Genomic DNA, 536,720 nt, shown 5'->3' on the forward strand with positions numbered 1-536,720 from the left:
CGTAAGTCTGTTAAAAATCCATTTAACTTCCCAACTTCTTTGAAACGTGTAAGATTTTCGTTTCGAAAAGTCAGACACCAGTTCCTTCGAAATCCTAAGTAAAACGAACTTACGACCTAAGCTCCATATTATACTACATCCAGCTCGTGAGGTATAAGAAGCTCGCGTCAAAAGCGTTTTTTACATCATCGTAAACAGAGTTTACAGTCTTAGTCCAGTGTTACAGCTCCTTGGTTCTCTCGTTCGCTCTCTCTCTTTCTCTTCCTCTTTTTGTCTGTGCACTTCATAAAGCAGGAGAGAACATTACCTTCGAGAAAATATTTGCTCTACCTTTCAAACTTTAAGCAACCAAACTCATCGACGTTTATCTCTGCGAATCATTCGACACGAGTATATGTACGCATCTGACTAACCGCCTTAATTGCTAGTTGCTGAAGTCGACTTTTAGCACAGAATTAATATTGGTTTTCTTACTTGGTAACTTGGTTTTCTTAAGAAATTTATCTGTCAAGCTGCTATACTTATGAAATTAAACGAGATAAAGATATAGAATTTTGTAGTAATTAGTAAATATAGTATAAAACGTCGGAGGATTTGGACGGAAGGCCGTGACTTTTATTCGTAATACCAGTCGATCGTTCTATTTATTACGGTATAAACGAAATTCCAGTTTCAAAGAACCGTGAAACGAAGCGAGCAAGTATAGGAATCACAATGTACTCTTTAACGACGGTAAAGAGCGTCAGGATTTTATTTCAAAAATGTCTTTCATACGATCATAAAACGGAGTGATATCCATAACGGAGGTGTTATCGCTGCACGCCCAGTATGTTGCTCGTAAACGACCGTCAAATGCTTTAAGCCTTAGCTCGTGTCATGTGCTCGTGTGCCAGCCAAATACTATGTATTGTATTTTCGTCGGAAAGCTCTCCTCCGTGCTATCTTTTTCTTTCTTTTTTCTTTTTCTTTTTTTTTTTTTTGTTTCGACGCTGCCTTCCAAATCCTCTCTATCTATTTTAACCAAAGAATTTAACTGGCGGTTCAAAAGATGCGCGTACGTAGAATCCAGCGTTTTTCGATTCTGCGCGCTGAAAACTATTGGGCGAAAAAAGAAGAGCAGTTAATAATTTTATGTCCTCTAAAGGTAAAGTTAATCGAAAATGTGTACATCCCGGATCCATAAAATTACGACAAAGGTTGATATTTTTAAATTTACGATACGAATCTGATTAAATATCGTCCAGGATTTCCAATACTCGGTGCTTAACGATATTTATCTTGATGCGATATTTCAGGCCGTCTGTTGCCACCTTTTCACCGATAATCATAATTACTCGTACGTCGAGTACGATAATGGAAGAAGGCGTTCCTGATCGATAGCGCTTTACAGTCGACATACGATCCGTTTATTTGTCGTTTATCTCGCAAAGCTACTGTACGTCAGCGATCAATTAGTACAAACGAGGTCATCGCTCAGTCTTGCAGCAAAGCTCGAACGCTGTACTTTGTTCTTCGTCGAAGCGCATCTCACGAAACGAATCGAATCGAAAGCCCAAAAATGAAAGCGTCCCTCTATCCAGACGATACGACACAACGAGCGAATAGAGAAGAAGTCGGATAATTTCAATGTAACAATTGTAAAGACGGATAAAAGGGAGTTGAAATGTTGCAGCGTGTCTGTTATTTTAAAACTTGGTAAGACGTTCGTATCCTATTCAAGTCGACGATGAAGTTTCGCGAGAAGGAGCGCATGTTCTTCGATTCACCGCCATTCATCGTGCATCCATAGCTGTTCAAGATCGCTGGAAGTTCGAATCAATTAGCTGCACGACTCGGCAAAGGACAGACCATCGTGACAAGTAAGACAAGTTTGATAGGAGAAAACGGCGAATAGTCAAGTACGGTTTATAGTACGGTTTACAGTACAGTTTACAGTGCGGTTTAAAGTACGGTTTACAGTACGATTAACAGTACGGTTTACAGTACGATTTACAGTACGGTTGCTTGGCGACAACACGTTCGTAGTTGTTGCAATAAAATTACGCGACTTCCGGATACCTGAAATACAATTACGCCGTTGTTCCAGCCACGGTATTTATCGCGAGACCTTTGTAATACAGGTCCCAAGAATTAATAAGAATCAGTAGCCAGCTGCGTCCTCCGAAACTGATCGAAATGAACGCAATACCGAATTACGGGATGCCGAATAACTTTCTTTCTTCCTTCTTCGTATCGATTTACGTACTCGCGATTCGACAAAACACTTTATTACCTGGCGAATTAACCTTGGGTAATTTGTTCGCGTCGAAGAGAAGCGGAGCCCCGATAGTGAACCATCGATCGACCAACGAGGAATTCCACGATTCTGTCCGAATGCCGAGAGACTGAGGCCGTCTCTGTATGCCGAGAAGATTCTTTTCGTTCGATCGCTGGAACCTGTGGCGTTTCTACGCGATCGGCGAAAGCTCCGTATGATACAAAAGTTCGGACGATTTTCGAGGACGACGCCTTGAAAGTGACGACGCGGCGTTTGCGGCGCACTGGACTATCGAGAACGCGATCAACATAGGAACGTGGATCGTGTTTGAAAGTTGGTTCAACAGATGGAAAGCTTAGACGGATCGCGAAAACAGCGAGCCGCCAAGCATAGAGAGAAAGGGCAAAAAGAGCCGAGTATTTATATTTATAGGGTGATGGGACTGGACCACTTAAATCATCGCGAATCAATCGGAACAAGCAGGTGCTGCTATTCTCGATCACGACCTGGGAGTAAATGGGACGTGGATCCGCTGTGCGTCTCGAAGCCTGGAAGGATCCTGGATTATCGGCTCGCTGATGAATCCGAGGATGCGGCAATATGGGTAATCCGATCCGCCAAACTGCTACCGACCATTCGGAGGACCCAAGGGAGAGAATACGTGCTTGCCGCTTTTAACGATCGGGCGGTAGCAAGCTGCTTTCACCGAAAACTAACTCGAACATTATCTTTCTCATTATATTTCTCGTAGTCAAATTTCTGTTTATATGGCGATTTTTGGAATTTACCAACTTTTGAACTAGAACTTGGAACGTGAAACCCTTTCGTTACAGAGATTGTTGGCGCGCACGCGGCGACGCGCATTTGCTTTCGAACCGTAGCGGCGTTATAGCCGTAACATGCTCGGTATACATATATCGGACCGTACACTCGGTCTATGCCACCGACTGTATGGCATGACTAATTATACTTCAGCCCGCGGCAGATCTCGTTGGCTCGGCCCTTAAGAGGCGGCAAGCACCCCATTAAAGCTCGAGCTTCGGCCACCCTCCGCAAGGAAGACCACGAGACGTCGATACGAGCCTCATCGACGTCGCGGTCGTCGTCGGGAGGACGAGAGGATGTGCGCCGTGCCGAAGGAAAAGCGGCGGAAAGGGACGAACGAGAGCCGAACGATGCTTGTTCTTTTTCAACTAATGGCGCCGTGCTTCGGTCGGTCGAATATTTCCAGACACGATCCTTTGCTTCTTGTTTCGAGCGATTACGATCTTCGTAGTCTTGAAATGTTCACCACTTATCCGCTTGTCATTAGCTTATACCATACTCTGACAAGTCCGTTCCATTTCTGTATCCGCATATTTTCGATTTCTCTTATATCGATATAAAATCTTTACGCGTTCTTTTAACCGTCTCGCTAACGATTCGTATCAGTGGTCGAACATCGCCACGTTTCATACAGGACTAGCGATCGTCTTGATATTTACGATCGGAGTTTTATATACTTTACCGTCTCGCGTAAAATAATACAAATTTCGAGCAAACATAATGAAACGTTCAATTCCTTACTTCGCTACAAATTATCAGGAATTTTCTACTCAAAATCATTTCAAGTTCAATGTACATGTTTACATTTAAAGTGGACGAAATAAACGAAACGTCCTGTATACCTGATATTTTGAAAATCTCTTCTTTCATTCGTTTGCCGCTGTACCACTGTGTTTACTACGGATATACCGCGCGTTCTTTTAATCCTAATAATCGTAGTAAATTACTCGTATAGTTGCAGAAGGTTCGATGGAATACGATTAATTCCTTCGTTCTGCATGTACGTACGTGGTTGGAAAAGTTCGATGTTCCAGGCACATTCTGCACACGAAGAAATACAGCACACAAGCGCACGTAGCCACGTACAGTTTCAGATACCGAACTCACACGTAGACGCGGGTTCGTCACACGTGCCACTTTGGCAGGCCAAGGAGGTGCGGTATATAGCCGAGCCAGAAACGATCCTCGAGATTGCTCGTTCTCGAGGAGCCGCGAGGGGACCGGAATTTCCATTACCCTAAAACATCGAGTGTCTCCGTGGTTTTCACGGCAGCTGGCGTCGCCGACGGTGGCGAGAGGATCCTCAAGGAGGAACGGCCTGCTTGCACCGTGATCGAAACGAACCCGGGCGTTTCGCGAGGAAACGGAGCACCGCCTCGGGAGAGAAGAACGAAGACGAGAACGAGGTGTAGGAGAAAGAGGACGTCTGTCCTCTCTGCCACCTCTCCTTTCGCGCACCTTTCACGCGAGACGTCCCGTGTTTTTCGACCTGTCTCCCCCTTGGATTCCGTTTGTTATCTCTTCTCTGAGCTGTTCTTTTTTTTTTTTTTTTTTGCAGCTTGTTTGAGCTCAAAGCAGTCGGACTCTTGGAATTTATTTTCGCAGTTACCGTTTATTCTCATTTTTACCGCCTGTTGTTTCGTCTTTTTCATTTCTTTCTTTCTTTCCTTCTTTCTTTCTTTCCTCTTTTCCTTCCTTCCTTCCTTCTTTCTTCCTTTCTTTCTCTAGGGTGGAATTCAGTTCGTTCAGGTTGAAAGTAGTTCGTTGAATCGTAGGTCGAGATCGAGGAGTAAGCTAATTGGCCGCAAGAAAAATGAAGAACGGAGATTCTAAATGGTTTTCAAGATAGGGTTCGTTACGATTTTCGTTGTGGCGTTACGCTTTTCTTACCGATACGTAACGATGGTTTAGCGAAGAATTCAAAGAAACGGTTCGATTTCCACGCAAATGGAAGTAAACCGGTTTAGAGATACAGGTAAAGTGAAATTCTCTATGAGGTTTTCGTCATTAAACTACGTTTTAATTCGTATTCCGAATATCGCGCAGTATGCTTTACGATGTTAAAAGGAAATCAACGTTTGCTGCATGAACTTGTAGCCGAAAGCGTAACGCATAGCTGAAAGTCCTTGTCGAAAATGAACAGTGACGGTGCGGCAAGTAAGAGGAGTTTCCAAGTAATGGCAAACAGAATTTATACCCACTCGTGGATTCCGAGAGGTTAACCGTTGATTCGAAGGAGAGCTTTAGCTCGATTCCACCAAACTGGTAATAGCTAATAGACTCTTGACGAAGGTAATTGCGTTAATCGATTAAAGATAATTAATTAAAGAAATTTTCTACCGTACGCGTTTGCGTATGAGAAAAATAATCCGTTCAAGGTTTCTGAGAAACGCTACAACCAATGGATCTTAAAGAAATTTGAAGGAACTTGGTGATTGCGATAGAGGAAGATAGAGGAGTACGTAACGAAAGAACAATTCTGTTATTTACATATACTCGTAAGTACATTTCTTTAAACGTGGCAACAATCTCTTTCCAGGCGTTTTCCCCTATATTGTAAGAGCTTCAAACTTTTACCTTTGCTTTTAACTTTTACTTGTGTTGCATAGTGCATCGCTTTAACAAAGTCTTATTTAACAAAGTCAACGAACGATTTATCGAGGAAAATTTGCAAGATCGATGAGAAACGTTGCTTAACCTTTGCATAGATATTTGAAATGTTCGTTGCAGCCAAATGCTTAATTTCCACGTAAAATAACGATATTATAAAACGAGATTAGCACTTACCTATTCGGATCAGGAGCAAACGATTCGACGTGGTCACGCGTGCTGGCTAGGAAGAGTTTCGATCGATCTACGAATGTCTACAATTAGGGCACAAAAACGACATGAAATTATGTAAATCGATAAACTAGATCCGACAAATATAAAATAAATAAAAGATAAGATTAATAAAAAAAAAGTGGACGAAATTGTTGTTCATATCCGTAGCACGTCAAATCATCGTGATGCGGAACGCAAACGTAAATTAATACAAGTAAAATGCGAGTAACGTGACTCATAAAACGAAGACAACGGGGAAAGATCGCGCGTATCAAGAATTTTAGTCAAAGTACCAACCATGCTTACGTTTTAAATGCTTTAAGTATTTATTTAAACAAATCCCAACATTCCAAACATTGATAATCGTGTACGTGTGCGTGTGTATGCACGCGTACACGCGTACGCGTAACTATACCTGCATGTCTTCTTTCGATTCTGTATGTAAATGACGCTGAAGACATCGGTGTTTCGCGCGTTAATTCATCGAGAATCCCGGATCCCTTTCTGGAAACTTTCTGAAAATTCAGAGGTACGTTTCAACGAACATCGACCATCGTTCGAAAGGATCGTCGAAGAAGAAACGCGCGTACAAATGATCGAAATCGAGGATCCGTCGATTCATCGACCAAAGGTTTTTCAACGACAGGACATTCCAACTTCTTTCTCTCTGCTTCTCGCAAGCACACACACGCACACGCACGACCACGCAAAATTTGTTTCGCAATTTTCCTTCGTTTCTTTCGTTCAAAATTCAAACCACGTCGAGGCTCGAAAAGTCGTTCCGATGAGATCGACAATTTTTCCCGGGCGCAAAGATACACGAAATTTTTCACGGCGGCGGGCGTTGTTCGCCTAAACTAAATTAGTAGTTAGATTTTACTTACGGCTGGCCCCACACGCGGTCTCCTTTTTTCCCTTTTCTTCCAGCTTTTTTCTTGTTTCTTTTTTCGCTCTTTCGTTACGTTCCAAACTCGCACGAAAGCTCGCAACGACTCGTTTCTCCTTCGTTATCGCGATCCGACTGCCTCTTGTTTCCGGTATCGATCGTTAGCTTCGCGTTTCTCGATCGCAGTTGCCTCTATCCCCGATACAAAAAAAAAAAAAGTAAAAAGAAAAAAAAAGAAACAAAAGTAAAACGGATAATGAAAAATGTTTCTTAGAGGGATATTAGGAAAAAGGTGTAATAGAAAATTTGCCGGAGGTAGGTGCGTTGATAGAACGACGAATCGAGAGGAAGGAGCTAGTGGTTTGAGTTTAGGTTGAGTTGGTTAGAGGTGGCGGTCTTTGATTTGAATTTTCCGTTTGCGTTTTTCGGGAAATGCTTTAAAAAGTAAGAATAACTTTCAAACAACCGTGAAGAAGGAAACGAAATAATTAAAAAGTTGCTTATCGTAACGGAAGGAAAACTAACCTCGGTTGTTTTAATTTCTATTTCGCCTCGCGAAAACGATCAAAGTCTAATTTTAGCTGAAAATTTTTTAATATCATAAACTTTAACTGTAATCGAAACAATTTGCTTATAACAAGTAGGATATTCAAATTTGTTAAACGTAATTGTAGATATTCTAGGAAAGACGCATTTCATCCCTTTCGTAATGTTAAAGTCTCATTGTGTGGCTACTTTCGCGTCTGACTATCGTTGTCTGTTACTACTACTTGATATCGAATAGAAACTTTCGCGTCGGGTATCTTAACTTACACATTTCTCCGCTCAAAGAGGTAAATGCCATATCGTGCATTACCATTTAATCTCTCGATCGTTACAATTCTTAAACGCTGTAAATACTTTGACACGAAACGTTTAATTTAAAATGAATAGATTTCGCGTAAATCAGGTGCTGAACGTTTTTGTTATCAACTTGACAAACGGCTAACCTCGTTCCACTATTCGGCGAAACTTAATCAAGGCTAATTTGTCGGAGGGAACGAGGAACAGCGAGGAACGTCGCTCGTAAACACCAGCATTTGTCAACGCTTGAAAGAGAACGCGACATTCTCAAAATTAACGATCGGCAGCTTCATCGACGATGAAAGTCCTTACGGTTTGCGTCTATATCAACGTCAACCGATATAATTTATTTCGAGAAGAATATTTATACCGTTTATACAGAATAAATTAAACGTTCGATAATACCAGCCAAGTTTATCGCGAGATACGTTTCCTTATCAAATAAATAGTCGGATGTCGGAAAACAGGGCAACTATTCGCGTATCTTCGAACGTAGTAAGAATCATTTTGTAACAGCAATTTTCTTATAAAGAAAAATACATCAAACGCATAGTTGGATCGTACGTTCGAAATTAAGTTACAAACGAATATACTTGAAACGCATGTACGTACATACTAGGAGATGAGAAAATAAATATGGAACGAGGCAGAAAGCAAAATTTCATCCAAACAATCCGAAATTCGACGGGAACCGTCCCTGTCGGCACGCTCCAAGGAGAAACGAAAACATACGCTCAGGATGAATCCACTTTCTTCTTCCAACGTTCCAATCATATTCCCTGGCATCGAATATAATATACAATTTATATTTCCTACTTCACCAACTGTTATTCGTTTCATTCTCATCCTCTGTCACTCTGATACTCGCACTACGATTTTTCCTCTTGTCTCTCACTCTCTCACTCTCGCTCTCTCTCTCTCTCTCACTCTCGCTCTCTCTCTCTCTCACTCGCTCTATCTATCTATCTATCTATCTGTCTATCTCTCTCCTTTTCTCGCTCCCTTTTACACGTATGTAACTAAGAACACTCGCGATTACACTGACGAGAACTTCGGATTCATCAATTCGTTAGCTAGCAGGCTCCTTTCGTGGCGAACCTGCAGAGTTTCGCTTGATCAGGTCCATTTCCTCCCGTACGACTTCCTGCTCTCGACCGAAAAAGAAAACGAGATCCGGAAAGCCGAGGTCAGACCTTCCAATTCCTCGAATAATTCCACTTAGTGCTCCGACAAATCCGGATGAAGGAAGCCCGAGGTATCCTGCTGGACTCCCTCGGCGCGCGCCTTGTCTTTTGGGTTCCTGAGATTATATCAATCCCCTCGTTTCACAGTGTCGAGCGTCGCGACGACTCTCGGCGACGGTTCAACTTCTGCTCGACGCTGACTCTGTCGATATCCATCCGTCGTTCCTCGTTTTTTTTCTATCCAACTTCTCTCTGATTCTTCGTCGTCCACCTTGTATAGCTTTCGAAGGAGGAAGACAAAGAGTCGATGCTTTTTGTGCGAGATCTTTAAAAAAATCCTGCGTCTCCTTTCTCCTTCTGTTTTCCTGCCTGAAGGAAGGATATCGTAAAACTTGACGACTTCTCGATATCGCTCGTGCTCGAACAAACTCGGTCAAGCAAATCGAGCACCGTTTAAATTTAAATTCGATGGATCTATGATAAATTTGAACGTACGAAATATATTCACGCGGTCAACAACCAATAAAATCGTTGCCAAAAATTCTCTCCAGTGGCGGACGCTGCGTTGTCCTCCGTTGTTGTTTATCCGTCGTTATCGCTTGTCCGTTCCGTTGCTTCCTCCTTTTCTCCGCTTTTCGTCGAGTTGTGAGAAATATTGGAAAATATCTGCCCGTCGAATCTCGTAGGAACGTGGGTTGCCTGATTCGACTTTGACGTTGCTTCCCGTCGCGTCTATTATATCGCTTCGAGTATCGAATTCTTTTAAGGCCATCGATTTGTGCTTTTATTTGCTGTCTTCGTTAATCCGTTTATCGATTCTTCGAAGATAGATGCTAAACTGGCGTCGATCTTCGGCTACGAATATTCTCTCGAGCGCGACGCAAAACCGTAAACGCCGACTTTCCCTTTCGAAACCACGCGCTTGAAACTGCCAATCCTCTTGCAACCTGTGTTTCCTTCGTACACGCACGATGTCTCTCGAACGTCGTAGGCCTATGCAGAATCTCAAATTCTTAAGCGCGACGAAACTCCCGACAGAGCCGAATATGCAACGTCTGAAAGTTATGGCGCGTTGCAACAACGGACTTTGGCTTGGAACGCTCGAAACGCTGAATTTCTTCTTGGTCGAAGCTGTTGGTCGACTACCGCCAGCAGTAGCGACGATCGAGGATCGCTCGACGGGTTTACTACGAATGGTCGGAATGGGCCGGTGAACGAGTTTTCGGCAAAAGGAGATTGCAAGAAGGTACTCTCCTCATACGGAAATTTCTTGGATCTGAACACGTTTCTTGGCGCTACCGGGTGTGCCAGGTTGCCTGAGGATTCCTGGACAGGACAGGCTGACGTTGGGTGCTGGAGCTTTCGGAGGCGGTGGAGGTTCTGGAAGATTCTCGTCGTCGTTATCGTCGCTGCCGCTATCCCCGTCGTCGTCGCCGTCGTCGTCGTCGTCATCGTCGTCGTCGTCGTCGTCGTCGTCGTCCATCCTGGCAGTGGTCGCGTCTACGCAAGGCGATGGAGTGCGCGTCCTCTGGACGCACGGATTTCTACTGTACAACGGTGGTTCTAACACTCTCTTGCCTCCGCCTGGAGGCGGAGAACATTGGAACTCCTGCAACTGTAATTCCAACTCCTGCGCCAGTTTCGCTTTATGCGGTGGCGGACTGGAAGACGGCGAGTCCATCAGATTCAAGGAAGATAGCCTCTGTTTTCCCGAGGACACCTCGATACCGGAACACCCTGCTTCCAATAGCTCCTCCTTCTTCTTATCTCCAAAGCCCGAAGATAAACCTCCGGCCGCGTTCGAAGCGTTCCTGTCCCTCTGATGATAGATGCCGGCGAAAATGAGAATGTTCAGTAGCAAGAGAAACACGCCGACGGCTATGGTGACTGTGAGGGCTGTGGTGTAGCTTTGATAATGACTGGAGGCCAGCTTTCTAAGAAGATTGTTAGGCGCTGGGCCCAGGTTCGGATGCTGCAAAGTTCTCGAGGTAGTCGCCACGGTGGTCGCGACCGTAGCGTTCGGCGTACACTCGGTGGTCGATATCGCGCTCGAGATCGAGGATGGCTCGGTGGGTGACGGTACCGGGAGCGGAGGCGCTGGCAACGGCAGCGCTTCGGTCTGCTGGCGCACCGCACCTTCGTACAGGCTAGGGCTGTCGACCAGATGATGGTGACGCATGCTGATTTCGTACCCGGGTCGATGGAGTTGCGGCAACAGATTCAACCACAGAGACATCTTGTGGCCCCTGTAATGCGACCGCATTTCCGTGCTACGACCGGCCTCTAGGTACAGCTGATTTATCGAATCGTACGAATCCCAAAACGGCGGGCTGGTCGGAAGCCCGTCGGATCCCGATGTCAACGGGCTGACGCCGTTCGGGTCCCTGAAACATCACGCGTGCGCCAACACACGCGTCTCGATCAAACGGTCTCTGCTATAGATACGGATCGTGCTCCGAACCTTGATCGGTTCGAGGAGCGGCTATCTCGCTACTATTCAAAATCCGGCGATTACGGGGTACGTTCGTCTTGTTACAGAGGACATTTAACACGGATAAAAGCGATTACAGATTCCGCGTTTCTTTTTTCTTTCGGATCTGCGTGCTATTATATGTCCAAGCAAAGAACAAAAAAAGAAAAAAAAAGAAAAAAAAAAGGAAGAAGAAACCCACCGAGTTGTCGCGTTCTTGCTTACGAGGGAATGAAAGAATCAACGAAACGATGTTCGCAAGTAGGAAAATATAGACTCCACCGAGCTGAGATTCGAGGAGATGCGTGCGTGGTGACGCAAAATCGTTGAATCGAATCGTGCAAATTTTTCTAATTACGGAATACTTAAACGATAATGACACTTTAAGCATAGAAGAGCGTAGATTTCTATATCATCGAAGTTGTTGACCAATTTTTTTTTTTTTTTGCTCGTTTGATTTTCGTGTTATACTCTTTGTGCGTTCAACGATAGATCTAAACACATTTTCTCGAGTTTCTTTCAAACGTTACTTAATCTTAAACGTTATATGTACGTCTTTCTCTTAGATGTAAATTTTATTTGGAAAAAATACACGAAATCGTTAAATCGTTGAAAATACGTTAGTCGTTTAAAGTTAAAGAATCTGTAAAATCAAAGTTGCCTGCGTTTCCATCATTTTGCTCGTCAATTTTCAAGTAAAATTGATTTTTCTACTGCTCGAAACTAATTTTCGCGAGAAATTATCTGATATTAACTCAATGTAATCATCTTATACCGTCTGATTAGAGAGTTAGGGACATGTCATATCGATATCGAATTACACAACGCGCTCTAATCCAACGATTATATTATTAGTCCAACTCTAACTCGAGGAACGCGTAACTTTAGCTAATTGTATTCGGTTCAGGAAACGCGGCAGCACGTAACAAGAAACTAGCCTCGCGTCATCGTAATTGCAAGTTTGGAACTTGCAGCTGACTACGTTGCCATTTGCTTCGTTATCAGAATTCCTGGCGGTCCTGCCTCGGTTCCCCATAGTCGTCGTCGCCGTTTTCACGAACACGTTCAACTTCCTCCGCTTTAAATCGCCGAAATTAAGAAGAACGATCGACTCTCGTCCGTCGGTTTCGATCGTTTCAGCCCGGAAGCCGATCGGAAAACTGAGCGCGTTGGTAATTCGAAAAGTTGTGCCGAACGTGTTGATTAAAGTTTCGCGATCGGAGCCGCCGCGATCGTGTTAATTAAGACGTTGATATTTTGATAGCGACATCGATGGGAGTATCGTGTATGCGCGTTGCGATATCGAGACGGTTCTAATTTCTTTCAAAGTTGCAGCAAGTGGGAAGAAAGCGTTGTTTCGGGTGAAAACGAAAAGTTTGCAAGCAGAAAGTTTCCCTTCGGCTTTACTTGTCTTCTGCTGCGTAGAAATAATCGTAAGGAGTTCCTATCATCTTTTGCCATAGAATTCACCGTGCGATCGACCGTGATCGTGGATCACGAGTTTCGAGCTGTTAAACTACGAAGAAAAACAATAACGAGATTTCGTTACGAGAACAAGGAAAGAATTGCAAAGGAGATAAGAAGTAAGATTTTACTTGCATTTTTAACCGAAATCTCAGCTACCATGGACGCGAAAAAGGAAAAAGTTTCCGATTCTGCAATTTTAAACGCGACAGAAATTTCAGTCGAACTTCGAATGGTTCGCGCTGATGCTCGAGCTGGGTAAAATTGTATTTGCATGAAAATTGCGTTGCGCACTGGTCCGAAGACCGCGATCGTCTCGTCTGTTAGACCAATTAAATGCGATATTCATGACTTGCGAGCATAAAAATTAGATTCCACGGTAAGACAGAAAAATGGATCGACTCGAACGTCGTTTCCACGTCAAGCATCGTTGCGATAAAGTGAAAAACACCGACTAAAGCATATCGGACGACGAAGCTCTGCAATTCCAAATCAAATCGCAACTGTTATCCGTAAGCTTTATCGACGCAATTTTCTTTAACGATAATAGCACCGTTTTACGAAGCTTTCGGGACTGTTTTCTCAACGCCGTCTTTCATCGCCGTCCTGGATGCGCTGCTAATTTTACGATTGCTCTTAAAGAATCTTACTTTTTAGTCGATCGTTCAGGAAATAAAAAGAGAAAGGCAAGCTTTCGGGGAAAACGTGCGTTTGATTAATTAAAAAATTGTCCGGAGCTCTTGAAGAAATATAATTTTAGTTCATTAAATACCTCAGCCCTTTTTATTCGAGCGCTGTAGCAATCGAAAATTAAAAAATAATTTCTTAAAATTAAAATATTTACTTTAATCTCGTACAAAGGCACGCGATTAAGCACGTCGAAGTAACAATTTGCCAACGTCGTATTAGCAAATTTTTAATCTATTATCAAGTCTTGATTAAATTCTTCTTAAATACGCGATGGAATATTGAAAAATACTTGACGTGGAAACCAGGTCAACGGACGTCGAACAGATCGCGCGATATCACGCTGAAAACGACCAAGTATCAGCTACCTTTCCGACGAATCCAGTCGTCAAAAGGAAACAGAGTGTCGACTGGAAGTTGCCGTGTCCGGGAACAGAGTACGATCGCGTCTGCACGACCGTGCGAGTAAAGTGCAAAGCCGAGAACCAACTTGGCAAACGGGCAACAAAGACGGAAAGACTCACCCGCGTCTTACGAAGTTGGCCAAGTAGTGGACCAGCAGTTTGGACAGGTTCTCATCGGCCAAAGTGTAGTTGGCTTGGGCGAAGAGAACGGACACCACCTCTCCGCGGAGAAGAGGTATCCCCAAAAGATAGGGCACCTCCTCGCCCCTCTGACTTGGTCGGTCGCCGAGCTGAAAATGCAAAAAGTAACCACGTCCTCCGGACGCCGAGTGCAGCAATGCGAGCCTTAGGAGAGGAGCAGCGACCTGACCGTCGCCGAGCAGGGACAGGAGGCCCTCGCAGATCGCTGACGGACTCTGCTCGCCTCTCTCCCAGTCCGTGTACTCGTTACGGAGGGTCGAGTAGATCTCGTGAAGGTGGTAACGATAGGTGTTTCGCACGTAAGTGCGTAAAATACGATCCCTCCTGGTCTCGTTCAAACCGTTCTGCAATCATATCGGATGGATGGTTGATGGAGAGTTTTCTTTTCGAGGGACACTCGTAAAACTTTCGCATCGGCCGATCGTAAAGCTTTATCGTACGCTTGGCTTTTTTCGAAGTCGAGGTATATCGCGATATGGCCGAGGATGGACGAGGTATGCGCCTTTCTCATTGCTTTACTCCTGCTTTCGTACGTGAAAAATGCTTTATCGAAATTTATCCTACAAGTTACTAGTATCGTTTCTAGAAAAGAATCATTACGCAGACTGTAATTAACACGGTATCAACCGATCGATGTTTCCTATTGTTCAGATTTTCCTTTCTTAATCGTTCTTTCGATAGCTGTTAGGCGACTTTAATCGAGCTTGATCCAAACGCTTCGAGAAAATCACAAAACGCCTTAACTGACTGTAGTAACAATGTAAAACCACGCGTGAACACCACTCTGTGTGCGTGCGTGTTTATGTTTGTGTCTGGGAGGGGGGGCGGAAGCTGCGAGCACGTCACTCGACATGACGTACAGTCATTTGACAGCCGAGGCGCTGTGAGGCTCTTATCCCTGAGGGAAAAACCAGAGTCTAGAAGTATCAGCCTAAACCTAATACGAAATAATTGGCGTTTCGGGGCATGCCTTTTGTTACCGCGGCGTCTGCGAGCCTTAGCATCAAGCCTCGTGATGATCAGATTAGTCGCGCGAAAAGACAGGGACACGGTACAATATTTTTATATATATATATATACATACAAATGGGGTATTAGAAATACGTATTAAGCGAATTTTCAAAATGACAAACGCTGCGACTGGTACAGAGTCTGTGCTAGACTTTACACGTAAACGAACGATCGAAACGGCACCGTGAAACATTCGATCGTTATGAAATTGTCAAGGAGCCGCGGAAGTACGCTTTAGCGAACTATCCATCGACCGTAACCGTCGGATCGTCGATAATATTCGACGCGAATCGCTGGCCGCATTTCGCGACAATACGCGTTCGCTAATTAATAATTTATCGAGTTCGTGTCAATTATCGGTGCTTGCCGGCTGCACGTAAACCCGTTCGCGTCTCGTCAAACCCGTTATCACGATTAAAAATAATTGAACGTAGATCCCACAGCCTGACCAAATTCGACGCGCAAATTAAGAAAGAAATACGTAGAATGATACGTCTAGTCTAACAAAATTACAGTCATTTTTCCACCAGAATGCATATAGCGAACGTGACACTTGTCGATAATTAGGAAAATCATTTTAAAATCTTCTAAAGGCGATTATAAAAGCAGTTTTTGTACGGAGCGATATTACGATAATTCTATTAAAATACAATTTTAAAGGACGTGTTAAATAATAACGACATCGTTTAACGTGGATCGATCTTGAAAATTACGCGTAACATGGAACGATATCGTCGACAATTTCCTCCAAAAAATTATTCAAACACTTCCATTCGAGTTGTCCGTTGCAATCGCGTTGGATGACCATAATCCCAGCTCAAGAAACCTCAAACACCTCAGGATAGGACGTATCGACCACGATTTCCGACCGAGCTGGTCAAAGCGAATAAGCTGTAACGAACAGACTCGGAGGCTTCGTTCGTGTTGAATAAGTAAATGCCACGCACGCGTTCGATCGACCCACTTACGCTTCCGACTTACCTGTAGATCGTCGTCGGTGAGGTTTATCCAAGCTTCCTCGGACGTCAATCCCAACAGGAGATCTCGATCGCCGAAATTAGCAAACTCGGTGCCTGGTCCAGGTATCAGAGGCATCAGTCCCGAGGAGGAGGCAGTCGGTTGGAAATTCTTGACATCGGGAACAGGAGAAAGACCATATTGAACGTAGCCGTGGTGTCGCGACAAGTCGATCTCGAGGCGAACTCTCTGTGCAATTAAGTCGACGCCCGCGAAAGGCAAGTTGCGGGCAACTATCGATTTTCGGGTCGACTTCCGATTGCCGGGAGTCGTTGTGTAACTGCAGTTACGCCGTATACTTTACGGCTTTTAATTAAAAGTTGGCCGACCGGCGATCTTGCCTAGCGATACACTCTCTATCGATTTTCGAAAAGGAAAGGAAATACGGAAAAGAGGAGAAAGGAAAGTAAGAAAGAAAACGGAAAGAAGAAGCGAGCAACACGGAAGCGGTCGATCAACGGCAGGGGCGGCGACGCGACGCGAGGTTAGAACTTAATACCCTGTTCTTCCATCGCTCGACATCTGTCAGTCGGTTGTCGGTTCAATTAGCAAACTCATCGCTTACACGTCGCCTCGTCCGTTATTTCGCGCGGCCAAAATGTCTAACGCCGCGATTGCGAGCCTGCGCTTTCATCGTCGAGCGTCTGTCCCGCTTCGTCGGTACGCTTGGTTAAGAGGATTCCTCGTTTTCATTCAGACAGGATTCTAGATAATTTGGCTTTCGATCTGTACGTGACCGAGTTTGATTCGACCGATGACCAGCGTTCCAAAGGCGTGCTTCAAACGTGGAAGAATATTTGAAGATAAGAATCGGAAGGATTTGTAAGTTTAAGGAACGTGTTCGAACGCATCCGAATATTTCGATCAAAGTTGAAACGTTCTGAAAGCGAATAAAAGAAACTTCGGATAACGATACGTGGTACTATCGCGACATCGGATACCGACAACGATAATACGGGACATGGATTATCCGAGCAACGTAACATAGCAGGGATAAGTGCAGGATGAGTAAGAACGAGGGAAGAAACATCGTATCGGGTCATCGGTAGATCGGAAATATCGTAATAGATTATTTGGTAAGTAACGCGGTTTCTCGGAGAGCTTAGTTCGAAATAACGAAACTCGTTGCGATACGTAGCGGTCGTATAAAGGAAAAGTTTTACGAACGTCTGGTAGAGATACCTGATTGATCGGTGGAGGCATGACCGCCCCATCGACGAAAGGAGCAAATCCGGAAGTGAATCTCGGGGTATCCCACTGCACGGCCAGAAGCTCTTCCAAACTCCGCAAACGAAGGCACGGTGCGATATCGTCAGCCTCCACGTCACCAGAGCATTCGGTCTGATTGGCGACGTGACGTTTCGCCGTTAACGGATCACGCTGTATAGCCCAGGGTGACAAGGCAGAACCGCCGAGTAGAACTACTCTCTCGACCAGCTCTGCGATATAAAAGACGTCAAACCGCGTAATACGACGCTACGGTGATTTCTCGAGAAATAGGGAAATGGAAATTTGTTTGATTTGTAACTTGGCCTGTAACGAATCTACGTACGAATAGAAATTTCCTATTATATCTAACCGTAGAATTTGATTTCGGTAAAATCAACGTTTCGTATACGCGTAACCACGAAGTTGACTCGATCGACGAATCTCGCGTGTCCTTTCCGATACGCTATTCAAACAGTTTACCTAGCGTATACGTACGCTTTGACCGGAGCTGCTAAAAACGAATCACCTATCGTTTAATAATCGCGCATCGATATAGACGTCGTTTCTCTTTATTCTCCTTGCAAACGTTATACGCATAGTAGAATTTATTTAATCTTCTCGTGCTTCGTCCTATCTCCAGCTAGAAAACTGAAACGCGTAACAAAGAAACGACTTTCGTTTACGGATAAATAAACGATAAGCGAGTACATTTGAGAAAGTAAAGTTCTTCGAATCGAACGAATCGAGGTTGCGCGCACGATCGTTCGGTCGTTGAGTCGACTCGTCGTTTCGACCAAGAGCGCCGCGTGCCGGGGCATTAGGGGCGAGTCCGCGAAGCCCCGATGGAGCCAAGGGACGGTAAAACGTATCGCGGAAGGGCATTAAAAGGAGGACGCGAGGTAGGTTCGTTAGCGCGGAATGGAGGTGCAATCTAGAAACGCGTCCAGGTTCACCACCGCCCTTGGCGACTCTGCTACCCTTATTCTCTGTCTGCACTCGAGGAAGCTTGTTAAGGTCTCTAGTGGCCGTCGACAACGAAGACGGCCGTGTCACCGTTGCCGTTGTCGTCGTCCCCGAGGAATATCCCCTCGACTATGCTCTTCCCGCGCGAGTATCCTGACACCTCTGACTTTACCGGCGCGCGACGAAACACGAAACGGTACGCTAGAGGAATCGAGGTGAATGGCGGCGAACTAGAATCGGAATGGTTTCCGCGAAACGAGCGATGGCTGCGTCGAGTGCGATATCTGATTTCGGAACGATGCTCGCTTCCTACGTACCGTACTATCTGCATAGAACAGATGGCAATTTGCTCCATACGCGTAGTATACGTACGTAGACGGAGCAAGCCAGAAATCAATATCGGTTGTAGCAAATATCAGTAAGTAGTAAGTAAATATTTCGACCGAAAGAAGAATATCAACGTTCTTTCTATCGATTAACTCCCATCCGTCTGCTATTTGCTCTTATCCTCTTGCGTCTCGGTCATCGCGTACCTGCAAACAGTTGACACACGCACAACGGACATTCTTACCGCATGAGTGCATCTCGTCGTCGGTGTACGCGTGTGCATTCTTCCAATTAACTCTCCATCGTTGTTAACAATCCATTCGGTTCGCAAAAAATTCGTATCGTTCCCTCGTTAATGCAAACGCAACATTGGATCGTACAAATCCGAACGCGGTCGAACGGTCGAATTAAAGATACGCGGCATTTGTATTAAAGTAATTCCTAGAGAATTACGAATTTACGAATCAAAGGATACTATTACCTCTTGCCATGGGTGAGACGGCTAAAAAGTTGGCGAGCGCGGCTCCTGTACCGTGGCCAAAGAGCGTCAATCGATCGGGGTCGCCGCCGAAAGCGCCGAGATTCTCGTGTAACCAGTGAAGGCCTGCCACTAGATCCATCAATCCGTAATTTCCTTGCGCGCTCCCTTTCGGACCTGTTTTAAGGAAGCCTGCAAGAAAAAAAGAAAAATTCTCTGATCGAACACCTTTAAACACTTTTCGATATCGTTAAAAGCGGAAACAGATATTTACGTGCTCGAGCTGTGAAACGCTCTGTACACTGTCGCGTTACAAACGGACGATAAACGAACACGAACCTTCGTCAAACGTAAAACGTAACGATTTCGTACAACCTTCTAATTTACTGTGACTTTTAGAATTATTCAAGATGCGTTTGTAACGTAATAAGGTGTAGCTTGATCCTACTCGGAAAATTACTTTAGGAAACTACTGGTAATTTCGAATATAGTTTTGTTGCTTCGCGGCATTGCTGAAAATTTCGCGAACACCAGACGGTTGACGTTTCAACTGGAGTTAGAGCACGCCGGAGGAACGGATGAATCGTGGGTTCTCTGTATGCTTCTTGGTCGCGCAGCCGGCGTCGTTTTACGAGAGACTTGAAAGATAAACTCGCGCGCTTCCTTATCAACGCCATTGCTCTGGAAATTGCCACAATGCGATCGTTAAAGTTCCTTGACTTGTCCGATCGTCCCTTCTTCTCGTCGGATACGATGTTTTCGTATATGGAAGCACGAAACGATCTAAGACAAGCTGTCGCCGATAACGTTGAATTTTTAACTCTGTTGTAGTGATTCGAGGGTTTATCGAACGAATTATGTTGTCGTTTCGTTGACTCAGCACTACGAGCGAATCCGTAAATTTCGTTGATCCGCTATTCCACTTTTCCGTAGATCGGTAGCTTGTTTATTCGAGAATTTACTCAGGATTTTACGTATCGTTGCGTTTCTATTTCCGTAATCATTCGCAAGGACTACAAATATCTTCGTAGCATCTGATATACGTATATACTAGGCGAGTGCGGTAATTGGGCCGCGCTCTATTACTCCTAGAAGAACAGTTGCCTGATATTAATCTCGCGAGCAAATAAATAATCGTGAAGTAATTGTCGACCAACGTAATTAATTTACAACCGCGAGAAAAGAATGTACCCAGTCCGCAAGACGCGACATTTATCGATGTTTCCAATATATTTGGTTCGTTTTCTTGCGTAATATCATTGATGGCAATTTATGATGGAAAATGGGATTTATAGTATAAATTCCATAATACATAAAAGTTGATATTCCGAGAAAGTACCTCTACCAGCGTGTCTAATTTAAAAGAATTACTCAAATATCTTATATTGCTTATTTTCATATACCGTTACTCCTACTAATTAAATTGGTAAATGAATCTGTACTGCGTCAACATTTGTTCGTGTTATACGACAATTCTAACTAAATAGCGTGGTAATTTGTCGGAATAACGAATCGACGCTAAAAACGGTGACGTACGTATTTGGAATTTTGAAGAACAGCGAGGATGAAGAAGAACTTGCGTTTCCATTAAGACGAATGATTAAATAGAAAAGCATTTGATTTGGATCGGGTGGAAACAGAGCAGAACGGACATGAAACCGAATGTATCGAATTTAATTAAAAATGTCGATCGTAATTTTATAAAATATACGTAATTGTCGGAGATACCGTGACTACAAATTTTATCACCGTAACAAAGTCTTTTCGACGTTCTTCGGTTAAGAAACATACTTCACCTTCTCGACGAAACACAGTGTGTATATCGATCGATCGTTCGTGTATACGATACAGTGTCTATAGATATATCGTACTCTCGCTACCTAAGAGGTTTAAGGGTTCTATTCTACGATGTTCCTCGCTCGCACTTTCCGTACTCCTGTATCACACGTGTGCAAACCTTTAGCAAATAGATAGACTGGAACTAATCTAACCAACTTACAGCGACACGATACCCTCGATACTGTATACACGATACTGTATCTCGATGAAAATGAATTCTCAACTCTCTTCTCTTGCACTTTGCCGATATTTTTTCTACTTTTTTGTGCTCAAATCCAGAATTACCATGATTACGTGACACGTAGTCCGATAGGTACGTTAAATCTGCCGAGTGTGTTTCGAAAAGAATAATCGTAGCGATTAACACGACAGATATAACATTTGGACAGAAAATAACTTGTTGGAGGTACCACCTGTTTTATTAAACTTTATATTGCATTACTACGTAAAAGTTTATGCTAGTTGTTTATGTTCGACTTAATTTATAATATAATTACAGGCTAAAATACGTTGTGTAATATAAAAATATGTCTCGAAAATTACAAGAAGTATAATCCCGGTAGAATAGAAATATATATATATATATATATATAAAGTGTGTTATAAAGCGCGATTCTTTTATACGGAGTCGCGTTTAAGCGTAGTTGAGATGTAACGAGCGAGTCTTGTAACACCAAAGGAGAGGCAATAAACTGCTACTGCTATTTCACGTGTTTAAATGGGAATTGCAAATTGTAATTAGAAGCTGAAACACAGAGATGTCTTCTACGTATTTCTTAAATGCAATTAACGCGTCATAAACTTGGAAAAACACTCGGGACCAGACTAGAATTTAATATTACGAAATGCACTCGCTTTAAAGCCTACATTAGGACTCGTATAATATCTTTAAGTTGCAATAATCTCGCGTGAAACACATTTAACGTGAAATTTATGAAATGGCTGAAAACCCTTTTATTAACCATCTCCAGCTTCTATTTACGTATTCGTATCGAATTAAATCTCAAAGAGTAATCCAACTGTCTGCATTAGCTAATTTGGATATCGAAATTGTCAAATCTGCGAATTGCTAGAACAGTTGGTTTTTTTAATGGTATATTTTAATTTTATAATTTACAAGTACTTTTATATAAATAACAAAGTATCGAATGAAAAAGTACCACAAGTAGGAGATACCAGTAAATGAACACAAATAATTACACAAACAGATTTTTTATTATTCAAGTGCCAAAATCTTCAACTCTGTTACTTACGTCATCTGCTACATTGGCATGTTAATTATTCGTAAATATAATTTAACGCGTACAATGTGGGCCCAAATTTGGGATAGGATTGGGAAATTGACAGAAGGTTCCTCCACGTGCAAAGATAAGTCGAAAATGTAAATTTCGCTTCGGTCTTTAAAGCGCCTCGTTCCCACAGGAATGAAATTCGAACATGTTTAGTCTATTCGACAAATGTTCAAATTCGATTTTCTCAAAAACGAATTTTTCCACGTAGTTTTGTTATTCTTGAGCTTCGTCCTATCTGGAATTACAGAATTTTTCTGAATTCACCGCGAATTTAGGCCCGCGGTGTATAGGAAAAAGAAAGAAGAGAAAAGTAACTATCGATTCTAAAATTGCCTATATTTTACGCTTCGGAATTTGTCGAGCTCGTAGCATCTCGAAGATCTATAGTCATTATCGAGCATTATTCTCGCACATGCGAATCGTAAAAAACATAAAAAATACCATATGATGGAGAAATGTTGCCGAAATTGTGTATTTCCGGTACATATGTTTAATTAAAAATTCGCATCTTGTGATCTTTTAAATATTTAAGAATCTTGGAAATTTATATCTCCTACGTACGAGTTATTTAGGTTAATTACAATATAAGATAGCATATACTCATCTGTTCCAGGTATAAAGTTCTAAAGGTATAAAAGTATAAAGCAGTCGTTTTCAAAGTAAATGTAGTAAGTCGATGAACTTCTAATTTACGCAAATACGCGATACTGCAGCTCGATTGGTTTAATTATGACCACGACGGAGATCCAGAGTACCGATTACCTTTAGCATTTACCCTAACAATGTTACACCGCCGCTTCCGTAATTACTCAAAGCTTATCGCTCGTTTCATTAGGTTCGACTCGAGTTCGAAACCGCCGGTTCAAGGTTATTCAGAGAGTAATCAGAAACTCGCTGGCGGGAAGCTACGCGAAGGATATTGCTCCGCGTACTTGGTGGTCGAATCCCGAATTGCTTGTACGGGAACTTTCCAATTAAAATGCAAATTTTCACCTCGTCGCGATTCGGCCAACGATTGCTTCTCCGTTTCCTCGATAAAGTCGCTGACATCTTTGATCGATTTGCTCGAAATATTAAAGGATGCGTTGTTATACTCGACGGTGGAACCGTTATTTAATCGGATATGATATGCGAGAAAAGGAAACGAGATAAAATTTGTCGAGCTGTGTAAGTATCGATTTGCTCTTTCGATTTCCCCGAAAATTGCTACACATTTTACTCGAGATATCGCGAATTTATGCTGGTCGGCATACCTTTCCGATCTCGCGTATAACACGTGCTACGATAACGGATATTTTTAAAGCTTATTATCGAAATTACTATTACGTTTTAAGCGGTATTCTAAAGGTGTTAAACGGAATAAAATTACGTAGACCAGAGATTTCGAACGGAAGCTGCTCTCCGAGCGAAATCAAATGCCAAACTCCAGACTATCAATTCATTTATGTAGTAGATTCATGGAGCGCAGCTATTCAACGCGTCACGCGCGATTGTATACGATTTTATCAGTCGCGTTGCAGAGTTCAATACCGGCGCGAGTCGACGTGACAAGAAAGCTAGACTTCACCATCCAAGGTTTTGCTCGGCCGGTTGTTCGATTTCGGCTTTCAGCGAGAACAAGTTCTCGTCAAGATTTAACTCCAGCTGTGATTTACGATTTAACCGTGCGACCGATTCGACCAGTCGATTTCAATTTCAATAGCTTCGTCTTTAGCTCAACTTTGATAGACTTGCGCAAAAATGACGACTTTTGGTTACCCGCTTTAACGGTAATTTAGGCTTGGAAAGCCGTTTATCCAACGATTATGTACAAACCATTTTTTAACGAAGCGACATTAACTCGTGGTATCAAAGGTGTTTCAATTTTTTCATATCTCGTTATAAATAACAAATTTTTTAAGAATCTTCCACTTTTCAGCAATTTTCTCCACTCGAAACTTGCTTACGATAACATCATTCCACGTTATATCCTATAAAATTACGTTATATACTCTTGCGTATTTTATCAAAATTTGCGCACGAACGATTCTTTATTTTATCATCTGTCGTTCGTTATATCAATCCGCGCCATGTATGAACATTCGTATTTAAATAAAACTGTTAGTCGATAAAACAGAACGATATATCTAGATCGAACGAGAACTTGTAATTACGATCGTCCGTGATCTTCTTCTCCTACACTTTGCTTCGCTGAATTTATGTGACTTTTACTTCCACGCGTATCCTCGTAGTCGTCCTTATCGGTGCTCGAACTTACAACGCTAAACGTTCGATAAAGGTTGAACTCTGTTCGCGACGACGCTAGACAGGCTGCGATGCGCGTGCAGGTGGAAATTTAACGGGTCTCGTAACCGAAACGAGAGTGGAAAACAGGTCGGAAAAGAAACAGGAAGAAGCCGGAATCGATCGACGCGACGGCGACATATCGGGTAACTCCGTGGGCGCCATTGTTTCGGTTTAACAGCAAGCGAAATATACCGAGAGACGCTTCCAATTCTAACAAAGGGAAGCAACGAAACAGCTGCGAATTGAGAGTTGCAGTTGACTGCGTGCAAGAGTCGGGGAAATTATATTTTGATTATAATCGAACTTTGTGTCGTTTAATGAGAGCGATCTGTATTATTCGATCGTTAATTAAATCGTTCGAAGATCAGCCAATACGTCGTACTTCCATCAGTGATACGTATTTCTAGCAGAGGACGATGTATATTACGCTGCTTAATCGGAATACAAGTGCACGGAACCAACGTACAAATCCTTAGCGAGATGGTTCTCGTTGGAAAAATTACCACGTTCTTTCATCCAGCGAAAAGAGTTGGACAAATTTCAGAGCGATCGAAGACGATACTATATCTTCTAGATACTCGTTCGATTTGCTGCATTTCGCTATCGCATAGGAAATCTCGGAAACACGCAAAAATTTGAAATTCCTTCTACGACCGTCCACGGGCGCGTCAGCGAATAGATAGTAGCGAATTGTGCACGTGCACGGCCCGTACTCCGCTATACCGAACAACCACCTATTGTACCACGGGAACGAGTTGTCCTGAATGGGCGACATTCTGCTCGATTTATCCTGAATTTATAGCACGCCTATCTGCCAAGTGTCGACGCTCGCTATCCCACCATCGCAATCGGTCAATTACATTCGACGAGCGACGAGTAAAAATAGAAAGTAACAATGAGCGAGGGCTTTCGATTCACCGTACGTTGTTTGAAATCCAGCTTTTAATATTCTCGTTGATCGCTCCAATAACAAATGAAACATTGCTTGGAAATGTAAGAAAAACTTCGCATTACAACATAATCTTTTGCTACATTTGATCGTGCTATATCCGTGATATATCGTGATATATTCGTAACGATATCATCAAACGTTCAGATTTTAAAAAGGTCGAAGCAAATTTTAACCCTGCCGACCAGGTCGAACGATGAATTACGATACAAGTTACGATCAGCCGACTAGAAAGAGCGTAGGGGAAGCAAGAAACCGAAGTCAGGCTTTCCAGCCACGGATGGAATCGAACGAGAGCGCGATTTCGCGCGCTCCGTCGCTCCGTCCTATGGCAATCCGATACCGATAGCAACACAGTTCCTATTCAACTGCCGCTCGTTCATTATTCTTTTATCCCGGAAACGTGCTATTTTAAAGCAAAAACCGCCGACGTCGATCGCGAGCAACGGATAAAAGAAGAGACGAGCAGAAGGGCCAGAATTATGGTTGTCGAATGAAAGTGCGTTTCTTTTTCTCTCCTTTCCGCCTCTGTTTTTTTTTCTTCTCTTTTTTGTCGTTTTACCAACAATCTAAATTCTACCGGCTCTTTCGAGCAGTCTCCTTCCTCGCGAGTGCTAAACTCTTTTCAAGCGCAATTTTTTCTTCGGCCCTTGCTTAATTAAAAATTGCACCGGCAATTTGCGATTACGAGCCAATCGCCCTGCTAGAGAACACTTTACGATTCGACGTTACGACGTCGATTTAGCTGGGAAATCCTTGATCGTTGCTGTCGTGTCCCGCGAAATTCAAAGAGGTCTTTAAAATCGTAGAGGAAGAGGGAGAAGAAAAAGGAGAGAGAGAGAGAGAGAGAGAGAGATAAGGGCTTTAGAGGGCTTATAGAGGGAGCTGTTTCACGTTTGAATCTCGCCTTATCGCCGGAGAGTGTTTTTATTGTCGTTATATTTCCTTTGTTTTCTTTGCCCCTTTGTTCCACGGCCTTTGGGTTTTGCACTCGCATCAAGGGCGTCGTTTTCCTACCGACGGTTCTCTTTATTTCGCGAATTCTCTAAACAAAAAAGGATCTTTCGATCCGGTAATCGATGAACGTGTATTCAGATCTCTCGACGGCCTTGGAGCGTTTTTTCTATTAGGAGAAACGCTCTACGGTAGACGCGTTAATTGCGATTAATTTCAGATTTTCTTTTGATAACGTTTGAAATAATTTTGTCATCTGTCGTACGCGTGATACTTCCTAACTTTAAATCTCACGCAACATTTGCAATTTCCTGCGCTTCCGTGGATTTGCAGCGAGCGAGAACTCGTTATCGAACTCCTTAACAACGACCAATCAGGGAAACTGGCGCGCTACTCGAACTCGCGCATCCAAAATACCACCGAATAAGATCACCATAGAATCGAGTTCAAACATTCAACAGATCCTTGCCTCTCTGTCGTCCCTTTGAAACCGAGCATCCGCCATCCCTTCTGTCTCATTTCGCGTTTAATTTCGTATTCGAGGGTTCATTTGCTGCGTTCAATGGCCGTATAAGTACTATTCGAGTTGTCGTTTAGACCGTTCAAGTATCTTCCTCGAAGCAGGTCAGTTTTTTCTTCCTTTTCTCTTTTCACGTCTCTGTTATCTCGGCGTTTCGTCCTCGATAGCAACAAGCTATAGTATTTTGCCAGCGTATAAATAGCTTCGAGAAAGCTTTAACAAACGCTGTTTGTCGAACGCCCATAAAAGACGTACGCGTATGTATCGGAGCAAGAAACGAGCTTGCATTTTTTCGTTGCAGCATATAGGAATAAATTCCGATTGGTTGCGACGACTCCGATCTGATCTATCCCGAAGGGATAATCTCACATCGAACGGCAAAGATATTCTCATCTAACGTCGAACGGATTAGGACGGTGGTGATTCAGCCTCGATCGCTTTCGTCTCGTCTCAAAGAGAATTTTCATCGATCGTTAAAAAGCCACGCATAAGGAGCAACGTATCACGGTGGCGATTCTATCGTGTAATTTCCCAGTTTGTGACGCGTAGACGCGGTGTAAACCTAGTTTCTCCAACAAGCAGGACGACTAGGTCCTCGAAGCTGGTCGCTTTAACCGTTGGTTAATCATCTTGCGAATATTTCACCGAGCAATTTTCCCGTTGAATAACGGCCAAAGGGAACTTTGGATTGCATCAACGCCGAGCGCTTTTCTCTTTTTGATCCCTTTAAACCATGGTGAAAAATCTGCGAGCTACGTTATCTTGGTTAAAGCGTTATCCGAATAACGTATATTCGAATTTTCGGACGTATAGTCTTTGAAACAGACCTAGAATCACTGATTGTAGAATGTCTATCTCTACGAGCTACAAATTAGCCTCGTATCATCGCTATTTACTCATTTTTTAACATTATATATACATAATATATACACGCGTAACATATTTGTCCCAATAAGAGCGAAAGAGTTAAGCGAACCGAATTATAGATTTTGTACGACCGAGGATAAATGTTCAGTTGTACAAATAACTGGATTTCTGGTGTAAAAAGTGGCATGGTTGAGAAAGAGCATGCTATCGGAGTAAACTACTATTGTCCGATATGAGACTTGGGAAACCAAGTTTGAAAAAGCTATTATTCCAACTGGCAATTCTTTTTTCTTCTTTACTCTATTCGGTATTTTTTCCAGAGGAAGAATACGAAGAAGTTGTTCTGCATCGATTAGCGATTTCAGCCCGAAAACATATACTGGCCACTGACCGACTTCGAAGTTAAAAGCATCGTTACGGATTTAATATAAGTTGGGAAAGAAGTCCAGTTTTGCTGGTACTCGAAGTAGAAGGAAATAAGACAAACGAGAACGCCGTACTTTCAGCGAAAGGTGGGGAACAAAATCAACCGTAACGACCGAGAACCTTCCAAGACTTTGTTCGAAGAGCGTGGCAACGCTATGCGCGATCGTAATCCCGCTTTTATGCATTTTCAAATTTCTCGATGTTGCGACATGTAATATTCGGTTCGCTAGCGTTGTACGATGTAAATATGATCGTTGATGGCAGAACCGAAACAAAACGAGAAATTATTTATGAGAATGAAGCTTTGTTTTCGAGTAACTGGAAATTGACGATAATTAAATAGTAACTCGCGTGGTAAAAAGATATTACTATCAAAATTAAGACGACGTAAAATATCATCGTATAACAAAATAAAAATAAAAATATCGATATTACCGTGTATCAATTTGGTCGTATACATGTTCCTATTTACCATAAATAATTCAAGCATAAAAGTAATAAAAATAAAAATAGGGGAGAATGCTTCGCGAAGCACGAAATTAGAAATCTGTTTGCCTAAATCACGCAGGCATTGTAACGTGGTTCCTTTATATGTTTATTAAAAACCTATCTTTCATTTTCCCTATATTATCGTCCTAAAAGAAAACCTCTTTATGATTTAAAGTCGTCCGTGAAATTTGCAAAATTAAAATTCGAACGCGTACGATCGTAGAACGTTCTTTGCCAACAATTAATTACTTTATTGTTCGACGCGCGTTCTGATCAGGGTTAAATTTAAAAGATTATCGATACTTGCTACACCGACTGACACACAACTGTCCGAAACGTTTCTAGCTGACATTTTTAACCGCCTGGAAAATCGAAATACCAAAGAAATACTACGTTCGGATAAACGTTGCCTGTAGTAGAACGATTCAGAAATGTTCGATGAAAATGTTTTCCAACGAAGCAGTATCGAACATCGTCTGTCGAGGAAAACAGTATTCGCCGGTAAAAAGTATTGGGTCCCCAGATGAGATGTAAGATGAGAGACCAAATATACCACGGTCCAATTTTGTCTTTACAAAAATCTCTTAATCGTAAGATTACCCGGTAGATGGTGATACACCCGGTAAGAAGCTAGCGAAAAACCATGCGTATTTTATTCGACAAAATGCCAATTCTATGAAAGTTTTCAAATTTTCTTACGAACTTTCCGAACCGAATTCGATGTGGTAGAACTTCGCTTATTTGAATTCGTCGAAGGGTGAACAGTTCATATATATATATATATATACGTAACTGGAGTTTGTTGATTCTCCTCTCTACTACCTATGATTTTTCGTTGAAATAACACAAGTTCACGTTCGGACAAATGAATTCGATCGATAGAACTTCGTTTAATCGGGCATTAACCGCAGTTACGTTTCGATAAACTAAATTACACAGTAAGTGCTTCATTCTCGCGGAATTTCTCTGTCTCTTGATACATCGTTGCTAAAAATGTGTTCTATCGTTCTTACAGATGCGACAATTAAAATCCACTCGACTCCAGTTACATCGCTTTTGTCAAAATTTGTACATGCGTGGTTGAGAGATTATACGATTAGAAAATTATTCGGTTAACGAATTAGAAGCGTTAAAATGTAATAAAATGAGAAAAAATATTTTAGTTAACAAAGTGAAGAGAAACTTACCGAGTACACCAAGACGAAAATTAATAGAAACGACGATAAGACGACCATAAGCAGCCAACGCAGTGCCGTCGAAGGAATTTCCAGCGCCCCATGAATAGGAATCACCGTGAATTAGAAGAAGGGCTGGTAATAAGTCTGGGGTACTACCTGCAACGTTGGATCGTTATCGTTAATCGCTTTATCTACGGCTACAAGAATTTCTGGTTATTCGTCGAATGTTGGACGCTGTAACAAAATTGGAGAGAAAAGATTAGAACGAGACTGCCTTTCCTTTATGCGAGAATATTATTACGAGAAAATAAAATAAATACGTAAAATACCGTAGGTTCTAAAACTGGTTAAAAATACGAAGAAAGCCAAACTCATCGTATGATAAAGATTCGTGCGTAGGTATATACGTATATCGGTAATTCCATTATTGTACAATTTTTCCATGATTAACACTTTCCTTTTTTTTTTTTTGATTCGAATACGAGAAAAGGAAACGTACGTAAACGAAAAGTATTTTCCTCGCGTGCTCTCAGTTTCGCAATTTTTTCCATTTCCACGGGCAGGTCTGTGTTTTAAACGTGGAATAAAAATAACGCAACTGCCCGATCGGACGAAATTTTTCCTAGCTTCTCCTGGTCCGATATTTTTCGACGAAATAAAACCTGGTTAAATTCGATGGAGGTACAGAGGCGTACGTCCATTGTCGATAAAAATTTATAAACGTCGAGCGATTGCGCGGCAAAAGAATCGATTTTCAACATTGACATAATCATAGCGTTTTAATTTCATTCGTTAAACCTTTCGCAAGCTGCTGTTATCCAACGTTAGAATAAAACAATATAGTGGAATCATAGTTGCCCGTGTTATATTACCTCCGTGTAACGAGCTTACAACTATTCTATACTTAAGACTATACTATGCAATAGAACAGAGTATTTGAATATCGCTATCGTTAGTGTTATTATCAACGTTATTATCACTACCGTCTGCATGAAATTTACGAAGCCGCCAGAGTACCATACAGACGCTGTCTGGTAAGGTCTTGTTAGGAAACAGCAGCATTCAACGAGCGAACAACGTAGACGCGGGAATCGATAATCATCGATAGCACTAAGAATTGATTGTTCGCGTGGTAATGCAGCCACGTGTATTCGTATATGTATATGTATATTTGATATTCGATATTCGATATTCGATATTCGATATTCGATACGCATGCGCCCAAATAGTATGCAAATATCATAGTAGAAAATATAAGTAACTTCGGTGGAGGGTTAATCGTAATTTTTATCACTGTGTAATCTCCGCGCGGTATTCGATTGTCAGTTATTATTTTCATTTGTTCGAATTTTTTCGCAGAGTACACGATAACCGCCGAAAGATTTCTGATCTGAAACACCTCGACGAAAGTTTTTAGAAGCCCCGTGTTGTACATTGGATATTTTCGATAAATAGCTTCGTACATTTTCGTCATTCGGTGGATATTTAAATCATCGGTATTCATTGGCTACTGTTAATATTCAATGGTAATATTGTAATTTATCAAATCAATATTCATCGATGAAATCCATATTTATCGGTGCTGTGGAATATTGATTTTTGAATAATTTAGTAATCCCACGAACTAATATTTCACGCATCCGATTATTAATTATGTAAAAATTCCATACCCAGTTTCGAAATAATCCACTGTCCGAAGAACAGAAAGCGAGAATGAAACAATTTATAAATCGTTTTTCATTGTTGCGCTCATTTCGTCTCTTTCCCCTAAATCTTTCACGATTTTTCATAATTAAGCAAATATCATTTGCAGTAATTACCTACTGTATATTACTAATAACTTTAATGTACGCCGTTTACATTTTTTATTGTTATTATTATTATTTGTTTATTATTATCGAAAGTGGATAACGGACATCTTCAAATGGAAAAAATTAAAACGTGTACAAATGTTTCCTTTATCATCTAAATTATTTACTTTCGTAAATTGCAAACGCAATAATTTAAAACAATTTAAAAATGAACACGGCTCAAAACGATAAACTTTACCATAAAGTTAAAATATAATCTCCGCGTTTCGCGATAAGTGTCGAATAACAAAATTTGCATATACTTTCCGGGGTAAAAGGACGAGAAAGAGGACGAGCGAAGCAAGATTTAAACATGTAGCACATCATAGGAAAGAAGTATCTTGTCGCGTGGTAGTTTCCTGTAAAGTCTTTAATAACGGTTAGCGTAAGGGTGCAACAACAACTTTAATTTAGAAAATACAGTCGAGCAATTAAGTTAAAAGCTAGCCAAGCACTCAGGTGCAATTGCGAATAACGTACAGAGTTTCTTCACTCTCGTAACGAATCACAAGCAACCAAATATTGTCCGGCTTTCCAATTTATAAATGGATAGTGCTAGAAAACCATTATGGAGTGCCACGTACGATCGAGTTATCGAACACGTCGTTGTACATACATCGGTTGAAAACTGTGGAAAATATAACGCTACGTACTGCTGAAACGCCGTACGAACGTTAACGCAAATAAAGTGATCATTTGTATCGTTATTTTCAGACACTTTCTTAAGGTAATGTCTCTTTCCGTGCATACAATTTTATTTTCACATGTAAAAATAACACATTTTTACTACAGATATATCGCACTTTACCATGAAGAAGGCAATTATTATTATTGAAAATCCTGTGGCTGTTTTCAAATTTGAAAATAAAAGCTCGTCCGCGCAGTATCTCGATGGTATTTAGATACAATAAAACGGATCTTCCCCGATACGTTCGAGGCGTATTGATTTTTTTCTGTACAACGATCTAAACGTGAAAACGTGGATAACGCTGCCATATGGATAAGGAGCAGGTTTGCCAGAAAGATCAATTTTTTATGAAGGCCGATTACCATTTACGTTGGTAAACGGCAGAGGGAATAGGCTGGAGAACTTTGTATTATATCGTTACTCCACGGTCCAAGTTACGCTCACTCCACTCCCTGAGGACGAATCAGCACGTTCGCGATTCATGAAATCACATAATTGTCCATGAACGAGCCACGACGCTCCTACCGTGGCACTATAAGCGATGGCGAACAAGACGAGACGTCCACCTGTTGCAAAATCCGACATGACACTGCGCTATCGTGCCAGACCGGACAGATAGGTGACTAAACCGAGCCACTATCAACGTATCCTCTATCCGATAAACCAGAGATCGTATCTTGGATAAATTTACGGGTGATCCGATATTTTGCATTACCTCTGACATCTGCACCGCCTAATCTACCCTTATCGCGGTTCGGGACATCTGATCGCGCATTACCCTCCACTGTGTTTGCGAATCGAAATTTTACCAGATGCGTTATGTTATCTGAATCGATGCTGCGTGGATGTTAAACGTTGCTTTTCAACACTTTTTCCAGCTTTCTAACTTTGGAGATTTCTATAGCGTAAGGATACTCAACGAATCAACGAAACTTAATATTCTAATATACACTCGTTTGTCGCAATTTATTTACGACAATATGCTCCCATTAATTAAAACGTGAGAAACTAACGATCGGTATCAGGCATCTCGGAGTTTATAAGTTTTCGATATTTTCAAAAGTTTCGTGTCGCGAAAATAGAACGTTTAAAAACAGTTTAGCACAACGAGTCGTGCCTCGTTCCTTTCGCAAGACACGAAATTGCGTATACAGGCTCGGTAGCTTTATTTTCTTTCGTTTCGAGTTAGACAAATACAATGTCGAATTATTTTACCGTGTAGGACTGTGTAGATATTGCGTGTATACGTGCTTTGTTTACATTTTAGATGTATACATTTTTTTTTGTGTAGATCGTTGATCTGTGTACCTGTTTGTACCACCGGCCTGTGCGCTCCCCGCCCCTGTCCCCACCACTTTGGAAGTTGCTCAGCGAAACTAAGATACAAGGAGTCATTCAGTCGTCTCCTTTCGTACCGACAACGTGGGTCGCGTTGCGTCAGGTTTGTAACGTATTCTGATCTATTGGTGGCGTCGGTTCTTCGTTACTATCGTTACTGTCATTGCTATCGTTTAATTAATACCCTTTTCTTATTTATTTTAAACGATACTGTTACCGGTAGCTTCCATCGTAAGCTTTCGTAATAAAACTTGAGTTTGATTGTGTTTCTATAGTATTTTCGTAGATGATAAATTAATTGATATTGCAGATATACCGAAGCACTCTCCGCGTTTGATTTTGAGATTTTTCTGTTTCATAAATATTACCAATTAACGTTGCGAAACAAGAAAAATATTCAGTTCCGCTCACGGTTTGTTAAACGCGTTTATATAGAGTGGAAGACGATCGAATTTTAGCAGCCCTTCTGGCTACTGCTTCGTTCTTTTTTTCAGCGCCCCTTATTACTACGTTTATTACTGGAAATACCGCTGTACGAGATATATTCCTTTGTTAGCGCTAACGTTACCATAATTGCGAAAGTACAGAGCTTTATTACGAATGTAATATATATATATATATATATATACATGTATGAAATTGTGTTCGATTTCGATTAATATTGCTACGAAGGCTTGAACTATGTTTTAAAATCTTTTCGACCGCGATGTTTTCCACCTTTTAACGGTAATGTAGAAAAAGTTGATTCGCGATCATCGCCGCGTTTGTAACAAAAATTCTGCAAAAAATAATTTATGCGCATATCTTTCGGTTCACTATGTCGCAAGTCACTATGTTGTTGCAGGAAATAACAACAGATACTGTTATGGAGACAAAGCAAGTGATTTTATGATAATCGAGTTTTCTCTTACCTTAATTATTTCAAATGAAATTTTCAAGTTTTAATTCAGTTTAAATTCGATTACTTAAAATTCATTTACTTAAAATTCTTGCTTTCAATCTTCCTAGTTTCGATCAAAAAGATACAAATGATTCTCTATTTTTTGCTCAAATTTAATCAAGAGTAATTTAACGTAATTGCCAATTAGTACTTTATTTTTCATGTATAAAATGTTCTCGTTTCAGAGATGCCTGTTTTTCTTCTTCTTTTTTTTTTTTTTTTTTAAGTACCAATCCAATAAATGAGTCTGTTTCAGATTTATCGATTTACAGAAATTTCATTCGAATATATACATTTATATTTCAGGTATTTACAGAAGGTAATTATACATATTTTATAGAATTTCACTAACCTTTCGCAGATTGAATTTGTTTCAAGGTCTTTTGAGGCATCGAACGTCGGGGACTCATACTCCATACAATATCCCTTACCTTTCCTTTTGTCACATTTAGATTATTACGTAGATAGAGTGGACAGATATTTAGATTTTTACGTAGGTGCGATTTATGGTTAGGTTGGCTACCTTGAGATTGTAATTCAAGCAAGTAGGTAAGGTGTAGGTAGCAAATAAGTTGACACAGTAGTAAGAAGTATGGCATGGTAGTAAAAGCATGACATTGTACAATGTATATATTATGTAGTAGTTAATTCTATACGTCACATATTTTATCTTATTCTCTTGTTCTTTTTGTTCAACTCTTGAATGTAATTAATCGTTATAATTTTTAATCACGATCAATTAGTTAAAAATTTTAATCTACATACATATATATAAAACAATGGCCCATATAGAATTACGATTAGATTAAAATTTAATTTAATTTTTAGATTTCAGGTTTCCACGTACCCTAATCAGGTTTCTAGTTTTCGCGTCGGTTTTTTTTTTTTCTTTTTATTAAAGCTCATTTTACCGTTTGTTTTGAACATTGCGCAAAGGCACACCAAAAGGAGTATTTATTCAACGATGAATAAATTTTAGATCTTTTCGCGCAAAAGGAGGGTGGATGGGTCGCGGATAGGGTGGGTCTCCACTCGCAGCACCTCCTCGCAGTGAGACCCGGACAATCGGTATTATTTTATATATTATAATTACTAATTGTATCTGTGGCGGATCGGTATCAACAGGACGCCGACAGGTCGAGACATCAACGCGGCGCAACACCTCCCGGGCGATCCGCGGGTACCAACCGCCAACACTAGAGGGCTACGACGACAACGTGTCTGTCTGTCTAACTCGCTAGCGGTCGAATATACGAGCGATTGATATAAATACCGCACCTAGCGAGACTCCCTCTACGTCTAAGGCAGGGACTACCGGGCATAGCCTTACTGACGAGTCCACCGGTAGTCCCGGGACGAAACGCTCTCTCTCACTCTCCTTCCATTAGCCTCATATCGCTATGCAACAAAGCAATTAACCGTATAACTGGTTAATTATATGGCAAGTAATATGAGTTAATTAGCTGCGATCCTGACCGCGCGTTCGTATCAATGCATCTGTCGTATATTACGTTAGCGAAATATAATTTAAATATAATTTAAAAGTGCAACTAGTAATAAGTATTTTTGGTACTTAATAAAGTGTATGTATTCGACATACAAGTTCGTTGCATTCGTATCCTTGAATCTTTTTATCTATAAATCGGATTACAATAAATCGGATTACAATAAATCGTAGATCTTTTTTTCTTGAGTCTTGATAAAGTAAGTATATAGCGATATATTTATTTATGTTATACAAAAGTTCTAATTAAACGGTATTTGCATTGAATTTGTTGGAAACTTCGCGACGCGAAATCCAGAACGTAGAAAAGTCGTACGTACGATTAGCATCCATCGACCGAACGAAACTCGCGGTCGGGGAATTTCCAACCGTCTTGAGATCTTAACGAGAGATCTTGAAGTCGTTACCAGAAGTGGAGGTGCAGCTAGAATTTAAAAATATCCCAAAGGAGAGACGATTCGGGGGGAAACGTAGATCACCTTGGGCTCGCTTCATTACCTTTCACGGTATTGTAAAAAAAGAAATCCAGTCAGGAAAAGGGAATAGAAAGCAAAAAAGAAGGAAGAAGAGCGGAGAACGGGGGATGGGAGAAGTAAAGAGCTTCCCAAGAAGAATTAATTCTCCCGACTTCTGACCTCTTCCATGCACGTCCGCTCGATTTTATCCGACTGCGTCCTTTCAGAAGCGAATGAATCTCGAGGAAATGTGACGTTTTCCAACCAATGGAAATAACAAATTGCTTTGTGGACAAAAATTTTGCCTCCTTTTTGGTTTAAACCTGCGATTATTATTTACCGATGATCAGTGTCGCAACATTTCACGTAGTATTCGCATCTTTTTCAAGTATTTACAATTGTAATGCGCGTAGAAACATCGCTACACACGGTAAAGACTAAAACGCGGACATTATCTTCTGTTTATCGTATCAGTTTTCCAAACGATCACACGCAAGAAGTTTATAGCGTGTAATCGATAGAATTTCTCTAAAAACCACGTCAACGTACTGACATTTCGCAAAATATAAACGATAGGAAGACATCGAATGTACGAACCACGCGGTATTCGCCTGGACTTTTCGTCGAACTTGTTACAGTGATTTCAGTTACATACTATCCCTTACACGCGTACGATATAAAGAGATTCGTTTCTCTCTAACATCTTGCGCAAAGTCAAAGTGCCGAATTCTTCTCGAAAGACAAGTACTACTCCTAAGCTGTTACCAATCGATTCTTCCGCTTCCTTCGATCCTCTCCTTTTCTTCGTCATCTTCCGTGTGATTCGTCCGTCGTTGACCTTCGAAATAAACGTCGATCAGACGCGAGGCTACCTCACTCCCGCGGTGCTTGCAGGTTCTTTCTCGTTAATCGAATAATCATCTGCAATGCACTACGGAATTGAAGAAGCAACGCGAAAGTCGTTGAACCAACAGTGCCTTCTGCGTTTCTTCTCTTCCTGTTTCTCTTCTTATCACTCTGTTTAGCGTCCCTTTTTCAAGTCCGTGACCCCCGGCATTCTTGCTCGGTGACGTTCAATTCTGCCGTTACAAATGGAGAGAGGAGGGCAGCAATTTTCACCGGTTTTTCGGATAAGCCCGACGACCTCTCATCCGCTTTCATTCTTTTTTCTTCTTCTTCGTTCCCTTTGATGTCACGGAACGATATTCCCGTGCGCAAGAGGATATGCATGCATTGTCGCGGAGAGATTACACGCAGCACAGTGTGTAACAGTGAGAGTATAGAACAGAGGAGAGGGGGGGAGAGAGAGAGAGAGAGAGAGAGAGAGAGAGAGGAAATATAGTCGAACAGCGCGAGTGGTTAAGCGCTAAAGTTCGCGAAACGAGAATTTTACACTGGCGAATTTGATACGCGTATTTGCGGAAGGTAAAATTAGGCAACCCAGCTAGATACCCTATGCAGAGGGCACGTTCTACTCTTTAGATTTTACATATATCTCTCTTTACGTTCTACTTGGCTTTTAGATATCTTTTCATAACGGAAAAATCACCTTTAATCCTTTGGTTTGCAGTCTTTTTTTTTAGCAACTAGCTAATTCGTTAATCAATCATTTATATACCTGTTCATCGAATTTTACCTATTTTCTGTAATATATCGCACATAGTAATTGCGTTCTCTGCAACGTACTCGAGTAATGGCGCTATTATCATCGGATCGTTAAAAAAAAAAAAAAATGTAACCTAATACAAAGATTCGATCGAATTGAAAAATTGATGGAATCTCGTGCATTCTTACATTTCAAACGATTCAACGTGTAAATCACACGATCGTTATTACTACGATTACATTCTAAATTTTCGTAATCCTGACTATGGATCGGGTCGTTCTTACCACGTTTTTCCCCCCACTCGTTTGCCTCAGTCTCGCTAATGCAGACATTCAACGTCACAACGACGACTCCCTTAATTTACCAAATTTCAGACATCCCCACTTTTTCCCACGTCACGTTAAACGCGTAAACCCTACCGCTCAGCTTTCAGCAGTGGTCCGCTTTAACGCTCGCGTCTCCCCAGGGTTAATCCCTCGTAGTAAAAAGAACGTTATGTTTCGAGAACGGCCTGCACAAAGCGTTATCACTTTTAATTACTCGTTTTCAGCCAGCTCGCCGCGATAACTCGGCCCTTTAACCAGACGCCCGGTCCGCAAAATGCGCTGTCCATTCCTCGCGACCAGCTGAAACGCTTTAAAACATCCCGCTGCCGACGGGTGGTCCTTCAACGTTAAAACGAGACGACACAGCTCGGCGCGGCGCGTCGCGTCGTTACACGTTGCGACGAAATAACACCAACGAATGTTCGTAACAAGCATTCGAACAAAACGTTTCCGTAATTCACTTTGTTCTCTGTTTTTCGCTATACGATTGAATTCGCGGTGAAATTGACCTGACTTTTCTAAAGTCGACCATTTACCTGCAAATCTAGTTGCGGAAAATATATTTTCGTCATTTTCAAGGGTATTTCCTCTGCCACCTTGCTACAAATTTTGTTGCGTAAAAATAATACGAAAATATTGTACGTATAAGGAAACTTGTATATACGTGTATATATTTCGGTAGAACTAGTTCGATAGAAAAAGGTTATCAAGATTCGTGGAATATCTTTATCGCTTGTTCCATGAAAAATTTGTTCTTTCATGCGGAATCGATATTCATCCGAGAAAATTCGCTGCCGCGAGTCTACGGTAGAATTTTTTAATTAAATTTGTCGACGTTCGTCGATCTCAAATGCCGTTATTAAATGAATAACGAGTGCTGTTTCGTTATTCGACTTTTCTACCAATTAACCCATTCCGCTATAAAATGAGGCTTTCTCTTAAATCGTAATTTTAATTATCAAGTATATCGAGTTTTATTTCTTTCGATCTTTTACTTTTCAAAATATCTTCGTCTTCCATCAGTTTTATTACGACTGAATCTTTTCAGTTACTACAATGTACGATGTTCGTTCCATTTTAAAGTTTGAATTAACTCTCCGTATACGTACGAATTACATTCTGTATAATCTTCTCTATCGTTACCTTTGACAAATGTGCAAGATGTTAAGAAAAACGAGTCCGATAGTTTAGAAGCTTGTAGCACTCGCCGAAAAGGGTAACATATATCTAATCGACATAGGTCCGTTATTCATACAACGAAAGTAAGTTTTGCGCGACGATCAACGATCTTGGACGAACCAGAAAGAACATCATATTATAATTTTTATATCGTGATACAAAAAGAGTATGTCGTATATCATATATTTTAAAAATAGGAAGTATCGAAAAGCGATTTATTCCTGAGCGACTACACGTTAGTCAGCGCAAAAGACGAATCGCTCCTTTTGATCGCAAACAGCTTCGCTTTGAGCTTCCCAAGCACTTCTGCAGCAATTGCACCAATTACATTTTCCAACAACAAATATTCGTATTCGTGGGACGCGCAACGTCGCTCTGCGAAGGCATAATAATCCAGACAGCGTGAAAATTTAATCCTCCAGTGGCCGAAACTTTACCGGTAACTTGGAAACTGAAACTAGTGCGCGCTTCTTCGTGCTAAATGACACCCGAAGGATCCAGGGGCACTAAGTCAAATTCGATCTTCGCAGTAGTTGTAACAGCTGCTGCCTTTTACGGTACTTTGAATTCGTCGTTACGAAACATCGATGGAAACAGTACCTGTAGTTAATTTGTTACGAGGTTGATTCGACGATTATTATCACCGAGCGTGACGAATGTAGTTTGGAAATTCAAGACAATAATAGACAGAACGGAAAGAAATTCTTACGTTTCGGTACACGATTATAGCATAAAAAAAAAGTAAGAGACGTAAAAATTAATCAGTCGACGTAATTATTCTCAACTCGTCGTTATGTCTACGCTTTTCCATAATTTAATTACATTCTCAAAGTATACGATCGTATACTTTGTACAATTATAACGACATAATTGCTAAAAGGTATTAACACTTTATTTATTATTAGTGTTCGGTCAAAATCTCAATAACTGTTGGATATCGATAGACTTCAGTCGAAATATAAGGTTTTAGTTATCTGTATAACATTGATATTTTTCGATATTTAGTTTAACGCGAGACGCGATACTTGTGACGCGTGAAATATATGATTGCAGAAAATAAAAGTTTATCGATATCAAAGAGTGTAGGAAACGTGATTGGTACTTTCGTTAGGAAGCGTGAAACTGAATTTGGCTAGGAAACTTTCGAGTAGGTCAGCTTGACAAAAATACTCGCAAAAGTGTATTAAAACGTGTACGTATATCTATCAGTGTGTTATTATAGACGTTTCAAGAATTCAGCCACTTGGCCAAGACTTGCTTTTTCGACGAAGAAACGCGAACCGTAACAATCTCGATCCGGAACATCTTCCACTAATGGTCTGATTATTTATTAATATTAACACTTTTATCCGATCAATTTACGCCACGTCTCTGTTATTTCCTCGTTTTCGTCCTCGTGTTTCCAGCAACTCGTACAGAGAGGAATGGGGTGTACTTAAACGACGAGAAGACGATGGCGGTAGAAGAATGGAGAGGTTACGGATAGCTGTATCAAGTATGATGTATTACACGTATAAAGATACTCGTGATAGACTGTTATAGTTTCAGTGCATCGTTTTAAAGTGGCCATTCGAGCAAACGGGTCGAAATTTACGAATTTACATGGTCGTTACACGATGCAGCGAACGGAAAATAGGGCTATAAAAATATTCAGTGCATAGCGAACGATGCAACAACCTCTATCGACATTTTTCTTTTTTCACAGTCCAGATTCGCGACGGTGGACGCTGCAAAAAGATGCCGTATCATTGTCGACATCTTTTTAATTTGGTACGTTATGGTATTTTTTCGGTTGTATTCGATTTGAACGAAAATATACTTTTGTCGCGTTTCATTCGCTCGTTTCGCTTTAAGAAGCTAAACTTTGCAAACATCCAATATCCTTTTAACTAGCCTGATGTTCGATTGCGAATTTTCAATATCCACGATCGCTAAGAAAATACGAAAAGGCCGATAATTAACGACGCTTCGATACCGTCGCTTGGACTTACGCGTCGAAATTCTCTTTGCCTAATTCCGTGAAACACGGTTCGTGAGCCCAATCCACGAGGATGATTTAATTAGGACGTTCAATTAGAACGCATCAGCGGCTGCCCTTCGAGATTACCAAGCCGCTCAAAGCCCACCAACCCTTCCTTACTTCCGTCTCGCTTTTCCGTTTCACAGAACGCGAACAATCGTGTGTTTCGTAAACGATGAAATATTTGGCGGTGAACCGCCAATAGAATTCCACTCTTATCCGCTAACAAAATTTTAGAAACACAAGCTACTTTCTCCTAACGTAGACAACCAACGGTAACGTTTGATAAACATCGTTGTTTTGCAATGGTTGCAATTTTGGGATATTAACACGGTATAATTGTGTTTTCACGAAATACGAAATTGTTTCACGAATAACGAAGTGAAGATTGGCGCTTTAAAGAAATAGAGATAGCAGATCGCTTTTTGTAAAAAGCTGATTAGCTAACAGTTTTTGCACATATTCCGATATTCCGAAAACGATGCAAAATGGAATAGCGAGACTTTTTAATTTTTCGTCGAACCACTGTGCGACGACATCGACCAGATAAAAATTATATTACTGATTTTAAGTCTGTTAGGATTATCGCGATTAGAGATCAAGAACGAACGATGTAATAATACGACTGATAATTATGGGACGGGATAATGGAACGATAAGTACGTTATCCGGCGACATGAAAAACTGCTTAAAAGAAACGGAAGAAACTAACAAAGTGTTACCGATCGTATTTCTCAGCTATATCGAACGATACAGCGATGTAGCTTTTTGTATATATGTACGTGTATATGTGCGTATATCGTATACGTATCCGGAATCGCGCCGAAAACTGAAGCGTAACGTATAGCGTGCGACAGTGATTTTCGTGAAATATTGAATATCTGATTCGCTAAAGCGGTTGTAACTGGTACACGGAAAATTACATAATCCCCGACATTAGCGATAATGTGTTCGACCGTGTCGATTAACGCCCTTGCACGCGTGCTTTTCAACTCGTTACCGCGGTTTCTGCGAATCGTTATCTAATTGGCGAATACTTGAACTACTTTCGCTCATAGAAGTTTCTCAATCTCGAAGATTTTTTTTATTTTTTATATGATTTATATGTCGTTGTTGAGACAATTTGTTTCGAACATTAAGATATCGTAGTTGACTGATTACTGTTCGTACACACAATAACCCGGAAAATAATGAAATTTTCTTCATTTTTGTTTATAGTCTTTTAAATATTTATTACCGTTCGTATACTAAAATATCCTCTAGGTGTAAACATTTATAAAAGCGTCGAAAGAATTCAAATTTTTCAATTTCAATGATCATAATTCCATGGCTGAGAGTAAAACGAAAATCAAGAATAATAAAATTGCGTTGGAAATTTCATTCTGGCGAGAATCAAACTTGAAAACTCGTTTCCAAGAGAATTGAGTTTGAAAATTTGTCGAGTATACCGTATCGGGTTAATTCTTAAGTAAACGCATTTAAATCCAGCTTGCTCGAGAACGAGATTTCAAGCGCAAAAATTTGATTCTGCGTTTTCCACTTATTTTCACACGTAGAGTACCTTGCTGCCAATTGTCCGCTCTTATCTGACCGAGAATTTGTTATATACGCGACAAGTTTTCAAGCTTGATTTCCACCAACACAGAGCTTTCGCTGTAATTTTGTTATTCTTGATTTTCGTTTTATTTCGAGCCATAGAATCTCTCCTCTTCCCTTGTACCTTGAATTTGCACCCACGGCGTGTATATTTAACGTATAATATGCCTGAATGTGCGAAATGAACGTGTGCTTTGGAGCTGAGTGTCATCGGTTTCAGTTTTTTAAGCGGTGAAAGAGACGAAAATAATAATCGACAGGTAGATACAAGCTTGGTTTTGCCTGGCTTGAAAATCTTCCCACGTATGTTCTCTCGCGCAGTGGAAAAGATTACGTAACACGAATTGTTCCCTTGGAGCCGCAGCAAACGCATACAGTATCGCCTTTAAAAGACGGTACGATAGGAAACTCGGTCGATTCAGGTTCATGATCTTTTAAAAATTAACTAGTTCCGCCCATGCAAGTATCGCTTTTCGGTCAAACTCGTAAACTTTACAAATTCTCGCAAATTCGACTGAAAAATCGTTCATCTGTAAGAAATACAAATCGATCGCCACCACCGATCGAATAATCAATTCCAGTATCAACAAATAACCATTGGAAATACATTATTTTAATGGATATTGAAACGATTTCGATTCATATGCTGTATCTGTTAACTCTTTCTTAAATATTTTATCCTACGGAAACACCATACTGGACTAAATGTTTCCACGGGTCTTTATTAGCATTAATTTCTTTAGCAATTTTTTAATCTACGCGTATCAATGTTTGCCGTGCAACAACACGAAGAAATCGAAGCGACGAAAGTGAAGTTCTCGTTGACAAGGCTTATAATACGATTGCAAGGAAAAGCTATTTACAAGTTGAAATTTTAAAACATCGGAGCTAATAAATAAGTATTATACTCTTTAGGATTGTTAGTTTCTTTTGCGCTGGGTATTCGTAGGCGCGTTATAAGTTCGGCTGGACGCATTTACGAAGAGTAGTTTAGAAATATCTTGCAAAGGTATTCGTTGCTGAAATTTCGACCCGAAGAAATACCTCAGGTTCGAGTATCGTTTCTCCTTCAAAGGCATAGCAAAGGAACGTGAACGGGTAGTGGCGATATCGAGGAACCTGTTAATTGGAAGTTAACGTTTCTGACACTAATCAATCAATATTGATCCTGGACAGACCAAGGGAACCAAGCTGGTCTTACCGAACTAAAGGGGGCAAAATTATTCCACCGATCGGATTCACTCTGACGGTTAAACCGATACGATTGAATATTCGCACGAAACACAGTTCCAACGTTTATAATAAAAAATTCATCTTTCAAACATACGTTCTACATTATCTATATTTCAGAAGTAATTAAAGTTTTATTATATTCAACCAAGTACACATTGTTTGACCAATGCTCGATTTTTATTTAAAAAAAAATTGTCGAGGATGAGTAACCTTCGAACGATATTCAGTAGGAAATTCGTGTCGCGAGCAAAGAAATATCGGGAGTTTTCTATCGAAGAATAACCCAATTCGCGAATTGAAAGCAAAAAATAAATTAAATTAATACTTATCTAAATTCTTATTCCAATATTATCGAATTACGCCGGACAACCAATGAACCTCGATAAACGAGCATCTGTTTCCGATAGAAGAAGCGCCAGACGTTTAAGCTGCGTTCAGAACCGAAACCTCGATTGCTTCTCGTGATTACAACGTAATTACGATATAGCGGAGGAAAAAAGCAGCGGATTCCGGGTGTGGTCCCGGCCAACCACGTTAATTGTCGTCATTAAATCGCTCCCGTAAACTCATTTACAAGAGCGTTACGCTTCGGTCGGGCAAGAAAAAGGATTTCCTGGGCGTTAAGTCAAATACGTTTCGCCCGGGGAATCTCATTTAAATACTCCCGTCTGGCTCGCTCGAATGTTAGCAAAACGAGAGAAGGAAACTACGCTGGTGGTGGAAGCGTAGTCCGGAATCCTACCCTCCTCCTAACTCGCCCCCTCGCCCTTCTCTCTCTCTCTCTCTCTCTCTCTTTCTCTCTTTCTCTTATTTTGCTCGTTTCTGTATGGCTGACTGGTTTTCCCGCGGCCATATCGTGAAGCTAAGCTAAGCTTCTTACGTGCAGACGACCCGAAGCTTGCAACAACGGCGGCCGTTTCGAAACGCGACGTGCACCCATGCGCACCTAAGACGACGAGGCTGGAATATCACGTGGAAAAAAGTTTCGCTTCGCTCCGCGAAGCAGAATCTCCTTGGATAAAGCGTACTCTACGCTTATCTACTTTGCGTAAGCGAATTCCGACCGGCGGAGATTCTTGTTTATGCCGATGACGCGGGCATTCTAAGGGTGGTTAAGCTCGTTCGTTCGGGGAGACAATCCTGTCGATCGTGAAAATTTGCGGCTGCTTGACGCTCGTTTTATAAGCTATTCTTTATCAAGCAATTCGAATAATCTCCTGGTTTTTGTTATTCCATTCTATCTGTGTTTAGAATTTGTCGATACGCTTTTGCCAGAAATTTTGTTGCGTTCTTCTATTTTCGTTGCGACGCGGCTAACGCTTTCGCTGGCTGTTGGACAGTTCTTAACGTTATATCGAATTAATTTGCCTATCTCGGTATGCTTTGGTACGCACCTAAAGCATAAAGCATAAACAAATTGTATCGCGATTCGGTGTTAGCGGTGATTATTTCAAGAAGAGAGACTAATCGAGCATCGACTAGTCGGACTCGAGACTTCATCCAACCAGAGAATATCGCTTTCTCTCGTTTCATTCAATTTATTTGATGTGTTTAAACGTTAAAATCTCTGCCGATGAATATTTTTTGCAGAAAACCTGCCCGTCCGATAGAGAAACGAAAGAGCAACGACAGAAAGCAAAGAAAAAGAGAAACACGCCATCGTTATCCTTAATTGCAACGTGTTATATGTAACGGAAAATCGTTGTACGCGTCCGTGTTCCGCGAATGTTTTCCTTTGGTGCAACGTTTAACGTCCCTTTAGTCTGGTACGATGTTTTCGAGTTTCGCTTGATGCACCGATTGCTTCTTCGCTCGACAAAATGTCTAAAAATACCGTTAATTATAGATGCTATATAATATTGGAAATATAAGATACCTTATACATAATGCCTTGACTTGAGTATCGATAATTTAGAAAGCGTAGTTTCTGTCAATGGTTCTTAAAACGAAAGTTGAACTATACTCTTAATTTGTTCCGATACAAAATCTCCACTTTTAAAGTGAATCAACTTTCTAACGAAATATATCGAATAGTTTAGAAATTTAATCGAAACGTTAAATAATACAAAATCGTCGAATACGTTGGAATTATTAATCCCAGCGTGGAAAATACAAAAACGGGATATTAAATAGCAAAGTTATATATTTTGTCGTCGCATTGAAAATCCATATGTTGTAAAACGTTAAATCATCCGGATCGCTGCAAATGACACGGTGAATTTAACTACTCGCGCGTTATACAAATAAATTTTCTCTATCGAGCTTCATCGCCTTGATTCTTACTTCTATGGTCACCGGTAATATGTTATTTCGATTTTCGAAAAGCCATGAAATATGCATTATTTTCGTTCTTGCGCCCTTGCTTCTTTTTACCGTTCAGGAAGAATCGAATATTGGATCGTGGCCAATTTCATCTCGCGCGAACGATCTGCTGTTTCGATTTTCGAATACTAATAAAATACAGATTTATACGCATGTCCCCGTTTTCGACAGGATTGAAACTAAATCATGGCGAAGTTTGTCGCGTGAGGAAGATGCGTTGAAACCTCGCGTATCCTGTTACTCGCATCATCGTGCTGACTAAATTACGAATATAGCATGTGCCATGTAAACAACCATTTTTCTATTATTCCTACGCGTGTATTACGGTTGATGAAATTATCGTAAAAATACCGTGAAAGAATTTATTTCGATTCGACTCTTAGGATTCGTGATGAGACCTCAAGTAGTATGGTACTGCAATGATCAGGCACGACGTCTGCTTTTTTCCTTTTTCTATTTCATTCTAAGATCGCTGGTACTCCGCCCCGAGAAAAATCTAACCTCGCCTAACCGAAGTCTAATTTTACGTTAATCGGAAATGAGCTTAGATTAGGTCTGGCTCGGATCTGGGTTACGTAAAAGAAAAAGCTCTCGATTATTCGCGCTTTATCGAATGTGAATGGCGTTCGGAAGATGACGTACTTTTGGGTCCGTTAAAAATATCGGAAACGTATTTCATTGTTCCTTCGTTCGAAAGCCTCTTTGCTCGATAACATGGTTTTACGTAACTAAAACAAGCACGCTGTTCGCTGCATCGAAGACAAAGTAGAGATCGATCTTCGTAGCATTGAATTCATCCTTTATATCATGTACCGTATACACGAATGGGATACGATGCCGGTAGTAAGTCTTATTCAATGGTGAACCGTACACGTTGTACGCTGACGAGCAAGATTAATAGATCTCCTAGGGAGCATGAAAATTTCAGAAACGAAATCAATCTTACGAACTTGCCACGCTTATCTGCCTATCTTCCGTACTTACGAAACGAACCTAATCACACACACCCACGCGCTTCTGTCTTCATTAACACCGCACCAGCTATTAATATCAGACACGACGTTAACTCGGAGCGAGTTGCTCCGGTCTATCGTGTCCAACGACTTTCTCCTCTCCGACGATGATAAAAATACTCCTGTTCGTAATACGTTACAGTTATGTTTCTCTGTTGGAAAAAAATCGAAACAATGGCTGAAAAATTACGCAACGCTGTTATTATTCGGTGTGTGGTATTCGGATACACGTAGGAACGATCGGGATTTCACGAGAAAGGAACGAGCAGAGAAAATTTTTAAATAACAATAACAATTATCGTTATTATCGATCGAACACCGTCTTTTGTTTTTTCGTTGGCCGCAGGGCCACACTCGCGCAAACGTCATCGGCGTCTCAAAGATGTTTTATACTCTTACCGCGACTATATCGCATTCCGCGTATTCGGTATTTTTGGAGATAGAAAATTATTTTCGCAATAGCAGATATTGCTTCGACTTGAGTTCTTAAAACGACATAGATCAAAACGTAGAAATATTTGCCCGCTTTGCATCGCAAAGTGTAAGTTTGAGAGACACGTAACGCGACAATAGGTGAAAGGTTCAGAAAAATCGTACATACGTTTCGTGTAATACGAATGTAATACAGAATAATAGTAGAAGAAATATCGGTACATCTGTACGAAACTTTTACCATCTAGAAGTACAGCCTTCGCTAACGTTATGTCAAAGTTTCGTGTCAGTTGGATCGTTAGAAGCCGAGTTATAATACTCGACGTCAAAGCACCGTTTGTTCGTGGCTCGTGAGCCGGACAGTTGGGTTTTGTTGCGCGATAATGCATCGGTTCGTTATGCGGCGGTTGTGACTGCTTTTTTGCACAAAAACAAGTTACAACGTTGCACCGTAGTCGCCAAATTTAACACTCTGCTGTTACTCTTTGTTTCCACGGTTCAAATTAAGGATGGAAGAAAAGCGTTATGTCACGACGTTTCAATATGCAAAAGGCAGCGACGAGAACGGCCGTTCGGCGCGTTCTTGTTAGCCGTGGAAATCCTTGTATCGCCGCAGAAGGAATACGTTTCGAACGAAATAAAATATTTCCTGCGGTAAAATACTTTGTAACGTACGAATCTGTTAAAGATGTGCTCTCTTCCTTTCTTCGACCAAATTACGCCTTATACGTCTATATTCGATACTTTTAACGCCAATCTCCCTTATTGCATTTTTCCATGCTATCGTTGGGTAAATGAATGTCGTCGATAATTGGAATGAAAAAGAAAATTATAAATACCTAGTCTTTCCATCGCGAGAAGATTGTCGGTAATAGGTGCGGATAGGAACGGTACTCGACGATCTAGCGTCACAGGAGATATACGAAACGTAAATAATCTATCAGAAATCTCGTCTCGCAAATATTTAGAAAAATAAGCGAATATTCGTTAAGGCATGGTTAAAACTGACATTACAGGAAACACGACGACCAACGCATGGTAACGTTCGATCAAAGACAAAGTCGAAACAATTTCATACGTATAAGAGAGAAATGCCTACTTCGAGGGTAGAAGCGGCTATCCTTAAGACGCTTAAGGACCAGCTTGCAAGCTAACGGCCGACGGATACGGTAGTCTAGAGTCTAGATTTTCGCGTCGTCTCGTCGCTGAGCTCGCAATCGGAAAAGCGTCACGACGCGAGAGACCGATCGATGACATTCTGTTGTGTAGACGCTCCTCTCCTTTCTTCCGCTTTCTTCCGCTTTCTTTCGCTTTCTTTCGCTTTCTTCCCCCCGTCCTCTGCCGCTCTTTTTCCAGCATACGACTTCGGTTTAATCCGCTTCTTCCCGAAATCCGAGCAAGTCAAAACGAAAAGAAGGAAGAAACGAGGATGAAACGAGAAGAAAAAAGATGAGAAGACCACGGATATCGAGACCTTCTTACAAAACGCACTCCCGATATTCGACGATCCACTCGTTTTTTCTTTAACGTTTTATCTGCGTACGTGTCCCCTGTCTTCGATCAAATCACCGTCTTCTCCTTTCCCTATTACCGATAAACCTAAATACGATACGATAAATACAAACAAAAAACATGAATTTTTGAGTCGATAACGCATAGATACTCAAAAAGTGTTTATTGTACCTATCCAGTGATGGGTGATCCGTTGTATAATGACATGCAAAAACTTTCTGTCGATCGATATCATCGACTCGCAAATATTTTTATCTACGTTTCCAACGCTGTAAAGTCCGATAACGCAATAAAACTTTAATCGCGCGGACAGTAATTTCGAATCTGTGTAACTACGTTAAATTACAGGAAATTTCCTACAACGAAGTAAACGCGACACCTTAGCTGTATAATTGAGCAAACCAAATGTCGAAAAGATATAAAACCGAATTTTCATTCTACCTTCGTTGTGCAGAAATTATTCTTTACGCGTTAACAAGAATTAACCGAGACAAGGGACGAGTAATTAAGAGTACGTGATCGTGTAGTCATACCTACGTAATATAGCAGCTACGATATTAATCTACCATCATAAAAGAGTTATTAGTCACTTGCGAACACAGGCAGAAGCCAGTGTTCGCAAGTTTAATCCTTGCCTATCTATTACACCGTTATAGAATGTAACAATAAAGGTGATCTCATATGGATCACGACCGTTATAGCGTTAGCGCATCGCTATAAATTGGCCAGTACCTATAGCGTAAAATACTGCAGAGTGAAATATAACGTAAAGCGATGAGTCGATTGAAAACTTGGTGCAATTATTAACTAAACAGAATTATTAACTAAACGCAAAATTCGTACGCAAGAAACGTTTACAACGCTAGGAATAGCGTACTATGCTGTGTATTGTTATGGATTATTTTTTTCTTTACCATTTCTTGCATCAACAACGTCGTATATCTCGCAGCTCGAAAAGATTTGTAATCGTTGTTTGTATTAAAGTGTTATTATTTGTTTGCCGTCTATCGAAGCGTCCTCGGATTAACACGAACGATCAAAGCGACAAATTCCCTGTAACGTATCCTGCTACTTCGATAGGACGGAAAATACGCTTTTACGAGAAGTATCGTCGAACGAAGCAGAAACGAGGAGAAATTTTCACGTTACTACGATAGATTGTCCGATAAATCGTGAAAGCACGTACAACTCCTCTTTCGTTTTAGATATTACCCGGGCATAGAGAAATCGGAGGAAAGAACGGAATCATCGATCTACGAGTGACGCGATGATCCGTCGCCGAAAAGCACTCGATCCTGGTTCGATGGACCGCGGTGCACATTTCGTCGACCGTGCACAAAGATTCGGTGACTCGTACACATTTGCTTACCGCATCCGTATTATTATCATCGATATGCCGAAAAGAACGCGATCCGATTAACTCCGATCCGTTGTTCAAAATAATCTCGACTGTACTAGCCGAAGCACGATGGATACGATAAGAAAAAACGAAATTCACTTTACGATCTGTCGATCGAAAATTCCAAGTAGAAGTATTTCTATAAGACGATGTCACGTCACGACGTGACGATCTTTCCTTAATACGATTTTCTTAAATTTCTTCGTGAAAAATGTCACGATTGATCGTAAGTTTCGAGAGTAATTTCAAAATAGATATTCGTAAAATCATCGTCTTCCATTTCTTTTCAATTTCTACGTCGATCGGCGTACGATCTTGGTCTTAGCGATTCGTCGATACGATAAAATAGAACGCCAACAACGAAATTGCAAAATCGGGTATTTGTCATTTGTCTGCATTGAAATTATTTTCCGGATTCAACGACAAAATACGAACGAGACTGTGTCTTATCACGTTCGATGTTACGTAACCGTGTTACGAACTCACGATTACAGTCGTTAAACGATAAATGACCATCCAGAAGCGTGAGCGATAAAACTAGACGTGACCATAACCGCACATTTGTAAGGACGAATGTATTAGCTATAAAATTTCACTCGACGTTTCGCGTGCAAACAGCCACTTTGGCTATCGTGTAAAATTATTCACCTGTAGTATGTGCGGTTCGTTCAACGTTCAAGTTCAGAGCTGATAACGAGGTGAATTCTCTTATTCAAGCGAGATTTCAACCCTTAAAATTACGATGTTAATCGAACAAGGGTCGTTCACGCAACGATTACTTCCGTGATACTTTGCAGACTGCTAAATTATAGCATTAAGTAGAGAGAGAGAGAGAGAGCGAGAGAGAGAGAGAAAGAGAGAGCAGAGGCAGAAGAAGAAGAAGGAGAGGAAGAGGAAGAGAAAGAGAAAGAGGAAGAAACTTGTTGAAAATGCCTATTTTTTGCTTATCATCCGTTGGCGAATCACGAATCGCTTTGTACCTAATCACGGTCTTTCTTTTCCAACTAAAATCGGTCGATACCAATTCCGAGAAAGACTGGCCGGCGCGAGAAACGTGTAAGAAACGGGTAACGAGTTGCACTCACCGTGAGGAGATTTGGGCACATAGAGGTTTAAGTATAGGCAGTCTTCGCTCTGGTTGGCCAGCAACGGTGCTAGCCTCTCGAGGTAAGCCCGTTTGGACCGCGGCAGACTCGAGTCCGGTTCCGGTGGCTTCTGAGGACACGCGGGTGGCATGGTATCCGCCAGCTTGATGCCGCGCCACGGTGTCGGCGTAACCGGTGGCATGTATCGCAACGCTCCAATTGGCGGCGTGGCGTATGGCACGCCGTAATAAGTCTCGACAGACGTGGATGATCTGTCCTCGACGCCGCGCAACGTGCCGTACCTGGTCCTGACCGTTCTCGTGCTGTATTTCTGGCTACCAGCAAGTGCCTCCGCTCCACCGGAGCACCAATGTCCGCACAACAGTCCGAGGAACACGACGATCGTTGCCAAACACTTTTTCGATCTGTCTGCTCTATTCTCGCAACGAGTCTGTACAAATCCTTCCCTCCACTCCCCTCCTTTCCCGACGATACCGTTTTTCCTCGAGTCGCCATCGTCGTTGCAAAAATGCCACGATCCCGGCTCGTTGCCGAAAATTTGATCAACCGATGAACGAATTGCGAGCTCGGTAGACGGCCGACGCTTCTCGGCAACAGCTTCCGGCCAAAGGCACCGCTGGTACACCGGAGCACAGTGGAAGACAGTGTCGACACGCTCGTCGTAAACATCGTGGAAGATAAACGACAGGCCGAAACTATTGTCCAAGGGAGGCAGCTTTTCGATAGGATCGAGAGGCGAGAGGTATTTCCTCTTCCTCTTCCTCGGAGACGAGGAGGAGGACGTCCGCATCGCGTCACGCCGCCGCGGACTGGCCCCTCCGGGCCCCGCATCTGTGGGGCCCTCCTGCCAGGGGACGTCCCTCTTCTTCTTCTTCTTCTTCTTCTTCCCTTCCCTCTCGCTCTATATCTTTATTTTCCTTCTTCTTCTCTTCTCCCTCTCTCGTATCTTTCCTCCCCTCTGTGTCTTCTATCGCCCTATCCTCTCTACGACTTTCTTGCTTCCTCGGACTTTCGTTTATCACTGTTCCCGATCTAGCGACTTCTTCTTTCGCGTCGAGAAAGCCCTCTCGCGCGTCTTCCTTGCTGCTTCCGTCTTCTTTTACCTTCGATCTCCAAGATTTCTCCTCCCTGCTGTATCTGCTCTCGGTCTTTCCACCTTCTTTATCCACACCCAACTCCCAGTATAACCCACTATTCACCCTCTGTTGTTTCGTCTCGATTGTCCAACGATTCGTCGTGTACTCGAAAATGATCGGTGCTAGCGCGCTTATCGGCTGCAAGGCTCTCAATTCCATCCTCGGGGACGTGCGTGGCCGGCAACGAACTTCCGCGATGCCCGGAAGTCGTCGGTTCTCGGTACTGTCACGCTCGTCGTCGTCGTTCGTGCAATGAGCGACGAGCTCGAGTCGACGTCGTTGAACGATTTTGAGGAAAGCATCGGCGGCTAGGGTACGACTATACCTATGGCCACCCCTGTCGACTATTACCGACTGTTCCTTGTACAGCTTCAACGAGCAAAAGCTTCGAAGACTTTACGGCGACACGGAGCAGGATATCGGGGACGATTTGGCAGTTCTCGGAGTATGTACACTTGTCTCGACTTGTTTACTACGGTATATCGTAACTCTATTAATCAATTCCTTGATTTTATTCGTACGCTGGTAGTTTCTTCGGTGGCTTCTTTTCGCGTAGACGGTTGAACCGTGATTTTCTGTAACAAAAATAACAAGGACGGCTGTATTCTACGATAATCGTTTTAATCGAAAGATCGTAACGTCGAATCGTAAGGGAATTCTCGAGACGAGAAGAATATCTTTACGTCTTATGGTCGAATAAGTCAAATTTACTTAAAATCTACGAGGTCAAAGAAGCAAGTATTTGTGGTTAATACGCTCGTACAAAGTTCCTTGTTCGTATTTTGTATCTTCGTAGTAGAAGCGGTGCGAAATGCCTGGACGCTATTTCGTAGGACGGACTATACGAAATATATCAAACTCGAGATATTACGCGTACATTGTGTCCAATTACCACGAACGAAGAGATATCTTCCACCCGAATGCGCGACATTATCAAAGTGCGGTCACAAATCCACGTCGAGATATTTCTTTAAAAAAAATATTTCTCTTTCTAATAATTTTCATATGTTATAATTCGTATGAAAGCTGATAAATTTACAATGCGATATACGTGAGAAAGAAGAGAATCCCGTCAGAAGAGAAAAAGTGGATCCACCGAGATTATCAAATACGCAAAATACAAAAATGTAACGATTCGTTGAAGGATTTCTATCTTTTGGAATCTTCGCGAAACGCTGTACCAACTTTAATACGACGAGTTTAAAGTACCTACATCAAGGAGAAATTGCAAAATCCACGACGGAAACGCAAAGACGCCTAAATAAATTAGTCTCGAACTGAAATTGCATCGCATAGAAACGAAGTGCGACTTCGTCAGAAACTAATGGAATAATAACGTTACAATCTGGTACCGAAAACCAACAGGGTTGCTTTTGTTTCGCGTTTCTGTAGACGTTCAACGGGCTTTTTCAGTCTGCCGGGAATTACATCGGACAACTCAATTTGTAACACGGCCGGTTTCGAGTTGCCGCAAATGACACGAAAACCCAATAATACCGGTTCTGCGGCAATGCGAGAATTTCCAATTTCCAAGTTGTACGCCTGCTTTAAACACGATCCTTTGCTTCGTCCAGTGTAACTTGTGCCTGCTCCCCCTCCTCCTCTGCTCTCTCCTCTATCTCTCTGTCTAATAAGTAAATTGACATCGACAACCTCGCTTCTCCATAGGGAATCGAAGCCGATCACGATATGTATATGTACGTACGCAAATATATTTCAAGCGATGTATTAAATTTGACGAAGCTGCGGAACTTGATCTAGTAAGTGGATTACCAAGGGATTTAACGTCAAATATTTAATTGTTGATCGAATCCGACCTTGAATTCATTAACAAGTCAGCCATTCGTGAATCGCACGAAAGCACGCGTACGATCGCTGCCAAGTATGCGAAAGTTTGTTTCTTTTTCGGATAGGATGCACCTTAGTTACGAAATTGATATTTATCAAATGATACAGCCGTACTTGATAAAATTGTAGCAATACGCGCTGATTTTATCCCGTATACCCGTTACAGCTTATAACACACATTAAAAACAGATATGTTACGGATTAATGATTAAATTTGGTGGATGATAACGATAAACGCGTGGAACTATTTCGTCACTGAAAAATGCTTTGTCTTGTTGTTTGTCGAGTTGTTTGATATCTGAGCTTTGAGGTTTGAAAAATTCTTGAAATACGATTAAGATATTACCACGTTTAATCGAAACGAACGTCGATCATAAAATAGCGTAATGTCTAAAGAAATTTGCAAAAAAGAATAGTTGGATGTACACGATTTTCAGCTTGTATCGTATTGCAAAAAATACTAAAAGGAAGGTCAATGGAATTGAGAATTGGTAGAAAAATATAATAAAGATTCGAAAATCATATCCCTGTTGCTTCGTCATAGATTGAAAGTTTGAAACAGATTCTATGTACCTACTCGTATCTATCATAGATTATTCGTATTTTGCGTAAATCTTTGCGAGAAATATCGGGCGCTCAGAAAGGACAGGTAAGGCGCGGACTAGCCAGATCAAAGAAAACGTACGAACATTTTTCGAAACTCTCTGTTCGCCAGATTATATCGAGGCTTGTAATTCGGAATTTACAATGTCACGATACGTCGAAATAAAGAAGGATCTACGTCGAAGTAAAATGTTAGAAGATTTTACAACGTACAGGTACAGACAGAAAGCAGGTGACGTAGAATCAAGTAGCAAGATAAAACTATAACGCTGGCATGTTTTCGTCTTCTGTCCGTTTGTCGTAGCGTACTAGTAGTGGTTTTACACGTCGTAACGCCAGAGTTGGCGATGGTAGAAAAGCCACAGCTTAAAGAAATTGTAGCTTCTAAAAAATCGTATGAAAATTTCGAAGCAAATCTGGTAAAAACCCCGTTAATGCGTGTAATTTGTGCACTACGATACGTATTAGATTCCTTTCTTATAGTTGCATCGCTGAAGTAATTGACTAACATCGAAGGTTTCACTTTTATTCGCTATCGCGATATAAAACGTAAATTAAAGAATTGGAATTGGCTTTGATTAAAAAATAAGGAATGAAAGTTAAGAGCGTTCGAACGAAATAAATGTATCGACTTAGGAGAACCACGAAAGAATCGTAAAATTTCAACAGCAAAGAAGGACGTATCGTTTGCACGAGAACGAGAACGAGAACGAGAACGAGAAGAAACAATAAACCGTGTTCGTAAAGAGCACACAAAGAGTTGGAACGAGCAGCAGAATCGTGAAAATTACGTACGTCCACTGTCATAAAGATTTATACCGCTAATACTCGACGCTGTGTCTCCGGGGTACATAAAGTTTAAGAAGCATTTAAGTTACCGCCCTCGTCGAAAATTTATACGCTACGACGTTAAACGACGCACCGTTTCCTTTGTACTTTATATTCTATCCAGCGAGACGAATGCGTTTATCCGAAACTCCTCGGACGTGCGAAATTCCACGGTCAAATCGAATTGCGTGTCAAGTACTCGTTGCTTCGCCTATCGCAGACGTTCTATCGTTGCGACTGTAGACTATACTTTAAAACTTGAAAAGAGGATCAAAGTATCGGCGGATTACGCGTCGAATTCGACGCGATTCGTCCTTATCTTCGCTCGGCTGTCACCACTGACCGAGATATCGATAACCCGGTCCATTATCGAGACGGTGGAACACGGGAAACCGTGGAGAGTTGTTCGCAGTTGAAATTAAATTCCTAGCTCGCACTAATTGCAGGGGACAAGCGAGACGATTAATAATACGTCGGAGCCAGTCTCTGTCCGTTCGAACTGCCAAGCTAGCGCAATCGATTCTCGAGGAATTACAGAGAGACCCGGAATGATGGACCTGCAAACTTTCCGATCGAGACGTCGACGCCTTGTCTCTACGAACCGTAAGCCCCGACTCGATTCGATTCTATGTTTTAGGAGTAATTACGATGCTTGGAAGTCGACGATAGTAGTTATTGGAGTTAGAAATTGAGATTACCGCGATTATCGCGTGTAACCATCGCGGTTGGAAATATTAAACTTTTGCGAATAATTTCGAGCAAAAGATCGCGAGGAAAGCTAAAAACGAATTTAGATATCGTGTACGATCAGATGGAAAAATTGACACTCGATGCTATATGAATAGTCGAGCTAGAGAAGAAGGTGACGAGGAAAGGTTGAGAAGTTCGTTTATCAGCGTCGTGGTAGTTTGCAAATTGTTTCGCAAACGACTGCGAGACAGAATAGAAGAGAACGGACAGCGGTGAAGGAGGAGAATCGGATCATCGTCGAAAATGCGGAAATCGTCGGCTGTTATTCGACGTGCCAAAATGGTAGAGGAGGAAACGTCGGCAAAGTTACGAGATCTTTTCAACCATGATTAAACCGTAAGCTAACTAAAAGTTCTCCATCCGCCGTGTATCTGCATACCTTGGAACTTAAACGGCTCGAGGTAGAAGAGGGGGAACGAAGTTAACAATTTACTAAGTAGTTTACTATTAAACTATAAGCCCGTGCGAGCAGCTCGTTCGCAATCTGTATGATTAGACAAGGATAGGGCTGCGCACGGATCCGTTCATTGGCATCGTAAAACGAGGAACAACCGAACGCCAATCTCGCCAGCTGTTACTCGGCCTTTCGTTACACCGCTATATCGACGTACCGTTTTCGAATTTCGTACAAAGCTCCACGGATATCTCTCGTCGGTATACAGTCAATGCAACGAGAGAGTCAGCTTCGTTCAGTCAACGAACTGCAACGCAAATCCGATAACACGACGGTAGTCGTCTTGCCACGAACTGGCCCAGTCTGATATATCGGACAATGGCAAGCGGCACACATGGCGGGCGATGAAGGATCGAAGGAACATGATCGGACGATCCGGTATCAAATCCACGTCTAGTTCACACCGCACTAGTGCAGGTCAATTTGGTTCGCTCGGCTCGCGAACAAACTCGTCCGCCACTCCACCACCTGCACCTTCTCTCAGCACCACCACCCACGAGGTGTTTTCATCCCGTGATCGCTGCTCTCCAGCTGTCACTGCTATTTCCGACAGAAGACGTTGCTCACAACGTCGCGTTACGAATCGCGTCGCCGACGATTACTTCGTACGCTGGTGAAATTTGCAGCGACATCGGGAAAGCAGGAAACAACGGCAGAGAACGGAGAAAAGAAAAAAGAATCGAAACTTCTGCCTCGCGAACCGATCGCGTGCGTATACATCGAGAACAACCGCGCTATAACCGAACAACCGACCGGCCAAACCCGATCCGACGACCAATCCCAGGGACGACCCGCACCCTCCGTGTGCGCGATCGGCAGTCTGTCCCGGGCTCTACTGATGGCCAACCGCGCGACCTCCATGGAGGTGGCGGTGCTGGTGCTGGTGCTGCTGCTGGCTGCTGCTGCTGCTGCTGCTGGTGGTGGTGCTGCTGCTGCTGCTGCTGCTGCTGCTGCCAGTCGGTGGTGGTGGAGGCGGTGGTGGTGGTGGTAACGGTGGAGGTGGAGGATGGTCCGGCACTTGAGGAAGCCGGGGCATCCACGGCGCCGACGCCTGGTTTCGTACCGACCACCAGTCCGGTCGATAACGCCACGGCAACCCCCGGGTCGTTCCGGTTCTCCTCCTCCTCCTCCTCCTCCTCTTTCCACTTTCCTCCCTCTTTCACCTTCTCTGCCGCTCTTCTGCTCAATTTTCTCCCTCTTCCATCTTCCCCGTTTGCTTCTCTTCGACTGCTCCCTATTCTCCTCCTCTTTTCTCTCTCTTCTTCTTCCTCCTCTTCGAACTGTACCGTCACACTTGCCTCCCACGATTCTTCTCGACACCATCTTCGCGTGCTCGTTGATTCTCTTCCATCTCCTTCATCGAGAACACCGCTTCTCCGCTCTCCTCCTACTTTCGCCTTCTCCTACCTAAGCCACGATTCCTTTTCGTCCGACGGCGTCTCCCTGTTCCAGAGAAGAGGCTCGTGTTTTCCACCCTCGTCCATCCATCCCTCGACGTTGCTCGCCGTTGTTGCTGCCACCCCTGCGCCTTCGTCTCTTTCGCATGCCAGTCGAGTGCGAGCCGAACCAGACGAAATACAGAGACGGTCCGCGTAGAAACCAGGGTCAAAATAGAGACGGTAGAGATGTTCTCTTTGTCTAAGCTGGCAGCAACAGACAGCCCTCTCTCTGACTGGAAACGGTGGAACGGTCCACCACGTACGCCTCGAGTCCGTACAGCTGCATTCTCTGATACTTGGCCTGCGCGATCAATTGCACTTTCGAAGAGAATCACCACCGACGATCATCTTCGCACGCAGGCCACGATTGTTTCCGACTCCGTCTCCGAGGTAAATAATTCGTCGCTGAGATTCGTAAACACGAAAGAAACCGTCCGGATAAGTTAAACGGAATCGAGCTAGTCTGACTTGCGGTTTTCCTAATAGTGGAAAAGCGGATGAGCATGTCGGAACTCTGACATCGATCTTCGAGGAGGAATTACGTGTTTATTAAAGGGACGAAATGACTGGCAGAATGGTAGAAAGAAGGGAATAGTTGTTATCGTGCCATCGAATGGATGGTTCCGAGGAAGGCTAACAATTTTCCCTGGCTGTTTATGCGAGCGTTGCGGTGCCGCGTCTTTCGAGTATTTTATGGATTGCAAGATTATTTAAGGGAAAATCATCGCTATTTATGTAAAGTACCGATGTAACGTTATCGTATAACTTTAACACGATATCATCTGTGTTGAGGTTATCCGATCGAGGAACGCGTGGATGAACGCGCGATAGGAATACATTGAAATAAGTATAAGTACAGGTATAAGTACAGTGTATGCTGATTCTTTGTCTACTTATGAGACACGATATTTTCTAAGAGGGTAGCTCGCTAAGAGAAAATGACCAATTACTATAGCATCGACAAAGATTTTCCTAATTATTTTTATTTATTCAGCCCCATCGACCGAAAGCTGTTGAAACCTTTTGCTTTTTTATTTCGACCTCGTATCGACGCGATATACGTAATTGCTTGATCGGAGAAAAGCGTTCGACGATCTACGGATTAACCAGAGATCAAGGCAACAAGACCGAATATAAATATTTGAACCGATCGGTGATGCATCCGATCGCTCGTAAACTAAAAGTCCCGCGAGAATTCTGTTCGCTAAGCAACGCGACGTACACGAGGCTCGATATACGCGTTAAATCCGCATCGACGTTGGAGGATGCAGCTTAAACCGCAATCAGCGTGAAGTAACGTAGGAAAATTCAGGACAAGCGAAGCTTTATCAAGTTTGTGTCTTACGAACGGCCTCTCGTTGCTGGAGAACGACGAGAGAGAATCGCAGAATTCGAACGCGGTCGAACGTAGCCGGAAATTGCCTCGTTATCCTCGACATCGCGTCACCGTTATTTACGTTATTAGGAATTTTAACGAGCGAAAGCTTACGCTTTCTTCTCGCGTCAGGCCAGCGGCAGGAGAGGAGAAGCTCGGTTACGAGCAACCCCATTTTTCGTTCTCGACGCGCCGCTTTCTTTCCTCCCCCTTCTGTTAGTTCGCCCCCTTAAAAAAGAAAACGAGAAAGAACGGGTTTTCAACCGATCGAAACTATATAGCCATTCTGGATCGATAAGCGAGAACATGGAATGCAAATGCAGCCGAACGAACACGTAAAGATATTCCGCTCTATAAAACGTCGAATTGCCTCCGCTGGCTGATGAGTATAGACGGGAATAAGATGCCGTAAGAATTTTTATCGTACTCGCCGAGTTTTGGCTGATATAGTATTAACGAATTAATAATATACGTAAATAGTAACCGCGGCAACGAATCAACCTTATCGATCATCAAGAAATTCGAGATCGGACTAAAAATCAATACCGTGAATAAACTTTTCGCGAGAGTATTCCGACAGCTGTTCTAACGATCGACTATATTTTTTCTTCCATTTTAACTACAACTAGCGCCGCTTTTTATTCACGTTTTATCTGAAAAACTCAGAAGCAATTTACTTTCACGGTACGAGAAAAAAAACTCACCGTGCTGCCAATTTACTCACAACCTTGCTCAAATTTCACGCGCATCCGAAAACAAAAGCCGAATTCGAATTACGTTTCTATTTACCCGCGTTTAATTTCCAGTTTTTCGATTAAAGTCAGTTTCGATTTTCACCGATCGTCCCTTTAAACCGTCGCGTTTCCCCCCCCCCCCTTCCTTTTTTCATTTCAATCCTGTTCAGTTTCCAATGTTAAGTTTCAAGGCTACCTGTGTTACGCAACAATTTAGGCGTAACACGTATCCAGGCGTAGTTACGCGCTTTAAAATTGTTATTTTTGAAATTTGTCGCTGACCGAGCACGGATTAGATCACGTTGGAAACATTTTTTCGTCAGATGAGCGAAAAAGTCCGAAAAATCGTGGCGATCCTGTATATGCATATGTATATATCGTTATGTATATAAATACGTAAATGTTGTATGACGCGTATATTTTTAGCCATGAATAAAGGTAACGCAAAAGGCAATAAAAATCAGTAACTCGATGCCGCGTGATATTTCTTCGTTCCTTGTATAATAAATACGTGTGCCTCGACGATAGAATCTACTTTCCAATATGCAGTTATCATTTTATCAATTTATAAATCGTTCTTTCAAATTTAACCAGATTACGCAGTTTATCATTGACGCGGGAACCGATTTTCAATCTCCAACATCCAATTTCGCTAAATCTCACACCAGGGACAAAGAGTAAAGTCTCTCGTTCTCTTCTAGACCCAACTACTTAACGATATACATGCATCAAGCGGAAATCGATTCCGAATGCGACAACGATCCTTCGTAAGATGTCGCGGGACGAAGCCAACGGTCCACTTTTTCGAAACATAGGAGCAAAAACGCCTAAACTAGAAGTAAAGAAGAACCGGGACCATCGAGTCTTTTTTTCGTTAGGCGATTCGTCTCTATCAAGGCGACCGAACGAAACGTTCGAGACCGGGTCGAGAGATGGAAAATTGAAAAAAAAATTTCTCGAATATCGACTCTCGAGGTGTTCGATCGATTCCCGTCGCGGATTAATTAGATTCCCTCGATTCTGTACGATTCAAAGAAATCGCGAATTCTTTCGTTCGCAAAACTCTAACTCTAACGTATACGGAAATCGATAAGATGGTAACGGAAAGGAAGAACAACGAGGATAACGCGGAGATTGACCGTTCCTTGTTTGCTCGCTAAGAAGATCGTCTCGATTAAAAACGGTTGTATCCGCGAGTGCGCAACTATCGCAAAGGGTAGGAGGATGCAATGTCGTTTAATTTTTATTTCATCGGTTCGACGTTAATGCCGTGTTTGCCCCGAGTATTTCTCTTCAAGAGGATTTTATGCTCCGACGTGTCTATTTTTTTCAAGTTGGAAAAAGACGGAATTTTTTAAGTACATTATCGATCGAAATATTTTATTCCAATTCTATCTATGGTATTTATCAACGAAATGCTTTATAACGTGGTGCTCGAAGAGAGAATATAACAAAATTATAAAGAGATAAAGAGATAAAGAGATAATGAGATTTGGTCGCGGAATTTTCGCAATTACTCTTTTTGCCAATTTTATTCAGTGTGTAACGTTATAATATCCTTTTACGGATAATTTTATTTCCGTTATCATAATCATTTGCTAAATGATACTTTGTTAACTGATGAAAATATACATAGATAGATAGTTGGACGAGATACCGCGAAATAAAATACAACGATACGATTGTTAAATATTTAGAGGCTTTTAAACACCTGTTGAATACCTCTCATCGCGTATGATCTATTTTTTTAAATATTCAGCCAGATGCGTTTACTGTGCTCAAATAATTCCTCCTTTCATCTACTTTGACGTTAATTATGTTATCGATATTTAATTTAGAAAAAACTACGATATTTAGTAGTCGCGGCATATCGCTATGTTGTTACAGTCGTACGTTAAATCGTAAAAATGACACGTGAAGCTAAAGAATAAAAAATGTTTACGTAACGTATCGCGTTTCATGCTGTGATTAATCGCGACTCTCGAGGAACTCTGGGAGAACCACGCGGTCACGTTTGGCGCCAAAAGAAAGGTGACGATACGAAGGGTAAAACGACGTATCTGCACAATGTAATATTTTCGTCGCTATTGGAAGAGTGAAGATTCATTTACGCGATAAAACGGAGCCGTGCACAGTAACAACATTAACGTCATAAAGTTTGCTCTATGCAATTTATTACTCTTTATCGGTTCGTACGAGAACGTTCTTTATCAGCTTGCCGAAGGGAATTGATTACGAATTACAATAAAATACAATACGATATTTGGTAAGCATCTACAAACAGGGAGAGCCAATCCAGCGATTTCGATAATTTTTCAATATATTGCCAATCGTGATGGTTTCAGTTGACCGTCGTATCGTATTCGTGCACTCTCATCAGTATGGTGCACTTGATCGGATTCCTGTATTTATCTATAGTAAATCAGCTTATCGACATTCGATTTTGACAAACGATCGTCGGTCGCTTTCTTCGAAATAACGGCAGGTACGTGTTCCATAGCTGAAAATATAAATGAACAAACGAAATGATAGGAATAAAACTGTGCAACGTCTGGTAAAATTATTATTTTCTATCTTAATACGTAATAAAGTACCGATGGTTTTGTCATTTCGTAGATGGCTCCTTCCTTCCAAGGATATTTAATTGGCGCCAATATTCAAACTCGATCAATTATTAGGAACTATTTGCAACTATTATATAATCGTCAAATCGCTGTAATTAAAACAATCGATCTTCTTGTCCCTGTTTACCTTACCTATTAATATTGTTTCAATATCGTCTAAAGTTATAATTTTGTTAAGCACGTTATTAACAAAACAAAGACAATTTTGTGCATTGTGTCAACTATGCAAAGTTACAAATTAGAATTAGAGTTTATTAATTGAAAATTTTCGAAACTTTCAAAGCTTCTAAACAATTCATCGATAAACTCGATGAAATCGGCTATAGAATTAAGAATATAGAATTCTTTGCAATTTTACGATGCTAAGAATTTGAAGAAAGATCGATAAATTTAATCAGATAGAAAGGTGGCAATGGCGACTAGATCTCGAGAAAGTGGGCGAGAGTTGGCAGGATCCGATTTAACGAAATCGCGATCTATTCTCCTTTCTCTTCGACGAGCCCGTGTTTGAACGGAAAACACGGTGAGCGTAAAATCAATATCTAGCGGGTCCAGTGCTCCTTTAAATCACCCTATGCAACGTGAAGTTCAAGCTCTTGTGACGAGAAGAGGAAAATGCATAATCGTTCCTGCTCCTTAGCTGTGCAGATTTTAGGTTTGTGAAAGAGCCCTTGTATAAATATCTTAATATTCATCTTCGCGCTCTTGAAACATGATAAAACTTATTTCCCATACTATTTACGGATAAGGAAGTTGTCGAATGCAACGCGAGTAATAAAAAAAAAAAAAGAAAGAAACTCAAGAATCGCAAAGTTAAAACCGTGTGTCAAAAATCGATATGAAATTTGTTGAAACTCGTAAACTTGTTTTTCTCGATGTTCCATATATCTGTGCTGTAAAATTATTGCTTTTCGCGTTTATTTTCTGCTATTTCTTTCTTTAATTGTGATTTCGTTAAAAAAAAAAAAAAAAAGAAAATAAGTAAAACCAGAGCAGTGGCCCTAATCTCACGTCTCCTTTTTCATTTACATTTACCCCTGACGTTTCATTCACTGTAACTGCTGCTTCTTGTTATTGCTTAGGCGCTTACGACTAAAACATATTCGTATTATATATAACGAATAAAACGAATTAAATCATATATAACGGAACTAATTATTTCTTCAACGACCATGTTAAATCAAGGTTCGCAGCAATGAAATCTAACTGCACGCATTTCAAAAGCTTATCTTAATATAGCACATAACCGTAATAATATTCATTCAGCCATATTATCCAATGCAATTCAAATGAGACGCAACAATGATCCAAATGATAAATAAAATCCCAGAATTTACATTTGTTCTCGACAAACGTATATTTCGTTATTTCTGGAATAATTCAAAGTATTTCCAATTGAAATATTCAACTGTAAAATGATTTTTCGATACGACTCGTTTAATATATTTCGTCCTTCCTTCGACTAACTACCAAATTTTCTCCTCTTTTAACATTATTTCTATCGGTAAACATCTCTATTTTTTCTTTTTTTTTTTCTTGCAAACAAAATGTGCGAGTACAATTATTAGAATTTCAACATAAATAATAACCGAGTTGCAATCACCCGAGAAGGGGACAGTAGCATCCTTATCAGCGAGATTTCTATTAAAATTTATTTTCAGAAAGTTTCCTATTTACGATCGAATAACGAAATGAAACAGTCGATCTATCCAGAATTGGATAACTCGACCAGAGAGTGGCAGAGAGTCGAGAACGCGTCCTACAATTAGGAAAAATAACAAGCACGAGAAAATATGGACGTTATTAGAGATACGTAGTGATATAAATGTGATGCAAATGTATAAAATATATATAGAGCCATTAATTTAATTAATCTGTGGTACTTGCTGGTATTTTGCAATTTTTTGTTCCGGTTGTTAATTATGTAATTACAAGCATACTTCCAATTCGCTACTTTCGCATGACTAAAACGAATGTTTTATGTTTTCGAATAATACTCTTTTTTATGGTAGTAAACAGTTCACATTCGTGGAGAAAAATGACGTCAGAAAAAATAATTTTCACCGTTACGAATATGGAAGAGAATAAAAATATATCCTCCTGACACTAGTTATTTTCGTAACCAGTAAAACTAATAAAAAAATAATAAAAAATAATAAAATTCACACTGTGCGATATTAATATTTCTTTTACCGCTATAAATAACATCGTAAAGGAAGCAAACGTTACTTCCGATTATCATTGGCTACATAAAAAGCGCAATAGCTAATTAATCACATGCTCTATTACCTTCGATGAGGCGATAAGTTATTATCTGCTCCAACGATTACGTAGTAATTAAGTTACGTATCGATGGTACATTTTAATTTAGCGCTAATTTTATTAACAAACACGTTGAAAAATTCAACTCTTTCTTACGTATGTACTGAATCAGTTTTTCGTTTCATCTATGATCTCCGACTTTTGTTTAATCGGTCGTTGCTATCGATCGTTGCTAAATTGGTCATCCTCGTGAAAAGTGTCGAAATCAAAGATTTAGTAGTCGATTATAAATTGTAGAATTTCAAATTTTTATATAAAAGCGAATAGTAATAATAATTAATTATTAAAATTAATTCTTCGCGTGCAACTAATTTCATTTTCACGCGAAACGATATAATTTCTTCCGAATAAGATAATATTTTACAATGTTTCCAACATCGTTGCATCGTGTGCCTTTGACATACTACGATCTCTCGATCGTTCGATCCTTCCATCTTTCGATTCTTATGGAATATTTAACGAAAGCAATCTTTCTCCTGAATCACGAAAGTGACATATTATTCCATAAAAGAACGATCGATGCGTATTCATCGTCTACCGAACGTTTGACGCGTACTGAATATCGGATAATTATAAAATAAATACACCGCGAATGTCTATCTCGTCGTATCTTTCATTAATAACATCGAATCAACGAATTCCATTATCGGATGACCCATACCTGGGAATTTTTACGATTGATCGATAGAATTCAAGGGTTAACGTTCAAGAACAGGAATGTGATCGGAATAAATATTATCGTAAACGATAAGCTTTAATCGATATTTTGCGATGATTGCGTGGAAAAGAGCGCTTCTCGCCTTAGAGCGAGCCTTAACATTGATAAGGTTGTCGATGCACGTTGTCAAAGTCAATGTTCTGCGATATAAGCGCCCGCCATTCCGCCCCTTTCGTTTCCCAGATACGTACGGTACGTGTACGGTACGTGTACGGTACGTGTACGGTACGTGTACGTAAATGAAATTACTCGAAATATCGACTTTGACAAGATACGTACATGAAACCGAATGAAGTCGGTGATGCGTGCCCTTTTCTGTATAATCGTGTATTTATTTTATCGCGTACGAGTATATAGGCGACAGTTTCGAAAATAAGTGAAACGGGTAAAAAGATGGAAAGGCGATAGAATGGGAGAAAGATAAATGCGAGGATACGAGATAATCGATGTGACCGAGATATCAAATTACTTTGCTCGCAGATTTTCAATCGCATGGTCGTGTTACGGCAGAATTGTCTGTACACATTTTTTATGTACAACACGATCATTCGCAAACACGCGTCTCGCGAACCGAGATAAAATACGATCAGACTTCTACTTCGCGGGGTTACTTTTTACGGTTTAATTTGAACTGACTTGCAACGATAGTTGTTTCTAGAATTGGCTAAACCGTGAATACGGATATACGCATATCCGGACATAAATAAATAGGTACGAAGAATCGCTCTCGATATTATTATTTTTAAATCGAACATACTCTTTGATCTATTATTATTAAACGAAAGGATAGGTGCTGATTAATGTGACCAATAACGAAACGTAGCGAACAAGCAATCTATTATTTTGCATCGAGAAAAGAAGATGCAAAAGTACCTACGCCTTTTCACTTTGGATGATCGTCGTGAACGATTCGTCGACGGGCAATGTGAAAAATAAAATCCGGAGCGTATTATACCAGTTCGATCGATCGGAAGTAGAGTTTGATTCCACTTTGTTCAGCGGTTACTTTGGATGGAACACGGATGAAAACAGTATCTTTCGGTGGATCGTCCGCGATGATCGTGCAAAACGAAAAGATGGAAATTCGATTTTGGTATCATTTGGTATTTATAAGGACATTCGCTTTCTTTCATCTCCTGCCTCCTCGTGTTTTCCTTGTCGTATTAAAAACGTAAGGTGCAGCATTAGGATTACGAGAAATATGTCAATACACGTATTCAAGAAACAATTCTGCTTTTTATATGGAACGTTAATAAAAATTATACGTCACGGGCTCGACAGATTATTCGCCGATAAAAACTTGCACGTCGGTGTTTCGCTCGAATAGATTTCGATATTGTCCACCGTTTAGCGTGAAATCTCCTCGTCGATACCGAGATAATCGATCGAAGCTGAACGAGATTTCACGATTTCGCGAGATTTTGCGGTGGCGTATTAAAATTCATGATAGCAGCGCGAATCAAGATCCCTCCCGTGAGAATGGACTGTGTCGCTTCGACCGGAAATGGTACATATTCATCAGGACAGTGGCTAAATGTCGTGCTAGCATGGGTCAAGTTACTAGAGGAAGGTGCTTCCCTTTTCGTCGCATCTGTAACGTGTATCGTGTAACGTGTAACGTGTAACGTAACTGGGTCTTAAAGTGAAATTAATGACGGTGACGTGAAATGCTCGGTCGATGTTCGGTCCCATTTCGGAAATGAACAAAAAGAAACGATTATTTGTATATTTGTTTCTTCGCTCGAAACGAACGAGATAAATTTTGAAAGACGTATGGAAAGAACGTCGTATGAATTTTGGATCGCGCCAAAATCGATCGATTCAAGTTACTCGTGTTAAGATCATTTTCGAAAGAGGTAATTTCACGGCCGATTATTCGTATTAAAGTAATTTTATTGATCGATATTTGACTGTAAAAATGAAATAATTAATTCCTTGATTAAACTACGTTCGATAAATCACGTCGATATACGAATAGTTGCAACCAAAAGAACACGTTTCGTTTAAAGTGCATCAAAATATGGTACTATACATTGTTACGATATTAAATAATAACAGTAATAATAATCCCTTTGCGCCCATCGCAAAGCAGTTGCGTCTAATATTTTGAACCCCGCGGTAATTTTCCCTTTCTACGATGTACAGCACGAGTGTTATTGGCACGAGTGGTTGTTGGTTTTGGGACGAAATAGAAAGAACGATACGTTGTTTTTGAAAGATCGAAAATTAGTCTTCGAAAGACATCTTTCCACGAAATTGGTAACGGGGTATATATGGTAACTTCGCCAAGCGCGATAAACATGCCTTCCGTCACTGGTTCTGGAACGAAATACGGTATAAGTGGAAGGAAGAAAGTCGTCGGGATCGCGTTACGTGCCACTTTGCTAAAACGTACGTGGTACCGCAAGCGCGGTAGTGGAATCACAAGTATTTAAAGTTAGCGGTGAACTCCGGATGCGATTACAATATCTAAGAATCGTCCCCTTGTTAATTAACGACTGCGATAACTGTTTTCACGGTTTTCGAATTTGGTCGTATCCAAACTAGACCGTAAGATCTCTTGGTCTCGGTTTATCCGAGAGAGCAAGGGTTAAGCGAGCACAGCGGAGAAAGATAGCGGGATCGATGCAGATCGCTTTAGAAACGACTCGAACGAACGTCTCTTCTCTATTGACGCATCGCTGACTGTTCTTATCTACGAAGCCACCTGCAGGAGAAGAAGAAAAGTACTCATCGATTCGAGAACGAAGCCACAATTTCTTGAAATTGCCTACCATTTAACTCGTCGAAATACCTATTCCCTCCATCCTTGCGTACCACCAGTCCCCATTCCATTTACTTTCCCTCTTCTACGTCTTTTCCTATATCTGCCGTAATCGTGCAAGTTTATGTCGATTAACGCCTCGGGACAGTTTAGATGCCTGTGCATTTATGCAAGAATCTAGTTACTCGTTACTTTAAACGAACGATGCTTCGTTGATGGAAAGAGTAAACCGTAAGCACGAACGAAAGCTACGCATTAGGTAATTCCACGGATGAAAATAGGACGAAAACGAAGATATCGCGTTCGATATCGGCTCGATTGTTCGTCAAATCGGTTAAATCGAAAAATCGATTAAAATATCCCTGAAGCGCGACAAAGTTCTGTACACGAAGGAATACGAGAGGTATGTCTGGCAGCTTTCTTCGTGTAAATCGTAAAAAAGTACGTGTGCCGTTCAAAGAAACAAAACACGAGGATTTTCGTAAGCAATTTTATGACTCGCGCGTTCGAAGAAAGGAGGCCAAAGCAGGTATTTTGAGACAACATTAGAATATTCGAAGCAATTCTATCGCGTGCTTGTAAATAACGAAGCTTTTTTTATTCTCAGCATTCGTCGTTCCCCGATAGGCAAAGGGATCGTATACTTGGTATTTCCATCGCTCGAAACGTTCGACTCGATTCAGGCTTTTGTCCCATTTTTCTGAAGCGTCGCGTTCGCCACGGCGCCAATCTCGAAAAAGCCTTGCTCGCCTGCGATAGAGAATCGTTCGTCTGAAAAATCTAATTGGAGTAATCCACGCAACAGCGACAGGCCGTATCGCGTGCGTTAGACCATCGTTTTAGGTCTGATTCATTTTTTTAAAGAAACATATTCGATATTTATTTAACGAACGATCGGTTACGTAAAAATAGTAGGGCGTGATTTCTTAGACTCGAGTGATCTCAACGAGACGAGAGAATATGAAAAATCGTATACTACGCATATAACGCATCCAATACGCGCAAATCCCTGAAAAATAATTGATATGTATAGCGTAAGTCTCTGGTTTCCTTATTGTTCATTTTGTACGCGTGCATGCGCGTGTTGCGAACGTTATAGCCATTTCTCAGTCGTACGTGTATCGGTGTGTGTACTAGTTTGATGGACGAATTCGTGAACGGAATATCCGTGAATAGACAGATTCGCTTTACGGAAACCAATCGCAAAAATCAATCTTTAGTGAATTTTCTCCCGAATAAGTTACTATTTTACACGCCCCTAACGACTACGGTGCAATTTAATTACAGCAGAATTACAGTTGTTACATATTACGTACATATCTAACAACGTTACGTTCGTTTTGTATGCGTAGAAAACAGAATATTTCATTCGTACACGCGGAACGTTTAACAAGCTGTTCTACAACTATCAAGAACGCGTTGTGCGACGCGTTAAGTCGAATTCGGAAATTCATAGCATCTTTATCGTTCGATATATTCCGTATTAGACTGGACGAGCTCGATAGAGGATTTCATTTCCGCCAAATAACTAAATACTAAACTCGAATAAATACCGCTTATAGTTGCACGTTACAAAGAATCAAAGACTAAGATCGATCGGTAAAAAGCTTCGCTTTTCAATAAGACGGAGTTAAATTTGCATCGGTGTATCGTATCGGTGTGTAACGTTATTAAAACGCCTACTCGCCTAGCATATATGCAACGTCGTAATGCCACTTTGATTTCTTACGATCGTATGAAATTTACATAGAGATTCGTTAAAGAAATTGGTCGATCGAAACTATAGATGGGGGAAGATCGATCGCATGCTAATTCTCTGAGAATAGAAATTTAAATTTTTTAGAACAGCTGCCAGGACGGCTATCCTTAGGGAGCCGTACCATGGCGCGGTTGCTAAGCAGAAATATGAGAAACAAGCCGAATCTATCTTTGGTGGATTCGAAGGCTCGCGAAGCCGGTTAAACTCGTGCTGGATAAGCGAACGTCGATATAGCTGTCGAAACAAGAAGCACAATACGAAGGAAATAAGCGGAAGAAATCTCGGAACGTCCATCGTCCAACGTTCTGAAACTGTTAAGCGCATTGTTGCGGCGTCCCTCTGTAAGATACAAACGGCAACTATGCTCGTTATCCTCTCTACCTTACTTTTTTCTTCTCCTTTACCACCTAGCTGCCGCAATTTCCTTCTTCTCCCTCGGTGTATACGCGTTATCGACGAAACGACTCGTAATCGTTTTGTTAAGAGAGGCGAGAAGATAAATTCTATGCAGAGATGCAAACAAACAAACGATAACGTACACACCTCGCTATTTCGTGTTTTTAGCTTATCTTGAAACATCTTTAGGAACTTTTTCTTGTTTTCTCGAGAAATAATGCTTCGTTGTCTTATTCGTTTAATTCGTACGCCTCCAACGATGCTTCCAACGATAGTACGATTTTCGAATTAGAAATTACCTGAACCGTTCATAGAAATTTCACGTTTAAATTTCTCAACATCGAATTTTTACTTTTACCGAAACGTCCGACTTAACCAACGATTGTAAATATAAGCATTTTTCTTTTTTTTTTCATTTTTTAAAAGTATAAAAATTTGCTTAGATACGAGTAACCTGCACGCAAAAATTTACCAAATTTAATTTGAAAAATTACGCTCGCCTACGGAGGGTTAATCTGTTGCGAGGTGAAGGGACGATGCTCTTCCCTCGTCTTCTCGTCGGATGATTAATATTTCGTAACATTCGCAATTTTTCAATTTTTAGCCACAACGTTGATTATCTGTATCAAAAAGTAATTGACTTTGTTCGGTTTTCGTTGTAGTTCCGAACGCGGATCCGATAAAACAATTTGACGCGTATTTCGCTTTATATAATTAATGTATTTCGTTCCATTTGCCGCAAAAACGCATTACCTAAATATCCGATCAATTTATCCAGAGTGCGCGCTTTGAACGAGAGGAAGAACGTGAAATATATATAGATAGATAGATGTAAAATCGAATTGGAAAAAATATTAATATCGCGGAAGGATACGCGTTATTCGAATATTTCGATGATTTATCCTAACTATGATTTAATTATTTGCCACGTATAATGGACGATGAGACAATTGCACACGACGCTTTTGTTTCATATCTACCTGTTATATCGTCAAACTTGAAATGTAGTACAAGATATTTATTTAGCCATTCGATGTTGTCAGTTGACTGTCGTGTGTTATCAACTAAACCAGAAATCGGTAAAAAAGTAAACAGATCTGAAGGAAACAGGTTTTACCGCATGCCGACGATTATGTAGGGAAAATAACGTTGACGAGAAAATGGAGAATTGCATTTTAGGATTATGCCGCATCCGCTCTACTATTCACGGCCTTTTACGCGCGATTATTATCTCTTGCCAGAGTTTTATATAAAATAATAAAAAAATAACGATGCTAATGGCATTAAATTATCACAACAAACGTTTAAAAACCACAATTTATATCTATTACAGTCTCTGCGTGATTATAAACGACTTAAACCTTCAAATATAAGACTTCGCCGTTTAAAATATAACGTAATAATATGCTTGGAAATAAAAATTATTAAACAGAAAGCAATATCTTGCGATACTTTATACGTAATACGTATTACGTATTTATACGTACTGTATCGATTAGTAATTAGTTAGAATTCCATAGCGATTAACTACTTAAGGAATATCGATCGACTGGTTCCATCGTCGCTAAAGATCTTGTTGTCATACCATTCGAAATAAGCTCGAAATAACCGTAAAAAACAGGCTTTCCATGTTCCAATGCTCTACCGATTACTCGTCAACTCGCGAAATCAGCCTATCCGCAAAATCGCCGAAGAAAGTATTCGAAACGATTAAGTAATTCCGTATCTCCGGTCTGTAATCGACCAGAAATCTCCTAGCTAAACACCAAATCTCGCCGTTCGGTGCGCTATCTGGAACGCTGTTATCGCTTATCTAAGAAAGTCATCGCGTACGTGTAAAACGTGTGCCGGCGGCTAATCCCGGCAGCCAATTCCGGCAGCGATAATAGCACTCGTAATCGTCGATTCGGGGCCAATCGATTTCGAGGGAAGACAAGACACCGGTGTGTTCGAAGTCGGAGCACATCTCGCAACCACCCTTTCGTTCTGGACCGGCGCGTTGCAACTTTATTCGCGATAATAACGCGAACCTGAAATCGCTTTGTTGACCGCGACTGGCTAAATGGAAAGTGTCGCTATGTTTAAAAGTCTCGGATCGCTCCTGGAAATCGCCCTTATCGCTCGATTCGCCCGTCGCTCCCGACCAGCGGATGACGCTGTAACTGCCCTGGTAGAAGACGGAGTGGAACAAGTTTTTCAAGAAAGGGGAATAAAGGCAAAGACGTGGGAGGCGAGTTGCTGCTATAGATTAACGTAGATTAATATAGATTAATACGGACGGTGAATGATAATTCTCGACAAATGGAACGATATTATCGCTATCTTCAATTTCATAACCTTCTTTCTTGTTGTTCGACGATCCTGGTGATTCCGCGTGCCCAAACATCGTGCAAAGTAACGAGGCTGAATAACGTAACTCTCGATTGATTTCCGAGAAAAGCAATTTTCTAAATTTTTTATAGCGACGAATAGAAAGTACAAAACGAATAACTAGACCCTCTTGTGTGGATAAAAAATACATCGAGCAGATATCGCGAAATATCGAATTAAACCGAGGGTCGATCGGTTTATCGAGGTAAAAGCAAAGTAATAAAACTTCTTGGGATAATAAATTCAATTTTTTCATCGCTGCCAATTTTCTACTCGCAGAAACGATAAACGTTTTAAAATGGAGTACCAGCAACGCCTATTGATTACATCGATCGTAGACCTATTCCCGCGTATGGCAGTGGTAACGGTAATTACGTTACTGTTCTCTTCGTATTTCTTACTTTTGTTACGACTTTTTAAGCAGCTTCGAACGGCCTACTTATACTCGTATTCTGCGTGCTGGCAAAATTTGGTCGGAAAAACCTAAAACAGCCAGCACATCTACGTACGTTTTAATAGAAAATAAGAGTAAAAAAGGAAAGGTTAGAAGAGAAAAAAGGCGCTATGTAAAAACAAAGAGCAGTTCCGGCAGAAAAAAGAAGCGCGAGAGATTGAAGAAAAAGGTCGTTAAAGAAGAAGAGAATGGAGAGAAAGGGCAGAAGAGCTATCATTTTCACCGGTATTTCATAAGGGGCTAAACGTAGTTACGTTCTCCATCGACCTCTCTGTTCCGTCTGCGCGCCGACGAGAAGAGGGGAAAAAAAGATCTTTCCGAGCTGTAGATTGGCCGTCGTAAACTTCCCTGGAAAGGGCGGGCAGCCTCTTGACATCAAGTCCAGAACGATGAATCACGAAGCAGCTGTGATTCTCGGAAAGGGGCAAAATGGGATTCGCAAGCTCGATGATTTTAAGAACCTTCTCGTGGATTAATTCGTGGAAATCGCGAAAGAAGGTCGATGAAAAAATCGAAACAGATGGCGAATCGAAAAATAACGGTCTTCGGCATTTAACCTATCCGCCTTGCGAACGCTTATACCGCGCTGTTCTGCGTTGAAATATTACTTGATCCGAGTGTAACACTTACCAACGACTTATAGATTCTCTGTTACGTGGATCTAAGGTTTCCGAATGTTTGGCAACGGACGACAAAGCTCGTCGGAAGAGACTCGTAGCTTGTGATTTAAGAAATTGGATTCTGAGATGCAACGAAGATAAAATTCATCAAAGACGATACTAAATTTGAACTGATAATAAGAGTAATAAAAATATCGAATCGTTTTGGTAATAACTTTCTATACCAAGACTATACTATTCGTTTCTGTTATTGTAATTTATTATATTATTAGGTTGGAAAGTCGAGTAGTTATTATCTCGAATGTATATGTTGAAAATATAAGATGTGAGATTATAAGGAATTCATGAGTTAACGTAAAAATAAAATAGAGAAAAAAAATACATAAAAGAAGGAACGAAGTACCACTTTTTATGATTCTACGACTCCATACGTAGCTACCGATGAAAGGTGTACAATTTTTAATTTAAACGAGTACTAGAGCGTCGTTCTTGCCTATCGATTAATTAACAAGATACGAGAAGCAAGCGAATAAAATGGATGGTAAAGGACATAAGAAAGCCAGGACGACGATAAAAGTGGATCCATTGACCCGTAATAACAGGGTTTAACGAGACCGTTAATTAATAAATCGAAAAAAAAAAAAAAGAAATTGGAACGAACAGTTTCGAAGGATGGAAGCAACTGGTGGCGACGATATTCGAATTAATAGGAGATAAGAGTTTAACTCGATTAATAAATATCAAAATTATGATAATATCTCGCCAATAAAACGATGGAAAGGAGATGTAGATAGAATAAAAATGTATCGATAGAGAACGAGAGTATCGATAATACTAGCATAAACGATATTGTTAATATGAAAAGTGTTAAAGTATCCGGCTACGTATTAAAATAATACAGCAACAAGTCACGCGAATTATGCACGCGTTATTATTGTTGTATAGCGATAAAAGATACGAAGGTCGTCGACGCTGAAAATATTACGATGCATTATTCTTGAAACAACAAAAATAATAAAAACAGATAGGAACGTTTACAGCCAACTGGAGGAAAATTATTATTACGCAGGAATGGAGGATAAGCAAAGTAATCGGCAAACGACCTCGAACGACGAAAGGAATCTTAATGGAATAATAAATGTATTCCGACTAATAGAACTCGGTATTGCCAGTCAGTAGTACACAACTTCCTCGTAACGATGCTATATAATTTTTACATGCATTCCGTCAATGTACTTCTTTCCGCTTTTCTTTTTCCTCCCGCAAACATGCAATCTTTCTCCTTACTCGACATATTCGTGCGTTTTTTACCACGTCCTCTACTCGCTTATCACACCTGGTGTTTTCTATTTGCCAGATTGCGTACAATTTACTGTCATTAAATAATAAAATTTTATTTGCCAGGTTACATTCAATTGTCTAGCATTATATAGTATACAATGAAACAAGAAAAGGAAAGGACGTGTAGGATAACTTCGACTCTGACGAACATCATAGCAGTACTTTTCTCGTAATAGAGGAAAGAAAAGTCGAAGTTAGTCGACGTACGAAGTTAGAACGCAACGAAATGATCGTACAAATCGACGATTAGCGTAGTAAGCGAGCATTCTTGATGAAACGTAGAATTAGCATAACGCGTTTCGAATTCCAAAGCATTTCGTGATTTTTAATTCCTCCGATGGATGATTAAATGTAAAAGAGGACGATGTTAGGTGCCAGGAATGAAATATTCGGTGTATAATAGGCGGTAGTGCGCGCTCGTCGAATGTTTAATTTACATATGGTAACGTTTAACGTTCTCGATCGCTTCTTAGGTGCCATATCGTTTCTTAAACGATTCGAAAGAGAAAAGTTAAGCGTCAAAGGCGAGTTGAACGTTATCGAGTATTCGTCTTATATCGTTTGTTTAGGATTTCCAAACTTTTCGTAACTTTGTTCCTTGACGATTGAAAGTACTAGATACGAAATATTGCCGTATATTGCCGTAGGAAAAATCGTACCGATTAGCGTTACAAACGATTAAACTACAAAGAGCCGCGCGCTTGTTAAAAACAGCTTTATAAAAAATACCAAATACCTAGCCAGAGACCAAGTTAAGAAGAAAAAACATTTGCGAATAGACGGACTAAAAATATAGATATTTACGTAGATTTTTATGTATCGAAGGAGGATATTTGTCGAGCAAAAATTGTACTTCAAATTTCCAACATCGCGCAAATTCAATCGAATCGACGGATCTCTTTGATCGATTGAAGCAAAATGATCGTAGAAGACTGGTTAATGACAACGTTGGCGTTAAAACTAATCCAGCTACGGCTAATCGCTTGTCGTTTCTAAATTTAAAACTAGCCCTATCTTCAGCTACTAAATATGTTAATCGAACGAATCGGATAATGTGAAGTTGGTCGTGAAAATAGTGGTAAAGATTAGTTCCATTGGCACGCTTGCGCGATAGTTTGAAAACAGGTAATGAATTCGCGTAGCCGATCAATATCAATCGCGTTACGATCAATTTTTCGATTTACGCGATACCACGCAACTATTTATCGCCGACACACGCCTCTGTGTGACTCTAGGGAAATTTAATTAATTAATTTACATATCTCGTATTTCATGCATAAAAATTAACATCGATTATTCGATTTATGGGTTCGCTGCTGACACGCCTCCGTGTAAATGCAAAGATATCCAGTTAATTAATTCACGCGTGAAACTTCGCAACCAAAAGGATTGCGAACGATCGTTGCCATTGACAAACGCGTGTGAATTCAAAGTCAATGTACGACTGACGCTCCTCCGTATAAATCTAAATATACGTAATTAATTAATTGGCGCGTTAAATATATGAATGTAGAAACGTAGCAGCGGATACGCCTCTTTGGCACGAATTTCTCTCTTTTTATCGGAAATATGAAAAGTAAGACGGAGATCGTGGCTTTGGAACCTAGGGAATCGTCGTGAAACGAGTTACCTTCGTTTCATCGATCCCGAAATCGAATCCAGCGCCGCGCCGTTCGAGAGGAATGCAGGTTACGCGTTGTCCTTCTGCCGAACGTGTCCCGTTATCTGTGCCTCTGCGCCCAACCTGTGCACGTGTTTAAACCAACAGATGCTGAAAAGACAGCGGAAAGACCGGTGGAATCCTACGGGGCAGGTTACGCACTTTCCACACTTTTGGCGCGGACGTTAATTATCAAGGTGCGTACGAGGCTGGTCGTATAGTAAAACCCAGTCAGTCGGTCGTTCGGCCTTGGAAGAGTAAACTCCGCTGGAAACGCACCCTCTTCTCGCCTGAACGCTCGGAAAAATCAACGCTTCGAGAACCTCGACACCGTCCGATTATTTTCGAACTCTAAAGATACTTCAAATTTCGTGTAAGCTGCTAGTTGGTGTTTTTTTTTTTTTTTTTTTTTTTTTTTACCGTATAGCGTATCAACGAATCGCTCGATTTTCGGCAAATCTTTGCGAATATCGTTTACCGATGAATTTAGCGGTGGTTTAATGATTCGGTGTGATCGTACAGAAACGGACATGGAAAGGATCGTGATGAGAAACGTGCCGAAATTTGTAGTGAAAAGTGTTGGTTAATCTAGGACGCTTATTTGCTAAGCAAATGATACAGGCAAATGGTAAATTCGTGCGTATTGATTCGCAGATGCAGATGGAGTGCGAACGGAGTATGTCGACGTATCTTAGTATAAATTCTTAGATTGGAATTTTCTAAATAAACTTGTTTGGAAACGGAGAACGTGGAACACGTTCGTCGAACGGTACATCGTCGTGCGACAAAAGATGCTTCGTTGAAAATTCCTACTGTATCGCGAATCTTTCGCATCGAATGGACAGAAAATCATATCCACAGAAAGGAAATAACAACGGTATTTCCACGAAAGTGGAACAGAAATTATCTACCTGATCGTTTTTCCATCATCCAGGACGAAATATCATCTCGCGTAAAGATTTTATCGAACGATTATATCTATCGATCGAATTTGAACGTTTGGATAATCTAATTAACATTTGCGTATATCGATTTATGTATAAAGACCGTTATTAATGTAATTTCTGCGTCGATTACCTTTTTATCGAAAAAGATATCGCGGCGTGTGGATTTAGAAATTCTCTTCGTCAAACTACCGACTAATGAGTTTCATCGTTGTTTGATACTTTACAGCAACGAGCAACGTGAACCGTAGAGACGAACGAACGGAGAAACGTAGAAATATGGAAGCAGCGAATGGTGAGTCGATATCCTCGGAAATAAAGTATAACGATTGACCCGTAAAAAGAAGCAGCAAGATTCCACCTCTCAACTCGATGCTCTCTCCATTGATCGGAACTTTTATTCGAGACATTTAAAACCCGATAAACTTCAAATTAGAAACAATAGGATTCAACGCTCGAGCCAATTTATCTAACATTCGAAATTCTCTGGTTGTTATACGTCGTATACTGCTCTACTCTCTTTCACGCGATGCAACAGAGAAGTCACGAAGGAGAACGTATTCGTTCAATTATTTCTACGAAACGATCGCTACTATCGAGTGACCCGAAACATTTCTCCTCAAAGTCGAGAACCGTAAAATATTAATTTACGACCAACACAGATATCGATTTAGAAACTAAATTTGTAACGTTAACGATCATAATTTCGACACATAATTTCGACGAGGTATAATACGAACGATCAGAGTATCAGAGGAGAAACGTTTTTTCAAGGCTGAAACGACGATGATGTGCGAACATGAAAACAATTCATCTTGGAACTCCTTCTGGAAATCAACGAGCGCGAACGATATCTCGATTAAGCGACGATCTACGAGGAACAAACGATTGACGTAAATAATTAATGGGTAATTAAAGGACGAACGTTGGCACAGAAAGACTGGAAAGACTGGAAAGACTGGAAAGAGAGCGCCTAAAGTTACGCACGTTGAAGAAGGTTGGAATCGTGAGTCATCGGGGAACCGGACGAAAGCAAGATGAGTGGCAGGGGAAAAGGGGACACGAGAGGGGACACGAAAGGGGGAGAGGACAGGCTGGTTGAAAGTCGAGCGATCCGTGATTCGAGTGGCGAAAAAAAGAGACGCTGACAAGGCTCGTTCCGACCGTTTATTTCTATATCTACCGTCGGTGGATTTACATAAGGATCAATGTCGTCTATTCCTCCGGTTCTGATGCTGTGGCTTCTGGTGGTGTCGCTGCCGCTGCCGCCGGCGGAAGCCGGCGAAATGATGGATCTCTTTGCTCTGATACGGGGAACGCTTAAATATTGGCGTAGAATCTACCAGATGTACGAGGAGGAAGTGGCTCTCGGCTATTGTTGGGCGGAGTACTTTCTGCACCACGAGGAAGACGCGACAAACGCCACGATCCCGTCGTCCCAGTCGATCGACCCATCGAATTTTCTACCAGTGGAAAACGACGGTTTCGAAAAAGAGCCCTGGAACCATTGGGGAGTTATCGCGATAGAAAACCGCGGGACACGTTATCGTAGCAAACGATCTTACGCGATACAGAGTTCTACGAAGAAAGAGGAAATTTTGGACACGTCGAGAAATTCTAAGACAATGTACTCGCGCATAACGCAAAAGTATAAGTCGAGATGGAACGGACTCGAATCGAATTTCACGCGTAATAAGAACAATCGTTGTACGAGTTGCGCGAACTTTCCCAACAATACAGAAAGGAAACTTGCCGTTTTGACGGCGGACAGCGGCAAAGAAACGCCAAAATCTACGAAGAAGAGAGAAATTTCGAAGACTCGGGAGAAGAAGTTTAGCCCGTGCTCGAAACACACGGAAAACGTAGCGTCCGAATCGAATAACTTGTCCGAATTGAGATCGAATCGGAGATTCGCCGAGTTCTCGAGTAATTTGGCAAATCGTACGAGGATAGGTAGTAGAGGATATCGTCGTAATAAGCGGTCCTATGGAAGGCACAATTTTAAGAAGAAAGATGAAATTTCGAAAATCTTAAACAAGCGTGTTCGCGCATCGTCGAAAAACTGGACGCGAACGAACGTGAATTTTCGATCGATCGAATTTCCTATCGATAGGCGAGAATCTAGCTACAGCGAAACGCTGAATTCAACGAGGGAAAAGGAGATTTTGGAGAATATCGGTGCGAGGGACGCGACTCCTATCGAGAAATCTGTACACATAGTTTCAAATGCGAGTCTAGGATCTAGCGTGACAAGGTTCGAGCGAAATAGAAAAAATTCAATTTCTAGATCTACCACGAACAACGGTCCTGCGAACTTTATGAAATCGGTAGCTTCGAAACTAATTTCCAAAGTTTCGCGGAAGAATTCAAAGACTACCGAATGGAACGTTTCCGTTAAAAAGTCCGCGACTTTCGATACGCATTCGGGAACCGGCCAAGCAAAACTAGAAGCAAACGTGAAAACTCGGAATCCTGAGAACGACGATCCCGTAAAGTACGAAAGATTTCCTAGGAATGCATCGCGTCGTGCTAGACGTTCCTCCGAAATATCGAACTCCGTAGACGCGAATATCGAGGAAACGTCGAAGATCGCTAGCAATGCCTTTGCTCGAGAACTCGCAAGTTGGAATACACGGTCGAAAACTAGCAGGACGAAGTTTAAATCGAACGAGTTATGCTCGAGTTCCGGATGGAAGGATATCGATCCTGCAACCGATCGGATCGAACGGGCATTTCCCAAAGATACGCAGCACGATCACTCTGCCCTCGCGAACAAACGTTTCGTCGAACCGTCGCGCTTGCTTCGAAACTCGAACGTGGACAAATTTTCAAATACATCAAAGAGCAGCATTTTTGAAGGACGAAAGGGAAAAAGACTGGCCGTCGAAGACCCAACTTCCGACGTACGCTCGAAAACCAGCAAAGCGAAAGTTTGGCCGAACGAGCGGAGAAACGCTGTTGGCTCTGATTCGAGATCGATAAACTGTGTCTGTCAGAAAGGTATTTGGCTTCCAATCGTCGACGACGTCGGAGGAGTCTCGTTGCTCGTTCCATCTTCGTCGACGAAAGAACAACCAGAGAATCGGGAGGATCGCTCGTCCCCGAGGGAGAAAACGGAGAAGATGGCGCGGATGGACGCGGAATTTGAAAGAACTCGAGCAGAAGGCGATCTTAGCGGAAAGTCGGAGAATCTCCGAGTGGATAGACGCTGTAAACTTCTATTCTCGAAGACGAATCGCGTTACTTCCGGTACGCTCTCGCGACTAGAGCCATCGAAACGATCTCGTTCGTTGCCTCTCGGAGAGATCGCGTCGTTGAATCGGAGATTTAAGAATACCGAGACGAGCAAGCGAGTCGATAATAGTAGGAAACCGAGCGATGTTTTCCGCCTGAGAGAGTTCGGTCCGTCGAATCTCGCGTTTCAAAATACTTGGGACAATTACCAGCGAAATTTACGTCGTAAACGTGACGCAAAGGATCGAACTAGAAGCCGGTTCGTTCGGTCTCCGTCGAAAAGCAAACGCGCCTCTTTCTATAACCCGACGACTCTGCGTGAAATTGCGAGATTCGGCGCGAGGTACGCGACGTCCAACGACGACGTTTGGACGAACGGCGTCAAAAATCTATCGAGAAGCGAGGAAGGGTGGTTGGAAGGAAACGCGAAAGGCTTGTACGGAACTGGATTCGACGATCCGAAGGAAACGGTATATCGTTCGAAGCGATACCAAGATAGCGGTCTAGCGATAAGCCGCGAATCGCCCATTGTCGTCGAAGAAGCTGAACGCGGTTTCGTTCGCCTAAAATCGGAGAGCAAAAATCGGAAACGGCTGCAAAGTCGAAAAGAATGGAACGCCTGGAAACGATCGTCCACTACGAACGATGATAATCGGTATCGAAGGAACGATCACGGTTACATCGTTGAGACGTCGGTTACCGAACGAACGGGAAAAAAGTCGGCTACTCGACGTCCCGAGGGAGATCCCTCGTTATTTCCCGTCACCTACCGACGATTTATGGGGGATTACGGCAGTCGATCGTCGACGACTAAGGATCAAGGTCGACGATCCTCGATGGCAAAAGTCGAGACACGTGAAACGAATAGAGCGCACGACGCGCTTTTCTATTTTCGCCAAGTGTTTATGGGTTTTTTAAGGACCTTGGGATTCTTCGTGAACGTGGGTAGACAGCTGATGGATTACGTGGACTCGAACAGCGTGCTCGCTTGCACCAAGGACTATTTACTGGGCAAGGCTATTCATTGGATAGATTCGTGAAGCGAAGCGAAAGAGAGAAAGAGACAGAGACGGTTTCTTTCGCCGGACTAGCGGAAAGTAGAGCGGGTGCAATTTGGCCAAGCGAATACGGCTTTAGACGTTAGATACGAGGTCGGTAAATGGATTTACTAAGGTGAGTCACGATTGTTTGCTTAATTTAAGTTGTATTTTATAGATCGACCATCTTACTTGGGTAACGTTGTTCGCGCGAATCAAACTTTATCGTACTCGCGGGAAGATGGAACAAGCGTACCGAATTCGATACATCTTTCTTCGAAGAACGAAATACCCGAGTACTTTGAGCATACATTTTACGACTCACCTTAGTTACGGCGTTTGATTTACCAGGTGCTTCTTTATAAAGGTTAAAACAACGGATAAGTAAGGAATCCGTTACATTACCGTGGTAGTAGCTTTTATCGTACCATGTACGATTGCCGCATGTGATCGTTGCGTTTCTCGATTATATTTAACGTTAGATTCGTACCAACTCGTATAAATATAGCTTCGTAAAATAACCTGTTACCGGGATCGTTGTATTTATTTGAGAATTGGCCGAATTATTTTTCTCCGCTTATCGTTGGAAACTTTGACGATTATTCGATCGAGCTCTTGATTCTTAGTACGGATTATCGATGATCTAACGAAGATAGCTCGTTGGAAGGCTAAAATAACTAGATATCGAACTCTCTGCTCCTCGTTTCTACGTCTACTTATTAGTAGCCGAGTGTCTTTATCTTTGTCATAGTGTCAAACGTGTTATTTGTTACGCAATGTTAGACACATTTCTTTAATTTAACTAACAAGTGTGTAATCGAAAGCTAACTTGTAACGTAGGAGACTAAGATTTCTATATTTATTAAGTATTTCTATATTTGTCTACATATATATCGTTTTATCCATGTATATCTCACTCTTGCACTTATATTTCAAATGAGTTCGATTCGCGTATCTTCGTTGTACTTGGCGATATCAGAGAACAAGATTATTCGATAAAACCAGGCGCGAACGAACGCGCGATTTAACGAACTAACTTTCTCGAAGGAACGCCATCAATGACTTTGCGATTACCGTCGAAATACTACCCCTAGAGCGTCGTTACCTACAAACGCAAAAACCACGCCTGCTAGCCTCGCTAGAGGGACGACCTTCGTTTTTCTTATCCGGCGATAAGACTCGGTAGTCGGGTCAACCGGCTCCTGAAATCTGAAAATACAGAGAGTCCGAAATCGATCGTACGAATCCCTGTAAAAGAATCCGGTGGCTGTACTTGTGCTACGAAAAAAGAATCGATATACAAAAAAGTATACGATACTCTTTACGAGATGATTCTTTAACGACATGACAAACGAAACTTGGCCTTGGATACCTGTTTCTACTACCTGTCCGTTTTTATTTTCACCCCCAGCCGTAATTCTCTTCGATCGTAGCTTGGATAGACCATTTTGCGCGTGACAAGGATAAAACTCCACGTAGCAGAGCACCGTTGCCAAACGCTCAACCAACAATTTGCTTTCGCACGACGTTTTCTTCTCGTTCTAGCCCTAAATTCAAACTATAGCGTCCGTACGAAATAGAAGATGCTCGCGTTCCAACGTTCGTTGTACGATCGCGATTTATAGGCAAACCGCGTTAATCCGTTCTGTTCGTTAAGTCTTGACCGATCGCGTTCAGCGATCCAACGCAACTATGGTCGGGCGCCGTCGATCGACCGAGATATCAGACACGATCGAAGGAGAAGCCCGTTCTGCGAGACAGGACACGATTAACAGGTCGACGATAACGCGAGTGCCGTGGACCGTTCGCTGTTACAATTAAGAGCGGCGATCGATCCCCAGAAACAGCTGTCCGTCGTAGTCGATAACGGGCATCGCGAATGAATTTTTGATGCCACCTGTTGCTGCTACGAGCTCCCTCTTTCCCTCTTTCCCTCTGTTTCTCCTTGTCTCTTTCCTTTCTTTGCTACGTCGCGCCTTGATCTCTCCTCTCGACAGTATCGACACAGCGAAGCAACGTCGATGTGCGCTGTGGTTCACGAGCGGATCCACTTTGACGACATTGTTCGCATTCTTTGACGAATTCCGTAGATATCTCGCGAAATCAGCCAGGTATCCAAGTTCGCCAAGATAACCGCGTTTCTACGATCATTTTTCTCTTTTTATATAGACCGTAACTAGGTCTTCGTTGATAGTTGATAGTTAAGCGGACGTTGTTGACGCATAGTCCGAGAGTTTGAGGCAAGGACGCGATGGTGCTTGAAAACGACGTTTCAAGCTGAATATTCAGCTATTCCAACAATTCCGCCGGAATCGAAGGTAGATCGTATAGACCAAAGTCTCGATTAACCACCAACTAAGACGAACAACAGCCCGAGCTATTTCCAAATATCGGATCGTACGACGAGTACTTCAATCTCGTAGAATTTTTATCGTATTCGGTGCTGAATGTTTTCGCGCTGACACGAAATTACGTTTCAACGTATTGGACGGACGCGAAGCAAATTTTAACGCGTCGACGAATTTCTACGTAGTTGACCTAACGATTAAGAATCGGCCCAGCTTCGACGAAAGTATAATTGCCAATCGCCGTACATTTTCCTGTGACTCTATCGATGCTTCCTTCTAACGGTAAGTACAGCCGTATGTCGAAAGGTAGCAGGTAGCGGTCGTTAACTTGCATTTGCGTTGGCTGCGCGACGAATATTTTGATATATTTTCCGCGAAAACACGGACGAACAACAGTGAGAGTGGAGCACGATGCGATTGTATCGCATTCGACTATAGACATCGTTGCGCGGTCGCTGGTGATTTCCCCGCGTAATAATTGTTTATTCGCGATAATCGCGATTTATTTACAATGCGCGATATAGGAAAGCACGATTCGACAAACGCGCGTTCGGTAGGAAATTCCGGAAACGATTCTCCGTCCTCCGATGTTTATTGGATATCGATCGACCGTTTTCTTCGTTTTCTATCGCGGTGCGCGTAAGCTTCGACGTTGCGGACTGTGGCCATCAAATCCTCGCGATAACTTGGAACTTGGTACGATACACCGTGGTAGGACACTGTATAGAACACGTTTGGAGCAGAATATACGTAGATTTCACACGTATCGACAATCGTGAACGTTATTTCCCGTAATTCGTTGTTAACTTTTAATTTACTTGACGCGATGGACTTCGTAACGGTATTAGCGTCTAAAGCTAATCCTGTGAAATTACAAGCATAGTTGTGTTACGATTTAAAGATTACGATAGAACCCGCTCCCAAGAGAGACGACGCGAGTATCTTTAACGTTTTCATGTAGCTGATGAAACTGTTTTCAAGTAAATATCTGCGACTCTGAAAATCGATTTTATTTACGCGTTTTACGTAGAGCATTTGTAAAATTGAAGAATAAAATTTAAGGATCGCTGCTTACGCCAGAATCAAAGATCGAGATTTAACGGATTATCGACAAGTCTGTTCCAACGCTCTTTATTCATAAAGTTGAAAAAGAAGAATTTGAATATCCGCGGAAGATATCAGGTACGTTTATGCCGTTCGTATAATGCAGACATTTAAGCTGTTGAAAGTTGCGCCGCTATCGTCGCATTATGCTAATAAAATAGATCTCGACGATATTTACGTTCCGAACGTAACCATGCATGGGCATGATACGGCGAGCGTGAAAATTTATTCAAATAGGACAACAGGTTCGCGGTACGATCGTCGTAGGGTGTCACTGATGATAAAAACTGCAAGAATAAAGGACAATACCAAGACTTTCTTCTTTATTCGCTATCGCGTTTCTATTTCTAAATAACGAGCCCGTAAATCCATTGAATACAAAGATATGCTTAATTTAGTATAAGTTTTATACACTTTGGATCGATCGATTTACGAACCTAGCAGCTACTAAATCTTCGGACAAGATTTTCGTGACACGAACTTTCTTCGTTGCCTCGGTATCTATGATAGATTCGCGCTTTACAAATATCTTTTCTGCCAGCCTGTGTATACCACTCGAGCGACAAACAAACACCTACTCGATATTAATCGTATTCCTTTGATTCGTTAAACTCGACGACCCGACGTCGCGCCCTCCTTACCAAGACCTGAATAACCCGCGAACAAGAAAATGGTCGGGTGTTCGTGAAAGGATTGAAAGTCCTGAATGGACTCCTGAACGAAGAGTACGATGAAGATCAAACAGAGAGAGGGAGAGAGAATCTAAGACCCGTCAAAGAGACAAGAAGGACGATGAAAGGCAAAATGATAAGCGGCAGAGAGATAGGAGCGATCATTTATGTAGTATGCTCGGAACTCGCGTGGAACGGGAACCTTCTTGTTCTCTCTCTCTCTCTCTCTCTCTCTCTCTATTTTCCCCTCAAACGACTTGTTGACATTGTCTCGCGTATAGCACGAGCAAGATGTTGATTAAACGAGGCGAAAACTATGCCCTGTATGAACGACCATGATACACAAGGAACGCGTTTATTTCGCTCACCCGCCTTCTCGTTCATCCTTCGTCTTGGAGATTTTCGTTTACATGTTCACATTTATATGTATATCCGGCTGTCGCATCGACCGACGAGTAGCTCGGAAAGGGGGAGGATATTCTTTCGGGGGATATCGTACATGGATGTGTACGAACGAATTGGATATAACAAGAACGAGGGATACGTCGTTTACCTCTCCGACTGATTCCAAGTAACTCTAGATACGTCTTAGATCGGTATTATCATGTGCGAAATGTAGACGGCTTTAGCTTAATTGGAAAAGTACTCGGCCGACAAGCGGAGAAACCGGGTTTCAAATCTCGGTCTAGCAGAACCCGATCGGCCGAATATTTTTCCCTCTACAGAAGGGAACAGCCAAAGATTCGTTCCCGCGCAACAGCGCGTAAAGATGACTCGAGTTTTTATGCGCGTTGGTACGGAAACACGTTGTGCACGTAGTCTATCGTGGTAAACTTAGGAGAAGCTTGACACAAGCTTTATAAATTATGTACGAAGCTATAAATTAGGTCTTTCTGGGCGCTGAACGCGTCGCAGGCTAGAGAAGGAATCGGAGATGTTTCGCAGATCCTTGATAAAATCAGGATCCGACGCTTACGGATGTCTACGATTACAAGAGATAAACGCATCTTGGATTAGAAAAAAAAGCCTAGCTTTATATTTCGTCTCGTATAAGTTTATTCGTATAGTTTTATTAACGCGTATGTACAAACGATGTAACAAAGTTTTTATAGAGATAAAAAAGGTGTCCAGTCGGAACGAACGGAATTAGCAAACGTATTGATAAATCTTACTTCGATCGTTACGAGGCGAATACCTTCTCCGCTTAAATCATCTATTGCTATTTGAAAGAAAAGAAAAAGGAAAAAGAAAGAAACTCAAACAACAACCGCATCTACGTGTAAACTAACCGTCCATCTCATCTTCCTTCTCTAGCATTCTCTAGCAAAAAAAAAAGAAGGAAAAAAGAAAGAAAAAAGAAGAAGAAAGGAGGACGAAACTGCAGAACCCAGAAAGCAAAAGTTAGCTCGCGGCCCCGGAAGTCCGTCATTCACCGGTAATCATCCACGCTCGTATTCGCAGTCACCGGCACACATTCGGTACACCGAGCCGCTAAAGAAAAAGGGCGGCGTAAATACACAGGAGGAAGGGTTGGTGAACGGAGGAGAGGATGCCACCACGGGCCAGCATTCAGAGGGGAATTCATTATTAAGGGGCTGTTAAGGATCGTCTTACGAAAGGCGGACTCGCGCGACCCCCGTGGCGATCTATAGAAAGAAAGACGAAAGGGATACCGACGACGCTTTCGTGTCTCCTCGAGGAAGCACGCGCCTATTTCCGGCCCCTTTCAATTCTCTGTTTTTCACAGATACCCCTATTCAACCTGTCGCGACGTCATCAGAGCGACTCGAATTCCTGCCATCGTCGGACTCGTAAATATTTAATTCTTAATCACGCGACCCGTGTACACAGACATCGTCGAACGACGTCGAATGGAAAAACGGAATAGGGTTCGCGGTTTCCTGTTCGTTCTTGTCCGGTATGCCATGCACGTTGCCGCGATTATTCCAGGCCTCTTTTCCCAACTTTATAGAACCCTCGCTATCTCCATTTGTCTCCTTTCGTGTATTATGTACACCCAACTCACGTCAGCTGAATGGTCTTCTTGACTAACCGACGCGACAGCCTCCGGGATTCTTTTGAACCACGGGGTAATTAATCCTACCCTAGCCTATATCTCTTTTGATCCTGCCAGCTCTGTGTCGCAGCTAGAAAATCGTGTCCCGACGAATGGCATTGAGAGAATTGCGAGTGGATTGTTTGCGTTTTGTTATATTTGCGTTTTGTTATATTTGCGTTTTGTTATATTTGCGTTATATATATATATATATATATATATATATATATAATGTAATTTAATATATATGTATATATATTAAATCTTGCGTTAAACTCACTTTTTCAACGACTAGTTTCCTGGACCTTTGAGATTACGATCCACGCTATTCGTATGTACGATATCCATTGATTTGACAAAATTAGGGACGACGTCCCATAACGAGCACGAACGACGGAGCTCTTATTTCGTTTCGTATCTGGTATTTCGTATCATTTCGTTCTATTCGAAACTGCTTAAAATATATGGAATCTGTGAAAGAATGTCGTATGGAAAATATATGGAAAGTAGTACGAATAACATTGTTGAAAAGTGAGGGTAACGTTGGAAAATAATTAATATTCGAACAATTACAACGAGAGAAAGAGAAATGCCATTATCCCTGTATTTCGTAGTTCGCTTGAAATCTATTTTAAGGGACTGTTGAAACAGGCGCAAGTAGTATAGATTTGAGTTAGGTCAGACATAGGTCGCTGGGTATAAGAAGCTATTTCTAGTATGTACCGAAGTCGGTCAATTTTAGTTACTTCTGTTAATAGCTTTATAATTACATAACTACTTTTATCGCGTTCAAATTGTCAGAAGCTATTTTCTAAACAAATTTATCCGCGATAATGTATTAGCGCTTTGAAATACTAAAAAGACGTATCGCGTTAAAGATATATACGCTCGACCCTTTTATAACACGGTAATTCTGAGAACGTGGTTTCGATATACAACGGTACAAGAAACGCGACAGCCCTCCTATAACGCGATATCCCTGTAACACGGTTTCGATGGAACACACGGAGCCAGTTAACCTTGCTATTATATACATACGCATATATATATTATTAGCCGAAAATTTCTAAAATTTCTAGATAAGTCTTTTGTAAAAATATGCAAAGATAATTTCGATATTTAAAAGGAAACTGACGTCGCGTTATATTTTACATGGATCTTGCAAGCGTCGTTCTTGCGATCGTAAAAAGTAGTAATAATTTTTCCATGTATAACATCAAGGAATAAGAAAGAAGAGAACGTTCGTAAAATTTCTCTAAACATTTGGTCATTCTTTCGTCGACTGTTCTTTGAACATTCGGTAACACGAGCGAAGATTAAACGCCTATGCCTAGGAAATAAGATTCTTGTGTAAATCGAGATTACGCGCGCCATGAAATATTCACGTATAGTCGAGAATGGCATGATCGTCGTTTTAAACACCTCGTAAAATACCTTTAACACATCCAAATATTCTTAGCATCTCTTTATATCGATGTCGGGTGTCCGATAAATACCGTAAAGCATTTATCTATAAAAAATGTGAAAATTTATCTATACTGCTTAACGATTTAACGTAACAAAATTTGTACGATCTTTCGTGATACACTTAACTATTCTACCGAACGGTCTAACGTCAGTTACAAGCTTTCAATGGCTGTTTAAATATGGAATATTAGATAGAGAAAACTTTATAATTTCAATTCACATCGTCGTTAAAGGCACCGGTCGTAGGATCCTTTTTCCGGCCTAACTTTTTCTGGTAGCTGAAGCAAGGCAATTAAAATTCGAGTAATTGCTCGCACGACTCGCGTTGCAACCGAAAGCGTTTCGATCGCTGTTGCACGCGCGAACCAATCGAGAAACTTCACGAGGAGCAACGCGAATACGCGAAATCAAAGTGGAAACGCGGTCGAATTTTAAGCCGATTGCTTAAATTACTGGATGTTTGCAATTGTAATGTCCGCCATGATTCTCACCAATAAAGATATAACGTTGAAAGCTCTTGATTTTTCTAGTAAAGAATCAAGATTTCTTTCCCTCGTTCCACTTTCTCCGCCGCAACTTTGACCCAAAATTACGACGCTGCGATCAAATAATCGAAAGAATTACTCTCTTAGGAGTAAGATAGATTCGACGATTCTTCCTATCCGATATTTAACGTCCCATGTCCGTTCGTTATGACGTATACCTATGGTTTGCGCACTGCATCTACCGTTTTGCGATTTAATCTGGTAATCGAAACGGTGTCGGAACTTTGTTGGAAAGATCATTGGTATTCTCGGTACGTGTGCTTTAAATTCGCTTAATCGCTACCGCGTGTATGCTTCGATATCGATTCGGAGGAGCGTCGCTCGATTCGCGTACGCGATTGGCGGTAGTCCACGTTGCCGATATCGCGTTCCAACCGATAGTTTCACAGAGTCGAAGATCTGTTCGTTTTCGCGTAATATCTGCGCGTTATTAACGATAGCGTTGTTCGCTCGCTGTCTCCGACTCTTGTCGTCACGCGTAAAATTACGTTCGCTATCGGTGTAATTTTCAAAGAATCGCGATATCTCGTATCTCGGAGGAATAACGGTGTTTGTTGGAATAATTACGAGTTCGTTTGGTCGGATGAGCGTCCGAAAGACGGATGTCTGGCGAAAGTTTCGTTGCTTACGTATAGGAACGTATAGATTATGACACGCGATTTATCATCCGCGGTAGAGAGTTCGTTCGGCTTTGCCGCCAAACGTATCATTGTTCGAATATCAAACTCTTTGTTCGATGTTTAAAGGGGGCGAGACTGGTGGTGGATTATACAGGAAACTCGATGAAAATTTTCCCGTTGTGTTTTGCGCGATAAAGCAGGACGCTGATAAATAACGGGACCGTTGTTTCAATAATAAAATAACTCTTGAAAGCTGAGAAGAAGGGCTAGCCAGTACACGACAAAGCGTTGCGTTCAAAATTAATTAAATGCCACGACATCTTTTAATATATTATTTCTTCCGTTCTAACGGCTATTTAGCTATAAAAATTAATCGTTAAAATTGCACTAATTATTTCTTACCTACGATTTCGAATGGTCGAGGTAACGTTTACGTGGAAATTATTAAATGTTCCTGCTGTTTGAGGTTGAGATGCCGACGACGTGTCCATTTTACTCGCAAAGATACATTTTATAATAGACGAACGAGATATCGATAATAACAATTACTTGAGATATTCTACGTGATAAATTATCAAACGAATACAAAGCAACCGTGTAGATTGGAAATATAGATTTTTTGCTATGACACGCCATAATAAGACCGAATTTCTTTGTTAGAACAAGAAAGTACGTTCGATATCTTCTTCGTGCATGGGTAAATAAGAATGGGAAAACGGCCTCTTACATATACGCGTACGTACGTTCATCATTTTAATCTCGCTTTTGCGCCGTTGCTGCAATTTGAACAAACATTTGTAGCATTATACAATTATGATTTCCTACTACCGACTTTCTTGATGAAAAATTTTTAATTTCGTTTCGTTCGCGTATAATTCTTTTTTCGTTGAAAGTCGTATCAAAGCTAGCTAAAATTCGCACAAATTTATATCGTACTTTGCACAGGTGTAACAAGTACGGCGCTTACGTTATTACGTTTCACATTTGCCTGGTTGTTAGCAGAACGAGCGTAACTCGATACTTATCCTGTACGCGATCCTGTACGTGATGTAATTATCGCCAGCAAAATATTAAATAATAATTAGATTTGCCATCTTTGTTTAATTTTTTGGACACCGTACAAAAAATATCCCATTAAGGAAATTTTTCTTAAAATACAAAAAATACGCGTTCCCGTTAAAACAGATGTACTTTCGATAATTCGATTTAATAGTTGATTCGATAAAAGTTCGTGAATATTAGCGAACGTTTCATTTAATCGAACGTAGGAAATTGTATGAAATACAAATTTTACGCGTGATACATATTACTCTTTTATCTTTATGAGAAACTTTAAAAAGCTCTTTCAAAAGATTTAATTAAATTGCATTAATTCGTTCGTACATTTTACCCTTGTCGTAAAAAGGTAACGGAAAAAAGTGGAATTTTTCTCTACTTACACGCTGTCGCAGTTGCATATTTCGCTGAAACGATCGATTCGATTAATTCGATACGCATTATCCGATTGTTCGAACGGCAAGCTGCTCGACGATGCGAAAGCCGATAAAACTTTCTTGAACGAATATGACGAAGGTGACGTCGATTACCCTGGAATTTCCTCTTCTAAAAAATTTCCAGAAAGATACGAAACTCTTCGGGCGAATGACCTCCTCCAAAAAATTGAACGAAATTTAAAAGAATCAAATGAAAATGCAAAAAAACGGCCAAACTAGAGACAACGTTAACTTCGTCGATTACAAATCTTATTTCTATATACATACCGTTAAAGGGACTCGATACCTTCTTTCGATCAATTGCATCTTTACCGTCAAAGTTCGACGTAAGACAACATCGAGTGTTAGTTAAAAATGCTAGGTTTCCAAAAATGTAAAAAGCTCCGTCTCGTGCGATAACGTGTCATTTTGGTAATTGAACTTACCGGGAAAAATGACGTAACAGGTGTAACTCGTAAAACAAGGTCAAACGACATTTTCTTTTTTTTTCTCTCTCTCTCGCAGAAATACGTTGGTCGAGTTGTGTCGCTTTTCTAGGGAGAATACGACGTGTTTCTCGTAAATCTGAGATTATCATTTACATTCGTTGCTTCTAAAGCTAGAGAAATTCTTTTCTACGATCGTCCAATATCGTTTTGATGTCGTCGAAACTATTCGAACTTTGCCTTAACGTATCCCAAAGTAAATTCCGAACGAATTTAATACAACGTAGAAGCCACAAGGAACGTATGCGTTTTCTCGGAAACTTTCCGGGAAGATGGAAAAAGTCAGGCTATCAGATTCTCGTTTTATCCTACCTTGACACCTACGTACGTCCATGTCCCAAGATAGAAGACCGCAAAACACGGACTAAAATGCACGAGATTCTGAATGGCGCGGCCGAATTCCTGGAAACGACGCGACCCAGTTCGCTTCCTGGAAATACGTACGTCGGCGCTATTTAGCAACGATAAAAAGACCCTGACTCGGCGCTCGTCGCTGACCAGCGCGCAGATGTCGAGCATGCGGTAGGTCGTGGTGAACGCGTGCGAATAAGACAATGCCGGTGCAACGAAATTACGCTTCGCTCCAAAGATTCAAACGAGAGTAGCTCGGCAACGACTGGTCGTATCGATATACGACCAAAAGCAGGAGATTTTCGGCTTCTCGTCGATCAACTTTGAATTAAGTTTCGAATGGAAAAGTTGCATCGTAGGTAAGTAGCAGTATACGTATACGTATAGGAAAGATTTTTGCAATTTTTCGCCGATTCGCGCGAAATACTTTAAGGCAAATATTATTTACTCGCGTTCGTTTGACCGCGATATAAAGGAAGTTTTAAAAACAGCACGGAGCAACCATCGATTTACACGCGTTTTAAAAACGAAATAATTCCCAGCCACCCGAATATGAAAACGCGGTTGCTAGCGGCAGATTTTTATTCGTGCGCTTTATTTTTATACATATTCCGAAAATGAAAAATTGGCAGTAATTTAAAGGCGTACCATTTGCAGCCACGAACGTATGGAAATTCTTCCCATTGTATTCCCTGCGTTCGTATTGCACGTAGAACGGTTGAGAAAAAGTCTGCCTTCGACTTTATTATCGATATACGTGTTCCTGTATTATCGCTTGTAGATACGATACGTCTGTCGGCCAAAAGTAATATAATAACGAAACGGAAAACGTAGTCCGATAGTCTAAAGTTTTATTTTAATTATTACCGTTGCTTTTCGTTAATTCCGCCAATATCATCGACTATTCGCGCGTATGCCAACTTTCGCATAGATCGTTTCGCGTGGTAGTGTAGCTTATACTATATAGTTTGGATAGTTTCATAGCCTATACATATTCAGATCGAATAAAGCCTATTAAACTTAGTGAAATAGTGCAATCTTAACCAGAAAATTTCGCATTCTACTTTTAATGTCCTATGAATATGTAATGTTCCGTCGGATCTGAAATTCTATATTCTTAAATTTCCAATTTGCCCTCGGAACTTACATTATATACTCGTGCTTTGCATAAACCAACGACTCTTTGTCGACGACGTAACCTTTCGATACTGCCTTTTTCGACGCGTAATTTCGTTTCACAAGCTCCGTTTCCGCGCCAAAAATCTGGCGAGCTTCGCATCGCTGCGACGAAAGAAAATTAGGATCGCGTTCTTTTCGTCGCGTATTCTACGTTGCAACGAGAAAACGACGATGTACGGTTGATCGAGCGGTCGCAGCGTGGAAAAGCGACGAGGAAGAGGAATCGGCGGCGAGGGAAACGACGCGCGATCGAGTTATCGGGCGACCGGGTCAAATCACCTCCGAGCGGAGAAGCCTATCCGTTAAATCCGTCCGCGTGGACGCGAGATAAATCGAAAAGTTCGGTTCCCGTTCGACTCGCGTATCTCGATTAACCGGCCGGAGCTCGCGGAATTTAATACCGACGTGGCCCGTGCGACGCGATCATAGAAGCGGAGGGAGAAGATCAAAAGCGGCAGCGGCGGATATGAGAATCCTCTTCTCTCTCTTTCTCTCAGGCATCGATGAAGAATGGCGGAAAATAATATGGTTATCGAGCATTCCGTAGATATGGAACAGCCACGGAGCACGAGGCGAGCGGCTCGTCAAGGTGGAGTGGCTCTTCTCTCTACGTGGAACGTGTCTCGGAACAAAGGGGATGTTTCTCGGTAAATGGGGTGACGAGCACACGACGAAGCGTAATATTCCGAGCAAAATCGAGACAGAAAGCGTGGGAGTTGGAGGGAGCCTTATACGATAGAGCTCGCTGATACGGTTAATACCACGCGACACCGAGGAATGCGATTTTCCTCGACGACGAGAAGCTCGAGATACGGCTATGTGTCTGGAAGGAGACGACGACGACGACGACGACGACCTAAGAGGCGAAGACGAACGATAACTCGATAGCATCGGTAGCAACAGCGGCAGCACCATCACCACCACCGACGACGACGCGAGTTCCTACGGCCGGTGCGAATTATTCAACGACGGTTTCGTCCGCGTAATTGTCGCCAGCGATCTCGTATTTTCCACGATGCTCGATTTACAACGGTTAAAAGACTCGCTTTGTTTCGTTTCGGGAAATGGCAACGATATAAACGGTATGGGAATTTCTGAATACGAGAAGCGGCATGGGCGTTCTACGTTGACGATCGAATCGAAATTTGGCAGGAAGAGACAGCGGAATAAAAGCAGCGACAACAGGCAACTTGTCGCTCGTGTTACCTTACCTTATCTCGTTGGCCGATCAGCCTCGTTTCGCCACGTTGTTCCTAAGATCGTATTGCGAGAAACAACGGTGTTAATAGTTAAGTTAAAAATCTAAATGAAAACGTTTACACCTCTGTTTTTTCGCGCTTCATAGCGAATTGTCGAACGATTACCTTATTTTACGTAGTTAGGAAAGGAACGAGTTAAGACGATAAGATACCGCGATCTTTAACGATCCTACGGAAAAGATATTGAAAGCCAACGTTCGTCTATTCTAACGACTTAAATAAATTTAAAAGTACCCGTCGCACGGATATTAAAATATTCGCAGTTGAAATTTTCGTAATGAACGACATTAACTGGCCCTTTTTATACCAACGTCGTCGATCACTTTTCCGACGCTTTCGACAAACGTCGTGAAATATTTTACAACGAAACGTACACGTACGCCAAAGATAGGATTTAAAATCTTAGCTCGACGCGAGTCATTAAGAAGACAACGGCGCGAGTAATTACGCATGGAACGCCGTTCTTTCGCCATTGGGCGATGATCGGCTCGCGCGATGAAAATTCAATATTCTCCCGTTAAGTGATAATTGACGCAAGGCTATAGAACGGCGTTGTACGCGGCATAATGCGTTAATGCCAACAAGTAAGCATCTACGTTGGTAATACCTGTAAAGGCCGTTAAATAATTTCATTCGTGCGTCGTCGAAGCTGAACGCAATTTCAATTCTACCGGAAATCAACCGCTGATACGACGAACCGCGTGCTTCGTACGCTTCCCACGATTACCTATACCTATACCTATACCTATACCTATACCTATACCGCACGAAGCAAATAATTCCTAGAAATAACCAATACGCGATACACAGCTTAAATAAATAACCAACCAACTTGGATATTGGAAAAGAGAAAGAGAAATTATTTTTCCGTTCCGTTTGATAAACTAGCCGTAGGTCGATAAAACCATATCGATCGTACGTACGTATCTATACTAGTTTAAATTAAATTATTCCTCCTATCCTACTAATAAATATTAATTTCCGTTCGCGTAGAATAATTAGACTATTTCGTTAATTAATATATCGCCAATTAGTCTGACTTATAACGTAATTACGATCTGGTTGATAATATTTAATTTATAAGTAACAAGAGCGTGATGTACAATTGTCAAAACGTAGTACAACGGAGTATAGTAACATATAAACTTAATATTATGGGAACATCGTGTCGATACAATATACTATGGTCGAACGTGTATAATAATTCAGGACAAGATTATTCCGCGATAACGTTTATTTGATACTGCGAAAATCTATACACGCTTCTATTTTCTCTCCCTTCCTTTTTTTTTCTTTTTTTTTTTTTGATAAAATAGCCTCCTCTACGTACAATCGTACGAATTATATAAACGTTATCTTTCGGCATCTTTTAACCAATTTCGTTACGTCGGTTTCAACGGACCGAGGAGTCTACGGAGGAAGTTTTCAACGCAGCTGTGCGACTTTGTTGCGTTTGATGCACGATGCAAATATACGACGTCGGAGCAGCGTCGACCAGTCGATGCGTTTGCTTACACCGTATTTCATCGTCCGTACTCGTAAGCGTAAGCGTAAGAAAAAGGGACGATTATTATACGCGTCCGTCAAAAGTACACAGGAGTCGGTAACGGAACATTTACATGCATGAGATCGCGACGATATTTCGTCGAGCTAGCCACCTGTTGTGACGACATGTACCGAACTGCGGTGCGACGACCGTGTTCCGCGTCCTGCTTATTCGCTCTCGTCGCGCAAAACCGTTTTCGCTGCGTTAATTAACCGTTTCGCGAATTAACCGGGATCGTCTGAATCGCGCACGACGAAACCGCGATTACCCTTGGAAGGCTGCATAACTCTAACCAATGGAATTATTTCTTACTCGTCTTCGGGATTCGTCGATTCGGGAAATCAGCCCGATTTACGTATTTGCCGGATCGCAACGAATCCCTCCTGTGGTCCGTTTTCTTTCGCTGTGCGTAAAGCAGGATCGCGCGCCAGGGCGACATGGATGTCCGGGTTGCCGCTACGGCTATGATTAATCGATTTTAGCTTCCCACTAATGACTTCGGAACGTAGCCAAGTGCTGCCGCTAGCTTCAACCCTTCCGGCACGCGTAAGACACGTGTATATGTATGTACCGGGTTTAAACACGAGATAAACATCGCTGAAATTAATACGTTTCTTATCGTTAAATGTCAGTATCGATATAACGTAACGAATAACCTATATGTTTCGTCGGATTAACGTTCTTATTAATCGTACGACGTACAGCTACTAGGTTTTCGGCCGATTTGCCGATTTCGAGTCACCCTCGATTCGCCGGTGGAAGGATAAGCAAACGGGACCGCGCTGTGGTTGGGACGGAGTTGCCAGAAAATCAGCAGCGAACCGCTTCCGATAGACCTTTTGCGGCCAACGATGAGAATGGATCGTTTCGAACGGTGGCACACCTCGTACAGCGCATACCCAACGAGACGTCGCACCCTGACTCGCTCGATTAGAGGAACGAATCTTCGTGGCAATCCGACAACGACTCGACAGGTTAAGCGAAACATTCGCGAAGAAATTGAACGAGTCGTCCCGGACGTGTACCGAAACGTAACGAACCGATATCGTATTCCACGAGTAACGCCATTAATCGACTAAGTACCACGTAAAAAAGGATCAAATGAAAAATATTTCATCGCAAAACAAACCGTTGCGTTTACGCGAAAAGGGAAACGCTCTGGACTTAAAGATATAAACGAAGTATGTAACTAGTCAAAGTTTATATTTCAAAAGGTTATTTAAAAGTATATAAATGTCGATTTAAGCTGTACGTCAATGCCCTATTTTTTAATGGTGATTATTAATCATCGCTAATGTTTGTAATTATCATCGTATAATTCGATGTATATAAATCGTGCCGGAGAAGGAATCTATCGGAGACGATAAAGATCTTCGAAGCGTAAAGAGATACGATCGATAAGCGTGAAAACCGAACCAGAACCGTATATCTTTTTACGTAAATCTTCGGATATCTTTCTATGATCGACGACGAAACAACGAATACGTTACTTTCGAAGTTGTCTTAACGCTCGGCAAACGATACTAACTAAAATGCAAGATAGATGGATAAGTAAAATCGAGTAAAGAAGGGAGAAAGGAGGGACGAATCGTTTACGTATCCACGTGGCATCATCGACGAGACGACGATCCTCTTTATTAAAGAACTATACAGAGTACGAAAACGAGTTGCGTCGATTCTTCCCGATTCTACAACGATCCGGAACAAAAACGGGAACGCTCGTAACGAAGCTTGCAAGTTTTTTTTCACGAGAGAAACGGAGGGCGTTCCGTTTAATCGTGTTTTCCGACAGCGATGCCTTTTTCGGTCAGCCACGAGCAGTCGATGACAGACAAACCGCGGAGGTAACATCTTCCGGTGGCTACAACCTCCGTGAACAATATTAACGGTGGCTTGCTGCCGTGCAACGTCGAGGAAGGATGTATGGCGACTGGCTGCTTCGAGCTCACCTACGCAAACGAACAATCCAATTACTCCTAAATTCTAGTTACCAAGTCACCGGCAGAGAAAGCTTACTTAAACCGTGCCTCGTACTCCGAAGGAACTTGTTCAAGCTTCAAATTTCCGACATGACAACGAAATAATACTACCTCTGCCTTCGATTTCGTCCGTTTAAAAAGTTCTCGCACCGTAAACTTTTCCGTCTCGCTACGATGTCGCTTTCCTTTGTCTCAACAAGTTAAAAAAGATCGTTCGACGCCCAGTGGCACGATACCATGCGACAAAATTTCCTCGATGTAACGTTATCGAAAGACGTAAATAAAGTCGCTTTATCTACACGTTGTCTCGACAAGATACCCAAAACGTATTAAAGCGATACACGCTTTACAGAAGCGCGATCGAAGAAATCACAGACGCGAACAAAATTCCTACGATTCGATAAAAATTATTTATTACCGCGCTCTAAATACTTTAATCGCTTCGTAAAATATTACAAATCGATTGAACTAAAAATTATCAGGTCTGTGAGTATGAAACCGGAATTTGCCTATAATATATATGATTTTGCGAAATCGAGATAAACGTAGAAAATAGTACGTGATATCCGTATTTATCTAGAGGTGGCAGAAAAATTGTCTTCTGTATGTGTATATATTTAAAAGCGCACAGATTTCTGTATCCAAGTTCGTCGTTGCTAGCAACTTTTTCGATGCAAAAACTGCCACCTGTGCCGTATTTCTTTCGAACGCCTTTCCTCTCTATCGCGCCAACTATCAACGACGTCGGCAAATATCTCCAACTACCACGCTTAAACCGCGTATAACCACGATCTTCTATTTGCCGATTATTCTCGTAAAAAAGTCGACTGCGTTTCATCAATGGGATACGTTTATTTACCTTACGGTACAATCGGAGAGAAAAGTTCGAGACTTTCGTGGTTCGAATAATTACGTACGGTATCGTACTCGATCGACCTACTTCGACGACAAACTTCCACTGGCTAATAGTTGGTCGAACGAACCTTGGATTCGGACAAGCGGCCTCGAGATCGACGATCGTTGCGATACTATGAGAATGAAAATGAAGAGGGAGGAGAATAAAACGAACTCACGGTGATGTAAGTCTGATCCCTCTGCAATTCGGCGAGATTATCGTAGAGACCCTCGAGGAGTGCTTTCCTGAGTCGCTCGGTATTCGTCCCGCAGCTGGCCTTCTCCAAATTCGCACGTTCCGCCAATGCGGCGAGTTGCTGTCGCACCTCCGCGGCGTATTCCAGATTCCTGTGATGCAGAAAGTTCTCGTGACACCAGACCTTCTTCTGCTTGGTATTGGCGTACGCGCGAAAAACGTTCAGCAACGTGACGTGGTCTCCCTCGGGGGAGGCGAATCTGGAACGAACGAAAGAAGCGTAACAAGCTGCGAGTATCGATCGCATCGTAGACGGATCTGTTTGACGTTTAAAGGTATACGCGGAATTTGCTCTAGATTCGTGAATACTTATTTTGACAAATATTTGATCGCTGTACCGTGAAATCTCGTTTTCACGAAACTCGTAGCTGTTTCCCGTTTTAAAAATATTTTAAAGACGCAAAGCCACTCGGCACAATCCGACGACGAAAATGTTGCGAACAAGTTGTTTTACCTAACGCTATAGATAACATCGTGAAGAGTTCGACGATATCGGATTAGGTTACTTTACTTTGAAAATATTTAGAAAATCATGCTGAAATGTGAAATTCGCGGGCTGTTTGCTTCTACGATTTCCTCCGTGTCAGGAGGAAATTTATTCGTTAGAGGATGCATCTACCGACGTTATCGCGAAACGACTGGTTCGCAAAATTTCTCAAGAAAAAAACAGCCCGGTGAAAGAGCGCGTTACGACACGATATTCGATGAAACAGAGGCCAGAGATCGGATAAAACCCGATACCTTGATCTAGCGACGTAAGCTTGCTGTCTTTTCGCAGGTGGATCGGTGAAGACAGACTCTCCTGACAATAGAGCGACAACGGTGAGGGCTTCTTCGAGACATTGATGCTCCGCGGATGCGAGAATCACCTTAGTGAACCGTGGATCCAACGGAAACAAGGACATTGTTCTTCCAAGAGTAGTCAGCTGTGGTGGAGAACCTATTCCCACGAAAGTCGAACGAAAAAGTCTTATCTTATATACATATACGTATACGTACGTACGATATTTCGATACGTATTTTCGATACACCGATATCGAGGTGCAGCTACGAACATTTCTCAAAAATTAAATACCCGTTTGATATTCCGCGAGGTAGCGACTTCTACCAGCAGTGTCAATTTCTGTCTTTAAGCGCGAATAGAGTTCGAACGAATCGCGATTAGCTCGAAACTAATTAAATATACGATTAAATACACTACGATCAAGGTAAACGCAAGTTACTCGTTACTTTGCTTAAAAGATAGATGGTGACGATCGATATCGTCTTACAGTTCGTTCGAATCAATTTCAGCTTTCGATACATTTGTAAAATATCCTTCGATTACCGTGAAACTTTTCTATCCCGTGATCGATAGAAGACAAATAGACGTAAAAAGACTGCATCGAAATACGATATATATGGTCGAATTATACTCTTCCGGACAACATAAACGACGTCGAATAAAGTTGCAGCGATTTTCGTTTTAGATATACGCGATACAGTTACGATAACAACCAACGCGTGAGATATGAAATATCGCTGTTCTAAAAAGAAATAAAGCGACAGAACGTATTGTTTTCGCGGACGGGGATATATTTCCTCCGTCAGCTGATGTCGCTTATTTGAAATTCAGAATCTTCCTTTTCGAGAGTTTGCAGCGCAATTCCGGTTCCCAATTTGTCGTACCGATAAAAAGAAATTCCACGTCTACGATGATACAGTCCATACGCGTGTAACTTTATTATATTACACGTAACTTACCACCTTGTTCGATCTTTCTCGCAAAATAAATTGTTTCACAAAACTGTAAAATAAAAATGTAGCGATAATTTTTCGGTAAAGCGAACGACTGAACAAAAACAGCTAAGCGACGTAACGAAGCAAAAAAGAGCGACGAGATATTCCGACAAAATTTTACGGTTCGATCGTACACGCTGTACATAAATTCAAACTCGTATAATCCACGTATAGGCGAGCAACGTACGAGTATTTCTAGGATCGCGATGAGACTGTTACGCGAAAGCCAAAGGACTTCCATCTACGACGGACCGTCTATGCACTTTCGTTCCGTTTCGCTTAAGAAACCATCAGCCTTGATCAAATCCTCCATTCGTATTACGACGAATTCCTAGTTTTCAACAAACGTAAGATCGATCGAAAGCTGAATTATTACCCTATATTTTAGGATGTTTGTCCATGATCGAACAGCGATAATTTGAATTCGATACCTACGAGGATACGAATACTCGGCGTTAGAAACGCAGTTTGTATCGTCGTTGGAAAAATCAATGGCGAGATACGAAGAAAATGAGATTACAGAGGATGTAGTAGCGAGTCTTGCACATTCTGGAACAGCTAAAATCCGAAAATCGATACGGAATGCCACTTGACGCTTCGTCTTATTCTCGGTGGAACGCACGACGAATCTTACCTAAAAACGGTAATTAATTACCCGGCTAGGCTACTTTCATAACTTTTCGTTTCTTTTTTCGTTCTTTTAGTCGTTTTCCTACTGAGAGATGATACGGATTAAAAGACTCGAGAGTTAAGTTGTTTTTCTCTATATAGAATACCGTACCTCTACGTGGAATGCTTCGCTTCGCTTATCTGTGGTTAAAAGTATCGGGAATTCTAATAACGTTTTTTGACAATTTTCCGGTATTAATGCTAATTTATTTGAATTAAATTACGATATCGATGTTACCAAAGACCAATAGCATCGTAATACGCTTATTTAATAATATAGAAATATCTCGTTAATTTAATTATATTTAGGATCAACGAAGACGATACGGTATTTCGTAAAGTTCAAAATATACGTGTAATATCGTACTTGGAAGAATTAGATGTACGTGATAGCCTTTAAAATTTCAAAAATATCTGTATCGAAATATTTAAATGTACGCGAAAATAGATACGCTACGTGTCTTCGAAATTACGATGTTTACGTTACGCTTTACGCTAAATTAAAAAATCATATAATTTCTGAAAATCGACGAGACAGAATGATCGAGCAAACGTAAGATTCGAGTTGAAATAGCGTTTACGTAATTTGACGTTAATTTTCTCACGCGATCGAGATCGAGATCGATTAAGAAGACTACAAATCCCGAAGAATCGTTTTAGGAAGAAGAAATCTTCCAACGATTCGGATAGTTCAATTAACGCGGCAATCTGATCTCGCGAACGAGAAACTCAAACTCGAACCATAGTGCGAAACTTAATTGACCGATCTAGTTTCTCTTCGCAAATTCTACGAACAGACATTCGTAGCTTTGCGTTTAATTTTCGCATATTGAACTTTGTACATGGTCTGGAGTACCTCCATCTATCGTACTAAACAAATTTTACAAGTAACTATTGCTTGCGTAACATTCGTGGCACGAATAAAAGTTTGATTTACGAGTTTGATTAAATTTACGACGAGTATCGATTATTTGTGCGATTTTCCTTCAAATACTCGAAAAGTTTAAGTGGATCGTTATCAGTTGAGAGTACGTTATATTTTTATAAAATATTCATCTGACATTTCACGAATATCTTGTCTATCGCGAATATCTATCCGATTTTATCGAAGTAATTGCTACCTGTTTTAAAGCGACTCGAATTTATTAAATAACAAACACTATCGGACTATTAAACGCTTATTCGTGCGTATTGTCTCTATTCTATTCGACCTATTATGACGTGAATGTACGTACACGTGTATGATACGTATACATATGTACATATGTATGCGGTATACGATTTCGATAACGACGATGTTATACGATTAACGATATTCGAAATAAATATATAATAATAACAAAAATAAAATAGTATCGCGATATCGACCTTCGTGCAATCCATCCCGTCGTCATAAAAAAACTATACTCTCTCTCTCTCTCTCTCTCTCTCTCTTTCTCTCTCTCTCTCTCTCTCTCTCTCTCTTTACTAGGTACCTTTCAAAACATCTAGCGAAATTCACTCGTTCTAAGATCGAGACAAGCAACGAGAATATCTATGCCGGTATCGCGTGTTTTACTCAAAATCAGTCATATGGACTAAATCTGTAATTCTGTAATCGTAAATCTGTAATTTTTCCGTCGTTGAAACTACGAGACTCACCCTTGACGGCGCCCAATTTTTCCAGACAGGTCACCGCAACGTCAACGGCCTCCTTCGGTGGTTTGTCCATAAAATCAAAGGTGGTGATGTCAACCCCGATAGCAAGCAGCTGCAGGGCTACTCCCGCGAGGGAACATCTTTGTATCTCTGGCACAGGCATCTCCTTCATCCTCTCGAATTCCTCCTTGGTGTAGTTTCTGTAACATTTGCCGGCCGCTTCCCGGCCAGCTCGGCCGGTCCTCTGCCAGGCCTGTGCCTTTGAGACTTTTTCCACCCTCAGCACATCCAATCCGGTGGTCGGGTGATGAGTTCTCGCTTTCACCACTCCGGTGTCGATCACGTGTCGAATTCCTGCGTAATTTTATCGGGAAATCACTGTGTGCATCGGCAACGTCGCCGATTCCTCTCGCCAACGTGATCGCGAGTCTATCGCGAACGAGCGTACCGGCTTTCGGCTCGCGATATTAGCGGATCGCGCTACACGCGGAAGATAAAATTGCTCTCTCTCTCTCTCTAGTGAACTGTTTGTCGAATAGGAACCCGTTGTAGGAAGATCTCCTTCTCTTCCTCCCTCCCATCTTCTTTCAACGCCCTTTTCTTTTTCGTTATTTAAAGTCACATCTATCAGTCGCGTAGCCAATAAAAATTGATATCGAAGTTACTTTTTACGACGAATTGTTTAATTTACAAAACGATGGGCATCGTCCACATAGTTAACGCGATGTACTCTATTGCGGAAATCTTTGCCGAAGAGGCAATAATTCGCAATCTTGTTATAGCTTCGATCGTTACGTTCGCGTCGCGCGATTTCCTTGTCGTTCGAAGATCGTACGCTCGACATGGATTCTCAAAGGCAGTTAAACCCGGGCCTATATCGTAATTGTCTTACGCAAGATCGCGCGTTGACACGAGCCAGGCTTTCGTCCGATGATATACCGCCGCTCTTACGCTTTCGACGGCCGACTCTACGGCCTTATTAACGCAAACGTAATTGCGTTTAGTTTGCTACCGCGGCGATGCACGCGTTCGACGGCGAGGATCCATCGTTATCGGTTTTTGCGCAAAGCGTGGAAAGTGGGTTCGCGTTAGCGCGGAAAACACGAAAGCCGACTATCTCGGCATCGTGCTAACGAAGCTCGCGGGATCGACCAGGATTACCGTTCGAGATAAAACGTTCGAAAACGTCGCACGACTATCAGGACGTTCGAAGAAACGATACCCTCGCGTCCACCATACGTCCAATTTGACAAATTAAAATTGAAACGTCTGCCGAACCAATAGTTTTCCGACATACACAGGTCGATACATTCTCGTAGGGACGAACCGCTTTTCTGCGTCTACGTAAAAGTAATTTGCAGCGTACGATGCCACCTTCGAACCAAACAGCTCTCGTTAAAACGTGTTTTCGTAAAATCGAGTCCCTCGTGAGATATTCTAGTTGAACGAAACGGCCTGCATAATCCTTTGATCAGAAACGGATAACAAATTTCTATCTTGATTTCGTGTCTCCCTTTGTATTCTATGAAAATATGCATATAACGCTCCGCATAAATGACAAAAGTAAATGATCAAAATTACCTGCCTCGGTTATCTTCCTCGAAATTTCGATTCTATTTACATTTAATCGTGACGTAATAAAAGGACTCCAACGAATTCGTAATTCATCATTATCCGTAATCGACGTGAATCCGACGAACATATCGTCGTACATGTATATACGAACGCTATCTTCCGCTGTTCTAGCTTCGATCTACCTTTAACTTCCTTTCTACTCTTCCTTTTTCTTTCTTCGCTCTGAATTAAATCGAAAAACACTCTGAATTAAATAAATCCGAATCAACAGAGATCAATGAAATCGAAGATTAGAATATTTTCTTCGTCCTCCCCTTTTCTAAAACATATATCGTAAGATCGATCAAAAAAATGTCCGTGTGTCTCGACTAAAGAAGCGTACGCGTACGTTGTAACAAAGTATCGATTCAAATCTCGCGAAAGAACGTTCTTGTAAAGCTCTTCTAACGCGAAGAAAGATACTCGGCCTTTAGAAGAGATTAGAGACGATGGGATAGCAGAAAATATTGGAAATAAAGTAATCTCGTTGATTCGCACATACCGCCGATGGTAACGGAAGTTTCGGCCACGTTGGTGGACAAAATCAGCTTTCTCATTCCAGGAGCGGATGGTTTAAAGGCTTCCAATTGTTGATGCGTCGGCAAAGCCGAGTACAGTGGAAACACCTTCAACGATGGATAACCCTGTCCATCCAATTGTTTAGCTACTTGTCTCGCGCTCGCAGCCGCAGCCTCTATTTCTTCTTGCCCGGTTAGAAAAACCAGAATATCCTCGCTGGAAAAGAGACAAAAAGTTTCTGGAAATCGTTCGTTTCCTTCTGACCCACTTCCCCGGGCTTCGTATTCGAACCTGCTCACCTCTGATCGAATAAAAGTAACGGTGTTATGCAAATACACGGGCATCTTGCAAATGGCCTACTAAGCTGAAAAATTTACGCTCCACGATATCCCTATCATCGTATCGCGGAACGCGTTTAACTAGAAAATTGGAGGAAATTCGTAACAAGTACTCGGTAATCTTTCTTCGATACGCTGCGATCGAGTTCTATTTAAATTAAACTTGAAAGAGATACGAAATGACGTGTCACAGAGTCTTCGTAACCTCGATACAATTATCGTCGTTTCGGGGAGTGGTCTTTCGTGTATTAAACGCGAATTATCCGAAAAGATGATTAACGATTTCGTACAAAGTAAAGCGATAAGCCGCGTGATTGGACCGAAAATGTTGCAGTCTGAGAATTATTTATAGGAAGCAACGAGCTGCTTCAAAATCGTACGATTCCATTTAAAAAGAGGTATATAATTTTCATTTCACTCTGGCAACATTCTGCCTATACTGTAAGCAGCTTATGCGCTTAAAGCTACCGTCGTAAATTTAAATTTTCTACCGTCTATATTATTGCAAATACATAGTGTGTGTGTGTGTGTATGTGTAAGAGAAGTTGAATAAAAATTGCATCTATCGATAATCGATGGAAATTGATTTTGCGAGGTGTCGACCATTCGTTAGAGATAAACGCGAAGCTAAAAAGATATAGGCGTATTTCTTGTTTTCGTTTAAACAAGTAAAAGATTAGGTACCAGGTACCGAATAACTTGCGAACGGTAGTACATGTATCGATTATACAACACGCTGCATAGCGTGACATATACAATGTTGTAGGAAAAGAAACGAAATTCCACATCTTACGTTGTATAATCACCTGCTTACTTGTCATTTCTCCTCATACTTGCAGGTATCGTAGAAAGATCGATATTGCGAAACGAAAACTATAAAAGATTTACAGCGTGGAGAATATTTGACATATTTTACGCGGGTAAAGGTAGGGAGAGAGCGAATAAAAAAAATTACTTAGCAGGGTTGTCGCGATGAATCTGGAAAGCTGTAACAAGGGCAGAGAACGCATAATCCTCCTGCGACTTGACGGCGTGATAAATCTTCACCGGATGCTGACGACCCTCTAAGTACACTGCCGGTGCTTGGAAATACTTGCTGAACTTATCGACGTCCATCGTAGCTGACATTACGAGCAGCTTCAGCGGCGGCAGATTCTTAAGCTTTCGTAAGTTTTGTGCCCTTCTCGCCACGCCGAGCAATACGTCAGTTTGCACCGAGCGTTCGTGAGCCTCGTCGAGGATCACCACCGAATAATCCGATAAAATCTCGTCGGTCATCGCCTCGCGAACCATCATTCCGTCAGTCAGATACTTGATTCTCGTTTGCGACGAAGTCACGTCCTCGAAACGTACGCAATAACCGACCAATTTACCCGGTTCTACTCCTTGCTCCTGCGCGACTCTGCGAGCCACGCTCACCGCGGCTACTCTTCGAGGTTGAGTGATACCGATGCAACCGATAGTGCCTGCAATGCCAGACGAGAGCAGCAATTGGGGAATTTGCGTTGTCTTGCCACTTCCCGTTTCGCCAATGACGATTAGAGTGCTGTTTCTGCGAATCTCTTCGAGTAGCCTGAAACGAACGTCGAAGGCAGTTTAATAGCTCGCGTGGAAACCACGTCGTCTCGCGATCGAAAAAATAGATAGGTATCGATAGATCGAATGGTTTTATTGACTTATCTTTCAGTTATCTTAAACTTTTATCTTAAAGTTATACGAATTTATACCAAATACATACAACTTTAATAAACTATGGACGTAGGCGAAGGAATTGCCCCATGTCCGCATTATACTTTGCCCGTTTGCGTAATAGTTAAACTATTATGTCGTTCGATTTAGTGACACGACATTTACTATTAATAACACTTGCTTGGAGGAAACCGAATCTTCTATCTTTTCGCAAAATTTAAAAAAAGTAAAAGTAAGAGAAGATAAAACAGATTTATATCTACTGTAAGCTACGTACTTTGAAAAGTTTGTAACCTTGCAATTTAAATCCAGTTTTGCTTGAGAATACCAAAAGATGTTTAAGTACAGGGAATTGAGTATTCGATAAAAATGTTGCTAAATAATATCGATAAATTTCATCGACTTTTTTTACATTATTTAGAATATACTGACTATTTATAATTATAATATATAAATATATTGATTAATAACAATCGCTTAAAATATTCACAAGGATCTCTAAAATTTTCTATACTAATACGAGTAACGCCAAGATTTTTTTAAGTTAGTACAAAAATATGTTACGGTATCTTACAAATAGTTTGTAAAGAATCGTTTAACTTTAATTATACTCTGTATATTTTGTATATTGGCGAATATATTTATACAGTTTGGCAAATATATACGTAATATTGCATATCGATATTAGTATGTACCGGGATATTTATAACAAATAATTTTTCAAATTATTTTCAGTACGCGCGTTTTTAGTTCCGTATGACGCTGCCATCTGTACGACGAGGAACCGAGTTATCAACTTTGCATAGTCGATGATACACCATTTTGTTTCACGATGTTCTGCGTGTCTACTTTGAAGACGATATTTGGAGTAAAGTATAGCGGTAAAAAATCAATCGAAAAATGAAAAACGATAACACGTAACTTACCGCTTGCGAAGCTTATAGACCGGTAAAGACTTCCTTTGTTGTTGTAAACTAATATTTCCTTTATCCACATTTTCTGCTTGAACGTTTTGTTGATTATCCTCGAATTTTTGGATTTTGCTCGAACTTTCGTTAAATACAACGGTGGTAGGACGTTTCGGTGCTAATTTCGAGAAACTCGAAGTACCCATAACGATATATTTCGAATCTGCGTTGTCGTGGACCCCCATGTCGACGAATATTAAAGTAAAACCCGCGATACTCCTAATAGTAAATGTGCTCACGGGTACGCACGTGTTGCACACTACAGCTGTGTATAAATAAGCGTCTCGAGTCTTGACAGGCGTCACAGCCAATGGCGTCGCTTCGTCGTATGTCAAACGCTTCTTTTTCCAGTACAATTATTCGTACTTTAATCAAATTGATTTTTCTCGTGTGCAATGATTTACAATGAATTCGCGTGTTATTCGGTAGAAAACACGAGTATACGATATTTAAAGAAAATTTGCCTGAGAAACGATAATTTCTTGTTTTCAGCAGTACGTATTCTTTAATTGCGTGAGAACTATTTTTTACGTATAAAATTACTTTTGCCAAGAAAATAATAAACATTTCTTAGATAAAAAATGTTTTTAATACGTCTTTTCTATGACACATTTTATAACAAAAGCAAATTCATAAACTTTTATTTGTTATTCCAGTCGTATGACAAAAAGCTTCGATTATTATAAGAAGAACGATATAATATAGCGTAACGTATACTACAATAACGTTGCAATCAATGCATGATAACTTAATCTTCTTAACTTTTGCTTTGAGTTAACTGTACGTTACTAAATGTGCGTTAAAGTACTCTTATATGCCACGATTGTTACATGTTACGAGTCTTAAACGATAAGTAATTTGAAATATTTATGTAGGTTTTCTTTTAAATAAGACGTAGAAAATAATTCTTGATTTGTTCGTGTTAAAAACACGTTATTTGATGGTGTTTCATAAAATCGTATTATTATTAACATTCGTAATTACAATAAATGCCAAAAACAAATGATATATAAGTATATCTTTGCCACTTGTCAATCATTGGCATATTAATTTGTCGACGTAAGATCTATTTTTCTATCTGTTACAAATGAATTATATGTAATTCAGGCTATAATTCAAACGTATAGATTACGAAATTATCACAGATTAATGCTGTGTAAGAGGAAGACACAGTGAGCAACTCTTTTACCGAGGTTTTAAATGAATATAGCTATTTATATTTTAAATTCATCTAAATAAAATGCATCATCGTAATAGCCGGTGAATTGGGGTTTTCACGTTAGGTGGTACCTAAAAGTATTCGACGTATTAACGGTATTAAAAGTATTTTTAAATCGTTTTAAACAAGATTGCATGATTACCATTCCTCCAATGCGACAGAGATAACGATTTCTAATGCTAATGTCAGATTGTGGTTGTAAAAGATCGTCAGTCGATAAATCAGAAGTTGATTCCGGAGCCAGTAACTTTTCTCTTTCGAGACTTTCCGGTGTACGTCGAATTTCTTCGTATTTTTCTCTCTGACCTGGCGTCATATTCAGATAGCCACCACTAGTTGCTACATCCGACACCCAGATCGCAACAGCGGTTATTAACGAAACTATTAAAGCGTTAATTAGAAATTAGTATACAGACGTTTAGATCTCGTCGAAATAGCAATGCGAAGGAAAGACATACTCCATAGCCAACCCAAGAAAAACATTTCAAGCATGAAGTATCCACCCCGGTCAACGATTATACCAGCTAATATCGAAGTTGTAGCCAAGCCCAAATTTTGTACAGCCTGTGCACTGTAAATAAAGGATTTTGTAAGATTAACTGTCAAATATTTCAAAGATATTTAAGGAGTGCGTTAAACTTTACTTACATTCCGTAAGCAGTACCAAGCTGATATTCTGGGGTAACAAGTGCGATCAGTGGCCATAAACTACTAGCAAGCATAGAGTATGCTAATCCCATAAGAATCATGCATACATAAGGATTTATATATGTGAATGCGAGTAGTCCATGAGCTACTATAGTTGCAAGAATACTGACAAACATCCAAGAAACGTTCTTCCCAGTTCTATCGACAAGATAGCCCAAGATGGGAGACGCAATAGCTGATATGGAATACACGAGAGAGTTAACCATATTCGCGTTTGATGGTTCGAACGCGTACTTTCGTTCGAAAAATACTCTAAAGGAAAGAATAACTTAACGTAGTATGTAATTGCGTAAAATACAATTATACAAATTCCTTATTAGTCGTACTTACTTTCCTAATGCGATGAACGGGAATATCGCAACGTAATAAGCAATGCAAATGACGGCGATCAACCAAAATATTAGTTTAAAATCTTTAATATCGGTTAAACTAACGACTTCGGTTTCTTGCCCCTCTCCCCTTCTTAATAATCTCTCAGCACGCTTATCCATGATACCCAGTAAACATGCACAGATCATAGAACCCACACAGGTAAGAGCAGCAAGAAAGAGAACAATGCCGATACATTCCGGCCCTTTATAGTATTGAGACACGTAATTATAAATCGGTTCCATTACTAAAAAGTTCACGGTTGATCCGACTCTAGCGAAACTTAGCTGCAAACCAAACACCAAGTTCAGTTCCTTTCCTTTGAACCATAAAACAGCATAATTATTTTGAGCGACGGCCAATGATTCTGCGCCAACGCTGCAAAGGTATGGAAATTAATACCAGAATCATAAAAGCTGTTCCAAGCTTATAGAGAAAGACATACCCAAAAACAAAGCGACCGACCATCATCACCCAAAACTCGTTAACCATAGCTCCAGCTGCAAATATAATCTGACCGATCAGCGTAAGTCCCATATATATAATTGTTCCTAAACGTATGCCAAATACACTGTCCAATAAAAATCCGCCAATAAAACATAAAATCACGTTTGGCCATGAGTAAATAGAATACAATAAAACAAATTTACTAGTTGACATCTGCAAGTCGACTTTAAAGTCATCTTGCAAAGCACCAGGATTGTCAAAGCAGAAGTAAGAACCTGCAAATAAAAGCATTTCGTTCGATTAATTGATACGCAGATAATGAGATGCAGTCGCATGATAAGCGAATCATTGATCGCTTAAGAGTGCTCGAGAAACGTGACTAATATATTGGGTTGGCAACTAAGTTATTGCGAATTTTGTCATTAGGTGGTATTGACAAAACCCGCAATCACTTAGTTGCCAACCGAATACATGCGATTCGAACTCGCGCAAATGCATTTTACATGTCTTGTTGGTATCGGAAACATCAACAAGTGGGGGAAAAAGTAAAATATCGCGGACGAAAGAATACCGACAAGATGATACGGCTTGTCTCGGGCCATGTGCAAAATGGACGGTGTCTTATCTTATTCCATTCATAAATGCATGTTACGTTGTATACGTGTATTGAGCATTTTATGTCACTTGGAAAACCAATAGAAAGTAACTAAAGCACGATTAATAAAATTTTCACAGAACAATTACTCAAAATAGTTTCTTGCAAATCAATAGAAAAGAAAAGTAATAAGCATTGATTAAAAGTAAGAGTACAATTTTACATTATTTCTTAAAAAGCTTATTTCCCTAGTATTACAAAAAAATGTATAAATGAAGTATATAAATCATTAAAAAAACGTTACATAAATACGATGGCAATAGAGGAAACTAGAATAATCAAATGTACGTGATTGTTTAGTTTATTGTCAAATAACGAGAATCTCATAATTAAATACATTTTCGATGTAATGATAATAACAATTGAAAAAAATTACGCTTCCTATAGTTTTATAAGTTCATTAGTATTTCATTATGATACGTGGCAGATAATAAACGTCAAAGTACGGGCTTAAATGTTCGTGAAAAAAATATCAAATCAATATTTTATATTATAAAATTTAATAAATAAAATTATTGCAGGTTGCGATTGAAATTACTTTACGAAAAACTTCATCGGAAAGAAATAACAGATATTAGTCATCCCGATAACTGAGTTCAAACTCGAGTTTAAACATTTAATGAGGTCATAATGTACCGAAACAAAAGCGATCAGATATAAATAATGAACAATGGCTACTTGATCTGGTTGACTTGGTTGTAAAGATAATTGAGCAATAACAGTGACAGTCGTACCAAAGCCTAATAGGCACATCAATGCCAGGCCAAGAACTTTGTACAGTGGCTTTTTAGGACTGCAGAATCCTTGTAAGGCGATCTCATCATCGGATCTCTCCAAAGTGGTCTCTGGACTTTCTAATATGCCTCCTTCCATCGTTACGTTTCCAGTCGTAGCGATATTTTCGTGTTTACAAGCGTCTGGCACAGCCACAGGTGCCCCGAATTGCAAATGTTCACTCGAGTTCACCGTACCGATCCATCACACACTGATCGAACACACACGAGCTAATCTCTTTGTACAATAAGATAGCTGCGACTCGATTAAGAAAAAGAGAATGCAATAGGAGATGAGCTCGTGCGTGCTGCCGATTAACTACTTGAACAAGTTAGGTTCTCTGTCAGTCGTCGCATTGCTAATCTGTCAATCACATGCGTCACGCAACAGAACTAACGTAACGTAAGTCACGAAACTACATGATCGTGCGCGAAACCAGAGAATACCAAAAGATCGACAAAAAAATCTCTATTCGATGGGATAGACGAACATCGGCATCAGTCGGAATTGCTGCCAACAATTTGACGCGTCTGTGACGCTGGTTTTTCAGCTTGTAGCGCCCTCATTAAAAACACTAGTAGATGATCGGTCGGTAAGAATGTCACGAAGTAAATAATCGTAGCTGACTTTTAAAAATCTATTTGAGAAACATAATTTATTGAAGGTACATATTTGTTACTTAACGTTAAGCGCGTATATTATATGAAAATTATCTTATATTTAAAAATCTAGATAAAAAAAATTACATATGATCAACAAAGATCAACCTCGGCTTATTAAGAAGCTACTTCTTCCGTCGCACCTTCGAACTCGAGCTTTACTTGACACTCCTCTGGTAGTCCCTCAACATCCACTTCCGATTCCGGCGCATTTAACATGTTCAACGTGACTTCAGACGATTTCCCCATTAATCCTTGATTTCCTGTTTGTTGCTTCGATACTTGTTGAACTGCCGATTGTTGCGTCGACTGTTGAGAAAGCATTTGTTGTCTGAGCGGCACGCCAGCTTCCTCAAAAGCTTTCTTCTTTAGCGTTGTTCGAATTTGAGAGCTAGAACGCCGAAACGACCGGTTAATTTTGGGTCGAGACTGACGCATAGAAATTGAGGAACAGCCGTGGGCTCGATGCAGCCTTATTCACTTACACCGTTCGTCCCTTGATGTGTTCGCTTATTTTGTTCAAGTCTTCACTGAAGGTCTTTACCGAGTGACGGAGCATCTCAATTTCCTCGTCAGTCCATTTACTACAGATTAAGCGACACAAGGAGTTATGTAAAAATACGGCCAGCCATCTTTTTTATGCTTTTTATGGTAAAGCGATAGTGATGCAAAGTATTTAATTATTTAATTCCCAACTACACTTGTAAGCGTAAAATCTATAATACCTTTTTTATCCACGTGCATTGACAATTTGTAAAACGTATTAAAAGGAATACAAACGTAAACAATATTTAAGTTATCCTTATATAACGTAGGTTAAATATAACATAAGAGAAGTTAATAATATCTTCGTGTATTTCTTAATCGCAACGAATGATAAAGTTATAGCAATAAAAATTTTCAAACTCAAAGGATGTACGCTAATATAGTACTTGGACAAAGCTGTAGATGCACAGTATTACGTTTCTGATTGGTTAATGCTTAAATACGTCAAACCACGTGACATTCTCCCGCGTTTCTCTAGAGTACATAGTTTCATATAAACTTAAGCGAAAGCATTAGACGCGCATTGCCGCTACTTATGACAAAAGGCGATAATACATATGTGTTTTATTTAATTACCCTGCTGGCGAGTCAGTCGTAGGGTGTAATTGCATCGTCAATTCTCCCAACTTGTTAAATGCTGCCCCGGCTGCGGTGAAAATTTCACCAACCTAAAACAGATAACGTTTAAAATGTTGATTAATTCGTCAGACATATGATTAATAGCGATATATTTATTTTTTCAGGAATTTTCATCGAGGAATACAACTTATACTCGTCTATCAAACAATTTTATCGAAGAAAGAATAAAAGAAAAATGTTAGAAGCACTCATAACCTAACCTTGTGTCCGCTTACAGACTCCATTGCTAGAGTACTCGAGGATAAAAGCACGTGACTCACGTAGAAAAAGGAAGACGAGCGGTGGGGAGGAACGACCATTAAATATTATATGGCGGGAAACTGCCTAAAATCGGCGACAATGGTTGCTTTTTTGCTTACCTTGCTCGCAGAATTCATGTCAGTTTGTTGTTATGCTGGTACTTCACCATCAGCGGAACAAACATTCGTACGGTATTGCCATCTCGCGTCGTTCTCAGAATCCTTCCCTTTAACAATTATAACCTCAACTTGTTTTGACTGTTTATCCTTTCTGCCCCTTTTTTCTCATCAAACTAACGAAGATTGTTGCCTTTAACTGAAATAATCATATCGATTCTCGTCATATTACACAGGAACTAATTACGAAAACATAATATAGTAATTTCGATATTTATAATGCACGGATTCACGTAGTACTGAAATATTTCGATATTCGCGCGATTACTTATCATTCGTCACTACAGTGGTGGACTATACTATACTTTTACTATACTTCTACTATATTGTTGGAATAAAACTGACTTTTCGAATTAACTTACCGATATGTACACATATCGCTGATTCATTTTGATTTATAAATATAACATACAACAATGTGTATGAAAATAATGAGATTAATTTAATAAATTAGGTTTAATCGTACAGAATAGAAAATAGGATGGGTATATGTGAAAGAAAATTTCCCAAATATTAGATCTTTGCTTTCCAAATGCATCGTATGTATATCTCAAAGGTAGCTGTTATTTATAATAAAAACAAAAAAATACAATATATCTTACTGCCCAGTGCAAGGCAAAAGAATCTTGCAAATTTCAGACTCTTCTTCTGTAAATATAATATTGTAAGTGATATTATTTAAACCGATATTTAAGAATAATTACACACTGTTTATAATAAAGAAAATATTAAATATCTCGCATATTTGTAAATATATTTATACAGCGTGATATAATAATAAAATATATTTAAAAAACAGTTACCGGACCTATGATAGAGAGAGAGAGAGAGAGAGAGAGAGACTTAAAGCTATCAAAAATTATTTCAACCATCGTATTTTAATGTTTCCAATCGCATTCGCATAAGAAAAAATCGTCGTTCGGTCGTTTGACTTCAATTAACATATGGAGTCTCATCGATCTTGGAAGCGATAGCTCACATCTTTTTATAAATTAATAGACTCCGTTTCCACTCATTGTTCTTGGTAATCGTGACTCTTCGAAAATTGCAAAATTCAGTCAATATGCGTTCAATATGCGCTACTGGATCGCCAGTGAGTTTCAACGTCTTCAATAATGGAAAATCTTCACCCTTTGATCGTTTGAGCCTTCTCGACGCGTTTCTATAACATTTCCAAAGCTGAGGTTCTATCACGATCATGTTTGTGATCGAACAAGCCTTTTGCAAAAATTCCATCAGTCCTTGGTCCCCGTGATTCAAGTGGATCCACATCGTAACGGAGAAACAGAACACAACGTCGAAGCGTGACTTTTCCAATCGACGAAGATACTTGTCCAGTGTCCCATTACGATCCTCGATCAAAAAATCGAGACACTCGAAAACGATACGATTCGGCCGTGGATTGCGTTTCCGTGCCCGTTCGATTAAGATAGGATCGAGGTCTATGCCGAGCAAACAAATCTCCTTCGGTAGATCTTGATCGGTAGATAAGGTTTTCTCGAGGAAGTTGTGCAACGCGACTGTTAAATCCTGAAACCATTAATACGATTTGTGATTTTTACGCTCGTTCTCTGGTCAAGAAACCTCTTCTATGGCCCCGTATCGTTTTGTCAATTGATTTTGTACCACTAAATTACTAATACGACCGAAGTAAGTTTGTTCAATGGAATTTTGAGAATTTTGCCTAATATTGCCTAAATATTGCCTAAATGAATAGCTTCTGTTAAGAAGGCTAAGGTATAACGTGTAATTATCCGATATAAAAGTGAAATACTAGTTATTCACGATATAGACAACGATATCGACCGTTAGCTTCGATATTAATCGACGCAATCTCTAGTAAGTCATTGGTAAATTAAATGTATGCGTGTATCACCGACGAAGCGAATGTTTCTCCTGTTGCTAAAAAGCATAGGGCCGGAAGGATTTCAGGAAGAAACTATGTTCCGAGCGATATTCGAAAAGGTATAACACCGTCTAAATTTAGGCGCTTGTCGTTTGTAACTTCGGATCACGGTCGACTCGTCCTATTTCGTCTGACAGCTGTTTCAGCCTTACCCCCGCGTTACAGCCAACGTCTAGGCCTACGTATTTCCGGTCCGGATGGGTCGAGTGCCACACGCCACACGGAAGTTGTCGCACGCGCTCTTCCGCAGGATGGAATTGGTAATAATTCATGAAGTTGCCGTGCCTGCTAGCGCCCGGATCCGTCTTACCTCTCCGTCTTTCCTTTTCTTCCGGAGATCGCGCTTCATTCTCCGACATTTTCCGAAATCTAAAGCAATTGATAATTAAACGCCATAACGTACTTTAAACGCTGGTTGCTTAGAAAGATGTCGAAAGATATTCGGTAAAACGGCATAATGTTCTCCTCGTTTCGTACGGGTTAAAAAAATGGCAAGCGTACCGTGTTGTGTGTATTTTTGTTGTTAACGAGTTACCAAGAACCCTAGAAAATGTTATCTTATCACAGGTAATATACGGCTCGGAAGGACCTTCGATGTTTTAATATCACTTTTGCATGTACTTCGGTAATAATCTTCGATGTTTTTAGATAAAACGCGTCTATAATGTTTTTACGTACAAATTAGCCAACATCGGATAGATTCACTTTTAACGAAAGACGTTGTTATACGTAAAAAAAAGTTAGAAGAGACCGTTAGAAAATTTATTTGAAAGGAGACTTGTAAAAAGTGTAATTCCATCGTCGTAAAACGTTTCATAAATTACGACAGTTAACAACGAGAACGAAGATGTAGTTTTTTTTATCGTTATACGCTTCGTATACGCGCGTATATATATTCGTATGTGTGTATTAAGCGTTAACTACGTTGTTCGGATATAGTTGCATAAGAATAGCACTCTTTGTCGAACATTTTTCAAGAAAGGTAGATTCTTTTCAAATATCGGTATAACGCACAATCTTGCGCGTATAAGAAGAGAAGTATGTCGAAAAGTATCGCCACTGTAATATTTCACGGATATTTCTACTTTTATTTGGATCGAGCTTCAAGAGGACAGAGTAGAAGTAGAAACGCAGTAGGATAATAAAACGCGATGGTAGACCGATCGTCGGTTTCTATCGAAACTTCATCGTCCGTGAGATTAGATCGATGAACGAAAGAGGAGGACGAGGATGTTTAGTTGGTAATAACGATCTTAGCACGTAATACCGTCTGGACGGTGGTTTCGCAATACTTGGCGAGCATCGGTTAAAAACAATGCACAAGTAACCGCAAGACGGTCGTAAATACGTGATAAAGAGTGATAACGAAGAAGGAATGGGGGTCAGAGGCGTCGTAAGAGCGGAAGGATCGAAGAGATAATTCACCGGTGTCCACGACCCAAATAAATGCAGCCTTCGATCGCTGTGCTCGTGCTCGTGCTCGTGCTCGTGCTCTCGGCCACGAGGAAGGTCTGAGAAATCGATGATACATTGTCTTGCCATTCGCGGAGAAACTCACTTTCCCGACGGTGTTACTTGCAATATTTTTTGGATTCGTGTCTCGCTGTTGTAGATTTAAGGGAGGTGTTTCTTCCTTCAACTATTACCTGTAAATTTCTTTGTCATGATTTTATAATTTAATAAAAACATACATGTTATAAGATAACGATCGACTGCCAAAGCTTCCGAAGTTTAACGATAGATGCCAAAGAAATCTAATTCTTCGTCGTTTGTAAGCCTATTTGTAAGCCTATCGCGTCGTTCGCGCGAAAAAAGGCAAATACGTTAAAAAATTCTTCGAAGGACAATTTCGGGAGAAGCGAACAAAGAAATATAAAGTAACATAAAGCAATTGAAATTATACGATGGATAATTCTAATGTTACAAGTAACCTACGCATCTGTGTACACGATGTTCGTCACATCTTACTTTTTATTACTTTTCGTGTCCCTTACGAAATATTTTCTTACGGACGTCGTCTTCGTCTACGTAAAACAACGATCAGATCCTCGTACTAAATCGAAAGCTAAAAACGCTTTCTATATCGAGCGACTATAACTGTATAAATTTCGTGACGCATCGTACGAGAGGAATTCCCGAATAGCTAGTTTCCAGAGATTTCGGATATGGTCGGGTTGACCATAAAATCCACAAAGATCGAATAACCGATGTGTCGGGTGGACGAGCAGCACGAGCCCTGCTTCTTTGTGTTATTACTTCTGTTACTCGCTCTCTCTCTCTCTCTCTCTCTCTCCCTGACTCGCAGTCAGTAGCCAGCGCCATAAGGTAATCGACAAAGATAGGAAAGAGACAGAAGTAGGAAGAAGAAGAAGAAGAAGAAGAAGAAGAAGAGGGAAAAATAAAAGCAGGAGCGGAATAACTCGCAGAGGCAGGTGTTAGATGCATACGCGCACCGGTGCGGTCCAAGAACACGACGTCCATTCTCTACGGATCATGGGCCTGGTCGCGGCAATTTCCTCTTTCTTCGGCTATGGCAGATGCGCCTGCAGACCGGTGCAGAGGCATGCGGTACGAGATAACCAAGATTATACGATGGATACCTTAGACCTTAAAGCAGGCAAGCTGCCAGGGAGTATCGAGTCCCGTGCAGAGGCCACGTTTTTTCTGCCTACCCAGACAGGCCGCATTGCCCACCAAATATCGAAGTGTACGTGCACGCGTACGTATTTCACGCGAACACCGGAGTAGAATTACTTGGGATCGAAGAACGAGAAAATGCCTCGTTTCAGCGTCGTCGTCTCGGTTTCGGTTCTCTTCTGCATCGCGGCGATCCAGCGACGATGCTTTCTATGTAACTTTCTATGTACGTTCCTTCGGCTATCGTATAAGAATACGATATTCCAAGTAAATAGCCCGGCTACGCTAATAGCAAGTATTCGCTAAAAGCATTTCCGTTTTCTGAAACCAGATACTTTGTGGATTTTGTAAAACGCGAGAACCTTTGTACGAGAAACGTTACTCTTTCATCGAAATTTCGCGAAAATTTGGCACCTCGTGCAACAAAAAGGAAGGTGGTTTCTTCGACCGTATTCTCGGCATATTTCCATTTAAAAAGACACGTGACCTCGGATGATCGATGAATACCTTACGAGGAACAGGCTGCCGCAACTCGTATCGCGTCTCGCCTTTTTCCTTCGACTCGTTGCTTAACGCGCACAACGCGTAATAATACGCGCTGCTAACGAATTGGAAAATTACTTGGGGTATGCAGAACTCGGATTAACCCTCTCGTTTACTCGCTGGCAGGAAAGGTCAGAGCCGATCGCGCACCTTTTCGCTCGAATCCGAAACGTAGAAAATAATAATAGGAAAAGTAGAATGTTTCGACGAGATCTTCCAACAACGTTAAGCGTTTTGTCGTCCGGTTTGATCTGATCGAACGATCGATGTTTTTTTCGGAATAGAAACGGAATACGACGAATCGTATCGACGACGATCGTAGAATCGATGACACGAGATAAAGAACGCGTTCAAAGGTAAAACAGAAGAAACAGAAAAATGGGCACGATCCCCGCTGAAAGGAATAGGCTACTAAAAAATACAATAGCGATCGGTATCCGTGAAAATCGTCAAAGTACTCGAACCTTTACCATTCTTTCGTTTCGGAAATATAATATCGATCGCTCTTTCCAGACCTGAGAATTATTTCCCCTCGCTATTATTCTCATTTACATATGTACGATGGCTACCCTTCTTGACTTTTCGTATTTTCGATATAAATAGATTATTTGGTGACGGTATGGCTAACATTTACTCGCGTAATGTACAACAGCGCGCTATATTTTACACAGTAAGGAAATGAAACGAGGCTTACGAAATGCGAATACACGATCGTTTAACTTGCGCGTTAAGAAACGTTAGAAAGGGTTAACGAGTGTATAGTCGATGAAACGTACTCGGAAACGCTTTAAATCTCAATCCGCCGAAATCTTTTATCGAAAGCTGCGAACGTCGAGTCCCCTTTGTCTCTCGGTCGATAATTTACGAAGAAGCTGAGAAAGGCAGTTCGAAATTGTGACGCGGAACTCGTGTTTTCAAAAATGTCGCGACCGATTCCCTTCGATCCTCGAAACTCTAGTTCTATATCTGCCTCTGTACCGAGTCTCTTTCACCGTGTCTCTTTCACCGTACAATTTTAATCGGTCGTTTGGACCGTTTAGTTTTGAAATTATGCTATCGCTGATCGTAAGCATCGTGCAAAACCTGTAATTCTTACGAAAGCCGCAAAGTACATGAATTTATACCGGTTAGTCACCCTATCCCGTCTCTAAGTAACTCGTAGTCCGTACTTCGTACCAGGTTAACACACGATCCAAAGGATTTGGCAACACACCATAGCCGGTTGGAGGCGATTTGGCAATTCGTACAGAAGCCAAACGTGCTCGTGACACGGCCGCGTTCGATATTTGCCAATACCCATCTACTTCGTGTCTCTGGACAATTTCTAGCAAGTTCTTCTCGATGCATCGTTTTGTTTCTTGAGAAAATGTCATCGCCATCTTACCTTTCCGCGAATAACGTGACAGGAGGTGCACATTCTCGTTTGCATTGCTGATCCGCGTTTTTACGAGAATATAGCGTTACGAGTGTTTGTCGTTGCAACGACGTTCCGTAAAGAGAGACGATCGCTCTTCCGAATTCGGACCTTGTCCGTAGATGTACAGGCGTATTTAGAATTGCGTCTGACGTTTACCGTCATAAAGCCTCTGAACATCGAATGTACTCGACTCGCGTGACAAACTTCCTCTTCGATCTAACCATACTAACGATATAAGTACAGCTAATAGGTACGAGACGAACGTAAGAAGGTAAATTCACGCGTATCGTATTTATTTTGGACGATCGCTCGGCACGTCGGACGAAACGTTTTTTCGTATTTCAGCAAACTGTCGTGCTTTCGAGACGCGTAACTCGCAAAATGCGAATAAACAGGCTAGTTTTCAGCTACGAAGGACAACGAACCGAACGAACTCGTACGAACTCGTCGGTTCTATCGGATGATGCACGGTCGATGCTATTAGTCATCGTTCGTTACCGTCATCTTTGATACCGAAGCGAGGAACACCTCGAGACGTTCTAACACGTTGCGACATTCTTTGGCTTGTGCTCCTTGTAGAGCACGTCATTGTACCCAATGACAGAAGTAACGTAAACAGATACGTTAGTGCGTATAATTGGAACTCGCCGGCAAACTTGACGAGATAATTTGCGTGTAATTACGTCGAAACGTAGCGCGAGTTGGTTGCAGGAATTTGTAAGTAACAGCTAATAACGAAAATAACACGTTCCAAATCACCAAGTATTTTTATGCGCGCGTTGTATCGAACGTGAAATTGTATCTTGGTAATAAATTCTTCTACTTTCGTACATGGTTATTTCCTTTTTCGTACGATTCGACCGTAACTTTTACTATGTTTATTTAAAAAAACAGCATTCGTTACTTTTGATCTATCCTAGCATCGTATTCGAGAATCACGTTGACAGTAGAGAACGTTTGGAAATAGCGATAAAATCCCTATCAACGCCATTGTGTAGTGACGCTACCGTTCCAGTTCGTTTGACTGTTTTCCAACAACACATATGTATACATATAATCGATGATCGGGCATTCGTATAGATCGATAAGTCGTTAACTAGTAATTTTGACCAAAAGATAGAGAAACCAAAACCAGAAGAAACCGTGGACGAGCGAGAAAGTTCGGAAAGCCGGATTCGCGAGTGCGAATTACATTTCCACGTGGCATAATGACCGCGCGGCAAAAGAATAGATACGTATTTCTGTCATGGGATGGGATGGGATGGGATGGGCTGGGAATGACGAAGAATGGTTCGCGAGAGGGACAGCTGACGTCGGTGATCTCTCGTTTGATCCCTTTTCGTCGCTTGGCCCGAAATATCCGAAGAAAGCCCGTCGTCGGCTTTCGAACCAGGTACGGTGAAACGTTGCCGGAAGTTGGGTGTAAAGCGATCCTCTCGTATCCGGCGAATCGAACGCCAGCGTTTTCTATGCCGAGGAAATCCGCTTTTCTCGGATTTTCCTATCGGACGGAACGAACCAGCGATCTCTAAAGACGACAAAAGGTGCGGCGTTTTTAAGCCGCTGGAGGTCGAAGCGAGATAAAGGGGCTGGGGATGCGTGCACCGTGTTTGTCACCTCGAATGGAGGAGAAAATCGGTATCGAACGTCTCGTATACGGAAAGCACGTGTTCGAACCCATTTGCCGGGGATTCTCCGCAAACACGACTTCGTTCGTGTTCGAGTTGTACTGCTTTTATCATCTTCTTTCCTCGGCAGTTTACCGTGTTGCGTTTGTCGCAGACGGGAGGGTCGGGCCTGATCGTTAATCCTCTACAAGTATAGATCTGTTAAAGCGGATGTCCTTTCTCGGCACTCGTAAAACCGTAAAACGGAAGTTTCAGCGGAATAGAGATTTTCGTTGTATTTACTCGTAAACGTTTTACGGACCTTATTGAAAAAAAAATTGTAAGGCTCGAGTGCGATTCCTTAGATCTTCCAGTCGCGTTTTCGCCGTTTTTCCATTTATTTAAAGGAAACAAAATCGACGAATCTCCTCTTAGTCGAGAAACTTTTATCAAGCACGCTATTACGTCAGTCTATCCGTTTATTAGCGATACGACAGGAATAATTTAAAAAACGTAACTCTTCGACCGCAAATTTAATAATCACTGTACGTTCGATCAACTAGAACCAATTTCTTTTCTATTTCGAAATATCTCGTTTGTTTACGGTGTTGTACAGATTGGAACGTAGTTAATCGCTCGCAAGATCTAACCTAAATAACCCTAAAATAGGGTTAGTATCTGTGTCGCATCGCGTCGTCTTGAAACACCATTTACTCGATATTTTTGTGACGTTCGATCCGCTACGATATACTCGATCTAAGGTGTTTCACTCGAGTCGAACATCTAAATTATTACAGCACTTAAAGATAAGGCGTTGCGATCCGATAATCGAAAATAAAAAAATTGCTTTGATCGCGTCTTAAATCCATGCTCTGCGCATCGACGTCTGTTTTTCGTACGTATCGATCGACGCTGAGACAGGTTTAACGACCCGAGACGTCGAAACCTTGAAGCGACCTCGAAGAAGAGAAGCGGCGAGCTTGATTCGCGATAATGTAGATATAATAAATCAGCTTAATTTATTAGATCGAACGAGCACATTGCGGTAGGACGATAATGGGACGATAATGCACGTTACGCGTATTTAACTATCTCGATATCTGCCAGCTAGCTAGCTAGCTGTCACAAAGTTCACGTACAAAAATACCTTGTTTATCGAATCCTGTTGAATCACGATGTTTCCAGATCGGTACAATTCCTTCGGAACTGTGTAACCACACGATTCACTTTCGATCAAAGATCGCTCGAAAGTCTACCGTCGAATAACACAGCGTATCGCGACAGCGAAGAAGAGAAAATAAATTTTCCCTTGATTTACCGCAGAGTTATATACTTTTGTGCAAAAGTACGTTGATACGGATAACGAGAATTCCGAACGTAATAAATAAGCCGATAGAATTAGTTAATTTATTACTTATTATAACGTTATCCGATCTAAACTTATTTTTTTCTTCGAGATCGCTTCAAGGTCAGGATATCGTAGATCGCCGAATTTCGTTCGACGAGGACCACGACGTTGCATCGTAGAAAACGTGTCAGTACGCGAAAGAAAAAAAAAAAAAAAGGAAATGTCGATGACCTTGGAATAATCTTAAGATAACCTTGGCAAGATCGTTTTCTATCACCATTGAATATACGCGTTGAAACCGTTTAAATTCCTCTTACAATTATTTATTTATTTATTTTTTTTTTTTTTTTTGTTCTTATCTTGCGCAGCGGCAGAAACGATTTAGACGTTGGATTCAAACGGAACACCCTGTACGTTCGACGATACGCATATACTTAACATATTCGAATCAAAGTATCGAACATTCAGCGTTCAACTACTATTTTTTACTATTTTTTATTTTGTACGCGGTTTCCTCGGCGAAAGAACGTACCTGTTTAACGAATCTTTTTAACTCGACTCTTTTTCTCGCGAATGTCTCGATATCGAATAAACGTCGACGACGTAAAACTACGTTTGCGTCGAAAATTACTGCACGAGACGCGCTTCTCCGAACGTTCGAACGTAAGATCGTCAAGAGAGTAAGCGTTGTTGGCTGGTAATACGATATATCGTAGGATTACGGCGGAAGCTCGTCTTATAAGCGACACTGACATATCCGGAATAAGAGCCGAGGAATTCTAATTCGACCGAGCTGGATACGATTGAAATCTGTTTGTTCAGCCGCTCCTACCATCCTTACGCTCGTTATCGGCTATTGTACGGTGAATCCGGATGTAACGTGGATTCCTCCGTAACGCGGATCGGTAGGACGCGACGAAAAAATCGTCACGCTACCTATTCGTAGAACGCGACGAACGATTCTAACGTAACGCGTTACGTAAAAATACAGTTTTCCATATTACTTTGAAAACGTGGTTCTTACGTATCTACAAGCACGTACGTACGAGGAAGCCGATATAGCTATAAAAGGTATACACCTGAACTATTATAACCCATGTAGTCTGTATATGGCGGAACGCCCGCACCTTGTACTTACCGTACTATTTATAACTCGACGCGCATACACGTATATGCAGATGCATGCCTCTTAGCGTGATAAAATAGGCACAGTCGTGGAAAACGTGGGAATATCGTCGCGTAATTAGGTCGCTTATCGTTTCCCGGTGACACGAGGTGCGTCGTCGTAATCTGACGCGATTTGTCGCGAAATCGATAACACCGACGTTTCCCGATTTATTGTTCGTTGGCACGCGATCGAAGTATACGCGCGGACATAGCACGAGGATCGAAATCAGCCGGATTGTACACCTACCGGCGTTGTTTCCATCGAAAAAACGTAGGGTTCTTTTTCCATCGACGAGCAGAATGATCTTTGATCGTTTCTTCTTGCGACTTTGTCGAAATTAGGGGGAACGTATCGAGACGCTGAAATCTTTCTTCCAATTTCAAACGTTATTGCGTGCTGTTATAGTTGCCGGCGTATCTTTATAGATTATTGTCGCGTCCAGTCCGACGATTGCGGTCGCGCGATCGTCAGTTCGTTACCAGAGACGAACGGTACTTTGTTAAGAGGCGTGTGTTACACGAAAGTAGGTACATGTGTCTGGCGCTACGTCCAACCGTCGCATACGTACGACGGTATGTGCCAAGCGCCGTATCGAAGAGATTGAGAAACTACGTTATACGTTTGCGTATATATAGTATGTAGTTTGCGACGTTGAATTTCGAATAAGGAAGCGGTACTTGGGATCGTTGCCGTACTTGACGAAACGAAGAGAAGATACCGGTGAGTGATAATCTCGTTTTACTTTTATTAGCTCGCGGTGGTCCTTTGACGTTCGTTACCGAATGGATACCTATGGAAAATATATCGTCGATAATCTACCTGTTCGCACGGATCGGTACATCGCTCGAGATTATCGAACTCGGCGAACGGCCAGTTACCCAGAGACCTGTAAGCGCGACACTCGTTGAAACGTTCTTAAGAACCGAAGTAAATTTTCTAGTACAGGATTGGTATCTCGCCTGCCTGTACTCCGGTTAACTCGTGGCACGCCACGCGCTACGTATCAACGTCGAGGATCGCGATATGCCTCTAAAGCGTACCTCGAGTCGCTTCGATCACGCACTAGTGGCAAATCTGTTCGTAAATATGGAATCTTGAATTTTTCAAGTTTTTAACGCGTTGCGATACGATACACGTAGTACAGATACGTATAACGGAATCGTATCTTCAAAATATCTACCGTAATATAATTTGAAGACCGAAAGCGCGAAGATCGAAGACGAGATCGATCTATGTTCGATCACGCGCGACTCAAAATCGAGATGCGAACGATAATCGGCGGATGTAGCTTCGCGTGAAAATTGTCGCCGACGTTCGACCGTCGAAATAGCTGGAAAAGCATGGACGGTATCCGTCAGTGTCATTTTCGTCGTACTCGATGTTACAGTCGATGCCATCGATATGCAGTGCCATGGCTGAAGAAAAAGCAATCCCGTCGAAACGTAGGACGCATCTAATAAATCTTCGAAACGTAGGAACGAAGAATTTGGCGAACGCTTTCGAGACTCTGTGCGTGTCGCGAAGGATATCAGGCGAAAGACAAACGATTCGATTCGGCTGGATTTTGATACCGTCTCGCGCAACTTTTAAAGCTTTCCATGTCATAGACACACGTCGTTGCAAGGAAACGCTTATCGCTCGTTTTGTATACGCGATACGAATTGCGGTAACGAGGATGCACTCTAGTGCCCCGGTTTCTAGAACATTTCCGTTTCCGCGTCAGCGACTTTAATAGAACTTGGGAGAGCGTTTCTCGTTTAAGAAACATAGTTGCAGTCATCGAGACGCCGTTACAGATACGCAAGACCATTGCACTCTCTGTTTTCTTGATCGTCGTATTCCGTGAAAAGGAAAAATGCTACGGTAATGTCTGCTTCGCGATAACATCTGTGACATCGCTTACATGCATGTTCTACGTATACTCTCGGTATAGCGAAGCATAACTCGTTAATTTATCTTAGCAGTATCAACGATGGTACGTTTATTCGCCAAAGAATTGGAATTTTTCGAGGCAAATTGAACGAATAGATTTTAATGCGATATTATTTTCCGAATTTGTCAAAGTTCACGTTCGTTGAAATTAGCTGGAAATGTTTATTTATCTTTCGAAGAAAGAAAGAGAGAGAAACGATTCTATGATGTGGAAACGTATTAATTAAACGCGTAATTAACATATAATATCAAGCGTCGAGCGCAAAAGAGAAACGCGACTATTTGCGTAATGAAAAATGCATAGTTTTAACGGGTGAACATAACGGCAGACATAACTACACGTATATCCGTCTTCTCCCTTCGTACGTACGTTCGATGATCGATTGTAAATTCGTTATACATTTCCCAACTATTTTTGCAGCGGAATAAGTCGACGCGTCCGACATTCTCGAAACCGTTATTTTATTGTTTACGTTCATGCGAATTACATAACGCGCGATACTCGATGACAAAACGACAAGAACCGCTATTTCCATTTTTCCGATTTCAACGGTTAATATTTTCTTTGGAAACGCCTCGTTTAACTCGTAGTGAATTGAGAAATCGCCGCGTTACAATGAAAACTATGTTCCACGTTGTTTCATATCGTTGATATCGAGATAAGTGTACGCGTATTTTACGAATCTTCTAGGAACACGCAGCTATCGAGCATTCGGCTATTTTTTATCGATTTGTCATCGTAAACGTTCTATGCGTAATTTCGATCCCTTTAGCCGCGTATACTATCCCTTGGATGTGGTCGATAAATTTAAAAACTCTATCTCGTTGTCGAATTTAACTGATTTTTTACGAAGCTACTAGATAGACGTAAGATCGGTCTATTACCATATATGACGATTGTCCTGAACGATATCGCGTCAGACCGTCGACTTCGATTTCCGTTAGATGAAACGGAAGAAAGCGTTTTTCCGAATAAAAAACGATTCGTTAGGTCTTTGGACGTAAAGTGAATATAGACGGAAAGAGATGTAAAAAACGGGCAACTTAGAAAGTCACGGTGCAACGTCTGAAATCACGCAATTGCAATTTCCGTAGATGTCGGCGGGTTGGTGAAACATGCGTTGCATCCGGTTTGTCTTTAATTCGTCGTTAAAAATCCCACGGTCCACAGGAAGAACGAGTAAAACTGGATCACGGGCGAAAACACATCAAGTTCTTCACCAGGGGAAAGAATACTTATAGTCGCTGGGAAGAACAGCGAGGTAATAAAAGTCGACGCCGATGCAAAAGTTCGTACAAGTATTAGGACGCCTAGCCGTTACATTTGTGAAAAAATTCCAAAAATATTTCAAACGGTATATCGGAAAATAGACAGGATACGAAGGCGATAATAAATTTGTAACAAAGCAGTTGGATAATAAATAAAACGAGCGAAAAGTATTCGATTTTTATCAAACGTTCCCAATACTTGCCGGTATCAACGAACGGCGACATACGCGGCGTACGTTGAAGCAAAAGTTGAAAATTACGAAGCTTTCCGCGAGATAAACTCGTTTCTTCAAAATTTCGATTCGGTATAAAAGCGTGGAAAGTCTGGCGAATAGTACGCGGATGTCGAACACAGAGGATATCGAGTAACCTCCGTGATCAAGTCCGCCAAGTTTTCGAAAGTTTAAAACCTCTAAGATTTTTAAGTCTAAGACTCGTGGTAATTTCGAACTTTGAACGTACACGCTTGAATCGATCGAAATTTTCGCGATACAAGAAAATTTGGAACGAGAAGCTCGAGATAAACACGCGGCTGCGATTCGAAATTCTCTAAGAAAGAAACCTGTTCGTAATCGTAGTCGCGTTTCTCGAACGTTTTTCGAACGAAGAGGTAACGACGGAAACGTCGTAATCTCGACGAATTACCCGCTCGGTTCGACTCTATCGAACAGAGATACACGGACTAGTATCTGTTGGATCGGCGGAAAAGATTCTCTCGGCGGCCTTCGGACACGATCGATAAATTCTCGTACGATTACGATTTCAAGGGGTTCGAGCGTGTAACTGGGTCATCCCGGCAAGGATACGTCGCGAATGCAATTTATCGAGTGCTCCGAGCCGCGAAGAAAACCTCGTTCGATGTCAAGTTCGACTATCGATTCTTTCGAATTCCCTGTCCTTGCAGATTTCGTCTCTTACCGATCCAATTTTCCCATTCCCTGTATTAATCGCATCTTTATTCCGCATCCGTTTGTCCTCAAATTTTATTTGCTTTGTATGCTTTTATTTGCGACAATATGCGTACGTTAAGCGAAACGTCTGTGAAATGGAGATATCAAAAATATCAAGAACATAAGGCAACAATTTTTATATCGTAAAAAATAAATCGCTGCATCGGGTTCGCTGCATGATGGAAGATGAAAATGGCAGCCCGTTTATTTTAACTTAAAAGATAAGCAGGATATAAAATACTAATTATTCTATTCTTTTGCATATTACTAGCATTTTACGAGTTTTTTTTCTTTTTTTGCTACTTGATATCATATTACAGGCTTACGCGGTTGATTGTAACAATTTTATGATTGCGAGACACTCGCAAATACGATGTAAACGTAGGATTTACGAGACGTAAATAAATAACGTTGAATAAATAACGACGACATGGCCACCCAGCAATTATCATAAAATATATTTATTCGTCAACCGTAATTAGTTAAGTCGTCGATACCGTTATTTTCATCGTACCACTTAATTACATCAGCGAATTTATATAAAATACATTTAGCATGTTAAATCAGTGTACGATATACGACAAATATAGATCCGATTAGGACACGCACTTGAAAAATGTTGAGAAAAATGACCGATTAGATATGGATACTTTTTTGTACGGCTTTTTTGTACGATTCCGTCGCAGCGAAAGGGTGACTTACCTGGTACTGCTCGACCGTTTAGTTTTCGTTTGCTCGTGAAAAATAAATTACGATCGAGCGCAACTGCCTGTCCCGACGAGAGAAATAACAATTAACGGTCGTTCGAGATAGATACGTTGGCGGTTTCGCAACGACAGGATACATTACGGACGATATGCCTACAGTGAGAGAGAGAGAGAGAGAGAAAAGTACATCGTTTCAAGGGAAGTAACGTTTTTAAAATCGGACCGAACGACTCGAGATTTTGGAAGAACGTCCTTCTTAAGAAGAGAAAAACCTCTCGCCGCATTTTCCTCTTCGAGACTGTAATAAAGATCGAAGAAAGGAGCGACGTACGCGGAAAGACGTACGAACGTTTGATTCTTGGGCCAGAAGCGACGAAAAAGCCGCAAAACGTACGATACGCGGAGCACGTTTGCCGGAGAGATTTCGCTTCGTACGACTCCAGCAACGATCGCGAGCTTGGTGGCTCGCGACGATGGAGCAACGATTCGTTAGCTTACGTTAGAAACGTAGGATCCGGCCGACCTCGAGATCGACGATATCGCAAAGTGCGCGGTTGCGCGGTCCTGACCGATCGAATCCGACGCGTCTGGGGACCGTCGAGCGAAGGTCTGTGCCGTGGAAAAAGGTTGGACGATGCTTTTATCGCGCGGAATGGTGTGCCGATCCTTAGTTCTCCGCGGTTACGAAAGAACAAGCCGCTTCGTGAACTACGGGCCGGGGATTGGCTCGATTTGTTCACGTGCCACGGCGCGAGGCGACCGATTGAGAAACCACCGTGATAACGAGATCCATAAAATCCATCGTCTCTCTCTCTCTCTCTCTCTCGTCTTTGCCGCAAATTCCTCGTCTTCTCTCTGTCGCTGTTGTTCGAAAATGCAATTTCGTTGCCACCTAATAATCTACTTTTGCGTCTTCTTCCAAATTTCCAACAAATTTTTAAACGGACGAGAAACCGTTAGTTACGCGAATAAATCAATTATTATTTATTGTACGATAAAATCAAACCAAGCATCGAGATCACGTTGAATAATACGAATTCTCGCGAGCGGAATGCACGCTAGCGTAAAACCCACGCAGCGCTGTTTCACAATAGTCAATGAGATATACATATAATATGATAGCAATTATTCATATTTTTGTTCTACTCGTCCGGTTGCATCAGCGTGTTGCAACAGAGCGAGTTCGTGCGAAACTCGCCTCGCCTCGTCTCCTTTCCTTCCATTTCGTCCCCCGTTTCTCAATGAACACGGCCAATATTTTTTCGTCTCGCGAAATTAATAACGTTCAAGGTAAACGTGGTTCAGGGATCAATACCAAAAGTCCATTGCGCGTCGCTAACGCGTCTCCTCTTTTAACGATCACGCTTTGTTTGAACAAAAACGACGAACGGAAAATCGTTAATAAATAAAGCAAAGAATTCCGCTCGTTTCGGAATTCGATCTCGAAATAGAATTTTCGCGCAAGGTTCTAGATCATGCGCTCGGTGAGTTGGTGGAAAATAAGACGCGGTTACCTCTCGAAACTGCCGTATCGCCAATATCGAATAGTATATCGAGCGCGTGATACATCGCAAAGAGATACTTTTGGCAATAATTTAAGTGTTTCTTGTTTTTCGTTTATCGCCGATATTAAATATTACGATAATACCGTTAGAAATTAAACGAATTGACTACGTGTCCCAGTACGTTAGCCAATTGGCAATTCCGAAATCGTCGATTCGATCGTTTTTAGAAGATGACGACGGAGCTAAGACAATACCCGAATAATATCCTTAAATCGGTGTAGGACGACTTTTGCACGGTACCGTGTACGAGAAGATAGTTTATAGTCGAGGACGATCGGAGGATCGAACGTCATCAATGACGCACGATTTACCAATCCTCGGTTCTCTCTCGTTCCTCCACGCGCTTCTCTCTTTCTGGCCTTCGTTCGGCCAGGTAGAACCGGCCAGACCAGCCACAGTTCGCCAACGGGAATGAATGAGCGTACGATACGACGCTACCGAAGAAACGATTGCAGCACTTCGCTTCCGCAATGCGTGCGAACATTACCAGAGAAACACGAACGTGACGAACCGTTCGCTTCCATGTGCTTTACAGTCACGTTTTCGGGAATTACGATCGGAGCAAATTAGATAAACGTTCGCCGTAGTCAAGTTGCAACGAAGATAACTTGAAAATTAGTCGAAAATATTTTGATATCGGTGCTATGCTTTGTAATCACGTTTTCGATAATTTACAGCGATCCAATGGTATTTTCGTATAGTGGATATTTTGCAAGAGACGTTAAAAATTTCGTTCCTTAAAACCGAAATTCCGACGTTTTGAAAATTCTTCCATTCAAATTCCGTTTCGTTCTATTTTGCGCTATTTTACTCTATTTCGTTCTATCTTTTTCTTTTTTCCACTTTATTCCACTTTAGTTCGATCGAATCACGCGCGATAACTTCCGATCGTTGAGTTTAATCTTGCGAGCCTCTCTCCTACTGTCTCCGGTAAACGCATTCTCTTGTTGTATCGCTAATTTTCTTCCTATCTGTCTTTAGAGAAGAAATTGCAACCTCGATTAAATCGAAAACCGTGCCTTGATCGAAATTCTCAACTTGGTCGGTAAAAGGAATATACAACGTCCTATGCGCGTGACTCGTCTTTCGTCAACGGCGCTCTACCAACTACAACTACGAATAATTCGAATCGTTTGAAATTAATTTTAATTCGTAACGATTCAATTCCCATCAAAGTATCGTCGAGAACATTTCCGACTCGATCGCTACACGAGATACGCGCAAACCAAATCGATCGACTCCATCAGCTTTCACGCTTACATCCTCGTAAGTTAAGTCGTGTGCCGAAAAAAGTCGCATATTCCAGTCGTATTTTCGATTTATTCCAAGCTTGGTCGATTTACGATCGACGAAATAACCGTAGAATGAAAAGACGAGCGGAAAAATAGGAAGTAACGGTACGTAGCTCTCAAGAATTTTTTAAAAGATCCGGCGATAATTAAAATGGAATATCGTTAAGACGAGGAAACCAAGTTACGAAATTGAACCGAAACTCAAAATATGGAATTAAAAACTAAATAATACTAAATTTATTATCGTCGTAAATTTCATCCAAATATAACGGTAATATATTTTTCATACAAACGATACGACAACCTCGTTTGATTTTTACGCGATGTCGATTTCTTTCGATTCTTCGATTCGATCGTAACTTTCGCCGATAGACGAACGAATCGTTGTATCCGAAATATTTCCAATTTGATCGACCGCTCGACTCGCCGCCCGTGTTCCATTTAAGAAGTTAAATATCACGTTGTCTAATATCCGTATAACTGGCGAAAGACGAGACGATTTTAAGTAGCGCGTACTTTCGATCCGATACGCAATACGTAATACCAAATACTCGATCGATTCTTCGACCGATTCTTTCCTTTTCTTTTCTTTTTTTTTTTTTTTTGCATCGTGATCGATATTGAAGAGGTTGACTCTTTTCCGTACATGTGCGTGTTAGTTAAAAGTCGTTACGAAGCCGATACAGTTGCGGCAATTACGCAGGAGTCGGTTCGGTTGGTTGCGCGTACGGTTGCGTTACACGTATACAGGGTGATCTGCAAAAGAGACGAAATAATAATTGCCAGGCATATCGACGATTACCAAGTCGTGGTAATTTCGCGAGTCACGGCAAAAGCTACTTTTTAAAATCTCGCAAATTTCGGTTTAATCGAATCGTGTTTTCGATATGTCGATTTACGCGACAAAGTTACACAGATAAAGCGATCATTAGCGCGACCTTTCCGCGATCTAGCGGAGAATCGTAGTCTCCGAAAAGTCTGAAATACCTCGAATCCCAGTCGAATCGAAATACCAGTCACCCTGTATATTCGCGTGGCATCGCAGCTACGCGGGAAGGTGACGCAAAGTCGAGCGTGGACCAAGATGTCGCAGTAACGCAGGAGAAGGGTCCACGTGACGCTATAATGCGCTTTTCAGCAGCTCGACGACGTTTCATCGGATTTTCGTTGCGGTATATTTTCGACCGACGAACTCGCGATTCCTCCTAGGCTCGCGAAACCGCTTCGGTGTTAACCGTCGAACGCGATCGTGGCAACCTTCGAGCTTCGCGACGATCGGATTACCGGTTTGTCAGGAACTTTCTGATCGCACGATGTTACTCCGAGTAGGTATCGGTGGCGTTTGCTTCCAGCAGTGGAGATGTAACGCTGATGTGGCAGCGTCGTTATTTTGCGTTCAACGAAAGGATAGATAAGACGAATAAAATTGGAATTTTTTATAACGGCCAGAAAAAAAGGTTATCGTCTGTTTTTGCCGTATCTACCGAGTGAGTTTAAGAAAAGGAGCGAAAACTAAAAGCGTCAGAAGCTTGGAATTTCGTGTTAAAAGACAGAGAGAAAACTAAGAAAGAAAACTACTTTCTACTACGTACTATTTTAACATTTTTACGAAGAGTTATTCGTTTGGCAGGAATTTGCTCCGACAGCGTCGGATTCTATAGATGTTTCCGAGGAAGCAACGATCCAGGAAAAGTGTGGGAACGTTGTTCGACTCGAACCGATGGGGAAAATAGCAATGGACAGCATGCGCGTGGCGTGATGCCGCTATACGGCCATATTGTTCGTCTGCCGCGGCTCGTCGGTTTCGTAACTACGCGTAATCGACGCTCTTGCTATACGCATATTTACGACGTTCGGTTTCCTTTGTTCGTTGCTTTTTGTCGTTTAGCTTTTCACGCGTTCCTCGATACTCGATACACCGAATTACAAACAGCCGTTAAATAATTTCCTATTGGCGAAAGTCGTAAAGAGAATCGAAAACGCTCTCTCGATCTCGTTTTAAACCGTAGAAAAACAAAGTGGAATATGCGAAAGGAAGAATAACAAAAAATCAAAAGGAAGAATAAACAACTGGAAGACGACGAGCGTATATAATTTGAAAATTTTTAATAAAATCTTTAATGAAACATCGTTTACCGTCAAAGGTAAAGTTAGTGCTCCAAACTTGGCGTATCTTTGATCGCGACGCTGTTTTTATTGAGTAGAATATCGAGAATTATCGACCAGTTACGACATTCTTATCGTAGTAACCAGCTGGCTTTTAGATTTAATTTTTCCAGATATCCGAAAGTTGGCAGCTTCTTTAAGCACGAGTTTACGAAGCAAATACGTATTTCGAGCGAATTCTGTAAAACACGAGGCTCGCGCCAATAAACTTTACCTTTGCGTACGGTGGCAGCTGCCTATTCGTTCCTAGTCGTTTCTTTCTTATCTTCGTTATACGTTATATACGCGTATACGGTATACCGTGAAACTGTAGTCGGAAATCCGAAAAGTTTGAGCTAGCATCGCGCGAACAGACGTACTCGCGCGATGACCGCGTCCACCGAACCAGCATCTTACAACGCTGAAACACCTTGCGTACGAAAGAAATCCAAATGGCTGCTATTTCCCTTGCCGATATCGCAATGTTGCCTAACGATTGCGCAAAGGAAAGCACGTAGAGTGATCAGATTTTGCCCCTCCGTTGCGTCATTTGTCATACGCACGTAGGTGTGAAAAACGTTGCTCGTTGGATGCGTGGTATATATTTAAACGTTGCATCGGCTGGTGTTCCTGAAGCGAGCTGTAAACACGGCGGCGCGTGGTGGGGACGGCGCTGCGAAAGACACGGCAACGCGAACCTCGAGTCGAGGTCGGCATTCTCTCGTGACTGTCGCTTCGCTCGTTCCCCTCGGAGAAGCGTCCTCGAAAATCGACGAATCGAGCGTTCATTGTCAGTCCCGGCCAGCCAGACTACTATCCGCTACGGGCAATATCGGCCTGCTGATTTTCAAACGCGTCCGTCCTCGCGTCCAATGCCTTCTCTTCCTCGGTCGACGACGACCATATATACCATTTGGTAACAGCCGTTACCGACAGCTCGGTCGTCCTTCGAAAAAATTACGATTACGAAAATAGGTATTTTTGGAAAAGCTTTTCCAACGTGTTTCGATTTCGATCGTCGATCGCGAAATTCTCCGTTTTACTTAGCTTTCGGACAAAGCGTACATACTTTACGTCGCAAGGCGCGAATAAGATACGAACGAGATAACAGACTTACAACGAAATAAAATAGCGGTAGAATAAAAGCGGTGAAACGCGTGCAATTTTTACCAAACATCGTCCGATTCAATAATCGTAACCGATAGTGTACCTAATCCGTGGAGAAAAAAAGTTTCTTTCGATATCGATAAGAAGAGGAGACTCGTTCGCTCCGCGGAACGGAGACCGAAATCGAGGAATTTATTCCTGGTATTCGCCACGTGTCACCAGATACGTAATCGATATATCCGCATCGATGATTAGCGATCGATGGAACGGAGTCGTTCCTCCCTAGGCGAACGCGCGATCTACGTCGAACGATAGCTTTTTACCTACGTTTTTTATTTCTCGCCTGTACTTTTCCTCGAAACGACGATCTGACGCAATCCCGATGGCCATTACCGATAAAATAGTTGTATAGATTCGCGAGCTTACGATAAAGCAACGTTTATTGTCGACTATGAATCGGTGAACGCATACCGAGGCGATAGTTTCCGCCTGTTCGAGTGCAATGGTCGACGTTCGATCGAGGCAACGTCACAGACGCGTTACCATTGGTACAACGATATTTACGTAAGAACGTGAAATCACGATCCCGTCCCGTTACGACGGAAAGTTTGCGGGACGAGAATGGATTCCCGGCGAATCCTGCTTGGAATTTTTCAACGACGCTTCTCGATACGGCCAAACCTTGGCAAAGAGGGACTTTTCAGCCGGGAATTACTTGCAACGCGATTCTTCGTAATTCCTCGTCTCACGGTTTTTTTCTTTTTTCTTTTTTTTTTTTATAATAGGGAAACTGTCGCGTAATACGTACAAATACTCGAATAGAGATAGGCAGATCCAACGAGTTTTCCTTCGACGAAAATTTAACTTTCTTCGATTCGAATCGCATTCGACATTTCATCCACGATCGATCGATATTTGTTATTGCAAGATAACGCGAGACGATAGAAATAATATACATATAATAATATGATAAATAATAACGCGATGTTTCAACACGATCGGAACATGAAAAAAATACGAAACGTTCGAGTCGAGAAACATGGAGCAGCATCGGCTGGAAACTCAAAGATTTTCTGGCGATAAATAACCGATATATATATATATATATGTATAAAGAGATATATACGTATATGTATATAACGAAAAATTGCACGGTGAAAGACGTTAAAACGAAATAAAATAAAAGCGTAGAAAAAAGGTTGCAGCAACAAAGTGAAACGTTTTTCAACGAGTCCGATCGTTACGATCGTTGTATCTGCAGCGAACAACGATATAACGGATCGTGGTAAAAGGGAACGTTCGTCGTAAAACGGATTTTCGGAAGGATACGCGCATCCTGCCCGGTTCTCGCGTCTATTTTCCGTTGCAGAGCCGAGCAGCTGGCCGGAGGAAACCGGACGAGGAAGAGGATGCCGACGAACGAGGAAAGCGAACGAGAGATCCGACTCGTTTCGCTTCGGTTTAAAACCGCAACCCCGTGGAAACGCGTGCGAGCCGTGTCACCGAGGAAGACGCATCGGCGCACGTGGCATATTACTTTCAGCCTCGCTACAAATCCCAAGAGTCTGTCCGTTCCTAAACGTATGCCAAGAACGCGGAGAAAATTTTTACGTCGTCGTATCGTTTTCGGGAATGATCCGTACGGTGTTCTTCGAGCTATATGATGCTATCGCAGAAAACAAATTATCAGAGTTACGAAAAGTCGTTCTATACCGCGAACTTATAGATCGTAATAGTTTAGTCGCGTAGCGAACGATATTGATAAAATTATCGATAATAACGGAGATGCGTGCACGCCTGTCTACGAGAACGAAACGAACGTAATTAAAAAAAAATTAAAGCGCTGGATCAACGAAATTTGACGACAAACGAGTTTACGTTATCAGAGTTTTCGCGATCGCACGAAGTAACGCGCTTTGGATCGTCGATAATTTTCTCTACTAAGACGCTTTGTCGTGTAAGTTAATTTCGTACAATTTTATCGATTATTTAACGTTTAACGTTTACCGATATTTCGCCGTACACGCTGTTACGCTTAGCACCGATACGTTTAAGCATGCTTCGTTCAACGTCCAGAAGGGAAAGAATTTCGACGTTTTGCCAACGGTTGACGATCTTTTCGCTCCTCGAGTGTCATGCATCGAACGTTGCCTCTTCAAACAGATACTTATTCACATTTATTAGTTTTGACGGAGAAAGAAGGACGGCAAGATAAGTAAGTGCAACGATAAGTTGCTGACACGGACTGTTCGTATCTGTTTCGAGTGGCAACGTTCAACACGTGGCACTCGAGACGAAAACAACATCGCCGACAATGTTACTGCGTAATCGGAGGGATCGATAGATTCGAAGATGAAGGTAAATTTAAAGATAGCGGATCGAAGTCGACGATACGTACGAAAGTACCATCGAATCTAATTTTACCTTCGTACGTCGAGAAATAACAGTGTAAAAAAATAATTCCTCTTCGCGAAGAACGCGTGTCCTTCTTGTAGCGTGCGATGCTCGCGTAAAAAGTTGCTCGTATCCGCTCGGAGATCCATCTCTCCGGACACCACCGTGTCCGTTGGACCGTTAGGGATCTTTTACAAGCAGCGTTCGTCAAAACGACGCGACCGTATTCGCCAACAACTCGCAAAAAGTTTACGGAATCTCGGCAAACGGCGGATTTCTAGCAGTTTGCTTCCGATTTCCGTTTCCGATAATCCGCTCGCTCCAATGGGCACGATTCGATGGTTTTGCCGTTGGCCAACGACTTTGACCGGTGCGGACGCCTAGACGCGGCCTGAGACTCGACAAACGAGGATGGACGTGGAAACGCGAAAAAGTGATACGTCGTTGGCGGTTACCAAACGCCGATATAGCGTAAAGCAGGCTTGGCGAAGGGTTTCGCGATGTTCCGTGAAATATCGGACGCTGCGAATTACGAAAAACGACGGTCGAGCATATCGCGCCAGGATCGGAGGTAGAGAAAGCAGGTGTCCGCGGTTCGGAAAGGCCACGGATCCGCTTCGGGACAAAGGAGCGCGCTTTTCCCCAAAGTCCGCGGGAGAAAGCACGATCTTGAAAAGAGAGAACAACGTATAGGAGCATGGAGCGGTTCCGGGATCGATAACTGCAAGTCACCGGATATCCTTCGCGGGACGAACCGGCAGGATATCTGCCGCTGTCATCTCGGTACCGCCTTTCCGTTGTCCGCGAGCACCGCTTACGCGTGGGAGGGTCCGTGTATCCTTGCTCAAGTTCCTTCGTCCTTATTCTCCTCCTCCGTCTCGAGGCCTTCGCCGCCAAGTTATCTCCTCCCTTTCCACCGAAACTCGCTAGGGATCGGCATCGATACGGGATGACCGTTTTGTATCGTAGCTCGATCTTTCGATCGCACTTCCACGCAACCGACGATTCTTTCGTTTTCCTCAAATGGAAAACCGCGCGAATCGCGGCTGATTTCACAACCACTCTGTTATTAAAATTCGCTGGAATTCGATTCGACCGGTCTTTTTCGTCGTTAAGACGACTCGACGTAGTCTCGATCTCGTCGGATAACGAACGTGCGGCGACCCTTCGTTCGGCGACTGGATTATTCGCAGAATTCGAGGTTCGCAGAACGATTCGAAGCGTCTCGTTCCCATCGCTGGAGAAACAGGCGCGTTTTACCCGTTCCTATACTCTCTTCCTTTTCCTGCTCGCTTCTCCCTTTGACTATTTATCCTTTCGCGAACGTGCCCTGGACACGAGCGAAAATGCCGGCGAACCGGTTCCTGAATTTTTCGTCCACTGCCCGTCCCGGACTTTAGAGACCGGTATTCCTCCGCGTTGCAGGATGCGTAGGCCGTTTCGCGGTGTATCTCGCGAATCGCCGTATCCATTCCGGATACGCAAATTCGTACCACTTATTCGTGTCACGAATACGAGACGCTCGTATCCGCTTGTCAGGTACGCGTATGTTGCGCGAATCGACTGTGCGCGGACGGATGCGTTTCATCAACAACGCGACTATCGACTTGTTGTCTACGACGCAAGCGAAAATTAAATACAACGTTTAAGTTAAACGAATAATCCGGTACTCTTCGTATCTTTTATGTTATTCGTATCATTCGTATCATTTGTGAAATGTTTAAACGCTTCGATCTTTTAAACAGACGTCCTACAAAAGGCGTGTTTCTCGTCCTCGCGATAGCGTTTGCAGCGATTGGCCGAAAGATTCTCACGGTTATATCAAAGTTGTTCGAATCAAGTCGAATATCGTCGATTTATTTTACGATCGTTCGCTCCTGTCCAGTCGACGATTCATCGAATACACGTAGATGTTTTGAAATTTCATTCGGTTGGGAATAGAGACGTACCATCGGATACAACGGACCATCGATCGCGAGTAAACGTACTGCTCCGTCAGCTACCGCTGGCGCGAGTGCAGAGTACGATCGGAAACGACGGAGATAGCAGTAGCGTTGCAGCGTGACCAGGGGTCCGAGAACGCGTACCGATATCGACGTACCGATTCGAATAGCCTCGCCAAGGTTTTCGGGAAAAGCGATCGGAACATTGGCAGGTTCCTTCGCTGTGTCTTCTCGACGTTTATCCGGATTAAAACCTCGATTAAAAACTCGGAGGGCAAACTTTTCAGGCCGGATCGAGTTGGAGGTCTATACTTTACCCCATGGAATCGGAGTATTCTGGCGTACTCGTGACGAGATAAAAAATCGCGTTGGTAGCTGGATTTCCGAAACTCGTCGTTTTACGGTGTGATACCGAGTTATATCGGGCGGATCGTTTCGCAACGGACCGCCTAATCGAAATCTTTCGTAAGACGAATACGCCGCGATTCTTATCTCCGAATGAAATAAGAAGCATCGGAACAATAATAATCGTTCTTGGAACTACGGGCCCTTATCAGTGGCGTATTAAAAGGCTGCTGGCGAGCTCGCATTCTTCGACCTTTGCCGAGTAACGGCGAACGATCTCGCCTGCAAATATAACGCTCAATCGATGTGAAACGATCGTTCGCCTTTTATCGACGTTGATCAATCCGAAAGTTAAATCGCAGAAGGGCTGGCTCGTTAATTTTTCCTCGTTTTTCCCCGACTTTCCGAATCGTATTACTTTTACTCTTGCCGTTACCGATTAATCCTTCGCGTTTCTCACTCCCTTTCCTTTTTTTCCAGCGATTGTACAACTATAGCAATTGCAATGAAAAAACTTGCGCGTTTCATCGATCTACCGCCTGAAATTTGCCATACGTAGGCGAAAAATTTATTTCGGATACGATAAGCTATATACAGCTGCGTAGCGGCCGTTTATATTTTCTGTCTTTCAGGATCAAAGATATATCGAAAAAGATACACACGTGTAACGCAACGACGAATGTTAAAAGTAGAGAAAACAGGAATAACGGCAAGACTTCGTCCACGGCAACAAACGAAAGCGTTATTCCTTCGCAGATTTACGAATGAACGCGTCGCGGTTTATCCGTAAGTGTTCGGACGAGACTCTGTTTACGCGATCGATCTATGCAGGTATATATTTGCGCTTCGCGTACTCGCCATAGGCATCGTTCCATTGCACCAGAAACGAATACGTCTGTGTCGAAAAAGTCGAATTAACGTTCGGTTACCTCGAACCCTCTCACTGCACGTAAATCGTATATCGAGATTAACGATTTAAATACAAAGCGGAGGAAACGAATTTTCCTACGTTCGAAATTCGTGAATTCCGTTCCACGAACCGAACGAAGCGTCCAACTTTACTCCTACGTGATCGTGTTTCCAGGGAAGAAACGCGAAAGGGATTTTCTAGCGAATTCCCAAGAGGCGATATTCCGTACTTTTCGAAGGGAACGGTTCCCGAACGTAGGTACATTTTGCGCAATGCAGGCTCTACAGCGACACTTTTTCATCGATCTCCATCCATGGAACACAGATTTGCGTCGCTATATCTCGGATGCGCGCGCGTGCCAACAAACAAGCACTGGCTCGTTACAGCTCTATAAACGCTTATAGCACTTCTTATCTCGGATTTAACGTAAAGAAACGTTCGCTGTAAACATTGTTATCTGCTATTGGCTTAAATTATTTATTAATTTATTCGACTTATGAAATCGAATTTCTATATTTCTGTATTTATCGAATTCGTCTTCCAAGCCGATAGGAATACCGCATCGTTGCTAGAAATCCGTAAACTTTTGTAACTATCGATCGATTCGCGTTAAGTAATGTTACAATTAACGAGACATATTTTAATATCGACGTTACGTATTTTAACCTTTTAATTTTAATAATAAAACCTTTGTCCTAGTAATATTCTAACGATATCGAGCGGTATCGATTTGAAATTTATCGCTCGTTCTAACGGTGGTATTGTTACGATAAAATTGAACCAAAGGTCAAAGCGACACAGATTTCACGGAGATTTGACACTGATACGACGTCGATAGCTAAATCGACAGACGTTACGCCGTGTTGTGCGAGAAACGCACGGTCTCGGATAATCGATGGTCTTCGATTCGTCGAAAAAAAAAAAAAAAATAAAACAAAGTTATATCGTAGCACGAATTAAAAACGCTAGAATTAGATACAGGTATCTAATCCCTTTCGACTTTAAGATTTGTTTGTTCTTTTCATAGTATTACGTCGTAATTGTACGATAACCGACCACCGTGTGAAAAGCACGCGAGAAGAGTTTTAAAAATTGAATTTAAAGATATTACTAAAATCATCAGGCAGGGACGGTGTTCGATAAATATCGTAATCAGGAATTACGCGATATTAACGTGTACATAGATACGTATAAGAGAAAGATTTTCTCTTATAAAAGCCCTGACCCCGATCCATACACGTACGTACGTAATTACGAACCAAAATATAAATTCTAATTTTACTTGAGACGATAACTACCACTACTATTAAAACTTATCACGGTTGACTCGGAGTTAAGATACAAACTCGCTTTACCGGAGACGATAAGCTGCATTGCTATTTATCCGCTGACTTTTAATCGTACTAAAGGGTAGCTGAAGCGCACGTTGCCGCACGCGCGGTTGATCGATCCGCGAAAAGGGCTTTCACTTTCCCTCACGAATATCCAAATATATCGTATTCGTTTGGAAACCGTGATCCCATCGATAGGATAATTATACAACGTTCTCGATAACTCTCAATTGCGAAATATCGAACGTCGAATCTAGCAAGCGCGCTACACCGTCGTCCAACGTATCCCGAACGGAAGAAACAGCGATGACGATACCGTATCTGCCGTGTGAACGACGCGATACGCAATCCGTCGCAAGGTTTCGCCTTCGCACGAACGATATCGCACCGGCGATCGAGATTTTCCATCTCGGGATGCGCGAAATCTCGACGTCCGATTCGGAATAGCGATGCCGTCGAATCGTCGTCGCGTGAACGTTTGCATCGGTATACGCGTATATTAGGTAGGTATTTTTGAAACGAAGTCGTAAGCGCGGTCGCTTCCAAGTCCACGGATGTTACGGTGAATGGCTTCGTTCGCCATTGTCAAACGCGACGATCCGGCTCGAGCGAGGTCGTTCGCGAGCTTTCGAGATCCGTCCTTCCTCGGACTGCCTACGAAGGTACTCGGCTGCCGCGTGGCCATAAGCCGTGATGATCGCCGAGCGAGATCGTATCTGTTTCGCTCGTCTGCGATCTTCGCCTCGATCGTACTTCTGTAACCTCTCTGCGCGTTTGCAATATTTTTCCACGTATTAATACGTCAATACGTAAATACCGACTTCTTCTCATCCGACGAAAGCGGACAAACAAGTATACAAAAGATAAACATAGCCGTCTTTGTATAGCCGAACGTTGCTTTACCACGAGTACGTATCGTACTAACAACGGACGTACACGATAAATAAAATCGTAGTAAATCGGTGGAAAATACAGCGTAGTAATGTCGTGTTACGCTTTGATTGAAAAATCCTATTCGAAATCTGTCGACGCGTTCCGTTCGAAATTGGGCCAAACGTTCGGCGAGTTGCGATTTTCTAGATATTGGAAGAAGGAATAAGGTTCGTTCTGACGTAACCGATAATGAAACTAATCGACGATCGAGCAACGAGGATCTATCTTATATATATATATATATATCTTAGAAATAATTCGTACGCGGAGATTAAGACGCGGAGATTAAGAAACTTCGAAGAATCATCGACCCGTTCGTAGCTAACAGTACCGAATAAGCCAAATAAATCAAAGAAATTGACACTTCGAAGCACCGATATGCGCGATGCGCGAAATGCCGGAACAAGCGAAGTATAGCGCGTTAGAGCAAAGTCGATCGTAATGGTCGTTGCGTAGTGGAGTGCTGGTCGAGTCGGAGGCATCGTTGCGACACCTCGATCTTTCTCGTCTTTTCGATGTCGATGAATTTTTGAAGGATGAGAAGATAAGGAGCGAAAAAGATTTTCGTTTACTCGGTCGCGTATCTTCCTTTGTCCCTGTCGGAAAACATAAACTTATCGGCTTATCAGGCAAGTTTTTTTTCTCTAGAACGCCTAGCACGTATATCACCGTGAGGCAACGTCCACGATGATTCGAGCGATCGCATTTTTCGTTGGAATCGCGCAACTATCCCCTTCGCTGTTAACCGATAACGAATCGCGATATTAGTTGGTTTTGCAACTTGTACGTCGTTGACGAGGTCACGCGCGATCTTTCATCGAGAGAGTTTGTTTTGAGAAAAGAAAAGACCGTTGATCTCTGGATGATTCGAACGCGTGTACATATTCACCACCGAACGAAAACGTGTATTTTCCTTTTCATTTCGCACGTTTTCAGCTTTTGTTGGACAGAATGATTTTTGGCTCCGTAATCGGCTCTCTTACGACAACGATACAAAACCAAGTTCTTTTTACATAATGCAAAACAAAACAAACAAATTTTGTCCGTTAAAATTGATATATGTATATATAGTATATATACTCGACAAGATCGAATCTAACGATTCCAACTACCGTTCTACGATTGAAACAAAAATTAACCTTTCTCTTTTAGTTTCTCTTTCAGTTACTCGATCGAGTTTCCGTGAAAACACCGGAAACGTTGCATCTTCCTATAACGAAACAGTTACAACGGTGTAACCCATCGACCACCTAACGCCTAACGGTTAACCGAAGCAGGATCGTCGAGGACTTGGGGTCTTAATCGATATTCAAAGAGTAATCGCGATAAAGATACTCGCTTGTACGACCCCTAAACAGTCGAGGTTGCTTTAGGAGCCTCGAGACGTGTCTTTGCTAGTCATGGACTCGAAAATGGTCACGTTCGCTCGATTAAGACGGCGGTCGCGGAGCCGGCTTCCGCCGTCACCGTGTTTCGCTTTAAAGGCATTCTACGTATTGGCTTGTTCGGAAAACTCGTCCATCGTATCGTAGGTAAATTAGAAGGTTACGCGTATATTTTGATACACTCGCTCGTATCTATCCTCCCATCGTCTTTCCACGTGCTCTTCCACGTGCTCTTCCACGTGCTTTTCGTACGATGCTCGTACAAGTATTTGGAAAATCGATATTTTTATTTTACCATCGGAAGAAATAAAGGGAATAAACGGAGACCGACCTCCCGAGATCTTTTTAATTTTTAAGATCGAAGAAACTATTACGCAGATGCTGTATATTATTACGTAAATAGGACAGCAGCGTTCTTTCGTTATCTTCCAAGTGCTTCCATAACCGTAGAAAAATCAATCGATTACATCGAGACTTTTTTCAAAGACTGGCGAAAAGATCAATCTCCAGACTGTGCGTACGAGAATTTCGTACGCATTCGTCGACTCTCGTTCGTCTCGACGTGTTCAAAGGCTGCTACTACTTGAAAAAAAACCGAGAAAAATTCGTCGAACGAGCCATCGATGGCCACCAAGCTCGTAAGCGACGATTCGAGACTGGCTGGCAAGGAAATGGCGTGTCATGACTGTTATCTGTCCTCGATGGAGGTTCGTCCGCGCGTCAGGAGAAAGAACGTATACACAGGAAATCCCTGGCCGTGCTACGAGGCTCCGTTTCCGGCGATATCACGCGCCTTATCGGTCGTCCCGGAAAACTTGGTTTAACGCTCGTTATTTAAGCCCACGTATTTATTTTCTACTTGGATATTTCGATTCTCCGAACGACTTCCCTCTCGTTCATAGACAACACGGATAAGAGTGGGCAATTTCGAAGGTTCGAAATACGATTTGTCAAAGTGGGACGTAAATATTTTTACCATTGTCGTTTCGTTATACGTTTTGAGATAAATTATAATTTATCTCGTATAACGTATCGGGTATAACGAACTCGTTTGGCCGATGATACGTCGAGGATCGTTACGAAAATAGGTGGCAAACGCAAAGTTCGATTAGCATGTTGTAAGCGTAACGCGCATAATACGAGGCAGTCGTTGGCAATACCGACGTTACGACCACGTTCCATCGATCTACTGGTTTTCCAAGCTAACGATTCTTCGTGTCCGATTCGTTAACGCGATTACAGTTTCCCAATCGTCGTCATAATCTCGATTTATATTCCGACGTCTAACGATCATCGTCGAACGAAATATGTCCCAAGTTACACAAACGCGTTACACGGCGTGATGCAATCGCGGACTAGAAAAGGCATATTCGAATCACCACGCGAACGCGTTTTCTTGCTCGCGGGTTCGCGCGTCTTTCGTAAATCGTTGCGTCGTAATACCTAAAATCTTTCTGTCTTTGTTTGCAAAAATATACCTTCGATACGATCTTTAATGCAACTTTTAACGTTCGCCAAAAGTATTTCGTTGTAAAAAAAAATGTTCACCCGTGATATATGAAAATTCCTCCTCGGCTGTCTTTTCTCTTTTAGCGTTCCTTGTATTTGTTAAGTAAAATGCGAAAGGAAGAAAACGGAGGAGAACGAAAGAAAACGGAAGAAAACTATTATATTTTTATATTAGCTGCCTAATACGACGCGTAATACTTTTCGATGTAAAACTCCAGGTTGGTACAGGTAATAAACAGGTAATAAATTACAAAGCAAATAAACATCGAGGAAAAGAGAAATGGCAGTTGTCGGGATTGGTATTATAAATCATCGTTACTAGCCTGCCAAGTATCGCTGATAATTTCCTACGTACCTACCTACCTACCTATTTATCTATGTATAAATTGGCGATACTTTCGCGTAGAATCGTAATCGTATCGCGACGTCGACAAAGATGATCGCAATAACCGTTGTAATATCGCGAAAGATGGAGATTTTTACGGAACATCGAGACTAGTATTTATGGTTATTTTGTTATTTACGTTCGCTCGATAGCCGCTTACACAGAACGTTGCGCTCCGAGTTGCGAAAAAGGAGAACGATACGATTCAGTGGAATCGGATATCTAAAAGCCAGTTTTTGTAATCGGATGCAATCCGAATTGATTAAACGAGACGTTGCACCACGATAGTTGTTCCCTCTTACGAAAAGCAAGCTCGGCGACTTGCACGGTGGGGGCGATGCGCCGCGTCTCGTGTAATTGGCGCGAATCGATATTAAAAAAAAGAAGTCGTCGAGCGTGTTTTATCGAATCGATATTTCGATATTACAGGAATCGTTGTTGGACGTCCTATACGTTGCAAACAAATAGAAAATAAAGCAAAGATAAAATAAAATTATTTATATGTAAAATCTGAGGGTGAATCGTAAAATAGCAAGGTCTGCGTATTGTCACGCGTAAGTCGTGCATTTGATATTTTACGAAAGAACGCTTAACGTTCGTCAACGTAAAGAAGAAAGATGGGGCTAGATACCGACGACTAAAACGCAGACTGGAAATTGCTAAGACTAATTATCTGTAAAATTCAGCGATGCAGTGGCGGGCAACGAGATATAGGTATTACGATCGGCACGAGTCGATATCGTGCGATCGACAAGACGGACGATACTCGAAGAAGGATTTGCAGTAATCGTTTACTACTTGCGTAGTTCGGTAGCAGAGATAAGATCGAAATAAAATTATAGAAGTTTGCTTGGAAAATTTGGCAACTTAGCGAGAAGCGATCGAGTACGTTACGCAAAGTCGCTGTTACGTAATTAGAACGAATCGATATTTGACGAAACGTATAGAAACTATTGCACGATCGTACGTTGTAACGACGAAAGAGAATTAAACGAAGAATTAAATAAAAGAGAATTAAAATGATTTTCCCGCACGAATGTCCATCGACGTAACGAAACGACGGTATACTACTAATTTGCCTGACAGGTGTGAATTTTAGTGCGTTAAAGGAAGGACGCGACGCGACGCGACACCGCGACGGAACGAAAGATCGAACGGCCGCTGCCTGGACGCATGCTATATCGCACGTAGCGGCAAGGTGCGTAGTAACAGACCTTTGATATTGCGTGGTAAAGTTGTACTCGGCTCGTTACACAATTTCGTGCAGCCGTTGCAAACCTCCTCTCCTTTGTTCGCGATAATTCCCTCCTCGCGATTTATGGCCGCCCCGACGACGGGTTCGCAAACGAAAAAATCACCAGTGTATTCTCCGATGAGACGGCATGTTTGAATACCGTACGCGTTAAACGGCAATGCCAAGCAACGTTGGAAATAACAAGTTAAATATTCTCGAACGTATCGTAGTGGTTAACTCGAGTATCGGTCCCACAACGACGTTAGAAATTGTTCGACTGCCAGCGGTGTAAAAAAATCGTGGATTATAAATTTGCCGATCCAGACGCGTAATAGACAGGCGACAAGGTTTACGATATAAACGTTTCCTATGCAAATGTCGTCTTGCTGTTGGTTAAGTTTTTTAACCCAACTTCTTTCGTAACCGTAATCGTTATTGTCCGCTTTTACGCGCGTCATCGGTAAAAATTTGTAATCGAAGGTCAGAAACAGCCACGAAGATAATTATAATATCGTTCCGCGTCTTTGTTCCTCGTAGGTTCGCGTTCGTGCATAATTTCCCAGCGATAACGCAAAATACGCGTTGTCTCGAATGTCTCGTTGGTAAAATTAAGAAAAAGCGGAAAACAAAGCGATATAACGGAGAATCGAAGGACTCGATATTTGAACAATTTCTAGACGAACGAGTCGCAGTTGACAGCATCGTCCCTCTTACTTATCCAAGCGATCGATGAATTTATATCGGAACATCGGATACACCGTGGAAATCTAGTTTAGAGTTTTTAAAACGTGAAATTATTCGCGTATTTTCTTTCGCGGATTTGTAACGAGATAGTAACGAGAAGGAAAAATGCGGAGAGAATTTGCCGGAAAGTTCCGAGTCGTTACCTCCGAGTTGAGACTCGTGAATCGTATTCCGTTTTATTCGTTCCTTCGTTTTCGCCATCGATTTAAACTGTAAAATGAAAATGTAACTTTTGTCGTAGAATTTATCTGCCTGTTTATTTTTCTTACTGACGAGCGATAGAAGAAAGAAGAAAGATCGTTCGCGCCTTGCGTCAGATTATTTTATCGGAGCGTCGCGTTTGGTGGTCGATCGATCGCGTTGTAACGATCTCTTTCTTCTTTTTCAAACGATCGGGCTCTCGATCGTACGCTTTTCTTCGATGGACGTTCCATTCGCGTTTCTTTCTTACGTATCTCTCTTCTTCTTTTGCGATACTTTTCGGGATTTTATAAATCGAGCGATAACGACTTATCGAATAAAATGAACGTGAGATAACGATAAATTGCATTCAAGGTAATAATACAAATATTTCGAAAAGTTCGTTACGTCGTACCAGCAACGCGAAAGCTTCCGATAAAACGTAGAAAATTGAAATAGGAGCAAACGTTTTAACGCAAAATGCACTTGTATCGATTTATCGATTTATTCCTTTCTTCTGACAAATTAATCGACGATTTTTCATCGGCATCGCGTCTCCGTTCGTCCCTTTTCCATCGAAACGTTATATTCGATCAGCCATGCGTTATTTATAAAAGTCTCGAGCGACAAAAGCGCGTCAGCTTGTAGTCGTCGGAAGTAACAATTTTTACAACGATTGCCTACGTCATTACTTTTTCCTCTCCATCGCATCGGCCCGTCTCGTGAGGCATCCGCAAAAATAGTTTCGACCGTGAACATAATCGTACGTCCGGCTCGTTTACCATGAGAATGGCCGCGCGACTGCTGTCTGCAGTCCGATCGACCGTTCGTACGAGCCATTGCGAAAGAAATTGCAAAAATTCGCCAAACGACGATGATCACGAAATTCGTTATCTTGGAAATTGTTAACATCGATGACCGGTTCGGAGGCAAAGATGCGAATCGTACAAAGTATCAAGTCCATTTTCCATCGTTTTTTTTTTCCACACAAAAATTCGATAACATTTGCAGATTTTGAACAAAATGTTCAAGCGTGATTTTCTAAATGCGATTACACGCAATTCCCTTTATAATTTATCGTCGTAACATACGTCAGTATCGAGACAAGGGAAATGTACGTTGCGCGAAAATTCATCCTACCGTGTAAAGTATAATTTCTTTGCTATTTATGCTTTCTACGGTCTCTGTACGAAATTAGGATAGAATGCTATAAAGGTTCCGTCGTAACGTTACACGTGTCGTTTCGTTACAGTTTCTCCCGCGCGATATCGAATATTGAAAATCGGTACGTAAGTAGTACGATTTGAATGTCTCGCGCTTTTTTCTTTTTTTCTAACAATCTTTATTTCGTTATCTCTTTCGAGAGATGTTTTGTGAAAAAATTCAATAAAGTACGACGATACTCTTTAAAACGGAACGATACATCGTTTTATTTTTAAACGACGAAGAGTTGGCAAACATCCCGATATTTTTCCGTACATCCAGGATTACTGGAACCACTTTCTATAGAGTTGACGCGATATTTTGTAAAGTCAAAAAGGTATACGGATCAATTTTTTATTCTAGTTTACATGATAAATACATATATGTGTAGATATACAGGGTGGTCGGTAACTGGTGGTACTAAAAGACCGCGGAACTAAAAGAAGCAGGCCATCGGACTTCGGGTCCAAGTGCCACCAAGTGTGGGGCCCTCGGGTATAGAGCGACGGCGTGCCGCAAGAGGATGCGGAGCGAAAAGCAGGGGAATACGCGACGCTAGGCGACGCTAGGAAGGAAGCCGATCAGCTACACCTAACCCGACATATACATATTACCTTACACAGGCAATATATAAATGTAAATGCAAATAGCGAATATACGTACAGAAGAGAAACGAGCGTACTTAAGAGACTCTCTATTATTACGTATAAAGTTGACGGTATACGATTTTTATGAAAATCAAAAAATCGGATGGAAGAACTTTGCTACATAAGGTTCAAATGTTAGTCGCGTGTTTTCTCTTCTAAATTTTTATCTTAGATTTATCCTACTTTCAGTATACCGTTATAAAGTTTGTAAATTTGTTCGACTTGTCATTATGCTGTTATCGAAGCAAACTATTCGTCATAGAAGTTACGTAGGATAAAGTAAAAAAAAAATTGTAATCAATTATATTCTTTCGAGAAAGGACAGTACTTCTCTCTCTCTCTCTCTCTCTCGTTTTATCTTCATCGCTGTCTAAACTCCACCGATTAAAAACAAAAGCGCTACGAACGATGTCGTCGAATCTTACGCAATTTCTCGTGAAATATCTCTCAACAGCATGCAACGAGAGTCTAGTTTTACATCAACCTAACCATAGATAAAGATTTGTCACGTTCTTCGGTCGTTGCAGTTGATCGATCAAAGGTTCAAATGCCGCGAGATCTTGGTTCGTCGACCATCTAATAAGCAACGATCTAACTCGCTTTATCTACGTATAATAATCGGTAATAGATCTCACGCGATGCCGCGTAAATACGTAGCACGAGATTACAACTAGTCATACTTTTCCAAAACAAGTGTTCGTGACACAGGAAATCGTGCAACCGTTGCACAAATCTTTCAAATATTTACGAAAGTTGACGAATTTTTGAATCATCGAGACAACGATATTTTCGTCGTCGTGTCCTATTGTCTTCGAAGAACGAGTCAGCGTCGCATACCTTTCGATGAGTAAGTTCCTGGGTATAATTGAATCACGATCAAGCCGATCTTTTTGGTACGTGCACAGTGTACACGCCTCACAAAGAGCCGCGGCTAAGCTAATCGACAAGCCGCGACGTGTCGCGTATTCTCCACCGATATTCCACCTATCTACCGGACGATCGTTATCGATTCGCCCACCAAATATCTGCGAAATTTGTAAACCTATATAGATACTTGGAAACCGTGTTAGATTTTGCCGTTGGCGCAGATTTGTTTGCAAGAGAAAATTTTTCAGTGATATAAAATACGATTTTAACGTTTCGATCGATCGATCCACCAAATCGTCCACTCGACTTCGAGTGTTAATTTGCTCGAAGAATCGCGGCTGCTATGGTAAGGTATCGTTAGTTTACGCCGGAACGGGTCGAGTTTGCGACGATCTACGTTTCGGCATCGGAGACCGTGTAAACAAAAGTATGCCGCTGTTTATCTATTTCTCGACAGATATAATTACAAGTTACGGATACGTACAGTATATCGTAGAATATTATAATACCGCGAGTGTAAAATATTTTAAAAGTTCTTTAACCAGTCTTCGACCAGTTCAGTTTCTGAGTTGTAGACCGGATAAACAGAAACAAGTAGTTCGTAGATGACGTGATAGATAATTAATCGATCGAATTTCCACGAGAACTTTGACATAAATAGTTCGACAACTTTTCTCGTTCTGTGCGTAACTCGCGACAAACCTTGCCATTTGCGAGAATATTCTTATTAACGACTTTTACGGGCAATTGCGTTTGTTTTTTTCTTTTTTTTTTTTTTTTTTTGGATATTTTCACGAGGTCGATACGTGTGTACGTATATCGGAAAGAAGGGAAAAAGAGATTCGTCGTTAAAGAACGAAGGTCGCGCGTCCAGTGTACTCGTTCGAATCAACGATAACTTTTCGCAATCACGACGGTTGGTCGATGACTTTCCGAATTCATTAATATCCGTTTTATTTACGCAACTTTCGTACTACGGTAGATACGATTCTAAACATCGTATCTGATTTATCGGAGGCCGAGTTATCGATTCCTCGAGCGGAGTATCGTCCTTCCTAGAGTAGTAAATCGTTGGCTTTTTACGGAATGATCGAAATAGTAAGTTGTTTTAGAAATAATCTTTGACGGAAAGGTAACGAAGACAGACGAAACAGAAGCAGGAAGACGTACGTATGCGAAAATGCGTCGGGAAATCGATGGAAAACACTAGGCGTAACGATGAAAATCTCGTCAGGCCCAAGCGACTCGTAAAACCATCCAAAACTCTTTTTATCGTCGAAAATAAGGCCTGGAAGATGAACGGCGCGGCGGTTGCGAGCAACGCTATCGAAATTCTGTTCGTAACAAACATACCTTAGCCTTGAAGACGTTTCAGACCATATACGAAGATAAAATTTCTGCGCCGATAGCTGGCGAAATATCGCGCGAGAATCGAAAGGACCGAAATCGCAATTTAAATTCTAGAAACAGGAATCAACTACGATTAACATTTCAATTGGCAAAGCTAAGCTCCGCTTGTATATTCATAGGTCGTTAACAGGCGTTAAATTAACGTGCGAGATAAAAATATGACAAACCGACAAATAAAATAAGGATGCGAAACTAATCGATGGCCGAACGGAGAAGAGAACATTTTCGTAATACATACACACGTACGCTTATATACACATGTATATCGTGATTGCTCTTAGTCTTTATCCGGATTAGATACGTTTGAATTCGAATAACTTGATTTCAAAACATTATTCAGCTTGAAGCGTTTTCGGTTCGGTAGCGAGAATAAAAGTACGTAATACACGATCGCACGTTGTTACTTTTAAATCGCGGGATATTTAAAAAGAATGTTGCGAGATTTCTACTGTCGGATAGGTAGGAAAAAGGTAGCTCGCCACAAGCTTACCGTCCGAATCGAACTCTCTCAGAATCTTATCCATTTGAGATTTCTTTCTAGTCATGTTCCGCGGTTCCCTTTGAGACACGGGTGAAACAAGCATAGGTGCGAAGTACGAATGCGATCGTGAGTACCCGAAAATCCAGTACGTTGATTATTGCTCGGACCATTAAGAAAGAAGAATCGAAAACGCCTGCGTCGCTTACGTGGCTACTTCGAATCGAAGATGTCCGACGATTCTCCAGTTTCATACGTACGAGCGCTTGGGCAACTTCGACTTATAATAAACGATATTGAAAATAAAATTTTGTAAAACACGTCTACGTAACTACGTTATCGGACGGTTGACGCATATTATCGAGATGTATCGTTTCCGGAACGCGGCGAGCCGCCGTGTTTTTCGTTGACATACATGGATCGGCTTGAATCATCGAGCCGCGAAACGAAGCAACCGGCACCCACGTAAGTGGCAGAATCGAGTGCGTTAAAAAAAAGCATTATGTTGGCCAATATCCGGTCTGGGGCCTGAGCTCGTTTGGAAATTCGAAGGCCTGCTCCGGCTCCGGCCGTGATCCACCACGCAATCCGCCGTATCTCGTCGGACCAGCGTCTATATTTACGTGCATAAATATACCTTTTACAATAAACGTTTTTCAGTACGTTATAACGCGGCAGAATGTATTTAGCTTTTTCCTAAGCGAGACAATCGGGATATTATTATCGGTATCCTTAATACGCAAAACTGGTTTAAATTAAAAGTCTTTACGATTGAAAGAAAACGTTTAATTCGTCCCGATTTCATTTTTTGGCAAGCTTACTCTACTGTTATTACGTATAGTACGTATTATTCCGAAATGGATTTAATCGCTTGTAAGGTAATAAAAAAACAAGGGAAAAAAGAAGAGAATTTTTTTTAAACTAACGTAAAATCGACTAAAAGTGGATTTATTTATTAAATTTATTAAATTTAGCGCTAATCGAGTAAAAATAAAATTACCTCGGAAATAATGAGATTTCTTATCTCAAAATATGAAAATACAGGTTGTTAAATAACGTTGTTATCAATTAGCAAACAGGTTATCTTCGTATTTAGTATTTTTTCTTCGCATCTATAAGAGAAGAGAGCTGCGAGGCTGAATGTATTTCAAGAAATGACCTGAGAACGACGTACTTGTATCTCTATGTGGCAAAAAGTACGTGCAACGATGATACGATTTCTCACGGTCATCGTCATGGCGAGGTATACGTGGGTGAGGTTACGTGCCCTTAGTTGCCACCGATTGTTTAAGCGTGCCTCCAGCGGTTGCTAAGGAACGTTAAGGTAGGTCAAGGGCACGTCGTTTATGCGAAACGAATACCTCCAATGTGTCTACTCCTTCACCGACTACTTTTCACCGATTGAAAGAGAATTCGATATGGAATTTAGAATAACCAGTCGTACCACCTACTTGTTAGCCTTAAAGACTTTTACATAATAAGTATGTATATCCTTTACTTTTGTTCTCAAGACGAAACATAATTCCGTGTCGGAAAATGGAAAATTTCAATATAACGAATTTCGATCGACGCGACTCGTAACGCGGTAGTAACGCAAAAGCTAACGTAGAAGCAATTAGTGTCATGGATAGTCTGTTGTAAACGTACAAAAAGTTTACGTGTATGACCGCGTGTCGCGGTTTAGGATGCCCACGTACGCACTGATGTGGCCAGTAGCGCAGCTCTAGCCGTCGAGGCCCTTTTATCTCATGCTCCGAAGGAACAAACTTTTCTCGATATTTTCTTTCGTCGTTATTGTACGATGTTTTGTAACTTTCTCGCATATTGCGTCATCATGCAAATTAAGCGTAAACGAAGGATATACTGTAAGGCGTATAAGAGCTAAATAACGAAATGCTGTATCGGTAACGTAACCGAAACCATAGAAAACCCATATTCGTATCTTGAAATGTACAACTGAAATTTACAATCAATATAGGTTATGCGGGAGAAAATAAGACCGTACCGATGCAACTTCAGCGTGTACAATAAACAAATTTCTTTTTCGTATCCACGCGATACATCCTAGTCCCTTGAACCGTATCGTCGTCCGATGATTAAGAAAAAAGAGGTAACTCACCGCAGGAAGCTGGAAACAAAAGAACGCGTCCTTCTTTGTAATTTGTCATCTAAATTTGAATCACGTTTTCACGAGCACGATAAACGCGCGAGGGCACCGCACAACGCGACGTACTTGCGCCGACACTGTAAATCTGTCAAACACGCATGCGCGTTTACGTCTCTTTCCCCCACCATGTACTAACCGATTCTGTCGGGTTAAGCGTTAAGCCGAGACGGCGACCGCAGCTTTAGTCGTTTGCTGCACAATGGCGCGATTGGTTTGTGATTGTTCGCCCTGCTGCCGCCGTCGTTTCTGAGCGGAGGGCCGGCCCAAAACGTTGGACCGTCCGTTGCGCGGGATATAAATCTTTTACCGCACAGTCTCCCTCGTTCGTAACCGCTCAGCTCTCCACGTTTCTTCGTTTCTCTCGAATTATTCGGTTCTCGTAGTCTGTCCGACGAAAGAGAAACGGTAACAACGACGGCTGGTCCGAACACGAATCCCGAGAACCGCGAATAGAAGAAAGACCACCACGACCGACCGTCATCCAGGAAGAAGGCCAGGTTTTATCCAACGCGCGCGCTATTCGAAAAACCAATACGCCCGATAAAAGTCTCGGGGAGTTCGCTTTTCGAGCAGACGGCGGTTATCAACAACGTCTTTGGGGGAAACTCGGATTACATCTGACCGTTTCTCCACCCCAGCCTCCCGTTCAGGAACGCACGGCGACAACAGGAAGAACATACAAAGGTAATCCATGTGTTCACCTTGCTGTCGTAGACCAGGATAAATATATTTAGAAGAAAAAGGAATAACATCGAGAAGTGTGTGTGCGCGCGTACACGTATTTAGCGTATCAGCCTCACGCGAGTACAGTGCAAAGTGCAGTGATTATTACCGACGCGTACCGGATCGATGTCAGCCTCTTCGTTGTATCGTATATTTACTTTGGTGCGCTTGCCCTGATACACATATATATACCAGTGTGTAATCCTTGCTAGCTTTCCTATCGAGACGTTTATTTGTCAGAATTTAACGATTTCACAACAACCAATGGATTAGACAATGGAAACTCGCGGCTAGCATACTGTTGGGCGCCAGTAAACTGTACAAACGTTTTCGTCTAGTATTTCGATACGATGTTTGAATAAATTTTCGCCGCTTAACCCCAGAGATCTTCGCCACGTCTAATTTACCGTCGTTGTCTACTTTCTTTCTTATTCGTATAGGAAATCGTTTAAACGCCGGTACGACCCACCGACTGCGTGAGCAGACGTATTAGGCAATTTATTTCGCGGTATTGCGTCACGTTCTCGCGCGCTATTAATGCAACCGGTGCTAGCAGTATCGTCGTGACAACTGTGGAACTCCGCCATTTTGACCTTACCGAAGGATATCTGCTATCTACTCGGTGGTAGTATGCGTGCGAACAACATACATATACATGCGTTTCGACACGCGCTACCGTATGGACGCAATCCTTTACTAATTCCGAGCTCGCTATTTCGTCAGATCCTCGTTCATTCAATAAACATGGACATAGGGGACGCTTACGCGAGTTCCAGCACGGGGCTCCCGTACCAATCGTTACGCCGTTGATCTTACCAAACGTTCCAAACGTTCGAGTAATTCGAGACAAAAAGCACGTCTCGGTAAATCGTCGAGCAGAAATGACGGATTAGGATCAAGATTATCTTCCATGGAGAGAACCAGGGGACGTGTTGTACTCTCTCGCACACATTTTCCTGATCTTTGGAACGGGTAGTAGAAGCTTTGCGCAAGTGCGTTGATATCGTAATGGCGCGATTTCGCGAATATCGATAGTCGACATCCGTACAAACGATATCGAACAAAATCGAACGATCGAGTAAGCTCTGATCTTGATTATCTGCGATTATCCGCCGGTCTATCTTTTCCCTATTTCGAGATTAACCTTTTGATTTCGCATCATTGGGAAACATCGGTAAGCAGAAATTAAAATAAGAAGGAGCGGTAACCTATAATTTTTGCATACCTTTATACTCGTACGATTTACATACATATACGAAGCGTATCTTACGTTGCATACAGCCAAGGACGCCAAATTTACATATCGTTGAATCACAACAATTGTAGTTGGAAAACCGATCTTCGCGAGCAGATGGATGCTTCTTGAAATTACAATAGAGCTTGCGAAAAGGCGTTTTACAATTATTTTGCAATCTTTTGCAATCAAATTTTATGAATATTTTCGAAATATCGTATGCCGAGGAGATGTCATAACCGAAGTTATGGCACCAAAGGCAAAAGCAAGTTAACAAGACGGAAAATGAACGCGAAATCCAGATATTATGTATCGAAATAATACGTGTGTACGTACCTGAAACGAAATAATATGACAAATGGTAAATAAAGGTGTAAATAAAGGAGAAGGGAATCGATAAAAATTCGTTGTATCGTTAGCAGCGTTAATAATTCTGTCGAGATTTTCTTGCATCACATTTTATAATTTTTCTGCCAGTTGGCTTCTTTGGCCGGCTAGAACGTTACAGCGCAACGACCGCCTTACAGCGATATCCCTGACCTTACAATATCCCCTTCTCTATAGAAATTGCGCACAAGGCAGGACGAGTGTCGAAACACGATCTTTTGAAATTGTCCGTGAATCACATAGAGGATAAACGGAACCCCTGTCGTTCAATCCCTATTACGAATGTCAATAATTATTCGATTCAACGAGTTTACAGCGTTTTAATTTATACGAAAGCGACAAACGGTTTTCTGCCATTTGTACAACTTTAAAGAGATTATCGTTAGTAGGTGCGGAGAATCGATGAAATCGATGATTTATAGCGGTACAGATTCTTATAGCATACTATACCATGTTTGAACGGGAAATAGTGCATCGTGTGAAAACTCGTTTTTATTCTTATCTGTTACAGAGCTTTCCCGTAAAGTGACCGATTGTCACCCACGAAGATCTCCGTCCAAGGACCCAACGGTAGCACGAAGCAACGCTGCGTGGGCCTAAGCACAAGTGATATTCTTATCTAATAATTAATACGTAGCTATATACGCGTTTATACCGATCAAGCCTAGAAACGTTCAAATCGGCTCGTTACAATCGACGATACAATCGTCGCAGCTATCGCGTTCGGTAATCTTGTGAAGTGTGTTCAAAAAGCTTATCCGCTTTAACGGTTTATTGACAATAATTACGAATAATCATAAAAATCGATCGAACTTTTAAACACGGACGCGTGTTTCGTTTACATTAAAACGTACTATTTCGAAGGGAAGAAGACAAGGAAAAAGGAGGTGGTAGTGTCGCGAGTGTAAAACAGTGCGTGTGTGAAAACGGCACAATATGAGAGTGACAGCCGCTGTTAGACAGCATTCTCTTCATCTACAAGTGGCTCGTACCAACAATGGCAAGTTCCTGGTCTGTCCGAACAATAGTCAGGACATCGGTCAACAACCGACAAACGACGAGACAAACTCGGTGCCAGCGGTTGTCTTTCCTAGTTACGAACCGGTGCCTACCGATCATCATGGACCTACCATACTCGGTGATCGGTATTTGCTTCTTGGACCGGCCGAGGGCAGCGCTCTATACCGATGCGTCGATGTACACACTGGTCAACAGCTCGTCGCAAAGGTGAGCATTCGACGACGATCTTTCGTTCCTTTCCTTCGTGTTTGTGTAAACGCGTTTGATAAATATCCGGCTTTTCATTCTTCTACCATTTGCATGCGCGTGACGCGTTGTACAGTTGATAGTGGCGTAAGTTTTAAGCTACCTCGAATAATCGATCGTTACGCTAGTGTTTTGATTACGTAAGGTAGAAATGTAACGACAATTCGATTTTCCAACCCCGTTGATCCGTATTATTCTTATATACATAGGTATATAAATTGCAATTAAACGTCGCTGTTTAATTTTATCGAGAATATGGTCGTCGATGTTTTTCAGCGGATCATTCGGATTTTAAATGTTTTTATCGAGATATACCGAAAGGAGAGTTAAATCGGCGAAGGGGTTAATTCACGGAAAACGTGATTCGCTTAATATAATATGTACCATTAAAACACACGTTACGCGTTAAAGGTTGATGTAATCTTTCTCGCTATGACTTTTACAAAATAACTGCAACCAATTAAGATTAAAAGATGTCGATATACGTCAATGATGAAATTTACTTTTTATGGATATTTAGAATAAAATATTTAAAGATGGATGCATTGTTTTCGGAATATCTTGCTACGTTATTCAAATACGGGTATCGTTTAAACTCTACAAATTGTATACATTTATCTTAATATTTCACAATTATTCCAAAAGAGAGATTTATTCGCGTGCGTACTGTATTCGTGAATCGTCTGAACGCAGACTGAACGAAAGGCGAGCCAACCGATCCGATGTTACTGGAATGCAACGCTTGTTAATTTCCATTTCGGACGACAATAACGTTCGCGGAAATAATAAGTTACATTTGCCATTCAAAGTATCGTCGAAGTACGTATTTTGGCCGTCTCTGATAAAACGGTCAATCGGTCATTGTCGCGTACGCAATTTTTAGTGGCCGATCATCAATTATTTCGATAAAGTACCGTCAATGATTACAACTTTTACGTGTTTTCATCGAACCATCGTCCCCTACATACGTACGTATTTACCGACGATTTACTCTTAGAAAAGTAGATACATTCTTAGAGTTATCTACAGTACGTTGCGCGAAGGCAGTAACGTAATACAAAACGATAGAAATATCAAAGATTTGCAGATTTGCTTCTTTTATCTGCATCGTTGCAACGTACAAAATGAAATTGAAGGAATGACAAGAGCGAACGTGTCTTGAAAATTGTTAATGCTGTATCATTTTGGACAAAATTAATAGAACTTGTTGCGCGCGAAGTTTGGGTATAAATAATTTTATTTTTATATTTTTTAAAACGTTTTCTATTTCGCCTTTCTCGGTCGTACAGATTTATAAGTTTACAAGTGGTATTTCCACGAAAAGCAAAGTACAGCTAAAAAGCTTCATTTTAAAGACGTACGACTCGTATCGTAAACGCAAAAAGCGCGTGTTAAAATGTGCATAAATTAAAATACGCATCTACTTGGATATACGCGAATCAGAAAGCACGAATATACGATGTATTTTATATCGATTTCTATCGGGTACTATGGTTTACTGGAAAATTTACTGGAAAATCGGCTATCTTTGATCGTAAAAGGACAAACGAACGAACGTAATCCAACGAAATATCGACTTAATTTTTAAAACATCGTGCTTTGACGAATAAGATCGTGTTCCCACCTGTTAGTAACGCGAGTGATTACGCGTCTCTGACAACGACATTATCGTTATATCCCATACTTATATCATAGGCGTCGATAGTGTTAAGTTTAAGTATCCCATATTCGCGTTTTTTAGCTTTTAAACAACGAATTACGCCTTGGGATTTGGAAGATGAAATAGATTAATCGTAAGCGTTCGAACGAAATATCGCACGTAGCGGGAGATAACGGAATTTCACTTTCACAGAAATTATCTCGCGGCGTATCGTCTCGTCTTTCGAAAGGGTTAGAAGTCGGTAAGTTGGTTAAAATTTATAGCGAATATTAATTCATCTTGTTAACCTTTTACCTTGTGACAAATTGCTGATAAATCGGAAAAATGCAAATCGAAAATGATATTCTCGGTAATAATCGTAAAATCGGTGGGCGAATGTACAGAAACTGGCGTCGAGCGCGATGTTTCTCGTACAATTTGCCTGACGAAGAGAAACACGCGTTGGCCGTTTATCCTTGATAGGGCAAACGCGCATCCTGCCTGCAGGATGTGTGTCGCGTCGCGTAAGACTCGAAGGCAGGTGTGTAACAACGTGCGAACATAGGTCCAGTAAAACGTTACGCGATGTATCGATGAAAATCGCCTTTCTAAACCGTGGCTTAGGGGCGTATTTGCTTGAGATTTAGGCCGATCGGGAATGGTCGACGCGTTATCGGTCAATGCCACCGCGTCGTGGTCTGCCATGTATGCCGTGTAAGATGGCCGTTTCATTCTTCTTTACGAGAATACACGTGTCGACGATTCTTATTTGCGTATCGTCGATCAAAGAGGAAACTTTGGTCGCTTTAAAACGTTCGTCGTGGAAAAGATTCGATTTGAATATCCGTTTCTCGAGTATTCGTTCCACGAGCAGTTTACTAAGTGTAATCGACGAAACATCGAACTCGATTTTCCTAGAAAATACATACATACATACATACATACATACATACATACTTGGACACTGAGTGGATATCGAGTGGTCGACGAGCATCGAGTACGAGATCGATTAATCTCTAGCTTCCTGGAACGATTATCATATTTCGCGCGAATCCGGTAGGTATTCCAGTCGTACTTGTAATAGAAGTAAGATTCGGAAGGAACGTTTCGTCGGGAACAGTTACCTCGAACTAGATCGTCTACCAAATGGACGTTTACTTTTAGGAATAAACGGAAGTTATCCGTCGGGATCGAGGATGCTATCGAGCAGCAGTTTGTTTTGAAAATGCCGTGGAATAGTTAATCTTCTAACGCATTTATTTTTACCATAAACACGATATATTATTCTCTGTGTTCGCTAAGCCGATTCTCGATGCCTCGGCTTTTCCGATTTGTCGAAAATGATCCCATGTGCATCTTATAGTACGTAGACGAACGTTTCTAGTTTCGCGTTTCGATACTTTCAAAAAACGTGCGAATTGAACGAAGTGGAATAGTAAAACCTAGTAGAATAGTATATGTGGAAACGTTTCTTAGAGGGATATATCTAACAGCCGACATGAACGACCTAATAACGCTCTTTCGCGCTTTACTCTACATAGTAAATCCATAATAGGGAACGATCCAGCTAGAAAAAATAGACTAAAGACAACGATACCGGAGAAGTAGAGACAGCAGCCGGTGACAATCGAGAGGCGATATTCGTTGCAAAGAAGTCACGCTTTTTAGAGCGTGTCTGTAGGTACGGTTAGAAGGAAAAGTAGCGGATCCTCCGGGTATATCCGGTGTTTCTTCTCGCGAAACGGCCAACCGTTATTTCTATTGTCATCGGTGCCATAAGAGATTCATCGGTAGGAACGCGTGTGTCACTCTCTGAGAAAAGTTGTTCGGTATATTCTTGCGTCAACCTTCACCGCATTTCTCGCAATTAAATCCCATAGTTGTTGCATTTCTAATGAACGTCGCTGTTTTAAGGACGCAGCCGTTGCGATATGTCGCAACGTTTTACCTTCGAACGACGATTATTGTTATCCCAGGCTCGAGACGCACTTGGAATTCCACAGGGATGATCGAAAAGTGCTATCGCCTGATCCTTCCGTTTATCGTAATATCGTAGGATGGTAAAAGCGGAGTCCACGCGCCACAGCTCGTAACTCGTCCACGTCGTTGTTATTATTATTTGCTAAATTATCGCGCAACACGGTCCAAAACATTCCATACGCAACGTCGACTTTTTACTTTGGATTTTCGACTCGACGACAGCCGCTAATAACCCGTATTTACGTTTCAGTATACCGTTTACGGTTAACAGAAAGGAAAAAGGGAAAAGGAAAGAAATTTCTCATCGATCCACCCATTCGTAATCTTTTCCTTTGACACGCAAACGAATATCCCGTTACGAAAGATTAAAAAACAAATTCTTTTCTTTTTTTCTCTCTCTCTTAACGTCGAAAGCTCTCTTGGCTATTGAAACGAGATCAAGATCGATAGGCAAAAATTCGTAGAAACGTTCTCAGCAAACCGTAAACGCAACTTCCTGGTTCGCGATGTCCCTGAAAGAGTATACCGTGTAACATGTACCGGTGATCGTCGAAGCACGCACGATTATTTCTTCTTTACGTAAGTTTCTCCTAGAGACGATCAAACCGTCTATGGAGAAGCGGCTTACGAAAACGATAAATCATCGTTAGCGATTCGGTATGCGTACTCGCATCCTGGATTCGGTCGATCCTTCGAGACTTGGCATCTTAAACGGTTATTTGACTCGTTCGTAATCGCACAATGAGCCTTTTAGGAAATTCCGTAGTCGCTGTATCGACGATATTATATCGTACAACGATTACGGAGCCGTAAAGCGATCGGAATAGACGAAGCTCGAGGCGATCGCGCGTCCCTTTCTCGTCCGTTAAACGGAAAAGAAACCCAAGTAGAGAAAATTTCGTGAAAGGATTTTTATCGTTTCTCCGCTTTGTGCCGCAGTACATGCCGGAGTTATCATGTAAATACGAAGCAAGCAAAATCCATCCCTTTTATAGTCGTACCCGCGGATCGTTCGATAGATTCGCAGTCGAAGGATTAAGAAGAAGCAGCGCGTGTCCAGTTTTTCTGATTTTACGATGGATTTAACGCTTTTTATCGGTGACAACGGGGTTACAAGGTTACGCGCGTGGAATAAGATTAACATTTGCTGCTCTCGGTCAGCATTTTCAATCGGCGTAACTTTTCGTTACACGAAGGTTACAGGAAGCACGAGCAAATATAGAAACGTCGATAGTGCACAAATTTAAGAGTACGCGTGAGAAATGCGAAATCTGAATCGAGGACCACTGTTTTCTACGACACGTTGCATCGAAATAAGCGACCGTACGACGGTCGTCGCTTCCGCTATACGTATGAATAAAAGTTGCGAGGTTGTGACGTATAATAACTAGCTACTGTAATTGCGAGTAATTTATTTGAGGTTTTCGTGCGTTTAGTCGCCTACCGCCAATCTTCCGGATAGCGTTGCGCTTGCGAACAGGAACGGTACACGCGTCGTCCAATAATTTCAGTCGAATTATTTATCGTAATAGAAAGTTGTTTCATCGATATGAATGGACGCCTTTCATCCACATTATCCTTCGTACGACCAAATTCTATATTCCGATCTATCTACGCTTAACGGTAGAATACTAAAACGCTAAAAACGCTAGATAGTAAATTGTGTGGTTGTATCGTTTGATACGGTATGACTGTATTATCGTTAAATGTGTAGTCAGTGCTTTAACAGCGCGATAACGTATCGATATCTGCGATCTCGATTCGCATTGTCCAGTCGGTTACAAGAAGGTACGCGTAATATATGTATGTATGTACGTACTTCGTTAAGAGTCACGATCATTCGCTTCATTAGGAATCCACGTGACCAAAGAAACTAGAATTTTCTAGTTGCGTCGCCTGTATCGTTGTATCGATATCAGCTGGCTAAACGATCGCCAGATTATTTTCAGGTTTTTACTTAATTTTCTCTTTTGCTTTTTATTTTGCTTTCCGATCGATGACTCGTAGAACAGCAGATAAATACTAGAAAAACGTATCTGCAGAACCGATCCAAATAATATACACGTACGCGTTATCGCGTATTAAAATACGCACGTAAATGCCTTCGATAGCCACTAAACTACGTATACTAAACTACAACGTAATAGCGAATAGTTTGAAACAACGACAAAACGTTCGCGCTTATTCCCTGGTATCGTAACCGAGTAGTAGTACCGCTGTGTCTGTCGTTTTGCTCCATCCGCACGTGGAAAGACTTAAAATTTCTCTTTAGTCCGCCAGCTGCGAGCGAACTGTGGCCATAAATAATTCGTAATTTACGAAAGCCCGTTTCTCTTGGTATCGCTCTGCCGACCTTATCTCCTTCTTCCTGATAATAATTGCGATGTTCGACAGACGAAAAGGCGCCACGTGAAACTCTCTGATACGAGAAGAGTGAGAGCGAGAGCGAGAGAGAGAGAGAGAGAGAGAGAGAGAGAAGGCACAATGCGAGCAGCTGCCACCACGTTTCCATTAACATTTTACAATCATCGTGTTATACAATGCGCCGCTTACATCACTGTGTGCCTGGCGAACAAATACAAGGCTGCACCTTGCCTCACCTCGTCGTTACTTGCTCGTATCACCGAGCACTGCCCGTTATTCATAATCGCTTCTAAAGCCGGGGCCGTTTAATTTAATCGACGATTACATCGGGCCTTGCGTGATATGCTTGCGCAATCGCGACCACCTTCTACCGAACGCGTTCACGAGTCTACCTCGGCATAGAGCTAACCAAGTTTAGGATTATTTCGACTGTTCGATTATTTTACGAAGCTCGCGATCAGCTTCGCGTTCTGGCAAATATTCGCTTTTCTTCTATCTGCGCGTAATACCAACGACGTTCTACCTACGTGGTTGGTTGCGAGAAATAGACGACTCTGGAATTATCGTTAAACTCGTCAAAATTACAAGTTCCAAACTCTTTACTCGTGCAATTCAGTGAGAAGCGTACGAGAGCTTGCGATAAAATTAAAGCAGACTTTTATCGAGATGGGAATGTATACTCGTGCACGCTTGTTCGTTATCGCCGTATCGCATTAAACGTAATTATGTATATGTAGTATGCTCGAAACGCGCGTCGTAGTCCGATATCGTTAATAACGCAACGAAATATCGAGATAATGGATTTTTAATACCGTTCGGTTTCTCCACCGTTTCCGAAAGTATCTAAAGTATCTCGTAATAATATGGCATTCGCGTGGAGAGTACTTTTAGTTTTGCGAACTTCTTTTATTCCAGTTATAATCGTCGTACGATACCGAACGCGTACTTTTATCGATACGCGTATTTGCGAGAACGATTTTAATCGGTACTGTCGATACTTGTAGCAGATGTATTTGTTACGAAGAAAAAAACTTTTACTTTTCTTTTTTCTTCCTAACTAGCTGATACATAATTACGAAATCTCGTAATATACGGAAAATTCCGTAGCCTATAAACGACGTCTTAACAACGATAACTTTCAGAACAAAGACACGCTCGATTAGACAACTTGGTTCGTAGATAAGTTTCAATCCGATACCAGATAAGATCGAATCCAGTTTCAAACTTTAAGACTCTGGTTCAGACACGGCCAGCATCGTGGTAAAAATCTTTAATCGAGTAGATTGAAATTTTCAGATTTTCTGGTCGACTAGGAGAACGGAAGAACCTTGGCCCCCGCCACTCGCTCTTATCCGACTAAATCGATCTGGACGCGTGTTTCTTTAGCGTGCAGTTGTTTGGATAGCTCGTTAGACAGGCGGAATTCCCCGTGGATGCACAGTGGCACGGATCCTTTATACATAGTTAAGAATATGGCCGAAAATACGACGCGTAACGTTTTTATCGATCGAATTATACGAGCGTTACTAAAAATAGATTTTCTTTAAACTCTGACTTTTAAACGAAAAATACACGATTAACGCTACAACGACGAGAGAGAGAGAGTCTTCTACCGTGATGTTACGCGCGTAGTTGGTTGCTAACGTTTGACGGAAACGCGGAATTTACCGATTTTATTCGTCTTCTTCGGCCCTTCGAAAAATTCTTTTCCTTTTCTATCATCGAACATCCTGATTTTGCAAAGTATAAATTTCAACTGCGACCGGCCATGGTCTGCTCGATCGGAAAATCTAAAAATTTGCATCGACTCGAAAATCTAAATTCATCGTTACCCGCTTACTGTACCGGCCGTGTCTGAACCATTCTGAATTCTTTAGTCTAACCAGCTACGATCGAGCTGGCTCATCTTCGCGATACGCTTTCCATAGATAAATCGAATACCCGTAATTTATTCGGCACGTTTATCGCGTGCGAATGATTTCGAGATTTACATTGGCGAAAACTCAACTTAAAATTCAGTTTTTTACCCCCACTGAGCTTGAAAACTCACCACGTGTACGTTAGAATGGTATATTTACACGGCGATTAAGCGGTCGACGTGTCGCAATCGGAGGCACTTGTGCGGCGAATTTTGTAAAGAAAAATCGGCTCTGGTGAGAAGAATTCGTTGGAAATCGTGTGGCAATTGCTTCGTTGGAAGCGCGTTTGGAAACAAAGGATCCGTTCGTTTATTTTTCGAGGTTTCGTTGTTTGCTTCAACGATTAAAGGTGTAAAACGCAAAGTAATTTTGCTTCTACCCGAGATCTTCTCGATCGTTGACCCATACGCAACGAAAACCATAGATCGTTCGATGCCAGTGTCTAATAGAAGGCACGCGATGCGATCGAAAGGCAAATTTGAAAGGCCTTGGGAAAAAGCTTATCGCGTTAGAACGAGGACGAAAGAGGGCTAACGCGGTTGATTGCGGCGATAATTTTCCTCTGAAAAAATCGATTAGCGTAAAATAAATTCTGATGTTGTGCTCGTAGAATCGACGAGTATCGACGAGCGTATCGAGTACGAACGTAATCGATTAGTTGGCGCAAAGTAAACGTTTGATCGATAATTTATCGAGGAAATGTCGTTTCGATCGCGTGCGAAACTCGCGCGCTATACGAACTTGGAATATCGTAAAAGTAACGATCGATCGGTATAGCGGACGATTTCGTAAAGAACGCGGTGGTGCCCTTATTAAACTAATGGGACCCAAGTTTCGAAACCGTGTCAGGTTTCGACACGCGAGATGAACGGCCGAACGAACAAAGTTTCCAAAGTAGCCAAGATTTCGTGTGCCCCTTTATCGAGCTGCTCTGTAAAGGCCCGTTGTTAACGTATCACCGTCGTACCCATTTTTCATCTGACCCAAGCGAGACACGCGTTCCTGCGTTTAATTATGTAAAGTCAGTTGCGTTTCTTGCTTAATATTAACGTAGTTTTGTAAGCAAATTCCTATGATTTTGTATATTGCGTGCATATAATAGATTTTATTAATCTTGTTAAACGGAAGCGAGATGGTAAAATAATATTTAAGTGGTTGGAAAACTACCGATACCGTATTTTATTCCGATTTTATTCCGATTTTATTCCGATACGTGTTCAAATCCGATATAAACTTGCTACGTATGAGATTAAGTTTGTTTTAACATGTATGCAAAGCGTAGTACGCTCGGTAGCGTGAGTAAATTATACGGCACAATTTTTACACGAATTATTATAAACAACGAAGAAAGGATTAGATGGCTCGATTAAAAGAAATCGGAACGAACTCGGATTCGATACGAGAGAAGAAGGAGCGTTTCTTGTATTTCTATGTCTCTTGCACGCGACACGCGCATCGTCGCAAACGATTAAAAGATATGGGGCAGAATCTCGTTTCCATCGAATCTTTGCAAAGATAATTACTATCCTGCTAGCTTATGCACGAAGATAAACTTACGAACTGGTCTCGACCAGTTGTCGTTTCAACGTTGATCGATGAACCGGCAAGTTCGATCTCAATTAGTCCGATTAACCATTGGCAAGAAAAACCCACCGCTGCTTCGGTATCCCGGGTAGCCGGATGCAGTTCCGCTCAGCACCTTGAACGTTGACCATGATCGGACTCGAGTCGGACATTCGCGTAAGAACGTGCGATTAAGCGATAATATCGGTATCGAGTTCTTCTCAAAAATTGCTTCCCTTCTTTCCGAGTTATTAATTAAAACGCATCATGGTCGAAAGTATTGGAAATAAAGTTCGATAATGTTCGTAAAGATACGTACATAGGTGTATAGTTTTAAGTTAAGTTAAGTCTAGGTCTAAGTTAAATGTAACGGATAACCATCGACGAGTTTCGATGATCATCGCTGGATCATCGTTAGGGTATCGTAATTACAAAGCATCTTGCGATCGCGCCAGTTCGCGATAAACGAAGATTAAAAGAAACGGCACGACGCGTTTTACGACGCGTATGCGCCGTCCTGACGGATTCAATTTGTCGAAAGATAAATTAAGAAGCTGAAAGTGATAGAGCAGCGGAAACGGATTGTCTAACGATGGAAAAAATCAACACAACGGCAAAGGAAAGGCGAGCATACGCGCGTTAGCAGAGATGTAGTTGGTTCGAGGGATCCGGATATTTGTATTGTCTGCTCGCTGCGGATATCCGTATTAGCCGGCCAATGCTAACGTACAATTATCCAACGCAATGACAGATATCGTGCTCGTTATGGAGAACGTGGCAAAAATTATTCGGTATGTGGATGAAAAATTTGCATATATCGAACCAGTAGGACAGTTCGATACAAAGGACGATCTAGACTCAAATTAATCGTTCGATTTTTATTCTTTCTTTTCCTTTCTCCTTTCTCCTTGCTTTCAAAAGTGATTTCAAAAGTAGAAGGAAGTAATAACGTTTTACGTATTATCGTATTTGTCGATCCGATAAAAATACGTTACTTTTGCCACGTTAAAATACGTTCAAGCACGTTAATTCGAGTCGATCGAAAAGGTATTTTTCCTTCTCTGTAAATTCTTTTCGAGATCTCTCGTTTCCTAAATACGCTTTACTATACGCCGATAAGTACAACGATTAATTTCTCGACGGTACAACGAAAATTGCTCGCGGAAAATTCCTTTACTGCCAGTTTCATAATTAATTTAAGTTCTGCTAAGAGCAGAGTGGTAGGTGTTCGAATAGATTTGAACGATAACGTAATCTTGAGCACGTATTCCGTTGACTAATTCCGTTGTAAAAGCCAAGAGAGCACGAGCGTGAAGCACGAATCGTTTGTCCTTCCTGGAAGATTATTTCCTAATCACCATCGGCAAGCTGTATGGGACGACGAAGGTGTGAGTGACGCAACGATTTTCCTGAATTTCAGGCGTTGACCGTGGGCGACAAAGGTTGCGAGGCACTACTACAGGCGCACCTTCGATTAGAAGGTACCGGAGCGGCGAGCGGTGTTGCAGGCGTGGTGGAAGCACCTGGAGGTCGACGCTACCTCCTGTTGGAGGGCCATCACGGTGACCTGCACGCCTACGTAAGGGCGCGCAGGAGACTGCGGGAACCAGAGGCGAGGCGACTGTTCCGGCAAGCAGCCAGGGCCGTAGCTACGTGCCACGAGTACGGGGTCGTGCTCAGAGATTTAAAACTCAGGAAATTCGTTTTCGCTGACGAAGCAAGGTAAAAACACACGAACGATTTGAAAATAGGTCGAATAATTTGTATCTCGATAATAAAATGGATCGATCGGACACTCTTGGATCGAAAGTCGGACCGTCGCGGTCTTAAGATTAAATTAAGTCGATCTAACGATCTAACCGAAATGCGATAGTTTATTTTCATTATTTTCCGAGATTTCGCGCGTAAGGTACATAGGTTACATAGCTCTTTAACGTGTCTATATACACGTAGGATAAGAATAAGTAATCCAAAGAAAAGCTTGACGACAACTATCCAAACAATAAACGTTCGATATGTCGGTGATATTATTCTAATAATTATCGTTATACAGCGATTGTAAAGGATTTTATAATGTTACGTAACTACGATGCTTCTAGCGAAATGATATCGCAGAGTGATATTAATTTGTCCGGACCGTCCTGTCTCGAATGTTTCGCTTGATCCGAAATTTGCTACGAACGGATTACACGTGCGCGCGTTAGTGATTCTCGTTACAAATGTGCTATGATATTGATTTAAACGCTGCGATATTACAGTCTGGACAAACTAGCTGTTAATTTGATACGATCGTTAATGATACACGGTATACACGCCTACGTATCGTTCGTGGCATTCTTAGTGCGAGCGAGAGAAGGCGCGTTGCAGAGCCATGGAAAACCAGTTCGTATTCGTTTCATTTCCATATTCGCCTGTAATTCCTCTGCACCATCGGTTACACAGTAGGTATATCTTGGAAAAGAAGTACTTGCACGCCTACATAAATTAATTTCCCCTTCACTGGCCGATACGCGCCAGCACAATACGCAACCCTTGGACGCTTAATGAATTCCGTCCTATTTTCTTGTTTTTATTTCAATCCGATTATTTATTGCGATTGGAAATTCGACAAGTTGTTGTCGCCGCCGCTGCTGCATTCCTAGCGGAGGTTTCGATCGTGTTATAAACGAGACTGCGTCGGATTCTAATAAATACTTTGTACGATTTACATAAAAATGATTTTATTCGTAATACAAGGTTTTGCGACAGACTCCGTATCGCGTACCTTGGAAACACTCTGCAACATCGTTCTTTCGTTCCAACGTAACGATCTTCGTTCAAGCTCGACCGATCGACCAACCAACTGTTATAAAGCTGCTAACGTAGTAGGTTATTTTGACTCGATTCGAACGTGGAAGTAGCCAGTTTTATCCGGCCGTCCTGTTATACAATTGCTGCTAACCTTCCACGATGCGACGTGTCGCCATTGCGTCGTGTCACACGACACCAAACCTTTGGTTAGCGAAGCCTGATTTGCACCGTAGCCTTCTACGTTTCACGTATCGTAACCCTTCCCGCGGAAGGATGCCATCTCGATAACGTACTACACCGTATTGTATATATGCAATTGCACAATATATGCAGAATACATGGAATGAATTTGTGGAACGAACGGATCGCGCCACACCGGACCACGCCATGCCACGCCACGCCACGCCATGCCACGCCAAGCTATTCGCAAGGCGTGTTACCGCGGCTGAACGTGACTGTTCGCGCGATACCACGCACCTACACGCGAGTGTTCCAACCAAACAAACGATCGAGACATTATATATATATATATATATGTTTGTTCCGTGAAATGCGTATAAAATACATTGATTCCTTAAACTTAAACGTTTCTTTATATGGCCTTGAGCGAAATTTCAAGTTCCGCGTGCGCTTTCGTTTCTGTCAATTCCTTTGTTCCGACACGCGAAACACGATTACTTTACCGGCCGACTATCGACCGATTTTACAACTTGGTCGTATCCTGGCCCGTATTTCGTATGCACGTGTTTCCCGCATGTAGTGCATAGCGTATGGAGGCGATAAAGGCCGAGAGAAGGAGAAAGCCACCGGTGCCGCGTGTTGTGCGCGTTGTTGGTTCAGCGTTGGCCAATCGCGCGTTGCGCTCGCATTCCTGTCGCTCGGTGAGCTGCTCCCTCGCGTAAAATAAGCAGAGAAGCGAGAAGGAAAGAGCGGCGAGGCAGCGGGTTGCATGTCGCGAGTAAAGAGGAAGGGCCGATGCGATCATAGTGGGGAATAGAGGGGAGGGCACGGAGGGAATGTGTCGTAAGCCAGAAAAGCATATTGGTTTATCGACTGGGGAGATTTTGAAACGCTGGTATAATTAGGAAACGCGTGGTTCGTTCCACCTGCCAGAAACTCGGCGACGCGACGCGGCATCCAGAACTATAACAGTGTACGATGCGTCTTCCTGCGCGCATAATTGCATTTCCACCGTGTAGATACGTTAACCCCGGACGCGATAAATTTTCCGACACTTGAAATTACCGCGCGACGTGTGAATTTTTCCTTTTTGTGCTTGGATCGTTAACGGTGTGTAATTTGAGAAAGTCGAGCAAAGATACTTTGAAATATCAAGATTTCAGATTCGAACGATAACGATGTTCGTGTTACTTGATGCAACGTGAGACGGCTAGATGAAAATTTTCGATTTTTCTACTTTTACGATTATGAAATTATTCTAACGAAATCGTCGAGGCGATGAAAATCATACCGAACTCGCGACTGTATTTGGATGATTTTCAAGTTGCAAAGCTAAGACGCGCATCGTGAAACAGCTGTGCAGTTCCTTCTTCGCTCTCTTGTCTCCGACCAGCTTGAAAACCGAGCAAAAACAAAAAAAATAGCAACGAAGAATCCGTACCTGGATCAACGAACAACAAGTGGACATTTCTGTACACAGTCGGCTATATAGGTTCAAATTTCAACGGGGAAGTTCTTTAGAAATAAATATAATTGCGATTAAAAAATGATAAAATGTATACAGTAGGTATAATTCTAAGTCTTCTTGTTTTCTGATATTACGAACCCGTTTCTTATCGAGTTAATCGATATCTCGTTTAACTCTCCGTAAAGTAGTAAAAGATATAAAATTAGGTATAGCAATTGTCACGATTGATAAGCGTATTGTATATGCAGAAACGAAACAACGATATACTGCTATAGCAAGAAATTGGAAAAGTGTGTTATCCCGTCGAGTTTAAAGCGCTTTCGAGGTGAACGCTTCCGGTAATGGAATGGATTTACAAAGGAGTGTCGTTAAAAATGCATTTCCGATAGATATGCATCGGTTTCGTGTCAGTCGTTTTGTTACAAATATAATCACGATGGTTGCAGTGCGCAATACCGATACGTAACGACTATCCTTGTATCTTGCTGCAATCACGCTTATGCAAATATCCTTGTGTTTCCTTTCGTCTCGCATTTGCATCACCTTTTTCCTCGCAGTATCGAAAATTCGTTGCATATTTTCTTTATCCGATAAAGTTGTTGGCAAAAGAGGAAACACGTGAATCGTGTGTATCGTTTCTCGGTCCAGGGACCGCTGAAAATAAGCGGCGTCGTTTAAGTAAATTCGTTGGCAAGGCGCTGTAATAACGATAAAGAGAAAACGAGTATGTCCGATGTCAACAAATTTCTAACGATGAAACAGCTTTATAAATGAGTTTATAATGAGATACTCGGTCGTTTCCCGTACTCGTCCGATGTTCGAAGGAAAGCCAACAACGAACGTACTTACACGTTGGCTTTCGAACGTTCCATCGCGCATTCATAGCTATCGCCATGCGCGTGTGCGACACAACGCCGGCAACTTGGATCGTTCGAGCCAAGCGGATACGCGTCGATAATCCTTACAAGTTGAGATCTTTGTTGGTCGAATAAGTATCGACGCGATATGTATATCGATGCTAGTCGACGTGCGACGCCCTCGCGTCTAATTCCGGTGTACAACGTCGTACACCGTCGTACGAAAGTCATCGACGTGCAAAGTTCTTCGCCGTCTCTTTCTCTTTCTCTCGTTCGAGCTTTTTCTTCGGTTGCCTTTCGGACAAACCGGACGAAGGCCAACCAGAAATTCATTTCCACGAGAATTCTTAACGCTTGCGTCGTTCCTTCTTCCGTCTCTCCAACTAGCAAGAACCGATCGATCGATCGAATCCACCATTTCCCGGATATGCCTTTTTACGGAGTTCGAGTGTCTCGGCGAACTAGCCGATGATACGAAACAGATGCATACGTCAGCGAACGTTAGGAGGAACCTTCCTCCTTCCTTCGGTTTCCTTCGGACGCAAGTCTCTCGAGCTTGTTTGCGCGTTTACCGTATCGATGGACGCATTAATGAAATCCGATTTTGATCGATCCGATACAGCATATACATATATATATATATATATTTCTTCTTAAATTCGATCGTATTACCAGATTGGAAAACTATCGTCGAATTATCAAGTTGGGATATACGAGATTATTATATTCGGAAAATCGAGAAATAGTTAGATGGAAATATACGACGAACAAAGTACGTACATCAAGGGAGAAACGTACAAACGCGATACGAAAGATTCGTAATATTTAATCCGTTAAAAATCATTTTTGTAGGAAATAAATTTTTATAGTACGCGATTATCGTAACCAAACGGAATTAAAATAAATTTATCGTTATAGCTAATACATTGCGATTAAAGTGCTTGTCAATTTTTACGCTTTCTATTAAATTTAACGGGAATTTTTTTTATAAAATATGCAATTTCAATTTTTTAACATATTCGCGACTTGCGTTGCAAGAACCGAACGTAAGATATTTTATCGATGCCTTTGTTCTTTTATCGTTTCTGTCGAATCGGTGTGAAATTTAAATTCATATTTAAAAAGCTGTTTTAATATCGCAACATCGGGGTATAGTGTATCTAATGAAAAGAATAAATTACGAATATGCTACGCTAGTGAGAAAATAATTGTTCGAGTTTTATAACTCGATAACACTACCTCTCGCACGTGCTAGAAAATTACTCGGAACAAAGCGACCGATTCGTCTCAACGTTTACACAACTCTCTTCAAACGTCAGCGGTTTATATTTTCAGTTGTATTTCATAAAGTCAGTTATGTTTCAATGTTTTCGACGGATGTAAAGTTAAATTACGTTTCTTCTAAATTTAATTCAAGAATTCCTAACAAAAAAGGATTTTGTATCGATCCTTTTATCCTTACAGCGATCTTTGCCATCTCTATTCGTTATTATTTTATACGATTGGTATACAGCTTTTTCGTTTTGTCTGTTATTTGTCTGTTATTTGTCTGTTATTTGTCTGTTGTCGAATTTGTCTGTTATGGAAGGTTATGGAAAAGCATTTAAAGAGCACGCGAGACAAGACGATCCTTGTTCCTCGTTTTCACATGCAAGATTATACGCAAAGTTTCGAGTAATTTTTTTTTTGTCACAGCCTGTATAGACCAGTAAGGACGAAACGCGTGTTTCTCAAGCACGCTATCGTAGAGTAAACGAATCTCCGGAGGAAATCGCTACGGTAGAATTTACGGTGTGCGCGACACGGGGTTCTTGAACCCAGCAGCCTGTCGTAGGAGTCGTCGTCGTCGTCGTCGTCGTCGTCGTCGTCGTCGTCGTCGTCGTCGTTTGCTTACTTACGAGTGAAAGTTTGCGAAGAAAGCTACGCGGCGCGGCGGCCTATCCTGGCCGCGTCCAAAGCGGAGAACACGCGCAGCGATCGAAGCGGGCGACACGGAGTTCCTTGCAGGAAACGACACGCGAGGCCGTTGACACTCGCTCGGATTTTCAAGATCGTGCCAGACACTCTCTCTCTCTCTTCCTTCTTTCCTCGCTTCTCTCTTCTCCCTCCGAGGCAAATCGAGACGAGAGATGATTCGAGACGAAAGTGTGCCGACCCTACGCTAAACCATACGTAACTACCGAATTGGATTTCGACATTTTATTTCAAAGATGCTACTACAAATAGCTTAACGGGTATAGCCGTCCATCGAATCGACTAATCCTTCTAGCGCGATAAAATAAAACGCCGGCTCTGAGATGTAGGTGTTCGAACGCTCGATCCGGTACTGGGAGAACTTGCGCAACGTAAAGTTTGAATTTTAAGATTAGGATGCGTTCGATAGTTGTCTCGTAGAGGTTATCAAAATTTGAATATGCTAACAGAAATGGGGGAAACAAGATTCTTATTTTCATAGAAGGCGGTGTAAGAGATGCGTTGGGAAGTTGGTCGGGAAATCTAAAGTACTTACAAATACAAGAAATTTGATATATATGATAAAATCGTAAACTCGATACAACGTAAAGTGAGTTTTAATTAACTGTGTAATTCGTTGCATTTACAGTTTCGTATAAATAAAATAATTACCGCGATACTTTGTATCGGCGAATTGAAAAATCGGCTTTGTACTCTACCAACTTCGAACGATTACGATTTTGTAAACTGCGTATCTTTTAAGGTGGAAATAATCTAACGAAAGGACGTAAATTGTGAACGAATGAATCGGATTGTCGAAATAAATTTTATTCAAAATGATCTATCAAAACGATTTGCTATTCTAAGAGATAACACTCGCGGAGAATTTTATTAGATTATATGAATTAGATATTGGTATTTAATTGTCTTTTGAAACATCGTGTGGCATCGATTACGGTTTTTGTTCTCCACGCGTGTGCACTTCCCAAACGATTACGACATTACATATCGACCAAATATCTCGGCCAATACGAGAACGAGCATCAAGAGCTTAAAGTTGCTCAAGACTCGAGAATATTACGTACACGCACTCTGGCCAATCTGTGTTAAATGTATTCTAAGAACGTTACTGTTGGCAATAATTTGACTCCAAATTCCCTCCGCTTTGCAGCTTGGTATTACAACGACGTTTCGTTCGAATCAAGATATCGTTCACACGATATTATAGTCGGCACTGTATGTTGATTTTATTTGAAATTTAAAACTATTTTTTTTTTTTTTTTTTTTTTAATAATTTGCAAACGACGAGATTTGTTGAGAAAAGAAGGATCTGACGAAACAACTGAAATTGCGAAATTTAAATCCCCGAATAAAATAGACGCTTGTTCCGAATACTCGCGAGATTACAAAAATCTTATTACGAACTTTCATTATACAACCGTTCTTTTTAAGCACAAAAATCCATAATCCATATGGCGCAAAACGTTAGTAATCGAGAAAACTCTGGTCGATTAACTTTCTTCCCAGTTAACGTATAAAGTGGAAGAAAAAGATAAATCTTGAGAGAATCATAGCACGGCTTTAAGTACGAAGATCAGTGATAATAGTTGCAGCTGAAAATGAATCATTCCGAAATATCCAGCTTCCTGCCCTTTCTTCGAGCGATGCATCGGACCAATTTAATCCTCTATATTGGGAAAATTTACGGTCGACTGGTGAGTCGAACGCTTTTTTTAAAAGAAGAGTTTTATAAATAGATACGTTTAAATTCATCGATTCGAGGCAGTAACCTTCTAGTCCTTTCCATATTTTATCGGCGAAAGCAGTACAAGAAACGATTTTTACATAATCGACACTGCTGCGACAATCCGTCGATGGAGTAGAAAAGACGAATACTGGACGATATTTACTCGTCGTTATGCTCGTTGCATATCGATCGGATATCGTAATGAACGCGTGAGAAGGAGCATCGTGAAAAGCTTAAAGTTACTCAAGAGTCGGGAATATTACGTAGACGCGTTCCGCGACTTCCGCGTTGCAGGTTGATCAACTGGCTATACGGTCTCCGGGCGCGCACACTCTCCTTTCTTTCACCAGTGCTTTCGTTCTGCCTCGTTCCACGACGTCTGGCCGTATCGTGCGGTGGATTACGCGACGATGGCTCAATCGCGACGTCCTCCTCACGACGTTGCTAAACTGAAAATACCTCCGTACGTAAAATGTTGCACACGCTCTCGCGGTTGCTTCCACGTCTTCTTGCCACCTTTTTCTTCGCTGTTCCGCGCGATCATCGACTCGGTATAAATTATTCGGACGATGGCGAGCGGCGATACGGCGCTCAGAGTTGGACAACGATCTCGGTTTATTCTTCGAGGATGACGCATCCACAGAGGATGTACCTATAAAGAGAATAAAGCGCCATGTTTTTGATGAAACCGAAATAAGAACGTAGAAGCATCGCACTTAACCGTTAAATATGACCGGCTGCGGTCATTTTCACTACTTTCGCTTCTTCTTTTTCTTTTGGTACTCGCTAAGGTTTTTACGACCGGTTGCTTCTCACACTTCCGTTCAAATATTATGCGTACAAATCTCTTTTAACTCGATGCGTACAATTTTTACAAAATTGTAACCCGATCGATCAAATTCTAATTTATGCGATAAAACTTTAATCGATACATAATTAAAAAAAAAAAAGAAACAACATTTCGTCCGCACGTTTCGTTAAGATAAATTCCCTTTGCGATTGGAAATTATCTCTTTGTAATTTGATATTGCTTCGTTATGTATAGAACGTCGTCGAGCAAAATACGTTAATTATTTTAATCTTGAAAAATTGTATCTACACAGAATAACTAATTATTCGTTTTTCAAATTTTCATGCTACGTATTATCTAACATTTGCGGCGCGACAGCCGGTCGCTGTTATATTATCCGACAGTCGACAGCAATGTAGCGCGAGTTACTTTCATCTCGTACGTATTCGTTAACGTATCAGAATCACTAGCGATAAGTAAATAAACATACACGCTAAACGTTAAAGTCGATGGCAGATATCGAAGAGGATGTATGTATAAACGATCACCTTATATACGGTAGTTTAGGCTTAAATTCCATTAAATTGGACGTAATTGGATTAAATTCGATGTAATTGTCGGAAAACGGATAGCGATTTTATTCGGGGAATGTTGTTGATCCGGTCCAGGAAAAAATTCATCCTCTCTTACTTTCGCTACATCTATCTGGTCTATATGTAAAGTGGTTTAGCTGATCGGATATCATAGATGTCGTTTCAAATCTATATAAACTCGGATCGTATACGTACTAACATCTCGATTCTCTGCATTTTAGAACACGACTTCGTCTGGAAAGTCTAGAAGATGCGGTGATCGTCGAAGGTGATGACGACAAGCTGACCGATCGACGGGGTTGTCCGGCATACGTAGCGCCGGAAGTACTACGCTCGGGACGAGCTTATTCCGGGAAGGCAGCCGACATCTGGTCGCTTGGCGTACTCCTGTACACGATGCTGGTCGGTCGTTATCCGTTTAACGACGCCGAGCATGCGTCTTTGTTTGCGAAAATCTCACGTGGCCAGTTCGCGGTACCAGAAGGTCTAAGCCCACGTGCTCGGTGTCTAATCCGCTCGTTGCTGAGAAAGGAACCGTCCGAGAGGCCGTACGCGGAGGACGTGCCGAGACACCCATGGCTCGCGAAACCGTTACGAGTCTGCCTCGCGTCCAGCAGATCTTCTTGTCAGGATCAGATCGTACCAGAGCTACCTAACAATCCTCAAGACTGACTCTTCCGAGAGAAAAAGATATATTCCGCGTGCACTGGACCCAGCTTTCTTCGTTAATCCTCTATTTGGACGGAAATTCTGTACGCAGAGGGCATTTCATCCCAATTTAACATGGCTTTTGTTTCCTACTTTCTGTTTTCTTAGTTTTTATATCTTAATTTTTTATTTTCTATTAAATATGTTGAAGTTAGATATAAACGCTCGGTTACTTTGCACGCAGCATCGAAGAGAAAAACGAGCAAAACAAGACCTACCGTTCCTATTATATATGTAGCAAATATACCGGCAAAGAAGACAAATAGCGAGGAGCGAGTAATAAGAAATCAAAAGTTAGTAATTCGATAATTCCTACAAGATTGTACACTATTTATGCGATACGGAATATCTCGTATAGAGACAGGGAAGATAACGGTCGACTAGAAAAACGATATTTAAGAAATGTCTTCCACATAAGGATTAAGCGAAAGTACGAAGTCTGCGTTTTATTATATTTTCTCGGGTTATGCAGTTTAAAAAACCCATGCCCGTTGATACAACCGAGCATTTGTAACTCACTTGTTGCTTTAGTATACAGTGTTAACGCAAATGTTGATAAAATTGCCATGCGTTTTCCCCCTTCTCATATGTGATGAATACGTAATTCTCCTTGGAAGAAATATAGTGCGATCTTAAAATTGTTTACACGTTACGAAAGAAAGAACAACGCGTCTTATCTATGTATGTCTTCTATTAGTTGTAATACAATTAACAATTGATTATTAACAATATAGTACAAAATTTCTTTTGTTCGTAGTAGTTCGACGCGCCATCAACATTTTAAGAATCATCAGAAAGTTCGAAAACTAGAGATAAAATACGCGTTGTTTCAACTTTATCACAAAATTCTCACTGAAATACGTAATATACCATCGCTTGCGAATTACAACGGGCATTCCTATATGAAGACCGAATTTTTAAATAATTCTTAAGAGTTCTCTTTACAGACTTGTAACATTGTGTTTTAAACGTTACGGTTTAGATGGAAAGAAAGTTAAACCGGAATTGCTCGTTCTAGGAAAATATATTTATACGAGTATATAAACTTGATAACAAAAAGTTGATCTTTCACCGACTTATGACCACACCATATTTCTTCCATACACGTACATATTTACGTATATTATAGTACTTGCGTGCGTAAGTTACACATAAAAGCCATGTTACAAATGAATACCAAATAAAGGGTTAACCATTAGCTGTCGTATCAAGGGATAGTTCCGATTCCAAATCGTTCGTTCTTTCCTTCCTTTCGCGTTCTTTTCTTTTTTTTTTTTTTTTCCTTTTTCTTTTCTTCTTTGACATTTTGTGTCGTCGGTATAACGAAGGAGGACGGCCTAGAATATACAAGCTGATACATGCATACAACCATTTTGGTTGGGAAATATTAAAAAAGAGGTCTAACGGAATGATCGTTGAGTAAATTTGATTGTTAGCAAAGACTTACGAGTAGTTATTTATTATCTCAATTTAATTTGTCCGTTCTTTCGAAATTCAATATATACCATTAAAAACATTTTATACATTATTAACAAGAAGTATCATTCTTGTATAATTTTCTTTTTTTTAGCTATTTATTTATTTTTTCTTTATATTAAATCCGTAAGTCTTTGTTCATGCACTTTTACACGTATATGCAACCAATTGAAATATTAAAAATCAGTGTATTACGTTCTGTTCGTGCAAAAAATTGAGATATGCGTGCTCCCTGTTGAAACAGAAATATAAGTAAGTACATATATTTGCCGGCAACATTAAGAAAACAAAGAGCAAATATTAACGATGCAAAATCTACCTGCCTAATGATAAGTTCTAAGTATTGTTTATTCAATTATTTTTTTAGAAATTCATTTTGTTTCGTTATTTCATTCAGCCTGGTTCGGATCTCGTGTAAAAGGGATCCATGTCCATTTCTTTTATCTTATATATAAACAAAATTATATTGAGACGATTCGAAACATGACAGCTTTTGTGTATATGCTGTACGTAAATTTTAAATAGACTTAGAATTTATCGGTGCATAAACGCTAACATCGTTTGTTTTCTATTTCGTATTATCATGTTTTTTCCTCCTTCAAAAAACAATATTCTTGTAAAGCTATATACCATTATAAGAACTCGAACGATTAAACGCCCCTAATCCTCGCAGATGGTTTGATTCACAGAAAGTATGAAGAATTATTTCATATCTATACAATTATTCTACAATTATCCTGCGAAAGAAAAGTTAAGTGCAAACCAAGTGTATGTGTCGAACGTTTGTATAAGAGACTTTTTTCCTTTATATTTTATAACGCAGTTTTTTTCGTGCATTGGATACACCCTGTGTTCGCTTTCAGTGCATGATTTCTTCTATCATTTGAGTCAGGGTACAATGGTAAGAGCGTTTCGTTGACGCTAAAACATGTATATAAGTTCAATCCAGTCCATTAAGTCCTACTAAATCCTAATAAATATTCATTAGGAACAATAATAAAGGTTATGTACATAGGCAAATAAATATAGCGTTTATGATAAATCCTTGCTCAACGGTGTATGTTTCTTAAAAAAGATCTTTCCTTAAAACAGATTATATATATATATATTATATTATATTATATATATATATATATATATATATATATATATATAAATGTAATATAATTGTATGCATGTATGTATATACGTGTATACTTTCCTTTAAAGCAACTGAAGTATTAAAAGATGGTCAAATCAAAACGTTGCGAAACTACTAAATTTCTCAAAGTTCTAGAAAATATAGATAGAAAATCATATTTCCATCTAGTTCTAATCTTTTTTACTAAATATTTCATTCAGTAATAAATAAAGTAGTAGATTCAATTATTTTTGCAGATGCATTATTTTCAACGAGACATTTAATAACAAAATATTTTATTACATTTTTTAAATAATGAAAATAATTACATATACGTACATACGATAAAACGAGTATGTATAAAGATTTATTTATCATTTTGTACAATTCGGTATTGCAAAATCTGTAATTTGCATATGACTCAGATGTCGCTAGTAACAGGAGTTATTGCGTACGAATATATTATGTAAATTAAAACATGTATGCATGTACTTAAAGTAAAATATAAAGTAAAATATAAAACTTACTGAAATATTGTAAATACTAGGAGATACAAATAAAAAGATATATTTTATATTATACGATCAAATTTACGAAAAATAAATAACAATTTAAACTATCGTAGAGGTTAATGGAGCAAATTACAGTAGTATAACCACTGTAATAAAATTAACGTACCTAGAAACTTTGAAATCTAGGGACATTAATGGTAATCTATAATCGTAATTTTGCAAATTTCAAATAAATGCTTGATACGTCATAAATTATTTGGTAATTGTTCTAATTCTAAAGCAGTCACATGCCTGTACACATGAGAAACGATAAGCGTATAATTAAGGAACAGTTTCGTTGGTAGTTATAACATTTATAAGGAGAAACGGGTCCTTTTTAATTACAAAAATGAAACGTTACTGGTACAATGATTCATTTTCTTTGGCAAGTGAAATCATTAAAAAATAACAAAATGAAACAGGAAGAAACAGTTGTTTATTTATTTTATTAACATTAAATCTTTAAACAAAATATTTCCAACGATATATAAATTATTCGCCTATAGGACTGTAGAAGTTAGTTGTTTAATCAATTTCTTTTAAACGTATTATCACATCGTAATATAAGATATAGTTGCAATCGTGTTGAATGAAAAATGGCTGCAAACGTAAAAACAGGTGAGTACTGTGTACGAACCTGCCGATAGTAATAACCATCACTCGAAGAAAATTAACTGATCTGTTTAATTGAAGAAAGCATATGTATATAATAAAATACAAATATAACTTTTTATCCATATGTTTGAAATTATAATTAAATTTCATTACTACGTCATGTTTTTCATTCGTACGTCAAATCCAATGTACACTACCATTCGTGAAATTTTTAATTATTATCGTGGCGCCTCTGAATTCATATCGCGTCAAAAGATATCTGACACTTGGTAGTGGGCGTATAATCGGAACGCAGAAGCTTCATTGTTGTCAATACGGGTATTGTTTTTCGTAAATTCCCCTGTATGTTCGTGTCTACGTATTTGCATTTGTGTGCATGAATGTATAGAAAAGAATCTATAGAATAAGTATCTGTTCGTGCATTGTATGCTGCAATACTAGATCTCAACGAACTTTTTTCCGAGGTATTGCTTCATTTCATGGTTTGCTTTCAGAAATGCGAATTCCTACACGTTCTGCCCCTCGTCCACCGATTAATCCAAATTCGACGGTACAAAGAAACATTATTTGGAATAGCACGTAAGTTCGATATTATGTGGTTTAATACAGATTCTTTATACTTTTTGCCATTTCCGTAGTAAATATTTTCGTTACACAAATGTAAGTATATTATATATGATGTAATGACTAGATTTCATGCAAGGCGCATGTTATAAGTTTATGTAGGATTTCAAACATTATCGAATTCATTACAAAATTTAATTATCTTTTGATATTCATAGAAACAATGTTTTTGGATCTTCGTTAATGCAACAACCTATTCAGAAGAAAAAGCCACCACCTCGGCCACCACCGCCAAAATTTAATCAAAATTATTCGCATACACAAAAGGAAAAGTCAAAAAAGCCAGTATGTAGACGTCTATTAAATTAACATTTTACAGTTAATAAACATTATCTAATGCTGTTTATATTGTATTCGAATAGGTAAGGCCTACAGAACTTTTGACTAATCTTTTCGGAAGAAAGAAAAGCGAACATTCAAGCATAACACAGTTAAATAGTCAAATACACAATACGATATTACAATCAGAAAACACAAATGGACCAATTTGTCTAATAGATTTTAGTCCACCTGGATCTCCAACATTTACGACTCGATCAAGTAGTGATGGTGTTAGCATTGATAGCTTTGGCAGTGATGGAAACTCAAATCCATCTGCATTTACAAGTAGTGGGAACACATCTCAAACAGAAAGTGCCTTTGAAGATGATTTTGATTTTTTTGGAATATCTAATAAAAAAGCATCACAAAATGATCCATGGAAAATTAATTCAATAACAGATCCATTTGGACCATTGGAAATAACTAATCATAATACGTTACAATCTGTAAAACATGTGGGGGATGCAAGCTTTTTTGCTTTTAATACAAATAACCAAGCATCTTTCAATCAAACATCTTTGAAAAGTACTCAATCAATGCCAACTATAATTCGCGCGAAACCACCCAAACCCCCAGCTCCAAAAGTTTTACAAACGAAAATACAGCAAAAGATTAACAACATCGAAATTGACTCAAGATGTTCAAACAAAATAGTGCCTTCTGCTAAACCAATGACATTAGATTTATCTAATTCATGGCAAAATGATTCTAAAGATAACCCTTCACCTCCGATGCCCACAATACCACCACCTGCACCACCTCTGGAATATTTAGCAGAAATAAATAACGATCTTTCAGTAAGTAATTATAATTCGCTCCATACTTATTGCTTTATCAAAATAATTAGTATTGTCCTATTTTTAGGTCAGCAATGAAGAACCTTACGGCATTGCTCTATATGATTTTCCATTAATACATGCGGACGATTTGCCTTTCAAGCAAGGTGATATAATATATTTAATTAAGAAAATTAATGAAGATTGGATGGAGGGTAGAGTAGGAAATCAACAAGGAATATTTCCTATTAATTTTATTGATATAAAAGTACCATTGCCTGGTGTCCCAGACAATATAGTTACCGCTATCTACCCTTTTAAAGGTGAAACATCAGAAGATTTAGTATTTGATGTAAGTTAGTTTGATGCAAAATTGACGATTATCATTTGCTCGCTTACACATCATTCTTATATTACATTACATTCTTATATTAATATACATTATTATAATTAATATGATTAATATAAATTAATATAAATATTCTCTCAATATGCAGAAAAGAATAACGACGATCTATTTTCTCCTGCTATTTATTATCATTAAAAATTAATTATTTTGCTCATCTGCACTTTTTTTTTATCAAGGTTATTGTACTGCTGAAGTATGAAAAATCCCATTACGTTTACTGATTACACATTGACTACACTTACATATTTCAATCTTACTGTATAATAGTTATCTTAATTTCATTTTATTTATATATCCATATATATGTTGTAGGAAGGAGAAAAAATTACAGTTTTATCGAGGATATCACAAGATTGGTTATATGGTGAGTGTAAAGATCGAAAAGGACAATTTCCGGTAAATTACGTAAATAGAATCCCATGCAATCTTCCTTTACACTTGGAAAATTAATGTTTCGCATGTTTTCTCGTATTATAAATGATTACATGTCAGTGATTTCTATATTACTAATTTTATTCTTACGAATATTTTTGTAATGGTATTTTCATGAAGCAGGGAATGAAAAATTTAGAATTTATTCAGTCATAGATACTAAATGGAGACTAAATTTGTAGAATTTCTATTTACAACAAGACTGAGTTATATGCAAGTATGCATTGCCTTGTGAAAGAGAAAGAAAGAATTTCAAGAACATATTTTTACTAGATTTTTAAATTGGATTTTTGAAAATGAAAGATTTACATTTTGAAGCTTTTTACCACCAAAAGGATAGAGTAATATTACTTTTCAATTTTTTCAAAAGTAACTAATTTTTACGTCACTAATATTTATAGATATGTCTTAAATATTATTTTCCCCGAAGAAAATTAGTAATACAAATAAAACGTATTTTACCATCGTCAAAGTATTCAAATATCAAGCATTAATATTATTCCTTAATTGTGTAATATATATTTTTATACAGCATGACTCTTCTGCTAATTAAGTTAAAGACAATGCTGCCAATCGTACATCCAAGCGTGTACAATCGTTTATCATCTCATATATGTATATGTATAAGTACACATGATAGCCTCTTTCCTAAACAGAGGCGGTACCGATTCCTGGTAATGATGTTAACGTTAACGCTCTTCTGGTGTTATATACGTGTAGCGTCAATACATATACGTAATCTGTAATGACAAATGATAAGATAATATGTATATCTATGAAATGGTCAGCAATATTGTCTTTGGCTTAACTAGAGAGATCATCTCGTAAATTAAAATGCACTTAGTGCAAAAATATGAAAAAATGTATATATGAAACTTTGTAATAATTTCCTATTTCTTAACAGAAATTTCAATATAATTACGCACAAAGTTGAAATTGAGATATTTCAATATCAAATTTCAGCAAATCCTATTTGCCTTTATAATTTAAACTTTATTTAAGTTGTTATTACTTATGTAATAGAGAAAGTAACATTTCTATTATCAATATTTTTGAATAACATTTATTTGTAAATTTCTCTAACTGATTATTAAGTGTAGATAAATCCTAGATTTATTAATAAATTTAATAAGTTAATATATTTGTTTAATAAATAATAATTACAAATAAATATTTATACAATATGCAACATAATATAATTAACATGTAAAACGAATAATTATATTTTTTCATATGTACATAAAATATTTAAAGCTTACTAAATTTAATGCAGGATTATAATTAAACCTGTAATGTTTCACTATTATTGTTTCAACAATTATTCTGTTTAACGTATCCTATATTATGTTAGAATGATCAAAATTACATATTAATTAGTAAATGTAATAAAAAGGTAACAACAATTTTTCTATTGATATACATGTGTATGTTAACTTCATACTTAAATATGTTACATATATCAAATTGTATTTTATAATATGTATTTAAATTATATTTCGATTTATGTTTAGTATATGAATATGCAATATCCATATACTACACATATACTGAGCATATATATAGAATCTGAGTATGTCAAATTTAAATTATTCATTATAGTTAAATATCGCATATAGTAATGTAAATACTTAATTACACATTTATTACAATGAAACATATTTGCAAACCAAATTTGTGCATATTTTAGTAATTAAAAAAAGAAGATATATATTCTAAAACGTGTGTGCATATAAATAGATGTTCTTCAGTTGTAATATGTAGTAAATTATTTTAAAATTTTTGGAAATTTCGTAGAAGATTTCAATTGCAGTATTAGCAAGCAATAATTTTATCAATTTTATAATTTATATTGGAGCCAGATATCCGAATTATAAAATGAATTTAAACAAACACAATTATAATAATTATAGTTTGTTATATCTTCATTCTTATGAACATAAAGTAGAAAATTCTAGTTTCTAAACTTATTTTTAGCATATACAATGTGATATTCGGTTGCATTAGTAATTATTTTGGCTCTAGTTCTGAAAGAAATCAGTGGTCGATCGACATGAAATTTGGAAGGGATTGAGGGAGGAAAGAGGATGTAGATCTTATTTAAAAATTTTTATTTATTTATTTATATTTATTCGTTTCCGAAATATTGATAAAAAGACTTTCGATGCTATACATATATATAGCAACTGTTTTCGCTGTAGTAGTCGTCGTCGAATGTCGAGTGCTGATTGTCAAGTAGCTGATAACGCAACAGCGATATCGACCTCAGTATGTATACGGTGTCCTATCTAAAATCCGTTCGCTGTTTTTAGACTAAGTTACGTTTTAATCTTCGTGGTCGTAAAATGTCGGGTTAATATACCGTGTGTGTGCGTGTTTGCGTGTCGTGTGTGCACTACATAACCAGCGATCAACCTTAGTTATCAAACTATATATAAAGATATCCTGTCGCCTTACAGCGGCCGGCTAGTATTTGATTACTTAATCGGTTCAAAAAATAATTAAATAGAAAATAAAACATCCTTTGGACAACTGAAGCTACAATAACCTATTTTACGGGGGACACCGTATAGATACTGAAGTGATATCGCTATTGCATCATCGGCTATTCGACAATTGAGAATAGGTACCAGAGAACAACTATCAGCGAAGACGGTTGATTAATAATTAGCAACATCTATATAGACACCATTCAATATATAGTATCGGAAGCTTTTATTAATAACTCAAAAACTAATAAATAGCCACAGCTAAAATTTTAAATTTGGGATCCACCCCTCCCCTTCTCTCTCGCTCGTGCTCTCTCTCTCTCTCTCTCTCTCTCTCTCAAATTTCGTATCGATTGGTCATCGTGATCTCTTTTAGAAGAACATACATCATTTTTATCATGTGTGTAAAATAAATTATTTAATGTGATACATAATATTAATAATATGATATACTTTCTAGAAATATGTAATAGAAAATTCAAGTTTTGTAAATTATGAAAATATGTAATAAAATTAGTGAAAATATAAACAAGGAAAAATACTCCTACCAAAAGTGATATAAGTAAAGTGATAAAATTTGACATGAAATATATAACAGTGTACATATTCAATAAAAATATGTGGATATACAAACATTTTTGCAATGTTTAATGCTAACAGTCTTTATAAATTTGATTTATATATTCTTTACATTAAGTGTTTGCAATAGTGGTACTATTATTTTGCCCAGAAACACTTCCAGAGGTAGGATGTTCACCAAGCGTGATAGCTCTTATTAGTAATACGTTCGGAGACTGTGCGGGTTTTAAATGTGTAGGATATTTTGAACACAATATACATTTGTTGATATGTTTAGAAAAGATTGAAAAGATTACAATTTTATATCGTTTTAATGTCTGTATGACTATGTTTCTAAATTTTTCACCTGTCAGACAATATAAAAAGAAATTAATTGCAAAATTCCAATGATATATATGAAAGCATAAACCGCGGCACCACTTTAATAACATTTTTTCTTTTAACCTGAAAAATAATTAATAATTGTAAGATACAAAGTTATCAATTATATTAAACGCATACGCAATAACGAGCAAGCATATATTATACGCATATTCTAAAATCTATACCAGTGTATATATTCCGCTTTTCTTTTCATCTCAGTACCGGGAAATTTAATCAAAATGACATCCCAATAAAGTTCCAAAGTTTCAACTATACCAAGGGGTAATAGTAATACTAAATAAACAGTTGATACTACAAATAATATTCTAAAAGTATGATGTACTTTGTTTGTTTTATGTCTGAAATTTTCTAAGAAATAACGTCATGAAATGTATTCGTTTTTCTTTAATTACACAAATCTACTTAAATAATTTACTTACGAGTTAACTGACAGTGAATTTTTTCAGTTTTTTTCATGAGTATAATCAGTAAAATATTTCCAATAAATATAAAAAGTAAAGGTAACCAAGTTGATAATGCAATATAAAAATACATAGCACTACCCCATGGTTTTATTTTCTTTTGGCATGGTATAAATTCAAAAACACTGTCTGTTTCGTAGCCTGTAAATTAAGTGAAATACATTTCTGACATAACACATTGTACTGAAATTTGAATTTTTACCTCCTGAATACAATTTTGTTAATGATATTATAAAGCTGACACATATCAAAATAGTAATAGTTATTGTTCCCGAAGAATTGTTATAATGACCATATATTCCAAAAGGAAACATTATAGCAAATACTCGTGTCCATGTGAGAACTACAACTAGCCAAGTAGATGTAAATTGAAAGAATTCCATAGTAATAGAATTCAAACTGCATAGAAATCTACTAGCCTAAAAAAATGATAAACTTGAGTTTCTAATTATATGCGTAAGATATATGTAATTATCTAATATAATTGCTTACCATGAAAAGATTATTAACAAATATAAAATGTGACTTTGCAATACCTACAGCATAATTAAATACTAATGCTCCATTATCAGATAAGGCAAGTGCCTTTAAATAAAGTGACAAATTTGATTCACAAAGTATAGGTGTACTTAATATTACAAAAGAAATAGTATTTAACATTACACCTATGTGAAAAATAAATTATTTATTACAGTACAATAAATCATATTAACTTTATATATATATATATATATATATATATATATATATATATATATATATATAAAGTTGCAAATTATCATATAATAGTAAGATGGAAAACTATTCTCTTTTTTTTTACTCACCGAGCATTATAATAAATGGTGTTACGTAGCCAAGTAAAAAGCGTACAAATTTAACAAATGGTTGTAATGATAACCAGTAAAAACGGATTTCACATGGCCATACAATTTCTAAATCGGATTGTGAAAAATTGTAGAGAAAATCCAAAGTTGTTATTGGTAATGGGCATGTTAAATTTCCTTTAATGTAAGAACTATATAACAAATATAAACATGTAGATGGAAACATACAATAATCTTTATTTATTAATTATATTTTTAATTAATTACATTTCACAATTTTTATAAAATTCTCACCTGACTTCATCTTTTACTGAAATTTCAGTAGACTCTATTGATTGTAGCAATACATTTAACATTAACATGGATTGCAGATTTATATTGGTAAGTGAAACCATTTGTATACATATACATGTACTTTATGAAGATACAACAAAATTTTATACTGTAATATCTAAAAATATATATTTTACATATTTTAGTGATGAATATATATTACAAATAATATGTTGTTAAGTATTAATTGTGATAATTTAGTCCGTGAAAGCCTCAAAAAATATGTTTTTACTTAAAATTTATATACCACCTTCTGTCAAACACCTTTTCACTACCATGACTAATAATGATGTCTTACTTCTCATTAAGATCTGCAAAGGCACCTGTCGTCAATTATCATAACATAGAATTATTCTTAGCAAATATCATTTCAATGCAGATAACAGCTTATAAGACTTATATATGACTAGAAACAGACCTGCATTTTGTGTACACTTAAATACAGATCTACATATCCACTAATGAGAGTTTGTATAATATATATGTATATATGTATACTTTTTTTAACTTTCTGACAAGTTCCTTTTTTAAACTATAGTCACAATAATATGATAAAATGGAAGAAATTAATATTATTATACATATAAGAAAAGGTTTCTTATACAGAAAATTAAATATTGTAAAATAATGTATTTGTTATAAAAAAAATAATATTTGAAAGAAAATTCCTTTAACAGAGCTAAAAAATATCTGATATACACTAAAAGAATTTTTATTTTTTTATCAACGAATTATTGATAAAGAATTTTTAATAAAGGCCTAAATAATAGTTTATTTTTTAAGTTGTAGTTTTATTTATTAATTTAAGTTATAGGCAGTAGTTAAATGTAAAATTAATATAATGAAAAATTTAATACATATTGATATACAAAAGACAGAGTTAGTTAATGAGAATTTTTATTTTAATAATTAGATATATTTGTTGGGTAGTAATTATCATCATTTTATGGAAATATAATTTGCAATATATTTTCTGTATATAGTGTATACATATAGAATTCAGATAATCCACAACAGAAAGGCACATTAAAATTATAGTAGACTGATAGTAATTTTTGTAAAAACATTGAACACTGTTTTTCTTTTGTTGTAATAGTAATAAATCATATATTTTATAAATCATATATATTATTCATAACAAGCTTTCTAACGTTTCTATGTATTCTATACTTCTTTGAAAACTTATTTCATTAGGTTCAATAAATAAAATTCTATTTGTTTTCAACAATTTTCTAAAAATTTCTTTATTACATTCTTATGAAACACACTTAATGTACTATGGTAAATACAACAAAGATGACATTACATTCCTAGAGACATTACTTTTAATCATTTGTTCTGCCTATCAAAAATATATCCCCTTCGTTTCATAAATTTTGTATCTGCCTAAGAATATTATATAAATTGGCTTCATATCTGATATTCTTCTGTCTTTTTCACATCAATCCTTTCTATCGTCTATGATAATACCAATATGTAAATAAGTTCACCTATATTTCAAGGAATAATTTCTTTTTAACAATAATGTTTTTCTTCATGTACTAGTAAATTCGTCAAATCCAATGTACTTTTCAAAACAATTTTATTATTTTTTCATTATGGAATTCTCCTCCTTAAAATTATTAATTATTTATAGCATTTTACCTTTTAAATATGTAAGTTTCTTAACATATTTACAATCACATATGTAAATATATGCAATACAATTTATCTACAAAAAAGTACAACTCAAGAAATTAACTATGCATTCCACTTATATGTGTTTGTGTGAAGAAAATAAAAATGCAGTTTTTAATTTCCATTGAGTTATTAAATACAGTAACATCAATTAATGAAAAAATAAATCTATATCTCTTTATTTGTAAACAATTTTTCAATGTTTTGTTTATCAAAACACAGATTTTAGAACATTTAAGTTCATATACTTACAAACATTAAGAAATACTTGCACTATCCAAATAAAAAAGGGGAAAGAAGGAGTAAAACGAATGAATAAGCATTGATAATTACAAACATATAAATTACTAATGTACAGTGTAAAAGCATGTTGACTGTTACAGTTACCAATTCTGCACAATTCTACATTAATTATATTTTTTAAACACACAAAACATCAAGGATATTTACATTCATGGTTCCATTGCACAGTACATCTCAAGTGAAGTATCAACAATTTACATAACTCACATAATTTGGAATGGAATAATATTATTAACTAATACAGCTTCTACTGTTTCATAATATTCAATGAAATAATCATTATATTTATTTATTAGTAAGTCAAAAATTATGTTCCCAAACTGGTGTTCACATGAATTATTGTACAGATACTAAATTACTGTTATAATGTGAAGCATCATAATTGATAATTTTGCAAATTAAGTACATCCCTTAGAAAGATATTTATTGTGTTTATTAAGCTAGAAACTCAGATGTATGTGATTTTTGAGACATATGTAGGATATATGTTTAAGTTGAAAACTAGTCTTGTATTCTCAATCACAGCCACTGAATAGAAAGAAAAATACTTCTAATGCTTTCCAAATTTCTAACATATGTCCTATCCATTTTTCTACAATTTTTCTATACTTCATTATATCTATATCCAGAGCTTATTTTTATTTCTTATGTATCAACGAAAATTTTCGCTTATAAAATAGAGTTTCTATATAGAGAAGTGCCTGTACAGAACCATATAATGTGATATACAATATTACAGAACAAAAACATTCATTAAAATTTTAAGTAAACAATGTAATGATTGATAATTGAATGAATTTTAATACTGTACAGTGATTGTATTTTTATTTTTTCAAAACCAGTCATTCTCTATAAAACTGGCTATGAATAATCAAAAAAATTAATTCTTCCTTTTTTTCTAATGCAAAATAGTTTATCCCACGTTATACGTAAAAAGACTTATATTTCGATTGAAGGTAATATCATCATCTCTTGATAGCAACAATATGTTTACCATCTTAAATTATATTAAATTCATGTCAAAAAGTAAAACAGACACATATTTGTATGTATCGTATTCTCTAATATCACCTTGGTAAGAAATCAACCTATAGACAAAACAAGTTTTTATATTGTATACATTAATATGTACAAACGAGTATTTGTATTTTGTATTTTTTAATAGTATAAGGGCTATGTGATAGTTATTTCTCACCCTTGAATCACAAATACTTTGTAAACTATTCGTTGTACTATATCAGATTAATTTCTTACCTGAAAGCTTAATATCTAATTGAAATGTAGGTTTTAAAAAATTATTAACAAGATAACAAAAATTGTTCAAAATAGTTACGTTTTAATGACTAGTAAACTAGATATCAAGCAGTGCTTTTAAAATACGTTTATAATCCCATTTGTAATTTTTTCTGTGCAAACTGATAAATATTTGCTAATATTCTTTTTCACTAAATAACTGAAAATCAAAAGCAGATCGATCTCTTTTTATAAAAGATGAGTACATAAATTGTTGTGATTTTGTACCTGTTAAGATAGATGTTAGGGAATAAGACTAATATATCATAACTGATCCGCATTCATATCTCATTATTGTACTGTGCAATCCTACATATAATATTTACAAAAATAAGCATCCCACAAGTGCCTTCTGTAATGACACTTAATTTCTCTTATTTTACAATTAAGCCAGAAGCTGTTGGCTTTTTACATCTTAGAGTTGCACTAATTTATTATGTGCATAAGTCATACAAGTATCCAGATCTTTTCTTTAGTCAGGTTTATATATGGGTATCTTTGGAATAAATTCAATTAAAAGAACCTGAAATATAGAAGGTGAAAACAAATAAGTGTGTGTTTATACATAAATATTGGATTTATGCTTAAGACTAGTTCAGACGATGATGTAACTAAAAGTACAAGCTTGCTTATACTAATAAGCTTTCAACTATTCACATAATCAAAAAAGTAAATTTGTGTGTATATGTGTCCTTCCTTAAGAAATAGATAATATAATACTAGATTTGATCTCTATGAATTTAAATAGAGAAACTAATTGTAATACAAATTAAATAATTAAGATTAAATCTTAAAACAAGAAATATAAAAATATAACAATTTTAATTTATCTTTATATTTACTTACATATTCCATCATGGATGAAGTGTCACATCTTTGTTTTGCTAATCTCCAATGTAATCCAAGTGTGTGATATAGTCTACTATTCTCCCACTCTAATAATTTATTTAAAGAATGTTGTGTCTATAAATAGTAAGATAAAAATTGTTTATATTATTATATATATATATTACATATCTCATTTTATATTTCATATATTGGTTAATTTACAGAAAAGGGGTCTCAGCATCTACTTTAATAGGATTTGCTTTAATTTAATTAATTTAAAAAGACTGAGAATTTGAGTCCAGATCATTTCCAAAAAAAATAAAACCATCCAAAAAAGAAAAATTGAGAAAAAATTTAAAAAAATGTAATAGTTCTTATAAATACATATTGCATTTTTAATATAAATTTTTATTAAGGTGTGTGTGTGGGAGGGGGGCTTTTCACTCAAATGTTCATTGCAATGGTTCATATAGGTATATTAGTTTAGACTAGATAAATCTTTAGCTAGTGTAAGTTAGCCAACATTGCCCTTATGATAGTAATTTATCCATGATGCCATCTTTAAGCGATCTATATAAATTTCTCTTTTTTAGCAACAACACTTCAAGTTTTTCTCTATTTTTCTTCACTTCTGAACATTTTTTATCTTTTTGAAGGTGATCTGAGTCCAACTTCCAATTGTTTATAGACATAAACAAAGCAATTAAAACATATCCCATAAAACAGTCCCATAAAAATCGATTATAAGGCCTTTTTTCTACAAGCGCCCTCATATGTTTTATTACAAAATTTCATCATAGATAGAAACTTACACAAAACAAGTATATTTTTTACAAAGATTAAATATTTACCCTTTTACTCAAACAAATAACAGGCCAAAGAGAACATCCTAATGTACAACAACAACAAACGCAACCACAAAATAACCACTTAACATTAACCGGTAATGTTTTTTTCAATACACTGTTTATTCTCATAATAGTTGCTTTAAATTCTTCTGGAGCAATACGAGATACCAAGCCATTTGGAAATTCTGAATCAAAACGATTACTAAGTCCAAATCTAAAATAAATATTTATAATTTTAGTATATTAATTCACTTATAAGTAATTTACACAAGTTATACGACACAAAAAATTATTCCGCTTGAGCTCTTTGTTATAAAAATAAGATTACAGGAAAATCATAAAAAACAAATTTTATTGAATTTTATGTCCTGCAATCATGTCTTACATTATATATTTTTAATTGTATTATTTTTAATACAAAAGTAGGATTGTCGTAAATACAGATAAAATCACACTCAGTACAAAAATAGTTCACAGCTTTGATTTCTTTGTTCTTGAAATGAAATACTGAGCTTATGCATGTAAAAAATATAAAGGATAACAGAAATTTGCTTACACAGTCATATTGCCAGCTCCGCGAATAACTATAGGATCTGGCACCATTTTCACGTACTGTTCCTCCAAATTTTGTTCATTTTCTTCTTCTTCTTCATAAATTGCATCGAAATCTGCCATTGTGCAATATTTAATGGTTCCCGCTCTATGAGCAACACGACTATATCGTCAAGACAGAACGACGTCTATTCTATTGAAATGCAGCTCTTCTTCATGTATATTTAACACGGAATTGCAACGCATACACGTTGACTTTAAGTGTTCTGCGTAAACATTTTCACGGTTAGGAGTAATAGGCCAAGCAGCAAGCTTTCAGTTGAAAGTTATTTACAATAACATTCACAACACAAGACAACGCGCACTGCAGATACCCACAGCGGCCACAGCTCATCAATTTTTCATTCAATGCGATTTCAGGTTTGCCAACATTATAATCTAGAAATGAATTAATATCGCAGGCTTCTATTAGTAGATTAGGTAAACGACATTCATATACTGAAGCCTAGGGAAAACCGTCCGAAAATTGAGTCGTGTCTAGTTAAAGAAAAAATCAACATGGAAGGTCAACAAAGTCCGCATTCTTGCGAGATAGACAGAGATGAGTAGAGTATCTCTATCTCTGTCTAAAACATAGCATATCACGCATGCACATAGGAAAACCTCGCATGTTGATTTTTCACCAGTCACGACTCAATTTTGTGACAGTTTCCCCTAGCGAATGTTGAGACTTGCTTATTTGATCGTAATTCTATTCATGGAAATAGAAATCTGCTATTAATCATATTCAATCAATCCGATTCATCCAAAGTACTCAATAGAAGATACGTTTCGAAATTTTACGTATTTGGTATCATTTTTAGATGCAATAGTCTTAAAGTAATTCCAAACCAATATTGTATCAAATCAAAACCTGTTTAATACTTCACAAAAGATCGATACCAGTTTGAATTTCATGAAGCCATCGAGTATCGATAACCGTTTGACATCGTATGAACGTACCAGTACTCGTTTGATGCTTCACAAATATTGGGTTGGCACCCGTTTGATACCTTAATAGCAATATACAGATCTGTTTATATGACCGTGAACTGAACTCGTTGGACAATTTATAATACGTATCTAATAGATGGTATTGCAGGAATTTTGCATGCACTATTAAAATTTAAATACATGCTGTTTTATAAACCTCATTCTTTACATATAATCTTTTTTACCTTTAACATTACTTTTTTAATATTGTCACTCAATAGAAGAATTTCGGAGAATATTAATATAAAATTGAAAATAATCAAGTACTAGGCTTGTTGAAAATATAATAAATTTATTGCGCATTATGACAATATTGTATTAATATAAAACTTAATCAACATTTAACACACATATATCTATTTTATTCAGAGCAAGATATTATTTAATTGTTAATTACATAATCTTCTCAATTTATATTCAATTCTTATTTTATATCATTTTTTATAATCTCGTAATTATAAATATTATAATTTTTTTAGTTTTATATAAATATATTTATCCTTGCTCTATAATAAGATCTGTCATGTCATATGAAGAATTTATTTTTAATGTTTTTTCATTTGCTAAATGCAATAAAGATACAAACGAAATTGGAAAGCTTAAAGCTTCGATATTAGTTTTAGTTAATATATCTGGCAATACTTTATAAATATCACTAAAATATTTACTACTATTCATTTTGTTACCTCTATCTTGTTGCATCGTTTTTCTACTCTCTGTTTCTTGTACATCCTTCTCTGTATTATCTTTTAAACATTTCCAAATAGCATATTTTAATTGTCTCATGTCAACTTTTTTAGGACGTACACAATAAGCAATAGACAACTTATTTGTGAGTTTTGGTATAGCAACTAGATTGTCTCCAGTAAAAGGCATTTGTATTCCAAATATACCCTCATTTTCATATTGTATATCATTATCAACTGTATCATTTTCTTTATTTTGTTCATATTCCTCATTATGGTTGTTAGAACAATGGCTTGATATATCATTTGCATTTATATAATTATAATTTTCTATGTTATCAGATAAAGTAGTAACATTCATATTATTTGCATTTCTTGAATTTTTAAGTGTTGTTGTATGAAGATATAATTTACTAGCTTGTACAATATCATAATGTTTATCTGGAGGTAATGTTAATATTTCTTCATTCCATTCTATTTTAACAGTTCTAGTATGCAGTTTAGTTAACTGACTTGGTAAAAATTTAGTATTCATGTTTTCTATCGTTTTATCATCATAACACAGCTCCATTTCCTTATTTTTCTTCTTTGCTTGTGCTTGACGACATAGATTCTCAAAATTATTACTAAATAAAGTTTTTTTAAAATTAGTTGCTTTCCAGTGAGATGGGCCAGCCCAATGTATATTTAAGCTTTTTTGAATAAAGGAATATTCTGAAACTTTTGATGATACTGTATTAGTTAAAACTTTACAAAAATCCACAATATTTTCTACCTGATTAGGTATAATAGCACATCTATCTACATTTTCTTCTTCTGTCACTTCAATATCAAAATAATTCATACCAGTAGATACATGTTCATTGTCATGTACTGAGTTATCATCAAGATCAAATTGAAATTTGCTCCCATTATTTTCTTCTGCAATTACCTCATTTGGTTCATCTATTGTCCAACTAAGAAAATCAAAATAGAATAAAGGAGCACCAATTTGCATGTCTGAAAGATCTCTTATTTCTGGAATATCACACCCTGTATATTTATGTTGCAAGTCTTTGCTATTTACTGTATCTATTAAAATATCATTATAAGGATGTAGATAAAATTTGGAATTTGCATGGTTTGGCAACATCACTTGATACAACATATCTGTGGTTTGTAAATCTGCTTCCATAGTTATTAAAGAAGGTTTCTCAGTTTCAACATTCGTTTTTAAAGCTTCTACAGTGGCAAATATTGTTTGTTTATTTTTTTTCTTCTTTCTCTTTTCTTGCTTTCGTTTATCTTGGCTATTCTCTGTTGCTTCTTGACAATCCATTTCTTCCATATTATTTTGATTTTTACTGTCTTTGTCTTGTTTTTCCAGTCCACCAATCATTTTGAGTATATCCATATGTACACCATCAACACGATATCCATAGATTTTAGTACTTACATCCAAAGATGTACTAGCTACTTGCAAATTAGACATGTTGGCATCTTTTTTCTTAATCATATATGTCATAAAATCAATCATTTCTAAGCTAAATGCATTTTTGGTGTTAATTTTATTCTCTGTACCAAGTTTTATACACTGTGATATACGTTCTGCCATTTGAGAAGCTGGCATATTCACTAGAAAACCAAGTCCCAAAGAACGTCTTCTATCATTTAAACTTGTAGAAATGGATGATACAGTATCAGTAATTTCTCGGCGACGAGCCAAACGTTCTGCTTCATCATCATTTTCTGATAAAGCAAAACTGTTTATTTTTTGAGGAATTACAGACTTCCGTCGCAATGGAGAAGAAGAAGATGGAGAGGAATGTATAGTAGAATCCATTAATACATTTATACCCTTACAAGCTATCATCCTGCTGCTTGGAATTTTATGAATATTAAGCTGAACTTCTTTATCCATATTCCTACAATAAATATAGAAAAATGTATATAAAATAACTCCTTTTAATATTTATATATTTTTTTTATATGAATTGTGATGTTTTACTTAAAAATGTAACTTTAAAATAATTTATAAAAAATGGATTGAATTATGTAAGTAAATGAATCAAAATTATATACAATTATCAATTTTCCAAACTTTTAAAAATACATGAATATTCCTTAAATATTCAAATGATTTATAAGATCATATAATAAAAAGAACATGTTTGTTCATATATTACCTGTGACATTCTACAATGATTATAAAAATAGAAATATGTATATTGTCAATAACATTTTTCCTTCATAATTATACATTGAATAATAATGAAATTGAGACATGTTTAAAAAAACATGTATTTTGAAAATTATAAACAAAACAGCTCGATGAAGACCATCACACAAATTAATAACGTTTTATTTTATTCTTTTTTCTATTTAATGTTCAATTACGTTTCAAAAGCTTAATTAGTAATACAATTACGTTCGACATATGTATAACATCAACGCTCTACTTTCTTCAAGTTGATGCTAATAGTTACATGAAATGAGCTCATACTTCATAATATATCTGAAAACACACAATATTTCTATGTGTATCATTTAAATACAATATACGTATACAAAATACAATATATCATAAAAATATATTGAGCTGTTATTTCTCGAAAATTCTAAAAAAATTGGCGCGAAATAACTACAGAAGTAGCGATCATAAAACCACGGATATCAAATTCAGAAGATTTTATCATGAAGTAATTGTTTGTAGAGTGCCGAATAACCGAATATATTTCCTATGTAGAGACATCTTTCGTTGAAAAACCGCTTTCAGGAATCAACATCAATACCTTTTTTAATGCTTTTGAGCACACATCAATAACTTCTGATAATTTCGTGAAAACTAATAATTTAATCGAGACTCGAGACAAGTACCGTTCAGAGTATATATTAATGAAAACGTCGAAGAACACACGTGAACATATATAAGAAATATTGTTGTTTTCATTTCTATCGTAAAAAAACGTGGACAACTATGCAATTATAATAATTTAAACAATAAATTTGTAAATTAGAATACCATGGAGGTTCCGTCATCAAAATCCATGCTGTTTGCTTGTCAGTGGTCAGTAACAGTTATTAAATCATAAAATGGTAAGTTGAAATGAATTTTATAATCAATAAATATATTTAATAACTTTGTGTCATTGTGTGACATCAATATGAATACCATCAATTATACTCCATCTATATTTGTTTTAAATTGTCATACACTATATCTTTTTTAAATGAATTTCATAATAAAATAAGAAATAACTTGTAATTATACAAAATTAGGAATCTATTTCTAAAATCATGTTAGGATTTAAAGAAATTTCATCAGAGCTTATTTATATGCCAGTGTTATAAATTATATTATGTATATGTATATGTTAATTATAAAACATTTGTTTGCAAATTTCTATTATCGCTATCACTTCTTTATGATTATGTATTATATATTATAATTATTATAGGGTACAAATATATCACAATTGGAGAAAGATATTGGCTCTGATCAATTTCCTCCTAATGAACATTATTTTGGTCTAGTTAATGTAAGTATAATAAATTGTAGAAATATTTAAAAATTATAAAATTGTTTTTTTTATTCTCTGTATTAAAATTATTAATACTAATATTTATATTATTATAGTTTGGAAATACCTGTTATAGTAATTCTGTACTACAAGCTTTATATTTTTGTCGACCATTTAGAGAAAAAGTTCTAGAATACAAAGCTAGAAATAAGAGAACCAAGGAAACATTATTAACATGTTTAGCAGATTTGTTCTACAGTATTGCAACTCAAAAAAAGAAAGTTGGATCTATTGCTCCAAAAAAATTTATTGCCAGATTGAGAAAAGAGAAAGGTTAATATGAAGACATATTTCTAATATAAAAATTGATTTTGTAATTATAATGATATACAGGGTGGTTGGTAACTGGTGGTACAAGCGGAAAGGGGGTGATTCTACACGAAAAAAGAAGTCAAAAATATAGAATAAAAATTTTTTTCTTTTAATCTTTCTTTTTTTCCTTTTTTTAAATTTTTCCATCGAGACAACGATCTACAGTGAGATCCGTTATAAGGTACCGCACGCGTACCGAGCGAAAATTCAAAGTCGATTTTCTCGAAAACAAAGCCTCGAACGAAAAATTTTTATTCTATATTTTCGACTTCTTTTTTCGCGTAGAATCACCCCCTTTCCGCTTCTACCACCAGTTACCAACCACCCTGTATTCTATAAAATATTTAAGTATTTAAAATGTTTAGGCATGCTACTTATAATGTATGTATATAATTTTTTACAGAGGAATTTGATAATTATATGCAACAGGATGCACATGAATTTTTAAATTTTTTGATAAATCACATAAATGAAATTATTTTAGGTATGCAAATTTCTTTGCATATGTACATGCATACGTACATGTATATAATAGCAGATCCTTACAATATTAATTTTATGTGTCTGATATTCCAGCGGAGAGAAGTCAAAGCAAACCAACAGGAGGAAAATGTGGTGCAGGTGACGCTGGTTCACCACCAGAGCCTACATGGGTTCATGAAATATTTCAAGGAATTTTGACATCAGAAACACGCTGCCTTAATTGTGAGACTGTATCTAGCAAAGATGAGGATTTCTTTGATTTACAAGTTGATGTAGACCAAAATACTTCAATCACACACTGCCTCAGATGTTTCTCAAATACTGAGACACTTTGTAGCGACAACAAATTCAAATGTGATCACTGTAGTAGTTATCAAGAAGCTCAGGTATTTGGAGAAAAGTTTTACAATTAATAAAATTTAGGAAGGAATTTAACAATACTCCTTTATTCTAGAAACGGATGAGGGTTAAAAAATTACCAATGATACTAGCATTGCATCTAAAGAGATTTAAATATGTGGAGCAATATAATCGTCACATAAAAGTTTCTCACAGGGTAGTTTTTCCTCTAGAGCTCCGGCTCTTTAATACGGTAAGTAGTTTGCAATTGTTATATATTTGTCGGAGATGAAAGGACATTGAAGCCTCCCCTTTGGAATTTCGGGATAATCCCCTAACACTGTAATCTAGATTCTATCATAGGCGTAATTAAACAATTATCGTCTTTCGATCCGATTGAATTTGTTTGAGATTTGTGATAGTGAGCTTGGGCTCAAGGCGACAGCCAGTCGCCGAACGTAGCCGCGGTCACGGGATGAACGCTTTGTCTAACAAAGGTACGAAGTAATTCTATAGCTCTCCTTAAAAGAAATATTTGTAGCGGCACGCGACAGTAAACATTCCAACAGTTTCTGTCCCGTGGCTCGCCACACGCAGATCCTATTCTTCGGGTATGATGTTTACCAGATGCCGACGCGTCTCCGCAGTACGTGATCGGCTAACCCAAGGGCCGTTATAAACACTAAAATCTAGTTACCTAAAATCCTTCAAACAGATAAACAGTCTTTGTCCCAGTTACGGGAAGACAGGAAAGACCTATTTTTCCACGAACGACGTCTCCCACTAGCAACCTTCCCTCGAGGGCGGCTAGCATCTTTTTGTAACCACCGATATGGAGATTGAACAATTAGCAGCAACGCCAATTTCCCTCGCCTTCTGAACGAAGGCTATCCTCGACGAATCCGATGATCTCGTGTCCTTAGACACACCCCATCATAGTTTTCCTCCGCAGCATCATCGCGACGGAAAGTCATTCTCTCGTGAGGTCGTATTAGCGAGTTACTTTGTGTCTGTACGCTCGGTGGATATTCCACGTTTTAACAAAGAGTTCGACATAGATATTGTGAGTATGTTCATCTATCATCCCGTAGACCGCGGATTCGTTATTGAACCTAAAATCATTGTCACTAGTTCCTCGAGTATCTAATTACCACGGTTACATGTCCAATTCTATAATAATCGTATTTGCACTAGTCAATGTCTTCTCTATTGCATAACGACATCGTGTAGTCTGAACGAAGATTCGTTTCACGCCCCTAACTCTAATTCTAATGTAAACCCGACATATTTGATTGTTTATTTTAACCTTCTAACATTCTAATCTATATTTTTATGCATATAATAATTTATAGAGTGATGATGCAGTGAATCCGGATCGATTATATGATTTGGTCGCAGTTGTGATACATTGTGGCAGTGGGCCTAACCGAGGACACTATATTTCAATAGTAAAAAGCCATGGGTTCTGGTTACTTTTTGATGATGATATGGTTGATGTAAGTCTTATAATTTACATTATAAGTATTTACATTATGTAAGAATTATTTATCTTTATATAAATATTTATATTACTAAATTTTCATTTTAGAAAATTGATGCATCTACAATAGAAGACTTTTACGGACTTACATCAGATATTCAGAAAAGTTCTGAAACTGGCTATATCCTATTCTACCAATCAATAGATTGTAATTAGAACTTACTACAAATATATAGTGATTAAATTAAACAAATTCTATACGATAATTTCGTATTTTATGGAAGTACAATGTATAAAATTAAAAATATTATATGTTAGATTATTTATAAAGTAAAATATGTATAGAATCAGTTATATCTTGTTTGTAAAATATATAAAAAACGATTAGCTTCCTGGGCTACCATAATAATTAATGTAACACTCTAAGAAAATTGTTTTCTTTGTAGATACAAAACAACTCATTCTCAGAAGAATTATGTATTTTAATTCTGATGAAAAAAATACTAGTCCATAAAATATTTTGTTTCAGTTAAAGATAACGATAAATTCTATACGTATGTAAAAATATATTACTGAAAATAAAATCATTGTTAACAAAAATTGCATTCTATTTTTATACATGTAGATTAATATAAAGTTTTCATTGCAAGTATTATATTTAAAACTATATTTAAAATATATATGGGAAATAAATACATATACAAATGATACTGATTTTTTCAAAAGCTGTTTATTTCAATTTTAAGCAATAAATTCATATGGAATAGGGGCAAGTGAAATTGGATTTTCACGTCCTGATACAATGTGTCCAGGCCTAGGTTCAGCAGGCTGTCTTTTTAGCTTTACTTTTATGTTCTTCTCCTTCGCTAGTTCCTTAAGTTTTTCGTTATCCTTTACACGTTGCAAGAAGTCTTCTCTACATTTAGAATGAGTTAAATGTTCAATACGAACATTAATTCTTTTGGCAATAATTCGTCCACGGACTCTCTTATTGACAATAACACCAAGAGCATGAGGGGTAACATTGAATACACGTCCAGTTTTCCCATGATAAACTTTATAAGGCATTCCCTTTTGAACAGCTCCATTGCCTTTGATATCAACTATGTCGCCCACTTTGTACACTTTCATATATGTGGACAATGGAATCGTTCCATGTTTGCGAAACTTTCGGGAGAATAAATCCCTCGTTCCTCTGCGATATCCCTTTGAATTTGTCATATCAACTGATTCTGCCTATAATATATGTATTTGTATTAAATCTTTTGCAATAATTGAACACAGCCACAAAAGTATCATTAATTAAAATTGGTTATGTTAACTAAATGATTAGAATATTTTTTTATATAAATTTATATAGCAACATAGATGATCAAAATATTAAATTTTAATAAATAAAATGATGAAATATAGAATTTTTATCAAAATTTAAAACAAAATTTATTAACATATGCACGAATACTGTCACGTGCACTTGCTTAGGAAAACAATTCAGAATGAAATTCAGCTTTTCTTTCATGCAGATAAAAGTTAAACATAGCGAACAAAATTTTAAGAAATTTTATAATTATAAAAAATGAAACATAAAGCAAATATCGTAAATTTTAAAATTTTTCATAAATATTGTCTTAACTTACAAAAGACTAGCGTAACCATCCACGTTCTTCGAAAAAAGAATTTAAGATCGGTATTCTTATACTTATTATTATTACAGAAGAATCGATAATAATCGATACATAGTCGACTTCGATATTTAGTTATATGAAGTTCGTTCATTATACTTATTATTATAATAATAACAAATTGATATAATGAAGTTTTATTCATTAATTCTCCACTAATTTAACTTAAAAATAAATTTCAAGATTAACACATTTGATACAATTTTTTAGACAAAATGAACTATATACATATAATAATTACGCTGGATGAAATAAACTTTATAATAATAATAAATAACTTCGAGTATAATTTTAGAGGCGTTTATAGCAATTTATAAATTAGAGATTTATAAATTTATAAATTTATAAATAGAGATTACTAATTTCTTAAACTAAAATTATGATAGTTTAGAACTTTACTAGATAGCGCTTTCACTATCAAGCTGATAGCAAAGGAGTGTCCTCTCTATTATTTATTTGATCATAATACCGCTGCATGACAGTTGTTTTATGAAAAAGATTCGTTGTTGGTCATAAGTATTTTACAACTTTACGTTATTTATTAAATAAATTAATAATTTAAATAATAAATAGCATTTTATATTTACAATTAAATAACATTCAATAATGGTATGTATTTTACATAGTTCTTTTCACGAAACATAATAATATAGTATATCACATCATTATTATGGCATTTGCGGACCTATATTTATCATCAGAAGGGTTAATTTGTACGTGGAATTAAATTATGTATATATTACATATTGATATTCTTTTCCATTTTAACATATAACAACTACAATGAATAAAACTAGTTAATATAAAACATTAAATAATAATAAAAAATTTTTCATATTTTTCAGTTTCGGAATCAATACGACAGTGATGTCACAGTTTGGAGTCCACAAGGACGTTTACATCAAGTAGAATATGCAATGGAAGCTGTGAAATTAGGATCAGCTACTGTAGGACTTAAAAATAAAACTCATGCAGTCCTTATTGCTCTGAAAAGAGCTTCTTCTGAGTTATCTGCTCATCAGAAAAAGATATTTCCCATAGATAAACATATGGGAATTTCTATCTCAGGTTTAACAGCTGATGCCAGGATGTTGAGGTACACCATAAACCATAATATATCAATTATATTGTGTCACTATTAATAAAAATATAATCATTGTTTTAAAATCTTTATTAAATTAAGATTTGAATTTTTATTTATTTGTTTATAGTCGATATATGCGAACTGAATGTTTAAATTATAAATATTCTCATGATGATCTATTACCTGTAAGTCGGTTACTTGCATCCCTGGGAAATAAATTGCAAACATGTACTCAAAGATATGATAGAAGACCATATGGAGTAGGTTTACTTATTGCTGGGTATGATGTAGGTAGATGTGATTAAATGGTTGATTACTATCTAGCAAAAGATAAATTGTTATTAAAGTATTATTAATATTTCTAAAGGATCAAGGACCACATATTTATCAAACATGTCCATCATCAAATTACTTTGATTGTAAAGCAATGGCTATTGGTGCACGTTCTCAAAGTGCTCGTACATACTTAGAAAAACATCTTAATGAACTTTTATCATGTGATCTTGATGAACTAATAAAACATGGTCTTCGTGCATTAAGAGATACATTGCCAAATGAAGTTGATTTATCAGTAAAGGTAAGTGAAAGATGTTCATTCTATTAGTTTCCAATGTTTCTTTCATAAGTAGTAGATTTGTGAAAAAAGTAAAAGAAGGCAAAGTTTTACCATCTTTCATATGTAATAAAATGATTTTAATAAATTTTTTAATTTGTCATGGTTTTCGAGTTTTTAGTCGTATTCAGCAAAAGGCCATGGAAATTGTATAAAAAATTGTGAAAATTTCTTCTCTCCTATTTTTCTTATAAATTTAACATATAAGTATTTTTTAAATCTTATGTAAGATATATTATAAGAGAAATTATTTTATTACAGAATGTCTCTATCGCAGTAGTGGGAAAAGGTACAGATTTTAAAATATATGATGAAGATGCAATTTCTGTCTATTTATCTCAAATTGAAGATGACAAACGTAGTAAACCTACTGAACCAGATGTAGAACAAGATTCTAAACCTCCACAACCTCCACCTTCTGATGAAGGTTCACAAGACCCACAAGTTACAGTTGCAATGGACACAGATTAAAAATAATTTACTTTATAGCATATTTTATGTATACATTTAAAATGAATTTGCATTTTACGTTTAAAAATTGTATTTTTCCTCATCATATTCAATACAACAATAGGATGTCATGAATCATGAAAATTTTGTTAATTTTCAATATATATAATACATTTCTTTAGCCACGTAATTACAATTATCTACATGATTTGATAGTATTCCTTTATGTACAGATATACAATAATTTGTACTATAATACATGAATACACAAGTATTTTCAATTACAATTAAAACAAATATGTTTATTGGTTTTCAATCTGTTTGTTTCTACGTTTTTTTAATATATTTGTTAAGAAAAATTCTCCAGCTTTATATGATGAACGCACTAATGGACCACTTGCAGTATATAAAAATCCTAGTTCATTTCCAATATTTTCCCACTTTTTAAATTTTTCAGGTGTAATATATTCAATTACTTTTAAATGTCTTTTTGTAGGTTGCATATATTGGCCAAGTGTCAAAGCATCTACACCTGCTTCTTTTAAGTCTGTCATTGTTTGCTCAATTTCTTCATCAGTTTCCCCTAATCCTAACATTATCGATGATTTTGTAATTAATTCTGGATTGCATTCCTTTGCTGTTTCTAATACCTTCAACGATTGTCTAAAAAATACACGAAAATACATATATTTCTAAGTTTACTAAAAAAAAGTTACAAAAGCTACAATATGTACCTTACCTATATTCAGCTCGTCTATCTCTAACAAATGGAGTTAAACGTTCAACAGTTTCAATATTATGAGCAAACACATCAAGATTAGAATCTACAATTATTTTAACACAATTTTTGTCTCCCCTAAAATCTGGTACTAAACATTCCACTAAAATATTACTTCTGCAAAAATATAAAAAGCACATATATAAAATATTTATTTAATATATAATTGCAAAGTACTTTGTTATAATAATAGACAAAATAAGGTGATAAAATTATGCACCTTTTTTTAATTTCCTTCACTGTTTCTGCAATATGACTAGCTCCACCATCACTTAAATCTATTACAATATAATATAATTTTGACATAAGAAACATAATAATTTTGGTATATACATAAATTAAAAAATGTACAAACTACTTAACCATCTCTGTCTACCGATGTAAGTACAACATAATCCAAACCCCAATCTGTTATTGCAGTTGCCGTATTTACTGGTTCCTCCGGATTTAATGGTAATGGTGTGCGTGATGTTTTTACAGAACAGAAACGACAACCACGGGTACATGTATCGCCCATTAACTATATTAAATTGTTTTCCACTATTATATTCTCATATATAACTAATTAACCTTTTTGGATAAAACCCAATTGTCACTTGACAGTATTGCAACAAATAATTAGATTTTAGTAAAAGTATTACGTAATGAAATTACTAAATAGCAATGTGAAAATTTATACTATGAAATGTTGTGCATGATGAATAAATTTACATTTTGCTAACTTTTATCACTTTTAATATAAAGCACATAATCATTAGCTTATACAGGGTGTAACACATAATTGTTGCCACTAATTTTTGGGTACTTCCGATGATCTGACAAAAAAAATGTTCCAAACAAAAGTTAATTAGTATTTAGCCAGCTACAAATTGCCATTTAAAAAAATTCTAAAAAGTTATTTTTTAGATAAGGTATTAAGGTTACTTTGTCGTTTTTAAGTGACACAGCATTTTTGACTTCACATTGTTGTATCTGATATCAAGATGAGTTCAACAATCTACTATACTATGACCTTGACTCCAAACTTCCATTTAATTAGGAGGAATGGAGAATTGTGTATGCTAAGGATTATTTTATAGGTGGACTATGAATAACATAGAATAGAAAAAAACATACTTTGATATTACATTATTTCCATGTGTTCGATTACAACAAATACTTGAATTGTAGCCGATGGTTTTGTAAATATAATTTGGACAGATGCCGTAAATGTGTAGTAATTGTTACTATAATGCTATCAGAGCAAACTTCCATGTACACTGTACAGATTCACTCCTCTAGATGTTTGATATTTTGAATAAACTCAGGATAGACCTTTAGACTACAGATGACTCCGCAGAAAACAAATCTATTAAGGATCTAAAACAGCAAATCTATATAGCATGCATGCAAATTTATTCTGACAGCAGCACCTACTACAAACTTATTACATCAGTCAGGATTATATTTACAAAACTATGGGCTATAATTCAAGCATTTGTTGTAATTGAACATACAGAGATAATGTAATATCAAGGTATGTTTCTTCCTATTTTATGTTATTCATATTCCATCTATAAAATAATTCTCAACATATACAATTCTCTATTCCTCCTGATTAAGCAACAATTTCGAGGATCATTTTAAAGCCATGGTATAATAGATCGTTAAAGTCCTCTGAATATCAGCTGCAACAACATAAAGCCAAAAATAAATTTAAAATGAAAAAATAAATTTAAGAACATCAAAGTGACCTTGATATCTTATCACAAAAACAAGTTTTTGGAAATTTTTTATGTAGCAATTTGCAACTGGCTAGACACCGATTAATTTTTATTTAGAACTTTTTTCTGTTAAACCATCAGAAGTAACCAAAAAGTCATAGCATCAATTATGTGTACAACCTGTATATTTTTAATTAAATCACCTTTTTAAACAAAATTACAAAACAATGAGATATATAGAGTTAATAATACAAACCATAATAGTAGCCGTTGCTGTTCCATGTGTACCACCTCCCCAACATTCCCCAATATTAGGACATCGTGCTTCTTCACATACAGTGCTTAATTGTAATCGTCTTAATTGTGACTTTATTCTACTATAATTTTTACCCATTGGGATTTCTGTCTTTAGCCAAGGTGGCAATTTCAATCGAGATTTATCACCTTTTTCTAACTTCAACTTTCCATTATATTCTTTGTAGGTACCAGCAATAAAATGTTCTAAGTTAGGCCCATCCACTAGTTTTTGAGAAAAAGTTTTTTCTTTGACACATTGCAACTGCTTTGGTACATAAACAATATTAGTATACATTTAAAAATATCAAATATTATGAATATTGCATTAGTAATACTATCATTAGCAATATTATTTGTCAAATACATACTGATGAGTGAAAATTACAAGCAGTAGATATTTTTACTCGACTTGACTTACGAAAAGCTTGAAACATGTTTGCTTGTAAATGAACATTCAAATAACCTCTCAAAAATAAAAAGGAATCAGCCTTATAGCATGGAATACTATCAAATACGATAATGAACATCTGTACAAACTAACATTTGCAATTGCTTAATAAATACTTGAATTTGTAGTAGTTTTTTAAATTTTATAATATATACCAACGTTTTCAAACTTGTAATTATTTATTTATATTTACTTATAACTATGAATTTAAAGTAAATATAAAATTTTCCTATCAAATAGTAAAGAATCTTAATAAAAGATTCTATACTTATATATTACATATTTTTTATGTTTTTATTTTTGTATTTGGTTTTAATTTTTTAAGATCATAGAATATTTTAAAATATTTATTGTTTTTAATTTGAAGATTAAAATGGATAATTTAGAGAATTATTTATAAAACATTTCATAAACATTGTTATTCATCAAAAGATTTAATAAAAATATTAATAGTAACGTTTTTCATAAAAATCCGTCCATATTCTACAATAAATTTTGTTAGTTTAGCAACACATACTGACGTAATATCATCCGATCTGTAGAGCTTCTGTGATTGGACGCGGTAAAGGTCGGGTGACTTCGTAATTTGTTAGTTATTACGTTTGACATATCAGTGCTTCGTTTTGTTTTAATCATTGAATTTATTTAGTGAAAATAAATATTTGACAAATATTACGCCACAATGGCAGATCCTGGAGGGTGGACTACTACACAAGATAACGATTTTTCTAATTTTCAATCGAACGACAGCTTTAATTTGAATGAAGTAACTGGTATCGATGGTATGTTGTATTTAATATTTATCAAAATATTTTTTATCATTTTGTTTTAAAAGTTATAATGAAATAGTAATTTCCCCATATTTTTAAATTATATTATTTTTATTTTTTATTTGTTACCCATTTGTTTTTATATAATTTTATTTTTCAGTGATTTTTATGCGATTTTATATAATTTTTTAAGTAATAAATTTGTTTTAAATTAAGAATATGATTATAATCGTTTATTATATATATTTACTTATTTAAAGAATTGTAGTCAAATTATTTTCTAGAAATGAATTAAACAGTCTTTAATTTATATGAACAGTTGTAATCAACAGCATATCTTTTTAATGTAATTATAACATTTTATATGATTAATATGAAAATATCATTACATATTATTTTATTTGTTATTACATGTGACAGAAAAAGAGAGAGAGAGATTTTGTTTTTGTATATGTTACATCACTATCTTAAATTTTTTTTATTACAGAACTTCTTACAAATTGTGAAAGTGAATTATTGAAAAATGAAAATTTATTTAGCGACGATGCATTATTATCACAATTGGAAGAGCCTTTAGGCATGGATACAGAGGGATTGGATTTTTTAAACTTTAATAATAGTAAAGAACTAAAAGATTTTAAAGAATTTCATGATTATGAGGATCCAAATATTATCAAATCTGTACCAAGTGGAAATGTAATATTAGCTCCAGCAATAACAGAAAATACACAACAAGTTCCTTGTGTCACTCAACAATCTCAACAACAAAAGCAACGACCACAATTACAGGATATAACTTCTATACAAAATAGAGCACAAAGAATATCTGTCACACCAGCACCTACAGTATTTAGTTCACAATATGCTATACCACAAAACCTAAACTTCAGTGTCCAGTCTCCTGTTGTAACTATAGCACCAGTGACACAACAAAGACAGTTGCTTTTACCAGCTAAACTTATAAAATCAGAATCAGTTGTTTATTCTAGGGGATCACAAGCTGTTAGTTCAACATCTGTACCACACCAGATACATACCTTAGTAAATACTGCTAATGGAACAGTTTTAACTGCTGGTAAGAATATATGACATCATGAGATTTTTATTAAATTTATTATATCCTAATTTTTTTAAAATTTGTTATATTCTAATTTTTATTCAGGTATTCCAGTTGTATTAGATACTGATAAGGTACAGATTAATCGATTAAGTACAAATACACATATAGGTGTACCAAGAGTAAAAGAAGTAAAACGTAGTGCTCATAATGCCATAGAACGACGTTACAGAACATCAATTAATGATAAAATCATTGAATTGAAGAATATCATTGTTGGAGTAGATGCTAAACTGAATAAATCAGCAATTTTGAGAAAAACTATTGATTATATTAGGTATATTATGTTAATATGTGTTTGACTTTTAAAATATTTGTTATAAATTGACGAAAATTTTTATTAGGAACAATGAAAATTTTAGGTTTCTTCAAAATTCTAATGCAAGATTAAAAGCAGAAAATATGTCGTTAAAATTGGCTGCTCAAAGGCAAAATTTGCGCGATTTATTAGTATGCGGTGAACTTACACCACCTAGATCAGATTCAAGTGAATCATCTTTATCTCCAGCACCAGCACCATTATCTCCTCAATCTCCTTCATCTATAAAAGATGATCCAGATTTGTTACAAAATGTTGATTCAGCATCTGTTCTTACAAATCAAGGCATGAGAGATCATACTAGGCTTACGATTTGTGGATTTATGCTCCTCTTTTTAGCATTTAATCCTTTAGGTTTTTTGATAAATAATGTTGGAAGATTCAATTCTGATTATATAAACACAAAATTGGATGGTCGTACAATTCTTAATTATCAAGGTATCATAATATAATAATTACAATGCTATTACATTATAATATATAGTATAATAATAATGTTATCACATTATACTAATTGTTATATATGTTACTATGTATAACGAGTAATACTATTATTAACCTTTTTGTAGATCAATCAGATCTTGAAAATCCAGTGTGGAGCAATGTGTTTTTATGGCTAACAAATGCTATACTTTTAATTGGTGGACTTTGCAGACTATTGCTATATGGTGATCCAATACTACCATCTGACAGTAAAATTTTCCTTGAACTTCATCGATGGAGACGTCAAGCAGAATTCAATATATCGAAGAATGAATATAGTCAAGCATGCCGAGATTTACATCAATGTTTGCAATACTTAGGCCGACCATATCCATCATCACGCGCAGAAATTTGGCTTGCAACTATGTGGCAAATTATAAGACAACTTCTTCATAAATTATGGATTGGAAAATGGATTTTGTATACTCATAAATGGTTTTCTGAAAAAACTACACGACAACAAGCAGAGATATCAGCTATGGAAATGGCTATTATTTATCAGCATATGTTATGTCTACATTTATCAGAAGGATCAAAGAGTGGAACTCTGTATCTTGCTCTTTCTGCAGTGAATTATGCAGAAGCCACTGGAGAAACTATTCCAAAATCATTATTAGCAGAAATATATATCAATGTTGCATTGTGTTTCAAGCACTCGTTATTTCCATTTATTCATAAATATTATTTGGGCAAGGCGCGCACTTTATTATCATCATGTGCAGTTCCACCAAAATTAAAGTGGATAATGAGTGATGAAGGAGCTAAATTTTTAGCATTTCAAAAATGGCAATATGGAGAACAACCAGATAATGAATTTACTTCTCAAACTAGTAAAGCTGATCCTTTATCATATGCTTCACGTGCATATAGAGATTATTTAATCGGACATTGTTTACGTATTTTAACTGGTACTGTTGGAGATGCTCATTTATCTTCAATATTAGAATATGGACAAACTATTATGGCTTCTGCTGGAATAGATGCTGGATTTTTATGTACTGACAAAGTTACAGTTACACGTAAGTTTAAATAAAATCTTGTTTAATGAGTTCATTGGTGGTATTGGATGGCATTAAATTTCTTCCTTCCTTTTTTTCTTTAACTAATAAATAGAATTTGTTGAATTAATGTTTTAGATTGCGAAGATGAAATTGGATTATGGTGGGGAGCAGTTATATATGTAGCAGCATGTTGGAGATTGAAAGAAGACGATTCACAAGCATGGAGCATTGTTGAAAGCAAATTTCCTTATGAAAAATGTTACCAACTTTGCAATAATAATAACAGTATTAGTCCACTGCCATATGTTGTTTTGAATGCTTTGCAAGCAGCAAAAGCGACTACTAAATCAGTCTCTATGCGTTTTATTGATCAGGCAGGAATATTGCTTGAACAATGTTTGGTTTATTATAATTGCAAGCAACAGTCATCCCAAAACGTTTTGGTAAGATATTTAAATATTATGTTTATAATATATTAATATATTCAATTCTTTTATACAAAAATTATTATAATTACTTATATTTTTTTGTAATGCTTTTATTTTACATAGATAATAAAATTAGAAATTATGAAGTAATAAATTATATAACATATGATTTGAATACGGAAATAAAATATTTAATTCTTTTTATATTTTTTCAAATTTATGATCTTTGAAAAATCTGTTTTTCATGTTATTTATCTTCTCAAAATGAATATCATTACACATTTTTTCATAAAACAAAAGAAAATGATCAAATAATGAATTATATATGTAGTAACTTTAAGTATATTATAGTATATATTTATGCAATTGCTTACTTGTTACAAGTGTGCATTGTAGTTGCATTGCATGAAATATAACTATGCAATACTTCTACAGTGCAACTTCTGTGGCAGGTCTCAGCGTCATATGTGATAGATAAATATATATATATATAGGGTAGACCAAATAAAATGTTATAGACTGTTTTCTCTATTGTAGATATTTTCTTTCTTTCCTAAATTAAACAGGATAGAGGGGTAATCATTTGAAGTGCAATAAATTTTTTTAAGACTACTAAGAAAAGTTTAAAGGTAGTCTCCTTCATTTATCTTAAATGGAATGAGGTATTCATTTTCTTTATTTAGGTAACTCTTATCAAACAGAGTAACATTTACTTGAAACACTTCTTTTTATTCTGCACAATTAAAGAGATTTAATAAATAATTCAATGCAGTTCTAGGTACATTTAGAGTTTTTTATAAACATATTTTTTTACCTATTTGTTTGATAATAGAAAGGTAATTTCTTGAAATATTTTATGAACAATGTTAATTTTAAATTCTTTAGAGAGATGAACCTTATTATTTAATCATCTTCTTATATGATGATTAAATATTTAATATGCTGATACATAAAATATAAAGTGATAGTACTCCTACAATGAAGGAAAATATAATCATAAAAGTATTTACTGCGCATACATTGGTTATTTCATTAATGCTATAAAATGCTTAAAATAGTATTTATGAAAGACTTAATAGGTGTTTAGAAATTTAAAGACATCATTTTAAACATTTATTAAAATAATTCTCACTTTAGAATACATTTATATACATATTTTTCCCCTCCTTTCTTCTCTTTTTACCTTCTGAAGTTTCTCTTAAGAGAAGTATGTATTTTTCGCCATAGCTCTTTAACTGTGCAAAGTAAAAAAATATTCAAGTTAAATATTATTCCATTTAATAAGAGCTATTCGAATAAAGAAATGTTAATATCTCACTCCATTTGAAAAGGGGTCCTCTTTACCTATGTATAATAGTTTTCCTAAAAAATTTTTTACATATCAGATGATTTAACAACTCCTTTGTCCTTAATTTAAAAAGAAATGAAATGATTTCTGAGAATTTGGCTTATAATATTTTACAGGATGGTAGAAAATGGAATCAAAACTTTTTCTTGGGAATAGATAGCACTTAACAGTTCCTGAATCCAACAAATCAATCAAATCTACAAAATTAATAATAATTTTCTTATTAGCTTTGATTATTTTTTTAGCTTACTCAATTGTGGATTTGTGATTGGTTACTTGAAATGCGAACTACACTTTGGCAGGAATTAGATAATGATTTAGAAAAATTAACTACAAATATATCTCTTGGAGGTTTTCAACGTGATTTAGCTTGTTTGAGACAATTATGTCAGCATATTCCAGTAAGTTTACATATATATTTTAATATTATAATTTATAAGTTAATTATTATTTTTAACAATTGTCATGTACTTTTTAGTCTACTTTAGCAAGAGTATTTGTTTATGAAGCCACAACACGTATAATGGCGGGAGCAACACCAGTGAAAACTCAAATATTGTTAGACCGTAGCTTACATCACAGAAATTCACGTTCTTCAATTATCTGTGGAAAAGATCGTTCGCAAGATCAATATACTGGAGAAAGAGAACACGCGGTAGCTTTATGTTTAGCTTGCCGACATTTACCTCCACTATTACTAGCCTCTCCTGGAGAACGTGCAGGCATGCTTGCAGAAGCTGCTAAAACTCTTGAGAGGGTAGGTGATAGAAAGAGACTTCAAGAATGTTACAAATTAATGAGGCAATTAGGACCAGCTATTTCTGCTAACTGATATATCACAAGTATAAGAATATACCTCATTCAATCCTGTCTTTTACATAGGTTTGTCTCTTTCATGACTCATTGTTGTAAACAAAGTTTGCAAAGAAATTAACGGATCTAACATGGTTTCTCTTTTTGTACTATTTCACGTTATACTAAAACAAACGTTAAAATAAAAGACAGGCAAAAAGTATAAATATGCACTAGTTATGTATATAGTGTATAGTATTATGATATCACATAGAGTATAGAGTAAAAGAAAGTTTCCAGGGTTTAAGTTGAATAGCTGATTTAATTTATATCAATGCACATTGTGCAAGATTGTTGTACATAAATTATAATATTTACAAACAGAAATTATGATATTCTTAATGCAACTAAGACTTTTAGATAACTTGTGTTAATTTGATATTTTCCTTTTCAATATAATTATTTTGTAATTTAATTAATGCGTCTGTCATTGCTATATATATCTGTGTGTGCATAATATGATGGTATTGAAGTCTGTAAATGATATGTTTGAGTTTTTTCAAAATATATAATTTTATTATAAGTTTTCATTACTTCAGAGATATAAATTGGGGTTTAAGAGATATAAATTGATATAAATATCTCTATATATACTACATGTAAAACTAATACATTAACATACAAAATGTAGCTTTATAATTAAGAAATGATTAATAGAATATATAAACTATCTTAAATACACACTGTTTTAAATATTCAAAATAAATTATAAGAACAATTTTATATAAAAATAAATGAGATCGGAAATTAAATTATAATGTTTTCCTCATCTTTTCTTTATTTATAAATATCTATTTTTTAAATCAATTTTCACTTCATTTACAACATCAAAAATTTAGTCAAAAAGACATATGTAATATTTAATTACATTTATTTTTTGTAAAAAATAATGCTTGCTACAATATTTTATGAGTGTAAAGATAATTTGTATATAATAATTCTACCAAAGAAATCTGTACTTTCATTAAATACAAATTTAAAAGTTTTTGCTTTTACTGGATTTGTCAAACTGAAAATTTGTATCGTATTTTTGTCTTCTGGATAAAACGACTCATGAAATTTAGTTTCTTTATTACCAACTTCTAAATGACAATTTTTGCCAACAAATCCACCTTGAAATTCAATTTCAAATGAACTTATTTTATATTCTTGTTCAAATTCAATAATTATCCACTGAAGAGTTCCCTGTAACATACAATATGTACTAGTAGTAATAATATATGTAAGAATTATTTATTTAATACATATGTTTCTTTAAGTATAACTTAAAAAAACTGTAAAAGATTTATTTTATCACTTCATCATCAAAATGTATTACTTTAAAACAAAATAATAGGTAAGGAATATATTAATACATAACAATATAGGAGGAAAGTACAAAAAAGATTTCCTTACCGCGTCAGAATTCCAACAAGTTTCAGGACAATTATCGAACATGTAATTTTTCCCATAAGATCGATTATTCTTGTTCAAAACTGAACTAACCCTAGATAAGTAACATATGATAAATATAACTTTTGTTTATATAAAACAAATTTCTAATTATTTTACATATCGTGACTAATATCTTATGAAAATATTTTGTTTTTCATAGATATATACCATGAAAATATTACAAAAAATTTGAGTAGTTTAATCACAATATGTATATATATGTATATATATATCTTAAATAATAGCTCACCGACACTCGAATTTATATTGTTTCAATAAACATGTCATACTAAAATAAAGCTAATATAATATATGTGTAACTTAACCTCGATTGAATGTAAGGTTAAATAGAATGAACTTATGTTGAGTATTGTCTATCCAGTTTTCACGATATACTACTACAATATTTAAAGTCAATTCTCAAATCCAAACAGCTTAAATGTGAGGAGGTGCGTTAAAATAAGCAATAAAAAATGCAGCAAAGATGTAGCCTTTGATTCCTGATGTACATATACTTCTTAAGTAACCAATTTGATGTATATGCCTTCTAAAAATCTGTAGAAGTCTATAACATTTATGCACAGGTACTATGCTATTATGTACATATATCAACAAATTCAAAAAACAAAAAACAATTTATAAAACAAGAAATATTATACATTTAAAACTATTATAATTTAATGTATTATACAATATAATTTGAAGTATTATATAATTCCAATAACTCTTGGAAAAAGTAACAAATTTCGGTTTAAGTTTTTACGATTTTCTTTTACAAATTACTTATATCCTTAATTATTTATATTCTTATTCGTCCGATCAGATTGATCATCGATTATATGTGTATGTCACATGTATATATGCATATATACAGTATATTGCAGCTCAATTGCGTCATTGACTACTCGATAGTCGACGACGACTATACTACAGCGGAGACAGTCGTTTAGTAACGTAGTAACACTCCGATGTATAGTATTTAAAGCTTAACACGTTCAATACCATGGGGGTCACCGGTGACCGGCGCACCAAGATTAGTAGAAATGCATAATTTGAACAAATGTCAATAGTTATAAATTTTTTATTATTACCATCATTACTACAATGGTGTGACGAAATTAATGCAGTATAAAACATACAAAAATAGTTTTATTATTATATAGTTGTGTAAAAAATATTTTCGGGATTTTAGTACAAAGCTGCAAGTATATTATAATTATTCCTTTAAATATAATGTGGGATCAGTTGTCAAGATCGTGAAGGTCACATGTATCCTACATAATTCTTCGATGACAGAAAACCCCTTATTTCTAAATATGATGTGAAACAATCAGAACTCTTAATATTACATTGTCAGCTAATCCAATCTGGTAGGATAGGTAAAAATGCCAATGCAGATGCTTTTCAAGTAAGAAATATATTTATGCAGTTCTTTAATTTACTTTTTGGTGCCATATCTTGGCAGACTAATCATATAAGTTTAAGGTTACATGAATATGACCATTGATATGGTCTGTTAAACTAAAGAAGTTTAGAAAAAGTAAGCAGGCTATGTAGATGTATTAAAAAGGATTTTTATGAAAAACAAAGTTGTTGTGTTAACATAAGTTAAGAAAAATATATAGTATTAAGACTAAGTATGTACAGTTTTAGATTATAGTATAATTACTGTATAAATTGTAAAATACAGTCATCAAGCTTCCTATAACACAGTTGGTTAGTACAACTCAGAGGGTTGTCCAAATTTATTAAATCTTGCTATATAGAAACAATGTTACAACAATATCGCGTTATAGGAGGATTTTCAGAATTTTTGCACTGTGTTACAAAAGGGTTGAATATACAAACCATTCTGCAATCCATGTTTTGCTGCAATTTGTTCCCAGGCCTTTCCTTTTAATTCATTGTCTTTGTACACCGTTGCGTCTTTATCCCATACACATGGATATTTTCTGATAGTCTCAATAAATTGTTCAGTTTCTGTTATACATAAGCACATCACTAGTCGTAACAAATTTAAACTGACAATTGACAAGTAGAACAATCGAAAAACAGTGGTAGCACGGTCGTATACACACGTTTGGCGATTTCTGTGGTGGGGGTAAGGTTCTTAATCAAAGATGAATAGAGGGTCACCAATACTTCTAGGCATAATACAGCCAAAAAATGGATACTGAGAATAAGGGCCTATAGTAGTTAGTGGATCGCTTATTTTGTGTCCGGGTTGGGAAATATGCGTCGGTGGCTTGTATCGATGAGTAGCGGAGGAGAAATGTGTACATGACATGGAGCACGGCTAAAGCAAACATACACTGTTAGCCATAAGTACTAGGACTTTTACTGATATTTAGTATAAATTACATGCTACTCATCGTTTTCATTTTCTATTATTATATTATACAAAACATATGAAAAACATAAATCAAAGCAAATAGAGAAGTAGGAAGCACCCGATATCTGAAAAGTCACCTAGCTGTGAAATATGATATGCTGTGCCTACCATAAAAAAAGTTATTACATTTACTTCATAAGCCTGTTTTGTATGCAAATCAGACGTATCACTTGTATTAACTTCTAAATTTATTTTCATCATATCCTGCAGCTTCAACAATTTCCTCAAGCTCTCTTACGAATATAGAGGCTCCTTGTGTCCTTGTCTAATAACACATGCACATTCGCACTGAAAATATGTATGTGTATACCGATCGGTTACCGGTGAACGGTATTAGTCTGCATTCTTGATTAGACAAGGACTGAAGGAAAGGGTCTCTATGCAGCGTCGTCTTTCTATTGTCATATCGTATCCCTTACACGGTAACATATGTATGACATATGACTTGTGTATTATATCTTCATATCTTCATGGCCGGTACGAACTCTGAACGTAGAGGCGATAATTCGTAGTGCGCACTTTTCGGCTCACTTTTTTATCATTTCCCCATTCATTTATGGCGATAATTTAGGAAATATATATACGTATGTCCAAATAAATTTTATTACTAAATTCTACTATTGTAATAAATATAACATAATCATTTTCAGTAATCACTTAAAAATAAAAAAAATTGATTATATAAAGAGTAAATTAATTGCTTTAGACTCAAAAGATTGAAAAATAATATAGGTCTTAAAAAGTAAAATCAAATGATAAAAAGAATTAAAAGTGTTTTATAAAATACAACAATGGATAAAACCGATGTGTTTACTGCTTTTATATATATATTTGCTTTAAACACATTTACCAGAAATTAACTCAAAAATGTTGTATGATTGTACTGAGTTTGAATTTTATTCATAATAAATTAATAGCTATAATAATAACTATAGAGTGATAGAATATATAAAGATATGCATATAAAATATAAATGTAAATAATTTGCTCTTAGTATTATTTTGTACATCATAAAATTGATAGAGATAAATATTTCTACATCAATATATTAAAATACATTCTTATTTATTAATTTATTTACATTAAATGTTCCTAAGTGTATTTGAGAATATTTACAAATTATATTCTCATAAAATTGCATTTTAATTAAATGTGTTTATTTGTATTTCTCCATAAACTCTTCTATAGTTTTATTAAGCTTACAATTTTGCCAATCAAGAGAAATATCATCAAGATGATTATCAAAATCAACAAGATTTCTATATTCTTCTGCTTTTAGTAGGGAGTATAATACATCTGTATGAGTTACTCCTTTATCATATAATATACTGTAAAAATCAAAACAATGTGTATCAATCTAAACAATAAACATTAAAAACTATTTGAAACAAATATTAAATATATCAAACTAATTACTCTGTTACATCTTTAAGCTTCCATTTGCCATCTACAAATTGTGAAACTCTCAAGGGATTTGAGCTCATAGCAAGTGTAATTTCTTTATTATCCACCTAATAATATGAAAAAAAGATAATAAGACAATTCTTAGTTCAATTTTTTACAAAACTTACCACTACAAGTAAAGTATTGCCGCAATTTTCTGCTATTTTATCCGCTATTTTATGAGCAGGTTTATCTGTACTGTATTAAAAGTTGCATAATTAAATTATTGTTAAAAAATTCAAATAAAAGATTAAATTACCTCAAATCATTTATGTTTTCATTTGCTAAGTAGTAACCTGCTAATACTAAACCTTTACTAATAGCATATTGATCAACCTGAAAATATTTTTTCTCCATTTTAGTTTAATGTTTACATCATAAAGAAATTTGAATCATATTAAACAATTTTATAATGATTAAGATTTTAAATGATTAAAATGTTTCTTACGATATAAACTAAAATAGTTGTGATAAAATATATTTACAAGTTTATAAAAGATATATTTATAAACTTGTAAAAAATTGTTAGTACTTTCGAAACGATAAATACTCATGTAACAACATTTTTAATATTTTACATAACTACTTCATAAGTTGAATCTATTAAATATACTGTATCTAGATAATTCATTAAAATAAAAATTAATTTAACTGTTACCGTATATTAATTAAGTAAAGTGAACTTTATGCCATATTTAAATATTTACCATGGTCAAAGCAATTTCCGCCATAGGTGAGACATGAAGACAAATGTGAAACAGTGGAATTACATCCTCAATATGTAATTCGACAGATTTACTGTCACTTTTACTATTTTGTTTGCCTAATAACAATCCATTTATTGCGCAATGTGGATATTTAGCAGCGTGTAAGATGATCTTACAATATGCACGACTAGAGAACGAGATATCTGCCATTTTTCTTCAACAACAAACGATAGAATCGATAGTAGTGAATTCGATATAAACCAGTCATATATATAGTCATATGTTATATACATATGTTTGTGTAGATCGCTACCATGCGTTCTCGGCTTTGTGTTCGACGGCACAAAATATAACAAGCGAAATAAAATTGTCTATACGTACATGAAATATGGAACATATCTAATGCATATACATATATTATTCGAAGAATGCAGGTGACAAAAAATCGTAGTTCAGATGATAAATAATACTCTATTGGGAAGCTCCAAATTTCATTATTTTAGATTGCAATAAATTAAAAATTTAGATTGAACTACGTACGATTCCTAAAAACGTTTTATTTTCTGAAGGAGATATTTAATTTTATTATACAACTTATATTTCAGCAATAAGAATATCGTAAATTCTGCTAACATTTGAATTTTGTATATTTTTATTTTGTACATGTACAATTTTTCTCATACCGAGTATGCGGCGAAATACTTTTATCCCACTGATATAGGGCATGATCAAAAATACCGTGTACAAAGATGTTCTGACAACGGCTGTAAATATGAAAATGTATTTCCAATGATTATACAAATATTTCTTTGGATACAATAAAGATGGACAAGCATTAGTTTTATGACTAAATAAATGTATTGAGTTTGAGAGGCAATATCTTGAGCACATATTGAAATAATAAATAACATAATTCTAGGGTTTATTTTGTTTTTGCAATTCTTTCTTACGTAGGCTCCCATCAATCTTTTAATTATAAAACTTTTGGCTTAAATCATTCCAAACTCATGGCACAGAACATGATTAGATATATTTTGTCCTTAACTTTTTAATGGTAAACGGAAAAATAGGTCATTCCATTTAAAAAATCATTACAATTAGTAGAATCTAAGAAAATATGGCATTGAAATGACTTTCACTCTAATTTCCCGCTTAATTTCCCGCTTGAAATATAGTAACTTTCTCTCGAAAGACTTCTTTGTATCGTGACAAATAAGAAAATAATTAAGAGTAGCAGAGTTAAATGGAATACTCTGTATATCTATATAGCAAAACATAATAGTGTCCCGTCTCTTAAATAAAATATGTTACAAACAAAATATTTTTGTTACATGATGTTATCTATATAAACAAGATCTGGTGCACGACCTCGAACCTCGAAAGAGAAGTTAAGATAGAAACACCCAGAAAGAAAGAATTTTTATTGAATTCGATTGATTCGATGATTGAATGATATAATTGTATTTTGAATGTTCAAGAACTTCATAGGTACCAATCTATGTAAAAATAATTCCCTTAGTGAGTACAGAAATACGTAATCATGGTCATATAAACCGCGATTTGTAGAAGTTGGTAATAAACAAGAATATATTTTTTAAAGTTATATCTTGTAGTTTTGTTTACTTCTTGAAGTGGTTTAAAATGGAAAATATTGAAAAGGTTATTAATCTTTTGCATAAAAGGAAAGTTGTTCGTGATGAACAATTCGCAAATGAAGAGAGAAAGCAAATTACAGAATACAGTAATTTGATAAATACATTGCAGACTATAAAAGGTCTTTATTTCTGTATCAAACAAAAAATTGTTTTTAATAATTTTAGAATTAAAATTTAATATGTCTATTACAGATGAACGTAACGATTGCAAAGATAACATTATTAAACATCTTCAGTGTTTAACGATACACAAACATTCCACATATAAACTTATTCATAATTCAGAGAATATTCCAGGATTACCAGTTTCTCACAATTATCATCGGTATTATTATCTTTTTATCATTACAAATCATTTCCTAAATTTGATCTTTTTAGGCAAACAATAATGTTTTTATCGGAAGGGATTGATTTTATAAATAAATTACCAAATGTATATACAAATCTAGATACCAATAACAAAGAAAGTACTATTAATTCTACAAATCTTCTTCATGATATTGTAGGTTTATTGCATGTTCATTATAGAGGAAAAAATGAAGATTTCAAACCCATAACGTCTCATATATATTCTTTTGCAGACATCTTGTACAAATAGTGTAGGAAGTGAACTTTGTAATATAAAGTCTCTAATTACAGATGTAAAAACATTGCAAAAAAATACAGATATATTGCAGGAGTATTGTTTAGTTAATAATGGTAAGTTTTATGTGATTAGATGATAAAAAATGTAAAAAATATTTTTTGGTATCTTAGTTTTACTTTTCAATTAATTAAAAGTTATTACTTATTGATTGCTTTGGTAGTTATAAATATTTAAATCATAATTAAGTTATTATCTAAATCATGATACTTATACAAGATTTTTAAATTTGTGAATAATTAAACTATCATGTAACTATCTATTTATAGATGGGGATATGGATATCTAAACAAATAATGTCTTACACTTTGAATGAGAAAAATACATTTTACTCCTTACTCCTTACAGCAATAAGGTAATACTTTTAAATATTTGTATATAACTTTATTTTTAAGTATTAAAGATATTGGTTGCAAATATTAAAGTCTTGTATAAATTATGATTTTAAAATCTTTATAAAATATTAATTCAAAGCTTTACATGTATTTATTAATAAATTTAAAGTCATCATCAATGTTTAATTTCAACATAATTAAATTTGGATCTACAATACTCTGCAACAAATAAATATTTTAGATAGCACAATTAATAAGATACAATAAACTAAAATTTAATAAACTAGTAGTATACATTTATATATATACATGTATATATGTATATGTACCATTAATTCTGTAGTGATCTCAGATTTTGATTGTATTCCAGAGGAAGGTATTACCTCATTCTGAAAGTTATGTGAAACATCCCTTTCTGGTCTTTCAGTTTCATAAGCAGATAAGACTCCTTTAATTTTATCTCTGTAAAATAAATACACTTAGCAGCAACAAAGAGAACTTATAATATTTATCATTATAACAAAATAATGATAAATGTATAATTTTAAAAAAAGGAAGTACTCTTAATACACAAATATATAAATATTCTTACTTTGTAACATTATATCTTTCAGTTGCAACTTTTTTTTCTCTTTCCATCAATGCTTGAATTTGTATTTGTAGCTGATTAAATTTTTCTTTATTCTGATTTTCTAAACGTTTTGCATTTTTTAAAGCTTTTACTCCTTCTTCCTTTTTAGTTAAAGCAGACTATAAAATGTTTAAATTAATTTATAGTAATGGAGAATTAAATGTTTTTAAAAATATTACCTGCGTAAGATATTCAAGTTCTTTGGCATGTAAAATGAGTAAATTTTCCTTATCTTGTAGAATTTGCTTATAAACATTAAGCTCATTAATTTTTTCTTGCCATTTTAATTTTTCTCGGCTAGCAGATGCATTTGCGTCCTGTGCAGTTTTAATAGCAGTTTCCAACTATAGTTGTGATTAAAATATGTGTAAATTTTTATATTTTATCTCACTTTTAATATAAAATTTGTGTATTTAATATTGTATAATTGCTTGTACCTCTACTTTAGTAGTTTCACCACTATTACTTTTTAATTTGTTTAAAACTTCTAAGTGTGTTTTTTCAATTGCTATTACTTCTTTTTCTTCTGCAAGCAGTTTTAATTGTTTCTCTTGTTCTTTTATCCAGGCTTCCTTTAATGCCTACAATCATAATATAACTACATGTATACTGCTTGATATTTTCGAATATCACTTCTAAACAGCATAGCATTAGTGATCTTAATTTTTTAATTTATTTCATTTATACCTGCATATAGTCTCGTTCCCACTTCATTTTTTCTTCGAATAATTCTTTTTCTCGCAAAAGATTTGTTGTTTTTTTCTGAAGTGTTTCTGTTGCTTGAGTATATAGTGTACTTTGTTTTTGAAGTTCAGTTATAAGTTGTGTAAGATGAGTGTCAAATTTCTCTGTTGTTTCTATAAATTTATTACGATGTTCTTCTAAGACACTATTTTGATATTTTAACTCATATTTTTGAGCTATAAATATTAATAAAAAGATAAAAAGTGATTCTTTTTTGACGAACAAAACAATTAATAAACAAAGAATAAATAAACAATTATAACATCATGTATCATTATTGTATTACTACAAGTATATTTATATTAAATGAGAAATGTATACTAGAATATTAAAAAATTTGAAATTTATCATTTACTGAATATACCTTTTATGTCATCTTCCTGTAATTTCAAAATGTTTGCTTCAGATTCCATTATTTCATTATGTTTAATTTCTAATCTATTTTTATTTTCTACCATACCCTCAATAATAACATTAGCTTTTTGTAATATATCCTCTATGTCAGTCTTCCGAGTTGTCATAGTTTCTATCATTTGAGCTTCTATTTGCTTAGCTTTAGATATACTTTCTATTATATTATAATATTCCCTTTGCAATAGTGTTACATTCTCAGAATGTAGTTTACAAAGTTCTTCTATGTGTTGAGCATGTTTGTTCTAATTAAGAAATATTAGATTGTAAAATTTGCCTTCATTTATATTAATAATTTCTAATATTTTCTAATAATTATTAATTATACTACATTTATAGAGAAACAAATTTTAAAATTTTATTATTTAAAATTATAAAATACTCAAATTAGTTAAAATAATAATTATTAATGTATTAATACCTATAATATAATAAAATAACACATTAATATTATAAATGTACTTGTATTTACAGATATAATAAGTGGAATAAAACATTTAACCTTTAGATTGTGAATTTCTTCTTTGCATTGATTTTCTAGTTGTAATTTTTCATCTCTTAACTTTTCAAATTTTGTTATATAATTTGTTTCTAAATATTCTATTTCCTGTTTAACTCTTTCTTCTGATTTTGTTATTGAATCCTTTAAAAATGAAATTTGTCTTCTAAAAATCAAATCATGTTACTTTACTTTAAAAACAGTTTACTGTAATATATAATATAACAAACATACTCATAAAACTCTGCTTGAAATGATATTTCATTATTGTATTTTTCATCTATGGTAGATAATTTATTCTCTAATTTTGATTTTTCTCCCTCCAGTCTTTTTATTATATCTTTCATATCTTTTATTTCATTTACAAACTTCTTTTCATCTTCACATAAATCTGATTTGCAACTTGTATAAATTGATGTAGTACTTGATACTGCTCCTGGCTGTGTCATCAAAACCTTAAGAAAGAAAAAATTGAAAGCTTCAAATTGCACTTATTCTTTCACACGTAAATATTCAATATTATATTTCATATGTCTTACATGAATATATTGATTAATACGTTCTTGCTGCATTTTTATTTGCTTCTCCAATAAAAGTTGTTTTTCAAATTGTAGTTTTAGAAGAGCATTAAATTGTTCCTCTTGATTATGCAGCATGGAATGTTGAGCACTTGATATTTTATTTAATTGTTCGTTTTGTTGAGAAATTATTGCTGCTGTTCTTAATTCATGTTCTTGTTGTTGCATATTTACAAGTGCATTTTGTTGGTTTAATTGTGTACTATACAACAGTGTAAAATGTTCTGGAAAAATAGATGCATCTCCTAAATCATTTGCGCCAGAGGTTTTTAAATTTATTGTACTGTTTGCATCGTGAATTTCAACATTTTGTTTAGAAGCATCTATTTTATCAATTTCAGCTATTGCTCCCATTCTTATTTCTGATTTTTTATCTTCTAATTTTTTTGAACCACCTAACCATTCTGGTAAATCTTTTTCTGTTTTGGTATTTTGTACAATAGAATTCTTAGGTGGTACATTTCCATTTGATACCTTAAAAGTAAAAAATATATTTAATATTGTAAATACCATCAATATTGCTGTTAATACTCCTATTTAATGATTCTAAGTCTTTCCTTTAAATGTTTACTCATATCATATAAAATACATTCCTGTACTGTTCTCCTTACTTCATTATACATTTATTTTTTTCTAGATATTTTTTATTTATATTTTTTATTTTAAATTTAATTATGTATATGTTTTCTTAAATACTATAAATAATTAAATATAATTACCAATTCAGGACTTTGATCCAGCAGTTGATCAGCTGATAGCAAACCAAGGGGATCATTCACGATTTTTGTATTTCTCCTACCTCTACGAGATTCTTTTGTAAAAGATTTAGTCGATACATTAGTAGTATCCAATTTTGATTCATGTATAGTATTTGTAGACTGAGCCATAGTTTCTAATTCTATTTTCTTATTATTTTTAGGTATGATAGAATCCATAACATTTGATAAATTAGATTGATTTTCAAATAGATGCTCTCTTAAAGATGATCTCCTTGTTTTATCTATTACATCAGATTTATCAATTAAGCTTGTTAAAATGTCCTCTTCATTTCGAGATACATTTTTCAACTTTTGTGTGTTTCTGTCTTTGATTGATTCATTTTGAGAAGCAAAATTATTTTCAGAAATTGAGTAATCAGGTAGTTTCTGTGAAGACAATCGATTAGCTTCTGCTTGTTCAAAATGAAACCCCAGTTCATTATTTGATCTAATATTTGCAGATCTAACTGGATTTTTGATTTTGAAAAGATCTTCCATCAAGTTACTTTTGATATTAGATGTAAACAGATTTTTTTCTTCTTTTACAGAAATTTCTTCATCAGATAACAAATCAGTTAATAAATCATCCTCATTAGAATCTATATATCAACAAAATTTTTAAATAATTATTTACAAAATGAATCGTTTAAAGGAAATATTCATTCGGATCATAGTCACTAAGATATAATTACTCCATTGTATTTGGATTTAGATAAAAATAAATTACATTTATGTATATAAAATTGAAAAATTTGATTCTTCCCTTAAATAAAAATTTCAAAAGATTTGTATAATCTAAAAAAGAATTCTAAATTTTTTTATGATAAAATTGTAATAAAGTATAAATCACTGGCTTATGTTTTATTTCTACTACAAATATAAAAAGCACCTTTAAATATAACTTTTTTTTTAATTTCTCCATCAGACTGTATATTAAAATCTTTGAGAACACTGTTGGAATTTGAGTTTTTAAATGTGTCATTAAATAATTTTATATCTAAACTGTCCATATCTTCTAATGCTTTCGTAATATCTTCTAAATTTGCATTTGAAGTTTCAGAGCGATCAACCATCTGTGTGAAATTACATAAAAATTAAATATAAATAGTTATTAACAACATTTCACAATAAAACAAAATAAAATATTATGAAATAAAAATAGTAACACTTTTAAAAAATGTCAGTTAATTACTTAAGCTTTTTTGTTTTTTTCATTTATTTGTAGATCACTAATTTAGTTATTAAATTAGTTCAAAGTTAAACGATATGAAATGTGTGAGTCATTAGCTGTGTTTGTCTCTTGAAATTATGTTATTGTGTTATTTAAATTGATTTACATTCAGATGAATGGTTTCTACGGATACATAGTAAAGATTAGCGAAAAATAAATATGTCATATTTTTCATATTGGATCGTTCGAAAAATTCATGGCGTTTTTGACAATCGACGCTTTCTATTGCATATCATATCTTAATAAGATTGGAATTCTCCAATAAAATTGGAAAACTATTTTATAAATTTTCATCAAATGATAAAATGTACAATCTGATGAATTGCGCGCTAAATGTAGTAGTTAAAGAAAAAAGAACGTAATTGGTCAAAAAAGCAGATACTACTTTTGAACAAAACAACATTGAAACAATAAAAGATTCAACAGAAGGTAATAAATCCTAGTTGGAATAATGAGTCCTAATTGTTACATACAATAAAGCATCGTTTGACTATCATTTATTCTGTTCTTCATAAAACAAGAAATTGCATACGTAACGAGCCTACAAAAATATACTTCAAGAAATATAATAATCATTTAATAAAACTTTAATTTTATGAAAATACATTATCCTTATATTACTCTTGAATTTTGCTACAAATTTTTTAAACAAATCAATATTCTATTTTTGAAAGATATATTTTTCAAAAATAACTTCTGAACTCACACACATACAATTGATAGTGTATATTAAACATTTACATATATATTTCTTTTTAATGTAAGATAATAAAATTATTTAAAATTTGTGGTAAATCATTCAACAATTTAACTTGATTTATCAAGAGATTACTATACAGGTCTGAGGAATACACAACATAAAAGATATTTTTATGATATCGCACTTATGTGCATTATTGAATCCATACAAATATTTAAGATACTTTTATTAAATTTTGTATACTATACAATTATTTATCAATACATTTACAAGTTGCTGTCAGTCGTTTCTACACGCATGCTCATTTAGGTGTATCAAAAAGTGGGGAAATAGCATAAGATAGTAAGTAGGGGAACTTAATGGAAAGTGGAGATTTTTGGTACCGCATATATGACTCTTATGTTTGCCCTAATCGATAATACGTTGGAAACTGTTGATATCATACGAATGTTTGCTTTCAACAATTATTCTTTTTGAAATCTGAATTTCTTGTTCTACGAAATAGCGATGCAGAGTGTTATTAATTCTGTAAAAGGTACTGCGCTTGGTGTTGCCGAATACTTAACCCCTGTGTTAAAGGTATGCCTGTATATAAATATGATATCTTCAAAACAGATATCTTAAAAAGTAATAAGTAAAAAATATATTACATAAAAGTTTTGTGTAATGAATATGTCATTATTATATACTATTTAATCATTTGTTTACGTTATGTTGCTATATGTTTATGATATAATGTAATGAGTTTATTATATGTTTTTCATAATAAAACTTAAAAGTGGTAGATTTTTAAATAAACACCTAAAATTTATTTGATTTATTCTTTTACTATAATTATAAAATTGTGACATGAATATCTATAAGATTGTTATTTTCAACATAAAAATGTAGAGAAAGAAAACAATTATGTTTATTTATGATATTGTCAATACAATAATTATAAAATTATACTTTATAACATATAAATTTTCAATGTAACAAAAGAAGTATCAGATTAAAATAAAATGAATTTTTTAAAATACCTTTGTTGTGTATAGACCTTTGTTTTTATAGTGCTCTCAAGTCAACTTTATATATAGCTTTTAATATATATTATTGTGTCCTGATTTTATTTATTTATTATTGCATTAAATACTTGTATCCAGTTCCTATCCTCTTAGTAATAATTTCAATTAATTTACCAAATTTTTATTACATTTATAATATTTATTTTTTATTATACAATTCTTTATTTTTTCCAATTATGTTTCTTGTAACCTTTTGTTATCTCTGCTATTATAAAATATATATTATATAATTAGAATAATTTCCGTTTGTATTAAATAACTTATATTATTAAAGGAAAGTAAATTTCGAGAAACTGGAGTATTAACACCGGAGGAGTTTGTGGCAGCAGGTGATCATTTGGTACATCATTGTCCAACATGGCAGTGGGCTACTGGCGATGAAGATAGAATAAAATCTTATCTTCCTAAAACCAAACAATTTTTATTGACACGTAATGTTCCTTGTACTCGCAGATGTAAACAGGTATTATTGTCTTCGAAGAAATATAACATAATTAATATATCTTTCATTCATAAGTTATAAACAAAAGAGTTATTAATTTCTTCAAGACAAATTTTCTTAAAACCAATAATTTCACACTTATATTATATATAATATGTATATAGTATTTATTAAAAATAATAAGAATTTGATGATTATTCATTTTTACTAATTAAAATCTAACCACATGCAGATATGTTAACATTGTAACCTTCGAGTATCTCTTAAGATATTATATTATTTACTGAATATAAGAAAAAGATTTTAATTAATACTTACAAATTGATGTATTATAACTTTCTAATATTAGATCATATTCTAGATTGAATACAGCAAAGAACAAGAGTGTATTATAGAAGAAGATGATCCAGAAGGTGGTTGGGTTGACACACATCATTATGATTCGAGCCTTGGTGGAATTGAAGAAAGAGTAACCGAAATGACATTAGATGAAACACAACTTTCCCAGTCAATTGGTACAGAGGAAAATAATGGAGATAATAATGAGGATGATGATGATGATGATGATGATGGAGATGCTGCAGATATGGAAGCTTTTGAAGTCAGTGGAATGTTAGACGAACAGGATAAGGTATTTTAATTTTAGATAGTTATTATGTTATAATTAATGAATATTTATATTAGTTAAATTGTTCTATTACATTTCAACAATGTTTAATTTTTAAGACTTGAAACTATCACAATTTAATAAAATTTAAATTAAATAGTATGCAGCAAAAATTACAAAGAAACCAGCTAATGAGAAATGGGAATCATTTTCTGAAGGAGAAATTATTCATACACGTACATATGACTTATATATTACATATGATAAATATTATCAAACTCCTCGATTATGGCTTTCAGGATATGATGAGGTTTGTAGTTCATTTACCAAGAGTATATTTATGTATTTTATTTGTATTGTAAAAATATTATATGTAGAATATAAAAAGATCTTAGTTTCTAATATAATCATTTTTATAAAAGAATCGTAAGCCTTTAACAGTAGAAGAAATGTATGAGGACGTTAGTCAGGATCATGCCAAAAAGACTGTTACAATGGAGGTACATCCTCATATCCCTGGACCGCTAATGGCTTCAGTTCATCCTTGCAGGTAATTAATTTTAAGTAAATAAATTAACGATTATTCAAATTATTATTTCTATTAGCATAAGATTCTTACTAAAATAAAATTATGCAGACATGCTGAAGTAATGAAGAAGATTATTGAAACTGTAATGGAAGGTGGTCGTGAACTTGGAGTACATATGTATCTTATAATATTTCTCAAATTTGTGCAATCTGTAATTCCTACAATTGAATATGATTATACACAAAATTTTATGTTAAACGCCTCTGGTTAATAGCTTTACAAATTTTCATTTTACCTTAAGGATAAACGTGATTTTAGTTTATAAGCGTAATATATAAAAGAATTAAAAGCATTGTGAAGCATATAATAAATACATTTCAATTCAGAAAACTATAAGCTTGTATGTGCACAAGACACTTCAATATAAAATCAAATTTTGCTGATCTTATGTATTACTTGCAAAAACTTGTACCGTTTTGTTTTGTTATTTTACCATTGTTACAAAAACAAAATAATTAGTATTTTCTAAAAGTTATAAACTATTTTAAATTATTCATGTATAAAGATCTTTTATTTAAAAGATAATATATATATGAACATATATAAAGTTATATATCAATAGTAAAAAGTAGAACATATACATATGAAAGAACTGAATTCATAAATAAATTCGTATTTCATTAAGATTATTATTTACCCATTAAATATTTTTACTACATGAAATCTATTTGACAGATAGATTTGAGGTAATTGTCAGTAACAGCAGTGATAGAAATGCTGTAATAATATGTATTACAAGCCCATATATGTATGTACTTATTATGTCTGCTTTATTTAAGGTTTTCATGAATTTAACATGTTTGAATACTTTTGAATAAAAAACATCTTTAATAAAATACAATATTTTTTTTAATATAATAGAATAGGAATGGAAATTTGTTCATCTTTAACTATTCAGCATATACAGAGTGATCACCTAGGAGTCTAAGCTGGGATATTTTCGATACTGTTAATTATATCCAAAAATATTTAAGATAAAAGTTGAATGACATCAAGGGGAGCATATTCTGATGTTATTAGCTTTTCAGTAGGTAGTCGTGTAAAGGTCATGTGAAGATAAATTTTATTTTTTAAATGAAATAATATATTTTTATATATTTACATTAATCGATGCAGCTCGTGATTTTCTATAAGAAATTATTAGTCTACTTATGTCGGAATACTATTAATTTGATAGATATTTTAACTTTGATTTTGTAAAACTTATCGTATGAAAGACTTTCGAAGATATCATCAGTCGCTATGGTTTGAAGCTCCTTTTCCACTTTTTTGTCCAAGCGCGCGAGGTGACGAGACAAACCATCTTATCCCCACCATCGCGCACTTACATCAACTTGCATTTCTGTTTCTAGGAGACAGTTCGCTTGGTTCAATTCATTTCAAACTAAATGTATAATAAACTTTGAAATAGTATTAATTAATTATGTAGAGTTATTAATTATTATTGTTAATAAAAATATTAATATTAATATGATATATTATATAGCAAATTGTTTTTATTTCAATGATTTAGATATATTCATATATTAATTACGGAAAGAATTATTAATTGTTCAATCATATGTATATTTGTAGGAGAAAAATCGAAAATATATATATTTTGCGATAAAAATGGGAAATATGTTACTCCTTTTCCAAATATTTTCTTATTTAGAACCACCATAGAAATATATGATATTTTTGTTAATATCAATTAATATCCAAAATTTTTTTTAAGAACTATATTTTATTTATTTTATTTTTAATTTTACAGTAAAAAAAATAGCAAAGATGTTATTTAACATCAATTTTTTTATGTCATTATGTCCTATGTTCTAAATCGGTAATTGCATGGCAAATAATTCAAAATCTTTATATCAGAGGTCGTTGTTTCCGCTCAATTTTGAAATGGCGGTACTTGTACATTTTGTATTTAAATGTCAATTGCCAAATTGGGAATTTGTGAATAAAGACTTTACTTAAAAACACTTTTTACATATTTTATAACTTATCTATATTGAGTTTAATATGATATTACACTTAATATAGTATTGATTGTATTATCTTTCACAATTCCATTTCTTGTAGGTTAAGAAGTGTCTTTGGTGATAGATCTTCGGCTACTTTGTAATTTAAAGAATATTTTAGAGAAAATGTCGACTTTGTACGATCAAATAAAGCTCCTCTACGAGCAATCCTTATATTCAAATGTTATTTCGCTTGTAAGTAAATGTAATAAATGATTAAAGATATCTTTTTCTTGAAATTAAAAAATAAATTTTTGAATAAAATTGCACTTATTAGTAAAAAATGCAAATAATAAGTGTGTTTTATAATTTGTATGTGTTTTATAAAGTATCTTAATAAATTAATATAATTATCTCCATATTATAGGCAAATTTAGTGTTATCATTAAGTGAGCACAATTCAGATTTGTTGCCAATACATGGAAGATTCCACATTTACGTTTATTATGCGGATGCTCATTTTTACTTAGGAAAATATAAAAGAGCTGAAGCACTGTATAAAAAATCTTTGCAATTTCGTAAGTGTTTATTGAAATCTAAAGGTGCCACAAAGCCTCTAGAAGGACAAAAAGATCTACCAACTGATGTTGATATAAAATTTCAAATCCATTTATGTTTAATAAAATTAAAAAATCCTCAAGAAGCACTTCAAGTGCTGCAAAGCATTCCTGGTAAACAGAGAACTCCAAAGGTAATTTAAATAAATTTTAATTTTAATGTTTAATTATGTGTGTAAACATGTTTTTATCTTTAAGGTAAACATGGCACTTGCAAAAATGTTTCACGAACAAGGAATGGAACGTTCTGCAATTACTACATATAAGGAAGTTTTAAGAGAATGTCCATTAGCCTTAGAAGCTGCAGAAGGTCTTCTTTCGCTTGGAGTAAAGGGAATTGAAGTAAATTCACTAATTGTAGGTTGCGCGTCCAGCTTGTCAAATTTAGACTGGTTGAATACATGGATCAAAGCTCATGCACATATACATAATAGAGAATATACTCATGCAGTATCAACATTGAGGTCTCTAGATAATGTTAGTCTATTAAGGGATAACTTCAATTTATTGACAACAATGGGAGAATGCTATTATTATGCTGGAGATGATAAAAATGCTTTATTATGCTTACGAAGAGCAAGAATTATAGAACCAGATATTATGAAAGGGTAATAAGAGTTTTATGGGTATATACTGTCATAATTATAACTTATACAGCTATATTTTGTAACATTTTATAATTAATTAAATTAATTTAATAGGCTTATAATGTATAAAACACATACTTTTTGAATTTCTGTTTGCGTTTAGGGTTGATGTTTATGCTGCAGTATTATATAAAACACATAGTGTTAAGGAACTTGAAAGACTGATTCCAATAATAACAGCAAGTAATGAGTGCAGTGGAGAAGTATATGTTGCCATGGCATATTCTCTTTACGCTACTAGAAAGCTTGGTAGAGCAAATACATTTACAGCACAAGCCTTAAATTTAAATCCAAATGATATAGAAGCAACAATTCTTCGAGGGAACATTTTGATAGAACAGAAGAAATACCAAGATGCATTATTCTTCTTTAGGCACGCAGTACAATTGAAACCGTATCGTTATGAACCACATAAGGGTTTGGTAGATTGTCTTGTAGGAATGCATAGATTGCGGGAAGCTATCAATATCGCCAGTGGATCTTGTAAACAACTTGGACACACTACAAGAGTTCTCACGGTAGTTATATCAATTAATTGTGATAGTTTATTTTTTAATAGTATATACAATTTGAAATTATAAACAATACCTTACTTAATTTAATGCATATTAAACTAGGCATATACATTTTAAGAATATTAATTATAAATAAAAAGTAATATTTTATAGCTTTATGCATCTGTACTCATGAAAGATCCAGTTTCTGTTGGAAAGGCAAAGAATCTTTTGGAAAAGGCATTACTTCAAGATGAAGTTTATCTACCTGCTGTATATCTGTTAGCTGAGATATATGAACAAGAAATGAATTTGGAAGCTGCAATTGCATTACTTGAAAGACAGGTAGAAATACAAACAGCATGTAAATTACATCAGATGCTTGGAGATTTATGGGCAAGAGTTCACAATGAAGAGAAAGCTCTGGATCATTATGCAATTGCTTTAAAGTAGGTTTTTTCAATTTATTCATTTGTTATTAATAGATATAGTATATAGATAATGTATAGTATAATGTCTAACACATGTTTCCATTTGAAAATTTGTAGTATAGTAAATATAAACTAACATAATGTTCTAAATTAGTCTAGATCCAAACAATAGAAGAGCTTTGGAAGGTATGCACAGACTAGACAACTCTTCAAATAAACTGGATACAGCTTATTACATGACTGTGGGTGAAGAACAAACAGACACAACCTATGATGTTGGTGATGGTTTACCGGATACTGACAATGATGAAGCACCTGATGAAAGTGAGACTGAAGCTGTATGGTCAGATATGGATCTTGAAGCAAATAGCCAATAACAAAAAAAATCTTGTTATAAGATTAAATAGATTCAATATAATTAAATTGGAGCTGTAATTACATGTATTAAATTTTCTTACTTTACTTCTTTGTAAATAAGATCATTTGTCTTATTACTTACGTGCAATGTTCTCAATTATTTACTTATAAATTATCAGAATATTTACTACCATTTTTTGAGTAATTGAAAATGTGGAAAAATATTTTTATTACAAGAATTTTATATACAAATTATTCCTTAAATCATGTCTTTAAGGACTAGTGCTACTGTTTTCATAACTTCTATTCATCTCATATGAATAAGAAATTTTTTATCAAAAATATATCAATTTCTTTTTTTACAGATATTTTATTTGTTACTTCTTAAATCTATTTTTTTAAGTTCTGAGTAACAACAGTATATATCTAATAAAAATTTGTTACACCATACGAGAAACAAATATGTAAAAAAGTTATAGGACGAAAAATTGAAAAAATGTTCTTTCTATAATCTTGTTATGACACTGTTAAAAATGACGTATAAATAATTATGTCTAAATATGTTGTAATATTTCAAAATTTATATTATTTAACATAGTATCACTTATTAATTCAAATTATATGTATAATATATATTCGATTTATTTATTTAATAATAATATATATTTGATCATCTGCAACAACTGTTGTCCGTTTTAGAACTAAAAAAATTAACAGTAAATAAACTAAAAAATGTGTATACGAAAATTTAGTAGATTTGAATATACTATCTACAATGTTACCCATTTACTAAACATGTAAATGAAAACGTATCATTGGGTAGATGATTAGAAGGCTATATTTTAAATAATAATGGGATTTTGAACTTTCACGATTTAAAGACTATTTCAGGGGAATGAAAACTGTAAATAAAGGAGCAAAAATTAAGTATAAATCAAAATAATTTTCCTCTGATGTACAAAAGGCAGTGATAAGATCAGTAATCAGCAAATTACAATTTTAAAATACATTTTTCTTGAACTGTAATTCTTTAAAATAGTGTATACTGTAATTGCAAAGTGATTTGTTTAATTAATTTTAGATTGAGTATAAACATTTATAACATTTCGTAACTCATCATAGAGGATTCTTGCAATTTTTTAATTGCATTTACTATTTATTTACAAAAATAACCAATTGGCAAAATTGAATTTTAAGCTATTAATTTATCATTTTTAAATAAGACACGCAGTATTGTAAAATAGCTTCATAACGCGAAAACTAATAGTATATACTAGGAACCGAGATCTTTTTCTTAATGTTTTAGAACAGTGTTACAGAATTTTTAAATAAGCGATCAACAGTGTCAGTGACAATATACATACATATAAAATAAAAATTTATGACCATATAAATGCGATATATACTAATACTTATTTTCTGTTTTAACACTTCTCAGGAAGTATCATAAATATAAATAAAAAATATTACTTTTACTTTTATGTACAATAACCTCGATGTAATATTTAAATTTTTCTGTTTAACTATTTTTCACCAATAATTATAAATAATTTTAAGGAAACACTCATTATATTTATTTGTTATTCGTATATTTTTAAAATAAATTAATAAATTTTATATTATTTTGAGAAAAGCAGAGAAGTATTTTATCTTTCGCATTTATTTGTCCAAAAAGTACTGTTTTGTCTTGTACATTATTAATTTTCAGAAGTATTGTATACATTGAATAAAAGTACATACTACAGATAGTTTATTTACACACTATACAGGATTGGAGATTCATAGAATCAATAATACTATTAATGCGCGAATTAATAAATCGATGTACACCATACTTATGCTTATTTGTCTACTTATTTTGAAAAGAAGGATCGCACAAAGGATACGCACATTGGCGGGATTGTTCACTGACAAAAAAGGTCACAACTGAAATTATGTATGCTTAATTATCATATGAAATTAAAATAGCCAACGTCACATATGTATATGTATCCTTCCTAAGCAAAGGAGAACTTTTAGATTCGATGTATTTAGAAAACGCAGAATTCAGTCTTAAAGGTAGGAAGCACGCATTTTCCTAAATAATTCGCTTTGGTCTTAGAACTGCGTTTATATTACATGTATGTATATATGCATCTCATTGCTTCAACCTTATTTGACAATGTTAATAAGCATCTTAACAAGAATGAAAGCATCATTTGTGATGCAACTAATACACATTTAAACAGTTTGCACAATACGAAAATTAATAAATAGATATGACCAGAATGTAGATAGGCATTAAATGTAAAAAAATGATCTATAGATAAATTTAATACATAAAATTCATTGCTCTAATGATCATCTTTTACTACTTACAAGAATAAGTTTGTCGTCGCAATGTTACATGTTTCTCTTTTAAAGTGTTTTTGGATGCTTCCCTTTATCCATTATTTTCTCGTGTAGTTTGTTTGTGTTGTATTTCTTTAAAAGTTTTGACCTGTACACTCAATCTTTCCGCTGAAGTAGTGGTAGAAGAAGAGGTAATGGAAGAAGATGAGGAAGACGAAGAAGATGAAGACGAAGACGAAAACGACGATGACGAAGATGGATCGTCATTAACAATTGAAGGAGCACCTGGACCAGGTGATGGACTATGCACAGGTCGAAAAGAACAACCAAGAGAGTCAAGACTGGAACAAGACTCTGGAGTTCCAACTGAACTAATAGTTCCAGGATGTAGACTAGATATTGCCACATCCAACCTATGTTGAAAGATATTGCATTGCATATACTAATGACTTTGTAGCATTAATCTAATATTTTTTTTATTTTAAGTAATAAAATTACCTAGATGCAGCGGAAGTTAGCAAACCGGAAGTACGTTTTGCAGGAGGTTGTAACTGATCCATTCCAGAATCATCTAATTCAAATTTTCTCTTAACTGATGCCAAACAACTCGGTCGTATTGCAATAGGACTTAGGCTCCGTCTTCAAACACAAAATTGTTAATTGATAAGACCATACCAATAAACTATACCTTATTATATAGAAGTATAATACACATGAAAAAAAATAACCTTGTAGCAAAAGCTTTTCTAGTAGGGCTAGGTGATAGATTATTTTTCCATGTAGCTGCATGAACACCAGGCGAATAGCAATGTCTTTGACCAAAACCAGTTCTTGTTGGTGATGGTGAAGAATATGTAGTTGAACCACTTACAGATAAATTGATACTCAAGGGGTCAAGAATTCGTTTAGCAATTGGTTGTGATTCTATCTTAAATTGCAATGAAGCTGATTCTGAGTCTTTAAAGGACAATCCTTCTGCTTCTATGGTGAGGTCTTCCCATGATTGAGAGATCTGCATGGCACTGTGTATTTCTTTTTCATGTGCTGCTTCACGACCAGCAACATCAATGCATTCTTCTTGTCTCAATTGACTTACACGTGGTGTTAGCCTAGGAACAGTTCCAGGACTCTAAAACAACAATTATTTTATCATTAAAAACAGAGTCAGTGGTATAAGGTATCACAAAACTATAGTCAGCAAATGATTTTCTTATTAATAAAGCTAATTACTCTATGATAACTACATTTATATTTAATTTTAAATAATCGTTTTCTTGTAATTTTAAAGTAATACATAATAAACATGGACATTGCACATATACAAGATTCATTCTTACACTAGTGCTGAAGCGTCGTGTACGAGGTGAATTTGAAAATATGTTAAAATTTGATGGGACATCCCTGCAAGCAATTAAATTATTATTTTGCGATTGTATAATTTGATTAACTGATTATAGTTAAATTTAGCACTTAGATTACATTCATTAGCTTAATACAAAATACCTTGGCGCAGAAGCGGAAGGTGATGTTACAGACATTGTTGCAGTGATCTTATTGATCATGGGTGCACTGCTAGACCGTTTCAAACTAATTACTGTGTAGTCAACATCCATGATCATCTAGACCAACTATTTCTTGATACATCTGTCTAGAGACACTTGTCAAGGACTCGAAGTACATTGAAGATGTGCAATAATCTAATTCACTAAGTAAATCAATAAATAATTCTTGGCACAAAATAAACGTATATTGCGCTTTCTCCTGCTATTGCTATTCGATATTTCAATAGTAGTAAATTATGTCTTTTAGCACAAGAACTAAGAAGATGCCGCATTTGAGCTCTCATTTAAACACTGCCGCTCCGATTTTCGTTTCACTTTTTGTTGCGCGGTTAACGCAAAATATTTATAATCTATGTTTTGCTTTATAAAATAAAATAAAAAAACTATAAAAACGTAGGCTTTGTCAAATTGAAAGTGTACATAGCAAAAGTACGAAATAGCAAGGTAGACAGACAAATTCCGATATTTCTGATTTTTAGTTCCTACTTGTACCACCGTACAGAAACCAAGTTACAAATTATAAGGTGATTTAATTTCGTAACCCCTAATTCTTCAACGATACCACTAACTACAATTAAATTGTGATTTCTTCGAGTGACCGTCGAACACCTATCGTTTCTTATCATGAAGCACGCGTATGTCAGATCTGGCTATGATCCTTTTGCTTCCTTAGAAAAAATCTTTCATGATTAGGAAGCACACTGAATTTGCTGGTAGCCGCGAGCTCTCGTTAAATTTACAAGTCTAAGCGTACATGATCGAATTGTAAAACTAACTACTATATAAAATATTAGCAAGAAGAAAAAGGGAGGAGAATTATGCTATCTTCAATGATCCTTTTCTAAAATCATAGTTTCTCTCTCTTTCTACCAAAAGGCGCAACATTTAAGTATTTTCAATAATACTTATGCACTGAATCAATTTAAAATGTTTACTACAAATAAGAAAGAAATAATTTGAATATAATGCTATACGTTTCTGGAATGGTATGATGATTGTATAAACAATCGAATTTTAAGCAGATAATTTTCTCGTCATTATGAATATATGCAGTTGGTGCGTATAAAACAAAAGGATATTTAATGGTGGTATTTTCAATAGAAAAAGAGAGAAAACTGCTTAAAATTTATATATCGTGTTAGTTCAAATATCTTTTATAAGATATATTTTATTTTATATATATAATAGTATATCTATTATAAATATATGTCAATTATATTATTTTAAATACCTTAAAATAATTTTTTTAATTTCTATAATGAAATAGCTTTTTTCAAAAATATACAATCTAAAAACTGATTTACCGATATAATGTCTACGCAATAGATATAAGTAATTATACGATATTTGTTGAATTATATAATTATAATTATAAAATTATTTACCATGTCGTATAATTATCAATAGCTTTACTTATTGTGGTTCAAAAGTAGATATCCGAAGATACACCGCAGGAAATAAGTTTATATTCTTTTAAAATGTTATAAATATGACAGGGCAGTAAATTAACGACATATTCTGTAATATATATCATATATATTGCTATATTCTGTAACATAATATAATCTGTAATACAATCACTTATTTTTTGTATCTATCTATATAAAAAATTGTAATCATTAAAAAAATAACATTTATATTCATATATATTTGTTTTATTATATCTTCAACTCCTATAATTTTAAAAATTAATTTTTTCCAAAAATATAAGTTTTATAATTAAAAATTTAGTATTACTTATGAAAACGGGAACATTTATTTATTTTCTACATATTTTATATTCAATTATTAAAGTCTATTATCTTAAGTTTAAAAAATCCTGTCTGTGATATAACAGAGTATATATTAATGTTAAAAACAATAATGATTAGTAGATAATAGTTTCAAAATATTAATGAGAGTAAATGAATTTTGTATATTTTTAAATAAAAATTTTATCTCTTTCGCGACAGGCGCCAGCTATATCCGGCATCCACTATCCGCGTCCACGGCGACGATATATATATACATAATACAATAGTAGTATTTTACTTTTACTAAATTATATTCAATATTCAAAATTATATTCTATCATTGCTATATAATTTTCAATAAACAACTCAAAGTGAAGATTTATTGCAGGATTTATTTTTAAAGTACAGAACGAGGTCTCAACAACATTTCCTTCATCCAATACATTCTCAAGTTCTCTGTTGTTTCAACGAAATCCTCCAAGATTTTAAACGAACACGTTGGGAGAACAAAAAACGCGAGACGCTCGTACGGTGACACTCGGCGGCATGGCGGCCCGCTCGTAGAGACGCAGTGATGGCTAGTACCCACCGTGGCGAAAGGGTTAAATATCTTTCAATTAATATGTACTTTAAGGTACTGAACATTTACTTTTATGCCCGTTATAATTAAGTAATATCACGTATTTCTTTCCCTAATTTCTAAATTAAGATGGAGAATGAAAAATAGTTTTGAGCAATATTAAAAGGTTTTATTTCTGCTTCCCTCATGCAAACTCTATCCGTTTTAAATATACTGTCTCATCTAAACTGAGATAGCAAGGTATATAAGAAAATACATATATAAGATACGCGAACGATGGTAATTGTTCTTAACAATTATAGAGTTGCAGCAATGAAAGTTCCATAACCACAGTTACTTAACGTTTGGTACAAATAAAAAAATGCCACATTGGATTTCTTATTAAAATTAATCTATTCTATATCTATATCTGCATATCGCATATTTAAATGATTATCTATTATTTGAAATAGTTCTAATGGTTGTGGTATTCTACCAGTTTCCAATTTAGACCACACTGGAACATCTAGAACATAATAAATAACTTAGATACATATTTATAGATACTGTATAATTATATTTATTATAATTCATAGGAACATTGTTTACCATTAAAATGTATTTCAAAAGCTCCTGATGATATGAAATGTCCTTCTATGGCATTAAAAATAAAAAATATCATTATACAGGAATAAAACCGATTATCTAGACACCATTGCCACAGTGATGTTGGTGATTGTCCTAAATCAAGCCCACTTACTATTAAAATTATCAGTGAAATTTTTGCAAAACTCTAAATAAAAATAGGAAACATAGCATATTAATAAATAACAGATATTACGTGTTATAAAAACAAAATATAATTACCAATAATTTAGCAATGAACATTTTATTATGAGAGGGAATATAATTTTCTCCATCAATTTTTAATTCTGGATACTTTTGCTGAAGGATATTGACATATTCTTCAAAAACTTTTCTATATCCACATGAATAACTGAAAGCAGAAAAAATAAAAATTATTAGCCTATTAATGAAATTATAAACGTATAAATAAATCATCAAAATAATATATATGTCAAAATATATCGAATAAAAAAAGTAAAATTATTGTTTTTTTTTACAATTAAATTTATAAAACTCACCAATAGAAGAATTTTAACGTCGGTCCCGTTTTTGTACCAAGTTTGGTTAATGAAACTTGATTGTCATCAGCTTTATTGTCTAATGCGCATAAAATAACGCAGAAACACAAAATTAATTTCATACGACGCAGCATTCTTTAAGTCATTGAAAACTCATCAATAGTTTAAATTTTTATCGAAACAACTATATTTTTGTCTTCTAAAAGACGCCAACTAATACTCGTCTACACCTGTCTACACCGATTAGTCACTATCTGCTGTTAAGCAGTGCATTTCCGAATCGAACCGAGTTGAACCGAATCGAGTAAAACATATCTATACAATTTTATCAGATCCATTGAATTCTTAATTTAACTTAATTTAAACATTATTTTGTATTTCTCTGACGTTTTCTCACAAATCTTTGGCCTTATAATAGAATTGAAAATATTTATTTACTTTCTATCAATATCACTTTTATTAGATTTATTTACAATATATCTTTTAAAGTATCCATATCAATACATTAGATTTCAAGGCAGAGTGAAAATAAAATAATTTTTAATAATAGATTCATGAGTAAATTAATTTATTTGGTGTTTTCCAATAAATACATATAATTATATTAGGACCATACATATGTACTCTTACGATTTTTGTAATTTATTATTCACTAATCTATACATATACACTGTGATCATAAATTCATTATGTAATTGAAATCACAGGAGATTTTATAGCGCAAAATAAAACGAAAACCAGGAGTAACAAAATTACATTGAACGCTTTATTTTCGAGAAAATCGAATTTGGAGACTTGTCAAGTATATTTAAATTTGTCTAGTAGTCTAGCTCAACATAGACAAGAGTACAAGAATCATTCTACATGCGAAAATAAACCGAAAATGCAGAATGAAGTTATTTCATTTAAGATCTTGTTCTGAAAAAACAAAATTTGAATGTTTGGTTAAGAATGAGTCTGGAACACATATATTGACAAATTCTCAAATTCGGTTTTCTCAAAAACAAGGCCTTAAATGAAAAAACTTTATTCTATATCTTCAACTAATTTTCATACCTAGAGTAACCTTTTGTCGAAATGATCTATCCTTGTCTATCTGGGATTGGATAAATTCATATATATGTATATTTACCAAGTTTTCAAATTTGGACTTCTCGAAAATATATATATTCTCAATTTCCTTCTTACTTTGAGCTATAGAACCTTTCTCACTTTAAGTGTACCACGAATTTAGGATTACAGTATATAGTAAATAAAATAATATAATCAGTTTCTTTCTGATATAATATATATATAACACAGTATATTTAGCATACGTAGTAATAAAAAATTCACTTTTTCTTTCCGGAATTAAATCTAATTTCTGTTATCTAGTGACATACTACAAATTAGATTTGAAACAATTATTTTTAATGAAAGCAATTCAAAACTAAAATAATGTATACAACATTATGATTTGCTATAATCTTTATTTAAAAATTTTTGAACTAAACACACACATACATGAATCATATAGTATGTATTACAATGCTAGATTACTAGCAAAATGTTAGGTATGTGCAGGATGTCGCATTTAAAGTAACCTTAATAAACCGCTTCGCTATTTTTCAAAGACTATGGAAATGATAAAGTCAATATAATGCAGTAAAATCGGATGCATCATTTGGCCTTTATATTTAGAAAATATTTATTTATAACACTCCTCTTCAATAGTTTTTACTAATTAATAATACTCTCTCTAACAAAAAGATAAAAATTGCCTCTTTAAATAAATACTGCAAACTGCAAAATATTCTTTTAAGTATTAATTACTAAACGTGGAAAAGAAAAATTCAAAATTAGAGCTGAGAAAAAGCAAGATGGATAAGAGTTATTTTTTATGCACTTTATAGTGTACAATGTATCTCTTAATTTTAATGTGCATAAGTTTATTAAGTTGTTTCCATATATTAAATTTAGTATACAATTTTGTAAATAAAGTATACCAACCCTCAAACTTATTATGTAGTTTTATCAACAAAAATACTTGCTATTTGCTATATTTCATATTCAAAAGAACAATTTCTTTGTAAAAAGTACTTTGTAACTTTTTAAGAGGCCATTCTGGCAGCAATATGTTTGATAAAATTTTTGTTTGAAAGCCAAATAATTCTCTTCAAATAGTTTTTTGGAGAAAAAAAGGCTTCATTTTTAATATGATAATTGACTTGAGTTATCTCCAACGCGCGAAGCTGTCATAAATCTGGAAATCTAATGAAATTTATAAAATTTATAAGTAAATATTTCGGAAAAGAATGAAATAGTTAAATTTAAAAACACTACTTAATTAAATGGATTACGTAGGAAAACTATAAAAAGTTTTTAAATTTACCTCATAGGATCTTCAAGGTAATCTGGTGGTATCTTAAATAATTTGGGATCTATATCATTCCGAAAGGCAAATTCTTGAAAAGTGATTTTTGCTGTCACCGTAGGTAAAATAGGTATATCAATTTTTACAGGGAAACCAGGTGGTAATTTCATTAGAACAAATTCTCGCAATTTACTAAAATGTTTGAATGGCGCTATTACTTCCAAAACATTGAGTAACATATCGACAGTCAGTGGAAAATCTGGGCTCATAGCAACTGTTGCTTTAAATGATTTACTGCTTTCCTTGTAAACAAGATTTCTTCCAAGAAGTGGAGATTGACCGGGTGGAGCCATAATATATTCTTCCCAAGTAATATTTGATTCTGGTGGTGGATTTAATGAAGCTCTTCTAACTTGAGGCTAAAAGTTGATAAATTAGCATATTTAAGTAGAAAAAGAAAATTCTGCTACTTTGTTTACCTTCTCATTAGCAAATCCTTGTGAACTTCCTTTTGTTAATGATTCCATAATAGCCTTATTTTTTTGTAAGTCTTCCTCGCTTAAATGTTCTCGTCGTTTCTTACTTTCCAAAACCATTCCATCGATTTGGTAACATTCCGCGTGGAAAGGCCCTACCATCTCCTTTATTAAATATTTGAGATATATCTCAAAAAAATTTTAAGAAAAGAGCAGGAGAAGGAGGAGAAGTATCATAGGCAAAACCAACAATGCTGGCCTTACCCTTTTATCTTCACGAAATATCCAGCCTGTCTGAGCTTTTGAAAGTGTAATACCTTTTGTTGACATTTGTGCTGCCATGATATCACTTGACATAAGAATATCGACTTCATCTTGTATTTCCAATTCTGTTTCCTAAAAAATGAATCAGTGATAATAAATTCATTATTACAATTCATAATGAAAGATATTCAGTTGCAGATGTTAATTAATAAAAAGCAATTTGACCTCATATCTCACTGTTTGATAACGTTTAGCCAGATTATCAAGTACTGCCAATGATTTGCTTGGCTTTTTATCACCATTAAAAATAAATGATATGTCACCTCTTTCCCATCTCATATCATTGAAATCTACTAAAGTAGTGTCCATTCTGATAGATGCTCCCCTTTTATGTATTTTACAAACATCAGAAGGAAGTACACGAGAAACAAGTGGCACTGGAAAATTATAGATACTTGTAGATTATTACAATTATTATAAATTGATTGCGAATGTTTATGAATTTATGGGAAATTCAAATATAAAAGAATATGCAAAAATATACCACATATCCAAAAAGTAAAGTATTCTTATCGTAATATACATATAAATCCTATTTCTTCAGTGTTCATAAAAATATGAATTTGCATGCAAGCATCTGCAACTTAATTATAATTCAAACATAACATTAAATACCCCAACTTTGAAAATCCCATTTTAATTCCATATAGAAGTCTCCCATTTGGCGTAATGTTGCAAGTAAATTTGGCCTTCTTTCTTCCATTTGCTCTCTAGCTTGTTGGTTTAATTTTCTCACAAGTGATGATACTATAATATATATACATATATATATATATAACTAATATTAAAATTATTTCTTTCTGATAAGTAGCCTGCTATTATTTTTACTAACTGGTTTGTCTATCTCCATAACTGATTGCCTCTGCAAGTGGACTCCACCCAGCTAAGTTTTTTACTTTTACTGGTGCACCGTGTGCAAGTAATAATTGAATTGATTCTAAAATTTTATTTGAAACTTTACATATATATCAATAATGTATATTAAATAATTATTTATGTATATTAATGTATATTTGAAATATATATTACCTTTTCTTCCTAACATGACAGCTAAATGTAAAGGAGTATTTCCTATTGAAAGAAAATGAATTGTTTTATAATGTATACTTAAGTAAAATCAATTATCAACAAATATATTGTTAACAAAATTATTAAATTTATAATGTTTGTGTTAACCTTGTGTATCTTTTTCAGCGATATTGTAAGTTCTGATTAAAGAACTTAAAGCTTTAACGTCCCCTTGAAATATGCATTTGTGTAAAGGATATTTTTCATTTTCCAAATTCTCAGCCATGGCCATTTGTTGAGAAAATGATAGCCAAAATAACAATGATTCTTTTCTTTATCTAATCGAATCTCTCTTGATATAATAATAATTTCCTTGTATTCCATTTCCAAAATATGGCACGTTATATTGAATAATCATATCAAAACTTTCATTACATGAAAATTATTCATGAATAAAAGTTCACTATTTGACGTTATATGTTTAATAATTAATAAAATCAATGAATGAATTTTACATTTGATTGAATATGTTTCAAGTTTACATTTAAACATCGATACTTTTATATGTTTTCTTTCATGATATGACGCCTAGGATATTCATATACTTATGAAGAACTTTTAAATCGCGTTATATTATCGTTGTTTTACCAATGTTGTTACTTTTGCCGCTGTTTTTATTTGCCCTGTGTTATTCGTATTTGCGCTAGGTGGTCGTTCTTATAATCAAAGTAAATAGGTTGGTCACCTCATTTAACGTTTTCCTTATAATACAATTACAAAGTGTTTGTTATCAAAATGAATTTTATCAAATTGCAATTTATTTTAATATTACTTATCCTAAGTGGTACAAATATACTGCATTAATATCACCACATTAAGATGGTATTTACTTACACACTCTAGTACAGTTTATACATTGTAATGTATGTTCATATATGTATGTATCTGGTTATGTGTTAATGCATCAATGAAAACATCTTATGTTGACGAAATTATTATAATTGAAACATGAACATAAATTAAATCTGAAAAATTGACAACTTTGAGAATTATGAGATTGTATATTTCTTTATAGTAAACTTATTACAATTTATATTATACTATATAAAAATTATACAATCAAGTAACAAAGATAAAATTGCTAGGGACATTTTCAAAATTTTAATACGATATTAATCGAATATACACATGCTTTAATTATATAATTCAAATATTTAAATAAGTTAAAAATTACATAAAAAGAAGTTCTAATATTTGTATATATCCATCAATTTTCTGCTTTTATCTATTAATTTTATGAAAATATATATGTATATGTATCATTATATTATTGTAAATTAGTAACTATTAAAATACCGTTTAGGTTATTTTCGATCTATTTCTAATCAATAAACTTTTATTACATTACTAAATACTTTAAATAAATTTTAACAAGCATTACCAAACGATTTCCAGTTTTCTTCTTTTCTTTAGTCATATAGGAATGAACTAAGGCTCAGTTGACTAAATTAAAAATTTACTTTAATTAAAAAATTTATTTTAGAATTATTTTTACAATTATATATCATTATGTGATACTTATATCTCTATACTATACAAGCACTTAAACCATTAATATATAGGAAGTTCAAATCAAAAAACGAAAGTACAATACTTAGTTCTTAATTCTTTAACTATCAATGAAATTTTGCATAATGACTTGTTCCCAAATGGTTAATGTCTTAAGAAATATTGCTATCTGTAGGATTTATTTCTTCTTGATCAATATTAACTGCTTCTGTAGCTGTTTCTGGGGTTAGTGGCACTGACCAAATCGTAGAATCGTGAGTTTTTAATTGCTTTTCTTCGTGCATCAATGATTTACCTACAACTTTATCATTTGTTTGAGCAGGGCATTCAAAATGAACACAGTGAAAAACCTAAAAAGCAAAATGTTTTGGATAACTTTTGGATATGTATAAAATGTGTTTAATTATAAATAGTTTTGTTGCTCTCTAACGTCACTACTCCAAATGAACATGCAATCATTACCTCATTTGCTGTATTGTATGTTCCAACGATACGTATAAAAACGATAGGACGAGGAGGTTTAAAGTTTATTGTTTGCCACGAACGACAAGGTTCTCTGGCTTTATTACCAACTAGAGTCCAATTCCGAAAATTACCGGATACCTCTATATAATAAGAATACGAACGATCATCGCAATCCCAAAGCAATAATCTATATGTAAATAAATATTGATTAGAAAATTTCATATTTTCTTATTTGTTATAGGTAATGTAATAATATATACCGCATAGAACCTATAGTGTACGGTTGTCCAAGTTGTACTAAAATAGAACCAGATCCAATTTGATGACATGTGTAACCACTATCCCAATCATAATTTGATGTATCACCATTTAAGAGAGCATTCCGAGATCTATATTTAAACAATTTATTACAAAGGAATGAAATACATTTCTACACAACAACTTACATACCTACAAACACCTTCTACAACAGTTGCACCTAGATCCATAGTAGCAATATTTCGTGTTGGAATAACAAAACCATTACAGAACTTTTCTGTATGATTTTTATAATATGCTTCAAAACTTACAAGATGAAAAACCTTTAAAATCAAAAGTTATAATTATACAATAGAAAAACATTCCATGTAATTTTAATAATGATTTTACTTTGTTTACGGTATTATTTGTCCCAACAATACGAATATAAAGAACTATTCTTGGTTCAAAGTATAAGTGTTGCCAACTACGACAACAGTATTCTGTATAATCAATAACTCGAACCCAATATTTTTGATCCATGGATACCTACAAAACAGTAAGAAATAATTATACTATGAAGAATTAAACATGAAAATTAGTACTTAATCTATTTTTCTCACTTCTAAATAGTAAGAATATGAACGCATATCTTTATCCCAGAGTAACATTTTTACATGGTTGATGATGCATTGAGTTCCTAACTTGACTAAAATACAGTGTTCTCGTGATTCAGTAATAGTATGTCTGGTATACCTGATAAAAGAACAGTATTATTTAAATGAATAATTTGGAAAATGAATTTATCAATTTACCCTCGTTCCATATCATAATTATTTGTATCGCCATCTAAAAGATAGCTACGCATTTCACCCTGTAGGACTTGAGCACCATGTAGAGGATGAGCAACATTTACATCAATAAGTAGTCGACCACGATAATTAAGATCTGATTCAGGTGTTTGCGTTCTTACAGCTATTGCATCTAAGATTGCTTCCGGAGAAATTAATCCAGTTGGACGAACAACATTTAAAAGATCTGTGATTGAAACTAAGCATAATCGTACCTTATCTACAAAATTTGTCTAATTAATTGAATAATGTATTATATAGAAATTATTTTGAAAATATATTTAAAACAGATTTTTTATTTTTAATGCTTTTATATTTACCTAAAACAGTTTTGCCATCTGCATCAGGATTTGCATTTACCCATGCTCGTACAGCTAAAAAGATATCAATCTCTGGCGCATAAAAGGAATCTCTTGAGATAAGTTCATTCAAAGCATCAGCACTTAATTGCAAAAAGCTTTCATGTTGAATTACTTCATATGCATATCCATCCATGTATTCATGACAAACCTAGAATAGATTATTTTCAGTGGATATTTTCAAATGTATTTTTAGATATGATATCAATACCTTGGTAAGAAATTCTAGTCGATAAAGAAGTGCTGCACCGAATATGAGGCAGACATTTTTCATATTTAATATTTCTCTAAGATAATATGATATGGAAGCTTCCAATTCTGAAAATCCATAAAGATGTGCTAATCCAAGAATATCCAACACAACCTGAAAACGATAATAATTTGTCGATTAAAAATGATAATGAAAATAAGTGACAATTAATACCTCTTCACGTCGGTCTGTAAAAGACATTCGTCCTGTATATATGTACTCAAGTAGGCTTTTAAAACCAGTCAAATTAGCATCTTTTAACTCAATTTCTTGTTGTGTAGATTCTTTTAAACCTCCAAACAAAAGAGCTCTGAAATATTGGCTACGTGCAGCTAAAATGATTTTGTGGCTATTAAATCTTTGTCCACCAACAATTAAAGTTACATCTGAATAATCATTTGAGAGATAGAGAGCACCAATATCCTCAGAAAGTGTGTTAATATGATTTATGTCACCAGAAATTGGATGTTCTATTGATACATTTAATTCATGGTGAGAACTCATTTTTTAGGTTTTGATCTTTTAAATACAAAATTGCAATTCCTTCTTCCCTAATTATTTTTCTTTTTTAAAAGGTTTTCCTTATTGATAAATACAATGCCCCGTCAACATCGAGATACGTTGATAGCATAATACTTATCTCGATACTCATGCATTCACATTAATTAAGAAACAAAAAGTAGAATCTATTTTACAGAAACTTTATAATTATTAAACAGTAAAAGTAAGGTTAACTTCTAATTTAAATTTAAGGTTAATTTTTAATCTTTAATTGTATTTACACGCTTGCAGTATGTATACTACGATTTTGCGTTTAAATTGCGTATTTAACTGTTTTCTCTATGGGTAAACAATTTCTATAAATTTAAATAAATCTCAGAGAAATCATTATAACATAAAAATAAAGTCACATCCCATTTATAAAAATATTATATTTTACATTTAATTTTGTACTATCTATTTTTTACCAATGGTATCTATTGATCACAACATAAATATCATAGACTTATAGATACTGAAGATAGACAAACGTTGAAATGCAATATGCAATATTACATTGTGAAAGCATTATGGTCTGAAGGCAATGCAATACGTAAAATATGAATACCATAAGCAAAATACAAATTTAATATGTTTAAAACTATTTAAATAATAACATAAATTACACACATGATATATGTGTTACATATTTTAACGGTTATCACAAATGCTCATGGAACACCGCCATGACCATCCTAACTGTTTGACGAAGTGCGCGAAAAATTGAAAGCAACTACTTGAATTGTAAAGATTACATTTATTAGAAGATAATTTGCTCGGTACTGTAATTATTCATGATACGAAAAATTAGTAAGTTGAAACATTTTTTTTTAAGCTCTTTGCTCAAGCTTTTCTTCTTAAGTTTGAAAAATTTCTCTCTGTGATCCAATACTAGATTAGGTTCCGCTTTATCGATCAAGAATTTTCCTGGTGGTTTCGTTCCATTCTCGGATTATTGATAATGGAAATATTTTGCAGTCACACTCGATACGGTATCATGTGCAAGGATAAAGTGCATAGAATCCAAGTTATAAAAGAGAAAACGTACTAACAATATTTATGACTTTTTTTATTATTAAAGCGCAATATTCTTTCAAAAGGATTACAAAATCTGCAAATTTATCATAAGATAATAAAAAATTCAATATTATTATAAACATTTTAATGGAATAATTATATATATATATATCTAATTATCTTTATTTCTATTTACATACTTCTAATAATATAAACATTAACTTTTAAGGTATCCTGTTTTGTAAGATGTAACACAAGGTAGCGTATAATGGTAGTTCTTTAATGTCCTAATATCTATGGACTGTCGAATCTATCTTTTATATTTCCAATGGTGCAAATGAATTATTGAAAATTACCCGGTCAATTAATTGTTAGTATTTGAGAGTTTTTACATCTACGCTTTTTGAAACACGAATGTTAAAGAGGAAAACAAGTATAGTTGAGAAAATATCTTTTTGAGAATATTGCATAATGACAAAAGGTACAATTTTATTTGATTACAATCAACATATAAACATTATTATGCTAGGTTAAGTAATTCGATCTTTTTGTTATTACATATTATTTGAAATTATATGATATTTGTACATTAAACTAATTGTATTTTTTAATGATTTTTGTCGTTGAGGTTGGCATAATGTTGCTTAAATTTTAAATTCAGATAAAAAATTGGCAAAAATAAACAAATAATGGAACTTAAATTTGATCCAGTTCAAGTATAATTTATTAATGAAATTGTCAACTCTAAAAAGTGTTTCCTATATAATTGTTATTACTATATTATAAAGTACAATGTACAAAGTATTCCAATGTCTTAAGCTGTTCCTTAAATGATATTAATAGGCATGAAATACTAATAGATACTAGAAAATAAATATTAGATGTGAAATTTTAATAATTGTTTAGACGAAACATTGGAGAAAAAATCAGTTGAAAATAATGATACTGATAAAAAGACTGCGTCTGAATCTGGTCCTGATCCATCAGCACCAATAACTAGAAGAGGAGTATTAACATCATTCTTGACTGGCAAGCCAATGGAGATACCAGAACAAGATATTGTAACTACTTAGTTTATCCATCTTCGTTATAGCTTTAGTTATATTCATTACAATGTAATAAATGATGTTCTATTGCTTTTTTTATAGTTAGGTAAATGCAGATTTGTGTCCGAATTTGAAAAATTAAATCGTATAGGTGAAGGCACCTATGGAATTGTTTATAGAGCAAGGGATACAAAAAACGATAAAGTTGTAGCCTTGAAAAAGGTACGAATGGAACATGAAAAAGATGGCCTTCCAGTCAGTGGTTTAAGAGAAATATCTGTTCTTTTATCCTGTCGTCATGAAAATATTGTACATTTAAGAGAAGTGGTAGTAGGGAGAAGTTTAGAAAGCATATTTCTTGCTATGGAATATTGCGAACAAGACCTAGCAAGTCTACTGGACAATATGCAAGCTCCATTTTCAGAAAGTCAAGTCAAATGTATTGTTTTACAAGTATTAAAGGGTTTGCGTTATCTACATCATAATTTTATTGTACATAGAGATTTGAAAGTTTCAAATCTCCTTATGACAGACAAAGGATGTGTAAAAATTGCTGATTTTGGATTAGCTAGGTGGTTTGGTTTACCTTTAAAGCCAATGACCCCTAGGGTAGTAACATTATGGTATAGAGCACCAGAGTTGTTATTACAAGCTAAAACTCAAACAACTTCTGTCGATATGTGGGCTGCAGGTTGTATTTTAGGTATAGTATTTTCATATTTTTTTCTAATTTATGTATAACATTAAAGATTTAATATAATAATTTAAATTTCGCTTATGCGTATACATGCTTTTATTAGGGGAACTACTTGGGCATCGGCCTTTATTGCCTGGACGATCAGAAATTGCACAATTAGAATTAATTGTTGACTTGCTAGGCACACCAAGTGAAGCAATTTGGCCTGAGTTTAATACACTTCCAGCGCTACAGAACTTTACATTAAAACAGCAACCATATAATAATTTGAAACAAAGGTTTCCATGGTTAAGTGCTGCTGGTTTGAGATTATTAAATTTCTTATTCATGTATGATCCAAAAAAGAGAGCCACTGCAGAAGAATGTTTACAAAGTAGCTACTTCAAAGAAGCTCCTTTGCGTAAGTCACAGAAAACGATATGTATAGGGTGATCCACCAGAACTACTGTCTATACATTTCTTCCAGCGAATAACAACAGTCACGTAAATCGAAGTAGCAATATCTGGTGAACCATCCTGTATATTATTATCGTAATACTTAGAGATTCTTAATTATCATAATATTTTAAAATTGTTAATTACCATTTAATTTAATCTTTTTTTAGCATGTGATCCCAAACTTATGCCCACTTTTCCACAACATAGAAATATGAAAAAAACTGCTCCACCAAAAGAGGCTAGAGAACCAGAGACGAATGTTACAGATCAAACAAATAATTTACCTGCAATTTCAGATCTTGTAAGACCTTTATGTGTTTCATCATGTTTTGAAAAGACATCTTAAAATTGAAATTAATATTTTTTTCAGCTTGGTTCACTTGTCAAGAAGAGGCGAGTTGAATGAAGAATGTACTTATTTTTTGAATGCGATACAAATCTCGACATTATTGATTTAAAAATATTTCATTTCGATTTATATCCTTCATTCTCAATGTATGAATTCATTCACAGATAGACTTTGAAATAAATAAACTATATTAATAAATACTCAAAAAATATTTAAAAAAACATGTATTCGTGAAAAGAAAATGAACACACATTTTTTACTTTAAATATTTAATTATATTTATAGTACGACAAAAATATTCGATCAGACATGAATTCAGCATGTGAGACAAAGTATTTAATAAACATCATAGCTCACTAACATAAAGTAACAAAATTATTATCAACAATCTATGTATGTATACATTAAGCTATTTTATTACTTTTGTTATTATAGTTTTATTGTACAAATCTCCTCATAAATTTATTGTTTAGATCTATAGATATAAATTCAACTGTTTTTGGTTGGTTGTAATACATTTTCGTAACGCTTCTTATATTCGCCACTTGAATCATATTTTGCGGAAAGTCGTTCCCAATCCTTCGGTCTTTTAGTTCTCAGATAATTTACTACTTTGTTCGCTGTATGTTTCTGTTTTTCATTGCATTTACTACAACCTGTAGATAAAGCGTCGGGTAAAATTTCTGAAACAATAAACAAGTAAATTATTTAACATTTTTCCAATTCAATTATAAAAACTCTATACAATTATTTTATGAAGTCTTAATACAATAATACATATTATAATTTTTTAAGGACAATTAAATAGTATAAAACTTTTTATTATATAATTATTTATAATTATTTCTCATGTGCAAATTGATCCTTTATACAATAAACCATAATAATCTGAATAATATATATAAATTTACATATTGGAAGGAGAGAGAGAGAGAGCAAGCAAGAAATAATAATGATTTTTGTCAAATTGTATATACATAGGTAAAAGTTAGGATAAGGATTTTTACTCTTGTGTTTGTTTAAGAACAATATGAAATGAGCTAACAATTTTTTGTCTTCCTATAGTACTATTTAATATTATTTCTAATATAAACATTATCTAAAAAGCACAAATTTAGTGGAATACTCAAAATTGTTTTTTTTTATACTCAACTCAATATAATTTCAACTTAATTTATAATATTTCAACTTAAAGGAAATGGATTGTAATAGAAAAAAGAAAAAAGAGAACTTATTAGAACAAAAGTTATTTCAATATATGTATACAGTATATCTAGTTTATGTGTATATGTATTATTATTTCTCTAGTTATTGAAAAAATAGGTATTTCATGTTGAAATTGTTTGATTTCGCGGAGGAAACTTAATGGAATGTCTGAATTTTTTTCTGAATTGTTATTTCAGAGATGTCAACATTAATTAAAAGTTTTTAGACTAGAACCATATACATATTATTGTAATTGCCATTTTATTACACATCTCAAAACGATTTCAATGATGTGTATGTATAACGAGAATGTTTAAATAATAACTTATCGGATATTATTATGAAAAATTCGACTTAAATATGAAATTCGGACAACATTTTGTTTTTCATAACGTGTAATCTGTAAGACTAACAATGTAGAATTAACAATTAGATTTTTCTTATTCGTACATTTGTAATCGGGGTAACAGTGTAATTAATTGCATCTTGTACAATTTATGTGAAATACTGTTACGAATTTAGTAAAAATTGTACAATAACATAAATATTTATGTCGCCTGGAAAGAAACCGTTCTTCATCTTACGAATCAAGTGTTACGTACAAGAGATATTAACTAAACTTAATATACCAATATTCTCTATTTTCAGTCTCACGACTGAAAAATGGGCTTGGTTTACAAAATCCTTGACTTACAATTCTATCTTAACCTTTCGCTCTTCCCATTCGCTCAAGTCTCTCATTTTCACTCTTTCATCTTCTATTACCTAACTATATTTCTAATTACTTTCTCTAACAATACTTTATACTATCGCTTTCTTATATATATATATTTTTTTTCTTTTCTTTTGTTTGCTATAATCACATCTATTTTCTCGTTTGCTTTACCTTCAACTTATCTAATCCTATCTTAATCCTATCTTATTCCTCTACTTTCCCATCCCTTTTTTCGCTCACTGCTTTCTCTATCCTGATCTCTGTCTGTTTCCCTACAATCCTTCATCAACTGTTTCAAAGTCCGGAATTTGTCCTCGGACAAATCACAATTCCGTCCTTTTCTTCCCAATATTTATTTCACTTTTCCAAAATTCCGCACCAAATTTTCGCCCTTATCACTAGTCGTTGACTTCCGTCTCTTCTCTCTTCATTCAGATACTCTGCTAGTTCTAACATTCTAATTATGATTAATTATATGTATGTACAACTGTGCTAATTTGCTATGTCGCATTTGTTGCTGAACCTTCATCTTCTCTTTTCTTCACATTCTTCTCACGTCTTTTCTTTCCCCCTTTTAATCGTTCCATTCTCTTCTGTTTGTCTCAATCTATTTCTTTTTAGGTACATTTTCCTCTCTTTCATTTTCTTTTCCTTCAAATATTCCACGACAATTTTTCTCTCCATCTTATTCTGAAATCTTCCTCAGATTTCAACGCTTTTTAATTCCCCCTCGCTCTTAATTTTTCTCTTTTCGTTTCCTCTACGACTAAATAATAATCGTATTTAACGTTTGCACGATGTCTTCGCAAAAATATCCGATAAATTATTGTTTAAATATACTCGTTAACATTGTTTAATAAAAAAGACGACAATAATAAAAATATATAATGCATCTTAAAAAACTTTGCTGATATTCATGTCTCTGTAAATAACAATCTAAAGAAGATTCAAACCTTCCACTAAGTTACCTTGATGAAATCAAATAATTCTTAAAAAATATTTTTTCGCATTTTCGATATTTTCAATTATATTTTATTATAAACATAATAGCGTGTATACATTTAAACCGAACATACTGTACATATGTATAATAATAACTTAGACGTTACTTAAGAGAGTTCGATGTAATCAAAACGAGAAAGTTCAAAGCAACTTATGTAATAAAGAGAGGGAGAGTGAATTGAACTCTGTCGTAATCGTTGCAGCAGATGCACGTAGAAACCTCGGAAAGAAACCGGTGTGACTTTTGGTCATGCAGTTAAATAAAACTGCTTCGTTAGTTATAAAAATATCTATGTCTGTTTACAAATTTGTAAATTCTGTAGTTTTCTATGTACATCTTTTTTTTTTATTTTAGAAGTGATCAGTTGCAAAAGTTCGAAAAAGAAAGAAAATAATAAAGCACTAAAAAAAAAGATATACATATATACCTACAGTATATTACGAGTATATTATATTCGAAGTCACGTTTTAGAAAATGAATGTTTTTCTATCGTTTCGTATGCTTTACGATATTAATGCTATTAAAGTAAAATCATTAACGTAATTGCATTTAAAATATAAAAATATTAATAACGGATAGGAAAGGATATTTATGAAATGTCATTTCCTTCGTTTCTCACATTTTTATACAGTAATATCTACATAAATTAGTACCATGTATTAATAATTCATTTGTTATAAACTGAACTAAAATTCATTGACATTTTAATACAGAAATAATTTCTCCGTGGAATTTTATATAGATATGAATATAAATAATATCTTTACATAAAAATATGAACAATATTATTTGAAAAGTATATGAGCAGCACAAATATGTAATTAATTTTAGTACTTTTATATTAAAATAAATCGTACTTTAGTATAAACTATTATACACATAAGTATAGCTTTCTACTGTTTTTACACTTGTTAATTAGGTATTTTACATGTATAATAAATTAATAAATTATTAATTAAATGTATAATCTCGAATGATCTATAACGGGGCTATATCACTAGATAGAAGTAACAAATGTATGTACTTACTTTTTAATTCTCTGCCTTCGTTGGTACATGGTCCTTCGTCCAGCATGCACTTAATGTAATTGGTGAGGATACGACCATTTTGCAGGATCCTGTCCACGTCTACATTGTCATATTTTGTGGTATAATCTTCCGCTGTTACACAAACGACTGCGACCAAGGCAAATAATAAGAGATAAATCTTCATATTGTAATTGAAGCACGTTCTTCCAGCTTCAATTTTAAAATGCAAAACTCTATGACGATTATACCAACGAAAGCGATATGAAGATAGAAAAATGTACAGATTACTACGTTCCGTTTAACGAAGTAATAGATGGTAATTTAAAAACAAATGTTATTTGAAAGCTACCCTATACAGCGGAAAGTAAACCGCTCTTTGTAACAGTTGAAGCAAGTTGTCGAATTATATAGCTGAAGACAGAGGACATTGGAGGGAGTAGATAAACGCGTTAGTTGAGTATTTTATACTCCATGGAACGTACGCATACGTTGTACAGTAGCGATTGAATACAAGCATCAAGATATAAAAAATAATACCGATAAATAAAATAAATATATTTTATCATTTATATATATCAGTCATATACTTTTCACCTGTTTAAAGTTTTCAAACTAGCTAATTAATTTCGTATATCGGTGTTAAATCTACCGAGAAATTAGATAAATGGACGAAAACAAATTTAAATAAATTTTTAAAGTACGTATTATTGGACTATTGCTTGTTCTATGAAATGTCGTGAATATACATGATAATTGAACCTAATCGCGTTAAAACCATCTGTTATATAAATTTGTTAATATCAATATGCAATCAATTTCTTCTAAAAGAAAATTCTCTAATAATTATTTTGTCTAAAATTATATAAAATGCTCTCCGTATACGAGGAGTGAGGAATGTTTGACGTTTGAGAATACATGTTGAGCAGTGTGATAGAAATAGTTAACACAGCGAGAACAACGTGCTATCAAGAATAATGAAGAGATTATTCTTCGCCGTGTTTAGAGGATGACCATCGGGTATTTACGTTGCGTACCTTGCCAAGGACGATCATCAATAAAAATACGATGTTAATGCTATAACAAGGTTTACGTTTGGAAATCTTATAATTTACCCATCTCGATATACGTACAATAAATAAACAAATCAAAAAGTGAATAAACTTTCTCGATTAAAGGATCTTCAGATAATTGAATAGATATCTAGATAATCATAATCGAATAATAGATACTAATTATTGCAGTGATAAAATCGTTCGATTTAATTAATTGGTGTAATTTTATATTTTATCTCTTACAAAGTTACAACGTATTTTGGGAAATAAATCTTTTTGATCGAGAATAAATATTATTTCAAGACACAGATTATGTAAGTTTAAAAAGTAATATATTCTTTTAAATATACATTGAATATATCATGTGTTATTATGTATTCGTTACCTGACGTTTACTTTTCCTATTCGTAGAATCTCCTATTACCTGTTGATCCATGACTTACAAAATATTCCGTTCATATCGTGTACAGACATATATTCATTTCGACATTACAATCATCAGATTAATTAAAATGCACACCGTATCACAACTTCAACCCACTTTATCATTCGACTGTATCGTAAACCGACTATACATCGATTATAATATGTATAAACTTTCTATCTTGTCCCTTAGACTTTGTTTGACGCGAATACACATTTCATTTTGATCAAATTTCATTTTGAACAATTATTCCACCGTCGTTATCTAGATACATCTAAGATAGGCATATATGTATAACAAGATAATCATCGGCATGTATAAAAGCTATAAAAGTCTATTGATCGTTTGTAAGAAGCGACATATGCGTAATATGATGCGTTATAGATTTTAAAGTTTACTTAATATATCGGCCCTCTGAATTGTTCTGTAAGAACGTGTACCTGTAACGATAATATAATTTCTTATAAATTTTTGCAAAGATATATTGACTTTTGAAAGATCGTTAGAAATCTAAGAAAGAGACGAGACAATGGCTATTTGCACCATTCAGTGAGATATATCTTATATATCTGCCACGACAACGAAATATCTGATATTTCTAAATTTTGTATATTTATTAATAAATTACGATTGATTGTAGCCAGTTGGTACGAAAATTTAAAGACAAATCAGGGAGGATACGAAATCATATATAGTATATGATCCGATAAGTACTGATATCGAAAATACGAAATTTCTAACATTGGATGTAGGTAAGTACATAATATAGAAATTTATGGTAAATACATTTTACCTTGTTCTTTTCTTCTTATATATGACAATTCTCACAAACACAAATGTTTGATATTATGAAATATTATGAGTTATATTAAAACTTTTTAATAATAAAGTTAATTACGTTCAAAGTTATAGAATCTCTCAAGAATTTGTTGCAGCGTCAAATATTGTTTTCCATGATATCCTTTCATCCTACGTAAAATACTTGAGCAATTCATAACGGCGTATAATCGATTCCCATTCATTGGGATAATTTCGTTGCATAAATATTGTCAATTTGTGTGCAAGTGCAGCTTGTCGAGGTGTACAACGTTCACAATGATTGTTCAACGCTTCTGGCAACAAAGCTGTAAGAATCGTAACAATATTTTATATGTAATACGAACGAATTATTAAATCTGAATACGACCTTCAAAATTTGCATGCTAAGAGGAAAAACAGTTGATTCCGCTTAATTTATCTCTTGCTTGACAAATATCATTATCGTAATTTCATAATAAAATTTATTTATTAACAATGCATACCTTTTATTGATGAAACGACAAAGCAAAGTGATCGAAGGTGAACTTTGATGATGTTTCTTCGTTTGTTTAATATACTTTTAAAATACAAGATTGTACATGTATATTTTGAACACGAAATTATTTCATATTTTATCTTTTATTGATAAATTGTTGCGTAAGGATAGATATTTTTTTCCTGATGAACTAAAGAATCAACATTTTCTTCTTGAACATACATATTTATTATATAATAATGTATATTCTATTTACACATACACTATTTTCAGGGTAACAATTGTAATAAAAAAGTTATTTGTAAATGTATTGAACATGCGAAAAGAGCATACCGATCGCGAAATTGAAGTTAATTTTTTCGAATTTTAAGAAGACGATTTAAGTGATTTAATGATTTTAATAATCGTGGAATAATTATTGTGAATTGGCCTTCGTCTAATTTTTAATGGAATAGTGGTTTGTATTTGTATTATGAAAAGAATATACAAGGTGGTTGGTAACTGGTGGTACAAGCGGAAAGGGGGTGATTCTACGCGAAAAAAGAAGTCGAAAATATAGTGGTATATATCGAATATATATCGGTGTGTAGGAATCTTTAAAACAAAATACTATTGAAGAAGAAAATTCATCTTTTTTTCTTCTAACGTTTCTTCAGACGATCCACTTTTAGATTTTAGATCGCGCAATAAAAACATAAGTTCACCTAAATTAAAGTTATTTTAGATTACATTTATGTACATATAAGAATTAAAGCCCTCTGTCGGTACCAGACCAAACTATCCCAGATCCACCATGCAGAAACGAGACGTTAATAATATACATAATGGCAATGATTAAAAATCGTCTTTATAATACAGAGGATGATATAGCTTTTGAGCCAAGATTGACAAGAGCAAAGACCAAGTATAGTTTGATAAAATATATTTTATAATTATATACTAGAATTAGGAAATATGTCTCAATTGTATCTTAATTAATATAGAGAGCTAGCAGCAGCCCAAGTTAATATACCATGGCCAATTACTCCAGTGAAGAAAACTTCATCAGAAGTACAAGCATTAATCGAAGAAGAATTACCAGAAGATTCTTCTGATGAAGAATACAATCCAGAACAAGAATCACATGATCCTGAAGGAATTTTTAAAATCCCTGGGTAAATTAACGTACTTAAGATAATTTTAAATAATATATTAATATAATACATTAATAGAATTCTAATTACTTTAATATTATATATTTTTAGAATTCCTTATGTGCCAACAGAAGAAGAAAGTATTGGTCAAAGAACACGATCCAAAGTTTGTTTAAGCGAAACACCTTTGGAACAGATTGAACAAGCATTTATACCTCCAGATATAACCATTGATATGTATGATTTGGATTGTGAAAAAGATGAAGATTGGGATAATTTCTTAAAAGAATTTACTCAACCACTCACTCAAGAACCTATGGTGGAAGATGATTCGGAAGCAGATCCAGAATATAATATTTTAGAAGACGAAGAAACAGAACTTTGTATGTATGATAAAAAATATGATTATATACTATACATTTCTTAAATTATACAGGCTATTAAAATAATTTGAATATGTTTACAGTGGATAAAGAAGAATTAAGAGCTGATAAAGCTGTAAATGTTACGCGCAAGGAATTAAATAATTTGACTGCAGAATTATTTGAGTTTATAGATATATTTCCGAAAGAAGATCAGGAGATTTCAAAAACAAGAAGGTCTCCAGAAAATAAAAATGTTTCGGTTGAAAACAATTTTATGGTAAGACCATGATATGATAACTATATTTTAATTAAGAATATAATTTTACTGCAATTTTAATTTTGGTTTAGAATTGTTCTGTAACAGATTTATTACCTACTTATAAAGAACCAGAACTTCCTAATTTAATGAATCCAAATCAACGCGAGTTATTGGCAGTTCAATTTCGTCAACATGTACAATTAATGGTACAACATTTTGCTATGACATATATGCACCCAGATCTGCATTCTCAGTCAAAAACGTGCAAAGAAAATCTAAATAGTATAAAGTAAGTTTACGACTAAGTAAGCAGTTTTTAAATTAAACATATATAGTGTATTAAGTATATATTGAATTTATATTACTTTTATTAGGTACTTAAGTAATGGCCCTAATTCTGCATTCAATGTAGCAAATTTACCGGATGCTTTAAAATTAGTATCTGATTGGGAAAATAAATTTTTGGATAACAAATTTTCTGAAGATTTCAAAAAAGCTATGGCAGATGGGGATGCAATAAAAAGAATATATCTTAAAAATAGGTATAAGTGTATTCCTAAATTTGATCCAGAATTAAAAAAGCTATTTATGGACAGTAAAGCCCTAATGTATCCACAACTTTTGCCTGAAATACCATTCAGAAGTGAATTAAATAAATTTGTACGCCCTCCATATTTAAAATCTGAAGAGAGGTATGTAAATAATATGTATGTAGTATCAAAAAAGTATATATATTTTATGGAAATCTGTCTTCTAGTTTAATTGCATTGGGTTTGGAGCAGTTTCTCCCTTTTGTTGCCACTAAATCAAAGAAATTAAAAAGTAAGAAACTCCAACTATTAGATGCAGTGAAATTAATTAATCAGTATTTAGTGCCATGCAGGGAACCTGAAGGATTATTAAATCACATTGGAAAACGCCGATACACAAAGAATGCAAATCCAATAAAAGTAAATATAATATATCTACAAATAATATAATATATTTTTTTAATATAACAGAACTTTACTAGAAAAATGTTTCCACAGCATTACTTTGAGAAGGGTTGTGCTCCTAGAACAATACATTACATAACATTAGAATGCGATCTCAAAGCACCCAAAGATCAATCAATAAATCTATTACCTGTAATTTGGCAAACTTATTGTAATAATGTAAGTATTTCATACAAAATATTTATAAATGTTTATATACGTAGTCGATATTCTACATTATTATATTTTCTTATTATTTAATATAGTTATCTTTTCCGCAAAATAAGGTACCTGATTATCTTGATCTCTCTTACTATTATTATCTTTGGAAAAAAATACTGCAGATTAAGCGTGAATGATTCCAGCAACAAAAAGTTAACACAAAAATGTGCCACCTTTAAGACTGTTCGACACTTATCTACAACATTTTTTGCTACAGATAATAATATTGATGTAAATCAAGATAATATCAAATGCCTCTTGTGTGTATATAGTCTGTACAAAAATTTGGGAAAGACTTTAGGAGCATATATTGGGTTGGCAACTAAGTGATTGCAGTTACAAAGTGTTTTTGTCAGTAAGACACTACGTACCCCTAAAGTTTTTCCCAAACCTTTTTATATATTTATCATATCATATGTATTCTTATAGACACAGCAGAAAATTAATGTCTTAAAGCAAAAACATATGGTTAATTCGTATAACGATATTATGAAGAAAGATTGCCTTACAAATGGAAATAGAAACCATGTTTCTGTTTCCAAAGCTCACATTTTGTGTACACAAAACCCACCTATTAATATATTACCAAAAATATTACCTGCAAATACAAAGCAGAAGACAACAACTAAAAATGCATTGAAAGATAATTTGTGCACAAGTGGAAACATTAATTGTGAAATTTCTAAAAATGTATCAGACAATGAAGTAAATATTAAAATACATAATACACATGCATTAAATACAGATTCTTCATTGCATCGTAACAGCTCTTTAAAAGTTATAACTATGCAAGAAGAAAAAGAGAAAAAAACAGATGATAGTGAATTAAAAGAAGTTAGGAATGATGTACCTACAAATTCAATTACATCAAAACATCCAAAGTTTTCTAAAAAGTCTTCTGAAATAGTACAAGAATTACCTCAATTACGAAAAACTACTCCTAGGTTAGCAAAAACAAGAAGTGCTCAAAATATGAAATTAATGGCCCAAGTTTTAGGACCAAAAGGTTTATCATCTAATTGCAATGCCTTAAAATCCAGAGAAAAGAATGATATAGATAAAAATATAGAGAAAATATCTGATTCGCCTAAACTTGTGAGTAAAATTGTTATTAATTTTAGTGAAATAAAATTAACGTTTTTAAGATTTTTATATCTTATTTTAGGATAATGAAGATGAAATTGCAGAGTTAATGTTAGCTAGCACAACTATTAAGAAAGATTCTATTAGTAGAAAGAAAGCTAAAGAAGCTAGAGAGTTAGAAAACATTAAAAGACTTTTAGAATCTGAAAATCCATTAAACGAAGAAGAAAGAGGTTCAAGTATGTGTCTTAATAAGTTTAAAGTACTTGAGTTATTTTAATTTACTTATGTTATTTTATATAGAGTTTGCAGCATCATATCTTCAGAAATTGCACTTGGCATTAGAATCTGACAATCCAGCAACATTACGATCTGTGATAAAATTATATTTAGATTATTATGACAAATTAGATAGCATTAATCAAATGGAGAACGAATTATCATTCTCGAGTCCATCAAGATCTTTGCACCATGAACAAATTATGGAAAAATCTGCGATAGATAAAGATGCAATAACTATTACTTTATATCGAGATGTATGTGAAAAATTACGAGAATATCCTGAGCTTTGTACAGACTTTTTGTTGTTTTTGAGGCCACATCAAGCTGCAATGATGGATAAATCAGTGGAATATATAATGCTTCAAAAGATGAGCGAATTTGTTAAAGTAGCTCAAATATATTTTGCTAAACAACCTTCTCGAATAGCAAAAATGATGCAAGCTATTACACAGCTTTCATCCGATCCACAGATAACATTAGAACATGTTCATGCAACTATGAGTCCCATATTTAAGGGACATCCTTTAGTTATGGATTTATTTTTACAAATATTACCCACTGCTAAACCTCCAGAAAGGTAACATAAATAATAATATTATTATATATATTAATAAGAAAAAATTTATAGGTATCTAATTATATTTATTTAATTTATTATCTTACAGTTTGTTTGCATCACATATGTTTGAAAACTTAACATGTCCAGTGGGACCATATGATAAAAGTAAAATTTATACTGAAGATGCACCTGAATTATATGAAAATATAGAATTGCCTGTATTATCATTTCAAGAAGATCCTTATGGTGGAGAAAACTGCAAATGCAGTTGTCATAACGATGAAGAATCCACTTCTAAAAATATTTCTGAACATTGTGTGTCTTGTGGCACAAGGGTATGTTTTTCTTATTTATTTTTTGATAGTTTTTAAAATAGTCTCAAATACAGAATAGAAGTGAAAAGATGAATTACAACTAATAAACATACACATATTAACTACTTGTGGATAGCTTCTTTAAAATAAAAGTTAATATTTTATATGTATTATTTGAAATTGTTTAACATATTTTTAATACAAAAATTTATGATTTACATTTAAAAAATACAGTTCCTCAATGGAAAAATTTACCTTCAAACATCTGAAGGTTTAAGACCTGCAAAAATTATTTTCCCTGGAGCTGAAGAAGAAAAGTTGGAAAATATTGCGCGTATATCTTTAAAAGCTACTGATAAATTTGCTTCATCTATTTCATCTACACAACGAAGAAAGTCTTCAAAGAATGAATTTCATACCGATGAACAACATCAGAAATCTTTTATAGCAAAAAATTCACCTACCAAAGAAAACGAAGAAGGAGAAAAATTAATTATAAAGTCTAAAAAAGCTATAAAATCGCCGTCAAAATCTACAGATCAGAAAAAAGATTTTAAAAGACCCAGAAGTGAAATAAATCATATAAATAAAAGTGCAAAAAAAATACGCATATCTCAATGTAAAAATAAAAAAGAGAAACAAATTGACAAGCAAGAAATAAAAGTAGAATACATAGACTCAAATGTTAGTGATCATATGAAATTAGGTGAAAAAGGATGCTTATTCATTGATTATAAAAATTCTAAAGAAACAGTAGCAAAAAATACATCGGATGCGAAAATAGGAACGTCAAATGATAGCATAAGCAAGGTTGATTTATCTGATGAGATAAAAAATTCTGTTGATTTAAGTACCAATGTAAATACAAAGTCATGGACACGGCAGGAAGATATGATCTTATTACAAGCTGTAAAAAAAGAATATTCTGAGAATTCACTTATCCTAGTCAGTAAAACATTAGGAAATCGTACAATTGATCAAGTGAGTCTACACTAGTGTACAAAATTAAAAGATCATAAAATTTTCAATGAAAAGTTATCAATATTTAAGCTGTTATACTGTTATACTGTAACTGTTATGTGTAACTGTGAGCTCATTTTAAAGCTCGAAGATTCCTCTCTCATAATCATGTGTTCATTTTTTGTAGAGATGTTTGTAAGTATATCATGGGTGAGAAAGTAAAGATACTTCTTCTTTTCAAAAATTTTATAACTTCAAACGATTGTACGGAGTTTGAAAAATTTTTTTCGGGATTTATTTTAAGATGACCTTGTAAAAGAAAATCCCCTTTACAACAACCTAACAAAAGTTGATGTGCGAATTTTTGGTTGCCGTCTTATTGCACTTTAAATAGGAAGTATTCCGCTGGATTTGGAATAGCTCAAAGTACATCATGATAATCATACATCAACTTTTGATAAATTGTTGTAAAAAGTAGACTTCCTTTTACAAAGTCATCTTAAAACGTACATTCTGTACAATTGTTTGAATTTCTAAAATTTGCGAGAAAAAGAAGCATCTTCACTTTTTCAACCGTTATATGATATAAAAACATCTCTGAAAAAGAATGGACACAGGGTTATGAGGAATTTTCAAGTTTCAAAATAAGGCCAGTTAAATATCTTAAGTTAAGTTAAGTTATACAATTTTCTTCCACGAAGTTATAGCAATTAATATAAAATTGATATAAATATCGACAAATTTTCGCCAAAAATTTTGTGATCCTTTAATTTTTCACACCAGTATATATTATTTTTTTATATATTCTGATGCTTATATATTTTGAATATGTATATTATGTATCTAATGTCATTCTATAGGTTAGAGAAAGATGCGAAATCCTGCTCTCTTTGTTAAAGAAGATGATGTAATTATCTTTAGTTAAAAAGGATATAACGTTATTACTCTTTATTCCAAACTTTCACTGGGTAAGTATATGCTAGTAAAAAATATTTTCATAAAATGTAATATCCTTAAATACATATATTATCTCTTTTTATTGTTTTATTTTTTATTGTTATTATATAATAACAACAAGATTATTAGAATACCTACATATTTTGACATAAATCGTTAACTTGTTTTTGTTATAGATTATAGACTTGCTCCCATCAGTGACAAAAATCACTTTGCATAACAAACTATGCCATAACAACGAAATGTAAACCAAATATATTAATTAAAATATTCAACTGAGGATAGCAGTACATGGTATAAAATTATAAGATTATTTGCAGCATTGAAAGCTTTAATTTTTTAATTTCGTCGAAAATTTTTTAGTGTATTCAAATTTTTGCAGGAGGAAAAGACAACAATGGAGTATTGCACTAATACTATTATTACAAAGAAAACATACTTCGCATATTTGTATTTGAATATAGTGTTAAAACATAGTTACAAGAAGAATAGTACTCATAAGCTACTAAGTTATAAAATTATATAGATTATGTTATACTTCTCTTAATTTTATAAAATCTTATATAGAAATAAATGAAATTAATTTATGAAAATCGTGTTTTTAAAATACTATTAAAGTTTTTTACATGTGTAGTTCATAAAACAGTTCTATTTCATAAATTATATATTTATATTTATGTATACAACACATAGACACAACATATATATACAAAATTTATTTACAAAAGTATATACCTTACGAATTTTTGTATTAACCGTATTTATTGATATATGAAATATTTCAATAACCTAAAATTTAAAAAATATTCATTACATTAAGTTTCATTACATAGATTCAAGAAGTTTTTTCTTTATATTGTGTCATAGCACTAATTGTATATGTAAATATATATGTATGGAAGAATAAATATATATATCAAATAATATTATTAATTTAGTGTGTGTAGTTACATTTAATTATTGTTTACGATTTCTTATTCACTTCAAAAAATAAAATTTTGAAAAATAAGTTCATTTATTTATATAAATGTATAAATCTTTGTTCCCCCTATGCTGTACCATTTTGTAACAGATATATCGTCAGAGTACGTGATCCGTCTAACTCCTGTTTTAAAAAAAATGTAATTAATCAATCCACATATGTGTCATTGGTATAAAGAATACGAATTTGCGATAGTATTATGAAAATTCTACTTAGAAGGCAACAAATATTCAGTTCTTTTAGTCCTAATGATACACAATATTAATCCTTATAAAATTTGGACTTAGTTCTCTCAGTTTACTAAACTACTGGAGATAGAACGGTTAAAAACTAGAGCAATGATATGTGAAACAAATATATTAAATTATGGTACTGATCTATAAAATTGATAAAGCAAAAAGTAGTTAACACATTTAAAGTTATATGACCATATAACCAATGCATTTAATACAAAATTAGAATTTTAAACATCCAATTACATAAAACTTTCATATAGTTCAGTCTTATTTTACTTTATTTTTGTAATATAACAGTGAATTTATCTTAATAATAAAATAATTAAATAGCTATTTATTTGAAATATATAATCATGTTGCTACATTGAAAAGAATTTAACCAATATCAAGGTATTTTAATTAAATCTCTCAAATTTATATATTGTAGAACATTGATAAGCAAAGAAACAAACTATTATGCACATAATATTTAAAGTAAAATTTTGTACATGAGATAAGTTGTTCAATACATTATACAAAGTACAAATAATCTAATATTTATTTCCATAGTGACTTTTATGTACAAAAAACAATCTTCAACAATGAAAATTTCATAAAAATGGTGTAACACAAATATTTACATATTATGTTACTGTAATTTTTATGAAACTTCATTTTTGTTACGTCTCTTACATTTTTTTACATCTATCTTAATAATAAATAGAAATGTGTTAAATGAAACATAAAAAAAGAGTATACAAATATTTTTTGTTTTTCAAAGTTTGAGAAAATAACAAAGTATATTACCATAATATGTACATTTGATAAATTATTTTATCACAATGTGGAACGTCGTTGCAATAGATTTGGACTGATCATGATTATTTGATCATGCCCACAAATTTTATCTGTGTATACTGTAGGCAAACGTACAAATTACATGAACTATATTCACATAATCTATGTATATAGATGTTTTGTAAAGATTAGAACTTTTCTCAATTTTGTACAAATTATTTGCGCAATACATTTGTTACAAAGAAATTATAATATTTTAAAGTACTTCCATACTGTCTATGTCTATTCCAATATCAAGGAAATCATCTCCATAACTTTGAACATGCCTTTGTACAAGTGGATGCTCTGAATGATCTGGATCATCTGTTACAGGACTAGGTGGCGGATTAGTCATTGTCCGATCAGAATCGACTGGCATTCTATCCATACCTTCTCCACGTCTTAATCTTGCTTCTTCTGCTATTTCTCTTGTGGAAAGTTCTGCTTTTGTTAGCAAGGCAGGAAGATCTTTTTCTGAACCATCTATAATAAACATTAAAAATAGCTTTATTAAGAAAGAATTCTTCTTATCATATAACAAATAACTTACTTTCTAAACACTTTATTAATTCTTGTGCTTTCTGTCTTCTTGCAACGGCATCAGCTTTCCTTTGTTCAGCATGTTCTTTTTTATCATAATAAAAGATCTCACTTATTTTTTCTCGTGGGATGTGTTCATCATTTTTTACTAACCACAAATATACACCTCCTGCAGTTCTTCTTCTAGATCCATTCATTATTAACATACCACCCCCTTCTTCAATCTTTTTAGTTTTTTGAAAGAAATCAATGGCTTTTTCTTTACCAATTATATCTACAATCCTCCCTACAAAGTGTACAAGTTTAAATAACTATATACATACATTAATTTAAGGTAATAACAAATTTCTTACTTATAAGAAGATCCTTTTTCTCGCTAAGTTTTGATGTTATGTCAGTAGCCACATCTGAATCAGTTGATTCAACTGTTGTACTTAAATCTGCTATTTTTCTAGCAGCTCCTTTCTGATTATCTATGTCCATCGAATTACGTTTCTTTCCTAATCTCAATTTAACATTAGTTCTATCAGAATTTGTCCTTTTATTTGTTAGCCTTCTTTCCCCATCCTTTTCATCTTCTGAGCTATTATTATTGCGGTGCTCCATATTCCAAGTCCCATTAAAAGAATAATGGTGTGGAATGTTATAACTCTCAACACTACGATCCTGATTTTGTTTTTTAGTTACACCACATAATACTAGATTTTCTGTTAAAGATTCTTCTTGTAACTGAGGACACCATATTTTATATTTATCATTTTTGTCTGACCAATTTTTTGTCATATTTCTAGATCGTTTCAGTTTTAATTTCGGTCTTTTACTTTTAATATGTCCAGAATCTGAATCAGAATCACTTTCAGTATCTGCAGAATCATCAGACTCGTCGCTATAGCCCATTTTTACATTTTCTTCTTTATTTGGAACTGCATGAGGTCTTTTTAGGACATTATATGTTTCGATATCGCTTGCCTAGATAAAAATATATTATAAAAATACTTCATCGTCATAAAAATAACTTTTACATTTAATATTTAAAAAAATGCTTTTAAGAAATATAGTATCACAATTGCAAAGTCTAGAAAATTTATATTATTCAAATAATATATTTCAATTGAAATAATTTTAATTCAACTATGAATTTTAACATTAGAACGCAATGTCTTTATGGTTATAATAGGTTAGACTCCTGTCAAATATAAACTTTTACAATATTTCACCTCATCATCTATAACTTCACCATCTTCAAGTTCTAAAGGTTCTGCTTCCATAGTATTCTTCTCAAAAACTACGATTTCTTTAACAAATAATTATTGAATAAAATTATGGTCATCCAATAACTCCAAAGGAGTCTTTTTTTTTTTATGAAATCTTAAAGATAGTTTTTTCACAATTCCGTCATTGCCGCCACCACTGCTGTGTATTCTCTGCTTTTCTGTTTAATGGTTTCTATAGGTCAATTTGATTCTATTTTATCAGGTCTTACTAACATAAGATTTTCTAATAAGAAGATAAATTTAAATCAGCCTAATAATCCTGGTTTTACTAACATAGAATTGAGAAAGTTTGGATTTTTTACTGTAAATTTTATATATTATTTAGTAGACTATATTTTAAGAAATTACATATACTTATGTGAAATTTGAACTTGTTCTTTTAATAACTTGATTATATTTTTTATAATTTCTTTACAAAACGTCCAAATATTTTATATCAAAATCTTTTTATATTATGAATTTATAAACATTTTTTCTTATATTTCTAATAGAAAAATTGAAAAAAGTAATAAGCAAATAATAAGTAATACTCTGTTATATACGATTAATAACAAAATAGGAACTGAATTTCACTTTATTATACTAATTTGTAGTTATCTTTCGATAGTGAATTTTGTTATATCTACCATTACTAATATCTCTATATAGTTGAATTTTATACACTTGCGTGTGCTTTCTGTGATCTCTTCCTCGTAGTTTGGAATTTATACATTTTATAAATTTCGTCTATTAAAACGCATGATACGATATATGAAATTGAAATAGATTAAAATTTATTATAAATGAAGATGATTTTTGCATATTGTTTGAAATGGTCAAAAAATTGTCTTCGAATAACTGTTCCTCGTTATTTCCATACTGGTAATTTGAACTTTGTATACTTTGTATCATCCTCAATATAGTTTATTTGTTACAAACTTTACTATGAACAATTTATTAAATTTGGGATAAATACCTCAAAAATATAATACAATAAATAATGTAATAATCAATGTAAATAAAAACAAATTCGCTATTATTATTGCAAAAAAAGTATAATTTTTTCCATATATTCTAAAACTAATGAAAAATTTCTTTGAACAGCTAAATCACCTGTGCTACTCATGAATACAAATATGGGAAAAAGTAATTTGAATGATTACATTATTTGGTTAGATATGGAAGTATGTTAATACCATTAAATAATTTTACACTATAGAGTACATTTTTCTATATTATGTTACACATATTTCAGATGAGTGGCCTTGATGTAAATACATCTCAAATCTTGGAAATAGCATGCTTAATCACTAATAAAGATTTAAAAGTTGTAAGCAAGGATCTAAACATTATTATACATCAGCCAGATGAAATATTAAATAATATGAATGACTGGTGCCTGGCAACTCATCAAAAAGTAAACATTCTAAATGAATTTGTAACAGAGGTAGCTAGATTCAATAATGATATACAAACCTTTATACGTATATATTTTATATTTCTAGACAGGATTAATCAATGAGTCCCGTTTAAGTAAAACTACAGTAGAAAATGCTGAACAAATTGTACTAAAGTATTTAAAAACATATATTGAAGAAGAAGCAACATGCCCACTAGCAGGAAGTTCAGTTTACATGGATCGCATGTTTTTGTATAAATATATGCCATTAGTTAATAATTATTTACATTATAGAATTATTGATACTTCTACTATTAAAGAATTAATTAAGTAAGTGTTAGGAATACTTGTTTTTACATTATATTTTATATATCTAATGAAATAATAGTACATAATTATTTTAATTTCAGGAGATGGAATACAAATGTACCTACTTTTAAAAAAAATCATGTTCATAGAGCATTGCCTGATGTAAAAGAAAGTATAAGAGAATTACAATATTATAAAGATCATATATTCGATCTATGTATTAGAAGTTAATATGATCATGAATTTTATTTTACAAAAGTAACAATCAGTAATATCAAAATAATAAAGAAGCAGTACAATTAGATAATAATTAACAAATGTCAAAGATAATAGAAAACTGTATATTTCATCTATCATCCCGTTGACCGCGGATTCGTTATCGAACCTGAGGACATTGTCACTAGTGTCGCAAGTGCCTAATCGCCGTGATTGTCAGAACTGTAACAATTTATTTGACGCCCACAACCTTAATCTTTGTGCTCATCCGACATATATATACATAACTTCTAGATTTTATTAATTATCACTCTAATTTTTATTTACCCATGGAAATTTTATGATTAATAAAGTTTATTTGTTTATAACCTATTTTGTAATGTCCTAATACATTGTAAAATATTAAATATAAATAAAAAATAAAATTGTAAAAATTAAGAATTTTATAAAATAATTTTCTTCTATGTAGTTTGTAAACATAAAAGATGGTAATCAGAAATTTCAGTTCATAAAAGGCATTATATTTTTTATGTATATTGTAAACACATATTTAATTACATCAATTAATTTATAAAAAAATTAATTAAATGGAATATCATTATAATATATCTATTCACGTCAAACTTAAATTTAAGGCATTAGTACAAGCAAGAGGATATTTATGTAATGTAAAATATCATGAATGATGAAAAAAATATGTCAAAGTAAAATACATTAAAAGAATTCGAATCTGCGCTGCAAATGTTATTGGTAAATACCAAACTTTGAGATAAACGTTATAAACATACTAACTGTTTTTTCCTTTTAAAATTTGAATATTGAAAATGTAGATTATTAACTGTTTGGTCGTAAAACTGTATACCAACTAAATATCTCAAGTTCTATCACTGATGAAAACTTTATTTAAAATCAGGTTTACGTTTCTTCGAGTTCTTTCTTGGTAAACTGCACATGCGTATCATACTGACTGTCATTGCTGTACTATAATGCGCATGCTTGTTAAAGAAATTAAAGGTTATATTCAATCGTATATTGTATGACGTAATTTGCGATTAACTTTTATAGGATATAAGTATTGTCTTTAATATATATCAACAATTACGTAAGTACAATTGATTATTTTGTGTATTTTGTATAGTTTGTATTATAATAGTTATATTATAAATGTATGTAATCTACTGTATGCTTTAATTTTTATATAAGTTAAATTAGTATTACGTACTTACTTTATTACGTAAAGACACAAATTTTATATAAATATCAGGTTTTGCTTTTCTTCATATTTTGTATTTTATGTAATTAATATTACTGATAAATGCATTCTCAATATTTTACAATTATTTGGCTATTATATCATTACAATTTTATAGTTTCAGTTAATTTGTTTACAATGGCATCTTCAGTTAGTGGCGGTGTAAAACCAATGAGTGTTGGTGGCCGTTTAGTGAGTGAAAGAGAACGTTTGATTGGTATGACGGAAGAAGAACGTGCATGGAGAGCTCGGTATCTTAAAAGCCACATTCTTGCACCAGAAGAGCCATTAAAAACAAAGGAATATTATAAGCATTATTATAATCCACTTCGAAGATTCTATAGAATACCTTTAAATGCATTTGAAAGATTATTAACTCCTCTTATGGTAAAAGAATAAAACTTTTAGCTAGATCATATATCAAAAGTAATTTCATTAGTTGATACTATTTTTGTTTGATATTATATTTAATTATAGGGTAATAGGGGTGCAATGATTGTACGTTATGTCACAGCAAAATGTTTGATGGGTCTTGTTATACTTTATGGCGTACGGTATTACTACAAATATAACACAGGCGTAAGAAATAATTTTTCAGTATATCGCAAATGGAACATCTTGATATTAAGTATCATACCAAAATATTTATTTTCATAGAATTGGACACGACAATCTGGTTGGATGGTGAGACCAACACGTGAAGCAAGAATTCCAGGAACTAAAGATTACAAAGGTCTCGAGAAGCCAAAAACTTTTGCTACATATGGTTTTGAGAATTCTCCCATATAAGAATTATTGTAATTACTATTAAGTAGTATCTAAACATAATAAAATAATGATTCAAGATATATTGTATGTTTTATGTTTCTTTATTATAATTTTTTATTTATTGTTCTTTCTTTAAATAAAATGTCTCGTTTATTTCACTTACAAATTGTCCACTTGTACAGATTTAATAGATTGAAAATACATATAAAAAAGAAAAAGCTATTTAAAAGACATGAGATATAAGAATGACAAACAATTCAATACATTTATGCGTAAAATTAAATTATATTTAGGATTAAAGGTATACTTATATTTATTACGAATATTTATCTAAGAAATCCTAATATTTGTCTTCGTTGTCCTAGTTGACTTTCTTTTTTCAGTGCTTTCATAAGACTTTTATTTAATTGTAATCCTATATTTTTACCCATCTGAAAACATACTTTTGTTACTTTTGATATATACATATTCAAGATGTGGCAGAATGCATGGTACAACTAGATGACATCAACATTGTATACAACTTTTTCGAGAAAATTTTTTCGAGTTTGGATATATATAGACAAGAAATAGTCTAGTACATTTGTAGTTAATTACTAATGTACTTAGTATTAGTCTAGTATAAATTTATATGTACTTAACGAATTAACGATTTTTCAAATTTCATTTTCTTGAAAACAATGGTTTAAATGAGAAAATTTTATTCTATATTTTTTATTCGCTTTTGCACGTTAAATAATTTCTTACTGTTCTTATTATTTCTTATTGTTGTACTACGCACCCTATTAAACCTTACACATATATGTGTATAGGATTAATTTATTTACAATAAATAACAATATAATTACTTGCAACATTTTGATAAAAGTATTAGACTGAATGCTCCCATAACCCAACTTAATCACTGATGAAACTTTACCATTTGGTAATACAGACATGACAATACTACTTGCACTACATACTTCTTCTTCCGAGGTTGGATCCACGATATAATTATCACCAATCTAGAAAAATTTAAATAATAGTCTAAAATATGCACGTATATATATACAAACATTTGATAGTTTTCATATTTCAAGTTCAATATGAAATTCTTTTTTTTAATATTCATAATATAAAAATTATGAAATATATAATATAAATTGATAGAAACATACTTTGCACAGTGTAACAATAATTGGATAATTGCTGGTATCTAATTGTATGCAGTCATAAGCATCATCTGATAATTCAATATCTGGTTCTCCACCATCCAGAGTCGCAGCTGTAATTTTTGGTATTTCTGTACTATTTAATGCAGCCTTAACTGTAATTCCTACTGCATCAAAAAGATTGCCACCACACTGAAGAATCTATGTATATACATTATGTATGTATAAAATATTTAAATTATTGTTCTTATAATATTTATTTAAATGTATAAACACTATTTACCAAAATATCAACATATATTTTCCAACATTTCTTATGAGGTAAAATACATAATGTTCTTAAATCAAAAGCATTACGCGTTTGATAAGCAGCTGTTAAAATGTTACTTATTTCAGTTGCTAAATCATCACCACCTTTTCCTTCAAATGCTGGAGTTGCAGTAGCAGAACTGATACATAATACGCAATATGAAATAATTAGCACATATTTATCTTTTTAACTACTATAAAATTATCTATTTAATTTTCATATTAGAAATATAAGGGATTTCACTTTATAAAATAATTACTTGGACATTAGTAAAGGACATCAAATATTCAATAACCACTATGAGAAGCATTACATACCAATCAACAAAAAATTCTAATTTTCCTTCATTTGGTCTGTCAGCGTGAGGTACATCAAGTTCTATTTTAATGCCAACAAGTATATCCGTATTTCCTATGCGTAATCTTGCTGATCCATGTGTTTGTGGCATTAATTTAGTTTCAATTTCCATTGATCGATATTCGCATCGTCGTCTACCATCATTTCTAAAGTCTGCCTTATGATTATAGAATCGTAAAAATATGACAAAATAACTTTTATTATAAAAATAAATATGTGTATATATATATATATATATATATATATATATATATATATATACGTAGATTCTTATATTAACTTACATCTATTCCATGGAGAATGAAAGTTTTTTCACCGGAACTTAAAACAGTTTCTGCCATTATAAAATACTTCGTTTTTACGTGTTTTATAAACAAATTTCAATATGCTTTTATGTTAGCATTCAAACCGAGAAAGGGGATATAATAAATAGTCCCGTCGCCGTAATATTTTGTTGTGCTTTATTATATGCATGTGTGTATATGCAATTAAAGAGACTATCTAACCTACATACAAGTGACGCAATTATTCCTTCTTACTGTAATGGTAATATCAGGTAATATTAATGTAATAAATGTACTACCTATTTAATGAAATTATAAAATTACGAAAAATATTAAATACGTTGATGACATTAAATATGTTTATTTAATTATTATCAAGGAAAGAAAAATTAATTTATTTATAATTAAATTGATTTATATACTGTATAATATATCTCACTATCACTAGTTTATATATGAAACATTCATTTTAAAAGAATAATATTACTTATATTCAGTATAAATAAATAAATAAATAAATAAATGAATATGTATATAATATGCATGTATGTATGTATACAATTTTTTCTACATTTTTACGTTATATTTTAAGTATATATAAATGTTTTATTGTACATATTTGTAAACATATTTAACAGTTTCTATCATGGTTGATTAACCGCTAAACTTATAAAAATCGTCGATTTAAAAAGATGTTATTTCAAGTATTCTGTATAATTACGTTTTTATGATAGAAACATTCAATTTTTACGTAGTATATTTTGTATCGCATTTTTCGCTTTTTGAACACCGAGGCGGAACTGTCCGTATTCTGGACGTATTCTCATGCCACGGTAATAATATACAAGACTCATTTCAAAATCACCAATGCAGTATAAAGCTTCTGCTTTACAGTATATTGCGTTAGCCACGCTGACATTTTTCATTTTATATCGTAATGCATTCTCAGCATCTTGCAGTGCTTTCTGGGGCTCTCCTAATAAAAGATGACATTTACTTCGTGCTATTAATGCATTGTTATCATTTGGCTCAAGATCTAATGCCTGGCAGAGAAGAATAATATTAATTATATGATGTAATTACATTGTGCTCAAAATATAGTGTGAAAAACAAACAGTTAACAGATATATATAAATATTTCGTGTGTAATAATTTTTAATGAAGAATAGTATGTATATATGTATACTTTATTAATTATCTTCTATTACTTTGTATAATATCTAATAAGATGAAGATATTAGAGAATTGCACTATAATGGAACAATGATATATTTTGTATCTTTTAAACGTTAATTGATAAAGACAATTACTAATAATTCGCTATTTCTGTTATAATGCAAACAGTTTTATCTACTATTAGTTAATTTCATTCAACTTATTAAATGAAATGTATGTTACAGTAAAAGTGTTAATTAAATGAATATATCAATTTATTATGCATTGTCAATGTATGTTTAATGTTTCACAATGTTGTGATAAGTAAATGTATTTGTAAACAATGAAATTTACATTTTTATTAATAATTTTGCACATAAATGCTACATACATATTCTTTAGTAAATTGACTAGTAGGTATGTTTATGTGAATGTTTAATAACAAGAATAATTGATAAAAGTACGATGTTATAATATTAATATGAGCTTCTTGATCGATTTTTGTTTGACCCTTGATTAGATTCTTAACTTTTTCTTAAATGCTATTTTTTTAATTTTTAGTGCTTTTTGTACTAAATATCTACATATATATCTTTAAACAAATGCGAGATATAAAATAAATATAATAAATAAAGATAATAATACAGAAAATAATATAATATTTTACTGTGTCCTAATTTCTTTCTTAATTCTATTATAGAAAACAAATTTTTATTTATTTTTTCAGAGATCGGTTAAACTCATACAATAATATTATTAAAACAAAATTCCTTTCGAAATCAATTACACGACTTTAAACAGACGTTATGAATCAGTGTAATGTTTATGTTTAATGCAATTTTTATAGAATGTAAATACACAAAATATATCATAAGAGAAATATTTACATATAATAAATATTAAACATTTTAGATGATTAAATTTTATACAACTTGAAATTCCTTTGCAAGTGGATAATGGGTGGGGGGGGGATAGCAAAACATCAAAAAATGAAAATACAGGGTGGTTGGTAACTGGTGGTACAAGCGGAAAGGGGGTGATTCTACGCGGAAAAAGAAGTCGAAAATATAGAATAAAAAAATGTAAAAAAATTTTTTTTTTAATTTTTCCATCGAGACAACGATCTACTGTGAGATCCGTTATCGCACCGCACGCGTACCGAGCGAAAATTCAAAGTCGATTTTCTCGAAAACAAAGCCTCAAACGAAAAATTTTTATTCTATATTTTCGACTTCTTTTTTCGCGTAGAATCACCCCCTTTCCGCTTGTACCATCAGTTACCAACCACCCTTATAATTACATACATACATATATCCGATTAAAAAGAGAATTAAAAAGAACCTTGTTGATACAATTCATTGCGACTTTAACATCGCCAATTCGCATTTCACGTAATCCTAAAGCCAACATAGTTCTGGGCCCAGTGTCTTCTGGCAATTGTAAATTACGATCCTGTTTCTGCTTTATTTTTAACGATTGTTTAATATCTTTGGTTCCCATATTTACCGCGGCAGCGCGATCCTTATCAGTGTATACTTCTTCCTGGTGGCGAGTACCATTATTTAGGCGGCGTCATTTCTTTTTCTTTTGAATGTTCACTTCTGATTCGACTGACAGTTTATTGGATTTACTCTCCCGTTGCTTTTTATTACTTTTCCTATCTTTTTTATCATCATTAATGTGGCTTTCTTTATCGTCATTATCGATGAACTCTTTGTCGGGACAGGTTCCCAAAGATGGAACCTTATCGAAATCTTCCGATTCTTCGAACTGTTTCAAATTTGAAACGCTTTCTGCGGCTACTCGCACGTAGCTTTGTAATAGATCATGGTGATGTATCGTTGGATTCAGTATATCCATAATCTTCGAATCAATATCGTCTTGGGTATCCGTAGTTTCTGATACAAGTACTTCACCCATCGTTGGTTATTTTTGTTACGTTTGATCTTGGATTAATTTCCCTCTTTTTTAAAGATGAAATAATGTTGGAAATAAAAGAAAGATTATAATAACAAATACGAGAAGAAAGAAAAATCGCTTTTTGATACTTTTTTTCTTTATGTAATTTATATTTGTTTTTGTGTAAAAAATATTTTATGTTAAAAAAATATTTAAAAATATCACTGTGACGATTTTCGATCCCTTTTTTGCAAATAGTAAATGGAAACCGACAGAACGAATTCACTAAGCGCGTTTCATTCACGAAAATAGCTTAGAATGCAAGGTAAGTATGTACTACTTTGTGTGATTTGCGTGTGGAATAGACGTGTGGTTATCGACACCTTGGTTAGATGCCTTGTTTCCTTAGAAACAGTCAACAATGCGGGCAAATTCGGTATGTAAAAATCACTGATCGTACGTGTGCAAAGGAATTTCAAGTTACTTTAGTTTGTGTTGTCAGGAAGTATTTATTTTATCCTGTGACATTCAAATTTTATTATTATATATTATTCAAATTTCGTCGGTAGAAATTAATCTTTAAAATTCATAATTGTACAGTATCAAGTTCTGAGTTATTTTAGAGAAGCATTTTTTACTTCCGGCTTTTCCGCTTAGAATAAAGACTCATTCATGTTGTAATTACGTCAAAATTTTTTACTATGCTAGAATTTCGTATTACATTATAAAAGATAAAATAATATATGTATGTTTTATAACCAAATTAATAAGATACAAGAAACTAATACGAGAAAAACTGAAAACCTTTTTAAACGATTTCTATGGATTCATTGATAAAGTCTTGACCAATATTATTTGAAATAATTTAATAAGTTCATGTTAGCAATTATAGTTAGTAAATTCTAAATTTTATTGATTTGCTACGCATTTTGTAAATCATATGTTACTAATCTTTGTATCAATTAAAAATTTCTTTCTTTCATATTCTTTCATATTCTTAATAATCGAATTATTTTATAATTCTTATTTAATGTAAACTTAATCGTCACTATTTTTTTATTAACATTAAACATGTTTATTATTATATTTTCTACTACTTGTATAATTTTGTAATAGTTCTTTAACTATAAATATCTGCTAGTAAAAAAATCGATGTGTATTTGTTTCGATGTAATAATATATAGTAAAATTTAAAGGGCAAACTGTTGCGGAACAAATTGTTCTGGTATTGTACATATTTCCTTGCTATACAAATATATAAATAAATAAATATATATATATGTACAGGGTGTTAAAAATGATTTGTCATGAGTATCATTATTCTATATTTCTGGTTTGGTGAAGGTTTGCAAAAAAAAATAGTCATCGAACTGACCTTGATCCTGAAATTCGTGATTTATGTCAATTTGGCGGCTACTTTTTTTGCAAATCTTCACTGAGCCAGAGGTGTAGAATAATGCTATGTCACTTACGATAAATCATTTTCGAATACTCTCTATATACATAGGTCTAAGAATAATGTGATATTCTCTTTTTAACGGTATAATAAGAGCGTGGTAATCGTAAGTGATACGGTAAGGTATCTTTTTTTATAAAATGAGTTGTTTTCTCTATTATTAATAACAATACAAATATACAATAAATATTATATATTTCTATAAATATTCTTGTTAAAATTAAATTAGTAAAAAGATAGATCGGTAGTTATTGTCCTAATGAAGTTGGAGAAAATCAATGATAATATTCATTCGATCACATTATTATATCTGTTAATAGCTCATATGTGTATATTTTTTAATAGTACATTATATTAATAACTTTAAAGAAATAATTCAAACAATAAGCTGACAATTAATACATAATTGTCAGTTGTTAATAGAAAATGTAGTAATATTACTTAAAATATACCGTTTCAACATATTTTATGTTATACGCATATGTAAAAGAAAAATAATTTATTCCTACAGAGAAAATATGATTTTGAGTATGTATTTATTTAGTACTTATCAAAATTTCCAATTATACAAAGATAAATTATAATACATTTCAATTCCTTAAACTTAACTTTAAATTTAATATTTTAGCATCTTTCTTGTTTTCTTATATACAATTGAACCAATCGCATACATGGGTTATTAGCGAAGCAAAAGGATTAAAAAGTTACAGGGGTTAGAAATTACTATATAATTTAGACTATTGCAAATAATTTAACAACTCTTGAGCTGATTATTTACTTCTTCACTACACTTCGATACATCAATTCTCATAATTAATTATTCATTTATAAATGATAATATTTTAATGTGTTCAAATACGTGAAATTAAAAAACTTACTTTATTGTAAAGGTATATGGCCTTATGGTAATTTTCATTTTTTACGTGGACCATCGCTTCATTTACTAACAATTTCTTTTTTATGGAAGCGAAATGTTTTGCTTGTGATATCGCTTTTTGATGATTTACCATATTAATTTAATGCCTACAATGTGTATTTTGTTAAATGTTTAGTTATATATTATACATATAGATATCCTCTGGTGCGCGAGCAAAAGAGTATAAATTAGAATTATTAGTTTTACAGAGAAGCACATATAATATCTAGAATGCAACGTAAGATCACATGTTAGATTTTGGATATACATATTATTAAAATCTCAGCTAATGTACTGTATACTATTAGAGTCGTAAGCAAAAGACAGCAATGCAGAAAAGGTATTAAATTTATTCTTTTACCCACTCACTTGAGATATATAATCAATTCATGTTTCAGCAAAATATATACAATTTATTATTGTTATAATTATAGAAATAGTTTCATAAATATAAATTTAATTTCATCTAGTTTGTAGTTACATAATTTGTCGTACTTTGAAATTAACCAGTTATGAAAAAATTGCAATTTTTCTTTTATTTATGTTATATAAATAAAATAATAGGGAAAATCGAACATTTTTATCAGGATCCAATATGGAAAGAAATGCTTTTCGCTATATTAAGAAGGATCATAAATTATTGAATTTTATTAAATCATAAATTGTGGGGGATTAACAGTTTCTCAAATATTATAGTGCATATTAATAAATAGTTCCACTTTATTTTCTTGAAAAGCAATTAAATAAAAGATTTGCTAAACTTAAAATGTATGTATTTAATTTTAATGAACAATTTTTTAGGACGTAATAATTAATAAATTATTCGTTTAAATAACAATAAACTTGCTCATTTAAAGAACAAGAATATTCCTCTAATAAACAGACATACACGTCTATAAGAGGGAAGATATAAATAAAAAAAAATATATATATGACATATTTTATTAATATATGATATGTAGCTCACCCCTAAATTCCGATCTTCATTTGCCAGAACAACCTTTTTAATCAGTTGAATTGTATACACATTTGTATATTTAGTACTTGCGAAGTTCAAGGGAGATAAATCCCTACTCAAATAAGTAACGCAAACTTTCTGAGGCTATCTTTAATTCTTAACTTACGACCGAAACTTTTCCGTCTATACATTTTGTACTGTCTCCCTACTCTTAGTAATCAAGACTAATCAATATGACAGTAGTAACAAGTAACAAGGATGGCTATTCTTTTAGGACTTTTTCTTTTCTTTAAAATTCGTAATAGAAATATCAATAAACATATCTCGAGTACTAACTTCCTTATTTTTTAATTATATTCTCTACCAAAAAGTCACAGTAATTAAAACAATCATTTCTCATAAATTAATTTAGTATTATCAAGAAATGTTCTTAATTTTTATAAATGTACTTAAATGTTAATATGTAAAGTATGTATATATACGAAAAAAATGAACAAGAATTTTACATACAGTAGAGTCTCACTTATTAGCTCCTCATTTATATGAACAAGTTAACGTTGAGCTTTTATTATCCGAAGTATAGTCGAACATTATTTCAATTATACACGCACAAACACGTAGTTTGATAATAGATATGTTAATATATACAATCTATATTTTGTACTTAGAAACTATCTGCATGTCAAAGAAGAAGCAATTTAAAATCCTAATACTTAAATTCTACTATTCGAGTTAATAAGAAAAGCTTAATGGAATAATTAGTCAATCTTTACTATAAGGACTGCTCGGTTATCTGAACTGCATTGTTTTCCGACTTGTTCGGATAAGCGAGATTGTACCTTTAGATCTTATTCTTTTTTCTTCTGAGAAATCTAATGATTAAGATAATTTGCTAATTCGCTAATAATGGACTATTTATAATGTGCGTGTATATATACTTATATATACACATATATACACATATATACACTTATATATACACATAATATATACACATATATATACTTAGAAAATTATTTCCAAGTAAAAATATAACTAAATTATTTGTGTATATTCGTAACAGTAATATTATTTTATAGTAATATTTTAAAATAGTAAAATATGATAGTAATTATAAAAATATAATTCAAATTCAAATGATAATTTTCAGATAATTATATTTATTAAATAATTATTATGTAATATAATAAAATATATGTATATATAGAACATATATAATAAAATATAATAGTAATCAAAGTAAAAAAACTAAACTAAAATTTATAAAATATAATCACACAATATTTAACTATAAAGAAAAGCAAAGTACTGTGTCAGTATAATGCCAAAAATAGACATAGCAATAAGTGGCAAGTGAGACCAAATAGGATTTAGATTTCAAGACGAATATTTATATTTATATGTAAACATATAGGTTATGTTAAGTTATAATTAGGTCTTAAGGTTATATGTTCTATGTTATGTCATACTACCCATAAAAGCAGATATAAGGATATAATACCAAAAGTCCCTCAAGACCCGAAAGGGCACATGTAATGCCGATAAATAATACAATATTTCATTTAACATTAAATTCTGACAATACATATTTTTCAAGAACAGACGGCAGAATTTTTGAAGACTTTATAGTCAGATACAATATTTTCAAGCTACAATAACTCAATTATTGATAGTAATTAATAATATATTAAATAAATATAAATATTAAGTTTCATTATATTTATTTACATTTAATTACATATTATCTTTATTATAATTACTCTATGCAAATCTACATGACAAATTACACTGGAAATATATTACTGCGGTGGTTTCCATGGTATAATTTTTGGCTTTGTAGTAGTATAAGGTATGTAAGCTTCGTTGGTACCACTTAAATTTGGTTTGTGATCTGCCATCCACGAATATTTTGGTCGATTAGGATCCTTAGTAGGGATTAAATCGGTTTTATAATGTAACCATCCAAACCATTCTGCTGGGACTTGAGAACCATCATAATCCATATTAACTTCTTCAGAATATATTACCCATCTATTAGAACCTGTTGTAATGAGCATAACAGAAACTTTTTAATTACAGATAACTTCATTGTTTAGTATAATGGTCAACTTTTGTTTATAAACATAATGTTCTTAAATTATACTTAATTATATTGAAAAAGCTGTGTTTCTTTAAAAATATAGTAAGTATATAATATGTATTTGTCTATCTCAGTATATAATAGTACAATATCTTTTGAAATATTTTACACATTCATACTATAAACAAATAAGAAAAGAATTTTCATTTTTTGAACTTACCAACAAAGTGTGAATTATTTTCATAGTATTTGTTGCCATATTTATCCACACCTACTAAAGTACCAGCTTTTAATTCATCCACTCTATAATGTAATATCACATAATGTTATTTGTGATGTTAAATTATTTTTATATGTTTATATTGAACTTAAGACAGAAAATAAATATCTATAATCTCACAATCATAAATATTTAAAAGATTAGGTTTACTACTACAAAAGAAATTTTCAATTCTATAGATAATTACAAAAAGTATTGACATATATAAATATTATTTAAGAAAATATTATATATAACAATTGTGTTATGCTAACCTGTATAATGTGAACAAAGAATTTAAAATACCACCATTTGCTTTTATTGCACGCCAATAATTACAAGCTCTGTCTAGTCCCACAAACTTTGCGATATTCGCCATGTTTCTAAAGATATTTTTACGTACCTTACAACACAGTCACATATACCGACTATGTCTTACAATTATAAGTACGAGTAATATGACGTACGACCATAGTAATATCCTTAACTACGCAAAATAAACATCTTTCAGGTTAATTATAGTTGTATACAATATGTGTTATACGTATTTTCTACAATAGAAATACAAATATTGTTTAGAAATTTCATGTATGTAAGTATTATTTATATATGATCGATCTTATATGCGTGCAATATAATATTTTTATTTATAATTGTCATAATTTTAAAAATCTTGAATGTTGAATATGATTTTTTAAACAAAGAGTAACAACATATTTTGTATGAAATTTAAAAATAATTTCATGTTGTTTATATGGAAGAAAAGCTGCTTAATAGCAGATTTACTATCTGATAGCAGTTAATAGTTTAATAGTGAAGCGATTAACGTTGTAAGCGCGGGAATTGTTCAAGTTTAATCATACATTTGTCTCTAAAAAATTGATGTAAAGTATTTCAATTTGTTACGTCGATTAATAGAAATACTATAATATTAAATAAGCAACAAAAATGTACTAATAGATATATATATACAATAAATTATAATACAGCTTCAAGAAATAAATGGAGATGGAAACAAAATATATGAAACATGTACTAACTCTAGAAGAGATTATAATGAGCATTATGCCTCGATATCTGAGACATATTAAATTAAAATATTATTTTAAAAATTTTTGGAACTTTTAAATCTTTTGAAGATCGTAAATAGGAAATATATAAATTGATTATTATCATAAAAGCATTTGTTTTTAAATGTGTATAGTTATTTTGTACATATTTTTTAAATCACCAGCTCTAGAACATGCAAAAATTGGAAATTTCTTACCTTAAACGTAAGGAACTAGGTCAAGTTAACACAAAGGTAGGTTAATAAAGAGAAATTATCTTGATAACGTGTGTACGATACTCAATTACGTCAAATACAATGCAATCATCAACGATACAAGTAATGCCTTAGGGAGAAAGAGAAATGGATGACTTCCTTAAGTCATGATTGTGTTGAGTGATATACAAGAAACATGAAAACTAGTGCAGTATGTACATCCAAGCAGCTGTAAAGCTGGCATGAGGATAATCAGTTCAGACATAAAAATGAGAAAATAAAACACTTGAAATGCTACATATTAGTAGAAAAATTAGAATATGCAAGTCAAATAGTATAACAATGATCTCATAATACCAGCATTAAAAAATAAATACTGAACAATATCACAAGTAAAATGAAATATTTTCATATTATATTATAATATATAAGTATTATAGTTTATCTCATGGATACATATATATTATATTATTATTATGCATACTACATTAGCCTCTAATGTATGTTATAATGGTTAGAACAACTATCCATAAGATAAGAAAATATATACTAAATAAATCAATCTGCTATGCCAAAGAACCTCCTTGTAATAGACATAAAGTCTAATATACAATAAAGTACTATTATTATTATTATTATTATTATTTATATAAATTTCTTTTTTATTATTTGAAAGAACAAAATTTCTAATTAAATTCATAGTCCGAGATATTTTTTTTTGAATGCGTTTGTTTTTTCTTAAATTTTCTATATTCATTTTCAAAATTTTAGTCTAACCATATTGATGTCAATGTAACGAACTGTGTTTTATATCAATTAGAAAACATAACATATAATGATTAAATTAAATCGATAGCTTTATATAAAGAAAACGAAGATAGAAACAGATATTTTAGTATGCAAACTGCAACAGTAGAAAAAAGGCGAACTAGATATCAGAAAAAAGCTAACCATGAAGAAAAGCAGAAATATAAGAATAAAATTATTAGTAAAGCTGATAAAAAGATCGAACTCGATAAGAGAAAAGTGGAAGCCCCGAAAAAACCTAGAAAGGTATTTGAAGATGTAGAAATAGCATTTATCTCTGCTATAGATCCTTATGACGCTCCTTTGCAATGGTGGGAAACAGAACACGTAAGATATGCGTAAGTTATAATTTCTACCGCTTATATTAATTTCTTGTCATTCAATTAAAAATCATTTTGTTCTTTTATAGAATTTATATTACTATAAATTTATAATATAGATATTATTAATTCTAATCTTTCGTATCTACGTCTAAAAAAGTATTAGAAACAAAATATTGAATGATATTGTCAAACTACTTGTAACAGATTTATACTAAAATGCAATTATAAATTTTGGACCTGTAATCTCTATTTGTTACTACTCGTGTATTTGTGATTTATATAATTTTTTCATTATTTTTTAAATATTATTTATTCATTTGTTATTTCTAGAATAAATTATCCACCGGTAAAATCCCGATTAGAAAAAGTGATGGGAACTCATATCGTACGACTAACCGATCGCAAATACATGTTGCTCCTTATGTCCAAGCTCTTACAGGATCATATGGAGCAACAAGAAACGCGTATCGAGAAGAGAAAGCTCCCATTACCATCGAATATATCTCGCTTATTGAAAATATCTTATAAAATGCTTTCCGAAAAGATGCACGATCCTAGATATCTTAAATTAAAACTTTATGTGTGAAAAATTGTAATTATCATGTATTTAAAATTAAATTAAAATTGTAAAATTGTATATAATATAGAAGATAATAAAATATTGAAAGTACTAAATATTGTGCCACCATATTTCTAGCTGTTATTCTTTTTACAACATATTCTATTAATACATTGAAAAGTATTGTATTATGTTATTAACAAAATTATACTTTCTAAATAAAACAATTTAAAAAGCAAAAAATTAATAATATTATCTATAGCATGCAATCATGCTAGGAATATTATTAGTTCTACATTGTGACAAGGAAATAAAAATATATTTTTATTTTATTGAACCAATCTCTAATTCTAATTAACGCATAATGCAGTATTTAATAAATTTTACGATACATATTCAACATCATAAGGTATATTTTTGACACGCTAGAGTTTACAAAAGTAAACTTAAAAAATAAAGATTTTTACGTCAACAGATTTTTATCTTGTAAAATCCTTAAGTATAAAAATCAGTATCAAATATAATCAGTGTCAAAAATATCAGTATGAAAAACCTAAATATTATGAATGTGGCACTTATTATTCACAGAATATTTACTAAATTAAAACTAAATAACACTAAATATGTCTAATAAAATGTTTAGTAATGTCAAGATTGATTAAAGATTTAATTTTAATACAGATAATTTGCATTTTTTTATTGTCATATCGAATATATGTATAGGTTCTTTATAATCTAACATTTCAAACGAGATAATAACTTTTAAAGATTTTAATAATTTTCTAATGATTTTTTAGGTACTCTTTTTTTGTGTATTTTAATACTTGTGAGTGGAGGGGTGTATGTACAATACATTTTCGTCCTCGCTGTTGTTCATTATTTCAAAAAGATCTGTTTCTGGAACATTATTGGATAAACATTGTTTAAATCGCAAGCGTTTAAAAAGTAGAAAATAAGTTAAAAGTATTCCAATAGTTACCTAAAATTTCTTTTTTGCAGGGCACAGAATTTTTCCACGAATCATATAAACTAAAAGTTTTAATTTTAGGTTCAGGAATATATTTATATTCGTGACTGGACCACCCAATCGTTTCCAGTTGGTTGCTAAAAATTTTAAATTAAATATGTATTTCTTAATCCTAAACAATTATTTTATTCAAAATTCAAAATTATTCGTCAATAAGTAATTTATCAATGTTATTTTTCTACTATCAATTAAAGTTTTAACAAACGGAATGTGTACACTATGAAATAAATTGATCTTAAATAACACAGAACAAAAATTAATTATGTAAAAGTATATACACATTTTACAAAAGCTTTAAACCACTTTAATTACACTATATTTTAATTGTAATATAATTCATATTTACTGATATATTTCTTCCAGTTTATGTTTTTTAGGTGCTTTCACCAGTGGTTCAAATATAGGGATTGTTACTGGATAATAATGTACATGATAATGATCTATATGAGGCCTCTTTCTTGCTTCTTTTTTTTCTTTTGACGATTGAAACAAATCCATTAATAACTTTTTAGGGCTGAAATACAAATTGTCAATGTACGATCTGTTTTCTTCATATAATATCGTTATTAAACACACTATAACTAACATTTAATGTAAATCTAGGGGGAATGTATATATTTAATAAATGAAAATTAAAATTACTATAACACTAATTTAACAGTAAATTTAATTTAAAAAATAAGTTTTATCACCGACAAGACTAAAATTTAACTTTACTTACTGTTCGAAGAAAAATCCTTCAGACATAGGAACTAGCAATATCGGTAAAACTAAAATAAACTGAAAATCATTAAGAAGACTAATTTATATTTTTTAAATTTTAAGTATTCTGATGTATATGTTAAATTTGGAACAACAAATTATCACTGTAATCTTGAAAGTAAAAGCTACATTTTTCGAATTTATAATTTTTATATTGCCCACAAGAAATATAAAAATCTATAAAGGAAAGAATTATCGACACGAATTTTTCTTAAGTATTGATGATTAAAGTATAGAATAAACATATTATTTAGAATTTTTATTATTTACTTGCAACAATAATTCACTTTTCATTGTGAAATGCTAATTTGCGTGCTCTTATAATACGGTCTGATCTGCTATGTAGATCGAGTAATAAACTGAGTGTGCCAATGAAACACGACCTCCTTATATCTACCCGCTTGCTTTCCATTCCTGTGTATACCCCGAGGATTTTGTTCTGCGTAGTTTTTCTTCGTACTTCATATATATCTTTATGCGAACTTATTTTTTATTTTATTGTATGCTCTATGTACATAAGCAAATATCTGTCAGTAATAATTCCAAGGAGAAATCGACTCCTTAATAAATTTAAGAAAGTCATAAGAAATGTTGTAAATGACTTCAAAGTATCAATAAATAACTTATTGTAGCCATTTTATTCATAATTAAGGACATATCACTGTTTAAACCAGGGAAAATCAACAATTAACAATAAAAAATATATGTATATATTCCCTGATCCTATAAAATATCAGTCGAAAACGTTATAAAAGCGATTTACGATGCGCTTCCTTCTTATTTCGTACATTAACTGTCCTAAATAAAATTTTTTACGTGTGTTCTTCGCTGATTTATAAAGTAGTAAGAAAGTATACCTATTCATTTTAGGAAGTACAAGATCAATTATAAAAGCATCAGATTGATTGCACTCATTGCGAATACATATATGTATAATTTGTCTACATATATATAAGAATCTGTATTTTTTTAGAAAAGGAGGAGAAAAGAGAAGAAGAGGAAAACATCAGTTCAAATCAAAGAGGACTGTAAGAAAGAAAGATAATTTTTTTAGAAAAGGAGGAGAAAAGAGAAGAAGAAGAAAACATCAGTTCAAATCAAAGAGGACTGTAAGAAAGAAAGATAATTTTGTCTTTTTTTCGAAATTTGTTCTAGAATCAGTTCTGGAATCTATGATCTAGAGAAAGCTTCGTGACATAAAGAGGACGTATATATGATATTGACGTGTTATTGCTGGACAGGTTTCACTTTTGATTTTTCGTGTAACGTAGGTATGTATGTAATATCGTGATGGAATATATTTACAATGAATGGATGATACAGGTGTTAATCAGACAGAAAAACAGTAGTTGTTTAACATGAACTAATCGCAGCAAACGTATAATAATCAGCACAACTAAATAATTAATCAACGATTCGACTTTCATAAACGCAATCAACACTCTCTCGGCAACGCAACTCGCAATCACCGTTGATTCGTCTCTCGTCCCTTGGCAACCGCTTGTGGCCAAGATCACGTAGGCCTCCTCTTTCCAAAACTACGCGATCGAAAAGAACGCCTCGGCTCTCGCGACATTCCACGCGGTTCACCCGCCAACTCCTAGGCCCCTCGCTCGCGATACTACATGTATGTACTTACAGTTTATCTATTCATATCTAATACACATTACATGTTAAAATGTAGAACTCTTATAATGATGAAATGAAATAGAGATTTGTGTATAGTTTCTCGCTTACATTTTGCACTGAAATAATACAACTACAAAATATAATTCAGACATTATCTCGTGAAAGTTCATTTAAAATATTTATTTTAAATATTTTCAAAAATCAACTAATTCAATGTATATATATTAATTACACTAAATTATAGTATAAACTCATTAATTATTATTAATATAAAAAAATTATCGATATAATTAACGAAATAAAAGTTTCACACTGCATTATACACATCGTATCGTATGTATGTGAACGTATGTTCAATAGACCATATACCAAAAATATGGATTAGCATAGCTAAAATATAAAAATTGTCATTAATATTATTTTAAATTATATTATAATTGTATTATATTATAACAAATAATAAATCAAAAGTATAACATGAACAAATTGGAATTTAAGAAAAATTGCAATAGATAAAACTGTTTTATAAATTGAAAACAGAATTAATATTAATATTTAAAAAAAAAATTAATCATAAAGTGTTCTTGGTGTACTTTATAGTTATTTCATAGGTCTCCCTTAATTGATTTTCATAATGTATTTTAAAAAGTAACACAGAAAATAAGATGTAACAGGGTTTAAAAAAACATGGAAAATGTAAGAAATAGAATTCACTTTTGTTTTCAAACTTACAAAATAGATATGTTTCATTGCCAATAGATAACGAAATCAAGAAATTTTCTTCCGCGGAAATATTTATTTATTCTGTTTTTTCACAATAAAGAAGTAAATAGTGTCATATTGTAAACTATTAAACATGGTCACCAATACAAGGTGTTAATACTATGTTATATGTAATTTAAGCATTAAAGTTTTCCCTAAAATAAACATTTATTGAGAGATCAGTATGTAAATATTACATGTAATTTTAATTTTATTAAATCATTGCTTTTATCTTTATTAATTTATAAATTTATAGTTAATATCAGCATTGCATATATTCGGTGTTATCCTCGGTATTGGATTCCATTGCTTTCTTCTTTGAGGTTAATGTCTTTTGCTTAATGCCCTCTGCGGCATTGTATATTATAAATATATGATACTATAAATGCAATGTTTATGAATATAATTATTTAAATATATTATAAGAAAAATTGCTTAGAATTAATTAAAAAACTTTTTAAAAGGAAATCCCTATGAATTTGATTAAAATCTAAGACTATCGAGTCCTAAGATCGGACTTTCAGCATCAAAACATGTGGATGAACCGCGAAATAAAGGAGAAAGATAGAACAAAAAGGAAAGGTTTCTTCTCAAGACCACCAATTAAACTGCTCAATCGAATTACATTTAATAGGTCCTATTCTATCCCTGTGCCTATAAAATTGAAATTAATTTTGGAAGTTGTATATAAATTAATGAATACTGGAATAACGAATAATTTACTATGTACTTGTGAGGAGATAGTAGACATCTTGCGGCTACTGTTGAACTACCGTCACTCGTTAAGTCTATACACGTTCGAGAGACGTGACACTATATAAAATATCAGTACGAAACTATCGCGTCAGCGTATAAGAAGATAGTAATATTTCCAGTAGTATTGAAGTTTATTTTAAGACATCATATTCAGACAAATATCAACTTTTATTTGTTTAAATACTTGAAATATAATAGGAGTCAATATGTCGATTAACATGAAACGCACATAATGTATGTATACTGATGTATATACCTCCTCTTTCTTGGTGAGTAGTGCATGTGCATTTGCATGTGCATTAAATAATACGTAATACGATGAGAAGTCTATTTATGAGTGCAATTTTCATGTTATAAAATAAAAGAGTTTGATTATTGCAACGCAACGAAACATTTACTATATAATTGATAAATACGTAAACAGAGTATGATGTAAAGAATACTATATATGTACATACAACTATGCTTAATACGCATATATTAAATACGTATTTAAATGCGTTCTTACTTACGCACACAGCTTTTGCAGATTTTATTTAATGACTGTAATTTTATAAAAAATATGTTTTCACAAAGAGTCGTTCATTATTTTCATATTTCATGTATATAATTCCTTTATTTAGCTTTTATTGAAATTCGAATTACAATTAGTAATTTTTATGAAATAAAATATTACAAATATAGGCGATAATTCTATATATAATTGGAAATGTCGTAGTTAATTTTCAAAACATTTATGATGTAATCAAACTAAGTAACAATTTAAGGAAACAAGTATACTAAAATCAAGTATATTCATAGAATTATTATTTAATTATCTATTTAATCACAATCTATGTTATTAGACATATGTTTTATTGTAAACTAATTTCTTTAATATGTTTATTATAGTTTAAACTATAACCTTTAATGTAATAATTTATAACTCAAAATAAATTATTTCAATCTAAATTGATTATTTTAGTACAAAATAAGTTATAGAATCAATTTATTATAATAATCTTCTAGAATAATAGTAGTATCTAACAATTAGTTCAAATATAAGAATATATTCTTTTATTCGAAAGAAATAATTTTTCACATTTCTTATTTTAATTTTATGTAGAGGTTCTAATTGGAGCATGCACCAGCCTTTATGGACTACAGTTGCAGCGTTTCTGTTTATAAATGCTGAAAAATGCCACCAAAACAAAGGAAAATAGCTATTATGGGTTATAGATCCGTAGGTAATGAAAAATTATTATTGTAATTGAAATAATTTAATATACAACTGATCTGTTAACAAATATTATTATTTACATCAATGATTAGTTGCTTATCTTATAGTGTGTTTGAAAATTAAATGATTATCATATCATGACTAATAAAAATATGGAAAGTTTTAGACTTACATTAGTTTTGTTATACTAATTAATATCTTTATAAAGTAATTATTTATCTAATAATGTAACTTATTTGCTATATATGTAAACATACTTATATATTTATACAAATTTATAAACGCATACAAACATTTTATGTATGTAAAAATTTATGTTTCTTGTATTCTCAATGCTTATTGTTTTTTTTTTATTGTTCTTAATAGGCAAGTCGTCACTGAGCATACAATTCGTCGAGGGACAGTTTGTGGATTCATATGACCCTACCATAGAAAATAGTAAGAAGTACCTGTATCGTCTTACACGCTACTTCAAAGATTTCTAATGACATTGTTAGTAGTATTTTCTGCACATTCTGTTAGTAATTCATGCTGTAAATAATAGAGATTCATGAAAACTTATTATTGAATGAGCAAATTGGTATACTGAATTCAATGAGCCAATAATTGTTAAAATATGTTTAATATGTTTAACTTATAATTAATTATCAATTTTTTAGATTAATGTTTCCAATTATAGTTATTTATAATATGGAAAGTTGGTAATCTATAATTGTATAAAAATATTTAAGCTATTTCATTCTTATTTAGCAGAAAATTTTAGAAAATATAAGAGATAAAGAAATTATACAAGAGAGTTTTAAAAAGACATTATAATTATTTATAGACGCAGTTTACATTTTAAAACAAAAGATAAATTTTAACGAATATGGGTTTATTTGATTTTGTAACACATGGTATTTATTTTTATATTATGAATTTATTTAAATCATTATATCGAATACTATTTGACATAACTATTTAGTATAAAAATTTGGTATGTTAATTTTTCATACAGTCCAACATATCGTCTTAATTTCTTACAACATGTATATTATTCTTCATATTACTTTTAATGATTTTGCATTGCAATAAAATTTTTTAATGTATGATATATATAATTTTCTAAAATTTAGTTTTCATATTTGAGAAATAATTGTATTAATAGAGAATTATTGAAAGTTTCCCTTTGTTCTAAAGTGTAAGCTACATTTGCAAATTCCAACACTTTTAAACTCGATATAGTCTGTAAACTCGAACAATATACAAGGTGAGTCACCTGATAATTTAAGCTGAAATGTTTTCAATATTATTAACTATATTAGAAAATGTTCCGGATAAAAGTTGAATGGATTCAGAGGGAACATGTTTTGATGTTATTAGCTTTTCTGTAGGTGGGAGTATAAATGTCATGTGGAGGTCAACTCTGTCTCTTTAAATGGAATCATATTTTTTAGTAGAATAGACAATGCAGCGTGAGATTCTTTATAAAAGATTGCTAACCTACTTATGTCAAAAAATTATTAATTTAATAAATACTTTAATTTTTAGTTTATAAAACTTATTGTATGAAAGATAAGGGAAACAAATAGGGTCCCAGGAAAAAAAGAAAGTAGTATGTTACATCTTTCCTTGTCTTTCATAAAGTAAGTTTTACAAACTGAAAGTTAAAATATCTACTAAACTAATAGTTTTTTAGTATAAGTAGGTTAATAACTTTCTATAAGGAATCTTGCGCTGTATCGTCTAATGTAATAAAAAATAAATTAAATTCCATTTAAAAGACAGAGTTGACCTCTACATGACCTCTATACACCTACAAAAAAACTAATAACATCAAAATATACTCCCCTTGGAATCATTCAACTCTCATCTAGAACATTTTCTGAAATAATTAGTAGTATTGAAAATATTTCAGCTTAAACTCTTAGGTGACTCACCCTGTATATATTCAGAGCAGTATATGTACTTTGTACACTTCACATATTTAATTGCAGTTTTTATGTTGAATATAGACAAATTTCGATTGCATTTATATATTCTAATCTTACATTATGATATTAGAACATCTACATATTCATTATATTTATTTATTATATTTATTTAGATATTCTAATATTATATCATGTTATATCTAATATGATATTTTAGTAATGTATTTTTCCATGTACAATACTAAAATATATATATTTGATCAATTTTTATGATATATTAACATATTAAGCTATTTATATATTTTAGTAATTATACTGTTATTTACAATAACTAAAGTATTAAGCTGATATTATACATAATTTTCATGATTTCATATTATTTATTTTATATGCAATAGAATTTAATGATAATATTATTATTTTAAATGTGAGTAAATTTAATTTTCATTTAATAATATCATTATATTCTAAAACTTTAAAATTTATAATAGTTGAATAATTGAAAAAATATTAATATTTATTCTTATGGCATTATAATAGAATTTCCGTTTATTGAACTGTTAAAGATTTTATCCTGCATATAAAAATTCTTGCTCTTTCTAAGATACTACAATGGAAAATGCATATTTTATACATTGTTGCAATCGCAATTGTAGTGCAAAAGTGTTACGCAATAGTCATATTTTTTTCTAAATCAACATATATAATAATGTAATACCAGCGTATTATTATTTACATATATGAAATTTAAAAGATGGTAAATGTGACTTAATACTCATAAAAAAGAAATACAGAGCAGCGATAAGCTTATTGTTTTACAAATATGATGGTATTTATGTAATGACTTCGTAATTCAGAATAGATAAGTCATAAGTTACATAACAGAAATTTCAAGATCTTCAAAAATTTGGTTTGGTTTTCATGAAATGCTTCTCAATTTTATTTCATATAAATTACTCTTATCTATGAATAATGTTCAGGTACAAAAGGTATTTTATTGTCTGAATTAGTTTACATTATGTGCGGTTTGTACACATACCTTATGAATTATATTAACACAACACAAATTAGTTCAAGTACAGCATGATGTATTGTTGGCAATATGCATGAACTCGTCAGTTATTAGTTTTCTTGTTTTTTATATATTTAAGTATTTTACAATTTTTATTTATTATAATTGAATGTATTTAACGCAGTAGCATCCTACATCTTATCATCAAATTTATCCTTTGCTTCTTCAATTAAAATTTACAAAAAAGAAATAAGATTTGATATAAAAATTTGAAAGATGTCGGTTCTACTGCCTATTTTGACTTATTTTTTAATACAATTCATTTGTATATTTTCCAGCATTTACAAAAAGTACACGAGTAAATAGTCAAGACTATGAAGTTAAGTTGGTAGACACAGCAGGTCAAGATGAGTACAGTATATTTCCTACACAGTATTCTATGGATATCCATGGTTATGTCCTGGTATATAGCATAACGAGTGCTAAAAGTTTTGAAGTTGTACAAATTATTTATGACAAGTTATTGGATATAACAGGAAAAGTCCAGTATGTTATATTATTATTCACTTTATTAACTCATATAAAAGGATTGCGTGATAGCGTATATAATTACAAATGTATAGCATATATAATTTTAATAAAATATATTTTTATGAATTTCAGTGTCCCAATTGTATTAGTAGGAAATAAAACGGATTTATATGTAGACCGAATGATAACAACAGAACAAGGCAAGCGATTAGCAGATTCTTGGCATGCTGCTTTCCTAGAAACAAGTGCAAAACAAAACGAGGTAAATTTGTTTCATTTTTTTTAAATTACATTGTTACATGTGGATGATTGCAATGTAATTCTATTTTGTTTCAGTCTGTTGCAGATATTTTTCATACGTTATTGATTGAGATTGAAAAAGCAGATGGTAATGTACAAGAAAAGTCAAATTGCATTATTTCCTGAGCTATATTAGCTGGAAATATAATACGATGTAAATGTATAAAACCAAATAACAGAATTGGCATTATATTAATACACGTCCAAAAACAAATTAAGTGTAATAATATTAAAAATATAAAATAGCGAATGTAAAACAAATATGTTTCTTCTTGCTGTATAAGTAAAATATTATAAATATCGTCTATTTGAGAATATACGTGATTATAAGTATTTTTATTATTCACTTTCGCAATTACCATTTGACAAAAAGAGAATTGAGTTGTCGGTATTTAGTTTTATTTTGCAAAAGTACATATAACGAAATTTAATATTTTAGAAACAATTTTTCAGTTCTAGAGATAAAATTACTATTAACTTGGATTTATGTAAGTAACATTTCAAACATTTATATTTTTTCAAATATGCTGGAATAAATCATTATAAAATGTATAATAAAAATATTTACTTCTACACATTGGTAAATTAATACTTTTTATTGAGATATACAAATATCTATATAAAATATATGTGCCAGATATATAAAAAGTATGTTATGACTATTACAAATAGATTTTACATTTTTGTTTTGGTAGAAATTAAGCCACAAAAGGTGCTGCAAAATTAATCTTGGCTAAGAAATTAAAGATTAATTTTTTTGCATTGAAGTCTACTCACTATGAGAATAAGAAATATAAAAAAAATTAACTGTTTTCAATAAACTAAAACTAATAAATATATGGAAAAAAGATACATAAATTACGTCATTTATCTATTATCACTTTACCTGATGTACTTTATTACTTATCTGTAACCAATTTTTGTAATTTTCATTTTTTCTAAACTTCTAGTCGGTTAATTATCTATTTTACTTACTCCTTTTTTATTACTTTTTCTCATCTCATTTTCTTATTTGCATTTGTCTATTTTGCCCCATCTACCTTTAACAGAATTTACCACTTATTCCAATTCCTACAAATGATTTAGATTTAACTCTCACTATAGAGAAAGAACTCAAGGAAATAACTCTTTGTAAATTATAATAAAAGTTCAAGACGTCTTTTTGTCTCCAAAGAACATTTGATTGTTTAAAAGATTTTATACATAACTGCAGAACCTTGAACTGAAAATTCCAGACATGGAAAACATCCAAAGAGCTTTTTTAAACTGAGAAATGTCTGATTCTCTTCATAGGCATAAGATGATTGCTTACCAGAATTACAAATTCTTAAAATTATCAAATTTTTCAGGAAAATGATGAAGCGGAGGGAGGAAAAAAATATGAAAGATTTCACGATCTGTGATCTTTTTTCTAAATTTTCATAGACACTGGAACCCTTTAAGGGGAAGATTCGGGGTAGTCTCAGATTTTTAATGACTAAAATCATAGATATGTTTGTAGCTAAAACCTCCATCGTGGTCTGCTTCAGCGGATCAGGAAAAACGTAAGTAATATCTGGTCCCCGAGAAACGTTATGATACCGCCTCATGGTTCATCCTTGAAGGGGGCTTACACCTCCCCCCCCCCCTCATTATCACGACTCCGGACAACCTTATTCCCTATTCAAACAGTTCACTTATCAAAGATCGGAGTTAGTAGAAAGGGGGAGGCAACAGACAATCCTTCAACTATGACCCCAAGGTGTAAAATAATTAATGTAGAAATGTAGCTTTTTCCCCCTACTAGCCTCCCAAGAGTGTACATACAATCTTGTAGAATTTGATAAAACCCATATAATCAAGGAATTTGAATTTTTTGATACAATCCTGGTACAATTCCGCTATAAACAACTGATAAAAAGAATCGAACTTGCAACTTTCGGCCAGAAAGTCAAGATATTTTAACATCACTCGAGTATTCCCTCTATTTTGTGTTCTTATTATGTACTATTATTTATTGTACGTGGACTATGGATTTTATCAATGTATATATGTTTGTATATATGTATATATGTTTTATAACATATATAATTATTTACAAAGAAACACACAGATTTCGTTGACCTTGAAATATGTTGACAAGATCATATCAAAAAATTCAGTTATTTGATTATACAAAATTATGTTGGCGACGAAATAAAAATTTTGCAGTATAATCAACGTAATGTTGTTTACGATTTCTGTACGTTCTGTAACCCATCTCTGAGAAGTAATGTTGTTCAAATCCAAGAGAAAAAATAAACTCAAAATGTCAATAAAAGATGGATACTGAAAAAAGGGGCATCTGGTGGTCAACGGCTGCATTGTTTCGGCAACGGCCGCCGATGAGCTCTTGATGGAAAAGAAACGAACGAACAACTGTTATGCATGCCGAGAGAAAAGGGAAATAAAATGAACACCATACAATTACCTGCACCTTCTCAGGATGTCGCTACTCAAGTGCGTGCAGGCTTTCCCATCCCTTCCATTTTAACATAAAGAAAGCCAATTGCAATGGTGATTAGAAGATTAGAATTTTGACGGATAACCAATAAATGGGTTTCCTTGATCGTCACAAATTATTTCGAAAGTTATGAATTAGATAATTCACGATATATAGAATTAGTTAATTAGTTTACGAATTAAGACAGAAAGCAAGCTCGCGGTTGCTATAAAAAATTTGAAATATAAAGTGTCTTCTCCGCTTTTGATATAGGAATGTTCAGAGTTCAGGTCTGTTTATATGATAGTGATTCCGACGCATCTTAATCCTGAGTCAAACGTGTCGAAAAAGAGATAAACCTGGGCAATTCTTAGAATACACCTACCCCGATAGTATTCTCCATTCGGATTCGAAACAAACAGTATTAAGCGCGGGCTACGGCGTTACAGTTTTGACAAGCAGTTTTCGTATCTAAATATCGCATGCTTATGACAGTTTCATGCGCAGATGCGCAGTAATTATAGGTATTGAACGTATTTTACTCTATGATTTTACCAACCTACATAGTATATACTGGTACATACTATTTGTCTTTTCATTCGTCTCTGTCGGCGGATCTACGTATTGTTTAAGTATCAAAAATTAATTTATAACAGTAAAGATGTTACGACATATTTTACAACCAATTGTCCGAAATACACGAAATGGTAAGCTAGTAATATTACTATGTTTTATTCCATGACACCAAGATAATATATTATTGAATAATCTTATATAACATTGAGAATTTGATATTGCTGAAAAATGTTTAATAGCAATTACAAAGCTTAGTTTATATATATACATACACTTTTCTTAACTTTATCATTAGTAATTTATTTGATTAATTCTTTTGATACTTTCTGGTATTTAATAAAGAGAAAGATTTTCTATTTTTGCATAAAATTACTTATAGCCAAGAGAAAAGTTATTTTAATAATGATTCCCTATATTCTATTATTTATTATATTTCTATTAATAACATATATAATATTAAAGGTGTAAGATCATACCATGTACCTAATGAACTTAGACCACCAAGTATGGATGAAGTGCTTGTACCACAAGGCTCGTGGCAGCAATCACATGCTAAAGCTCAACAAAAATATAACTTACAGTTAGCAGCTGGTATCATTATACTTGGTGCTACTATAGCATATGTATGCATATATCAAATAGATTACTGTTTTAAATTTTGTTAAACTATTTTTACTTATATTATCTTAATTTTTAGGGTAGGGTATCTGGATTGCTTTGGCTTAACTTCCGTCCACCAAAACCAGAAGATAGGCCTAAAAGTTCTAAATAAAATGAATTCAAATATAATATTATAGCAGATAATAATTATAACAATTGTATGATTACTTTATTGTGAAAAGTAATAGTAAAACATTTATGATATATATAATCCCTATATTATATAATCCCTACATTTTTTTAATTTATATTTACAAATAAAGTTTAGTAACTTAACATTTACCTTAAAAGATACATATATCTTCTCTATTTTTAATATCTCTACATTAAAAAAATTTTCTTACATTTTTAAGAAATGTAAAAATTATTAAGAGTAAAAATACCAGAAGTATATAGATTGAATTTTATTAAATAAATAAGCTTGTTTTATTTATCTTATTTCACAAGAAGACACAAACTGAACAAAAATCTAAATAGTTCATATGAAAATTAAGTATTTACATTTTCTTATCAAGAAATTACATTATTTTGTTATTGTTATTTCAATTTAAATATTAATATATATTATGAAACGTTTATTTTACAACTAGTAAATTATTAATTTTTTTCAATGAGATCGAGCTATTTCTGAAAAAAATTCTAAAATATCTTGTATAGTAAATTCAAGAGTTACCATACTATCTGGATAACACCTTTGAATTAGCTCTTCTATGTATATATACTGCGCGATAAATTCACCTTGCATTTCACGCCAAACAACCTAAATAAAAAATTATACAATATAAGATATAATACAGAAAAATGAATAAATTATTCGTATTTTTAATTTACTTGTAATAAATTTTCTTCTTCGCATAAATGTTTCTCAACCTTTCTGTACAAATTTTCTAAACCTTTTTTAACTTCTCGAGCAGGATACTCTTTTACGACACGTCTAAGTTCTTGTTTACTAAAAGCCATTTGATAGCTAACTTCAGATTCTTTAACTCCAGCACCAACTTTTGCTTGCACGCCTTCAAAGAATAGCTGTAAGTATATATTATACATTATAATAATTAAAAGAAATACTATAGAAAGGCTAAGAAAAAAGATTTAAGTCACAAACATTCAGTTTTTCTAGAGGTCTCCCAAAATATTGTGTAACATATGCACGTAAAGCATCCTGATATTTTTGTTTAGCTTCCTTTCGTTCATGGTCAAATATAGGTATTTTTAATTGTGATAGAAGATCATATAAATGGTGAAAGTTTTCTAAAATATAACACAATTATTTATTTAGCGCTAATAATTTTAATTATTAACATACACAATCATAATTAAAGTATAAAGTTAATAGATTTATCTTACCCATTTTAATAACCTCTTGTGGAGTTTTATGATGTTCTCTGCTATGGATGACAATAGCTTCAAACATTGTACTCACTAATTTAGTATACCACTTCTCAAGATCAACTTTTCTATCTGAATTTTTAAAGATTTTTTCTGCCGTTCTTGCAAATGGTCCAAAATTCTCTACATATGGTAAAATACCACATTTATTTCTGCGATTAACTTTAGTATCACAGAGAATTGATTGTAATTGTGTTTGCATAAATTTATCAAATGCTCTTTTAACTTGAATTAGAGCAGAAGCAAATGTCATAGATAAAAATGAACCAGTGTCTTGCGCTGACATAACATGTTGTGACAAACGTACCAAGACATACATACACCAACTGAAATACTTTTTGCATTAATTATTCTGTAAGCAAATTAAACAAAAATTAATTGTAGAAATAAAAATTTTATAAAATACTTACAAACTATCGATTTTATCCAGAAAGGCAATAAAATTATTTAATTCAGTTTCTAGCGATGGAAATATAGCCGCCATTGTAGCACGCACTTCTTCATTTACTTGTCTTTCTAATTTTTTACTTGCTGTAGAAGTCACTGATCCAGGACTTGCAGCTCCATTACTAACATTATCTGTTTCTTCCATTTCACTACTCTAACACATTTAGATAGATACTTAGTTTTTGAATATTGTAATAAATCTGTAACAACAATTTACATACTTTTGATGGAGAAAGAACAGAATCTAATTGTAGAAACGAAATGCAGAATGCTTGTTCTGCGAGACAGACCGGTTGCATTTGAGAAAGCAGACAATCAAGTACCGAGTCTAAAAGATTTCCTTCCCCTACTGGTGCCCATGTTTCACCACTTAATAAGCAAATAGGTGCAGGATTCAGTAAATCTTCTACTTTTTGGCCACTAGACTTTGATGTATTTGCTTAAAAATGTACATTCTTGTAAAAAATGAAAATTTATTATTATTAACAATGAAGAAAAAAAGTGTAACATATATACCTTGAAGGCGTTTACAAATTAGTTTATTTTTTGCTTCCTCAAAAAATCGCTTTAAATCCCTTTTATATAGTTTACTCATTGTATCTGTATATACTTTAGTTAACTGTATAAAAGCCTTATTATCTAATGCTCTTAATAATTGCATTAGCTCTGTATATGGTTCAAGTTCATGATGAACTGCTTGATGTGTTGGAAGAATTAAATCTGTCATTGATGTAGACATATCTCCAACATCATTGCCCTATAACAATATTATACTTCAATATCAATGATATTTTAATTTTGTATTACTTTCATAGGCACACATACCAAATGTATGAAGAGATTATTTAAATGTCTAGCAACAATTACAGAAAATTTTACTCTAAGTTTATCAAGTCGTCTTTTTTGTTCTGTTACTGCACTTAATTTATCAAGTCCGGGTGGTAAAGGAGCTGTTATTGCTTTTAATAGAGCAGCGCCTGCTTGGCTAAGTTCTTCTTTTTCTCCTGGAAGCTCAGCTTCACTCAAAACACGTTGGTGAGTTGGAGAAATATCTAATTGTGACTTACAGGATTAAAATTATTTTATTATTACAGAATTGGGATTAAAATAATTACAGAATAAAAATTTTATACAAATAAAAAAAGTTGTAAAATGTAATAAAGTAAAAATTACTTACTATTACTGTATTCAATTGATCTAAGAGGAGCCGTGCATTATTATTAGCTGTATGAATCGCCTGATTTTTTTGACCTACACGTGCCATAACTTCCCTAATTCTACCAAGGGCCTCATCATAGGCTGCAAGACGAGATTCGACAATAGAAGCTTCAGTTATTGCTGCTTCTATACTATTCATTAATTGAGCTACACATGCTTCTGATGCCAAAACTGATTGTACATTTTCCTGTATTAATAAAAAGTAAATTCCCTCTGAATTGAGATTTCTCTTAATAAGAATTATAATTCACTAAAACTATAATTTTACCCCATCAAGAATTGAAAGATCCTTAGAAAGGGTTTCCATAAAAAGTTCCGCATTAGAGACTGCATATTCACAATCCTCCATTAATTGTTTTAAATCAGCAGCTTCTTTTTCAGTAATAGGCTGATAATCAGATGAAATAGGAGATGTTAACAGCTCTAAAAATATTTTAATGTTAGGATAACTGAAATTATTTTGTCTATATTATACATTACATATCTATTTAAACTTTAAATTCATATAAACTTAGTAATATCAAATAATCATATATATGTAAACAGATATTATTTAAAATATAAATAAATAATAAGCTAATTACAAGCAAACTATAATGTTTACCTGGTGTGAAAGTAATACTATCACTTTCCTTTAATGAACTGGGATCTATAAGTAATTCCTTTGGAATATTTTTAAATTGTGGCCTTTGGGCTAAATTGCAAGAATAAGTATATAAATTACTTATAAATGTCCTTCGTTCTTGTGCTGTTGTCACTGACCATTTATATACTTTATCAATGTGCAATTCTATATCCATAGAATCATTTTTAACGCCATCCACAATTTGAATATCGCTTAAAGGCCATGATTGTTTCTTCTTAAATACATTTTTATCATTCTTTTTTACTTGGTATAAAAGTAAAGATGAAGGTGAATCTGTAGTTGTAGTTAAGCACAAAAAGCTCATTTTCTTTTTTCTATATGCTTTACTGACATAACATACGCTTAATAATTTTTCATCACTAGGTGTAAACACTTCCCTTTGTAATGTATGTCTTATTGCTGCCATAACTGAAGTTGAAGTTTGAAGTTGAAGTTTGAGTTTATATAATATACAAGCAATATCACTTTAAAACGTTATTTATAAGTAAATTCGCTAATTTAAAAGGCCTGTAATAAACAAATTGAGAATATCGTGTAAAATTTTACAAAATTATATAACTTTAGTCATCTTTAATATTTTTCAAATATTATTACAGAATTAATACCTGTTAGGTTAGTGCACTTTAATTTCAGTCACATATCTTTTATAATTTATTATTCGTTACAAATTTATGGCAGAATATAATTTTACATATTTTATATCAAAGTCAATCACTTGATTTGTTTACGAATCTGTCAAATACAATGTCTTGTTTGCCAGTTTTTTAGTTTACTGACAAATGTAAGTACTAACTGGTAGATACCTGGTACTAACCTCTACTAACTACCAATTACCAGCTACCAACTACCAACAGTAGGTACATAGCCAAGTTCAAAATGTGTTTTATTAAATGCAGAGATTTGTATTTCAATGCTAAAAACTAAATCGCACATTAGCCTAATTGAAAAACATAAATTTAAAATAAATGACTTAAATGTTTTAGGCCTTTACACATCCTTCATATACACTGAATAATATTACTGAATGTTATTAGAGATTAGAATTTCTTGGTGATGCAATACTTGGTAACAGAATGTTTAACCATTTTAGAAGTTATTTTAAATGTTTATTGATCAATATGACATTAAATGGATATTTAACGTATTATTTTAGATTTCTTAGTTTTAAACTATATTTATGAAAGTTGCAGATATTAAACCCTGGTCAATATATTTGAATTGTAATAAAAATCCTATGCATTATACATAAAAAATCACATTTGTAAAAATAACTTAACGATCTAAACATATTTTGCCATAGGTAACTATTATTATTTGTGATAATGTATATTTTTTATTTAGACAAATATAACATAGTGAATATAGTCAAATTAGCAAATATATTCTAAAAGAGCCAATTCCTGAGTATTATTAGTAATAACTAATACTTCATCTTTGTTAGAATTATTTAACAATTATATAATATTTTTCTCAGGAAATTAACTGTTATTGATGATACGAATATTATCATGGTACCTTCAAAAGTAATTATTGTTGGAAAAATAAAACATTTTCATGAGTACAAATAAGTTTAAATAACATGCTTTAAAAACCTTGATATGTAAAAAAGTAAATCAAGATTATAAGATATACTAAGAGTTGTATTTATACATTGTTACATATTTAAGGTATTCAAAAGCCCCAATTAATAAAAAAAAATTTGATTTAAATAAAACAATTTTACAATATGTTACTAATTCTAATATAATATAAAATTCTTAATGTATCCTGATTAATTTTCATTTTTTCTTTTTTTTAATGATGGTCGTTCGAATACTTGCTTCATTCCAGCAGCTTGATTATTGTGGAATTTTAAATTTTGTGCTGTTTCTGAGATCCATGGTGAATCAAATTGAGTAGTATCTTGATCAACTAGATGAGTATATTTAGTTCTACCACTGCGTCCAAAGTTTTTCACTTGCATAACTTTGGGTAAAATCGTTTTATCAAAATGATCCTCCAAAGTTGCACCAGAGAAATCTCGCTTGAATATATTATCCTCTTTATCTAAGTAGAAAGCTCCACGATGATAATATTTTTGTAGAAACTTATATTTTCCTTTGGCTGCTTTATTTGTAATGACTTTTGGATTTAAGCGCGCTTCTTGTCTCCGCTCTTCTTCTGTCATGTTACGTATTCGTTCAACTTCAAGTCGTTCTTTTTCAAGTCTATAAGAAATGTTTTAAAAAATATTATAAAAATTTTTATATGTATCAAATAATTGTTATTGTAATAACGATACATACTGTTCTCTTTCTTCACGATCACGTTTAATTCTTTTTAATTCTCGCAATTTCCAAGCTTCATACTCAACTTCATCATTCTCATCATCTGTACAAACATCTTCAAGTTTTCCTTCATGCTCACTGGTGGTTTTACCTACTTGTGCTTCTTTTCTTATTGCTTCTTCTACCATCTATGTAATAAATAGAATAAAGGAGATAATCACTATTAGTTATTGATTTATTTACTAGTCATATAATTAGATTTACCCGTAATGTTTGTCGTTTCCGTTCTTCTGCTAACTTTTTAGCTTCAATTTCCGCTTGTTTTTGTTTCATTGCTTCTTTTTCTTTTTCCATTACCGTAATTCTGTCTTTCTTACGTACAAAAACTGGCTTCAATCTTGGTCCAGTTTCTTCCTCTGAATCTGTATATTCTTCATATTCGGAACTTTCCTCCGAGGTATCACCTGACCTCTCATCTTCTTCTCCATGAATTAATTCTTCTTCATTTTCTTTTTTTGATAAAACCCGTTGTTTTAATGCTTCGCGTCTTCTCTCAATTTCAGAATCTGATAATTCTTCATCTTCTGACGAATCTGAACTTTCTAACTTTATCCTTTCCCGAGTTCTTTCAGGCTCAACTTCAATTAATTCTGGTTCATGTATGTGTCTATGTCTCTCTGCACGAATTTCTGTATTAGATTCCTTCTGCTTTTCTAAACGCGTCAATCTTCTTATACGTGGATCATCTTCATCACATATTTTCACTTGCGAATGTGTAGGGGTATCTATAGAAATTTCATTTTCCTCATAACTTTTATGTACACGCCTTTCTAAGAAATCTTCTTCTTCGGACTCTTCTTCTGAGCTAGCAGCTGGTGCATAATCAGGTCGTTTACCAGAGACATAACGATGTACCTTTACTTTTTTCATAGAAAGTTCACCTATAAATTCAAACAAAATTTTTTAGGTATTGTAACGCTTAAGACATAATTCACAGAAACAACTGTTGTTACTATTTATCTTTATATTATTGTTACTATTTTTAGACGAAAGAGGAAGATAATTATTATAGTTAGTTAAATATTAATTACAATATTTAATTACTAACCTTTATCATTTTTTACAGGTACGGCACCAGCAGTACTCTGAATTCCCATTGGCGCAGGTGCCAAAGAATTATTTGTAACAAAATAATCCATCATCATTTTGCTAATTCACAACATAAATTTTTCAAGCAGTCTAAAGATATTATAAATTATACTCTATCTATGTCTTGCCAATAATAGTCAAACACACCTGACCGTGGTCAAACATTTTACACTTAAAAATATATATGATATAGATGTGCTATCGACCACTCTTTAAGGCCATGCCAAAAATGCATATGATTCTATGAATGTAAACAGTAAATCGTTGCTAAACTCTATGTCGTACCGTCTGTAACATGATCGTAATGAAATTACGAAATATTACTTTAAGTACAAAAATTAAGTAAAAATATTTTAGTGAAAACGTGATATTATCAGTAAGAATTGTTATTTATTAAGTTAAGAATTTCAAGGATAAGAAAATGTTCTAAAATCCATCAAGTTTTAATCGCTGTTATTAAAATATGGTGTTGAATCTATAAAAAAAATTAGTTCGTGACAGAAATTGATTTGTAGGTAATGGCGCTGTATGAAGTCTTTTAGTTGTTCATTAGTAGTTGGCGCGAGGTCGTAAAGGGCACTTGGTATCTGTATTTGAATGTAAAAAATAGAAAGTTTTTATAATTGATATTTCATTTTACTGGAATAAGAGTCAAAAGTTACACAGACAAAATGTTTTGGGGTAAGTATAATCACGGTTAAGAATTATCTGATGGTTTTCCAAAATTTACCGGTATAAAGTGTTTTAAAATGGTGTCGCCATGTGGTTTCGAAAAACGGTTGCTCCTTATGAAAACAATATTTTACGAAAAGGAATTTGTATAAATATTAATAATAATTTTATAATTTCTTTTTTTTTAGGTTTAATACTGGAACCAAATAAACGATATACACAGACCGTTGAAAAATCATTCCATGTATCAATGGCTAGTTTAAATCTTCAAAAAGCCGGTAATATTAATAAATTCGTCTTATGCTAAATTTAAATTTATAAATAATCGTTTTAAAATTTGAATAATAATCTAGCATGTTATTCAAATCTTAAATAAGTAATTGAAAAATTGAAATTTGTTATATTTCTAAATAATAATAGTATGTCATTTTATACTTTATTTATTATAGATGACGGTGTGGTACAAGTGATGTTATACTATGAAGGTACTAGTTATTTGTTATGCAATTTAAGAAAGAGCTCAACGTGGCAAGTGCCACTTGATTTAAATTTTCATGAGGGAAGTACAATAGCATTTATATGTCATGGCCATGGTCATGTACATTTAACTGGTTATTTAATACCTGATGAAGATTTGGACTTGGATGATCTAGAGGACGTAGAAGGCGAAGAAGAAGAAGAAGAAGAACAGGTACCACAGTTGGTTGACAAACAATCAAAAAGAAAAGCTATAGATACCTTAAAGAATGAAAAAAATACTAAGCGTCTTAAACAAGAAATTGAAGCAGAATCTTCTGATGAGGATATAGAACTAGATGGCATGAATGAAGAAAATGATTCTGATGATTCTGAAGAAGGAGATGAAGAATCACTATTAAATGAAGATGAAGATGAAGATGAGGATGAGGAGGGTGAAGAAGAAGATAAAGAGGAAGAGGAAGAGAAAGTAAAGCCTCAACAGAAAGATAAAAGAAATAAACAACAACAACAAAAAAAGAAAATACTAAATGGAAAAGAGGCAAAGCAAAAAAAAGATAAAAGGGAACAGCAACAAAATGAAATAAATACCCAAAGTGATCAGAAAACAAGGGTAGTAGAAGGTGGAGTGCAAATAAAAGAATTGAAAGTCGGTAATGGTGTTCTTGCCAAAAGTGGAAAATTGGTTTCTGTATATTACGTGGGTCGTTTAAAAAATGGAAAGAAATTTGATGCAACAACACAAGGAGATGGTTTTAAATTCAGGCTTGGGAAAGGTGAAGTAATTAAAGGATGGGATGTTGGTATTCAGGGAATGAAAGTAGGAGGAAAACGACAGATCACAATACCTCCAGCTATGGCGTATGTATCATTCATTTATGTGTGAACTAAATTTAAATATATTATTCATATTACGTTTTACATGTTTGTTATAGGTATGGAGCAAAAGGCTCGCCACCTGTTATTCCTGGTAACAGTACACTTATGTTTGAAGTGGAACTTCGGAATGTACATTAAACTTTTATGAATATTTAAGTATTGTTAAGTGATGTATAATGTATTTTAAACTAATAAATGTAATACCCTTTTTCATTATCTTATAAAACTTCAATTTTCTTGAAAATACAACATAAGAATACATAAATAACTGTGTTGGAATACAAAGTAAAATTACATTTTCATATAACTATATGTTATTGATATACAAGATGACGAGCTATTTGTTTCTAGTATTAGTATCAGTAATTATTATTAGTAATAGATTTGCGAGAAAAGCAGAAGAGGATAAAATTTTATTATCTTTTATATAGGTAACACAATAATTTGAACAAACTTTTTAAATCTCCCATGAATTTGGCGTAATAACATGAACATCCTAAATATAATAAATACTTTGCACAAGATGTATACTATGTATATGCATAATATACTTATGGTTATTTAAAAAGTTGTAAACAAATATAAAGTTTAATATTATACAATAAATTATATTCGGAATAATTGTGTTTATAGACAAGTTTCATTTCAATGCTTTTTCATGGAATTTTCGTCTTGATTTTTTGTCCATGATAATGTACAAACTCCATTTTTACATTCCTTTACAAGTTGCGGGGGTTGTTCATTATTTGTTAATTCTATTTGTTTGTTTCTGAACTGCCACCATTTTATAAATAATGGCTGTATCAAGAATCTCCATATAATGAGTAATATTGGTATAGCTACACATGGTATACATACCATTTTAAGCCAATTTAGAACGAAATCTGGAACAATGCAGGTTATTATATACTAAACTACTGATTAACTTAAAAATTATATTTTTCTATACAGCTACTTTCACATCATTAATGTAAATAAAAATTGAATTCGTACCTTAAGTCAAACAAATGTATTTTTCTTTCTATTACTCAAAATAATCGAGCAAGTAAATAATTGAGATAATCTGAAAATATACAGGGGGATATAACCTTTATATCATACGATTAAGTATTAAATATTTAAGTTCATAACAATTTATTCTATTATTTTATGCATAAAAGAATAATATTTTTATCAAAACTTAAATTTGGTATGTATTATTTTTTACTATATTTCAAATTATCGAATTTTATTTAACGGTAGTTGTGTTATACGTATACTGTATACTCACGTCCGTGAAAACATGCGCAATGATTGACTTCAACAATTAAAATAATGTTCTATATCCAAGCCAATGTTTCCTTCATTAAAATACCTAATATATCTTTAACAATTTTATTTTTAAGTAAAAATGAATTTAAAAAATGCAGATAATCATGCTATTAAGGAAAAATCAGCTAAGCTCTTATAAATTTAATTTTCTTTATTCATTTAACTAAATTTTTAATCATATAATTTTCATGTCTTACAGTTTATCTTAGTTATATTACTTAATATTACTTTATCTGGATATACATTGCATATTAATATTCATACATAAGAAAACATGGTCACAGCCATATATTGCTAACAGGATTTAGATCCTATTATTTTAGCTTAACAATATAAGGTACTAAAAGCATATAAAGCAAGTGTCAGTCAGTATTTTTACTAGAGTTACGAAAGTACTCTGATTAAGTTGTTATGATTTATAAATCGAATTACATGCTTCCAAATACTTTACGTCCTTTTGTTACTGATAAGGAAACAATGACGACACTTAAAACAAAGAAGACTAGTCCGAAGAAGGCGGTCAGAGCTCTGCACCATTGTCGTTTTCGTTTTGCTTTTGCAATTACACGACCTAAGCGTTCCGCTCGTGAAACGTCGAGCGTGAAATCTAAGTCTTCGGCAAATCCTCGCACACGATAATCCCAATTATTTCTGTTGGATGAGAAGATTCTACCTTTGTTGAATGAATCACCGTCACTGCACTCCAACTGCTGAAACATCAGTCTTGATACGTTGGTTACATTGACATTGTGAATACTGTTATTTGCTCCTAACGTTATTATGTGCAAAAAGGAATATACATTACAGGTGAATCAGGTAATGAATCTATTATATGGCAGTAATTGCTTTTATCTCTAAAGAGTTAGATCTATTTGTAACGATTTGTGCATCGAGTAAAGAAGTCGGTTAAAAGATTATACAATATGCGTTAAATTTATAGCTCAGAAGTATTTCACATAGACTTACCATAGAGTATTCTGGTTCGTTAGAAATAACTTTATCCCGGTCCTGTTTGTTTTCTTCATTAATATTGATCGCCTCTTTCGTATCACTTCTAATACAACGGTTCAAGTATATGTTTTTCGTTTTTTTATCGAGAGCAATTGAACGATTTAAGCATTTGCAAACGTGCGACTCAAATGTGTTTTTATTGTTCTGCAGTGTTAATTCTGAATTTGTTCTTTGACAATGATTATCCATGAAAAGTATAACAGGTGGATTTTCTTTGTTTTCTGATTCATCGTGCGTCTTGGTTTGTTTGTCATTTTTAGAAGACGACAAAAATCTGTGAGTATGTTCACAAGTGCATAAGCAAGTGTACCATGGATTGTGCAGATAAAGGTGTCGTGTATTATCGTAAAGTTTTGAGTTTACTGGATTGATTTTCGACGACGAATTTTTATTGCTACTTAATAGACACGAATTCTTGTCGTTTAAGAACGATCGTTTGCTTGGTAAAAAAGAGGAATTATGGTAAACGTACTCATAAAGTCCTCCTTTCAAACCAATTCCTTGGGCCACCTTATACGAGATATTGTGCAAGATCTCTTCTGGTGTCATAGCATTTTTGCCTTCTATCACAGAGTTTAGTGTTTGAGATAATTCAAGGAGGACATCGTGTGCTGATATACTTGCAGATTTTTCATAATCCCAATCGCAATATGAATAGGTATATGCGCAACTGCATCCGTAACATGTGTACAAAGCTATTATAAACCGCAACATGTTTTACTGTTTTTATAAGACATTAAAAGAAAAAAAGAATCTATTTGCTTACTATCATATTCGGGATTTTCTTCGCTCTGATAGAGTTCGCGCGGATTGGGAAATGCAGTCGGCCAAATAGGACGTGGAATTGACTCGCTCTCGTGAATCACAGCAAGACCTCCGCTGAATTGATCCTTCATTGTTAAAGGTATTCCTCGAAAAAGACTCTGACCGGAGACTGCTGATGTGTAACAAGAATATGAACCAGCCGACAATGGCGGAGAATGGCTGGAGTAACCGGAACTGGTCGAAGTTCGGCAACATTTTTTTAGATTATTTCGCGTTGTGGTCGTTGTTACTGTTGACGAACCGGCTACGAATCTTGAAACATCAGCCTCTAGCGAGTCAGCCTCTATCCTGAAGAATAATTTTTTCTGCTTTATATCAGTATTTCAAAATATTTAATTAAAAAGTGATAAAAGAAGAAGTTTCACTTACCATTCTATCTCATGTAAACCAATTCGTGGTACCGCGTACAGATTGTCAGGATTGCAAGTGAATCGCTCATTCGCCGCATATAAAGACAATTTAGTAGTTTCACTGTCAGAGCTAGTTTGGTTCCCACCTGAAACTGCCAAGGCCGTTGCGATTGCGGCACTGGAACAAAACTTCCCGCGTTCCAGCATCCCCTGTTACGATCCAACCTAGTACCACCTATACGAAATTCCCACGAAGTCTTAAAAAACTATCACATTCTTGTATGTACTTTTAACGGTGCCATCAATAAAAGCTATTAACATTAATACAGATAAACAACTATGATTTTCAAAAATAATTGAATATGCCATACGGGTATAAATTGCGTACGAATTTATGTATTCGTACCCGGATGGTTCGTGGCTGATGACGGTGTTACCGCATGGATTAGATGCAGGTTCATCTAGGGCCAGTAACCACCGTTGCATGCTTTTTTAGAATAATCGCCCGCGGGCTAATAGCCACGCGTTTTCATTCTTAAGTTCCTCCATTATCATTAATATTTCAGCATCATTCTTTGCCTTCTTCTTGATACTCACTGAATCTATAATACAAAATTATGATGAAAAATTACGATGTATTATTTCATCGATTGTTGAAACTGTACAGAAGAAATTTCCAATTCTAATTCGTCATTTATATACAGGTTGACTAAATTAATACTGCAACTTAATTTTTCATTGAAATTCTAGCTACACGATCGAATCTATCAGATAAAAATTTTTTTAGCTAGATATTTATCGGACATACTGCTTAGTATTGATGCGATGGATGACCCAAGTTTCAAGGTCGCTTTCACATTCGTCATGTTCACGTAAGAAATTGGACAATGTGAAACGAGTATTACGTTATATAGGACATTCTTTACAGACTGATGAAAATATAAGATAATATTATATTTTTGCAATAATTATTTACACAACGAATTTTTGAAAACAAATTTTGTTATCGTTCAATTAATATTTCTTGTAATCTTTATATTTTTATACTCTTTAAGCTTCATAAAATAATCAACTATTTTCTTGAGAACAATATTAAAATATAACCATCATATGAATCAAGCCATAGAAATGAAATATGTATCCGATACGGGAATCGGTCGGCCGGACTAATATACCAGAAGTAGCCGTGTACGCATAACATGTATAATAAACATGGTATCAGCCATACAATTACCTAGTGTACCACAGACGAGTACTCGTCTGTGCTAGTACCATGGATCAGTGTACACACCGTAGCGCCCAGCACTCCGCATTCCGCTTCTTCCAGTCGGAAACTTTCACGTCACTATAACTCACTGCCCGGTGTTCAGGTATTACACGGTGCACCCTAGAATGTCGATTGACGTTACAAAAGTCCTGTGTTTGGAGAAGAATGCAGCTCCAGTCAGAAACTTAATATTTCTTAGATACATTGCATAATCGGAAAAGTTTTGTATTAAACCTACAAACCTACCTAATTCGGTAAATATCAATTAGTTTGCATGTTCAAAAAGAGAAGGGATAAAGTTGAAATAAAGAAAAACGTATAAACGTTTATTAGATTAGGATCATTTAATTAAGTAATCATTAAATGTTCGATTGTGAATTTATTCTTCTCAAATCTCGATTTGAACTCAAATTGTAATTTTTTTTTGGACTCAAATTGTAGTTTAAACCATTACGGTCATTTTTCTATTCATTTAACAATATGTGCGCTTTCTCCATTTTTTCTTTCTTTTTTCTTTTTTTTTTTTTTTTTGTTCCTTTTCTCAATCCTACGATTAATTTTTGTGCGCTTACGACATATAAATAACTATATACACTTTATTCCTCATTAAGAAGCGAACATAGCGTGCTGTAACTTATCTTATAGGAAGCTCGTATATACGTATGAGCGATCTGCAAAACGAAGTTACAAAAAATATTTAACTCACGAACTTTCACTCGTACTCATTCAGGACCGTCGTATGAAAACGTACCGCCCCACAGCTTGAAAATAAATACCCGCTACTTCACTCTGTTACGCTACATATCTACGCTTGAGAGGACCGAACTTGTTCTTTTAATTGACTAACAGATCCTCAGAAATACAAGTATGTACAAAAAGGAATTAATCGAAACACACTTTCTTTTTCAAACGCCGTATATGCTAGATTACGGTTCTTACACAATAAAATCAACAAACTCGCAGGAAATAATAAATTAAGCATGTAAATATCCGAAAAAAAAGATTTTCTCTATTTACTTTGACGACATCGAAAGTGCTGTATAGAATTTATAATCAATTGATCTTCCGTCTTTCTGTCTATCTTATTTGTTTTTTTACAAAGTAACTATTTTTTTGCAATTTATAGAATGCAAATAATGCAATAATTAGCGATAAGTGAGAAATTTATAAATATTAACATAGTATTATTGTGTGTATTGTATGATTGTAAAATATGAAATAAAAGTTTAAGATTACTGGCTAACAATATAGTAGAAGACGATCATACGATAAAAATTTTCTTTCGGTGGTACAAGAAAGGCAAAATAGCCCCGGGCAAACCACAACTTTCATATATGCAGATTTATGTTTCGTATCATTGAACGGATATACGAACTTTGGCCGTTGGAATCGGCTAAATAGCCAGAGGGTAATACCTATAGCTTTTCTTTTCGCTGGAGAAAGTACAAAAATAACAATTGTTCCATGGCAATGAGTGTACCTGCATATTCAGCGAAGAATCAAAGGATTACGTCAGTTTTACTGGTCCATGTGTGTACGTGCTTCGGTAGTCAACGTGCGATGCATTACCCAAAAAGATACACGTGATTTAGTTTCCATCTGACTGAGATGTTCATTATTTTCTATATTCTTTTTTTACTAAATTTAATTATCGTAAAAAGAGCCTAAATTATTCAAACTATCAATGAAATAGATGTCATCGCACAAGATGCTTTTTATAACTAAAAAGAGACGCGATATAATTTTGAGAATATTCATAATTAACCTTCAGAGGGATAACCAATAAAATCGAGTAACTTGTTATCAAGTTGTTCCATGATTTGTTTCATTTTTTTTCACAATTCGTTCCATCATTAGATTATTGTTTAAAAATGCTTAAAATATTAATCAAGTTCTAATACTATGAGATATTATGATACATTGAAATTTTTAATGTACAAATGAGCGAAAATCAATGGTTTATGAAAATGAACAACTAAAATTCCTTCAGAGGACGCGTTCATTGGTTAAGAAAAATTGACTCTGAACAGGCCCTGACTTTTCGACCCACGGCTCCACGGCACGATGACTCGTGGACCATTGATCGTTTCATGTTCTTATACCTTCATCCTTCGACTCTAACATATGGCCATTCTGTTGAAACTCACTCCATTTCGCAATTCTCGTCACAGAGTATCGCGTACTTGTAGAATTCTTCGCAAATTTTTGTTTGCAATACAAATTTTACTTCACCTTCTATTAATTAAATCGTTGTTTCGTTATCTTGCTATATTATTAAAATTCATGGTATCTTTGATTTTTAGTTGATAGGGTGATATACGCACTTAAATTGCAATTGTCATAAATTATCAATTGACTAAATATTTAAAAGAAAAAGATTATTCGTATATCGCCATAGAACCCTATCCTATCAAGTTGAACTATCGTAATTGAAAACAAAAGTAAATTACTAAACAAGAGGAGCTAAGTAGTTGAAACAACATATCACATAATAGTAACATCATCGCAAGTGTAATACTGCAGGTATTCTTATGATATACGTAAGTACGATTTGTTGTTAAAACATAGTAATATAAACCATTCGATCATATTGATTAATACATTCTATGATCAAATCGATTAATTTACACGGTGATTCTATTATGAAGATTCATTATCTATATATTCGTGTTTCTTTAAAATATGTACACACATACAGTTTAGAATAAGTTAAATCTCTATGAGTAAAATGTTGCAACGTTGTAAGACACAAATAATTTTCATAAAAAATGATACTCGATTTACAGTAATTGTTATTGTTATTTGCCATGCACTCTCAACCAGGGACGGATTAACCATCGAGCAGTTTGGGGTAATTCCCGGTGGGCCGGTCGGGTTTTTGGGGCCGTTATACGTAAAATTTAATCAATGAACTAAGAATGGATGGCCGGTCATGTCGTTAATGTCCCGGTAAAAATTTACGTCCCAGTCCACCCCTGCTCTTAACCATACATTCTTCCGATACATACATATGTATATTTGCATACTCCGCTTATCTAACTATTTAAGGATTATCTTAGTTATTAACTATTTACTTCACTGCGTACTATTCGATATATTACTTCATTATCACACAAAGATTTACAGTACAAACTATTCTCTACCTGAGAAACTAAGAACAACTAGGAAGAAGAATATGTATGTTGATATAAAGTAGAAGATGTATAAAAAAGTAACTAACCGAGAATTACAATTGTAATAGTAATTATAAAATCATTGAATAAAAATTGAATTTTAAATTATTCATTGCTTTCGAAAATCTACATACGCTTTTAAGTATCTGTTTCAATCTTCTTCCTGCGTCAATAAACTTTGTGCATAGAGGAGGCTGGGCGCTCGGAATACAAAACTTTCACGCGCGTGCCAGCGTGACCGTTACACTCACGACGTTCCACTCGCGAACGCCTAAAAGAAACTGAAAGTCCTGCTTCTTCGTCATATAAACTCGACCCATTCGAGGGTCCCATTCTATCTTTCAACGTGTTATCACGTCCGGAATCACGTAACGAATAGACAAATTATCCATTTTACCTGCTGTTTGTGTTGCCTAAATTAATTAAGCAGATACATACATTATTTTGCCACCTATAGCAAAATAAAATAAAGTTACAAAAGTTTTGTTTTTTATTTGATCTGATATGTTTTATACTATAAAACTTATAAAACTTTTAAATAAGATTCATTTAAAAAATAAAAATGATGATGATATTAGTGTAAATATTGATGTAAAGAAAATTGATGTATATTTGAAATGAATTATTTAATATACTCTACGATATCTTTTTATTGTATGTATATATAAGTTGTAATTTCATAATAAAAACACTTTTGATCCTACTTACATATTTTATGTTCTAATTAATTAAAGCACTTTATTTTATTGAAAATTAAAAATTCTTTTATATTAAAAGTATGAAGTTTTAAATACATAATTTGTTGAAATTTTAAATTAATCGATAGTCGACCACTCTTTCGATATATTTAATAGTCGACCACTTTTTCGATATATTTAATAGTCGATATAGAATGTCGATAGATGTAAACAGTAAGCTTTGTAAAGAATCTATGTAAATTGTGATCAGAGTATAAATTTATATTTGTAATGGCTAATTTTACCGAAGACTTGTTTGACGTTTTTGAAGAAACAGAAGATATAGAAGTGATTCCAACTCCAATAAATCCAAGAAATGAAGATATAAACGCATCGTTAAACGAAAAGTTAGTATAAACGTTTACATAACCTCTTCGTAATATAAGTATGTATGTATTCTGAAAGTAAATTCAAGCAATTTTTTTAATTAAAAGAAATGATATGCACACAGGGGAACCAATGCAGAAAATGGAACTAAACGAGAACTTGAAAATAATTCTGATGCATTTATTTCTAAAAAATTACGACCTGATCCTGTATTGGAGGATTTAAAGTAAGATGCAAGGTGTTAAAAATAAGGGCTTATAGTATTTATCAAGAGCAGTAAAAAGTGTCTATTCAATGCTTCCGTTAACTATACATCTAAATAATAAAAGTTAAATTTACATCGTAAGAATTGTTTTTAGAGTCTATGTTGATTAAACATCTTTCTACTTCTTTCAGTGAGTACTATAAGCTCTTTAAGTATTAAATACTTTTTTGCAAACAACCTGTACAGTAGTTGTTCCTCTAACCAAAAAGTTATTTGCAAAGTTTTATTTGGTTCGCTTAATAATTATCTTTGAATAATATATTTTCAAATTTTCAAATTTTTATAGTATAGAAGAATTAACATCACGTATCAAAATACATACGATAGAAACGATTGAGTCATGTACACACGAAGTTGCAGTTCCACCAGATTATGAATATGTATCCCTGGAAAATAAACAAGGCAAACCAGCAAAAGAGTACAAATTTGTATTGGATCCTTTTCAAAAGGAAGCAATATTATGCATCGAGAATAATCAATCTGTTTTAGTTTCCGCACATACATCAGCTGGTAAAACTGTTGTTGCAGAGTATGTATTAGAATTTGAAAAAATGATATATTTTAAATAATCTACGTATTGTTAATAATAAATAATGTGCAAAATTTTGTAGGTATGCAATAGCGTGTTCGTTGAGAGATAAACAAAGAGTTATCTATACAACACCTATAAAGGCATTAAGTAATCAAAAATACAGAGAATTTTTTGAAGAGTTTGAGGATGCAGGTTTAGTAACTGGAGATGTTACAATTAATCCAACAGCAAGTGTGCTCATCATGACTACTGAGATTTTAAGGAATATGCTTTATCGAGGATCTGAGGTTTTTTAAAATATTTTTTAAATTTACATGTAAATAATATTCTTACCATCTAGAATCTCAATAGCGCATTTAATATTTAGGTAATGCGGGAAGTTGGATGGGTAATTTTTGATGAAATTCATTATATGCGTGACAAAGAAAGAGGAGTTGTTTGGGAAGAAACATTAATATTATTACCAGACAATGTGCACTATGTATTTCTTTCTGCTACTATACCTAATGCCAGACAGTTTGTAGAATGGGTTGCACATTTACATAAGCAACCATGCCATGTTGTTTATACAGATTATAGACCAACTCCTTTACAACATTATATATTCCCTGTTGGAGGTGATGGTATCCACTTGGTTTGTAGACTGTAATAAACAAGTAGCCTGTGATGAAATAACCAGCATATATTTATATATTTATATTTATATGTAGGTTGTAGATGAAACGGGACAATTTAAAGAAGAAAATTTTAACAGAGCAATGGCTTGTTTGCATCATGGTGATGCAGCTAAAGGAGATACTAAAGGACGTAAAGGAGGTATTCGTCCATCGAATGCTGGGCAAACAAATATTTTTAAAATGGTTAAAATGATTATGGAAAGAAATTTCGCACCTGTAATTATATTTAGTTTTTCAAAAAAAGATTGTGAGATATATGCAATGCAATTGGCTAAATTAGATTTGAATACGTTAGAAGAAAAGAAGTTAGTAGACGAGGTATTTAATAATGCTATGGATGTTCTTAACGAAGAAGATCGACGTTTGCCACAAGTTGAAAATGTATTGCCGCTCTTAAGACGAGGTATAGGTATTCATCACGGTGGACTTTTACCTATTTTGAAAGAAACTGTGGAAATATTGTTTGGAGAAGGATTAATAAAAGCGCTCTTCGCGACAGAAACTTTTGCTATGGGATTAAATATGCCAGCACGGACAGTTCTATTTACATCATCGCGAAAATTTGATGGTAAAGACTTTCGTTGGATTACATCCGGAGAATACATACAAATGTCTGGTCGAGCAGGCAGAAGAGGTTTGGACGAGAAAGGAATAGTAATATTAATGATAGATGAACAAGTTAGTCCTGTCGTTGGTAAAGCAATTGTACAAGGAAAACCAGATCCTATTAATTCAGCATTTCATTTAACTTATAACATGGTTTTGAACCTTTTGAGAGTTGAAGAAATTAATCCGGAATATATGCTTGAGAGGAGTTTTTATCAATTTCAAAATCAAGCATCTATTCCAGACCTATATAACAGTAAGTGGATTATCTTTTCGCCTATTAAATATTATGATTTAGAATAAAATATTATTTCTGCATATCATTATAGAGGCGAAGGATTTGCAAATTGCATATAATGCAGTGACTATTGATAGATATAACCATATATCTTCTTATCATGATATACGTGAGCAACTTGACCATCTTAGCACTGAATTTAGGTCATTTTTGACAAAACCAGAATATTTGCTTCCTTTTTTACAACCTGGAAGATTAGTAAAAGTATGTATTTATATATATTATTTACATTTTAAATCATTTTTTTTTCATAATTATATCGATAATTGTAGGTAAAAAATGAAAATGAAATGTTTGATTGGGGTATTATTGTGAATTTTAAAAAGAAAAACCCTAAAAACCCAATGAAAGAAAGCACTGCTATTATTATTGATATATTACTTCATGTTTCTAAAGACTCCAAGGAAGGTTGCCCTATACCTTGTCATGAAGGAGAAGAAGGTGATGTGGAAGTAGTTCCTGTTATACACACATTAATTTCTCAAATTAGTTCACTTAGATTGTATTATCCAAGGGATTTAAGACCATCTGATAACAGGAAAAGTGTCTTAAAAACGATACAGGAAGTAAAGAAAAGATTTCCTGATGGACCACCATTATTGAATCCTATTACAGATATGCATATTGAAGACGAAGCTTTCAAAGATATTGTTAAAAAAATTGAAGTATTAGAAGAAAAATTATATGCTCATCCTTTGCATAAGGTAAAATAGTCATCTTTTGTTTTTACATATTTTTTCTTAGTTTTAATTCCTCACATTAATAATGAATATTTTACCTTCTGCTAATGTAGGATCCTGATGTAAATACTCTATATGAACAATTTTTACATAAAGAAGATTTAAGTAGTCAGCTAAAACAAGCTAAGCTAGAATTAAAACAAGCCAAATCAATACTTCAAATGGATGAACTAAAATGTAGGAAACGAGTATTGCGAAGAATGGCCTATTGTACAGCATCAGATGTGATAGAACTAAAAGGCAGAGTTGCTTGTGAGCTGAATGGAGCTGATGAATTGTTAATGACAGAAATGATTTTTAATGGTTTGTTTAATTCGCTAAGTGTTCCGCAAATGGTAGCGTTAATTAGTTGTTTTGTTTGTGATGACAAATCAAATGAGATGCCTAAGTGTACTGAAGAGTTAGGTGGTCCACTCAGGCAAATGCAAGATTTAGCTCGAAGGATAGCAAAGGTATCTACAGAAGCTAATTTAGAATTAGATGAAGACGCATATGTAGAACGATTCAAGCCGTATTTAATGGACGTTGTATACGCTTGGTGTAAAGGAGCTACCTTTTTGCAAATTTGCAAAATGACAGACATATTTGAAGGTATGTTTAGAATTGTTGTTCTTTTTTACTAGATTATCAAAGGCCTTTACATGTTATTTTTAGAGAATAATGCAATTTTAATTTAATTTAGGCTCTATCATAAGATGTATGCGTCGTTCGGAAGAAGTTCTTAGACAGTTATGTCAAGCAGCAAAAAACATTGGAAATACGGATTTAGAGAATAAATTTAGCGAAGCAATTAAACTTATAAAGCGTGATATCGTTTTTGCTGCATCTTTATATTTATAATATAAATTCTTAAAAAAATTAAATATTATTCAAAATATATCTTTTTATTACAAATTCCATTCATATTTGTTACAAATTGAACTCCTTTAATATATCTTTAATGCTTTTTGCAATCATGGTAACAACAAACAAAAGGCTACTTTTGTTTGAGGTTTTTTGAAATGTAATTTATTTTTAGGAATTTAAAATATACAATGCACATGCATGGAAAGAACCTTTTTTTATAATATAAGACTACATTTGTCGTACGAATGAATAGTACGAAAAAATACAGCATAAAAATGTAGTTACACAATAAACTGAACTCATACTAACTGATAACTATTCAAAACTTGTTAAATAAATAACACTTTCAGAATATTGCGATGTTTAACTTCTACATTTTAATTTAATTACAACAAGTTACTTATCGTTCTTCTAAAATTACTGTTTCTTGAGGACAGAATTTTAGATCCATAAGAGTTAATTTCGAATCCATAGAAGTTAACTGAAACAAATAAAAAAATAACATTAAATAAATTTTAACTTCACTATTACAAAGTAATGACACATATGTAAAAAGCTCATTTATCCACGTTTAATTCAATAAAATGAGAAGCACATTTACGTAGTGAGAACTCAAGTGCTTACATCATCTACTTACATCCCTTCGAGGCCAACTACATAGAACTTTGTATTCTTCTGTTGGGTAACCTTCCACAATAAGGAAATTAAGAAGCGTTTGTAATGGTGTATCAGATTGAAATCTACGTTCCAAAAATTTCCCAGCTGGGAGCCGCACTCGTACTTTTAGCACTCCATCACCAGTACTTTGTTGTGGTTCGGGAGGTAAACTTGATTCTACTGCTTGTCTATGAGCTTCTTTTCTCGCTTCTTCAGCCAACCTTTCATTTTCTGCTTGTTCTTTTCGTTGTTTTTCTAGCTCTTCTTGCATTTGTTTCGCTTCTTCTTTCGCTCTAGAATTATATCGAAATTAAAACAATTTGGATATATATATATATTTATCAAAATATTATATGTATATTTTTAATGTACCTGTCTGCAGCTAAACTTTCTTGATATGCTCTATCTTGCTCCTGTTTTACTCTTTCTCTAGCTTGTCTTTCTTCTTCAACACCAATATCGGTACGTCTTTGTTCCTATTTTGAAAAAATGTAATGCTAGAGATTATATTAACATCATATATTAATTTTCACTTACCTGAAATACTTCAACAACGTGAATTAAATTCGTTAATAGTTCATTTACTCCGACATTGGCATGTATTACTGTAAACATTTCTGTAATTGATCTAGCTCTCATTATAATTACAAGAGCAGGTAGAGTATCAACATCTATATTTTCCATAGCTAATGTTGCAAACGATCCTAATGTTTGTTTTACAGATGAAAGAAATCTGTAAATTAAAAGCATTTTGCAAGAAAAAGTTTTGATGTTATTAAGAAATTATCTTTTGTTGTTATATATACTTTTGCTTATTGGATTCAAATGTAATATCCCAACCCCATACAATGAAATTTGCTGAGAGAACTTGGAGTACTGCTTCACAACTTAATAACTGTGTGCAAAATACATTTGCTAATACACTATTATCATGATGCAAATATACAGCTAACAATTTTCTCTGTAACATTAAAAAATGATATTTTATATAAAATATTAATTAAAGTAAATAATTCTATCAATTACAAACCTCTTTCGCAGACTTTAAACATGATTCTTTAACGGCATCTTTAAATGTACCAGTAAAAAATTCTGGATGTGCTGGTCCATACCGTTTTTCAAATTCTTCTGCAAAATGCATTGTACCTATTGTTTCATCTGTTACATTTTCTGGCACTAAAAATAAATTAAATAAATTATTGATAATGTAAAATTAAATTTAAAAAATTTAATGTACGTACTAAGACGTTGAGTTTTTGTAGATCTGACATTATCTACAAAAACATCATCTTCTATATCATCTTCATCTATAGAACTGTCACTTTCAACTAGGTCTATAACTTCCTGTAAGTACATAAGTATTATTTTAAAGCTATATATATTTGCAATTTAATTATTACTATACCTTTCTTTCTTTTTTTATGGGGATTTCATTAACAGATAGATCATGTTCTGGGTAAGAAATTCCACTCTGAGCTAACATAACACTATCATTTTTTACTGAACTTGGCCAGCCTTTCCATTGTTGATTTCGAACTGGAACAGCTGTTAATGAATAAATGCCAGATTTTACATCCAAAATTGTATTGGTTCCAGGAAATTTCAAGTTATATGTTTCCTTATTTATTTCATTTTTAATGTTCAAAGTATATGTTTGAGTCATTCGATTTGATAAACTCACTCTACAAAAGTAATAAATATTTGTAATTATACATAAAATTGAAATATTTTATAGAATTAAACAGATTATTTTTTAGAAAATTTACTTACATATCAGTTGTTAAATCAACATCTTCTGTTGCAGGAGACATATACAATGTATTTTCTTTAGGTAAATCTAATGATTGTAACGATCTATAATCTGATTTTGGCTCTTTTTTCCACCCATACAGACGTTGTTGGCAAGGTGGCACATTTGTTTGTACCCATATAAGCTGTTTGAGATCCTCTGAAAAGATATGTATGTGTAACTCCCATTTTAATTATTGTATACAAACAATATAATAAAGTGTTAACCACTTACTTAATGATGAAAATTCAGACAAATTTATTTTATATTCATTATTAAGATGGTTAATATGGAATGTAAGAGTTCTTTCTCTTTCGCAACTTTTAGGTTTACTTGTCCCTGGTTTTGAATTTTCTGTTACTTCTACTTTGGAATTACTTTTAGGATCACAATTGGTTTGGGATGATAATGAATGTGCCTGAGGCATTCTTTCAATTTCTTCTATCATTTCTATATCTGGACTTACTTCAGAAGGTAATTGTTGTGTAGCATGAAGCATAGCTTGATTTACTGCCACCTATATGATATGATATAATATCACTTAAGTTCTAATGCATTTTTAAATATAATACATAAATGAATTTATACAAAAAGTTACCAATAAATCCCAATTTGATTCTTCTAAATATTTAATAGCATCACCAACATCATCAATTCCTGTACATGCCTAAAAGAATAGTTTACATTTATTTATAATATTCACAAATAATTAATACAAATATTAATATAAAATAGAGAAAATATTTTTTGAATTAATTAACAACAGAATTCTTTTTTAAAGTTTGTTTCTGTACTTGTAATTCTACAGTCTTTGTTACCCGTTTTTATGATCTACAAATACAATAATACAAAAACAAAAAGAGTGTGAAAAAACGTTTAACAATATACAGAATTAAACATCATAGAATATTGTTTTAATATTAATAATATATGAAAATTGACCAATTTTTAAAATCATTCTTTTTTTTCTTTTTTTCTTTTTTTTTTTTAATAAAACGAACTGTGAGAATTTTTTTGAAAATTCTCAGAGGAGAAAACTTCATACTAAATTTTTTACGTATTTTTTCTCATAGAATCGTTTTCTTTTTGGTTGTACTACGATTTTCAGTCCACCCTATATATGTGTATGCTTATCTTTTTATATACTTTAAAATATCGCTAAAATTTTGACAGATCGAAGACAAAACAAACGAAAATATTGTTTTATATTTATGCACTTTTTTTACTACTGTCAATGTCATTAATGCATACAGCATAACCTAAAATTCTATTTTGTATTTAATATTGGCGAATAATTAATCATTCAATATATTACCTGAAAGTTAGCTAAAATCTCATCCCGGATCCCAGCCATCGTGTCGTCGTTTACTGTCACACTTAAAAAATACTTGCGGATCGCGAAACGCTACCTCGTTACTTTTTGATCGTTACAAGCAACATGCACAACTAATGTAAGCCATTGACGTCTTAAACCTCACTCTAATTCGAAACGAACATTGAACCATCTAGGTATATAGTGTTTATACATTTTCCCTTGTAGCAGCAAATAATTGTTCGTATATTCAACGATACCAAGAAAGATATTTTCATTGCACGAATAAAGGTTTCCAATATATGTGAACTATTATGATTGGTAGAATCTCAAATCGTTACAAGCGATCTCCAATCATATTTGAACAACAAGAAATGCATGCGAAATACTTTTCTATACGTTTATGCTTATGATAACGTAATATAAACATTTGACATTCTACATCTTCAAATCATAATATATCTTACTTATTATAAGCGTTTAATAATAATAATAATAATAATAATTGATTTTCATAAATTGCTTTGTAGTTTATGTAACATTTAATCTTCAGTCTACGCTCCTCTAAATTATGAGGCACTAAATTAATTCAAAACTGATAAAATAAATTATTAATATTCCATAATCTACATTATTATAGGTAAATATCAAAAACATAATTGCAAAAAATTTGTCTTAATCGAAAAAAACTAATTATTTAATTTTGATTTGGAACATGTCACGTGCATATATACATAAATGAAATACAGGCTTTACTGTACGAAAAATGGTACTTTAATACCGTGATCGTAACAGAATCGAGTTCTGTTCCGTCCACGTGAAACCAGTCGTAAATTTACAGTAGTTGTTTCCATTGTCAAAAAGTTTTGTTGCGTGCATCGTAGCTGCGCGCGTGGTCGATCGAGGAAGAAGACTTTTGTGCCTTCCACGCCGGGCACCGCCACTCTATCATGATCAAATTATTCTCATTAAAACAGGCGAAAAAGGATGGCGAGTCGCCGAAAGCTGGCACCCAAAAGAAGGCATCTGCAGCACAACTGAGAATCACAAAAGGTTTATTGATGGTTACTCATAGTCTCCTTTGCAATGTCTGTTGTATTTGTTACTATAAATCCAACTTAATATATAAAGACTAAAACGTATCGATTAAAAGCTGATTAAAAGTTTTGTTAAGATTCAACGTTGTAGTTAGTTTTAAATTTTGTAACAGTCAATATTTGTCCATTTTTATTGATACCATATTACGCGTATATTATATATTTAGTTCTTTGCTTTCATTTACCTTGCGTATACATATATGCAGAATTTACAAATTGATTTATTTCCGTATTTCTTGAAGATGTTGATTTGTGGACAAAAATGTTATAACTTGTTTATAAAATATTATTTATAACGTTTCGACAAATTAAGCTAACTTTAACTTAAAAATTTTTAAATTAACTTAACTTTAAAAAGTTAACTTAATAAATAATAGAAATATATGGTTATATCCAATGAAGCAACAAAGAACTATTTACAAGATTATTATTAAGAAAATTCCTTAATAAATAAGATAATGTGATTTGATTTGTTTTTATATTTTTTGTTATTAATATTAATATTTGCATAATATTTAAGACTATCCTAGATTAAAAATATTTTGTTCACTATTTTGACCTTTAAATAACCTTATGTAATTTGAATAATTGAAATATATTTTTTCTTCTATTCTTTAACATGTACGTTAAGAAATTTTTATTTTATGTAGATATAAATGAACTTAATCTTCCAAAAACATGTGGGACGGAGTTTCCTGATCCAGATGACCTTCTCAGCTTTAAGCTAATTATTTGTCCAGATGAGGTAAGAACATTTTTCTTTTTATATATACAACTTGGTAATGATTTAAAAATTTTTTAGGGATTTTATAGAGGTGGCAGATTTGTCTTCAGCTTTAAAGTTGGACCAAATTATCCACATGAGCCGCCTAAAGTAAAATGTGAAACACAAGTTTATCATCCTAATATTGACTTGGATGGCAATGTGTGTCTAAATATTTTAAGAGAAGATTGGAAACCAGTCCTTACAATTAATTCTATTGTCTATGGATTACAATATCTTTTCTTGGTATTTAGTATAACATAAAATTATTACATTTTCTTTAACAAAGTAGAGAATTTTCTACATAAATGCTTAATTATTTAATTTATATCAAATTCGTTATATGTTACATCTTTGTATATAGTTGAGCAAAGAAATTTTTATGAAAAGATATTATTTGTTTAGGAACCAAATCCAGAAGATCCATTGAATAAAGATGCTGCGGAGGTCCTGCAAAATAATAGGAGAGCGTTTGAGCAGAATGTAGCAAAAGCAATGAGAGGTGGTTATGTTGGCGCGTTTTATTTCGAACGGTGTCTCAAGTGACATTAACGTTCACTTTATCCGAGGACACATTGAGAAAAGAGATCGAGAGTAGAACTCCTTCATGCTCTAAACGTGTTCCTCTCATCCATCTCATTCGTTTTAACGGGCCTCTTTGCGTCTTCATGAGTGCTTCGTACCTTTGGTCAATAAACCATCGGTAAAAAATACCACCGATGTGCTGTTTTCTCGGAGTTGTGGGATACTTTTTTCCTTTCTGTACTTCTTTTTCTTTCAAATGTAACAAAGAATTGAAATTGTATTTACACTTGCAAGCTTTTTATTCAACTGTTAATTCGTTAGTATATATAATGAAAACAGAACATATTGCTAATAACGATTATTAAAGTTGTTTTTGAAAGTACGTCCATTAATGATTAGTAGTTACTGCTTTACTAGATACGCCTTTTGCAAGATTAAACATGAAAATAAGCGTATAATTATTTTGTATTTAAAAATTTATTTTTAACTACAATCTTCTATACCCAAATGAAAATTTCGTAGTATCTCTAAAACTGGAATTGTTCTAATCTTATTTTGAAAAATGTATGTGTATATATATATACATATACATTTTTATAAATTATATATATAATTATATATATATATATATATATATATATATATATATATATATATATATATATATATATATATATATATATATATATATATATATATATATATATATATATATATATATATATATATATATATATGCGTATAGGTAACAGCAAATGTATCTACAATTTCAATCATCGCAGCTCCTCTTATAAATGTATCTCCGCCCTGAGGGTTACTTCGCAGGATATAAATTATTTTCCATAAATGGATATATGTATATATCCTGCTAAGTTCTTCATTTAAAATCACGTAACTTAACTTATGTATCGATCGAAAGTGGAATATAAGGCTGTTAACGAAAAAATTTTGCATTTTAATTGTTAGTCAATTCTGTTCCTAATTATACAACTTCCATTTTTCTAGTCAGATATGATAACCAATGTTACTATGCGGAACTGTTATCAAATTTTATTTTATTCCTTTAAATAAATGAATAAAAAATGGTTAATAAAGCATTATACAATTTTTACAAAACAGGACTTTAGCTTAACTAATGTCTTTAAATTAGAAACTTAGTAAGTCATAAACTTTGTACATGACTTTTACTTGTAATATAATGTACAAAGTGATATAATTCTGCATCGATTTAAAAATGCTTCTTTTGAAAATATTATTACAATTAATGTTATTGAAATTAAGGCTGTTAAGTTCTTTAAGTCTTCATTTTTAATTAGCATTAATTTATTATACTCTAGTACATTGTTTAGGAAACTTATAAACTAGAGAAGCGTCCTAGCCTCGATCCAATTTGCTTTGTTTAAGTTAGGTCCCATCCGCGTCGAGCATGTTGAAGGCACTTTTTCGAGCGCTTCAAAAGCGATCGAACTACTTTCTCCTTTTTCGTCTGCTTTCCTCTTTCAAACACACACATACATACACGCGCTCTTTCTCTCTTTTCACCCTTCCATTTTCAGTTTCATACATATCTTTTTCTTTCTCGTACAAAAAAAAAAGATTCGATCGCGCTGAACGATGGATTGGCGTGAGCTCGGCGAAGAAGCACAGTGATTTGGAAATCGAGATCAGAACATATTCCCTGGAATCTGGAAATCGAAATAACAATGATCAAAAATATCTTTCATATAAAAAAATACAAATTAGTATCTTTGTTTATCCTAGATGCATTTTTCTACTATGAGAATTAATTACGTTTTACTATTATGTTATGAGAAGAAGCGTGCTTCTCCGCAGATTCCATCGTGGAATGGATTTCCAAACGCTCGAAAGGATGCTACCATTGTTGTATGTACCGAGATATAGTCATGAAAAGTCAAAAACGCGGAGAGAAAGAAACAAAAATGAGAGCTTTTTTCATGTTGAATTCAACTCGTGTGCAACTCGGTTTTAACGGAGTGGGAACATGTACTGCATTGTTAAGGATACTCGACTTGGATGCTTCACAATTTATTTACTTACTTAAGCTAAGAATATAAACGATCGGGTGTCTATCGGCTCAAAAGCGTTCCACCAAAATTGAACGATGTAGGTACAGTCTGTGAATGAAAGGCGTAACCTAAAACGAAAATATTAAATATATGTATATTATTTTAGTGCAATGCATCTCAAAAGCACCTATATTATACCTATATTTTATATCAATAAAAGGGAGGCTTACCACCGCTCTGTTCGATTCTTTTACTTTCAAAGGCTGCTTTACGCTGATCTGCTAAAAGAATAATTTCCTGTAATGCCTTTTGCTGTTCTGCAGTTAAATGACCAGTCAATGCTCTATACCAAACTGTATCTGTTCTTTCAATATCTGTAAATAAAAAAGAATTTGAGTATGTACTTCATTCAACAAATAGAATGAGGTACAAATATGTGGGAAGCATAAGAATATAGTGATTACTCACTTTGCATTACTCCTTTGAAAATAATGTACTCATCTTGATTCATATCATCTGAATCTAAAGGTGTGGCATAGTATTCAAGTGGAGTTTCCTCATTAGCATCATATTCTGAGTCATCACCATCATCATCTGATCTGTGATCACCATGTCCATCTTGAATTGAAGCTGATACATTAAAACCATGTTGTGTAGATGACCTTGTCACCTTCTCCTGCAACTTTTCTAAATATTCTTGACTAGCATCGTCGATTTCGTCTTCATCGGATGATAAAACCTCTATATAAACATATTGATAGCACTATTAGTTTTTGAAAATAAAAATGAATGAAAAGAGATATAGGAGGATAAATGGAAATTCCTACCTTCATCGATATCACTATCGTCCTCCTCATTTTCTTCGTCACCGGCGTCAGATGCTTTAGCTGCATAGGCTCTTTTCAGTCCATCAAAAAGTAGAATCAAAGATGGGATGATTTGCTGGGCGCATTCATTCACTGCTGGTGGTTTTGTAGGACCCAAACTGATTAAAGTACACAATCCAAGAACACAGAGCTTTCTATCATGCAACCTAAATAATGTAAATATTGTTTTTATAAAAATGTATCAATTAATATTTATAATATTTAATTATAGAACAAAAATGCAATCACTATTGAACAATTAAAATAATTTACCCTAAGAAACAATCTGTATCGTGAATCCATTGTTTAATAAAGTGTGAAGCAATTGGTTCTGTCGACTGTCTAAAATTTCCTTGCAATCTAGCCATTGTGTCAAGACAAAGTGCTGGGTTATAATAAAGTGCTGCAATTACTACTTGCAAGCACATTGTTCTTAACTCAGATGTTTTAACTTCACGCATCAAACGTTCTAGTACCAATTGTACAAAGGAAGGTATGCACTAAAAGAATAACATTACATATGAAATTTGTCATATTCTTATAAAATAAAGTTAGGTTAAAATGCACATTAAAATATACATCTAGAGTGTAGCTTACTTGATCAATATGATCTTTACACTGCAAGATTATGACTTCCAATAATTTTGCAGCATGACATTCTGGATCTTCTCCAGCATCCCCTGTTAATACCTAGTATGTACAAATAAAAAATGAATTTTTAACAAAATAAATTAAAAACGTCTTTTTCAATTTTTATAAAAACATGATCAACGTACAGCTTTGCACATATTAAACATAGCCAATATATGATTTTCATTTGATAAGAATGCCGGAGTATCAACTGTAATATAATTATGAAGAGCAGGCATCATATCAGTAAAGTATTCAAAGCCATCTTTCTGGAATAACTGATATATCATTTCTAAAACTTTCCACATATCTTCTGATATCGTTTTTATCGTAAGATCATAAACTAATGAAAGAGATTCTTCATAGAATTCTAAAATAAAAAAATACATTACCAGTCATTTTAATAAAGTGTATATTACATTTAGTATCTATGCCTTCATTATTATTATTTGCCTTACCCATGACACTTTCCCCAAAGATATGAGCCACAACTTGAAGCACTGTTGGTTGCAATCGTAATATGATATCTGGTCGATTTTCCATTACACTTAATAAAGACTCTATTGTATTTAATAATCCCATGGCAGTAATAGCTTTTTCGTCGCTGCCTTCATCTGTTTCGAGCACTTGGCTGAAAGTCGCAGCCTAAAAAGTATCAATAAGATTTTTTTTCAATATCTTAATTTATTTTGTAAAGGGAAGAAATAAAGGAATAATACTCACAAGATGTTGACATATCTCAACTGCGATTGGCATAAGTTGGTCTGGATATATATAAACAATTTTTTGAATAACGGTTGTTAAATCATCATTTTCTGTTTCTCGTACAATAGCTAATAATTCAAGGGTTATAGGCTTAATTAGAGGTTTTACATATTTTTTTGCTTTCTCTTGAGCAGAAAGAAGCATTTGCAAAGCAATAGCAGCTTCTACCTTAACAGGTAGATCTTGGTCCGTCAGAAGAACGTTCGTCGTCAATCGAACAGCCTCAACTAATATTTGTTCTTGCTTAAATTTTATTTCGGAGAAATAATGCAATACCCAGCATGCCTGGAGTGTAATAATTATAAAAGGATTACAAATCAAATAATCAATAAATTTTAATAAATAATAATATACGGATTACTTACTCTCGCTCGCATATGTCCATGAGGACTACTAAATTCTGGAAGAACATATTGTAGTAACATTTTATCCATTTGCTCCTTATAAACTTTCTTCTTTAATAATACATCCGCTAAACTCCCAATCTAAAGAAAACTGATTTTTAGAATATTTTATATTTTTTTACTTTATAAAATACTTTTTCACATAAAGATAATTACCATATGCAATGCCCCATCCTTCTGTCTAGGGTCTGCATTTGGACTAGTTAGTACTTCCACACAAAATTGTATAGTTTCCTGGAGCATATCTTTACGTTTCTTACACGCAGAATATAATAAGGTCTGTGCTGCAGTTACTGGAGACACAAAGTCTTCAAAAATGTCTAGAAAGTAATAAATTATATCATTTATTAAAATAAAATAATAAAAGACAAAGTATACGCAAAGAGGATACACTTTATTTTTAAATAAATCATCTCACCAAATTTGACCCTAATATATTCATATGGATTATTATTCCAAAGTTCTTCATCTGCTGCAGAATATGAGAGTATTGGAAAGAGTACATCACGAATTATCTCAAACATGTGTGGTTTCAAAAACTTCCATGAATATGCGTGGCTTACTCTATACATTAAAACAGAGAATTTTCAAACTGTAGCTTGCAACATAATAGAATTATTGTTTGAATTTATTGCTTACCCTTGATTAATATAATTAATTGATTGTTGAATCACTCTAGGTGATACATATATCTTTCTTCGATATTGGTCCAAAATTTTCAAAAGGACTTCAAGTATCCCTCCACTAAAAGTTCTTAAATACCACCCAGAAAACTCCTTGTACTCATGAGTTACATTTCCTGGACTTCCATATCTTTCAAACATTCTGCGTAAAATATGAAGAGCCCACTTCTTACATTTCCACCATGGCAATTCAGCTCGTTCATCGTCATCCAAATCTGGATTGTTGGTCTCAGGTGGAACAGGTCTATCAGCTACTTGTCGTACCACATCCATCCATTGAGAAAAAACCTCTTTTGAAATCAAATCTAAAGGAAGTGTATACTGAAAGAAAAATCATAAATTGTAATGGAAATTAAAAAAGTGATTACATATACTTTTATACAGAATAATATGTTTAACATCTATAAAAGCAAAATGTATACCTGTGTAAGGGTGAAAAATATTTTTAATATCTGCTTTTGCAGCAATACTGATTGTTCTGAAGGATCTGGTAAAAGTCGTAATATCAATTGATAAATCATAGGAAACAAGAGATTCATTGCTTCATTTAATGGCCCTCTTTCTTCTGCCTTCTTATATCTAAAAAATATACCAGTAAATGTTTCTACTATTATCACTGCAATTTGAAACATATGTAATATGTCACGTTTTGGTAATAATTTTTTCTTTGAACAAGAAAGTCTAATAAGACATACTCAAAATTTTTGACAAGTTGATGGAGTGCAAGGAGAACACCTGGCCAGCAAGAAGCATCTGAATTCTGTAAATATATTGTGATCTTGTCCACTATTTGTGTCCATCTTCCAGGAAAGTCATGTTTAACTATATTACTAACACAAACACCCAATTGTACTCTAAATCGACAAAAGAATATATTGATTAAGATTACTTATAAAGATACCATGTTACATATATATATATTGTATATTTTCTACAATTGAAAATGTGATTGTGATAGAAAAACTTACCTAATAAGTTCTGGTGCATGTACAAGAGCATCAACAATTGCATCACGGATCATTGCACGATCTTGTTCATGAATAGTAAACTTGACTGACCCATTTTCATCTTCCCTGTCAGCCCAATTTGTTGCAATTAGATTCTTCAAATATATAACACCTAAATTGGTATTAAATTATCATTAGTTAACTAATTTTTTCTTTTTTTTTTTTAAGCGATTAATCTTATTAATTACCAGCTTGTCTTACAGACATTTCCTCTGCAGTCATTAAAACTTGAAGTAGTGTTGGTGCAAAACCAATAATTTTGTGAATCTGAAAACATTATGGAATCCTCTAAATTATAAATCTAGTCTAGTGTAGTTATTATTGTATGTAAACCATTATATGTAACTATAATATAATCTTTTATAATTTGAAATATAAAATAATAGTTCATTTTTATTAATGTTCAACAGAGTATATAAACACTATGATGCATACATTCAATAGTACAAATGAAGAGAAAGAGCGTTAATAAATAATAGTATTAAATTATAACAAATTAGGAGTATCTTGTAAATGAAAAAGAATGTTTTTAAGTAATAATAATTAAGTAATAAGTAAATATCTCAGAATTGATAGACAGTAAAATAATGTTTTAAAATGTTAAAAAATTTATCTATGTTACTTCATGGAAGAATATATAACAAAAATTTCTAGATCCACATAATCATGAGTTTGGTTAAATGCCGTCCTCTCGAAAATTAAAATTAATAAAAAAAATGAAATTGTTAGCTAACAAAGATAAAAAAAAATTTATTTTCCTGAATATGTTTTAGAAGAATGAATTATATATGTATACATATATACATAGGTGAATAATAATGAAGAAAATATAAAAGATGAATAATAATGAAGGAAAATGATAGGAATGGAGCACATGTTTCTGTTGGAGTATCGGTCATTTAAGCACGTTTTCAATAAGTTGACCGACCTGATTTAGCTGCTCCTCAGCTTGCTTCTGTTGCTCTGGGTCGATCGTGGCTCGTAATAATTCTGTCACTTTTCGTACATCCATCTTGTAATTGGTTTCGTAGTAGACGGTGATGTCCAAATTTTTAACTCTTCGTCACGAATTCGACCCGGCGCATTCACCTCGCTACTCCCTCATCACGTGACACAACAATATGGCAGCCAAAACTGATGTGCGTTATATCCGGCCATTAACTGTATAAGAGTTAGAAAGGGAACTGGCAAATTCATTACGTTGCAAGATTGTAGATAGCAAACTACGTTATAAACAGATACATGTGCAATAGCTATATTTGTTTATAGGTCATCGGTCGGTCAAAACATTATAATCGTAATTGTATGCACCATAGTTAAAGCTGCACCATTTTTACTACTATTGCATTAACTTGAAAAAGATATAATTTAATAATATTTTTAAAATTTCACTTGAGTGAAAGCGTTAAGAATTTAATTAAAACAAGAACAGTGATATGTTGCAATTAATAAACCTGCCTGATATTGTTTTAGAGACAATTTTGTCTAACCTTTCGTACGATGATATTTCTCGATATAGAATTGTAAGATTATTTTTATCTTTCTTGTGTGTTATTGTTTGCTAAGACTTATATACTAAGTTTTTAAAAAAATTGTAACAGGTTTGTAAACAATTTGATCGGATATGTAAAAAGTTATTAAACCGAGGTTTCAATTTGATGGAAAAATATCATGCACAATGTTTGCGTGCAGTAAAAAGTCAATTACCACGAAGAGAATCAGAAAGAAGGAGTCATCCTTTGGCACGTCATTGTGATATATTAACAGCTATCGAAACAAGAATATCTATGTTATCCATGACTTTTATAAAATATGTGGATCTTAATTTGTGTTGTTTTATTCCTGGAAAGGTAGAGTATTAATAATTTCAGCTCTTTTGATATATGTTTAATTAATATATATTTTTGCATCAGGTAATCGATGAAATTTTTCGAGTTCTTCGTTTAATTCGGGATTCCAAAACTCCACCCAGGGCTCATGAAATACTTCAAGAGTTAAGAGATATTAGTAGCATGGCTATGGAACATTTCGATGAAAAGATTTTACCAGATCTAAAACACAGTATTTGTACTTCAGTTGTTAGTAACGTAGGTTCTTATGAATTGCCAAGTGGAAGTTTAATGATTTCTCATCATACTACAAGTTCAAACAGTGTAACACTGCCACACAATTTTAGTTCAGAAAGATTGAATCAGACTTTCCAGAAAATTTATAGTCGTGCTAAAAAGAATAAATTATCTGTTCTGTCTATAAAAGGTCAAATTAGTAAAATGAAACTTCGAATGAAAAGACAAGGCTTCCAAATGAGATTACAAAGCTTAAAATTACAAGAGCAGGCAAAGAAAATACATGATCAAGATACACAATTAGCTGAAATGAGAAAACATCTTGAAGAGTGGGAACAAAAAATGGTTGATTTAACAGCTGAACTAAGTCGTGCAAGAGAAGAAACACAAAAACCTGATTCTATAGAAACTTGCAAAAGAAAGCATATAGATATGATTAATCAACGAGAAACTGATACATTGCAAACAAAAGAACTGCAAGCAAAGAAACGTAAATTAATTGTAGAAAGAATATCATCTAACGATGCAAAAGATGTCAAATTTAAAAAATTTATGACCGATCTTCTTGCAGGTAATGCTATAGAAGCATATCCATCAACTTCACATTAATTTACTATTTGTACATAATGAGGTTGTATATCAAAAAAAAATTATTATTCTATGTGTATTTTGCATTTTGTATGTTATAACTGAATAAACTTAAATGTTTAAGCTTCTTCCATATTTAAATCAAATCTATACAACTGCTTTTACAATATAATTTAAAATTATTTGAAAATATAATAGCGAAATATTTAATAAAAATGTAGTATGCAAAAAATGATATGTTATTTTAAAGCGATACTGTGTTTAATAAATAAACATACAACCAAATCTTTTTAATTCAGATAGATAATATTGTACAATTTATACAATAGTCCTCGTTTAATAGAAGCACACTCCGAACCGCGTCGCGTCTATTACTATACTAAGGAAAGTAGATACATATTGCTGGCTATTATCTGATTTTGGCTTGCACGCTTCTTAAATACTTACATATTTATATTAGAAACAAGAGTGACAAACAGAGTCTGAAAATCTGAGTGAAATGAAAGGGAAGATTCGATAGTTATTTTATGTTAAATTCATTCATATATGGTCACGTTTTCAGCTATAATTTTCGCCAAAAACACTTCAGACATTTTATTAAGATAAATACGAAGTAAAAGATATAAAAATGTCACTTTTTTTTATTTTGACGTTTCATTGTTTGTGGAAATAGCCTGATCACAGATCAAAAATGACGCGAACGCTTGCTCTATGTAAAAAATTACAAAAACTGGTGGAATAACATTGCGTCTATGAGCGGAAAATACTGTACATACAAACACATGAAAAATGAAATGTGTGATGTTCTCTATTTTGATGCAAGCATATTATTAAACAAAAAAAATATACGTATAAATATAACGAATTGTATATTAAATTATTGTCAAAATTTAAAATACAATTAATAAACATATTAAAATATATAATTGTACGCAGCATGATATGACTCATATGTTATTTTAAATGTATCATTAAAATGTAGATATTAATTATCAACTAAAATATTAGCCCTTAACGCTCCGACTTTTAATTGTGAATATCGACCTGCAACTCCAACTTATTCTCATCATATTTCGACTTGCAAGTTTTTAAGTGTCAGATTTTAAATGCTACAATGACGTGTAAATAATAATATTAACCCATTTGCATCATGGCTCTACTTAAGTGTACGTAATTATATTTGTTCATGTGCCTTTACTCTCTGTTAATTGTGATTGTTTTTTTTATTATCTATAACAATACAAAGTAATTAAAGTGTCCTGTATTGTATTTTTGTTTTGTAAATATTATGTTGTGATACGTGGTTATATGCGAAAATACACTTGAGATAATACTCTACATAATTATTACAATATCTTTTGAAGGAATTACAAGTGTTCATTCTAATTCCGTATGTGTAATGTATATTATTGAACATATTTCTAACTAAAATAATGTAATATAACATGAAATAACAAAAGATCGAAAATAAAATATTCTAAGGAATAATAATATTTACTATAATTTTTTAAGATATTTAATTCTGTGATTCAATCTTTTTGCCATGTTTTTCTTCAGATTCTTTATCTAATAAACTTTTGTCTTCAACAAGTGGTAAATTGAATATCTCTTCATAAATTACAGCATGTGCATTCTGCAAATAAACTTGTTGCTTTTCTCTTATATTTTTTCGTACAGCAGTTCTTTCCACTTCAGGTAATACAAAATTATAAATCATATTAGCAACCATTTCTTCTTCTGATAATTTTGTTGCACTGAAATATAAAGCATTAGGAAATATAATATATTAGTCACAAAAATATTTTATAAAATGTATAATATTCATCATACTTGTTCTGCGCAGCTTTTGATATAATGTCTATTTTATCACACAATTCCGAAATATATACTTTAGTTGCTTCATCAGATATCCATTCAATGCCTTCTTTTATTATATCTTCTAAATAACTTTCCACAGATTCTTGATTAACTTTCATAGTTTGCCTAAACATTTCGTCAAATTCCCTGCGACGATTATATTCTAATTGACGTCTTCCAGCTTCTGCTGCTTCTCTCGTTGCTCTTTCTCTTTCAGCCAATAATGCAAAAGCATGTATTCGACGTTCATCCTCTAATCTTATTAATTCCTTAAAAATAAGAGTGAGAAATATTATAAAAATTGTATTTAATTATTTTTAATAATCGCAACTCAAAATGAATTGTACTTTGCTAAGAAAATCTAGCATTCCCGATATAGTCATTCCTTCTAAAGAATTAAGAATTTCATATAAACGATCTTCTTGCATAGATTTTTCACTTTGTAAATGTTGCAATTCTAACGTATGCGCTTTTTCTTCTTGATGTTGTTTTTTACTATGTTCTTCTAATCCATAAGATGATTGTAATTCTTCGATTAATTCCCTACATCTATTGCGGCCTTCGAACATCTAAAACATGATCACCTTTTTTTATCGAAATTTTTTATCGTATTAATCGAAATATCTTATTTAGTCTCATTTCATATCATTTAGTTTCTAATTATTACCATGCATTGGATGGCTCTTCCTTTAATTATTTTTTGAATAAGTACAGACAACTGATGCAGACGTTTATTTGTTATATCTTCTGTGCTTTTTCTATATGGTGTAGAAGGTAGAGATGGCAATTTATACTTGCGTTTCAATAATAGTGGTGCCTCTATTGTCTTAGTACTTGATCTACTTGCTTTCAGGTCACTATGTAATTGACTTAGCTTTTCTTTTGTCCATCTTGTTGCTCTGATACATAAATCAGCTGACTTAGATCTTGGCTTTAATGCACTTAATTCTTCATATGTTGGAAGCCAATTTGGCAATGTATTTATTTCAGTTACATCTAAAATAATTGAAAAATATAATATAAAAAATATCATATACAGATATAATATTACTTAATATTAATATATATATTCTTTTTACTTTCGATACAGCCTTCTCCTAACAACTCTTTTTCTATTACTTCATGTCTTCTTTGAGGATGTTCGCCATAACGCATTTGTGGAGCATACAATTCAGAAGATGGATCATCATGTTCTTTAATAATATCACGTTCAAAAGGTTGCGATTTTTGTTGTTGTCTTTTATATAGTTTTCTCAATTCTCTTCTAAGCTTGTGTTTAATAGAGTTTATTTCTTTATCTCTACGTATAGATAAAAAATTTGTCCATCTATCCAAACGGCCTTGAATCTTTTTTTCTTTTTCATATTCTTGTGATTTAGATATTTCATTCATTAATTCAAGCCTATAATCCACTATTGCTTGAATTTCCTAAAATTAAAAAATTGTATTTATTAAGCATTTTATTCTAGAGATGAACATAATTACAGTCTATATTTTATGAATTAAGAAATATTTACTGATTCTCTAAATGCCCATTCATCTATTTCTAATGCATTTATTATAGCTGATCGCTTTTTTATGTTTGCTGGTGTATCCATAGGAGGAAGAACACCTTCCCATGCTCTTTTTCTTCTCATTCTATTAATGATTTCTAAATCATGAATTCCAATTTGTAATCCATGATTCCAAGATAAATGTGCTATTGATAATGCTTCAGGATAATGGCCTGGAAAATAATGTTAATATTCATCAACAGGCGAAAATATGAAGTATGTCTAATATATTATACCTGATTTAATTTTATACGGTGGATCCCAAGGTGCAGTTTGTGAGTCACTATCCCGATAATCTGTTTGGGTTCCTATATTTCTAAATGGTTTTAATTTAGGTGAAAATGTATAACATTGTTCTTGTGCATTTGTTACTATGTTACTTAAAATATCATGATTGAATCGTACAGGAATATTCATATTTTGTGATTTTGATACTAAAAATGGTACAACTGGTCGATAAAAACATTTAAAACTGTTACAGTATTCAATTTTGGTTAATTTATTATGTCCAGCCATTATCCTATAAGTATCAGACATAAAGCAATTGTATGTGCTCACACTCATTTCTTAATTATAACATAATGTATAAAAATATTGATTTTTAACTTATATAAATGGTTTACCTGTAAATTAAAAATTATAACATTAGTTTATTACTCTAAATCATTATTTAATATATTAACTTGCTTAAACTCTGCAATCCAATTTCCTTTTTCACTGTTACATTGTCCCTTCAAGCTATACTCTAAATTTTTTACTTCATTTTTATATATACGCACATCATTTTTGTATATGTTCTGCAAATTTATAAGTATGAAAGTTTGTACTACTATTATTTAACAGAAAAAACAGGAATAATATCATAAAGCAACTCACATCCATAAAAATGTTTTGCATGTCGGATGTTTGAAATTTTGGTTTATTAGTACATGCAGTATATGAAGATTCTGAATATATAAATATATAGCAAGATCATAGAAATTTAATTAATAACATATGTATTATAAAATATATAACTTACGGTTCAATATTTGTCTTCTAGGCATCTTTAGAATTAAACAGTTACATACTCTATTTTAAAATAAATTATTTTAGTATCTTAATTTTAATTAATTAAATAGTTCATATAAAAAATATACTATTGTTTTTTAAAAAGAAGTTGATATTAGCTGTTTAGGAAAAACTTCTATATCAAATGGATATTGATCAAACACCTAGCTTCAGACTTTTTAGAATCATATAGTAGAGTTTTATTCCGTTACTATATCAGTAATAAACAATATTTTTAGCAAGTTTTAATAAAACTACACTGGTTGTGATATCTGTTTCATATAATACCAGTATTTTACACATAATAACAACCGATAAGTTATTTTCCATATCATTATGTTAAACATTACAAATACCTTGGAAATAGAATATATTGTACATAAATTAATATTACAACAATTGACAATCTTATAACTTATACATATGTAAGTTATATAAATTATAGACACACATACGTACATATCATTATGTGACATATCAGTTAGGCAATAACATTGTATCTTTAGAATGTTAGCACCACATTGTAGGTACTACAATCTTGTATATATAATGATTTCTTTTATTACATAATAAATATATATTAAAAAAATAATAATATATATAGTTGTAGTTCATTGAATTCTGTTTATAATGTTAGTGTTTAAAATCTAATATTTCTGATAAATTTTATATATTCCTATAAAAAAGAAATATATATTTATTATTAAAAAATAAAATATAAAATAGTATTAATATTTTAATGGATTTAATGCTCTTTATGGAAAACATAACTATCTTATTTAAAAATTTGTTTTATAAAATGATTTAAAATATCCATTTCCATCTGAACCTAAATATTCAGGCCAATTCTGATGCAAAGATATATTTTTGCAACTTTGATTGGGTAACATATCTTCTGGACACATACATTCTAATTTCATCCTATATATTGTCATTTGTCCCAGGGAAATTTTTAAATCTTTTTTGTTGCTCGTTTCCAGATTTGCTTTATAATTGATACCTCGTTCACCTAAACATTCTTTAATAATATCATCATTTTGTTTATACTGAAAATTTTTTTCGGAAAGCAATGTTTTCCAATGAATACAATTAAAATCTTCTTGAACTAATATTACAGATGCCTCAGAAGACGGTAACCAAAATGTAGAGAATACTAAATCAATAGAACTTATTCCTTCTGTTTTTAAAATAGATGGTAATAATATTCCAGTTGGTGGTTGTTTTTGTATACCATGTACTGAATACATTTGATTGTTAGCTTTTATATCCCGCTTTTTTTTTTGTTTTTTTAATTTTGATCCAGATTTATATTCTAATTTTAATTTTAAATCTATACCAGTATCCTTTTTCTTATTCTGACCTTCCAATGATCTTTGTTTAGGAATTTTTTTTATAGCAACAGCTTCTTCTTCTTCTTCTTCTTCTTTTAGTGCAACATTAAAAATCTGACGAGTGTAGGTTTCTACATCCTAAAAAAAATTTTTCTGTACTTTTTTCCTATAAAATATAATTTTTAATAATCTTATTACAAATTAATAGTCTTACTATAAAAGTTTGATCAGTTGTTTCTTTTGTTTTATTTGCGTCATAATGCAACAAATTAATTGTTCTTTTACTTAATATTTTAGTTTCTCCATCACTTGCATTGTTTTCAATGTCTAAGTTATGAGAGGTTTCATGTGTACTTGTCTTACTATTCGTAATGTCCGTTTCATCATTACGCATCATATTTTTTCGCATAGAATTATTTATTCTCTTATCAAATTGATTAGTAAATTTGAGATTATTGTCGCTTCTTTGTTCTCGTACTTCATCTTCTTGTTGGTAATCTATTGGCTGTTCTCTTTGTATGTTAATTTTATTATTCTCATCATATAACAAATCAAAATCTTTACTTGCTTGTATAATATTCTGAGTCCATTCATTCTCATTTTTCAAAACATTATTTTGTCTACCAATAGGAGTAAATTTTTTCTGTTGTGTGTATTGTTCGTAAGTTTCATGAGAATCTTCCTGTTCTTGTTTGGAACTATCTTTTTTATTTTTATCTTCATATATTTTTGGCGATCGTTCAGATACAAAAGGTGTATTTTCAGGTAATTCTATTCTAACATTCATAGAATTATTATATTCTAATGACTTCCAGTCTTCAGAAAAATATAATGATATACCAGGTGGTCCAACATGTTGGCTTAAAGCATATAAATTTGTAATTAAAGTAGAGTTAAACCGTAGTTTACAAACATCAGCGCGTGATTCAGATATAAAATCTTCACTTCTTAAGAACTGATAATTTTCTTTAATTCCTTCATAGTTTAGACAATCAACTGACCAATATAAAAACCAATCATTCCCAAATCCTTCAACGGTAACAGATAGGCCAGACATTTCTCTACTTAAACTATCTTCTATTGGTTTTTCTAATAAAGATTTGCCAGTTTTTCCATCTATGATTGTTGCAACTGTGTAGTAATATGTTGGAAAACCCGAACCTATCTGATGTTTTACCATAAAGTCTGGAATATTATCATCATTATAGTAACCAGGAATCGGTATACTTATTATTTCAGAATTAGGTACTGTATAATTCCAAATAGGTTCAAAAGTTAATCCATTATAAACTATTATTGTAGAGTTAAACATAGCAGCAACAATATCTTCAATTCCATCTAATGTTACATCTACCAAAATTGGAGGTAGCAAAGTTCCTTTTCCTGTGTTATGGTGAAGTTTTTGTAGTTTCTATAACATACATATAATTGTATAATAATCTATTTATAAGTTATCTTTAAATATTTAAGGAACTTACCAAGTTATTATACATTAAATTCGCTTGAGAAATTACGTACAATCCACCCGATTGTTTTTTACTACTAGTAACAACGACAAAAATATTTTCTCCATCTGGATGGACTAATTTCTGAGGTGCTAAAAACAATTGCTCTGTATCTGGTAAAACTGAACTGTGTATAATATTTCCATTGATTCCTGATATCATAAGAATTTCACTTGAATGAATTTCTCTTGATTGTATAGTGTGTGATGCAATAATATCTCCAATGTCATCTCCATCAACATCAGCAATAAATTTAGCATCATAGATATCTGAGAGTTTCCATTCTTCTGAAACTGATAAATCTCGAACTGGTGTTTTCCATATACTAGCTCCATTATAGCCATTAACTGCATGAAGTATTCCACCTCGACCACATATAATACAATCTTTAATTTTGTCATTTGTTAAGTCTATACCACAATCAACTGAAAAAATAGCATGAGTCGTCCAATGTACCCAAAGGGTATCTCCTGTTTTTCCATTTAAAGCTAGAACTCCGCCAAAACATGGAACTTGTCCATCAAAGTAGAATGCACAAATATATTCTGAAATGTCCATCATATCCAGTCCTGTATATCAAAATAATGTTACTGTTTACTATAATTAAATGTAAATATTACAACTAGATATATTACAAAAATGATATACCTCAAAAACTGAAATATTTGGCAAAATCATAAAACTATAAATCTAAGACCTGTAAATCAAAAGGTAAATATACTAAAAATTTAATACTACTAAAACACATAAAAAATTATTTTAAGAAATTAAGCTGAAATACACTTGTTCAGAGATAAGAACCTGTACTAAATCCAATAATAATATCTTCAACTCCATCACCATTAACATCATTGCTTCTTATCGGTGATTCAGATGTTAATTTTGGAAATGATCTAGTCCATAAAATCTTTGATGCAAGAGATGTGCATGGTATTTCGTTAGATTCATGTAATGAATCTTTAAGATCATGTGATAACCAAGTTTTCAAGATTGACATTCGTCCAGGAATTATATTTATGGCATATATGCATAATATAATTAAGCCTAACAATATTATTAATCCCATAAGACCAAAGCCAGTCCTATTTAATAATCCATATGTCGCAAAATTATATGACCTTTTACGTCTTCTACGAGGTGCCATTAAAGGCTGTTTAACTCCTAAATCATCATCTAATTTGAAGCCATTTTTTCCATCTCTAATGAATACCTCATCATCAATATCTGTTAAATCTTCATCATCAAAACCATCTCGTTCAACCAATTTAGGTAAAATTGGATAAACAGCAGACATATTGTTCACCTATAAAATTTTTATATTCTTAAAAAACTACTTATAAATTATATAATAAAAACGTATATTTTTTTCCAAATAGATGTAATATAATTAATAAAATGATAAAAGAAAATGCATTAACAATACACAACTATTTATGTTCCTGAATATTAAAGGCAAAAGATATTTACATTCGTTATTATATTTATAAATATACGATAGGAATACACTTATTAAAATAACAAAATGTGAGATTCAGTAAAATTAAAACATACTTTTTATTTACGTATTTTTGAAAGATTCTGGTTTCAAATAACAAGCAAATAAAATTTGTTCACTAAATTTTTCAGAGACGTCGTATGAGAATGATGCAATAAATATACATATTATACTTAAGGGTTATTCATACTCATATTCGTATTGAACATTAACATTGAGATACATTTACAATTTTAGTAATTGATAACTTGAAACATTATTAAGAAGCATAATTAATTTGTTGAATATTGTAATTTATACAAATAATCTATATAAGTTATACATGAAAAAGTTTACCAGTTAAGTAACGTTAATAGAACTTGTTATATTAAGAATTTTAAGATACATAAATTTGATCTTATAAATTAGAGAATTTATTCCAAAATGTTTAATTGATTAAATTAAAAAGCAGCTCTTAAAAAAAGAAAAAAAAAGACGGAATATTATGGAGTTATATTATACATATATCTTTAAATCTAAATTTAAATGGACCAAGAGGACAACTATTCATCTTTCCTATTATACCAATATATTAAACTATAATTAAAAAATTTAATTATAGTTATCATTCGTTCCTAGGGTATTAAATCTGATATAATATTTCTCTACATTCTACATCATAAAAGAAACTTGGTTACTATTGTTACCAACTACCAACTATAACAGATTGAATTCGTGCTTCTTCCAGTGACCGGCAGCGTGTATCACCGGTGGATATTAGTTAACATAAAATGTCGTACACTAAATTCAATTTTTCATTTTATATCACATGCTGTTGCTTATCTTTGGGTCTCGTAAATGCAAATGCTCAGACATCGTCGAAGAACTTTTTCGCTGAACAACTTACCGAAGAAAATTGGGATCGTATGCTCATCGGAGAATGGATGGTGGAATTGTAAGTTGAATTGGTTCAATGTCGTTAAATTTGATGGCGTGTCGAAAGTCATATTGAAAACATTTGTATATACGTATGTTAATGTTTCATTTGAAATTGTATAAAATCTATAAGTTTTATAAAAGTATTATAAAAGACAAAAGAAAAATTTTATTGGAAGCAAATTGGAGATATAAGGAGGAAGCTATAAGAAATATTTTATTGAAACCTATTTGTATTTTAAAATAATATATGTATTTATAACTAGACTATTTTGTGATTTAGCTATGCTCCATGGTGTCCTGCTTGTAAAACATTGGAACCAATTTGGGAACATCTTGCTGCACAAAAGGAAAGTTTAAATATCAATGTAGGAAAAGTTGATGTGACTGATTCTCCAGGACTTAGCGGAAGGTTTATGGTTACAGCTTTGCCAACAATATATCAGTAAGATTTTTTATTTTGGAAAAAGAATAATATATGATTTAAAGTTCTAAATATTTTTAATTACATTTTAATATTTCCTCTAGTGTTAAAAATGGTATATTTAGGCAGTATAAGAGCCCTAGAGATAAAGATTCATTAATTGAATTTGTGTCTGAGAAAACTTGGGAAAAGATTGAACCAATTCCTGGCTGGAAAAGTCCAACATCTATTCAGATGTCTGTTATTGGTCAATTCTTTCAAATCTCACAAGTATTGCGGGTGAAGATTTAAATTAAATGTTAATGGGACTAATATAAATTTTAAATGCATTATAAAACAATTTGATTATTCTTATAGGGAATACACAATAGGTTTATGGAAGATTTTGGATTACCTACATGGGGAAGTTACTTGATTATTGCCATTGCTACCATTGTCTCGGGTGCAATATTGGGATTGGTAAGCTTGAATAATAAAATTGAATCATTTAAACTAAAACTAGTGAAACTAACTGTTACTTATATCTTGTAGTTTATCGTTTGCTTGATTGATTTTATATATCCACCGAAACCTGTGGTGCTTCAAAACAAAAAGAAACAAAAAGATGGATCAGGTGGATTTATGCAAGAGAAAAGTATACGGGATGAAGAAATTGTTGAACATGTTAAGGATGATTTAGTAGATGAGGAATCAGAGCAAGAGGGATCAGAGACAGAAGAAAAAGAAAAAGATGCAGATAAAGATTCCAAAACTGAACCAAGCAGTCCAAATGTTCGTAAACGTAAGCCACGTAAAGCTGATTAGACATACTAGTTTATTGTATGTAAATATCTAATGTCTGGTAAAAATGACAAATAATAGCACATTTTAATGTTAATCCATTTTGGTAAATGAGAATAGCAAGAGCAATACATAAATATTTTATGTGTGTCAAAAAATGTTAAGGGTTTGAGCAAAGATGGAAATAATCGATTGTATTAATAATTTAGAGTTATATGAAGCATACAAAATATTTTCAAATATGACAGCTGAATTTCAATATTGCATAAAAAATTTTAAATGCAAAATAACTAACCTCAGGTATCGTTTTTAACATTATAGAACATTAATCACACATAATACTAAAAAGTAAGATTCGGAATATTTTACTGTAAATTTATAATATCATCGCTTCCAAATACAAAGAATCTTTCCTTGCTTGTACGTATTAGATATTGTGTCACAATTATTATTGTATTACTATTATTTTTACTAAACTTTTGGTATTATAAAATGATAGAATGATTATTTTTTTCAACAGCATTTCATTACATTTTTTTTAAGAATTTTCACATAAAATAATCTAAATGTTTGTTAACATAGTTAATTTTAAGTAATTAATATATTTTTTCCTGTACAAATTTTTTATTTATAAATTCTGTATACCATATTACAAAACAACCATGTATTATTTATACATACATACACTGTTTCTCCCATTTTTCTTATTTTTTCAGATTTCTTATATAGTTAAGGATTTATTAGATAGCTTTAACATTTTTTATATGATTGTATTGTACAATGTATTTTCTGCTTTTATAAAACTGCAAATTTTGTATACAACGCTAAATGCACTTCTTAGAAGAAGAAATTCGTTCGAGTTAAATTATTTCATAAAATTATGACTGCAAGTTATAAGTTTTTGATATATTGTAAATTGTACTCATAAAATTTCGTAGTCTTAATTAATCGTTACACTTTCTTTTATATTTTCTAATACAGAAATAAAGATATTAATATAACAACAAACCTCGTAATTGTAAATAATTTTTAATAACTACATGTAACTCATTGTATTCAACTATTATAATGGTTATTTAATACGAAACGAAATTTTAGGTTATTGTACATGTGGCATATGCTAAATCAAGTCAAAAACATAAGCTTAATAAAAATATATGAGACACATTGCATTTATAATATCTATAAATAGTTTATCATACGTTGTAATTATTTTAGAAGTATTAAATGTCTTCCATGCATGTTACACGTATACATGCTTCAAGAGAAAATAATATTATTGATCATAAATATATTTAATTACATTTTGTTGTATTAAATTAATTTACAATGAATATATTAACTGGAGTTTAAATTTCAGACAGATATACATATATTTAAGTAATACTGCTTACATTCTTTGCATAGGAACTACACGTTTACATAAAAACTGTTATATGAGGAAACAACTTTCAACTAGATAGTACAAAAATTGTAATGCTAACTGCCTAATAAATGCATTATGTAATAATTATGTCTTGTTTGTTAAAATTCATAGATTGAAATTTCCTGTTATGCTTATAAAATATTTAGACAAAAAAAGCAGTTGTACTTTTATAAGTACCACGTTTAAATATTAAATAATATATATACATTAAACACATTTAACAATGATATTACTAATTACATTATACATATATAAAAACACTATCTAGTTAATAGTTGCGCTAATAATTTGAAAAGAAATTATTTATGCTTTATAAAAATTGCTATTATTTATAAAAATACATATATACATATGAAACAAAACCAAACCTTTCTTATAACGGAAGTGACGTGAAAATATAAGATTTTATTTTATTTAATTACGCACTATTTAATTACATATATATCGTTATTTGCACTTTAAAAAATATTGTTTTTAAGAAATATGAATAATTTAAGAAATAAATGTCATAATATATAACAAAAGTATAATAAAATATGAACGCGCATGCGTAATTTCTGCAAATCGAAATCGGAACTGTACGCTTCTAAGCAGATATATGAGAGACGCGTGCTAAAGCTAACCTCTATAGTTGCAGGCACGACCACGTTTTGATAGGTAAGTTGGTTTAATTTCGTAAAACTAACAAAGTACGTATCTCTGTATCTTATATGTCATTTTAATCGAAGTAATTATTGATTATTAATTAAAGTAAATGTAAAAACTAAATGGATTTGCAGTAGTAATTTCAGTTTTAGTTGCAATTATATTGTTAACCATATATATATATACATATATATATATATATATGCATACAAGTTCATATTTTGTTAAAATATTAAGTATATATATCATGTTTTAATTAAAATGATTGAAACATAAATTATATATATACTATATGAAATATGTTGAATAGGAAATTATACATAACAAGTAGATAAAACTTGTTCTCAGTATATTTATCAGAGACAAGATTTAGCTCTTTTCTTCGTAAAAGATGATCGCGTCCTTGATTTCTTTATTTTTCATTTACAGCAAATCAGTATTTATATCATATAGGGCAGTAATGGCTAAAGCAAATATGGTTAAAAATATAAAAAAACGATCAGCGAGCGTGTCTGAGATAACTGAAAAAAAAGCAGAAACATCAGGATATCTCAATAAAGATTTTAAGAAGAAAAAAACAGAAAACGGAACTGTGCAAAATGGGCAACCAAATAAGCAAATTACTAAGAATTCATCTAAGAAATTTAAAAATGAAAAGAAAAATAATGATTTAGGAATTGTTCAAAATCCGAAGAAAAAGGAAACAAATGAATTTAGTTTGCAAAATAGTAAGAAGAAAACATTAAGTACAGCGGAACTATTGAAATTGAGACAAGAATACCGTAAGAAACGTAAAGAAAATAGATTGTCGCAAACATATTTGTTACCATCTAATTTATCTGTTGAAGACATAAAAAAGAGAATTGGATTAATAGAAAAACGAGAGGAACTCACAAGAAGTGCTAAGAGGAAACTAGCAGCACTTAAAAAAAGGTTACAGGTAGAGGAGGGAGTAGGCAAGGTAGAAAAGGGAAAGAATGAAAAGCCAGAAATTGTGAAACAAAAACAAATGCAAAATGCAAAGTCGATGCAGGAGAAAGTGGATGTGAAATCAAATAAAGAGAGTAAAAAGAGAAATGCTAAACAAAGTAAAACTCTTTTAAAGCAAAAAAATGAGGAAAATGATGACAATGATGAAGAAGATGAGGAAAATGAAGATGATATTGAGATAGATGATGAATTAAGTGAAGATGATGATGGAACTGATGTAGAAGAAGGTGATGAGGATGATGATGATGACGACGACAACGATGATGATGATGAAGAAGAAGAAGAAGAAGATGATGATGATGATGATGATGATGATGATGATGATGATGATGATGACGACGACGATGGCGATGAGGAAGAAAAGGGTGAAAACAAGAATAACGAACAAGAAAAAGATAATGAAATCAAAAAAAGTAATGTACAAAAAGGAAAAGGGAAATCTGCAAATGTAGAAGAAGATGGCAAGAAGAAAAGATATGTCCTTTTTGTAGGAAATTTGCCATATAAGTAAATATATATATATATATATATACATATATATTTCTATTTCTCTTATGCAAAGCGTATACATATATATTCATGTACATATTCTAATAATTAAATTCTTATATTTTAGTATTACTAACGAAGAACTTAAAAAACACTTCTTAACTAAGGTCAGTGAAGTAGTCGATATTAGGATACCTAGGAAAGATGCAAACACAGCACGTGGATTCGCTTATGTTGAGCTGGCCAGTAATACAGATTATGAGGTAATTTTATGTAGTAATTAATACTTCGTTTATCTTAAGTATTAGAATTAACCATCTGTATATATTTAATTACACATTATTATACTTATTTGTTAACAGAAAGCACTTTCATTAAATCATTCATTTGTTAATGGAAGAAGGATAAATGTGCAATATTCTGGACCTGACAGGAAAACAGCTGTTGCAAAGAACTTTAAATTACATGCTCTGCAAAAGGCAGGAAAATTTGCAGGTGGAAGGAACAGATATAATCAGAAATATGCAAATAACAAGGGAAAGCAAAATATGCGAACGGTGAAAACATAATTGTTAAATCAATAGAAGTAATTTGAAATAAATGTTTAAATCTATCTTCGCTATTTCCCTATTTGGACATTTAGAATTAAGTTTTTTTATGTAATCAATATCACTGATTGTAAAGACTTACATGTTGGATAATACAGATAAAAGTTTTATCTACTAGAACATGTTTAATTTGTTTATGATATTAACCCAACTTGCATGAAATTATCGTCTACTTCGGAATAAAATCATCATACATTTATCGGAACAAAAGTTCAACTTCATATGTTAACATAAAAAGAGATTACTACAAAATTTATATCTAGTAAATATATAAAGAAATGTGGTTATTTTTTTTTATAGGAATTCTAATATTGAATATTGTAACTGAGGGAACTGTAGCTTCAATTTATAATAAAAAAAGGTTAGAAACGAATTTTGACAAGTTATAAAAAATGTCTAAATCAGAAATAATAGATAAAACGTTTCAAGATGAGATAAATAATTCTCTAGATTTTGACGTAACGATTCCATGGCCCAAAGAATTAACAGAGGTACTATTTTTGAATTCGTTGCAATGAGTATTTTATAAAATAATTATAATTGTAAAATAAGTGTAAAAAGAACTTATATCTTTAACACATCACAGGAGATTTTACCTGATCACATCATATTCCCAAAAGAATTAAATTTATTTTTAAGGAATCGGATACAGGTAATTAGGATAAATACAGTTTATACATTTATCATTCTTTCAAAATGACATTTATAGGATATATTAAATATATATATGTATAAAAAAAAAATCGATTTCACCATAAAGTGAAATTAATATCGCAAAATAAATAACAGGATTTAATTGCTGAAAATGGTTGTCTGCGTCGGGCACTCGAAGAGACGGAGGAGAAAATTCACAAAAAGCAAGGAATTGCAGAATGGGGGCATTCAACAATTTTAGGAAAACCTCACGAAGTAGCAACAGCAAAGATCATCGAGCTCAGCAGAAAATGTCGAGAACAGACAGCCGAGATTGAAGTTCTTAAATCAAAGTGCAAAAATCTAGAAGTGCATTTAACTAACAAAGAAACAGAATTAGAAAATGAGCGACATGAAAGGAGACATTCGAAAACTGATGACTCCTCTCAGAAGAGTGAGTTATATTAAAGATTTTTCAGTCGTACACGACATTTTTATACTGTTACATTCTTCCATCATCGTTCCGTCGTATTATGATCGAGATACAGGATGGTATCCTTGACAAAGGTACCAAGAATAGTCAGCCGAAGGGAGACGAGGATCGAATCAAACATTTGTACGAAAAGTTACAACAGACTCAAATAAAGCTCTATGAATCCAAAAATATTTGTGCCAGTCTTAAACAAGAGATTAATAAATTGCATAAGGTATTGTTTTTAAAACTTTTATCGGAAAATTTATACATAAATAAAAAAAACATAGGACACAGACAAGCGAGCGCGCATGCAATACATAGTTTTTAAAGTTGAAAATTTAGTTATTGTACAGCGAAATTGGTGTAAATGTGAATTTGAATAATTTATTGAATCAATCTGGATGGCGAGGGAGAGCTGAACAGATTCACCTGCTACAGCAAAAAATAACGGAACTACAATCAAGATTGTCGGAATACGAAGGAACGCAAAAGACATCCATCGGTATTAAAACGAAATTCCGGAGTTGTAGGTTTTTATTTATAAGCTGTATGTCTTGTATATTAGTGTCTGTAGAACGGAAAAATTTGGCAAATCTTCGAAATGTCGAGAAAGAGAGGCGGCGACAAATAGAAGATTCAGCGAAGCAACTTCGGCAAACGGAAGTCATCGTTGAGGGATACAAGAGGAAGCTAGAGGCTTCGAAGGCAAGAATAAAAGTGCTGGAGCATGAGTTGAATGTTGCGAAAGGAAATATTGCCATATTAAATGAGAAGAGATCTCATGATAATCATTTAATCGAGACACTCAATGTATGTATACGACGATATTGAAATTGATCGTTCCTCTTAAAGTTAATGAAAACGAAATTAACAGAATCGGCTTAAAACTACCGAAATAAAACACGAAGAACGCGAGATAGATATGAAAAGTAGAGCAGAGAAGTTCGAACGTGAGTACACGAACTTAAAGAACGATTTGCAGTCGGCGCAACTTCAAATCGATCGGTTGCGTAGAAGACTAGAAGAACGAGAAATCGAGATAGATAAGTTGAGGTACTTTATTCTTGGAGAAAATTAGGTGTAAATACACTTTTATACAAATGTGTTATTTATTGTAGAAATGGGACAGTCCCGAACGTATGGGACATTAAATCTCGAAATATTGCACAACCTGAAGAGTTATTAAGTAATTTGAACCACAGTGGTCCTCCTCATAGCGCTCGAAGTACATGCGAACCTAACGAATATGTGACTTTGGCTTTTGCTGCTGAAGCTGAAAGAGAGAGACTGCTGGAGTTAATAACAATCCTCAACAGGCGTCTGGACAAAGAGAGAAACTATGCTGACACTCTTTCTGTGAGTCTTCAACGCTATATTGCTTTTTTTCTATCTGTTGCTTGAACTTTTAATTAGGTGAATTATATATGTAGAACACGTTACGTAATGAGAAAGATAAATCGGCGAAGTTGGAATTAAAGATACGAAAATTGGAGACAGAAAGAATAGGGATTGTTAAAATTGACACTGGCTATAAAACGAAATTACCAAAATTGTCGAAGGCTAGTGATAAAGAAATGAATGCTGAACAAATGCGGCTCAAGTAAGCTTTAAAAGCAACATTTAAAAACAAACAAAACATATAAATATATATAAATTATAGATATATTTAACAATTCCTAATGCCATGTAGAGTGGAGTTATTACAAGAAGAATGCCTCGCGTTGAAAGCTAGATTAGACACTGTGCAACAGGACAAAGCTGAGGACCTTGCGACTTATAAGCAGATGCACGAACAAGTTAGAAAAATTTTTCACGAAGCCTGCAGGTATTTAAGAACGCTACATGAGAAAACAAAAGTATCAAAAGTAGTATTAAAGAAGATCTTTCTTTTCAGAAGCAAACCACTGCCTCCCATTGGTAGTCGTTCTACCATTACAGTTTAATCAGAATTTAAAACTTTCGATAGCCTTCTAAGAGTCTAAAACATTCGATAACTTTAATGGAGCGAAACTCAACGAATTTATTACGATTGTACATCATGAATTAAAGTATAATGGTTCCACCGGTGAATCATAATTTGATCATCGACGTTTGTTAGTTCCTTCCGAATGGAATTGTGTAAGAACTACAAAACTGTGTGCGATGATGTAACTAGGACACGAGATAAGGTGCAACGCACCACGTAAACGCGCGTGACATCGTGGAAGCAACGGTTTCGTTTCTATCTCTCATTATTCTTCCTCCTTTTCCCCTTTTATAAAACCTGTGTTTGCTCTAAACCACTGTAAACGCGTCAACTCTTGCTATTGATATCGTTCGTCAATTCTACATCGGAAGATTCATACTTTTCCCTAAAAATTAGAAAAACGAGATGTTTAAAAACAATTCTTTTATTTACTTTTCTTTATCGTTTTTCTTTCAATTACAATTATCGGACGAAAGGAAAGTTTCTTAAAGAGAAAACTATAAGGAACTATAAGACTGATGCACTACTATTTCTAAGTAGTAGTATATCTTTTCCTTTCGAATGATATGATATAGTTCAAACAAAGTAATACTACCATCTTTCCCATATCTTCGTAGAAACTTTCACAAGAAAAGGAAGGTTTTGGCTCAAGCGGAACTCTTTTTTTATACTTTTCTTTAACCTTCTGAATAGAAATCCTATTCCATCAACTATATTTTATACGAAATCTCTATTCTCAAATCCAATTCTGAATCCAAATCTAAAAATGGAGTTTTTTTTTTTTTTTTGAAAACCTAACTGACGATTGACTGCATGTTGCCACGAAGATATTTATAGAGATTCGCGTTAAGAAATCTTACAAGTAAATACATCGATTGTAGCATCTCTGGTGCAGAAATATCTTTCGTAAGAAAATTCAGTTCAGGGCGTTCCCATCGACGCTAAGCTCAAGCATACAGGTGCGAGCTTACAGGTGTTGGCGCTTCTACCTGATAAGAAGCATACCCGTGACGTCAGATCAGCGCTGGTAGAGTATATGAGTGGCACCGGAGAGACATCCACGTCACTCGTTCTTGAACCTCTTCGTTCGTTTGTTCTGCAAAGAGTTGTTTTTTGGTTATTATATTATCCGTCTCGTTGGTTCGTTGCGCGCCCCTTTCACAGCTTCGTTATTCCTCACTACGTTTTCCTCACACGATGACGTGCAACGAGAAGAAGCTGCGAGCGGAATGTATGTTCATGCGGAAGTCTAGCGTGATCATTCACGGTTTTGGGACTCAGGGGTACCGATCAGGTAAGTCTTTGAGCCGCCACAAACTTTGCCTCAAAGTAGACTAAAGATACCGGAAGTAGTTTACTTCAATGCCATTGTATTAGAAATGAAAAAGATGCGATAGAAATTGGTAAATACGTTTGAGGACTGTTTGTATAAAGAATTTTGAAGAAAAGGGAAAAAGTCTTATTTCGTCGAAGGCGCTCATGTCCATCGCTGCTGAAGTTCCTGCAACCTCAAGTACCTACAGCTGGAATTCTTCGTGCCGTGGTCTTTTCATGTGTAAATTCCAGGGATATAATTGCTACTAGAGAATACACGACGTCAGTTTCGCGCTTGAACTAATGATTATGTAACGTACGGGCATCGGTAATGAAACATTTTACAACGACCCCGATAACGTTGTTTCTCAGGCATTCAAGATATTTGTTTCGCGACATTGTCTATCGAAGAAATACTTTGATAAGCGAAAATATCGCATTGTTACGATATCACGGTTAGTGTTCGTAGATTTCGTATTTTCATCGTGATGACGGTGTTCTCGCAAAATATTGAATATAACGTCGTAGATGGATCGTACATCTGATCGAGGAATCTGGATGAATATTTGTCCGAAATAGTAATTTTAATTGATGAACACGTCAGAAGATACATTGGCGTTGATAATGATATTGTTACAATTACCGCGATAACGATGTTAAACGTGCCTCGTATTTGTTTAGATGGCTATAATATCGGAATCGAGAGAAATCTCAGAACGATGTTTTTAATATTCAATTTCTTCGAGCGAAGCACACAAATATTTTACACGTTGGCATGTTAATAAAACTATACTTTTTCGCAAATAAGCGCGCAAATAAGAGGATAACGTGAAACTCATTAAAGTCGGTAAATAGACTACGATGGAATAAAGAGAATCAGTGTATTGCTTAATTCCATCTTCTTTTATCTTTGTTGAAACTAATCTTTATTAGGATCTTCCCAGGAAAAACTGTTAATAAGTTCAGTTAATTTATTATTTCGAATAAAGTATAGAATGAAAGTAATTAAAGATTTCAATTTATTTGATCGTATTTCGAGATTACACAAGTCGCTTGCAAATTGAGCGACGAAATCCTTTTACTTGAGGATTTTTGGTAATACCTGTACTCTGTACAAGTCAACTCTTTATCGCTTTTATCGCATCGTCTACTGATAACGTGTAATCGTTGGCTTCTCTCAAAGGTGATATTCGATATTTGTCGTCAGATTTAACAAACGTGTTTTTATTGATTCTTCTTCGGGTACGCGATAGAAGAATATTTAAAAAAAGAATATGATATGTGCCTGAGCAATTATTGAAGATGCTGAACGTTTCATTATGCAACTTTGTCTAGTTTTCCTTTGTGCAACGAAATAACGAGGAAAGGCATAAATTTTGTTGTGACGTAATACAAACTTAAGACTTATGATATAATTATGAGATTTTCGCAGTTGAAGGCTGCGTGCTAAGCTACTTACCATATTATTCTGTATTATCGATTTTTTAATTATTTTAATCAAGTTCATACGAATACGGACGCTCTTTGGTAAGGTATCATAAACGTCCTAGCTATTGCATGTGATTGATTTAATGTTCATGGTTTTGCCTGTGAAAATCATGTAGATGATAAGAAAAGGAATAAAAGAAAAATATAGTATATAAATACAATTAAACTCCGGTATAATTAAATGTTTGTCTGTTTAAGCAGTTGCTCAGAATCAGTAAAAATGTCAACTGAATAAATAAAGATTTTGAGTCTATGGTGCTACCTTGGGAAAATTAACGCGTTTATTCATTTTAGTTTATTTGGAAATTAGTTATTATTCGTTAATTACAGCAAACGTACTGTTACGGTATAGTTATACGGATACTGATAATTCACGATAATTTCAATTGTAAGTGTATTTTGCAAATGTATAGTTTTCCCTCGATCTGTAGATGTTTGTTAGCTCCTTTGGGATTCTTTATATTATAGGATATCTCTAAAATAGTCACAATTGATTTTTTAACTAAGTGGTATCTGATAACAGTTATCGAAACAACGAATTATTCGAACTTATCGCGGATTGATAGAATTATCGATCAATTTAGAGTGCGACCCTGCGTATCGTACGTTTTGTTATTACTTGAAATTTATCATTAGGTTATATCGTGATCTTTGAACTGATCGCCTTAATTGAATCTTGATTTGCAGTTTAATGTATTTTTAGGTTTCAACGTTCGGCAAACGCATCGGAACGAAGAAGAAAAGGAAGTGTTAACGACTCATGGCACGAGCTAACGCACGGAGGTTATGTTTACCGCGCAATCAGGTGGCAACGCTAAAGAGGAAGAAGTTACTCGCACCTCCTTGATAACAAGCAAAGCTGCTATGCTCATGTTATATTCCACCACGGCGACACTTTCTGTCTTTCAGCGTTTTCTTGCTTAATATTGTATAAGATATAAATGCTTTATGTGAGTCAAATTTCTTTTTCTAATAGAAGCATCGTTTCAAATGTTTTATATCGTTAAGGACGATACAATTTATGAAAATCAAAATCTCTATAGCTGTAAAGAATATTGCTGATAAAATGTAAAAAAAACTCTTAGGGTTTTAGGTGCCACAAGGAAGTGATTTAAACGAAGGATAACGACAAAAGGCGCGCGCTATGAAGAGAGCTATCCATCGACAGTATGGTGATAATAGACACTGTCATGGAGTTGCTCTCTTTGTGGACGCAGCTATGTTCAACGATTATCGACGATAAAAGTGGAACAAATGCACGATTAAAGAAATTTATTTACTTATGTAAATTTTATCGCTTATCGTCAACGTATCATGAACATTCTCTATACAGTATGAGATCTCTTTCTCGATTATTTCTTGCGATAAACAGAAATTAATGTTTTTTTATCATTGAGAACGATGTAAACTGTACATAATACAATTTTTAATTACCTTTTATCTTCCTACATTTATATTTTCCCCTTCTTTACCGGTTAAAACAACAGCAGTTCTTTATCCGGTTTACATGTTTCGCGTTGCCAAAAAGTTATTTGTATCGGCGCGCGCATCTATCAAATATTGGCGCGCATTTTTAGTCAAAGAGCCGAAAATTAGATGCTGTATTTAATAGCCCTCATATAAGTCATAATTCTCTGTTATTTGTTGTGGCTTAAAATATTTTTCTGGATCTTTTAACTTTGAAATTCGATTTAAATGATCTTATCTAATTGTTCGGATTGGAGAAATTGTTAAAATTAACGCACAATGATACATAATAATTGCGAAACCGTATGCAACCGGAATATGATCTCAACATTCTAAAGAATCTGTGTACAAAATATTTAACAGGCACCAGACAGTAAACAAATGTTAAATCTGATATATTAACCGTGATAGCGCATAAGCTAATACAACGCAAAGAACCATTCGCGTTTCGAAAATGCTAATACGAAATCATAAATAACTTTATTTGAGGACTGTGATAAATGTGTACTTATGTACACAGTCTGCATAATAAGGAACAAAATTACTTTGAAAAGATTACAAATACTTATTTGATTTATTTACATTTCGAAACTCTTCTAATTTTGATTCTCAAAACGAGTAATTTTCAATATATGTATCCACGTATGTACCCAGCTCTAGTTCCCAACACTAACAATATTATAACTATGTTTTATGTTAAATCGATAATGTTGGAAGTGATACAAGAATGATAGAACATTACCACAGTTCGTATGATGCAAAAACGTATTGATTATCAAATTTATTTTAATAGATGAATACTAATATAAAGAAACCGTAATACGAATAGAATACGATCGATTGAATTTATTTAATACTAAAGAGGATAAGTAATTTAATATACTCAACTGATAATGTAGATATTTTGCTGCGAATATAGCGGCAAGTTTTATTCTAATATTATTGTCAATATTATCATAAGTCGACCATATTTTCTACTTCTTAACATTTGTGATCTATAGTAAATATAATGTTTATAACGTTTAGATATAATAGAAGCCTAATTATAGGGTTTTTGATTGAAATAATTGGAGATAATTAGAGCGTTACACCTAGGAAATTTTTGCGATATAACTTATGTATGGCTGTATTGCGATGTAATGTAGCGCTTGAAGTTGGCACAAAATGGATGCTGCTTGCAAATATATCAATTTCAACTAAACATCGATATACAAAATGGGAAATCAATTAGTCGGTATTGCGCCTAGTCAAATATTTCCAGTCGAACATTATTTGACGGACCATAGTGATTTATTATTTGATGTAAAGTGAGTATTTTAATCCAATGCTATAAAATGACTAACTTTTCACCAACTTATATTCTGTTGAAGCTTTTCATAACATATTTAATCTAAATTAAAGAATCTTGGAAATATCTTTTAATAGGAGAAATATAATATATCTCTATGCATTTTGTATAAGGCAGAATTATTGAACGTAAATGATGAATCGTGTAAATGACATATAAATTATATTTATATATCCCCATTTGGTTTTTGCAATTAATCTTCATGTGTCTACAGCTTAGGAAGTACTAGATTTTTTAAAGTCGCCCGAGCCAGGAGCCAAGAGGGTCTTATAGTAGTTAAAGTTTTTGCTATTCATGATCCAACACTTCCACTCTCTTCTTATAAAGAAAAGCTTGAGGAAATTAGGTCTAAATTAGCATCTGCCGTAAATTGCCTACCTTTTCAAAGAATGATTGTAAGTATTTTTAAATAGTATTTACGTTGCACCGTATATTATAGATTAACATATAATTATAAATAAATATGTGTTTATATAAGCTCACAGAAAAATCAGGATCAATAATGAGGGAATATGTAAAGTATTCCCTTTATGACAGAATTAGTACTAGACCATTTTTAACAAGCATAGAAAAAAAATGGATTACCTTTCAAGTTTTGTATGCTTTACATCAAGCTCATAAGGTAAGATAATATCTAAAATTTCCTAAATGAACGAGTTATGTTATTTGAAACTATTACATTAGACAATTATCAAATGTCAGTTAACTATGTTTAAACAATGAACATAACTGCAATCCTGTCCTGAAAGAACATTAAACAACAAAATTAAAATATTACTTCTCATTTGACTATAGTTTGGAGTCTGTCATGGTGACATTAAACTAGAAAACATTATGATAACCAGTTGGAACTGGATTTTACTCACAGATTTTGCAAGTTTTAAGCCGACTTATCTACCTGAAGATAATCCTGCTGATTTTTCATACTTTTTTGACACCTCTAGGAGGAGGTACACAATCAAATGGCATAATCCTTGATAATCATTGTTATATTATTGTTTTAAATAATGATTCATTCACCTATTTCAGAACATGTTACATAGCTCCAGAACGGTTTGTGAAAACACTATCTTCAGAATTAAGCAATACATTATTATTATCAGAACAAGAGCTAAAAACAGGTGACTTACATCCAATGATGGATATTTTCTCTGCAGGCTGTGCATTAACAGAATTATATAATGAAGGACATCCACCGTTTGACTTTTCTCAACTATTAGGTGAGTGTAATATACATAAAGATTGTATATAAGTTGTATATATAATATTATTTCAATAAAATATTTAAGAATTTCATTATTGTGATATCTTAAGCATACAGAAACAATGAATATTCAGTGAGCAAGCATTTGGATACAATAGAAGATTCAGGAATACGTGAACTTCTTGCATCTATGTTGGAGAGGAATCCAGCAAATAGAAAAAGCGCTGAAATTTATTTAGCTCAAGCTCGTGGAACAGTATTTCCAGAATATTTTTATTTATTTCTTCAACCATATATGCTTATCTTCTCTGCTGCCCCAATTTTATCTCCTGACGAAAAAATTAATAGACTTAAAAAAGATATTGGTAATATCATTAATATTTTAAAAGCGGAGGAAAATGAAAAAATGAAGAGTGACATAAGAAAAGCAGAAGTCACACAGAATAACCATTTTGAAAACAATGTGGAATCAACTAAGGACGATTCTGGTCACAGTGAAGATAATACTATCACAGAAGTTGACAGTGATCAAAGTTTTGACAAGAGCGATTTAAATCAAAGTGATCCAAAAACTGTCCAAATTCAAAAGTCTAATTGTAACGGTCAAACAGATCAGCAATCGGACGCTATATTAGTTGAAAGTCAAAGGCGAAAAATAGATTTGAAGAGCGAGAAAAAGGTTTTGTCTTCAGAACCTGTTGAAGGATTGGTTATTATTACTCAGCTCGTTACTTCATGCATACGAGGTTTGCATCATTCTCAATCTAAATTACAAAGTTTAGAAATATTACTTGAGCTTGCTGAAAACACATCAGATGAAACGATATTGGATCGAATTTTGCCTTACATCGTAAGTATTTTAATATGAAATGAATAAAACTCGAATAACTGTTAACAAAGTTTATCTAATATATTGTACAGTTTCATTTAGTTCATGATCCTGCTCCACGTGTACGGGTATCAGCAATACACACTTTGACAAAATGTTTGCATCTTGTAAAATCAATTCCACCATCAGATGTGAACATCTTTCCAGAATATATTTTACCTGGTTTAGCACATATCACACAAGATGAAGCTGTAATTGTTAGAGCCGCTTACGCAGAAAATATTGCACATTTAGCACACATTGCATTACGTTATTTAGAAAATGCTCATTTATCCAACTTAGGTAACAAAGAAGGTCCAAAACCAAGTTATGATAGTGAGCTTCAAACTTTGCACGAAATGGTAATTAATAAAATTATTTTTAACAATATTTATGTAGGATATATATATTAAAATATATATAATTATTAGGTGCAACAATCTGTGTCCATGCTATTAACGGATCCTCAGAATTTAGTAAAACAAACATTAATGGAAAGTGGAATAAATAAACTATGTGTATTTTTTGGAAAACAAAAGGCCAATGATATTCTGCTTAGTCATGTAATTACTTTTTTAAATGATAAGGAAGACAAAGAGTTAAGAGGTTCATTTTTCGAATGTATTGTTGGTGTCGCTGCTTATGTTGGTTGGCATAGTAGTCCTATTCTTATGCCTCTTCTTCAACAAGGACTAGCAGATCCTGAGGAATTCGTAACCACAAAGGCTATTAGTGCAATGGCAACTCTCACAGAATTAGGTCTCTTACACAAGTCTGCTCTTTATCAACTTTTATATGAAACCATGGTCTTTTTAGTAAGTTATGTTTTAATAATACTAATAATTATAGGATTGCAATTTTTCCTATTCAATATCTTGAATTTAAACTCCTTTGTAGGTGCATCCAAATTTATGGATAAGACATGCGACTGTTGGTTTCATATCTACAGCGGCAAGAACACTTAACTTAGTAGATGTTCAGTGCAAAGTTCAATCAATAATACAGCCCTACTTAAAACATCCATTAATTCAAATAGAAAAAGAAGTTTTGTTATTAGAAGCCTTGGTATCTCCTATACCAAGAATTGTTTATGATTCCCTTGTAAAATACAACGATGTGGAGGAACTATTTCAAGTTCTTGAACAAAGACAAACTGCTCGAGCTAAAGCAGTAACAGGAATAGTACCACAATATAGTGAAATGAGTACTTCATTACGGAATGTAAGCCAAAGATCTTCTTTGTAAATATGTTTTGCAATTTTCAAGAAATCTAATCGATGCTTCTTAGCTTTTCAGACGTTTGAGTTCGGAGTCAATGACTGAAACTGTTGAAGACCAATTATTAATAATGAAACCACATTTAATGAAAATCAATAAGTATAGAAATTCGATGGATGCGAAGCTAAGTACAGCTAAATCGATAGATGGAAAATTAGAATTAAATACTATGAAGGACAAGATACGACATCACATAGTAATATTATATCCTGATACAAAAGGTGATCTAGGTCTTCCGCCATTTAAACGATTAGATCGTAGAACATCAGATAGTGTTGGCACATATGCAACAATGAATCAAGAATGGCGTACAATGTTCGCAGCTCAGGACAATGTTCAGGTAATTAGATAGAAACATATGATCTATGTCCATAATTAAATTTTTATAGAATTGTAGTAAATCTTTTTTATAATATAGCACACTGTTAAAATGTCAGATATGACAGGAAGTAATGGAAGTCCTAGTCAAAGTTTACATGGAGGGGATATCCACTTATCACCACAACATAGTTTATCTGACATGAATAGTATAAATGACCATTCTCTTCATGAACGTTCATATATTCAATGTATGTGTTTTCAAAAATACTTTTGGACGTTAAAGTATTACTTATTTATTTATTTATTTTTTGCTACAAGACATACAGAAAATTTAATGTAATTTTGTAGACAGGTGTGCACCTTGTAGATTAGAAGTAAGACAACTAACGTACAGAAAACAAGAACAACATGCTGCAGCGTTAAGAGCACAGCACTGGGCTGATAACATTGCGTGGCAAGCTGGTAATTAATAATTATAGAAATATATATTTCAAGCGCAGTATCGGTACTATAACTATTTTTGATTAAAAAAAGGTTCAAGATTATTACCAAGTGGATGGAGACCTAGAGGGGTACCAATTGCACATCTCCATGAACATAGAGCTGCAGTAAATAGGCTAGTTTCTATACCGGATACTAGTTTATTTGCCAGTAGCTCTGCAGATGGATGCATAAAGATATGGGATGCAAGTAGAATGGAAGGTCGAAATATCGCTAATCGTTCTAGGTAAGAACTTTATATAATGTGCTATCAGACTAAGTGTAATGTATCTTGTATTTTAATTCCATTAGGCAAACTTACATGCATAGAGGTGGTCCTCTAGTTGGCTTAGCTATATGTGATCAGGGACAATCATTAGCAAGTTCTGCTAGCCAATCAGGCACTGTATTTGTTTTACGAATTGAATCAAATTCTAGTAAAATGAGCGTTATCGGTACCAGACAGTTAGATCTTCAGGTGATTATACGTTACTTACTTTATATTTTCGGATTTTTAAATAAATTAATACTGGAACCTTGAATTATTGTATTTAGGAAGAGGGATGTGCAGTTGATTTACAGTATTTAGACTCTGGTTCACAATCAGTCCTTGTTTATGCATCACTTTATGGTTCATTGGTAGGGTGGGATTTAAGGTGTCCTGGTACAACATGGCGTTTAGAAAATGACCTAAAACACGGAGTAATTACCTCATTTTGTGTAAACAATTATCAACAATGGTTGACCCTTGGTACAAGTTCTGGCGTACATACTTGCTGGGACTTGCGGTTTCAATTACCAATAACCAGTATTAAACACCCTACAAGTAAATTTACTATTGTTTTAAATTCGTATAGAATAAAATGTATTGCATCAAATAATCCTCGAACTTTATAAAATCTAATTGACTTTAGATGCAAGGGTGAGGAAGGTAATTACTCATCCCACAGAACATTCCTGGATTATTTCGGCTGTTCAAGGAAACAACGAAATTTCAATGTGGAATCTCGAAACTGATTTTCGTCAAATGGTTCTCTGGGCGTCAAGTGCACCTCCACTTAGTCACTCGCAAGGTGGTCATAGTGTATGTGCAATGTATTCTGGATGTATCGATCGCTCAGGCTTCTTGTTAGCTGGTGGTACTGATATGAGATTGCGTTTTTGGGACTTAAACACACCCAACGAATCGTATGTTGCATTGCCTGCTGCTAATGATGTCACTCCTCCAAATTCATTGGCATATGAGTTAGTATTTGTAATAGAATTTGTTTAAAATAACACTGTTTACATATTATGACTAATGGAATATGATTTACATATATTTTCACATTTTACAGACAACGTTTAATCGATGGAACCAATGTCGTTCAAGAAGTCTTAGCTGGAGGTGGTCCAACTCCATCATCCGGAGGAGGAAGCAGTATTAGAACAAGAAACTCCGAAGAAGGTGGCCAAGGTCCAGAAACTCCACCATCTGGACATCACGACACTATTTCCGCCGTAGCTATGTCTAACACGTGTATTCTTACTGGTAGTACAGATGGATTAATACAAGTTTGGAAATGATTGTTTTCCATTTCATCGTGTCACGTTACAAAGTTGCACGCATTGTACAAATTTTTTTAATGTATCGCAGATTTATTCTGGGGAAAACATTTTGACCAGACATCGAGATTTTTATGACCGAACTTGCGTGCTACAGTAATACTGTGATTTTATTTGTACATAATATGTAATATATAGATAACGTATATAAGCTCATCGATAGTGATAATTATAATATATAATGCATTTCTTAAATGGAACGTAAGATTTAAGTTACTTTAATACAGCGATGATTCTTGTGAGATATAAATGATTTATTTTTCTACGTAAAATAGAAAGGAGAAAGAGAGCTTGTTGTACTGTAATATACAAAGGCGGTAAATCAATGACATTTAGTTTTACATAGCGTAATAACAACAACTAATCATGTGGACATAATACAAAGGAAGATGTACTAACGCATACGATTAATGTACAAAAAAGTATCGTTAACAGAATCCCTTGATATATAATTTATACCGGCAGGTATATACGACTGCGTACTTTCATGTCATTGGTTATACATAGTAAACTTGTATACCGACTGAAATACTCATAACCAGTGAATATCTTCGTATTCCCTGATATATTGTTACAATAAATTCATATTTTTAATGGATTTGTATATGATGTAGTTCAATCGTTCATGCTTCATACCTTCGTTGAACGAATTTATCTGGTTACCAAGGACAAACTGGTGCAGAAGGATAGGGAACTTGACCCGGAAATGCGTAAGGATTGGGATTTATCGTCCTACAAATCTCTTTCCACCTTTCCTTCCCTCCTTTCCCTTGTCGCCGTCTGTATTGTTGATTCTTGTAACTCGGTGGTAGTTGATAATCATAATCTGGTTGTTTACCGAAAAGAATTTCAACCCAAGGGGCTGCAGACCCAGCGGCAATCAACAATAAAAATACGAACAAAATTTTCATTTTGTTTGCGCTATTTCGAAATTCTTCGCTTTAAGGGCTAACGGATATCTGGAAAGAATATAAATGAGTGAACATATACGCGAATACGTACTAATGGAGAACATAGGATCGGTGCTATGGATTCTCATCTTAAAAAGTTAAATGACAAACAATTACCACGTATAATGTGTATTCGGTAGTCTTGTATTTTTACTTTCGAAATTCACACTTTCTGAACAAATTGATTAGCGACACTTCCTCCTTCAACTTTTCTTCGCTGTTCAAACGTAATTGACTGAACCGGCAAGAATTTATTTTTACGCAACATCCAACTATTTACATTTTTCTTTTCTTTTTTTTTTTCTTTTTTTCAGACTTACGAAAGAATTTGAGCTGTACTCGCGGTAAGAAGTACACTCTCGCAATGAAGTGATGCTGGATGCTTGCTGCTGTTTTATAGACCAACACGATCCTACCACCCGGCAAAAAAATATATTGAATGGTGTACTTGTAAACACGTATACATTTACACATTTACTTCTCATTGTTTCATATTATACTGTCCACAGAAATTGACGAGTTCCGTTTGATTTTTTTTTTTTTCCTATTTTTCAAACGAAGCAATTGGACCAAATTCGTTGCTTTAAAAAGCTGTATTCAAATTTAACGAAGTTTTCGTTTTACTAACGTTTCTAATCTTTCGCGTGAGAAAAGCAAATGTCAAAGTAAAGATTATACTTATCGCGTCATGATTTATCGAAAATATTATTTTTCACTGATTAGTTCATGTCACCATAGAATTTTCGTATACAAACGACATGCGTCTTACCGTCGCATTGAACTTGGAGAAGGCTTTATCTGCTTATTGTTTGATGTGAATTACAACAAATTTCGCATTCACGGCTCGTATCATCTTTTTTCGTATTCTACGTGTGTACAAATTCTTTCACAATAAAATACGAGATAATATAAGGGATACCGACTAATTATAGATACTCGTTTACGTGGAATGTCAATGCGCAGCAAATGCAATTGCACATTTCTCTAAGTACAGGCACTCAATGTTTAAATTACCATTATAAAAGAATCATTAAAAGTCGATCTATTATTGCGTCCGTTTATTTGTTCCAACTTGTTAATTAGGCACAATTATTCCACGAAGACGTTATAAGCTTATCATTGACTCGTTCGTGAAACTGTACTGAGATTATATTACAGACCAGATGATAATTTCGTTGATCGTGAACTGTCCTACATTTGCTGTGTTCCTATGTCAAGGTTAACGCTTTTGAGTACAATATTGATATAATATTGTTACAAGTACAATGGCATAGGTACGTTGATAGAAATGCACTAATATGTTTATATGCATATTCTTGTAATAATTTTTATATATTCGAGAAAAACAATAATCATTATTCTATTAATAAAGAAATGGTAGTTTAGTCGCATGTGACAGTTTTGAAGTGCATCGGTTGCCCCTGATAGATAGCAAATTACCATGCAAACACGTAGTTCTTTGACTGAACCGAGTTGCACGTAATCGTTCTTATTAAGGTTCACCATGACTAGCCGTTACTATTTCCTATTACCGTAATAGCTGGTTTCCAAGCTGTCGATCTATTAATAGCATTTGGCAGAGAAAGTAAGTACGCTCAAGTTTTGCGCTAAGAAATTCGTGACCCTCGAATGGTTTCCTCGTCTCCGAGCGAGTCTGATTCAACTTTCGCGCTTGTTACCGATTTTCTAAATTAGAACAAACGATAAACGAATGCGGGTCACGGTGAACCGTATCTGATTACGTCAATTGTATTTTGATAAATTAAGTGCGTTTAATTTTTTACGCGAATGATAAATTACGCGTCTATTCCGCATTTCCGCGTATTTCCTTCTTAGATGATTCTATTTCGCTGACAAGAAAAGTATACCTTTCCATAGGAATAGATGAATCACAAAACGTGAATGTTGAGTGGAATAAGGTGTATTTTATGCATGTTCGTTCATTAGTATTCCGCGCGTAATGCGCTCTTGAATATACATGAATAAATAGCTTCTATAATAAGACATAGGACAGAGAGAAATAGGATGTGTTCGATGATCCAATGTGCACATCATTTTTCGTAAATGAATTACGTTTTGTTGCGTTTAGGATAGGAGATAGATGTTACTCTTTCGAGTTCGAATCCTGGAGTATCATTGCCGTAATCTGCACTTTTGAATTTCTACAATAACATAATCCGGCGATACAGTCAGTGCAACTATTAATGGTTAAGAATTATTTTTAACGCAATGTTCGAAGAATTCGCGATTCATTTATTAGGTTTAAAGCTATTGATATGCCAAATTGTCTAAATATTTTGAACAGCAGTTTCCTCGAACCAACTCCTGTTAACTCAGTTGCACTATGTGCGTCAGTTCTGTTTTACTTCTGATCGAGAAAGCTTCTGCATTTTGATTTTCTCGTGAATTTCATTAATCGGGCAATTTTTCCTCCCTTTCAAGTCATCTCTGTAGTTGATATGGAAGCTATTAAAGATTTAGTAGGCCAAGTAATACATCTATCTTCATTCTGAAATAAACAAATCTCTTTTTCCTCATTGCAAACATTTTTTCTATCCTAGAAATTTTTAACGACCATACTCGTATCACGATAATGTCTAATAGTCTCAATATTGATAATAAGAGTATCGAGCAGATTAGAGATCGTATAAGTCTCTCGTTAAAAATGCAACGGAGCTTCAAGAAGATGAAGAGGAGTATCCGAAAGATAACTGGTATGTCATTGAAAATTTGGACATACGATAAAGAAGCGCGATATAAAGTTAATAATTTCTCGACGTAAATTTATATATAGAAAATACTTCGATTGATTACATCGCGGCACTGTTACCTCGTTGACACTTTGATACTAGAATACCAATCACAATTTTAACAGAGTAGAAAAATTATCGTATAAGAGTATTTTCAATACTTTTAGAAACTTCGACGAGTGTTCAACCTCACTGCGTTTTCGTAGAGAACATGCAAGACGATGAGAAACAACCGCTGTACATATTTCCGGAACGGCTCTCTTATTTAACGTACCAAACGGGATTTTCGAAGGATGAGATACGAAAGCTGTATCGAGTCTTTAAACAGCATTGTCCGAAAGGGGCCGTAACCACGAACGATCTGAAACCAGCGTACGCAAAACTATTTCCTTTAGGAGACCCGGCGAAATACGCGCAAATCGTTTTTAACGCTTTTGATAAGGATAGGGATGGTATCGTTAGCTTCGCGGATCTCCTTAATGAAGTTGCTTTAATTATTAATGGCGACGTAGATCAAAAACTCTCCTGGATTTTCAGGTGATCATTCAGTCGGATTAATATAGTTTACGACACATTTAATGCTACTTTCTACTTTTACCTCTCATTAGATTTTATGACTTAAACGGAGACGGTTATATCACAAGAAAGGAAATGCTAGTTATAATGTCCGCAATTTATGAGATGCTACATAACGGACAGATTATTCAACGGATGGCAAACAGACACGTGGACAAAGTTTTCGAAAAGATGGATGTTGATAAGGATGGAGTTATATCTCAGGAAGAATTTATGAGTATTTGTAAAAATGTACAGTCAACTATATAATGTTCGCTGCTTAATTTCATAAAACATATCACAGAAATATTGGTTTCAAGCTTTTATAATATATTTTCATTGCAGGATAGTGTAATTCAAAAACAGCTGGCAATATTTAATCAGTTCTGGTGATGACATATATGTATACATTGAAATTTCCAAGTTATGCTAATACTAAAAAAGAAGGTAGCTTGAAAAGTTTTCTGTTTCATAAATATTCCTATTTGCATGATAAAATGGTGCAGTTACAAAACAGCTTCCCCAAAAGTTGGATAACAACGTTATACATAATTATACATAAAGTTATTAATAATTCAACAATACTTCAGAAGAGACAACTTTTCTCTTTCCCCATGAAAGATATATATCATCGCTTTCCTATGTACAATAGTTCGTACTTTTAAAATATTCTTTTCTGTAAAATGTAAAAAACGCAGGCAAGGAAAAATGCAAATGCCAATGTTACTAAAGCTTTATCGGTGACTTCCCTTCTACCGTATTTGCCTAAAAGTTTTCCAGATTGAACTATAACTTGTTGTTGATGTTCTAACTCGTCTTTGGTAGTGGTAACTTTATCCGATGATATTACTAAAGAGGTTTAAAGTAATATGAATTAAAAATTATATCTTAATACTTAAAATACATTGAAAGAAATAAACTACGTACTCAGTGTATCCAATGTATCCGCACTTTTTTGAGTCGTTTCAGCTAAATGTCTAGATATACTTAAAAGTTTGTCAGAAAGTTGACTCGATGTATTTGCTAGATTTCGCTTGTCATGCCTCCTACGAATAGCAGCTTGCTCCTCTTCGGGTATGGAAAGCATTTCTTGCTGCTCCTTAGACATGGAGAGCAGTTCTTTTTTAGCGAGCTTATCTATCACACATACGCTAACAACATTGGCTTTACGAAATGCAGCTAAAGAAGTATTGAGTTGCTGCCTGTAAGTATCTACCTCTGCCAGCAATTCTACTTTCTTTTTCTCCGAGGATTCTCTCTCTGCTAGTGATATTAATTTATCTATACATGACTTTAAAGCTGCTATATTTGCTCTGCCTTCTGCATTTAATTTATTAAGTAATTCCAAAGGGCCAATACATTGTTGGATATCCTGAAAAATTCATATTAATCAATGAATTTTCTTAATTAAATTACAATAAAAATATAGCCATAACTGGCCTTTTATTTAACCTCAAATAATGTTATTGTTAGCGTATTACAGTAAAAATTTGTATCAATGAATTATTTATAATTAATTTGATGGTAATTACAAACATAAACATAATTACGACGAATTTGTCAATGTTATAGGTGTATATATATATATATATATATATCTCATTGATATTATCTGATGTTATGATATTACAAATCAGGTTATGCTGTGACTACTACAAAAAAAGATTTTGTTTTAAATAATATTTACTTGTATTACAGCTGTAACTTGAAGGTGATTTTTTACGATATCTTGACGAATAAATTCTATTGCATGGTGCTCGGTGTCCATCGAGGCACGTGTTTTTTGACAGTTCCTTTGCGTGACTCTTACTATATGTAAAAGAGAAATGTGACTTTAATACTGATTAACATATGAACGAAAAATGAAAATTTCATACATGGGCCATTTTTTAGCGTAAAACTTTTTACTCGAAAGATATATATATGGGCTTAATATACTTAACTGTGATGATCTTAATATTACCAGAATTAATTTGTAAACATTAAATTAACATCTTTTTGTTTCTTCTACGTGCGCAATATTATAAATTTCTATATCTTACCTACATAAAGTAATGCAAATAAAGATACATAATAAGGCTATATTGTAAAATGCATAAAAGTAATATGAGGTAGTATAATTTATTAATGTACAATTTGAGTATTACACTATTATCATACAACTGGCATTACCTGTTCACAAACACAATCTCAGTTATAAATATAGTGTCGACACAAAAATGTTATACTTTTCTATTTATAACATATAACCCTCTCTAAATAAGATTCTAACTTATATCCAAAGCAGTTAAGTTACATAAAATTTGCGATGAGATAATACTATGCAATTTAACATAGTTATATTAAATACTTCTGACAACATGAAATGAGCACAATGCCCCTATTGTATGTGATTCTATTTTACACAGGTCTTTTCAAATTTAATATGGATTAAAAATTAACGAAGGCAGTTTATTACAGCAGTTGTAAAGTCTGTTGTAGAACTTTGTCCGCCCAAATCCTTTGTCAATACTTTTCCATCATTTAAAACACGATTTAATGCATCCTTAATTTGTTCACTGTAACGTTTTAAATTCACGTGGCGCAGAAGTTTAACAGCACACAAAAGCATGGCAGTAGGATTTGCAACGTTTTTACCAACAGCTTCTGAATATGTGTGTCTTGCACCCTACATAATGAACCAAATTTCACAATACCTCTAATTTTTCTTAAATTTAATCATTTCTACATGTTATACCCATGACCTTACCGGTTCAAAGACAACACACTCGGGGCTATAACTAGCACCTGCAACCACCCCGGCACCACCGACCAGTCCAGATGCCACATTGTCCAAGATATTACCATATAAATTTGGTAGTACCATTACATCAAACTGATGTGGATTAGATACCATTTGCATCGTACAATTATCCACAATCATTGTTTCAAATGTAATTCTAAAGTTGGATCGAACGTATGACAATTATAAGTGATTAATGATAATGTATGAAGTGAAAGATGTTTATAATTACCTAGGATACATTTTAGCAATTTCTTGGCATGATTTTAAGAAGAGACCATCACCAAGCTTCATGATATTAGCTTTGTGAACACAAGTGACTTTCTTACGATTATGTTTCACTGCATAATCAAATGCAAATTTTGCAATCCTTTGGCTTTTAACTGCAGTTACTATTTTTAAACATTCCACTACTCCCTTTACAGATTCATGTTCTAATGCAGAATATTCTCCTTCTGTTTGTTCTCTAATAATAATACAATCTACATTTTTATGCCGGCACGTAACACCAGGCAAAGATTTTACATGTACAACATTTGAGTATAAATCTAAACTTTTACGTAATTTCATGTTCAGAGTTTGAAGTTCCCCAGTCATAGAATGATCCGGTGTTGCTAAAATACCCTGTGAAACATAATTGATATTAAAACCTATATCTCTGTTACCATTAATTACTAATATTTTTATTAATGTATCAAATATAAAACTACCTTCAGGCATACTCGATTTCTTGCAATACTACTGGATACTTGTTCAAGGGGTGCACTTAGAGTTGGATTTACTTCTGAGAGAAAATAAGGTTCAAATTCGACCGGCACATTAGCAGCTTTGAAAACACTTTGAACGGACACTACTAATTCTGGCCCTACACCGTCTCCTGGTATAAGCGTGCATTTCACCTTTCCCTCCTGTTCAACTGCCTAAAAGAAAAGATTATTAATATTGTACACATACGATAAACATTTTTGAAAGATTATTTAATACATACAGATTCTTGTCGATGTACTGTTCCTACATGCAAACATCTGACAGCTCCTTTTTGAGCAGTCTGTAAATAATATTTTATGCTGTAATCAATAAAAGGTATAAACAAAGTCAGATGAATATAATTTAATGATGCAAACAAAATTTGTTATCTCCGTGTAATTAAGGTACATATATTCCATTGAGAAGTTATATTTATAACAATATAGACGTGAACGTAGTGATTAAATAACACGGTTATTAAAGTCAATCATTTAGCCGACTTTGTGAATTGAATTTCGAACTAGTCCATTTATCTTAATATTTTCCACCTACAAGCTACTTATTTAGTTTTTCAAATTGCATTTACCATTAAAGAATATCTTCAGGTATCTTTGAGAGAAGTTATGTATTTTGTATGAAATGTCCTTGCAATAGTCATTGGTAACTAATTAAATGAATGAACAATATTCAACGATATTTTGATATAGTTGTAATATTATAAAATGTCATTGATCTTGTAAAAGGAGAAATCGTGATAGTTTAATTGAACGTTCACATTACCTGTGAAAATACTTTGCAGAAGTTCCTCGCGAGTAGAGCCATTTTTCACGATGGACCCTAGTTGTCTAGTCTATTTTACTCTTATCGTCATGCGCCAGTAATGTATCAAACTACAAAATTATTATGGAAATTTAATGAAAAAAAAAAAACAAAAAATATATAAATGTATTTCTAATTATACTGTACAAGATTATTAAAAAAAGTATAATTTATATATTTCGATTTTTCATTGAAAATATTAATATTAAGTTAATATTAAGCAATTTATGAATGGTGCCCAGGAAGTGTAATATATGTGTTGTGTGTACGACCCTGCCATTTGAAATCGTTTTAATTCGTGTTTTATCGCAGTACGGTTGTATGTAGTAAACGTTTCATGAATATTAAACTTAACGGACAATGCTAGTAATTTTAAACAATTTCTCTAGTTTGCTTATATATTCTACATTGGTTTGTTTATTTTATAAACTTACTGCATTCAACATTTTTATTACGGCAATATGTTAATGGAATTATCAACTCATGTATCGTGTACAAACTTTTTGTGTGCATTGTACAATAGGACAGATAAGCATAAATATTCTTTCTTCACGATAGTCCAATGTTTCGCGCCTGACATGTTTGTGTAGTTATATCAGCTGTATCTGTTCTCTTCCCTGTAATCGGAAATGTCAAATACGATAACCTATTTTGCTGTTTCACAAAATTATATAAGATTCGTTTGTTGAAATGTATATGCATGAAATTTTTCGATGAGGTTGAAATTTCATACGTACAAAAAAATTCTGGTGGATTTCATTACGACAAGTTTGCCGACATGATCTTCCATAGAAATAAATACAAGAATAAAAGGGACTGCAGCTAAATCATATAATCTATTTTTACAATATAGGTTTTTATAAAAAAAAAAGTGTTACTATAATTTACAATCAATATTCGGTGAAAGTTCATTAAAAATATTTTACGAAAATGACTGAAGAACAATTGCGTGAGTAATTCTTTGATGTATTATAAATATTTATTTATTATACATATGTATGTTTTAATTTCATCATATTAGTAACAATATTAAATGATTTTAGAAATAGGAATTTATGACACATTAATTTGAGTCATAAATAATAAATTTTGCTTTGAATTCATGAATTGTTAGTCTTAATTTCTAGAGAAATAGTAGTAAGAATGAATATGTGTAATATTGTAAAAATCATTAATGTGATAAATTTTTAGCACCAGAAGTAACTAAGCATAGTTTTCGTCAAAAAGTATGGGATTATTTGATGAAGAATGATTTAGTCAATTTTCCTCTTACTGTCTATGATCGTATACCGAATTTCAAAGGTGCTGCCGAAGCAGCACAGCGCTTGGCGGATTTGGAAGTTTTCAAAGAGGCAAAAATTATAAAGATAAATCCAGACAAACCCCAAGAACCTGTAAGATTCTTAGCATTAGAAGCTAATAAGGAAATATTAGTTCCAATTCCCAGACTGAGAACTGGTTTATTTCTTCATGTTACACCAATCGCCGGTTGCTCGAAAAATGAATTGAGGACATTATCAAAAATTCATGGCTTGACGGAAGCTGGTAAACCACTTGGCGTAGATTCTAAAATAAAGGTATATGATTTATTATTGTAACAGAAATTTGCTATTAGTTAGATCTGTTTTCATCGTTTTATACATTATCCTTATTTATCGTCAGATAGACCTTGTGATATTGGGATCAGTGTGTGTAAGCCGTGATGGATACAGACTTGGTAAAGGCAAAGGATTTGCAGATTTAGAATTTGCTACGATGATGAGGATGGGTGCAGTCACACAGGATACTATAGTTATTACGACTGTGCATGACTGTCAAGTCTTTGATAGTCTTCCAGCTGAAATATTTAAAGAATACGATGTACCTGTTGATATAATCGTCACACCTACACAAACAATAATAGTAAATCCAAAGTTAAAGAAGCCTAGTTGTATTATGTGGCATATGCTTAGCGAAAGAAGAATTAAATCTATGCCGGTATTACAACAATTAAAAGAAATGGATGAAAAGTACGTGTTGAAAGATGTAATTGATACTATATGTTTACACGTAAATATACTAAATTGCTGTGTTTTTTTTTTTTTTTTAGAGAAGGCAAAATAGTAACTCTGAAGGAGGAGGATTCAGACATAGAAATACAAAAGTCTTATCGTTCTCATTACATAAAAAATAAGAGACGTTTCAAAACAAAAAAAGTTGCGTCAAGTGGTGACGACGTTAATGAAGAAAGAGGGAAACAAGTAAAACCACATTTTCCTAAAAAACGTGCATTCAATAAGTTCGAATCAGGGGGCGATAATGTATTTTCCGATGTTGCAGAAGTAAGAAATATTTGTAATCGATGTATACATATATTTAATTAGTAAATTATACATATATCATACATATTTATTGCAATATTCTAGGAGAAAGTGGAAAGAAACGATAGGAATATGCAGCAACGTCGTAAAAATCTAAGACTGAAGTCTAGATCTCAGTTTGAATTTTCCTTAAAATTGTCAAATATTTCATCTGGTGCCAGAATACGTGATTTGAAAAATGCATTATTGGAGCGTGGTATAAAACCAAATGAAATAACCTGGCTAGGATATCGCGGGATTTGTTATCTTCACTTCAATAAACTTAGAAAGAATAATAGTTTATCGGAACAACCGATACAGGTTGATTCAATAATGGCAAATTTGCAACAGCTATGTATTGGGATGAAATTTAGCGGAAATGTGAACGATTTCATAGTAGTAGAACCCGCTAAACCAATATCTAGAATCGAAGTCACGGACGTGACTTCGGTTTAGAAAACAGTTGAATACATTTTAGAAAATGTGCAGTTACTTAGAATAATACTGACTATTCCAAGTAATTGTACAATCTCTGTCGGCATTCGACGCATATTTTTTTATAAATGCGTTTGCTCTGTCAGCGACTGCTAACTCTGTAAATTGATGGTTGACTACAAGTTCAAAGTGTACAAAGCTTTATAAATAATTTATAATGTATTTTCTATACATAATAAGTGCAAAATAATCGTACGTGTTGTATATAACAAATTAAGTATGTATAATTATCGTTAAGATATCTAATTTATAACAGCCTATTTTTGATAGTTTGCATCGGATAAAAATTCATAGGAAAATTAGTGGTTCGTTCGGAAGTCGAGCTAGATTTGCTCAACTGAATCCAAATTTGAAGTGTGTATTATATTTATACGGGTGAACTACTTCTCGATAAAAATTGCATGTGTATTATTTTTATCGATAAGCTTATGATAATCATTAATAATTAATAATTCGAATTACGTTTACTGTGATCATATAAAAGATATTCAACGCTAAAGATAGCGGATTTAAACGTTTTCTTGTAAAATATATTACACGAAGATAAACAATCATGTAAGATGCATATCTAGCACTTGATAACGCTTATCTGACATTACAGACTGACAAATATAGTTTAGCTAATCTGTAGGTAACATGCGAGGCATACGAAAGTAAAGCCAATACTTTTTGTTTATGTATTTATTAGATATTCTATTTTTCTGAAAGAATATTTTGATATTGCTGTACGTTGTAGGCATATATGCTTTGCCAAAAATTGGATAATGAAGAGAGGTAACTAGCGATAACGCGAGTGTGGTAGCCGAGAAAATGGCAATATTTTTGTGATATTAACAGATATGATTAATTATACTTAGAACACAAATACATATAGGCAATTATTATTTTTACCAGCGTTATTGATAATTCTTTTATTACTAATGCTTTTATAGAAATCATTAGTACGCAAATAGATGGAAAGAGAAGCAGAGATTTTTTTTTATACGATTATCTCAGTTATACGATATAAAAAATCCGCTAGTCAAACTTTTTTTTCGAATTTCTTATTGGATAATAAATAAATGAAATTTTTGAATAACAAGAAAGTGATGAAATTTCGTTTTTCTTTATTTCATCTGTCCCGTTTTCTAAACTCGAATCTAATGGTTTGTGACTATCGGGAAAGACATGTACAAATAAATAGAAAATGTGAAGTTATTTTGTCGATTGTGACGATTCTACAGAATTTTCATCTTATCCATCGATTGGAAAAAGAAGAAGTCTGTTCGTACTGTCGATAAAAATTTTCCACTCTCGAATCAAATTAATCTTGATTAATGTTTGCTTTGTAATTTTTCTTTCGATCTCGTCCCGATAACACGTACTTACTTTTACCTTTTCTATCGCTGTATTTCCCATAATACCTTGTCAAGTAAACGTAATTGTTTGTCCCTTATGATCACGACATTTATCAGTATCGATCTTTCCTTATCGTTATCTTCCTATAAACGTTCTTAAGATCTTATTTTTATTTGAACGCTACAAATTAAGAACTCGAATCGTTCTTTTCGCATTTGTACAACACAGCTTTTTACAGATTGTTTAAACTGGTCGTAGACTAAAGGCCTCTTTCGTCGGAAACGGAAAGTGGTAAAACTAGCTTTGTTGTTTCACTTTTCGCTCTCTTCCTTTCCGCGGAACGGTGCTGCCTCTATCGATTATTTGACACTCCTTCCTTCGGTGGTCGTGCTCTACTTTAATATCAAATGTCCATTGAGAATTCTTTCTTTCTGTCAAATACCAATTACCAGCAGCGTCGAGAACCTCATGACGTAACGCACACTTTATTTTTCCTTATCGTCGATTCATTTTTCAAACGTGTACCCTGTGCGACGAGAGATCGTGTACCAAGAGAAGCGATCGTATTTCCTCGTTTGATCGTTCCAACAAAGAGAAAAATATTTTCGTTGGTCGCGATTGTATAATCGATACACCATGCCGAGAAAACAGGGATAGACAAGATTCGAGTGGTTCGATCGTTCAATCATCGTTTAATTTCACGTTACAGCGTAGGATTCTTTCTTAACGACTATTTATAAAATTACATTGTTCTTGGTGTTCGTCGGTTGATTATCAGAGGAGCGATCGTTGATCTGTTGTTATACAAGACACGAGGTATACGCGAAATGGTGTGGCAGGTATGTATCATTGGACAAGGATACGAATCGAGAAACAACGCGCGATCCTCGTAACGTTAATCGTAAATTGCTAAAACATTCGAACGATACGAGTCTTCGTGTGTATATCGCTACTATCTTACGATGTTAACTTCATTTAACGTTATAAAATTTATGGGAATCGAGACTACACGAACTTCCGTAACATTCTACGAGGGAAGTTAAACAGCACGTAGGTAGAAACTATGGATTAAAACGATTTGGATTAAAACGTGCGAGTCGTACGAAGATTGTTCCGAGTATTTCTTGGACCGTGCGTTTGCTCGAAATTTGTCCCTTTCCAAGGGAAAGGTGAGTTCGAGGAAGAAGAAAGACCATGTCCCCAGTACCTGCTTATATCTTTGCGCTAAGTTTTCGGTTTGGCAAAATGGTCCTTGAAAGGCTTTACTTTTGGTCGCGAGTGTTTCTTCTTTCGTTCTTTACAAAAATAAACGATACGCTTTTCCTTATGAGAGACGAAGAAGAGGCGTGAGATCAATCGTTCGAGGTACGAGTTAAGTTTCTCCGAAAAAGAAATCTCATCTGTAGAGAAACGTTGATTTCTTTGTAATTCTTTTCTATATTTTATCATAAACTTCGAGTATATCGTTTCTTCTACGAAGATCAGAACGAAACGAAAAGACGACGGAAAGTTGGATCTGCGATCATCTTACTCTTATCGATTATCACGTTACTTTCTAACCAGTCATCGAACCGAACAAATCCATAGTTCGGACGACTAGATCAATTTAACACGATCGAGAACTTTTCAAATTCTTCGATACGCTACAAATCGGCAACTGAATGTGATTTCCAACGACGATCACTTTGTCGCAGAATGTTCTTCCCGAGAATACGCGTCGGCGTTTATTTTTCGCGCACAACAGATTGTTCGGGAGAAATTTACGACGTGGAAGGTTCAGGACTCGCATCGATGTAGTCGATATCCGACGATGTTGCGGTGCTGGCGCGTCTTCCTTGCCTAGGGGATGCGTTTATGCGTGTCTTTACGCTGGTCGTAGAGACGCTCAGTCGGTTTCCGGTTCGATGTACCGGCTCTTGTTTCGTCCTATAATTATCAAATGAAAATTGTCCTTCGAATAATTACAAATACGAAAAGATACAAAATGTTAACACGGCGAAAGGAGCGTCGCTTAATTTTTCTCGAATAAGAGGGACAATTTTTCAGATTTCCGAGTTATGATTCTTGCAATTTTAAAAACAAAGGGAAAGCAGCTTTTGTGTCGCGAAATTGAAAAGCATATCGGTCGAACGGTTCGAGCTTTGTACACCAGAAAGCTTCGCTCCTTTCGCAGCTGGCCACGTTCCAAATGTATCGTAGAAAGCGAAATCGAAACTTCCGAGGTACAGGCAGATACAGGCTGCTTTCGATCGATGCATTTCCTCCTATGTCGACTTTAAATGTGCAAAGATCGCCACAAGCACCGATCGTTTATTCGGTAACATTGTACGGTAGTCGAGCTCCCTGATCACGGTGACTAATTCGAAATGTACCATTCTCTTCTCTTCATCGACACATAGCGAAACTATAAAACTCGAGACTATAAAGAAAAAGCAGAATTTCGCAACGAATTATTCGCTGTTAGTCTTTCTTATTGCATTACGAAGGGAAGTAATAATATCTAATCTCTCAAGACCTAATCTGGCATTCTTTTCCATTTCAATCGATAAACGAAAATTAAACTGGTCCACGTGTACGTTGCAATTCGTCTTTCTGCTACGCGATTATTTCTCTCCGCGGCTTATACGGGCCATCATCTTCAATCACGAAACCCCATTTATCCCTCTTATTAAATTCTCTCCTAACTACCTCGGAATTACCTCCACCGTTCGTCTCTTAGGAGAGTAAAAAGAAACGACAATCGCGACGGAGTAGTGCGGTAATTAGACGAGCGGCTTAACTCACTTCAGTCTCTCTTCGGCACCCTTCATGGCAGTGTTCAAATCCTCCTCCCACTGTTTCTCCTTCCTTTCCCTCTCCTGTCTCTCCATCTCGCGTTCCCGATTATACACTCGGTACTCCGGGATGAATGCCAATCGTCTGAAATCGACGCTCGGTCCGGCGCCTTCCGCGAGCCCGATCGCCGTGTCCTCGGGCAGATGATCGACCTTCAGAGATCTGTGCACCAAACGTCAGAAATCACAAGCACTCTGCTGGTCCATTCGTCAACCGGAAAGTCGTCAATGCGATCGAACTATCATCTCGTTCGTTCGATTATGGGCATTCACGATCGGACCGATTCTTGGGAAAGATATTTTACTCCAGCGAGATCGAACTTGTTCGGATCCGTCCGATTACGAGTTTATCGTCGATCGGTTCAGATTGTTCAGAGACAGATTTTTTCGCCATTGTCACGACGCACTGTGTCGCAACAACGGCGATTCTAGCTAATAAAGAATTATTTCTTGGTCGTTTCCTGTTACTCGATTTTCCTGTTGCTCGAATTTCTAAAAGAGATACCGTTTCGCGTTTGATGTTTCTGCTTGTCGCGATAAATGGCGATAGGAATCATCCGGCGTATCGTGAATTTCGTACAGGAAAGTACGTACTGTGCGTAAGTTGGGAGCACAGCGTACAGGGGCAAGGTAACCGCTCTCTATCGCTCACTATCGCGTCTTGCTATATATTGTTACGTACTGCTGTGTATTATTTTATTTGTATACGTTAGACTTTCGGCCAATACGCGTGTTTATTGGACCGCGCGATCGGACCGTGACCGGAAACCGGAAATCTGACGCTCAGCGACACACGTGTGAACACGTACGGTCAGTTATTTCTGACAAATTCGACACGGTTGTAAAGATAAGTAAGCGTATTGGCCAAAAGCGACTAAAAAATAACTTTTTATCGCTTCGAATCGCTGTTCGGCTTACCGTGCGGCTTACCGAACGACGCTGGGAAAATCGCGGGTTGTAAATAAACGTAACGGTTGACGGTAAATGGAGAAACGCGTTCACGCTACCGTTTCAGTTTCGGACCAGTTCGATCTCGCTTCGGTAAAATATTTTGTTACGTAAGAATCGAAACCATGGGACAATAATTAATTCGATCGAATCGTGAACGAGCCGATACGACAACGCGGATCGAATTTAAGGATATCGCGCTCGTTCGTTCGTTTCGAGCGAATTTGGTTCCAGCGAATTACAATCGTAATTACAACCGGGGAAGAGATTTTAGAGTGAAACTGGAAATGGATTTGTGAACGATCAATGTGGTTACGAGGGATTATTATTTCGATTACCGCTATTACTATCGTCGGTAACATTACTACGAGGCATTAATACTATTCTAATAGAGTTCTGCGAGAACCGTTGTTACCGTTACCGAAATAAATATTATCGCGAGGGATCTGCTGCGAAAATGATCGATTTCCAATAAAAAAAAGACGAATATCGGAACGCAGTAAGAGACACACACCGTGATCGATATTCTTGAAGTTAATCTCCTTTCGGCAAGGGGCACGATCACGCGACATCGACTAGAATCCGACGATCAACCTCCTCTTCTTTGCGACACGCTTACCTTTGTTTCGCCAGACGCTTCTTCTTCTTGTGCAACGGCTTCGTCTCGATGATCATCTCCTCCAGCTCGAACGTCGGATCGCAGTTCAGGTGATCTTTCGGCGGCGTGAACGAGGGTTTGATCTGCTTGTTCAACACTTTGTCAAAGTCCAGTTCCCTCATCGCGTTCACTTGCTTCAGCTCCTTGAGCGTCGATATTCGCGCGCCTGGTGCCACGACTAACAGTCTGTTCAGAAGCTCGCAGATCGCGGAGCTCCAGTCAACGGGCGTCGGTCTTTCTTTCTGAAGAACGTTCCTTTCGTTTCAACGTATGCTCGATATACTCGAGCTGAGAAGCTCATCGAATATCAACGTACAACGGAATAACGTTCCAAGTTTTTCCTTTTAATCGCTTTCGAACGTACTCGTTTTCGCGAACGCGTTTGTTTTTAAAGGAACGCGAATAGTTTCGATACTCTCGATCCGACAGACATTTTCTCTTTTCAAGACGAGGCGACGTTCGACACGGAGAAGCGTCGAAAATACGATTTATTTCGCGTATGTATAAATTTCAGAAGAGAAGAAGCGCGACACCACGGAACAATGATATTTCGCGGTGTTAAAGAACGGATACCAAAGGACGAGGCAGAGAGAAGGAAAGATTTGATCGGCAATTTTACCTGCATGATCTGCAAAGCCTCTCTGTGCGTCGTAGTGGAGCAGAGAGGGTAAGGACGTTCTCCTGCGAGAGTTTCCCAAGCAAGAATTCCCAGGCTCCACCAGTCTACGGCAAAACCGTAGCCAAGAACGCCGTATTCCTCGCAGGAACACATGTAAATTTCCGGAGCTGTCTCGGAATAACGTTCGAAGAAATATTATCCAAGCGACACGAAGGTAACGACTATAGAAAAATCGTTATCTCGGTCGTTCGTAGTTCGTAGAGTTCGCCACGAATTATTCATCGTCGCGTTTTACCACGTTTGATTAACCGAATCCATCTATCGATCGGAATACGTATAATCGATTCATACCTATGTACGGTTTTGTTCCCGACATCGACGTAGCCAATTCTCCATCCTCCAATACCGTTGCGATGTTGAAGTCCGTCACGTGCGCGTGTCCTAAGCAGAACAATAAACCTATAATCGCAGCATCTACGTCTAACAGAGACCGGGCAATCGAGCAACGTTCGATATAGCCTCGTGGCGCCATTACATCGTCGTCTTTCCTTTCCCGGTCGATTTTACTATTCCCCTTTTAGCTCTTCGAATTAGCCGAGCAATAATAGCGCGAATCCGATTAGTCGGTGAGCCGTTGATCGTTAGCGATCGTTCGTTATCCGTCGTATGACATCTGACGCGAACGATGCCATATGCTTGACTCGGAGGGCCAGCTTGGAGGGTCGAATATCCGGAATTCTTTACGCGTGGAATCATTATGTTAGCCGAGTTTCGTGTTTTACCACCTACGAGAAGAAATATGAAGTTTCAGAGTAAACACGTGTAAAATATCGTTGAAAGCGTACGAGACAGTCGAGACTGTCGCCTATTTTTAACAGCGCGGCACACGAACCACATCTTTCTATTCGTTTCTCTTCCTTTCGTTCTTTATCTTCTTTCTTACCTTCTCGCCAATTTCCAATTTACCATTCTTTTTCCTGTCTCGAACGTTAACGCGAACGATCGTACGTTACGATTAAGAATCGATTTAGTGGTTTTACAAAATTAAAGAAATTGCCGGGACGAACAGGCGAAGATAAATTTCGCGTTTCTGCGAACGAATGAAACGCGATCTACGGAGAATTTTTAACAGCCTGGTTCACCGGCTCAGTCATTGATCGATGAAAGAGTTAAAAGGCGGCGGGATAACGCGCCTCGCGCGTAGAGCACGTTTTCACGAACAATAGGGGCGGGAATGGCGCGAGCGAGATGAAACGCGAGCCGGGTCGACAGCCGGCCCCGGTAATTTTAAATGATGCAGAAGCAATTCCGAGGCACAAACAGCTGTCGGATAAATGCAGCAGGAAATTAGGGTTACCCTTCTACGGGGAATACGAGTGTCCTTGGACCAGTCGTTTTCAACTCGACGCCATCGTACGCTTCTTTCTTCGGGCCTGGCCTTTGAATTATAAATCTAGCTATGCCAACAACCGAGAAACGATCCCTTGAAACTTTAAAATACAATTTCTTTCGATCGCGATAAAAGGCATACGTCGTTTAATATTTAATATTTAATACTAAGTTATAGGCGAAGGATTGGCAACTTTGAAAATTCTTTTAGAGTATTTCTCGAGTGCCGGTTCGTGGCGAAAAGTTTAAGTAAGTAGGTAGTAGATTCTCTTTTTCCGTTAACGTAGATTATTGCTAGATAGACGGATGGCTGAAAACCCGAGTCGCATGGTTGCTTCGTAACGGAGAAGAAAATTTGCCCGGTGGACGAGAAAACCTCTCGCGACAAAATTGAACTTCGTTTAAATCGAATCGTCCGTCTTTCGAACCTTTAGCGGGACGCGCGTAGTTAGGTTCTCGCGATAGTCGCGGAGCTCTTTTTCCGGCGTCGTACCGAACGGTCAAAGGGTGAAAGGTAAAATTTCCGAAGCACATGGCCTCGGAGGTCGAATGGAAAGCGTAAAATTATTTATGGGCTGAGTCAGCCTGTCCGTGGTCGCGACTAATAGACAGAGAGAAAGAGGGAGAAAGAGAGGAAAATGACCGGATCTGCGGCCTGCTACGTCACCGGAATATAACGCGGTTCTCTATTGTAGGCGTTCTTTGACCTTTGCTGAGAAATCAGAAGCGGTTCTCCATCGTGGAATTCAACGAGTTTGTAACGAAACTCGATGGACAAGTCGCTCGATCGTTTAACTTTAGCGCATACGAATATCGACGTTGAATCCGAAATTGAACGGATCCCGACGAGTCGAGCATCGGCGGATTGGTATTAACGGAACGACGATTTTAATTAGTTTGTTCGCTTTTGTAAATTGTCCGTCTACCGAAAGGGGAATAAGCTACCGAACGTTCATTTAGACGCGAAATATATTTTGTTCGGTGAGCACGAGGTTAAACGAACCTTCGTGCGAGCAACTTCTTTCCAGACTTTGTTAGAATCCCGTGACCGTTTCCCTCTTTCACGGACCGCTTTTAAACTTTGATTTTCGAGTTTCATCCAACTCGTTCAACTCCTGTCTCTTTCCTTATCGTTCCAAAGAAGAAATATTAGTCGACGGTTTAATAAAAAGATGAATTTTCGCGAAGGATCGGCGATTCGCCAACTCGGCGCGAAGAATCGTCATCGAATTTGAAAGCTGCGTGATACTCGTCGAAGTAAGACGATAGAAGCTTGGTAATGCGACGTTCTTCTTCAAATTATTTACCGCTGTTGCATCGTTGTCAGAGAATCCAATGGTTCTAACGTGTAACGATTGTGCTATTTGTCAACGATTCATCGTCAAAGATATGTCAAAGTTGCGTCAAGTTCGGAGAAATTCGTTCGGTCGCAGATTTTTCGTTTTAAATCGCGCCCTTCCACCGAAGCTGAAATTGCAAAACACGACAAAATACAATTCCGAATCGTCAACGATAAACTAGTTGTCCAGTCGAACATTATCATGCAGCGTTATAGAGGTAAATGCTATTGATTTTTGTACGGCGGGTCGGTGCCACGTCGGTCGACGACGAAATATCAAAACACAGAGGCTGGTTCCTTCACTCAGCGTGGAATATCATGAATTTATGTTTCCATTGAAATCATCGTACGAAAGGGTAGACGCGTTTGTTGTGATCAAGCAACTTCGAGGTGAGTTAACTAACAAGGTGCTTCTTGTTTATCTGTAACATCTCCGAGACGAAGCCACGGATATCGTCTAAAATCTGAATCATCTTCAACGTTGCTTTTAAGGGCAAATATCATTCGGATTTCAATATGTAAGTTCTAAACTTCAGCCCAGTCGTCGTTATTCGACGGTAATTTGTTAGCCTTAGTATGTTTCGAGGATGCTCTCGAGGATGTAGGAAACGCTGTAAACGGGGAAATTGAAAAATTTGGATTTTTCATTGGAGATTGTTTTACGTACCGACGAGAATGCCGCAGTATAGAATTTAAGAATGGAATTTTCCCCTTTTAAATAGCCATTAATAATGCTAGAAGATGGTCGCCTCTGTAGAAGAAAATCTAAGTGCCAATAAACATTCCTCGATTTTCGTTTATGTCGTTCATTTTAAAGGAATGGCTTTTTTAAACGAGTTTTCTTTACAACTAAGAGGCGACACATACACGTACGTTCTCTGTAGCTATATTTTTCTTCCACAAAGAATTTCCCAAAGTTCGATGAAAATTCGATCGATCAGCTGCGGAATCATCGACGAAGCAATCCAATGTTCGCGATCTGCTTCGATCGAACGTACGGATTGTTCGAACGATGCATTTGTCATCGACGAACGTGGAAACGAAGCGTAAACGGTTCGGTTGACGAGCAAACGAAGCGTACGTTCGCTTACGATGCTGGCACTTGATTTACGGAATTTCGAATACCGGTCGTCAGCGTCGTAGGTAACTCGACGTTGAATATATTCAACGAACGCGTGGCGTTAAATGTTGCTAATTAAAAAGAAGCACGGTGCCGCGTTTCGAGCGTAGCAAATTCTTTTCGCTTAATCCGACGTTCCTCCCTTTCTTTTCGATGGCATTTATTTAAAAAGAGAGTGGCTATGTTTCCGCGTTTACCGCTTGTAATTCGCCGTGTATCCGAGCCAACTTTCATCCACATTTTTGCCCCTTTATTTCGCTTTCGTTCGTACGAAACGTAACTTGTATCCCGTTCGAGGGACGCGAGAGTCTTAAGGCAAATTTGCGCTCTTTTCACGGCTTTTCGATGGATCTTCGGTCGAGTTACACGTATACGGGACCTCGTTCCAGGAAACGTTCACGGGAAATTTTCATCCTGGTTATCGCGCGCGTGTCTTTGCTCGAAATCGTTCTACGATTTTCGCTCTCGACGAGTTTCAAAGCATTAAACGCAAATGCAATGAAAAAGACTGGAGAAGAAACGCGTTAGAGCTTCCGCGAGCCGGGAATCGTCGTTTGGCCCTGTTTTGCAGTTATACGCTCTTGTCTTTAAACAAAGGTGCGAACCAACGCGGTGTATACGCGCGGATATCCGAGCGTCGACATTTTTGTCGCAAGCCCGGCGATCGTGAGTAAATCTAGCGGTCTTAATCGCGAGTAGATCGATGGAGTTAATCTCGCGTGGTTCGTGTAACTGTTTGCCTTTCGTCGTCCGTCGACGCGACGAATTCGTTTCGCGAGGCGTATTCCGACGATGACGAAACACCGTCCGTAGTCCTATACGCGGAAGCTTCTAAGGATATTGGACACCTCGATGAACGACAAAGTCATTCGAGTAGTCGATCATCTAATTATTTCGAGCGACAAATTGGATCGTCGGACGGGCCATTTTCCACTACGCTGATATACAAAGTTTGCCGGCGCCGACACTGTTTACCGTTGTAAGCTCTTAACTTTCTCGCTATCGAGTTCTATCTCTGTTCTTATCTATTCTTTGTACCGGCCGTTATATCGATTTTTCTTCTTTCTTCTGGGAACGAACGGTGTCCCCGGTTTTCTTATACTTTTCGTTGGTACGTCTCGAAGAAACTCGCACGTACCGAAGCTTTGCTTTGCCGAGATGCAGAGATACGGCGGAGTCTTGTCTAGACTGGAAATAAAGATTAGAGGTACTTGGTGTTGTAAAAAATTGCGCGAAAGACTGTCGAGTCAAGCACGTAATTTCGTTGGTACGACCACGAATTTATATTTCAACGAGACGTCAACGAACGTAAATAAAACATTATCTTTCCGCGTTACGTTTCTTCGTTTATGTTCGTTTCGTGCTGGCGATCATCGGCAAAGTTAACGAATACCAACGATGATACATCGTGATTTTCGGTTACGTGCTAAATTCTTTAGTCCCTTGACATCGCGTACCCGTGTTGCGCGGTAATTCCTTGTCGGTTAATAGCCCGTGGACACGTTAAATCGGTAGAAAGCCGGTTGGTCGCGGTTTAAGTACGTATCGGGGAATTTGCACACAGAGCGACGTATTTGTAGTCCGTAGGAGTAGAACGAGCATAACGTAATTCGTGTTATCTCGGGAACGTGATTTGATCGGTTTGCGGGCGTGGCCGTCGTTTTAACAATAAAGCCTACGTCAGTCGATAATACGATAGTTTCGGAATTGCGTGTAATTTACGTGGTGAACGACCAACATTCGCTATTGACTCGATCGGAAAGAAAAGAATGGACTTTCGCGTGCTTGAAATTGATTAAATTCGGTCACGACTCGCTTCGATTCGATCTGGCTGGTTCGAGGTTCAACGATAAATCATCGAATACAGTTGCCGATCGTCGAGCGAGGACGCGGATGCAAAAATTACGCGTACGTATTACGGCTCGAGTGATTAATAAACGTTACCGTTGCGTGTATAGCGTTCGCTCGCACCTTTCAATTTTATTAAAAAAATCGAGGAACGTTGGAAGTTTTGAGTGGTCCTAATTCGGTGACCTAGGTAGAATTAGAGCACTCTGTGAAATTTCCCTTAAAAGCGATCGACGTCCTATTAAACCGTTCCCGGCTTGTCGGCAATTTTGAAATTGTCCGTTGTTAAAAGGGGATTAAAGCGTGGAAACGATATCGTTCCTATTTTACAGATTGCCGCGATTCCTGCGAAGAAGGAGGGAAGCGAAATAGTCGGCCCCTCGACGAGCATTTTCTCTCGAAAATCGATGTTCGCAAATCGGTTGGCTTCTCGTTGGTTCCTGCGTTCGACGTTCCTCGCGACTCTACGCGAGATTCCCTCTTTCGAGAAGCGAAAGATCCCGCAGCGAATCGCTGAATTATCTGGCGCAGCCAACGGCGGATGTACGGAATAGAGAGGCGAGATCCGTCGGTTCGTCGAGGTTCGCGCGAAGGAAACCTGGCACTCGGCTAATGTCTTTTATACGACGGCTGCCACGTACCTTCTTCGTCCAACAGAATGTTATCGGGCTTTATGTCGCGATGTACGATTTTGTGACTCTGCAAATAATCGAGGGCCAGAGCGATCTCGGCGACGAAGAGCACTATGCTTTCCTCGGAGAAGACGACCTCTTGCTGGATGTGATACCTGAGATCGCCGCCAAGCAGTAAATCGGAGACCATGAACAAGTCTTCCTCGTCTGAAACAGAGAAAAGAGCGAGTCTCCTCTTTCATCTTCCTCTTTACGCCGATTAACGTTTATCGGAGCAATTATTCGTAACAGATTTTCTTTTTTAGCCCGATTGTCGTCTACGCGAGAGATAATATAATGGACGAGGGAAAATTCAATCTCGATAAAACGACACGATGAAAGAAACTCGGAGACCTCCGTAAATTATCCTCTTAACCGTCGTACTTGCGTCCTCTTAACCGTGATTTTCTGGTTAATAGCGGAATTTCGTGGTTAATAGCGGAAGCGAGGAAAACAAGCGTGAAACAAGCGGAAACCAAGGGAGAAAGATCGTCGATCGAGTTAGTTCGCCTAATGCCCTTAGTACCGTTCGTCGTGGGAAAATCGATATTAACGATGGAAGGACGTTGACGGTATTCGAGAGACGGACGGACGATCGGCTTACCTTGAAAGCTGAACCACAGGTTCACCAAACAGGGGTGTTCCAGCTGCGAGAGGATCTCCACTTCCCGTGCGACATTCTTCAACGCACCCCGCATCGCGCACTCACCCTTGTGCACGTACTTCATCGCGTACATGTTTCCAGTACGATCTCGTTTCTGCACTATGCACACCTATCAAGGAATAATTGATTGCCCGTTACCGGATGAGCGGTGAATTACGAGGCCGCTTCCGGCCGATTCTCGCATCAGACGATAAAGCGCGCGTTAATTGGAGTAGGATGGATACTTTTGGGAGAAAGAGAAGCGACATCGACGATGGGTGGAAATTTTGTTACGGTTGAAAATGAACGGTGGACGAGTTACGACGACGTTTCTTTATCGCGAACGGTCTGCACGAGTAAGAGGCGTAGTAGGGTAGAGACGTTTTCGCGGGCGAAATTTCGCGGTCGATAGGAAAACATGGAAGTAGGTGCAGTTTGCAATGCTGATTCGTCGTAACGCGATTCGATGACAAACGTATTGCGGTACACGTGTGGTGGATGTAAGTGACGATAAATTACGAGAGGAAGAGACGTTTACAGGCAGTTGCGCTACAACTCTATTTATCTAAATCTGTCGGAGACAATTGATCCGCGTAACGCGAGTTCGCTCACTCTTCTCGTTATCATCTATGATTTCTACTTATCCAAACTTGCGACTCGGTCGGCCGAAGTTCGTTTACATAATCGAGCGTTAATCGAAATTTTTCTCCGATAAATGGAATTCGGATGAATAGAATTTTGCCGTATAATTGGCATGGATATAAGATAGTCTGGGTGGGGGGAGGGGGGCAGAGCGTTATCTCGTCCGCAGATCAAGTGCATCGTATTTTTTCCAGCGATCGGGTTCGATTTACGCGAGTACGCACAGGTATAAAATTTTTAACGGAAATTTATTCGCATCGAAACATTTTCGTTTGGCAAATTTCAACGTGAAAATTTCAATACGTACATTGAAATTTAAACGGTCGAATTTCAAATAACGATACAAGTTGAACGATGTATATTAATCGGATATCGGCTCGGTAACCGATGCAGGTATCATCGCGGTGTTATTATCTCTACGTTAATTCGATTATTCGAGGGGACGATTTCGGAATTATGGATTGCGTGAACAAAAACGGACTTTTACGATTCGGAAGAAAAGGAACGAAGCCATCGTGCTAGGAGCGTGCCAATAACTTTAGTCAGAGTTATGTTTGTCTCTCGTACCTTTCCGAAGCTTCCTTTCCCGATGGCTCGCAGGATCTGAAAGTGATCGAAGTTCACTGAAACGAGAAACGGCGTGGAATTAATAATAAAAGAGCGTATCCTGTGCTCGAAGAAAAAGGAACGAACAAAACGGTTTCGCGAAATCTCGTTTCATCGATAGAACCGGCGAATCGTATCGAACGTTTGCAGCGTCTACGTAGCATCGTAGTACAAAGCGATGTTGTTCACAAAGGACCGATGGAGCGAAAAGTTGCGCACACGAGCACCGGAACTTGCGGTGGCTGTGTAAACTAGGCGAAAAACCGTCACAGGAAGTTTATAGTCGTTGACGTAGCGGCCAGGCGGTCTCCTCCTAAAATCGTGTCGGCGTATCCTGTCATCTGTCGTTTCCCGGCTAAATATCCGGCGACGGGAGAAATTTGAACAACTTTCGACCTTCTGCGTCGCCGACACGCCAACGATCCAATGCCTAAATGCTAAGTAGATGGTCGACGTCCGACGTACCAGACGCGATTAGCGTACCGCATTTGACGGCAAAACGACTTTCTTCGTTTCCCTAGTTCCTCTAATTAGATCCGCGGAGGCAATCGTCTTTGAAAATTCGTTCAGAGCGATCTTAAAAGCTACCCTAAAGTCGAGAGGCTTAGAAAGCAGGCGGTGGTTTTAATAAAACCGTTCTTTAACGGGGCTATTCCACGTTAAACTCGCGAATCTAGCGTGATTTCTTTTTTTAATTTCACTAATTCGAACGCAAAGACAAGGTCTATTTCCCCACCTTCCTATTTCACTCCGGAGACCTTGCTCCCGGAGCAAGTTGCCTTTTTCGCTCGCATCTCGCGCGCGTGTGCGTGTCGTACGACTGCACGGTTTCCGTTCGTTGCGATATAACGGTTATTACGAATATCGAATCGAACGAAGGAGAGATTTCTCGACGTATAGCGATCCACTGGCAAAGTTTAACGATTTGATGCAAATCGATTCGATCGAACGTAACAGTTTCGTTGACTTTCTGCCCTGGCGGAATCGGAAACGTCGATAAAACGTTATCGCGAACTCTGCAAGTGGTATTTCGATAAATATTCGACGTTTGTCCGTTACGTTGACGATTTTTCGCCGCGTAGTTAACGATAGACGCACGTTCAACGGAAAAAAGTCGAAGACTTACCTTCTTCCCCAGGAGTAGGCTCGTTCCGTGTCGACTGGTTGGCACCCATTTTTGCCCCTCAGTGGATCTGGATACGTGACGCGAGTGCCGGTGGCCTGTGTAACGTGTAGCCGAATACTTTGATCGGGCCGAGAAAAGACATCCACTTAGAATTCTCATGCTTCCACCCACTCACGGCTCGGTTATTCATTTGATCGAACGTCTTCTTTTTTCCACCGTCGATTTCTTGTCTTTATTCGCTCCTCCGCCTCTGCCGCCGCCCCCTTGTCGTCGTTTCGTTGCCCCAACCACTTAATCTTGTTTCTTTTTCTTCGTATTCCCTCCAGCCTACTGTCTCCCTGTTATTAGATCTCTAGCCCGAAGGTCGTTTCTCTCCGTCGAGATTCTTTCGTTGCTCTTAACTCGTCACCTTGTTTCTTCCACTCGGTTTTCACGGCTTTCACGGCTTTCACGGCTTTCACTCCCCGCACAGGGCTGTTTACTTTTTTTCACTACCGTTGCGCTTTTCCTTCGATTCGATATCGTCGCTTTTCGACGTTCGCCTTTTATTCCTCCCCGCCCTCGTCTTCCCTCCGAGTTCGTCAGATACAGCCGCGTCGCTGAAATATGTCACCGCTCTGACGACCCTTTCAGCGTCGCCTCTCAAACTTCCTATCCCGTTACCTGTCTCTGCCGGTTCGTCGTCGCTTTACGTCCAATTTCGCCGAGTTTAGACACTTGGCGAAACTTCTCGCTCGATTTTCGAACCCTACTTCCCTCGCTTTCGCGCTCTTCCACCGCCTCCGCTTTGATTTGTCTGTCGCCGTTTCGTCCTCGTCCCTCCTAATACGTATATACGTCTTCGCACCCTTTTATCGCTAACTGCCTCCACTTCGGACTTTCCGTTCGAGATTTCGCAATTTCTGGTTGCCGGTCTCGAAGGGATTCGTCGAGAAGTCGCGTGGATCTTGGACGATCGATCGACCGATCCAAGCGACGAAGGCTGCGGCGTTAATTACCGCTGCGCCGATTCGTGGATTAATTAACGGTGACCTGCCGTTAATTCACGGAATAACAAGCGGCGGAAGCGCGATGGCTGTTCCGTGATGACGGTCGATGGCTCGTGGATGGTGGCCTGCAAGCGAGTAGACGTTTATCGGTGGGACAGATTCCGTAGAAACCGGTTAATCGGCCAAGTAATCGGTAATTTGCGGATTCGCGGAACGAAAATCGCGATTTCATTGATCCTTGCGCGAGAGAACTGGCCGTTTCCAACTGGAAATCGTTCGAAATATCGTTCCTCGGGACTTTATCGCCAATTACAGCCTGCTTTTTCACAACGACCGACGAATACAGCGCGCGAGTGTGGGATCGCGAGAGAAGACGATTGCGTTTAAAGGCAACGAGTGTTCGGAAGCTGAATTTCGTTTATTACGATCCTTCGACGCTTGGAAAATAAGCGAACGAACCATGCTGGTTCGAGAGAAATCCCCTGCGAATAAAGGATCGCGAAATCCTGTAATACGGACAAAATGTTACAAACGACGAGAATTTTCCGCCTTTCCGGCGGTTGGAACGCGCTGCTTTTCGAAAATCTCGTTAATTCGCGTCGTTTTTATCGCGGTATAACGGACGAACGAACAAGACGAATCGAAGAACGTTCCGCCGAATATCCTTGCTTATGTTTCAGACAGAAGCTCGCGCAATTTTTCCGAATTTTCCAGTGAAAAGAAGAAGCATCGTAAACGCAATTACTCGGTCCAACGGGAACGAAAGGGACGAAAGGACGAGTATATATAATTTGCATACTCCCTTAATTTTCGTTTGACAAACTACCGTTTCTCCTCTACTTTGTTTCTCCCGTCGGTGAAGCAACAGACTAACGGAAGTTCCGTGTATCGTGAAATTCAAAGGGAGATTTCCAAGGACATAGGGGAAAGTTCCCTAACTCGGATCCCATCTTAAATTGGATCACATAGTCTTTGTTCGCATAGAAATTGTCGGCCAACATTTCTTAGCACGAAGTTACAGTTTACACGTTGTTTAGTAACAGCATTGAAACGAAACGCTCGAGATAATAGATAGTACCTTTAACGCGACGAATGCTTTGCTCCGACGTCGGCTGATGCGGTTCTGCCATTGATTTCCAGAAACTGTAACTTTTGACTCGTACGTAACTTTCCCCTACCGCAAAAACCATCCCTTTGTCGTATCCTTTCAACGTTTTTTTCGTTGCCTGTCTTTCCGAAAGATAACGCTCGATACCCGACACCGAACGTATCTCAAACTCCTTTCACCCAGGCTACGCGGTCAACGTTAATTCCGCTGCAACCCTAGCGAGTACGAAACAAAGCTTTTCTTTCGTCTCCTTTGATCCAACGAAAGAATCGTAGCATCTTTGCGCTAATTATTTCTTTCTTACCGAGAAAACGATCCGAGTATCCTCGCTCTGGTCGATTGAAATTTTTGATAATTGGCCAATTATCGAAAACTTCGATTTCCAGCCGATTCACCCCCTTGCTTCGCTTTCTTCTTCGACTTTTATTTATTTCCCTCCGCTTCTCCACTCCAGAGTCCAATTATTCTGCCAATTTTAATGGAACTGATCAAAGGGCGTCGCCGAATACACGAAGAAACGAAGATCTCCGTCGAATCATCGATTTATACGACGATTTTGAACAGCAACGTTTACAGCTTCGAGCAATTTATTCCTTTAGGAAGGAATCGATGTGACCACGAAACACCGTCGCAATTCCCGACGTTATGACACGTCGAATCGATGCAATTCCTTTCGTCCTTTCGTTCCAGAACGAGTTTGTTCCCTTCGTGCTTCAGATTCATTGTTCGTTGTTCTGGCAAATAAAAATTTATTGACCACGGTATATTACGGTGCTTCCACATGCGACGCGCATGTACGTTATTCTTGTTCTTTCTCATCGTTTGCTCGACGGTGAAACGCGTTTCCTCGAGATCGTAATAAACCGGAGATTGACGAAACAGGGGAAAAAGCAGCAACCTTATGATTTCTTATCGCGAACTTTTCTTTCGATGACCACCGTGTTTCGTAGGTCTCGTCGTTGGACTACGTCGAACGAGTCTCTTTATTCGAGAAGACGCGCCACCCACGTAACGTTTCGCGTATGAATAGAAATTTTGATTTTGATTCGCAAAAATTGTGAAAATATAATCTTTCAAATGGAGCTATATTTTCCTTCAATTGCATATACGCGCACGATGCACGTACGCACGTTGACGTTGTTCGATATTCAATCGTTCGAAGGCTTTGTTTCTTCGTAAAACTCGCGTCCTCTGATCAATTCCCGCGTTATTTCTGCCACGGGATTATAACGAGCGTGGACGAAATGTCCGACGGCTCGATAATTTACAGGATATCGCGGAACGTAAACGGCAGTTGTCAATTCACGATCGTCCTAGTTTTACCCTTTGTCCCGCCTGTTTCTGATCTATTCACGAGCAAGTTGCGGTACGAAGACAGGCCAACGTGAAAACGCGTGTAACTGTCCATGCCATTCTATTATCTAATTAAACGCTCTGCTTGTTTACGGTTGATCGATAAATGCACGCGATTGTGATTTCACGAGATACAAGCAATTAATATCGAAACTATCGCGGCTATTTAATTGGTCACGGAAATTTTTTTTAAATATAATAGATCGTTCGTGAAATACACGCGGATACAGCTTCGTTTCAATTACGTATTTCCCACGTACACGTCGACCTTTTCCTAATTCCAAGAGATACCAGCGTTGATCCGATCGACCGACGATCAACCACCCTCTCTCGCGGTGTCTCGTAAAAAACTTCGACACTATCTTCGCGCGGCTATCTAAACGCGTTCTTGCGAAGCAACGTTTTCCCGCTACCTTTCGTCCTCGCTTATCCGCCCAACGTATTCTCGCGAATCAGAGGTAAAGGAAAGCGAAACAGAGAGCGAAAGAGGCAGCCGAAGGAAGCGCGTATCGCAAGCGGGACGAACGAGTCTCGCGGCGTCGGAAGCGCGGACTGGCAATTTGTTCGTACGGCTAACGAACGCGACGTTGGTCATGCTAATGCCGACGATCACGTACCGTGCTCGGTGCATATCGTTCGAAAAGCCAGCTGAAGACAAAAAGACGGCGGAAAAAGAGGGTTAGGTCTGACCCCGTTTCCAAGTTACAGTCACTTTTGAGGTTCGCCGGGCTCGGAACCCAGCAAAATCAATTTCATCTCGCGAGCCGCGGTACTCGTCTTTTCGAATTTTCCTGCTTTTCTTTAATTTACCCTTCTAAGCCGCTACCGTCCGTACTCGCGATTTTCACTCACGATTCAAGCATCCTGTGACAACGTCTTCGGCTGAATTTTTCTCTTTTTCCACGTTCGTCCTTTTGGAGCAATAGGCACATCGTTTTATTGCTGGTCTGGTCACTGATTCGTTGTTATTTAACGCGATCGTTACAGCCTCGTTCGCGTTACTTGTAACGGTTATCCTTCCGCATTTCCAATTGCACGCGATCCTTCTATTCTTTCGAAACGTCGAATATTACTCGCAATTATCGCTTATGTTTATGTTCGTTTATGTTCGTTCGTCCACTCGCAACATAGTACGGGATGTAGCACGCGGATGCGATAGGACGGAATTTTTTTCTAGCTCGTACACTGTCTCGAACGGGCGAGATTTTTGAAAATCCTGCACGTCGAAAACATCGTGGCCGATGTGGGGAAAAAAAAATTGTCGCCGATTCGTTTTTATTTCGCGGTGTCTAGATTTTCTGTTTTTTCCGCTTTCCTTGCTTTCGCGTGGTTGCGCGTTTGTGCGTGTCCCTTTTTATGCGAGGACTGCCAGATACACGTTTGAACCTTTTTTCCTACGTGCTGCTATTAAAGCAACGACGGTTATTTACGTTCATACCGACGTAAAATCTCCGACTCGTATACGTCTTTCCTTTTTTTCTTCCACCGGTCTTGGTGCCGTTCCTCGTTTTATCACGCGATACAAAAAGAACCAAGATGCTCTTTAATGCCATTGAACGGTTAACTCGTCTCATTCGCTGGAAAATACGTTGGCGAGTATTTTTTACGAAGTATCGCGCGAACCTTGTTTCACCGCTAATATCCTTTGCCTTCGCATCCACCTGGATGCACCATGATACGCGAAATACGGAACGATGTTACGTCGTAAACGAGGCAACGTGTAATAACGTGGTGTAGCGATGAAAACATAATGAAAACATTCGAATAGCGCGTAATTATCCGCGCGATAATATTATGATAATATCGTGTAAATATATTCGCGAGAAAGGACGGGACGATATCGATCGATCATGTTCGACAAGGAAGAAGGCAATTGATACGAACGTGGATCGATCCCGTTTTCTCAGCAAGTTGCCGCTAAACGAACCGTTCGGCGAACGTAAATTTAAGACGATAGGAAACGTGAAAACGCGAAATGAAAGAATTTTCGATACCTGAATCGCGACGTTCTCGAGTTGGTTCGAGACGCGACGGAATAATCGAGCGGAATGGTAAACCAGGTAAAACGCACCGATTCCGATCGAATAAATTTGTCGAAACGAACAGATCTAATCGGATTCCATCGACCACCGTCGATTATGTAACTCGCGCAACGTTCATTCGAATTTCGATCGCGCGATTCTGGCAACAAGTTTTGAACTTAATTCGTTATCGACGCGTATTCTCGTTCGATCGGCTATCTTCAGCCTTTCTTCAAACTTTCCTTGCGCGACTTTCGTACGTGTCCGAATCGCGTTACGAATATCAAAGGCATTCGTTTCTGCCAGCAGCACGCCCGAATCCTATAATCGAAGCGAAAGAAAAGACAAATGGAAATAACGTTCACTCACTGATTCGTCTACGACTTCTTAATCGTGAGAAACAGATTCACCGACATCTTCCTGCGGAAGAACTTTTTCCCCCGTACCAAAGAGGCATCCGAGACAGCTGTCGAGGCTGACTCGAACGAAACGAGCAACCGGAACAACGATGTCAGCGGTGGCGCGCACAAGACGACTTTCGCGGCTGATTCTTCGTGGCAGCGTAGAAAATCGCGCGCTGACGATCGAGCGTGGTTCGTTCGCGAGCCGGTGGCGCGCGATGGATCATCGTAGACAAGGAGGCAGCCGAACTACGACGATGACGAGGAGGATCGACGCAACGATCGATGGCGAAACCGCGCGTGAAAAAATCGCCAAGGTCCGTAAAATCGTGACGGTGGCGATCGCGGTCGCGGTCGCGGTCGCCGCACGAGTGTCGATGTTCCTAGACGGTTCAACGGAACGACGCTCGAGTACGCGAATCTACTGCGGCGTCTGCGCCGAGACGCCGCCTTCGTGGCTGCGTTTCGCGCGTGCTGTGCGTGTTTCGGCGGCGCGGTGCGGCGCGTCCTCTCGCGCGTATCATCTCCGTGTAGTCGTGGCATCGTAGATAGAATCCGTGGGTAATTGATCGATGGAAATTGGTGGAAACTGTCGTGTGCACGGGAACATTGAAAGGGTGATTTGGCGAGATCGTTCGAGGGGTCCTTTGATGTATTGCGAGAAATATAACGAGGGATATCGAGAGGGAGAAAGCTACGGGCTCTTCGGCAAGAGTAGATCATAGTTTTATATAGACGATAGCCTGTATAAGGTCGAGCTTTGTTTTACGAGAAACGGGCTCTTTTGCCAGTGAGAGATAACGATTCCTGCCTGTCGATAAAAATTCCTTGGTGGCCGCAGGTATTTCCTCGTTACGGGGTCACCTTTCTGTCTTTTTAAACGAGTCTGTATGTTTTTGCTCGGCGACTTGATAGATGAGTCCAAAGACCCATCGGCCACAGCTCCGCGATGGATATTAATAGTCAGAAAAACATTGGAATTCGTGTTTCACATTTAATGCGAATTTCTCCTCGGTTCTTTTCTCAGTGATAGCGTCGATGAAAGAAATGTAGCGAAGTCTCAAATGTAGCGAATTAAGCAAATAGCGGCATTGATAGACGTTGGAACCTGCCGATTTCCATGCAACGTTCTTCGTTCGTTGGATAAGGTCGGAGCACGGGTATGGATCATCGGCCGTGTATATCGTGCCTCGTGTTCGCATCGTCGATCGTTGCTAAACTTCTAGCCAACTCGAACTCGCCACTCCCAGATTTCTGTGATATACGTTTTCGCTCGAGCACGCGTTCTTCCTGCTTTCACCTGTCCTTTTGTCCATTTTATTCGCCTTTTCTTATCTCTCCGCTACTTTTTATTCGTGCATTCGCTGAAACCTCATGTCGGTGGTTCGGCAAGACGCGATGCTTTTCATTCCTGAAATTGCCACCGCTGATAGATCGGCTTCGCATCTGGCGATTCTTGCACGGTAGGATTTCACGCTTGCGGCTGCGTTGTAGGAGAAAGAAAATCTCGGAAACGTCCGCTATAAATCAGGAAATAGGATACGGGAAGGATTTTGAAGGAAACGTAAAGGCGAATAGTAGATCGCGAGTCGGTTGGACAGCACAGACCGACCAGCTATCGGCATCTCGATGTTCGCTAAAATCGAAAACGTAGGAACGAGTTTGATCTAAAGTGCCAAATGGTGGTGGCCACCTCGTCCTTTTATAAATTTGGACGAGCGACGCTCAACTTGGAGTAGCACCTGGTTGCCGGTAAGTGGTCCGTACTACTTTTACGCTCAAGTCGATATATAATTCTTCGATAAGCTAAAGTAACGTAGTAAGCCCTTAAGGATTTTACGTGCTAACCTACTTGTAAGATGTGCAATAGTTATTATCGCCTCCTTAGTGTTAAAAGGATAATCGATAAATAATTAACACGATGTAAGGCTGTATGTTCGAAAGTCTAGATACTCGCGAATCCGACATATATAAAGAAAATGGTAAAATACGGCTGCGGCCCTGAGCGTCGCTGCATCAATTGGTAGCATGGCTGCATTAATTCACAGCTATATACTTCCTTTGGCCTCTTTCGTAGGACTTCGATCATATTCCCTCCATCGACCGTGCTAACTCGCAGAAATATCCATTGAGAATGAAAGCGACTGAAAAATTGAATAGAACCGAAAATAAAAGGCGCGCGATAGAAAGTAACGCCGAAGATCGCTGTAAGTCCGAATAACCGAATAAGAATTCGAAACGCGTAGTAGCGGCAAGACGTCGGTCTTGATAACTTTCGAGACTGGATAACTCGCCGAAGAATCGAACTCTCTTACCAGGACCCTATTCTTCCTTCGATTCGATCTGCATCCTCGAGATCGGACCGAGGGTGAGCTACGTACGATAGAACGACGCGACTCTTCCGTTCGGTTTTCATCGGACTGTTCCGCTTCGAACGCGACGGCACGCGATTATTCGTCGCTTTTGTTTCAATGTCATAAACGATCGAAACAAATCTCTCTAGTTTTCCAGTCGCGATATATCGTTCGAATACGTTTTAACCTGACGCAGCGTTACGTTCGAGGTTCGCCTATCCGATACTGGTATCAAGATACTGGTGAAAAAAAAAAAAAAAAAATTCTGGTCGTTAATAAACGACAAAAAGTAATTTTACCTTCGACCTTATCCCCCAGAGTGTGAAATATTCGATATTCGAGTTGAACGCTAATCCGAGTTCAGCCTTTTTTCCATCATTATCTTTAATATCGCTAAAGTCATATATTCTGCTGTCATAAAATAAAATATTTCCCTTCGATAATAAGAAAAAGCCTGGATGAAAGCGCAACCGTATTTCATTGTTCGTTCCGTGGTCGCGAGAAGGAGTTGTTAAGACGCTGAAAGGCGTAACAGCGCCCATATTTTTCTCTCGTTATCACAAGAGGCTATTGTCTCGTCCGGAGATCTCGCTACTTGGTTTTTCGCTTCGCTTCGCTTCTTTTCCCGTACGACGTGGAAAAGACGACGAAAACGCGGTACGAAGCAACGGTGATGTTCGAGCGACGTTCGAGCGGTGTTGAGATCGGCCAGGCGTTTCCACGCTACGATAAACAGCGCCCAAGAAACAACGACGTGGTTTGCTTCTGTTCGGTTTCATCGAAACGGGGAATCTGGTCGAAGCTATCGGAAACCCGACATCCAACTTTCTCGTTGTTATCGCAGCTGCCGTTGCCGCTTCCGTTATACGTACACACGCGTGTCCTGTCCGGTCAATAGTAATTCGCGTTTTGCATGCGCCCACACGCGGTCGTCTACGCTCGAACCGTATAACTCGACGACGTTGTTTCTTCCTTTCACTTGGATCGCCCGTTGTTTTCACGCTGTGCAACGCCTGACTTTTCCTCTTCGACGTGCATGCTCGCGCGCATAACTCGCACCCTCTTTACGTCGTGCCTCGATGAACATCGTGCTCCGGCTACCTCTGCCAACGATTAAACCGTTATTTCCACGAAATGTTGTTCTCGCGATTAACCTCTGGCTGCCTCCCTTCTCCGGATATGCCGATAAGCTGACGCGTAATCTTCATACACGACGCGTATATAAAGTCGATTTTTATATCGCAGAATATTACTCGTTCGTCGTGAAATTTACAGGCAACAAAACTTTTATTCGAAACGTTGTGAAATCCTCTCTTTCGAAGTTCGTAGCTTTTAATTCGTATTCTACACGGTGAAAGGGCTGTGTGTCAACTAGGAACGACAAGCACGCGGTGGACGCGTTAAAGATGGGTTCTGCGAGGCGATAGATCTTTATTTAACCTTCCGTTGTACGCGGTTATTCGATGAGCGAACGTACGTAGAAGAATTTCAGATTTCACCGCAGACACGTTTCTTCGTTAGGGCTACCAGGTGTTCCATGGATCAGCCCTGCGCGTTGTTCCGGTTTGCCATCGTCGAATAAACGATAGCTTTTACCACTTTCGTATAAATTCTGTTTTCCTATTTTCTTGTCGAAAAGCGGCCGAGTTTCCTATTTCTCGTCGAATCTTACATCGACCTTCGAGGCATTTTCCGAGAAAATGTTGCAACTTTTGAAACGTGCTGTACATCGGTATAAAAGACGGCGTTGCACAGCAAGGACCCGAAGAAGGTTTCTATTTTAAAGAGGAGTCTGCGGCCGAGAAATTATTTACGGCGCGGCCCATTTATTTTTGCAGTTACGCCTCGAGTGGAACTCGGTGAAGGTGGCCGTTCCTCTGCCGTTCAATCAACCGGGATGGTTAATTTAGAATAGTCTCCGACTCGTGAGAAATGGGTTTTATCGAAATACCGTCCGAAAGGTACAGCCGCGCTTCGATAAAAATGCTTCGAGTCGGAATGCATCGGCGATCGGCCGTGTACGGAGCCGTGCCTTGACGGATATCCTCCGTCCGGAGAAAACAGAGACTCGGAGCAAGATGTTTCGGTCGAATCGATCCGAAAACGAAGCCGTTTCTCGACGGCACGAAGAGAAATACCGTCTCTTAAGCGCCCTTCTACGTGTATTTCTTCCCGGCGATTTAAATCGTAAGCCTAGCAGCGGGCAAACGTACTTTCCAGTCGCTTTGTTTACAAAACGAAGATCGCACGGTGGAAAGCAAAAGAGTCCTTCGAGGGTCGTTTGAAAAAAAGGAAATTTGGTCTTGCAGCTTTGCTATTTAACGTGCAAGGAGATTTCACGGACGTACGTACGCCGAACGAAACGTTCTTTACAAAAAAAAAAAAAAAAAACTACTGTTATCTTTCCATTATCCAGAAAAGTTACTCTTAAAAGGGATATCGTAGCGTAAAAAATAAAGGCCGAGCTAAAATGCCGAATGGCAAACTTGCTCTTCCATCGGAGTAACTTAATATTCCACAACCGCAAACCCTACGACCTCAAAGTGAACCTGCCGTCTCTATAGTATTCTCCTTACAACGTCAAAGGTACAAGGGAAATCACGAAAAACTGTTTCAACCTTCCATTGACCGAAACTGTCGCGCGATCCCATTGAAACGATCTTTCGTCCGAGCGATCGTTCAAACTTGCCTTCGCGTTTCGAAGAACGATTCGAGCCTCGCGAATCGTAGACGAGTGTGGAACCGGCTGCGATCGAATCGGTGCCTGCACACGGGTCTCTCTATCGTTACTCGAGAGCGTTAACGATCGTTGGCAAAGCCACGAGACGCGTTGCTATCCGATCGATCGAGAAACCGAGCGACCGTTCTCGTCGGCGCGACGGTCGGGATTGCGGCCGTCGAGCGTGTAACACAAAGGCGGCTACGAGTACGAGTCGCAGGATCGATAACGCCTTTAGAACGCTACCGGACATGTACGTGGAACGAGGCGTAGAACGCGATGACCAACGGCGTAGAGGCTGGCCGCGTGACCCTTCGACGCGAGCTACACCGGAGTCGCTACACCCCGTGCGGATAGAAGAGGCAGCGTAGAGGGAAAGACTCGCTTAGTGTTGGATCTGGCAGATCCAATACGTATCCGTATTTACCTACGTACGTAATTACGCAGAACCGAAGAACACCGTAGGAGAAACACCGTCGTATGGGCTTATTGAGCACCACTGGCTTCTACCTGGTCGTTAATAGGAGAGCGGAGAGCACGGAATGTCCTCGTAAAAGCGAGCGAGAGGGACGGCGAGATTGAAGGGGATAGACGAGGAGGACACGGATGGCGGGCTGGTGTTTAAAGAAGGACACTCGATATAGGAGGCATTGTACCCGGTTACCGTCAGCCGTTCCAGGTGCTGGAGGGCAGTCGGCTCTCGCCACGGGACGGGCATATACGCTTGCATTTCCTTCTCCGTGCGAACGAAAGGAATCGTCGTCGTGCCTCGTCGATCGCACGCAGCGACGGCCGCGTGTTTCTTCAAGAGGAGAACGCCGCAGAAGACAGAAGAGAAGCGACGCGCGGCTTTTGCCGAGTTTCTCTAGCCACTAGCCAGCGAAACGGACCGATCGTCATCGCGGTCGTGGTCGTGGTCGTGGTCGTGGTCGTCGTCGTGGTCGTCGTGTGTCTGCACCGGGAATCGGGACGCACAGCCGGCGAAACGCGCGCGAGTGGGAGAGGATTGACGACGGGAAAGAGAGAGAGAAAGAGAGAGAGAGAGAGAGAGAGAGTGAGTGAGTGAGTGAGTGAGTGAGAGAGTGAGAGAGTGTGAGAGCGAAGGGGGGAGAAGAGAGCGAGACCGAGTAAAAGGCAACAGGGGGGAAAGAGAGTCGAGGAGAGAAAGAGAACGAAAGAAAGAAAGGAAAATAAGGAGGGAAGAAGCGACAGGGACGGCTGTGGATCGTGTGCCGCTCTGCAGTGCGACATTCGACGACAACACACGCTCGTTGCTTCCCGTCCCTTCTACGGCACACCGAGTGCTAATCAACTTTCGTACACACGCGCGCTCCTCCGCGTCTCCTTCGCTGATTCCGCTTACGGACCCGTGCTCTCTTCGCCGCCTTAAAAACGCCGTTTCTCTTTGTTCCCGCGACTCCTTCGACCTCGACGCTGCTCGAATCCGCGAGTCGATCGGACGCCGCACGCTCGTCGATACGCTCGCGCGAGCTTGTCTCGCGTATACGTATATCATATACGTAGAAGAAAGTTACGTGACTGTACAAGGATCGTGGGGAACGTTCGTAAGGGCCGGTTTCTAACGACGCGGTTTTCACTCCGATCGAGACGGTAGTTGCTTTCGCGATGATCGATGTGGTGAAGAAGTGAAACGATCGCGCGTTCCAAGTACGATAGGCGGAGGTATTTCAGGATTTCGTGAATCGATTTGCGAGAGAAAGGGAAAAAGTAGAGCGACGGTCGACGCGTTTTTCCCCGCGCGTCAGAAAATCCGGCGGTTTGTAAACAGAGAGAGAGAAAGAGAGAGAGAGAGAGAGAGAGAGTCTCGACGAGTCACGAAACTAGCAGACGCTCCTACTCGCTTTTATCGACGATCGTTTCAACGTGCGAATCTTGCGCGAAGAAAAACGTAATCCGACCGGCCGAGTGCAGTGTTGGCGAGACGTGGAGGCATCGACGGAGGAGGATGTGCAGGAGGTCGGCCTGGTGATACAGCCTGGTCGATGTCTTCCGGGCGACGGTCACGTTACGTACGGGATGCGAGACACGAGCCACACGAATGTTGTACCTCGTTGAATCTTCTTTCCCGCCAGGCGAATTATTCTGGACCGGCATGGAACCCGTGAAAGCCAAGTACGTAGTTTACATACATCAGCTAACTGCGGGAAATTTCGCAGAGTCGGAGAAACTCGTCGACGATGCGCGCGTCTCGGCTCTTTGTCCGCCGCCTTTCGTCCACGATCTACGTTGGTTTCCGCTCGATATTAAATTGCCGCGACGCTTCGTCGACCAGTTCGCATCTCCGGACTAACTTCGAGATCGTTGTTTTCAGTTTGTGCGCGTTATACGCACGATTCAGAGACTGGAACGGAGACGAGCGATATCGTAGAAAGCCGCGTTTTCGCCGACGTCGACGTCGTTTTTTCGTGCTTTTCTTTTGTTCGCTATGTGCTGTACTTCCTTTTGATTAAACAAGTTCCGTTAGGTCCTTCCTTTACCGACGCACCGACGTACCATATCGATATATCTCGTTTACTCGCGCAAATATCTCTTCGTTACAATTATCAACGATAATAAGCCGCTTTTCCCTTATCTCATCCTCTCTTCTTTTTAAGCTCAAAGTTTTCGCTCGAATATTTGCAACGAGATCTTTCAGTTCGTAAATTCTCGGATTCTTATTCCCGTGCTTCTCGAACGATTCTCCTCTTTACACGAACAATTTCCTTCCAATTTGTTCCTTCTACCATGATTTTATTTCTCTCCGCGTCGCGCTTAACTAATCGTTTCGACCGAGCAGAAATCTCTGGATGAGAAATGGCGCCAAACGTTCCTCGTAGCCTTCACCTTCGACGGGTTTTTCAATCGACGCGCTTTGCGTCGCACGCACGCCTGTCCGATTTCCAAATTTCTATTTATTACTATCTTCGACGCGACATTACCGTTTCGAGCGCGGACAACCGTGAAATGGAGTTTACTCCGGTCGCGACGAATGGAGCTGACGTCGATACCATTGCCAGGCAAACTCGCAAGAAACGTCGTTTTCCCGATATCTCCCCTCGCGAAGAAATTCGTAAATATTTCGTGACTCGGTTCGACGACCATCGATCCACTGGAACTGGGGAATACGCGGAAAAAGTCGATCGGGAACGAGTCGGCCAAATAGAAAGGGGGGAAATGGGAAAAATAATCGTCGTTGTTCGACGTTTTCTTCCCGATGGAGGAGTTGCTCCGTCGGAGGATAGAGCCTTCTTCGTGCTCGAATAAATTTCTTTCTTCTCTCTCCAATGACAACGCAGTACGAAAGGGTCTTCCGAAGTGAATTTTCCGTATCGTTTCGGATTTTTATATCTATCATTTTCCATAATCGTGGCGCGCGTCACGGAACGTACGGTAGAAATTTTCGTCTGTCGCTTTGTCGTCTGATGCGTCTCGCGATCTTTGCGAAGGTCGCAAGGCGTAGTAGGAGCGAAAACGAGGACGCGCGTCTAATGGCTCGAATCTACGTAATTCGTCGCTCTAGCTATCTACGCGAGTCGCCAAATTCCCATTCACGATTGACTTACGTGCGAACAGGCTTGATAAAATTACCGTCGCGATCGTTATTATCGCGTTTGTAAAGCGCGGTAGCAAAACGTCATCTCTGATCGGATATTGTGCGCGTAACGGCAATCGAATACGGTCACGCGTTCGTACGGCTGAATCGAACTCGGCAAATTCGCCGCGCAACATCCTCGCGATACTTTGGAAAATTGAGTTTTCCACGACGCGTTGATAATCGAAATGTCGCCGCTCCAATTTTCGTCGCAATCGCGTCAGTTCCGCGAATGGGCGTCGACTTTTGTACGCGTTTCGACGACACTTGCTCCGTCGAAGGACTGTATCTGCGATTAACCGAGGTCTCGTTTACGATATTCTTCTTTGAAACGGTAACTTTGTCTCTTTTTTGCCGTACGACTATCACGGCAGAAACAACTCGGATTTCGCGTACGTTGGATCGACCACGACCACCGGACGATGCACGTTGCTAACGGTATTCAAACAGACCTGGGTACATACTCGTATTTGCTTACACCTCACCGTCGGAGTAACGATCGCAGGCTGACCGATCGATCCGACGATCAAAGCGCAAAGCTGCCGTCGAAAACGCACTTTCGATACGATCCGCCGCTTCCAGCCTCGTCTACCTTTTATATTCCGTCCATTCGCGCGTCTTTCGTCGTCGCCCTAAGCGCTAGAACTCGCAACTCGGTATGTCCATCGACGATCGGAACGAAGAATATGAATACGTGCATATGCACGGAATATGCGAAGATCGAAGCAAGGCGCTCGAGCTTCGGCAATAAAATTGGGTCGTTTAATTCAGGGAGCGTTCAACGCGTAAAACGCTCTCTGACGTGTCAACTACCGTCGCGTTGTGGAAATTAGGCCGCGACAAAGCGCGTGGTTTTACGCGATGCGCGCTACTTCGAATCGATTCATCGATGACATCTTGTCCAAAGATTCGGAGGAAAAATCGATTTGCGAGGGTTGACGATACGAGACGTAGGATAAATACGGAAATAAATTTCTTTCTATCGTCTTTCGTACGAAACAAGGTTTACTCGCAAATATCGAAATACGTGACTTTCGGAGATATGGAAGGGTTGGTATTCTTCTGGCGGAATATCGTATCCAAAGGTTTGCGCGTGGCAAGTTGGTTCCGATCGGTGGCTACCGGAGTTGCGGAAACTCGCTTAGAAAGCGCACGGTTACTCGAATGTCCGCGCTTCTGTTTCACGATTGCCGGAATATGGAACGTTTGGTAGTTGGAAGACTTCTACGGTGGGAGGAACGTAACTTTTGTAATATTCGCTAGAGTTCCGTAGTTACTTCGAAGACGAGCTTCCGTCTAAAACAACGGATTTAAAAATTCAGTTTGTTCCGCGTTCTGGTCGAATAACGTTGCCTACGACGACTTTCCAGTCCGTTCAAACAATAGGAAACGTTCGTCGCTACTCGCAACTTACTTTCCCCCCATTAGTCTCTTTCATTTTGCAACGCGAGGTAACACCGTTTCCGCGTTAACATCCTTCCGCGTAACGAGGCTCGCTTCGACCGACCGTCGTCCTTCCCTCGGTGCTCTTGCTCGAACAGACGAGAAGAAAATTGCTGAAACGAAGTCTGAATGGAGTAAACGAGACGCGTAATCTGTTACGAAGGAACGGAACATCGCTAGGAAGAAACGACAACCGATAACCGAGCGTATTGTTGCTGTCGTCCTTTCGGATTTCTGGCACTTCGTTGATCGTTCCGACGGTAGATCAAATTCCCTCGATAAGTCTCTCTGTACGACAAACCGATTTCTCCGTACACATCTTTGCACAACGACGCGTGACATTTTCATTGGCAAAATTCGTATCGAGATCGCGAGCGAAGACCAAAATTGTTAGTTTCTTGGACGATAACCTTGGAATTTTTACTTTTCTTCGTATTCAACGGCCAAAGGCTTGTCCGTGGTAAGCTTGGCCGACGAAGATATCGCGTGATTTTGCTCACGTTGCAGGATGGAACGAATTGATTGCCATTTTCTCGCAGTTAGAACGGCTCTATAGCGCCTTATAACGAAGTCGTAACGATATTATATCGTGATATCACGTGGATCGATGGAGAAACGGGGCCACGTTGCGAGGGAAAGATAGTTGCATCAGCTAAGATGCGGTTGCGTTACGGCATCGTGTGAAAGTTTAGCTATTCGCACGGTGAGCGTAACACGGATGACATCAGAAACCGGATCGTCTCGAATCTCGATCGAAAAAGTCGATTTCACTTCCGCGTAGATGAATATCCTCCGTGCAGATCGTCTGGTTTGTTCTTTCGTCCCGCGTCCGCGTCGACCATGTACACTCGTGCGTAGTCGATGAGTACGATCGGCCATCGATCGCACTTTTATGCAGCGGGACGATCCTTCGGATTATATTTACGACTATGGCGTGTGTCGACTGGGTACGTCTTGCGTTGTAATAATCGTTCGAGGCACGGTGCATCGCGTGAAACTCCAAGCAACGACACTCGTCGCCGCCATGGAGAATGAAAAAAACGAAGAGACGCAGATATATCGTACTACGCTGGCAGGGTAAATTTACTTTGAATTTACTCGTCCGGCGGATAGAACGATTTCTCTGAGAGTACACCCGGCTAGAATTTTCCACTCTTAGAAACGATTCTCGTTTTAAAGTCGTCGAGCTTGACGTTACGGTAACAACTGCAATTACAGACAGACGGAATACTTCGCTTACCGCGGATATAACGCGGCGAATGAGTTAACTCTTCGAGAATCTTACCTTCTGCCCGGTCGGTGTTCGTCCTTTCCCGCGCTCGGATCGAGTTCCCTTTCGAATTCGAATTGCAACAGGATCTCGTGCCCGTTATCTGGTTATTACAGCGCTGCGAGGTACGTACCTATGCAAGCAGCTGGTTCCCCGGTGAATTTAAACACGGCATTAAGTCAAATTGCAACGAAGCCTCGTGCACGCGACGATCGTATCGCGGTCCGAACTAACGTAAGGCGGCACGCGTTGCGAGTGGTTCGCAAGTGGCTCCGTAACTTCGTAGACTAGACGAATAGAGCGTGTCGAGAGACTTCGTTGAAACGTTATCCTTTGCTCTGGTCTTCCTTCGCTTCCGCGTCTCCTGTTTTCTATTTTCTATTTCTTTCTTTTCGTCGCATTTCTTCCCTCGCTGCATCCTCCCGCGTTGTGTACATTTATGTTCCTTTTAAATTCGTCCGAGCGCCGAAAGTCCTTAGACGTTGGAACGTTAAAGAGTAGGTATATTTGGGAAGAAAACGGCAAACGAACTTCGAATAGTACTCTTAAATAGAGGCTTGGCGAGGATCGAGTGACATCGAAGCCCTCGAGGCTTCCTTTCGTAGATAGGAAACGACAAACCGAAAGGTCGATGCCGCGGGCTCTGCGGCACAGTCGTTTACGACGGTAAACTCTCGTAGAATTTAAAGGGACGTAAAATTTTTACGAACCGCCACGCGTCGATTCGACGAATCGTCCTTCCCCCTAGGTACGAAATAAGCATCGAATTATATCAGCACCGTTACGGACCGTTGACTCGATTCGATCGAACTCTTCCTCTCGGTCGACTCGATTTTTCTGATCGAACGTACCTTGCTCGATCGGAAGTACCATTCGCGAATATATTCCAGCGAACGATCGTTCGTAAGCGGATTTTTATCGTTTCTCGAGCTTTTTTCTTTGCGTTGCGGTACGATATAATCGAGCATCGAGGGTAAACGGTCTTATGGTTGCAGAATGGCTCCTACAGGGATTCCCCCGGTCACCGGTGTTCTACAGTCATCCACGGGATCGACTCTGTCAGGGAGCACGATAGCAAACTACAAGAAAAGCTGCTGGAGAAGAGTGGCCTCCTGCTTGGCGTTTCTCGCCGCTTTTTCCACTGCCATGACCTTGCTCCTCCTTTGGAGCGAGGCCACGACCATGAGGTAAGTTTCTTCGTACACGAAGCTAAAAACAGGAGGAAAAGAGTATCCGGTCGTTGCTCGTTTTCTGCGAATGCTTTAATCTCGTTTGTCGCTCCGTTTAGTACGTTTAAGAAATGTGAAAGCTGATCTTCAAAATTTAAATACGGTTCCTTTCTTACCCTCGTTGTCCCGTACCTTGAAAGCGTACGTGTAGCTGCGTACAAATTTTACGACGCCGTAAAATGGAAAACTCCGATGCTTCTGAAGCTATCGTCGCTCATCCCCGTTAGTCCAGCGAGAATGTTTAGTGTCCCTTTTTGTTGCTCTCCCTCTCTCTCTCTCTCAATATTCCATATCCCGTTCGTTGAAATTTACAGTAATCCACGTGTCAATTTATGGCAATCAGGGAAAAACGAACGACAAATCGCGGACCGTATCGCTGATTTCGATTGATGTCCACCACAATTACGCATGCGTGTTGGTCCATCGCGAAACCGACCGGTCGTCTGGCCATTTTTCGAGCTCGTTTATCGTAGAAAGTTAAATATTTGATCGCAGGCTTTCATCGAGATTCGAGTGACAAAACACGGGTAATCCGGATAATTGATAAAGATCGTTTCAACTGTTATCAACGCCGATTGACGAGGTATTTGTGTAATTTCGCTCGTAATTTATACTTTTATGACGCGATTCGTCTCGCAGGCAAAAAAAAAAAAAAAGAAAAAAAAATATACTTTACAAGCGCGATGTACAAGTTGTTGTTTGCCTTCGAGCGAGATTCGATTAATTACGTCGTTTCGTTTTGACGATGTTGCATCGTTTTTGATACAAAAAGTAATATTAGCGTGTAAATGCCAGAGTAGATAAAAAAGAAAGCGTGGAAACACCTTTGATACCTCGCGAGTAGCCGATACCTCGTTCGAGACGCGTGAAACAGCCAGTCCCTTACCTCCGGAGATCTGCAAAGAGCACGTTTGCAGTCGCGTTAAAGAAATACGATTGTTAAACGAAGTTAATTACTAGGTCGCTCGAGACGATTATCCTTTCCCTCGGACCCTCGTGACAAAGGCCGCTCGACACGGGTCTTTCAAAGAAAGAACGTTCAACGTTTACTCGAAACAGGATCGCTATTAATATCGAACGTTGTTAATTAATCGACGTAATTAATTCGCTGTACTCGTTTGAATTTTAATCTCGAGCGTCCACGAGTTACGTAGCCGCGTCGTACTCGAAAATATTTGCATATTAAAGAGCTCGCATTCTTGGCGATCGTCTACGTATACTCGGGTCGTTTTATCGTTGACTCGATGCAACGGCGGAACGTAACAACGGTGAAATAAAGATAGACGCGGATGACGCGAATAACGTGGCCCACGCGAATCGCGATTCATCGTCGGATCTCCGAGTTCCAGCAAATCAGATTTTACGCTAAATCCGACAAGCACGAACAGAAAATTGCGCCCGCGACTTCCGCGCAAGAATCGAACGATCCGTCCAACGATACGATCGTTCGAAACTTTTCGACGTGCGTGTAGTCGCTTCCCCGATAAACAAACGGGTATAGACGCATTCGCGGAGGCGTTCGAACGTCCGTCAATAGAACGTACACACGGCCTAAACGAGAAACAGTTCATCAACCACGTGTGTACATGCCGGGCTTAATAAGAGCTCGGCCGTCCATGTGTACTTACGTTAAAGCGGACGTTTCGTTGCAGGAGGCAGGCGTTCGACGCCAACATGACCAGGGACTACGTGTTGAACAGCGTCTCGATGGACAATCCTGAATTAGTCGCGTACATCAGAGAGGTTCAATTGAAGTCGACCACGCAGCAGGATCCGTCGAACGCCACTCAAACCACGCAGGAGAGGTACGTGGCGGGTCTGACCGAGGGAAAACGCGAGGGCGTGTACGTGGAGTACATCAGCAGGGTAAGGAGAGATCTTTCTCGTTCGTTTGGCCGACGACGGCCACGAGTGCCGTCAGCTAATTTACCTCCGAGGTCGATTTCCTCCCGAGTTTTAATAAGCAGCGAATATCGGTCAAAGTAGGAAAATTTGTTTCCCCGTCGAGCTTCGTCTCGTAGACATCTTATTATCTTATTATACGAGTCAGCGAGGAATTCAAGCGGTTTCGCGTACTTTTTGATTATTTTAACGCGATATTTCGATTCGCCACTCGGCTAACTAGAATAATATTTAAGTAGCGCGTATATTTAAACGGGACTATATTTATCGAGTCGAAATTTCAGTCGGAGCACTCGACGACTAATTGAATTTCTGCCGAATAGAACTACCGTTAACAAGGAGATGGCACGAAACAGTTGGCTGCGCGCGCGTTCGATGCTTTAGGTTGACGATAAGAGAGCCCGAAAAGGATTCGAACGCGTCGATGCGACCTTTTTAATTTCTTTTATTTTTATCGACTTCTTACGTCCGAAGCATTTTCGTTAGAATTTTCGCTCTTAAAATCGGAGAAAGGAGTAGGCGGAGAAAAGATCGCCTGTCGAGAATTCGGATACGCAGATAATATGTTATCGCGAGATTTATTTAAGAATTATACGAATTATTTCGTTTCGCAGATAGGTGCCATTTCCAGTACGGGCTGGTTGGAACGTAACTTAAGTTGGAAAGGCGTTCTGATCCTGACTGATCCCAGAAGCTTCTTCGAGGCGCACAGAAGCACCAGAAATCCAAAGACCAGAGTTCTTCACGCTTGCCTCAGTACCGACAAGGATACCAAAGAAGTGAGCGTATATTCGAAATGTTCTTTGATTCGTATCCGCTCCGCCGATCCAGACAAATCTCGTTAATTCTAATCTACCTACGACGACGCTTTTGTCTCTATGCGAGCTCGTTCGAATTTGTAGATTACCTATCATCAAGAATCCGAGGTTCAAGTTACCAAATTGGGCGAAGGGCCGAACAGCCTCGTGCCGTCGGACGATGGTTTCCCGACCACGAGATTGAAATGCTTCCCTTTGTACAGCGTTTTATTGGCGTACAGTGCCACTACCTTGGATTACCTGAGTCTAGATAGTCCGGATGCGCAAGACAGTCAGGTAAATATCGTTAGGGATTTCCGAAATTCCGTATCCAATACGTTTTACGATATTTTCTCCTGTTTTCGTACGACGGTCCGTTCCTTAACTTTTCCGTCGTCCAGCGTGGATCGTTACCGTCCAAAGAAAATATTTTCTTTTCACGTTGATCGTGTTTGTGCAGGTTCTGGATACGATCCCCTGGGAGACCACCAGGATATCCGTAGTGTCTATCCGCTGGAGTCCTCATCATAGCGAAACCGAGACGAAAAGCCTGATCGATAAGATGACTAGCAGACGATACAAGCTGATGTACACGACCGACACGGGGAACTTGATCTTCTTGTACAGCGCGTTGCTTAAGATTTGAACATGCTTGACTAGGCTTGTTTTCCACCGACGCAGCACCGTTCTACGTTTCTTCGTGCGTTTTTAAACGAACACGGGCTCCAACAGCGACGAGAAATATCTTTCTTTCGAGTAAATGAAAAATCGTTGGCGGAACGGCGTTCGTGACTTTCCTTTAACGATCGAACGAAATCTGGGTCGCCGGAACGATTCTCGCTTCGTCGTCGAATCAAAGGAGACGCGAACTCCGTCGTCGAACGTACCTTTTATTTTCTATAAAAATATGTTTCTTACCGAGCGTGCGCGTATCGGATCGTAGAACGACCAAGATTTTTCGTTTTCCTCCGTTTATATACATCGATACGCGTCTAGTATCGACGAATAGACTAGCCGTTTCTTCGTTCTTCGTTTATCTTTTTTTCCGCGACAAAGACTGAGTCGAGAGTTATTTCCCCGAAGTATAGTTATCCACAACGACGCTGATCGACCAGAGTCTCCGGCGTCGAATCTCCTTCGTACGAACGTACGATTCAACGATCGATCGATCGTCGTTTTTGGTGCGGACAAGCTCGTACGCGCTTTGCTTTACGGCGAACGAAGGAAAAGAATCGAGAGAGACAAGCGTATTTAGTTTCGTATTTTCGTATTTTAGCGTAGATTCGTTTTAATCTAACGTGGAGCCAGCGTCGGATCAGGACGATACTGGCACGTTTTACGAATAACGTAGACTTTATTTTGTCAAAGATCGACAGCATCGTGACCTACTAGTAGTACCCACCAAAAACGATCGTTACTCGCGATTTAACGAGCTCTGTCACAGTGATAACGGATTTGATTACCTACACCACGGGCCTTATTAGCACGTAAGTCGATACTTAATTAAGCTATACTAGGATACGATAAACTGGTTGTCCTCTGCTCCTTACCAAGGGCTGCTCTGCCGTGCCCCTTTATCGAGTCTTTCGTAGGATCCCAGCAGTCGTTGCTTTTACGACCAGGATAAAGTAGGTTCTTTATCGTAGGGCGGGAGCGGGGGGGTAGAAGCGGGGGCGGGCAGGGTTTCCAAGTTACTCGACACCAATCATATTCGAGCTCAAAATTGCCATCTGCTCGCTTTCTTTATTGATTTTTCACGATGGTCGTTGCCGTTCTTGGCCTACGGCTTATTCTCCGACCCGCAAGCAAGCGATCGCTTTCGTTCTATTTTCTCTTAGGACAGGGATACGATCGTTGGCCACCTTTTGCCATTTTGTACGAAAGACCTTCGTACGACAGATCTCGAGAAGTTTGCCGTTCCGAGAAACGAAAGAACTCCACCTAGATAGGAAGGTTCTTCGAGTTGAAACGATTTCTTACGCTTCTTGCGAAGACCACCGTAGGAGCGGAGGAAATCCGATGGTACGAACGCGTCCAGCGTGGCGCTTCGAGCAAAACGATAGCCGATTACTTAATTACGCTGTTCTCGCGATAAACTTAGCAGGGTTTATCGGTCGTCTGGCCATGGTCACCGGTGTCGAGCAAATGGCAATTTATTTTCGACCAGCGTCTCGTCCGATGGTTTCGATCGAAGGAAACGGATCGTTCCTATTTCGACGGAACGTTCGTTGTTCGCGATGTTCGGCTCGTATTCGGCCAGATACGACAGACGGTATACGATAATACGACGCCTTACGACCTACGACCCGTCGCTGTCGGTCTGGTCGAGAATTACGAGCTGCGCTTGCAATTATCCGACACATAGACGCACGTACGCACTCGTACACGCACTCGTACGGGTTTCGCTCGTTTGTACTTACGTTATCGGAGGTCTGCCGACCACCGCCTCCCTGATCGTCCAGTCGAGAGACGCGTCCTCTTCAGCTGTTTTTTTTTTTCTCACCTCGAAAGCACCCCGAGAACAAGATGTTTGTAACGCGTGTTATTTCGTTCCGAGAGAAGCGGGCCGATTCTTTCGGAGAAGAATACGCGTAGATATTTTGGAAATTCGTGTTTTTTTTATATTCCAATGAAGAAAAGTGTATTTTTGTTTTTTAAAATAAAATCAGTAATTTTGAAAAACGACGGTCTTCGTTAAGCTTCTTTTACCCGTCCTCCGCTACTCGTGGAAAATTTCATTCGATAGACGGCGCTAATTGCTCCATTCTATGGCCAGAACCACGCAAATTCTCGCTTCTTTGTCTTCCGTGGGAAAAGTTTACAAGGTCCGTTCTAATAGTAAAGTGGCAAACCACTAAAGTAAAGTTAACAGAGACGCTACTTGTACCGTTCTTCTTTGCACGTTCAAGGACCGAATACATCGGAGAAAATATGGCAATTTAGCGACAAATCGCGCGGGTTATATTTTTAATACGTCTCCTACCGCACCGCGTTTTCATCGACCAAGCGTCTCGACGCGATGGTCGCCTCGAGCGTTCTGCGAGGAAGATGGGACGACGTAGCTCGCGAATATCTCTACGGTTTGCGATTCTTGTACGTACGCTTGAAAGGTGGTGGAAGAAAACGGAGAACCGTCTTGGAAACGGTATACTCGACTTTTCCCAGCGATTTCTTTTTCACCGAAGGAACGATTACGATTCGACGTGGAAGGTTTTCGAGTCGTTGAAAACTCGGATCGAAGATTACGATCCTTCTTTGACGATAGTCCTCCGTGTGCTTTACGAACGATTTATAATCGTTGGGAGTTCGATCGTCCAAACAAGACTTCGGGAAGAAATTTCGGGAAGAGAAATTCTCATTGCGAGAAATTTCCTGGGAAACGTGGAATGTTCCAGCGATCCGTCATCCTGATGAAATACTTGTCAGAGGGAAAGGGCGTTTTGCCGGTTGTTTCGTTAAAATTTTCTTATCACTCACCGTATTATTACACATTTATCTACGTGGTGGATCGTCGTGAAATTTTATACGTTGCCTCTCGCGACACAAGCGGAGAAAATTACCGTCGGATGCAGCATCATCCAGGTCAGCTGGGATCGCGTCATTCAACGTATAATTCTTTTTCATTAGCCACGCAGAGAACGTGGAACGGAAGAGGTTCTATCTCGCCGGCATCATCCTCGTTGCCTTTCCTGCGTTTTAATTAATTAACTTTTCGCCAGACCACGCGCTACTTCTCATTTTGACTTTTCGTTACCTTGTTGCGGCACGCGATCCGAATCGATCACCGGCAAGTGGGTCAGCCCACGAAATAACACGGTTTTCCCTGGAAGCGCGCAACAAGGCAATAAAAACTGGCCAGTCGTTCGTTCGCGATAAATTCCGAGTTAGCGAACACGAACTCCGAGACGGGAAGCTGTTACATTCCGCCGGGATCGATCATTCCGCCGCTTCTCCGTAAAACTGAAAATAATAAATCGACGTAAACGAAGAAAGACTGGCGGCAAGACGCGTCAGCGATAACGAGGAAAATTTGATTCGTATCGCGAACGTATCTCGCGATTGGGCGTTCGCGATCGATCGCGAACTTGATCGATACCCGAGTACTTTTTTCTCGAGGACGTTGCCACTGAATTATTCTATTGCGAGGCTTTTTCGCGCTTCGACGCAAATTTTCCGACGAGAGTGTCGCAACAAGTACGATGGAACGGTCCGATCGAACCGAAGTCGGAAACCAGTTTTTACAGTTTTTTAAAGCGGCAAGGTGAGATCTGGCGAAGGTGAACTTAACGGTAGCGGTTACCGCGGTTCGTTCCACTTCAAAATCGTTTAAAGGCTCGGTAGACGCGATATTCGATTTCCGGATTTCCGTATAATGGCGTACGTTTAAGAGCGTAATTCGCGAGTCTATCGCGTTCTCAGAGTAGTTTGTTACCACTTTGTTTATACGTATGTCAGTAGGATATGTATACAGCTTCGGTAATGAACGATTAAACGAATCACAGAGGAGAAAAGCCGCGTAATCGATGTTACGAAAGGTAAAAATAAAGGAAAATAAATTGGCGAGTGTTCGATGTTATCCTTGGCTCGATTCTACGCTAGGGAAAACAAATGCGAAACGATCGATGCAACTCCGTCGATCTGTCTGTTAATCGATCGACGTCGCTGCAGGGTGCTTTAATTTAGATCGTGACCAGATCGTAGCGACTACCGTATATTATAGTTTAACGCAAGATCATGGTCGGACGTTTAATCACGGAGGGAAAATCCGATGTCGCTGATAAGTCGTCGGTTTATCTCGGAAAGTTTGCCTTCGGTAGTTTCTTTTCTTTTCTTCGGCCGTATCATCGCCGTGATAAAGATTGCAAACGGCGCGCGCAAGTGTTTGTTATCGTTTGGGATCAAACCGAGATTTATCGACGGTGCTCCTTCCCCGTTCTTTTAACGAATTCCAAACGAATTAAGATAAAGTTTCATTGTCAACCGTTTGATTTATCGCGCTGCTCGTATATCACTCGCGACTTCGCCGTTCGCTACCGACGATCAGAGTTCTTTAATTACATCGAAGCGTCTTATTTTTCACGCCTTCCGATTTACTTCGCTTCCGTTTGTTTCTCTCATTTTTTCGCAGATCCGCTCGAGAAAAGGGGATAAGTATCGAGTAATGGCGATGATTCGTAGCCAAGGTGCGACGCGAGTTCCTGATTTGCGATTTTCGAGCACTGTGAGAAACCGATAACGGTGATTCGACGGCGAAGTAAGCACGTTCCGTAACCGATGAAATCGAATCGAACCGCTTGATAAATCGACCCATTTAATCGCTTTTGTTCGCGTTTGGGCTGATTATAACGCTGCAATTATATTTCGATTAGAACGCTCTTTCCAAATATCGATAGCGGGCTTACGCTTAACGATTACGCGCCGTTTTATCATCGATGAAACATCCATGGAATAATTTACTTTGGCCGTTTCTGCTTCTCTCGGGTATAATCGGTTTCTTCGAAATGAACTTTATCGTAAAACGGTGCCGAGAATTACGTCTTCCCGTTAACGTGCAGCGGTATCCGGAAGCGGAGCACGTCCACGTTGACGAGCTTCGTTCGAATAATTAAATTCCTGCGGTGGCTCGACCAACCTCGATCTACGGAGATAACGTATCGCTCGTCGTTGCTACACGTGCCAGCGAACCAATTTATAATTGCCGAATAACGAGGTCTGCGCGGTCACCGTTCGTCGGAATTATGGTCCCTACGCGTAACGGTCGCGTTGCGGCCAGGTCGAAGTACCTTTTCGTTTCGAATTTCCCTGCAATTATGTCCAGGCTGGATGTTCGAATCTTCTTTAGACTCTCTATTTTCAGAGTTCCTTTCGGCGTAAGAACATCGCGGACGGGTCGTTTGACGTTTTTCCACTCGCCCGCTTCGCTTCGTGCGTTTAAACGCGTCAAAGGGCTGACATTCTTACAGCTGTTTCTGGTTTCCTGATTGGAAAATTTTAAGCTCGTTATTTAAATTTCATTTTAAGATTATCATCGGTATAGGGGCTAGCAAATATACACGAACAAAAATGTACAAGAAGAATGATCGAACGTAAATTGGTTCGTAAGTCGAAGATCAAAGCCGAGCTGTAAAGTTAAAGACGGCTATATGTATAGGAAAAAGTTAACATTAAAGGACGATATATTTGGAAATAATTGGAGATTCCACCGGTGAAGGTTTGAGTTTCGACCTGGCACGGTCTTAACGTTACTCGCGAAAATAAGAAGCAGGGGAAAAGTTGCGAGAAACACGACGGAAGAAACTAAAATTTCTGTCGATGGTCGAATTGCGATTAGATCGACGACGATTCGAAACGCGATCGAGAGATAACGTTGATCCATGAGGATTTTAGAGGAATCGATCGAAGAGGCGCGTTTAAAAATTGTTTACCGACCGATTTACTCGGATTAGTGGAAATTAAGCGCAAGCTTATGGAAAAGCGGCGATTTAAACGACACGGTAGCTATGTTTGATATTTTAACGTTTAACGAAAAGGAACGTAATTTTATCGATCAAAGAGGGAGGAATCACCTGTTACTTGCAAAAAGAAGAAGATAAGCGTAGAAAGAATTTTTACACTTTGGTTTATGTTTTATTTTGTATTTTACAAACGACGTAAAAAGCACGATAACGCATTTCTTTCGAATCAAGAGCACGAGAAGGACGAAAATGACAAACATGTTATGCGATGCAATTGAAACGATCGTCGTTTTGATCGCGATCGATACGAACAGATATCGACGAGCAACGCGCCGTTGCATCGGTAATTATCGTTCGGCTAATGTCGTACGTTTTTCGAATCGTAGGCTTTTAGTTAAATCGGGATTTGATTGGAACCCCCTAGCCAAACCGAGAGTCGAATATACTCTGTACGTATCGATAAACCGTCCGTGTACACGTTTGTTCGTCGAATGCAAATGAAATTGCGAATTACATCGTATGCTAGTTAACCAATGGCACAATAGTATAATCCATCGATCCAACGTCGTGTTTCCGATGAATTCAAGCAGAAGTTTCCATAAAGGGTACCACACCTTGTACCTAGATAAACGTTGCTCGTCGACGGTTGATGTTTCGAAACAGCGGCTCGCAATTTTATTTTGCGTATAATGGAAGACGGTGGAGACTACCGTGGAATTTTCACCTGCACCACCTCGCACGACGTTTCTCTGAAAATTCAACGTATAGAAGGTACCAGCGAAATTAAGCGAGAAGCGCACCACCGGCTCTTAATTCCTTTCTGAAAGATCTTCCTCGCCGATTCGGCGTATAAGAGAGCCGAATTTTAATTCGTCAAGATTGCAAGCATCGTTCTTACCTTTTCCTTCTTCTGACGGAAATTTCGGCTCTTGGAAATCGACGAACGTAACCCGTGCTAACGCTCCGATTCATTGTAAACATCGATACGTCGTCGTGATTTCTACGGCTGTTTTTTTTTTCACTTTGATCGTAAGCGATAATAAACGAGACTAGTGATAATGATGGTCAGATAGTGGCGGGTGCGATATATGCTGGCCCCTCGCTGTCACCGAGATCATTCGGTTTCACTCGATCGTCTCTGCTCTATCCGAAATATGCGGTTTACCTAAAGTGTTCGTCGCGTCGATTCCAACATCGATAAACGGTGCTCGTTTTACGCGTCGAAGGATTCGAATTTTCTCGCAGCAGAGAGGTAGAAAGAAAGAATCGAGAGAAAGAGGAGGTAAAGGAAGAAGCTCGTCACCGATTACGATTCGATACGGTCGAACGGCCGCTCAATCGTCGAATCGCTGATTTTTCAGTAAATCGTCTCGGTCTGGTGGTGGTGGTGGTACGTGGCGTTCGTCGAGTGCAGATTCACCGATCGACCAGGGGAACGCTAATTCGAAGGAAATGGAAGGCACGGGAATGATTAACGACGCGGCCGTCCGCCAGGAGAGCAGGAAGCTGTGGCAGTACCTCGCTTCTATTTCCGGTATTTCCACGGAAACGGCCAATCCACCTTAACCTTTTCCGTTTTCTTCTTCTTTTACGATTTCTCGCAGCTTCGTTGCGCTCGTCGTAACTCCGAGTTTATCGAGATGCCAGACGTTTCGATGGAACGGGAGCGGGGTAGTTGGTAAGGCAGAGTGACGGTCTCGTCGAAGCGTCGATGTAATTAACGAAGTTAGTTCGTGGTATATAATTATAAAATATAAAATATAAAAAAAAAGAAAAGTAGGTAACGTACGCGTTAGCCATTCGTTTCGACCGTTTTGAAACTTTCCATTAAAAAGTTTCAAGATTCGAAAGCTGCTCGTTTTTATCGTTCCATTTACCTTCGATTTCTGTTTGCTTCGAACTAACTTACTTGAAAATCGATTGTGTATACTCGTGGAAAAAATGACGCGATACTGATAAAACGTAGAGTGGAAAAACACAGGTTCTCGTTGGAACCGATCGCGAGACAACGGGGTTACTGTTCCGCGGAGTCGGCGATTCGCGACTCGAAGATATCCTGGAAATCGTCCGGTCGGAACAACGCGTCTCTTCGATGTCGGTCGTAAGGTCGATCGATTATCGCGATATTTTATTTTACACGTACGAGTTGCCTGCTTCGTATTCGCCACGCACGTTCGTGATACGAATTTTCTGGCAACTACTCGACGTTATCTGGCCGTGCCTCGTCGTATCCTCGACGTGACGCAATTTTATAATTGAATTTAAGTGTAATACACGAGTGTCGGTAGAACGTACAATTATCGGCAGATAATTGCGTAGTTACGTAAACCGTGAGATCGATGGACGAGCGTCAGGTGGGCGAAATAAAAGTTGCGAGTGAAAATCGGGCAGACGGTTTCGATGAATTTTTCGAACTTGCTTGCGGTCGTTTTAACGAAAGCTTTGTTTTCCAGCGTGTATACTGGTGGTCGGTGTGGGCACGGCTCTGGCATGGACCTCGCCGGTGCTTCCACAGCTGTACGCAGCCGATTCGTGGCTGGTGATCACCAAGGAACAAGGTTCCTGGATCAGCTCTCTGCTGGCACTGGGAGCCATCGCTGGTGCTCTAGGTTCGGGATCGATGGCCGACAAAATGGGACGAAAAAAGTCTCTTCTTCTGCTATCCGTTCCGTTCTTGGCCTCCTGGGGTATCATCCTTGTGGCGACCGAGGTAAAGCTTCTTTACATCGCCAGATTTTTGGTCGGTATCGGCGTTGGCGCAGGATGCGTCCTCGGACCAACCTACATCTCCGAAATCTCCGAAGTCTCGACCAGAGGAACGCTGGGCGCGCTGTTTCAGCTGTTCCTCACCGTTGGAATTTTTGTCGCGTTTATCCTCGGAAGCGTTCTCAACTACACCATGTTAGCCCTCGTGTGCGCTCTCATCGTCGCTTTCTTCTTGGCTACCTTCTATTGGATGCCCGAATCTCCCGTCTGGTTGGTGGTTAGTAACGAAGAATTTCTATCTTCGCGGCTTTCGCGGCTACGACGTTCAGACGTCGACTTTCGCTGACGATCCGTCGATGCTTTTAGAATCAAAACAGAAAGCAAGAAGCCACGTCGGCCATGTCGGTGCTCAGAGGAGAGGACTACGATCCGAAACAGGAACTGAACGAGATGCAAAAGGAAGCGGAGGCCAGCGCGGGCAAAAAGCCCAGCCTAGGCGACATGGCGAAAGACCCGGTTAACAAGAAGGCTATGATCGCTTCCTTCGGTATGATGTTCTTTCAGCAGGCTTCCGGCGTAAACGCCGTCATCTTCTACACGGTGATGATCTTCGAGGCATCCGGAAGCTCGATGGCGCCGGAACTGGCGTCCATTCTCGTCGCGTTGGTTCAGGTTTGTTCGCTTTAACGTATTTCCTCGATCGATCTTCGTATCGTACGACTACTCTTGGGAAACTCGGTAAAATACGGTTCTCGGAGGTTCGCGCCACTTGCAACAAACGGAGAAGGGAAGTTTTCGTCGCAGCGATCCGGTTGCCCGACGAGATCCGATTCCAGTTTCCCCGCAAGAGACTCGTGTGATCGCGTTCCAGCCGCGAATCGACGAAGCGATCTGTTCGCGAGAGACGTTGACGGTGTAAACGTTGTTCTATGCGCAGTTGGTAATGTCAGGCGTCGCGGCGTTGATCGTGGATCGAGCAGGAAGGAAGCCGCTGCTCATGATTTCCACCAGCATTATGTCGGTCAGCCTGATCGCGCTTGGATATTACTTCCAGCAGAAAGACGGCGGAAACGACGTGAGCTCGCTGGGCTGGCTGCCGCTAGCCTCCTTGATCGTCTTCATGGTCGCCTTCTCCATCGGGTAAGTCGATTTTTCTAATTGGACGAGTTCGGATCGAAGGTTCGATAGGCCTCTCGGTGGAAAGTTCGAAGTATCGACGAAAGACTTTTAAACGTCGGTCCGATGAAACGGATCTGTTATTTTTAGATTGGGTCCGGTACCATGGATGTTGATGGGTGAGCTGTTCGCCGCGGAAACGAAAGCAGTCGCCTCCAGCGTCGCGGTCATGTTAAACTGGTTGTTGGTGTTCATCGTGACGAAAACGTTCCCGATGATGAACAAGGAGTTAGGTACCGACATGACGTTCTGGATCTTCGCCGTGGTGATGGCCTGCGCCACGGCGTTTACGCACGTCCTGGTCCCGGAAACCAAGGGCAAAACCTACCAACAGATCCACGACGAACTTCAAGGTGGCCCTACCGTGGATAAATCGGTTCAACAGTTGAAAGCTATCGCCTGAAAGCGATATCGACGACGATCTTAACGTTAGAAAAATATTTCCAACCTTTTCGTACATTCATCCACTCGAAGCGTTCGAATCGTCTTTCCATCGCTTTTAAACGTCGTATTATCGTCGATCTCGTTTATCGATGGCGCACGACCGTCGCCTAAAATCGATTTGTTGTTATTTTTTCCGACAAAATCACCATCAATCCGATCGATTTAATTATTTCGTTTATCGATCAATCGCGCGGTGCTGTTGCAAGCAACGCGATCAAGCGCTCGAGATGCTTTCGCGCGAAACGAACGCGGACGTCGTGGTAGAGAACGCGATCGATCGAATATGCCCTCGGCTAACGCGACGCTGTTTGTCCGTTGTACGACCGTAATTTCTAGTCGATCGAATTACCGACGTCCGAAAAAGCTCCGACATCGCCTCTGCCAACCGTCGACGCTTTGCCTCTTGCAATTTTTATCACGTCCCCGTATTTATTGCCCGTATGAAAGCGTATCCGTTCGATACGGTGCTCCATCGTCGATTCATATTTGATCGTTGTTCTCGTAAGCGATTTATTTTCGTTCGGGCGAATCAATCGCGACGATTCGCTGTGACCCCAGCGACAAGGAGCAACGCCGAGTTTCTCGTTTTTCGGTCGTTTAATTTCGTAATGTCGATCCCGCGGTCGTGGAACGTGCCCACGCCCGACATCGTTATCGCCAGTGGACGATTATCTGAATGACGTTCACGATGGAAAGATTCGCCGTTGCATCGTCGGGCGTTCCACGTATCTCGCGCTATCGTCTTTTATTTTACATTTTCCTCGATCTCTCGAGGATACGGATACGGCGACCGCGGGACGAGTGTCTCGTGCCGATAACCACGATAACTGCTGCGAGGCTATCGTCTAGTCTGCTAATCGAGCGATCGACGCGTGATTCTTTATAGCCTCTGTTTCTCTCTCTCCCATTTCTCCTTTTTCCACCTTTACGATACATTTTCCGACACGATCGTATCGACAAATCGTACACGACGTCGCTCTCACGGTCGTAGAACACAGGTGTCCGTTCTAAGAATCAAACTCGACGTCACGATTCGGTGACTTTTTCGACTTTTTTTTTACCTTCTTACATATAAGAAGATTTATAACATTAAAAATGTAAGAAGACAGTCACGCTGCGTACAATAAAGCGTAAATATTAAACTCGTATGCGAGCTATTGTTCCTTTGTGATCGTTCCTCTTCGTTGTATTCGTCGGTCTTCCTTCTGTCGCGGAAAACGGAAAAAGGATAATTGCGAGTTAATCGCCGCCAAGCAACGTAATCGAAATAAACGAACGAAATCACGGATATGCTCGCGAATATTTTCATACAGCGATCGTTAGATCGAGTAATTCTCGATGTCGTTAAAACGCAATCACGGCTAGATGTATAGATAATCACGATAAAAGAAATTTGAAAACGCGAATTTTATCCGAACGAATCGAACGGCGGCCACTTTTCTTTCGAACCAAGGTTGTTCGTGGTACTCGAGAAAGTTGGATAATGACGTCAGGTACTCGACAATCGTCCCGTTAGTCCGTGCAATTGCCTCCGTGTCTGTGCAAATATTCCAAGCAATCGGAGTGACGACGAAAAGTCGAGAAACCATCGATCGCCTACGTTACTCGATGTTCGCGCTTCGTGTTCCTCGATCGCGAGATATAGTTTGCGCTCCCAATTTTCCGATTTTTAGCACCTATCCACGCGATTATAGCGGCGCGTTTATTTGTTTCACGCGGTGAAACCGCGATACCGCGAGTCTCGCAAAAGTTACGATTCGCACGGCGACGTAATTGCAGCGATCGAAATTTTCCGATGAAAACGTAAACGAAGAGGAACAAAGAAAGCAGATCGCCAGTTATCGTTATCGGAGTCGGCGATGACCGGTGGTCTACGTCACCGCGTACACCAACTACCGATCGCGCCTAAAAACTGGAACTGGTTTCGGTTTCCTAGAGAAAGCGTGTCATCGAGAAATTTTCCGCTCCGCGGTTTACGCGTTGTCAGGCTGTTCCTAAATGTTCTCCGCTTCTGTTCCATGCTACGCGACGTACGTATTTATCGTACGGAGCATCGCTGCGTCGAAATACCTTCGATCGACCAATTAGAAAGTCTCTACCGGGACTTTAACACGTTTCGTTGCTGCGCTCTGGCGATCGAAATCGATTTCGGTATTTTATTCCGATAAATACGAAGCAACGCCGTCGTATACGACGCATATCCAACGTAGCATCTTTCGACGGGAATCCTCGAAGAAATCCGGAATGGTTTCGATGGCGTAACGTCGGTTACGGGAGACGTCGGTCGTCGAAACCGGTCCCGTAACGTCTAATGGCGTTTTGGAGAGAATTACCGAATCGAAGGAGTCCCCGAGTGACTCAGGTACTTGGATTTCCCTCGCTTTCACTCTGCTATTCTTCGCTTCCTTTGCCATTATTCCCCTTCCTCTCCTCTTCGTTCTTTTCAAAGGAATCCCCGAAAAGATCAACCTACCTTAATTACCATGCGCGGTCACGAGTTCGAGGATCGTTGCCAACGAAAATAGACCAGGCAGAGAAGAAACTTTCCACGCAACGTGACGATTTTCGCACATGCGGACTCGTTAGCCGCTGTATATGTAGCGAGGATCGAGCTTGCGCGTGTCGAAAAACGAGCAATTGTCGAAACATTCGGCTCGATACCGCGTAGTAGATCGTCGTCCTTCTCCGTAACCGTCCGTGTAACCTGATCGTAAGTATGTTCCGGATCGGGCTGGCTTTGGATTACCTTTAGCTTAGCTTTGGACTAACTTTCGATCGAGTTTGTATTAGATTCGAATCGAGGATCGAGCTGCCGCGAAATTTCGTGATGCGAATGGAACGGGCATGCGGAGGTACGAGGTACCTCCGTGGAATTGTACGTGATCGAGTACGCGTACTCGAGAAGCATCGAGAGTTTGACACGACGAAATTTTCGGGTCAAGCGTTTCGCGTGTGTTCGATCGGTTGGCGCTTTCGGCGGATTTTTTAGAGATCGCTTTGGAACACGGTTTGCGAATGGAATTCTTAATTCGGGAATAGAAATCGGAGAATCGTTTTTCTTTTTTTTAGAGAAATGCACTCAGCCGAGAGCGTTTTACGTAGAGGTAATTTCCTTTCCAGGGAATAAGTATTTTTGCTTCCACGTAAATATTCTCGATCCTAAAGTTTCAAGCTTCTTCAGTAACGTGGCGATTTTTAAATTATTCGCGAAATATTCCATCGAGCTAGGTTAATGTTACACGGAACGCAAACTGTGATACGTCGTTAAAAAGCTATACCTCTTCTTTAAAAGACTTTATTTTTAAAGTTAAACGGTTTTTTCTGTCGTCCTCCTACTCCTCCTCCTCCTCCGGTATCTTCCTTATTACGCTCTTCGTTGAAGCAAAAAGTCATTTAAACGCTGGTCTCGTCCAAGACGAACGTTAACGGAGTAACCGTCGGCACGAACGATAACTGGGAATGAAAAAACGCGGTAGCAAGAAAATACGCGCGTGTCGATTAATTTCGAGGTGTCGTCTTCGTTCGGTTCCGAAACGGTCGAGGGCACCGTTTGCGTTGTATATGCACGTAGACGCCTCGTAGGTATCCGCCTCGATAAAAGTGGCTACGCGAGGGCAGAAGGGAACGCGATTCGCGATATAACGCTTTCTCGTTGAAAACAGCGGACGCAATTTTCAGATGTTTCTCCTCGTTCCAGCGATTCTTGATCCAACGAAAGAAAGAATTGGACGAAACTTCGTTGGAGGGGAAGGGAGACGAGATACGTCGATTCCCGATAGATAATAGCTAATTGCTACTTGCCACTTGCGTAGTTTTATTTTCCTCGTTCGAATCAGCTCGTACTTTCTTACTTCGCAGTTGTTATTACAATCTTTTCAGCCTCATTTTTTATCGCGATCGAATCGTCGATTTATCGACACTCGACGCCAAAGTACTCGAAGGACTAAAAAAGCAATATCGTATCGATCCAACATTCTTCGCTAGATACGAGGTAACCGTTAATTATCGAAATTCACGTGTTTCCCGCAACGCCGAGCGAACCTCGTTGCTCGCGTGGAAGCTTATTACGCTGTATGGTAGTTCGCGGAAGGGCAGGGCCGCGGATATCCGCGACGACATTCGCGAGAAAGTCAACGGAGAAGAAGCTTTTGCGACGACGGAGAGGTGTTTATGCAAATTCCGTTGCAGCGACTTTTCGATCCATCGTCCTATATCGCTGGCCGCCGTAAATAGCGTGCCAACGGTTACCATCCGACCGTGAAAACCAAGACCTATTAATTTTTCGAAATATTTTTCGAATACGCGGAAACGAAACCAATTTACGAAAGTCGAGAGAGTACGCGAAATGTTCGATTAGCTCGTCGAGCGCGTTACCGAAAAACGTTTAACATCGTTTAGCGAGTAAATTACCGCTTCGTTCCGATCGGTGTTAAGCGATTTGCAACGTACGGAGCGTTTAACGAAAAGCGAGAATAATTACGAAAATACGAGTTTGGGAAGTTGTGGATTCGATAGAGATCGCGATTAAAATTTTGGAAGAGTCGAAAACTGGATATAGATACTGGCTGCTCGGTGAATATATCGTTTAATATGCAGCAGGATCCACGGAACTTCGTCTACCTGTCCTATTATACTCTCGAGTTTACAGTCTCGTTATAACTTCCCTTAATTCTCTTCTAATTTATTCACCCCTCTGACGGTGCCTTTGTCGCCTCATCGTCGTGCGTTATTTCTTCCCAAAGAACAAATTTTCATGAATATAAAGAGGATAAGGAAGGCGATATCGAAGTTCGTTGTCATCGAGTCAACGTTCACGAAGTCACGTCGTCCGACGAGTCTCCAGCTGGACGCAGCGGTCGGAAAACGCGATCCTCTTGTTCGCCCATCGTATCGCCACAGTCACAGTCTCTATGTTTATTCGAAAGAGGCCCGAAGATGGCAGGAGCTTTGATCGTTGGCAACGACTAGGAATTTTTCGCGAGTGAATTTTTAGCCGGTGAACCAGACGCCGTCGACGTTAAAGAAACGTAAGTAGAGATCCTCTTCGTTTGCTTCTCTCGAGACTCGACGTTCGACGTTCGACGTTCGACGTTCGACGTTCGACGGATCGACGTAGCTTGTCGGCACTTCGCCGGCCAAAGTAATCATTGGCACGAGTCTCTCGTCGAACGATAGGAAAAATTTCTTAAATCGTTTAGCGGCTGAATATAGCCGATCGATCGTCGCACGAGGGACTCTAGTGACGTCTCGAGCAAGGACAAAGAGTAAACGGCGACGGACGATTCATCGGCGTCGCGTCGCTTTTACCATTCGCGTATGTTGGCTGATTACGAGGCAAGGTTCGCGTATCGATCGATGTCCGTAAACGCCCGCCCTTTCCTACGGTTTTCAGCGTCTCGGAGACGTTTCTCGATCCGTAGATTAGATTATATAATTGCCACCGAGTCGCCATCGTACTTTGCGTGACGTTTTCAGCTTGAGATTTTACACTTCGTCGTTCGATCCTCTTTGTTTCGAGTTCGCGTTGTACGGCGGTCGAAACGCTCGAACGTATTCCGAAATCTAGTAAAACCTATTCCAAATCTAATATCGTTGAAGTTTTAAGGAACCACGTATTTCGACAAAATCATGATGTTAGATAGGTATTCGACGACTTTGACACTACTATGACTAACGCTCAGATAAGCTCGATACTTTTTCGTATTTACGACGTTTCGAATCGGATGGAAAGCTCGAATTGGAAGAGGACGGCGAACGGTTGCAACGATTCTCTCGGTTCGTGCGATAGGTTGGCGTCGCCATGGAGCGAGTCGCGTAGAACGAACGACGATCTTCGATCGAATCGAAACAACGATCCGCTCGATTATTCGTCGTCTTTGTCGTCTTCGTCGTTGGACATTTTAAATCCAAACGGCGCTTTCGAAGCTTTGAGAGCAGATACGATTGACACGATCGATCGTACGTAACCGATTTTATCCGCGGACGATGTTATCTCGCTTATGTGTACGAAGAAATTCGTAGCACGAGCCGTTTTACAAATTTAAACAGCGATATCGCGCGAATTTCATTAAAATCTCTCGTGGAGAATCGCTCGTTTCGAGTGGTCGACGCGAATTAATCCATCAATTTCAAAACAAAACGCGCGATTGATCTACTATGATCGATACGACGATTTTGTTTTCGTAGTTGTCGTTGATCGGCAGGATTCGTGTCAACGCGCGTGGTTGACGTTTAATGATCTCCATTCGATTACAATCTGCCAGCCGTTTCGTACGCTCGTTCGTTTACTCCTTCGCCGAAACTGGCGTTGGATCGAGGTCGTAATTCCATACGATTATCGATAAGATTACGTTCGTTCGCGGTTCTGTTATAATTCAGGATGGCAATGGTGTAAATGGTTGATAAACGCGTTGCGTTCTTAGCGGCTGATCGCCGATCGGAAAGGCTAAGAATAAGAACGGTGTCGCGATCTTTGGGAACGGGGCTCTAATTAAGCGATCTGGGACTGTGGATCGAATGGTGGTTGTACGGCGTCGAATTTCACGACGTTGCAGAGAGGAAGCTGCGTGGGATACGCGCAGGCGATAACTAGACTTTATTTTTATCGAAGAACACACGTTCGATCTATCCTTCGTTCCCTTCTTTTTTCTTTTTAAATAATAGAGCTACAAATAAGCTTCTGCTGCGACACGTACGATACCGTTTAAACGAATTGCAAAACGAAATTCTACCGATGTTTCGAGGATTGCGTCTCTCGGTGTGCATAGGCAAAATACCGATTGCAACGAGAGGAGAAGACGCGCCGTGTCACGAGATTCGACGCCGGCATCATCCGCTTCTCTCGTGTATCGAAATTTCTTCGTGCATGCGTAATTAAAAATACATGACGCAAGATGCGATCTCGCCAAATGGATCATCCTGTCCTATTTTAAACCGTCGAAACCATCTTCGTGCCATATTTACCTTTTCGAGTGGGGCGGATTAGCCGAACGACGAGACGTTAATTAGCGTTTAATTCTCGATCTACGCTCAGTTGGAGTGGCGATCGTCGCGTTATCGAGGGTCAGTCACAGAGACGGCTATATTCCGCGGACTGTTGCGTGGAGAAACGTTTATCCGTGTGTGTCCGATGGTACACATTCTCGGATAAAGAACGGTTCCAGTTCGTTGTATAACGATTATCGAGTGTCTCTATTACGGGTGTTTCTTAGGGAAAATACCATTTTGACAAAGTGCGCCCACCTTGACGGTAAGTGGATCGTTCTTTCACTTTCTCTGGTTTCGCGCTAAACTCGCGTCCCTCCTTTTCTCGCGTCGTATCTTCCTTTCCCCGATTCTTTTCCCGAATCTCGATTGGAGATGTTTCTTGGCTGACGCGCCACCGCGTTATGTTATGTTTCTTCTCTCCACGTAGAGATACACAGCGACGCTGGGAGACTCGAGGGTGGAAGATTTATCGATTTCTGGGCAAGCCTGGATCCAACGAAAAATAGGACTTTCCAGTCGCCAGGAAATCTACCGGAATCGATAACTCCGATCCCATCGGCGTCCCCGAAGTCGAGGACGAACGATCCTCGAAGAACGTTTTTACCCGTCGCGTTCTCCAAGAGTTCACGATCGAGCGACGAAAGCTTGCGAAACGAAGATTCCGGTGATTCGACGATCGCCGGTACCTTCGCGTTCCTCCGTGTCCAAGCGAGTTTCAGATCGACGTACGATCCACGTTCTCGCGACGCTTTTGTTCCACCGTACGAGAATTTCATTTCCGAGCAGTGTCTGATCGTTCGTAGAAACCTGCGATCGTTTGTAAAAAGAATCGCAACCGTTGAACCCTGCGAACAAACGTGCCGATTGCTCGGAGATTCTTTCTTTTGCTCGCGCGTCTGTATCGTCGTTTAATCGTACCGCCTACTATCGACGCACCTATACAAACGAAAGACACGAACGATAAACCAACGGAAACGTAGCAGATCGCGAAACGTCGGAATTATAGCACCGATCGTCTTCGAGCATCGTCTTCCTCGAATCGATTCGTAATTGGTCACGTAGTTTCCGATAACGTAACGAAATAGATCGCGCGGTACAACGATTCAGGATCGACGACGTGCCTCGTCCCTGGCGTCGGCGCGATTACCTCTCGCTTTGATCAACGTGGTCTTGGAATTACCAGAGTCGTTCGCTTTTTCAACAATGCTCCACCTATGTCTAGAGGTTTGCGTCACCCGACGATCCGTCCGAAAGTCAAAGAAAAAGGGAAGATTTCCGCTCGTTGCTTCGAGCCTCGAATTCGATTTACGGCAACGGCAACAAACGAATCTTTGATCGATCGGTAATAGAATCGGCAATATTTAACAACGCGCTTGCGTTTTAAGGCTAAATAAGTACTCGAACGCGTACGATGGCAGATAACCGAATTCGTAATTGTAAAATATCTTCTTCGACGCACGTTTTCGCAATGCGTGTAAGCGATCCTCGATTATCTTCGGTGGAAAGCTCGTCTTCGCGAAACGGTTTAATATCGGCTGCAAATAAACGACAGAAGATACGAAACACGGGGTCGAGATCAAATACAAGATCGAACGCGTTCGAAAGAACAGAACAGATCGGAACGGTAACAAATCGTTATTTTCTTTTTTCACCTCTATCCGCAAGAGCGGACGATCGGTTAGCGGGCAGAAATAATCTCTGGTGCGAGTTTCGGCGGTCATATTCCGGTCGTAGAGCACGATTCACCGATCCGAGCTAACGATTCGCGTACGCGAATTCGAGGGTCGAGCACGGGTGCGATTTCGTCATCGTCGACCAAATATTCCAGCCACGAACCCTTCTTTCGCGCGATTTCTCGTACGCGGTTTCCTCTCCATCTTATCGGCCGATAACATTTTTTCGGTAGCAGATAATGGCCGTGACAAATAAGTGGTTCTCGAGTTGTAGATAATCTGTCGAACATAATTCGCGATTTTCTTTCGCATTTCCATTTAAGTGGTATCGCGATGGTAGTCGCGTAACGCTGAAAAAACTTCTTGGAACGAGATAGATACCGCGAATGGTAGTGGTGGTGGGAACGATACCGGAGATTTGGAAATTAACCAAGAGCTTTTAATTGCCCTGTTTCGAGCACTCGCGGCATTCTGATAATTTCGATAATCGGCGTGGAATTATCTCGGAACGAATATTTCGAATTAAAACTAGTATCGCGAGCCGAAAAACGTTCGTCGTTGAAGATATTTAAACAAATAGACGCGAAAGGACAGGAACGCTGCCGAGATAGAGATCGATCGATATCGAAAATACTTGTACGAAAGCGCCGCGCGTATTCTTGTAAACACCATCGATGTTATTACAGTTATGTTTGCTCGCGAAGCGTTGTACATATCGCGAGTGGGCGTATGAAAAATGAGAAAACAGAAAAGAACGAAAACAGACGATCTAATCGCGTAGCTACCTTTTCTTCGAGAGACGCGCCTGTCGTGTAAATATACGATACTCCGTTTTACCATCGACGTTCCGAGTATCGTTGTAGTTGTACGTTACGCCAGTGTTGTTTCTTTGTCTAATTATCGTGTAATTAAGACATCGTGGTCTAAAAAATGACTAAGAAAACGAAATAAATTACGTAATGTTTTAGCATTGCATATGCGTTGCAAATACCGGTAGAACGTTTATTTCGCGAGCAGACGGTATCGAGGTCGATGTTGTTCCTCGATACGATTTCGCGTAACGAAAATAATTATATTACCGAAAATTGATTCGAACGACGCGAAAACCGAGAACGCAGCGACGCGTCTGCTTAGAGGCGTCGAATTGTGGAGGGGATTTCCGAATTGCGGCAGTCGGGCGCCGGCATTCGAACGAAGAGGACACGCGTTCCGCGTACTCCTTATCGTTACATTCCGCGTGTAACGTACAACATTACGTATGTTACGTGTTCCGCGCTTATATTTCAAACGTTTAACGTTTTATTTATACGTATGTGTACGTATGTATGCGTACAATTTTACAAAATTTTCAGGCTACGCGTAATACGCGACAATGTACAAAATATTTCGTACAAAGCACTTGTCGTAATATTTGAAGAACGAAACGAGTTTCTGTTCGGATTCTACGAGAAATTAACATTTTTTTGCAGAGAACTTGCTTCGGATTTTATAATAAAAATCTTCGTTTCTATCGACTCTTTGCCGGGATAGGAACCAACGGAGCGGATTTTTAATGAAAAAACGCTTCCGGCTCTTGTATCATCTTTCTCGTTGCCAGCACTTTGGTCGATGCAACCTTCGGTAATCCCGAGATTCTAGAAATCAATTAACTCGGCCCCAGGTTCCGAACGTACGAGCACAGAAGACCCCGCTCGTTTGATCACGGCGTACCGATACCTTTCCTCTTTCATCTTTATCGATCTTTCCGATAAACATCGGATGGAACTCGCCTCGTTTTTAAAACAAACTATCGTCGGAACGCCGTTCTTTACGTTTATAAACTTTCTCTCTCCTTTCTTTTTTTTTTTTTTGTTTTTTTTTTCAAGCCTTACACTGCGAGCGTTACGCGGTAACACGCAGCATCTCGCTTCGATTTTCCTTCGATCTCGTCGAGCGATCGTAACGACCAGCGACGAGTAACGAGTACGAGAGAAGCTTGTACGTGAGACGAATGTAACGCGCTTCGCGTACTAGGCAAATCGTTGTAGTACGCTGCAGAGTGTTCGCGTAGCGCGTGAATGAAAATCGACGAGCGGAACGATCGTTGCGAGTGTGAATGAAACTGAAATGCGCATGGATAGACGCGTAGGACGAGGAAGTAGCAAAGACACGCAGCCGTCTTGGACGGTGCAACTCGAGTCGGCTAAACGTCGGTCAAAGATAAAATAAAGTTCGACATCCGGGAAATTGTGATCATTGACGCAACTGAAACTGCGATCATTGACGTCGAAAGATTATATAAACGATATAAAGGAACGCGTCGTTATTTATTTAATAGTCGTACGTAGACGATCGTTCAACGTGGCTAATGGAATTCATACGCGACCGTTGTTCTCTTCTCTTCCATCGTCGATTTACGTCCACCCTACTACTATTTGCATTTGTACGTTAGTGTATTTTCGATTAATCGCGGGGAGACGCAATCGCGAGGAAACGCGTCAACGGCAGTCGCAAATTCCCGTTACGATTATAATAATCGACACCACGAGTCGATCGATCCCCTGATTTCCGTTAAGATAATAGGGGTGGTTGGGAGGGTATAACACTGTGATTCACAGGGTTATAAGGTTTTTATTTTTAACGCTCGAGTTACACCGTTGCTTACGATATATATCGTCGACAATGAGTTGGCGTATACGGATGCGATACACTGGCACGACATTCGTTGGTGATCGAGCAAGGCTCTTAGAGTTTTGTTATAGTTGACGTAGCAAAAGGGAAAAGGCAGAACCCGTTACTGACGCTATTCTAAAGTTGTAGAATAAATAAGGTACAGCGACGACGCTGTGTCGAAGGAAAGCTAGCGACGGGCGTGTCTAGCGCACGGGACCGTCGGATTTGTTCGTGACATTTTTGGTCAGGAAAGCGAGGGCAGCGTACGTTGCTTCTGATTGGATAAACGAAGTTCGGTGGACTAGGAAGGGTCGTACCCGTGTCAAGCCGTAGGTGACGATACTCTTTAGAAAGCGATTTAGAAAAAAGATTTGTTCGGTCGGAAGGACCTTAGCTAGCGAATTACTGGGATTTACCACGGGTCTTTCAGACTATCGAGGGTACGCAGTAAGGATGAGCGGACATCTGGTTCCCGTTTGGCCCGCGGTGTACGGCCTGGTCTAGGTAGAGGGTCGTTCGACGTAACGATTAGCATATATAGCACTCCAATTCGATCGTTTCCTTCGAAACCTGTTCGTGACAGCGTGTGTATCGCGACGTTGAACGTTGGCATTCGCATTTCCAACCCCGTTAGCTCGCGTCCAACCCTTTCGCACGAGTGCAGCTGCCGTGGTACACGTGCAGTCCGATTTGGTATCGATCTTTTGCGCCGATGCTAGGGGCGCGTAATAGGCGAAGGGTAAAGTCTTTTTAACCGCCGCTGCTGACCGACTTAATTCGCGGCCGTTACGCCACACACGTATTCGTTCGATCGCGACAAACGTTTCGAAACCCGAAGAAAAATCCGATACGTTAGATAATGCAGATACGGAGAACAATCGCGATCGTCCAACAGCGATATACAGAGAAGGACGAGCGAAGATTTCTCGATGACGGCACTTCTTTTTTACGCGTCTATCGCAACCTTTTTCTTAGATTCGCTTGCAAAGTTTCCATCCGAATGGTAAAGAAAGACACGACGATATAAATTTTTAGCCTGTTCTGGCTAATTCGAGTTTCCTTGAGAAAATCAAAGATCAACGGGCTATCGCGTTCAGTAGGCTGTCCTGCAAAAGCGCGAAACGAAAACGATGGAATTATTCGTCGTTCTCTTGCCTTTATATCGCGATTTTGCATCGCGTTTCCAACGACCGAGAAACACACCCGATCTCGGCTCTTTTTCTTACTCGAGCGAGCTCGTTTCTTTCCGATGATAAAATTTCTCTCGGACAGCTGCGTAGATCGACGAGATACGCAAACGATAACGAACGCGAAGAAAAAATGTTCCGTAATTATAATTATATAATACAACGTAACGATCGACGAGGCGATGGAATCCGCGATGGAACGTAAGCGACAACACGTAGGACGATCGTTAACTTGGCCAAGCCATTGCAGGTTGCACGACCCTGACCTTCGGCCTGGCGACGCTAACGCTAACGTTCGCGTTAAAAGCGTCCGGCTTTACGAGCTTGGCAGCTTGGAAACGGGAAACGTAGGCGAAGCAACAACCACGCGAAGTAATCGTCCGATCCAGAACCATAGATTTTCGTACAGCCTGTTTAACACGCTCGATAGCCGCGCGAATAGCAGCACGACTATCCGTGGCGGTGAAAAAGCGAAACGATCGGCGCCGCTTGGCGCCTGTTGGCGTTTCAACCCCGTCGGTCGGCCGTATCGACCGACGATCGCGCGACCTTGGCACGAACCGTAGCTGGCCGCAGGGTCGAAAACTCACGGTATACGGTTGTTGCAATTTCAGCCGGAGAAGGAGACTGCTGGTCGTCGCTAGCTGGAGGGAGAATCGCGAAGCGTGCGAGAGTAGGACGAACCGACGAAGCTCGTTTCGCAGGAAGGAGGAAGCACGAGGGAAGGGAGAGGAGGTGGAGCGGGGCTTATCGAACGGGGCCGTGTACGTGCGAGAGACAGGAACGGGCTGAAGCGACGCGCAAGGAGAGAGGGAGAAACAGAAAAGGAGAGAGAAATGGCCCCCACCCACGTCCAGGAGGAAATAGAGGGGCGCTATAAAGAGTATGCCTATAGCCCTGTACCAACGAGTTGCACTTCGACGGTGTACTATTCACCCACCCTTGGAAAATATCCCATAAAGTTCGGTGGTAGCTTACCCAAGTATCGCACGATCGGTGACCAGTGTCCTGCCGCAGAAATGACGGAGAAGGGCTCGACGTTGCTTCAGTATCTCGCCGCTGCAGCGGGTAAGTTTCAACCCTTTTTCTCAATGGCTAAACGCGGACGTTCGATCCGCGACTCGGGGAGTCGCATCTATCGACGACGCCGTCCGTCAACCCGAGTTTAGCGACCCCGGAGCCGCTCGTCGTTGGCCACCTTTTCCGTTGGCAAGCGTTTCATTTTCGCACGACGCGCCGCTGTTCGAGGGATCGTGGAATTCTCGTTCGAAAATCGATGGATTTCGATGGAACGCGAAAGTACGAAATCGACGTGGTCGACGAGCGTGGAAATCTTTTACCGATAAGCAGCTCAATGATTATCTGTAATTATCAGGTGCGCGTATCGAAAGCTCGATGTTTTCAAAGGTTACTCGAATTTTCGAGCGAACGAAACGCGGTATTCGCGGTCTAGAGTTGGAAAGCAGCGAGGTATCGTATCGTTCGTAGAATTTGACATACTCGTGGAAAAGTTTGTTCGATAAATCGGACGCCGCGGAAAGAAATTTACCGCGCTAACGAGTCCGTCGAACGTCGATAATATCTGTACGACGTAAGATTTCCAAGATACGGATTAGATAAATTCAACGGACTCGATTTCACTAACGAACTACTACGAAAGATCGATTCTACGTGTAATTCTCCGTTAATCGTCGACCGATTCGCCTTTCATCGTACAACGCTTCGAGAAGAAGAAACTTTGGTGCTTCGTGGTGATTCTTCGTGGCAAGAAGAGAAAGAATCGCGATCTTCGAGTAGAGTAGAATCGAAGCGACTGCTACTTTATGAAATTAGTTCTTATCGCTCGTTCCTGAATGTTTCACCGTCGTAACGTTAAACGGCCGAATCGAATCGTAATTGACTTATTATCATGCTATACCGCGATACCACGGTGACACGATGACGGTATAACGAGTTCGCTCGTAACGTGCGTAAATTTTTTTTAAAAACGTTTCACGTACAGGTGGCAAAACCGTTATCTTACGATCTTCGACTCCTCGCTCGATAATTAACAAATAGCCCAAACGAAGTAACAGCGTAACGAGCAAACGATTTTCTTACTTAATCGCTGACGTTCGAGCAAAACGATCGCGTAAAGTATAGCGCGTTATACGTATGGACGGACAAACAAAAGTGAATTTACGTGTTCGTGCGCAAAACAAGGAAGCGATGTAAACAGACGATCGGACGAGAGCGCGTTTTCGCTGGTCGCGTGCGTTTCGAAGCGATATTGGCTGGAAACGCGCGCGCACCGACTTTGTCGCAAGAATACGCGACGTCATGCTACGGATATATTCTGCCTCGTGTGCGTGTCTTTTTCAAAGATTCCTATTATCGTTACCGCTATGGTAGCTATTAAGGGGTAGAGCCTAGCGGACGTTTACTTCTGGCTCTCGGTAGATCACGACGACGCGTATAATTTTTCTCGATTAAAACGAACGATGCTTTACTACGCGCGAAAACGAGAATTGAAAATTCTAGAGTTCTATTCCTCTAGGAGAAGCGCGTGTCGAATAATCCGGCGTACGTTATACCAGACAGCTAAGCAAATATGAATTTGCGATCGAGCAGGGACGAACAGTATCGCGATTCCACGACTCTCGACGTCGGACTTTTGCTTCCGTTGGAAACGACGCGTAGATCGTTCAAGAGTCCAAATTTATGAGAGTATCGCGAGACTATGCAACGTCGCGTTTATCGACAATCGGCGATATTTGTTTAAATGTTTGCCGCCACGATCCAAGTCGCCATCGAGCTATACGTAATTATAAAGTAAAATCTCGGTTTCCCAACGCTTCGTTTTCTTCCCGACTACGATCGTGCGCGTAGGCGGACGTAGAGATTCCACGTAGAAATCGCATGGTCGATGCTTTAGCGAGGAATAGATTTCGCCGTCGAGTTACGTGGATCGAACCGTTGAAAACGACGAGATAACGTTGTCGGCGACAGAACGGTGGCATCCACGTGTTTCACGGACCATTTCTCGCGTTTCTATAACTCATTGTGAAAATACGTATTCGGATAGTTCACGCCGTCCAACGAACATCGTATCGTTTTCGTGTGTTCGAGCGGAAAACGTTCGCTCGAAATAATCTGCATTCCCGTGATTCATCCTACACGCCCTCCTTCTTTTATTGTACTTTGAATCGACGAATTCCATCAGCCTCTCGTAACGAGCGACGTAAAATCGGACAAACGCTCGACGATGGAGACTCGAACGAGAAACAACAACTGTTGGCATTGCTCCGATCCAACCGGTCCACATCGACAGTCCATAGTTTTTCGTTTCTCTTTCGCGTTCCTCTTCGCCCTTCTCTCGGTATATTTAGTGACTGTCTTTCTAAATATATCGAAATGTAATCTCTCAGGCGACGAAAAAGAAAAGAAACAAAAAGAAAGAATAAAAAGAACAGATCGAGGAAGGAAGACCTCGAATAGCACCGTACGAGTGTCAAGGAAGAAAATCGGTATGCCGTGACTGAAAATAACGCCGTTTATCTTTAACGCGGCTCTCGTAGGTGACAGGCGCGAAGGAAATAGCGTGACGCGATAAACGAAAGAAACGAAACTAGAGGAAAGAGAGGGAACGCGGCAAAGTCGGCGCTGGTTCAAAGTTGGAACAAAGTGGAAGAGAAACGCGAACACGCGGTATCGATTCGTGCGTCGATTCGACGAATATACAGGCGCGATTTGGCAAAATTTTCGAGCGCTCGAAACGATCGCAACAGAGAGCCGAATCTAGAGTAATCGCCAGTTACAGTGTTTGAAAAATCACGGACAAAAATATCACGGACGAAAGAGTCTAAACGCTTGGAGACGGCGCGATTTGTTTCGAGGTTTTACGTATCGGATGACCGAATTGTTACCAATGTTGTGACTAACAAGGATGTAGTTTGAGTTGATTGGAATCTTCAGCGGGCGTGATTCAATTTGGACGGACGCCGGATGCGAATCGTTTAATATTCGCGGCCGTTCGAGGACACGAACCTCTCCTCGCGACTGTTGCTCCCACGTAAACCCATTGTCCTGCACGCGACACTCTTCGCATTTCGTTCGACCGTATTCTCGATCACGTTCTCTCGCGTCGATCGCTCTACCGATATAAATCTCGTAAAAGGTTCGCCCCCCCCCCTCCTATACCGTACGTATCGACTATCTCGTTCGCGTATAAGCGTCAAACGTCCCGAATATTTCAAAGATGAATTTCCACGTAAATCTTGCGGTCGTCCTCTCGAATATCGCTGGAAATTTTTCAGCTAAAACTAGATTTTTTAAACGGTGACGAACGGCCGTTTTTCACGCCTGAATATTGACCTACGAAGATTTGTCCGCCCACATCGTCCGATTTTAACGATCCGTGAGCGAGCTTTTATCCATTTTCACGAGGCTACGCCTTCGCTCCTTCTACATAGGTAGAGACGCCCTACAACGTCTTAGGGAAAATCGAATCGTTTGGGAATTGCCACGAAAGCAGTTTTTCGTTTGGTCTTTCCCGTTTTACGCATCGTCGTAACGTTGTTGCGTTGCAGCAAGGCCGCGGAGAATTCGAGAAATCGAGGCTCTCCTGCGGCGTGGTCGACGGTCGTGGCTCGCGTTTATCTCGAAGAAACGAGACGCGCGTCCTTCGTTTCGACCAAGTCGTTAAATTTCATTTCGTAATCCGCGCGTTAAAGTAATTTTTTACCGCCTTCTGCAAAGATTTGCGCGCCGATGTATGCGCTCGGAAAATTCGTGCCACGCGATGGTCGCCTCTCTGCATCGAACAAATCGATTCTTCGCGTCGAATAAAATCGTCGGATCGCGACGGCTAAGCTCTAAAAACCTTTTCCCTCGTCCCTGCCCACGTGCTTTTATCTTATCCGAACGGAGAGTTTTACATAACGGATTTCAAGATAATGCATTGATTATCGAAGATTAGTCGAGAGCGCGAAAACAAAAAATCGATCGGTCGACTAGAGTATTTGCGCTTTGTTCGACTAGTAACTACCGATCGATCGTACAGGATCGATGCCAGATGTATGACGAGCTACCGCGACGATTCGTTAAAAATAATGATAGTGTCAGTTGGCTCGATAAAGACGTAATTATAGCCAGATAGTGGTCTGGTTAAAAAAGCGTGCTTGCTTGCGTAATCGTTCATCGGAATAAATACGATTCTGCTTATTAGTATACATAGCCTGCTAGTTCACCCTTATTAGCATTCGAAAAAATAGATCAGTTATCTCTAAGGCGTTACGAATAATTATGATTTACTATTTCTCGAAGGTTGCAGCAAAACCGGCAAATCATCGCTACCGAATAGAAAATTTCACGAAAACGCGGTTTGCAACTTGCGAAGCGTCGAGCTTCGTTCGCAGGATCGATCTGTAAACTCCGGCGAGATTGTCCAAGTTCTCCGGATCAGCTTCGATTCGCGCCATATTTCCCAAATTTGCCGCGTTCGACTTTAACCAACTTTAAGAAAATCGCGCGCGGTTCCAGTCGAAGGAATCCCGAAAAAAGCTCGCAAACGACAACGCATCGTGAAATCGTAATCGTAGAGCTCTTAATTCAATTGCGATTATCTTCAAATCTCGAGACGATCGAGTACTTAATACGTCGAATCTTAATAGGTTGGATGGGCGAGGTATACGTTGATTAATTTGATCGTATGCCCTGTCACTTTCACCTGCTTCGCTCGTCTCTCTCACGCGACTCGAAGCTCGCTCCCTCGATGATGCCAATTGCCCGTTCGACGTGACGAATCTTACTCGACCAGAGGCGCGTATCGTGCCACGTGTATTCCAACAATTTCCTCGTTACCTTATAAATTCTTATCTCTCGTTATTGTTAAACATTCGAGTAGCGATATCTCCTTCGTGTCAAAGATCACGAATGTTTGCCACAAAACGGAATAGCTCCACGCTACGTACGTTTTCTCGAATCTCGTAACGAGACGTTCCGTTTGCAAAAATATGCTCGTCGTTCGTCCAATTGCCCCATATATCGCCTTAAAATATAATTACAGTCTTAAAACGCATCGATGCCACGCAAAGATATCGTACCGATTCGAATAATAAGTCGACCGTCTTCGAGCTCGAGCAAAGTTTCCACGAATAATACTTTTCGAACCTTTTTCTTCCCTTTCGAACGAAAAAAAAAAAAAAAGAAACAAATTAATTCGACCAGGATCGCGAAAAGATACCTACGATAACTATATTTCTGGTAGTCGCGATTTTCACGTTATTACCTGGAACTGATAACGCGATAAATCTAATATAGCCGCTAGATAGTAGTTTTCGCTTGATCTTCGATCTGGAGCCTCGTCGATCGCGGCTATCCTCTACCGCGCCGTATAAATAATAAACAAGAATAAACGGAATGCCGATTTTACCCTAGAATCTTTGTTGATGGAATTAGGATTTTTCACGAGTTTCTTTTAAATTCATCGATAGCGTTATCTGGTTAATTGTGAGCGAGGATCGAGACGAACGTCGGCGAAAGGTGAAAAGTCAATATCGTAGTGAATTTAGATAATTTGCGAAAGATTCGTGCTTTATCGCGACGAAAGAGCACTGCGTCAAGGGAGGCTGGTCAGACATCGTTCGATATCAAAGTTGAATTCGCGCTCGTCCGATCGAGCCTCCGCGAATAAAAATATTTACGTTTTCCCGCGCTATTTTTGTAGAAAAAAGATTCCGCAAGACCGAAGAACCAAAGGAATCGAATAATAAGACCGACGACGATAAATCTACGATAATCTGGTTTTTCTCGTTTTAATCCAGTCGCATGAAAACATCGAGTCTATACGGATCCACCCATCGATGACGTATTCCAACGATATCGAAACAACGTCGCGCCTAAGCAATTTCTCCTGCCGCCAGAAACTTTCGCTTATTCGTAAAATATCTTTGACGAAAGATTGGCAATTTAAATTGCTCGTATTTTCCATTTATTCGACGATATTGCTTATTCGCGAATGAGAGTTTACCGCGTTCCGTTTCCTCGTTATTAAAGGTACCGGTTGGTTACGATCACTGCTCCGTACTTTCTTGCTTTCTACCCGCTCATTATCGCGACTGTTTTTTTAATTAAAAATACGCGACAATCAGAGACTCTCGCGCGAGAAACGACCAACTTTCTAATGCCGCTATCGAGACAATTTCCTGTTTTTCCGCGATCGTCGTTCAGAACTTTCTATAGCAACAACTATTATAATAATTATTATTGCCAGCGGTAATACGATTTTGACGCCAGACGTACGATATTTATTCACGTTCAGTTCGTCCCAGTAATCTAGGAGTGGAAAATTAACGTATACGTAGAATTACAAAGTTACGAACGTAATAACGGGAAAACGAACGAAAAACGAAAATTCGCATTGCGGTCCGTTTCCTGCGACCGTGCCACGATGAAAGTTTATCCGCGGTCTGGCGAGATGATTCGTCGATCGACACCCACCGCGAGTTATTCGCGATGGGAATTGTGCGTCGCGTTTCAAGCTAACGACGCGTTGGCGAATGTTTGAAAACGTTAGTTTCGCGGCTGTTTAATACCGTCTATGTTTAGACGACTGTGTTTGCGAGTCAGAAGCTTCGAATCGGAAAAAAATCCCTCGAAGGATCTAGAATTTTATCGCGGAAAAATGAATGGAAATCCGCGTTTGCGCAATTTGTAAACACGCTTAATTGGATATGCAAAATATAGCGAAGAAACAGTGGAAACATCGCTGAATTTGCTAGTTTCACGATAGAGAGTTCGTTGTAGTAGCGCGGTGACGTTACCGCTATCGTTTCGACTATTAATCGCCGTTATTTTATCTTTTTTTACCACACAGGAGTTGACAAAGTTAGCTCGCGCATTATCTAGCCGTAGTTGATACACGTGACAACTCGACGCACAGGTATTTCCACCCCTCTTCGAAGCAAGGAAAAAAACGGTTTCTTTCGTCGTCGAAATACTTCATCGAAGCATATCGTACAACTTGATAACGCAACGTTCTCAAGTTCATGAGAATTCTTATCGACTTGAAAATTTCCTATGTTCCAATACCCCTTCTGCTTCTGCTTTTGCTTCTGTTTTTCTTTAGCGCCGGCTACTGTTTTGCCATTCAACGGTAATCACGACTCCGTTCTTGTCTAATCGCATAAATTTACAACGACGTAGTTTCTAGACGCCCCTAGGAGCTTCGTTATCGATAAATCACGCACCAACGACCATCGTTTCTCCGCTGTCACCGATAGCGGCCTTCTTGTCCCTGGACAAAAATAGCGACGATAAATGGCTCGCGACGTATCGCCGATGTCATTTCGATTCGATCGAAGAGTCGACGACGAGAAATTAAAAAAACCATGGGAAATCAAAATTCGGCCATTCCGAATCGTCAGTCGATAGGAGAAGCATGCGCGAGTCGTGAATCGTTCGTACGATATAGCGCTTAGGGAAGAACGATAAAGATTTTCGAGTGCGCGACTATTTACTATAATCTGTAGCACTGTACGAGTTTAATGTATACAGTGGCGGAAGATGATCGTGTCTATAAACGAGTATCTGAACCGATATCTATGTTTGCCAGAGCGCAGATTTACCACGTAGCGACAAACGAAAGATTCAGCGCGTTAATAACAGCTTGCCACCATTCTGTACACAGATGATATCGTTTCCGTCAAGTTTATCAGTTGAAAAATCCAGATTCGAAGGAAATAGACTAACTACGATAGACGGAGAATCGCGACGATCGAAAGCAAACGAATCGGTTTCTTTCTCTTTCGTAATCGCCGACGAAAACTATTTTTTCACCTTTCAATGACGATCGAAATGTTTGACAGTGCGCATCGATTAAGTCATCGTCGTTTAAAGAAGTCGATAGAACAAGTTGTTTGGTCGCGGATGCCAATGGTAATTGGCAGGCAGGCCAATTGGCGAGACATCTGTTCAAATCAAGTAATCGATAAATTCGTTCGCGATCGATCGAAAGAATCGAATTTCTTTTCGCTTTTCTTTTACGACGAATATCGACGAAGGAAACGCGTCGCGGAGTATCTGATCCTATCGTTGATTATTTTTATTAAAACACGAGATTCGACGGACTCGTTAATACGACGATTCCTGCCGATCTGAACGCCGCTTCCGGCAGTATATCGTCTCCGCTCGCGATATTACGGTAATTAAACGTTTCGATGGTGAAGTTTCTTTGTTATTTCGTTGCACGTTTCCCGCGGCTGTAGAACGGAAGAAATTAATCGATCCATTTACGCGATGTTTAAAACGATTTAGAACGATCAACGAGGTTGCGGTAATTCGCCGATCGATAACGCTTTCTTCCTTTTCACGTTTATCCCCTTCGAAGAACGAATCGCGTTCGAGTCGTGTCCTTTCCTTCTACGCGTTTTCGAATAAACGATGATATCTCCGATGCTTTGACAGAAGAACGGCAGATACTTTACGCAAGAAGAACGCAAACATGGATTATCTCGTTTTTCGATTATTAGAGATCCAAGAATGCAGACCTAGTAGCGAACAAACAAGTCGACGATGTCCGATGTCGATATCCCGGCAAGAGATTTTTCACGCGGCGACCGGCGCAACCATTCGTCGCGAGGAACACGCCTGGTTATTTTTATTTCGCGTTGCAATGTCGCACGCGATCCGATGATATAAGAGCGATTCCGCGGCGATTATGTAAACCTGTTGCATTGCTCTCGGCTACAACGTTTAACGTGTCGTTTCGTCGCGTACGACGGTCGTACTCGGACTCCTTCGTTCCTTACCTTCGATCGCCACTTCGAAATCGCTAGACTCTGTCTAGTTTGACACTTTCTTCGATTTCCTAGAAAAAGTTATCATATTTCGTTTTACCGGCGATATTCCGACGTTTCGTCGTTCTAACGTTCGATGTCCATTTCAATTACGCACAATAGCGCAACGAGAGACTTCTGCTACCTTGGATTCCTCGTAACATGATCGACCAGTCGCACTTAATCGAGATTTTACAGCGCTGGATAAAGACTTAAACTATTCATCCGCCGATTATCTTAACCAGTCTAATTCGATTAGTCAATCTGCTTTAACGTAGTCTCGTTCAATTCCATCCAATTTCTTCGATTCAAGAACACCGTGCTCCACTGAACGTCGGGTTCTCGTATCTTTATATGGGCAGGTGTGCCGAGATTCTCGAGCGTTGTCTTTGAAATTGCCGATCATGCGAAACGCCCTCGAACTACCGATCCTCGTAACCGCGTTTCGGCGGAAAAGCAGGCGGCAAGATACAAGCTATCGCGTTACATTTTGCCTATGAAAATGCTCGCTGTCGTTCGCTAACAGGAGCGTCGAATTCTCTCGTCGAGGACTCGGAAGCTTCATCTTCGAAAATACCAAGATCCCACAGCGGACGAATCAAACGTTCTAATTACGTCGATAAGCGTAGGTTTAAGCTAGGCCGTGTACGTAAGCAGTAAAGTTTAGTGTTGCGTTAGACATCGGACGTTTTCGAACGTGCATAACATGACAAAACGTTCCTGATTTATGTTATTCTCGATGATATCATCTCCGCAACGAGGACAGAGAGTCAGGCACGAAATGCAGCCGCGATCGCGATTCCATTCTTTCTTATCGGTTCGCTCTACCAGTGATCGACCGTTGTACGATCGGAGATATTCGATTTCGCGTATCGACGATCGAACTTCTCGCGTCGAACGCCACAGGAATAAAAGAGGGACGGGGGGGGGGGGCAGACACAGAAAGCGTCGAAGACGACCAGATAATCGAAAGCGATAGTACGAACGATAATTAACGTAATAGATGGATCCGGCGTTAAAATCACCTTGCTATCGCGTATCGATTTAACCGCTCTCCTCTCGTCTCGCGCGTTGACAGAGAGTACAGCGCGATCATTTGTTTGCTTCTCGTTTCGTAGGAGACGTTTAACGAGCGATTAGAAGAGAGCGAAGAAGCGAGAGTAAAAGCGACGGCGCGATTCTAAGTGGACGGACTCGGAAGGATCGTTGACTCCGTAGAAAGACGAAAAAGTAATTTCGTAAAGAATTCGATCTGGGCGGGCACGAAAACATTCTCCGGTCGGAGTTTATCGGACGTGCGAGCCGTTGTTCGTATATTTTTTGAACGCGTTATCGATGGCGTCGTTGGTAAATTGTTCCACGTGCCTGGCGTTCGCATCGTCTGATCTCCGTCCCTTTCTCTCTCACGTAAATCTATTCGGAACATTGGTCGTTCTCGTCTCCGACGTCGCACACCGATTATGCGCACGGATCACGACGAGAATCGAGAATCGCGAGAGACAAACGTGACCAGCGGTCGTTCTACCAGCAGACGTAACTTAACCGTGACTATCGCGCACGCGAAAAATATATACTTGAAGGAGATGGTTCGTTATCGTTTACCCTCGTTAATCGTACATCTTGGATCGCGCGAAACGAGACTAACTAATCGTCTGTACCGTTTTCGAATATGTCGTGTCGTTTTCTCGCGCAGATGCCGTTGCACCAGACGGACGAAGAGATTAATAGCAACGAACGTTATGATTTCAGCAAATTTGTGCTGCGTTGCAGCCGGTGCTTTGTTAGGATGGACCAGTCCGATATTACCTAGGCTACAGGATAGCGTGGACGACAATCCTCTCGGCAGAAAGATAACCCCGGATGAAAACTCTTGGATCGGCTCGTTGGTCTCCGTGGGTGCTGTGATCGGCAGTTTCGCAGCTGGATATTTAGCGGAAAGGTACATCGCGATTTCTACGGAACAATCGTATTATTATCTGTTATCGCGTGTACTGGTTGATAGACCTAGCACGTTCTAAAGAGTGGTCAAACTTGGCCAAGGCTTTCAACTCGAAGCCTTGACCACGCGGCTGATCGAGCTTCGAACGTCTTTCGCCGGAATTATCGCGCGTATAGACGCTTAACGCTCGAAATTCGCACACCGTTGTAAATACGTAAACGCAAGACGGTTCGTCTAATCCGATCTAATCGGTTCGCAGATGCGGTAGGAGGATGACGCTGCTACTCAGTACGATACCATTTCTGACCGGTTGGATCCTAGTGGCAACGGCTGGCGTCGTGTATCAACTGTACGCGGCACGAATAGTTCTCGGCTTCGCCTTGTCGTTCGCTTTCACGGTCGTTCCTATGTACTGCGGCGAAATCGCCGAGGTAAACGTCGCATCCACTCGTTCCAATTCGAGTGCTTCGTTATAACGCGTCTAATCGATATTCCATCCTGTTTGCAATTACGTAGACGTCCGTCAGAGGAGCTCTAGGATCCTTCTTGCAACTGTTCGTCAGCTTCGGTCTCCTTTATGCGTACTGCATCGGACCGTTCGTGTCGTATCTGACGTTTGCCATACTCTGCGGCATTATACCCGTGGTATTCGTCGCTTGTTTCTTCATGATGCCCGAATCGCCGTACCATTTGCTGAAGATCGGCAAGAGAGAAGAGGCGATCAAAGCTTTGGCCTGGTTACGATGCAAGTCTCCCGCTAGCGTGCAAAAGGAAGCCGACGAAATGCAGGTTTGTAATGGAAAATTAATAAAAAAAAAAAAAAAAATACGACCCGAGAGTAGTTCAGAAACGTTGTCGTTGTCGTCCGTTGAATTCTATTTCCGCGCGGTACCGACTATTTCCGTGTGCTGTCGAGACTAGAACAATTTCCGCCAGCACGCGTCGGAAAGGTCACGTTGATCGCGAGAGAAGCTCGTACATACGAAGCACGTGCCTGAATGTCGCAACACCGACCAAGATGACCGTCGTTATGCGAGACGAAATTGAACGAGGCCTCGAGATCTTTTCCGGCGCGTTAAATGGACCAGGCGCGATTGCGTTAGGAATAATCGTAATCCGATAACGCAGCAATATTAATACGCAATATGCAGCACCTTGTTGTACGTAACGGCAAAGTGCAGGAGAATAGATACAAAGGAGTAACGTTTGCACGGTTTTAAAACCGTCGCAAGAGTTTGCATCGTTTATAGAAGCAACGAGCAACCAGCAAACGATAAATATAAACAGAGTTTTGTATGACGAAAGAAGAAGAATCGGAAGGATTGATAACAAGGTCTCGCATAAACACAGGAATTTTACCAAAAATCGATGCGGAGGGCGAGAGTCGATAAGAGGAGCGCCGCGATAAGACCGATCGCGTGGTAAAGCGCGAGCGAGCGGCGCAACGTCGTATCAGTGCGGCGTTCGGGTAACGTTTGCTTAACGAGGCCGGGGGTAAGGTCGTTCCTTGATCCGTCAATGATGACAGCGCGGAGCAGCGTTCCTGCAACCTCCAACGTGCCTCTATACGCTACCGAGTATGCCCTATTGCGTAGTCGGCTGACTAACGTGTCACGTGCCGCAGCAACGCGATCGTCACGCGTATCCACGTTCGATCTTTCGATTTCTGCGACCGCGTTGTTAAAATTCGATGAATTTCTAATGGATCTCGATCGGTAGGTCGCCGAACCGATATTTTTTTTTTCGTCGTCCATCGTTTCTTCGATCTCTTCTTCCATCGTTTTCCTTCAACTTTTTCACACTTCTTCGCGACAAGTTGCGCGCAACTTGTTTATCAAGCCCTTAATACAAATTTTTCTTGGATTTATCGATGGAAGATGATTCAATTTTTTTGGTACGGAAAGCAACTAACATCAGCGTTTGCGATATGGTTCGAATGAATAAATAGATAGTCGATCGTAACCTGTTTGTTTGGTGTTTAGGCTGCCATCGACGAAGCATTCAAGAGCGAAGCGAAGATCAGCGATTTATTCAACGTGAAGGCGAACCTTAAAGCTTTGATATATACGTGCTTGCTCGTGACGTTCCAACAGTGCAGTGGCATCAACGTGGTCCTCTTCTATATGGGATCCATCTTCCAGGCTGCGCACAGTGCGTTACCTGACTCCATATCGACTCTGATCGTCGGTAGTGTGCAAGTGGTTGCTTCCGGGGTCACGCCGGTGATCGTTGACAGACTTGGTAGGAGAATGCTGCTCATTACGTCCGGCGTTGGCGAGATTGCCTCCTTGGTAAGTGAAATATTTCCAAAGTCCGTGTTTATCGTATAAATTTATCGCGTTTCGTTCTAGTCGCATAGCTACGTTACTCCATGGAAGTAGCAATTGTATCGTACAAAGAACGTACTGTCGCTCCCTTGCTATCGCGTTATCGTATTGCTTTCGCCGCAATTAAGATCGCCGTGTATTTCTTTACGATGCTACCGCGTGAGTCGTGTTTATCGAAAAACAAGGCGATGGAGATGTTAGTCCTCGCGACTTGGAAATATAAAATTGCAACGCTTCTATCGATCGTCCTCGATCGAACGCGTGCACGTGGAATCGAACGACAGCTACGAGCGAGAGGTACGATTCTCCGGACGCTAACCGGGTCTCGTACCCTCCGGTGTCGTAACGATATTTCGTAAAGGCTACTTTAACGCTTGGAAGCATCGGTTAATGGCGAACAAATTATTCCGCGATCGTTCAAAACGTACGAAACGCGATCGATTGTCATTCCAGGCAGCATAACGCGGACCCCGAGTTACGCTTTCGCTCCGTGGCCACCTCGATTATAAAACAACTCGTCGGTGACGATGCGTTTCGACGGTCACATAACCACGTTTTTCGAACAGTTACCTAATCGAGTTACGTGACGTGCAATTTTCGCGGTATTTCGTAAGTACCTGCGCCATGTTCCCCACTATTCCACCTGGAATATCAGCGATGCCGCGGAGATTCGCGGTTAGAATTTGTCTGGCGTTCGATCGACTTCTCCGGTACAGTGATAACGATTGATAGCGATTTCATTCCGAAACGTTCTAAGATCGTGATTTGCTTGGAAAAATTCCAATATCACGCGGACCATCTACGTCTCTGGCAAGTCGAAACTATTGTTCTTCGTGTCGGAGAGACGGCATATATAATCGGTCTTATCTCTCATCTCAATGACAAGTCCCATTGTTTCAACGATAGATTGACAGTTCTTTTAAAATTACATTATCGGTCAATTAGTATCATCGACAAGTTGCACAAACAACCAGAACGTACATTCCATCGTTTTGAATCACGATTGCAATTCGAAAAATTCGGAATCGTCGAAACAAAGAGGACACAGAGAGAGAGAGAGAGAGAGAGAGAGAGAGATTACCAGATCCTCGTGGAGAATTTGCAACGATTTGTCGTTGTATCGCGTTTCCGTGGCCTTGATCCACTGTCCATTGCGTACTTTTCGCAGGTATTGCAAAATAGCGGCAACAAATCGATCGCGGCCTTGCGACGCCTATTCAAATCGATTTATGTAACCTCGCGATCGCGTGTAGATGTACTTCTGATGCGCGTCGCATTCCATCGCAACGGTGCAACGCGAACGCACGACCTTCGTTCGCTCTTTTCTTCACCGGTCGCCCCAGTGATCCACCTTCGTCGCTCGATTCTCGATCCAATTTTTACACGAAACAAAGGCGATAACTTCTTTCGCTTATCTTCGATTATCGAAAATACATTTCACGCGCTCCAATAAAATCGCTCTCGACGACGAATGGATTTTTGGAATGCACGATTGAATTTTCTATAACGCGGTACAAGTGGTTTTTCACGCGCGTTTATCGAGGCTTTTCTTACGCTTCTACGCGTTCTCGACATCCTACTGATTGAACCACGGCCAATGAATCCTTGATTGCTCTTTTTTTTTTTAAACGGAACGAACGTTCTTTTTTAACGTCGAACAGCTCGCTGAACCTCGAACTATACGGATATAGGTATTAATAATTTGAATCAATTAATTAATAAAATTACGCTTGCTGCTCGTTTACCGTAATGTTCGCAACGCGTGCCTGGAAGAAAATTTCCGCAAACAGAAAGAAACGACGCGTCGACACGGAAATCGTCGGTTGTTCCGATGACTTCACGCATCTGGAATCGTGAGGTCGAGCAGTTAATTATCCATAGCCGTAGATTGTTGCACCGATCCGCGGCCGCGATCAATGTCAATGCCTCGTTACGTGCACGCGTACGCAGGATCGATCGTTGCTTCGCCAGCCACAACGCTGTTTTCTGAATTTCGTAATAACGGTGAACAGATGACGAAGGTAAGAAAAGACGACGAGACAGAGAAGTCGATCGAGGTAGCGAGCGTCGGTGAGACACGAGACGCGTCCGGAAATGTCTGGAATGCGGTTAATTAGCGACAGCGCTGATCTTCTGATAATCATCTGATAATCGGCCGATCGCGAATTCTTTTTCCCGCCTTGCGAGCATCGTCGGACGCGTACCGTCCGAAAGATCGGAGTTGATGTTTATTCGAAGCGAGTGGAGCATCGCCGCGCTGATTATCTTTCTTACCAAATATCCCGCCACCTGAGTTTCCTATTTACAGCTATGTGTGTTTGATTTCTAGATCGCCCTGGGTCTGTACATGTTCCTCCAAGATGTTACAAAGTCGGACGTCAGCGCCATATCGTGGCTTCCTATCGTGTCGCTGGTCATCTTCATCGCGGTATATTGCATAGGCTGGGGTCCCCTCCCGTGGACCGTGATGGGTGAGATGTTTGCATCGAACGTGAAATCTAAGGCTTCCGGAATCACCGTGTGCGTGTGCTGGTTGGTCTCTTTCTTCATCACCAAGTTCGCTAACAATCTACAGGATGTATTCGGCCAATTCGCCTTGTTCTGGATCTTCGCCGTATTCTGCGTGGCCAGCGTGTTGTTCACGGTGCTGATATTACCGGAGACGAAGGGAAAGAGCCTGCAAGAGATTCAAGACGTGTTGAGCGGCGTCGAACATTCGGAGATACCCGAGTTCGGAAGCTCGAGTAAAAAGTGAAAACAGTATTGCGGTTTCGGGTGGTGACTCGAGAACGATCTCGAGATTCGATTTCACCCTCGTTCGCGTATCGGACCAATCGTATCCGTCGAACGGTTCTTGCTCTTCCTATTTCTGTATACTACGTATATACGTTAAGCGCGCCTTTATACTGCCAAAGACCATGGATCGCGGCGATTCTGGATCCTCGCGACACGCGACGATCCCATACTGTTTTCTTTTTTTGTCGTTAGAATCTAACCTATCGCTAGAATAGGAAACGGGCCGGAACGACGACGCTCGTGACTTTTAGGTCTTAGGTATACGCGTATGTGATAAGACGTCGGCGCGCATTCGATCCGATATTATCGTTATCGATCGTAAAGAACGACGAGGGAAACGCGACAGAGATTCGAACGAGTGTCCTATTTCATTCTATAATCTGTTCAAACGATACGTAAACAAGGTAGAGATGTCGAGCGATAGAACGAATAACGTCTACTTTTTCCATGTTCCGAGGAACGAACAGCTCAGCTAATGAACGGTACTCGCCTACTGCGCGTTTCTCGCCTCGTACGCGCGATAGTAGTTAACGAATGTATTTATTTTTTGACAAGCCCTAGCCGTTTAACGTACGCGTCGTTTCCTTTGTACGTAAGATTTTATCCGATCCTTCCAAGTACCATAATATTTAATAACTCAACGCCGCGTTAGATACGTATAGATGCGAGGACGAGATCCGCTACACCGACCATGAAACGATCGCACCGACGCGTATTCCGTTTTCGATCGCGTAAGTTCCGTAGAATCGCGAGAGAGATGGCGCAGAGATGAGAAAAAGAGTCTTCGACGATCGTTCTTCGATGCAGTCGCGAAATCGTACGATTGTAAAGCGGAACGGACGAGCGATTTGCGCGCGGGAATTCCGCGAAAACGATCGATCTTTATCTGAGACGTGTGGTGTGCTCGTGCGCGTCAGGCGGAATAAAACTGAAAGAAAAAATAAAAGAAGAAAAGAAAAGAAAATGACGTAGTCGGTATTTGGTCGCTCACCGCTGAGTCGTGGAGTTTCCACGAGCGGGACGCGTTAATTGCGTTTAGGGACGATGCAGGAAGATTAATTAGAGAAGCGAATCTTATCGTAACGAACGATCAGACAGGGAGAGAGCACATTCCTATTTCGTACGCGATTGTTGGAACGTTCGCGGAGACTCGCGTTCCTTCTTGTTTCTCGTCGTCTTTATCCTTCTAATCAAGAGTAGACTTTTAAACGCAACAACGAAACTCGGGAGAAGATTATTCTACGGAAAATTATTTCTTGAAACTATTGCGCTATACTTTGGACGACTCTCGTCCCGTTCTTAGGAAGGCCGATGCATAATTTCTGTGACCAAGAAACCAAGCGACAACGTGTTAACCCTAGCAGCGGGCAAAACCGAGCGAGATCGATGACACGTTTTAACGCTAGCGCGCACATTTCCTATTTCTTTGTTTTTTTCGTGCGGTAGCGTTCGGAGATCATTCTTCCTTTAGCGTTTCGTTTCTTTCTTCGACGAATTTCTCACCCTGGTTATAAACGGCATCTCGCGAGCATTCGTTGCGCGATGTTAGGTCTAAACGTTGGTTTCTTAAGCATAATTTTGTCTATAGTAAGTCGTAACGTAACTATTTTTTATTCGAGTATCGATAGAGTTCGTTTTCTGTTATTCGCGCGATCTAGCAACGGACGTACTTACTTATATCTCACTTCAATTAACACCGGTTCCGTTGAATCGTTCGTTTCGGATTATAGTATGAAAAAGATCGCAAGAATTTTCCTCGATGAGATATCCTTCACGCATCGGCGATACGCGTGTGCGCAACACTCTTTTTTCTTTTTTTTTTCTTAACGATTAGGAACGACAATTGTATTTGCATTTACGCGATAGCCTTAAAGATTTGCCAAATATATACCGTTCTAACAAGGTCGCGACATTTAAGGTATACGGTCGGAGAAACGAGACACATCGACGAGTAGCAGTTAATCGAGCTTGACATATCTTTCAGGTAGAAAACGATTCATCGAGCCTAGCACGATCTACCTATCTCGAACGATACGCGCGGAAAGATCAGAAAATAAAAAAGAGAGGAAAAATTATCGGCTTGGTAACGCGATGTGTAACGAAACGCGGTTATTCGTTGATGCGTGCGCATTAGCGAAACGAAGGAAAAGAAAAACACTGGAAATAACGAAGGGAGAATGAACGACCGACCGCGTGTACAACGATCGACGATCGATCGAGTCGGTCGTTGCGTACATATTCATCGCGATGAAAAGTCGAGCGCCTCGATCGGATTTCATCGAGGTCAGAATCGTCCGAGTATGGGACGAAACATATCGTCCATGGTAAACTTCTCGAGGATGCGAAATCGTCGTCATTGATAGAAACTAATTTTCCTTTGCTCGAATCTGTACGCAACAATGACTTCCGATGCGTTTGTTCTTCGTTCCGATCGTGAAAACGGAGCTAGACGTTGCAGAATCATTCCTGAAATGTTCCTCTATTTCAAAGAGCAATAAGACTTTTCCTAAGATATGCTTAAGATGACCCGATTGCACGCGCGTGTAAAACGTAATTTAAAAACTCGATTAAGAAACAAAAGAATATGGCAGGAAAAAGAGAACCGCGGCCAAGTGACGTTCGAATTACCCGGTGTATGGAATTTCCACTTGGATCGAGAAGAGAAGCGCTCGCAGAACCTGTTATTATCTTTGTTTTTTAATTTAAGTAACGTCATGTTTAGAGGAAATTGTACTGTTCACGGAGGAAAAAAAAAAAAGATTGAAGTACGCGCATTGTTCGCGAGGCCTTCGAAGCGATTAGACAGATCCAGCGATAACGATTTTCCACGCGATTGTCAGCAAAGTAGATTTTTAAAATAGAGTATGATGATCACGTGGAATATCGCGTACGAAGCAATGAGAGAATGTGATAACGTTCAAATAAATAATCAGGGTACAAAGGAAATCAAGTTTAGGAACTTCTTATCGACGATACTGTATATATATATATATATATCCTATGCAACTGTATATATGTACATATATATATATACGTATGTACGTATTGTTACGCATTAAACGTATAGTGTAATTACGATACTTTTGTTACAACTAAATAAATTATAACTTTAAAGTATTACTCGTTAAGTAACAGGTGAAATCTTTTTCTTTTTTGTACCTCGATCTTGCGTCCCATCCTTTCCACTGTTTTAGTAGTACGAGTCTGTTTGTGTCAGACGCAAAGATTGAAATTCGAGAGGTTCGCCGGGCCTTGATTACTCTGTGTAACTGACAAGCGAAAAAAAAGAGAATCGAATCTGTTACACGAAGAGTCGAGAAAGCGTCATCAAATATTTTCACGAATCTCGTCGATGTAAAAAATAATTCTCCGTTAAGAACGGTTCACTGAGATTTTGCAAACTGCAACGATGGCTAAACTCGGTCCGCAAAAGGAGTCGGAAATGGTAATCATATTAATAAAAAAAAAAAAAAAGAAAAATACCAAGTTTTTCATTCGTCTCTAATCGAGGAAACATTTGTTAGAACGAGGAAGACGCACGCTTGCAAGAAGAGCTGTACCAGTTGGTCGACGTGTTGATGGTAACAATAACGCTATATGCAATTCGCTTTCTTAACCTAATAACTGTCATAGATACGCATGTAATTACATTTCATAAAGCGTTAGCTGCTAAAACAATTTCAAATCCAATCGTTACCTAACTCAAACCTTCGGTGTCACATCGATCGCATTTTTTAATTAAAATTCGAGGGGAAAGACGAAGATGCGATGTTGATATCCCTGAGTCAACTTCGATTGTTGATGCAAACCTCGACAACATCGATGACTTCCGTACCGAAACCTCTCAAGTATTTGAAGAACTCGTACAACGATATGAAGAACGCGCATAAAAGGATTCGAAGGAGGGATGTGAAACGGCAATTCGCGGAAGTATTGAGCGTATTATCGATGGCTGGAGCCACGCCTGGTTCCAAAGAATGTTTGCGATATTGCACCGACGGTGAAGTGACGAATCCTGGTGAGTGGGGTCACGAGTACGTCAGACAGCTCGAAGCTGAAATTGTAGACGAGTGGACGAACGCTCCTGTAAAGGACGAGGACCGTATCAGGTATTTTTAGATACGAAGAAATGTGATAATATCTGTGGCGACGATATATAAAATGAACGGATGTTCATTTATATATCGTTCATTGTGTAAAATGTGAGAAACGAAATGGAATCTTTTATTTATTTGTTTCCTTCTCTTTATGGTAGAACGCAGCTTACTCCTTTGGTAAACGGTATCATAAAATTCGACATGAAGCACAACGCCGAAATACCTGGATGCGATCTATGTTTGGAGATCGATCAATTGAACTTTTTAAACGAAAGTTTGGATAATACGAATTTTGAGAGGGTTTGTCGGTATCTGGAGAGTTGCGCGGCCTACAGGTGAATTTTCCGAAACGACAACTAAAATTTAAGCATCTATATCCCGTTTTTTAATCACTTTCGAACGGTCAGCGAGGATATCGAAAGAAGACAAATATTGCAAACCGTGGTCGACCATTATCTACGATTTCAAGAATATTGCAAAGCAATGTTAGTGGCCCTTCAATTGGGAGACTCGGATCTCGTGCACAAATGTCTCACCACCTGCCCTGACGACTTAATGCGAAAACAATTGTCATTTATACTCGTAAGACAAAGGGTAATTCATCGGATTCTACGTGAGTTATTCTTATACGCGAGACCCTATTTTCCATTCGCATAATTCATCGCTCTTCAGGAGAATCCATTAAAGAAGGATTACGAAGGAGGCGATGCCAAGGATATCGAAGCTATCTTAAGCAACAGTCACGTCAATAATCATTATCATTTGCTGGCGAGGGAACTCGACATTCTGGAACCCAAACACCCGGATGACATTTACAAAACCTGGCTGGAAACTAATACCCTGAGACGAGCGGAATACGACTCAGCCAGGGCCAATCTAGCAGCTACGTTCGTTTCCGGTTTCGTTCACGCTGGCTTCGGTCAGGACAAACTGATGGCGAACACCGCCGATTGTTGGGTTTATAAAAATAAGGTTTTTGCATAAATATCAGAGACTCTTGAACTAGAAACTTTCGAAACAGCTCAAATCGAAGAAAACTGTTTGACAGGAGCACGGAATGCTCTCGGCAACCGCTTCTTTGGGACTGATACACATGTGGGACGTAGACGGTGGTCTGGTACCGATCGACAAGTGAATCGCGTCTCTTATCGTAATGCAACTATGATTTATAGACAAACGCCCGCGGTCTAAGATACGCTTACTTCGCAGGTATCTCTACACCAACGATCACAACATCAAAGCAGGCGCTTTGCTCGCGATAGGTTTGGTTAACTGTGGTGTTCGCAACGAATGCGATCCAGCGTTGGCGCTCCTCAGCGACTACGTGTATTCCGAAAACATTACACTGAGAATCGGCGCAGTTTTAGGACTGGGTTTGGCCTACGCTGGCTCGCACAGGTCTGATGTTACGGAACTTTTAACCGGAGTATTGGTAGACGAAGCAAGTACGTTTGCGATGATTAACTCCCACCAAGAGATATTTTGGAGATTAACGATTTTTAGGTACCATGGAAATTGTGTCTCTCGGAGCAATCGCGATAGGTTTGATAAACGTTGGCTCTGCCGACGCTGAAGCCTCGTCGACGCTTCTGCAGAGATTGATAGAGCTTACACCTCAAAAGCTGTCTAGTACCTACTCCAGGTTAAAGACAGAAGTATATCTATCAAATACGTTTCACGACCGTGCGAACGAGGGTTCGTTTGACCTTGTTTTTGTAGATTTCTACCGCTGGCGCTGGGTATGATCTACATGGGTTGTCGCGACATCATAGACGCACCTTCAGCTGCGCTCGAAGTCTTACCTGACCCCTACAAGCTTGCTGCGCAGACTATGCTGGAGGCAATGCTTTCTTCTTTGTTAAAATGTTCTATGATCTATCATAATCTTCAGGATTCGAAAATATTTCATTGGTCTCAGGTGTGTGCATATGCCGGTACAGGAGATGTATTGATCGTTCAAGGACTATTACGAATTTGTTCGGAACCGGCGAACGGCGAAGGCGTTCCCGTCACCCCGGTTAACAGTCCTACGAGCTGTTGCTGCGATCAGCGGTCTCGAATCGTCGAATTTTCTGAGAAGAGAACGAAAGAGAAATTAGAAGAGAAGCATGCAGGATCAAAGTAATCGGAAATTTATCTATCGTTAATATCTACCGGCACTTTTCTACAATTTCTTGCGTACTCTTCAGGGATATTGGATCGACGCAGGCCATAGCTACCTTGGGTGTCGCTGCCGTTGGGTTAGGAGAGGGAAAAGAGGACTCGAGGATCTTCGGACAGGTGATAAAAAGTCCTTAAACGCGAATAAAAGCGATCAGTCTGTTTGCACGAACGATCGTTCTTCAGATAGGAAGATACGGTCCCACGGCTGCGAGACGCGCGATGCCACTCGCTCTAGGTCTATCCTTTTTGTCAAATCCAGACTTGTCAGTCTTGGATGTACTGAACAAATACAGCCACGACAACGATTCTGACGTAGCTAACAATGCGATCTTTGCTCTCGGTCTTGTCGGTGCTGGGACGAATAATGCGCGTCTCGCCACTATGCTGAGGCAACTGGCCTGTTACCACGCGAAGAACCCCACGCACCTGTTCCTCGTTCGAATTTCGCAAGGCTTGGTCCATCTTGGCAAAGTAAAAAAGACCGATTAAAAATTGAGTCGATCTTAATCGACGAACGATTGGTTTAGTAAATAAAAAATTGTTTATCAGGGTACGTTGTCGATATCTCCTTTGCGATACGCTTCCAAGGTGTTGGACAAGGTCGCCTTAGCTGGATTACTGGTAGTCCTGGTGGCGTTTCTTGATTGTCAAAATCTGATCCTGTCGAAATCACATTATTTGATGTATTGTCTGGCGCTTGCGATGGAACCTAGATGGTTGGTCACCTTGGATGAAAATTTGCAGGTATGTATTGACCATTTTCCTCGTGGGCAAAGATAATTTAACGCTACGGGAATATTCGAGACCGATCGGATTATATTTTGATCAGAGTCTACCGGTGTCTGTGAGGGTTGGAAAGGCTGTAGACATCGTGGGCAAAGCTGGCAATCCTAAATCCATCTCTGGTGGATACGTTCACACGACGCCAACGTTGCTTTCCTCCGGAGAAAGAGCAGAACTTGCTCTAGACGAGTACGAGGCGTTGTCCAGCGTTTTGGAGGGCTTTGTTATTCTTCGAGAGAAATCGAACGTTTCTTAGATTTTCCGCTGGAATAATAGAAGATAGTGGATAATAAAAGAACACGGCAGATTGCGAAAGGCAACGCTGGGACAAGTGATTTATTTATTTCATGAGATAGTAATAAGAAATACGATCGACAGAAGTGTATTATGTAAGGCGAAGAAATTACTAGGAACCAAAGTGCGAACGACGAATCGTTTATACGATATATCGTAATGTATAATTCTCCATGCTGTTTTTAATAAAAAGTAGGAGTAAAATTTTCGAGAAAAAAGAGTCGTTTGAAGAAAATCTTGTACAATAACGGATCGATACCACACATGTTTGTAACGCATCACTTTGACAACGACGAGACGTGGAAAGTACGCAAGTGATACGAGCAAAGGTTCGATCGCGTCGTTGAATGCATCGATAAGAATGCGAAGAGACCGCGTGAATACTAGGCGTAGGTTTGCGTTCATTTAATTCGAGGGACTAGCGGAAGCAATGTGCTCTATACAACAGAAATATACATTGGTTCGCATTGCACGGTAATATATGACACGGTGCACCATGATCTGACAGCGGTCACTAAATTAAAATACATCGTTAACGCATGACCCTTGTTCGATTAAAAACGAGCCGGAAAAACGCAATAGGACGAAAAAACAGAAAGGAATTAAACAGAAGCGAGACGTATGAGAGAAAACGAGATGAAAAAACGTAAAAGATGATGCACGATCGACGAAAGAAACGAAAGTAAGCTCGAGTAACGATCGAAATTTGGCTTCTATCGATAAAACATTGCAAATGAAAGAGGAATATTGCAGTTTATTGGTTCTGAAAGTGTGTACAAAAGCGGACAACTAGGAAACGAGAAACGATATCACGCGGATAAGAGAACTCTCTGTTCCTGTCCCTTTTTCGTTTGCTTTGCTAAATATACACACAAATGATATATTCTTTCACGCAGAGTACATGGTTACTTTTCTCCTTAAAGTTTTTGTTTATTTTTCTCTTCGTCTGGTGAGTTCGCAAAGTCGCATTGCACAAGATCATGGAGCACGTTCCCATCTTCTCGTAGCGAAGCCGTGAGAAAAACACTGCAAGAAATTTCACGAACGTACGCAACGCGTACTTTATCGAAAGTGCTCTCTCGCGACTTCACGTGTTCAGAAATCTCCGCCAATTTTTATATATATATAGGCACGTATGACTCAGGGCGAGGCGAAATGTAGAATAAAATGTAATTTTCAGCTCGTTCAAAGGACGCACATCCCCGCGTGTATGTTTTTCCCGCCAGATCGAAAACGCACCCCCCCCATCGTTATTTACTTTTTTTTTCTTACGTTTTTCATTGCGTTGCAGAGTCGCGACCGGTTCAGATATACGTTACGCTCCACGAAATCGTACAAAAATTTGTATCCCGTTGGATCAAATTTAACAGTTGCATTTCAACGTACGCACACCTTTTCTTTCGCGTCTTCAGCTTGCCGCCTGACATGCTCGCATAAGGTAGAACAACTGTCTGTGATAAATGTTATTTTTTCCCCCTTTTTTATTTTCCCGTTTCTCCATAATTTTCGTTTATCCAAATACACGTAAATACGTTCGCGATATATATCTCTAATCGCACTGCAGAACTCTTTTTCGTGTATCGTCGATACGAGTCAAGGGAAATCGAGTTAAGGAAAATCTTATACCTATGTATAGTAGTTTGCCAACAGATACGTCGTCTGTACGCATGTGTTGAAATAGTGAAACAACATGCAAAATTAACGATAATATTTAAATACGTTGATAATTACGTCATCCGGCAAGCTGAACTTCCTATCTACTTACATGTATCTTAAATTTTTCATGTTGCTTATAGTAAAATATAATAATAATAATAGTTAAAAATTAATAATAATAATAATAATAATAATAATAGTGATAGCTCCTATGATAGCAGGCAGCGCGTTTGTGTTATAACCTTTTGCAAATAGTAAATGTGTTCTGTGATTCAAGCGAATTCTCAAAATGGTGTATATACGTATGTGAACGTATATATACATATATAAGTATATATATATATATATATATATATATATATATATATATATATATATACTTCCTCGTACTTCCGTTGCTTCTTTCATCCTTTCTGGTTCATTCGTTTATTTACAACAACGCATGTATGTCAGCTACATAGTGTTACCATTTCTCTGGTTTTTATTCGCTTTAAATCTTGCACATCTTCCCGCCGCGCTATTTTATACGTCGACATTCGTGGGGAAAAACTCTAAGTTACAAGACGATGTTCCTGTTAAATGATAAAACCTCAGACGATGTTTGTCACCCTTATATTCAGCTACTTCGCTAAAATTATTACCCATCTACCGTCTTCACTTTTCAAACCGTGAAATTCATGGTCATGAAAGTGTACATGTTAGATACAGGATGACAGCTTTCTCTTTCTCAAATCGTTCCCTCTGAAACGATCATCGATAACAGTAGTCGATGTACCACCTTCCTTCGTTAATAATGTCGGATCAAGCGTTTGAAGGTTTCAACTTGTTTCCATTCTCCGTTTCGTCTTCGACTTTTATACGTACGGCAGGTCTTTTTTGTTAAGCACAGAAACGGATAAACATATTTCTCTCCCTTATTCTTATGAACAGCGAAGATTGTCCCGAAAGAAGCACCGAAGTCACAGGGTGATGAAGTAGTTTGTCAATGATTAGAGTCAAGCTGCCTGTGGATTCGTTGCTGAGAGAACAAAATTGACATCGAATTGTAGTGCGCTCCTTTGTGTCGATGAGTTTGCGCCATCGTGTGGACGTCGAACACATGTTTATACGCGTGTGTACGCATCTATACGTTTCTTTGTGAGTGTATGAGTGTACGATCGAGATTCTCTCGATCGTTTTTCATCCACGACGACGACGACGACGACGATGATTTGATATCGATGTTCGCGATCGAAGACCAGTACGGATCGTTGGTTCCCCGAACATGTGTTCCTCATTTTCTTCTCTCTCGTTATACACCTATCACGCTGAAGGAATGTACACTCTATAACACGATAACACAGTCGTGACACGATGAAGGTAATAAGTAGAACACGTAGCGTGGTTGTTGCCGGTTAAAACAGCCGGGCGCGTCTTTTGATTTCGTTACGACGCCATTGCGGTAGTCTATAGAACTCGGCACGAGTAAATTGAAGAACTGCCTCGAATTCCGCGTCAGAAAGGTGCCGCTGCAAAACACAATTAAACATCGGTAAAATAACCATCTCTATTCGTGCCGGATGAGAAATTTTCTATTTACTCGATAATCGCTTCGTCAGTCTCGATCATTCGATCCATTCATCCACCAATTTCTCTAGGTCCTATACTTCAGTTTTTTACAAAGTAAAAGAGGAATTTATTGGAGAGAAATTCTACGTGTTCTAGACTCAGCGGTTATAGTTAAACGTTTTAATAACTCACTTCGAGATTGCAACGATCCACGTCAGCGGGCAGCCTGTAGTTGGTGATGACAAGCAAGTGGTAAGGGTAGAGTTTCGGCGGTTCGGACGGCGCCGTTCCCATATCTGGCAGTGATCTCCTTACGTGATGGCCCCCGTGACTTCCGACTACCGAACCTAGGCCACCTGTATACGTGGTAGATGATGGCAGCATTCCACCATCATTCTGAAGCACCATTCGATCGTTAATTTCGTCGTAACGCGATTCATTATGACGTGTGATGAGCGTTAATAGCGGTGCAGCCGTTCAAAAGCTTCTCGCATGAAATTTCAATTTTGATTTTCTGCTTGAATCGATACGGTAAAAGAAAAAAAAAAAAGGAAAAAAAAGAAGAGAGAGAAACGTACACGTTCTGAAAAATTTGCGAGAATCTTTCATCTCTGCAACGAACCTATTGTTGCACGTTACAAGAATCGATATATCGCAGCAACAAAAAAAGTTGGCAAAACACCGCGTTTGTTAATGACCGATTCGACGCAACTTAACACGGGACAGACCACAGAACTATGACCACATAGTTAGACTGAAACGAACGATAGGAACTGGCATTTTACGGATTAATCCTTTGACTCGTTGCTTTACGATAGGAAATCGTTGCGTGCATGTGCATTAAACTAGTCGATACAATTGCTGCACGATTTATTCTTTTACTTTTTTAAATACTTTCGACAGACCAGAAAGACAAGAAAGCAATCGGGGCACGCGTCACACACGCACAAACTCGTGCACGTTAATTTCAGTTTAGGCGTATAGTTCCGTTTTCCGTCACGTACGCACAAATTATGCCATGGATGCAGAATATGCAGTCAAATCGTGAGAACAGCGCAACTACGCGACAGTCTCGTTAGCGTTATTCGAGATTTCATCTATTTTCGAAACTCGTACACGCGTTCGAGGATCACGATCATCGCACACGAAACTCACATCGTGTTATCATAAGGAAATAATAAAAGAAAATAACGAACTACGTATACGTCATGGATCTATCGGTCTAAAGAATGAGCAAGCCGATTCAACTTTCGGTCTATACTAAGACAATTGCGAACGTTCAGCTAAAATCTCGCGATCGTGTCCGATTCTTTCGCAAGATACGAAATCAAATGCAAACTTCAAATATGCCAAGGCGAGAAAAAAAACTTGTACAAAAAGATGCAAAAAAAAAAAAATGGTCGATTAAAAAAAGAATATCGCAGCAAATATACAGCATGTGCATGCGTCGATCAATGTACAATCTAGTATGTACAAACGTTATATTATACATATATAAACAAACCGGCAGTGCTCGTTATGTACAAATACGTTTAATCCGACCGGTCTAGTCGAACGATTTTGCCGACGCTCGATTTCTCAGTTCTACGCAAACCATCCGTGTCTCGAGAACTCACGAAAGTGTTTAATGTTACGATTAATGCGCGGCTGTGGTAATATGCTGTTAAATATAATTCATATGCAAAACAAGCTACAAACCATGCTAATTCGCCGGGAGTAGTATGGGGCTGTGGTACATACCAATGCCCGTCGATCCACATCCGTGATGCTGCCTGTCGATACTAAAATTGGGGGAAAAATGGGAAAGAAAACCATGTCAAACCATATTGCACAAACCATTTCGATATGTTAAGTACAATCTTTTCTTTCTATCGATCGAACGCGATCGATCGTATTCCATATCGATGGAAAAAGAAAACTGGAAAACATAAGAGATAACGTTACGTCAACGGGTTAACGAAACCAGTTGAACTTTCGAGGAATGCGATCGGGAATACGATCGATTCGATCAAATAACTATAAGCGAATGTTCCATGATTATATTATACATATGATTTGAATTCAGTCTCTAAGCTACACGATATACCAGCTGTCGATGATCAAAGAGTTATCGTGTCATTAAGTCGCGTTATTGGCGAATAGGAGGTACTGTCATTTGGGCACACTATAAACTCCTCTGGTTAATGGATCAAACAAATCTTATTATGCAATCTTTAATCTAACACGGAATCGTACCGTTCGAATCGTGATACTCAGGCGTAATGATTAAATCAAGATAGAAAAAGGAAGAGATAGTGTCTATGATAGAGCAATGATGCATTAGTAAAGCATGCTCAGATATTAAAGCCGTATAATCAGGTAGAATAATCGAGAACAAAATAGTCATTCTCACGAGCTCTTTCTACTCGTGAATTAAAAGAAAGAAGAAGTAAAAATGAAAAATTTAAAAAAAGCATGTACAAACTGAAAAGTTTGATTGTACTTTTGAAAAAGAGAACTGCAAGATGTGTGTGTGTGTGTGTGTGTGTGTGTGTGTGTGTGTGTGTGTTTGCTTATATGTTATGTGTGATTGGTTTCCTTTCTGGGTTTACTCACTATCTGATTTGCCAGACGAGAAATCAGTGCTGTGCGTCTTGTCTCCCATCCCACTGAACGAATAATCACCCTAGACGACAGAAAAGCGTAAATCTTAGAAACAACCGAGGCACAGGGATCCGTGATATAATCAACGGATACGATGATTAAAACGTGTATCGTTATCTCTACAGCATATATATATATTTTTATTTTTTTCATTCTTTATTATTTTGTAAATATCAGCAACAACGGTGCAAGAAGATTTTTTGTTTGGTCGTCGATTGTGACGCGGTGCAAGACTTACAGGGAGAGCAGATACAGAACCGCCGGTCGAGGAGAAGGTGTGACTTCGCGGTGCCAGACCGTACCCTGGCTTCGGGATGTGCCGAAGGGAGCTCACAACTGGTTTCAAATCAGTCAATCGACAGTATTACTGATTAGTGTCAACGGGAATAATGGAATCGTTCATTCCCATACGAATGCCCAACGTTCGCCAAAAAATACGTTTCATTAAGGGGGGGAAGAAAAATAAAAAGAAAAAAAAAAGAATAAAAAAGAAGAAAAAAGTGAGAAAAACACACATTCTGTGTATAATTAAAATAATTACAGAGGTTGTCTCGGTTTCGCTCGTGTACAAGATTGAATCATCGAGGGATTTCACTCTACTCCGTTATCTTATATACGTTTTATCTCGCTTCGCGAACAAGAGGATCGAAGTTTGTCTTTGACGATCTTCCTTTTAAGGGGAGGCATAGAAAAGAAAATCGTCGAAGGTGGAATAGAAAAGAGAGAGAGAGAGAGAGAGAGAAAAAAAGTAAAGAAATCTTACTACTGTGTAAAGATAAGTAGTACCCTCTTCGTTCGAGTTTTAACTTCAAGTTTTGTCGACCTGTTTATATCGCATCTCCACGGCAAGATGGTGGAACGTACCCGATGTTCAAAGTGCACAAGCGTTATTTCTCGTTCAATACTGTGCAAGGTATCACGTACGTGTGTACAACGAAAAAAGATTAAAAAGAATATGTATATATAAATATATATGTACGTACGTGTGTATACATATATATATACACACATACACACACAAAATATATAATACGTATGTACGAAGAAGCCAGCACCTATGTGTATAAGTACGATCAACGTATGTTTCTCCAAATAAGCTTAAGAGAACAAAAAGCATGCCTCCCGTGAAGACAAGTCAACGAATCATCGCGTCGGTTGAAAGCGTTTTTCTCTCGATCTTTCTTACGCGACGGCTGCTCTTAAGAAGTCTCGTACGTTTTTCTTGTTTTCTTTTTCTCTTTTCACGATTCGCTGAAAAAACGAATCTCAGACCAATGAAACTCGCTTGCAGTACACTGCCACGTTGTCTGACAAGAGAAAGAGAATCTCTGTTCCTTTCTTTACGGTGTACGCTAATTTTGGACTTGACTTGAGATCAACGGTAGGTAAATTGGAAAGTTCTCGGACTCACCGAATGATAGTGCCTAGCGGCGTTTGGAAGAGTGAAGGCGCGTTGAGTACCAAGGGGTGGATAGTTTCTGGGAGCCGGGGAACGTGCCGATGACCTCCCAACTGCCGCCCACGCAAACACAACACAAACACAAAAACACAAATAGAGACACGATGATACAGGTAGCGGTGTTGGCTAACGTAGATAGCGATAAATCCTATCGACTTTTCTTTGAATGTCTCAACATTGGAAGATATTGCCAGTTCTACCAGGCTAAAATATCTCGCAAAAATACGTCAGCCTACTATCGAAAAGTATACGTACTGTAACGATAATATTCCTTTTCCTGTACGCAAAGCGATACAAAGTAATGCAATGCCGAAGAGATACAACTTTCATGCGCCCAAACGAAAATATGTACACGCAAATATACGTACATATATGTATATAGCACGATATTGAAAATGTACAATAGCGTACTGAGCGTATATTACGATTATCTTCCAACATTGTGTAGTAATTAAAAAAAAAAAAGAAAAAAAAAAAAGAAAAAACATTCCAAAAAGGTATGAGAGAAAGAAAGAGAGAGAGAGAATGAAGTTTGGAGCGATATGTGTTTGTGTATGAATGAATGAAGTTGCCAAGAGTGGAATCTGTAACAGATATTACCATGCCAGAAGGGGGAAGAGAGGAATAGTAAAAATGTTGACTAGGTTATGGTATACGTAGATATAAACATCGGTGAATGATCACGTATGAAATAATGGGAATCGATATTACGCTACTTGAAAGAGGATGAACTTTTCACGCACACTATTTCCGTTACTCGAATTGGCGTATGGAGAGATAATCGAGAGAGATAAGAAGAGGCAAGCACATCGAAGGTAATATGCCGACCACATGCAGAAGCGGAATAAATACATCACCTGTCACGTTAATGGACGCCCAGTGTGTGCTGTGGTATTTGGTGCTATGCCACTTAACTTATAAACTCCTGCTCGAGTAGTTTACACGTACTGCGTGTTATCGTTCGTTAATCGAGCATCATCACCCCTTCCCACTGCAAGATTCGCACGTTGCTACGTTGCGATCCACGATAGAGAAAATTTTTTATTTTTTTATTCTATATCTTTCTATCCTTCTTTCTTTTTTAGCGATACGAAAGGAACGATCTTTTTTCGCTGGCCCCCACCCCCCCGCTATCGCCTCGAAATCTAACGAGCCGATGTTGCATTAAACGGTAGAGTGGTAAATGTTAGTGTTATGTGCGAACGTGTGGACATGTATGAGATGAGATTATCACTTAATGTTAATGAAACGATCATGAGATATATATGTATATATATATATAAATATTTAACGACGACCAGATTCAATATGAATCTGAAAGAAGCTTACCGTTATAGCTGGGTCCTACACTCGATCTGTAACTGAAACCATCGTCGTCCTCCCACGGTCGGGCGTGATCTATATTTCTCGATGGCGCTACGCGAAAACATTTATGCAATTTAAGTACGAGCACCGGGGCAGACAGAGAGGCTAAAAAGTGAATCGCGATAACTTACAAGCGCCAACCGGACTCTCGTATCGTAATCTGTAAGTCGGTTCTCTGGCAGCCGATGGTGTTCTCGATGCGTTTCTTGGATCGACGTTCGCGGCCTTGTGTCTCAAATTTTCCCGATCCTTTTCACGATCTTGCAAGAACACCTTCGCTATTCCAGTGTCGATTTTACTTAGCTCGTCCTGTTCTTTCTTTAGCTTCTCCTCCACCTCTTTTATATACGTCTTGTTGTCCACCTCGTCCTCGTCATCCGATGCAGGTACACCCTGAAATCGTGGATGAAACGTCGAATCGAGAATAAAACACGTAGAAAGCTTACAAAGTAAGTGGCGTCCGCGGCAATACCTTGTAAGTGTCAGACCATCGCCTACGTCTCTCAGGATCTGTATAGGGATAAGGTGGGGCAGGGAAATCGTCTCTTTCGATCGGCGGTTTGGTTCCAGGAGGAGGTTTCATGGCGTCCGGATAATGCGCTAGCTCTATTGGCTCGTCATTATCTACTTGACTGGCCGGTGACTTGGGCCTGGTCTCGCTGAGAGCATCGACCAGAGCACGCATTCCAGATCGGCTGCTGCGTCCGCCACTGCTTCTTATCGAACGTGACGCTGAAATAAAACGATGACACGTTATTTTAGCGACGCGTGTATATCGTCCACTATCCAATTTCTATATTTCACTATGCTGCGCCAGAGAATCGATTATCCTTTCTTTTTCTCGTTCGCAGTAGAATTTCGTTTCATTCGATCTTAAGACAAAGAAACGTAGATACTTACAGCTAGGTCTATGAAAGTGTGGGCTAGTCGGTGGTTTGTCGTACGGCTGTATCGGACGTCTCAAGTACCCTTGGCTCGGCGTTTCGGTCAAGTACGAATAAGTATAAATCCTAGACACGTCTTCGGATGGACCACGTCCGTACTCTCGCAATATCAGTCCAGGACTGCCAGTTCGCGCAGGGTAATACTGAGGCAATTAACGTATATTATCACGGCTAAACTCGTTCTCTCTGTTCGATGGATCGTAAAGCGTCTCTCATACGGCTAATTTTTAGCTATTTACTCGGCAAATGAAGATAAAAAGAAAAAAACTCAACGCGCTTCTATTCTCTCTCAAGATAACCCGCTGTTAGGAATACCACTAAAAAACCTTGTACGATCGCATACGCCAGCTTCGTCAAGGATTTGCGAATAAATTGACATAATGACGTCATCTTGAAAGGTTTTTGATGAAACGTGGTATCTCTGTTGACTGGAAGCCCCGTTATATTCAAGACACTCTAATATCGTTCGAAGGCTGGGCAGAGGAGCGATACAAGGTTAGTTGGAAATTATGCATTGCCGTTGGAAGGTTTATCCAAAGTCGTACGTATCGTAGTTACTCGAGATCGTTTTAAAGTAAAAAGATGACCGAGTAATGGAAAATATCGGAGGGCGCTACACCATCCACCACCAGCGAAGAAAGGTTTCAAACCGTTAACGAAACTAACCGTTACAGGATGAAATCGCGGAGATGTACGAACCGTTTTAAAGTAGTATTTATTAAGTAATCGAAGGTGTCTCTTGAGAGAGTACTTGTGCTAGGCTAGGAGATACATGGCATACCTTGCGACTGAGGCTGCTGTAAGGGCTGCAGAGTGATCCGTTCAGGCTTGGCGTGCGTGACCGCAATGAAAACTATACACAATGACCGTGCCAAAAAAAAAAAAGGAAACAACAATTAAGAAAGCAATAATAAAAATGAAAAATAATAAAAAAGATAAAAAATTATATAGTAAACTGTTGATGTACGTACGTATATATGTGTGTATATATATATATATACAGATACATATACACACACACACACATATGTGTGTATATAAAACTTGGGACATCGAAGCGTGCGGCAAAAGTACGACATGTTAAGGAACAAATGCATGTTAAAAGCCACGTAATACGTATATATATCGTCGAATAAAATGGAAACGAAGCTATACACAAAGCTGGTTACGAGTAAAAAAAGGTAGAAAATTTAGGTTCTAGAACGATCTACTCTAAATGGCTATGTATATCGAACAGAAAAATTAACCGAGCAGCAAAAAAACGTCTCGCACGAATACGTGTTGTACAACAGTCCAAATATAAGCACGATGCAAGCTGAACTTTGTGTTTCGTGTTTTTTCGGGCCAGAATCGGCTCGAAGGCAACATACTTCCTCCTCTTTTGGTTACTTCTTTGTCTCCTCTACACGATCGGATATAGCAAACTTCAAAATTCAAGTATGCGCACGGACACGATTTAGGTCGTTCAACGGTGTACGATGCAACTGAACGAGGAAAAAATGCAATTGGCGGACGTAGACAGCGACGTGCAATTACGAATGTCGACGTTCGAAATGAATGTGATATGCGGCGATTGATCACGGCGTTATAACGTAACGTGTAGAAGCGGGCGACGTTAGATATCACATCCGCACGGAAAATGCTAATGGTGTGCGCTTCTTCTACCAAGTTCAATGACGCGTGAATGATTCCGTGAAAAATGAATGGCAAAACAATCGCTGCTCAGTGATCAAGACGAACAACGATAAAATGAGGAAACAAACGGACCGACCACCATCTATACACAAACGAACACGCAGTAACAACGAATATACACGTATGATACAATATTTTACAGAAACAATATACAGTTCTCGCCAGTTCCAATTTAACGGTTCGCGGTTACGATAAAGTAAAACTCGGAAACCGCGATCCTATTTTCTTAACGATCGATCGAAAGCGATCGTCATCTCGATGAAAATAGCGAAACGGCCGACGGTCTTGAACTTTTCGCTTCTTCCATCCCTTGGATGCTCGCGGTCTTACCTGCATCTCCGAAGCGCTGCTGGAAATCCGTTCTGACTCTCGATGCTGTGGCGTGTGAGCTTCGCCGTGACCATTCACGATACCGTTCGGACCGCTAGGACCCGGACCGCAACGGGGATGCCATATGGCTGCACCCTGCAAATACATTTCCTCTCCATCGCCGAAAGGATCGCCACACTTGGTGCAACGAGCACAGGTCGGATGAAAGTGGTGATTGTCTCCGGCCTGTAACACCTTTCCGCTGATGTAACGGTTGCAGTAGGCACATTTCACGCCGAACTGCTTCTGATAATCCTTCTCGCAGTAAGGCACTCCATCTCTGTTAATCAAAGCGGAGGAATTTCGTTGGTACCGGTATCTGTGTTTGGCGGACGTTCTGGATGAACTCGGCTACCTAACGTTTGACCAGTGACTAGCTTTCTCCGATCCTAATCTCGCGCATTAGGTAAATATTAATGCCCGGCAATTTACTCTGGCTATCAAAAACCAGCGAAATTTCAACGCTGCTCGAGCTCCTCTTTTCTAAATCGTGCTTTCTCTAGTTTCTTTTTCACCTAGCTACGTAAACTACACCTATCTATTCGATGAAAATTTTACAAGCTCTACGATCTCCAATTAGAAATCTTCCGATACGATCGAAGTGATCGTGGAATAATAAATCGGAGATACGGAATGTAAAGCGGGTGTTCGAGGGATGAGAAACGGATAACCAATTTTTCCACTCACTTTCCCATGTATTCTCCGTGAAGAACGGTGTCACAGGTGTGACACTTGAAGCACCATACGTGCCACTGTCGATCGAGAGCGACCAAAGCTTGACCTTCCCGTAATTGGTTTCCGCAACCAGCGCAGGCACCGGGGTCGGAGGGCCCGTCTCCGGATCCTCTGGTAGCGGAGCTATTGCCGACCGGCGTCGAGGCCTCTCGAACCGGGATACCGACGCATCGATGACACAGAGCTTGACCTATAGATAACGCTCGGTTAGTCGAGATTGGACAGATCCGGTCGACGATCTGACCGCGAACGACCGACTCGCTGACGCATACGCTCTATTGTCTTTTATTCGAGAAACGAACACGAATCAACGATCATGCACGCCGTATCTTCGCGGCTGATTCATCGTTTGTACGCGTACAAACAACGCGGCTTAACGTCAACTCGCGGAGAAGAAGCATTCGTGGCTTGTTCGGTCGTTCGATTTACGTATTTTCGCGTATAAATAACCGCCGTGCATCGTTGCGATCGATCAAGTTCTCACGATGATCGATAAACGCGTTTCCCCGTGTCTTTTCGAGGGCCAATTTTCTCTGAACGCGCTCTATGTGCTTGTAATCGGTGGAGTTGAAAGGTCGGAAAGAGAAACAGAGAATCGAAGCTTCGTGCGTGTATTTGTGGAACTAGCGCTCTAAAAATACGCAGCTTTATCGGCATCCTCGACCAGCCAGATCGATAAAGCAATGGTAAAAGATGCGCATAAATATTTGCACGGGAAAACAATGGGGAGAAGCGAAACGGGGCAAGTTTAACTCGCGATACGCTCGTTTCGACGCACGCATATTTTTAAGCGTTCGCCGCGTAATCGTTACAAGGCCACGCGAGCGTAGCCTCGTTCGATGGCGATATACACCTAAGTGGTAATTTGCTTTAACAGGTTTACCGGTACTCCAATTGCGCCGATCGAATAGCAACGAACTCGATGCTCGCACTCCTTACGAGGTACGACCGTTTCGCTGATCCTGAAAGGAAGCTCACCTTGAACGAGGGACACCTTGGTCCCTTGGCCGAGTAACGGTTGCCTACACCGCTGGCAATGGAAACAATTCGGATGGAAGGCGTGCTTGTCTCCTGCGGTGACCACGTCGCCCTCCACGTATTCTCCGCAACCTGCGCACTTTGTCCCCCAGCGTTCTCTGTAATCCTGAAAAATTAACAAACCCACGAGTCCGTTACCGACTATTCACCGGACATCGTATCGCGCAGGCAGCCCGTGAAATTCGTCGTCGCACCGGACGCGATGCTTTATTTGCGTATTTGCCAAGATAAATACTCGGAACGAACGAACAGCTTTTAGCGAATCTTGCGCGCAGATTTTATTGGGAATTTCTGCAACGTTCTGTAACGCGATATACCGCGACTGTTTCGTCCTTTTGCTCTTTGTCAAATATTTCGAGGCAAAACTACGGGAAACAAGAAGAAAAGCAAAGAAGTCTATTTATCGCGGTTCGAGTTACGCGCTCTACATAATCGCGGTCCTCTCGCTTTCTACGTCATTCTTATCGTCGCCTTGGTTTCTTATTCGTACGTTCCAGTACCTTCGTGCAGTAGTAAGAGCCCTCGCGCGCGAAAAAGCCACCCTGTGCCAAGCTCGCGTTGCACTGAGCACACTTGAAACACCCTATGTGGAAATACTTGTCCTGCACTCGTAGCACCTCCCCGCTGCACTTCTTCTTGCAAGACTGACAGAATGTTTTACCTGTAATGAAAAAGAACGGCGCGATTTTATACGAGATACAGGATACAAGGAATCGTTTAAGCTGTAGCAGCATCGGTGGATAGTGTTCGGGATTTCGAGTGGCCGTCCGTTTCACTCGGACAACACACACCTGCCTCTTCTGGTAAAGCGCGAATTTCCTACCTGCCAAGTTTTAAACCTTACGACGAGGACCTCGTTAAGAGACTAATTAACAGTGCCTAAGTGCCCGATGGGTCCGCTCTGAAGTAAACATCCCGCATCAATCAATTATACCAATGGATATGCGGCCAGGAGGGTACGCAATTGCAAGATCGGAAGGAATAGATCTCCATCCCATAAAAGCCATGGTAAGAAGGAAAACCCAGGGCGGGAGTCAGTATGTAAGGATCAGCCTAAGCTTCTTGAAGAAGTTTTACAATAGTCTTCGTCAGATCGTCGTACTCTTCGTTATACAGTGCAACTAAATTAACTGAATACAATACCACTGCGCATCTTTAAGTTACCTCCACCTTGAGCCTTAAATCTCGTTCAACCTCACTGACCGCCGGTTAGTTGAGAATTCGCAACAGACAGACCAAACGAAACGTTCTTTGCTAGCGTTCACTATGCGACTACGAAGTTGCTGTCCGCACGACGTCCGTTCCACAACATTCTGACAACTCTCCAACAACTCTGACTCTTCTTCGTCATGCTGCTCTCTTAAAGAATTCTCACGTACGAGATTCGATCTTTGCACGTACCAACGCGCATTCGAATCTCCACTCGCATTTCTAGATTCGCTCTTTATTCGCAACCAATACTTTAAGACTCGATCCACGACGGTGAAACGAGAAAAAGGTCCGTATTGCGTGTACAAAGCAGCCGAGTTCTAGGAACTCAAACAGTACACGTGGCTCGTTGTACGCTGGAACGATAGTAGAACTATTTTCCGCGATAATCAGGATGTACGCTATAAATCCAGCAAATCAAAAACAAACTATTTCTACATTCGCTCGTTTCTGCATTCAACGTCGGATGGTTAATCGCGCGAAATGACTAACGGGCTGATGTCTGACAGGCCGATTGCCTGGTATTTTTATCGCGATCGCGAAATGCCGCGAAGGGTGATACGGGTGTCGTTCTGTGACCGCGTTTATTAGGGTTAACGTTGTGCCGCCAACTCAATTTATCGATCTTAGTTCGATGAACACCATAACCACAACGAGCTCGCGCCACGTGCAACGATCGTCCTCGCAACCGATCTCGAGCGAACGATCTACATATACTATGTACTAAAGGCTGTCCGTGCTTCGAATCCAGACTGGTCCGGTCTCGTTATCGTCGACCGTTAATTTCTTCGACGCATTGTTTTCGCGAGGAGAAAGGAAATCTCTTCCCAGCCCGAACTTTTATCTACGACTGTCGGTCTTTCACTCGTCGGGGATAAAAGTCGCGCACAAACGAGTACTCCTTCGTTTTATCCATTTCTGTCCGAATAATAGTCGCGTTCTTTACGAAGAAATTTGACCGACCAGACTTGTCCAGACTCGGACGGATAGCTCTGAAATTTACCCGTCACGCCAATTAATAGCAAATGGAGTGGAACTGCTCGTGGGTTTTACATCCTCTACCGTAACTTGTTTCTAGGAAGCGGAAACGTTCTCGTTGCATCGACTGCTGTTTCTTTAAAAACAGCTTTTGATTCTTATCGTTTGTGAACGGCAGCTCTCTAATTGGATCATGGTAATAGCAGTGATATTCTTGCGCGATACAAACGTCCTAGATACCAGTCTTTTCAACAACGTTTATGCCAGCATCGCCAATTCGCAACGATCAAATAATCGAACGACGGAGAACAGCTGTGAGAACGATGAAAATTTCAAACAAAGTCCTGCGCGTCTCGAAATTCCATTTATCTGCCGCGATCGAGCGCGATTTCTCTTTTACCTTTCTACCGGCCTAACTCCACACGGACAATTACCGCCTCTTTCTCTTCTAATTATTTCAAAAACTAACGGATAGATCTGTCGTGATGTATAAAGGTAAGTTGCCGCGTCTCTCGTGAATTTTCAGTCGGATCGGTCAAGCTACCCGTTGTTTCACCCGCGCATACACCGGAGCACGATCGATTCGCGAAACTCGTAAGATGATCGTGTTCCTGGCGGATCGGCTTGTTCAATGGAGTTGGGTGCAATCGGCACGCGACGCACGTATCGCTCGAATATGGCGCGTTACACGCGTAATCCGTTCGTCGTCCAACTTCTAAAGCGTGACTCAAAGCCTGCTTACCGCGTGCGTCAACGTGCCGTCTGCGAAGCGACACGACGAGCAAGAGAAAAAAATGGAGAAAAAAGCGAGAGAACAACGAAAATAAAAAAAGCGAGAAAGATGGAGGGGGACGAAGAAAAAGGCGGCTGGAGCACTTGTCGGAGTGCTTACGCTTACACGCGAGCCGCGTATCGAATCCGGGTGAAGGTCTGACTCTTTTACCAGCGTTGGAAGCGGTCGGGCCAGGTGTAGTCTCGAACGCGGTCGTGAATTCGTGGTCGTCAAGACTATGTCGGTTCGAAAGAACGATTCCGTCGCGTACGATAAAACCTGCACGATGCAAAGATCTTTCGCAATGATTTTCAACGTCTGCCGCTTTCCATTCGGTTAATGGACATTTCGGTGTGTTTCGCGTCTACTTTTCAATTATCCACGTGCTTGGTAACGCAAAAACGGCACGGCCGCCCGGTTTTTACGTTAATTGGACGCTCGCTCGATACGCCGTTTAACGGCGATCGTACCAATCACTGTGTACCTCGCGTCGATCGTAATTAACGTTTGAATGACGTGGCAGATACTTGGCCGTGCGTCAAGACAACGTTCGACCGATGAAACCTCTCGATAAAACGATTAAGAAGAAAGTTTTCTTGGAAGGAAGGCGGGAGAGAAGGGAGAACGGGGATCGCTGATCGCGTAACGATACGCTTACGTTCGTACCACTCGACCAGATTTTTTATATCGACGTGACCTGTGCTGACCTAGAGAGTAAATACTCGGATGTGCACGGTTCGATTACGTAAAGCTTATAAGCGGTCTCACGGAGCAGATTAACCGGAAAAAGTTAGACGCCATTGACGCGAGTAATTTACCAAGGTCGTAAGGTGTCGAGATGTTACTATCTCCTGCTGTAAACCGAATCTAGGACATCCTTGGACACAGTGTTCTCCGTAAATCAAGTCTTTACTGTTTCTCAGGTATTATTACGTTCCCTTGTGGTTTGGATCGGCGAGTTTCTAACGTAGTATCGCGTCCTCGACGATATAAACTTCGAGGTTTTCGGTATATTACCACGTTCTCCAGAGTCCAGGGTCGAGTTTTGAGACTTCGGTATAAAGTAGGAGTTTGTTCCAGTTCTCGGTATCGTAGGAATGGGAATTCGAACGAACGAAAGAAGACGGAGAGGAGAACGCTTATGACAGACTATCGGAAACGATCGACGAGCGATTTAAGAAACGCGCGTAAAGCAAGTGCTAGGTGTCTTTCTAGTCGCATGCGCGTCGTGTGTCAGCGGGAATCGTCGAAGTTGGGAGTGAGAATCAAAGTTCAAAGAGAACAGAGTCTGAAAGAAACGTGCCACGTTGAACGAATCACGAATAAACTATTATCGTAGTATCTCTGCTCTATCGTTCGTATAATTCTAATTACTTTATTTTATCTGTACCGCGATATCTTTCTTGCGCTTCCTACGGTATTCTTAAAGTAATATATACCAAGTTTCCTAGCAAGCTAAAAATAAATTTCTTTATAACGCTACACCTTCCAACATCCTGCGCGCGGTGCCAATTGCTCGAGTTTATTTCAACGTAGCGCCACGTTTCTCCTAAGGCGTGAACCTCCGACTCGATGTTTGGACAAGCTAAAACTAGCCACCCTTGATGTAACGACGCGATCTATCCCCCGCGTCTGCGTTGTCATCGAGGAAGACAAAGGTTGGAACAACGGATATACGTACAGCTCGAGATATGCTTGGTTACGCAACTTGGATCGACTCTTTCCTTTTTCCTTTTTAATATCCGGCTACCAGCTCCGTATACGACGATGACTAGCGAGAAGACAACCACGAACGTAAATAAGTACCTCTTTGCTCGGGTAGTAGAACGACCGGCAAACGCGTTAAAGGAAATAACAGTACGATCGTCACACGACCAGTCCGAGCGGCGGGCTGACTCACGCCGCAACTTTTTCTCCGTCGTTCACGGCTTCCTCGCGGTGAAATGAAACGTTCCTTTCTCGCCTCGGGAAACGCAACGACCATTCAATTAACGTACATCCAGTAAATCCGAGCGATCTCGAAGGTTTACCTTGGAAATGCTCTCCTATTAGTCCTATCGTTAAATCACGATACTTTATGTTACACTTTATTTACTTTTGATTCGTATTTTATCGTCTATACGGTAAATTCCATGCGTGGTCCTCGTCACCTAAGACGCAGGAGATACTAAATAAACCAAAGGCAAGGACAATCAAGTATATAACTTGATTCAAATTACGGGGGAATCGACTCTATGATGCAAGGATGCCGATCTAGGATTAATCTCCGTTAGACTGGGTATAGAGCTTCGAGGTTCGCGTGACAGCCTCGATGACGAACCGATGGAAGAACTTTCCCATGTGTACGAGAGAATCCGGTTCTACTGATTCGATGATTCAGTCCCCTGTCAGAAGCCGTTTCATCGTTAAGTTGTTTCGAACGCCAAGAAATCCCTCGTTCCTCCTTTCTCCGTGTACACGGCGTTCATCAATTATCTCCATCTATCTACGAATTGGAATATTGTTACGTAGGAAAAAGAAACGAGACTGCGACGAAACCTAAGATTCGTCGACCGGAAAAGAAGGAAGACTGGTTTATCTCGTCGTTCGGAGTCGATCGATCGTTATGCAAACAACCTTATTTCCGTTGAGTATGGTGGAACAGTTGGCGGTCGCGGCAGGAGCAACTCGATTATTTCGTAATTCGCTTTCTCGATGGATCGATGGATATTTGGGTTTCTTTTCTTTCGTGAAAAAAATGCGGCTACGATTCGTGTGCAAATTTCACGTATGAAACTCGTGTGTCTGCCGACGGCGAAGGCGATGCCATCATCCGAACGAAAATACGAGATGATTCAAAGATGAGATCGCCGGATTTCGGTGGCCATCGGAGACGAATAGAAGGTCCAATTTTAATTGGTCGCGTCGGTGCGAGCTTTCACGCGATATAACGACTCGAGGAAATTATATTTTCGCGTGTAACAACACGTAGAACGTACGCAGATAAGAATAGTTTATCGCCGTTACCTCGTGCAGTGCAACGCGTAACATTTTGCAAACCTGGAAAGTAGAACCTAACGAGCGTGTTTGTGGTAAATGTACAAAATAGCTTTTCAAGTTAAATTTAGATAACTTCTGAATCTGCCTGTACGTATACGCGAGCCAAATAATTACATCGTACCGAGTGTATCAAAGAGGCGTCGATTTGTCAGGAGATACGTGACATTTTTTCGCTACGGCGAGACGATCGGTCTCGTTTTCCGGATGTATAAATCAAGCTTTCTCGCTCGTCTCGTTTAGCCTCGTTTAGCCATGGTAACACCGAGCTGAATCGCCAAATCATGGATACACTCAAACGGAATGATGTGGTCGAATCGCGAGTCAGATCAAACCGTTTATTTATCGAAATATTTATCGAAGTATTTATCGAAAAGTCTCGAGATAAGATAAGCGTTCGGACGTAACTCCTGCCATTAATATAGTATAATTGAAATTGCAAACGCACCTGTCTAAAATTCTTTCCATTCTTTTTATCGATCGCGATAAAATAGATCCAAAAATACGTACGATTGTCAAAAATCCGTGTTTACCACGTTCACACGGCGACAAATTTAAAAATACGCGATGACATCATGCCGACTCGCCGTTCGTATATTTGACGTCACCGTGCTGTCACGTGAGTTAAAGGCAATTCTCACGCGGCTGTATTTTCCGCGAGCGATTTTAACTGTCTACAGGGGGGGGGGGGGACTGGATGACGAGCAATTTCCATCTACCTGCTCCGCTCGTTGATAGTTGAAACGCGACGGTGCACAGAATCAAGGAACAATATCGCCAGAAATTATTTGCGGTTTCACAGACGAAGATTCTCTATTTGCTTCCATTTGGCAACAAAGCTGCAATTTCCACATCGATACGATACGATACGATATCGCGAGTCCGCCATGAAACTCATTGTTAGCGAGAAACTTCGATACGAGGCGTGTTCTGTATGGTATAAACAGAGTTTGCTCCGTCGAAACGGCACACCCTCCACGACCACGCGTCACTGGCGCCTTAAATTTACGCTAGCTTTCGATCGACTGCTCGTGTAGGATTAAAAGCTACTCATCGGAGCAAGTCCGGCACAAGATCGCGCGAATAGCACCCCCGTAGAATCCATTGATTTAACCTTTTAGCACGCGATAGCTGTTACTCGTTGAATCGTAGCGGATTTAGAACGATCCTAAAATACTTTTTACCAACATTCCGTTCGTAATTTTTACGGAACTTCTACGGAGGTCCGTTCAATTGTAGCCGTAAAACTATTAGTGGCTGATTACGGTTAGTCACGATGATGGCCGTGAAGAACGAAATGACGGGAAGAACGACGAATACAAACTGTACAGTGTCATTGTGATATCGTCGTGAGGATGATGGAAGGCCTTTGGCCTTATTTATCGTTCGCACCGACTGTTAGTAACGAGGCCGATGCTCTGTCAGATATGCGCAAAAGACCACCTCGACACATTTATACTTTGCAGAAATATTTCAAAACGCTATAATATTAGAACGATTGATTGGAACAATCGGATGGACCAGCTACCGCAAGCAACGCATACCAGCGCACGAGCGAGAAATCCCGTCTACGAGTAATCTCAGACGACCTCGTTCCGATTCCAAGCCAAAGCGGCGATAAGCAACGATAAGATGGAGGAGAAATAGTCGAAAGCGACGATCGCTTTGGCAAAAATGGAGCACGTTTATCCGTTTCCTCGACCTGTCACCATTCTCGCGTGTGACGTTCTGCGACGGCGAACGCGCGTGCCATTTGTACGCGCCGTGTAGAAACAATGCTCGATAGTCTCCGCAGACATTTCTGGCGTGGAATCCAGCGCGTTAATCGCGCGCAATCCGCTAAGAGTTCGTAGGAGGAGGCCAGAATTTCTAACGAACGACGATCGAACGGAACCAGCGTCGACAACGATTCTACGATCTACGGCACCTACGAACACTCGGAGCTCGTGTCTTGGACTTTTTCTTCGTTGTTCGCCGCCGAGCTCTTTCGGACATCCCGTTAAACGTTCCAACACGATGGGAATTCATTGACGTAAATAATTACGTGTTCGAAACGACGGAACACGGATCTGGAAAAAAGGAAAAGTTACGCAATTGCGGTTCACCCACACACGCGTCGTCCCACGTACACCTGATCGCGTTAATACGATTCATAAGCTCGTTTAAATGGGACGTCGGGCGAAACCGTGTTTCCAGGTTACCGAAAACCCGATCCTAAATTCCTTGTTTATTAATTCCACGGGTCAAAGACCTGCTCGTGTGCTATATTTCCGTTACGTTACTCGTTCAACGTGGTACTCGGCTCTCCTTAACGAATCTTGCTCCGTTGAGGTATAAATACACGGACTGGTTTAGAATCTATTTAATCTGATTAAGACGCGCGAGCGCGTTGGTGGTGTTCGTGTACTTGCAAGGGACGCACGACGACATACAGGCTACAGGAAGGTTCGTATAAATGGCAGCCGATCGATTCTCTCGTATCCATTTTTGTAACAAGGGTTACTTTAAACAAACCGCGGGACTTTACCGCCTTTCAACCCTTGATTCATCCCTTAAAGCGGGTCGCAGCAATAACGAAACGAAGTAAGACGAGTGCCCTGGTTGTTCTCTGGTCTCGAGGAAATTAATCGATCCCCTAAGGCCACGGATGTACGCGTCCGGACAAAAAGGAACTTTGAACTCAGCAACGTCCGTTCTACGTTCGATTCGTTTCACGTTCGTTCGATATCACGCTGCCAATTCACCGTTCCACGATGTTAGATAACGTTACTGTGATCGACGAAACCACTGAAAACCACGCGGATTTTTTTCCCTCGACGCAGGAGGAAACCGGTTTCGCTCGCTCCACGATGTCGCACGATTCGGCTCGTAATGGCAATCCATCATCCAGAGCGTAACCCGTTCCACGTACGTTCCTCTCCGCTTCGGTATGTTAATATGATTCATAAGTGGTCTAAATAGGATGTCGTAAAGTGGGGTCAAACACGACGACCCCTAAGTGGCCGGCTCTTTCTCCTAATGCACTCTGGGTCACACACGAATCGACCGACGATCGAACGTATCTAATGGATATTACGAATTACGATCGATAATTACGCATCGTTTTCGAGTAACAGAAACCAACTGGCAAATTTTCGTCGAATATTACGGAAAGCTAGCAAACGGCACGAGTTAGACGAACGTAGGCGCCACACCGTTGTCGTTCGATACCAAAACATCGAAGAGTTATTAGAAAGATTCGACTTACGAATTTCTTGGTCCGTATAACTGCGGTATTTTCCAACCGTTACTACGATTACGTACAGACTAAGATTCCGTCGCGGCGATTCCACCTTATCAAAGGCTTTTAAACGCTCGTTCTACGGTTATCGGTATTTTTGCACAGCCTATCGAACAGTATCAACCATGCGCCACTAAATCGTTCGTTACGATTCGATAATAGTCCAAAGCGTTATCGTCGATATCCAGTTTTGAAATTTCCGACAGATACAAGTAGAAGATACGAGTAAACGCTTTTTGAAAATTCGAAAATTCCAAAAGGACAAAGAAACGGTAGTAGCAGAGTACCGATGTCGAAGCACGTTCGCTGTAACCCGAAGTAATTAAAACGACGCATCGCGTAGCGAAACACCGTAATCGTTCGTTGCTTATGCAACAGGATGCGATGCATCTTTTGTGTGCAATTAACCGCATCGTGGCTGTGTGTTACAACTATTTAATAATGTATCGAACATGATCGGGCGGTAGCCCACGAGAAACGAATGCACGAAGAATTGAATTACAAAGTGGCCTGTATACAACGGCCGCTTAACTTTCATCGAGGCGTTGCCGAGCGATTAGCGAAACGATATCGCGATAATTACTAGCCACGATGCGAAGGAGTCACGTGGTGCAGCTTTCTCGTCTTTCTCTGATTTCCATTAATTTCTAATCAATGAGAAACAATTACGCGCTAGACGATATCGAACCGTGCTTCGCACGTGGGAAACACCGTGCGCAACATGGGAACCTACCTTAGGTTAACATCTTTAACGAGAGAACGTTCGACGAGTCGATGGAAAACTAACGCGAAGGAATATTAAAATTCGCGAGATGAATTTCGAAGGAGGGAAAAAATCTCGAAACACGGGATTATTTATGTTTGTGCGAGTAACGAGAAAGTTGTTACTCCTTTCTCGGGGCTTTTCATCGGCGTTCTCTGCTTAAAGATGCATCGATCGTGTCTGAACAGTCACGTTCTTTTTGCTGGTCACGTCACGAACATGGGGGGGGGGGGGGGGAGAAAATCGTGACGAGCCGTTCGAGGAAACGACGGAAAGAAAGGGACCGTACCGATGAACTTTTCGCGTGTCAGCGAGCGAACTCGAAGGAAAACGTCGATTATGCGAGTGGCCATTATCGTTTTCCATTCTTTCTCAAGATCGGCGAATGTTCTACTTGGCTATTCGTCGCCTTATCTAATCGTGCAGTCGCTATCGCGTCTAATATCCTGTCGTCGCTGATTTCAAATTTGAGCATTTTCCATCAAAAACAAAATCTTCTCGGCGTTATCTAAGAATCGCGGATGATGTCACACGGTGGTCGAGCGTTACGTGCGATTTTGCGAATCGACGCAATTACATCTGCCTATCGTGGTCGATCGATTAACGAGAAATTCAAGGTCCCTTTGCCGAACTCTGGAGTTAGATCGTAAGGCAGCGACCGAGTCAACGCTCGCGAAAGTTTTTTTCGCGAGTATATTATATTTGCTTGTTCCGAGGTAAATATTTGCGGAATAATATCGGGATAGGGGGAGTGGGAGTGAGTAACGTTTTCGATCTTTTCAATTTAATCAGAGCGGAAGAACACCGCTGCTCGATACGATCGGAGGATCGCGAAGGCAAAACGGCTCGATTCCAAACACCCACTGCACGCGGTTTTTCTTACCGTTAAATATAACTCGGCGTCATTTTCAAGCGCGATTGTCTCGAGTTGCAGTTTTTATACGATGCGAAAACAACCTCTTACCACTCTTGAGCTGTTTCTGCTTCAGTTGCTGGTCCCTCTTGACCCCGTTACTTTCACTCGCAATAAAATTCTCGCTCGTCTTCGACTTCATTATATCGGCTGCTCGCGATGATCGCGTAATATTCGCGATAATCCCGCAAGGCGATCTACACCTTCTCCTCTTCTCGTCTCTCGTCGGGCTGCGATAAGATAATCGATCCGTATCACGATTGGAAGCAACGAAGGATCTATCAAACTCCTCGATACGATCACCCCGAGGAGCAAAAGGGAATAACGAATACAAGGCGGGACAGAACTTTCGAACGAAAAATTTACAATTTCGAGACACTCGGCGACACTTTGAAAGATTCGCACGAACGCGCGTACGACGGGTAGCGATCGCGATCGATGTAACAGATCTGCAGTCACCGAAGCGTACGAAACCAACAGCACGAGCGCCGATCGCCGACTGACTGACGCGAGCGGCGGCGGCGGCGGCAGAGAGCGATCGAGACCGAAGGCGCTGAGATTCGTGCGTCGAGTTCCGATTGTCAACCGACTGCGGCAAGACTGACGTTTACTTTTCACGGCCGTCCCTCCGCCGTGATTGCACGCGTGCACATCGACGATCTCGGCTGCTCGATCCACGCCGAAAATATCTGTGTATCGACGCGTCCATCTCGCCACGATTAATTCGTGCGTCCAGCCGTAAATGGAAGTCTTTGCGCTCGGAGACCGACGAAACCCGGCGACTGTTACGTAATTCGGTGGTGTTTCCATGTTTCTTGTCTTTCTTGCCTGTCGACGCGTTTCTAAGAAAATGATTTAAAAGCAAAGATCCCTTTTAACGGAGGATTGGATGCCTCCGTTCGTATTGCCTTAAGTAGATGCTACGAAATAACATTGGATATCGCATAGCGGCGGAAGTACGAAATGTAAAATCATCCGCGAGCACCAAAGCGCTGATTATTTGCAATGGAAGGCTTATTAATGGAACGCGAGCTGTTTCCAGTCAGCGTGCAGGTATATTTAATCGGGCGATACTTCGCGGATTATTTCAAAACCGGAGTATCTTGCATCGCGCGTCGCTATTTCGTTTTTTTCCTTAAAATAACTTGCCATAGCTCCATGTACGGGTGGGCAATTATCGCGTTTAAGGGGTAAACGAGGATAACGGATACGATTACGACGACGCTGTGATCAAACGCTTAAAAAGAGCGTGGCAATCCTAATCGCCTTTTCGACTGCCGAGGAAGCAACGAGTCTACACGATGTCTACATGCGAGGCTCATCAAAATACGCGGCGTATCACGAAAAAGAAATCCTACGTGCTAGCATAGCAGCGGAATAATAACCAGCGTCGCGTCCTCTTGAAATAATTAACGGTAGGACTGGAAAATATGATAATCTTACTTTGCAGTTCTCATTCACGTTTCTCGGTACTATTTGCAGCATCGAGTCACGTATGGTAACGACAGAACTATACAGGCGGCGCGGGGAGCGGTGTCATTAGGTCGAGGACCAACGAACGAACACGCAAGAGAGCTTGCATAAATTTCTATTTACCCTTCTTTGCCGAGAAAAACAAGCAGAAACTTGTACGTGCAATTTCGACCATCGGCAATCAGCTGCCATACACGACGAATGTTCATTGTCAGACGATAAAGTTGTGGATTCTCGATAGTTGGTTAAAACGAACGAAGTTCCACGATAATTCGGTCGCTTCGATGGGCCCAATTTTTAACCTTTCGGTCGATGGATCTCCATTTTGGAGAAGAAACTCGATCAAGGATGAAAACGAGATCCGAATAGCTGGCCATAGCTCGCGCACGATACGACCGTGTTTTATCTCGAAATCAATTACGCGACCGTGTTATTACATTACCAGATGTATATGCAACAAGAGGGAATTCTATACCGACCGGGGCTTATCTGCTTTCAGATAGTACTGGTATGCGTTACAGGCACGTATACACGTTATTAATAAATACCTCGCGATCAAATATAAAATTTACGCAATGGCGATTGGAAATACAGGATTTAGATGTACATATATCCGTTAAATGTCTTTTTCGATTTTTGCGTTCTATATTCGACGACGATCCTTCGACGCACTACGTTCATCGATCGTCCAAACGATTAAAATTAACGGATTAGTCATAAAAGAAAAGGTTCGGTACTTCGACGACGAAGTACGTTTCGCTTGTAAACTGAAACAGTTTGCGATGCTTGATTATAGTCATCGAACACCTGTGTACGTTCCCGCACGCGCCACGCGTGTACACTGTACATTCATTTATAGAGTGATACATAAATACAGGGTGTCTCGATGCAACGAGACTGTTCGCCACGATTCGGTCGATCGCCTATTTCGGTTAGGACAATACTGGCGATTGAATTCACGATAACACTCAGTTAACAGATTAAAATATACAGTTTATTTTAACAACCCCGTAGATATAAGTAGTTAGGCGTGGTGCGTGTAGGTGTATTCTCAGCGAAGTGCAGGTAGCAAATTAAGACGATGACCGATCAATGAACGGAAAACCAACGGAGATAGCGACTGGTCAAAAGATGAAAATGCAATAAGGTTGTGTTGGCTATCCCAAAAACCTGCTTTCCCCATTTTCTATCTGATCGAACGATAATCGTAAGGAACGTCTCGACTCGAAGATGTTCGTATAGTACTTAAGGGCATCGATAGTAAAGTAGAAGCTCTTAATCTTACGACAGTTTCTTAGGATCATGACGCCTTATTTGCAAGGCTGGTTGCAGTCTTGACCGAGGGATGGATTCTGGTTTATATAAAGAGTCACCGGACGTAACAAGGACCATTATGAAAGGTGGGAGGATACTACCTGTCTATATTCATATACCGTGAATTTCAAACTACGCTTAGAAAATTCTCTCTGTCGCCTTTTGAATCGTCTACGAATCTGTAATATACGTAACGATGTACATGTAACTATAACGTAAAGACAAATCTAAAGAATCTTCGCGAGGAGACAAACGCCTTGAATGTACAACGATTCTGTTAATAGAGTAAAAAGAGAGAGAAAGAACGAAGCGCGTGGATGAAAGATGAGCGGGGCGTGATCGATCAGGGCGCGGATCAGGAATGCGTGACGACTGGTATCGTGCAACGAATCGAAGAAACGCGAAACGAGAGAGAAAAATAAGACGGCAGAGCGTGATGCGCGTCGAGTGTCGATACCTGCGTGACCGAGTCGCGTAGCGGCTTTTTAAATCTCCTTTCTTACCTGGTGTCCAGTCGTTATCGAAAGGCCGCGCTTCCGACGACCGGTCCGTCCTTACTCCGCCATCATTTTTTCCATTCGTAACTCTGATCGTCGTTCGATACGTTATCGCGCGTGCACTTGTCTTCGCGAAAAAGCGAGACGTCGGAAATCTCTACTCAATAACGTCTCCGTTATCTCATCGACTTTATAATGCTTTCAACAGGCTAAACAACGCGCGAGAAGATCGTATAGAAGAGCGTACGTACGTAGAAAACGTCAATCCGTTTAAGAAGACTTAAGTCCTTCGTGCGTTACCATTTTGTCACGCTCAACTCGTTTCCACGATAAGACAATTAAATAGCGAGTCAGAGACTCGCGTGATTTTCTTTCTTTCCGCGTTTCGCGAATTCGATACGCGTTAACCCTCCGCAAACCGAGCAGCATTCGCATCTCGTGCCAACTGGTTCGTAGCTCGTTCGTACGCGATAAACTATTTTTCTCGATTTGTTCGCAATTCGACCGGTTGATCAAGCCGCGGCTTAAAAATACACGTATCTATTCGAATACACGTATTACGAATTTATACATTTTAATCGGCATCTTTAATCGATCGATGCAGCGAGAGTAGAGAATCGAGCTTCGGAAGACAACTTTCGTTTGTTCTCGCTTCGACGTATACACTCCTGCTTTCTCCTGCTTTTTCAACGGTTGCTTCCAGCTAGCCTCGGCCGTGTGCCCTGACATTTAACATCGATTTTGCTCGTGTCGGAGACTCTAGTAGCTTGCAACGGTTATTAGCGACTTCTCGATAAAGAGGACATATATACTCTAGGAACTTAGCGCAAAATTTTGATATAGCATAATATATAGATGCTTGTAGAAAAAGAGCACGTATTTTTTCCTACCATTTGCCCGTGGGCAACAAGGAGAATCGCAGACGAACGTAACGAATTAATATTCAGACGTAACCGTATCTGCTTATGGGATAATAAACAATATCTCGTCGCAATTCACGGCTTGTGTAATCAAGGAGTTACGTTATATCCACTCCGGTGACTTCCTCGAAGGATCTCCACCTACCAGTAACCTTTCCGGAATACGACTAGAGGTAGGTAGAATATCGATTTGGGTGAATGCCCTTTATCCGAGGTAGATGAAATCCTTTTGAATCTCCGACTTTCTGTTGGAACGAAGCCCGAGGACAAAGTCTGGCGCGATACTACATTTCCTAAGACGTTGCTTTCCTTTTATTCGCGATTCCTAAACTATCTACAGGATTTATGGGAATCGTTAAAATTGGGTCACCCTGTATAAATTGGATTCCCTCGAACGCACCCGACACGTAACTCGCGTAACCGCAGCGGCAAAGATCTGTCTTTTTCTTCGGATAGAAACATTGTTGCAGCCATACTTGCTCTATTTTCGAATCAGGTTTCTCAACAAGAACGTAATCTCGGTATAAAAACGGCTTAATTCCGTAGTTTCGATCAACTTGTTCGCGTTTAACCACTTCCTCGTCGATTATTTACCGTTTATTACGGTGCCGCGATAAGATTCCAAGAGTTGCGCGACTCCACGTGGCACCACGGTTCTGACGCATTCAGATTTTCAGTGGTCGTTCGTGCAAGATCCACCGTATGCACAGCGTGTACCGCTTGCGTTAAAAAGGGTGCACGACCACGCCAATTTCGATGCATTTCGCTCGACGGGATTGTCCCTTCCGGTTACTGGCGCAGCGTGAATCGGGCACGAGGGGGCGGGTATCGATCTGCAGCGCTTGCAGTTTCACTGAAAGCCGGCAACGGAGTTAACGACATTCTCCACGGATAGGACCCTTGTACCAAATGTATGTCAATATACAAGGGACGCGAAAGAAAAGAAAAATCAATACTACTGGTGGATCGGCGTATTATTTAAAACTTGGTTGGAATAGGCGCGAGATGAAACGTAGCTCGATTTCTGCGAAAAGGACCGACTAATTCAGGGTGATCGACCTAAGTCGTTCCATACGAATATCGATCTGAACGTGAATTATTTCTAATTATACGCTATATTCTCGACGGTGTGCTATACGTAGGATATATAGTACGCGATAAAGATAGCTACGTAACGACGTCGAAATATGCCAAGTATGCGACAAAATTTAAGCACGTTAATGGCGAGTGTAATTTCCTGCGGCACAGATAATATGGCGATTATACTCGAGGAAAGTCAATATTTAAAGGCAATGGACGCGCACGACGCCACGCTACATATTACTTTAGAAAAAGCGGGACGATTCATTAAGCGCGCCGCTATATTTGCCTCGTATGTGCAGGATTGATATTCAATTCGATGTTTAACGAACGATAAGCCTCCCTCTCGTTGACCCGTTTACGTAGTAGACGATCGAATAAATTGAAATCAGTGTATTTAAATATATCGAGAAAGCGAAACCGAATAGAGTAGCATCGAAGTAAAATGAAAGACGAGAAAAAAATAATGGGCAGTAGCGTAGCCTTTGTCGCAGAATGCAGTACTGTAGCTCGTGAAATTCGCGTTGCAGTACGTCGTTACTCCTCTCGACGTTGCATAGGCATTGAAGCGCACACACGGCACATCGTGCGAGGTACGGTTGCGTGGGTAGAACGCATAATTGCGTGAGCAAATTTACGAGCGTGGCGTCCTCAGATTCTGTCCTGCAATAGCTGCTACGCGCACACGGACTACGGACAGAATTCGACTCGAGTCCATATTTTACGCTTCAGACGATCAACGAAAAGAATGCTTTTATGTCGTTTGGAAAAAAACAATCTCCACTTGCCTATCATATATATATGTTAGGTTCACGAGAATAGCAGAGTCGAAAAGTCTTATGCGAACCAACGACGCTATAGATTATTTCCTTGAAATAATTCCATGTATTTTGCGAGAAACTCTCGTGTATATTGGGCGTCGAAGAGACCGGGAATTGTAGAAATTAACATTTGTATTCTAAACGCGCGGGATTACGCAACAGTTATGGCACGTTGAAAAGGCTGAATGGCACACGATGCGTTACTTTGTTTTTCTGCCTCTGTTAAATCAATGAAGCTCGTGGAAAAAAGCGTGACTAGGAGAAAAGAGAAGTGGACTTTCCCGTGAAAATCGCTGTAAAGGTGGCAACCCTAGATGAAGATCGGATACGAGCCAGCACCACTCGAGAATGCAGGTCACTCTCAAATAGCGGGAAAACAAAATGAACAGGAGAAACAGTCGGTGGAGGTACAAACGTCGGAGGGGGGGCTCACCCTAGGAAACGTCAAACCGATGGATCCACCTATTTATAGCCCCCCGAGTGAGTTTAGAGATACGATCCTTTCAGAAAACATTCGACGTCTTCATCACGAGGAAAAGACCGTGAAAATCAGAAGGAAACCGCACGATGCAGGGGCGTACCCCGCACGCACACGGTTTCCAACTCTTTGGCAACGGGAAGCACACGAGCCACGCACACACGTTCGCCGAGAATAGCGAAGCCGCGGAGAGAGAGAAAAGCTAGCCGGCATTCACCACTTGGTTTCCGCCTTTTACTCACCCATCTTTCCGACTGGCACAAGCTACGATGCTTCTAACGGCGGTTCGTCGTAGACGATCGGTTACACGATCATATTATAATATCGGTTACGAATAGAAACGACACGGCCGCGAAATTTCACTTAGGAAATCGCGAAAAACGCAAGAGACCGTCTTACTACCGAACGCTCGACGTCCGACATTGTAGTGGCAAGCGAGCGCGACAATGCGCAGGCGCGTCCATCGTCTTCACTACCGTATCTACGATTCCAATCGCCTAACTGTACGCGTCGGACAAATTTTGGGAAAATTTTTCTAACGTTTCGTCTACCGATAAATTCAGCGATATTTTATTGTCCCTTTGTTCGTAGTTATCCTATTCCATGTATTTCTAAGAAAGTCGTTGATAAATTGAGGTGCAACGACAAAATAAAGCAAGCCTGTATTATGCTATTGTAGATTGAAATTTTATTCGTATGTTTTCGCAAAATGGCGCCAAACAAGAGTAACGTTTCCGTTTATTTCGTACTTTCTGTATTTGTGAAATTACGAATTGGCGGCTTATTGGATCGTGTTTCATCGCCAGTAAATGGTCAAGTTGAACGATTTCCTGCGTAATCTCGATCTATTTCGCTACAGTTCAAAATTTCGATGTAGTAAGTACATATATATTAGTGTGTTCTTAATTGACATCATAATGTTCGAACGACGTTATAAATTTATTGTTACGTATTACGTGGGATAAATAATTCATTAATACAACGAATATCATTTGCATTTTTGCAAATATAATGGGATAATGTCGGTGATTGAATTTCAAATGAATTCGAATAGGAAATACGGTTAGACTATGATTTTGTAATATGCTATAGGATACAATTATTTATTTAAATATAGATTGATATTATTCGACTGTCTATATCTTTATTTGAAAATATAGCTTAATATTTTGTAATTCTCGTGGAATATTCGATATCAGCATGTAATAACGTAAGCTTCAAAAACCGTAGAGATTTATATAGATGTTGAACATTACCGTTGTCGATAATGACAATATCGTTAGCGATAAAAAGATCATTGATTCTCAATTTTTTCTCTTTTTAATGCTTCCATCGGAAAGGAAATGAGAATGCTCACGCCCGTAGATCTAGTTGTTTCAAGGTACAGGTGCTGCACCATGCGGTCAAGTGCTGAGTTCAATTGACATTAGCATGTACAAGAACCTATAAAATTAGGGATCTGTCCTGTATGGTTACACATTGATATAGACAAGAACGTATTTAATTGTACAATTCTATGGAAAAGTTCAGATCTACTATTCTATCCGAGATAGACAAGCATAAGAATGACGAAATCATGCAATAACGAAGCTAGTTGTAAGTTGCCTAAGAAAGAGAAATTAATCGTTTACTATATTTTTAAACGATGACACGTATAAGGCAATAGTAGAAATTTCTCTCTTGTATTATAAAATACAAATTTTATGACCTAAACATCGATTAATAGCAAAGTAAACAATGATAAATTATTTTCAATTAAAAAAGTTTCTCTTTTTATGACAGTTTCGCTATCGATTCTCCAGGTCTATTCTAAACTACTAATTATTAACAATTTTTAAGGATTACATTTGTCTTTAATAAAGACACTTATAAAGCAAGATAGAACAATTTTCCCGATTTTCATGTAATAATAAGTAGTAACATACCACATTTTATGTAATAATAACAGCTTTACTCGTGTAACACATAAAAGCTTTTCATTAAGAACATAATCTTATTTCCTATTCCTCAATTTCATCAATTTCACTGTTTGAATACACCAAGTTTGCGCGCGCTTGTATATACGAAAATTGTGCGCTCCTATTTGCGCAATGTATCGCGAAGTCAAATCGAGCGTGGCTATTGGCGCAGAATATTGTCAAAGTCAAATTTGGCGTGCCTATTGGTGCAGAATATTGTCAAATGAAATTGTGCGTTTCTATTGGCGCAATATATTGTCACTTCGAATCGAGCGTTCCTATTGGTGCGAAATATTGGGAAGTCGTAGTTTCGCGGAGAGACATGCCGTGGGGTGACGTACTCTTGAAAGTCTTTGGAGCGAAAATTCGTCTCGTCGAGCGTTACTCTGTCCTTATAAGTACTTCCATTTCGACTTTATCAACATTTCTACACTTCTATCTGCTTCATACAAATAGTACGTTCGTATTTAACCGCTTATTGATAATAATTTTAGTAAAATTAAGTAGTATCCGAAATCTTTTTTTACTTTCATCGTTGATCGCGTATTTGACAGGTTACAGTCAACGATAGCCTATATTACCGGTCTTGAAGCCAGAATTTGGGCCTTATTATTACTTTATTCCGTTATAACTAGCCTTAATATTGTAAATTATTGGTTTATTATACATTTATTCTTGGCTGTATTTCTGACAGTTAAAATTATCGATAATTCACATTACCGTGCTTTGAGGCAGATTTTGGATTTTATTATTGCTTTATCTTACTATAATTTGTTCTGTTATTGTAAATTGTATTGGTTTTGTTATACATTTATTTGAGATTGCTTTGGTTTTCTTTTGTATAGATTATTGGCCGGTCACGGGACTGAAAGAATAGGGGTTCACATCACAGACGCCATAGACGATTAATAATCGATAATTCGAACTGATCCGAAATGGACGCCGCATTTACCATGCTTCGCAAACGATTAGATTATCAACATTCCTAGGTTAAAAATTGTTACTTTAGCGTTCCTATTTTTATAGTAATTGGATTTTAACAGGATTTCAATTTTTGTTATTATTAAAATTTCGAACAGAGATTAGAGTTTAGAAATTTTGAGTAGAGTTTTATTTATCATTAGCTTAGACTCCTTAAACAATGAAGGATATATTTTTAAGAACAAATTATAATATTTTACACGTTTTGTTTCAGTTTTCCGTAACTTGTGCTTTTTCTTGTGCTTCGGAAAGGACGCAGTGATGCTTCGAAACTAAGCATGTAAGAATCTTTGCATATCGAATTTCAATTAATTTTATTCCTTTGATTATTCTACTTGAATTATTTAGAATGAAAAAATAAGTTTGACTTTAAAATTTAATGTCAGAGTTTCAATTGTTGGAGTAATTAGAGTTTACTACCAATTTAATCATTCTATTATCATTAAAGTTCAAAGTTTTCATAGAATTTCATATTACGTTATCTCAAGTTTTTTGGTGAATCATCACTTAGTTCTGAAAATATATTATTCGCAGATATATTATTTATATATGTATAATAAGTCATATTTTGTTAAAGGTTTATCGCTCCTTTCTCTGTCTCCTGTCTCCTGTTTCCTAAAAGGACCAAGTGGGGCTTCAAAAGCTAAGAATGTAAGTAATTTTGTAATCTGTACTTTGTTTAATTCTAGTCCTTGTATTTCAATTTGCTATTCCTGATTTAAATATCGTCATTGAAATTTTAACAGAGATTAATCTTACGCTACTTCAAATTTTCCAATTAATTAACGTCATATTTAAGAGTAAATCATGATATTCCATGCATTGTTACAGTTTTTTCCATGATGGAATTGCATGACTCCTCCTCGATGGCGGTCTTCACGACGATTTCCCCTGGGCTATCACAGCATCGATGACTACGTTCCTCGCATCTTATCGTGAGTCGCATGCATTTTTGTTCCTCCGGTCACTCGATCATGTCGTAGGACGAAAGGTCCGAATCGACACGGGTGACTGGTTGAATTACGTAGAATTTTTTGCGAGCACAGTAACCGCGGGTATTTACTATACCCGTGAGTAGCAACATTTTCTTTTTCTATGTATTATTTATTAGTTCAGGATAGGTCTTCTTGCACGTCGCGTTTTTTTTCTTTTATATTAATTACATGAAATTAACAAATTTTGTATTAAGAATATTGGTAATGATATCAACCTGGTACAAACGATATTATATTAACGATTAATTTGAATATTTGTGATTGAAGGTGTGTTCGTAAATTCGGAATTCGTATTAAAAATATATATTCACAAAAAGAAATTGCAACGGCTTCTGTTCTCCGATGGTATTGTTTCAGTGGACCTAATTGTTTGCCATTCGTTTTTCAATTTGAGTATTAATTTAAAATATACATATAGAGATATTAAAGTTCAATTCTGCCGTACAAAAATGTATGAAATTTTATGTGCAAGAAGAAATTTCGCGACAGGCAAATTTTGGAATCGAAGCAATAAGTTTTGAACGTTGCTTTCGCATTTTCGACAATGTGCTTTGACGAAGGGATTGCCTGAGGTTGTTTGCATTAACATTTAACTTTGAGTCAATTATCAATTAATTTTGTTGTTAAATTGTAATGGTCGTTACCTGCTAATAAACACGAGCTAATAATCACGACGCGATTTCCGGCTTTATCTGCTGTGAATTAAAACTGTACGTGGTAGAATTTTTGAAAATTTTTCGCGGTTTGAGTGTGTTTCGGATACCATTGGGAAACCAACGAAAGAAGACATATTATCCCGTACAATATCCCTTTTCCTTCTAAATTGTAAATTTTCATATAGGTAGCGTTCGTAAACAGCTTTAGACTTTTACATAGCCTCGGTACATAGTCTTTACTATGTACTTGCGATTTCTAGTTCATACAGTGATATTTCACGTTCGAATAAATGAATTCGATGAAGTTTATTTAATGGAGTTGTATCTCTGCTCTTTGATATACGTAATTAGAATGGTCGCGACGCAACGTTATAAATCGTAGAGGGCGTGTAAAACACTCTGATTTTTTCAAGGTCGGTATTTCAGAACCAATGAGACACGGACTGCCATTCGATGTCAGGTCTATCCTGTGTTTAGTAATAAAACCGTGATAAAGTCACCGGCGAGATATTTAGTCGATGGTAAAGTATAAGCGATAAAAGTTATCGGCTTTTTGCTTAAGAAAAAAATATATTCAACTGCGTCGATTATCAGTGGAGATTCATTTGGAAGCTCAAACGGTATATGCTTTTCTCGGACAGTTTACTTTCCACGAACGGCAGATGGCTCCACCGTCGCATTTAGCAGCGCGCATAAAAACCCCATAAAATGCGCGCGTATGAATATTAATATTCTAATTTAAATAACCCCTGGATGTGTTGTTTTTTTTTTTTAATGATTCGCGATCAATGGCTCGACCGCGTATAACGATAACAATGTATCTAATTAGCGACATGATATATTAGATACGCGCAGCTTCGTTTGCGCCAACTACCTATCACGTCGGAAGCCATCCTATTATCCTAACTGTAATTTCCTCTGAAACATTAATCACGGAAGTTTTTACAGCGAATACGTAAATAGAATGTGCATCGTACACGGACAGACTCGCAACAGCATTATTTCTCGCTTCATTACTCGCTAATTTGTAATTTCTAATGATTGCGTGTCCTCGAGCGTACGGTGTATCAAGTAGGAAGAGGTTGAACGCCATTGTGGAACATAATTTAGCACGGACCGAATGAGAGTGTATTCTTGGTTGGGTTCGGTTTCATCGTGCTTAAATTGCCGGCTTAACAGGCAATTCGGATATTTCGTTTTTCGATCTCTGGCGCAACTTTATTAATTTTTTCCTACGCGTCGTTTCCTCTTTCAACGAGTTTAAAACGGCAAGCGAAGGGCAACATGGACAATGCAAGTGCATCGAACAAAGTCGGTTTTTAAACGAACCGTAAAATTAGGGTAGCGATATCGTCGAAATACCCGGGCGAAGTAACGAAAACTCGGAACGGATTGTGCCAAGATACGATGTACGCCAATGTCTTTGGACTGCCGTACTTTTCGTTAAAATCTCTCATTTGGAGGAATGCCAGTCGTAAAACACTGCTCCTTCGTTTCGCTTTTGCGTTTATCTCGTCTACTTGGATCGATGGATCGACGGGATAAGAGATGGATTCGATCGCGAGTTTAACGCGTACCGTGCGCAACATTCTAGATTTGAAGGGATCAAAGTGGTAGACAGGTTGTTAAGCAGCCATCGATGTGCGATCGCACGCGAAACTAGTTGCTTTTTAGCGAGGTATTATCGCGCGCGGATAGATGGAAGCTAGTAGCCAGAGACACGAAATTCAGACACGCGAATGCGATCGGTCGCGAGATGCACGTTGAAGATTAACCGCTCGTCGTAGCTTTGCCCGATAGTCTATCTTTATCCTCTTTGCATCGAAACGGTAACGTTTAATCACAGTACGGTTTAAACGGAATGGAATTACCGGTAGCATGCACACGCGGTTCGTTATTTCATGGTGCCGTGAGATCGTTACCACGCATCCGATGTGTTCGTTGCAACTTCGTTAATGCCGAGTGGAATCGCGACTTTCTCGACGACGCGACGGTACGACGGTGCGACGGTAGGACGGTGCGCAGGCCACAAAGGGGTCGAACGGGTGGGAGAGGGCGAGGGAGGGAGTATGGTTAAAAAGACGGCGATTAGTCAAGCGAAATCGTCCATCACGTCTGAACATACGAGGAACACATGCGGGGACTAGCTTCTGCCGCACCTCTCGAAATAGAGAAAGAAAGACGGAGAGACGGAGAGACGGCGAGACGGCGAAGGAGTGATACGCGTACGGTGCGAGGGAAAGAGCTGTGAAAGAGCAGAAGAGGCAGCCTGAAAGTACAGAGTTCTTTTCGGCTAACCGCCTACTTAATTAAAACAACATTAAGCCGACCGGCTTACGCCGTGAAACGTCGCCCTCGATGGACCGTGCAGCGGACGGACGAACCGCGTAACACCAGAAAGGAGAAGGTAGAAGGGGGAAACGCGCACGAGGAGACGAGCCGCGTCTTCGTCGTAGCTGTTAAATCTCGGTTGTAACAGCTTGCCGCGTGGCTCCCGCTCCGCCTCGTAAACTACGTTCCTTATTAAATTGCGTACATTTCGACGTAGTGGCTTTTCGCATCGCGCACCCACCATCTTGGATCTTCTCGACCGCGGCCGCCCGATGCTACGTGCCCGCTCTGGGAATAGTCGAGATCGTTACTTGGAAGCAGTCCTCGTCTTGCCGCCAATGGACACGAGCCTCGACGACCGAATGCTGTCTCGAACGTGCGTCTGTCTCTCGGGAACGCTCGGCGATGCTCGGCGTTATTACCTCTAACTAGTCTCCGCTTCAAGCTCAACGGATATCAAGGAGAATCCTTGCGAACCGATCTGCGCACCAAGGTTCACAGCAACGATTACTCGATTACGATACAGGAGATGGCGGTGCTGTTCGATGCACAGGATACGAAGTCGTCATCGATTCCTTTCCGGAGCGATTCTGTTTCGTCGTAATCGTCACGGTTGACGACTCGATCGAGATTCGTCCGTCTCTAAACGTTTGCCGGAGGTTCGTCGTGGTGCAACGAGTGGGAGGTTGGGAACGATGGCGAACGCTCGACGATGACTTATGTTTCCACTACATGGTAACGATGTCGTAAAATACGTTTATTGAAACGGATCTATCCGGTCGACTTAATGAAGCTGTGAGCCATTTGTTATCGCTTATTTGGCAGCAGGAAGACGCGGACGATCCTTTGCTTTCTCGAGTAATTGCTCGACCATCGGAACGGGCCAATGCTTTCGTCGTTGGCTTCGAAATCGAACGAGTTTCGTTCAACGAGCGTCACAGTCTCTCCTCGATAAGAACTCCGAACACGGACGCAAGTTGCGCACCGCGAGAATAAAACGACTAGTAATAAACTAACGAGTACGATGGTTGGAAATAGCGAGTTGGCCAGTACACGCAAACCAATTACGTGCGAAAACGCGAAGCGCAATTCCAATGTCGAGACACGTTAGACGCGTGTTAGATTCGAAGACTGGCGGATACCGTTCCACCGCGTCCAGTCTTTTTATCCGATCAACGACGAATATTATTACGATCGTTCGTTGTTAAGCGCTTATTAAGTTTAATTTCCAAATAACATTTTCTCGCCTATGATCAAAATCGAAGACGAACTTGGCGTCGTCTTAGCGAAAGCAAGCGTCCCGAACGAACGACGAGTGGTTTAAAGCCGCGTTTAATTTAATCTCGTATCGAGTATCATGAAAATGCAAGGCTCCGAGCTGAGACTAATTCGGAGTAGACACGCGCACGCATGCCGCGTCGGACGTGAAAACACGCAAGCACGCGCTAGCCAATTAAGTGCAATGCCGAAGACGAAAGGGTGAGAAATGACCGTGACACTTGGCAGTCTTAAGTAGCAAGATTTAGGAGCGACAGGTGCACCGATAGCATCCTTGCCTCGCCTTTTTCCACCGCGATGCAGGCCGGTGCCTCTCGTGCTTGGTTTTCCTTGGAGAATACACCGTGCCGAGGGGAAAAAAATAGGAGAACGACTCGGCTTTTGGCGAGCGACGACTCGCGTATTAATAACAAGCGCTTGACGCCGCGCCAACCGTGCCGCGTTCTGCTCATTTTGCCGAAACGTTGCTAAATTGTAAAGCGAAATTTGCGCCAAGATACGCGCGCCATGCGAACATTTAGCCGAATGTAAACTAGCCTCGTTAAACATCGGTTCGCTTCTCCTGTCTTCTTAAACGAAATTCCACGTAGCGTGGGAAGATTCGTTTAATCTGCCCTGAAATAATTAAACTACATTTGTCGGATGCAGATTTGTTTACGATGAATCGTATCGCGAAGAAGCGCAACGATATAAATGGCGAGGATCAATCGCGTGGAAGAAATAGCAAAGTTTTACAATGTAACTACGAACGTTTACGATCCGGTTACGATTCGGTTACGATTCGATTACGTGGGTCTTAAATTATCTGGAGAAATAGGAAAGCAACGTTCTGCCGAGTTTCATGAATAAAAGAAAATAATGTTCAGTTTTGCACCATCCTCTCGCCACGCAAGTTACAATAGGAGGACGTTCTGCGAGGGTAATTGAAACGGATCGATTCACCCGAACCGAGAAAGAGAGAGACCCTCGCGGTATCGTACAGTTCACGGTGTATATACAATGAAGTAGACCGGCATGTTCCGTGAAATGTAACTACCGTGGCGGTAATAAAAATGGCGAGGAAGAAGGAGGCGGTCTGATATGGAAAAAATGACCGCCTACGAGTACGTCTTTAGCGTATTGTTAAGGAACGCACCGAAGCGTAGCTCCTCGAGGACTTGGCCACGTTCGTTCTTGCCGAAGAGAGGACATTGTGACCAGTAGCGTTATTTTGTAGCCAATGAGAGTTCGTCAAGGGGCAAATAATATCGTCGTTCTTGACCTGTAAACGCGCGAACGTTACGAGAGCCCCTTCGGATCGAACGAACCCTGTTCCTTTACGTCACCTTTATGTCGAAAATACAACAGTTCTCGTGGAAAGCTTAAGATATAGTATTTAAGTGCAATTTTCGCTTCTAGATGGTCGTGTAACAAAGGTAGAGCCACAACGCGACTTCCACGCGATACAAGTGCGAACAAACGTAAGCTAATTGTTATTTGACTTTTGTCTGCGCTTTTCTTTTTCGTGAATTTATACCACGTTAACGCGCAAGGCTTCCTTTCCTCCTGAAACACTCGCTTTTACAGCGTGTTTTCCACGTGCGCTCTGCAATTATCGACGAAATATATTTATTTTTCGTAATTTAATTCGTGATGTAACGCGTTTTGAGAACGATCGTAGGCAAGATCGAAAGCGTCGACGAATCGAAATTTTGGGCCACACACGAGCGTTTGTCGGCTGTTGGATAGTTTATGCGAAACGTTTAATTGGTGGCATGCGCGCACGAGAAAAGTGTCTTGGAGATATTATCTACCCCAGACATCGGGCCACGAGTTTGGTAACGAGGCCCGAATCGCGAGGAACGAATTTAATTGGCCGCTGCACGTTCGCCGCTTCGGGTTAAGTTCGTAGCGTGAAACGTTGATGAACGAAGCTTTCCATCGAGGATTATAAAAATAGGCAGGCTCGAACCGAACGTAGTCGACATTGTTCTCTTTCAAATGTGAAATTTGAAAGATTTCAGCTGAAAATGAACGGTGATTTTAAAGATAATGGTATTTGGTGAAACGTTGAAACCCGTTCCAACCAAAACCATGCGCCACCGCTTCGTAGTCGTAGCATCTTCGTATAAAGCGTAGTGGCATTGTCTCAGGGGGAACATCCAGCTCTTTGCGGTTAAACGTCTCTTTCCTTTTTTTTGGGCCTTTTTATCAAAGAGCGATCAGCTGTGTCTGTCAGGTGTTTTAGCAAAGAAGCGGATACAAACTCTTCCCTCTTATTTTCTTCGATGAATCCATACCGCCACTGCTCCTTCGAACCCTTACAATTTCTAACCGTTTTCGATTTGCCTTTCTAACGCTGTCGACGAATAATCGATGCAGGGTGATCGGAACGCGTGAAATTTCGTTTCACGAAGCATGGATTTCCTTGCTCTTTAAAAACAAACAGCCAGTATTTCTTTCGTCGTACGGCTGCTACTTTTAATACTTTTGATTAATTTAAAAAATAAAATATTTTTTATCGTTGATCGCGTAACGCTAAAATGGCAGAAAAGGCAAAGCTCGGCTGCATTCTCCAAACGAATATTCTCTTCTTCGTTTTCGATCTCGACTTTCTAATTAAATTTTCGCCAGATACTGTTTGCGGTTAACGTTGATAGAACGTTTGGTTGAAAACGCGTCGACCGGCCAGCCAACCACCGTGTGTCGCTCATTTGCAATTGCTTAGCGCTTGTCCGCGACCGTTGTATGGTTTCGCGAAACGTCACACAACGCACGCTGGCAATATCATTCTTCACTTAGGCATACGTGAATGGCACATTACCGGGCCGCGTGCAAACGGTAGTGACACCTGAGCAGTAATAATCGTATACAAACGGCAGTTCGCTTTATAGTTTGTCGAGCCGTTTCTGTTGCACCGCGAGCTCCACTCGACAGCGTACAGCGGCTTTCGTTCTTTTTCTCGTTGATCCGGACGCGCGTGTTTATCGTACAGTGAAAAGATCAACGAGTCGCATCTGCGACGTTTGGTCGTATCCGAGTTACGGACGAGAATCGTCTCGAGAACGAAGAAAATTCGCCTAGTCGCCTATCTTTTTCGATACGAAAACGCGCGTTGCTTTTGTCTGTACGTGTAGCGCGATAACGCGTGGCCTACCTATACCTTTTCGTATTTATATCGAAGTAGTCGGTTCGATAAGCTCTGGCAAATTTTAAGTCGAGCGATAATAGTAGAAATATCGGTAGTAAAAAGAGTGACACCTTAAAGCAGTAAAACACGCAACGGATAACGATATGGAACGATTATACGAAGGTTTAAAGAGGGAAGCAGAAATTCTTGAAAAATAAAGTCGCGACTTTTTCGCCTATTCGCGCTGGTGAACGACGGTCTGCGAGAGAGCGAAGGAGATTGGTCGCGTTTGCCGGAGCAAAGACATAACGAAAGGTTTTAAACACATTGTTAAAACTCTACTTAGTACCTACAACTTTTATGCATTCAAAGGGAGACACGCCCCCGCTTCCTGGTCCGACTCTCGGGACCGCGCGTAGACCTCTGGGCGCAGCGCAGCGGCGGGAATCGAATTTTATATGGAGATTGCCGCTCTTCCCGAGAACACTAAAGAGTTAAGGGCCTCTTAAAATGGCTGTCGTTTGTTCGTAAGAGAGGCAGCCAACTTCTTCTCGATGGTCCTTTCCGTGGTGCGGGTACCTGGTATTATTATTATTATTACAAAGACGAGTCCGTGGCATAAATAAATCGTAAATCAAGCGGCGTCATAAACGTCGAAAAGCTTCGAGACAGTTCGGACCGTGCGATCACCGCACAATGCCGCCGCAATTTTGCAATTTGAACGCTTATAACCGCCCCGGCCCTTTCCCCTTTTTCGCGTACGCCCACCGACCTTCCCTCGGTTCGGACATTCACGAATCAAGTGCGAATTTCCACTCTTTCTTTTCCCTCTTTGTCCACCTTTCTTTTGGTTATTTCACGTTGACGAAGGAACACGTGATTCCGGTGTGAAGAATCGATTCCGTGGATTTGGCTCGCGCCGTTTCCAAATCGCGTCCGGCGACATCTGTTCCGACTCATTTTCTCTCTTCGCTCCAACTCCGACCAAGACGATTCTCGCCACCGATGATTTATTCCACCGATTCGCCTCTACGTGAAAAGAGATACCGAAGGTCGGATCCGGGATCATGGATCCGCTGTGTCGTTATTTATTAGACTAGGATCGCCGTGTAGGTAACGATCCGGGAGCCACCTTTTTCCAAAGCCCTGGTTCGGGTTCCTTGCCATTGTCTTCTCGAGCTCCGAAACAAAAACCTTTAACGAAGTCGTTCCGTTCGAACGATTCTATCGCGTCAATCGATCCGTTTTTCTCCACGCGTTAGAACAACTCGCAATTAGAACACGCTCGCACCGGCAATTACTCTTGGAACAACCGCAAAAACCAATTAATCTTCCGACGAAAAATCACGCGTACTCGCCGGTTATCCTTCGCACTTTCGTCCCAGTTTCGCAAAGTTTCGTTGCAACGTGAATCGCGAACTCGAAACAACTCTTCGATATACTTTGCAGACGGGACGAACGCGTACGCGAAATCAAAAGACCGTTCGTGGCGTGCAGCGCCATTTTTTACAAATTTCCTGCGGCAATGTTATTAAACGATAAACGTTTTCTGGCCGGCGTCTTTCCCGACACATTGGCCGAATGACGCAACGCGATAAAGAGGGACTAATTGCGAACATGGTCGGGGATAGGGTAGGTGAGTCGGGGGTTCGACTTTGAAAATAAGAGCAGATTCGCTCGAGGGTGCAATTAATCACGGCGAAAAGAGAGCTGCCTTCCGGGGTTTTATCAACCAATTACCCGGGACGCGGTATATTCGATGCTCCGAATAAGTAGCCGGCAAACAGCGCCAGTGAATTCATTAGCGGATCGTTGGACCAGCATGCTCGACTTTATCGGTTCTTCGATGTTTCACGGGACGCGATACCTAGGCATCGAATCGTCGAATCGATTTCCAGGTGCAAGAAGGATAGTCGTTTTTTGAGCGGAAGCTGGCCGAGTTTCGATGTCGAAACGGGGCCGAGAAACCCGATGCATTTTCATCGTTCTACTACGTTAGTTTTCTTCTTTTATCTTCGCTCGTGACGCGAGAAGTAGGTTTCGTAATATTTGCGATCAAGTAAGTAATTGGTTCAGAGATTGCAAATATCAAAGATTAAAGTACGCGTGTACGTATAATTTATTCTCGGTCCCTCGTACTTTGTTTTTTCTCGCTTAAAACGTAGAAGGCCGCGATAATTTAAGCGTAATAAAGCAAAGCGTTTAAGGTTGTTTTAACGACATAGTGAAACGAAAAATGACAGAAACTCGAACGACCTCGTTGCGTCGGTTTTAAAAACGTCCACGCATCTATGCCGCTATCGATCCCGCGCACCCCCGACGAGCGCGAATTTCTTTGGCATCGTTCCACGGCTGTAATATCGCAAGCCGATATCGCAACAGCAACAACACGTTGTAACGTTTAGCTCGGTTGCATCGTCCAGAATCGTCGACGTAAAAATTTATTTGCCCGATAGCCGGTGCTTTTAACGAGCCTAGAAGATTGCCGTCCGACATGCAACAGCGACGACGGCGAAGAACACGGCTGCCAGCGCACAAAGCACAAACGACATAATAAGATGTCTATACGCGAGACAGATGGACCCGAAAGTGAGAACGGAACGCGTTGCCGTTTCCCGGACCGAAAATGAACCAAACTCACGTAAACTACGAAACTTTGACAAAAATAGAAAGTCAGAAGAAAGAAGCAAACCAGTCGGTCAGTCAGTCAGCCAGCCAGCCAGCCAGCCAGTCAGCCAGCCAGCAAGCAACAAGCAAGCAAGCAAGAAAGCAAGAAAGAAAGAAAGAAAGAAAGGAGGGAAACGAAGGAGGAAAAAAGGAAAGAAATCGCGAGATGGTTCTATGCAAACCACGAGAGTGGCGTGCATGGTGCTCTCAAAAGCGTGATTTCGTGAGAGCAAGCATGCGCGCGGCATTGTGCTGGAGGAGGATTCGCGAGGAATCGCAAGGGGGATGAAGAAGAAGGTCGAAAAAGAAAGAAGACGTCAAAGAGGATGCGGCGACGACGATATAGAGAATAGCGTATTGCAGTTTAGAGGAGCGCGCGGTGTGCGGCTTAGTAACGCGTAGCGGCGAGCGTAGCGTGTGGCGTGCATACCACCGTGGTTGTATGTCTCGTCCGATCTCGTCTCTCTCCCCCGCAGCCTGCCCTCTCGCTCTTGCTCTCGCGGAGGTACCAGCGGCGGCACCCTTTGATCTCCCTGGCCACGCCCCCTTTTTTCATTTTTTCACTCCTTAAAAGGCAGATGGACAAAGTGTATTGTAAAGTGGGCAGCGCGCCCGGGAAGACAGTCAGCGAGGAAGAGCGTGCGAGTGAAGCGGACGGAAGGATAGATCTGGTGCGAGGGAGAGGCAGAGTAGAGGGTGATAGAGGAGGCGAGAGAGAGAGAGAGAGAGAGAGAGCGAGCGGAAAGAGCGAAGAAGAGGTACGGCGATAGGCGAGGCTGCTGGCTCCGTGTCCAGTTACAATTATTAAGGACTCTCTGCTGGCCTGCGCAACGGGGGAGAGAGAGAGAGAGAGGAAGAAGTCAGACCGGGAGAAGGAGGTAAGAATCGGACGAATGCTTCGCTAATTATCCGATCCCCGCGTCTCGGGGCTAATGGGCCAGGCGAGAGGAACGGAGAAGTCCGTGGAAGCCGAGCGAGACACACACCGACCGGCAATATCCAATTGATCATCCGACAAACCTTGCTGATGAACGAGGAACTTCCTATCCCATCACGCGCGCGTCCTCTTCTTAAAACCTGCTACCCCGATAGGTTGCCGATATCGAACGAGCGACTCGCGTCGACTTCGCGTAATTTCCTTGCCGTTTGCGTTTTATCTAGCGTCATTTTATCATTTTATCTGGTCGCTCTGCGTCGCAACGACTCGACTCGATTCGACTCGACTCGTTTCACCGCAGACGCACGATCGTCCGAAACCCTCTTCCTGTCGTTGATCGGTTAAAAGTTTACGGTGGATCGCGATGAAAAGGAGGATCGCGTACACGCCGACCGACGACGATCTTTGACTCGGACGCGCGTAACAGAGCACTCCTTTATGCAGCCTGACACGGCTAATCCGTTTCACGGTTCGATCGAGAATCCGAGCTCGAGCTATTCAAATTTTTAACGAATCACCATCCGCTGCAGAGTGTCTGAACGGTATCCCGTAGGTGAGAAGCCGAGCGACCGAACACCGCCGAACTAATTCTCCTCGTTTTCTTTCTCGATTGCTCGTCTCGGCCGGAACAACAACGTCCTTTTATTTTCTCTCGGCGCTCGCCTCGACCACGCAATTGTTGTCTCTGTACCGGTTATTGACGTTCGCCTTCGCGGCGAATTACTCTGCCCTCGAATGTAACGTCTCAATCGAAACGCACGGAGATGCGGAAGCTGCTACGCGTAGCGAGGAAAAAAAAAGTCTCTTCGAACAGTCTTTACGTCCGGATTCTGACATTTCGCCTACGCACATGGTGACCATTACCCTGGTATTTATAACGAATCGAGAGGTATCGAGAAGCGACAGTAACGAAGCAATCGTGCGTTGGAATGCCGACGAATGGGGCAGCGTTTCCGCGTTTCCTCGACTTGGGTTTGGTTTAGCCGTTCGAGAGTAATTGTTTTATAATAGTTACGAAATACGAAATACGAGGTAGCGGCAGGTAGGAGTAATGGCAGGTTTCGGTCGAGTTTGATAGCTAGTTTATCGCGCAAGTAGTCGCGGTGTATGATTTCGAGGTGTTTCCGATTGGAACTCGAGCTACCTCGACGTATCTATAGCCGTGGAGCAACCCCTTACAGTTGTGCGAGCGATCGTTTCGAACGAGCATGATCTCGTTTATAAGTATAAACTGGATGAATCGTTGGTGCCTCGAGATTAGCCTTTTTTGCGCAATTCTCGTGCAATTACGTTTCGCACACGAGTTTCAATTTGCGGAATAATCAACGGCGAACGCGTTACTTGAACTGGTCGGGTACATAATATCGAGTACCTACTCGTCATCTCGAGATTGAAAGCGGCCACGAAGGCGCATATGGCGCACATGGCGGAGGCAATTTTCGGTGCGTACCGAATGCAAATGGAGTGTCGACGAGTTCATTATGGGAGGAAGGACGTGTACCCCCGTGGCCGTGGTCGCGGCACGCCGGCACCTTTCGTGTAACGGCAACGGCCTTTCTTTCCTGTGGTCGGAAGCGATATTAAACTCGGCTCGATTTTCCTTGGCAATAGCCGGTGACGTAACGCGTCATACCGAGTTGCGGAGAGAACGTCGCGTCGCGGTCACCTCGCGACGGGGAGAGGGTTTCTTCGAGTGGCGGGGCACTCTGTCTTCGAGTGATCCGCCATCTTACGAGAAGGCCGAAGGATGCGGTTATTAAAATTGCAGAGGAGGCTTACGTACGAGCCGGACTTGCTCGAGGTAACGAGTGTGCGAGCGGCGCGGGACGAAGCGCTGGCTGTTTTCTCGCGAGCGCGTCTAGTTTACACAGAAAAATTTGGCGTGTAGGTGCGTGCGTGTCGTCACGCACACACCATGAGTCACCGACATTTTCCAGGTAACGTTGTTTGCACGCACTTGAATGTTGCGCGCCGGCTATCATTAACCGGGGCAGAAAGTGGTGCGCAAAAGTGTGTAAAAGTCGTGAGACTCTTTTCCACGGGAGGACCGGGTGGATGGTTACGAGCTTCTTTGTGCGTACGTTTTCGTTTCTTTCGTTTATCGCAAACAGAAGGGTTCTGCCTGGTCACGAACGAGCGACGTTTCTGGGACCATTTAGCCGGTTGTGCGTACCGGCAAATAACGTACAAATTGGTACGTATTAAGACATACCCACGACGCCAACAAAAGAATCGTGGGGACGGGTCTTTAGGACATTAGGCGCCATTTTGAAGGCAACGCCGTTGCACCGGCTGGCTAATGGAGGGAAATGCATTAGCCGGTGATTTTCGACGTTCTAGACCTTAATCCTAGGAATTAAAGAACCATCCGTGTCGTTGGAGGTCTCGTTCGTAACTCGCATCGGAAACAGTCGCGGTTTCTTAATTCACACGCGGCATCCGAGATTTCTACCGCTGTTCCAGGCTAAGGAAATTGTCGATATTCCGCATATCGTCTGCTCGATGCGTAATGATTTTTTTTTTTTAAAGCGCAACAGTCGTTCCTTCGAAAACGTCAATCGCAGCCGCTCGCCACTATACGACAGCTTACATATTTAATCGCGCAACTCGAGCCAGTGCGACAGTATGTCCGACGCGAAGCAAACGTTCGCTGATCGATGATGTCTCCGTTAATTTGAAAAGTTTTGATCGCGCGGAAGACGCAGATCTAAAATTGTTGGCGTGCACGCGATCGACCAGAACTCGCAGTAGATACGGTCGATTCTGGTCTGGCGCTACCAGACCACAGATGTTGCGAACGTTCGAAGCCATCAACCTGAAATTTGGGACCCAAGAATACGACGGACGTTCCAGAGTTTTCTTCCGATGTACGTACGTGTCTCGTGTGGGAAGAAAGTATTTGTTTATTCGCTCGATCGGCGGTCATACCCGGTGGATATTCGAATTGGGCTGCCTGCAATTGCGGTTAACGGCGATCGTTGGTCGTTTTCGGGATTTCGTAGGAGACGAAACGCAGAAATTTACGTTAAATTCCTTTCACGAAGTACGCGCGATCTCGATGATATGGATCGCGAATGGCCGAGCGATGTCGGAGACGAGAGCAGACCAGAACGGTGTAGAGAATTTCGAAGCACCATTGTTCGTTGGTTCGCGTTTGTACCGTGGTCTTAACTGGGGATCATGGAGTTGGTGTCGTTATATGGTTAAAGTTAGCAGAAGGATATACGAGTTGTTGGCAATAAAGATCGTCGTAAATAATCGTAGAAGGTCGTTGCAATTGTGCGTTTAGATTTAACGTTTGAAAATTCGTAACAGCGTATAATGGCTAACGAAAATCGAAGAAACGGACGAGCAATATGGTGTGCGTTTCTTCGTTGTAATCGACCTCGAAAGTGGAAGAATTCGTAATTAAACGTTTAACAGGAAATTGCGGAAGAACTGTGCTTCGTTCTAGCTGTTAGATGGAGATTACCGGATGGAACGGAAACGTTGGTCGAAGCTTAATAGCCTTTTCCTCGGATCTCTGTGTCCATCTAATCGCGAATCAGATAGCCGCGCGTAATTTTATCGAATTACGTTCGTAACTGTAATCCTGTTTAACTCGCTACACCGTCAATCGTCGGTCGTCGGTCGTCAGTGCCCAGTCCCCGCCATTGCGAACCGCGACGATTACCAGAAAGCCGCGATCGTTCGACAAACCTACGTGACTGACATTCCGGTGTTAATGATAGCAGACCGATTACCCGCGTGCACGCAAAGTACTCGTAAGCTCGTAAGCAGGCTAGGCGGCTCATTCGTCGACGGTGACGTAGATAAGCAGAAAAGCTTCGCGTCGTTCATAGATTAACGAGACTAACTATACTGGAAGCCGTTGTCTAGATAAACGAGCAAGTAGTACCATTTTCATTTATCATTCTCTGATGAATCGAGCCAGAGGACGAGCAATTTTCATATTCAACCTTTCAACCGATCGTTGTGTAGGCACGCACGCGAACGCGTAACATCGTTACTTAATATCGGCTGGAAGATATTGGAGGAGGCGCGGCAGTCAAGCAAAAGGATGGCCATTGGAACGGTTGCCGTTTATTAAAGTTGTTGGAGCGTTTACGCGACACAATGGGCAACGTGGTAATTGTCGGTCGTGTTGGGCGCTGTCTGTTTGTTCGCACGAAGCTGCGAACACCGTCAGCAAAATGAAACAAAGCGCCGGATCGAACGCAGAACTGGACGTGTGTAACCGGAAGGCAATTACGCTGCAAATGACAGCGTTGTGCAGCAGCTTGCGAGACGCGGTGCAACCCCGCAACCTGTCTGCCTCCCGCTTATCGTTTCCTACGTCCTTTAATTTCCGCTTTCGTAACGAATTTTACTCGTCGCGAGAAACGCTTTAGGATCTTGTCGTTGTTCTTATTCCTGGCCAAAGTCCAAACCGTCGACGAATCGTCGATGCTTTCGATTCGCCTGTGAACGCGAAACGATGTTCGTTTATTTCTCGTCGTTTCTATTCGATCGTAGATCGTAGCTTTTCCAATCGTTTACGCGTTCCTTGCGGGTAGAAAATGGCACCGAGCGAAACGAGAAACGGAGAGCAACCGGGTTTTATCAAAAGTATCGGTAGAAACTAGTAGGTAGGTAGACGAGGGTGGCAAATGGGACAGGGCTCGATTTCTTGAATATTTGATGCGTCTACGACGTCGGCCATGTTGCGTTCCATGCCGTGCAGCATTAAACAACGAGGGTTGTTAGCCTCTTTATCTATAGGCTTGGCCTCGTACACTCGCGTCAGGTACGTACGCGAGAACAAGGCGATACGTTAAGGTGGTACATCGAGTCGCCATTTTGGTGCGACGATTCGCGATTGGATCGTCCGTCGTTAATCGACGGCGTGGATCGAACCGTCGCGTTACCATATTCCTAAGTCGTATCTACGGGATTTCCTTCGTTTTCCTCGTTTTGCTGCGTGACGAACGATGGAACGAGAGAAACGCGACAACGAGTCGGAAGGCGGCACATGCGCGGAGAACGGCGATACCGTAACTTACGGGAAGTCGTGAATATCGCAAACGGATAATTTATATTTAGCGACAACGGCACACCGCCAGGTAGAACGGCGATCGCGTAACACAATACGCCGCTCTTGTGTACTTTATCGATGACTCGCGGATCCTATTTACGAGGATACACCCACGTTACGATGAAATTATGGTTTTCAGCCGCGACCCGATTGCGCTATAGTAATTCGTAGTTAGTAGGAAATACACGTGCATCGTAGATATCTGTCCTCAGCCTGTTATTCTTCCTGCTTTCTCTTTCGATAGGTCGATTCGGAACACGCCGCCAGCGACCAGTCGCGTTAATCGTACGCGAAAACTCGCTATTTATCGGGCGTTCGGCCCGATCAACGCTATATTCGGATCGGGAAAGTCGTTGCCGATAGCTGAAAATACGGCGCGGTACGATTCTCGCGATGCCGCGTGATATTGGTAGGACGCGATGCGACGTTACGCGACGCTCTCGTGACGAGAATCGGTAAAATGCGAGCCGCAAATGGCGTCCGTAGGTGGTGGAAATTGGCCGCGGCTAGATTACCGTTGTTAGGCCGAATCGAAAAAGAGGTTTAAGCCAGACTCGGCTGATTGCCACTGCAACTCATCTGCATCGGCGGAATTTGTTTCTGACACGAACTGGTAACGTTACGATTCTTCTATCTTCTCTCCGCTCTCTTCTTCGACGGCTAACTTTTATTTCGTGGAACGTTTATTACCTGGAATCGTATTCCGTTCTCTGGCAATCTTAAGAGAAACTATTCCGAGGAAACGATTCGTCGGAATCAAATCGTAACGTTACGTTCTCCTGTCCTCTCTGTTTCGACGATCGAGTTTCGTTTCAAGTTTGGCAAGAATGGTCGTGTTCCCGAAGAATCTTAAGAAACAGTTCGAGGGCAGACGGTTAATTCTACTTTCTCTTCTTTCGTCTACTTTGGCCCACCCTCCTGAGAATACTTGATACGGAAACTCGTAAGAGTTATTAGAGAAATCCACGGCGGACTATAAGCAAGACGACCGCGATAGAAACTCTAAACGATCTTATAGACGGAACGAGAAATACAACGGCGAATCTATGACTCGGGACACGCTCGTGGTTAACCACAATCTCGAGCGTCGAGAATCGATATAACTCTCGTCGTACGAACAAACTAATTCGATTCTACGCCACAAGTTGGTTTCTGTCTTTCGGCGACAGAAGCTTCGCCGCGTCTCTAGGAAACGCGAACAACGTAATTAAAACGATCCGAGATGGGGTCCGTGTCTAGCATGGAAATCGGCATCTACGTTGATCCACACGGAGGCGATCCGAGGTAATCAACGAAATCCCGTAACGTCTCGTACAGCTTTCCTCCCCTTGCGCTCGCGCTGCTTCTCTCTCCATTATCGTGTCCGCGCCACCCCGCATGTAAATTGTCCGCCGTCCGCGTTTCCAGGTATAATATCATTTTAATGACGAAAAAGCCGCGTCGGTGGCAATTAATCCGCGGAAAAAATCGGATACACCGTGTTGCGAGCCGTCGATTATAATACACCTCGATTGCCTCTTGTGCTCGTTCCTGCATCTCGAATCTCGTGTCATTCGTTTCTCTCTTTCTTTAGTCTCGTGCCGATTGCGCTCGAGTGTACGAGTGGTCGACACGAACGCGCAATCGAGATTAGAAAATGTCATTAGAACGGTCGAGGTTCCCGCTACTGAAAGACGGCACGAAGTTTGTCTCATCCGAGGTAAATTGTTGGAAATGTTCCGTGTACGAGATGCCACCGTAGGATCCTGATGGACGTGCGAGAGCGTCGGTCGGAGATGCAGATAGCAGGCCGTCGGTTATTATCCGTACTTGGCGAAAACTTTTCGTGCCGCGCGTATAATTGTTGCGCAGTTTCGTCGAAGGACTGAGCGATTTCGTCCGTGAAAGGATCGTCTATTAGTTTGGCTCTCGGGGCAACGAACTCGGGCTCGATGGATCTATCGATCGTTCGGTTTCGTTCGCGACACGACGAAACGAGAGGTTTACGCGGAGAGATGTTGATTTTTCTAATTCACGCGAGAGATAAGAACATTACACGCGGATGGAAACTGTCCGAACCAAAGCACGGTAAAAGTAATTTCAATTTTCAATGGTGAAATCGGAATGTGAAATAATTATTCTCGCGATGATCCAATTCGCTTTTGTCGCGCGTAGGAATCGAAACGTAAAGTAACGGCCGCGGGAGAAACGAGAGAGGAACATAGAATCCGGAACGAGATTGGTTTTCGTGGTCGAGCGACGATTTATCATCGATCGAGCTGTCGCGGCGGGCCGCGTGGGTGTTACACCGCTCCGAGCAACTTGCAAACTATCGGAATAAAACAGCTGGCAGCGCTTTCTCTCTCTCTCTCTCTCTCTCTCTCTCTCTCTCTCTCTCTCTCTCTCGTATGCTCGCGCCAATGTTGAATCAGTTTGATAGTCCGTGACTGTTTGGAGTTGTTGGTTCGTGATCGAGTTCTCAGAACTCGTAACTACAGCCTCGACTACGACTGGACGGACAAACGAACGAACGAACCGTCGAGAAGGTTCGGTCCGGTGCAAAAGTTTCTCGTAAAGACTCTCCGCCGTATAATCAATCTTTCGATAGTTCGTGTAATCGCGCGGCCCTCGTCGTTTCGCCGTGAAACTATAACGGTATCCGGGGCGAGTATGCGCGAGCGCGAAGCGCATCGGAGAGTTTGCGAGCCGCGTGCGAGCCGCGTAATTGGAAGATGATACACCACGTTAGGCTTTTAACCGAGCAAGGTAATTGCTTGTGTAATTCTTAATTTCACGTTACGCTGGAATTCTGAAAGCAAAGCAGAACCCTCCCTCGGGGTATCTCTCGAATCTCTCGCGGCGCCGCGCCGCGCTCTGTCCTCGGGCGCAACGCGAAGCGGTGCCGTGCTCGCGATAGACAAACGCTGACACGCTTCGTTAACGCCGCCTCTCTCTCTCTCTTTTTCTTCGCGTTCGCGCTAATTAATTCGTAGATAATTTTTAATTTCACCTTCGGTACGGGCAGTCGTCGGCGACCGGCTCGATTCACGATCACGCGCGCTTCCGTAATTAGTCGACTTTGCGTTGATACAACCCGCGATAAAGCAAAATTTGAAACGCGATTCAACGCGATGCGTACACACCGTCCGTGTGATCAAGTCGAAGTTTACCTTACGGATCCGACGTCTTTGACGGATCGAGTATTCACCGTCTCGGATAGACGTTCGGATATTCCTATCGGATCGTTGGATTCATATCCGACTTGGATACGTTTGGCGATCTGCTCTGCACCGTTTAGCGGTCGTTGGTTAGGCACGTGGCCGATCGATCGGTCGATAATACCAGCCGATTCTTACGTCCGACAACGATGTGCTTATTCGAACGACTGTTTGTATATTAGCTCGTAGAATTAGCGAGGACTGGAACTACGAGTCGCTAGAGGCCGGAGGTAGAAAAGAAAACGCGTAGATGGAACGATCCCGCGGCTCCGGCACGGCCTTTATCGTTTTGTTATCGTTCAAGAGTGTCGTAACGTTCCATTAATCACCGGTGATTTGGCGTGGGCTCGCGTCTAAATATAATGCAACGATTAGAGCGTCGACAACTCCGCTTCTTGGCCGATGCTTGCACGTGTGCTGTGCGCCGTGAGCGCATTTATTAAATGTCAAAGCGGTAATGGAACGTGCTCGGGACGATCGCAACGACGTGCCATAATGGCCGTTAATTAAATCGACCGTTGTCAGCTGGTGCGCCGATGATTTCTCCTCGCACCATATTATCGAACTTTCAACGAGCAAACTTCGATCGATTCGTTACGCTCGTGTAATTCGAAGAAAGAGGAATTCCACGATTTCTTATCAGACGTATCGCGGTCACGATCTCAGGTAGCCGAGCATAAAGCGTAAGCACATCGCGAGGCGTGTGTTGGAGGTGTAAAAACGTCGATGAAGGAAATGTACGAGGAGAGCGCGGTGGAAAAGAACTCGCAAGGGCGACGAAGACGGGATGTAGTGCGAGAGAAGGAAGCAGGGAAGAGAAGTTAGCGTGGCGGGTAAAGGGATTGAACGAAGGGTTGCGGGGTGGGGGCAGGAGACGGGAGAAGCGACTCCCACCAGACGCGGGTAGGCAGAACATCAAAGGGAACCGACTTCTCGTTCGCGAGGTGAAGAACCGGCCATCTCCGGGCCACACACGAATTGCTTTTATATACTTACTTTAACTTGTGTACCACTAAAGTGTAATACCTTTTCAACGGTGCTACGTAGAACGGCGTAGGTCGGCCGGCCGCGCATCTACGAAAATCCCTGCTCGGCTCGTCGAGCCGAGAATTTCGCGAAACCCGTTCTCTAGCCTTTTTGCCGACATTACGAAATTCTCCTCTTTCCTTCTGTCTCTCGAAGAGACGACGTTTCTCGAAAACACGTTAACGAATTTTCTAATCGCCAATAAACAAGTGCCGATCTTTGTTCCACGTTACGCGTAACATTCAACAAGGACAACGAAAGGAAGAAAAGGAGACAGAGCATCGGAACACGGAGTAGTCGTTGGAGAAAAGATATTAGCTGGTTGCAAAATTCGTTCTCACGGGGATCTATCGCGCGACCTAAACAACGGAAGTTGATGGCGTCATGCCGGTGGCGTTCCGGCCCTGATGCGGCCAAATTGAAATCTGCCCGTTGTAACGCGTCGTTTTAATCTACGTTAAAACGGCTCGGCACCCTCTTTCCTCTTGCCTCGATGAGTGAAAAAAGAGGCGCGAACAAAACGACTGCCGGGTAATACGGGCGCCTAGAGTCGTCGTTCCGTGCACGTTCGAAATATCAAGTCATCAACGACTATTCAGTGGCTGGCGAGGACGAATCACGCTCTCTGAGCATGACGAATTCACGCCGATGTCGTTGTTGGCTCGACTAACTTGGAGAGGTCGGCAGAGGCCTGGTTGGTCGCGTAGCGCGATCGACGAGCGACCCTTCGGTTCGATTGTGTGAAACGAGCGGGGAAAGGGACGGCGTGAGGCGCGAGCCGCAACGGAAAATTGATGGAACGTCACGGACGAGTCGCCGTACAAAAGAGCGTTCGAGGTTGGCGTCGATGGTTGACGAAAATCCACAACGTGAATCGGCCCGTGAATGGTCTGTATGGAAAGAGAGAGCAAACCCGCCTTCCCTCTCGAAAAGTGGTTAGTGAAACTGATTCGAGCTAAATGGAGCCTAAATGGAGTTGGAATTGACTGGCAGGGCTGCGCCGCTGGCTCTTGTACAACCGGGACATCTCGAATGTTTGACCACCCTGAGCCTTACAATTACGAGCTGAATGCGGCTCCGCTCGTACGAGAGCCAGCCAGAGTACGAGGCCTCTTGTCACCAGTCGCCACGCGCTACTTTGCGTCGAAATTGCGCTCTTAAATTTGCCTCTAAGATGTCCTTTTTTTTTTTGGTTTTACGACGAGATGGAGCGATGCCGATTCAAAGCCATTCTTCGCTCGATGACGTCGTCCGTTTGATTCCGCGAGGCTTCGACTCGCGCGTTTCTCCGCAACGATGAATGAAAAGAGAAACGCCAATGAACGGCGGATCGTCTTTACGCGCAGCAAGTAAAAAAAGAGACGTTTATTGCCGAACGTTACGAGCTTCTTCTGTTGAAAGGGTAATTTTGAAAATCGTATCCCTGTCGATTAGTCGGATCACTCTACACGTCGCCATGTTACCTCGGCTGCAACTGCGCCGGCTGAAAACGCAGCGGTAACCGCAACAGGAAATACACGAGGAATTTACGACGTCGTATGGCAACCGAGCAGTGAGCGCACAGTGAACTGCGGTTAATATCGACCGCTACCTGACGACGAAAATATCGCGAGCATCCACGATTTCTCTCAACGAAGAACGACGCTTGTCCCTGCGATGAGCGGATCCCGGGCCACTTCCTTCGTAACTTCCAACTATGTAAATTAATGCGCGTAACTGTACAAAACTATAACTGTAGGAATAACATCGATGGCAAGCTGGACGCGTTAACGCGAGAAGGAGATGCGCGCGTCGTGGCAAACGCGTACGACAGCCAAGGCGGTGCAAACAGGGACCACCGGAATAGAACACACTCGTCCTTTTCTTTGTAAACCCGCCCCGAACTAGGCCGACAATGCCTTTCCGGAAGGACAGGCCAGCCATCGATATCCCTCTGCCAATTATTAGGGTCATTCGATGAAGAGATTTATGTAACTCAGCATGATGGAGTATCCGGCTCCCCTCGGGGCAAGCGGCTCCAACTACACGTCAAATTGCGAGGAATGACTTATATCGCGAGTACGTGTGCGTGTATTGGTTACGGTGTGCCCGTCGACAGCTTCATTCGATGCATTCGAGGAAGGGGCAACTTAAACTGTTCGAAAATGAAGGACGTTTAAGTTTTTTGCCCGACGAGGAAACGACCGTTCTTCAACATGGACGGACGATGATCGCTTTTCGGCGAGATTGATACGTTCGCTTTGAAAGAGCGAGAAGATTAAAATTCGTACTATCGGAATAGTTTGGAGTCGTTGGCCGTTGGTTGGCATGCTTTCTACACGGGTACCTCGCCGATTCTTATATAATTTATAATTTAAATGCGTCGCCTCGAGGCGACGTCTCGAACATAGGGAATACAACCGTCGAGAATCGTTGATTGGCCGATCGCTTCCACTCGTGTCACGACTTTCGGTCGTTTCGGTAGAATAGATCGGTCGGTAGCAACCACGGCGATTTATTAGTATCGATGGGCGTGACTGATACGGTACCCGTTTCCTATCTTCTCGATGGTAGACGTCCTTTATTACCAGCTTCGAGTATCGTCCCGCGCGTGTCTTTCTTCTCTTTTTTCTCTGTCGTTTCTCGTTTCTCCCTGGCTGAATCAACTTTTTCCAAATTTACATGGTCCCTCGCTAACCTATATCCAGCAATTTCGAAACAGTTCCAGTTTACAGAGACGATATTTACCGTAAACGGGTCTTGGCCAGTTGATCGATCTCGAAACGCGGACGATCCCCGATCGCCCAATGCTTCGACGCAACGTTCCGATATCGTTCTAGGAGTCCCCGCTAAGATAAAAAATGGCAAGATTCCGAAACTCGGCAACTTTGTTCGCCTTTGTGGAGCAACACCGCGCAAAAATCGTTGTTTGTACGTGCGAACGAATAGAGAGCGCGTGTTTGACGAGCGATTCGTACGGTAGGAGCGAGTGGAAGAGAGCGGCGAGCGTTTCGGAGTATCGCGAATCGATCGGACCCAGAGTCACGCTTGCAAATAAACGCCTGCGGAGAGCTCGAGCGATGTCCGTGTTCGCGTCTCTACCTGGGCTCTTTCTCCGGTGAAACACGGCTGTAGGCGTCGAACGCCATCGTTGGGCCCACCCATAGATACTGCCCGAAGTAGGCAAGCGTGTCTAACTGCCATAGAATACGAAGGTGAAGAGAGACAGGCGGAATCGTGAAGAAACAGTCACGGATTGTGGTGAAACGAGACGGAACGAGTTCGTCGAGTTCATCGTCGAATTTTCGATTTACATGTCGCAAGCTGGCGGTGATTCGTCGCGCCTACGAAGCTCTGCGAATTTGTGGGAAACCCTGTGGAAATTAATAATAGCGAGACGAGTGGCCGTGGAATCGGCGAGAGACGAGAAGAATGAAAGCTGATTGGCCTGATTCTTCTCTAAACGGAACAAGCTCGAACACTTTTGGCATTTCGGGCTGAGTTTCAAAGATAGAGCGGCTGGATCTGGAGGCGGTTGCGGAAGGGGAATCTTTCCATTTCGAGTAATACGTACGGTTTTAACGTATAATCGGTTTGAGAGTCGAAGATTCGTCGATAAAAGGCGGTATCGATCGTAGGGCGAACGAAAAGAATCTCGGAGGAGTTTCACGGTGACCGAGACGAGACTCGATTTGTCAGCACCCTAGCTGCTCCGCCGGGTCAGACGTTCTCCGGAGCTATATCGAATCATTTCCGAGCGATAGAACACGAATTCCCTTTCCGCCGGAGCGTGTAAGGAGCGTGTAGAACCGGAAGACTAGCAAGTTTGGTTTAAACGCCCTCGACGGTGTCATTAGTCTATCGACAAAGCGAAAACTCTGGCTCCCGGAATTGTCTGGCCGTGTCAGCGAAATGGCTTCGTGCATTAAGGAAAAGTGGCTGATCGAATTCGTGCCAGGCTAGAAGTCCTTTCTTAAAAGATAGTCGATCAGAAATTAAAATTCTTTAATATCTCGAAATACCACCATATTCGCTCTTCGAACCGAAGCTCTCGTTCGATTTAACAAATTCGAAACGTCGTCGTAGTTTCCACTTTGATCCGTCTTTTTTCCTTTTTCTTTTTTTTTGTTCGACTTTCTCTCGAGAGCGAACCCCTTCCACACAGTCGAATCAAATAGAAAAGCTGCTCCGATTGTTCCCCATCCGACTCGCAGTCGAAGAGCAGCCATCTTCGTTGTACGGGGTCGCGTGCCTATTAAGAGATGCTTCGAAGTTCCGACACCTTCGCAGGGGTTAACGATGACCGGTCGTTTGTTCGATTGGTCGCGGTCATCGGCCAGCTTCGAAAGACTCTTGGTCGTTCGGCGGTACCTATTTGCCTCGATCAGCCGCAGAAGCGACAGTTTGCACGACTTCTTCGGACTCTATCGAAAGTAACGTTTCTACAGTTTCGTCGGAAACTGGACAGCCGATAGAGTACAAATTCACGTCTCGTGACAGTGATGGTATCTACGAACGAGTCGATCTCTTCTCTCCACCTTATCGTAAATTAAGACGCGGTCAGCTTTGCAATTATTTGACTCTTAACTCTGTGTTATTTTTACGCATCTTGGCTCGTATATTTATATTCTTTCCGTATTCTTTGCTATACATTTACCATTCGTTGTCGTAAACCCTTTTCTTCTTTGTACCGCAGAATGTGAGCTCGGAACATACTAAATAAATAAATAATGCGCACGACACGGCGCAGCGATTCGATTTCGACGATCGTTTCGTCGCATCAAACGTCGACGAGGCGTTCTATCCAGCGATTTTCATTTCCGTTCTCTCCATCCCCTTGGTCGGTTCGTGCTTTCGACGCGCGTTTTCGTCCACGGAGACAGATCCATCAGCAATCTCGGAGGAAAGCTCGTTAAATCAGTGCCTGGCCACGTAATTTCGCCAGAGGTAGGAGTCTGGCGCGTAGATGAGAAAAATAGGCGTGTAGCGTAGGGTGGTGAGACGCGGCGAAGCGTTGGCGCAACCCCCGTTGGACATAAAAATTTCGCGACGAAGAGGGGTGGCGATGGTGGCAGTGGTGGCGGCGGCGAACAGCCGCGAGATATAAATCGGTCCCGGGGATCAGCGTCGCGGCGCGTCGAAACTCGTTCGCCAATCAGAACGGGGCAGAGGCGTGGACTGGAACGGAAGCGGCACGGAGCCGAACGAGCGCAGAAGGGTGGTGGTACCAGGAACAGGCAGGATAACCTTGAACAGGAGAGAGACAACGAAACGCACGAGGGCGTGTTGAGGGCTGTACGATGGACGCGAGTGGGGTTAATTCAACGGCATGTTCCCGATGCTGGTGAGTACATGCCGGAGGCGCGTAGAAGGGGAAAATAGATAGGCTCCCTACCCCTTGCGACGACGACGACGACGACGACGACGTGGACGACGACGTGGACGACGACGTGGACGACGACGTGGACGACGATGTGGACGACGATGTGGACGACGATGTGGACGACGATGTGGACGACGATGTGGACGACGACGTAGACGACGACGTGGACGACGACGACAGTGACGACGACGACGACGACGACGACGACGACGGTGACGACTTCAACGGTGACGACGGTGAGGATGACGGTGACAGCGGCGGTGGCAGCGGTCCGGAGGGAACAAGCGAGCGGTGCAACGAGAGGAGAACGCACATGCGCCAAAGCCACGTTAAACTGCTGTCGGAGAGCGGGTTCGCGTGACTCGTCCCCGGCTCTCGTCAATTATGGCTAAGTACACGTATCGCGTCTAACGCGGAGAGGACACAGAACGTGATGGAACAGGTCGATAGCGCGGCGAAGACGTCGTATACACGTTATTAGCGGGCGTCGTCACGCCGCGCTGTTCGATGCCTTTGATTAAGACCAAGCCTCGCCGTCCAAACACCGAACCATGTTTAGACTAATGTTATTCACGGGTGGAGCCCTTTGTGCGATTCGTTTGCCCTGCTACGAGACGCGTTTGTGCAGCAGTTACGCTATACCTACAAGCCAGAGAGAATCGACCGATCGTCTATCCGGGCAGCGTTGTTCGCGGAACGATAGACGGACAAAGACGATACGACGGGAATATTTGCGCTTACTCGGCAGATTTGATCGTGGAAACCGTAATTTACGGAAAAGCTCGTTCGCAACAGATTGCCTGGAAAGAGACATCGTGCTTCGAAATTTCATTCGCTTAAGAAGACGGTGGATTTCGCCGGTGGAACGAAAGGGACTTTACGCTTACACGGATGACGGAGGATGAAGCGTACGACGAAAGGTTCTTTTAAATTCTGTTTGATTTGAAGCGGAGGCAAGGCCTCGAGGGAAGGCCAAGCAAACAAGCGTTCCTCCGCCGTGGGCCGCGCGAGTTGTTCACCGGTTCGTTATTACGACGAGATGCACGCGGCAATTACCGTTAAGTATAGGTGTCCATTATATCAGCTGAAAGAGAGAACCTCGGTTTTGATGGAACGACTCGATAAGAATGACGGCGTACTGGATAGTTATTAGTGCTCGTCACGTCGCTTTACTCGTACGAGTGGCAGCACGGTGTGCGGTATTTCGTTAAACGTAGACCCGATGTAAAGTCATTTTTTCCTTGCCTCGGGAGGCCGGTGTGCGTGCGCTACGAAGCACCTACTGGATTTCTCTGCTGGTAGTAATGGTAATTTTATCGGTAGTTGCGAACCCGCCTCGTTTCGCGTGCTTAACGACTTATTAAGTCGCAAGAGGCGTGTTAATCAGACACGGATTTCGATTCTCGCATAGGAAAAAATGTTTTTGGAACATCCGCGTTCCTTCGGAACGAGAAGAAAGGTTCGTTGCTTTAATCGTTGGTACAGAGCGGCGTACGGATAGCCGAGTGACATTCGAGACTCGAACTCGTTCGGAATCTCGATAACGTCCGTATCGACCCGCTAACATTCCCATAAATGTCAGAAATTCGTGGCGTAGAAAAGTCCGAGTTATGCGCCGGTTTTGCTAGAACCGCGAAACACTCGAGGACGTTGCGAAAGGTCTACTCGTGGCTGCTTATTTGTTCGACCAACGAATTCGACGTGCATAGACTACGCGTATCCAACGTGATTGCTGGTCGGCGGATAAATAACATTATCCGTTAGCGCATAAATAACCTTTCATCGAGTACTCGTCGAAGCTGCTTCGAACCAAGAGGTTTCCTCGCGAGTCCTTCCGTCACACGCTGCAAATTATCCGGCTGGATCGTTGTCTCTTTATTTCTTCATCGAATTATCCACAGGTATCGCGCAAGCAAATTTTTCATTCAGTCTGGCGACAAGCTAAATACCTACGGTACACTCGGGGATCGATAAGGTAATCACCGAAGAAATATCGGAGAATCGATTCGTCTTTGAATTTACGAGGTTCTTGGCGGCGCACGCGTGTGGTCTACGATCGAAGGAGGGAAGCAAGTTGGACGAAAGTGTAAATTTCTGTGAAAAAAGCCGCTCATTGATGAATAGTTTATCGCGTCCCAGAGAGTCCCAGAGAGTCCCAGAGAG

At 37.7% G+C, this 536,720-nt stretch overlaps 65 protein-coding genes and 2 long non-coding RNA genes across 125 annotated transcripts; 30 read left to right on the plus strand and 37 right to left on the minus strand.

Moving 5' to 3' along the window:
- Positions 1 to 10,001: 10,001 nt before the first annotated feature.
- Positions 10,002 to 53,196, minus strand: LOC117210978 (neuroligin-1-like). Its single transcript, XM_033454480.1, has 7 exons — positions 52,348 to 53,196; positions 29,859 to 30,005; positions 19,053 to 19,241; positions 17,255 to 17,511; positions 16,037 to 16,183; positions 13,964 to 14,388; positions 10,002 to 11,202 (listed from the first exon to the last, which is right to left on the minus strand). The coding sequence occupies exons 1-7, from the start codon at positions 53,156 to 53,158 to the stop codon at positions 10,074 to 10,076; spliced, it is 3,105 nt and encodes a 1,034-aa protein (XP_033310371.1). The 5' UTR covers positions 53,159 to 53,196; the 3' UTR covers positions 10,002 to 10,073.
- A 27,343-nt stretch (positions 53,197 to 80,539) lies between these two features.
- Positions 80,540 to 83,957, plus strand: LOC117210918. The gene is made up of 2 exons (XM_033454371.1): positions 80,540 to 81,134; positions 83,661 to 83,957. Exons 1-2 carry the CDS (start codon positions 80,716 to 80,718, stop codon positions 83,779 to 83,781), a joined length of 540 nt encoding a protein of 179 aa, XP_033310262.1. The 5' UTR covers positions 80,540 to 80,715; the 3' UTR covers positions 83,782 to 83,957.
- A 16,536-nt stretch (positions 83,958 to 100,493) lies between these two features.
- Positions 100,494 to 111,558, minus strand: LOC117210982 (ATP-dependent RNA helicase DHX33). Its single transcript, XM_033454485.1, has 7 exons — positions 111,204 to 111,558; positions 109,544 to 110,161; positions 108,234 to 108,466; positions 106,121 to 106,471; positions 102,773 to 102,971; positions 101,955 to 102,231; positions 100,494 to 100,851 (listed from the first exon to the last, which is right to left on the minus strand). The coding sequence occupies exons 1-7, from the start codon at positions 111,428 to 111,430 to the stop codon at positions 100,675 to 100,677; spliced, it is 2,082 nt and encodes a 693-aa protein (XP_033310376.1). The 5' UTR covers positions 111,431 to 111,558; the 3' UTR covers positions 100,494 to 100,674.
- Positions 111,559 to 112,191: 633 nt separating this feature from the next.
- LOC117210983 (major facilitator superfamily domain-containing protein 1-like) lies at positions 112,192 to 115,847 on the minus strand. Its single transcript, XM_033454486.1, has 7 exons — positions 115,378 to 115,847; positions 113,987 to 114,263; positions 113,503 to 113,919; positions 113,113 to 113,424; positions 112,923 to 113,035; positions 112,607 to 112,845; positions 112,192 to 112,535 (listed from the first exon to the last, which is right to left on the minus strand). Exons 1-7 carry the CDS (start codon positions 115,514 to 115,516, stop codon positions 112,491 to 112,493), a joined length of 1,542 nt encoding a protein of 513 aa, XP_033310377.1. The 5' UTR covers positions 115,517 to 115,847; the 3' UTR covers positions 112,192 to 112,490.
- A 193-nt stretch (positions 115,848 to 116,040) lies between these two features.
- On the minus strand, positions 116,041 to 159,429 carry LOC117210986 (chromatin complexes subunit BAP18). Of its 3 annotated transcripts, XM_033454492.1 has the most exons (5): positions 159,288 to 159,429; positions 117,621 to 117,816; positions 117,199 to 117,290; positions 116,562 to 116,660; positions 116,041 to 116,467 (listed from the first exon to the last, which is right to left on the minus strand). In XM_033454492.1, exons 2-5 carry the CDS (start codon positions 117,636 to 117,638, stop codon positions 116,194 to 116,196), a joined length of 483 nt encoding a protein of 160 aa, XP_033310383.1. In that variant the 5' UTR covers positions 117,639 to 117,816; positions 159,288 to 159,429; the 3' UTR covers positions 116,041 to 116,193. The 3 variants fall into 3 exon arrangements, with proteins under 3 accessions (XP_033310383.1, XP_033310382.1, XP_033310384.1); XM_033454491.1 differs by lacking the exons at positions 117,621 to 117,816; positions 159,288 to 159,429 and adding an exon at positions 117,462 to 117,602; XM_033454493.1 differs by lacking the exons at positions 116,562 to 116,660; positions 117,621 to 117,816; positions 159,288 to 159,429 and adding an exon at positions 117,462 to 117,606.
- On the minus strand, positions 118,498 to 121,192 carry LOC117210985 (probable RNA methyltransferase CG11342). The gene is made up of 3 exons (XM_033454490.1): positions 121,009 to 121,192; positions 119,736 to 119,952; positions 118,498 to 119,207 (listed from the first exon to the last, which is right to left on the minus strand). Exons 2-3 carry the CDS (start codon positions 119,940 to 119,942, stop codon positions 118,653 to 118,655), a joined length of 762 nt encoding a protein of 253 aa, XP_033310381.1. The 5' UTR covers positions 119,943 to 119,952; positions 121,009 to 121,192; the 3' UTR covers positions 118,498 to 118,652.
- An 85-nt stretch (positions 159,430 to 159,514) lies between the features above and the next one.
- On the plus strand, positions 159,515 to 184,707 carry LOC117210984 (tribbles homolog 2). Of its 2 annotated transcripts, none has more exons than XM_033454488.1 (4): positions 159,515 to 160,019; positions 162,191 to 162,906; positions 173,831 to 174,132; positions 183,010 to 184,707. In XM_033454488.1, the coding sequence occupies exons 2-4, from the start codon at positions 162,616 to 162,618 to the stop codon at positions 183,458 to 183,460; spliced, it is 1,044 nt and encodes a 347-aa protein (XP_033310379.1). In that variant the 5' UTR covers positions 159,515 to 160,019; positions 162,191 to 162,615; the 3' UTR covers positions 183,461 to 184,707. The 2 variants fall into 2 exon arrangements, with proteins under 2 accessions (XP_033310379.1, XP_033310380.1); XM_033454489.1 differs by lacking the exon at positions 159,515 to 160,019 and adding an exon at positions 160,129 to 160,220.
- A 2,388-nt stretch (positions 184,708 to 187,095) lies between these two features.
- On the plus strand, positions 187,096 to 190,675 carry LOC117210839 (uncharacterized protein B0303.7). 3 transcript variants are annotated; one of them, XM_033454238.1, is made up of 6 exons: positions 187,096 to 187,261; positions 187,753 to 187,837; positions 188,041 to 188,167; positions 188,245 to 189,000; positions 189,068 to 189,331; positions 189,701 to 190,675. In XM_033454238.1, the coding sequence occupies exons 1-6, from the start codon at positions 187,240 to 187,242 to the stop codon at positions 189,836 to 189,838; spliced, it is 1,392 nt and encodes a 463-aa protein (XP_033310129.1). In that variant the 5' UTR covers positions 187,096 to 187,239; the 3' UTR covers positions 189,839 to 190,675. The 3 variants fall into 3 exon arrangements, with proteins under 3 accessions (XP_033310129.1, XP_033310131.1, XP_033310130.1); XM_033454240.1 differs by lacking the exon at positions 187,096 to 187,261 and adding an exon at positions 187,296 to 187,682; XM_033454239.1 differs by lacking the exon at positions 187,096 to 187,261 and adding an exon at positions 187,296 to 187,576.
- A 2,316-nt stretch (positions 190,676 to 192,991) lies between these two features.
- Positions 192,992 to 195,325, minus strand: LOC117210840 (probable G-protein coupled receptor 139). The gene is made up of 7 exons (XM_033454241.1): positions 194,849 to 195,325; positions 194,555 to 194,745; positions 194,223 to 194,395; positions 193,933 to 194,149; positions 193,689 to 193,871; positions 193,434 to 193,617; positions 192,992 to 193,329 (listed from the first exon to the last, which is right to left on the minus strand). The coding sequence occupies exons 1-7, from the start codon at positions 194,947 to 194,949 to the stop codon at positions 192,999 to 193,001; spliced, it is 1,380 nt and encodes a 459-aa protein (XP_033310132.1). The 5' UTR covers positions 194,950 to 195,325; the 3' UTR covers positions 192,992 to 192,998.
- A 1,561-nt stretch (positions 195,326 to 196,886) lies between these two features.
- Positions 196,887 to 200,877, minus strand: LOC117210856 (cysteine-rich hydrophobic domain-containing protein 2). The gene is made up of 4 exons (XM_033454257.1): positions 200,393 to 200,877; positions 199,840 to 200,050; positions 199,007 to 199,123; positions 196,887 to 198,683 (listed from the first exon to the last, which is right to left on the minus strand). Exons 1-4 carry the CDS (start codon positions 200,509 to 200,511, stop codon positions 198,633 to 198,635), a joined length of 498 nt encoding a protein of 165 aa, XP_033310148.1. The 5' UTR covers positions 200,512 to 200,877; the 3' UTR covers positions 196,887 to 198,632.
- Positions 200,878 to 201,698: 821 nt separating this feature from the next.
- On the minus strand, positions 201,699 to 204,781 carry LOC117210827 (condensin complex subunit 2-like). Of its 3 annotated transcripts, XM_033454201.1 has the most exons (3): positions 204,679 to 204,781; positions 204,514 to 204,600; positions 201,699 to 204,010 (listed from the first exon to the last, which is right to left on the minus strand). In XM_033454201.1, exons 2-3 carry the CDS (start codon positions 204,531 to 204,533, stop codon positions 201,916 to 201,918), a joined length of 2,115 nt encoding a protein of 704 aa, XP_033310092.1. In that variant the 5' UTR covers positions 204,534 to 204,600; positions 204,679 to 204,781; the 3' UTR covers positions 201,699 to 201,915. The 3 variants fall into 3 exon arrangements, with proteins under 3 accessions (XP_033310092.1, XP_033310091.1, XP_033310093.1); XM_033454200.1 differs by having other exon boundaries at positions 204,514 to 204,780; XM_033454202.1 differs by having other exon boundaries at positions 204,272 to 204,780.
- A 101-nt stretch (positions 204,782 to 204,882) lies between these two features.
- Positions 204,883 to 208,657, plus strand: LOC117210828 (ubiquitin carboxyl-terminal hydrolase 46). Of its 2 annotated transcripts, XM_033454203.1 has the most exons (8): positions 204,883 to 205,181; positions 205,544 to 205,624; positions 205,723 to 205,939; positions 206,382 to 206,462; positions 206,555 to 206,847; positions 206,916 to 207,053; positions 208,153 to 208,296; positions 208,389 to 208,657. In XM_033454203.1, the coding sequence occupies exons 1-8, from the start codon at positions 205,179 to 205,181 to the stop codon at positions 208,494 to 208,496; spliced, it is 1,065 nt and encodes a 354-aa protein (XP_033310094.1). In that variant the 5' UTR covers positions 204,883 to 205,178; the 3' UTR covers positions 208,497 to 208,657. The 2 variants fall into 2 exon arrangements, with proteins under 2 accessions (XP_033310094.1, XP_033310095.1); XM_033454204.1 differs by lacking the exon at positions 206,382 to 206,462 and having other exon boundaries at positions 204,886 to 205,181.
- A 333-nt stretch (positions 208,658 to 208,990) lies between these two features.
- On the minus strand, positions 208,991 to 210,011 carry LOC117210829 (60S ribosomal protein L21). Its single transcript, XM_033454205.1, has 2 exons — positions 209,918 to 210,011; positions 208,991 to 209,516 (listed from the first exon to the last, which is right to left on the minus strand). Exon 2 carries the CDS (start codon positions 209,499 to 209,501, stop codon positions 209,022 to 209,024), a length of 480 nt encoding a protein of 159 aa, XP_033310096.1. The 5' UTR covers positions 209,502 to 209,516; positions 209,918 to 210,011; the 3' UTR covers positions 208,991 to 209,021.
- A 400-nt stretch (positions 210,012 to 210,411) lies between these two features.
- LOC117210954 (proteasome subunit alpha type-1) lies at positions 210,412 to 212,408 on the plus strand. Its single transcript, XM_033454438.1, has 5 exons — positions 210,412 to 210,571; positions 210,808 to 211,058; positions 211,174 to 211,333; positions 211,414 to 211,623; positions 211,921 to 212,408. The coding sequence occupies exons 1-5, from the start codon at positions 210,569 to 210,571 to the stop codon at positions 212,128 to 212,130; spliced, it is 834 nt and encodes a 277-aa protein (XP_033310329.1). The 5' UTR covers positions 210,412 to 210,568; the 3' UTR covers positions 212,131 to 212,408.
- LOC117210952 (lipoyl synthase, mitochondrial) lies at positions 212,181 to 215,539 on the minus strand. Of its 2 annotated transcripts, none has more exons than XM_033454436.1 (7): positions 215,499 to 215,539; positions 215,256 to 215,432; positions 214,847 to 215,149; positions 213,251 to 213,407; positions 213,108 to 213,165; positions 212,849 to 213,004; positions 212,181 to 212,772 (listed from the first exon to the last, which is right to left on the minus strand). In XM_033454436.1, exons 2-7 carry the CDS (start codon positions 215,412 to 215,414, stop codon positions 212,412 to 212,414), a joined length of 1,194 nt encoding a protein of 397 aa, XP_033310327.1. In that variant the 5' UTR covers positions 215,415 to 215,432; positions 215,499 to 215,539; the 3' UTR covers positions 212,181 to 212,411. The 2 variants fall into 2 exon arrangements, with proteins under 2 accessions (XP_033310327.1, XP_033310326.1); XM_033454435.1 differs by having other exon boundaries at positions 214,847 to 215,152; positions 215,499 to 215,537.
- Positions 215,540 to 215,878: 339 nt separating this feature from the next.
- Positions 215,879 to 222,068, plus strand: LOC117210950 (sterol regulatory element-binding protein 1). The gene is made up of 8 exons (XM_033454429.1): positions 215,879 to 216,117; positions 216,593 to 217,180; positions 217,268 to 217,499; positions 217,585 to 217,979; positions 218,111 to 219,043; positions 219,161 to 219,468; positions 221,047 to 221,202; positions 221,280 to 222,068. The coding sequence occupies exons 1-8, from the start codon at positions 216,018 to 216,020 to the stop codon at positions 221,631 to 221,633; spliced, it is 3,066 nt and encodes a 1,021-aa protein (XP_033310320.1). The 5' UTR covers positions 215,879 to 216,017; the 3' UTR covers positions 221,634 to 222,068.
- A 29-nt stretch (positions 222,069 to 222,097) lies between these two features.
- On the minus strand, positions 222,098 to 223,621 carry LOC117210957 (nuclear receptor 2C2-associated protein). Its single transcript, XM_033454441.1, has 3 exons — positions 223,338 to 223,621; positions 223,049 to 223,139; positions 222,098 to 222,838 (listed from the first exon to the last, which is right to left on the minus strand). Exons 1-3 carry the CDS (start codon positions 223,373 to 223,375, stop codon positions 222,560 to 222,562), a joined length of 408 nt encoding a protein of 135 aa, XP_033310332.1. The 5' UTR covers positions 223,376 to 223,621; the 3' UTR covers positions 222,098 to 222,559.
- A 2,834-nt stretch (positions 223,622 to 226,455) lies between these two features.
- LOC117210955 (ER membrane protein complex subunit 8/9 homolog) lies at positions 226,456 to 227,891 on the minus strand. Its single transcript, XM_033454439.1, has 5 exons — positions 227,630 to 227,891; positions 227,182 to 227,258; positions 227,051 to 227,120; positions 226,896 to 226,990; positions 226,456 to 226,807 (listed from the first exon to the last, which is right to left on the minus strand). Exons 1-5 carry the CDS (start codon positions 227,837 to 227,839, stop codon positions 226,636 to 226,638), a joined length of 624 nt encoding a protein of 207 aa, XP_033310330.1. The 5' UTR covers positions 227,840 to 227,891; the 3' UTR covers positions 226,456 to 226,635.
- Positions 227,892 to 229,205: 1,314 nt separating this feature from the next.
- On the plus strand, positions 229,206 to 230,760 carry LOC117210956. The gene is made up of 6 exons (XM_033454440.1): positions 229,206 to 229,403; positions 229,477 to 229,609; positions 229,663 to 229,786; positions 229,866 to 229,983; positions 230,197 to 230,282; positions 230,633 to 230,760. The coding sequence occupies exons 1-5, from the start codon at positions 229,271 to 229,273 to the stop codon at positions 230,214 to 230,216; spliced, it is 528 nt and encodes a 175-aa protein (XP_033310331.1). The 5' UTR covers positions 229,206 to 229,270; the 3' UTR covers positions 230,217 to 230,282; positions 230,633 to 230,760.
- LOC117210951 (myosin-8-like) lies at positions 230,389 to 236,094 on the minus strand. 4 transcript variants are annotated; one of them, XM_033454432.1, is made up of 13 exons: positions 236,079 to 236,094; positions 234,773 to 234,956; positions 233,845 to 234,482; positions 233,087 to 233,599; positions 232,782 to 233,002; positions 232,521 to 232,713; positions 232,002 to 232,293; positions 231,581 to 231,813; positions 231,331 to 231,474; positions 231,073 to 231,237; positions 230,855 to 231,012; positions 230,592 to 230,724; positions 230,389 to 230,481 (listed from the first exon to the last, which is right to left on the minus strand). In XM_033454432.1, exons 2-13 carry the CDS (start codon positions 234,954 to 234,956, stop codon positions 230,404 to 230,406), a joined length of 2,952 nt encoding a protein of 983 aa, XP_033310323.1. In that variant the 5' UTR covers positions 236,079 to 236,094; the 3' UTR covers positions 230,389 to 230,403. The 4 variants fall into 4 exon arrangements, with proteins under 4 accessions (XP_033310323.1, XP_033310321.1, XP_033310322.1 ...); XM_033454430.1 differs by lacking the exon at positions 236,079 to 236,094 and adding an exon at positions 235,736 to 235,758; XM_033454431.1 differs by lacking the exon at positions 236,079 to 236,094 and adding an exon at positions 235,076 to 235,092.
- Positions 236,095 to 236,136: 42 nt separating this feature from the next.
- Positions 236,137 to 238,907, plus strand: LOC117210953 (ubiquitin-like-conjugating enzyme ATG3). Its single transcript, XM_033454437.1, has 6 exons — positions 236,137 to 236,393; positions 237,156 to 237,344; positions 237,685 to 237,954; positions 238,091 to 238,240; positions 238,353 to 238,480; positions 238,568 to 238,907. The coding sequence occupies exons 1-6, from the start codon at positions 236,322 to 236,324 to the stop codon at positions 238,728 to 238,730; spliced, it is 972 nt and encodes a 323-aa protein (XP_033310328.1). The 5' UTR covers positions 236,137 to 236,321; the 3' UTR covers positions 238,731 to 238,907.
- Positions 238,908 to 240,377: 1,470 nt separating this feature from the next.
- LOC117210820 (anaphase-promoting complex subunit 7) lies at positions 240,378 to 243,152 on the plus strand. Of its 2 annotated transcripts, XM_033454192.1 has the most exons (7): positions 240,394 to 240,412; positions 240,587 to 240,720; positions 240,893 to 241,216; positions 241,281 to 241,690; positions 241,833 to 242,247; positions 242,398 to 242,672; positions 242,809 to 243,152. In XM_033454192.1, exons 2-7 carry the CDS (start codon positions 240,652 to 240,654, stop codon positions 243,029 to 243,031), a joined length of 1,716 nt encoding a protein of 571 aa, XP_033310083.1. In that variant the 5' UTR covers positions 240,394 to 240,412; positions 240,587 to 240,651; the 3' UTR covers positions 243,032 to 243,152. The 2 variants fall into 2 exon arrangements, with proteins under 2 accessions (XP_033310082.1, XP_033310083.1); XM_033454191.1 differs by having other exon boundaries at positions 240,378 to 240,720.
- A 1,501-nt stretch (positions 243,153 to 244,653) lies between these two features.
- Positions 244,654 to 247,751, minus strand: LOC117210821 (protein FAM122A). Its single transcript, XM_033454193.1, has 5 exons — positions 246,846 to 247,751; positions 246,680 to 246,743; positions 246,071 to 246,471; positions 245,841 to 245,981; positions 244,654 to 245,755 (listed from the first exon to the last, which is right to left on the minus strand). Exons 1-5 carry the CDS (start codon positions 246,959 to 246,961, stop codon positions 245,434 to 245,436), a joined length of 1,044 nt encoding a protein of 347 aa, XP_033310084.1. The 5' UTR covers positions 246,962 to 247,751; the 3' UTR covers positions 244,654 to 245,433.
- Positions 247,752 to 249,364: 1,613 nt separating this feature from the next.
- LOC117210822 (thioredoxin reductase-like selenoprotein T homolog CG3887) lies at positions 249,365 to 250,651 on the minus strand. The gene is made up of 4 exons (XM_033454194.1): positions 250,342 to 250,651; positions 250,064 to 250,193; positions 249,806 to 249,989; positions 249,365 to 249,722 (listed from the first exon to the last, which is right to left on the minus strand). The coding sequence occupies exons 1-4, from the start codon at positions 250,473 to 250,475 to the stop codon at positions 249,610 to 249,612; spliced, it is 561 nt and encodes a 186-aa protein (XP_033310085.1). The 5' UTR covers positions 250,476 to 250,651; the 3' UTR covers positions 249,365 to 249,609.
- Positions 250,652 to 251,790: 1,139 nt separating this feature from the next.
- Positions 251,791 to 255,416, minus strand: LOC117210857 (ankyrin repeat domain-containing protein 13C). Its single transcript, XM_033454258.1, has 9 exons — positions 254,671 to 255,416; positions 254,524 to 254,565; positions 254,327 to 254,431; positions 254,110 to 254,241; positions 253,660 to 253,871; positions 253,435 to 253,566; positions 253,174 to 253,335; positions 252,713 to 253,113; positions 251,791 to 252,591 (listed from the first exon to the last, which is right to left on the minus strand). The coding sequence occupies exons 1-9, from the start codon at positions 254,792 to 254,794 to the stop codon at positions 252,576 to 252,578; spliced, it is 1,326 nt and encodes a 441-aa protein (XP_033310149.1). The 5' UTR covers positions 254,795 to 255,416; the 3' UTR covers positions 251,791 to 252,575.
- Positions 255,417 to 256,001: 585 nt separating this feature from the next.
- Positions 256,002 to 259,416, minus strand: LOC117210859 (BTB/POZ domain-containing protein 9). Its single transcript, XM_033454260.1, has 10 exons — positions 258,408 to 259,416; positions 258,195 to 258,347; positions 257,945 to 258,134; positions 257,589 to 257,844; positions 257,397 to 257,529; positions 257,185 to 257,322; positions 256,987 to 257,117; positions 256,797 to 256,925; positions 256,534 to 256,723; positions 256,002 to 256,421 (listed from the first exon to the last, which is right to left on the minus strand). Exons 1-10 carry the CDS (start codon positions 258,735 to 258,737, stop codon positions 256,224 to 256,226), a joined length of 1,848 nt encoding a protein of 615 aa, XP_033310151.1. The 5' UTR covers positions 258,738 to 259,416; the 3' UTR covers positions 256,002 to 256,223.
- Positions 259,417 to 260,097: 681 nt separating this feature from the next.
- On the plus strand, positions 260,098 to 262,562 carry LOC117210861 (cyclin-dependent kinase 10). 2 transcript variants are annotated; one of them, XM_033454262.1, is made up of 6 exons: positions 260,098 to 260,271; positions 260,697 to 260,851; positions 260,939 to 261,539; positions 261,637 to 261,933; positions 262,139 to 262,272; positions 262,342 to 262,562. In XM_033454262.1, exons 1-6 carry the CDS (start codon positions 260,262 to 260,264, stop codon positions 262,375 to 262,377), a joined length of 1,233 nt encoding a protein of 410 aa, XP_033310153.1. In that variant the 5' UTR covers positions 260,098 to 260,261; the 3' UTR covers positions 262,378 to 262,562. The 2 variants fall into 2 exon arrangements, 1 of the variants encoding a protein (XP_033310153.1); XR_004488164.1 differs by lacking the exon at positions 262,342 to 262,562 and having other exon boundaries at positions 261,637 to 262,039; positions 262,139 to 262,226.
- A 9-nt stretch (positions 262,563 to 262,571) lies between these two features.
- Positions 262,572 to 266,676, minus strand: LOC117210863 (ejaculatory bulb-specific protein 3-like). Its single transcript, XM_033454263.1, has 2 exons — positions 266,273 to 266,676; positions 262,572 to 263,003 (listed from the first exon to the last, which is right to left on the minus strand). The coding sequence occupies exons 1-2, from the start codon at positions 266,454 to 266,456 to the stop codon at positions 262,810 to 262,812; spliced, it is 378 nt and encodes a 125-aa protein (XP_033310154.1). The 5' UTR covers positions 266,457 to 266,676; the 3' UTR covers positions 262,572 to 262,809.
- Positions 266,677 to 269,783: 3,107 nt separating this feature from the next.
- LOC117210860 lies at positions 269,784 to 276,438 on the plus strand. Its single transcript, XM_033454261.1, has 15 exons — positions 269,784 to 269,946; positions 270,026 to 270,196; positions 270,287 to 270,558; positions 270,642 to 270,817; positions 270,889 to 271,088; positions 271,174 to 271,491; positions 271,557 to 271,749; positions 271,828 to 271,953; positions 272,425 to 273,090; positions 273,161 to 273,317; positions 273,382 to 273,937; positions 274,026 to 274,254; positions 274,468 to 275,214; positions 276,054 to 276,161; positions 276,327 to 276,438. The coding sequence occupies exons 1-14, from the start codon at positions 269,867 to 269,869 to the stop codon at positions 276,102 to 276,104; spliced, it is 3,942 nt and encodes a 1,313-aa protein (XP_033310152.1). The 5' UTR covers positions 269,784 to 269,866; the 3' UTR covers positions 276,105 to 276,161; positions 276,327 to 276,438.
- Positions 276,439 to 278,096: 1,658 nt separating this feature from the next.
- LOC117210866 (phosphorylated adapter RNA export protein) lies at positions 278,097 to 280,153 on the minus strand. Its single transcript, XM_033454266.1, is given in 5 exon segments — positions 278,097 to 278,667; positions 278,735 to 279,010; positions 279,078 to 279,693; positions 279,942 to 280,015; positions 280,018 to 280,153. Coding segments are annotated over 5 exon segments (1,269 nt in total). The 5' UTR covers positions 280,055 to 280,153; the 3' UTR covers positions 278,097 to 278,401.
- LOC117210870 (oligoribonuclease-like) lies at positions 280,149 to 296,909 on the plus strand. Of its 2 annotated transcripts, XM_033454271.1 has the most exons (8): positions 280,638 to 280,713; positions 280,745 to 280,859; positions 281,082 to 281,161; positions 281,233 to 281,394; positions 281,483 to 281,706; positions 281,787 to 282,034; positions 292,869 to 292,875; positions 296,898 to 296,909. In XM_033454271.1, the coding sequence occupies exons 2-6, from the start codon at positions 280,781 to 280,783 to the stop codon at positions 281,914 to 281,916; spliced, it is 675 nt and encodes a 224-aa protein (XP_033310162.1). In that variant the 5' UTR covers positions 280,638 to 280,713; positions 280,745 to 280,780; the 3' UTR covers positions 281,917 to 282,034; positions 292,869 to 292,875; positions 296,898 to 296,909. The 2 variants fall into 2 exon arrangements, with proteins under 2 accessions (XP_033310163.1, XP_033310162.1); XM_033454272.1 differs by lacking the exons at positions 280,638 to 280,713; positions 280,745 to 280,859 and adding an exon at positions 280,149 to 280,176.
- LOC117210873 lies at positions 282,890 to 284,008 on the plus strand. The gene is made up of 4 exons (XM_033454277.1): positions 282,890 to 283,003; positions 283,272 to 283,540; positions 283,631 to 283,732; positions 283,811 to 284,008. The coding sequence occupies exons 2-4, from the start codon at positions 283,292 to 283,294 to the stop codon at positions 283,940 to 283,942; spliced, it is 483 nt and encodes a 160-aa protein (XP_033310168.1). The 5' UTR covers positions 282,890 to 283,003; positions 283,272 to 283,291; the 3' UTR covers positions 283,943 to 284,008.
- Positions 284,187 to 286,204, minus strand: LOC117210868 (exosome complex component RRP42). Of its 3 annotated transcripts, none has more exons than XM_033454268.1 (6): positions 286,024 to 286,204; positions 285,700 to 285,896; positions 285,356 to 285,521; positions 285,079 to 285,273; positions 284,770 to 284,925; positions 284,187 to 284,352 (listed from the first exon to the last, which is right to left on the minus strand). In XM_033454268.1, exons 1-6 carry the CDS (start codon positions 286,078 to 286,080, stop codon positions 284,248 to 284,250), a joined length of 876 nt encoding a protein of 291 aa, XP_033310159.1. In that variant the 5' UTR covers positions 286,081 to 286,204; the 3' UTR covers positions 284,187 to 284,247. The 3 variants fall into 3 exon arrangements, with proteins under 3 accessions (XP_033310159.1, XP_033310161.1, XP_033310160.1); XM_033454270.1 differs by having other exon boundaries at positions 285,700 to 285,892; positions 286,024 to 286,157; XM_033454269.1 differs by having other exon boundaries at positions 284,193 to 284,363.
- On the minus strand, positions 286,181 to 292,688 carry LOC117210874 (tetratricopeptide repeat protein 25). 3 transcript variants are annotated; one of them, XM_033454279.1, is made up of 3 exons: positions 288,520 to 288,715; positions 286,745 to 287,066; positions 286,181 to 286,245 (listed from the first exon to the last, which is right to left on the minus strand). In XM_033454279.1, the coding sequence occupies exons 1-2, from the start codon at positions 288,676 to 288,678 to the stop codon at positions 286,764 to 286,766; spliced, it is 462 nt and encodes a 153-aa protein (XP_033310170.1). In that variant the 5' UTR covers positions 288,679 to 288,715; the 3' UTR covers positions 286,181 to 286,245; positions 286,745 to 286,763. The 3 variants fall into 3 exon arrangements, with proteins under 3 accessions (XP_033310170.1, XP_033310169.1, XP_033310171.1); XM_033454280.1 differs by lacking the exons at positions 286,181 to 286,245; positions 288,520 to 288,715 and adding exons at positions 291,412 to 291,556; positions 292,417 to 292,688 and having other exon boundaries at positions 286,626 to 287,066; XM_033454278.1 differs by lacking the exon at positions 286,181 to 286,245 and having other exon boundaries at positions 286,624 to 287,066.
- On the minus strand, positions 288,716 to 289,217 carry LOC117210877. Its single transcript, XM_033454290.1, has one exon. The coding sequence runs from the start codon at positions 289,096 to 289,098 to the stop codon at positions 288,751 to 288,753; it is 348 nt and encodes a 115-aa protein (XP_033310181.1). The 5' UTR covers positions 289,099 to 289,217; the 3' UTR covers positions 288,716 to 288,750.
- LOC117210876 (NADH dehydrogenase [ubiquinone] 1 alpha subcomplex subunit 12) lies at positions 294,016 to 295,436 on the minus strand. Its single transcript, XM_033454289.1, has 3 exons — positions 295,022 to 295,436; positions 294,708 to 294,790; positions 294,016 to 294,448 (listed from the first exon to the last, which is right to left on the minus strand). The coding sequence occupies exons 1-3, from the start codon at positions 295,123 to 295,125 to the stop codon at positions 294,207 to 294,209; spliced, it is 429 nt and encodes a 142-aa protein (XP_033310180.1). The 5' UTR covers positions 295,126 to 295,436; the 3' UTR covers positions 294,016 to 294,206.
- LOC117210872 lies at positions 296,718 to 297,830 on the plus strand. The gene is made up of 2 exons (XM_033454276.1): positions 296,718 to 297,155; positions 297,471 to 297,830. The coding sequence occupies exons 1-2, from the start codon at positions 296,908 to 296,910 to the stop codon at positions 297,724 to 297,726; spliced, it is 504 nt and encodes a 167-aa protein (XP_033310167.1). The 5' UTR covers positions 296,718 to 296,907; the 3' UTR covers positions 297,727 to 297,830.
- A 172-nt stretch (positions 297,831 to 298,002) lies between these two features.
- Positions 298,003 to 302,740, minus strand: LOC117210875. 7 transcript variants are annotated; one of them, XM_033454288.1, is made up of 6 exons: positions 302,610 to 302,739; positions 302,147 to 302,533; positions 299,448 to 299,506; positions 299,073 to 299,240; positions 298,679 to 298,803; positions 298,005 to 298,596 (listed from the first exon to the last, which is right to left on the minus strand). In XM_033454288.1, the coding sequence occupies exons 3-6, from the start codon at positions 299,471 to 299,473 to the stop codon at positions 298,517 to 298,519; spliced, it is 399 nt and encodes a 132-aa protein (XP_033310179.1). In that variant the 5' UTR covers positions 299,474 to 299,506; positions 302,147 to 302,533; positions 302,610 to 302,739; the 3' UTR covers positions 298,005 to 298,516. The 7 variants fall into 7 exon arrangements, with proteins under 7 accessions (XP_033310177.1, XP_033310175.1, XP_033310172.1 ...); XM_033454285.1 differs by having other exon boundaries at positions 302,143 to 302,533; XM_033454286.1 differs by lacking the exon at positions 302,610 to 302,739 and having other exon boundaries at positions 298,003 to 298,596; positions 302,143 to 302,543.
- Positions 302,626 to 307,968, plus strand: LOC117210871 (GTP-binding protein Rheb homolog). 2 transcript variants are annotated; one of them, XM_033454274.1, is made up of 6 exons: positions 302,626 to 302,904; positions 303,741 to 303,861; positions 304,221 to 304,292; positions 307,118 to 307,325; positions 307,443 to 307,572; positions 307,647 to 307,943. In XM_033454274.1, the coding sequence occupies exons 2-6, from the start codon at positions 303,813 to 303,815 to the stop codon at positions 307,734 to 307,736; spliced, it is 549 nt and encodes a 182-aa protein (XP_033310165.1). In that variant the 5' UTR covers positions 302,626 to 302,904; positions 303,741 to 303,812; the 3' UTR covers positions 307,737 to 307,943. The 2 variants fall into 2 exon arrangements, with proteins under 2 accessions (XP_033310165.1, XP_033310166.1); XM_033454275.1 differs by lacking the exon at positions 302,626 to 302,904 and adding an exon at positions 303,322 to 303,424 and having other exon boundaries at positions 307,647 to 307,968.
- A 2,621-nt stretch (positions 307,969 to 310,589) lies between these two features.
- LOC117210878 lies at positions 310,590 to 311,421 on the plus strand. Its single transcript, XM_033454291.1, has 3 exons — positions 310,590 to 310,778; positions 311,110 to 311,270; positions 311,345 to 311,421. Exons 1-3 carry the CDS (start codon positions 310,733 to 310,735, stop codon positions 311,417 to 311,419), a joined length of 282 nt encoding a protein of 93 aa, XP_033310182.1. The 5' UTR covers positions 310,590 to 310,732; the 3' UTR covers positions 311,420 to 311,421.
- A 283-nt stretch (positions 311,422 to 311,704) lies between these two features.
- LOC117210864 (exocyst complex component 1) lies at positions 311,705 to 315,854 on the minus strand. Its single transcript, XM_033454264.1, has 12 exons — positions 315,613 to 315,854; positions 314,966 to 315,514; positions 314,630 to 314,784; positions 314,321 to 314,548; positions 313,969 to 314,205; positions 313,660 to 313,900; positions 313,365 to 313,582; positions 313,107 to 313,297; positions 312,655 to 313,022; positions 312,413 to 312,558; positions 312,139 to 312,333; positions 311,705 to 312,067 (listed from the first exon to the last, which is right to left on the minus strand). The coding sequence occupies exons 2-12, from the start codon at positions 315,411 to 315,413 to the stop codon at positions 311,915 to 311,917; spliced, it is 2,580 nt and encodes an 859-aa protein (XP_033310155.1). The 5' UTR covers positions 315,414 to 315,514; positions 315,613 to 315,854; the 3' UTR covers positions 311,705 to 311,914.
- Positions 315,855 to 316,626: 772 nt separating this feature from the next.
- Positions 316,627 to 318,647, minus strand: LOC117210865 (microfibrillar-associated protein 1). Its single transcript, XM_033454265.1, has 4 exons — positions 318,383 to 318,647; positions 317,539 to 318,215; positions 317,293 to 317,462; positions 316,627 to 317,214 (listed from the first exon to the last, which is right to left on the minus strand). The coding sequence occupies exons 1-4, from the start codon at positions 318,477 to 318,479 to the stop codon at positions 316,779 to 316,781; spliced, it is 1,380 nt and encodes a 459-aa protein (XP_033310156.1). The 5' UTR covers positions 318,480 to 318,647; the 3' UTR covers positions 316,627 to 316,778.
- Positions 318,648 to 318,925: 278 nt separating this feature from the next.
- On the plus strand, positions 318,926 to 320,667 carry LOC117210867 (46 kDa FK506-binding nuclear protein-like). Its single transcript, XM_033454267.1, has 4 exons — positions 318,926 to 319,104; positions 319,284 to 319,373; positions 319,545 to 320,433; positions 320,508 to 320,667. Exons 1-4 carry the CDS (start codon positions 319,095 to 319,097, stop codon positions 320,587 to 320,589), a joined length of 1,071 nt encoding a protein of 356 aa, XP_033310158.1. The 5' UTR covers positions 318,926 to 319,094; the 3' UTR covers positions 320,590 to 320,667.
- Positions 320,428 to 321,742, minus strand: LOC117210879. Its single transcript, XR_004488166.1, has 2 exons — positions 321,445 to 321,742; positions 320,428 to 321,335 (listed from the first exon to the last, which is right to left on the minus strand). It is a non-coding gene; the product is annotated as an uncharacterized LOC117210879 (long non-coding RNA).
- Positions 321,743 to 321,950: 208 nt separating this feature from the next.
- LOC117210924 lies at positions 321,951 to 324,240 on the minus strand. Its single transcript, XM_033454377.1, has 4 exons — positions 323,968 to 324,240; positions 323,540 to 323,886; positions 322,729 to 323,468; positions 321,951 to 322,472 (listed from the first exon to the last, which is right to left on the minus strand). The coding sequence occupies exons 1-4, from the start codon at positions 324,153 to 324,155 to the stop codon at positions 322,191 to 322,193; spliced, it is 1,557 nt and encodes a 518-aa protein (XP_033310268.1). The 5' UTR covers positions 324,156 to 324,240; the 3' UTR covers positions 321,951 to 322,190.
- A 5,041-nt stretch (positions 324,241 to 329,281) lies between these two features.
- On the plus strand, positions 329,282 to 333,447 carry LOC117210823 (exosome RNA helicase MTR4). The gene is made up of 10 exons (XM_033454195.1): positions 329,282 to 329,472; positions 329,577 to 329,678; positions 330,004 to 330,246; positions 330,329 to 330,536; positions 330,617 to 330,883; positions 330,960 to 331,788; positions 331,862 to 332,034; positions 332,103 to 332,534; positions 332,624 to 333,161; positions 333,253 to 333,447. The coding sequence occupies exons 1-10, from the start codon at positions 329,357 to 329,359 to the stop codon at positions 333,408 to 333,410; spliced, it is 3,066 nt and encodes a 1,021-aa protein (XP_033310086.1). The 5' UTR covers positions 329,282 to 329,356; the 3' UTR covers positions 333,411 to 333,447.
- A 168-nt stretch (positions 333,448 to 333,615) lies between these two features.
- LOC117210825 (FAS-associated factor 1) lies at positions 333,616 to 337,455 on the minus strand. 2 transcript variants are annotated; one of them, XM_033454196.1, is made up of 12 exons: positions 337,178 to 337,455; positions 336,461 to 336,529; positions 336,097 to 336,379; positions 335,844 to 336,021; positions 335,479 to 335,755; positions 335,315 to 335,417; positions 335,104 to 335,249; positions 334,880 to 335,034; positions 334,611 to 334,806; positions 334,446 to 334,549; positions 334,054 to 334,366; positions 333,616 to 333,897 (listed from the first exon to the last, which is right to left on the minus strand). In XM_033454196.1, exons 1-12 carry the CDS (start codon positions 337,214 to 337,216, stop codon positions 333,817 to 333,819), a joined length of 1,944 nt encoding a protein of 647 aa, XP_033310087.1. In that variant the 5' UTR covers positions 337,217 to 337,455; the 3' UTR covers positions 333,616 to 333,816. The 2 variants fall into 2 exon arrangements, with proteins under 2 accessions (XP_033310087.1, XP_033310088.1); XM_033454197.1 differs by having other exon boundaries at positions 334,041 to 334,366.
- Positions 337,456 to 337,967: 512 nt separating this feature from the next.
- LOC117210948 (NEDD8-conjugating enzyme Ubc12) lies at positions 337,968 to 339,941 on the plus strand. 2 transcript variants are annotated; one of them, XM_033454427.1, is made up of 4 exons: positions 337,968 to 338,227; positions 338,922 to 339,016; positions 339,074 to 339,280; positions 339,440 to 339,941. In XM_033454427.1, the coding sequence occupies exons 1-4, from the start codon at positions 338,125 to 338,127 to the stop codon at positions 339,578 to 339,580; spliced, it is 546 nt and encodes a 181-aa protein (XP_033310318.1). In that variant the 5' UTR covers positions 337,968 to 338,124; the 3' UTR covers positions 339,581 to 339,941. The 2 variants fall into 2 exon arrangements, with proteins under 2 accessions (XP_033310318.1, XP_033310319.1); XM_033454428.1 differs by lacking the exon at positions 337,968 to 338,227 and adding an exon at positions 338,499 to 338,523.
- A 908-nt stretch (positions 339,942 to 340,849) lies between these two features.
- Positions 340,850 to 347,084, minus strand: LOC117210944 (importin-7). Of its 5 annotated transcripts, XR_004488181.1 has the most exons (20): positions 346,870 to 346,953; positions 346,130 to 346,208; positions 345,903 to 346,053; positions 345,630 to 345,788; positions 345,357 to 345,513; positions 344,891 to 345,255; positions 344,670 to 344,815; positions 344,408 to 344,571; positions 344,213 to 344,332; positions 343,806 to 344,132; positions 343,541 to 343,727; positions 343,229 to 343,452; positions 343,050 to 343,142; positions 342,726 to 342,952; positions 342,414 to 342,619; positions 342,055 to 342,327; positions 341,817 to 341,960; positions 341,618 to 341,714; positions 341,351 to 341,432; positions 340,850 to 341,244 (listed from the first exon to the last, which is right to left on the minus strand). XR_004488181.1 is itself a non-coding variant. In XM_033454419.1 (19 exons), exons 1-18 carry the CDS (start codon positions 346,951 to 346,953, stop codon positions 341,647 to 341,649), a joined length of 3,174 nt encoding a protein of 1,057 aa, XP_033310310.1. In that variant the 3' UTR covers positions 340,850 to 341,244; positions 341,618 to 341,646. The 5 variants fall into 5 exon arrangements, 3 of the variants coding, with proteins under 3 accessions (XP_033310310.1, XP_033310309.1, XP_033310308.1); XR_004488180.1 differs by having other exon boundaries at positions 341,351 to 341,714; XM_033454419.1 differs by lacking the exon at positions 341,351 to 341,432.
- A 131-nt stretch (positions 347,085 to 347,215) lies between these two features.
- On the plus strand, positions 347,216 to 348,723 carry LOC117210947 (F-box only protein 28). Its single transcript, XM_033454426.1, has 3 exons — positions 347,216 to 347,464; positions 347,543 to 347,791; positions 347,855 to 348,723. Exons 1-3 carry the CDS (start codon positions 347,378 to 347,380, stop codon positions 348,614 to 348,616), a joined length of 1,098 nt encoding a protein of 365 aa, XP_033310317.1. The 5' UTR covers positions 347,216 to 347,377; the 3' UTR covers positions 348,617 to 348,723.
- A 942-nt stretch (positions 348,724 to 349,665) lies between these two features.
- On the minus strand, positions 349,666 to 352,766 carry LOC117210946 (cilia- and flagella-associated protein 91-like). Of its 2 annotated transcripts, XM_033454424.1 has the most exons (8): positions 352,629 to 352,766; positions 352,242 to 352,525; positions 351,970 to 352,178; positions 351,532 to 351,880; positions 351,120 to 351,448; positions 350,800 to 351,021; positions 350,426 to 350,721; positions 349,666 to 350,349 (listed from the first exon to the last, which is right to left on the minus strand). In XM_033454424.1, the coding sequence occupies exons 2-8, from the start codon at positions 352,519 to 352,521 to the stop codon at positions 350,112 to 350,114; spliced, it is 1,923 nt and encodes a 640-aa protein (XP_033310315.1). In that variant the 5' UTR covers positions 352,522 to 352,525; positions 352,629 to 352,766; the 3' UTR covers positions 349,666 to 350,111. The 2 variants fall into 2 exon arrangements, with proteins under 2 accessions (XP_033310315.1, XP_033310314.1); XM_033454423.1 differs by lacking the exon at positions 352,629 to 352,766 and having other exon boundaries at positions 352,242 to 352,596.
- Positions 352,767 to 353,317: 551 nt separating this feature from the next.
- On the minus strand, positions 353,318 to 357,576 carry LOC117210945. Of its 2 annotated transcripts, none has more exons than XM_033454421.1 (5): positions 357,443 to 357,576; positions 356,693 to 357,194; positions 355,865 to 356,460; positions 354,601 to 355,797; positions 353,318 to 354,524 (listed from the first exon to the last, which is right to left on the minus strand). In XM_033454421.1, the coding sequence occupies exons 2-5, from the start codon at positions 357,183 to 357,185 to the stop codon at positions 353,835 to 353,837; spliced, it is 2,976 nt and encodes a 991-aa protein (XP_033310312.1). In that variant the 5' UTR covers positions 357,186 to 357,194; positions 357,443 to 357,576; the 3' UTR covers positions 353,318 to 353,834. The 2 variants fall into 2 exon arrangements, with proteins under 2 accessions (XP_033310312.1, XP_033310313.1); XM_033454422.1 differs by lacking the exon at positions 357,443 to 357,576 and adding an exon at positions 356,540 to 356,588 and having other exon boundaries at positions 356,693 to 356,770.
- Positions 357,577 to 358,065: 489 nt separating this feature from the next.
- On the plus strand, positions 358,066 to 363,783 carry LOC117210920 (glutamic acid-rich protein-like). Its single transcript, XM_033454372.1, has 9 exons — positions 358,066 to 358,320; positions 358,585 to 358,746; positions 358,830 to 359,004; positions 359,083 to 359,184; positions 359,257 to 359,526; positions 361,563 to 361,588; positions 362,006 to 363,073; positions 363,183 to 363,318; positions 363,418 to 363,783. The coding sequence occupies exons 1-9, from the start codon at positions 358,157 to 358,159 to the stop codon at positions 363,622 to 363,624; spliced, it is 2,310 nt and encodes a 769-aa protein (XP_033310263.1). The 5' UTR covers positions 358,066 to 358,156; the 3' UTR covers positions 363,625 to 363,783.
- A 1,278-nt stretch (positions 363,784 to 365,061) lies between these two features.
- LOC117210923 lies at positions 365,062 to 367,114 on the plus strand. Its single transcript, XM_033454376.1, has 6 exons — positions 365,062 to 365,581; positions 365,646 to 365,824; positions 365,890 to 366,127; positions 366,202 to 366,371; positions 366,462 to 366,596; positions 366,666 to 367,114. The coding sequence occupies exons 1-6, from the start codon at positions 365,321 to 365,323 to the stop codon at positions 366,712 to 366,714; spliced, it is 1,032 nt and encodes a 343-aa protein (XP_033310267.1). The 5' UTR covers positions 365,062 to 365,320; the 3' UTR covers positions 366,715 to 367,114.
- Positions 367,115 to 372,143: 5,029 nt separating this feature from the next.
- Positions 372,144 to 378,708, plus strand: LOC117210959 (phosphoinositide 3-kinase regulatory subunit 4). Its single transcript, XM_033454442.1, has 17 exons — positions 372,144 to 372,313; positions 372,569 to 372,749; positions 372,833 to 372,976; positions 373,150 to 373,304; positions 373,384 to 373,574; positions 373,669 to 374,408; positions 374,480 to 374,788; positions 374,858 to 375,241; positions 375,324 to 375,647; positions 375,715 to 376,044; positions 376,123 to 376,273; positions 376,374 to 376,487; positions 376,560 to 376,752; positions 376,818 to 376,983; positions 377,061 to 377,331; positions 377,420 to 377,750; positions 377,843 to 378,708. The coding sequence occupies exons 1-17, from the start codon at positions 372,222 to 372,224 to the stop codon at positions 378,069 to 378,071; spliced, it is 4,305 nt and encodes a 1,434-aa protein (XP_033310333.1). The 5' UTR covers positions 372,144 to 372,221; the 3' UTR covers positions 378,072 to 378,708.
- Positions 378,344 to 379,966, minus strand: LOC117210966. Its single transcript, XR_004488182.1, has 3 exons — positions 379,830 to 379,966; positions 379,178 to 379,472; positions 378,344 to 379,069 (listed from the first exon to the last, which is right to left on the minus strand). It is a non-coding gene; the product is annotated as an uncharacterized LOC117210966 (long non-coding RNA).
- A 166-nt stretch (positions 379,967 to 380,132) lies between these two features.
- LOC117210963 (hippocalcin-like protein 4) lies at positions 380,133 to 383,060 on the plus strand. Of its 9 annotated transcripts, none has more exons than XM_033454456.1 (5): positions 380,133 to 380,278; positions 381,622 to 381,774; positions 381,978 to 382,182; positions 382,419 to 382,617; positions 382,711 to 382,852. In XM_033454456.1, the coding sequence occupies exons 1-5, from the start codon at positions 380,224 to 380,226 to the stop codon at positions 382,756 to 382,758; spliced, it is 660 nt and encodes a 219-aa protein (XP_033310347.1). In that variant the 5' UTR covers positions 380,133 to 380,223; the 3' UTR covers positions 382,759 to 382,852. The 9 variants fall into 9 exon arrangements, with proteins under 9 accessions (XP_033310347.1, XP_033310339.1, XP_033310340.1 ...); XM_033454448.1 differs by having other exon boundaries at positions 380,137 to 380,278; positions 381,978 to 382,347; positions 382,711 to 383,060; XM_033454449.1 differs by having other exon boundaries at positions 380,137 to 380,278; positions 382,017 to 382,347.
- LOC117210965 (vesicle transport protein SEC20) lies at positions 382,980 to 384,220 on the minus strand. The gene is made up of 3 exons (XM_033454457.1): positions 384,053 to 384,220; positions 383,293 to 383,737; positions 382,980 to 383,214 (listed from the first exon to the last, which is right to left on the minus strand). The coding sequence occupies exons 1-3, from the start codon at positions 384,131 to 384,133 to the stop codon at positions 383,027 to 383,029; spliced, it is 714 nt and encodes a 237-aa protein (XP_033310348.1). The 5' UTR covers positions 384,134 to 384,220; the 3' UTR covers positions 382,980 to 383,026.
- Positions 384,221 to 384,461: 241 nt separating this feature from the next.
- Positions 384,462 to 386,824, minus strand: LOC117210962 (isocitrate dehydrogenase [NAD] subunit beta, mitochondrial). 2 transcript variants are annotated; one of them, XM_033454446.1, is made up of 6 exons: positions 386,675 to 386,824; positions 386,136 to 386,195; positions 385,858 to 386,067; positions 385,380 to 385,771; positions 385,115 to 385,304; positions 384,462 to 385,033 (listed from the first exon to the last, which is right to left on the minus strand). In XM_033454446.1, exons 1-6 carry the CDS (start codon positions 386,714 to 386,716, stop codon positions 384,803 to 384,805), a joined length of 1,125 nt encoding a protein of 374 aa, XP_033310337.1. In that variant the 5' UTR covers positions 386,717 to 386,824; the 3' UTR covers positions 384,462 to 384,802. The 2 variants fall into 2 exon arrangements, with proteins under 2 accessions (XP_033310337.1, XP_033310338.1); XM_033454447.1 differs by lacking the exon at positions 386,675 to 386,824 and adding an exon at positions 386,481 to 386,499.
- Positions 386,825 to 387,102: 278 nt separating this feature from the next.
- Positions 387,103 to 390,437, plus strand: LOC117210961 (methenyltetrahydrofolate synthase domain-containing protein). Its single transcript, XM_033454444.1, has 5 exons — positions 387,103 to 387,662; positions 387,905 to 388,290; positions 388,376 to 388,722; positions 388,803 to 389,034; positions 389,119 to 390,437. The coding sequence occupies exons 1-5, from the start codon at positions 387,644 to 387,646 to the stop codon at positions 389,506 to 389,508; spliced, it is 1,374 nt and encodes a 457-aa protein (XP_033310335.1). The 5' UTR covers positions 387,103 to 387,643; the 3' UTR covers positions 389,509 to 390,437.
- An 801-nt stretch (positions 390,438 to 391,238) lies between these two features.
- On the minus strand, positions 391,239 to 406,256 carry LOC117210960 (serine/threonine-protein kinase 32A). The gene is made up of 9 exons (XM_033454443.1): positions 405,329 to 406,256; positions 404,164 to 404,219; positions 402,916 to 403,084; positions 402,282 to 402,479; positions 396,296 to 396,385; positions 395,945 to 396,111; positions 395,287 to 395,567; positions 393,670 to 393,882; positions 391,239 to 392,811 (listed from the first exon to the last, which is right to left on the minus strand). Exons 1-9 carry the CDS (start codon positions 405,375 to 405,377, stop codon positions 392,646 to 392,648), a joined length of 1,389 nt encoding a protein of 462 aa, XP_033310334.1. The 5' UTR covers positions 405,378 to 406,256; the 3' UTR covers positions 391,239 to 392,645.
- A 12,076-nt stretch (positions 406,257 to 418,332) lies between these two features.
- LOC117210893 (protein Star-like) lies at positions 418,333 to 428,160 on the plus strand. The gene is made up of 6 exons (XM_033454317.1): positions 418,333 to 418,406; positions 423,574 to 423,765; positions 425,460 to 425,673; positions 426,324 to 426,488; positions 426,612 to 426,803; positions 426,967 to 428,160. The coding sequence occupies exons 1-6, from the start codon at positions 418,333 to 418,335 to the stop codon at positions 427,150 to 427,152; spliced, it is 1,023 nt and encodes a 340-aa protein (XP_033310208.1). The 3' UTR covers positions 427,153 to 428,160.
- Positions 428,161 to 434,055: 5,895 nt separating this feature from the next.
- LOC117210932 (facilitated trehalose transporter Tret1-like) lies at positions 434,056 to 438,145 on the plus strand. Its single transcript, XM_033454399.1, has 5 exons — positions 434,056 to 434,495; positions 435,415 to 435,944; positions 436,034 to 436,339; positions 436,605 to 436,807; positions 436,934 to 438,145. Exons 1-5 carry the CDS (start codon positions 434,414 to 434,416, stop codon positions 437,244 to 437,246), a joined length of 1,434 nt encoding a protein of 477 aa, XP_033310290.1. The 5' UTR covers positions 434,056 to 434,413; the 3' UTR covers positions 437,247 to 438,145.
- A 6,302-nt stretch (positions 438,146 to 444,447) lies between these two features.
- LOC117210931 (facilitated trehalose transporter Tret1-like) lies at positions 444,448 to 469,795 on the plus strand. 2 transcript variants are annotated; one of them, XM_033454398.1, is made up of 7 exons: positions 444,448 to 444,536; positions 450,401 to 450,854; positions 461,351 to 461,540; positions 461,800 to 461,971; positions 462,057 to 462,329; positions 463,523 to 463,831; positions 466,197 to 466,622. In XM_033454398.1, exons 2-7 carry the CDS (start codon positions 450,623 to 450,625, stop codon positions 466,620 to 466,622), a joined length of 1,602 nt encoding a protein of 533 aa, XP_033310289.1. In that variant the 5' UTR covers positions 444,448 to 444,536; positions 450,401 to 450,622. The 2 variants fall into 2 exon arrangements, with proteins under 2 accessions (XP_033310289.1, XP_033310288.1); XM_033454397.1 differs by lacking the exon at positions 444,448 to 444,536 and having other exon boundaries at positions 450,623 to 450,854; positions 466,197 to 469,795.
- Positions 469,796 to 470,082: 287 nt separating this feature from the next.
- On the plus strand, positions 470,083 to 474,207 carry LOC117210933 (26S proteasome non-ATPase regulatory subunit 2-like). Its single transcript, XM_033454400.1, has 12 exons — positions 470,083 to 470,772; positions 470,919 to 471,095; positions 471,168 to 471,354; positions 471,433 to 471,732; positions 471,809 to 471,891; positions 471,970 to 472,205; positions 472,264 to 472,402; positions 472,480 to 472,881; positions 472,950 to 473,040; positions 473,107 to 473,394; positions 473,473 to 473,667; positions 473,753 to 474,207. The coding sequence occupies exons 1-12, from the start codon at positions 470,432 to 470,434 to the stop codon at positions 473,960 to 473,962; spliced, it is 2,649 nt and encodes an 882-aa protein (XP_033310291.1). The 5' UTR covers positions 470,083 to 470,431; the 3' UTR covers positions 473,963 to 474,207.
- A 527-nt stretch (positions 474,208 to 474,734) lies between these two features.
- LOC117210929 (actin-binding LIM protein 2) lies at positions 474,735 to 505,407 on the minus strand. 15 transcript variants are annotated; one of them, XM_033454396.1, is made up of 16 exons: positions 498,455 to 498,916; positions 487,953 to 488,113; positions 487,393 to 487,558; positions 486,367 to 486,604; positions 485,641 to 485,959; positions 484,397 to 484,468; positions 483,572 to 483,758; positions 483,144 to 483,403; positions 482,803 to 483,064; positions 482,636 to 482,722; positions 481,255 to 481,359; positions 480,086 to 480,183; positions 479,800 to 479,869; positions 478,945 to 478,985; positions 477,397 to 477,600; positions 474,735 to 477,164 (listed from the first exon to the last, which is right to left on the minus strand). In XM_033454396.1, the coding sequence occupies exons 1-16, from the start codon at positions 498,543 to 498,545 to the stop codon at positions 477,051 to 477,053; spliced, it is 2,475 nt and encodes an 824-aa protein (XP_033310287.1). In that variant the 5' UTR covers positions 498,546 to 498,916; the 3' UTR covers positions 474,735 to 477,050. The 15 variants fall into 15 exon arrangements, 13 of the variants coding, with proteins under 13 accessions (XP_033310287.1, XP_033310282.1, XP_033310277.1 ...); XM_033454391.1 differs by lacking the exons at positions 480,086 to 480,183; positions 498,455 to 498,916 and adding an exon at positions 505,229 to 505,407 and having other exon boundaries at positions 478,903 to 478,985; positions 481,259 to 481,359; XM_033454386.1 differs by lacking the exon at positions 481,255 to 481,359.
- Positions 505,408 to 534,474: 29,067 nt separating this feature from the next.
- Positions 534,475 to 534,918, plus strand: LOC117210921 (prostatic spermine-binding protein-like). The gene is made up of 2 exons (XM_033454373.1): positions 534,475 to 534,489; positions 534,544 to 534,918. Exons 1-2 carry the CDS (start codon positions 534,475 to 534,477, stop codon positions 534,916 to 534,918), a joined length of 390 nt encoding a protein of 129 aa, XP_033310264.1.
- The last annotated feature ends 1,802 nt before the right edge of the window (positions 534,919 to 536,720 follow it).

This window comes from Bombus bifarius, unplaced genomic scaffold, assembly GCF_011952205.1.
Source record: "Bombus bifarius isolate JDL3187 unplaced genomic scaffold, Bbif_JDL3187 scf7180000008213, whole genome shotgun sequence".
Lineage (NCBI taxonomy): Eukaryota > Metazoa > Arthropoda > Insecta > Hymenoptera > Apidae > Bombus > Bombus bifarius.

Bases quoted from the DNA above. Each gene is read 5' to 3' on its own strand.
- LOC117210923 (XM_033454376.1), top strand. From the start codon at position 365,321: ATGTCTTGTATATTAGTGTCTGTAGAACGGAAAAATTTGGCAAATCTT. The intron at 365,582-365,645 runs GTATGTATACGA...CGAAATTAACAG, and splicing joins ATTTAATCGAGACACTCAAT to AATCGGCTTAAAACTACCGA. The intron at 365,825-365,889 runs GTACTTTATTCT...TATTTATTGTAG, and splicing joins ATCGAGATAGATAAGTTGAG to AAATGGGACAGTCCCGAACG.
- LOC117210933 (XM_033454400.1), top strand. From the start codon at position 470,432: ATGTTGATATCCCTGAGTCAACTTCGATTGTTGATGCAAACCTCGACA. The intron at 471,733-471,808 runs GTTTTTGCATAA...ACTGTTTGACAG, and splicing joins GTTGGGTTTATAAAAATAAG to GAGCACGGAATGCTCTCGGC. The intron at 472,206-472,263 runs GTACGTTTGCGA...AACGATTTTTAG, and splicing joins AGTATTGGTAGACGAAGCAA to GTACCATGGAAATTGTGTCT.
- LOC117210876 (XM_033454289.1), bottom strand. From the start codon at position 295,125: ATGGCGAATATCGCAAAGTTTGTGGGACTAGACAGAGCTTGTAATTAT. The intron at 294,791-295,021 runs GTTAGCATAACA...ATTACATTATAG, and splicing joins TCTTTGTTCACATTATACAG to AGTGGATGAATTAAAAGCTG. The intron at 294,449-294,707 runs GTAAGTTCAAAA...TCATTACAACAG, and splicing joins AAATAATTCACACTTTGTTG to GTTCTAATAGATGGGTAATA.
- LOC117210950 (XM_033454429.1), top strand. From the start codon at position 216,018: ATGGCAGATCCTGGAGGGTGGACTACTACACAAGATAACGATTTTTCT. The intron at 216,118-216,592 runs GTATGTTGTATT...TTTTTATTACAG, and splicing joins TGAAGTAACTGGTATCGATG to AACTTCTTACAAATTGTGAA. The intron at 221,203-221,279 runs GTAAGTTTACAT...TGTACTTTTTAG, and splicing joins AATTATGTCAGCATATTCCA to TCTACTTTAGCAAGAGTATT.
- LOC117210947 (XM_033454426.1), top strand. From the start codon at position 347,378: ATGTTGCAATTAATAAACCTGCCTGATATTGTTTTAGAGACAATTTTG. The intron at 347,465-347,542 runs GTAAGATTATTT...AAATTGTAACAG, and splicing joins ATATTTCTCGATATAGAATT to GTTTGTAAACAATTTGATCG. The intron at 347,792-347,854 runs GTAGAGTATTAA...TTTTTGCATCAG, and splicing joins GTTGTTTTATTCCTGGAAAG to GTAATCGATGAAATTTTTCG.
- LOC117210823 (XM_033454195.1), top strand. From the start codon at position 329,357: ATGGCTAATTTTACCGAAGACTTGTTTGACGTTTTTGAAGAAACAGAA. The intron at 329,473-329,576 runs GTTAGTATAAAC...ATATGCACACAG, and splicing joins AACGCATCGTTAAACGAAAA to GGGAACCAATGCAGAAAATG. The intron at 330,884-330,959 runs GTTTGTAGACTG...ATTTATATGTAG, and splicing joins GAGGTGATGGTATCCACTTG to GTTGTAGATGAAACGGGACA.
- LOC117210945 (XM_033454421.1), bottom strand. From the start codon at position 357,185: ATGTCTGCTGTTTATCCAATTTTACCTAAATTGGTTGAACGAGATGGT. The intron at 355,798-355,864 runs GTAAGTTCCTTA...TGTATGTTATAG, and splicing joins ATTTAATGTATAATAACTTG to AAACTACAAAAACTTCACCA. The intron at 354,525-354,600 runs GTAAGACTATTA...AATTTTTTTTAG, and splicing joins CAACTGATCAAACTTTTATA to GATGTAGAAACCTACACTCG.
- LOC117210956 (XM_033454440.1), top strand. From the start codon at position 229,271: ATGGAAAATATTGAAAAGGTTATTAATCTTTTGCATAAAAGGAAAGTT. The intron at 229,404-229,476 runs GTCTTTATTTCT...TGTCTATTACAG, and splicing joins TACATTGCAGACTATAAAAG to ATGAACGTAACGATTGCAAA. The intron at 229,984-230,196 runs GTAAGTTTTATG...ATCTATTTATAG, and splicing joins GTATTGTTTAGTTAATAATG to ATGGGGATATGGATATCTAA.
- LOC117210918 (XM_033454371.1), top strand. From the start codon at position 80,716: ATGTCGTCTATTCCTCCGGTTCTGATGCTGTGGCTTCTGGTGGTGTCG. The intron at 81,135-83,660 runs GTACTCGCGCAT...GGGTTTTTTAAG, and splicing joins TCGAGAAATTCTAAGACAAT to GACCTTGGGATTCTTCGTGA.
- LOC117210959 (XM_033454442.1), top strand. From the start codon at position 372,222: ATGGGAAATCAATTAGTCGGTATTGCGCCTAGTCAAATATTTCCAGTC. The intron at 372,314-372,568 runs GTGAGTATTTTA...ATGTGTCTACAG, and splicing joins GATTTATTATTTGATGTAAA to CTTAGGAAGTACTAGATTTT. The intron at 377,332-377,419 runs GTAAATTTACTA...AATTGACTTTAG, and splicing joins CAGTATTAAACACCCTACAA to ATGCAAGGGTGAGGAAGGTA.
- LOC117210948 (XM_033454427.1), top strand. From the start codon at position 338,125: ATGATCAAATTATTCTCATTAAAACAGGCGAAAAAGGATGGCGAGTCG. The intron at 338,228-338,921 runs GTTTATTGATGG...TATTTTATGTAG, and splicing joins ACAACTGAGAATCACAAAAG to ATATAAATGAACTTAATCTT. The intron at 339,017-339,073 runs GTAAGAACATTT...AAAATTTTTTAG, and splicing joins TAATTATTTGTCCAGATGAG to GGATTTTATAGAGGTGGCAG.
- LOC117210951 (XM_033454432.1), bottom strand. From the start codon at position 234,956: ATGGTTGATCGCTCTGAAACTTCAAATGCAAATTTAGAAGATATTACG. The intron at 233,003-233,086 runs GTAAGACATATG...TTCTTTCTTAAG, and splicing joins GTATTAATCAATATATTCAT to GTTTTGATGACACAGCCAGG. The intron at 232,714-232,781 runs GTATGTTTGTTA...TTTGATTTTTAG, and splicing joins TTTCAAGCAGAGTTTTATGA to AAGACAAATTTCATTTTTAA.
- LOC117210952 (XM_033454435.1), bottom strand. From the start codon at position 215,414: ATGTTCATTATCGTATTTGATAGTATTCCATGCTATAAGGCTGATTCC. The intron at 213,408-214,846 runs GTTTGTATTATT...AATTTAATATAG, and splicing joins CAGCAACGGCTACTATTATG to TTAATGGGCGATACATGTAC. The intron at 213,005-213,107 runs GTGCATAATTTT...ATATTTTTGCAG, and splicing joins GTGAAGGAAATTAAAAAAAG to AAGTAATATTTTAGTGGAAT.
- LOC117210984 (XM_033454488.1), top strand. From the start codon at position 162,616: ATGAGAGTGACAGCCGCTGTTAGACAGCATTCTCTTCATCTACAAGTG. The intron at 162,907-173,830 runs GTGAGCATTCGA...CCTGAATTTCAG, and splicing joins GTCAACAGCTCGTCGCAAAG to GCGTTGACCGTGGGCGACAA. The intron at 174,133-183,009 runs GTAAAAACACAC...TCTGCATTTTAG, and splicing joins GTTTTCGCTGACGAAGCAAG to AACACGACTTCGTCTGGAAA.
- LOC117210871 (XM_033454274.1), top strand. From the start codon at position 303,813: ATGCCACCAAAACAAAGGAAAATAGCTATTATGGGTTATAGATCCGTA. The intron at 303,862-304,220 runs GTAATGAAAAAT...TGTTCTTAATAG, and splicing joins TATGGGTTATAGATCCGTAG to GCAAGTCGTCACTGAGCATA. The intron at 307,326-307,442 runs GTATGTTATATT...TATGAATTTCAG, and splicing joins GATATAACAGGAAAAGTCCA to TGTCCCAATTGTATTAGTAG.
- LOC117210875 (XM_033454281.1), bottom strand. From the start codon at position 299,782: ATGAAAAGTGAATTATTGTTGCAA. The intron at 299,507-299,758 runs GTAAATAATAAA...AATGATTTTCAG, and splicing joins AAAGTGAATTATTGTTGCAA to TTTATTTTAGTTTTACCGAT. The intron at 298,597-298,678 runs GTAACTATTGGA...ATAATGTTCCAG, and splicing joins CTGCAAAAAAGAAATTTTAG to AAACAGATCTTTTTGAAATA.
- LOC117210878 (XM_033454291.1), top strand. From the start codon at position 310,733: ATGTTACGACATATTTTACAACCAATTGTCCGAAATACACGAAATG. The intron at 310,779-311,109 runs GTAAGCTAGTAA...ATAATATTAAAG, and splicing joins TGTCCGAAATACACGAAATG to GTGTAAGATCATACCATGTA. The intron at 311,271-311,344 runs GTATGCATATAT...CTTAATTTTTAG, and splicing joins TTGGTGCTACTATAGCATAT to GGTAGGGTATCTGGATTGCT.
- LOC117210957 (XM_033454441.1), bottom strand. From the start codon at position 223,375: ATGACATGTTTATTGAAACAATATAAATTCGAGTGTCG. The intron at 223,140-223,337 runs GTGAGCTATTAT...TTACTTATCTAG, and splicing joins CAATATAAATTCGAGTGTCG to GGTTAGTTCAGTTTTGAACA. The intron at 222,839-223,048 runs GTAAGGAAATCT...TGTATGTTACAG, and splicing joins CTTGTTGGAATTCTGACGCG to GGAACTCTTCAGTGGATAAT.
- LOC117210868 (XM_033454268.1), bottom strand. From the start codon at position 286,080: ATGGCAGAAACTGTTTTAAGTTCCGGTGAAAAAACTTTCATTCTCCAT. The intron at 285,522-285,699 runs GTATGTAATGCT...ATTATGTATCAG, and splicing joins TTAGAATTTTTTGTTGATTG to TTCTGCTACTGCAACTCCAG. The intron at 285,274-285,355 runs GTAAATAGTGTT...GTATATACATAG, and splicing joins AAATATATGTTGATATTTTG to ATTCTTCAGTGTGGTGGCAA.
- LOC117210857 (XM_033454258.1), bottom strand. From the start codon at position 254,794: ATGGCCATGGCTGAGAATTTGGAAAATGAAAAATATCCTTTACACAAA. The intron at 254,242-254,326 runs GTTAGTAAAAAT...TATATATTATAG, and splicing joins TTATGGAGATAGACAAACCA to TATCATCACTTGTGAGAAAA. The intron at 253,336-253,434 runs GTAAGGCCAGCA...TATTTAATAAAG, and splicing joins TATTTCGTGAAGATAAAAGG to GAGATGGTAGGGCCTTTCCA.
- LOC117210929 (XM_033454396.1), bottom strand. From the start codon at position 498,545: ATGAAGTCGAAGACGAGCGAGAATTTTATTGCGAGTGAAAGTAACGGG. The intron at 481,360-482,635 runs GTAAGCTTCTTT...CGTGGGCGGCAG, and splicing joins TGTAGGACCCAGCTATAACG to TTGGGAGGTCATCGGCACGT. The intron at 477,601-478,944 runs GTATGTACCACA...ATGGTGCTTCAG, and splicing joins ATGTGGATCGACGGGCATTG to AATGATGGTGGAATGCTGCC.
- LOC117210931 (XM_033454398.1), top strand. From the start codon at position 450,623: ATGGCCCCCACCCACGTCCAGGAGGAAATAGAGGGGCGCTATAAAGAG. The intron at 461,541-461,799 runs GTACATCGCGAT...ATCGGTTCGCAG, and splicing joins GCTGGATATTTAGCGGAAAG to ATGCGGTAGGAGGATGACGC. The intron at 463,832-466,196 runs GTAAGTGAAATA...TTTGATTTCTAG, and splicing joins TTGGCGAGATTGCCTCCTTG to ATCGCCCTGGGTCTGTACAT.
- LOC117210859 (XM_033454260.1), bottom strand. From the start codon at position 258,737: ATGAGTTCTCACCATGAATTAAATGTATCAATAGAACATCCAATTTCT. The intron at 258,348-258,407 runs GTATTAATTGTC...TATCGTTTTCAG, and splicing joins TTACAGACCGACGTGAAGAG to GTTGTGTTGGATATTCTTGG. The intron at 256,926-256,986 runs GTATGTAAGTTG...GTTTAAATATAG, and splicing joins GTTGTAGAAGGTGTTTGTAG to ATCTCGGAATGCTCTCTTAA.
- LOC117210856 (XM_033454257.1), bottom strand. From the start codon at position 200,511: ATGGCAGATTTCGATGCAATTTATGAAGAAGAAGAAGAAAATGAACAA. The intron at 199,124-199,839 runs GTAAATATTTAA...TACTATTTATAG, and splicing joins TTATTTGTTTGAGTAAAAGG to ACACAACATTCTTTAAATAA. The intron at 198,684-199,006 runs GTAAGTAAATAT...TCTATATTTCAG, and splicing joins CTTCATCCATGATGGAATAT to GTTCTTTTAATTGAATTTAT.
- LOC117210828 (XM_033454203.1), top strand. The intron at 206,463-206,554 runs GTATGCAAATTT...CTGATATTCCAG, and splicing joins CATAAATGAAATTATTTTAG to CGGAGAGAAGTCAAAGCAAA. The intron at 206,848-206,915 runs GTATTTGGAGAA...CCTTTATTCTAG, and splicing joins GTAGTTATCAAGAAGCTCAG to AAACGGATGAGGGTTAAAAA.
- LOC117210946 (XM_033454423.1), bottom strand. From the start codon at position 352,569: ATGAGTGTGAGCACATACAATTGCTTTATGTCTGATACTTATAGGATA. The intron at 352,179-352,241 runs GTATAATATATT...ATTATTTTCCAG, and splicing joins ACCGTATAAAATTAAATCAG to GCCATTATCCTGAAGCATTA. The intron at 351,881-351,969 runs GTAAATATTTCT...TTTTAATTTTAG, and splicing joins AATGGGCATTTAGAGAATCA to GAAATTCAAGCAATAGTGGA.
- LOC117210861 (XM_033454262.1), top strand. The intron at 261,934-262,138 runs GTAAGTCACAGA...ATCTTTTTTTAG, and splicing joins CTTCAAAGAAGCTCCTTTGC to CATGTGATCCCAAACTTATG. The intron at 262,273-262,341 runs GTAAGACCTTTA...TATTTTTTTCAG, and splicing joins TACCTGCAATTTCAGATCTT to CTTGGTTCACTTGTCAAGAA.
- LOC117210863 (XM_033454263.1), bottom strand. From the start codon at position 266,456: ATGAAGATTTATCTCTTATTATTTGCCTTGGTCGCAGTCGTTTGTGTA. The intron at 263,004-266,272 runs GTAAGTACATAC...TTATTGTTTCAG, and splicing joins CGAAGGCAGAGAATTAAAAA to AAATTTTACCCGACGCTTTA.
- LOC117210944 (XM_033454417.1), bottom strand. From the start codon at position 346,953: ATGGATGTACGAAAAGTGACAGAATTATTACGAGCCACGATCGACCCA. The intron at 344,816-344,890 runs GTAAGCAATAAA...TTTAATGTATAG, and splicing joins ATTAATTATATTAATCAAGG to AGTAAGCCACGCATATTCAT. The intron at 343,728-343,805 runs GTGAGTATTATT...GATACTTTTTAG, and splicing joins TTGAGATATGTCAACATCTT to GCTGCGACTTTCAGCCAAGT.
- LOC117210985 (XM_033454490.1), bottom strand. From the start codon at position 119,942: ATGTCGGAGAATGAAGCGCGATCTCCGGAAGAAAAGGAAAGACGGAGA. The intron at 119,208-119,735 runs GTAAGGCTGAAA...TAATGGTTTCAG, and splicing joins ACGTTGGCTGTAACGCGGGG to GATTTAACAGTCGCGTTGCA.
- LOC117210962 (XM_033454446.1), bottom strand. From the start codon at position 386,716: ATGGCTCTACTCGCGAGGAACTTCTGCAAAGTATTTTCACAG. The intron at 385,305-385,379 runs GTAATTATAAAC...ATCCAACTTTAG, and splicing joins ATTGCTAAAATGTATCCTAG to AATTACATTTGAAACAATGA. The intron at 385,034-385,114 runs GTAAGGTCATGG...TTCATTATGTAG, and splicing joins AGTGTGTTGTCTTTGAACCG to GGTGCAAGACACACATATTC.
- LOC117210924 (XM_033454377.1), bottom strand. From the start codon at position 324,155: ATGCTGGAACGCGGGAAGTTTTGTTCCAGTGCCGCAATCGCAACGGCC. The intron at 323,469-323,539 runs GTAAGCAAATAG...GGTTTATAATAG, and splicing joins AGAAAATCCCGAATATGATA to CTTTGTACACATGTTACGGA. The intron at 322,473-322,728 runs GTAAGTCTATGT...CTGATGTTTCAG, and splicing joins ACGAACCAGAATACTCTATG to CAGTTGGAGTGCAGTGACGG.
- LOC117210820 (XM_033454191.1), top strand. From the start codon at position 240,652: ATGTCGACTTTGTACGATCAAATAAAGCTCCTCTACGAGCAATCCTTA. The intron at 240,721-240,892 runs GTAAGTAAATGT...TCCATATTATAG, and splicing joins ATTCAAATGTTATTTCGCTT to GCAAATTTAGTGTTATCATT. The intron at 242,248-242,397 runs GTAGTTATATCA...AATATTTTATAG, and splicing joins ACACTACAAGAGTTCTCACG to CTTTATGCATCTGTACTCAT.
- LOC117210877 (XM_033454290.1), bottom strand. From the start codon at position 289,098: ATGGGTGAAGTACTTGTATCAGAAACTACGGATACCCAAGACGATATT.
- LOC117210920 (XM_033454372.1), top strand. From the start codon at position 358,157: ATGTCGTACACTAAATTCAATTTTTCATTTTATATCACATGCTGTTGC. The intron at 359,527-361,562 runs TAGACATACTAG...TAACCTCTATAG, and splicing joins GTAAGCCACGTAAAGCTGAT to TTGCAGGCACGACCACGTTT. The intron at 361,589-362,005 runs GTAAGTTGGTTT...TTTCATTTACAG, and splicing joins GCACGACCACGTTTTGATAG to CAAATCAGTATTTATATCAT.
- LOC117210827 (XM_033454201.1), bottom strand. From the start codon at position 204,533: ATGTTATACATATGTCGAAC. The intron at 204,011-204,513 runs GTAATTGTATTA...TATTTATTGTAG, and splicing joins ATGTTATACATATGTCGAAC to GAATATGGATAAAGAAGTTC.
- LOC117210872 (XM_033454276.1), top strand. From the start codon at position 296,908: ATGCAAACTGCAACAGTAGAAAAAAGGCGAACTAGATATCAGAAAAAA. The intron at 297,156-297,470 runs GTAAGTTATAAT...TGTTATTTCTAG, and splicing joins ACAGAACACGTAAGATATGC to AATAAATTATCCACCGGTAA.
- LOC117210986 (XM_033454491.1), bottom strand. From the start codon at position 117,560: ATGGTCGTTCCTCCCCACCGCTCGTCTTCCTTTTTCTACGTGAGTCAC. The intron at 117,291-117,461 runs GTTAGGTTATGA...TATCTGTTTTAG, and splicing joins AGTCTGTAAGCGGACACAAG to GTTGGTGAAATTTTCACCGC. The intron at 116,661-117,198 runs GTAATTAAATAA...CTTAATCTGTAG, and splicing joins ACGACTGACTCGCCAGCAGG to TAAATGGACTGACGAGGAAA.
- LOC117210960 (XM_033454443.1), bottom strand. From the start codon at position 405,377: ATGGGTGCCAACCAGTCGACACGGAACGAGCCTACTCCTGGGGAAGAA. The intron at 403,085-404,163 runs GTACGAGAGACA...ATTCCTTGATAG, and splicing joins GGAAAGGAAGCTTCGGAAAG to GTGTGCATAGTGCAGAAACG. The intron at 395,568-395,944 runs GTAAAATTGCCG...AACGTTCTTCAG, and splicing joins AGGCTTTGCAGATCATGCAG to AAAGAAAGACCGACGCCCGT.
- LOC117210982 (XM_033454485.1), bottom strand. From the start codon at position 111,430: ATGGGGGTCCACGACAACGCAGATTCGAAATATATCGTTATGGGTACT. The intron at 108,467-109,543 runs GTAATTTTTTTT...TCTCTTTTCCAG, and splicing joins CATCGCGACAACCCTGCTAA to CGAGGATATTCTGGTTTTTC. The intron at 100,852-101,954 runs GTGAGTTCGTTT...TCGTTTGCGTAG, and splicing joins GGGATCAGACTTACATCACC to GTGAGCTCGAAGCAGCCAGT.
- LOC117210954 (XM_033454438.1), top strand. The intron at 211,059-211,173 runs GTACACCATAAA...ATTTGTTTATAG, and splicing joins GCTGATGCCAGGATGTTGAG to TCGATATATGCGAACTGAAT. The intron at 211,624-211,920 runs GTAAGTGAAAGA...ATTTTATTACAG, and splicing joins AAGTTGATTTATCAGTAAAG to AATGTCTCTATCGCAGTAGT.
- LOC117210864 (XM_033454264.1), bottom strand. From the start codon at position 315,413: ATGGCAGCAATAAGACATACATTACAAAGGGAAGTGTTTACACCTAGT. The intron at 313,023-313,106 runs GTAAGTATTTTA...AAAGTATTTCAG, and splicing joins CTGGATAAAATCGATAGTTT to TTGGTGTATGTATGTCTTGG. The intron at 312,068-312,138 runs GTAAATTAAAAA...TTTTTTATTTAG, and splicing joins AAGAAGAAAATTTATTACAA to GTTGTTTGGCGTGAAATGCA.
- LOC117210961 (XM_033454444.1), top strand. The intron at 388,291-388,375 runs GTATATGATTTA...ATTTATCGTCAG, and splicing joins GCGTAGATTCTAAAATAAAG to ATAGACCTTGTGATATTGGG. The intron at 389,035-389,118 runs GTAAGAAATATT...GCAATATTCTAG, and splicing joins TATTTTCCGATGTTGCAGAA to GAGAAAGTGGAAAGAAACGA.
- LOC117210860 (XM_033454261.1), top strand. From the start codon at position 269,867: ATGGCAATGATTAAAAATCGTCTTTATAATACAGAGGATGATATAGCT. The intron at 270,818-270,888 runs GTAAGACCATGA...ATTTTGGTTTAG, and splicing joins CGGTTGAAAACAATTTTATG to AATTGTTCTGTAACAGATTT. The intron at 271,492-271,556 runs GTATGTAAATAA...TCTGTCTTCTAG, and splicing joins TATTTAAAATCTGAAGAGAG to TTTAATTGCATTGGGTTTGG.
- LOC117210955 (XM_033454439.1), bottom strand. From the start codon at position 227,839: ATGGCAGATATCTCGTTCTCTAGTCGTGCATATTGTAAGATCATCTTA. The intron at 227,259-227,629 runs GTAAATATTTAA...AAATATTTTCAG, and splicing joins CGGAAATTGCTTTGACCATG to GTTGATCAATATGCTATTAG. The intron at 226,991-227,050 runs GTAAGTTTTGTA...TCATATTATTAG, and splicing joins GCAATACTTTACTTGTAGTG to GTGGATAATAAAGAAATTAC.
- LOC117210822 (XM_033454194.1), bottom strand. From the start codon at position 250,475: ATGCTGCGTCGTATGAAATTAATTTTGTGTTTCTGCGTTATTTTATGC. The intron at 249,990-250,063 runs GTAATTATATTT...ATTTTTATTTAG, and splicing joins TGTTCATTGCTAAATTATTG to AGTTTTGCAAAAATTTCACT. The intron at 249,723-249,805 runs GTAAACAATGTT...ATTATGTTCTAG, and splicing joins TTTTGAAATACATTTTAATG to ATGTTCCAGTGTGGTCTAAA.
- LOC117210873 (XM_033454277.1), top strand. From the start codon at position 283,292: ATGGCATCTTCAGTTAGTGGCGGTGTAAAACCAATGAGTGTTGGTGGC. The intron at 283,541-283,630 runs GTAAAAGAATAA...ATTTAATTATAG, and splicing joins GATTATTAACTCCTCTTATG to GGTAATAGGGGTGCAATGAT. The intron at 283,733-283,810 runs GTAAGAAATAAT...TTATTTTCATAG, and splicing joins ACTACAAATATAACACAGGC to AATTGGACACGACAATCTGG.
- LOC117210965 (XM_033454457.1), bottom strand. From the start codon at position 384,133: ATGGACACCGAGCACCATGCAATAGAATTTATTCGTCAAGATATCGTA. The intron at 383,738-384,052 runs GTAAATATTATT...TGAATTTTTCAG, and splicing joins AAGTTACAGCTGTAATACAA to GATATCCAACAATGTATTGG. The intron at 383,215-383,292 runs GTACGTAGTTTA...AAACCTCTTTAG, and splicing joins GGATACATTGGATACACTGA to TAATATCATCGGATAAAGTT.
- LOC117210825 (XM_033454196.1), bottom strand. From the start codon at position 337,216: ATGGCTGGGATCCGGGATGAGATTTTAGCTAACTTTCAG. The intron at 336,380-336,460 runs GTAACTTTTTGT...CATATCATATAG, and splicing joins AATCAAATTGGGATTTATTG to GTGGCAGTAAATCAAGCTAT. The intron at 335,035-335,103 runs GTTTGTAATTGA...TTAATGTTACAG, and splicing joins GTTTAAAGTCTGCGAAAGAG to AGAAAATTGTTAGCTGTATA.
- LOC117210821 (XM_033454193.1), bottom strand. From the start codon at position 246,961: ATGATCATGGATGTTGACTACACAGTAATTAGTTTGAAACGGTCTAGC. The intron at 246,744-246,845 runs GTATTTTGTATT...AATTGCTTGCAG, and splicing joins CCTTCCGCTTCTGCGCCAAG to GGATGTCCCATCAAATTTTA. The intron at 245,756-245,840 runs GTAATTTTATTA...CTTTCAACATAG, and splicing joins CTAACTTCCGCTGCATCTAG to GTTGGATGTGGCAATATCTA.
- LOC117210840 (XM_033454241.1), bottom strand. From the start codon at position 194,949: ATGGTTTCACTTACCAATATAAATCTGCAATCCATGTTAATGTTAAAT. The intron at 194,746-194,848 runs GTGAGAATTTTA...TTTGTTATATAG, and splicing joins TCAGTAAAAGATGAAGTCAG to TTCTTACATTAAAGGAAATT. The intron at 194,150-194,222 runs GTAAGCAATTAT...TCATTTTTTTAG, and splicing joins TTGTTAATAATCTTTTCATG to GCTAGTAGATTTCTATGCAG.
- LOC117210865 (XM_033454265.1), bottom strand. From the start codon at position 318,479: ATGATGATGGATTATTTTGTTACAAATAATTCTTTGGCACCTGCGCCA. The intron at 318,216-318,382 runs GTTAGTAATTAA...TTGAATTTATAG, and splicing joins ACCTGTAAAAAATGATAAAG to GTGAACTTTCTATGAAAAAA. The intron at 317,215-317,292 runs GTATGTATCGTT...CATTTCTTATAG, and splicing joins GATCGTGAAGAAAGAGAACA to ACTTGAAAAAGAACGACTTG.
- LOC117210978 (XM_033454480.1), bottom strand. From the start codon at position 53,158: ATGCGGACGTCCTCCTCCTCGTCTCCGAGGAAGAGGAAGAGGAAATAC. The intron at 16,184-17,254 runs GTATCTCTACCA...CCCGATGTCAAG, and splicing joins TGCCTCCACCGATCAATCAG to AATTTCCAACCGACTGCCTC. The intron at 14,389-16,036 runs GTAAGTCGGAAG...ATATGATTGCAG, and splicing joins TCACCGACGACGATCTACAG to AACGGTTTGAACGAGACCAG.
- LOC117210983 (XM_033454486.1), bottom strand. From the start codon at position 115,516: ATGGAAGGAGGCATATTAGAAAGTCCAGAGACCACTTTGGAGAGATCC. The intron at 114,264-115,377 runs GTACGACTGTCA...TTTTATTTGCAG, and splicing joins GATGTGCCTATTAGGCTTTG to GTTCTTACTTCTGCTTTGAC. The intron at 113,920-113,986 runs GTATGTCTTTCT...ATACCTTTGCAG, and splicing joins GTCGGTCGCTTTGTTTTTGG to CGTTGGCGCAGAATCATTGG.
- LOC117210963 (XM_033454448.1), top strand. From the start codon at position 380,224: ATGATAATTTCGTTGATCGTGAACTGTCCTACATTTGCTGTGTTCCTA. The intron at 381,775-381,977 runs GTATGTCATTGA...CAATACTTTTAG, and splicing joins GAGTATCCGAAAGATAACTG to AAACTTCGACGAGTGTTCAA. The intron at 382,348-382,418 runs GTGATCATTCAG...ACCTCTCATTAG, and splicing joins AAACTCTCCTGGATTTTCAG to ATTTTATGACTTAAACGGAG.
- LOC117210874 (XM_033454279.1), bottom strand. From the start codon at position 288,678: ATGGGAACCAAAGATATTAAACAATCGTTAAAAATAAAGCAGAAACAG. The intron at 287,067-288,519 runs GTTCTTTTTAAT...CTTCTCTGCCAG, and splicing joins CAATGAATTGTATCAACAAG to GCATTAGATCTTGAGCCAAA.
- LOC117210867 (XM_033454267.1), top strand. The intron at 319,374-319,544 runs GTAATATTAATA...TATTTATTATAG, and splicing joins TTTAAATCTTCAAAAAGCCG to ATGACGGTGTGGTACAAGTG. The intron at 320,434-320,507 runs GTATGTATCATT...TGTTTGTTATAG, and splicing joins ACAATACCTCCAGCTATGGC to GTATGGAGCAAAAGGCTCGC.
- LOC117210953 (XM_033454437.1), top strand. From the start codon at position 236,322: ATGCAGAGTGTTATTAATTCTGTAAAAGGTACTGCGCTTGGTGTTGCC. The intron at 237,955-238,090 runs GTATTTTAATTT...TAAATTAAATAG, and splicing joins TGTTAGACGAACAGGATAAG to TATGCAGCAAAAATTACAAA. The intron at 238,481-238,567 runs GTAATTAATTTT...AAAATTATGCAG, and splicing joins GCTTCAGTTCATCCTTGCAG to ACATGCTGAAGTAATGAAGA.
- LOC117210932 (XM_033454399.1), top strand. From the start codon at position 434,414: ATGGAAGGCACGGGAATGATTAACGACGCGGCCGTCCGCCAGGAGAGC. The intron at 434,496-435,414 runs GTATTTCCACGG...TTTGTTTTCCAG, and splicing joins GTACCTCGCTTCTATTTCCG to CGTGTATACTGGTGGTCGGT. The intron at 436,340-436,604 runs GTTTGTTCGCTT...TTCTATGCGCAG, and splicing joins TTCTCGTCGCGTTGGTTCAG to TTGGTAATGTCAGGCGTCGC.
- LOC117210893 (XM_033454317.1), top strand. From the start codon at position 418,333: ATGTTGTACCTCGTTGAATCTTCTTTCCCGCCAGGCGAATTATTCTGG. The intron at 423,766-425,459 runs GTAAGTTTCTTC...GTTTCGTTGCAG, and splicing joins AGCGAGGCCACGACCATGAG to GAGGCAGGCGTTCGACGCCA. The intron at 426,804-426,966 runs GTAAATATCGTT...GTGTTTGTGCAG, and splicing joins CGGATGCGCAAGACAGTCAG to GTTCTGGATACGATCCCCTG.
- LOC117210839 (XM_033454238.1), top strand. From the start codon at position 187,240: ATGGCTGCAAACGTAAAAACAG. The intron at 187,262-187,752 runs GTGAGTACTGTG...GTTTGCTTTCAG, and splicing joins GGCTGCAAACGTAAAAACAG to AAATGCGAATTCCTACACGT. The intron at 187,838-188,040 runs GTAAGTTCGATA...TGATATTCATAG, and splicing joins AACATTATTTGGAATAGCAC to AAACAATGTTTTTGGATCTT.
- LOC117210870 (XM_033454271.1), top strand. From the start codon at position 280,781: ATGAAGATGATTTTTGCATATTGTTTGAAATGGTCAAAAAATTGTCTT. The intron at 281,162-281,232 runs GTATGTTAATAC...CACATATTTCAG, and splicing joins TTATTTGGTTAGATATGGAA to ATGAGTGGCCTTGATGTAAA. The intron at 281,395-281,482 runs GTAAACATTCTA...TTATATTTCTAG, and splicing joins GCCTGGCAACTCATCAAAAA to ACAGGATTAATCAATGAGTC.
- LOC117210829 (XM_033454205.1), bottom strand. From the start codon at position 209,501: ATGACAAATTCAAAGGGATATCGCAGAGGAACGAGGGATTTATTCTCC.